Source organism: Lissotriton helveticus, chromosome 9 (genome assembly GCF_964261635.1).
Source record: "Lissotriton helveticus chromosome 9, aLisHel1.1, whole genome shotgun sequence".
Classification (NCBI taxonomy): Eukaryota; Metazoa; Chordata; class Amphibia; order Caudata; family Salamandridae; genus Lissotriton; species Lissotriton helveticus.
In genome coordinates, this window is record NC_136070.1 from 287,538,329 (window position 1) to 288,115,044 (window position 576,716).

The following is a 576,716-nucleotide window of genomic DNA, read 5'->3' on the forward strand; positions in this document are numbered from 1 at the left end:
GTCTTATTTCCTCTCTCATTTCTGAGATTGAGGAAACTATTGCTTCAAGTGCGCTTCCAATCTCAGGGTCTAAATTTTGAGAAGCGGCCTTCTTGCTCTTGCCCACTTTATTTTTAGTTGAGCCTTCTTGCTCTGTTATGCCCGTTAGCTTAACAGTTCCATGGTTCTCTGCTCCGTTTGCAGTGAGTAGTTCTACTGCGGAGTTTGGTACATCCACTGAAAGGATTCCATTTACACCTCCCTCTCCCAACACAGTAGGATCTTCAATTATGCCAGTACGCAAAAGCAACCCCCCTTGATTGATTTGTGGAGTGTGATCAATGCGTTCAGCTGGCCCAGATATTTTAACCTGTTGGTCTTCCAGAGCATCTGCCATATCGTGTGTAAGTTGTAACACCTGTGGGAGAGCCTTAAAATATGCGCGCAAGGATGGAGCTATTTCCCCCAGGGCTTTAGGATTATTGCTCTTAATCTTGTTTTTCGTCTGTTTAGATTGCTTAGGCGGTTTAAATGTAATCGCCCTATCTCTACCACCTTCTGGTGCTCTCTTTTTTTCTGGGTTTTTTTTCTCACCCACTACGGTGCACTCTGGGAGATGTAGTCCCCTCTGCAGCCCAAACTCCTTACCTCCACCTTTGCCTCTCGTTTTACTTCTGGTGATCCTTGTCTGGTATCACTAGTAGTGAGTTATGGTCTGAAATGGTTTTACCAAAATGTTCAGGGAGGTCCATTGATGTCTATAGTGTCCCGGTAGACCCTATCTGGTTCAATCTAACATGTAGGTGATGAGCCTGGGGATAATAAGAGTACTCTCTAAGCAAGGAATTCTTACAGTGTCTGGAATCTACCTGTGACAAAACCATTCTACTACTCACACATCGCTTAGGCCATTATATGCACCACTGCATTTGGCACAGGGATGCAAGTGATCCCCATTGACATCTAGGACAGAACTAACATTACTTCTGATCAAGATTGAGTAATGTGCCTCCTCTGATAGGAGGTCAGCTGCTCTGCTTTTGGGACATAAATACCACCCATTATCACTCAGGCACTGTCCAATTTCTCCTCCGATAATTCATAAGTACCCTCCCTATTCCCCATTATAGTACAACAAATGGCAACTCAGTCCTTACCAAGAATGCAACTCATCTTGGGTAGGATGAAAAAACGGTGGCAAACAGCTGCTCACTCCATCCTTGTTGCAATGTAGCCCCTTCTATAGATGCCAAAGTGTCTATTAATTGAATGCCACACTTACACCCATGTGTCTGTGAAAGGACTGTATTTTGTAACAATATTCATCCCACAGACACTCCAAGTAATGTGTTGTAGGTGTTAATAACACCATCACCATTTCTCACATCAAATTGTGCCTCTCCCATAGGTCTTGGGACCTCCTCCCTGACCACTGAATGGGTGTTTTCCACTGCTTCCTGACCCTTGTTGGGGCATCACTAAGTCATACATTTTATCTGCCCCCTAAACCCTACTACACACGTAACCAACTACCCCATCTGTTAAACACCAATTGCCAAACTGAAGCAAAACAATTAGAACTTATCTCACCCACACACGGAGGAGTAGCGAATAAGGGGATACATTTTCTTAGTATAGGCTAGCCCTTCCTGCCTAGCTACCCACATGTCAACAAATGTTAATTTCTTGGCCATTTCCAAAACAATAATGTCTAATGCCCCAGAAGCCCCATGGCCTACATACTGTATAGCATCTGTACCTCCTCCCTCATCTCAGCCACTCCTAAGAGGTATATTTAGTTCATGCTCCTTAACTGTTTTACATATTTGATTTATGTCACAATAGACCATTTGCAGGCAGTTGTTGTCAGAACTGATCTGCTGTGTGAAGTCACCCCTTAGAGGCCATACTCATCAATCGCTTGGCTTTTTGATGATAATGAGCCATCTCCTGATTCATCCAATCTTGACTCTTTAGGGATTGTCATTCTCCTTATATCTCAAAATATTGCTGTCACTATCAATGCCTCATATTTGTCGGACAGTAATTGTTTATGTAACTGGTCTGCAGCTTTATTGCCAAACAGTGTTGCTTGAATCTAAATTTCCTGCGTTGGCAGTATATTTTTTGCTGCTGCCATTGTGGTGATTCTCCTGCTTTTTCAGCAGCCACATGCTGTTTTGACAGGCACATGCCAGTGAAGAAGTATTATTGTGAGAAATTCAGTTACTGGTTGAAGGGGGTGGAACCCTAATCAAGAAGTAACCAAAATCCATGTTAGGGTGAAGTCACAAGCAAACCCCAAATTAACCTGTGCTTGACCATGTGGTAGCCTGGTACAGAGCAGTCAGACTTAACTTAGAGGCGATGTGTAAAGTATTTATGCAGCAATTCAAACAGTAATAGGATGAAAACACAACACAAGAAAAATACATAGTCCATCTGAAACGTTACCTTCCTAGTTAAGTACAAAGGGTGCCATGGTGGAGGAGCCTCAAGGAGCAGAGAAGCATATTGGGTGGCCATCAATATAGAATGAAGAGCAGGCCTGGTGTCGCGGATGGTCGTAGATGTGGTGCAAAGATCCTGTTGTCATTGAGAGCAGCCAGGCCAGAGCTTCACAGTGGCGCTCCCTGTAAGAGGTCAATGCTGTAGCGCGAAGAGCCATGGTCAAAGAACTTTATATTGGTGGGATGTGCGAGTGACAAGGTAACAGCACCAACTGCCCGTTCATTTGCAGTTGCAAAGAGCCCAAAAACTTAAATTCAGCCTCTTTGATGCCACACCAAAGGTTCAGGATCTGAGTGCAGCACTTGGGGGTCAGGGGCTTGCTCCAGCTGGATCTGGGAGGTGGTTCTGAGGGTTGCGAGAAGGCACAGGTGGAATTCGAGAGTTACATGGCGAGAATCTGATGAGTTCAGCAAGCACAGAAAATCTTCATGTTGCGCTGCCTGTACTCATTTTCTAGTGCTGGAAGCTTCTTCCACACTGTAAAATCTGCATGCACTGCACCACGCAGCATGAGAGGACACTGCTTCTTTCTGCTGCTTGAGATGTTTTTCTACTCGAGTGGCATCTTTCTCAACGCAAACAGTAGCGACATGCTGCGACCGCCCGCATTGAGAAATCTCTCCAGAAAAAGTACTATAGTTCAATTGTTTTACTCGCTCTTGCTAACTTAATGTAAGCGTACCACGCACAAGAAAAAACTCCACCACGCAGCAGAGTGGGCAAAAATCAGCCGGAAGATCACAGTTTATCGCCTACCAGTAGTTGTGAGCCTATTATGTCTCTATGGCTCTGAACATAAGACCAGCAGACTAGCCCTTGGAGTCACCCTGGGATTCCTGGATTCTGGTGCAGGTCTAATCCTTCTGAGTCAGACAGGAGGGCAGCAGGTGCAGCAGGGCAGCAACCCAGCAATGCCGCAGTCCAGCAAGGCAGTGGTGCAGCAGGACCGTAGCCCCATTGAGTGGCAATCCTTTCAGCAGCACAGCACTCCTTCCTTGCAAAGTCTCCACAGGTCCACAAAAGTACTGAAACGGTTATGTCTAAGGTCCAAAATGTATCTCTGGTGCAACCTTTGAAGTAGGAGAAGCCTCTAGAGTTTTCCCTTTGAAGTGCACAGGTTTCCTGCCGCCCCTGCCCTGGCTCAAGACTAACTATATAAGATATGCAGCCCTTTGTATAGAGGTAGCACACAGATTATTCAAGCATAAGTAGTGCTGTGCCCAGTTCTCCTCTCCCATCCTGCCAGTGATGGCGCATCCAGGCACACCTAAGCTCCCAATTGTGTATGGTTATTTAAGAGGAATACCAAAAGCCCAACTCTCAGCTACATCCAGTCAAATGATTCAGAGACAGGCTGCAGACACTAAACGACTAATGCAGGAAAGTGGCAACTTTATAAAAGTGGCATTTTTAAAATTGTAATTTAAAATCCAACATTTCCATAAGAGAGGATTTTTCATTCATTTATATTTGTAAAGTGTTAACATATCACCGCTCAAGGGTTTCAAGGCGCTGGAGGCCGTCTGGGACATTAAGTGAGCTATGGTCCAGAGTCACATGGTGCTGAGCTGGGCTGAGCCGCTGTCGGCACTGGGGGTCGAACTGCGGGCCCCTCGTTCTGGAGTCAGCCACTCTGGCCACTGCGCCACACCTCTCTTATTTCCAAAGACACCAAACATGAACTGAGAACCTGATCCCAGTCGGACATTACAGTTTATTAAATGTAATAAGGTAACTCCAACACTATCCTGTGAGTAAAGCAGGCCTTGCAATAGCAAGAAACGCATTTAAGAGTTTTTCACTACATGGAAATGTAAAATTTAAATTACATGTCCTACTTTTTAAATCACTGCACCCTGCCCTCTGGGATGCCCAGGGCCTGCCCTAGGGATGACTTATATGTATCAAAATTTAAGGTTTTCACTCTTTCACCTTGTACCTTAGATCTCCAAGGAGCACATTAGTATGCACGAAAGATGTACCACTCAAGGGGCCTGCACACGTCTCTGACTCTCCACCTAGCACTCCACCTATATCTGGCATTATCTCCTGGTGGGATCCTTTGCATAATTACGCACCATACAGACCCATGAGCTTTCACAGCATGCATCGTTGGTTCTAACACCAGACTTTTATTGACCTGGGAGGAGTATCACTTTTAACCTGTAACATATGCTGTATTAATTCTGACATACGCTCATCTACGCATGCCTGCATGGCACAACACTGCACGCTCCCCTCCCCCCGGTTTTGGCCTTGCCTTGCCCAGTGTTGCTTTATTCTGCACTCATTATATAAATCACTTGCTATTTCCACACCTCTTGCCTGTAGTATCTTCTGGCACTGTCAACCTTGCTCAACAATAAAAGTCACAACACTTCACACTTTTATATGGCGTCACTTTACGACACAAGATCACTGTATGACACTGCACAATCACAAGTCTTAATACCACTGATCTTTAAAGTGAGGAATTGGGTTACTGGTTGAGGGCAGTGAAACCCTACTCAAGCAGAAATCACAATCCTTGTCAGAGTGGGGCACAAGCTTACCCCAAATTAACCTGTGCTCAACTACTCGTAGAGTGACACAGAGCAGTCAAGCTTAATTTAGAGGCAATGTGTAAAGAATTTATAAAGAACTTCAAACAGTAATAGAGTGAAAACACTACACAAGAAAAATTGCCACAGCAAGTTAGAAAAACAGAGTAAAAATAATAGAAAAGAGTAAAACAACAAAAATCCAACCAGTAGAACCGGAGATATGCAATTTTAAAGATTTAAAGGAAAATAGTGCCAAAAACCCCAAAGCACCCCTCAATCAACCAATCAATCAATCAATGGTTTTTTAAGTGAGGCTACTCACCCGTGAGGGTCTCAAGGTACTGGGGTTTGTTGATTTTTCTCGGTGTGGGGGTTCAATTGAAGAGACAGGTCTTGAGGTCCTTCCTGAACTGTGTCAATGACGCAGATTGACTGAGGTGGAGGGGCATAGTGCTCAAGGTTTTGGTAGAAAGGTAGGAGAAGGATCTTCCTCTGGTTCTGGTCTTATGGATCGTGGGACGGAGGTCAGGGCGAGTTGGGCAGAGCAGAGATGTCAGGCGGGTGTGTGGAAGTTGAGGCAGTGGTTTAGATATTCTGGTCCTGCGTCGTAGAGAGCTTTGTAGGCATGTGTGAAGAGCTTGAAGGTGATCCTCTTGTTAATAGGGAGCGAGTGGAGTTGTCAGAGGTGTTGTGTCATGTGGTTGCAGCAGGGGATGTCGAGGTCAAGTCCGGCTGAGGGGTTTTGGATGTTCTGTAGTTTCCTGAGCTGTTTCTTGGTGACACCAGCGTAGAGTGCGTGGCTGTAGTCAAGTCTACTGGTGATGAGTGCATGGGTGACAGTCTTTCAGGATTCTGTGGGGAGCCATATGAAAGTCTTACGAAGTAGGTGGAGTGTGTGGAAACAGGATGAGGATACTGCAATGATTTGGCGGGTCATTGAGAGAGAGAGAGGAATCTAGTTTGATGCCAAGATTTCATGCGTGGTCTGTCGGGGTCGGGGGTGTTCCTAGTGCCCCTGCCCACCAGGACTCGTCCCAGGCTAAGAGGGTGGGTCCCAGGATGAGTACTTTGGTTTTGTCCAAGTCGAGCTTGAGGCAGCTGTCCTGCAGCCACTCATGCCTATTTGGTTGTGTGAGAATGGGAGAAAGTCACAAGTCCAGGCCGACCCCGAAGGAGCATGAGTCAGATACAAGGACCAGGTTAGCCCAGCTGAAAGATTATTTTCTCAGTCCAGCGCACAGAGTCTAATTCATAGTGGAGGGGGCCACGAGGAGCAGGAAAGCGTTGCAGACAGTTGCTGATGTAGCTCACAGAGCAGGCCTTGTGCCGCATGTTTTCATCGCTGTAGCACAAAGATCCTGTTGCTGTTGCAAAGAGTTATGCTTCCGGCTGTGCGAGTGACAAGGTTTCGGCAGCAACGGGCTTATTCACATTGTGAAGAGCCCACTTAAATTCATCCTGTCGGAGGCCACACCAAGGGTCCAGGACTGGAGGGGCACCTCTTAGAGGGCCAGGGGCTTGCTCTAACTGGATATGGATGGGGGTGCAGGTGGTTGTGAGCTTGTTATGTCCCTGTGGTAGAGAACAGGAGACCAGCAGACTAGCCCTTGGAGTCACTCTGGTACTCCTAGGGCCAGACAGATGCAGGTGTAATGCCTCTGACGTGGGCAGCAGGGCTGGAGGGCACAAAGGCAGCAATCAAGCCAGACAGTGGCCCAGCATGGCAGTAGTCCTGCAGAGTGGCAATCATTTCAGCAGCACAGCAGTCCTTCTTCGTGGCAGATTCTCAACAAGTCCTGAAGTGTACTGCAGAGTTAGTGTCTGAGATCCAATATTTATGCAAGGTGCCTCATTTGAAGTGGGGATGAATCTCCTAGAGATTTCCCTTTAACGTGCACAGATTTCCTGCCCACCGCCATCTCCAGACTAACTATGTCCCCTGAGGCTTGAGCCGGGCAGACCAACGTGTTCCCTCTGATACTGCTGCTTTTTTTAAAACTATATTTGAATTTGCTTGCTTTTTTTAATTGTTTTTATCCGCGATTCTTGCACAGTGCCCTCAGCACTTAGCCTCACTCCTGGGGTCTGCTATAGTAAGGCGAGACGCCATTTTGGGGGGAGGAAGTAGGTTAACGGGATAGTTATTTGTCCAATCTGCCTACTTAATCGGAAGCTGGCGCGAGCACACACTTCGATGTCCCCTGAGGCTTGAGCCGGGCGGAACAACGTGTTCCTTCTAATACTGCTGCTATTTTAAAAACGATATTTAAATCTGCTTGCTTTTTTTAATTGTTTTTACCCGCGATTCTTGCACTGTGCACTCAGCACTTAGCCCCACTCCAGGTGTCTGCTATAGTAAGGCGATACTACCATTTTGGAAGGAGGAAGTAGGTTAATGGGCTAGTTGTTCACCCAATCTGCCTACTTAATCGGAAGTTGGCGCGAGCACGTGCAGAAGTTGCACCTAAGGCAAGCCCGTCTGCGCCAGTCCTTGCACGGCCCACGCAGAGCGCCAGCCCCCCTGCCCGTTTGGGCACAAAGGATCCCAGGCCATATGTCTACTTTAACAGGACACTGCACAGCTTAAATGTCAGCAGGCATAACCCACTGTGCATTTGTATTTATCCTGGTCGGAAATCGCCAAACGATTACAAAATATGTCCTGGGTGTAGGACAAATTTACCACTGCTGATTGCCCAGCAATAGCAACATACACAGTAAAAACCTAAAGGTAGGAGAGGACGTTTGGGGAAAAATGACTTTAAGTGTGTATTACTGAATGCAAGATCCTTAGTTAAACACAGTATTGACTTTGCGTCTTTAATTGCAAGAAGAACTCAATATCGCCTTCATTACCGAGTCATGGAGGAACGAATCCTCCGGCCCAGACTTGGTGAAAGCCACACCCCCGGGCTACCTTCGCTATACTAAATAGGACTGCTAAGAAAGGTGGTGGCTTAGCAGTAATATATCTAAACTCTTTAAATGTGACTTTTAACTGCTCATCCAATAAGAAATGCGAAGCACTAGACTTCTGTTTTTACCTTTCCCACCACTACACTTTTTTTTTTCTTTTAATCCTCATTAGCCTTTACGCCACCCATTGTACGATTGTTTCCGCCCTGGGCTTTTTATCTCATATGCTGGCTATAGACACGAGCATATGCGGCTCTCCAGCCAGTACTGTGCCAAAATCCTTTATACCACCCTGTAAAGACAATGGCACAGCTCTACCGGAGGCCGCAGCCCGGTCTCTGACTCCGCCTTCACGAAGGACGGACCTGTTCAACATGCCTGCGAGATAGGCAAAGGCCTTAATCATAGGATTTTTCATTTTATGTCTTAATTTCTTACACTATACCAAGGCGAAGGCCCACTCCTTACCCAAAATGTTGCAGAAAAGGTAACCAAAATCTGTGCTTCTTATTCAACCGACCTTTGGAGTCTAGTGTCGCAAAGTATCTCATACTCTTTAGCCAATCCATAAGTGTCGGTGTCGTGGTTTCTACCCATACCTTACAGATTTCCCTGCAAGCTAGCAGAACCCCATAAAAAACTAGCTTTACTTTATCATTCAATCTATTATCATGTAAATCATGTCTCCCAGTAATAATTAATTCAGGGCTTACCTCTATCGTGCAGCCAATTGATTGTGACAAACAGTTGCTTACCGCCTCCCAGAATTCTCTGATGTTCAAACACTCCACAAACATGTGCAGGTCATTCACATTTATATTTCTGCATTTTGGACACTCAACTCGTCCACTAGCTTTAAACTTCGATAATCTACGGGGAGTCCAATATGCTCTATGGATAGTAAACAAAACATTTCTCCTTAAATTTGCAGATTTTACTGTTTTATAAAGTATAGTCATCATTACTTGCCATTGATTTTCTGTAGCGATATCCGGCAAGCAATCTCCCCATAGCAGTTCCGGCAATGTGAACGGGCCATCTTCCATCTCCACCATTGCCCAATACCATGTCGCAACTTCCTTCTTGAGTGGTTGTGGAGAAAATATTTTGTCCTCAAAGTCATTCTGGAGACCAATAACAATGTCCGACTTGTTTGCCCAACTTTGCATCTGCAAGTATTTAAATTTAGATAACCCTTTGCCCCACACCTGTGCCCCTTGTATCCAGCCAATCAACTTTCCCTCTGGAAATAAGTCTCCCCAAGTTTTTAATCCTGCTATTTTCAACGGGATAGCCAATGCATCCTCTGCCCAAGACGGTGCTCCTGGTGTGTCCCATATGGAAGACCTATATCCAAAATAACTCAACTTTGCTAGTTTCCTAATTTTATACCAAAGCTCTGCTGCTTCTCGTAGAGATTTTAGTTTCACTTTTTAAAAAATGTTTGGGTCTGAAAACCTATGCATGAATCCGTCTTGGTCATAATTGCTCAAACTTAGCTTAGCCAAAAAAATATGCCCTATGGTTGTAGCCTTCAGTGTTCCCATAAGCTCTCTCAAATTTTTTAAACGAAAAGCCCAGTCATATAACAGAAAATCTGGGGCTGATAGCCCGCCCTTGTCCCATCTTCTTCTGATTTTCTTCCAAGATAGGCGAGATCCCTTAGAGGCCCAAATAAAAGAACAAATCTCGCTTTGTAATCTTTTAAGCCCTTTCTTATCAAAGTCCCAGGGAATTGTTTCAAATAAAAAAGTAAGTTTTGGTAAAATTACCATTTTAATCAGGTTGGTACGGCCAAACAGAGTGAGAGGTAGATGACTCCAATTTCGCAATATAGCCCCTATTTCTTTCTTCACCCTGAGAAAGTTAATTTTTGTTAAATCCGCTATATTCTGCGTTATTCTCACTCCTAGGTATCTCATCTCCTTCTTACATTTAATGTCTTTAGTGTCCAAATTCCATGCCATTAGCTCTGTTTTACTCTAGTTGATTTCATAGCCTGATACCTTGCCAAATTCTTTAGTAAGCTTAAATATGTTTCCCATTGACTCTTTCAAGTTTGAAGTAAAATTAATAATATCGTCCGCATAGAGACCAATCTTCTTATTCCACTCGCCAGCTCTGAAGGGGGCTATTGTATCCATATCTCTAATCCTGCTGGCTAGCGGCTCTATATATAAATTAAATAACAATGGAGAAATCGGGCAGCCCTGGCGCGTACCCCTCATTACCCTAAAAGAAGGTGTCAAAATGCCATTAACAAGCACCTTGGAGGTAGGAGAGCTATACAATGATAGCAAGGTGTTGGTATAGCTTGGACCTAATCCTAGATGCTGAATAAGTTTCTTCAGATACAGCCAGTTCACACGATCAAATGCCTTGGCGGCGTCAAGGGCAATAAGAGCAAGCGGGAGATTAAAAACTGTTGCCATGTCTATTGCGCCAACCACTGAGAAGGTGAGTTCTTTTAAATATCTACCCTTCATGAATCCCTTTTGGTCCTCATGAACTAATTGCCGGATAACTTGACTCAGTCTATCGGCCATAATTTTGGTAAACAGTTTATAATCATTATCTAATAATGATATTGGCCTGTATGCATCTAAGTATTTAGGTGATTTGCCGGGTTTTGGGATCAAGACTATTACCGCCTCATTCCAAGACTCCGGCATTACTGTGTCTCCTTTAAAGATATTATTAAATACTTGATGTAAAAAAGGGGCAATTGAGCCAATCAATGTCTTATATACTTCCAAGGGAAGACCGTCTGGCCCCGGGGCCTTACCTCTCTTACCATTTTTTATAGCTTTTTCCACCTCCATCAGTGAAATTTCTGAGTTCAAAACCTGTTTGTATTGGGTTGGGAGTGGCTTAATTAGCTGTGACCATGCTATCACCTCTTGTGGGTCTGGTATTAACTCCTCTTTGTAAACAGTGGAAAAATGTTCAAAAAAAGCTTCTGCAATCTCACCACTGTCTGTAATAGCTGTGTCTCCTTCAGACCCATCCACTCTAATTTCCTTGATAAAGTTTCGAACCAAATCCTTCTTTGCTTTCCATGCCAGAAGCTTGCCACACCCCTCTCCATAACTAAAATGTGCCAAGCTACTAGCATCCCATCTCTCTTTATTTCTGGCTGCAAGAAGTGTGACAAATTCAGCCTTCAGTTTTAAATTATCGGAAATGGCCTGGTCCCTTAACTGCTGCTCGTTTTCCCCCATGATCTTTGCCTCATATTGTCTAATTTTTTCTTCCAAGTCAGTAATTCTACTATAATATATCCTTCTCTTCTTTGCCCCTAATGCCCCCAACCTCCCCCTCAAAAAGGCTTTACACGTGTCCCATACCACATCTGGCTTGGCAGAGTCTGTATTCGCAGTCAAAAAAACCTCCAGTTCTCTTTCTACAGTCTCCATGGCTTCTTGATCTAACAAAATCGTGCGATCTAGTCTCCAAACCGGGTTCTGCGTTTTTTGGCCAAACGTCAAATGTAAAAGGATAGCAGAATGATCCCACAGATGTACTCCTACATGGCTGATGCTTGTTACATGCTCCACCATCCTTAGATCTAACAGAAAGTAGTCTATCCTTGACCTATGTCTATACTTTTGACTGTAATATGTAAAGCCCAACTTCTGGCCTGATTTAATGCGCCAAATATCACACATTCCATGCTGTGTTAGCAGCATTTTTACTCTGTTAGACATCTTAACATTCCTCTGCGCCCTCTTTCCAGAGCGGTCTAGGTCCTTATCCATAACCGTGTTAAAATCTCCTGCCATAACAATATTGCCAGAAAAACTTAGTAGTTCGGCTGCTAATTTATCCAAAGGTCCCAGGTCATCAATATTTGGTCCATAATATCCAACCAGGACAAGATCTTTCCCAGCCATCATGGCCTGAACTATAAGCCATCTCCCCCCAGGATCTGCCACCATAGCTCCAAAAAAAAAACTGCACCCCTTCCCTAACTAAAATTGCAACCCCTTTAGTCACCATAGTCTGGGGTGTATAATACTTATAAGCTATCCACTTCTGAGTTCCAAACATATCCTTGCTTTCTACTTCATTTAAATGGGTCTCTTGCAAAATAATTATGTGAGCCAATGAGTCTTCTAAATATTTGAAAATAATCATTCTCCTGGATTTCAACTGTAGCCCATTGACGTTCCAGGACAAAATCCTTAATTCTTTCTTATTAGCCCCCGTCATTCTTTCTAAAAATACAACTGATCTTTACAACGCTGGTAGCCCTTTGGCCTCTGAGGATTATTTTTTGATTTTTTCCCCCCCCACTTCCCACCCCCTACCCTTCCCCCCATCCCCCCTCCCTCTGGAAAACCTTTCCTGTCTACCCATGGCCATAGGCCTTGTGAGTGCGATGATGGTGGTGCTTCTCTAGTCCCGAGTAAGCTTGTGCGTTAGTTGTCTTAGGCCTATAACAAAGGGAACAATTATGATCCTTGATTTAAAGTGGGTGCATCTTGTGTCATCTCTATACATTTCTCAATAAAGTCATGTACATCCTCGACTGTACGGAAGGATTGCATCTTATTTCGCCACATAACTTTAAGAAACGCCGGAAATTTAAGCTGAACTGTGGCACCCAAGTTCCTTAGAGGCTCCATTCGCTTTCCCATCTCCCATTGCCTGTTTGCCGTTACTGGGGACAGATCTGATCTAATTTCTACTTTTGCTCCATCAACTATTAAAAATTTCTTTTTCAAGGCGACTGACAGGATACTCTCTTTTAGATTATACATCAAAAAATTAATTAAGATTTTCCTCGGTTTAGTCCTATTAGAATTCAACCTAAAAGGATCTCGATGTACCCTCTGTATGTCAGCAAAAATAGTCTCGTCATCCATCTCTAACTCTAATTCTGTGCTCAAAAGATGCGCCACATATCTTTTTCTGTCTGTACCCTCGCACTTTTCAGGCAACTTCAGGATTTTTAAATTATTACGCCTCTGCATATTTTCCAAGCGCTCCATCCTTTCATCCTGTACTCTATCTCGAAGCTTAATCTCATCAATTTCTTTTCTGTTAGTCACGACCTCTTCGCGGAGTTTCTTAGCCTCTAACTCCAGAGCCTCTGTGCGCTGACTTAGGTCACTAAACTTAGCCTCTAGATTACTGCATGTAGCCTGGATGCTTGCCTGATTAGCTTTTACAACATGAAATCCTTCCTTCATATCTCTATCTAATTTCCTCAGAAGGGTGACTATATATGTGTCTGAATTAGCCTCGTCTTGCTCAGGCAACCCTATATCTGTCTCTCCACCAGAGTGCAAATTATCTTCTTTTGTTGGGGGCTCCTGTGTGTCCCCTACAACATCCCCCGTGACATCTACCTCGCCCTGCCTTGCCTCGCCCTCAGCCACAATCAAAGGCTCTATGTCTTCACTACCTGAGATGTTTATTGCAACCTTAACCACCTTTCCACCGTCAGCCATGTTCTCCTCTCCTTCTCCCTCTCTGACTCAAGCCTCCTGGATCCTTCCTTAGAACCTAATACCTATTGGGACTTAATGGGAGGATCCGGCCCTGCCGCCCTTGTCCAGAACTCACCCTGTCAATGTCTGGACGCAAGATTAATGTTTTTGGGATTGTTTTAAAGTATGTATTGAGAGAAGGGGAAGGAACTACTTTATGCTTTTTTTTTTGTTTGAGACTACGTTATGGCGTTTTGACGACTTGCCTTTCCCTCCTTTAAAAGTCTCCGGCTGTTTTTGTAAATTTCCTACCCCTGCCTTACTTGCTGCTGCCAAGCCTGCACTCCTTAAGACATATGCGGCCCTCCCCGAATCCGCCCTCGTACCTGTAGTGTGAGTGTGAGTTTCAACCAGGGGAGCCGGTTTGCTACTCCGTGCCGAAACAAAATCCAACCTAGCTGACGGGCTTCAGCTCCGTACTCCGCACTTCTGTCGGCATTCGTGACGTCCGACCGACCAAAGACAACTCTCTCGTATTCAAATCAGCGCACCACCACCTCCGTGCACTCGCGACCCGCAATTAGCCGGCCGCCATGTTTTCCATCCGATTCCCCGTCCGTTCCCACAACTACACTTTTAAAGGCACTCTCGTTTATAGACCACCAGGTCCCAAAAACCGGTTTATAATACAAGCTAGCAGCTGGTTGGAAAACGAGTTAAGTGCATGCTCCTATATGATACTAGGGGATTTCAATTTTCATTTAGAAGCTTAAAACAATCCAGATACGTAAAAATTGGTAGACTTAATGAGTACCGTTGACCTAAAGCAACTGGTCACTGGTGCCACACATAAGGCAGGGCACATACTTGATGGCATTTTCTCCAATAATGGGCAGCTAGTTTTCACTGACACTCTCCCATTGGCCTGGTTGGGTTAAATCCATTGGTTTTTTTTGCACACCACGCTATTCCAGTTTAGACCCAGCCATATGAAGATCAGTCTTGACCTTTCTCCCCATGGGAACAGTCCAACCCGAACTGCGAGGCCAGATTCCCCCTGAATGCGAAACAAGCATTTTGGGACCGGCTTCGGGGTTTCACTCCTCATCAGCCAGGCTAGTTTGAATCTGGTGGCGTAGCGAGCACGAGACCCAAGTCTGAGCATAGCCTTCCCACTTATGAACAGATGAGGGCAGTTCGGGCAGGACTGTTCCCAGGAGGGAGTAGGGTCAAGACTGATTTGCATATGGCTCAGTTTAAACTGAAATGGAGTGGTGTGCAAAAAACGATGCATTTAACCCAGATCTGTGACTGTGGGTGAATGCTTGAATGTTTCAGCATTCTGTCCATCATGAGAAACAGACCGAAACTGGTCCCAGGATGCTTGTTTCTCATTCAGGGTGAAGCTGGAGTGGCAGTTCAGGCATGTACTGTTCGCATAGGGAGCAGGGCCAATACTGATTTGCATATGGCTGGGTCTAAATTGGAATGGTGTGGTGTGCACAAAAAAGATGGATTTAGCCTAGATCTGTGACTGTGGGTGAATGTTGGATTGTAAAAACAACAATTGATGGACAGAATGCAGAACAATGTCATACATTCACCCCAGTACAGAGATCTGGGCCTAAATCCATCGTTTTTTTGCACTCCACACCACCCCTGGTCAGACATGGCCATATGCAAATCAGCCTTGACCCTGTGCCTCATGGGAACAGTCCAAAGCGATACAAAAGGGGATGATGGACGGAGCGCTTGAGCAAATCAAACACTCACCCCCAGTCAACTGATCTGGATTTAATCCATCACCATTCTTTAGCTCACTCAGCCACCACAGTTCAGACATGGCCATATGCAAATCTGTCTGACCCTGTGCCTGATGGGAACAGTCCAGCCCGAACTGCCAAGCCATGTCTTCCCTGGACCGGAAACAAGCATCCTGGGACCGGTTTCGGATTCATAATCCTCATCAGCCAGGCTATCTTGAATCCAGTGGCCAAGTGAGCAAGGGACTCACGTCTGAGCATACCCTGCCAACTTAGGGCGATCAAAGCGATACAAAAGGGGATGATGGACGGAGCGCTTGAGCAAATCAAACACTCACCCCAGTCAACTGATCTGGGTTTAATCCATCACCATTCTTTAGCTCACTCAGCCACCCCAGTTCAGACATGGCCATATGCAAATCTGTCTGACCCTGTGCCTGATGGGAACAGTCCAGCCCGAACTGCCAAGCCATGTCTTCCCTGGACCGGAATCAAGCATCCAAGGACCAGTTTCTGGCTATCAGCCGTCATCAGCCTGGATAGCTTGACTCAAGTGGTGTGGAGAGCATGGGACTCACGTCTGAGCATACCCATCCTACTCGGGGTGACAAATGCAAAAACAACAATTGATGGACAGAATGCAGAACAATGTCATACATTCACCCCAGTACAGAGATCTGGGCCTGAATGTTTGATTGTTTCAGCATTCTGTCCATCATGAGAAACAGACCGAAACCGGTCCCAGGATGCTTGTTTTTCATTCAGGGTGAAGCTGGACTGGCAGTTCAGGCCTGACTGTTCCCATAGGGAGCAGGGCCAAGACTGATTGGATATGGCTGGGTCTAAATTGGAATGGTGTGGTGTGCAAAAAAAAGATGGATTTAACCCAGATCTGTGACTGTGGGTGAATGTTTGATTGGTTCAGCATTCCGTTCATCATGAGAAACAGACCAAAACTGGTCCCAGGATGCTTGATTCTCATTCAGGGTGAACCTGGACTGGCAGTTCGGGCTGGACTGTTCCCATAGGGAGCAGGGTCAAGACTGATTTGCATATGGTTGGGTCTAAATTGGAATGGTGTGGTGTGCAAAAAAATGATGGATTTAACCCAGATTTGTGACTGGGGGTGAATGTTTGATTAGTTCAGTATTCCGTTCATCATCCGTTCTTTTTGCAACTTTCTAAAAGTGGTATTTTTAAAACTGTAATTTAAAATCCAACTTTACCATTAGAGAGGATTTTTATTTAAAGACGCCAAACATGAACTTGTTACCTGTCCCCATTTGGAAGTTACAAGCTTATTAAATGTAATAAACTAACTCCAATGTTATTCTATAGGAGAAGTAGGCCTTGCTGGAGTGAAAAACAAATGTAAGGATTTTCCACTAAAAGGACATGTAACACTCAAAATCTCATGTCCTACTGTTAACTACAACGTGCCCTGCCCTCTGGGTTGCCCAGGGCCTAACCTAGGGGTGACATATATATTAAAAAGGAACGTTCAGGCCTACCAAAAGGTTTATTTGGCTAGGTCAACATGAAAGGTTAAAACTGCTTACACAGACTGTAATAGCAGGCCTGAGACATGTTTAAAATAATACTCAAGTGGGTGGCACAATCAGTCCTGTAGGCCCACTAGTAGCATTTAATTTGCAGGCCCTTGGTACACATACTACCACTTTACTAGGAACTTATGCCAGTTGCGTATAAACCAATTCTACCATGTTTTAAGGAGAAAGAACAAACACTTTAGCACTAGTTAGTAGTAGAAAGGTGCACAGAGTCCTAAGGTCAACATCAACTAAATCGGTAAAAATAAGTTGAGTGAAGGTAATAAGTTTGAGGATGACCCTGCAAAAAGGGGCAAGTCTAACAGTCTGTAACTTTTTCAGTTTAGTAGGAAACAACAGGACATACTTGAGGCAGAAATCACAAAGGTATAATCAAATATCATCACCCTTCATTGTCCACAGCCAAAGTCCCAGCTTCTCTTGTCTTCTGTAATATTGTGTCATGGTCTCAGAAATGCAAGAACCACACCACTACAGGTGTAAGCACACAGTCCCAAGAAGCAGAGAGGCTATGTGAGATTCTGTAGGAAAGTAGGATCTTTCGAGCATCGATACCCCCACTTTGTGCATGGTGTCAGTGAGTTTTGGCTGTAGTTCACTGGGATCCTGCTAACCTGGACCCCAGTGACAGTGCTCTCTCTCCTCTAAATTTACGTCCAGTGACAGTGCTCTCTCTCCTCTAAATTTACTGTTAAGTACTTTGTACACCCCATAATTGGCATACTGAGGTACCATTATAAGTTCCTAGTATATGGTGCTGCGTTACCCAGGGGATTGGTACAGCAGGGGTCTCCTATGGGTTGCAGCATGTATTGTGTCACCCATAGGAACCTATGCAAACTTTATCTGAAGAGCTGCCATTGCAGTCTGTGTGACCGGGTACATGCACTCTTCACTTCAGATATAACGTTTCCCTTATATCCCAGTCACTGCACTTAAAACCTATAAGTCACTCCTAAGGTAGGTCCTTATCAAACATGTTGGCCTTATACAAGTATACAGATTCTAGTGTTAGGTGCATGATCCCATGTATTGGGGGCTCTTTGGAAGACCCCCAAATACCTACCTGTGGAGCCTTACAGGGTCTGACTGCCAGCCCACGCTTCTGCCGACCCTAGACAGTGTTCTGCCCCCTGCTGATGAGCTTCATTCAGGCAGGGGATGCTGAACAAAGGATTTCCTGCAGAATCTTGGCCCCTTGGAGCACCTGACTGGCTAGGACAGCTGAGTAGCGTCACTGAGCCATTCTGATAGGAGGGTCACCAGAGAGGAGGTCCTTCTCCCTTTTAGAGTTACTCAAGGGTTCCACGGAAGGCGGGTCCTTAGATTCGTCCCGACAACAACTTCTAGGACTTACTGACTGTTGCTAAAGATTGTTCAAAGACTCTTCTGCCGGTGGACACTGGAACTCTGCTGTTCTTCAAGCCAAGACCCACAAGACTGCTCCCGTTAGGAAGAATCCTGCTGCATCTTCGTCCCTGTGCTTTTCCAAAGATCTTCAACTCTGTGGCCATGCATCCTTGGAGTCACCAAGGACTCAGCCTTCATCCTAGCCTGAAGGAATCTCCTTTGAAGTGAGGGAGTCACTTCCCTGCATCTGCAGGTACCTCAATGTCAACGACCGGTTTGCTGATCGTCCATTTCTGCAACTCAAGAGGGGGTTTGTTGGTTCTCTAGAGAACTGACCAATCTTCCCTGCAAGTTCGGAGACTGTAATTCTTCTTCAGCCAATGTAGATCACCTGCCCATGCACCGTGTGTGTATGGTATAACCAAGGCTTGTTGGCTCCAGTCCCCTGAACCCTTTTCCCTTACACCCAGTCAGACTACCAGGTGTGCACACGAGGAAGACAGAGGTGACAGTCTGCCTGTGAAGAGTAACATCTACAGGCAGCCTGATCATGTCAGGGATTGCATCAGGACAGAGGTTAAAAAGATGCTGGAGTTAGGCTGGAGATGCTGAATTTAGTCTAGTAGTCCTTGTGCCAAAACCTCATTCTCAGGGAGGCAGAAGAGAGATGATTTTTGTGTAGGACTAAGGAGGTCTGAATGCAGACACTCATCCTGATCCCAATCCCGAGGGGAGATGAGTTGGTAGATACTCTGGTTTCTGCCAAATATCTCAGCACCTTTGACCTGCCTGCAGGCTATTGGCAGATCAGACTCACAGATGCTGCAAAATGTTAGACAGCATTTTCAGCCACTGGAGGGTACTTTCAGTTTACTATAATGCACTTTGGTTTAGAAAATGCACCTGCCACATTTCAGAGGTTAGTGAGTAATGTTCTGTCAGGCCTTGAAGATTTTAGTGCAGCCTATCTAGATTATATAGCTGTCTTTAGCTCCACCTGGCAGAATAATCTTGCCCACCTCAGGAATACAGTTGAGGCCCTGCAGAAGGCAGGCCTCACTATAAAGTCAAGCAAGTGTCAGATAGGGCAGAGTAAGGTTATATACTTGGGCCTCTTAATAGGTGGAGACCAAGTTCAGCCACTGGAGAGCAATATCAAAACCACTGTGGATTGGGTTGCTCCCACTACCCAGACTCAGGTGAGAACTTTTCTGGGCCCAACTGGGTACTTCAAAAGATTTGTTAAGGGATATGGGACCATTGTGACTCCCCTTAATGACTTAATCTCTAAGAAGATGCCTAAGAAGGTGAATTGGACATTTAGCTGTCAAGAGGCCATTGATGCCCTGAAGAATGCCGTGTGATCAGCTCCCATCCTACAGAGTCCTGACTATTCCAAAAAATGTATTGTCCAGACAGATGTCTCTGAGATACAAATAGGAGCAGTGTTGTCACAACTTAATGAAGAGGGCCAGGATCAACCAGTAGCTTTTATCAGCAGAAGGTTCACCCACCGTTGGTCAGCTATTGAGAGGGAGGCCATTTCTGTGGTCTGGGCCTTGAAGAAGTTGAGGCCATATCTGTTTGGCACTCACTTCATTGTTCAGACAGGCCATAAGACCCTCTTATAGCTAAAGCAGATGAAGGGTGAAAACCCCAAACGTTTGCGGTGGTCCTTTTCCCCATGGGGGTTGGACTTTTCAGTGGAATATAGAACTGGGAGTAACCATACCAATGCAGATGGACTTTCCAGATATTTCCACTTAGAAAATGAAGACTCACCTGGGCAAGGTTAGTCTTATCTTCTTTGCTTGGGGTGGGGTTATGTAGGTACATAGGATAATTCTGGCATAGATACTCCTACTTTTTGCCTGGTGTCAGTATGTTTTGACTGTAGTTTACTGGGATCCTGCTTACTAGGACCTCAGTGATCATGCTCTCCCCTCTAAATTTACTGGTACGTACTTTGTACATCCCACATTGGGCATACTGGGGTACTATGATGAGTCCCATGTATATGGTACTGGGGTACCCAGGGCATTGGTACACCAGGGGTCTCCTATGGGCTCCAGCATGTATTGTGCCACCCATAGTGTAGTGTAGTTCCTATATTCCCAATAGTCTCTGCGCATTGGAATAATATATCCTATAGATTTGACGTAGGACTTAGGTCAACTAGGTCTCTATCGAATATATTAGACTTAATTTGTGAGTGCCAGCTAGCTCAGAGGGCACTAAAAACGTTCTCGAATTCACAAGAAGGGATTAGTTGCTGACAACCGCATAAACATGACAACTTTGTTTCCCCAAGAATAAAACTGATCTTCAGTGTCGTGGAAACAATAGCTAGATATTTTACTCAGTCAATCGTGCATGCTTCGTTTCATCAGAGGTGCAGAGAAATAGAGAGACAGGCTTTTTCAATAAAAGGGTTTATTGAACAGTCTTCTTTCTCATGCATGCAAGTAAAGTGAACTGCTACAATCGTAATACTGGTTGCAAAGTATAATGCAAAGTAAGAAGAGTATTATAAAATAATACTGTAAAAGCATTATATGGTTCCTAGACCATAGATATATACAAACATAAATAACGAAGCTAAAAAGAACTCAACAGGTGCTTCTAAAATACGCCTACCGTAAATGTACCTAGCCTAAGTCTAGTACGTGGGAAGAAGTAAGTGAGGTGTAGCATAGGTTTAGTCTGTTTTTCCCAAGAATCTAACCAAGATTTCTCTTAGGGTCTAATCAGCTCCGTACCTTGGTTTTAGAATGAAGGAGATCTGGTATCTCTGTCTTGGGACTCGATTTCCCAACACCCTGCGAGGGGAGCTTGGAAACACTGGAGCTGGATTCTCAGCGAGAGAAAGGATAGCTTCTCTGTCAGTGCGTCAGTTGGAGGGTCGGCTTCCTTCGGCACTTGCTGTAGCGAGCTGCGTCAGGCAAGTAGATAGTCCAGCTGCTCCGAACCACCATGTGTTTGCTAGGGCAAGTGTAGCCATATTTATACCTTGAAGGTGCCTTGTTTGACTTAAAGTCAGACATAATAACGTCACCAAAGAACCCCATGGGAATGGTAGTTCTTTGAAAACGCCATGATTTCTAGGACAAATCAATATTCAAGTAAAGGGATGTCCCTGACTACTGACGCCGGCTTTTCCAAGAAATCGTTGTGGCTTTTTGGAACTAGTGGAAGTAGCCATGCCTGTATTTGGACTGGATGGGTTATGTCTAAATATGGGTATGAGTTCTATGCCTATATAAGGGCAATGTGAATTATAGCTATATAAGGGCCTGAATCGGTAAATTTACGCTTGATTCTAAAATGCTTCACAACACCCACTCCACTTTATTATGTTCGATATTACTAAATTCTTTAAGCATCTTTAAACATATCTAAAGCAAGATGTGTATAAAATCCCTCCCAAAATACATAGAATGCATTTGAAATAGTTGCACACGAAAGAAGAGCATTGTGCGGTACGCATTTAAAAAGCGATATTATCATTCAAAGCATGTATGTGAAACTTATAAAACAATGCTTATCAGAATGAGTCATGAAATAACATTGATGAAATGGCTCTTAAATACAGAAGAAAAAAATCGAGATCATTCAATGACAGGATATACTGTTTAGGTTGTGGACAATGGTAAATATTGTCTATTGGAAGTGTTTTAAAGATTTCTTGCTCTCTAAGAATAGTTCTACTTTAAGCAGATTACTTTGTGCCAAAAAAAGTTAAATTTTGAAAAAGTCAAATCGTAGAAAAAATAGAGTTCTTAAAGTTGGAAGTTTTGTTTTGAAAAGTGAAGGTTGAATACAGAGTCCCATAAAACGCTGTGTGCTAACTTCAAAAATCATTCTCGTTGTTTGGAGAAAACATTAAATCTTCTAAGCTGGCAAAGAAATCGTCTACCACAGAAGGTGAAAGTTGGACCACTTCATTAAGTAAACCGATAGCACAAAAATGTGAAGCATCGCCGTCAGCGTAAGCCGTATTAGCAATGTTCGTCGGAGATGGAGAGGTGGTACCTGTGTGCCTGTCGATCCACGTATCTCACCGTCAGCAGATTGTGTCTGTGAGATCTCAATGAATGCCGTCATCAGGATTGGTAGCTGCTGGGGACAACACGATGCATGGGCCGTTACTGAACCAAGCAATGCATCAACATCCGTTGGCAGTGCTGATGGAAGTGTTAGACAGATATCAAACACGCATTCTTCTCCACATAGCAGGCATCGTAGAACAGGTAAGATGCAATCTTGCCAGATTGGTTGGAATGATAGGAACCACGTGGCATTCTGGTCTCTTAAACGAGCCAGGCCCAGGATCTGTATCATGCGCTCACGGCACTTCATTGCCAGGAGAGTGTTCTCTATGGTAATCTGGGTGTCGTTGCTGACCGGATTTGTTATATCGGAGCAGGAAGAACAAGAATAGGATTCCTGCTACGAGTCCCCAAATGAGAGGCAGGCCGCCGAACACAGAGTGCACGAAGTATGGAAAAATGCTGAGGACTGCTTCAAAAGGTGCTATCAGTCCAGAAAAAACTGACTTAAATACATGTACAATACCACTGGTATCAGACATGTTTAGGAAACGACCTAACATTTCTACGAAATGTATTGGACAGTTTGTGGATAAAAGGGCATGTATCTCTGCAGAGGACCTTGCAACTTGCAGTTAATATGTCTCTTTGGACGAGGTCAGTGGCACAGTTTTTTGTAAAATAATGTCTTTCATTCTGCTTAAAGTATCAATTAGAATAGAAGAGATGTTCAGTGAAGGCCATAGCGGAGACTCCCCGTCTGTCTTAGCTTTAGGAAACAATACTTGCATACAACAAGGGGCCCTGGCTGACACAGTTACGAGACAGGCTATTCCTGGCATCATTTCACAACAGCTGTGATCATTCAACATTATATAGCTCCCATTAGAAAGCTCCCTAAAAATTGGATCTGTCACTGCTGCTGGAGAACCTTGCAGGTGGCAGGATAAGTTGTTCGAAAAACCTTCACAGGCCCTGTATAAATTAATACCCTTGCATAATAGTGTACCACTTAGTGCATTTTTGAATTGTGTTCCACTAAGAAATACCTCTTTTCCCTCACACCAACATCTGTCTGTGTATGGTAATTCCCAGGTTGACTTTATGTATTCCTTACCCAACCTTTCATAAACGGCAACTGGTATATGTTTCAAACAGTATTGAAAGTTGAAAATTGTGACAGGCAGAGTGCTTATCCCGTGTATTATCCATTCTGTTGCAGGCTTTTCTGAAACAGTTAATGGTAATCTTTCCAGTTTTTCAATGCTCAGCACTGTATAGTCTGCTCCTTTCTGTGCCAAAGTGATTTGTTTATCTGTAAGGTTAAATACAGAAAACAATGACGTGGTGTTGATTAGACGCCATGGCACATATTCAGAACGAAGATTTTGCAACGTCCAGCCTAATAGCATTATAGAACGTAATTGTGACTGTCCATGCTGTAGCATGAGCAAGTCCTGTTCCATTATGTCAATTGGAGAGGATACTATGCTGTCCAAAGAATACATTCAGGATGACAGGGTTGTTAACCCATTGTCAACTACAGAGAGTGCTTTCTCTAAATTAACACGATCAATTTCTCGTACTCTTTCTGCAGTCTCTGGCTGTGTCTCTTTCCAAGCTTCATTATAAACGGCATATATACCTGCGTATATGAAACGCTTATGATGTCGTTTTGCTGGTCCTAGTAAGAAGTCCCTTAAATCAACACCATCTTTAAGTAAAGATAAGTGTTGTTTAACCTCTGTGAGTGTAGATTTTGGTAGCCACTCAAGGCACAGTTTTCCTACACTGTATGTTGTTACTATCCCTGGATGTTGTCTCTGGACATATCTTGGATCTGGCCTAGTTACTGTAAACCCTTGTGTCTTGTTCAGGAATCTATCAGTTATTCGTGTCTGTGGGCCAGATTAACCATTTTTTCCAATCAGGATCAGTTCTGTTTCTAAGTAAAATAGTTTTTACGTCGACCCCTCCCTCTGAAGTGTTTTTACTATCAGGTATAGGTGCAGGTATAGACGGTTTATTCAAGTCTTTTATCTTGGCTAGGCCAAGGCAGGATGTCTGTTGAACAGTGTAATTCAAAAGCATTATTTGTTCAGTAATAATGCAGGCTCAAAATAAAGCTTCTATTCCCTGCACTTGCCAGTCTTTTGAGCCCCTGACAGTTTTTGTTTCTATGTTGTCACTCCAGAAGTCAAAACCTAATGAGGACAGCTGGGCATAAAAGGCTGCTGAATAAATTTGCTTTGTATTGGTCAACATACTTTTCATTCCTGTCTTATTAACATTTCTAAAGTAAAATGTTTCCGGATTTGTGGTATTAAAACCTGAGAAGTATGGACATTTTAAATAGAATATTTTTGAGCCACCTTTTGGTGGCTTTGGACAATGTTCCCATTGATTGAAAGTATAAACATTTCTAGAACTTGCAGATTTGTGCAAGTAATGATGACCATAGTGATTATAACAATACATTTGTGCATAATCTGATGAACCTTCTAAGTATTCATGTTTTGCAAATTTAGCAGACATCTCTAAATCTGACATCATATTATTAACAGTCTCAAAGTCCCAATCATCAGAAAATGTGCTTTGTGAAACAAAGTCACTCAAGGAAACCTTAAATTGATGTGGAATCTTCAGCAGCTCTGCCGGACCATAGATATCATAGACAGTTCTATCCCATGCTGTACCACCTGGTATAGGAACGGCTGTGATGTTTACTGATGTCAAGTTTCTTTGTTCACGATGAGATGATTTGTGTGGCTTCAGGTGCAAGTTGATGTTCTTACTTGCTGTGTCCATTTTACTATATTTTCCATTTATCAGCACCCCCAAAGTTAATACCATGATTAGCCAAAGTAGTAGAAAAAGTGCGCCAAGCACAATCCAAAGTTCAGCCCATGGTAAAATTAGATACGTTTTTTCAAGTTGTCGAAAAAGTTCTGTTACTTGTTCTTTAAATGTTTTATTTGCTGGCGTTGTTTCAGGCTCACTGGGATCCTCAGAAAATGTATCAAAGCTGATGAAATAGCCAGAGGCAGTTCTGTCAATTGTTGGAATTGCATCAGGATTATTTGAAATTGCTGGGGCTGCCAGATACTTTGTCATATTAGTGTAGTCCGATCCTACATCATTGTAGACGGGAGTGTCTTGACAAACTGTAATTTGGGTCTCAAGAGGTACAAGTTCCATTGCTTTATTGCTTAGTCCTTCTTTTCTTACTGCAGATTCTTCAAAGGTGATGAGTCCTTCAGTTTGAACCTCTTAGATAGTAGCTAGATTTGGTCTTCTGCTACATCTTTGTAGTCCACTGGGCCTACTACTTATTATCGGCCACATAATATGGTTTTACCAGGTCAATGGATACGAACCTGTTCTCTTTTCTTCCAGCAAGGGGCGGCAGTAGCACTGTTCTTGATCCATGGATTGCTACTACAGGTACTGGTTTTCTGTAAGAAGGCCCAAATTCCTTCTTATCCGCGATCATTTCTCTGACTAGTTCCCCAATCTTTGGAATTCAGACAGGCCTTGCTGGGACGGGTGGTTCCCCTTCAGTGGTTGTTGGCTTCTGTATTGTGTTGCTTTGACTTTTTTTTTTCTAGTTTAAGTCCTGCAAAACAGCCAAACAGTCTTTGATATCAAAGGGTTTTTGTTCCACCACTGAAGTGTGACGATCGAGGTCCTGGACAAGCATTCTAGTACCAAAAAGCATTTCATATGGAGTGATTCCACCCAGAGAATTTCTTGGCAGATTGTTAAGACTATGTTGGACACTTATTAGATGTTTGACCCACCCGTCACTCGAGCCTAGTACCCTAGCTGTTATAGATTGCTTTATGTCACAGTTTTTTCTTTCCACAACTGAATTTCTCTCAGGATGGAATGGACTCGAATATCGCAACGCAACACCCAAATTGGCCATGGCTTTCTTGTAAGCTGGAGTGCTAAACGCAGGACCCTGGTCAGAATGTAGCGTGCCGATTGCGTATGTGCCGATAGCGACTCGCAAATCTTTTATAACAGTTCGGGCATCAGCCGAGCGCTGAGGCCACATCCAAATGAATCTTGAGCATGAATCCACTGCGACCATGATATATTTGTAGTTACCATCCCTTTGTAAGGGATCACAGTGGTCCAGGTAAACACATGCTAATGGTTTATCTGAAATTAAAAGGGGGGTCTGCGCCGGGCATTTCACTGTTGAAACTTTCATTTTCTGGCATATTTCACCTTCCAAAACATGGTTTCTGGTCTGTTTTCTCATGAGTGGCCACCAGTATCTTTATTTTAATAATGACACTGTAGCGGAAACACCTGCAAGTGCAGAGGCGAGCCCTTCATATGCTGCTAAAATCAGTCCTAATCTGTGTTCCATGTTTGGAATTACTCTATCCCCCACTCCAGGGATTTGATCAAAAGGAACATTATTTATATCATTTATACATGATTACTTGAGTGGAAAGTCTTTTGGTAACGTTTTACCGCTGTCTTTTTTGGAAGCGGCGACAGCCTGCATTATTTCGCTGTCTATTTTGGTTTTTGAACGAGTGATTGCAGCTACGGAAACCATTTGCGCAGCTGCTTTTGCGGCTTCATCAGCCAATGAATTCCCTACAACGTGAAGGCCATCACGCTGATGACTCAGTGTATGGATCCCGTGAGTCTTTTGTAGTTCTTTCTGTAATTGAATTACGTGTTCCTAAAGCAACTTATGCTTGATCGTTCACCTTTTGCATCTTTGAAACCATTTTGAACCCTGTTCTGCAAGTATTCATTGTAAGACTGGACGCAGTAATACGAATGACACACTATGAGTGGGGAATTCGGGATCAGTATTTTCAAGCGCCATCTTGAAAGCCTGTAGTTCAGCTCGCTGAGCTGTACAGTCTCCGAGAGATTTTTGTGATCATAGGTCGGAATTTACCATCGCACCAGCGTCCTTTAACAATCATGCACGCAGCATCATAAGCTCGTTTACCCCCAATTGCGGGTGGTGCTGATCCATCTGTATAAATTATACATTCGTACTGTTCCAGAGGCAGAATCTCAGTGGGCAGAGGACATTCTTGTTCGTATTGTAGAAATTCTTTTGTTTTCAAGGAGGGGTCAAAAACGTATTCAACGTCTGTTGCAGCAAGAGAGTTAACCCATTGTATCCATCCATTATTCTGATTACAAGGTTGAGTAAGTTTACGCGTGTCTGTAAATGTGATGTTGCTAACATGTCTGTTTGCACTGAACGCAAAGTTTCTGTGTGTTTTTTAGTCCAATTTTTGTTTTAAAATCAGGTTTGATTAATTCGTAGAGAGGTTTAACCCTTTCTGCGTAATTTAGAATGTATGTTCTTCCGAAATTCAGGAAACCTAGAATTGACTGTAAGTTTTTCAGCGTTTTTGGAGGTTGGAGCAGCGCACATTTTTCTAAAAAGTTGGCTGCCAGGCTTTTGACTTCACTTGATAACTCATATCCTAGAAAAAAGACATTGAGGTGGGCAATTCTTGATTTCTTAAAGTTGAATTTATACCCTTCAGAGGCGAAGCCAAGTATTATGGTGTTCACCCTGTTCAAGTGCCTGTCCAAATCATTGCCTGTTAGATAGATGTCATCGACAAAAGATAATGCCTCATCATCATACCTTTATAGTAACTCTGTTACTCTGGCTGAAAATAACCCCGGACTATTCTTGAATCCCTGGGGGAGACAACAGAAGTGACGCTGTGTCCCCATGATTGAGAAAGCAATCAAGTTCCTGCTTTCAGGTGCAATGTTTTGACAGAAGAAACCATTAGAAATATCTAACGTGGTTTTATATTTTCTTAGTACAATGTTATTCATCAGTGCTGCACTGTGTGTATTTTGAACTGCAAAGGTTTTGCAACAAGAGTTTAAATGTCTGTAGTTCAAAACTAGACGATATGTATTGTCTGGTTTGGAGACAGGAAACAAAGAATTGTTCATTGACGAGGTGCATGTTTCAATCACCCCTTGGTATTCAAGTTGATCTAAGATCTCCCTGACCTGTTTTTTAGCTTCTTGCTTAACTGGATACTGCCTCTGTGCAGTTGGTTGAGTTTTTAACTGGATTTTGTGGTGAGTAGAATCCTCATCCCATCCCACATGATTTTTATATAATGCTCGAGACTAGGCGACTGGGCGCCTGCCCATTTTCTGCCATAGGTGTATTTTAAATGAATTGGAATATGATTCGAGATTGCTGGCATAATGATGTCTTCGCCGTGTGGGCACTCCCTGACAAATTTTGGTGGCCAGTCTTTTTCAGCTAGAAGAATGTCATAACCCTTAGAGAGCTTCTCCCACAAGAGTGCTCTTATTTTCCTAGTTATGTCACCCTCCATCCTGAGTGTTACTTCATATAACGTATGGGGTACGCTAACCCTGGTATCAGCTGTTCCAACTTGAATGTACTCATTCAAGTTGGACTTGAATGTGCTCATTCAAGTCCACTGTCTCCAGATGATCCTTCAAGATCTTGCGAGCTATGGTGACCTCTGCTGCGCTGTCCAGCATTGTCTGGGCTCACTCCCCACTCTTGAGTTGTGTCCTCAAGATCCTCGGCATATCTGATTTTTAGACCTGCTACCTTCTTTTTGGTGAATTGTGTTTTCTTATTTTTTGGAACGTGTTGATCGTCTTTGGACTTCACACGTTCTTCCTTGTGTTCTGACCGTCCCCTTCTTTCAGATTTCTGTGAGGAAGTCTGAAAGGTACGAGAGGAACGTGTATCAGTATCTTGATATCTATCAGGTTTTCTCAAGTTATCCCTGTTCCTGAGGTTATACCTCTTTTCAGAGGGCTCCTTTTGAGGAGATCTTCCTCGGGACTGAGAACGCTTCTCATTAGAAGTTTGTTTAGTATTTTCCCACTTCTTTTTAGGAGTAGTGAGAGTTTTTTTAATAAAGACCTTTTCAGGATTTTCTGTTAGTTGGGGTTTAACTGGTTTCTTACCCAAACTATCTCTACCTAGTTCTTCATAGGATTTTTCAATTATTCTGGCCAGTTCATATGGTTGCTCAGTTATATCTATTTCCCTTATTTTTTGGCGGATCGCCACTAATGCTGCCTCACCTTTAATATTTGCTAATATTATAGCTGAGTCCTGTTTGAAAGCTTTCAGTAATTTCATACCCAGATTTAAAGCATTAATTTTGAATCTGTTTCAGGACGTCTGGTATCACTGCCATAGATGGAACACCATTTGTTTTTGTGTAGATTGCAGACTGTACCCCAAGTGTCCCAGTCCTCCAGGTGTGGTGCGATCCCCATTGGTAAACAGATTGTTAAAATTCTGTGTTTCTCATGCGGTGTACTGTCAGGAAATGCTGCCTCGATTTGAGTAATTTTTTGAGCTATCCAGAATGGAATTTGTTCCCTTTTTGCGGGCAATTTACCAATGACTGATTGTATAGTCTATGGTGTAATTTAATTTGTGTTCCCCTGGGGAGGGGTTTGTTGTGGAATCCTTATAGGAGGTTGGACTGTCAGAGTCCGTAGGACATATTGAACCAATTGTCTATGTATTTTTATTAGTTGTTTTAGTTGAACTAATAGTTCTGCACTTGCCATTTCTTCAATGCGAGGATGTGGTGTATAGCTGGCTAGTACCGGCAATGTTGCTCTTGGTCTACCTAGTGGACCGAGCCTGGTAATGTGATTTTGATGTTTAGGGCGCCTTTAAACCAGGGCTGATGCTCTTGGTAAATTAGTGGAATTTCAATGTCCTCGAAAGGAGTGTATTCCGGTGGAGGTTCCTCTACTTTGTAGAAGTGGAACTCATGTGTTACTGGATTTGTTTGAGGGAAGACAATAAATGAATAGAATACCTCTGTCTGCCGATATTCGTGTGCCTTTATGACAAAAATTAACCTACCACCTCTAGGTGATAGGCCATGTGTTATAAGCTTTATAGTGATGATTTTCCTTAGGTATTCCGGGATGATTATAGCATTTGGGTCATTTTGAAACCTGTAACGTCGAAACCCAGTCGGGCTGTAGATGCTGCAGTTCCACTGGCCCCAGGATTATCCTCGTCTGCCATTTGGTTGACTGAAAGTTTGCAGAGCAAGGTTAAAGGAAACAAAGATAAGATGCACAATATTGTGGAACACTGTGTCCTTCAACGTTGAACAAATCAAAAACTAATACATAGGATTTTTGTTCTACTCTGTAATGGCAAATATTTTATGCTTTTACCCACTCCAGACGTCTATTGGAGTGTTTTACGGGAAAAAGGGGGCTCTGTGAAAAGCACGACTGAGTTACTCTAGTATCTAGCGTTAAATTAGTGCCTTACCAAATGTTGGGCGCCATGTAGTGACGTTCTTATATTCCCAATAGGCTCTCCGCATTGGAATAATATATCCTATAGATTTGACGTAGGACTTAGGTCGACTAGGTCTCTATCGAATATATTAGACCTAATTTGTGAGTGCTAGCTACCTCAGAGGTCACTAGAAACTTTCTCGAATTCACAAAAAGGGATTAGTTACTGACAACCGCTTAAACATGACAACGTTGTTTCCCCAAGAATAAAACTGATCTTCAGAGTCGTGGAAACAATAGATAGATATCTTACTCAGTCAATCGTGCATGCTTTGTTTAATCAGAGGTACAGAGAAAAAGAGAGACGGGCGTTTTCAATAAAAGAGTTTATTGAACAGTCTTCTTTCTCATGCAAGTAAAGTGAACTGCTAGAATTGTAATACAGTTGCAAAGTATAATGCGTACAGTAAGAAGAGTATTATAAAATAATACTGTAAAAGCATTGTATGGTTCCTAGACCATAGATAAATACATAAATAAATAACAAAGCTAAAAAGTACTCAACTGGTGCTTCTAAAATACGCCTACCCCAGATGTACCTAACCTAAATCTAGTACGAAGGAAGAAGTAAGTAAGGTGTAGCATAGGTTTAGTCTGTTTTTGCCAAGAATCTAACCAAGATTTCTCTTAGGGTCTAATATGCTCCGCACCTTGTTTTTAGAATGAAGGAGGTCTAGTACCTCGGTCTTGGGACTCGATTTCCCAATACCCCGCGAGTGGAGCTTGGAAACACTAGAGCTGGATTCTCAGTGAGAGAAAGGACAGCTTCTCTGTCAGTGCGTCAGCTAGAGGGCCGGCTTCCTTCGGCACTTGCTGTAGCGAGCTGCGTCAGGCAAGTAGATAGTCGAGCTGCTCCGAACCACCATGTGTTTGCTAGGGCAAGTGTGGGCATATTTATACCTTGAAGGTGCCTTGTTTGACGTCAGACATAATAACATCACCAAAGAACCTCAAGGGAACGGTAGTTCTTTGAAAACGCCATGATTTCTCGGACAAATCAATATTCAAGTAAGGGGATGTCCCTGACAGCTGAAGCAGAGTTTTCCAAGAAATCGTTGTGGCTTTTTGGAACTAGTGGAAGTAGCCATGCCTGTATTCGGACTGGATGGGTTATGTCTAAATATGGGTATGATTTCTAGGCCTATATAAGGGCAATGTGAATTAAAGCTATATAAGGGCATGAATCGGTAAATTTACGTTTGATTCTAAAATGCCTCACAACAATAGGAGCCCATGCAAACTGTGTCTGCAGAGCTGGCATTGTAGTCCTAAGTTGGCAGGGTATGCCCATACCTGGGTCCCTTGCTCACTTTGTCACTGGATTCAAGATAGCCTGGCTGATGAGGGTTATGACCGCCGAAACCGGTCCCAGGATGCTTGTATCCGGTCCAGGGAAAACATGGCTTGGCAGCTCGGGCTGGACTGTTCCCATGAGGCACAGGGTCAGACTGATTTGCATATGGCCATGTCTGAACTGGGATGCTGGAGTGAGCTAAAGAATGATAATGGATTAAACCCAGATCAGGTGACTGGGGGTAAGTGTTTGATTTGCTCTAATGCTCCGTCCATCATCCCCTTTGGTATCGCATTTTAGTCTTCGTGACAGGGTGCATGCACCCTTCACTTCAAATATAAGGTTTCCATTATATCCTGGTCACTGCACTCAAAACCTACAAGTCACTCCTAAGGGAGACCCTTCAGTTCAAGGGCAGGGTGCATGGTTCTAAGTTTGTGGGTACATCTGCATGAGCAGAGGTTCCCCTACAAACACCAGACTCCATTTACTGGTCTATGTAGGTGTGGGACAGTCATTATAAAGTATGCAGTGGAAACCGGCAAGTTGAGATGTCTAACTACATAATGGCTGCCCTGAACCTGGGCATGTTTGGTATCGAACATGTTGGAATCATGCAACTACACCAATTCTAGTGTTAGTTGCATGATACCATGTACTGCGACCAAAACCCACCAAGTTCCCAAAGGAAGTAGTCCATCAAGAACATTTGCTTAAACAAGGTGGGGGCCACAATGCCAGCGTGGCTGACACCAAACTCGTAAAGCTCAGCATTGCCAGCATAGCTGACATCAAGCCTTGAAGTTAAGTGTCGGACCGTGAGCAAGTGAAGCATGGTACCACAATCCGTCAGAGGATGGCACAAATCCACTGTCCGCCAGACAGGGACGAAACGAAATCACAGAACCAGAAAGGTCAGTGCACAATGGCAGAATGCCACAAGCTCCTATAAAAAGAGGGAAACTGAGTTTAGGACCCCAGGATCCTTAAGAGACAAAGGCCCAGCGAAGGGACTTAAACATGATGACACATTCAGAATACACAATCTGAGCAGCACAACATCAGGTGCCAACAAATGGCATGTTAGGGCAGAAGGCATCATGTTGAGACATACAAACTATGACCACCAGGAGATACATAGATGTGAATTACAAGAATACATGAGACAGAGTTTGTGTACCATGAGAACCACACCACACAATGCCTAGCTTAATGAGGAGTAACAGCAACAGCATGTGCGCCTCGACCGAGAAGACGGTGCCGCACCAGGTAGCCAACCAGGCAACCGTATCCCTAGGTTCAACGACCAAGGGCCACCGACAGCCGAACACACCCAAGGCTATCTCCCATGAGGGAGAGAGAGAGAGTCAGAGAGGAATCTGGGGCAAGCCCCAGAAACCACCATAGGGAGACCCTGCATGCCTGCCCCCTCATGTGCATACACAGCACACAGAAATACATGAAAAAGTATAGAAGTGAAAACCAAGGGAAAACTGGAAGAGTACCCCTATAGAATAGAAAGTCACCCAAAGGGCACTGACTCCTGCGAAACGTGACAGGATATACAGTCCTACCACTAAAGAGGGCGACCCCAACCACAAATCGGGAGACAGACCGAGCCACCACGATACAGGCAGGAATACAGACTACCACACCAACGAGGAAGTCTGTAACACTCAGACATAGAACGCCTGAAAAAGCATATATATATATATATATATATATATATATATATATATATATATATATATATATATATATATATATCTATATACAGGATGAAGCCAGAGATCATACGGAGATAAAATAGGTCTGCTGAAAATTGCAGCAAAGGGCATGAAAGAAGGCGTGAGCCGTGTGCGACAAAGAACAGAAACACCTGAGCCGAGGCTGGGCCCGACAGAGGGAAGCCAGGGGCACAAGGTAAAACATAATAGAGATCCGCTCTGGCGAAAATGCTACCGCCCATAGGCAAACCCCGACAGGGGGTGTCCAAGCCCATCCCAACACCAGGGAAGATGACAACAGGAAGAGAATGCACCTTAGGTGGTTCCTTGCTTCCCCTGGGGTCCTCCAACCTTGGGTACTAGTCCTGTCTTGGTATTCACCTCGCATGCCACTATTTTAGTATATGGTTTGACTCTCCCCCTCCCGGTTGGGCATTATGTCTTTCTATGCTACTTATCTCTTCTTGTTCGTGTGTAATTGATATCTCTGAATAGATAATATACCAAGTTAGTGACTAGTTATAAATATAAAGTACTTTTCTACACACCTGTTGTTGCTCTTTTTATGTGTGAAACGCTTACTGACAAACATAGTGGTACATGCAACTGCTTTACACCCTCCTGGATGAGCCTTAACTGCTCTCCAGGGCTACCACTTGAGAGTTTTGATTTTCAGGGACCTAAACAGTATCACTAAGCGTTGCCTGGACTCAGTGCACAGTGCCTCACCATTGATGGACAGTATATACTGAGCCAGCCTCCTACAGATCCTATAAATATTTGCGCATATCTGTTGTCATGGAGCGGTCATGGGGGTGCAGTCATGCAAAAGCGACTCGGACCGGGTAATCCGGTCTCACAGCTTACGTTGATCCTCTCTCAGGAGTCCCAGTTTGACCGCTATTGTACATATCTTGGTCTTTCTGGTCATCATAATGACTTCCAATGTTTTATCAAACTTCCTAGAGGTGGTAATTCCATCATGTGTTGTCACTCTACGGAACTTGTTCATTGAACTGTGACTTCCATTCTGCCTGACCTGTTGTCTGTCGTTGCCTCATCATAGGGTTTTCCAATTTAATTTTGTTTCCCCCAATTCTCCCCAACCAGCTGTGAAACCACAGGCATGAGCATGGAAAATGTTGGAGTGTGTATGAGGCAGCAATATTTCTTTTATGAAATCTTACAGTAGTATGACCCATATTAGGGTCAGTGGCTACACATCTTTCCTGCCCAGCCACTACAAAGTTACTCCCTTTTGTGAGAAGGTGAATCAGAGGCCAGCATGTGCAGCCAGCTACAGGGTGAACTCTATCCTCGCCTTCCAGCACCCCCTCCCAACACCCACCATGTCTCTGGTGATGAGAGTCAAGGATGGGCAAGAACATTGAAGAGTAGACATATTTACTTCCACCCCTTTGAATCATTCACCTGCACTGACCTAATTGTGTCCTCTTCATGCTCCACAATGTGGTTTTGGCAAACTCCCAATCCTATATCAAGGTTACATGACCAGCATGGTCTCTCCTCTCTGCACTGGTCCCCCTCCCACAAGCCTTCTCAACTCAATTTCGGGGGGCCTGAAGGCAGCATCAGCAACAGAGTTCACTGTTCTCAATGCCTCTGAGTCCTTGTATTTACTTGGCTACTGCTAAAGTCTACACCATCCATGTAAAGACCCCCCGAAGGGGCGTGGCTAAGCAAGCCACGATGGCGGCCGTGTTTTTCTGAGGCTCCGCGATCGGGCTGCCGCTCATCCTGACCCGTGGATCGCCGTGAGCCCCGCAACGCCATGCTGCTTACCGGAGCACTCCTACATACCGGAGTGCCCACGGTGGTATCTCTATCGGCGCTGAAAGAGGCGGATTGCTGCCTTAACTGCCTTCCCCGGAGCCGCGGGCCGAGACCTAAGATGGCGGCTGCGGCCCGGTAACGCTGTTCTACCCGGGGGGCCCCCCGCACACGGAGGCGAGAAGACTGACGGCGGAACGCCCGGATCGGGCGGCGAGACCTGCGGGGACTGGCGTTGCTTTGCCCCACCACCGCGACACCCCCCCGACTACGGGAGCCGTCCAGACTCTTCCAGGGCTCACCCCTGCTACGTCCCGGTCTCCGGTGCCTACACCGGGCAGCCCACGGAGCCAGCTGTCACCGCGACGTCCGTCGCTGGAGGTGAGCGCGGAGCGGGGACTACCTGTGAGTCTGGGGCGCCCCCCCTGCTGCCATTTGATGTCTGTTCCTCGCCGGTGCCTGACTTCAACATGGCGCCCAAACTTGGCTGAGAGAGACGGCGCCTTAGAAGTTCCCAGCTCTACTTCTGGAGCCCCTGCCTGCTGCCCACTCGCTCCTACTACCGGCTACCTGCTCCTGGGAGGGCTGGATTGGCCCCCCCACCACTTGCTCCCTGCCTCACGAGTGCTGAATCTGCCTGGCCTCGCCGGAGCATCCTAGGACGTGCCTTCCCCCCCCCCCCGCCCGCGGTGGGGACCGCCGGAGCAGGCCCGCCGGTGCCCACAACGAAACCTGCCAACGAGGAGACCCCGCTGCCTGCGCTCCTGCATCACACCTCCAAGCCCTGGTGGGCTAGCCCTTGACCGCCCTGCGCCTGCTGTGACCTCGTCCCCTCCCCTTAACGAGGGTCTACTTGAGGGACCTCTCCTTGAAGGGCCCACCGCCCCCTGCCATCACTGACTCACGACGCCCCGCCAACCAGCAGCATGGGGAAACCTAGTGGCTCCCAGGCGACCGCTGTCCCTGAAACGGCCCCCGAACATATCCCACACACCCGGACCTGGGCGCAATCCCAAACACCACAAACGGACACCACATTATCGGTGAAGCTGGACCAGGTGCTAGCAGCCATAGAGCTGTCCCGTCTGTCGATGGAGGAACGTTTGGGCACCCTCTCGACGGACATCAGCTTGGTCCGCGACGATCACCGCAAACTGGCGGACAGAGTGACGGAAGGGGAGAAGACTCTGGCCGACCTACAACCCGCCATGAAGGCGCAGGGAACGGATCTACAGGAGGTCCTGCAACGCGTGGCGACCCTCGAGGACCGCACGGTCGATTTGGAGGGGCGATCGAGACGCTGTAACATCCGCGTCCTTGGCCTTCCGGAGGGAATTGAGAACTCAGACCCCTTGAACTATATGGAGTCCTGGACCAAATCTTTCACCCCCGAAGCGGAGCGCTCGGCGTTCTTTTCCATTGAACGAGCCCACAGGGTCCCCGCCCGAGAGCTGAGACCAGGCTTCCCTCCTAGACCCATGTTGGCCAAGTTCCTTAATTTCCGCGACCGCGACGCGGTCCTCCGCGCGGCCCTGGCAGCGGGCCCATTGCAGGTGGAAGATCAACATGTCATGGTGTTCCCAGATTATGCTCGAGGGGTTCAGCAGCAGAGGTCCACATTTCTCGAGGTCAAAAGACAACTCCGCGCAAACGATGTCCAGTACTCCTTGCTGTTCCCAGCCTGCCTCAAGGGTCTTCCACAAGGGCAGGGCTATCTTCTTTGACACAGCTGAGGAAGCACGAGATTGGGCTGAACTGCACTGCCCATTACTAGCCAGGGCGGGAATCCAACGGGACCAGAACAATCGCTCACGAAGATCCAGGAGATGAGGTCTGAAGCACCCCCCAGCGAACCCCTCCAAGAGCCAGGGATCCTCCCCCTCGAGATCGCCTGATTTAACGCAGATCATGCAAGAACGACGAGATGCCCTGAGAGCGGTGGTTGAGCTACACACGTCACCCCTGGCACCAGACCTGGAACGCCATCCACACCTCTTCACTAGGGAAAAGGACCATGACAGTGATGGCACGATGTCGGGAATTGGTCAGACCTCTTCCCCCCTGGTCATCACGCAAACAATGGATGCTATCCTGGATGAACGACCCAGCACATCCGAGTAATTTCTGACTAGATTGTATCCTCTTTATGTACACCTTCCTAACCGAATGTGCTCTGAATTCACTTAAGCGCTCTTCCTATGAAGGCTCACGCGCGACATACATCACTCCTGCAAAAGCCCGATCAGCGCCCAGCCTCGCATACACACGCGCTGCCACCCCTGCAGTTACTTGTTATATTCTTCCCCTAGTGGGACACTAGTTTGGATATACCGCCTCCGGTGATGTATCCCCTGCATTGGGACTGTTTCCCACCCCCTGTTACAATGGTTTTCCCCCCTGTCAGTTCCTGTCCCCTCCCCTCGGCAGCAAGGCGCGCATGGGCATGCACACGATATGTGACTTCACATTCCTCCGGGCCTCTTGGGTGCTCTCAGGTGTTTACACGACCTCTGATTGATGGCAGCTCCACGGTCGGACGTTAACGTCCTCACAATTAATGTACGGGGCCTTCACACGCCTAGTAAGCGATATTCTGTTTATTCATACATCAAGCGCAAGACAGCTGGGATTGCTCTCCAGCAGGAGACACACATTAACGGCACCGAATTAGGCAGACTGCAAGCTAAATGGCAAGGGACGTTCTGTGCCACGACCCACTCGGCATTTGCGCGCGGCACTTTAATATGGGTTAGGCCAGGCACCCCCTTCCGAGAACTTAGGCGGGTGGTGGACAGGGAGGGCAGATACGCATTACTAGAGGGACTCTTAGACGGCCAAGGGATCCTCCTGGGCAGCATCTACGCCCCTAATACTGAACAAGATAAGTTCTGGGATCACCTTACAGGAGTCCTAGCCCAATTCACTACCATTCCCCGGATCCTGGGAGGCGATTACAACTGCACGCTTGACCCCTCCCTGGACCGATCGCACCCCCCCTCCACGCTCCCCAGCCCCCGACAATCAGAGCTGTCCGGGCTTGGGCCACACACTGGGCGCTCACCGATGCATGGCGTCACTTACACCCCCGTGCCTGCCTTTATTCGTTCCACTCTATCCCTCACAACCTCCGGGTCCGCCTTGACAGGTTTCTGTGCTCAGCGCAGATCCTCCCAGCGGTCGTCTCTGCGGACTACCTGGGGCGAGTCATTTCGGACCATGACGCTCACATACTACACCTCACCTGGCGCCCCCCGCACCCACCAGTCCCTACCTGGCGACTTCCCTGGGAATGTTTGACTGACCCGGTGTTCCGCGACTCGCACATGCGCAGCATACAGGACTACTTCACGCACAACACGAACACGCCTTCTTCGACACTGATAGAGTGGGATGCATTCAAGGTGGTAGCACGGGGGGAATGTATCAAATGTCGAATGTAACAAATCACAGGGGTCCGGCGCACGTTGGAACAGGCACTCACAACCACGGAACAGCACCTAGCTACACTCACCAAACAAGTTGATCCCTCTGAGGAACACGCTAAACTCACGGCTGAAGCGAAGTCAGCCTACCAAGCTGCTTGTGCTGATCTCAGGAAATATAACTTTAGGGCCCATGCCTCCCGAGTCCATAGAGACAGGGACAAAACGGGTGCAATGCTCGCATGGCTAGCGCGACAAGACACCGAAACCAGACCAATCACAGACATCGTTACTCTGGAGGGCGAACTCGTGCGCTCCCAAGCAGAGATCCTTTTGGCGTTCCAACGCTATTACGCCATGGTATACGACGCTTCGAACCCCCTCTCTCCATCATCCGTCACCCATTTCCTCGACCCGTTGCCGCTACCTACGATCTCGGATGCCAACAAACTTGCGCTCGATGCCAAGATAGGGGCGTCAGAAATTACTCAGGCACTACGAACCCTATCTCGCAATAAAGCCCCGGGACTCGACGGCTTCCCACTAGAATACTACTCGACTTTTTCCCCTCTAGTGATTCCGCGCCTGACGCAGGTGTTCGCGTTGGCCCTTGATCAGGGCGTGTTGCCCCGCTCATTGCGAGAATCGGTGATCGTGACCTTTTTAAAGCCACACCGGGACCCTCATCTTATGGGCTCGTATCGCCCCATCACTTTACTGTCTGCATTTTGTAAACTCCTCGGGAAGGTATTGGCAGACAGATATGCCCAGGTCATACGCCCGCTGGTCCACCCGGACCAGTGCGGTTTTGTCCCGGGGAGAAACACCTCACAGAACATCCGCCGCGTCTTCCACGTTCAGGACCAGGTGCAGGACAGATATCCTTGCTCCGCATGCCTCATCCTGGACCTGGAGAAGGCGTTCGACACTCTCCAATGGCCATACCTCTTTTCGGTTCTCCACCGCCTCAATATCGGCCCAATACTTTTGGCATACACGCGACTCCTCTATACCGACCTGTCCACACGAGTCCGGATTGGGAGACACATCTCGGCGGCGTTCGAGGTCCGGCGAGGCACGAGGCAGGGATGCCCCCTCTCGCCTCTCCTCTTCGCCCTTGCAGTCGAGCCACTGGCGATTAGATTACGCCAAGATGGTCTGGCCTGGGGCATCCCACTCGCGGAAACCACACATAGCGTCTCTATGTACGCAGACGATCTCCTCATCTATGTCCGGGATATTACAGCTGACCTCACCCCCATTTGGATAGCGCTCACCGAATTCGCGGACGCCTCGGACCTACCGCCACGCGATACCTGGCTGGGAATGCAAAAGATCTCATGGTCCACAGATGCCCCCCGATACCTCGGGGTTCGGCTTTACCATTCTCCCGCTGACATCTTCGAGGGCAATCACTGCAGGGCGCTCACGGGCCTCCAACCGACAGTTGCCTTCTGGACCAGACTCCCACTGGCCCCGATAGGACGCATTGCCCTGGCTAAAATGGTAATGCTCCCCCGGCTCCTTTATCACTTTACCAACCTGCCGGTAGTCCCACCCAGGTCCTTCTTCCAGGACCTCAATTCCCTCCTAGGCACCCTAATTTGGGGTTCGGGCCGACACAGGGTAGCCTTGAAAACCCTTCAGCTTCCCACCACCCAGGGGGGCCTCGGAGCCCCATCCTTCGAGTCCTACTTTCTAGCGGCTCAGCTCCAATGGCTGTCGTATTGGACGGCAGACCGGTACACACAAGAGACCACTACCCCAACGGGTAGGATCATGTCACCGGAGCTGTCCCGTCTACTTCTTCCGGGCACTAAACCGCGGCGCACATATCCTCTACAGGTCTCAGTGGCGCGCCAATGTATGCTCCGGGTCCACCGGATATCTCCCAGGACAACCCCATACTCCCCATTGCTCCCGTTGATCGGCTGGCCTTGATCGGACTCATACTTCTCAGCCCCCATGCTCGCTGAGTGGACACGGTGCGGCATCACGGATATGGAGTCGATCTTTGAGGAGGGTCAGATTAAATCTTTCGAACGACTAGTCGCCGAATTCGATCTCCCTACCGGTCGATTCCTCCGATATCGCCAACTCCTCGAATGTTTTCCGTCCTTACCACAACCTCCAGACATGCGAACCAGACACACATCCAGTTATACACGCAATCTTGCACATGGGTACGGGGCGACATCTGGTCACCTGGTTATATAAAGCGATACGGGAACTCTCAAATGCTCCCCTAGTGTCCCTGCGCACCACCTGGGAAGAAGACATCGGGCGCCCGTTACACGACTCGGAATGGACCAAGGCGCTTGAAGCCCCAAAACGTACATCTCGGAACGCCCGTTTTAAGAACATGCAATATTACATATTACACAGGGCGTACCTGACGCCGGCGCGGCTACAGAAATTTTACCCCACCACTCACTTCCTCTGCCCCAGATGCCGCTCCCCGACTGCAGATTTCCGTCACATGTTCTGGAGCTGCCCTGACCTCTACCCCCTATGGCGAACGGTACACGACACACTGAAAGACCTCACGGGCCTCACAACCCTAGACACCTGGGAATCCAGCGGGTTGGGCATTTTCCACATTCCGAAACAGCTCCCAGCACACAAGCGCTTTGTATCCCTGGCACTACTACTAGCAAAAAGATGTATAGCTATGCACTGGCGGTCATCAGTGGGCCCTCCCACAGCAGTATGGACAGGGGCGGTATGTAAGTGGGCGGCAGCGGAAGAGGACACCCTGCGGGAGGAGGAGGCGAAGGGCGCCCGTAAAAACCTAATTTCTATGGAATGGGCCATGTTATTGCATCGTTTCCGACAGCTGACACGCCCTGATGATCCGAACACCCCCACCCCCACACCTACACCCACCCCAGCAGACCCCTCCGCCCCCGCGAACCTACAGCCCCTAGATAACGCCTAATGCCAGACGTAGGCGACCCCTCGGTCCAACACATCTACCCTGCTCCCAGAGTGTCTGGCCCGATGCCCAATCTGACACGACACTCCCGCCTTCTAGCAACCCAGCCCACTGTAAGCGCGTACCTTTGATCCCTCGGACGCCCTGCCCCCATATCTTCTCAATATGCCCGTGCAAACGCCCAGATGCCCTTTCCCCGAGTTTTGTCTCCCCAGTTACTTGGCAACACCGAAGTACAGCCTCTGCAGACCCACACCAATTCTCCTCATGATGTTGATTCACATGCTTGTGCCTTTTCCCTTCTCTTTGAATTTCTTTTATCCTGCATTTTCCGGCATATGTGATTACTTGAATGGTCTGTACTGCTCTAATAACAAAATGCCAATAAAAACAAGTTTCAAAAAAAAAATCCATGTAAAGACGGCACTCCCCCGGGAATATCTGTGCAGCCCCTGGTCTTCCCTATATGTCAGGATGACAGTACTTCTTTTGGTAGTGGAGACATAGCTAAAATGAACATGCATAATTAGACTGCAAGCTTTAATGCAACTGAAATGCTATTAAAATGTAGAAGGTTCACAAAATGGTCATAATCACTCCTACAAGGCCTCAAATAGCTAAAGCTACCATTTGCCTGAAAGTAGTTTGACTAATTTTGCTGAAATACACATAAAATGTTTAATTCTTGATAGCTCAATGGTCATATTTTCTTTCATTTCAATAAAATGTTATACAAATCATATAATTCTGCTAAATGTTTCTACTTACACAAAGAAGACTGTTAAATGTTTGATTAAAATTGAACCATTTAAACATACTTGTTTTATTTCCAAAGAATGATGTGGTGCTTAAAGGTTTTCTTTCCTTATTAAGAAGTTATAGCTTTTACATGGATCATGTTGTTAGCTAAATGCACCAGTTGGTATTTTAGAATATTAGACATATAGATAGATGTGTGAGCAAAGAAGTTTCACATGAGAAAATGTTTGGCAAGAATTTAAGGGCCAGATGTAGGTGGCCATTTACCGACCGGTAGCGGCCGATTTTGGCCGTTACCGACCGGTAAATGGGTATTTGTGATGTAGGGGCCCTATTTTACCGATTCGGTAAATTTACCGATTCGGTAAATTTACTGAATCTGTAAAATACCGAATCGGTATTTTTACCGATTCCGTAACTTCCTGATGTAGGTGGGACTCTTCTGAGTCCCAAAGGCCTTACAGATTCGGTATTTTACCACCCAATCCAATTGGGTGGTAAAATACCGAATCCAGGTGTGCATGCACATTTGTGCATGCACACCTATGCCATGTGACAGACAGACATGCCCTTAGGGCATGTCTGTGTGCCACATGGCACACATGCCTGTATTTGGGGTGCTAGAGGGTGTCAAAGTGACACCCCCTGCACCCTTGCAGGAATCGGTGTTTACCGATTCGGTAATTACCGAATCGGTATTTCCCATTGATTCCCATGGGCTTCACAGCCCATAGGAATCAATAGGAAATACTGATTTGGTATTTACCGAATCGGTAAATACCGAATGTTAACGAATCGGTATTTCTATATTTTAAATTATCTACATCTACATCTCCTACCTTCATATTTACCGATTCATAAATACCGAATCGGTAAAATTCGGTATTTATGAATCGGTAAATACGAATTACCTACATCTAGCCCCTAAGTCATCACTTCAAGGTAACACGTTTAGCATTTCTGTTTGCGGACTATTGTATTCACGTGAGAAGAGGAGTGATCCTGTTCCCAGGAGAACACTGAAAGCGGATTGGATGAGAGGAGGAGAAGATGCAATTTTAACATAGTTTTTAACTGTTTATAATAGTGCTTGTTCCTAAAGTAGTTTAACACCATTACACTATTCTCTATTGCTATCTTCAGACCCATTATACCGCTTGACTTCATGATTTATCAGACACCATTTACCCTGCTTTATTCCCCGTTACTTACCTGAATCTCTCTTAAAGAGGAGTTCTGCTTTGATTGATTATTAATTTTTGAACTGATTTATGAGCTTTATGCTTGAGTTCTCATTCTCTCTCGAACTTGAATTCTTTATGCGTTCTAATGCATTAATTATGAATAGGGCTCCCGGTTTTATGGTATTTATTTTTTTGACATTTCCGTCTGTATTTATCCATATTAATTTATTGCTACTTTTAGCTGTATTTATCCATATTTATTTGGGGTTGTGTGGAAAAATTAAGCTGAAATTAGTATATTTCCATATTTATTTAACCAGTAAATATGCTCTCATGCTTGAATGGCAAAGGTCCAACAGACTTAAAGAGGTCATGAGAGGTGATCAGTTCATGTGATGGTAAACCAACTTTTCTTTAAACTGATACCCACTCCAGCAAAATTTGGTGGCAGGCAAACAGTTTACGTTCTGAGAAAACGAGCTATAAATTGCCAAAGTTTGAGTAATGTCTGAAACCCAAAGCCCAATGCCTAGAGCTTGAAGACTGACAAGGTACGATTTCTAAGGTGGTTGCTGTATCGGAGGGGAGTCTCAAGAGGGTTAATTGTCATGAATTATTCCTGTTTATATGTGGGATATTGGCGTACGCTTGTTAATTGAATTGTAGATGTTTATGTGTTAATTGTGAAGAAATTGAAGTGGTTATCAGGGTACGCTTAGTCTAAGATCCCAGGATATTGATATATTGATTTCTGGTTTTTCTTGTCTGCTAGAAATTTGTAGTGTAGATTGTGAGGTACTGTCAACTACTTGAGATAGGGACTATAACGAACTGTTGTGATTGTACTTATATTGATTGATGTTGTCAGACCCCAATTGTACAACAAGTGAAGTTACATTGATTAGGGTGTCTTTCCGCTGGTCGAAATTTTATTCGTTTGTGTGAAAACTCTTTCTGTGTGAATAACACAAAAGATGTAAAAACCTTAATATTCCAACTTTTGAATTGATTTTGTTTTCTTTAGTGGAGCAGACAAAGATGTAGTTTATTTGTTTAAAGTTGTAGGATTGTGTGCATGAGAGGAAGCATGTAAAGGAGGGTGAACCAATGGAAGGAGTGAGATCCTTTGTCATAGTGTGCCGCAATGAGATTGGTTAGTTGGTGTTGTACCACGCTGGTATAGGTTGATGATGACATACAGTGCTGCGCTGTGATAGGTCAGTTGTTGTGTGAGTGCATAAATACTACCTACTGGCTACTGTCAGTAGTTTGTCATAGTTAGGACCTAGTTTCCATAGGAAAAGTGTTTTTTGTTTTGCCATTAATTTTAGGGCCGCTTGACGAATCCTCACAAAATCTTTTAAACTAAAACACCACTCACTTCAACTGCTGCCTTGAAAATTTACGGTGATCCATCAAGCAGGGTTCGAGAAAAAGAGGAGGTTCCCAAAATACTTTTTTTCCATGTTAATTTCCATATGCTACTTTGGACACGGCTACAGGTTGAACTGCTGAATGTTAGCTGTTGGTCCAGAAGCGCTCTTTTTGTTAAATAGTGTAAACCCCTTTAGTAGTTGATAACAAACATTAAAAAAAACTCCAGTTGTATATCTTGGAATGCCTATGATCCGCATGACTCCTTCCGATCTCGTGTTGAGATCTGATTGGTTGTTTACACTTCAAACCAGTTTTTTAATTCTTTTTTCTTGTGACTCAGTTCAACCGAGTCACAAGAAAAAATATTTAAAAAAAGAAAGGGGCAGGGTAGAAACACCCTGAACCCCAAGGGCTCTTGGGCATGGTTCCTGTAACTTTTGTTTTTTTTCAGTGAATTTCTAAGGTTTTTCAAATGCTAATTTCTAACTATAACATCCCTGTAAGCTTTGGTTTTTCAGTGAAAATATATATATGTACACAGACATCACCCACTGGCAGTCACCAGTAGGTCGTTATAGTTAGGAGTATTTTTTTTCACTTGGCTATAACTCTGGCGTTGTTTAACCAATCCTCATGAAAGTTTTCCAAGGAAGTGCCACAGTGGGTTCTGTGTCTCATGAAAAGTCTGGGGGTGATGCGTGCAGTGGGGACAGAGAAAAAGGGGGTGAGAAATAAAACATTTGTAATGTTAATTCCAATAGGATCGCTTTGTCGAACCGACAGCTTGTACTTTTGGACGTAATGACACCAAATTTGGCAGAAATGTGAATGTTGTTACACAGAGGTTATTTGGTGCAAATCCATTCAACAGTTTTTGAGAACTGTAAGCCGAAAATGATAGTGATATCTCTGGCCACGGATATTTCGCAATGATTTTAAGATTGATTACGAATGCGCATGCCAATGGGAATGCAGTGATTGTGCTGGACGCAACCAGAACAGAAATTTGCAGCCACCATTGTATCGCTTGGGAATGGTTCCCGGAGCTGAAGATTTCTGTGAAAGCTAACAGAACGGGTCAGAATGGAAGTGCTCTGACCCCATGTTTCAGACATGGGAGTGTTAATGACACAAGATATGTGTCCAAAATATATTTTTTTATCGTGCACAATATTCGTGACAATATTGGTGGAAATATAAAACAAAAAGTTCTATTACAATATACATACCCTCTCTGGTCACAGACACAGACCCATGTACTTACTACTCCGGATCGGCAACTTGATGTTGCTGAACACGAACGAGGAAAAAGTCTCGCTGGGATGTCATTTTGCTCGCTCGCGGTCGCCAACTTGATGTTGAGGACCGCGAGCAAGCAAAAAATGCCCACTATGCGTTTTTGCACTGTGCTACGTGCAATTCGCGTAGCGTGTAGCTGCAAAAACTACGCAAGCGTAGCATAGTTTTCCACCCAGGCCTATAAAAAAGGTGCGATCTACGTGTTTACTGATGTCATCATGACACCTGGTGTCACCATGAAAAACAGAAAGTACATTTCAGAGATGTTTTTATAGAAACTCACCAGAAAAACGTGACTTTAGGCAATACAGTAATAAACCCCTAGTGTGTAAAATACTGTAATATGTGTGCATATATGTGTTTTACAGCGCCATTGTTGCTGTTAACGACATTGTTGCAACGCTGTGAATGACCGCAAAAATTGAAAATAGATTAAGCATGGGCGTAAAATCCGTTCCGCTCGCGGATTTTCGGCAAATTCGCAATCCGCGAACTCTCGCGAACTTGCCGAAAATTCGTAAATCCGTGCGAAGCGGATTTTTTGCTTGGTCGCACTTGCCAACTAGAATACTATACAATTTCACTGGAGTAAACACTTGCGAACACGTAGATGCGGCGGGCAGCGACAATCTCGCAATAGCGAGATTGCAAAATTTGCAATTTCGCACAAGAAATCCACCAGCAGGCAGCATAAACCTTGAAAATTATGATTTTTATCAGAATAACTCCTCAGGTTGACATTTGCCTGCACTTTTTTTTTGCAATAAGTCCTATTTGGGGGGGGGGGGAGGACGGAAGTGCCCCACAGTCTCCAACTTCCTGTTCCTGTCCAGCAGGCTCCTCCCAGTGCTTTCTTCATGTGCTGGTCACTTTGATTTGGATCTTGACCTGGAAGGATTACTTTTTGTGGCTGCTGCTGGATATTTGGATTTTTGCAAAACTGAAAGCACTCAGCAGGTGCAAAAGTTCAATCTTATCATTAGTAACCATTCCCTGTAGTGCTTCCTGAGGGGCCCCTTCAGAGTTCAGTTGCCTACTTGCAACTATTCTATGACCCTGCTCTGACCCTCACAGCAGGCTCAGAGAATAGCTACAAGTATACGACAAAGGTCCTGTTAAAAAAATTACACTGCAACAGAAAGCAATTACAGATAAGGAAGCAGGTGCCAGCCTGGAAGTTCAAATTCAGTGACACATTAATCAGCCCCTAATTCATTCATGTCAGTTGAGGCAGGGCAGGTGTGATTTTCCCCCCATAATCTACAGTGATGAACTAGAGGGTGGCATGGGTGAGCCAGAGGGTGGCATGGGTGAGCCAGAGGGTGGCAGTGGTGAAACAGAGGGTGGCAGTGGTGAAACAGAGGGTGCTGTGATGAACCAGACGTAGAAACAACATGGTCGCGACCGTTGCTACCCGACAAGTAAGTTCGCGTTTGCGAACTGGTAAAAAACCCTTGCGAAATGGCAGAAACACTTGCGAACACAAAAAAAAAGGAATCCGCAAAATTCGCGAGAGTTCGCCGATTTTGCGGATTGTGAATCCGTAAATACGCAATTTCGCGGATTGCCAATTCGCAAAATCCGCCCATGCTTAAAATAGATTTTAAGGATGGTTTTTAAAGAAACTTAGTACAAAGCCATGCGTTTAATCATGATTTTTTAAAGAAGCATGTGCATAGTAATATGTGTGGTGCAATGTTTAGATTTTTTTTGTTATTATTTTTGCATGTGCTGGTGGCCGTTGAATGTCTGCTTTTCTTTACGATTCCGATACTTATTCGCAACCATCGCAACATACTCTCAAAGCTTTCCCCCCCCAAAAGAGGATCTTTACAAAGAAAATTAACAATATTTCAGGTAATAGGGTGGCTCTGACAAGAGCCTTTGTGTTGATTGTGTGTATATGACAGCTACACATAAAACCGGATGCAGAGTTTCAGGTTACTTAGGAACACCCTGTTACCTTTGCCTGTAAAGTTCACTCCATCATTTTTATAAATTCCAAAAATGTAAAATTGCAGATTGTTGTTATAGCTACAGCCCATGCGATGGTCTCTGAGGAATGCAGAAACGGTTTTATTAACATGCTTCCTGGCTTTGTCAATACGTGGACAGAATTGATTTGACCACTCCCATTTAGTTGTTTTGCATATATTAGAGTACCCCAAAACAGTGTGAGGGAACAGTGACATCAATTCTGCAAAGGTATCTTTCATTAGGATTTTCAGCCTCACACCAGTTAGTGTGGCTAGGTCGTTTTTACCACAGTGCATAATCATGAGGTGAGGACCTCGGCAATCCATACAATAACCAAATCCTGCAACTGATGAAACTTTAACCCTCTATGGCCAAACCAAGTAATCTCCACATTTGGCAAACCCAAGTACCTGTCAATACCTCTCTTTTTGCAGCCTCTTTAGCCCAATGGACATAGCTGTGGCCAACAATCCACACTCTAAGCTTTTTGAAGTGAAGGAGCAATAGCAGTAAGGAGAAGACTGAATCTGAATGAAGTTGTTTTCCAAATGAAAAGCAGTTAAAATGTGCAAAATAGATATATATATATATATATGTTACTTGCGTTCTGGAAATTGTAGTAATTTTAGTCACATTAATAAATTGGAATAGGGTAGTCACGAATAAAAGATAAGGAAATATGCTGCGCTTGTATATGAATTATAAAGAAGAAATACTTGTTAAGTATTTATTAGGAAGGGTTTGTAAATGTGGTTTTTAACTTATATGACCGGTTTGCATATGTTTAGATGGGGAGATCAGTTTTTCTGGTTGCAGAAAGTTATATGTATGATGAGACTCTTGAGTTTACTTAAAGAAGTAGAGAACTATATATTTTTGGAAAGATGGCCTGAAGCTGTATATCTATTATAAAATCACATATATGTTTACATGGTGATCTATGTTCTTGAAGGCTGTTGACATTTTCATGCATATGGTGAAGGTGGTGTATTTCTTTAAACATGCTGTGCTTAAAATTGAAGAGGGTTAAGCCCTTCCATGCCTTAAACGTATCACTTATGTCGAAGGCTGTGGCGTTCCGGTGCTAAGGACGTAAATGTTACGTGCCTCGCTGAGAAGACTCTACAGGACCGGTTCTATGTGTCACTCTGGAACTACATAGAGGATGTTGAATGAATGTGAAATTAGCTGTGTGAATTTATGCGTTTGTTGACTGAATGACTGAATTTTTAATGTTTGCAGTGTGGGACACAAGGGGCTGATTTAAAGATCTTATGAAAATCTAAGTGAGTATTATATATCCCCTTTTTTAATGTATTTTTCTAAAAACCTAAGAATGTCAACAGTGATTTAAAATTTAAATACAAAAAATAAACAAAATAAAAAATAAAAAGATGTTATATTTAAGACTATCGTACGGCTGATTCTGTGTTTTGGTCCTTGACTATGGTGAGCTCAACTTTGCTTGATATATCTTAATAGACTCTGAGTGAGCCAGCTTCTATTAATCCTGTTTGGCAGACATTATTTGTGAGTGGTCTGTGGTTCTCCCCCTGCCTGTCTGCCATATATCAGTTCTGGGGGGGCCCTTCTTGTACTGGATACATCCAGTACACACTCTTTAGAAATTCCTCTGCTGCAAACAGTAGAGGGTTTTCCTTTTTTTCCGCCTCGGGAGCTGGGGATGAGCTTTCCCAGCTACCCGAGGCATTTTTTTTTCAGTTTAGTGACGATTGGCACGCATGGCGCACCAACATCACTACACTGAAAGTGAAATTAGCCAATTGGCTCATTTCTCTTTCAATGCCTACATGCTCCTGGGACTATCTCAGCACCCCCGAGCAAGTAGGCAAATAGGAGAGGTATCAGTGGAAAGGTTAGCAGGTGATTCTGCGTAAGAATACTTTGGGAGATCCATGCAAACCACACATTCCTGGACTCCCACGGGTGTCTTGTTTTCAGAAATGTCTGGGTTTACTAGGTTTCCCTTAATGGCTGCCATGCAGGGACCAAAAACGCTGGTGCTCCCAATCTATCACAAAACAGCCTGTTTTATTTTTAAAAGAGGGGCAGCTGCGTTTTTGGTCTGCAGCCATCTAGGGAAACCTACCAAACCCAGGCATTTCTAAAAAACTAGGGGCTATATGTATGAAACTTAAGTTTTGCGATTAAAAAAATAGCAATTTTTAGAGAATCGCTATTTGAGAATCGCAAAATGCTATGTATGTAGGATTTGCAAATAATTTTGCGAATCTTACGTATTCCTTAATTGTGTATCGCAAATTCCAATTCGCAATTAAGGAATGCCTCCCCATTCATTCCTATGGGCCTAGAATGTAATTTCAAGGGTACCAGGGTGTCAAAAGGACACCCCGTTGCACTCCTGAAACGTGCATGTGTGCACATGTGGCACACATACATGTATGTGCGCCACATGGCACTTTGAAAAATGCAAAACAGTGAATTTTTCAAAGAAATCGTAGCTTACCACCAACTTGAAGTTGGTGGTAATTTGCAATTCCTTAAGGCCAAATTGCACTTTTTCTGTGCTTCTTACATTGCATTTAAGGAATAGCAATTTGCGATTCCTTAAAAGCAATCGCAAAATAAGGAAACACAAATTTTGCGATTCCTTATTGTGCAAGGCAGTTTTGCTTTCATACATACCATTAAGCCTAAATGCGATCGCAAATGCCGAAATCCTGCAAATTTCAGTGTTTGCGATTGCAGTTAGGAATTATACAAATGGCCCCTAGACATCTGGTGGATTACAGGGGGTGTGGCTTGCATGGATCCCCCAACTTTCTTTTACCCAGAATCCCTTGCAAACCTCAAAATTTGCTAAACAAAATCACATTTTCTTCATATTTCTTTGTGGGAAAGTTGTGGAATCACCAAGTGCACGCAACTTTCCTAACACCCTGCGTTCCCCCAGGTCACACAATAAAATTGTTACTGCATTTGTGTGGGTGGACTAAGGGCCTGCGACAGGGAAGGGCCCAAAACATATTGTAGAGACATCAAAAATGATCGATCACAAAACTACCTGGTTTTGCAAGGGGGTCATCTGCGTTCTTGGTTCCGGACTCAGTGGCAATCTAGGAAAACCTACCAAACCCAGACAATTCTGACAACTGGACACCCGGGGGAGTCCAGAGAGGTGTGGTTTGTGTGGATACCCGAGGTTTTCTTACCTAGAATCCCCGGTACACCTCAAATTTTGCACTGAAATATATCACATTTTCCTCACATTTCTGTGTGAGAATGTTTGGGGATCACCAGGTTAACACAAATTTCTACCCAGCATTCCCCCAGGTCTCCCAATAAAAATGGTACCTCACTGATGTGGGTGGGCCAAGTGCCTGCTACAAAAAAAGGGCCAAAATGTATTGTGGAGACATCAAAATCGTATACCACAAAATGACCTGGTTTTGCAAGGGGGCCACCTGCATTTTAGGTCCCTGGCGTGATGGCCATCTACAGAAACCTACCAAAACTAGACATTTCGGACAACTAGACACCGGTGGAGTCCAAGGATATGTGGTTTGCGTAGATCGCCAAATGTTTTCTTACCCAGAATCCTATGCAAACCTCAAATTTAGCTAAAAATGATATTTTCTCACATGTATTTTGTTTTACAAAGTTTGAGGTTTGCAAGGGATTCTGAGTAACAGAACCTGGTGAGAGTCACACAAGCCACCACATCCTGGATTCACCTGGGTGTCTAGTTTTCAGAAATATAGAGGCATGCTAGGTTTCTCTAGGTGCCAGCTAGGGCCCAAAATCCACAGCTAGGCACATTGCAAAAAAAGAGTCAGTTTACATGTTGCGTTTTGGGCTGTTTCCTGATGCAGGCACTAGGCCTACCCACACAAGTGTGGTTCCATTTTTATAGGGAGCCTTAGGGGAATTCTGGGTGGGTAGAAGTTTGTGGCTTCCCATGGATTTGAGAACTTACCACCACAGAAATGTGAGGAAAAAGTGTTTTTGTTTTTTAAACACATTTTGAGGTTTGCAAGGGACTCTGGGTAACATAAACTGGAGAAAGCCACACAAGTAACGGCATCCTCGATTTCCCTGGGTGACTAGTTTTCAAAAATGTAAGGTTTACTAGGTTGCCTTAGGTGCGGGCTAAGATAGGGACCAAAACCACAGTAGGCACTTTGCAAAAAAAGGTTCTGTTTTTTGTGGTAAAATGTGATGCGTCCACATTGCGTTTTGGGCCATTTCCTGTTGCAGGCACTAGGTCTACCCACACGTGAGGTACCATTTTTCACTAGGCGACTTAGGGACACAGAATAGTAGAACACGTGTTATTACCAGTTGTCTTTCCATGTATTTCTGCTTTTTTGTGTAAAAAAGAAGACATTTTGAAAAGACCCCCTAATTCACATGCTACTATGGCTAACCCCAAATTCGGAGATGTGCAAATAAGCACTGCTTCTAAACTCCATATCCTGTTCCCATTTGACCAAATTAACAGCTGTATACCCGGTACACAATGAAAAACCATTGCAAGGTACAACTCAATTATTGGCTCTGGGTACCTCGGGTTCTCGGTAAACCTTCAAGCCCGATATATACCTGCAACCTTAAGGGTCCCGCAGACGTAATGGTATATTGCTTTACAAAATCTAGAATACTTAGAAGTTACAGGTCAAAATGTAGGCAGAAAATGGCTGGTTCTTTTTCAACTCAATACATTTTTTTTTATTTCAACGGTTACTTTCTATAAGAAAACCTTGAAGGATCTACATAAGATAATTTTTGTTTTCTGACAAAAGTCCGCCTATTCCTGTAAGCTGGTAATTTTAGCACCACAATCTCTTCATTTATACCATTTGCAGAGAAAAAAAACAGACGCCGTCGTCTGCAGCACGTTTTTCCAAGAATCCCAGAATTTAGCTGTATTTTTCCTAATTTCTTGGTCCTCTGCAGGGGAATGGACAAACCCTGGGTACCTTTAGAATCGTCCGGATGTTGAACAAAAAGGTATAGGGCCTAAGCGCAAACTACCCTAAATTGCCAAAAAAGGGAGGGGCACGGGTAGGCACGGGGAAGGCATGTCTGCAAAGGGGTTAATAGTGCAAAACTGTTTGTTGCGAGTTCTTGTCCTAGCTTCACTCGGTGTGTAACTTTTCTTTGAGAAATGCTGAATATGTGTTTTAAAGACACAAGATATTTGAGAAATGAAGTATGTATGCCATTAAGAAAAGGTTTGGGGCTTTGAAAAAATAAGAATTGTTGTTTTCGGTTTTAGAAACGTACTGATGCACATGCACGCGGAGTAACTGAGCAATGTTTGCTCCTAGAGAGCCATGTTTCCAATATTATCTCGTGTGATATCTAAACTTCACTCACACCCAACAGAAATGGATAGATGCAATAAAACAGGTAGTTTGATACTGACAGAAGGACATAAACAATGAGACACAGCTATAGTCACAACTGTTATGTATCTAACAGCAACGGAGGCACTTTCAAAGTCAGCCAGGCACTACTCAGGCACTCATCCAATCACCCAGCCACTACTGAGGCAGTCATCCAATCACTCAAGCAGTAGCACCATACTTATTAAATCACCCAGGCACTACACATGCCCTCTTCTAATCATGCAGGCACTAATTATGTAGTCATTGAACTATGCAGGCACTATCCATGCATTCATCCAATCATCCAGGTACTAACCATTCATTTATACAACCACCAAGGCTGTACCTAAGCAGTCATTCAAACACCCAGGCACAACACATGCACTTAACCAAACACCCCCTTACAACCAATGCATTCATCCAATTACACAGGCAGTACGACTGCAGTGACCCTATCACCCATCCAGTACTTATGCACTCATTCAATTACTGAGGCAATATTCTTGCAGTAATACAATCACCCCAGTAGTACATTTGCTTTCATCCAATCACTAAAGCTTGAACAATGGGCTTATGAAATCACTCAGACACTAGTCATGTGCCCATCTAATCAGCCAGGTACTACTGATGCACTCCTTCAATTATCCAAGCACTACCCATGTACTAATCTAATCACTCAGGCTCTACATGTTAACTCAACCAAAAACTCATGGGCAGCAGCCTTGTACTCATCCAGTCACTGAAGTACGAGTTACTTACCTTCGGTAACGATGTATCTGGTAGAGATGATTCTAGTCGCAGATTCCTTAACATAGAATTATCCCCAGGCGTTAGACAGGATCAGGAAAACTTTTCTGTCACAGCATCTCTGTGCCCCGTGGGACGGCACCACGTGACTCCGCCCTGATGTTGTCCGCATCCGTGACATCAGCGAGGATACATAAGTCCCACCCCGGCGTGCCTACATCAGTTTTCTTCGGAGAACTTTTCCGCGCCACAACGCGGAGCCATCACAAACAAAACTGTGAGATTACTGGAACAGTGTGCGAAAACCCAGCTAAACAGAAGGGAAAGAAACATATGGTGAGGAACAGCACTATCAAGAATAGTGCCAGGTACTAAGGCACCAAGTCACGGAATGAAAGAACTAAGCACAGCTATGGAAAGCAAGCCTGCAGACAAATACAACAGCCTGCCCAAATACAGGAAGCATATGAAAGAATGCCCAACAGACGAAGAAGTCTGCAACCACCGCCCAGAACAAAGAAGGGTTCCAGGGCCAGAACGGAAGAGCAATGATAATTCACCCCCAAACAACAGCAGCAGGAAGGATCTTCTAAAAAGAACTGAGTGTCGAGACCCAGCCAAGGGACCTCAACCCCAAGGACTGCGAGAGTCAGAAGTGCAAGTCACACAAGGAAGCAGTGCATGAGCGAACCCCACATTGGCGACCAAGGTGCAGGAGCGCAGAAGTACCCAGGAATTCATCACCCAATCACCCGAAAGGAAGAAATGGAGCAACAACAAGGCGAGCATCCCCCTAGGGATTGAGTAAGAAAAGGGGACTCGCAGAGGACATCCGCCCTGAGGCAGGCGAGTGCAGAAGACCAAGAAGGGTCCTCGTAGAAAAGGGGAGTAAGGGCGGGTCGTGAAGGAATCTGCGGCTAGAATCGTCTCTACCAGATACATCGTTACCAAAGGTAAGTAACTTGTACATCTGATAAAGACTACTAGCCGCAGATTCCTTAACATAGAACAGCTACCCTAGCCATACCCAAAGAAGAGGAGGGTCTGTGAGAGGATCCCCTCAGCCTGAAAGAATACAGGGCCCCCCCACAGAGTACGAGTCTATGGGACAGGGAGAAACCCAGTCCCCCTCCAAGCAGAAGAGGACTTCACCAGCTCAGAAGAACACAGAGCCCCACAGGAGAGGAGATGAGAGGGGCGGCCCAACCCCCACGAAGCAAAGAAAGCAAGACAAGACGAAGGAAGGATAGTACACCCCAAGCCCTGTCAAGGCACCAGGTACTCCCACCAGAAGCCCAGAGGAATAGATAACGGCAGAGGAATAGTGAAGAAGAAGAATCACCCCAAGACTCCAAGAAGAAGAGGCAGAACGGAGGCAAAGCCTTCCACTGGAACACACACGCAGTGAAAGGGACAGTTGAACCTGACACAGCCTGAAGTTAACGGGCAAGGCAAGAATGACGCCCCAGGCAACAAGGCAGACGTGGGAAGAAAGGCGTAGTCTCGAAAAGGCCCCAGCGAAAACAAAGGTAGGAGGACAAGGACCCACATCAAGGTCCCCGGTCGAAGAGCAGCAGAGCAAGCGGTGCAACTGACGGCAGACGAGCGACCAAAGCCGAGCACCAGACCACATCGAGCTCCAAACAAGGGCAAGGGCCAGGTAAATCTCAAACGACCCCAAGAAGAAGATTGTTCCAGACAGAAACCCACCCATGAAAAAAGTGGGACCAGCTGAAAGATAAGAGGAGAAACAAGTAGGACGGACCCAGCCGTCAACACAGGAAATCATCCCCCCTGGAACACTAGACAGAGGACCAGGCCGAAACGGCAGACAGGAGGGTGAAACACCGCAGCGCAACACCGAAGATGGCATACCAAACCAATCAGTCTATACTTCATATACCTAGAAAGACAGAACTGAAGCAGCGCCAGCTACGCCTAGGTAATGATCAAGAAACCGCACCAGCAGAATACAACGACACCAGGAAAGGCATGAACTCTCAAAGAAGAGTCCACACCCTCCTAGTGAATGACAGATCTATGCAATAGCTACAAGTACCCCACATGGGGGTTGACACGTCCAAAGAAAATTATGGGGACCACTCTTAGGGAAGAAATCCTGCATCAGAGAACAAAACTATAAACCCGCGGCAGAATCCACAGGAGGCTTTTTAAGCAGCCAAAAAGTAGACTCTTGCCAAAAAAGGGGGAGCTGAACCAGCAGAGGGCCAACCAAGGGACCCCAAGGGCACTGCAATCCACACAGAAAGTGTACCGGTCACTCCAACCCCAGATTCCAGGAACCAAGTGGGATAACACCTCCCACCAAGACCCGTAGGATCAACAAACCAATCTACTGAGGCGGAGGAGAACGAGGACGGAGGGCCGCAAGAAGACGCTGGATGGCAGAGTCTGCATGAGTATTAAACAGAAGAACCCCGTCAAAGGGCAGATAAACTGGATGCTCTCTAATATTTTCGGGAAAAACTGCATAACGTAGCCAAGCATGGTGACGGAGCACCACAGAGGTGGCCATAGCACGGCCGAGAGCATTGGCAACATACAAGGCCGTACGAAGAATAAACGTGGCAAACTCCCTACCATCTAACACATGGCCCCGCAGATCAGCACGGGCACCCTCATGGGAGACATGAGAAAGACCCACAGAGTCCCACAGGCTGGAAGTAGCTCTGGTCAACACATACAAAGTGTTAAGCACCCGCAAGGCAGCGCTGGAAGAAGCGAAGATATTACGCCCCCATGAATCCAACCATCGAGCCTCCCGAGACAGAGGAAACAACACCACAGGCAAACACGGAATGGAGAGGACCGAGAGGGACTTGGGAAAGCACCCCAGGTCCCAGCCTCCACCCGTGACTCCACCTGAGCAGGGGAGGAAGGCTCCCGACGCCGAAACGGCGCCGGCTCGACCTCTGGCGAGGTAGCCGCCTGCTCAGAGGACCGAGCAGGACTCGGGGGCAAGCCCGGAGTACCGGCGATCTCCTGCAACACCACAGGGAGCGCCGTAGGGATTTGTGGCGAGGCAGGGATGCCAGGCGCCGAATAGGGGGGCCCCGAAGGACCGCACCTAGACGACACCACCCTCCTACGACCTGAAGCCGAAACCTTCATCGCCGGGGCCGCCAGCGACTCCGCGAAAGTCCCTGTGCAAGGCAAGGGATCCGTGGACATTTCAGGAGATGGAGGAAGGGCCAAAGAAGCCTGAAGAGCCCGAAGAGCCTGCACCGGGAAACAGCGGGTAGGAAGGCAACAATCAGGGGAGCATGTCCCGAGGAGAGTTGCCGCCCACCATGGAAGGAGAACAGAGCCTCGTAGACAAACTGAAGGACCTACCAGCTGGTGAGCCACGCCCTTGGGGCTGTGGCGAGAGACTATGTCGCAGACTAAACCGGCAGCTCCTTGTATCCGAGGTAGGGGACGGACGCGGGATGAGACCGACCTGGACAAGCGCGCCGACAGCAACTTCATCCGGTGCTCCCGCCGTGATTTAGGCTTAAGGTGCTGGCAGGCGTTGCACTACTCTGAGTCGTGGTGCTCACCTAGGCACCACATGCAGATCAGATGAGGGTCCGTCGCCAACATGGGACGTGCACAGGAGGTACATGTCTTGAAGCCCGAAGGCATTCACACACTGTTCCACTAACGCCAAAGCGTGAAAAAGAAGAGAAGGCCTGAAAACAGGCCAGGACACAATCCGGATCCGCGTTGCTTGCGGAAAAGATAAAAAACTCACGTAGGCGCGCCAGGATGGGACTTATGTATCCTCGCTGACATCACGGATGTGGACGACATCAGGGCGGAGTCACATCGTGCCGTCCCCCCGGTGCACAGGGATGCTGTGGCAGAAAAGTTTTCTGGATCCAGTCTCACGCCTGGGGATAATTCTACGTTAAGGAATCTGCAGCTAGTAGTCTCTATCAGATACACTACTTGTGTATTCATCCAATCTGCCAGGCGCTATGCATGCACTTAAACAATCATGTATGCACTCTATAAATCACCTATTTACCATGCATACACTCCTGCAATCATCTAGGCACCAGAGTTGCAGTGATTTAATCATCCAACCACTATTTATGCACGTATTTAATTATTGAGGCATTAGTCATGCACTTATCTAATCATTCAGGCACTACATATGCACGCATCCAAACACCCAGACAGGAGTGATATACTCATGCAAACACACAGGGGGTAACTATGCAGATATGGAATGACCCATGGAGTTCCCACATACTCAGAGAATCATCCAGGTACTACCTGTATCCTCAGGGAATCACCTAGGCACTACTGTACTGTGGTTTATGGGCCTCTTTCTCCGTGCATGTTAAGTTAGCATGGCTTATTAGGAGTTTAAACGCCATTTTCCCTTTTGCTGCTTTTTAGGTTTCACGAAGGTCTATACATGAGAAAAGGTTTGTTTTTTGACATCTCTAGACATACATCGTGCCCCCAGTCTGTACAGTGAGTGCTGAGCCGCCAAGGTTATCATAACGTGCGAGCCCGTTTATCGGCGTGTCCGTATAATACATTCTAGACACAACAATTTGGCAGCGGCAAGTCGGTTAGGATTCTGGCGCCTTTATAATAGCATACTTGCCAGAATTAAACACACTTGGAAGTTCCCCTTACATCTGCGCGTGAGACATTCGTCCTTCACGTTGCAAATACTCGTACTGAGGTTAATGCCTTATTAAACACAGACTTACCCTTGCACTTCGGTGCTTTCATCCACACAATCTTAAATGCCTCGTCGACTACTGGCCTGGCACATTTTTTTAAAGTGGTATGCTCTGGCCTTGTAACCTCATTTCAGACTATATTCGGTGTGATCCCTGTATTTTTACATTAGATTTTTTCGAGTGTCTTTGGAGGTTTCCCGTTGCTCCTGGCTTTGGGCGCCGGCATTCTGCTATTATTTTGTTTATTACAAAATGGATGCACAGTTTGTGCCCCACGACGTACAGTCCTGGCTGCTCCACCTGCGTGACCGAATGCTAGAATACTATGGAGCGCTGCCTTTGGCGACTCCAAGTGTGGTGTATGGTTTATCCTTCCGGTTCTCTTTCTTCACTTGCGTGCAGCCTGTTTTCCATTGCCTGGATTGAGATTTTGAATGGGCCTTGGATTTGTGTCTCTGCAACACGGTGTCTCCTATTCTGGATTTTAATCTACTAATGAGTCCCTTAGTTGCTCATGAAATAGACTGTTCCAGTACCGGGATTATGGCCTGCACAGTGGCACATGGGGTTTTAGGCAATTGGAACATTTGGACTACGACCAATGACTTTCTGGATCGCAGTTATCTTGAAATAAGCCAGAGTTGTCCTCTGATGATGCTAGAGGCTCCGGCAATCGAGGAACATGTATGTTCTTTCCCTTTGCTTAATTGGATTGCTGAAATGTTTCATGGATGAAAACAACTACTTCTTGTTGGAAGCAGTTGCAACATTTGGTGCTTACACGTTGTTGGACTGAAGCATGGATTACATTTTTGCTTCATAGACACGTGCTGAACTCGTGAATATTTTAAATTTTTTGTCTTGATTTTTCCTTACATATTTGAGGTATTTTCGCACACCATGGCCACGTATGTTTGTATTCACTGATTTGGCTTTTTGAATTTCCATTCCTAAATTTCAAGTTTGGCACTATTTCTGAACTTATTTCTGTCTCTTTCGGACTTGAACTCTGCGTTCTATGATGTTTTCCCTGAGTGCTGTGTGTTCCCCGAACATGGGGGGGTGTGGTGTGGTTTATGGGCCTCTTTCCGCGTGCATGTTTAGTTAGCATGGCTTATTAGGAGTTTAAACACCATTTTCCCTTTTGCTGTTTTTTTGTACACGACACTGCTGAGCTGTTTTTGCAGAGTTAGCTTTCACGAAGGTATATACATGAGAAAAGGTTTGTTTTCGTCATCTCTAGACATACATTGTGCCCCCAGTCTGTACAGTGAGTGCTGAGCCACCAAGGTTATCATAACGTGCAAGCCTGTTTATCGGCATGTCCGTGTAACACATTCTAGACACAACAATTTGGTAGCTGCAAGCCGAGTAGGATTATGGCGCCTTTATCATAGCACACTTGCCAGAATTGAAGATTCCAGTCATGCAGAGAGACTAACCGATCCTGATGTAAATTACACTTACTGAGCGGACAGGTAAATGGGGTCCCCCTAAGAAAGCTCAAGAGACCTTCTATAGTTTTATAATACATAGTTCCTAGATAGGGAAGGTGCTTCAAATAGGCGCTTTTATCACCTGTTTGCACTATCATTGTAATATGATTCCTCCTTTTGTATTTTATGGAATTGTAACCATGCTGACCGTATTATTCTTAATCATATGTATGCTTATGTTGATTAAAATACTGCGCTTGAGATCACGTTGTTAAAATAAACATTTTAACCTTACCGTGTCTCTATTATACTCCTGTTGTGGACTGGTATGAGCGTATAACAAAAGAGTGTTCTCACTTCCCACCATTCCTGAGATGGTCCTAAGTCGCATGTTCTAGGTTGTCTAATCATTGGTTTCTTTGCTATAGGAAGAAGAGCTAATGTGACACCGATTGCTAGTCTGGTAGGGGATTTTGGGTATTGAGGTAAGTTTTGGCACACCGTAATTCACTGAGCTCCTAAGTCTCTATGCACAGTTCGGTGTCTGAGCAGAATCCCTGTAACACTACCTATGCCCTCATTCAATCATCCAGGGAGTCTTGATGTACTCAACCACAAACACATGTATTTACAAGTTTTAGTGAGGAATATGTAGTCTTTTAGAACCATCTAGAGAATTATATATGCAACCTGTCACACACTCTTTGCACGTACTTGGTAGAATTAGTAAGCTATATTACAGAACAATATCAACATAAAAACATACAAAATGCCTACTAAAGTTCGGAGGAAAAACCAACAGAAGCAACTGGAGTATCCCTGCAGAACTGAGATACAAAGAGGCAAAATGCAGAAAAAGTGGTGAAAGAAAAAAGAGCTACTAGTGAGAGGACAAAGTCATTTCTTAAAAATATATGTGAACACCTGCAGATTACAAAATAATGAAAATAAAAAGTGAACTATGAGAAAGAATAAGAAAGGACAACATCTATAATACAAGTACAACAAATAATGTAACAAAGATGGGCACACCTTAAACAGGATACAGAAGCAGCTTTGGGAAATCAGACCCAGGATGTTTCATAGTAGAGTGGTTATAAATTTACTGAGAAATATGAAGTTTAAAAGAAGGAGAGAGGCACTGAAAGAGAAAGAGCGAATTGAGAGAGTAGTTGATCAGGCCTTTGCTTTGAAGAGGACGCTTTTCATTTTGATTTTAAATGGAATATAGACCACTGATAAAACAGTGCTGTACATGAGGAGAAAAAAAAACACAAGAAAAGATCAGTTATTAGAAGTAACTTTTGTACAGTTTTTAGTGGAGAATGGATACATACTTCTACTACAGATATTTTCTTTAATGAATAAATCTATTTCCAGGATAACATATTAGTTCAGGCTATTAATGATAGAGGACGATGTTATGAAATGAATAATGCTCCTATAGCAAAAGAGGCGATGGTATCTAGAAATATAGAACAAGTTATAGCATAAGAGGTACAGGGAAGGCGTAGTCAGGCTCTGTATAGAAATGGAATTGTAGAAGTTTTTTTCTAGTATTAGTCAGCAATGCATTGATAAACTAAGAAAATGTCTACATTTCTTTCCAAGGCGAAGTATAAAACACAAAATAAGAATTTGCAAGGTTAGAAAGCATAAACATTTGAGTGACACTCATAACTTGTTTATCATAGAAAGTGTGCCAAAGCACCTTTCATCATTTCAGGGTGTGAGCTGTGCACCTCTCAACAGTGCAAACTTTAGTTAGGAGACTGTACTATTTGAAAGCTCCTGCTTTATGTTTAGGAAAAATAAATTGAGCACTTTTGCATTGTACTGCGGCAGAAGCAGAAAAGGTTTGTGATGATATACAGTTTTGTTTCTTTTGTCCAGAACAGCATTCAACAGAAAATGAAGAGTTGATAACAGGAGGAGTTGCAGAACAAGACACGAGTACTGTAGTTGATAGTTTTGAAGAAGGGATTACAAAATTTAACACAATGTGCTCTGAAAAACCAGAGTTTGTTTGTATATATTGTCGAAACACTCACTACAAGATTCAAACACAGACTGTTGACTTGTATTTAAAAAGTTAAAAAGACAATAATGTTATTTGGCAAATGTCTGCTGTGTCCTTATTTGTAGAGGAATGTTTTGACTTGTCCACACAACTAGTTATTCGGAAGTACTGTTACAATAAACTAGAGGATAATAAAATAGCAGCTAGAGCTGTGCATAGTTAGTACTGGTTCCCTTTCCAGAACCACTTAAAGGTTTAAATGTTTATGAGTCCATTCTCATCCAAATTATACATCCACTTCAGGTTATAGTCCATATGGAACCAAAGACAGGTATGTTACGACCAACAGAGCAGCAGAAAGGTCTAAAAGGTAGAGTAGTGTGCTGGATTAGCAGTGTTTTCTCAAAATGTTCAGCAGGATGCTCATGAATTTGTAATGGAAATGCTAGGACTATTATCATTATTAAATTGAATTTGTAGGGCACACAGCTACCCCAAAGGGTTTCCCGGAGAATTCCCAGTAGGAAAGAAAAGGTAAAGAATTAAAGAAAAGGCATTAGAGGTTGAAAAACCAAGTCTTCAACCCTTTGCGGAATACACCGTACATGGTTTCCTCGCGTAGGGAGACAGGTAGAAAATTCCACTGGGTTGGTCCTAAATAAGAAAGGGACCGACAACGCATGCAGGAGAGTTTGACTTCAGGGATAATAAACCTAGTCTGATGGACAGAGAGCAGGAGGCGCGAAGGTTGATTGTGCTGAACTAGATTTTGCAAATATTTTGGGGCCGCACAAGGTTTAATTTTAAACAAATAGCACAAGGTTTTGAATTTGCCTCGATTCTCCACCATCAGCCAGTGTAGGTCACGAAGAACGCCTGAGACAGAGGAAGATTTAGACACATGACACATCAATCTTGCAGCTTACGCTGGCTGTACAATTCAAGATGTGGTAGAAACTTCATGGCTTTGAGGTATTACCTCAGCACAAGTTGCAGAATTGAATGCCCTAATCAGCGCTTGCAGTTTAACAGCCCAATTGACAGTGACTATAGTATATTTACAGATAGTTACTATGGCTTTGGTGTTGTCCATGGTTTTGCACAGTTACGGTCACAAAGACGTTTCATGACCTCGTCTGGAACCCCCCATAAGAAATGGGGAACATGAAAGAAATGTGCTCAAGGCACTTAAGTTGCCAACAGAGGCTGCAATGGTGAAATGTGCAGCTCACCGAAGTGGCAATGGATACACTGCAGTCGAAAACAGATATGTTGATTATTGTGCACTTGTGGCTAGCAAATTTAATGGGGCTTACACAGATAAATCTGAGGAGGACACTTTTCAATGTTGTTGTCATTAGCGGACCCCTAGGAAGAGCTCAAAAGATTACAGGAAAATGTTTCAGAAGCAGAACAGCACGGTTGGTTCAGAAGTAGTGTTCTTTGAGCCTGAACAGAGGTTATACAGATTAAAAAATGACATATTTTTAAAACCACATTCTGCACTGCCAAAATCAACTGCTCTTACTTATTGAACCTATTATTAGTCATGTACTGCGGTTTTGTTTGGTGAGCAGTATCTCTACAGAGTGAGACACCATTACAGTTAAAAGATACTATGTTCTCACTCTTCCTGAATGGAGAGCAATGGTAACTGCATCACCGCAAGCTGAACAACTGCAAGGAGCAGTGTCCCAAGGACCACAATAGCAAGGAGGAGAAAAAGGTAAAGCTCTGCAGAAGGTCGCACCAATCTAAGTTCCTGTGATTTAACAAGTGGCATTGATGTCTTTAGCATCGAAGAAGAAGAAGAGACCAAACCTCAACTTGAGAAGGCAGTTGAGACAGCACGAGAATAAACAGAGGATCAGGTGAAGGAACAAGGACTGAAAGAAGAAAAGGTACCAGCAATGCTGAAGAGCCACAAAGCTATGGTCAGAGGAGAGTGAGAAGTATGTCAGTTGATCAAATACCACCAACTATCACTGAAGAAACAGAGTCAAGTGGTGTACGTGATAAAGAAGATAATCAACAGAGAATGAGACAATAGAAAAGTGTGCCTTGTGGTAGGTATTCCACCCCTGAATGGATTTACTACGTAAACCACATGCTGAATGGGTCAGTGGATGAATTGAGTGATGTGAAATCTGAACTGCTTGAACGCCCATGACATCATTCTAAAACAAAAGTTGGATAAAACTGTTTGAAAAGGCTTATGAAAAGAAACAAAAGTTTAAAAGACACTTGAGAGACTACATTGATTGAGAAAGTGCAAAAAAGCTAATAAAATATTTATTTTTTTGCCGTAAGAAGACTTATCTAGGCCCAAGGCTGCTGTAGAAGAGTAGGGACAATATTTTAGAACACAGAGTAGGGTTAAGGCTGACTATAGGAAGATTTCTGAAAATAAAGAGACTGTGTATAAAGAGACTGTATAAAAAGAGGCTGCCTAAAAGAAAATTAACTGCTTAAAATAAAAAAATAAATGCTAGAGTAGAAATCTGAATTGAACTGCTGACTTACTGCTGCATATTTTTGCTTAAACTAAATTGATCTGACTACAGATAAACATGTGTTGCCTTAGAAATAGATGCAAGAGTATTATGGATATTACATTTATAGCAGCAGTATGAGAAAGTGACATCTTTCTTGCCTTGTTATGCCCCCACTTTTTTTCTGAACTGCTGATGTGCTTTGACTGAGTGTGCCCTGGGTCCCTCCCAATCAGGTACCCAGGGCCTGTGTTCCTTCCCTAAAAACTATGCTGAAACAAAATACTCAATTGGCATCTCTGGCCCCCTGTCAGCCCCTAGTAAATGGTACCCTAGGTACCCGGGGCATGGTGACCAGAGAAGACCCCTGAGGGCTGCAGCACTGATTGTGCCACCCTCAGGGGCCCTGTACCCTGGTACCCACACACTGCCTTTGCAGGCTGCGTGCCTAAGTACAGAACTAAAACAAGAGTCGACATGGCACACATCCCTGTATGCCATGCCCACAGAATCCACTGCTCTGGCATACCTCAGTCACCCCTCTAGCTGGGTGCCCTGTGCCAGAGGTGAGGGCACAGGTGCATGAGCCCTGTGCCCCTACAGTACCCAGGACCATTCCTGGGCACTGTAAGTGCAGTGATGCCATTTAAGAGTATATGGTGCTGGGAGGTTGTCATTACGAACTCCACAGCACCATAATGGCTACACTGAAGACTGACAAGTTTGGTATCAAACTTCTCAGCACATTAAACCCGCACTGATGCCAGTATGGGATTTAATGTAACATGCACGAGAGGGCATCTCAGAGATGCCCTCCAAAACCCGAACCTACAATCTACGTCTGGGCTGAGTGGCTGCAGAAGCTGCCAGACAGCAGACATGTTGCTGGATCCCTGGGTGGAGAGCCCCCCGCTCTCCTGGGTCTGCAACAAAGCACATCCTGGGCGAATTGCTGTCTCCTCCCCCAGGATGGACAGGGGGAAGCTTCAAAGGCATACCGCCTCTGAGAGCTTCTCCAGACCATTTGCTGTACCCAGCAACCAGCCCCCACCAGTCCTACCCCCAATCTGGCGGGAAAAACTACGTCAGGAAGGGGGGTGTGCCAACCTGTGCCAACTCCACCCCTCAGGTGGAGGAGGCAAGGTGAAGCACGACCCCGGGCTCCAGCCATCTTGTAGATGGGGGGTCCTGCCCAATCCCAGCTAGGCTCCTGCCCCCCTCCCACAGGAGAGGAGCAGGCTAGGAGGTGTACTCACCCCAGGACAGGGACCCATTGGTCCCTGCCCTTGCCCTACCTGTAACGCCCCTAAATTTGGTATTTAGGGGCTCCCTGAACCTTCCTTCCTCAGATCCCGAAATCAAAAGAAGAAAGAAGATCAAGAAGAAGAAGACCCGCCATGCAGCTGCTAACAACGGGACAACAACTGGCTTGGCCCCAGCTCTACTGGCCTGTTGATCCTGGAACCTGCTCCTGCCTAATCCCGGCGACCTCCGCGGACAGCAACCTTGGGACACCCAGAGGACCTGCCTTCCTTGACCCTCTCGAAGATTGGGACTTCCATCAGCAGAGGGTCTGCTGCAACAACCCACCTGGTGCTCACCAGGAAGCTCCGGACCAGCCCACTCTGCACCAGCCGAGCCCGGGCCAACCCAAACCAAGACCACGAGGACATCCCCCCGGCGACTGGGACCCGAAGTCCAGTGCCCAAAGACCCTCGTTGATGAACCAGCCGACGCCTGCAGACTCAGAACCAGGGGCCACCCCAACCCCGACCAGCCGAGGGTGAGCTTTTCCGCCCCCCCAAAGACACCCATGCACCGGGCGCCCCGTGGCCCCCTGTGCCTCCCTTTGGGGTACCTACCTGTGCTCCAAGATCCCAACTTACCTCTCGAAGTGCTGGTCGCCCCTGGAGAGTCACCAACCCCGAGCCTGCAGCCTTTGATCCTTTTTCAAGATCCTCATTGGATAACATTGAGCGCCCGACGGCTCAAAAGCACCCTGCACCCAGCGGCCCGAGTGCCGCTGGCTGTGACCTCTTTGCCCTATCCTACTTCCCCCCTTGCCCAGAGCAAGTGACCAGGAGCCCAGCTCCCAGAGCCGCAGCCAGCAGCCACCAACAGATGGCCCCCTTTCCCTCATTAGAAAACATTGGGACTACCTACCTCTGCACCTGGCCGCCCCTGTGCCACTGGGACTGAACTAACTGTACTCTAATGACCCTGGGGGACCCCATAGTCTACGCCCAGAACCCTAACTTCACCAATCAAGTACTCACCTGGAAACCGGTAATTCACTTACCTGCCATTGGATAACATTGACCCATTTTTGACTCTAAGTGTGAAGTTTTGAAAACTGAAAAATATTCCTATAAAATCAGCCAAAATCCGAATTCGAAAATACTCATCTGCGATCAGGGGAGAAGCCAGCGCTGTACCTTTCAGCCTAGTACTGAACCGCAAAAGTAATCCCTAGCGGGTTTACTAGTAACCTGTATTTTCCCCATAGGAACCCATTGTCTGCTTATCTATGACATTTCTTATAAGTGTCTACTTTTGAAAACTGCAAATATTCTTTAAAAATGGTACGAAATACTGAAACGCAATTACCTACCTGCTTTGAGTTAAGCCTCCAGTGTAGGCCCTAGGAGACTAGTGCTGGGTTACAAAAGTAACGCGATCGTACTTTACCTGTAACCTGAATTTTCTCCCATTGGATAACATTGTCAGAATCATCTTGAAAAGTTTCTAAGTGTGAACTTTTAAAACAGCTTTATATTCAGGAAAATTCATCACCGTAACTAAAACGTTTTTGCTAATCTGGTTTCAGCTTAGACCCCAGGACTGAATCTAAGATCTAATCCTGGAACTACCAAAGTAGTCCATAAAGTAATCAACTGTACTTTCCTATGAAACACCCATTGAGCTCAATGTTAAAGTGTGTTTCAGAACTGTATTGTTTATTAGCTATCCTGTAATTATTGTGTGTACAACCTTATTGTTCCTCTTCAAAGTATTTACATGGGAGTACTCGTATCTCGAAAAGTATATTTTTATAACTGTTGGTTCTAAAAATAAAACAACTATATCTGAGGATATAATAACAATTGGCCTGGAGTTCAGTTCTTGAGTGTGTGAAACCTTTTGCTGACTGAGTGTGTACAACAAATGCTTTACACTGTCCTCTGGTAGTGCCTTACTACTCGACCAAGCTACCACTTTGGAGAGTAAGGTCAGTTCTGCATTTAACCTCTGTTATACCTTTGGGGTTTATGGACTCTATACACAGTGTACTGCCTTATTGTCCAGTATATATAGAGCGACATTCTCACAATTAGCTATTATAATAGTGTTAGTGGGGTTTTAGTTCACACCTGATAAAGACATTGGGCCTGATTCACAAAGGGCCTCCGCACTCGTGGGGGGGGGTTCCACACTTGTGGCGCGTCCTCCACATTGCAGTTTCTCATTGAAGAGGTACTGCAACGAATGTGGGTCCCCCGCCATGACTGTGGGGCTTCCACCACGAGGGCGGAGGCCCTCTATGAAAGAAGGCCTAGTTCAAAGGACAACAAGGAAAGGGGGTTTCGCAGATAGGGCCTGCAGCTCACTCACCCTGCGAGCAGAGATGATGGCAACCACAAAATCGTTTTTTAAAGTCGAAAGTCTTAGAGGACAATTATGAAGTGGCTCGAAGGGAGCGCACATAAGGTACGTTAAGACCAGATTCAAGTCCCACTAGGGCATTACAAAAGTAATCGGGAGTAAAGAGGTGACTAATGCCCTTAAGAAATCTAATTACAATAGGGGACTTGAAAAGAGAAGGCTGATCAGGAAGGCAAGGTAAAGCCGGAATGGCCGAAAGACAGCATTTGAGGGTGCCCAGAGCAGAGCCCTGCGGGCCAAAGAAAGTATGAATAGGAGTCCCTCAGAAAGAGGGGCAGAAAGGGGATCCACAGCCTTTGCTGCGCACCATGCCACAAATTTGTTCCATCTACAGGCGTATACTATCTTAATAGAGGGACCCCTGGCTGCCAAGATGACATTACTGACTTCGGGAGGAAGGTTGAAAGCTGTCAACTTTCACCACTCAATCTCCACGCAAGGAGGTAGAGGCTGGACTGGTTCGGGTGGAGGACCATCCCCTGCTGCAGCAACAGAAGATCCTCCCGATTGGAGGATCGATGGCCATGTTGAAGAGCTCGGGATACCAGACTCTTCATGCCCAGTCCGGAGCCGCAAGATTGACTTGGACCCAGTTGCACTTGATCTTCTTCAGCACTCTGGGCAGAAGTGGTATAGGTGGAAAAGCCTATAGAAGACCGCAATTCCATTTGCAGCGAAAAGCGTAGCCGAGCAAGTGCTGCCTTGGAAATTCTAACGTGCAGAACTGCTGACATTGTGCGTTCTTTTCGGTGGCAAACAGATCTAACCAAGGCTCTCCCCACTGCTGAAAGAGGCCTTGCACCGCCTCAGAGTAAAGACACCATTTGTGATCTATCATGCACCAGGGGCTGAGTTCATATGCCCTAGCGTTCAGAGAAACTGCCAGGGGTTGAACCACCAGGGACATGCCTGGATGTTCCAGCCACATCCAAAGGCAAAAAGCCTCTTGACATAGGGTTCACAACCCCACCCCACCCTGTTTGCTGCAGTACCACATGACGGTGGTATTGTCTGTGAACACCTGCACTATCCTTCCTCTGACAGAAGGAAGGAATGCCTTCAGTGCCAGACGAATAGCCCGGAGCTCCAGAAGGTTGATGTGTAGCCCGGACTCCGCCGGAGACCATAGACCTCCGATTTCCGTCTTTCCCATGTGGCCGCCCCATCCCAGGAGAGAAGCCTTTGTCACCACTGTGAACTCTAGTTGGGGAAGAAAGAGGGATCTGCTTTTGACCCAATCCTGGTCCGCTAGCCACCACTGTAATTGGTGTGCGGTACCCCCGAGATCTAAACGCAATTGGAAAGATTCCCCTGATTCTGCGCCCACTGGAACTTCAGGTCCCACTGCAGAGCCGGCATATGACACCTGATATGATCCAACAGCAGGATGCAGGAGGTCATGAGGCCCAGCTGCCTCTGGGTCATTCTCACCGAAATCTGGGATAGAGGCCGAAACATCGGTATCATAGCCCAAATATCCCAGACTCACTGCACTGGAGGATAAGCCCGAAACTGTGCGGTATCCAGAACTGCTCCGATTGAATGGAACTTTTGAGAGCGAATCAGGTGTGACTTTGGTATGATGATAGTGAACCCCAATGAGTTCAGGAGTTCCGCCGTAGTTTGGAGGTGGGAGCCGACAGCCTTGGGTGAGCTCGCCTTCAACAGCCAGTCATCTAGATAGGGGAAGACTGGAACCCCTGATCAGCGAAGGTGGGCTGCAACCACCGCCATCACTTTCGTGAACACCTGAGGGGCGCTGGTAACGCCAAAGGGGAGCACGATAAACTGTAAATGCTTGTTGCCTACCGTGAACCATAGGTATTGCCTGTGGGCTAGCAGGGCGGGGATGTGGAAATAAGCGTCCTTTAAGTCCAATGCTAACATCCACTCTCCAGGGTCAAAGGCAGACAGGACCTTAGCTAGTGTCAAAATGTTGAACTTTTCCTTCCGGAGGAAGTGGTTGACGTCCCTGAGGTCCAAGATAAGATGCAGGCCTTTGTCCTTTTTGAGTACCAGGAAGTAGTTGGAATAACAACCACAACCTACTTCTGGTACAGAGACTCGCTCAATAGCTCCCTTGGCCAAGAGAGTCTTAATTTACTGACAGAGAAGGGCCAAGTGATCCTCCGACATGCAATGGAGTGTTGGTGGCAGGGAGGGAGTAGCCCCTTCGGACTATCTGCAAAACCCACCTCTCCGACATGATGTTGTGCCAGTGGGGAAAGTGATGGCGGATGCTGCCGCCCAATCGCAACTGGTGGACCTGAAGCGTCAGACTAGGAAGGTTTGGAGGCAGCTGCAGGGGGGAGGGGCATTGGTGGACTCACCAGCCCTCTGGACCCTGGACCCACGACACTGGCTCCAACGTCCCTCGCTGCACAGAGGCTGGGTAGCTTGTGCAGCCCTGTGGCTCTGGGTGGAAGTTGGTGGGACACTAAAGGGGTGAAAGGCAGACAGCATGGGGCGAATAGGTGCTGCGAGGCCCAAGGACCTGGCCGTAGCCCTAGAGTCCTTGAAGCGCTCAAGCACGTTGTCCGCCTTGTCGCCAAACAGGCAACAGCCTCCAAACGGCATGTCCAAAAGGGTAGATTGGACATCCCCAGAGAACCAGATGTTCTCAGCCAGGTGTAGTGCCTCAGGGCTACCAACGTGGAAATCGTCCTACACAGCGAGTCGGCTGTAGCCAGCCCACACTGGATGTTGAACTTTGCTGCGTTTCGACCCACAGCAAGAGTGCGGATGAGCTCTGCCTGGGCCTCCTCCGGGCACTGTGGCAGCACTTGCACAAATATGTCCCACACTGTATATGTGTAACGGCCCAAGAGACATGCAGTGTTCACCGACTGCAGTCCTAAGGTGGCGGAAGAAAACATCTTCTTCCCAAGATGGTCCAGCTTCTTTTATTCCCTATCTTCAGAAGCTGTAGGGAAAGCACTTCCTTTCGAGGATGAGGCTTGGACAACCAAGCTCTTGGGGGTAGGGTGTTGGGGGAGGAAAAGTGAGTCACCTGGGGCCGGGCAGTGGTGTCAGGCAATAATCCTATCCACAGGAGCCCCTGTGCTGCGCTTGAACCAGGAGCCCAGGAGGACGTCAGTGAGGGCCTGATTGAAAGGCAGGAAGAACTGCCAAGAGGCTGCTGTCGGCTGAAGCACCTCAGTCAGGAGGTTAGTCCTGACCGCCACCATAGGAAGCTCAATGCCCAAGCCCTCAGCAGACCCTACGCAATGCCACAGCGTAGGAAGCTTCCTCCTCCGTAGCCACTGTAGGGGGAGAAAGCATACCAAGGTCTGGGGAAGTATCCGGACCACTGGCATCACCCAACTACTCTCTCCAGTCCAGATCTTCAAACTGGTCTGCCAGAGGGTCAACAGGCCCCTCCCAGTCCTTCTCACCTTCCTCTGGCTGCCACGCAGGGCTATAAGGAATGCCAGGGAAGAACAGCGGGACAAAAGTACTCTCCAATGCGAGTACAGATGCCTCTACCGGCATCTGTCGGCGCCGGTCTGGCTCCGTGTCCAAGTTGAGAGGGAGGCCAGGGTTGTCGGAGGAATCGGCCCCAGGGAAGGTATCGTGAGGTCGCCCGGCACCGATCCGGATCCAGGCCTGGACCCTTGGGGACCCTGCGCATCAAAGGCCTAGAGCACCCAGCAGAGTCTGTGGGGCCCGAAGGCATGCCTGCGGAGTCACGCTGTCTAAAGATTGAATGGAGGGCTTCGTAAAATGTCCGAAGTTAGGCAGGGGACGCTCCGGTTCCTGGAAATGGAGGGTAGTGTGGAGTCTTCCCAGCAGCCTCCGAGGGCGGAGGCTGGGAAACGACGACCGGACGTGTCCTGCGTCGGCCGACGGACAGGGAGAAGGTGATGAGCAGCGATGCTTCTTTGCCCTCTTCTTGTGCTTTGATTTACCTGAAGACAAAGACTTCGATGACAAATGGTGGTGGTGGTGGTGGTGGTGGATCCGAGAACTTCTTCTTGACCAGGACCTTGGACGGCGTGGAGCCGACTGCTGGGCCTCCAAAAGCTTTCAGGAATGCTCCCACAAAGAATTAGGATTCAGAGCCTAGCAGTCAGAGCACAACTTCAGGTCATGTTCGTGCTCCAGAGGCACACGAGGTGCAGATATCAGCTTGAGACAGGAGTCACAGGCTTAAATTCGGGTCGATGACTTGACATCCTTCGTGCACCAGGAGTCGTAAAGATTTTTTTTTTTTAAAGTTGAAAAATGTTAGTCAAAAAGTGACTAAGGGTACCACGCTCTCTGGATCTGCGCTGGCTGGCACAGAAGAACTAGATAGTAGATACCACCACGTCAGCCTGGCGATCACGACGACTTGCAGAGGTGCTGTTAAGAAAAAATTCTCCTGATGCAGTCTGATGCCTGGGGGTAATTATAAGGTAAGTAATCTATAACTAATAGTCTCTTTCAGATATGCAGTATCTGCAAGACGCTGAAGGTTCAGCATTGCTACTCGTATACTCCAGATGAGTCAGAAAATACAGGAATTTGCAAAGAACATTTTGGATATGAAACCTGAATTCGTATCTTTAGGGATACCTGGGATTTTAGAAAATTTTGGAAAGGGAATTACAATTGGCAATTGGTTTACAACTGACGGAAGAGGAATTTTAAAGGCTATTTCAATGGCAAGATTTGTAGTAGGAAAAACCAAAGGAAATGATGGACGGAGTGTTGACAATACAAGCACTCACCCCCAGTCAACTGATCTGGGTTTAATCCATCACCGTTCTTTAGCCCACTCTGCCACCCCAGTTCAGACATGGCCATATGCAAATCAGTCTGACCCTGTGCCTCATGGGAACAGTCCAGCCCGAACTGCCAAGCCATGCCTTCCCTGGACCGGAAACAAGCTACCGAGGACCGGTTTCTGGCATTCCAGCCGTCTTTAGCCCGGCTTGCTTGAATCCAGTGGCAAAGTGAGCATGGGACTCACATCTGAGCATACCCTGCCAACTTATGGCGAACAAAGAAAAACCAAAGGAAATGATGGACGGAGTGTTGACAATACAAGCACTCACCCCCAGTCAACTGATCTGGGTTTAATCCATCACCGGTCTTTAGCCCACTCTGCCACCCCAGTTCAGACATGGCCGTATGCAAATCAGTCTGACCCTGTGCCTCATGGGAACAGTCCAGCCCGAACTGCCAAGCCATGCCTTCCCTGGACCGGAAACAAGCTACCTCAAGGTTGCTGAGGTATAGGGGAGAGGGGGGGCAGTTTTCCGGGTGTTGGGCTGGGGCGGGATTCAGGGGCGGGGGGTGGGGGGATGCACAAAGTTTGGGTCCACAGGGGTAGCTCGTTCACACACGATGGTCCACCGGGTTCGAATCATGTTCTTTGGACAGTTGCACTCACCCTCATCCGGGCGATTGTTGACCTTCCCAGTCGATGGCGGATAGAGGTTTGGATTCGGGGCTCCCCAGGGCTATGCTGCGAATTGTGAGCTGGAATGTGCAGGGCATGCTAGATAAAATTAAAAGAGGCGCAGTACTGCGACAAGGGAAAAAGGAGAGGGCTGATGTCCTGCTATTGCAGGAGACTCATCTCCTGGGTACCAAGACTCTTAGTTTACAGCGCTATGGTTATGATCAGGTGTTCCATGCTGGCTTTGTCCGGGGATCCCGGGGTGTGGCTATTATGATTCACCGCAGAGTGTCGTATGTGCATTCTACCCACTGGATAGACGCCCAGGGCAGATATGTCTTTGTTAAAGGAATGATTGATGGGGAACCAGTGGTTTTTGGCAGTGTGTATGCCCCCCCTTTTCAATGGTCTTTGGTGGAGAGGCTGTTCACTGTATGGGCCGAGATTCCAGACGTGCTGGCTGTGATTGGGGGCGATTGAAATGACGTTATGGATGGGACTGTGGATCGCTACAGGCCGAATGGCTGACAGGTGGTAGCTGCCCCCACGAGATTGAATGATATGGTGAGAGGCATGGGTTGGACAGATGCCTGGGGCTATCAACACACGCACAGTCGGGAATATACATATGTTTCGGCGGTCCATCGGTCCTTCTCACGGTTAGACTACTTGTTCGTCCCCTGCGCCAAGATGGGAAGAGTGGCTTCGACGGCTATACTGCCGCGTGGGCTCTCTGACCACTCCCCCATTGCGATAGATATCCTCCTTGACAGGAGGCGGCAGCCTTTTCGATGGCACCTCTCTACCTTGCACCTAAAACAGGATGACTACCAATCCCATATGCGGGAGGCCATAGCCCACTACTGGGATGAAAATGAGAGGTCGGGGTCGGATGTGGTGACCCTCTGGAAGGCCATGAAACCTACACTCAGGGGAGTAGACATTGCCTGGTGTGTGAAGGCCCGTAGGGCGCGGGGAGAGGATCTAGAGAGGGCAGCGGGACGGGTCCGCACCCTGGAGACACGTTCCACTGAAACCGGGGCGGAGGAGGAATATATATGACGGCTGCTGCAGGCGCAGAGGGATGCTGCTTCCCTACAACTTGAGGAGTCCCGCCACATATGGCTCGCAACGCAGAGTAGAATTTACCAGTGGGGGGACAAATCCAGCTCAATGCTATATCGACTGTGCCAAGGCGCGTTCCAGGCTCAGACGTTGCCGGCGCTAAGGGATGAGGCCGGAAATTCCTTATCCGATCCAAGGGTCATTGCCGACAGCTTTGCGCACTATTACGAATCACAATACGCCCCTAGAGATTCTCTCCCTGCGGAAGACGTGGACAAATTCTTAGCGGATCTCCCGCCACGGGGGATCTCCGATGAGGAGCGGGACCGTCTCGAGATTCCATTGTCCGCTGAGGAATTGGGTAAGGCACTTGGTGAACTGAACGCTGGGAAGGCCCCGGGGCTGAACGGTTTCCCGTGCGAGTTCTTTAGGAAATATCATCTCCAGTTAGGGCCACATTTCAAGAAGGCACTAGATGCTGCTAGAGAGCTGGGTCATCTGCCGCCTGATTGGAGGCACGCCGAGATCGTGGTGTTCTGCAAGCCGGGAAGGCCACCGGACCGCCATGAATCGTATCGCCCTATCTCACTTCTGAATATTGAGGCGAAGATCCTGGCGAAGGCGCTCGCCAACCGCCTCCTCCCATTGATCACCACTCTGGTCCACCCGGACCAGGCTGGCTTTATGCCACACAGGGCCACCAGACATAATATCAGGCGGGCCCAGGTGGCCCTCGAAATGATGCGAGCCACTGGCTCCCAGGCGGCGCTCTTGTTGGCCGATATTGATAGAGCCTTTGATTCACTGAGTTGGGCATACCTGCAGGCGCTTCTGCCTCGTCTGAATCTTGGCCCTCATTTCCTCTCGTATGTACGGCTGCTATATACTGACTTGACAGCGTCTGTGCGGGTGGCTGGTGCGATTTCGGGCGCCTTCCCGATCGGGCGGGGTACCCGACAGGGATGCCCACTTTCGCAGTACTTATTCGCTCTTGCGATGGAACCTCTTGCGGCGTGGGTGCGTATGGACGCGCAACTGAAGGGGTTTGAGTGGGAGACAGGGCCGTCAGACAGGATTGCGCTTTACGCGGACGATGTGCTCTTCTTTCTTACAGATCTCAATAGATCGGGTCCGAGAGTTCTTGACATCATGAGGGTGTTTGGAGAGGTTTCGGGGCTTAACCTCAATGTAAAGAAATCCACCTTGTGGACCCTGGGCAGCGGTGTGGCTCTTGGTAATTGGGCGTCCGCCCTGCAGGAAGCGACAGGAGGCATTAAATATCTTGGGGTATTCATAACAGACATCCCTAGTGTCTTGTGGGAGCGCAATATTGTTCCGGTCTGGGAAAGGGTCCGATCGGATATGAAAACTTGGTCCCGTATGCCCTTGAAGTTGTATGGCCGGTCGGCCATCTTTAAGAAGGTGGCTCTCCCTCATCTGCTCTACCAACTGCAGAACCACCCCTATCCTATCTTGCCGCAATGGTTCCGCCAGGTTAACTCGGCGTTGGGCCGCTTTCTCTGGGCAGGGGGGGCTATACGCGTGGCCCTTCGCACCTGTTTCCGTTCAATGTACTGTGGTGGCCTGGCATCCTCTCCTACTATCAAGCGTCCCATTTATTAATACTCAACAAATGGTGGTATGGGGATCGGGGCGACCCGGCGTACGCTCTGGAGCGCTATTTAATGGAGCCAGATACTTTGCACACGCTACTGTATTCGTCGGGAAAGAGGAGGAGGCTCCCGGTGGTTACACAGGTAGTCTTCCAGGTTTGGCGTCGAGCCCTTCGTCGTATGGGATGGTGGAATAGGCTGACTGGGGAGACCCCGCTGTGGCAGAATGGCCGCCTGCCGGCCTTGTCGACTTTGCAGGGATTTCGCGGCTGGGACGCGATAGGGATCTCGGCGCTGGGGCATGTCATGAGGGGCACAACCCTTAAATCCTTTCAGGAACTGAGGGATGAATACGATATGCCGCGTACCCAGTTCTTCAGGTACCTGCAATTCCGACATGCTAACTCCCCTGCCTTAGAGGGACTGGACTTCCTGACGGAATTTAGTCCATTAGAAGCCAAGTTATTTATGGGAGAATTGACAGAAAAGAAAATATCCCGCATCTACCAGTCACTGGTTATTCACTGTTCCTCCTCCCTAGACGGCTTGCGGTCTACTTGGGAGCGGGATGTCGGATAAATTGACGAGGAGGGATGTAGGGAGGCCCTCGCAGCCCCGAGAGAGGCGGCCATAGCCATGCGACTGCGCTTTATCCAATTTAAATACCTGCACAGGGCTTACTACACGAGAGAGAGGCTGTGGCGAGCCGGACTGATTGCCTCCCCCGATTGTCTGAGGTGTGGCAGGGAAGTGGGCACGTTCCTTCACACTGTGTGGTCTTGTGGGGCACTGGAGAGGTATTGGGGGCGTGTATGGGACTGTCTGGATGAGGTACTGGGTTGGCAGCTCCCGCGTACATCGCAGCTGGGCCTCCTGCATGTCCTGGAGCAGGTGGGTGGCAACATATACAAAAGACACTTATTACTTCTGGGTCTTACGGTGGCCAAGAGGGATGTGGCCCGCGCCTGGAAAGACCCTAGGGCTTCCCCGATAGAGGTATGGAAACGGGGCTTGGACTACTCCATGGGGCTGGAGCGTCCAGTATTTGAGGCCCGTGGCTGCCCTAGAAAGCACTATAAAATTTGGAAGAGGTGGGCGGACTACAGGGGGTTGTGGCTGGAGCCGCCGCCGCCGCGACAGGATGTAACTGAAGACCTATTGTCCTGAGAACCAGGATGGGGGTGCGAGTGTACTACAATGATTGCATTGCTAATTGGCTCGGTTCCAGGAGACCGTCGTGAACAGGGCTAGGGTGGGACCCGGGAGGGGGTGGCGTTCTGGGGTTGGGGGGGTACGGGTAGTTTAATGTTCATAGCCGATCCTGCTTACTGTATTGATTGCTATGTTTTTCTCTCTTATTCTATGCTCACAGCCCCTCCGGTGTTCGGAGTACTGTGGATATCTTGCGATCATATTTGAATTGTCAATAAAATTGGTTCTGAAAAAAAATTGTTGTTTAGCCCTTTCGCTGCTAGGCCATTCCCCCTGGTGCTAATCCTTTTTTTGGCTATTTAGGGTAGTTCGTCCTTAGGCCCATGTAACTTTGTGTCCATTAAGGTATCCATGCCAAACATGTGTCCTTTTCTTCCAACACCCTGAGGATTCTAAAGATACCCAGGGTTTGTGGATTCCCTTGGATGGGACCCAGAAATTAGCCAAAACAGAGCAACATTTGTTTTTTAAATAGAAGAAAAAAAGTGTTGCAGAAGAAAACGTCTGTTTTTTTCCCTGCAAATGGTATCAACAAAGTTTTTGTTGTGCTGAAATCACCATCATCCCTGCTTCCAGGGACAAACAAACTTTTGTCAGAAGACCAACATTTTCTACACAGTTTTGGCATTGTATCGGCACTTAGCCTATTTTTATTATTTTTTGTGCTTTCAGCCTCCTTTCATTTAGTGGTAGAATGGATTTGAAAGCAATAACGGATCCTGGAAAGATAGACATTTCTGGAAAGTAGTCAAAATTCTGAATTTAGCACGGGGTCATTTGTGTAGATCCTAGATGATTTTCCTATAGAAACTAACAGTTGAAATAAACAAAATTGGAATTGAGTTGAAAATAACAGTCATTTGTGCCAACATTTTCACCTATAACTTATAATTTGGCAGATTTTTTAAAGCAATATACTGTTCCGTCAGCTGGACCCATCTAGTTGTGGGGATATATTGGGATTGTAGGTTCACCAAGAACCAGAGGTACCCAGAGTCAATAACTGAGCTGTGCCTTGAATGGGTTTTCATTGTATATCGGGTACATAGTAATTCATGTGGTAAAATTTAGGGTGAAAAATAGGTATCAAGGACACCTATGTATTTCCAAAATAGGAACAAAATATAGAGTTTAAAAGCTGTAGTTATTTTCACATCTCCAAAATTGTGGGTACCCATACTAGCATGTGAATTAGAGGACATTTCACAGGACCAAAAACACAGATGACTCAGATGTTGAGAGATTCGTGCAAGCTGCACCTCCCTGGACTCTCCTGAGTGTCTAGCTTTCAGGAATGTCTGGGTTTGGTGGGTTTCCCAAGATTGCTGCCGAGCACGGGACCAAAAACTCAGGTGACCCCTTTGCAAAACCAGGTCGTTTTATGCTAGAAAGCAGGGCACCTGTGTTTTCGGTCCTGGGCTTGCAGCCATATAGGGAAACCTACCATACCCAGACATTTCTGAAAATTACACTCCAGGAGGAGTCCAGGAGGGTATGGCTTGCTTGGATCCCCCTACATTTTCCTAACCAGAATCCCTTGCAAACCTTAAATTTAGCTAAAAAGTCACATTTTCCTCACATTTTTGTGTGAGAAAGTTGTGGGATCACAGCAACAGCATAAATTACCAACTACTCATCGTTCCTCTTGGTCTCCCGATACAAAAAGAAATGATACCTCACTTGTGTGGGTGGGCCAGGTGCCTACGACAGGAGAGGGCCAAAGTCCTGTGGAGACTGCGGGGGAACCAAAGTGGTTCCAAAAGGGCAGTTTCTTTATACGCTTTTAGGCTGACTCTGCTTTGGGTCCCCAAAGAAGTGAGGTATCATATTGATTGATAGCCGGGGGTACGCTAGGTGTTAGGAAATTTGTACTGGTGCGTTGATCCTACAACTTTCCCACACATAAATGTCAGGAGAATAAGACTTTTTAGCAAAATTTGAGGCTTGTAAGAGATTCTGGGTAAAAAAAAGAAGGGTGATCCACACAAGTCACACAACCAACTCAGGCACAGCCAGTGTGCTGGACGAGCGGCAGGGTTGGTGGGGGTGGTGGAGCAGGCATAGGTGTCACAGGTGGGAAAAAGAAAAAATTGAAAAACATACCTGCAGCCGGCTGCGTCGAGCTCTTCACTTCTTCAGGCAGCACAGGCTCCCAGAATGCCCTTCTCAAACATTAGAGCAGCTTCAGGAGTGGCCTGAACACCCTCAATTGGCTCGCCAGGTCAGATTGCGAGTCCGTGCCTGCTCTCAGCTGCATTGCTGGGTTGGAGAGAGCTTTCACTGCACATGACAATGTTGCCAGCCTTGGACTGCCGGCCAAACATTCATGCACAGTGGAAGGAGTGCATCTACAACTCTCCTCAGTCACCCACCCTGGCCCTGCTTCCAAGACTGGGCAAGAAAGGAAAAATAAAACAAGTGTTCATCATCGTTTTTCTTTTCTCTTACCTGCATTTCTTTGGGGGGTGACGCTTGTCATAATGAAGGAGCCACCGCTGCACACCACACCAGCAGCCAAGCTCCATTCATGCTCCATGCCAGCCATGCCATCCGCACACACCGCCTGCCAAGCACCATCCACGCACACCACCAGCCAAGCACCAGTCCGCGCACACCACCCGGCAAGCGCCAGTCCACGCACAATGCCACCAAGTGCTAGCCCACACACACACCACCAGCCAAGTGAAAGTCCACACATACTGCCAGCAAAATTCCAGTAAACACACAGCCAGCCAAACCTCAGTACACGCAGACTGTCAGCAGAACTACAGTTCTCAAACACAAAGAAACTCCCTGGGGTCAGATGAGCCTAAAAATATTGGTGATCTGCCCAGAAACATCCAAAATGTGGCCCTAGAAAAAAGGAGAGGGACCCTTGTCTATGGGGGTCACACTCTGACATGCACATAAACATATCCCTGGTGCCTAGAAGGCTTTCTTCCCCCCTGCGGGGCAGATCGGTGATAATAACCCCCATCTGGCCCCCAAGGAGGGGCAGATAGACTGTCCAGTTTGTGTTTGGGGGCGCTGGCATGTCCATTTTGGGCAGCTCCCGCTCCTAAGTATAAATAAAAACACAATCCCTGGTGCCTAGTGGGTTTTCTACCCCAAGGGGGACAGATCAGGGGCTATTACTCTATCTGCCTCCCAGGTGGGGGGGGGGGGGCAGAAAGACTGGCACATTGTTTAGTGGGTGAGGGAATTGGCATGCCCATTCTAGGAAGCCCCTACTCCTGACCTGCAGAAAGAATGTCCAATTCGTTTTGGAGGGGTATAACAAAAACATAATCCCTGGTGTCTAGTGGGATTTCTGCCCCCCCCCCGGTGGGCAGATAAGGGGATGTTGCCCCCACCTGGCACATTTTTTAGGGGGTGGGGCATTGGCATGGTCATTCTGGGCAGCCACCACACCCCTCTACAAGAATAATAGTCCCTGGCTGCCTAGTGGGCTTTCTGCCCTCACTGGGGGGGACAGATCGGGGGCTATTTCCGCCATCTGTCTCCAAAGGGGACAGAAACACTGTCCAAATAGTAGGGCATCCTAGTGATGCAACTCCTACATATGAAAAAAAACATAATCCCTGATGTAAAGTGGGCTGTTTCCCCGCCCCAGGGGACAGATCAGGGACTACTACCCCCATCAGCCCAACAGGCAGGGGGGGGAGCAGAAATATTGTGGCAATCTTTTAAGATGTGTGGGAGCATTGCCATGCCCATTTAGCGCAGCCCACACCCCTAAATACTATATATTAAAAATAATCCCTTGTATCTAGTGTGCTTTCTCCCCACCGAGGGAAAATTAGAGGCTACTGTCACCTGTGGGGGGCGGCTGAAAGACAGTTTCCAAATATATTTGGGTGGGGCCCTCCATGATCTTGCTCTTTGTGGGCAGCCCACACTCCTCCTTTATAAAAAAAATAGTAATACAAAATCCCTGGTGTCTAGTGGGCTTTCTGCTCCCCCTGGGAGGAAGATCCGGGGTAATAACCCCCATTTGCCCCCTGGGAGGGGGAAGAAAATCTGTGGAGGTTGTTTGGGGTGGTGGGGGGATTAGCATGCCCATTTAAGGCAGCTCTGCCCCTAAATACTTTTTAAAAAATCCATGACATCTAGTGTGCTTTCTGCCTCCCCAGGGAGAGGGGGGGTGAGGCGCTTGGGGCCTACTGCCCGCCAGGGGGACAGAATGACTGAATTTGCCCACATTTATTCGGGAGGAGCAAAGGCTCCTGCCCAAGGCGCCGCTCCCCCTCCCTGGTGTCTAGTGATGGATCCCTGGTTGGGGAATCACCCTCCTGCGGCGATTCTCCCCATTCAAATGATCTCTCTTGTCTGCCTCGGTGCTCAGGTGGCTGAGAGAGCCCCCTGTGCATCGAGGCAGTGAAACTGAAACAAGCCGATCAGCTGATTTCAGTTTCAGTTACACTGAAATTACGTCAATGCGACTTGTGCGTGGATTGTCATTTCAGTGAAAAAAACTGAGCAGCCTCGGGAGCTGGGGAAGCATTTAACAACAAGGGGTGGTGATGGACAGAGTTTCTGAATTAAGCAGAATACTCTCACCCAGTCAAGAGATCAGGGCTAGATCCAACACCGTTTTTTAGCTCACTGCACCATCCCAGTTCAGAACCTGGCTATATGCAAATTAGTCTGTTCCTGTCCCAGTGCATGATGGGAACAGGGCAAACCAAACTACCAAGCCAATTCTTACACTGGGAAGGAAACAAGCTTCCGGGGACCGGTTTCTGCCATTTCAGGCGTCGTCGGCCCGGCTTGCTTGAATCCTGATGGTGCAATGAGCAAGGGACTCACATCTGAGTATACCCTTCCACGCTTAGGGTGGACAAAATATTTAACAACAAGGGGTGGTGATGGACAGAGTTTCTGAATTAAGCAGAATACTCTCACCCAGTCAAGAGATCAGGGCTAGATCCAACACCGTTTTTTAGCTCACTGCACCATCCCAGTTCAGAACCTGGCTATATGCAAATTAGTCTGTTCCTGTCCCAGTGCATGATGGGAACAGGGCAAACCAAACTACCAAGCCAATTCTTACACTGGGAAGGAAACAAGCTTCCGGGGACCGGTTTCTGCCATTTCAGGCGTCGTCGGCCCGGCTTGCTTGAATCCTGATGGTGCAATGAGCAAGGGACTCACATCTGAGTATACCCTTTCACGCTTAGGGTGGACAAAATATTTAACAACAAGGGGTGGTGATGAACAGAGTTTCTGAATTAAGCAGAATACTCTCACCCAGTCAAGAGATCAGGGCTAGATCCAACACCGTTTTTTAGCTCACTGCACCATCCCAGTTCAGAACCTGGTTATATGCAAATTAGTCTGTTCCTGTCCCAGTGCATGATGGGAACAGGGCAAACCAAACTACCAAGCCAATTCTTACACTGGGAAGGAAACAAGCTTCCGGGGACCGGTTTCTGCCATTTCAGGCGTCGTCGGCCCGGCTTGCTTGAATCCTGATGGTGCAATGAGCAAGGGACTCGGGAGCTGGGGAAGCAGGCACCAGAGGAATTTCCTTTCCCCTGTGCGCAGAAGGTCGGGAGCCTTGTAGCAACGGATGGCTCCTGGCCATCCGGCGAATAGAAGGGCTTAATAAAAAAAAAAGAATAAGTTCTCATACAAAATCAAGCATTTAAACTAAATGTGACCTCTTTTAACATACTTGTTCCAAAGGATGATGTTGTGCGGGAATGTTTTCTTTCGTTATAAAGATATTCCAGCTTTTACATAGATCATTGTTAGCCAAATGTACAAGTTGATATTTTAAAAGATTAGACATTTAGATAGATGTGTGAAAAAAGAAGTCTCACATGAGAAATTGTTCCGTAAGAATCCAAGTTGTCACTTCAAAGTAACAATTTTAACGTTTCTGTTTGTGAACTATGTGAGATGAGAAGTGATCCTGTTCCTAGGAGAGCATCGAAAGCTGATTGGACGGGAAAAAGAGAAGACGCAACATAAAATGCAACATCATTTTCAACTGTTTATAATAGTGTGTGTTCCTAGAGTAGTTTAAGGCCATTACGCCATCTTCAGACCCATTATATTGCTTCTCTTTATGACTTGCCCAGATCCCATTTACCCTGCCTTATTACCCATTGCTCTGAGACTTTACTGAGGTTCCTGAACCTCTTATGGGAAGTTCTGCTTTGATCGATTATTGATTTGTTAACTGATTTATGAGCTTTATGCTTGATCTCGCACTTGAATTGAACTCTTTAGGGGTTCCTACTGATACCTTTTCTCTCAATTCTTAGAATAGGGATTCTTTCCGTTATGGAACACGCTTTGTGCATTTCTAATTAACCCGTTTTTTAACTATCAATTTCTGTTCCTGACTGAGTTACTGAAACTAAAGTGATTAAAACTTATGACTTTAAATATAGATTTACTAAAAAGTTATTATTAAAAACCTTGAAACGTACATTCAAATTCTCATTATTCACTTAACTTAGAACAAAGATAGTGATTATAGTTTATGTGACGATTTGAACCTGATTTTCTCTACAAATAACAGCCAAGGTCCATCAGACCAGAAGAGCCCAAGAGGAGGGTCTACCCATGTGATGACAAACCAAGCTTTATTTAGACTGATTCCTCCTCCAGAAGCAGCTTTCCTTAGGCCCTAGAAGTCAGGATGCTGTTGGATAATCTGGTGCCAGGCAGGAGCTTTTCTAAATTTCACCGGTTATGTTGGTACAACCACTGCCACCCCCCTAACCACCCACACATGCCATCCCGTCAGCTTCATAATTGTCATTTCTTGTTGCCGGTCCATATTCAAAAACATTCAATCTTTCAAATGTGCCAAATAGTAGTAAACCAAAACTTCAGTGTCCATCCCTCATTTCTGGAGCGATAACCCTTAAGGGAATGAAAATACCCATCTCCCCGTACCACACAGTGAATGTGAGCATTTGCAATCACAAAGTCATTACCAGTGTTGCAAACATTTAAACAGTATTTCTAGGCAAATGAGACTTTCCAGTATAGTGTCTTTATGGCCATATATTGAAAGGGAAGATCGCCAATGTAACAGCATTTAGGCCCAATGATAACTGCCGATGAAAATTCAATAAAACCATCTAATTCAATTTCAACCATTTCTCAGGATTTGTTCAGTGCAATAAACTAGAAAACATTGTAAGTAGAACATTTGATTTCTGTCAGTTGTATTCCTAAGTTCCTCTAAGCATACTTTGTGATCCTCCATTCATGCAGAAACTTTCCACTTTGTTCTGTGTGGGATACAATGGTCTATAGTGGAGGAAATCTTGTCCTTAAACTTTTTTTCCAGGTAGGATGACACAATAGACTATAGTTCTGTGCCTCAATCCTCTCGTGGTACACAAAGATGACTGCTGGAGCAGTATTAGTATTCCCTGACTGGGAACAATGTAATTAGTTGTAAGAGCAGTGAATAGCAATGATTCAATATTTCCTATGTTAGATAATAAAAAACACAATAACTAACACTTCCAAGACACGTACTTAGCAAACTAACTGTTATTTTTTTAAATCAGTAACCAGCCACCGAAATGATAAGGAAAGGCGTGTCCTCACTTATTACGAATAGGAATTTCTCTGTAACAGATACATTCCTATAAAATACATTACTCTAAGTAAGCCATTGTTAAAGATCATAATTGATTTACATTGTTGGGGAGTGCATCTTTTGTCAATAAAATGTATAACCATTGCTACATTATGCAGCGATGGGTGAGAATTGCTCAGTAAGTAGGAAGTCAGTTGAAAGCATTGAGTGCAATTATGATAGGGTACCATACATTTCGGACAGGGTTGAACAGTTCAGCCAATTCCAGAGGTGCACAGCCTCCTGGCACAGGACCCCACTCCTCTCTGCTTGTAGTGGTATTGTCTGGGAGAATCTGAACCAGCCTCCCTTTGACGGTCATTAGGAAGGCCTTCCACAGTAAGTGAATGGTCTTCAACTCCAACAAGCTGTTTGTGGACCAGAGTCCTCTGATCTCCCCTCTCCGAGACGAACAAGTTGCTTACCTTCGGTAATGATGTATCTGATCTGTAGGAGACATATATTAGTTATAGATGCAATACCTTAGAATTACCCCCAGGAGTCAGACTGGATCCGGAGAACTGTTCTTCAGCAATACTCATGCGTGTCAGTAGGTGCCGTTGGTCAACTCTGCGTCCGTCGTGGTCACTGAGATGACGTTGCGGTGCCTACTTAGACGTTGCCCCTGCACACAGATGTCAGTTCTGACACGACTTTCCATGCCAGAAGCGCAGTGCCATGAAGGACACTGACTACTGGTGTGCTACACTAGGGCCGTGTAAGGGTGTCCCTAATACTAGAAGTCAGTTCACAGAGCAGGGGACAGTGAACACCCGAGGGGCACTGGTGAGGTCGAAGGGGAGCACGGTGAACTGTAAATCCTTGTGGCCTACCGTGTCCGTAGGTAATGCCTGTAGCCTGGCAGGACGGGGATGTGAAAATAAGCATCCTGCAAGTCCAACGCTACCGTTCAGTCTCCAAGGTCGAAGGTAGACAGGACCTGAGCCAATGTTAGCATTCTGAACTTCTCCTTCCGGAGGAAGCGGTTGAGGGCCTTGAGGTCTAAGAGAGGACGCAGGCCTTTGCCCTTCTTGGACACCAGAAAGTAGCGGGAATAGCAACTCCGACTGACTTCTGGCATAGGGACCCTCTCAATAGCTCCCTTGGCCAAGAGAGCTGAGATTTCCTGGTGGAGAAGCACCAAATGATCCTCCGACATGACGTTGGCATGGAGGGAGGGGTAGTCTCGAAGGTAAGGGGTCCTTCGGACTATCAGCAAAACCCACCTATCCTACGTGATGGATTGCCAGTGAGGGAGGTGATGGTGAATCCTGCCACCCACTGGCCGCTGATGGCCCTGAAAGGTCAGACTAGGAGGTTTTGGAGGCTGTTGCAGGGGGCAAAGGTGGACTGGCTGCCCGCTAGTTCCCAGACCCATGTCACTGAGTCCCACATCCGCGACCATTCAGAGGCTGGGCAGCTTGCGTGGGCCAGTGGCTGAACTGGGTCAGAGATGGTGGTGTGCCCCTTCCGAAGCCACGAAAGGGACGAAAAGCAGACTATGGGGGATGGGAGGACCCAGCGAGGCCTAAGGTTCTCCAGCGCCGAGTGTGCCTTGACACCAAAAAGGCGACGGCCATTGAAGGGCATGTTCAGCAAGGTTGCTTGAACATTCCCAGACATCCTCAACCTCAACCTCGCAGAGCGCTGAAGGGCTAATGAAGAAGCAATCATTCTGCCCTGAGAGTTGGTGGTAGCCAGTCCACAGCGGATTGTGAATTTAGCTGCATCTCTTCCATCTCCCACTGCCTGGGAGAGAATGGCCTGGCCTTCCTCTGGGCACTGAGGCAGTACCTGAGCAACCGTATAACAGACTGCATGGGTATAGCAGCCCAAGAGGCATGTGATATTCACAGACTGCAGCGCCAAGCTGGAGGAAGAGAACATATGCTTCTCAAGATGATCCAGCTTCTTGGATTTCCTATCCTGGTGTGCGGAAGGGAATGCCCCCTTGGAAGAGAGGCTTGGACCACCAACCTCTCGGGAGAAGTGTGTTGGGAGAAGAAAATGGGATCGCCCAGAGCAGGGCGGTGGGCAATAGTCCGTTCCACAGGAGCCCCTGTGCTGGGCTTGGACCAGGTGCCCAGAATGACGTATGAAGGGCTCAGAGGAAGTTGCCGCCGGTTGAAGCACCTGTCAGTAGGTTAGTCCTGACTGCCAATGTTTAGGAGTTCCAGGCCCACCCAAAGCCTCAGCTGCCCTATGCACCAACATTGCATAGGATGCTCATCCTCCGTAGCCCTGTAGGGTGAGAAAGCATGCCAAGGTCTGGTGAGGTATCCGGACCACTGGCATCCCCTAATTCCGCTCTCCTGTCCGGCTCCTCCAGCGGGTCTGTTAAAGGGTCCAGTGACCCCTCCCAGTCCTCATCACCACCCTCAGGGCGATAGAGAACACTGGAAATGAACAAGGGAACAAAAGTACCCTCCGGTGTTAGATTCAACGTTGACCGATTTTGATCTGGCTCCTGGTCCATCTCAGGAATGAGGATGGGGAACGCATCGGCCGGGGGAACAGCTGCTGGTGGGGGCATTGTTGCCGGAATCGGCGACGGGGAAGGTCAAGTAAGGTCGACTCACGTCGATCGGGATCCTGGCCTGGATCCATGGGGACCCTGCGGCGCCGGAGCCACCAGCATCAAAAGCCCAGGGCCCCCAACCGGCACCGCGGGGCCCGAAGTCGGGCTGCCCATAGAGAAACGGTGGAGGGCTTTGTAGAGTGTACGAAGCTGGGCAGGAGATGCACCGGCTCCCGGAAATGAGGGGAGGCACGGAATCATCCCAGAGTTAGGCACCGGAGACAGAGCCTTAGAGCGACAACGCTCTGGTTCTCGCGTCGCGACAGAAGACCGACGGGGAGAAGGCAAAGAGAGATGTTGCTTCCTTACCTTCTTCTTGTGCTTTGACTTACTTAAGGAGTGCGAAGACTTGGACGAGGTGTGAAGATCCGTGACCAGTCTCAAGACCTTCCCCTTGAGCAAGACCAGGAGCGACGTGGAGCCGACTGCCAGGCATCCAAAAGCTTTCAGGACCGCTGCTGCAAAGACTTTGGATTCATTGCCCAACAGTCGGAGCACGACTTTGGGTCATGTTCGCGCTCCAGGCAGCAGAGGCACACAAGGTGCGGATCCGTCACGGACATCAATTTGTGACAGTAGTCAGAAGGCTTGAATCAGGTTCGACGATGGGACATCTCTCGCGCGCCAGGAGTCGAAGGCTCGAAAAAAGACATCGACAAAAGTCAAAAAAAGTTTCATCAAAAAATGACTAAGGGGCAAGCTCTCTCTGGATCTGCGCTAAGCTGGCGTGGTAAAAGAAAGAACAAACGGCAGCGCGCAGGGCCGGCGTTTAAGTAGGCACCACAACGTCATCCCGGCGACCACAACGATGGACGCAAAGTCGACTGACACCACCTACCAACGTGCAGGGGTACTGCTAAAAAAAAATTCTCCGGATCCAGTCTGACTCCTGGGGGTAATTCTAAGGCAAAAAATCTATAACTAATATCTCTAACCCAGCAGTTATGAATGTATCACCTTCAGCTCTGGCCATGGTATGGAGAAGGGTCAGCCACCGTTCAATTGCTGTTGAGCAGTCACCCCTGCAGGTCTTTTGTAGTCTTCTCAGAAACCTGGATAGAATCTGATAGGTTCCTAAGTGCTGAACCTACTGAGATTTTCAAATGTCACTGCAGAGCCTGCATGTGCCATCTGGCACAGTCTAGAAGTCAGGGCCACTTTCAATGAGACCTAGGACCAAGTATGTCCCCTACTCGCTGAACCGTAGGGAGGGTTTGAAACTGCACTTTATTAGGAACTGCTTGGATGAACGTGAGACTCTGCGAAGGAGACAGGTGTAACTTCGGCACATTGCTCGTGTACCCTAAAGATATAAAGCGGTCCGCTGTCACCTGAAAGTGGTTTATGACTGACTGGGTGAGCCTGCCTTGAACAGCCACCCACCTATTTCGTGAACACCTGAGGGACACCAGTGCTGCTGAAGGAGAGCATAGAAAAGTGAAAATATTCCTGGACCACCTTGAAACACATGCAACACCTCCGTGGGGCTGCAAGATGGGAATGTGAAAACATGGGTCTTACTGGTTTACAGGCTACAATTCAATACTTCTGGATGTAGGGCAGATAGAACTTGGGCCAAAGTGAGCAACTTGAGCTTGTCCTTTTTCAGGAAGAAATGAGAGAGAAAAGTTCTACAATAGGACAGAGGCCTCCATCCTTTTTTGGAACCAAAAAATAGGAGGAGAAACATCTGGTTGTTATTCCCGGTGCCGGGACCCTCTCTATGGCTACCGTATGGAAAAGAGCCTCATCCTCTTGACGCAAAATGGAAAAATGGTCATCCGAAAGATGCTTGATGTAGGGAGAATGAGCTGCAGGTCTGGAATTGAAGGGAGTAACCTTGTTGGACTATCTGGAGCCCCCAATGGTTGGATGTGATATTCTACCTCCAACAGCAAGGCCACATACTATAGAGAGCAAACCTAAGTGCTTAAATAACTTTGCGAGGTAGGGGACTGGGCAGTAAGCTGCCCCAGAGGGCCTGGATTTTGAGAGTTGGATCCTGAATCCCTGACTCAAACAGACTGGAGTGGTCTGATGATGGGGTGTAAGGCCTTGGCATGGTCATTGTGGTAAACCTTTTCTGAAGCCTCAACAGGGAAGAAATTGGAGGGGATACTGCGGCATGGGCATACGAGACAGAGGGGAGTGAGCTGTTGCCTTGCTATCTTTAAACTCTGCAGTGCAAAGTCTGCTTAGTCTTCAAAGAGCAAGTTTCTGTCAGATGACACAACTATTCATGTTGCTAGGACATCACCTGAAAAACCTGTTGATCTCACCCATGCGTGGTGCTGAAGCCCCACGCTGGTACTGAATGCCCTGCCTAAGGATTCAGTAATGTCTAGCCCAGAATGGATGACATATTGTGTTGCTTCTAGACCATCTTGGATGATCTGCACCTGGTTAGAAAACTCATGGGGAACTGCCAGCACAATCTCTCTGACCATTACCTACAGTGAATGAGAGTATCGTCCAAGTAGACATTGGCATTGACTGAATGAAGGGCTGAGGAGACTATCCAGTTCTCAAATGCCTCCATACACTTTGGTTGCCTTTCAGGAGTCGTCGTAAGGAATGAGCTCGGATTCAACCAACTGGTAGAGGCCTGGAAAACTAGGCTCTCAGTCAAGGGATGCTGTGTGAAGAAGGCAGGGTGCTCTGGGGCAGGTCTATTGCGTCTAGTCTTTTGAGTCAAGATGGACCCCTTAGAGGGGTCAAGGGAAATAGACGGCATTGAGGACAGATTCACTGATGGTAAAAATGACTAGAGAGCTCCTCGGACCTGTGGGGCCTAAAGGAGCAGTAGAGAAAGCAAAAAGGGTGCAGAAGACCCTTAAATGGCTCTTTCGAAAGCTTCTATTTGCTGTGTCATCTCTGATGGACCGGGAAACTCCGGTCAAATCAGGAGCTATTGAGGAATGAATCCCTTGGTGAGAGATCGGGATGGAGAAAGAGACACCTTGATGTTCACATGATTTCTCAAAGCAAGAGTGGTGGGATGGAGAAGAATCCTGCTTCGCCATCATGTGTTCCTTCTTGGACTTCAAATTACCTGAGGATTTTTAATACAAAGAGGATCATTTAAGCGATAGGCCTCAGGAGCGGGTCTGCACCCTCAACTTCAACAAAGAGCAGGTTGTATGCTCCTTTTGTTCGGCGACATAGTTTGTTGTAGTGCTCCCAGGTCGCATTGGGATTCATTCAAGCAGTCATTGCAGGTACTGGAGTCGAGTGATGATCCTAAACACCAGACATACCTGATCAGGATTTGTCACAGACATCTGTTTGTGATAGACCCTACAAGGCTTAAATCCTCTAAGTTTGTGCAGACATATCCCTTGCACACTGAAAAAGAATTTTGGAATGAAAACTTTGTCAGATACAAGGCGAATTTCAGGTGGGATTTCCTGGTCTCTGTCAAAAAGCACATAAAGAAAGGAACTGCAAGAGTGGTACTTATATGCAACTCTGACGTCACTTCTGGGGGCAGAAAAAAGCTGATGCATAGCAGCACAATGTCAACAGCTGGGAAGCAGTGGCAATGCTTAGAAAAATCTCCAGATCCAGTCTGGCACTTGGCGGTATTCACCAAGTGTATGAATTTGCTGTTAGACATATTCAACGGTAGCAACAAGAAATAATACAGGGAAATCAGGTTTAGAATATTCATCAACTAATTTGGTATGTTACATGGAGGATGACTGAGAACTGCGGTCCTATGCACACTGGTTGATACACACGAAGTTTTAAAGATGATAACTGGAGATGGGTTCCTGCCTGCATCTAGTAGACACAGATTCATGACTTGTGCATTGGGTACATTTAGATTATCTCTAAAGTAATAATTAAAATCTTGTATGTTAGCACACAAAAACTGGAATGAATTTCTTATGAAATGGGATGGACCACATTAATGCATTGGTTAAACGGTCTTCCAACTATGCCAAAGACTGCATTGAACTTTACAACAATTTTATATTCATATTCTTAACCTCTTATTGACCTTCAGGCCAAACCAATAACTTTACGGTTACCTTTTCCACTTTCTTGGCAAATTTATTAGCCAGCTCAACCACATCTTAATATCTGGTGACTTCACTCCAAGTCTTGAGGACAACGCGATCTCTGCCGCTACAGAGTTCACTGATACTTGTGAGGCTCTACACTTGGAAATACACTCACATTACCCACAATATCACTTGAAAAAAATCAATTCCAAAAATACATTCACTGAACATTCTCCACAAGCATCAATCAAAGTTCAAACATAAGACAAAAACTAAGCTGGTAAAAGTATGGGACAAATTACCTGAAATTGAAGACTTTGAGGTCTCTGCATATTGGTACCACTAGCGCTCTCAGTTATCTTCATTACAGTAGACCATAACAACTTCTAATACAAACATCTCAAAATGACTACTAGATGGGTCAAATCCATCAATATGAGCAAAGTGTAGAATTAGCAGAATTTCTCTCCCCTAAAGTATGGAGCCCCACAGGAATCCTCACTGTCCCCCCCATTTAATTTATACATTCAGCTTCTAATTGATTTTTATCCTCTTACTCTAGTGATTCTAAATATCTTTGTATCGTCAGCACAAGAGGTCCCAACCAATTGGAAGCTTTAGAATGTATCTCACAAGCATGGTTATGGTTGTAGAATGAGAGCCTAAAATTAAATGTTTCCTAACAGAAATCCTGGTCCCTGGCCCAGTTTGCTACCTCATAAATATAGATTCACTCTATTTATGAGAGTTACTTGTCCCCCAAAAGTATAGTCCAAGGACAAAGTAGGCAACTTGGAAGTATTTTGGGACTGGACTTTAGCATGAACCGCAAGTGTGGGCAAGGTAAAAACACGATTCCAGCAAATCAAATTCCTAACGAAAACACTTTTATTAATCCCTACCCTATGCAGGAAATACAAGAGAAAATGGTGTATTACCCATGAGGAAAGTGATAAAACCCAGGTCATAGTCTCTTTGTCAAGTTACCACAATAACATCAAGACTGCACGCAAAAATCACATTTCCACCCAACTGGTATTGGCTGGCAATGCTCCGAATGTTCTATACAACATTCTTCAGTCATTTATAAAACCTAAGGCTTGCGAGAATTTTGAAGCACCTTCACAAACACTATGCAATGACATTGCACAACATTTTCCACAAAAAATAGAGCAAATTTATAAAAAAATTGTTTCATTTGGAAATCAACATCAGACTCCCTTGACCACAGAAATTCTAGAATTAACTTCCCCTATGTTGCTTGAAAACTGTCCCCCATTAACTACAGCAGACGTAGCGGTTCTAATTCATAAAGTGAAATCTATTTTGCCCTGTGATTTGATTCCTGCTAGAGTAACCAGCACCTTAATCCCTCAATTATCCCCATTGATTGAACAGCTTCTCAATTTGTCACTAAAAGAAGGCCACGTTCCATCGGAATGGAAAGCTGCGCAGATTATGCCGATACGTAAGAATACCAAGGCCCCTCTGACTGATCTGACCTCTGCCCCATTTCGCTCCTACCATTTCTGAGTAAATTAGTAGAGGGATATGTCCACAAACATCTCTCAAACGCTGTCGAACTCTCAGGGTGTTTAGATTCTTCCACTCAGGCTTTAGGCCCAAACATAGTACTGAATCAGCCCTGCTAGCACTCACAGATAACATCAGAATGACTCTAGACAAGAGCCGTTATATGATTCTGGTGCTATTGGACCTATCTCCTGCGTTCGACATGGTTTCCCATCAAATACTACTCAGAAGGTTGAAGGAAATCGGATTAAGAGACTCCGCTTTTCAGTGGTTGTCAAGTTTTTTATCTGTCGATCTCAGACGGTCAACCCAGGCCCATATCTTTCGGCACCCATGGAACTGTCAAAGGGAGTACCTCAGGGCTCATGCCTGAGTCCTACTTTTTTCAATATTTATTTAGCTATCTTGGCCAATGTTCAAAGAACACACAAGTTTATTCCAATATCATACGCCGATGATACACAGCTACTCTTCCCTTTCGATGAATTCACTCCCACTGTACAAAAGACCTTCTCTTCGGGTATGAGTGCCATCTCACATTGGATGAAGAATACCTTCCTCCAATGTAATGTCGGGAAAACTGAGATTTTACTTTTCGGAGAGGCCCCCCTACTCTGGTCACCCAACTGGTGGCCCACTAATCTTGGGATTCATCCCGATCCTAAAGCATCCGTGGAGAACCAAGGGGCCCGTTTGGACCATGCCCTAACTTTTAAGGAGCATATTGGTCAGACAGTGGGTACCTGTTTTCACACTTATGTCCTACTTTGACGAGTCTTCCCCTTGCTCCCGGACTCTGTTTGGAGGACCCTGACTCAGGAACTCTATTGAGTCACCTGGACTATTGCAATGGTGTGCTGCTCTCCGCCAATGAAGCCTCGATCAGCAGACTTCAGGTGGTTCAAAATACGGCAGCACAACTGGTTCTGAATATGCCTCCCAGGTCAGCGTCTCGCCCTCTTCTCTTGCAACTCCACTGCCTACCCATACGCCAACGGATAATATTTAAAGTCTGTTGTACTAGCCATTAGGCACTGTTCAATCTTGGCCCCAGCTATCTCACAGAAAAATTTATCCCTTATCAATCCTCTAGGTTCCTACGATTAAGTGCCAAACATATGCTGAAGGTCCCCCGAATTAGGAGAGCAAGGTTAGGGGGGTAGGCTCTTTCCTATCTTGGCCCTCCCTACTGGAATGAGCTTCCACTACACTAAAGATTATGCTCTAATCATCTTCATTTTAGAAAGCTACTTAAAACGACCCTTTTCTGCTTCTATTTTCTGCAGTCTCTGCAAATGTAAATTATACATGCCAAAAGCGCAGAGATACTCCTCGGAATCGATTCTGGCGCTATATAAAAAAAAAAATACAACCCTGTGATGGTGGGGACACTTTCTTCTCTTTTCCTCCAAGAGTAATCCACAGAGGACACATTGGCTACATACTAGAAAGGCAAGATAGTACAACGCAACCACACTTAAAATTAACACTCCACAAAATGTTTCCTGGTCACCAATGCCAGGTTACTCTACAGCAGTTTGAAGGCCTCTGTTCCCTACAAATGGGACACCGCACCCAAATTGCCGCTTCCAATCTCAGATCAAGACTAAAGACTCACCTATTCTAATCCAAGATGTACACTGGCCAGTGTTTATTCACTTTTTTTTCAATCTATGCTCCATCTGGTGATGTACATTGAAAATGGCCAGTTACCTAGACGGTTCAGCTTTGGGTACTTGAAACCACCATTTGACCTATATAACTTTGCACCCTTCTGTATCCTAAGCTCTTCTCTGCAACCCTGCTTTTGTTTCCCTATATATATATTCCTGTGACTAGAAACAAACACATTTTGTACTTTGTACATAAAATAAATCTTGAAGGTGCAAAAAAGGGTGTTTTGAAGAAACAGCAAGTGATAACCACAGTAGCACATCTAAGCAGATGAGTCATCAGGACAAGCAAGATCTGAATTTGAGAAGCTACATATTCTCCAAAGGCAGAGACCAAACAACTTAATAGGTGTATTTTGTTGCAGGTAGTGGTTGGCAGTTCCACGCCAACATCTGACAATATACACAGGCATTTTTATGACCGAAGCCCTCCTTACACATGTGTTGACATAACACAGTGAGGTTGTGTTGTCTATAATTATCAGCACTGAAGAGTTGTGGATTTCATTACAAGAGCGGAGGCTAACATTATGCATGAACTTTTATAATGCCACTCCTGTCAGCAGCTCCTTTAAAGAATACCAATATGAACCACAATCCAGAACTGGAATACAGAAGAAGAAACAAAAGTCTTTAACATAGAACTGTCTGCCTCTTTTAAATGCTGATCCTGTTAAGATAAGTAGCCCTGCCTTTTATCTTATTATAGTGGATAAAGAGTTAATTGGATTGGTTTGTTTTGAATGGGAAGATGCTTCTAATTTTCAGAAGCAGTGTGTGTGTGTTATTGATTGTAAGAGAAGTAAAATTTTAGTTTTAGATTAAGAAAACGATGTCATGTTAGAGGAGGAAAATATGTGGGCTTTTTTCAGTTTAGAAGGATGATGTCACGGTTTGCAGAGCTGCGCCTACAAACTACATCTCCCAGAAGGCCCTGAAGAAAGGAGGAGCCTAAGGCTTATAGGCTTCTGCAGTGCAGGTGCGCGCTGTACGTGATTGTTACACTGGAACTGGTTTTGCTCCTGTGTATTGTGTTCCCGGGTGTTCCTGGTTAGTGTTCTCGGCTGAGACACTGAATCTTCTTTCAAGGAGTGGGCGGCTGCCTCACTCTGAGCCGGTAAAGACCTTGCTTCGTTACCGTCCGTGGCTGCGGCGGTCACAGTCATCAAGCGTTCTCGGCTGAGACGCTGAATCTTCTTTCACGGAGTGGGCGGCTGCCTTACTCTGAGCCGGTAAAGAACTTGCTTCGTTACCGTCCGCGGCTGCGGCTGGGTTGATCTTCTCTCTGTTAGGGCCATAAAGGAAAGGGCGGCTGTCACTTTCCTGATACGAGACAGAACAAGCCGTTGCTGCGGCTGCAGCAATAACAGAACTTCAGGCGTTTCAGGAGACGCTGATTCAACGATTTCCAGCTGATTGTGCTTTTGATCTAAGGAGGTGATAAAGACCTGAGTCGCTGTTATGGTGGCAAGATAAGTGACTTAGTTCTTTCTGTTCTTTGCTGGGATATTCTGTACATATAGTACGATCGCTTTTGCTGATCTTTTGTTCTTGATGGATAAATCATTACTGACTTCTTGTTTGGAGTATTTGGACCTTATCTGTTCTTGCTGGTCTTCCAGATTTCCTTGGTTTGCAGTGGTCTTGGGAACTTTATTGGTTATTCCTTACTCTTCAACATTACCGGTTACTGGAGAAGGACATTTATTTGTGTAGTTCTTGGGAAGTTGGACCGGTATGTATGTGGCAACACAGGGGATACAAGAGCTTCTAGATATTGTATGCAAGGAATATAATTGTGTTTACTTCTTTCAGATTGCTAGGTGTATGATTAGAGACTTATCTACTACATACAACCAAGAGAAGGGTTTGCATCAAGAAAGTTGACTGGGGTAGGTGTCCTAATAGCGAGAATTGAATGAGAGTAGTTAGAGATAATTGCTATAACCTTGTGTCTTGTTTTTCTCGTTTCAGTGGTCCCTTCCGTTCCAGTCCCTTCCCTTACCTTTCCCTCGCTTGATTACCTAGAGGCTCTGTGTATGTTTATTCAGTCAGAGTTTCGGGGAATCAGGAGGTGGACCCCTTTGAGCATCGCCCTGATCCTGTGGAGGTCGATCGTGACAGAATCACGTACCCAAGTTGTGGGCTCCACCTGGTCAGGGTTTGCTGAAGGATAGCCACTTTAGATGATGTGTTACAGGCCTTGGTTTTGGTCCAACAGGAATTGGCTACGTCAAAGGCAGAAACAGTCGCTTTAAAGGAAAGGTTGGACAGGCAAGGTAGAAACCCTTTTGATGCCTCAGCGGGTGCCCCACAAATACAGGTGACTGTACCTCCGCCTATACCCTTGGCTAGCCCAGAGAGATATTCGGGTGATCCATTAAAAATCCAGACTTTTCTGACACAAATTACCCTGCATTTCTCATGTAGACCGGCCTCTTTTCCTACCAATCTGTCGAGAGTGGCATTTGCTATCTCTTATCTTACTGGGGACGCTGCCAATTGGGCGGTACCTTTAGTACGAAACGATGATCCGTTACTGGCGGACTGGGATGACTTTAGAAAGGAATTCGAGAGGGTGTTTGATAGGCGTGCAACTACTCAAAGGGGCTCATTAGGATGGCGTAGGAGGGACCGTCCGCATGGGCTGCGGCGGTCCCTCCGTGCAAATTAGGATGTGACCGCCACCCTGGCGGTCACATCCTGGATATTTAACACTGCGGCGGGTGCAGCTTCAAGCTGCACCCGCCGTAATGTTAAAAAAAGCATACATTGCATATGTATGCAGCAAGCACCGCGCGGTGCCTGCCGCTTGCTGCATACATATGCAGGGGGGTACCATAGGTACCCCCCATGTGCACCCCCCACCCCCCCTTCACCCAGGGGGCCTGCAGCGGGCCCCCGCAGTGAAGCACCGTATGCTTTTACACGGCGGAATATCCGCCGTGTAAAAGCATTTCTTTCTGTGCATCCTAATATGGTGGACGGTGTCTGAGAGACACCGTCACCATATTACAGCTTTTCCGCCGCGGTTGTAAGCCAACCGCGGCGGAAAAGCTGCGGACGGAAACCAGGACCCACCAGCCATCCTAATGTGGCGGTGGGTCTTTGGTCGGTCCGCTGCGGTTTTTCCGCATCCTCCGGGCCGGCGGTGGATTCCGCCGGCCCAGAGGATGCGGAAAAAACGCAATCCTAATGACCCCCTTAGTGCCGATCGGGAATTATTGGGGTTGCGGCAGGGAAGAAAAGATTTAGTGTCGTACATGACTACCTTCAATAGGCTCGTAGTGGAAACGGCATGGCCAGAAGAAAAAAGAATGGCGCTCTATTATCAGGGATTGAACGAGGACATCAAGGATGTCCTTGCTCAAATAGACCCTCAGCCTACTACTTGTATCGACCTAATTAATCTTACTTTAAGATTAGACCACCGTATGTCTGAAAGAGGTGGGGAACGGAAGAGAAGTGACAGAGCAGGAGGTGGTATGGCTCAAGTTCGTCAAGACAGGCCTAAAGACAGTGTTTCAGAACCTATGGATATTGGGGCTATCCGTCCTCCCTTGTCTAAAGTAGAAATGGAGACCAGACGAGCACAGGGTCTCTGCATGTACTGTGGAAAAAGGGGCACTATGTTAAGGATTGCACGCCTAAGCCAAAGAAAAGGAATCCTTTCTACTCTGGTAAACAGGTGGCGGTTATGTCAGCTGCACCGATTCCTGAGGTACAGGTTGACAGCAAGAGGACAGAGAAAGCGGGCATCTCTCAACAGGAATGGAAGATTCCATCTTTGGAGGTTGCCTTATGTACAAACACCGAATCACACGTAGTGTTATCTATGTTCCTGGGTAAGGGGCCCCACCAAAGCCCAGTGTGTTCTATGATTGATTCAGGGGCAACTGGAAACTTTATAGATAGTGGGTTGGTGACTCGGTTAGGTTTGAAGAAGATACCTACACTACAACCTGAAACTGTCTTAGCAGTAGATGGCACCCCGCTCAAGTCTGGGCCTGTAGTCGAACACACTGAGGCATTGGAGTTGACTTTGCCTGGATATCCACTGAATCATGTGGAGACTATTGTGCTGAATATTATAGAGGCTCCTCAATATGAGGTTATTTTGGGGATGCCGTGGTTGTGGCAACACAACCCTTGTATGGACTGGAAAAAGAAAACTCTGCTGTTTAATTCTGATACCTGCACTACGCAATGTATGATAGCACAGGAATTACATACTGTTTCTTTGGCCCGTGCTTATCGGATTGCTACTGCAGCGGAAAAATAGGTGGTCTTGCCAGGAGAATATGTAGGGTATGAGGACGTGTTCAGTGAAGTGAAAGCAGAGATCCTTCCACCTCACCGCGAGTACTATTGTCGGATTGATCTTGTGGAAGGGGCGGTGGTGCCCTCGTGTAGGGTGTATGCTTTGTCTGAGTCAGAGACTGTCCATTTGAAGACTTATTTAGACCATTTCTGCTCAATTGGATTCATAAGGCCGTCACGTTCACCAGCAGCTTCTCCTCTTTTCTTTATTTCGAAAGCGAATGGAGATCTGCGTACATGTATCGACTTTAGGCAATTGAATAAGGTCACGGTGAGAAACAGATACCCGCTTCCGCTCATCCCCGTTCTGTTGGATCAGGTGAGAGAGGCAACCATTTACACTCGGTTGGACCTCCGTGGTGCCTACCATCTGGTGCGGATCCGTGCGGGGGATGAGTGGAAGACGGCTTTTAAAACTCGTTTTGGTTTATTTGAATACTTGGTAATGCCGTTCGGGTTGTGTAACGCCCCGGCGGCATTCCAGTATATTTTAAATGACATCATGAAGGAGTACATAGATCGATTCGTTGTTATATACATCGATGACATCTTGATTTATTCCAAGTCTCCAGCTCAGCATGTTAGTCAGGTTCTATTGATTCTCAAAAAACGACAGGAAAACAGGTTATACTGCAAACTCAGCAAGTGCGAGGTCAATGTCACTGAAGTGGAGTTTTTGGGTGTAATCCTAACGCCAAGTGGGTTTCGAATGGCTGAGCGAAAGGTGCTAGCGGTGAGGGAGTGGCCAACTCCAAAAAATGTGAGAGATGTTCAGTGCTTTCTTGGTTTCTCCAACTATTATCGGAGATTCATCGCTCATTTCTCCCAGTTGATCTCTCCAGTAACCCGGTTGTTGAGAAAGGGGGCGCCTTTTTGTTGGACTGCTGATGCTATGGAGGCTTTCAACTAATTGAAGGAGGCGTTTTGCACTGCACCTATTTTAAGACATCCTCAAATGGACGTGCCCTTCATAGTGGAAGCTGATGCGTCAGATATAGCAATTGGGGCAGTGTTGTCTCAAAGGGACAAACAATCAGGACAGCTCCATCCAGTGGCCTTTCTGTCTAAGAAACTTAACTCAGCCGAAGTGAACTACACTATAGCAGAAAAAGAACTTTTGGCTGTGAAAAAGGCCTTTCAAGAGTGGAGGCATTATCTGTGGGGGGGACAGCATCCTGTAACAGTGTACTCTGACCACAGAAATCTGCAGTTTATGAAAACCGCCCGTCATTTGTCTCAAAGGGAAATGCGCTGGATGCTTTTTTTTGCGGAATATGAGTTCACTATCACTTTTCGTCCTGGTGCAGAGAATCGAAAGGCTGATTCCCTTTCCAGACAGACTCGGCAAGTCATTTGTTGGAAGAACCAAGATCCATTCTGTCTCCTGACAATGTAGTATGTGCCAGTACGACTGATAAGTTCCTGGAGGAGGTTTCTACCACCCGGTCTCCTCTCCAATGGGAGGAGTGGGCCAAGTCAGATTCGCATCGATCGCTGCAACATGGTATTCCGTTATATAAGAACCGACTGTATCTACCTACCCTTGCCTTGAGGTTGCTGGCGTTTAATTGGTGTCATAATGCTATGGTGGCAGGTCATCCGGGACAGCAAAAGACCATATACGCCATGCAACGGCAGTTCTGGTGGGAAGGTATGGCTAAGGATGTGAGAACTTGGGTTGACCATTGTGAAACATGTGCCAGGGCAAAGAGCGAACAAGCCAAGAGCAAAGGACTGTTGATGCCTCTTCCTACGCCTTCACGACCATGGCAGGTGATAAGTATGGATTTCGTTGTGGGTTTGCCGTTGGATAAAGGTAGCAATGCTATTCTGGTGGTGATAGACAGTTTCACCAAGATGGGACACTTTATACCATGTAGAAATCTGCCTACGGCGGCTCAGACAGCGCAACTGATATTGACTAAGGTGGTACGGTTACATGGCATTCCGAAAGTCATTGTGTCGGACCGGGGTCCTCAGTTTGTTGCTCAGTTCTTGCGCATGTGGTGCAAGGCTTTGCATATCACGGATGCTTTGTCCACCAGTTTCCATCCGCAGTCTGATGGTCAGACTGAGAGACTCAATCAGACTCTTAAGAAGTATCTTCGTTGCTATGCGGAGGAAGCAGCGGACTCCTGGGTGTCGTTGTTATGGTTGGCGGAACTGTCATATAACAACGCTTGGGTGTATCGCCGTTTAAAGCCAACACTGGTTACCATGCAGACACCCTGCCGTTGTCGATCCCTAGTGAGGTGTCAAATCATCCTACGGTGTTGGGCCAGGTGAAGACTCTCCTGCAGATGCATCGAAGGGTACGTGCTCATTTGGAGAAGGCCACGACGTCCTATAAGAAATGGGAGGATAAGCATCGGCGAGAGGGGCCTTTGTATCGAGTGGGTGACAAGGTCTGGCTGTCCACCAGGAACATTCGGTTTCGTTTTCATAGCATCTTCCATCCCCGGTTCATCGGTCCCTACGAGGTGGTGCGTCAGATCAATCCTGTGGCGTTTAAATTGAAGCTCCCTGCCTCTTTGCGGATACACCCGGTGTTCCATTGTAGCCTTCTGAAGCCGGCGAAGTCTGCGCGCCGCAAGGCAGTGCCTCCGGTGATGCGTGATGGCCAGTTGGAATATGAAGTGAGTAGGATTCATGATTCCCGTTATCGGCGGGGTAAGCTATGGTTCCTGGTGTCCTGGAAGGGCTACACTGCAGAGGATGATTCGTGGGAACCGTGCTCAGGGGTCCATGCCCCCCGTGCGGTGCGTTGTTTTTATGCTCGCTGTCCGGATAAGCCTGGAGCTACGAGGCGCTTGGGAGGAGGGCATACTGTCACGGTTTGCAGAGCTGCGCCTACAAACTACATCTCCCAGAAGGCCCTGAAGAAAGGAGGAGCCTAAGGCTTATAGGCTTCTGCAGTGCAGGCGCGCGCTGTACGTGATTGTTACACTGGAACTGGTTTTGCTCCTGTGTATTGTGTTCCCGGGTGTTCCTGGTTAGTGTTCTCGGCTGAGACACTGAATCTTCTTTCACGGAGTGGGCGGCTGCCTCACTCTGAGCCGGTAAAGACGTTGCTTCGTTACCGTCCGCGGCTGCGGCGGTCACAGTCATCAAGCGTTTTCGGCTGAGACGCTGAATCTTCTTTCACGGAGTGGGCGCCTGCCTCACTCTGAGCCGGTAAAGAACTTGCTTCGTTACCGTCCGCGGCTGCGGCAGTCAAAGTCAACAAGCGTTCTCGGCTGAGACGCTGACTCTTCTTTCACGGAGTGGGCGGCTGCCTTACTCTGAGCCGGTAAAGAACTTGCTTCGTTACCGTCCGCGGCTGCGGCTGCGGCTGGGTTGATCTTCTCTCTGTTACGGCCATTTCTGGATATGGTAGAAAAGAGAAAAGAAAGTTTCCAAAAGAAAGCAAAGGATAAGAACCATAAAGTCCCTAAATGGGCAGAAAGTATAGGGAGCACCTCAAACGGTGGAGCTAATGCTGCGATGCTTCTGGATTTCGAAAAGGGGAAACTTTGTCTTAAAAGAGAAATGACTAGTTATTATAACAATATTTTCATTGGTTCCAGTGAATGCGAACAGAATTACAAGGTAATTAGAGGTTGGGGGTTTCAAAGATGGGACAGAGCCTGTGTTTCCTGGAATTTATTTTATATGTGGGAACAAGGCTTATTTCAAATTGCCCGACCATTTGTACAGGAGTTGCTATCTTGGTATTGTCTTCCCAAAGATATACCATGTGGGGAAAATCACTGGAAGCACTGAACAGACCAACCAATTAGTACGTACTAAAAGAGAAAGTGCTGCTGAAATTGTAGGAGATATTTTTAGTGCAATGATACCTACAGTGGGAGTGGTTCTGAACACACACAGAATTTGCAAATTATCAACAGTAGTGGATCGGTCATCTACTGACACTGCTGGAGGTTTCCTGATGGTCAATACCGAAATGGTTGTGGTCAGATCAATGGTTTTACAGAATAGACTTGCTCTTGATACCCTATTGGCAAAAGAGGGCGGAGTCTGCAGAATGTTGAAAGCGCAACATTGTTGCACTTACATACCTGATAAAAGTGTAGAAATCAAAGGGTATGTGAGGAACATTAACAATTTGGCAAAGGAGCTTAAACCACTGGAGGTTGATAGTGCCTGGAAGAGACTTACTGATGGTCTCTCCGCCGTAGGTCATTGGTTTGCTAATTTAGGTAAAAGTTTCTTGATTAAAGTACTGATGCCAATTGCGGGAATAGGTTTAGTAGTATTCATCATATTCATCTGTTGTAAATATCGAAAGCACCAAAAGAAATACACTGTGAACAAGAGAGGAGTGAAGAGAAATGTGGATGACCTTGAATTAGAGGAACTGAATAATCAGATTTATAAAAGAGTGAAAAATTCTCACCCTAACAAAGAGACTAAAGAAAAACTGAATCGAATGTTTGAAGAGATTGAATTGGGGAAACTGTGAGAAGTTGGCATCTGGTTCCATAAATTTGTGATGGTATAAAATATCATCAAAGAGGGGATTGATGGAGCAAGGATTCGCACGTAAAGCGACTTGCTTGGATCAAGCACCTCAAATAACATTAATGAAATGTAATCAACCTGTTTATGTTACTAATATTGCACATTTTACACTACACGGGGTGTCCCAGTAACGCTTGCCTATGTGTTTACTTATCCTAAAACGCTTGCCACTAAAATGGCCGCTGCTTAGCGGGAATTTCTTCTGCGCATGCGTTGGTCACACTCACGTGACGTGACGTACTCGCAGTTCTGGTGGGAAATCTTTGCGCTTGCGCACTAGCTATAAAATGGCGGCTTTGTGTTCTCACATGCCGAAGCTTGCACTGCAGCTTTTTGCACTGCTGTTCGTTTTGCACTAATCTTAATGCTATAGTTAGTATAAAGTAAGGGGAGTCATATAGGGATTCCTGGTATACAGTGTATTCGTTTATTTCTGTGTTCTAAATTGTTTTCCTTTACTTTTCATGTATCGTAATCCTTGGGCATGAGGGATGGGAATACTCCATATTGAACAGCCTTTCTGCGCATAACAGTTTTCCGCCAGAGGATGAACTCTGTGACATTGAACGTGCGCCAACCCAGAGGTCCCCGCCAAGATGCGCCTGGGAAGATGCACCTTCGCCTAGTAGAAGAAGCTGAACTGTCCTGCAGTTGAAACAATTGTATATAAACTCTGTATTCTTCATTGTATTTTTTTGAATATGTCATGGGAACCCCAAATTCAATGGGAGGTCCCAAAAAGATGTAAATTTGGACTTGAAAAGTCAAATCCTGGTTGGTGTGTTGACCTGTCCTATTTGAGGACCAATCGAAATTGGGGATTCTTACACTTGCAACATTTGGGGGGTGGTACACTGACCCGAAAACACTATAACTAGCCTAGGCTTAGCTAGAGAAATTGTCCGACTTGTACGAATAGCTGACCTGTCACTGACCCAACGCACTCAATAGGTGACTGATACAGAGAGCTGCGGAGCACTCTGTCCGTAATTTCCATAGACCCAAGCGGGGTTTTGGGAAACCTTAAGTGCTGGCGGAGCACCTTGCTGGGGAATTCGTTATCCCAATCGGGGTTCTGACTGATAGCTGCAGAGAGGGTGGAGCACAGGCGTTGCTTCCGAACTGCGGGTGCTGGTCTTACCTTGGTGATCCTGTCCTGGTCCTAATCTGGTCTTCCTGTCCTGTCCTGGGGTGTCCGTTCTGCACCTGCTGGCCTACTGGCAACTGTCCTTCCTTGGGGTTTCTCCTGTCCTTAACTGACCCGTGGCCAGGGTTGGTCTCCACACCGTTTTAGGTAAATATAAATCTGAGGGAACCCAAATTTTGCATTCTCTATTTCTCTGCTTTTAATAAAATCGTACGTGCATATTATTTTTCCCTACTCTCCTTTTGCACTGATAAATGGTAAAATCGTACATTGTAGTTGTTATACTAGCATGTTCCAATTTTTCCCCATCCTAGAAATACTTTTCTACATACTGTTCATAAATTATAGATGATCCTTTTCTTTACCCATCCTTTAGTCGATTCAAGTAATTACACCGTCTTATTAGTATGGTCCATTCTTACCTTATCTATAGCTACATGGTATCTCGAAATTTCTGTAGTACAAGTTAAAGTTCTATTTTCCTACCCTCTTCAAGGGGTAATACTTCACCGTGACATTCTAGTATGTTCCTTATTTTCCCCTGTCCTTTAGTCACTCCTTATTAAGCCTGAATTCTGCAAATTCTTACTAGCATGTTCCCTGTTCTTACCCCCCTTTAGACTCATAAATGGTTGGTCTTATCTACTTTCTATATGGATATGTGCTCTTTATAATCTTAGTTATTGACAGTGTACTTGCTGTGAACCTTATGCTTTCTGAAATCGATGAAATCTAGATAAAGGTTTTAAAACTTCCTGAGTCCGTGGTTATTATATGAGTGCAAATAGAGTAAATGATTTTGTATTTTTGTGTCTACCTTTCTTTTACAGCTAGCTCCCTGATCCTTATTGATCATAGGTACCCGTAACAGTGGATTGGTAAGTCGGGTACATCAGAAATAAATAGGAAGGAACAGGGTTACTGGTAGTAGAGTGTAAGGTTACCCGAATAATGAATATGGAGAATTGAAATATATGGGCCCAATGCGTACATGATAAAATTATAGTCGGGTGACCTGCGCGTTCTATCACCAGTAAAGAGGAGCAGGGATAGGTTTTCAAGGCTCCTCAGGATTTTCCCCTCAACATGGTCATTTTGGAAGAACAAGGAGTGGAAGTAGAGGAAAAGAGCAGACAGCTGCAAATTCAAAAGGTGAGTATGGAGATCAATTTTGTTTTTTCCCCACGGAAAAGTTGGAGGACGTTTAAGGCAATTTCAGGAGGAATGGAAGAGGGTCACAAAGGATCCTTGGGTATTAAAGACAGTTCAGAGGTTCGAGATAAAATTCGTAAGTTTACCAAAACAAAGAGTAGAACCAAAGGAGTTAAGTTTGTCAAAAGAGAAGATGAGTTGGCAGACAGGGAAATAGATGCAACATTGCAAAAGGGTGACATCTGTTTGGTGGAGAAAGAAAGGAAAGGTTTTGTAAGCACTGTTTTTGGTGGAAACAAAGGACAAGGGTTGGAGACCAGTAATAAATCTGAGGGTTAAACCAGAATTTAGTTTACAGACATTTCAAGATGGAAGGTATCCATTTTTAACAAGACATTTTGCAGAAGGGAGATTGGATGGTAAAATTTGGATTTGAAGTATGCATATTTTACAATTCCGATGAAGGAGGAGAGTCCAAGATATTTGCAGTTCAAAGGGAGAGGAAGGTTATACCAATTTGTTTGCCTTCCTTTCGGTTTTTCTTCAGCACTGTGTTGCTTTACCAAGGTGATGAGAGTAGTTATGGCATATTTAAGAGAGAGGTTTCAGGCTTATTGTTTATTTGAACGATATTTTAATAATGTCTCAGGAGGCAGAAGTGCTGAAGTTTCAGTTGCAGAAAACTGTCATTCTGTTACAAAGGTTGGGATTTTTGATAAACAGAGAAATATGTTTTGATTGCTTTTCAGAGTATGGAGTTTCTGGGTTTGAGGATAGATTCTGTCGAGATGTTGAAATGAACAGTGAAAAAGGTGAGTATGATAAAGAAAGAGGTTGTTTGTGTGTTGCGAAAAGATTCAGAATCTTTAAGGGACTTGGCATGAGTTCTGGGTTTGTTTTCATTGTCAATACAGGCGATTTTTTCAGGTCCTTTGCATTATCGTGCATTGCAGAGAGTGAAGGCGGAAGCATTGAGAGGAGGTTCATGGTTTGAGGGACCAAGTGAAGTTGGATATGGAAGTGAAGGAGGAATTAGGTTGGTGGTTACACAATTTGGATCCATGGAAGGGCAATCTTTGCTTGTGTTACGGATTTTGTTTTAGAGACGGATACAATTGGCTCCTGTTGGGGAGCACGGTTGGGAATTGTTGAGAAAGGTTGTGCTTGGTCAGATCTGGAGAAGAAGATGCAAATAAATTGTCTAGAATTAACAGCAGGTTTATTTGCATTAAGGAGTTTCAGGAAGGAGGTTCAGGGACGTACTGTGTTGTTAAAGATGGACAACATTTCAGCGGTGTGTTACAGGTTGGGAGGTTGCAGATCAATGGATCATTCGGATATTGCAAAGGAATTTGGGAATTTTTGTATGGAACACAAGATTGAGTTAGGAGCGGAGTAACCACCAGGGAATTTGAATGTAGTGGCAGATTGGAATTCAAGGTATGTAAAAGATTACATCGTTTGGATGCTGAATCAGAAATATTTTGCAAAGATAGAGGATTAGGTCCTTTAGAAGTGGACTTGTGTGCGACAAGACTAACATGTCAGATGGGAAGGTATTTCAGTTGGTTGCCGGATCCGGGGGTGGAGGCAATAGATACATTTGAACACAATTGGACAGTAGTGAAGGGGTATGCTTTTCCGTCCTTGCTATGATACAGAGGGTTCTTTTGAAGGGGAGGAAGGGGAAGAAGGAGAGATATCAGTTGGTTCTAGTGACTCCTTTTTGGATGTCGCAGGCGTGGTGTCCAGGAGTAATGGAATTGGCTTGCGAGGTGCCTTTGATGATTCCGGCTTCAAAAGGTTTGTTGATCAACGAGGTTGGAGAGGAGGATCCTCTAGGTTTGGAAGGAGTGTTGAACCTTCTTGTTTCTTTCACAGGGGGCTGCAGAATTACTCAAGGAGTCTTGGGCTCCAGGAACAAGGAGAAGATATAAGGGAGTTCGGAAATTTTGGTCAAGTTGGTGCTTGGAGAGGAATTTGGATTCCGTGGAGGCGCCTGTAGTAGAAGTAGTGAATTTTCTGGTGGAAAATGATGAAAATTGTATAAGTTATAGGACAATACATTGTTATAGATCTGCAATTTCAGCAGGTCATTCAGTGGTTGGTGGTAAGCCCATTAGAAGTAATGCTTTAGTTTGTAGAATTTTAAAAGGATTGCGGATTAGGAGCCTCCTAAAGCTAGATATGAGGTGCTTTGGGATGTGAATTGGGTTTTGAAACTTTTTGTGAATTGGCCTTCAAACAAGTACCTTTCGAATAAGAGTATTTCAGTTAAATTAGCAATTTTGTTGTGTTCGGTTTCTTGCAAAAGGGTGACAGACGTAAAGTGTCTAGAGGTAAGTAATAGAGTTTTCGGTCCAGATGGTGTGTTCTTTGAGATAAGAAAGAGAACAAAAACCATGCCAAATTAATTTTTTTTATCCTAGATTTGAGGATTGTAAGAAACTTTGTGTGGTTGAGTGTTTAAGAGTATGAGAGCAGAATGTTAGGGAAGAGAGGCCATGGGGTAAATCAATTGTTGATTTCCTTTGTGAAACCCTTTGGAGCGGTAAGTACGGCTACAATTTCAAGATGGGTAAAGTTTGCAATGAAGGAGGCTAGAGTGAATGTGGAAACATTTAAAGCACATTCAGTGAGGGGAGCTATGGCAAGTAAGGCTAGTAGGGCTGGTGTGAGTTTGGAAAAGATTTTACAAGGCACTACTTTAGACCATTAGAACACCTCAGAGGTGGTGTTGAAGGGCTTTCAACATGCATAAAGTTAGCCTCCGGTCTTGTAATGAAATGGCGATTCTCAGGTTAACATGACAAGAGAATCGGGATTTCATTAAAAACGCGGAGGCTAACATTATCCCACCCGCCGCTCCCTAGTTGTATAATATGTTAGTATTTTAGTTTTAAAGAATAAATAAAAAAGAGAATATGTAAGGTTAGAGGTTTTGAGTATACTATTGTTTGAAGTTTAGTAAAAAGAGTTATGTGATTGGTTTTTAAAGCTGAAAGTTTTTGTTCTTAATGTTATTTGTTGACAGATACACCAGTGTAACGTGGTTAAGCCGGATCAGGAAGGAGGAGTTACTATCTTCACAGTTTCGCATTTGAAGAGGCAGAGAGTTCTATGTTAAATACTTTTGTTTTTCTTCTTCTGTATTCTAGCTCTGGATTGAGGTTGATGTTGGTATTCTTTAAAGGAGCTGCTGACAAGAGAGGCATAATAAAAGGTTATGCATAATGTTAGCATCTGCGTCTTTAATGAAATCCTGATTCTATTGTCATGTTAATCTGAGAATCGCCTTTGCAATGAATTCAGAAAGGTTGATGCAAAATTGGGCTCCTTCTGCCAAACAAACACCAAGACACCCCCCCCCCCCCCCAATTACTTTTTAGAGAAGAGGCTGTCCCCCTTCCCTGTCTGTAGTGGGGAGGCTGGCTTGTTGTGGTCTTCCTTTTATGAACCACACATGAAAAGAGGGGCGCATATGATGGGCTTGCTTCCAGAGTTAAGCCACCACAGGAAAAAGGCCCTTTGCAGTTTAGACCCCACGGAAGGATTTTAAACTAGTAATGGTAAGGGTGTTCTGCTACCATGAAGTGCATGTGCTTGGAATTCACATGGGTATGAAAAGCGGCATTTGCAGATTCAAGTCCCCCAAAAACTATTTCAGAGGTGGGGGGGGGGGGGGATAAATGGTTTAGAAAATTGGGTCCACACAACAGCTTTGCTCATACGAGATGATTAAAAAACATTTATAAATAAGAACCACAACTTTGGAAAATATTGACCTGCTCAGAAATAAAACTAGATTACCTAAGAAATCTTTCAAATGCCTTAAATCAGCGAACTTCTCATGAAAAAAAGAGATTTGTTAAAATGCATGTCCTCAAAAAGCAACAGGGGTTGTCATTTTGTAGTTTGAAAAATACAAAGGAGTTTGGCTCTTTATAAGAATTACTCTTATGTTACAAATTAATGTGATTGTAACCAAATAAGAATACACTATTTATTGCCAAATATTTGCAACTACAGCTTCCAATCCTTCCTAGTACATGGATAGTGCAAGGCAGGACAACACTTTGAACATATAGGGAGGCACTGAGTGCAAGTTGATTTTTTACTACTTCCTTTCTTTGAATTTGCTGCAGACCTAACAATTTTAGGATTGCAGGATTTTAGGAGTTCTCCTTCCTGAAGTAGCTGCACGATCTCCTGCAATGTTAACATGCTAAATGACTTGCTTTTTTAGGACTCCACTCAGCAGGCGTTAGTGTAGGATGGGGCACCAGCCTCCATATGAGGAAAAATCTTAAGCAGAATCCCCTGCTGTTACTGGAGTCTAAAGGTGAAAACTAGAGCTACTTTCAGCAGAATGAGAGACCTTCAGCCAAGAGGAGTTTGATATGATGGCTTTTCTTCTGCGGTGGAGCTGGAGAGTCTCGTGAGGTATTGAAGAGTGAGGTCAAACCGGGCTCTGTGCACTACCCAGTGCTTCAGTGTAAGTTAAAACCACTAATGCAGGTAATCCAAGATATGTCTCTCAAAAGGGATCTGTAAGGAGTAATTGAAAGAGTGGTGTCAATTTTATGGAATACGTTCGGCACTGTTCAGGGGAGCCTCAGCTTTATTTGGTAGGCTATAAAGTTTAATTGGTGTGCCAGCCAAATAGCTCCTCCCCATCAAAGAGTATAGCCAACACTATGTTATGCAGTTCAGGCTAGAGTAATGGACACCTAAGATGTCCCTGGGGAGAGCAGAGAGAGATGTTCCCAAACGGCAGTGAAACCCACTGCTAGAGATGTTCATGGCCACATCGATCATCACTGGGAGGCATGCCCTTTACCCATAAAATACTGACACACTTTCCTTATTGAGTAAGGAAAGGTCGACATCTGTCACATTTGTTTCTATATGACTGATGTCAAATTAAATTAATTTGATGCTCCTTCCACCAAGCTGTGCAAGGCTGCCATAAGATGGACAAAGTGTTTTGTCATTCCCTCAGCTGTGGTGATATAATTACTCCAGTCATCCTCTTGAGCGTTATCGGACAGCTCAAATTCCTCTTCTTCCCCGCTGCCATCCTCTGTTGTATCTTCTTCCACTTGCTGTCGATCTGCAGATGGAGCAGGGATTGCCAGTTAAAACATAGCTAGGATAGTGGTTGGGGTGAACAAAGTGAGAGCAGTAACAGTCATACATCATGATTTGATCAGATCTGCACAGGCATGTAAACTGGATGGTTCTGATGGTGAGGTCTGTTGTAGATGGGGGCCATACTCTTCCCCGTAGATCAACCTGCATTAATAGCAGTGCTTGTTTTCATCTTCTCCTTGAAAGTTGGGGTTGCTTCTTGCCCTAGGCTGATCATCTTTATCCTCGTCCAGATCTTGCTTGGGATATTTGTTCCTATGACACCATAGTTAGGATCCTTAAATTGCCACTAGTGAAATCCAGATTTACTTCTAAATGTCTTTACATTACTTTTACATTACTTAATTGTAGTAAAACTGCCATAGGAAAACACATGGTCAGGAGCAAGTAGACCCTTAGCGAGACACTTTAGATGCTACAAACAATATTTTCTGAAGCCTTCTGTGGCTGTGCTTCTCAGACATGCAATAGCAGCTCCCTAAGTCTCTAACAAGATCCATCCATTTCAACTCAAAGAACTCAAGATGCACAAGTTACTACTTGTTTAACGATATATCTCTAAGAGACATTAGTTAGTGATAGATTCCTTACCTTAGAATATCCCCAGGCATCAGACTGGATCCAGAAAGGTTTTGCTTAGCAGTACCCCTGCGCATCAGTAGGTGGCGTTCTGCGGCTCCGCATCAGTCACTGGCGACATCAGCGTCGAGATGACGTCACGGAGAGTACTTAGCTCGGGATACCATACTCTTCGAGGCCAGTCTGGAACCACAAGAATGACTTGGGCCTTGCCGTGCCTGATCTTCTTCAGCACTCTGGGCAGAAGAGGTATAGGCGAAAAGGCGTACAACAGACTGCAGCTCCTCTCGAGACGAAAAGCGTCTCCGAGCGAGTGCCGCCTCGGAAATTCCAACGCTCAGAACTGATGACATTGCGCGATCTCTTCGGTGGCAAATAGATCTAACCAGGGCTCTCCCCAATGCTCGTGATCCATCATGCACCAGTGGCTGAGTTCGTCCGCCCTGGCGTTCAGAGAACCTGCCAAGTGTTGAACCCCCAAGGTAATGCCTTGATATTCCAGCCATGTCCAGAGGCGCAGAGCCTCCTGACATAGGGTCCCCGACCCCACCCCGCCCTGCTTGTTGCAATACCACATGACGGTGGTGTTGTCCGTGAACACCTGCACTACACTTCCCCAGACAAAGGGAAGGCATGCCTTCAGAGCAAGTCGGATCGCCCGCAGCTCCAGAAGGTTGACATGGAGCTGGGACTCCGCCGGAGACCAGAGGCCTCTGATCTCCGCCTTTCCCAAGTGGCCTCCCCATCCCAGGAGGGATGCATCCGTCACTACTGTGTGCTCTGGTTGGGGGAAGGGAGAGGGATCTGCCATTAACCCAATCGCGATTCGCGAGTCACAACTGCAAGTGTCATGCAGTGCCCTCCGAGATCTGGACATGATCGGACAGGTTGCCCCGAAGCTGCACCCACTGAAACTTCAGGTCCACTGCAGAGCCTGCATATGCCATCTAGCATGTTGCACTAACAGGATGCAGGAGGCTATCAGGCCCAGGAGCCGGAGGGTCATCCTGACTGAAACCCATGATAGAGGCTGAAAGATCGGAATCATAGCCTGAATATCCCAGACTCGCTGCTCGGTAGCATAAAACCGAAACAGCGTCGAATCCAGAACTGCTCCGATGAAGGGGAGCTTCTGAGAGGGACTCAGGTGCGACTTTGGCACGATGATGGAGAACCCCAGCAAATGCAGACAGTCGGCCGTAGTCTGAAGGTGGGTGACGACTGCTTGGGGCGAGCCCGCCTTCAGCAACCAGTCGTCGAGGTAAGGGAAAGACTGACACCCCCGACCTGCGTAGATGAGCTGCGACCAATGCCATCACTTTCGTGAACACCTGAGGGGCGCTGGTAAAGCCCAAGGGGAGCAAACTGAAAATGCCCCTGGCCTACCGTGAACCGCAGTTAGCCCCGGTGGGCAACAGGACGGGAATGTGAAAATAAGCGTCCTGCAAGTCCAACGCTAACATCCAGTCCCCAGGGTTCAGGGCAGCCAGGACCTGAGCCAGAGTCAGCATCTTGAACTTCTCCTTCCAGAGGAAGCGATTGATGTCCCTGAGGTCCAAGATGGGGCTCAGGCCCCCCTTGTCCTTCTTGGGGACCAGAAAGTAGTGGGAATAACAAGCACTCCCAACTTCCTGACCAGGAACGCACTTGATGGCCCCCTTGGCTAGGAGGGCCGTGACTTCCTCTCGGAGAAGAGCCAAATGATCCCACGACATGTGGTGGTACAGAGGTGGCATGGCAGGAGGGGAGGACTGAAAGGCAAGTGAGTAAACTTGGCAGATTATCTGCAGCACCCACTTGTTCGATGTAATTTCGCGCCAATGGTGGAGGTGGTGGCGGACCCTGCTACTCACCGGTGTGGAGTGCTCCCTGAAGCTCGGATTAGGAAGGCTTAGAGGTGGAAACAGCAGGGGTAGAGGTGGACTGACCCACACGCTGTTTCCCAGACCCACCCCTGCGGAAGCCACGGCCGCGCTTAGGCTGGTTCTGCACGGGCTTGTTGGAGGGGCGTGCCTGGGTGCCCCTGCCCTGTCCACAAAAGGGAAGAAACCCAGGTGTGTCCGAGTTCTTCGTAGAAAGACCCAAGGACTTGGCCGTGGCCCGCGAGTCCTTAAAGCGCTCCAGTGCACTGTCGGCCTTATCGCCAAAGAGGCGGAAGCCATCAAAGGGCATGTCCATGCGCGAGCCGTGGACATCGGGCGAGAACTCGGTTGAACGCAACCAGGCGTGGCGCCATAGTCATGGAAATTGCTCTGCCCAACGAATCAGCGATGTCCAAATCACACCTGTTGGCAAATTTAGCCGCATCCTTACCTTCAGCAATCGCTTGGGAAAGGACAGCCTGGACCTCCTCAGAACACTTAGGCAAGACCTGAGCAACGGAATTCCACACTTCGTGGGAGTAACGGCCTAACAAGCAGGCGGTGTTAACCGACCGTAGCCCTAAGCTGGCCGAGGAGAACAACCTCTTACCAAATTGTTCCAGCCTTTTAGAGTCCTTATCCGGCGGAGCCGTGGGAAAGGTACTCTGCGACATTGAGGCCTGAATGACCAGGCTCTCAGGTGTAGGGTGAGTGGTGAGGAAGGCGGGATCACCAGACACAGGGCGGTGACGCCTGGCGACGTTTTTATCCACCGGCGCCCCCGTAGCCGGCTGCAACCAAGTGCCCAAGAGGACTTCGGCTCTGACGATGTAGACAGCTTCTGGAGCACCTCCGTAAGGAGATTGGTTGTGAGGGCCACTGTAGGGAGGTCGAGATGGAGAGCCTCCGCAGCCCGACGGAGCACCATGGTGTAGGAAGCACCCTCCTCCATAGTAGGCATAGGAGAGGCAAACCCCGGGTCAGAAGAAACATCAAGTTCACCCGCGTCTTCCAGGTCGTCCACTCAATCAAGAGGGTCCTCGGACCAGTCCCAGTCGTTGTCCGCCTCTGGCATAGAGGGGGCCAGTCACGGCGGCAGAACCAGAGCCGGAGAAGGGACGAACGGTGTCGGGAACGGTGCCAGCCGGAGCCGTTTCCCACTGCGGATCGCAGGCCGGAACAAACTGGTCCTGGAACCGGGCAGGGGGGGATAAAAGTCTCCCAGAGCAGCACCGAGAGTGGAGCCGAGGGAGGCGCTGGCACCGGAGCCGGCATCGCAGCACCTTGTGGCGCAGAGGCCGGAGCCAGCAGTGCAGGATCCAGTGGCGCCGGGGCCAACAGGATCTGGACACGGGACCCCGGGGCCCGAAGGTGCGCCGGCGGGAGCCCGAGGCCTGTAAAGGCGGTCCAAGGCAGCAAGGAACTCTTGCATCTGTTTGGGAGTCGCCAACGGACCCGGGTATGGCAGGTAGGCCGCGGGACTCCCAGGCTCCAGAGGAGCCGCAGGGGCGAGGCCCCTGTCCCCCTCGTCCACCTCTGAGCAGCGATGGGGGGGGACATCGGAGAGCGAACACGCTTCTTCGACTTTTTGTATGGCGTCGCTCACCGGAATCCAAAGGCGAAGACTTGGAGCCCGAGGAGCGATGGCTCCGGTCCCGCGAGCTGTCACAGGAACGGCCCCTGGACCCAGAGCGGCGGTGTGACTAATGCCGAACTTCCAGCAATTTCTGGCGCCGCTCCCGCCATGGCTCAACAGTCCTGGGAGTCGTGATCGGTCTCCAGGCAGTAGAGGCAAACATCGTGGGGGTCCGCCACCGACATATTGCGGCGACAGGCCTCACAAGACTTAAAGCCAGGCATCCCTACGTAAACCAGGAGAGAAAATAGGGACACAAAAGTCTCAAAACAGCGGTCAAAAAGTGACCAAGGCACGTGCTCAATCCGAATCTGCGCTTGCTGGCGCGGAGAAAGAAAGGACTGACATCAGCGCACATGGGTGGCGCCTAAGTACTCTCCGTGACGTCATCTCGGCACTGACGACGCCAGTGACGGCCTCAGAGCCGCAGGACGCTACCTACTGACGCGCAGGGGTACTGCTAAGCAAAAACTTTCCGGATTCAGTCTGGCGCCTGGGGATATTCTAAGGTAAGGAATCTATCGCTAACGTGTCTCTTTCAGATGGTTATGGTTTACAGACAGTCTTTTTTATATACTTCCCTAAACTTTTTAGACCTTCCATCTTCCTTAATTAAGCCTCTCCAATCTGAAACTGCTCGGCATGATGGTTTATCAATAGCGTACTATATCCTAGGTCTTTTAGGTTTCGGTCACTATTGAGATCAGAAACCCTTCTGAACCTCAATCAATATAAAGCCCAAAAAGTATACACTTACATCCCTAAACACTCACAGCATCCTGATGCTACTGGAGTTTAGGGCCATATTAAAGGAATCTCCATCTCAATTTTAGATTGGTTAGTAGTAAAATAAAATGAAAATAAAATAACTTGTGAGACAACATGACATGGTGGACCCAGTTAGTAATTCCTTTAACCGGAACCTTTTTTGACCTCAAAGAAAGTGTGAACACCATAAAAAAGTGGAATCTAGAAAAACTGTAATTACAGTGTATGTTGGAGTTTGACATCGTTTGTGGTATTTAAGCATTGTCTTCACTTTTTTATTTAAATTTCCACACTTTTAATTAATCATCCCAACATCTCTCAAGCTCCATATCCCCTCTCAAAATTGTTGCAAGTCTTTTGCCATTTAAAAAAATATAGACGCAATTTCCCCCCTCCCACAATATCTGCAGCTCCTGTTTATTCCGGACAAAGTATTTGTTTGGCTACAGAACATGTCCATGTACAATGCCTATTGCACAGCGATTCATTGTTCTGTAGACTACCACAGAAGAAAAGTAAACATTGTCAGAGTTAAAAGACCTATGCAAGAGAGGGAGTGTGAACATGAAACTGAGACTTTCAAAAGTATCAGACTGATCAAGTCTCTAAACACTTGGGAAGAGCGGAGAGGAATCAGCTGATTGCTTTTCGAAGGCATAATTCTGTTTTAAAAAGTCATTCTCACTTAAAGTCCCAAACTCTGCCTTTCAAGCTTAAGAAGCGTAAATGTATCCTTTGTGCCCTTTTTTTTTTTTTTAAATAAAAGTGAATAATGTTCAACTGACAGTAGGCCCTGAGGGATTTTCAGTCCAAAGATTTGTAAAGACGTTAACAAAGCAGCTGACTCTTTCCCAACAAAAATTAAATTATGAATACCACAGGCATTGTTGTTAAAACTGCTGTTCAACTGAAAATTAATTTAAAAAAAAAAAAATGAAAGAAAAGCCAGTGAACAGTTTTGTTCCAGAAATATCTAAACACGCAACTCAGTCTATGCAGAAAAAGTTACTTATTCCCCAATCCCAAAAAATAGGGTAGGGGCTATTTCATGTAAAGTTGCACAAGGAACTGCAAATGTTTCATCGTAAATTGCAAAGGAAGAAAATATTGATGGACGAGGAGAGACATTTTTTCTTCATGGTTGCGGGTGTTCCTGAGGCTGTGCAGGTGGTTCTTGTGGTGGTTGCGGCTGTTGTTGTTCTGGCTGAGGATCTGGTGGAGCCTGTCTTCGCCCTGCTGCTCGTGGTACAACAGGATGCGGTCTCTGCCTGTAAGCAATTACTGTTCCTAACAACAAGGCAATGATGGTCATGAGGTACAGGTCCCACTCAGGTCCCAACAACTGATCCATATCCACTTGGGAGAATAACTCGTTGACCTGAAATAAAGACAACAGAATTAATGAAAGAAGGCATCTCCCAAAGTAAGTAGAGATGACCTTTTTAATGTAGACCCTAATTTTGTGTGGACTATTATTAGGAAGGGTAACACTACCCAAAACAAATATTGCTAGTGCAGGGACTGGTACTGAACGAAAATGTACTTACTTTTGGTAACGATCTTTGCGGTGGATACTCAATCTAATTGCAGAATCCTCACTTTTGAATATCCCAGACACAAACAGGATCCAGAACCTTTTCAATAGGGCTCTGGTGCTGGTAGGTAGCCCCATGCCAATCTGAATGCAGGAAGTGTGGTTGCTGTGACGCGACTGGAGCCAAAAAATCTGACAGCATGGCACCCTGCCAGATAGCCCAAGCACTAACTTTAAAAAATAAAATAAAAAATATAATATATATATATATATATATATATATATATATATATATATATATATATATATATCCAACAAAGCGCCGTCTCTGTCAGTTAAAAGAGCAAGCGGCTGCGGCTGCGAAACGCGTTGGGTGTGATCGCCAAATAAATTTCACTTAAAAAGCAGTTTGGGCCTCAACTTGTTGTCTTTTAACTGACAGAGACGGCGCTTTGTTGGATTGCTTGGGGTAAGACGAAACCCCGTCGAGGCCCACCTCTATCTATCTATCTCCAGTCCTGGTCACACATAAGAAACAGGCGCTGACTCCGTGGGACGTTCTGTCAAAGAAAATAATTTATTCCAAATAGATCACCTTAGACGCGTTCCGGCGGACGAAGCATATATATAAGAAAATTGCGGCTTATAAACTGCTGTGCCGTCTTACAGATATCACCCTTAGCCCATGATGAAGTGCTGAGAAAGTACGAAACGCGTCGGGCTGGACTGAGAAACCCGAGCGAAGAATTGTGTGCTGTTGTCCGCTTCATACTTCATTGAATAAATGGCGAATACTTACCTCCTTGTGTGGGCTCTCCTACAGCAGGCAAACTTGTGTTTGATGTCTAGCGGCCCCGCCTGAGCCGCAGGAGTGTCCCGCTGCGCGGTGTGCAGCCCTGCTGCACCGTCAAACGGCGAGGTAGTATAAGGACAAGGATGCCAATGAAGAGATTAACGGATGCGGTCTTACAGCCCCCATTTGCATCGCAACCCACTGTGGTAAAAACTTTATTAAAATAATCTGGATATGGCACAGGACCCACTGGGGTAAGAGTTGAGCACTACAAGTTCCAGGATGCCATGCGGCCACGCCTACCTAGGCGGGGATTTGAAAGAACAAAGAAAATTGTGGCTTATAAACTGCTGTGCCGTCTTACAGATATCACCCTTACCCCATGATGAAGTGCTGAGAAAGTACGAAACGCGTCGGGCTGGACTGAGAAACCCGAGCAAAGCATTGTGTGCGGTTGTCCGCTGCATACTTCATTGAATAAATGGCGAATACTTACCTCCTTGTGTGGCCTCTCCTACAGCAGCAAACTTGTGTGTTTGATGTCTAGCGGCCCCGCCTGAGCAGCAGGAGTGTCCTGCTGCACGGTGTGCAGCCCTGCTGCAACGCCAAACGGCGAGGTAGTAAAAGGACAAGGATGCCAATGAAGAGATTAACGGATGCGGTCTTACAGCCCCCATTTGCATCGCAACCCACTGTGGTAAAAACTTTATTAAAATAATCTGGATACGGCACAGGACCCACTGGGGTAAGAGTTGAGCACTACAAGTTCCATGATGCCATGCGGCCACGCCTACCTAGGCGGGGATTTGAACGAACGAAGAAAATTGTGGCTTATAAACTGCTGTGCCGTCTTACAGATATCACCCTTAGCCCATGATGAAGTGCTGAGAAAGTACGAAACACGTCGGGCTGGACTGAGAAACCCGAGCGAAGCATTGTGTGCTGTTGTCCGCTGTATACTTCATTGAATTAATGGCGAATACTTACCTCCTTGTGTGGGCTCTCCTACAGCAGGCAAACTTGTGTGTTTGATGTCTAGCGGCCTCGCCTAAGCCGCAGGAGAGTCCCGCTGCACAGCCTTGCTGCACCGTCAAACGGCGAGGTAGTATAAGGACAAGGATGCCAATGAAGAGATTAACGGATGCGGTCTTACAGCCCCCATTTGCATCGCAACCCACTGTGGTAAAAACTTTATTAAAATAATCTGGATACGGCAGAGGACCCACTGGGGTAAGAGTTGAGCACTACAAGTTCCAGGATGCCATGCGGCCACGCCTACCTAGGTGGGGATTTGAACGAACAAAGAAAATTGTGGCTTATAAACTGCTGTGCCGTCTTACAGATATCACCCTTACTCCATGATGAAGTGCTGAGAAAGTACGAAACGCGTCGGGCTGGACTGAGAAACCCGAGCAAAGCATTGTGTGCTGTTGTCCGCTGCATACTTCATTGAATAAATGGCGAATACTTACCTCCTTGTGTGGGCTCTCCTACAGCAGGCAAACTTGTGTGTTTGATTGATATATATATATATATATATACGTTCTAGTTAGCTGGACATTTCACACGTACAAAACCATAGAAATTCCACCGTTATAGTTAGTTCAGCTAACTATAAATCGCGCCCCCGCAATGCATTGCTCATGGCGCCACATATTACATCATTCATGGCATGGCCAGTGACATGACTGATGACATCATCCAGTGACTGTGTGTTTCTGTAAAGTTTAAATATGTTTTATATATATATGCAAGAAGTATTGAAGAATGAGTGGGTGTATAAGTGTCTGGATAGACGATTTAGCAGGTATGTGACAGATTGTATAAGTGACTGATTAAACGCGTCTTACTGAATGCATCGGTTACTGAATAAACTGTGTGAATGTCTGTATCAGTGTGTCTGTTGTTGTGTAAACTGCCACATGGGTTGGTTAGTAGGCACATGAGTGTCTATATGGTTTATTGTTTGTTTGCCTGAGTATTTGTATGGGAAAGTGAGTGTGTGTGGGTTTTGGAGGTATGTGACTGTGCATAGATGATGTTACAATGGTTGATTCACTGGATGCATGGGTTCAAGAAGGCATATGGAAACAGCTGTATGGGTGTGTGAGTCTCTGTATGAGTGTGTTGGTGAGTGAATGGAAGTCTCAGTGGATATGTCAAAGTAACTACATATGTAAAAGGCAATGTGTGTGAGAGCTGGAGTATATACACAACTATATGTGAGAGTGAGTAATTCTGACAGTGGCTGTATGGACGAGTGTGTTCTTATATCAGTGATTATGTAACAGAGAAAGTATGCATTACTATTTGTATGAATAAGTGAGGTGGTGTGTATATAATTGTATGGGTGAGTAAATGGGACTGTGATAGATTCTTTGCATGACTAAGTGGGTGTCCGAGTAATTGCATGGATGAGTAGCGGTGTGTGATTGTTTGTATAGGTGTATATGATAGTATTGTATTTATGAGTGACTGCGTGTATAAGTGATTGTATGGATGAATGAGTAGATGTGTGTTTAGAACTTTCAATCAGGAAGTGCGTATGTAGTAACTGGTATCGGTGTGTTAATTTTGAAAATGGTTGTCTGTATTTAACAGTGGATGTATCAAAGGTTATATTAGACTGTGAAGAGGTGCATCAGATTTTCACGTGGATGATGTCATCAGTGATGTCACTGACCATGCCATGAATTATGTAATATGTGACATCATGAGCAATGCATTGCGTGATCGAGTTATAGTTAGCTGAACTACAACAGTGAATTTTCTATGATTTTGGACGTGTAAAATGTCCAGCTAACTATAACGCCCCTGAAACCTATGTTTTTTTTCAGCGAATTTCAATGTTTTTTTTTAATGCTAATTTCTAACTATAATGTCTGTAAAACCTATGTTTTTTCAGTGAATATATATATATCGGCTTGCAGAGGGAGAGCTAGATGCCGTCGGCTCACAAAGGCACAGCAGCATACTGGCTCGCAGAGGGACAGCTGTGTCGGAGCAACGGACCTGCTAGCAGAGACACGGCTACGAGCTAACGGCCTAACTCGCAGAGGTAGAGCAGCGAGCCAACGGGCTGACTCGCAGATGAACAACAACGGGCCGCCGGGCCTGCCACCAGACACACACCTACGAACTAACCGGCTGGCTCACAGAGGTAGAGCTGCGGGTCAGACGGCTCGCTGGCGCACAGCTGCGGGCCGATGGACTGGTTTCTAAAGGCATAGCCGCGAGCCGCATTTGGTTCTGACCATTGTATAACAGATACATCTTCCTGTAGAATATCAACAACAAACGAAACAATGTTGTGTAATGGCAGTTATTTACTCTTGAATAATGAAAAAAGCTGCGGCATCTTAAAAGGTATTCCATACATAGTGGCAACGTCTAGTTTGCTGGAAAAACGTGCTGTTTCCTCCGTCACAGGGAGATTCGATACCTCGAGTTGGCCTTTCCTTCTGACCTTGAAGGCAGTTTGACAATCTGAGCCGAATAAGAGCCTTATTGTCCCAGAAAGAAGTTTCTTTCACTTCTGCCCATGAGACTTATGTCCTGCAGGTGGCCAACACGACAACAGAAGTACATAATCTTTTAAACACTGATCTCCCACAACATTTTGGTGAACTAATTCATTCTATTTTCAATGCTCCACATTCCCTAGGGCTGGCGCATTTTTTTTAGCTTGTGAGATCCGGCCTTGTAATTTCTTTCCAAATTATTTTTGGTGTGATCCCCGCTTTCATTCATTCTATTTTCTCGAGCGTTTTCGGCGGGTTGCCACTTTGACTAGCTTTGGCTGCCGGACTTTTCTTGATCTGCATGCTCAAAAATGGCTGCTCCACTTGTGCTCGTTCACAACCCAGCCCTACTACAGCTACTTTGCAACCGCATGCTTGACTATTATGGCACCTTGCCGCTGGCCACTCTCAGCGTGGCTTACAATTTGTCTTTCCGCTATCCCTACTATACTTGCATCCAGCCAGTGTTCTCATGCATTTCCTGCCCCTTCCAATGGGCGTTGGATCTATGCCTCACAAACACAGCGTCGCCTAACCCGGATTTTCCTTTACTGATGAACCCCTTGGTGAATCATGAGCGTGAATGTTCCGGTATTAGTTTCATGGCATATGCTGCTGCACTTGGTGTGCTTGCTCAGTGGGATGTACGTACGGCTGCACATGATTTCCTGCAACCGAGTTACATCGAGTACCATGCAACTTGCCCTGCTATGGTGTTGGAAGCTGCAATAATCAATGAGCACGTTTGCTCCTTCTAATTGCTCAATTGGATGGAGTCTATTTTTTCAGACAAAAATAATGATCTCCTATTGGAAGCTGTTACAACTTACTGCTCTTACACACTGATGGATTAATTTGGCTGTGCCACATTTATTTTCTCTCTCACCATAGTATTATTACATTTTTCTGTTTTCAACACTGTTGACATTCTTCGCCTACTTCATTTTCCTATATTTGATATCTGCTCTTCTTGGCTCAGACTTTTTGGACTCTGTGTTCTACTCTGCTCACTGTGTGTTGGACCGCCCAAAGGGGACGGTGTCGTGGGGGTTAGGAGGTGCCAATGAGCGCTGCTAAGTTAGCATGAGTTCATACCTTGCATCACAGCCATTTTAGCCGCTTTTTCCACACGACTCAAAATGCAATGGTTCTCGTAAACACTTCTGTTTTCGCTGCTTCGCATGGGAACTGTCTGCCTTTCACTATTTCTGCTGTGCACTGAGTACTCGTCTGTATGCTGTGTTCAAGAGCAGAAAACAACATTGCTGGTTATTCAGCTTTGACCCGTCCCACGCACATATAGACATAACATGGAACAGACCTCCGCTTTTGAAATTTTGAGTGCTTTTAATATTGCACAGGATGCAAATTACACACACTTGGAGAACAATCTTTACAGACGAAGAGCTGTACTTGTCCGGAGATGTAAATCCTATCATATAAGACTTGAGGTAGGGGGTTCCACTGTCCAAGCCAGCGGTCTTCCACTAATATAAAAAACATAGCTCATAGCATGGGTAGGACGTTAAGCGCTATTTGGCTTAATCCACTGACATTATAATATGCTTTCCCCATTCGTACTTTATGCAATTGTAACTATGCTGATTGTATTATTTACGTGCATTTCTTTGCTCACCTTAGCACGCGTACTACATTACAGAGCTCGTTAGTTGAAATAAACATTTAAAACTATACAAAGTCTCTGGTTACTCACATTGTGAACAGGTATGAGTGTCTAAGCTAAAGAGTGTCTTGTTCGCACAAATTCTGAGAGGACCTGATTCGCATTGTTCTAAGATATCTAATTATTGGTAGCTCCGCTATAGTACAGAGAACGAATGAGCCAGAGGTCTTCCACCGATATAATAAACATAGCTCGTAGAATGGAGAGGGTGTTAAGCGCTATTTGGCTTAATCCACTGACATTATAATATCCTTTTCCCGTTCGTACTTTATGCAATTGTAACTATGCTGATTGTATTGTTTACATGCATTTCTTTGCTCACCTTAGCACGTGTACTACATTACAGAGCTTGTTAGTTGAAATAAACATTTTAAACTATACAAAGTCTCTGGTTACGCACATTGTGAACAGGTATGAGTGTCTAAGCAAAAGAGTGTCTTGTTTCCACGAATTCTGAGAGGAGCGGAGTCACATTGTTCTAGGATATCTAATCATTGGTAGCTCCGCTGGAGTACGGAGAACGAATGACATACTATAGCTAACCGGATAGAGGTTTCTGTGCACTGAGGGTGTTTTTGGTACACCAAAACATACCGAGGTCCTGGTTTCCCGTGACCTGGGGAGCGAGACGGTGATGTGGGGAGAGGGACCGTGAAAGGGGTATCTTGCACAGACAGAGCTTCAGTGTTGCCTCGCAAGAGGTAGAACTACGGACCCGATGGCTTGTAGAGGGAGAGATGCGAGCTGAAGGACTGAATCATAAAATGGCTAGCAACACTTCCTAGTTTCAACAGTTCACAGCCCGTAACCCCTGAGGCAATCCGATGTCAGAATTCCCAAATATCGATATCTGTCAAATTTTATATTTCTCAAAAACTACTGAATGGATTTACACCATGTAAACAAAAGCGCGCTTTCTGGACCAAGACCTTTCTCCCTGCCAAATTTGGCGTAATTCCGTTCAGCAGTTTGAGCTGTAGCCTTGTCTAATGTTTCCTATGGAAAATGCATTGAGAAAACACGTTTTGGGACCCCCCTTTTTTCTCAGCCCCCTTGACCAATCACCCCCAAACTTACAGGATAAGAGCTGATCAAAAAAGAGAAAGTTTTTGGTAAATTACGTAAAGATTTGTCAAACGATGCCAAAGTTATAAGCACATTGAGGGCTCCAGGAGGGGATCCGCGCAACCTCCCTCCCAACATGAGCAACGCCCCAGGGCTGCGGGGGCCCCAGTGGGCCCCCGAACCTCAGCGAGCCCCCGCTATTGCTTTTTAAGAAATACCCCCAGAATCTAGCCCACCCAGAGCCTCATTAAAATAAAACACGAGAACCCGCCACCCCCGCGTGAATTGCGCTAAATTATCTTTTTTTTATGCTTTTTTTTTTTTAGCTCTGGGGATCCTTCTGGGACCCCCTGAGCAGGGCTAGGGGATCAGGGTGTTTCTTCCCGGCCCCCTTCTCTTGTTTTATATCTTTGTTACTCTGTTTCCTGGTGACTCGCTTCTACCGAGTCACAAGATGGCTGCCAACACTTCCTGGTTTGGAGTGTTGGCAGCCAATCAGAGTGAAGCTCATGCTCGGGAGTTAGGCTCCGCGCAGATATCAAAACTTATTTTTCTAATTTCTCAGCAACTGCTGAACAGATTTACACCATTTAAAAAAAAGGTTGCTTTCTGAACCAAGCTCTACCTTTTTGCCAAATTTGGGGTAATTCCGCTCAGCAGTTCGAGCTGTAGCTCATCGCAAAATTTCCTATAGAAATGAACATAGGGAAAACGCATTTTTGGACCCCCTGGATAGGCTTTTTTGGGGGAGAATTTCGCAAAGTTTCGTCAAACGTCGCCAAAGTTATTAGAAAATCAAAAACTGCTTTTCCTATGGAAACTAGGTTGTAACTATAATTACCTACTGGCGACAGCCAGTAGGTAATTCATTCATTTTTTTTTTCTCTTTCTCTCTCTTTCTCTTCTCTCTCTCAATTTAGGAGGGCTTGGGGGGCATTTCTCCCACATAAAAATAAATTGAATATTAAACAAAAAAATATATATTTAGCTTATGTATACTTGCATGTTAAAGGCATGCTTGGTAAAGGCATACAACCTTTCCTGACAGAGCCTACCAGTCTACTTAAGATATAGAGTCAGACAGGTCCGATGTGGTCGAGACAGAGAGAGCAGACTTGGAATTTCTGGTGGATCACAGATTGTTACTCACATTGGCCTCCTGTAGGTATTGCAGGGAATAGACCATCCCGAGCTTACAAAGTGCCAGGAAGACTGGAACCTGCGCATCTGGGCTTGCTTCAGCTGCCATATCATAGAAGCGTTTGGCAAGGTGAATGTCCTGCAATGGTACAATTGAGAAAAACAAAAAGCAAGTAACAGATTAATGCAAACGAACCAGAAAATGCAAAAAAGATTATCTTGGAAGATGTCTTTCTTTCTTCTCATTTAAGTTCATTCTTACATGAATCACTATATCATAAAACCACTCTAAAACATGAAATTCCCTGCTCAACATCAGTTTGAATTAATAAAAAAAATTATTCAGCTATCGACCTGTAAACATCATGGACAAAACAGTATCATTTAGACACCAGACTGAAGACAAAGTAGTTACAGAACAGACATATTGCCAGGAGGAGAAGCAAATAAAAACAATTATTAAATCCATACCAAACAATTTATATGTCACAATTCTGACTTACACGACTAGGGAAAAAAACCTTACAGATATGTAAAAGGACTCATATGTTGTTCTTAACACTGAAGTTGATCTTAGTAAAAAAAAAAAAGAAATAATAATAATTACAGAGAATTTACTTGCATGCAATTAACAAAACAGTATTGAAGCTTCATCATAAGACAAGAAGGCCTTTGTTTTAACGGATTACATCTTTTAAAATCAATGGCCAAATTCAAAGACATTTCTAGCTTGTGATTCATCTGTCGGGGCATCAGAAATTTGAGCAATGCTTACCTGCTTGATGCCCAATCCTTTTTCATGCATATATCCAAGATTAAACATGGCTTGAGCACTATGTTGCTGCTCTGATGCCAGGCGATAATGGATAGAAGCAGTCTCATAATCAACGTCTGTGCCCAAGCCATAGAAATGGTAATCTCCAAGTTTTATCCTTGCCACGGTGTAACCTGCGATTAAACCAAGGTACAGAAAATAATTATATATTCAAACTCCACACTGCTAATTTATCTTTAGTGGTGAAGCAGGATTTACTTTGTGTACAATAGATATAAGTGTAAAAAGAAATGTTACCTACCTGTATAAATACAGTTCTCCAGCACTGGTATCTTTAATAGATTCACATTTCTGAATTATTAACAGTCTTCAAGCTGGTAGTCCTATGGTGACTTTAAATTAGTAATGTGGTGCTAACACATCTAAAAAGGCCTTGACCATTTTCTCTTTAGTAGAACAGTCACCTCAATGAAAACTCTCGAACTTCAGCCAATGAAGTTAGAGCACAGAACAAAATCCCTACCTCCACTAGCCCCCTACTTGTCACATCCTCCCACCACAGGGCTACCATACATCAGCTTCCAAGTTTACACTGTGAGAGAAGGTAGTCGCTCTGGTGTCTTAAAAGGAGCATTGTTCTTTAATCCTACTCTTCAAGATCTTGGCCTATGTAATCAAGAGGTTGTCTCACAATTGTGGACAAGTTACATCAAAGTCATAGGAAGATTGTTTCTTGTGTTTATTATGGGAAATGGAGCCTCTACGCAGAGGATCTTCAAAAGGATTTTGTTCACTGCTTATTTTCAGCCCAGAAAGCCAGACTGAAAGATATGTGGACCCTTTTAATAAAAATAAAAAAATCACAAAGAAAGAATGGATGGACTGCTGTTGTGCCTTTATAGGCGCAAGTTTAGAAAGCCTATATTCAAAGGATGAGTTGGACAATGCTCCTGAAGGGCCTAAAAATGTTCTAATAAGAGAGCATACGGTGCACAGATACTGTGCAAAGACTCCTTATGACAAGGTGCATTAATTATCCTAAGGGCCACATCAGATGATCTTAAAGAAGGTAGAAAAGAATGATGTCTATTCAATTTCTTTGGGTGGAATGTGCTGCCAAAAGGTTTCTGTCTAAACAGTAGTCTGTGGACCACTTAATGTCTAAGCCTTCGACTTGAACTCACATGCCTTAAACTCAAACAACATTAAGGGAGAGGCATTGCTCCTACTGTTAATGACAATCTCACTGCCAAAGGATTCAGGGGAGGGCAGTACCATCAATAAACACACCACTGACGACATCCCAACTGACAAGGCCCTTACTATATCTACCAGGGTTACCATAATTTCAGAGAAAGGCTTTCTGTCGATACTGCTGCTCAAACACTCATTACCAACTAAGGTGGTGCCAATAGCCACTATGCAAACTACTGGACAGACATACATCTGAGGATGAATGTACTTATGACCTGGCCTCCAGTCCATCTCACTTAAAGGTATACTGTCAAATCCCTGATGATTAAGAACCTGTCATATTATTGGAAGCAGAGGACTAAGGTTGCAAGGAGGATACATTTTGCTCGCCACCAGTCATATCAAGAACACCCAAACAAAATGAGGCGGCCTTACAATTACAAGCTGTACTATGAGTAGGAGTAATATCACCCATGATGCAGGTTCCTATATCATTATTTAGAGACCTTCAACAGAAGATGAAGGAATCCGGCTAGAGATATCGAAGACAGCCAAACCGTGCCACCATTGCAACTGCTCGCAATGCAACCTCAGTTGCCCCCACCACCTTCACCAAGCTACTCTTTCAAAATCACGCTTTCGAATGCAATGGCCTCAGGAACCTCATGCCAGCCTCTGATGTGCAGGACAACCGATTCACACTTATAGGAGAGAGACACTACAGATAATGATCTAGAAGAGGAAGAAGATTTAAATACAATACATGCAGAATAGGACAACTATATCACACCAACCACTAGCCCATCCACCCTGTTTACTGAAAACACACATTCACTAATTGTACCATGGCTGAAAACCTGAATAGTCATACTCCTAGGCTTTCGTAAAACGGGGGTAGCTAATGAACTTTGAAAGTGGAGGTATGCTAATCCATCATCAATTTGCATTGTGTATGTGAGCCTACCCTTTTCCAAATGAGACTCCGCATAACAGTGCCTTTTGTCAACAGAACTTCCCTTTTAATTAATTAAAAGGCCATTATATTGCAGGCCTTTTCAAGGAGCAGTCATTAATTTTCCCAAGACTAGTCCTGGTCTGCCTCGCAAGTCTGACTTTCACGAGGAGTGTGAGCTCAGGCAGGAAGGCTTGAATTATTTCCAACCCTCAGCTACAGTCTACATGCAGGAGCCCAATTTGAAGAACTCCTTACTAAAAAGAAAAAGACTTCATGTCCCTTTTGGTGCCTGTGAGATGACAAAGGAAGGTCATGTATTATTGGATCACAAGTCTGGTATCAGACCCTTTGATTATACTAGAACTTCTACCAGACTTTGGATTCTAGCAAGGGCTGGATTTTGCTACCTTTCTGGCTGGAAGTAGGTAGGTAGCAGTGGGTCCAGGGTTGGAATACACACACACACACTTAAATGTTTAAGGATATTCATCAACTCCCTTCCAAAATCATTCCACACTGGAAATAAATTACAGACTATGGCCTTTTTCCTTGGGGGAGAAGGAACACCCCCACCCAAAAAAAAAAACACAAAAGGAAGATGGAGTTTCTCTTTTGATTATATTTTGGATTTAAAAAAAAAGGTTTAACAAGTGTATTTGCAATCACTGCAGATTGTCGCGCGAGTAGAGTTAAATATATGTCAACAGTTAAGCAACTTTTTTTTTCCAGTTTCAATTTTATTTTAAAAGCAATCAATTAGTGAATGGATGAATGAACAATAATGTGTAAAAACGACTGATGCCCGGAGAATACGACGTCCCAGTGCTGAGACCCCATAATGAGAAGTAGTGCACTTAAGTAGGAAGAAAACAGCCATGTTTTCAGCTGGTTGAGGCAAGAAAATGCCATGCGGAGAGAAGAAGGAAGGGAATACCAAATTGGCTGTGAGATAGACAACGGACTGGCCTCTCATCCTGGTACGATGAATGTAGGGGATTTTAATTAAGTGAGCATTCTCAGATCTGAGCTATCTGGTCAATAAGTAACCCTGTACCAGCTTCTGAAGGTAGGTGGGTCCTCTCTTCATGAGAAGTTTGTATGAGATCGTAAGTGCCTTGAATTTGATCCTGCTATGAACAGGCAGTCAGTGAAGTGTTTTGATATGAGAAGAGACAGATGTTTTTTATAGGTAGTTTAAGGACAAATCTTGCTGCTGTGGTTTGAATAGTGGTTTGAAAAGTTTGAAGAATATTTGGGTAAACCCAAAGAGAAGGCATTGCCATATTTAAGGCAAGGAGTCCAACATAGTTCTCAAATAATTTAATATTGATAAGCAGTTGCCAGCAACCATGGAGATTTGAATGAAAGATCATGGTCAAGTTTAATGCCCAAGTTTTTTAATGTTTTAGTAGGAGTGGGAGTAGGGCCTTATTGCGGAGTCCACCAGCTTGAGTTTCCCACCAGGCTAACTTTCCTGAAGACTTTCTGCTTTATTCGAAATAACCTTTAAAGAAGTACTGTACATCCAGGAGAAAACTGCAGAGAGGAAAGGCTTTGAAATGTTGCGGGTTAGATGACAGATTGTCACCAATGGTCTTGAGCTTGGTATCATGGACATGGGATAGTACAGAGAAAACAAAAGATCATTAGCTGGTTAGTTATGTAGATATTGAACAACATAGGGATAGACAAGCCATGAGGTGCATGGTACTGCAGCAGAAATGTTGCAGAGTGATACGGAGAAAGCAAGATTGATTGAGTGCCGTCTGTAAGAAAGGAATCAATCCATGGAAGAACAGAGTTGCGACAGCCCAGGTTGTGAAATGTATTAGCAGAATGGAATGGAACATTGAGTCAAATACTGCGGAGAGATTGAGTAAAATGAGGGCGGCAGACCCATCTGCATTTGGTATAGATCGTATTTGTTCTGTAGTGGCCAAAAGGGTAGATTCAGTTCAATGACTCCGCCTGAACCCTGAAAAGGAGTCATCAATGAAAGACTGGATTTCTAAGAAGCTGGAGAATTGCATGTTAGCCTTTGCGTCTCAAAGGGCATGGGAACAGCGTCTGTGCAGGCAGATCGGAAAGACAAGCAAGTAGATGCAAAAACTTGCTTCCCAAATGTCCCCACCAGTTTAGATTTCCGATTACGGAGGGGCGGTGGGTGGTAGGTGTAGCAGAAGACATTTTGAAGTTTCATGGACGCTTTCATAACTAAAAGTTCAAAGGAAGGGTGCTGAGAGCAGAATGCAGTGTCTCTGTGGCAGGTCGATGGCATCTTTGAATTTGTCTGTTGACCTGAGGGCCTGAGCAAAGTGTGGTTCAAGCACCCAATAAGGTATCCATAAATCCATAAAATATCTGCCCTGGCTGTAGAATGTCTGTCAATCCAAGGAGGACAGCTGGAGGTCAAGGACTTCAGACACCCTTTGCATTACCACAGAGTAGGTAGTGGAGTCCTCTGTGGCTGAGCTGTAGGATGAGACAGCCCATTTCAGGGTAGGTATCAAGACCACTAGCCTTCTGCAAGTTATCATAGGTATTGTCTTGATGGGGCTGAGTGAACTCATCAACCATGCCATGCTCATTGTCCGAGTCTGTGCCAAAAGGTGAGTCTAAAGTGTGTTGTTTCCCTTGTGGAGACAGCAGATCGAGTGGTGGGAGAGGTAGGTGCGGGTACAAGCAAGGTCGGGCTGATGCCATCCCGGGTCGGACAGTACTATGGGTATCGCCTCATCTGGTGTCAATTGATTGTGTACATGTGTCGAAGTCCCAGGAACAGACGTGGACTGTGGTGCTGGAGGTAGGCTCAGAACTAGAGCAGAGGCATCTTTTGTTGTTCTCAGAAGGTCCAACTGCTGCTGAGAGCGAACCAACTGGCGGTACTCTGAATGGAATCCTTCTCTGCTCCTTGGGGACTCAAGGCATGCTAGATGGAGTCGGTAAAAATCCTAAAAACTGCAACATGGCTATGTGGAACCCTTTGATCTGTTGTGAAGTGGCAGATGGCTCTGGAAACTTTGGCTGTGCCGGAAACAATTTGGGGATTGGCTCCAAAGTCTGAGAACTCTGGGTGCAAGATCAAGAGCCATGGCGCTGCCCCCGCGCCTGTTCAGGCGAATGCGAGTCCCGTTTCAAATTCTTCTATTTATTTTTGGACTTCTCTAAAGTTTTGGATCACGATGAAGACTGGCTACTAGAGTTGCTTTGACAACTCCTGGAGCTGGACTGGGACTGAAAATTTGACTTGGACTGGGACTTAGATCGGCCTCTGCGAGAAGTCTTATGTTTAGTGATGTGAACTTCCACCTAATGATCCTGGATGGCATTATAGTTCATCGATGTGCAGTCACTGCAGGCTTTGGAGTCATGACTCGACCCCAGACACCACAAGCACACATGGTGATTTGTCACAGATATTTGTTTACAATGGTTCCTACAGGGTTTAATTATTTTTTTTTTTTAATGGGGTGACATGCCTTGCATACTGAGACAATTTGGAAATATATCGAGGTAAATGTCCCTGAGAGACACAGAGGGAGCTCCGAATTCATGTCTGGTGGCGCAGAAAGATACGGTGTGCAGATAAGATTTAAACCGTATCACTTTTTCACTCTGCATCAACACCCAGAGTGTGAAGAGTGCCTCCTAATTTGTTTGAGACTTTTTGCCCACACCGGACTCCTAATAAGGTGATTTCCCTTTACATCTAACGTGTCATACAATTCCTTTAGCTTTTCAGACCCGATCATTTTGCTGTGTTTTTGATTTGCAGTTTGGGAGAGAACACACATTGGTCTCTAAATCTCTCCTGGCCCTCTTTGTGTGTTTGAAGCCCTATACATAACTGTAGTATGTGTGTTTAAGGTATTCTCCCACCCCATGAGTGAAACATCTGTGGCAATGGGCAAATGCATAGGTGGGTTGAGAAAAGGCTTGTCCAGATACAAGTTCTTATTGCGATAACAGAGAAGGGTACAATGAATCCTGGGCTATACTAACACTAGATCTTTGACTTATCCACCGCTTGTACCATTGCCTCACTAGACACTCCTACAAAGGGCACATGTGCAACTTTGCAGCAGATACTTTTTAATTCATTAAGCCATCATCCCAAACAATGTCATTACCATCCTTACCATGAAAGAACATTTTGTCTGAAAAAGAGGCAGCAGCTTCACCATCACAGCATTTAGGACAAATCCAAAAAAGAAAAAAAAAAAAAAGCTCAACCTTCAGGAGCTGGGGTAGTGATTTTTTATACGGATGGTGTAACCTGACCTTTCTACTAGAGATACTGCTATCTGACTCATGCTCAACTAGATAATGTCCACACTGTTTTCAGTATGGTCACTTATTTGAAACAAGTCTTGCGCTTAAGAAAACAACTGTCTTCATCTTAATCTTTTTTCATGAATTTTAGGAAAGCATGTAAAGTTTAATAATGTTTTATCAAGTTGTTTAAGTGTATATTATATGTATTTTTAACATGTATGAAATGCTGCTATTGCGCTTTTATGATTGTTTGTTTACAAACGAATAAAGCTTTCTTGACTTGACTTGACTCATGCTAAACAATGCTCTTTGCCGTTGCCTTTAATCTAGGGAAAGGAAAGACATGAATGCTTTTCTATGTAGGTGTACAGCCTCTACCGTAAGACATGGGTAGTGTTCATTTATCACCAATTTCAGGCAGTGGTGGTGGGATGTATAGGGATGTGAAAGAAGGCGCCCCTGAGGTCAACGGCCATCCTACAGTCACTTTTTCCCCCCCAGAGTTTTATATAGTGCAAACTTGACCTGAAGGTAAATGGTATCAGAGCACTTTACACAAGCACACTAGTTGCTTTACATGAAGACACATTCATTTTTGTTAGGCATGGGGAGAATAAGTGATTTGCCCAGAATCACAGGATGTTCAGTATCATTGCAGAGACTTGAACCCAGTTTCCCAGATTCGAGGTCGACTGCCCTAGCCGTTAGGCCAACTCCTCTCCCCTTTACCTTTACGTACAAGCAGAATACTGTGGAAGTGCTCTCGAATAAAGTAGTGGGTTAATGACCTGAGGTCTAGGATTGGCTGGAGAGTCCTATCTTTTCTAGGGTTCAAGAAGTATAGAGAGTTGATTCCTTCACTGCATTGGTAAGGGGGCACCAGCTTGATGATCCCTAAGCCTAGGAGCACCTGCTCTTTCTTCCTTAGCTGTCTTAGATTGTTGTGACTAAGGATGCTGAATCAACGACAGCACCCACTAGGTAGATGTTATTTCCTCTGATTCAGGAAGAAAAAACCTTAGTCTTTCCTGAATTGTGCTGTTTGATTGAGGGGGAACGACAGGAAGTCATTGCTTAGAGGCAGAGGTTCCCCTGATAGAGCCAACATTCACTGCTCTCTCTACTGTAGCCATGGTAGCCCCCCCGCCCTAGGATTTGAATCCCTGCAAATCCTGGAAGAACTGTTGCTGGAGAGACCCTTTCCTTTGACAGTGTGTAGATGTTTTAGATCTTCCTCTTGCCTGATGATTTGAGAAGGCAGACAAGGGTGTTGAGGGCACCCATCCCTTTGGAAGCCTTCATGTCCTCTTAATCTTTTTAAGCATGGAATCAACCAGAGCATCTAATAGATGCTCACTATCAAATGCCCCACTGAGGCGATGCTGCTGCACCTCTGGCCCGAAGCCAGATAACTGCCATGTGTGTTACAGTAGGACGCTAGTTTTCATCTCCCTTAAGGTGATATCCACGGAGTACAATACACACCTGAAGTTGACACTGGAGATGATGTTGCCTTCTGTCGCCAATTCATGATTACTCTGGTAAAGGGATCTGGAGAGGTGTTGGACTACCTTGGTCATCTCCCCCAAATGATGGCAGCCATATCTGGAGAGTAGCCCGACCAAATTAGCGATCCTCCATTGTGTGGCCACCCCCCCTCAACCACACTGTTGCCAGGTGCATTGATTTTCTTACTCTCCTGCCCGGAAGAAGGAGCATCCCATGTCACCTTAAAAGGATCATTCCCTCCCAGGTGAGACAGGATCATAGTATGGTTCCCGGGCGTTGTATCGGTTGCCTTGGTCAGAGTCAGTGTGATTCAGGATGAGCTTGAAGAAGAATCAGAGGGCTATATGGACTGCCAGGAGTTTGAGGAATGTGACGGTGCAGGTGCTGGAGACTCCAGATGCCTTGAAAGGTGATGTGACTGAGGAGCACCCCCACTTCAATAATGAAGTGTCTGTGGTGATAGTAACTTGTGAGAGAGAGTGTTGAGGCATAGCCTATGAGCAACAGGTTGTTAATGTTTCACAACTGAAGCGAGCAGTGACCATGGGCCTCCACTTGTCACCATTGTTATAAGATACTTGTTGAGAAGGTGCAAGTGCAGTCTGGCTTGTGGTACTATTGGGAAGCATAAACCCATTACCCTCAACAGTTTCATTACTGTTGTTACAGTAAGTGGGGGTCCTGTCTGAAAAAAGCCAGCAGCTGTTGAAATGCAATCATCCTCTGCTCGGTGGGGTATGCTTTCCCGTTACAGTGTTCAGGATGAAGCCTAGGAAGCGGTGGAGTTGTTGGGGTTGAGGTGGAACTTTCTTAATTTAATAGTGAATGCTAGACTATGCAGTTGGAACACTGACCTCTGAGTGAGAGATAAGTATGGTTACCTCCTTCTGCTGTTTATCAGACAGTCATTTAAGAACGGAAAGATGAAGTTGGTGCTTCTGCAAAGATGCATGACCACCATCACTAGGCAATTTGTAAACACCTTAGGGGGCTGGAAGTGTTACCTACTTAAAAACGATGGTACTGGAAGTGGGACAGTTCCAGCAATATCATAATGTTCCCTTGTTGGAGCAGTGGGATGACATCCTGAAGGGTGATCAAGTAGAAGTGCTCCAACAGTATACAGCAATTGAGGGACCTAAGGTCTAGGATCAGCTGAAGGGAATAGTGCGTTTTGGGAATTAGGAGGTAAAGAGTGTACACTCCTTAGCCTCCCTGGTGTGAAGGCACTGATACTATGGCATCCTTGGTGAGAGCATGTACTTATAAAAGCCAGAGGTGGTCCCCACGGAAGACATAGCAGGGGGGCTCCTAGACTTGTCAGACTTAGGGTGGTCTTTCCCCAAACTTTCTGCCTACTTCTCTGCTGTTTTTTCTAATGTGTTTTGCTGGCTTTAGGACTGCTAACCAGTGCTAAAGTGCAAGTGTTTACTCCTTAAAACATGGTAAAATTGTCCTACACTTGATTGGCACACTATTTACTTGTAAGTGCCTACTAAAGGGGAACAACATGTTCCCGGGCCTGTAAATTCAATGCTTCTGGCGGGCCTGCGGCACCCACTTAAGAAGACTTTTTAGGTCAAGCCTAGACAGCGTTTGCTCTGTAGCTTAGCGACCTGTTGTATATGGTTTGTGGAGTGAAACTTCACCCATTGATTTTTATTTGTCTATGCCAGTGTCCTTCAGAAATCCTTACTTGCTACTGGACAATCCTTCCTCTTTTGTGTTTCCGATTTCCTGCCATGAAGCACCAGCCAAGTACCGTCTCCTTACGCTTTCAGTGTTCCTCTGGGGACTATTTTCTTTTTTCTTGCCTGCTCATGATTCGTGCCATCTGCATACTCTCCCCATGCCGTCCCACCCATCCCCTCACCCCTCCCACAACACTGCTTAGTATGTTTCGCAGCTCATCTAAACATTAAATCAAAAGCTGTAGCTGTAACAGGTCCAAAGATGAGCCTTGGCACCGGAGCTGCCGGTCCACAGCCTGCATCAATGTGGTATGGCCCCCAAAAGTCCCATAGTACTCTATCCATTTCTTTGTCTGTGCTGGCTGCAGAGACACACACAGCTGCCACAGGACATTTGTTCTCCGCCTCCTTTGAAATATTGCTGCCAGCCCTTGCTGTTTTCCTCGCCCGGCAGTGTAATACTATCTGCAGTGAGAATGTACACACTTATTTTACAAACCTTTGGAACTTTGTCAATTTGTTAAAATAAAATGTATTGCCCGAAACGCTTCTTTTTAAACATCAGCAGGATGGTTTCAACATCTAATCTACAGAACTGTACAGGAGGCACATTAACCTACTGAGCTAGCTGACAAATGAGGAAATAAAGGCAGCATCTGTTTCTTAAGATTACTTAAATGGGGTTGCACTGGAAATGCAGAGTTGAAAATGGCTGCTAAAAGCCATGCATTAGCCCGCCCTCTCTTTCCGTACTCAGAAACTGTGACCTACACCATGTCCCCACCTAGCTCTCATGGTATTGCGTTGGGTTTTGTAAGATGGCTGCCAGGCGGTGAGGAGGAGCGAGTAGTGTACTAGATGGGACTATCTGATAAAGACATGTAGCTGCAGATTCCTTAACTTAGAATATCCCAAGGCGTCAGACTGGATCTGGAAAACTTTTTACCCAGCAGCACCTCTGCGCACCGAGGAACGACGTCACCTGGCTCCGTCCTGACGTCGTCCATGGAAGTGACGTCAATGGAGCCATATAAGTACCCACCGGCACGCTGACGTCAGTTTTCTTCTTTTCCGCCTCCCAACGCAGATGCAGGAGAAGCGATTCCTCTGACTGGTTGTGTTTTTCAGCCCTTCTAGACGCCTTTTCACGTCCTTAACAGTGTGCGGATGCCAGCAGGCTTCAAGTCGTGTGAGACCTGTGCACGGTTTATGTCGGTGCCAGACCCACACGAGATCTGCATGTGGTGCTTGGGTGAGCACCACCACTCCACGGAGGAGACCAACGGACTGGTGTGACCCTCTCCTGGAACTTCTGTGTTGCCTATGGTTGTTCCTTAGCACTCTCCTGCATCTGAGGATGCAGCCTGCTCCGGTGTGCTGTTGGGGTTCTGCCATATCCGGTTCGCCCAAGGGGGGTTTCAAGTCCTCCTGTCTTGGATTGGCTACTCTTTCAGCCTTTGTTATGCCCCTGGCAACGTTGGCTGTCTTCTGCGCGAGGATGCATCTATGTGGGCACCTTGTTCCGTTCCGCTCTGGAACGGTTTCTATCTGCGTTCTAGGCGGAAACCACATGTGGATCCACACTGGGTGTGTGCGTTGTCACGGGGGGGCCGTAATTTTATTTCTTGCGCCACTGTCTTGGCTGAGTTCTCTTCCTGTGCTATTGTCTTCTTCCCTGGTGTTGGGAAGGGCTTAGACTTTTCGCATGGCACACACCCTGTCTGGAGTTTGCCTACGGGCAGTGGATTCTTTGCCAGACAGGTCTCTGCTACGTGTTGACTTGTGCCCTTTGCTTCCCTCTGCCCTTTCCCGGCTGGGGCTAAAGTTCTTCAGTTCACTGCCACACACAGCTCAGGTGTTTCTCCTCCTGGCCACTGCTGCGATTTTCAGTGGTCGTATTCCATCTCCGGATGATCTCTGGCATCATCCAGTATCTGTATATATATATTTTTTTTTGACACTCTATGTCTGGATATTACGGACTTCTTCATTAATGTGGTGGTCAGTGTCCCCGCCTGTTTCGCGGAAGCTCAGTCTTTCCTTCCCCGATCGGGGGGTTGGTGTCGCCCCTTTTAGTGGATGGACAATTTATGTCCTGCTATGTTTCACATTGGTACCCACTGGGCGACCTTCCTAATTTCTAGGGCTGCTCTTCGAGTTTCCCCTTGGTTGTCACTTTCAGGACTTTTTCACATATATATATGCTCTATATCTATCATGAGGTGCAAACACACGAGAGGGCAATCATACAGGGTTTTCCCTGCTGCTGGGGTTTCTGGGGATTGTCCCAGATTCCCTCTCCATCTCCATCTCTCTCTCTATATCTCTCTCTCCCTCCTTCATGGGCGATATCTTTGTATGTGTACGGCGTGCCAGTGAACTTTGGTCATTGAACCTGTGGGTACGGTTAGCTGGTTGACTACCTGGTGATGTGCCCGTTTTTCTCTGCCGACACGCACATGCTGTTGCTGTTACGTCACATTGAGCTTGTGCATTTGTGTGGTGTGGTTTTCACGGTACACAATGTCTGCTTACGTGTATTCTTATAATCCACATCTATGTATCTCATGGTAGTCGTAGTTTGTATGTCTCTGCACGATGACTTCCACCCTCTGACATGTCATTTTTGGGCATCCACTGTAGTGCACGCTCACTTTATATGTTCTGACTCCGTCATACTGTTGAGTCCCTTCTATGTGACTTTGTCTCTTGCGGATCCTGGGATCCTATACTTAGTTTCACTTCCTTTTGCAAACGTTTGTGCATTCTGCCATTATGCACTGACCATTCTGGTTCTTGTGAATTTGTTTAGTCCCTGTCTGGACAAAAGTGGGCCTGTACCGTCCTCTGACGGATTGTGGTACCTTGCTTCCTTTGCTCGTGCTTCACCCTGAGCTCATGGGTCTGGTGTCAGCCACGCTGGCATTGCTGAGCCTCATGGGTCTGGTGTCAGCCAAAATGGCATTGCTGTCCCCACCTTGTTCTAGTCAATGCTATTGACGGATTATTTCCCTGGGGAACTTGGTGGCTTTCAGTCGCAGACCCTCCTCCAATGGGGTATAACTTTGGTATCGATTGTAAGATATACAGGGTGTAAGGAGAATTACTTCGCGAAACTCTGTCTTAGACTGCATTGAGTTAAGGCTGAAAGACCCTGCCCTTGCCGACAATCTCCTAGCGTTGGAGTTTCGCACCTCAGCTCCCGATCACTCAAGAATTCAAATTAGACATATGCCACTTTGGATGGAAGCTAGCACTGTAGATGGAGAGGTTTCTGGAGATAGGAGAAGTGGGTCGGGCTGAATAAGGTTGATTGACTATCTCTCAGGGATACCGAGATCAATTCAATACCACCACAGTAATACCAATATTCCGAAGGGATCCAGACTCACCAGCACAAATTGTAAACCCCGGAACCATATCGGGACACTGTCCTGATGTAGATAGCATTCAGCTTAGACCTGGTGCCTCCAACCCTTCCCCTGTAGTGGAACTAATGGACAATAGATCTAATACGGTAACCTTGAATATTCTCTCATGGAATGTAGCAGGGCTAGAAAAGAAACGTAAACTTCCGGAATGGCACAGATTTGTGGGAAAATACGAAGTGTGCCTTTTCCAAGAAACATGGAGTTTAACACCACTCCACAAATCAGGTTACACATCGTATTGCATTCCCGCCATTAGCTCTGGTAAAGGGAGGCCATCGGGGGGGTTACAAATCTGGATAAGAACTGCCCTTAATTGGTCAGTCACTCCCCATACTGGTCACTCTAGTGACATTTTACATCTGACCATTAAAGGCTCGTCTAATGGCCCGGCACTTAAGCTTTTTAACATATATGCTAGAGGCTCTCCTGATGCCCAATCATCCTCTGTTATATCCGTCCTAGAGAGCATGTTAGTAACTATACCACCCCACTCTAATATAATTGTAGCTGGGGATTTCAATGTAACCTTTCAACCCCTGAGTGTAGGTGATTTAGTAGGTACTGCTGAAGAGGATGCTAAATGGGACATCCCGCCTCTAGGTCTTGATCCGATTAAAAAGTGGTCCCAGCGTGCCATCCAAATTACTGCCCTTAGTTTGGAATATGACTTAAGAGCTGTTAATGGGAGACCAAAATGGCGCAAACACCTTCAATCGATTATGTTCCCCTTCTAGGATAGATTACATCTATGGCGGAACCTGGTCAATATGAAGGTTGTGCCCTCTCTAGATAGTGACCACAACCCACTCTGCCTACAGTTAAACAATTCTTTGCAGCAGTCTGGGCTTAAGGCTTGCAATCGCCCTACATTGGCAAGTAGAGAGGTAACCCCTTCTAACTGTAAGCATCGCCTGAAATGGCACAAAGTTTCCCAACATGAAGGAAAACTATTAAGTATTAGGGAGGAGGTTGTTGCCAAGCATAGAGAATTGGCAATACTTTACAGTGGCATGGGGGATAAACCTAATTTTAACTTCAATAGTTTTTATCAAGATGTGAAAGATAAGCTGAATTTGTTTTTTATTTTAGAAGGGAATTCTGCTAGAAAACTTGATCAACCAAAGCCTAGCAACCCTTGGTACTCCAATAAATGTAGGGAGAAAAGGGCGGCCCTAGGTCTCAGCATCAGGATGAAGGACCCAACTGCAGTCAAAATAGCCAGGAGAGAGAGTATGCGAGGGCCTTGGTGGAGGCCAAACGAATTTGGGAGGAGGCTCACTGGCAGGAATTGAAGGAGGCATCATTGCAGAGGGACCCCACCCTATTTTGGAATATAATCAACCGTAGGGACAGGAAAATAGTGGACCCTATGCCTAATCACATAACATGCCTTCAATGGCAGGAGCACTTCTCTAATCTTTATTCAGGGGAAGACTGCTCAGAGCCCCTATCTATTGAAACCGGTGCAGTCAGTCGAGAAGACTATGAAATATTGGATAGGTTTGATCTCCTTGAGGTGGAGCAAGCAATACACAGCATTGGCCCAGGAAAGGCAGCAGGCCCAGATGGCCTTCCCAGGGACCTGCTCCGGCATGATCCCATGCCATGGGCCCAACTCATCCTCCTCGTTATGAACTTGATAGCAAGAGGATACGCCGTCCCAGACTCCTGGAAAGGAGCCGAGGTGGTCCCAATATTTAAAAAGGGAAATAGAGAGGACCCTGCCAACTACTGGCCAATCAGTCTAATTGACGTGATGCAGAAGGTGGTTGGCAGGGTTCCTCTCCTTAGGATCAGAACCTGGATTGAGGACGGAAACATCCTGTCACATTTCCAAGCAGGTTTTAGGCAGAAGGTGGGAACAATGGACCAGGTCCTCAGACTCTTCATGATCTATTGGAAGTCAGTCCTCCTGGGGAAAGGGAGTTTGTACCTGGCTTTCATAGATCTGAAGACCGCTTTCGACCTGGTCCCCCGTGATAAGCTCTGGAAGGTGCTTCAACACCTGGGTATACCATCCTATATCCTTGACTTTCTAAAAAGATTGCACATAGGTAATTATGCGAGAATTAGATGGGGAAGCCAAGGGGAGGTGACAGAGAGAATTGTGGTGAACGGAGGGGTACGACAAGGATGCGTGTTGGCCCCACCCTATTTTCGCTTTTCATTAATGGGGTGGTGGCCTACCTCAAGGAGGAACGAACAGACACTCCAGTGTTGGCAGGGGAGAAGACACCCACCCTCTTGTTTGCCGACGATACTCTCCTAATTTCTAAGTCACCGGGTGGTCTACAGAAACTCCTAAACAGATTTGATTCATTTTGTAAGGAGCAGGGATTAACTATTAACACCAGTAAAACCAAGCTGATGACAATCAACCCCTCCAAAGGCTTTAGGAGCAACATTACTCTAAACTATGTCCCACTAGATGTGGTTGAGTCCTTTGACTATCTAGGGATTAGAATTTCGAAAAGCATGAAGTGGTCCTTCCATTTAGATAAGATGCTTTTAAACCATAAACGGGTGTCCGGGGCAATCGTTAGAGAGCAGCATCTTTCTGCAAGCAGGCCAGTTGCCCCGGCGCTTGCTATTTATGACGGGAAAGCACTACCCTCAGCCTTTTACGGGGCAGAACTCTGGGGCATGGAGAATATTGGAGATTTATCCAGGTCTGAAAATAAATTTTTAAGAGACCTCACCTCACTCCCTACCTCCACCCCCTTGAAGCCCTTGTTCTATGACACAGGAAGGAGACATATCCAGGATATTGCTAGGCTTCGCCCCCTGCTCTTCTGGGCCCGCCTTAAGAGGTCTACTGAGCTGTCCAATTATGCTGCGGCTTTTGATGAGTTGTTGACAGTTGATACAGGGCGCAGGATAAAATGGTTGGCTGACCTCAGACACCTTGCTGGCCTCATTGGATTAAGTGAGGCTTGGGCTAGCCAGATCCCACCATCCAAGCCGGACTTAAAACGTGCTTACTGGGACTGGGTGTTGAAACGTGATCTATCCACTCACCAGTCAGGGAAACTTACTGAGGGGTTCTTCGAACATAAAAACAGCTGTAGATTGGAACCCTATCTCGACTTCATCCAGGTCCCTAGGGAAAGGACCTTATATATGAAGATGAGATTCGGAACCCTGCAAGTCAATACTGTGACATCATTATGGAAAGGGTCAAACTCAGTTCCTACACCGTGCCCATGCTGCGCACATTCAGATGAGTCTATTGCTCACTTTTTTCTGGCATGCCCGGCTTACAAAAATGCTAGAGAAAAGTGGCTTAAGCCAGTGTGTAAAGCATTGGGTTTTATGAGCCACGTCGCTGCACTACGCATCCTGAAAACCGACACCTCCTCTCTGACATTAGTTTGCGGAGTAGTCAAATATTTGGGGTGTGCTTGGTTAATACGAACTAAAGCCTTAGGAAAGAACGTAGCGGGCCCTTAAACCTGAAAGATATGGGGCGACTGACTTCACGTGACACTTTAATGCTTGGGAAACACTCGCTTTTATTCCCTTCCTTTTATGCATTTGTGATAATGAATTTATGAATTTAATCATTAATTTTAATTTGTATATAGTGTGGTTTTTAATGGCTTTAATCCATATGGTTATTATGACATTTCTGCTCCTTTTTAAATGTGGCAATCTAACCGTGTGATTTTATATATGTAATGCTTTTATGATAAATCTTTTATCGAATAAAGCTTATCTACTACTACTACTCTAAGTTAAGGAATCTGCGGCTAGATGTCTCTATCAGATGAACGAGTTACTTACCTTCAGTAACAATGTATCTATCAGATGAACGAGTTACTTACCTTCAGTAACAATGTATCTGGTAGAGACACAGTCTAGCCGCAGATTCCTTAACACCTGCCCATCCGCCCTGCTCTGCGAGGACCTTTCCTGGTTGGGTTCTACCCACTTGCCTCCTTAAAGGTGGCCATGGTCTTCCTGAGGGTGGCTCTAGTTCTCCTCCCTCTGGGGCAGGATGAATCATTCTGTTTTCTCACGGTGACTTTCCACCCATTCTCGTTCTTGGGTGGTTAGGTTATGTGCTCTTCCATGCTCCTCCACCATGGTTCTTCTGGCGTGGGGATTCTCATGTTATTCTACCCTCCCTCCGGCCTCGTCTGTTTCTCCCCATTACTTTGAGGTCTCATTGTCTGTGCTGCAGTCGATTGGGTTGGGGATCTATTTGACTATGCTACAACCCATAGGTCATTATGGAGGGTGTGGTGTATATTCTCTGTTGTTGCACACTTCTGGTCCTTGCCATAAGTCATGCTGTTCCGGTCTGGTTTTCCTTTACAGTTCGATCCTATGGTTGTAAACTGTCCTTCGTTTGTCATGCCGTTCATTTCATCAACATGGTGATGTCTCTCATCCTTCTATGATTTCTTGCCGTTGTTGTTGCCAGGATTTTTGATCTTTTTTGGCACACTGTTCCCAAACTCTCACAGTTTTTGTAGTGGTTCTGTGTTGTGGTGTGGAAAAGTTTCACAGTAGAAAAGGGACGTCAGCACGCGGCTTGGGTGGGGGGGGGGGGGGGGGGGACCTATATGGCTCCATTGATGTCACTTCCGTGGACGACATCAGGACAGAGCCGGGCGACGCTGTTCCCCGGCGCGCAGAGGTACTGCTGGGGAAAAAGTTTCCTGGATCCAGTCTGACGCCTGGGAAAAATCTAAGTTAAGGAATCTGCAGCTAGACTGTGTCTCTACCAGATACATAGTTACCGAAGGTAAGTAACTCGTTCGCCAGGTGAGCCCCAACTCGCCACTTCAAAAATCTCGCACAGGTGTCTGATGTTAGCGAGCAGCTAGGCTTCCATGCTTTACCTCCTTCAGACAGTGAATGATCCACTTGCTTGGACGCTGTGAATGGGCATGAATAAGCAGTGACTGGCTGCCTGGGCAGACGCTCACAGCTACTAGAGGCGGCACTACGCCGCAGGGGAAAAGATGTCAAATGGGCAATCTAGGTTTCTTCTACTGGTTTGCCTACGAACTTTCCTCTTCTGCAGCTCTATTTGTTCAAACACAGGCCTTTGTACTCTTTCTGAATAACGTGATTTCAATTAAGTCCATGTTGCTCTGTTAAAGTGCACAATAAAGATTGGACTTTTAGGAGGCAGTATAAACGCTTTCGGCAATAGCTTCACGTTAAGGGGTTTGAAAGGGGTTTACAAGGATGTTGGAGGAAAAACTGAACCAACCCCCATCTGGCATTTTTCAGTGTAGCATTTCTTTCTCCACTCCTACGTTTACATACCAGCATGTAAGCCAGTTATATGCACAGGAGAGGGCTGATGGCATTGTGAACCTTTAACTCGGTTGGTTGAATTTGGTTCATAAAGCCGGAGGCGGTTTCACTGCATTTTTTTTTCATTTTGCCATTTTCTTATTTTCTTTATTATGGGCCTTTATGTAAAATTCCTGGTTGTGTCTGTGGAATACAAGTCACGTTGTAACCCTGCTTTTACATAGAAATACTTGAGTAAATATTTTTTTTTGTATGATTTGTATTAGCTTTTCAGATAACAGAACAACATACAATAATCTGAAGCTAGATGTGAAATCTTAACTAATTGGTACATTAAGCAATATATTTGGCTCTCCCTTCCCTCCCCCGGCTCAGGTCTCAGTCTGAGTGGAACTAGCATTTCCATACAGTAGTAAGTTGAGAACCTTAGGTGTGGGCCAGGCAGTCCACGGCGCTCATGAGCCATTCCTAGATGCCGCAGGCATTCTATATGCTACTTTAGGGCCACTCCTCAGCCGCATCAAACATTCGTCTCACTGTAGTCTATGGGGGTAACTCATCTGACGGTGTTAATAATTCAGTAAGGATTGCTGTCCATGCCCTCATGTCTTCCTTAAATTTCTCCTCACTGTGTGTTAGTTTCATATTACACCCCTCAGCATTGATCCTGTCAATCATATCTTTAAGCCAGTCTTCGACCTTCGGACGTCTAGGGGAGATTCACCCTATCACGATTCTGCGTTTAGCCAGTAGCAACCCAAAAATATGAAATTTCCTACTCAGCTTCTTTTTCTTACGGAGCGGGATGTGCCCCAATAGCCATTGTGCTATCTCCCTGAGGACCTCCTATCCTGTAACCGAGTGGAGTCTTTGTGTGATGGTTGGCCAGTAGCTATCAATGGCTGGGCATCACCATATCATGTGCAGGAAGTCAGCAGCCTGCTCCTCACATCTGGGGCAACCCTCTGATCTCTAAGGATTTATGGCTTGCAGCTGTTTGGGCGTCATGTGTACCCTGGTGGATCACATTATGTTGGAGCAGCTTGAACTGCACATTGGTAGAGGTGGTCTTAAATCCCTGGTCAATAGTTTCCCACATGTGTATCAAGAGGCGTTTCCAACCGATTATCCCATTTACACTGCACACTTGTGATGTGCGACCACTGAATTTTGCGAGTCGCAAATTGCGACAAATTGCAAGTTGCAATTTGAACGTTGCAAAATTCAATGTACAACAGTGTCTCTGACACTGTTGGTGATTCCCAATGTGGTCGCAAATTGCATGCCTCATGAATATTAATATACAAATACAATTTGCGACCCCATTAGGAATGGCTAGCACACCCAGGGATGGTGGCCTGCTGGGGTCAGCAGACCACCATGACTGGGACTGCTTCATCAATAAAGCAGTTAAAAAAAAAATGCAGCCCGTTTTCCTTAAAGGAAAATGGGATGAGTTAAACAAATTAAAATAAAACTTGTCAGTTTCATTTTTTAAGGGCAGGCAGTGATCCCTGGAACCACTGCCAGATCTTGACAAATATTTGAGCACCCATCCCCAAAGGGGAAGTAGTTCCCGTCCCGTTTGAGAATGGTTTACCACCTACTTAAAGTAGGTGGTTAACAGAGTTCTTTACGACCGCAGATGCGGTTGCAAAACACTCATACATGGCATTTGCACTCGCTATTAGGAAGAGATGCCCTTGGCACACCCCTTCCTAATAGCGAGTCGCTAACCCTATTTTGTGAGTCGCTAATAGATTAGCAACCTGCAAAATAGGGTTAGTACATTGTGCATCTGTTTTTTGTGGTCGCAAGCGGGCCAAAGGGCTCTTTGCGACCGCAAAAAATGGTTATACATCTGGCCCCAAGTACGGTCGTGGGGGTATCCTCCCTCATGGTCCTATAGAGGTGTGATATCAGTCTCCGGCCCCCAACCATTGGCAATAGTTTCAGGTGTCCGGGAGGCAGGAGGTGCCTCTGGGAACATTGGCTAAATCTCCCGTTCTGTCGCCGCTATATGTTCATACTGTAAGATTTGCCCATTTCATAGTTGGACTGCCTCCGAGGCCTCCGCCAGAGTTATGAACTGGTTGTTCCCTCCATTTATGTAATGACATGGAGCTGTCAATACTTTTAAATGGACCCTGAGCCCAAATATTCGTTTCTGACACAAACAGGGATTTCTTCAGCAATGTCTTGACTGTCCGTTCCCAGGCTCCTCAAACCATGTGGATTATGAGTAGCAACCACTTTGGTGCTTTAGACCCCAACATTAGAACCTCAGGTAGTGAGTATTTGCAGCATAAGCTCCTTAGCTGTCTACGCTCCCAGTATTCATGCTCGTCCAACCAATGAATCGCATGTTGGAGTTGCGAAGCCAAAAAATAGTACTCCAAGCAGGGGACTTCGCCAAGTACGCTTCAAAGTAGCTAAACTGACTCTCCTCCTCCCAATATTCCTGAGCAGTTCCATAATCAGTTTGTCTAGATCTGTGAAGACCTATCTCGGTATGTCGAATAGGGTCCCTTGAAAGGCATAGAGACATCTGGGGAGGACAACCATCTTGATTAAATCTATTTTACCCATTAAGAATATACTAAGCGTACACCACAATTTCATGCTGTGTTTCAAGCTATTATACTACCCAAATTTGCCCTTTCAAATTTGTGTGCTCCGTGTGTAACTCGAATCCCCAAGTATCGGACCACCTTGCCATCAAAAGGGAGGTCCAGAGGCGGCATATCTTTATAGGGCCGCCCCACAAGGGTCCCCAAGGGAACTAACTTGGACTTGATGCGGCTGACATGTCTGGTTTGTTCCCCAAATTCAGTCAGAATTGTCACCATGAAGGGAACAGAGTACCTAGGACTCCTGAGATATATTAATGCATCATCTGCATAGAGGGAGACCAGGTGAGTGGTCTCCCCTATCTGCATGCCCCAACCCTTTAGCATCGTCCTAAGGCGGCAAGAGAGTGGCTCCATGGCCACTGCAAAAAGCAGTGGCCATAGGGGGCACCCCTGGTGGGTCCCCTGATTCAGTCCAAATCTTTCCAATATTGTCCTACCCACTCGCTCCTTGGCCGTAGGTCCTCTGTACAGCAGCGGAACCCATTTAATGAAGGTGTCCCCTAGGTCTACTTTACGTAGCACCTCCCACAGGAATTCCCAAGACAATTAATCGAAAGCTTGTTTGATATCCAGCAGCGCAAGCGCAAACTGATACATCAACAATATTGGGGAATGTACCATCTTCATGGCATATAAAATAGCACTCTGGTGTCCTCGAAACCTTGTGCGCAAACACTTGGTCTGTCAGTGTCTCCACATTCATTCTCCATAGTGGTACTGCAGGGGGCTGCACAAGCATACAGAGTGTGACAAGCAGGGGGACGGGGAGAGATTCAATATGTAACGTGCTAGGTAAATAAAACTCCATCCACTGCAGGGCCACATCAGTTATCAGGCATTAGTCAATACAGCCTTGATTGTGAGGGCTGAGCATAACAAACACGTCTTCAGGGACAGAAAGCAAACAGTACGTCAGTATGTCAGTGGAGCTTTGGTTTTGATGTTCAAGTGCCTTGATACCTTGAGACAGGTCTGTTGTGTGCTATCAAGACAATTACTATCAGCTGGAGCCAACTTTGCAGCAGTTTGCAATCTCATCACACACTCTCTCGTGACACTCTACCTGGGAGTTAGAAGATGCCTGTGTAGCACTCCCTTCCCATGCTGAATGGCCCAGTAAGAAATGGAAATCGGGCAGCCTGCAGTTCTTCCAATGAAGTCCCTTAACAGAGGTGAGAGTGAGTAGGAAAACAAGCCAATTCCGTCACACCAATAAAGCTCACATCGCAGATAGCCTAGAACGTGATGCACCACTTGCTGCTGCAAGAGACTTGGTGTCTGGCACCTGAGTTGCTAAAACTCCAACCCTCTGGGTAGAAGCCATCCATAAGTCCTGTAACTCAGCCTTGCGGTTCAAAGTTATAGATGACAGGTAGGAGTGTAATGTAATGTGAAGCAGATGGCCACTAATAAAGCTACTTCAGTAGTGGCTTGCAACGGTTAGATGCACAGCCTATTTAGTCAGCTAAGACATATTGTGGCGTGGACATACAGAATGAGATGCATTTACTGAATGGGTGGCTCACAGCCACGAAAAGCGATTTGGTGCCATTTAAGTGCAGAGAAGGCTCTAGCCAGAGGCTGTTAAAATAGAGAACATGCTAGATCGGACTAGAAAGCCTTACGGGTACTAGGTGCTTCTCCCACCTGACTCTGCTCTCATACAAAAGCGCAGAAACATTTGCATGCACTTAGAGTGAGAAGCAACCTGCCATTCATGCATTATAGTATGTGTCTCCACTTTTGATAAACGAGAACAGAGTACTGTAAGGGTACACTGTTGTAGAAGGGATGTTGCTCTGACTGTCACGTCACCCTCCTTCCCAGTGCGGTGTCAGAAGCAATGGGAAAAATGCTGGCACTAAACGAATATTCTCTTCACCACATGCTGTTCTGGGGGCTGGACCAAAGTGTGCGTCACAATGCCAACAAGCCAATAGGTGAATTGGGCAGACCCATTGCCCTTTTGTATGTATGCTGCTCTGTGGGACGAACCAAGAAGAGACTGATGCACTCCCAGACCAATAAATTATATGGGCTCACACATAGCCCATTTTATGTAAATAATATGAAGTATTATTACATTTCTTGTGAAAACAGGAGGCTAGCAATAAGCTAAAGCTATCTCTAGGCCAGACCTAGAAAAATAAACCATTAGGACGGGCATTAACCTAACACAAACACAAGTATGGATGTACACAAAAAGCACAAACACTCACCTTGTGAAGCCGCTCTGTTCCAGTGTAGCAAGGCCCTAGGGAATGTCTCATTCTCTCCAATAATACTTGCTTCTTCTGCAGCAACACAAACAGGAGAATCGTGTAAGAAACATACAAGGATTAGATCAACATAGCATATTTTTACTTCTCAGGTCTTATGGTTGCATTTATTATCTGCAAATAAAACACAAAGCCATAATACAAAGCCCTGGTGCTGTTAATATTCCTTTTAACATTGCATAATTTGAGAGAACTGTTGACAAATCTACAATGCTATCACCGCAACTGCATATGACATTAAAAGATGGTTCAATGACAGATTATTATGATATCCAAGAATAAAATATCGAAAACAAATCATTTGCATAGCAGTTTTCCTGTAGCAGTTTTCCTGGAAACATTTTGCCTCAGCCCTCAGTAGACCACTGCTCGACAAACCTGTCACAGTACTCATCATTTCTAACTTCATTGAGCTGGGATAAAGAATTACCCAATTAATACATGTTGGAGTTCAAATTTGTGACAGTTGTGACAAAAAAAGGCAATGCCCTCTTCAAGATCCCATGCTAGATATTTCATTTTTATCTACGGTTTACCATTGCAGACTAACTTCAGTGTTAAAGTGGCACAGTTCCGACACAAAGTGTAGTTTCTTTATTAATTTGGCAAGTAAAATAAAGTATTTTGTTCCTTTCAGTGCTCATGTTGATCTGGCCATCATCCCCCACCTAGAACTACTCTACCTCCATCTCGGATTGCTGTGCAGAAGAGTTGGTCCAATTTTTATTTTTCACAATCATCGATCACTCGGCCAAATATAGAAATAATTCATGACACAGAAAACTAGCACGGAGTATTCAGAATTAAATGTTCTATTACAATACATAAAGAATGAATTAGAACACTTATATTAGATATACTACCAACCCCATTTGCTATTCATTTTTTTGTTGGGATTTAGGAACAATAGATAAATTACATGTACTCGCAAGTTTTGGAACAACATGAGACTTGCTTGGAGGCCTGCTACGTTCTCGTTTGCTTGAATAATTAACCATTTTTGGGAATATATGTCTACTTATATTTTAAGACAAGATAGCTGAAGCAGTTGCACCTGAAATCATTCTGCCATTGTTGAGCGCCTTCGATTCCTTTTTTGCCGCCTGTGGATGTCCAGCAAAACTGAAAACAGTGTACAACTCCACAAAACAGTGATAACATTAACACAAGCATCAACAAAGCCAATAGGCTTTGCCTTACATATGCAAACAGAGTAGACTAAGCGCTTGAAGTTGAAAAATATTATGTTTATCCTTGCACAGTGCTTTGCAGAATGAAAAGTGACACCATACTAAGTACAGAGAAGGAGCGTATAAGCATTTCACAAGGGAATCAGGGTGAGAGGTAAGCAGAAAGCAGCGGGAGGTTGAAGAAGCCAAGAAGAAAGGCAACAAGGCTCGAAGTGAATAGAGAAGCAGATAAATCAATTAAAAAACAACTAAAATTGTTGTCTCACAAACAGTACCTAGACAAGAAACACCTGTTGTGCATAACCCCACTTTCTGTTTGCATATAGTACAAGGAGATCCGGGAGATAAGACAACTTTATACTGAAAAACTCTGGAAAACTAGATGTGACAGAGAAGAAAAGTGTGGATACAAATATTAAAAGCCACAAAGTCGAAAGGCCCCAAAAATTCTGGAACTCTGTAAACCTTACTTTAGCAAAGACAAAAATCAGAGGTACCAACGTCGCCTCGCCTGAAAGATGGTAATGCTATATAAACAAGCATTGGCATAGCCAATAGGTCTCGCTTTTGGGACCTTATAAGTATTTAGTTATGCAGCACAATATCCTTGGTGCAACAACATCAACTGTTGCATGGCTAAACACTTATAAGGTCCAAAAGGAGAGACCTATTGGCTATGCCAATGTTTGTTTTATTTTGAGAGGCAGAGTACTGGCACTTCTCAAGAGAAATGTAATACTTTTAATTGGAGAGTAGGGGCACGTCTCAAGAGAAATGTAATACTTTTAATTGGAGAGTACGGCCATGTCTCTGAAACAAGCAGGCACTCTGGCACAGAGTACCTGGACTTCTATTTTTCCATTTCAAGCACTGCTAGAATCCAGTGAAGTGCCACTACTGCAGGTGTGACGTGGTTTGAGGAAATGAAAGTGCATACATGCTGGTACTGGCTGTTTGAGAGCACCTGTGTACCAGAGTCATATCCCTTTATATTGTGTTAAAGCCCAGCATGACAGCCACTGATTAGTCGCTTAGACTTGTGCAGCGCTTTAGATCTCAAAGCGCTTTGGTTGGTGCAGCAGTTGTCACTCATAGAATGTGGGATCGACCTCAGAAGGATGGGGATTTGAGTGCACTTCGGTCCAGATCGAACTCTTAGGGTGATGGGCGAGACGTTCTCCCCTTCCACGACCCTCACAAGAGAAATCTTGGATTCTCTCACGACAGAGACCTTACCTTCGTCTAAAATCACCATGACAACAAGGCCACTTTTTGCTTTGAAATTTCAGAGATATTTTGTAGCAAACAAAGTGCTGGGAACAAATTTGGTGAGGGGGGAGGGATGGGGTGAGCGACAGGCGCTAATGTGTTAACAGCCAACTGTTACCGTTCCCATCAGGCACTTCGACCCCGCCATGATGTCCCCCCGGCTCCTCAGCGGTGGGTGTGGGGTGATGACGGACAGCACACTGGTGGTTCGGAATTGCCCTGTTGCTTGCGCAGGCCCGACCTCCAGAGCTTGTTTGCTGAGTCACCTTGTGTGCAGCGCCGGGTCTCAGATATGCACAGTCAGCATTTACTCTCTGGCGCTCGCGGCTGACACTGGCGGAGTCTGACCCGCCGACCCGAGCACGGTGCAGTGCTCCGCACCCTTCCCAGTGCACAAAGCCAGCGCCTCCACTGGGCCGTAAAAACAGCCGTCAGGGCTTTTGAACCACCCTTCAGAGCAGACGAAAGGCTGGTGTAATAATATGGTGGGATATGTCGGCTCAGCTTCCATAGCTGTGTCTAGTGAAAAGAGTGTCTGTCTGTGTGCTGGGGATGGGATCAACCCCTCCCCCACCCACACCTTCACCAGGGGGAGCTCTATCCGGGGTGATCTCTGCAGATAACACTGGGGAGGGGGTGTTAGCAGGGATTGCTGGAGCTGGCATGGATTCATGTCTGTTCCGAGAGAGGAGGCAGACGCCCCGGGAGAGGAGGCAGACACCCCGACCCCGTCGTCATCTACAGGCGGTCAGTTATTACCACACAGCAGGGTCGCTACGGTGCAACAGGCACCCCCTCCCGCTCTCCTCTTTGAAATGGTGGTAATAATGTTACAAAGATCTGATTAGCGCTCTGCTGAAGCTAGCGTGGCCTTGCAGTGCTGTTCTCAGTTTGTGCACCTTAACTCTCTGATCTCCAGGATAGCACAACCGCCAGACTTTCTTCCGTTTTGTTGGGCGGGCTCATCAGCAGCGTTGTGGGTGTGACTAATTAGGAGGACTTGGAGCACTTATTTTCGTTGTGTAACTGTTGGAGGTGTTTACAGGGCATGAACACGACAACTGCAGCCTAGCCCCGCCCCTTCCCTGAGAGACAGAAGTGCCATCAGCAGACCAGGGCTTTCCAAAGTTTGCCTGGCCTACTATACCTCCACCCCTTCCCAAAATGTCTGGTGAGAGAAATAAACCCCCTGGTGGGGGCAGAGTTGTTCACCAATTCACGTGCCACATGGCAGGCATCTGCACTGATAGGGTTGAAGTATGTCACTTTGATAATTCTTCTATCTAAATTACACTCCTCCATACATACACTCATAACTAGACATGCGTATGAAGGCACTACCGCCCTGCACACAGATGCTGCATAAACTGTGCAATGAAGCAGGCAAAGGAAGGCGCTATTCTGTCACAGATGCAGACTTGTGAAGTATTTAAGCAGGTCCTCGATTTAAACATTCTTCCTAGACCTTTATGTCGGTGAGGGTTCAGGGTGTGATTACTTCGCCTGAAATCCCTGGGGTCTGGCTCAGAGGCACAAGTCTGCATTGGCCTGTGTGTCTTACTTTGCACAGCTACGAAAGCAACACGCAACATACTTCTTCCACTAACTTAATCTCGGAGCATCAGTGGCGGCTGGTGAATTTTAAAGGTGGTGAGGCATACGATCAACCCAGCAGGCTATACCCAATCTTAGAGGGCTCAAATTTGTAATAAGTGAAATTTATCACACACTTTAAATTTTCTACCCAGGCAGGCTTCTCAAATGTGTTAAATATCACCTCCTCCAGGCACTCTTAATTGAGCCAGGTTCAAGCCAGAGGGCTGGCTTTGGCTCAGTTTGAGCTTCTTTTGGAACCGCCAACCTAAATCCAGATGAGCTCTCACAAGAGGCGATCGGGCCTAAAGGCTACAGCTGTTGACCATATAACAATATGGCCTCAGTTTACCATTGTGTGACTTGTGGCACATCTCTGTGGGAAAATAATCATGTAACATAGCCTGCGTCGCTTTCGAAGCTTTTATATGACCATAGGGAAGGCCTGGGTGGCTATTTAACAATGCCAACAATAAAATGTCTGCCTTTCACCCCATGCTTCAATCACATCCTTTAAGAGTTAAGGAGAAAGCATTCATATAAAATGTCAGTGAGAGATGCACTCTAGTGGCTGTACTGCACAGAATTAAACTGAAAAATCTGGGATCAATCCTAGCTACAAGTTCAAGAAGGGTACCAGGCCGTTCCTAGAAGAGTGTGTGTTAGGTCGGTGTCAGGTTAGGGATGCTGTAGGACAATGTGGGGTACCTACAAACGGGCATCCATTTGGATGTAATGGCCTCACACACCCTTGCGAGTGTCATGCCCTTTTAAATGGAATCAAGGGTGCCAGGACCAAGTTTATTCTAGAGGTCCCTTGGCTCCAATTAAAAATTAGACTAGGACTAGACTTTTAGGGAAATAATGTACCCTAGTACAAGGCTAACCTGGTATGTGACTGGGTCAACATGTTTCTCGCCTGTGTGTCAGTTTCACTGGCGATTCATCAGGACCAGTGTCTAACTATGTTGGTTTAAAGGAAACTATCTACAGAATGACTATTCCTCTATTTTGCAATGTCAAAATCAGATGGAAAGGAGTTGTGTACCTGTGTTGCGCTCTGTGTTCCTATAACGTAATGGTATGCTACAACAACAGTGCCCGGCGGGTAGAACAGCGGGTGAACCTCAAAGTATTCAGGTTTCAAAATCCCACGTCTTCTCAGTCAGACCTACCCCTCGCCGCCGGACCTCTAGAATAAACTTGATCCTGGCACCCTTGATTCCATTTTAATCACTGTCACTTCTACTCTTCCCCGGCCCCACACCCGCACTTCACCCATACGGCAGTTGGAAAAAGATCTCCGCTAAAGAGACCCTCTATGAGGTGTTGCCCGTTGGGTATTGCACCGCCGACCCAACGAGAAGCATTGCCGATGATGAAGCATGACACTCGCAAGGGTGTGTGAGGCCATTACATCCAACAAAATGGATGCTCGTTTGTAGGAACCCCACATTGTCCTACAGCATCCCTAACCTGACACCGACCTAACACGGACTCTTCTAGGAACGGCCTGGTACCCTTCTTGAACTTGATACTTCTGGCGAATACCAGGGCTGGACCTATCACTCCTTTGTACGAGTGTTGATTTCGCCACACCTGGCACATAGAGAGATCTTCCGTTGTGCCTTCCCCCCTTCCCCCTTTGTTATACACATCAATCCTAGCTACCCTGTTGGACCAAAGTCTGTGAACCACCTAAGCAAATACTTTCTTTCTCTGAGACTTTTTTTTTTGTTCAATATCATAGGTTAGAGTCCTTTCAAATACTTACATTCACGATGTGCACTGTAAATAAAATTCTGTTGTAGAAGACTGCCTCCTAGTTCTCGAACAGCATCATCATCTAGGCCTGTCACATCTAAAAGCTCTCACTTTTAAATAGCACTTCATGATAGAGAAATATAACCTGATATACTAGGGTGAAATGCTTTCACGTGTTAAAGAAATACACTTTCTGAGTTTTGACAGCATCTTATCAGTCTCAGCAAAATATTCACCACTGAGCAGGGCATTAAGAATGTTGCCAGATCACAGTTCATTGCTAACTGGCATTTCTATTGCATGATTCGTTTACATGCCAAATATTGCCAAAACTCTGCTTGTGTCGGTCTGCAAATGCCAGAGAAGTCTTGTAGCTTTCACTGTTAATGTTTAGGCTCTCCCTCTTCCAATTGGAGCCCTTGGAGTGGCAAGATGTAAGAGAGGTCAGTTATAACAACGATAAAAATGAATAACCATTTTCTCACCGACGCTCAGAGTATAGAATAAATGGACATTGCCAAACACCCGCTAGAGTCACGAAAGTATTCACCTAATCTTTGGCACTCTCTCTTCAAAATCCCCATGGCCCCATGTAGGTAAGAGCCTACACTCTCGGAGGGAAGAAACAATGCCTGCTCTGGCCGGAGTTGTCGCCACCTCCTCCAGGCAGGATGGCGAAGTAATCCGCATATCAATGCAGAAGGCTTCAAAAGCTCTGCTGCCTTTGATATGTGACCATGGCTTCCCCTGACAGGGGAAATGCCAACTCCCCAGCCCTGTGCCCATTTAGCACCAGAATTGGCAGGAAATTAGATATGCAGGGAGACGTGATGTACTACCAGGCAAGTCACACCCGAAGGTGAGATGCCTGACATGCCCCCCTTTAAGAAAGTTCTGAACTCTTGGTGATGGCAGAATTAGGAACTCTGGGACAGCGTTATGCCCACTTTCCAAAGGAACTGGTCATGTAGGGGTTTAGCATTTCCTGTGTAGTAGTGGAGCTACTTCCTTGCTCTCTGCAGGCACTCAAGAAGAACCGTAAACTGACCGCGAAAACACAACACCAGAAAGCGCCACTGGACCCATGCTGCCAGCCCGAGTCGAAGTTGTATAGTTATGCCTACGATGTCTTGAGAACCTTAAGAGTCGAACCCTGCCTTGGTTTGCCCAGAATGAGTTCTTCATGAAGGCCCCCTCAACCATAAGTGTGTCCTGCAGAGCAGACCCAACACCTAAAGTCAACACGGCCCGCAAGCCCTACAGCCCAATGAGAAGTGGACCTACGGTGTCCCTATATGCCCAAGCATCTCCTAGGACCCAGCCCCATTGTGGGTTCAACCGTACTGGCCCGCCACTCCCATCCTGCAGCCTCTTTTTCCCACAACTGTTTCTAATTGAAACCAACGGGGCACCCAACACCATAATGCAACTCTGCATCTGGATGGCCCAGAGCCTACCAAGGTGACATGTTGGTGCAGCTTTGGACCCTGCCCCTTAACTCCAGAAGATTAGTCCTGTAAGTCGCTGTTAAGTACCCGTATGCAGTGTATGTGTTTTCCCTCATAGGATAACATTACCTCATTAGAGACATTACCAGTTTTCTTCAAACCCGTTGTTTTAAAAAGTAATTATCCAATAAAGAAGTTCTTGGTGTCTAAAAATATATAAAACTAAGTGTTATATTTCTAAATTGGTGTGAATCTCCATACTGAGTGAGTGTGTATCCTTTATTGGCTGGGTGAATGCAAAAACTGTTTAACACTCCTTCTTGATAAGTCTATGGCTTCTCGACCACGCTACCACAAAAAGACACCTTGGAATTGTTAAAGCAAGCCCCTGTCCAATAATAAGGGATACCTCAACTCTGCAAAATATACCTCTTTTGGTATATTATATAAAGAGCCACCTTCCTACACTGGTGGTGCAGCGGTCGGGAAGGATTAGTTACTTACCTGTAATTCTAGTTCTCATCCAGGGGTATACTCATCAAAGTCATAATCTATGAATAATCCCCGCCCATGTGCGGGATCCCGGAGCATATAGAAAATACATATAAATATATATGTATAAATATGTGAAAACATATTTGCAGCCTAAAACATTTCCCAACTGGCAAAATTTGCCGCAAAATTACACACATACAGTAGTACTCTTCCAAAACCTAAGGAAGAAAAAAGAGCAGAAAACATTTGTATACAACAATGCTTTATTGCCATAGGAAAACCTGTAATTGCAGGCATTTGCCAGTAGGCTGCAGTAGAGTATAAAGCAAACAAAGAAAACTGACACCTTGCCTTTAAGGCATTAGAGTAGGGGTACCGTGCCTTTAAGACCTGAAGGCAACCCCCTGCTCCCATGATGCACCACAGGTGACAGTTGGGTCAGTTCTTTTTGGAGGTGCATAACACCTGTGGAGATCCACAATAAAACATCTCATAACTGTGTAACTCTGCTCGTCCGGGGAGGTGGGCGGGAGCTTATGACTTTGATGAGTATACCCCTGGATGAGAACTAGGATTACAGGTAAGTAACTAATCCTTCTCATCCAGGGGATACTCATCAATAGTCATAATCTATGAATAGATTAGCAAGCTCATACCCAAAGTCTCGCGGACGAGCAAGAAGTATAAAAACTTCACAGAACGACTAAGACATATATTGCAAATACATCTTATGCAAACAAGTTCCTTAACGAGGCCTGCCCTACTCTGGCATCGGCCTGAGTATCTGAGTCCAGGCAATAATGGCGGGTAAAGGTATGGACAGACCGCCAAGTTGCCGCTTTACAAATTTCAGAAATAGGAACATTACGAAGGAGAGCTGTAGTGGAAGCTTTCCCTCTAGTAGAATGTGCATGTGGTTTACCCTGCAAGGACTTGTTAGCTAGTTGATAAGCTAAAGCTATACAGGAGACAATCCAGCGAGAAATGGACCTTTTGGAAGCTGACAGGCCAGTATTAGTACTGCCATAATTAACAAAAAGCCGGTCAGACTTCCTAAGAGGCAGGGTTTTTGACAAGTAGAATTTCAGGACCCTCCGGAGATCTAGAGAGTGTAATGACCTCTCAGGGGGAGTGGAAGGATTAGGAAAAAAAGTAGGTAAGGTAAAAGACTGGTTGATATGAAAGTCTGAAACTACCTTAGGCAAGAAACTTGGGTGCGTTCTTAAGACCACCCTGTTGGCATGAAAAACTGTGTAAGGTTCCTTGCAACACAGGGCCTGGATTTCACTGACCCTACGGGCAGAGGTAATCGCCACTAGAAAGGCAGCTTTCCAGGTCAAGTGCTGCAAAGAGGCCTAATGTATAGGCTCGAAAGGAACACTCATCAGCTTAGTCAGGACAATATTAAGCTACCAGGGAGGGGAGGGGGACCTCACCGGTGGAAAGACTTTTTTCAGACCTTCTAGGAAATCTTTAACTACAGGCATAAGGAAGAAAGATGTCTGATTAGGAGACTTCCTATATGCTGTTATTGCAGCTAAATGAACCCTGATGGAGGGGTATTTCAGGCCTGATCTCGCTAAATGCAATAGATATGGAAGAATCACCTGCTCTTGGCCATGTACCGGGTCAAGAGAGTGCTCATGACACCATAAGAAGAACCTCTTCCACTTGAAAGCGTAGGACTTCCTAGTGGAGGGTCGTTTTGATTCTTTAAGAATAGTCATGCAGTCTGCTGGGAGGTCTAAATGTCCATACTGGATGACCTCAGGAGCCATGCCGTCAAGCGAAGAGAAGGAAGGTTGGGGTGAAACACCTTCCCCTGGTCTTTGGTCAACAAGTCTGGACGGCATGGTAGATGCCGGTGAGGAACTTCCGACATCTGAAGAAGATCGGGGTACCACCACTGGCGTGGCCACTTTGGTGCTATCAGGATCATTCTGGTGTTGGTCCTGTAGAACTTCTGGATCACCGCCGGGATCAGAGGCAGGGGAGGAAAAGCGTAGAGTAATGTCTGCGACCAGCTGATCAAAAGACCGTTCCCCAGTGATCCCTGTTGAGGGAACCTGGACGCGAAGACGGGGCATTTTGTATTGGCCGCGTCTGCGAACAGGTCTACGTCCGGTACGCCCCAACACCGAAAAACCTCTTGAGCCACTTCCTCGTTGAGCACCCAATCGTGCGCTTCTACGAAGATTCTGCTGAGGCAGTCTGCTTGGACGTTTTGAATTCCTGGTAGATGAACTGCCACTATGGACAGGCCTCTTGCTAGGAGCCAATGCCAGATGGCTTGTGCTTCCAGGGACAAGACTCTTGACCTCGTGCCTCCCTGTTTGTTCAGATAGAACATAGTTGTCGTGTTGTCCGTCTGAACCTGGAGGTGGTTGGTGCGCAGAGAAGGATAAAGAGACTTGAGGGCAAGATGAACTGCTCGAAGCTCCAGGAAGTTGATATGGTAGCCTTGCTCTACCTCGGACCAGAGGCCTTGAACTTGGAGTCCGTCCATGTGAGCACCCCAGCCTTGAAGGGAGGCATCCGTGACAATTGACTGAGATGGAGGAGCACGATGGAATGGCACTCCTCGGAGAAGATTGGATCGTTTCAACCACCATCTGATCGAGTCCCTGGCTTCTTGAGGAAGCAAGACCCGGTCTTCCCACTGATCCGATCTCTGAGACCACTGATCTTCGAGGGCTTGTTGTAGAGGTCTCATGTGAAGGCGAGCATTGGGCACGATGTAAATGCATGAAGCCATCGATCCCAGAAGAGAGGACACTTGTCTGGCTGTGGGGGCCTGATTGTCCAGAAGAAGGCGACCCTTCAGGAGCATAGATGACAACCTCTCCTCCGAAGGACACACGCTTGCCTGTAGTGAGTCCAGAGAAGCACCCAGGTAGTGGATCCGCTGGGAAGGGTTGAGAACTGATTTTTTCAGATTGACGTGAAGACCCAACGAGTCCATCAGTTTGAGGCAGAACGACAGATGGTTCTGAAGTAGCGACGGGGTGGAGCTCTTCAACAGCCAATCGTCTAGATATGGATAGACGAAGATCTTTCTTTTGCGGAGAAAAGCAGCCACCACCGCCATGCACTTGGAGAATGTCCGAGGTGCAGATTTCAGGCCAAACGGCAGCACTCGATATTGATAGTGACGACGTCCGATCTGAAACCTTAGAAACTTCTGATGCTTGATTGACACTGGTATGTGGAAGTAGGCGTCCTGCAAGTCGATGGCACACATCCAGTCTCCCTGATGAAGATGTGGGAAGATCTGGTGCAGGGCGAGCATACGGAACTTTTCTTTTCGTATGAATTTGTTTAGCCTTCGAAGATCTAGAATTGGCCTGTATTCTTTGACAGATCCTCGTTTTTGAACCAGAAAATATCGGGAGTACACTCCTTGATTTTTGTGAGTTGAGGGAACCTCCTCTATGGCCATTTTTTCTAGAAGGACGGAGACCTCCTCTTGTAGCAATTGACTCTTGTAACGTGGAAGATGTTGCGATTGGGGGAGAACCTGCGGAGGAGGGGATTTGAACCTCAGCAAGTAACCATGCTGCACAATATTCAGCACCCATCTGTCTTTTTGTAATGGATTCCCACTCTGTCAGATGAGGAGAAACACTCCCTCCCACCGGAGTGGTGAACAGACGTGGAGGAAGCAATGGCTCAGGGCTTAGGAGGTTGCTTTGAGGAAGGCTGCTGTCTGTTGTTGCCACCTCTTCCTCTGCCAGGACGACGCTGCTGGAAATGCGTCTTCTGCTGAGATTGGGATTGCCACTGAGGGGTTTGAACCCTCTGTTGGAAGGACTTCCTGTCTCCTTGGTGAAAGCGTTTCTTGAACTCCTTGCGCTTTTCTAATCCCACAGCTTTGACGGTGTCCATTTCTGCCTTCATTTTGGACATTTCGTCGTCCGCGTGTGGACCAAACAGAGATTTTCCATTGAAGGGCAAATTCAAAATCTTCTTCTGGGCGTCTGGTTTGAGCCCTGTCAGGCGGAGCCAGGCCGAACGACGGGAACAAATACCACTTGAATAACCATGAGCCGCAAGGTCAGAGGCATCCACTGCGGCGCTAATAACTTGATTGGCTACAAGGCCTCCCTCCTGTAAAGTCTCCAGAAAATCTTGGCGATCTTCCTTGGGGAGCTTGTCTGTAAAGCGAGTCAGGGAGTCCCAAAGGGACCTGTCGTACCTTCCAAGCAAGGCAGAGGCGCTAGCCACCTTTATAAAGGACGAAGAGGTGTTGCATACCTTCCTACCAAAAGAGTCCATAAGTTTACTGTCTTTTTCAGGTGGTACTGAGGAAGAAGTAGAGCCTGCATGGGACTTCATGGCAGCCGCCACAATGATGGAATCCGCAGGAGGATCCGATCTGAGGAACAAGGGATCCTCTGCAGGGGCCTTGTACTTTTTGGCTATCCAAGATGGAACAGATCCCACCACTGCTGGAGTGAGAAAAGTAGCCATAGCTGGTTCTAGGAGGCCGGGGACCAGAGGCAGTAGAGGCCTGGGCGCTGTACGATGACGGAGGGTATCAAAAATCACAGAAGTGGGAACCACTGGAGTGTGCAGCGTGATATTCAGCTTTTTTGCTCCCCTGACCAGTACATCGGAGAAAGTCGCGAGGTCATCAATTGGAGAGACTCGGGAAGGAGGCGTAGAGGAGTAGGTCGGAGAATAATCTCGGTAGGACGACCTAGACAAGGACGACCTTGTGGAAGATCTTGTACGCCGCCTCTTATGGGACCTGTCACGTTTCCTGCTGTGACTGTCCCTGGATCTAGAGCGATGTCTTGATGGAGACCTCGGTCTTGGCCGGATTGGAGATCTTGGATTGACCGGTGTCCTTGGTCGCACTGGAGAACGTGATCTGACTCGAGATCTCGGCCTGGGTGAAATCCTAGGACTCCGAGGAGATCTAGCTGGTTTGGCTGGAGTCTTTGCCTTAGAAGGGGAATATGTACGGGAGTAATTCGAGCCCGGACTACTCTGTCCAGATACAGCCCCTTGAGGATGTCGAGAAATCAAGCTGCCCGCAGATCTGGGTGAAGATTCTGGGGAGACCTGCACGATGTTCAAGCCAGGAGATGACGATTTTCCTCCTGAAGTCTTAGAACCAGGGGACTCCACCTCTGCCATCGCTTTATCCCTCGACGGCGAAATCCTCGACGTCGAAGACGTCTGGGTGACTAGTGGCGTCGAGCGATGCTGAGAACCTCGACGTCGATCCGGAGACTTCGACGTCGATCTTCCTCGACGTCGATCCGGTAGAGATACTTCATGACGTCGTCTCGACGACGACTCTCGACGTCGTCTCGACGACGACTCTCGACGTCGTCTCGACGATGATCTTCCTCGACGTCGCGTCGACGGCGACCTTTCCTGGCGTCGCCTCGGCGTCGACCTCCTTGACGTCGAAGGATGGGATCTGACAGTCCCTCTCTACGGCGGCCCGCTAGCCAGCGGCGACCTAGATGCCGTCCTAGCTCTCGACGCCGACCCCTTCCGGGGCGGCGGAGAGTGTCTCGACGTCGACGGAGACTTAGATGTAGCAGCAGCAGCAGCCATGGACTTTGAGCCCGAAGCATGGCGCCTCGACGCCGACTTACTTGACTGCGGCGGAGATCTTCGACGTCGTGAAGATGATCTGGGCCTTTTCGACGGCGACGTCGACGGAGTTCTTCGACCTTCATTCCTCTTTCTGGAGACAGGAGAAGTGGAATGACGCCGTTTTTGGCCGTGCTTGCTTGTAGGAGAAGATCTAGGGGCTGTGGAAGCACCCACCTGGTGACTTTTGTCCATCTCCTGCATGGCATGAAGTCGAATCTTCTCCCTGTCGCGAAGAGTTCGACTTTTAAATTTTTTACAGTGATGGCACTGATCAGGAATGTGTGAAGATGGAAGGCACACAATACACAGAATGTGGGTCAGTCAGAGCCATCTTTTTGTCACAAGAAGGACATTTCCGGAACAGAGCAGGCATTCTGACAGGAAATTCTTGTGGGTTACCACAGAAAAATAAATCAGAAGCCTTATTTATTAAAAAAATGTCGAAATATAAGAGAAAACTCTCTTAAAAAAGCAATTTCAGTTGAAAACTGAAGAGCTCAAGCTCCAGGATCCTCACAGAAGGAGCCGGAAAAAAGAACTGACCCAACTGTCACCTGTGGTGCATCATGGGAGCAGGGGGTTGCCTTCAGGTCTTAAAGGCCCGGTACCCCTACTCTAATGCCTTAAAGGCAAGGTGTCAGTTTTCTTTGTTTGCTTTATACTCTACTGCAGCCTACTGGCAAATGCCTGCAATTACAGGTTTTTCCTATGGCAATAAAGCATTGTTGTATACAAAGGTTTTCTGCTCTTTTTTCTTCCTTAGGTTTTGGAAGAGTACTACTGTATGTATGTAATTTTGCGGCAAATTTTGCCAGTTGGGAAATGTTTTAGGCTGCAAATATGTTTTCACATATTTATACATATATATTTATATGTATTTTCTATATGCTCCGGGATCCCGCACATGGGCGGGGATTATTCATAGATTATGACTATTGATGAGTATCCCCTGGATGAGAACCTAATGAATCCAAAATTGTGTTTAGTTCAAAATATTTTTTTTCTACATTGTTTAAAATAACTGTTAGGCCCTTGTGTTAAGTCCCCCAGTCCAGATGCCAGTGATCGTTTTTCCCTCCCCCCACTGGCAGCACATCTACTGGGAGTACTACTAAAAGTACCCCAGAGGAAGTCAAGGAGGATCCTGAACTTCAGAAACTAGCTAGGAGACTAGCTCTTAAAGCTAAAATTGTAGCCATATGTGAGAAAACGCTATTTTTGACATGGTTAGCCCCCACCTTTTGCTGGTATTTGATGTGGTTTCAATTGTAGGGCACAGTCCTGCCAACCAGGGCGCCTGTCCAGTGCTTCTTCCCTGAAACATCCACAACTGGTACTTTTGCCCCCTGTACACCCCTTGTAAGTGGTACCCTGGGTACCTAGGGCCTGGAAGCTGAAGAGCGGTCACCTGGGACCCTCCTCACTAGGACTATGTCACTGCCCTTGCAACTTGCATGCCCTTGTGAGGTGAAAAATGACAGTCAACATGGCACCCTGCCTGGGTGCCATACCTGCCAGCCCTGCCTGTGGGTATAGGTAGGTCACCCCTCTGTCAGGCCTTACAGCCTTAAGGCAGGGTGCACTATTCCACGGGTGTAGGAATATCTGCATGAGCAGCTATGTCCCTATAATACTTAAGTCCATTCTTAAATATTGTAAGTGGCAGGGAAGCAATAAGGAGTACATGGACTGGAAGCTCGACAACTCGAGTTCTTCAGCACCATGATGGCTTCTCTGAAACCAGGAATGTTTGGTACCAAACGGCTCCTTGTAATAAATCCACACTGCTGACAGTGTGCGATTTAAAACCTGTACACAGAGGGCTCCTGATGGAAAGCAATCCTGTGCCCTGGGCACCCCCCCAACTTTTTGCTGACTCATAAATGTAATGTAAATGTATGGGTCTTGTAAAGCGCACTGTTGCCCTGAGGCGTCGTGGCGCTGTAGAACCCGTCCTGGCTATCCCTGTGAGATGGTCCCTACTGGTTATCTCCAAGGTGAAACCAGGCATCCCCAGCGAATGTGGGGGGCCGTTGTAGAGATGAGGCAAGCTAATGCCCAGAGTTGCCGAGTGTGATTCCTGGTTAGAGTAGGCACCGAGGCGAGAATTATCGAGTCCGCTGACCCTGGTCCACGACCCTGCCGCGTCGGGAATTGAACCCTGGTCCCGGGCCGTTCTCTGCTTCCGGGTCTGCCACCTCTAACCAGTGAGCTACACCACTCCACACCACAGTTACTGGTGGTAACTGACTGACTGACTGACCCAGGGCTCTGCCTACCCAGTCCCAAGACCAGTGCTATGCTTAAAGAGACACATTTAGAATATAGTGAAAACACCTACATACACTAGCATAAACTATGGGTTGGGGTGTCCCTGTGATTGGCATGACCTACCCTATAAGGCACTAGTACATAATAGGGCAGGCGGATTGAAACTACCTCTCAGTACCTAGTATATAATGGGCATGGCAGTTTACAGGCCAGCAGCCCTTTCTGCACTTGCATGTGTGCACTGCTGAGTCTGAGGTCAGTTTAAAAGTAGCCCTGTGTTGCAGAATTGCTTTTAAAAAGTATATGGTGCCCAGACTCGACTTTGATGTTTGGGGCACTTAAACATGGATAACCTACAATATTTGGGGATATATTAGGTACCCCCAGGGTCTCCTCTAGGTGTCCCTGGTGTAGGAGGGTCAGGTATTTATAAGGAGGACCCTTATGAAATGAGTTATATATGCCCTGGGTTAAATGAAATTGCACATTTCACTCCCCACAGTGTGATAAAGTGCTGCCCAAAATCGACTTTGGTGCTAGGAGCACTGTGGAGGGAGGATCTGCAATATGTTTACATATTCAGAACCCCCAACGTCTCCCCTAGGTGTTCCAGGGGTGGGGGTCCTATAGATATAGGCAGAGTAATTACAAGATATGTTTTTATTAGCTCTGGTGCAGGAAAAATTGCCAAAGTCATTTTTCCCATTGCAACTCCCATGCCACATAGGTTAACATGTCAAGAAGTTATTAAATACAAACTCTTGATAGGAGAAGGCTAAAACTACCAGTCAAAGACTTCCCAGAATTGTAGTAATAAACTCAACATGATATTGCTGAATGTTCCCTAAAATGTACAGACAAGAAATTATAAGACTTTCTTGTTTGTAAGCCAAGATTCAGCCTTCCAGGGACTGTCCTGTTTGGTCATAGTTAAGTGGATTATCCAGGCTTCTTTGAAGAGGTGATAAAGAACCCCTGGGGTTGACCAGCTCTGCCTGGAGGGCAGTGCTCTGTTACACAGGGATGCCAGAGCAGGGGGAGGAGTTGTAAACAATGGACTTCAAGGGAAGATACCAGTGACATTTACAACTCTACTCTTTTGAGCCCAGCAAGATGCTAGGCTTAAGAAAGCAATGAGCAGATGCAAGGGGGAGATACTATGGAGATTAGCCATGCTAGGGGTGTGTTTAGCCAGCTCTTCTCTCCCTACTGGAAAATCTGCCATTATGAATTTGGAAGAATTGGTGCACTCTGGGACAAAATAGTGCCACACTCTGCAGGAAGTGGTCAGACCTTGGGGCTGTACCCTACACCCCCCCATTGGCAGGAGTGACCTCCTGCTTGACCCCTTGACATGGAATATGTATCTGAGAGGGCAGAACCTCTCAGATCTGCTGCTTGAAACTTAAGAGAATCAGGAGGGCCTACGCTGAAGAGTCTGATGTGCATTCACCAGGCCTGCACTCTGAAGAATGTGCCTTTTGCACCATCTGAAGCTACAGCCCTGTGGATCATACCCGCTTTAAAAGGACTAAAAAGTGGACTCCCTGCAAGCTACAGGTTAACAGAGCTCACCTGGACCATCACGACAAAGAATCCCCAGCCTGGAGTACTGCCAGTGGATTTGTAAGGGTTTTGTCCAAGTCGATTGTAGGAATTGAATTCTCACACTTTCAAGGGCCCTCTTGGAGATTCCAGAACCTGGGATTGTGTGTTGGACACTTTAGGACCTGCAAGAAGAACTTCAGGAAGGAGTTCTAACACGATCCACCCTGCTGAAGGGGGCAGCACAAGACAGAGAGATCCTCCAGAACAATTGCTAAATGTGAATGTGTCCCTGTCAGTGGCAACGAAATGACCAAAAGGGGGACTGTTGGTTTCTAAGAAAGTGATTAATCTTTACAGTGGATTTTTTTCCCGTTTTGGTGTCATTTAAAAAGATAAAATTATTTCCTATTTTTATAAACTGGTGTTGGATTTTTATTTTGTGTTATGTCTTAATTATTTACTGAATTAGTGTTTTTAAATGCTTTACATAACAGTATATGAAGTTAAGCCTGCCTGCTCGCAGCCAAGCTACCAAGGGTTGAGCATGGGAATAATATTTTAAGATCTATTCTGAGCCCTATAATATGTTAGTGGCCTTATTGCCAGTGGCAGATATACATTTGCCCCTACTAATAATCCACTATCCAACAGCTCCTCAGGGTGTCCTCTGAAAACCTACCAACCCTGGTGTGGGCGGCACTGACTGGATTTAGGCAGACTGGGACACAGACATTGATTCTAGAACCCTAGGTAGAATGCCTCTGCTCTATGGGACCAGAAACAATGCACATCCTGGGCAGAGATGTCATACCTTCTCCCCCAGGACGGGCCACTGCTCGAAGGGGAAACTTCAAAGGCATGCCGATTTTGTAATGTGAACCCCAGCTTTTGCTGCTAGCAGCAGATGGCAGCCTTTGGTTTACACCCCCACATTGGGCAGGAAAACCCGTGGGAAAACTCAGAAAGACTAGGAGGTGTGCCCACCTTTGCCAACTTCACCCCTCAGGTGAAGGAGGCGAAGTTCAGCGCACTTTTCAGTTCCCTCAATCTTGAATATTAGGGAACTCCTCCAATCAGGGCTATGTCTATGTCCCCTACCACATCAGAGTGGCATAATAGTGGGTGTAGTCACCCCAGGTAAGGTGCCTATTGGCCCTACCTACTAGTCTCCTAAAACGCTTCCAAAATTTAGTAATTAGGTGGCTCCCCCAGACCTAATGTAGTGCAGCAAAGTCTGATGAGGACTAACTGCCTGTCTCCAGCTTTAAAGGCTGCATAGACGACAATGCATGTCAAGTGGCCAGGCACTTCCAGAATCCGGAGGAAGAATGCCTGCTCATCAACAAAGACCAGATCTCCAAAGGACAGCAGCCCTGTCCACAAGAATCCATCTACAAGGGCTTTGGATTCTGGTGAAACCGTGACTCTTGAATAGCATTCGTTACTTAGCATGCGTTTAGTACGCATGCCATTACAACGCGGCCGTTAGTATGACCGCGTTGTTAGTTTACATACCTTTACTACGCAATTTGGAACAACGAATTGTATTAAGTGGCGCTGGATGTTGGAATAGTATAATTTACTATTCCAACTCCAGTCTGTGCGGACACTAGGGAAGGTGTTGGATTTTTAAATCCAACACCTTCTCCCCCCTAATGCAAGTTGTTGTTCCGACCTGCGTAGTAAAGGTATGCGAACTAACAACGTTGTCTTATACTGACCGTGTTGTAATGGCATGCAAAGTATCGCATGCGAAGTAAACGCAGTTCACCGTGACTCCTGCCCACTATGCACCAGACACCCACAGCCCGAGTCTGAGTGGCTCACCTATCCAGTAAAGTCGACCCAAGAGATCTGGACATCGAGATCAGCAGTGGCAGACGACTCCTGGACGCCTCGACCACGCATGCAGCCCAATTCTAGAGGATCTCCCTGACCGCGACACGCTTCAGTACAAAGACTCAAACGTCGAAAGGCACCCCTGCACCTGAAGTCCCTGCGCCTTGGTGAGCTGAATTGACGGTACCCCTGCAACCCCCTACATCTCTACGTACCTCTGCTGTCACTTGTCTCCCTCCTGCAACCTTCGGTTCGACGCCTGCAGCCTGTTTGTCAAAAGCAGCATCCTCATTGAAAAGCCTTGGGCACCCGACTCTGAATTGGCACCCTACACCCGGGCGCCCCTGTGCCACTGGTGGTGTATGTTTGGTGCTGCTTTTGCCCCCTCCCCCCCTTCCTCTTGTGCTTGACCTTACCCCCAAAGTTTTGCCCCTTGAAACCGATTTACTTATCTCCAAGCAGTTTGGCTTCGAGCACCCCCAGTCACCACTGAAACGCGTTGGGGTGAACTCTGATTTTGACCTCTGCACCCGGCCACCCCTGTACCGCTGGTGGTGGAGTGTTGTTACTCACCAGACCCTTGTCCCTTGCTGACCTTTAGTCCCAAAGACTGAAACTGTAAGTGTAATACTTACCCGTATAACCGCATAATTGTTTTCTGCCATAGGATAAAAATGAACTGCTTTGAAATTGTTCTAAATGTCAATTTTTGAAAGTGAAATATATTTCTATTTAAAAATGTACTTGCCTTATTTGCAAGATCTTGATTTCAAAATAAATCACAAACAAAGCTTTTTTTCTAAAATTGGTGTGGATCTCCTTTTTGAGTCATGTGTCCATTAGTGGTCAATGTTGTGCAATAAATGTATTACACTTTCCTGTGTTGGGCCCAAGGCTGCTCACCCACAATATAGAGCACTTTGGGTTTTACATTGAGCCCTGTACATTTTTGGGGAACCCTTGAATTTGTTGTGCACGGTATAACTACTTGGTGGCATACCATATACAGAGCCAGCTTACTAAACCATGGAAAAAGGGAGGGCTGAGATGGGCCAAGCCCCCATCTCTGGTGGCAGGAGCAGCTTTGACCATAAAATCCTCAAAGGGATTATCCCCAAATATGTACAGGGTGATATCACCAAGTGGTTTACTTTGAGAGGGCTTATATAATGAGGAGACTCGGACAGAAGTATTGGGGCTCTTTACTCTGTGAGCTGTTTTCAGGAAAGCGTAGTGATAGACTCCTAATGCTGAAGGAGACAGATGCCCTTTGACCTCATGACGGATATGCTGATTGAAGGCTTTATATATACCACCGTGGAGTATAGGACCAGGTTCAGAGAAACTTGCAAAACCTTGAGTCAGTCCTGGGTAGATTTTGTTGACATCACGGACAAAATACTAGGGGCCAGATGTAGGTAACTTCATTTTACCGACTCATAAATACCGAATTTTACCGATTCGGTATTTATGAATCGGTAAATATGAAGGAGTGAGATGTAGTTAATTTTTAAATTTGATTTACCGAATCGGTAACATTCAGTATTTACCGATTCGGTAAATACCGAATGTTGCAAGGGTGCAGGGGGTGTCACTTTGACACCCTCTAGCACCCCAGTAAAGGCATGTGTGACATGTGGCACACATACAAGCCCTAAGGGCATGTCTGTGTGTCACATTGCACAGTGTACATGCACAGATGTGCATGCACACCTGGATTCGGTATTTTACCACACAATATAATTGTGTGGTAAAATACCGACTCTGAAAGGCCTGTGGAACTCTCAGGAGTGTCACCTACATTTGGATTTACCGATTCGGTAAATTTACCGATTTAGTAAAATAATGGCCCCTACATCTGAAAACCCAAATACCGACCGGTATTACGGCCGAATTAGGCCGTTACCGACCGGTATTACGGCTCCTACATCTGGCCCTAGGTGGCTGGTTAAAAAGTGGCAAGGTGCAATACGTTGATGGCCTTTATAAACATATTATGAAAGAGCATCTGTTAAGTAGGAAAATGCTACTTACCCAGAATGCATCTGTTCTTGGCATATAGAGCTGTAGAGTAACATGCTATGCATAGATCGCCATCTAGTGTTTGGTCCGGATGTTTGCACTTTGTTTTTCTTCGAAGAAGTCTTTCCAGTCACAAGGTGGGTGACTCCTCCTTTCGGTGATAGCGCGCATCGGCATCGACTCCATTGTTAGATTGTTTTCCCGCAGAGGGTGATAATGGAGTTAGTAGGAGTAGTAAAAGGAGATGTCCATGAATGCATGTATTTAAGTGAGATGTTACTGCAACAGGTACAGGTAACCAGGGAAGCGGATGGGCGCACATGACTTTATAGCCCCATATGCCAAGAACCGATGCATACTGGGTAAGTAGCATTTTCCGTTCGAGGCATATGAGCAATAGATCATATGCTATGCATAGACTATATAGCAGTTCTCTCCCAAACCGGTGGCTAACCTGTATCTGTTGCAATGGTCTGAAATAGTGTCCGTAAAACTGCCTGGCCCACCCGAGCATGTTGTCTTGCTAACACATCTACACAATAGTGTTTTGTAAATGTGTGAGGTGTAGACCATGTTGTAGCTTTGCAAATGTCATCTATGGGTATATTTCCTAAGAATGGTATAGAAGCCCCCAGTTTGCATGTAGTGTGTGCTCTAGGGGGAACTGTTAACATTTGTTTAGCTTTTGCATTGCATATTTGAATGCACTCGACTATCCACCTTGCAATTCCTGATTTTGATAGGTGATTTCCTTTGTGTAGAGGAACAAAAGCGACAAAAAGTTGGTTTGTGTTACGGAAAGGTTTGGTCCTTTCTATGTAATAAAGCGCTCTTCACATCTAATGTTTTTATTGCATGTCCTGCCACTGAATCTGGTTGAGGGAAGAACACGGGTAACTCAACTGATTGATATGAAAAGCAGAAATGACTTTAGGAAGGAGTTTAGGATTAGCCCAGAGAACCACTTTTTTTTGGTGCATTTGTAAAAAGCGTTCTTCTATAGTTAATGCCTGAAGCTCACCCACCGTTCTGAGTGATGTGATAGCAACGAGGAAAGCAACTTTCCTTGTGAGAAATTGCAGTTCACAATCGTGCAATGGCTCAAAGGGTGGACCCACTAGTCTGTTGAGAACAATGTTGATATTCCATACTGGAGCAGGTGGACGTCTCGGGGGAATGACTCCTTTGAGTCCCTCCATAAAGGCTTTGATAACAGGCACCTAAAAAGAGATAGATGTTGTCTATTCTGGAGGTATGCAGCTATTGCAGCAAGATGCAAGTGTAGGCTAAATTGGAACAATGTAGCTGTAACAAATAACATATACTGTTTTGTACAGAAGCATCAAGCGGGATGATGTGGTTGTTGTTACAGTATATCACAAACCACTTCCACTTTTCTGCATAGCAGGCTCTGGTGGTAGGACGCCTAACCTCTTTGATAATATTCATGCAGACTGGCGCTAGATTAAGCTAGCCAAACTCTAAGACTTCAGGAGCCAGATCCCCAGATTGAGTTGACTGGAGTCTGGATGTCTTATGTCTCCATGGTTCTATGGGAGAAGATTGGGAGTAAGACGTAGTTTTTGATGAGGAACTACGGAGAGTTCCAATAGAATTGTGAACCAAGGTTGACGTGCCCATGTGGGAGCAACTAGGATTAGTGTCAGTGACGCTTGGTTGAGTTTCAGAACCACTAATGCCATGAGTGGGAGAGGCAGGAAAGCGTAAGCAAATATCCCTGATCAATTCATCCATAGTGCATTGCCTTTGGACAATGGGTGTGGATACCTGGACGCGAAGTTTGGGCATTTTGCGTTTTGGTATGTGGCAAACAAGTCTACGATAGGGACTCCCCAACGTTGAAAGTATGGAAGGAGGACCCGAGGATGGAGTTCGCAGTCGTGTATTTGCTGTCTCTGTCTGCTGAGGAGATCTGCAATCTGGCTGTTGATTCCTGGGAGGTGTTCCACTAGGAGATACATTTTGTGGTGAATAGCCCACCTCAGATGTCTTGGGCTAAGTGGGACAATTGGAGGGAGTGTCCCCCCCCTGTTTTTGTATACAATACATGGCTGTCATGCTGTCATGTTGTCTGTGCGAATTAGGACAGCTTTGCCCTGTATGTGAGTTTGAAACGCTAGAAGTGCTAGGAATATTGCAAGCAGCTCTAAGTGGTTGATATGGAGCAACTTTTGTTGTTGGCTCCACAAGCCTTGCGCTGTGTGCTGTCGTAGATGAGCTCCCCAGCCAGTGAGGGATGCCTCTGCTGTCAGTACTATCTGTGGAACCGGGTCTATGAACGGCCGTCCTTTTGATAAATTGTGTGTGTTCCACCACTGCAGAGAGCGAGGAGTACGGCTGCTTACCAACACTCGATCGATCAATCGAAAAATCAAAAAGTCAGTCCATTGACTGGCTTTTTGAGTATCTATTGTGGCTCCTAGGTGGTCCTTTGTATTGGTTAGTTGGAGATGTGACTTTGGTTTGATTGTGAACCCTAGTTGATGCAGTAACCAAATTGTACTGAAAGTGTGCTGCAGACATTGTTGGTAAGTGTTGGCTTTGATGAGCCAGTCGTCTAAGTACGGGAAGACGCGGATGCTCGGTCTCATAAGGAGGCTAGCTACTACGGCCAGACACTTTGTGAAGACACTGGGGGCAGTGGTGACACCGAATAGGAATACCCTGTACTGATAGTGCTGACCCGCTACCACAACCCTGAGGAATTTGCGATGAGCAGGGTGAACTGGTATACGAAAGTAGGCGTCTTTTAGATCTAAAGTAGAAAGAAAGTCGACTTTCTGTAGCAGAGGAAGTACCTGTTGAAGTGTCACCACGTGGAAATGATCTGACTGAAAGTACCGGTTGAGTTCTCTGAGATCTAAAATTGGTCGGAGAGAACGGTCTTCTTTGGGAATCAGGAAATAATAGCATTATACGCCCGACCCATGATGTTGGGGCGGCAAAGGCTCTATAGCCCTTTTTAGAAGTCGAGCCTGAACCTCTTGTTTGAGGAGGTATAGGTGGTCTGGTGATAGTGTGTGGGGCTTTGGTGGAATATTTGGAGGCGTGTTGATACATTCCAGACAGTAACTAGAACGGATAATTTGAAGTACCCAATTGTCTGTTGTTATTGATTGCCAGATTGGTAGAAAATCTGACAGTCTGCCCCAGACAGGTGGTCGGGGGAGTCAAGGCAAGTCAGTGCTTTGTGTTGGTGGGGGAGTTGAGTGTGTTTGAACCCCAGCCCCTGCCCTTACCGTTGTTACCCCTGTTAGCTCCCCTGAAATAACCCCTAGATGGAAAGGGTTGGTTACTGACCTTATAGGTGGAGGTGGCTTCTGAGGAGATATTTTTGGAACCTCCTCTTAAAAGGAGCATTGAAAGGAAGCACAACCCTGTGTGGACTGAAGGGCTCCCATAGATTTGGCTACCTCAGTATCTTTCTTCATTTTCTCAAGAGAAGAATTTACCACTGGGCCAAATAGATGTTCCTTATCGAAAGGGGTAGTTAAAATGGAGGTTTGAACCTCCGGTTTAAAATCAGATATACGGAGCCAGGCATTTCTCCTTAAAAGGACACTCATTTTTATAGCTCTATCAGCAGTGTCTGCAGCATCTAGAGAGCACCTTATTTGATTATTAGCAATAAGTTGCCCTTCATGAACCAGATCTTGTGCTTTTGATTTGAGTTCCGGGGATAAATATTGGATCCGTTTTTCCATTTCATCCGAGTGCGCCCGGTCGTTTCTCGCTAACTGTGCCCGAGTATTGGAGACGGGCCAGAAATTGGCTGCTTGAGAAGCTACTCTTTTCCCAGAAGGGTTAATAAGTTTTGATCCCTTATTAGGAAGTGAAGCCTCTACTGTTGTCTGGGTGTTGGCTCTTTTTCTTGCATTGGACACAACCAGGGAGTCTAGTGGCATTTGTCCCCATATATATACTGGGTCCAATGGTGCTGGTAGGGTACAATCCTGGATCATTGCCCGTGTGCGAATTGGTGTTATAATCGTCCCATGGGTCTTGCAATGGCTGATCATCATCCCTATCCTGATCATCATCCCCATCATCCTGGTTGTCAGGTGTATGTGATGGTGATGTTCAGGCGAAATTGGTTGAATCTGAGAGGAAGGTGGTGATGAAGGAAGAATAGGTGGAGGAAGAGGAGGAGGGGGAAGGATTAGTTCCAACTGATCTTTTCTTTAAAGGGATGTGGTATTCTTCGAAACTGTGCTTTTTTATAGTTGTTTGTGCACTTCTGTCTGTTTTGGCGCTGAAATTTGCGGTGCTGGAGTCGAAACCTTTGATGTCTTCGGATCCGATGATTTTTTTGGGGCCGAATGGTGGGGGTCGGTGCCGGACTTGTGTTTCGACCCTGAAGGTTTGGGCTCCGAAATGGGCTTGGAGGGAGTCTTTTCAGAGCCGGAAGCCTTTCTTGTAGGCTTTGGTGCTGATCCATAGGGTGGGGTGTCAGAAGTGTGATCTCGGTGCCGACCGCGGCCCAAGGGCGCGGGTTGGACCAGAGCCTTCTTTTTAATTGAAATGGTCTCTTGGGATGAGGGGGGAGGTGTACTCATGGTACATTGACTATGTGGCATGTCCTCCTCTTTGTCAGATTTGAATTCTGAAATGGCAACCAGCTCCTGCTCCTCCTCGGTTCCCATGGCCTCGCCGGCCTCTTCGTCTGACTCGAAGATGTCTGGAATGGAGCTTTGATGCTGGCTCTGCATGTCGCAACGTTTAGCTTGACGTTCGTGAAGTGTTTTCTTGGAGCGGAAAGCCTGGCACATGTCGTAGTCTTGTTCTCTGTGTTCGGGGGACAAACACAGATTACACGCTTCATGTGAGTCGGTGCGAGGGTATTTCGCATGGCACAGAGGGCAGATTTTGAAGGGAGTTCGTTCCATCGACTGCAGGTCGACTCGACACAGGTAGGCCTGACGGCCTTCCACGAGCCTACTGTTCGAAAGATTATTCAAGTAATTACGATACGCACTAGAAAGGGAAAAGCGATTGAAAAGAATACCATCAAGGGTGAGTATCTTGCGTACCGAGAGAAACCGAAGGAACAGTGTCGAACTAGAGAGCAACGACGACAACCCGATGGCGGAAAAAAACATGACCATGCGCACTAGCATTGAAAAAAGGAGTCACCTACCTCGTGACTGGAAAGACTTCTTCAAAGAAAAACAAAGTGCAAACATCCGGTCTCAACACTAGATGGCGATGTATGCATAGCTTATGATCTACACCTCATATGCCTCGAACATTGAGTTTCCGAAAAACTGAAACACTAATTGGTGAATCTAGGTCCAGCCTCTTCCCAAGACTTGGGAAAGACAAGTGGGTCTAGACTAGGGTAACCAACACAACTCATGGTGGGTGTCCAAAAGAAAAGGGTTGCTAAGCCCCACCACCCCCATCCAAGGGAAAGATGGCAAACAGAGTCTTCCAAAGGCCCGAGACAATACACAAACCAGGGGTTGGTACCAGGGTAAAAACTGGAATCCCACGAAGGCTTGGTGCTTTAATTGCAAAGCCAATGGACACCAAACTGGAGACATTATCTGTCCCAAAAGCAGTGGTAAGTCTTCAAATGGGATCCTTGGTGTACCCTGACCAGGTCAGAGTGCAAACTGAAGTACATTTAGTCTCAGAGGGTGGGGTGGATGTAGCCGTCTTCGATTTCTAGTCCTGTACCCTAAAGAAATACAAACAGCCACATATTAATGGATTTAGAGTTGAAGCACTGGGAGATACAGGTGCAAGTGTCACAATGGTGTCTGAAAAACTGATATCCCCAGAACAGTAATTGACTGGTGAGACCTTCACAGTCCACAATGATGACAACCAGACTAAAGTCCATCCCATGGCAATGGTGTCCTTTGAATTGGGAGGGGTTACTGGCTAAAAGAATGTGGTGGTATCCTCTCCAATTCCTGTAGCTTGTCTGGATCAGGAGTCCTCAGCCTGGGCTGAGGTCAAAAGAAAAGCCCATGCAGTCATGCTGGGTATGCCTGAATGAATGTGTGTAAAAAACGAGAGCACAGTGTGAGAAAGATTGGGAGCTTGGAATTATCGTCCAATCCTCCAAGAGAAGAGGCAAAACCAACTTCAAATCAGACACAAGCTCATGTCCCCTCTCCTCAGGGAGAAGACCTGTTAGCCCCAGAGGGAACTGAACCCCAGGAACTCTGGCCTTACCTGGCAGAGCTCCTAGGTTGAGGGGTACCCTCTAGGGAAGAGCTATGCCAGGGACACCGGATCGGTCCCATTCTTGAGAGCCTGAGACAGCAAGCTGCTAACCAGTAAAAGGAAGACGTCAGTGGCCTCCCCTACATTGAGGCCAGAGACCCCAAACATGGTGCAACTAGGAGAGTGTTAGTGATTCAGCAGTATAGAGAGTTCTTACTCTCTTTAGCTCATGAAACCCCCTTAGCTGGGCATCTTGGCCAGACCTAAAATGGGAGTAGGTTAGTCACCCACTTCTACTGGCCAGGTATGTTCCAGAAGGTGAAGGAGTTCTGTAACTCCGGTGTTACCCGACTAGCGAGTGGCAAAGCAGGTAACCACCCAAAGGCCCCATTAAATCCACTTCCTGTGGTGTGGGTTCCCTTTGAAAGGGTAGGGGTTTGCATTGTTGGCCACTGGAACCTCCAACAGCATCAGAGAAACAGATTCATACTGGTGGTAGTCGATCATGCCTTCATGAACCCTGAAGCTATTCCCCTTAGCACTGTTACTGCTCCTGCAGTTTCCAGAGCACTCTTAAGTTTTTTTTACAAGAGTGGGTTTCCCTAAGAAGGTGGTAGGTAGTAACTTCATATCAGGCTACCTAAACGCCACGTGACTTACAAATTCAATACCTCATATCATCCACAAACCAATGGTTTAGTTGAAATATAAAAAACAAATCATGAAAGGAATGATCAAGGGGCTCCCAGGAAAACTCAGAAGGCTATGGAACGTCCTTTGACATGCCTGTTTTTTGCTTACAGAGACGTATAGCGTTCAGTCCCTTTGAACTTCTGTTTGGTCATCCTGTAAAGGGACCACTGGGTCTAGTGAAGGAAGGCTGGAAGAAACTTCTCAAAGAGCCGAAACGAGACATTCTTGACTATGTACTCGCCTTACATTCGAGGATGGCTGAGTACATGGAGAAAGCATCCAAAAACCTGGAGGCCAGCCAAGAGCTCCAGAAGTTCTGGTATGACCAAAAGGTTGCACCGGTGGAGTTCCATTCAGGGTAAAAGGTGCAGGTACCAGAGCCTGTGGGTCCTAGAGCACTCCACGTCAAATGGAGTGGCGCTTACCCTATCAATTAAAGTAAAAGGGAGGTCACCTACTTGGTTAACATAGGCATTAGCAGGAACCGTCACAGGATCATCCATGTAAAGCGCCTAAAACCTTTCCATGACAGGGCTGAGGTGGCCATGCTGATAGTCACCAATGAAAATCAGGAAGAGAGTGAACCTCTCCCTGACATCCTCTCTCACAGTCCTAAAGAAGGGTCAGTTGATGGAGTGGTCTTTTCAGACACCCTCTCTGTCCAAAAGCAAGCTGGCTGCAGGTAAGTCCTGTAGGAGTATGCCAAGCTCTTTTCCCTCACCCCTGGTCAGACTTACTGGTGTACCCATGATGTGGACACTGGTGACAGTATGCATGTCAAAAGCAAAATATACAGACAGTCTGACCAAGTGAAGGAAAGCATCAGCGCTGCAGTCGGCAAGATGCTGGACTTAGGGATGATTGAGCCCTCTGAAAAGTCCCTGGGCCACCCAATGGTCTGAGTCCCCAAACCTCATTCCAAGGGTGGTAAACCAGAGCTGAGGTTTTGAGTGGACTATAGAGGTTTCAATGCTGTCACTAAGACAGATGCACACCCTATCACAAGGGCAGACAAACTTATTGACTGTTTAGGGGCAGTCAAGTTTCTCAGTACGTTCAATTTAACATCAGGGTACTGGCAGATTGGTGTGACCCCTGGAGCAAAAGAAAAACCTGCATTCTGAGCCCCAGATGGACATTACCAATTTACAGTCATGCCATTTGGACTAAAGAATGCCCCTGCCACCTTCCAAGGTTGGTGAAGAAAGTCCTTGACGGGCTGGAATCCTACAGTACAGCTTATCTAGATGATATTGCTGTCTATTGCTTCACCTGGCATGATTATTGATCCAACTTGGAAAGGTCCCTGAGGCTCTGAGAAGCACAGATAGGGCAGGACTCTGTGTTTAATACTTGGGCCACCTTGTAGGTGGAGGCCAAGTTCAACCCTTACAACCCAAGATAATTGTGGACATGGTAGCTTAAGTCGGGGCATTCCTTGGCTTGACTGGCTACTACAGTTTTGTGAAGATGTATGGTACCATTGTGACCCCCCTCACAGAGTTTGACATTCAAGAAAATGCCAAGGAAGGTAAACTGGACAATGAGCTGTTCAAAGGCTTTTGACACTCTGAAGGAATCAAAGTCCCAGCCTGCAGTCACGTTTTTTCCAGGAGTGTTTCCCATTGAAACAGACAGGGCACCCAACGCCATAAAGCACCTCTGCACCCGGATGCACCAGAGCCTACCAAGGTGACCTGTTGGTGCTGCTTTGGAGCTTGCCCCGTACCCACCGTAACTCCAGAATATTGATTATGTCAGTTGCTACTAAGTACCTGTATGCAGTGCATGTGTTTTACCCCTATAGGATACAATTACTGCATTAGAGACAATATAAGTGTATTTACCAGTTTTCTTCAAAACTGATATTTTAAAAAGGAAGCTGGATCTCTTAATAGTGTACCGAAATGAGGGGCATTGTTGAGAGAGTCCAGGTATCCCATACCAGTGTACAGGCGTGCTCTATTTGTGGTAGTGTGGTTGAGCAGCCTTAGGCTTAGTAGAGGGAAGTGTTAGGCATTTGTTTCACACACAAAGTCAATAGATAAGACACACTCAATTAGGAAATCCATCACCAATTTAGAAAATTAACAGATTTAGTTAGACACCAAGATCTACGGGATAGGGAGGGTACCCTTCGAGCTATTTACACACACTTAAAAAATACAGCTGTCAAATGAGCCTTGAACGCGGTAATATTATCCTATGGGAGAAACATACACTGCATAGGGGTACTTGCAATCGAGTCACAGGGCAGATCTTCTGGACTTAAGGCAAGTAGGGGCCAAGGTACGTAGAACCACCAGGCATTTTGGTTACCCACTCTGATGTGTCTGGTTGCAGGGGGGGTTCTGGGGGGGTTCTGGTGTCTCCAAACTTGGTGGGGAGATCTGACCTCCCGAAGCACGGCGACCGCCTCATGTGCTGCTGCTGCATCGGTGGACCAGGTGGTCAGCAGATTGGTGAACGGGACTTTGCTGTCAGTGCCTGCAGGCAAGTTGCTCCTCCAGTTCAATGAAAAGGCCGACAGGTTGGTAAAGTTCTGGTAGCCCTCAGAGGCTTTTGGAGGATGCACAGCAACTGGACGAGTCAAGCCTTCTGTAATTGTTGAGACCGGAACATGCAGGCAGGGTTTGGCGCCAAGTCCACAGTTAGTCCAAGGTTCTTGCGTTCTTCAGCTCTTTTTTGTCCTTCTTTGGATCAGGTGAATTTGAGTTCCTGGATTCAGGTGGCCACCTAAATACTGAATTTAGGGGCATTAAAGGGAGTGAAGGGTAGTAGACAATTGGCTTCTGTCACTATACTCACTATATGACCATTTCCTGTGGGAAGTGGGCATAACCCTGTCCCAGAGTTCCTAATTCCACCAAAAACAAGATGGTGGAATCCTTCTTTTGTGGAGCACATCATGTAGCCGATCTAAGGGGTATGACTAGCCAGGTGGTGGAACACGCCTACTGCATAGCTAATTTCCCGCCTGTCCTGTTGCGAGATGGGCCTCAGAGCAGAGGGTGGCATCTCTCGGGTCTGGGGAAGCCGGAGTCGCATATCAAATTCGGCAGGGGCTTTGAAACCCCTGGTGTTGATAAGCTGAATCACTAGCCATCCTGCTGGGGGAGGTGTGAACACTTTTCTCTGGAGCAGGCATGGTTTCTGGCCTCAGAGAGCATGGGCTCTCACCTGCAGGGGTTAGAAATAGGTTAGGAGCAGCAGGATGGATGAGGCCCGTCAGCCACAACACTACATACTGATAGGTTTTTCAGGGGCCACTTCCAAGGTACCCTCTGGGTGCATGCCATAATAAATCTTGTACTGCAATAGTACAGACTTATTAAGATAAGATGTTTGATACCAAACATCATAGGTTTCAGTAAAGCCATCATGTAGCTGGAGAACTCGTAATGACCAGTGCCCAGTACATATGCTTAAGATGGCTTCCCTGTTCACTTGTACCATTTCGTAATTGAACTAGCCAGCACAGGGCTTGCTCATGCAGCCATGCCCTCACATGTAATATAATGCACCCTGCCTTGGAGCTACAAGGCCTGCAGCAGGGGTGACTTACATATATTACATGCAGAGACTTTGGTATGGCACACAGTGAGTGTGCCATGTCGTGATTTCACTCATGGTTAGCACGATGACACACAGTCTGCAATGGCAGGCTGCAAGCAATCTGAAATCAGGTCCCTTAGGGTAGCACAATACATGCTGTAGTCCTTAGGGGCCCTCTGTGGTACCCATGCCTTATGTACCAGGTGTACCACATACTAGGGACTTACAAGGGTGCCAAAGTCTGCCAATTGGGCAATTTTACCTTGTATTATGGAAATAGCACTGGCTCTGGTTAGAAAGACCAAGTGCTCATCAGTTAAAAAGTGGGGGTGACCATGACAAAAAGGGGCACTTCCTTACTTTCTTACAACCATTTCTTATATTCCATTTTTGGGAGCATAGCAAATAATAATTCACACTGCTCTGTGACTACCCACGTTGATCAGAGAAATTTCTACCGAGGAAGAAATAATGGTGGGAAGAATAGTATACCACATGGTCACCGCCAAATGCTTTATTTTATTGAATGTCATGGTTCAGTCTGTGGCCTTCTAAGGCCATACAGGCAAGACCAAATGCTCCTTTAAATCATATAGGCTCACCTCGAATCACTGGTATATATTGCAGTAATAAAAAGAAAAGTAAAAATAAACCAAATATTTATTTTAAAAAAACATACTAAATACCTCCTTCTCCTGACCTAACAAAGCCAGCAGGAGAGCATAAAGCCTTTCATTATTTCTTAGACATTGACAGGTATCCCTCTGCTGAAACATTTGTTTTTAGAATACTTACTCACAAAGTTATTGCCATCACACAGATCCTAAAAAGTATACAACAAATAGTCCTGAGAAAGTATACACCGAAATATATAGATAAAAAAAGTATAGAATGAAAATTGATAAAAACATTTGTACAAATTCAAAATGACTGGGCCCCCAGAACAATTTTAAAGTGCATATGTGCAAAGCAGCAAAATGTATGGCACAGGATACACAATTTTGACTCTACTCTATCTGGGACTGGCAAATGCTTTGTACAGATGCATGTGTTGCTACTAAACAGATACGGAATGTTCTCCTTTCTGCAAGAGAAACGTTGTATTAACGTAAGGGTACACTAACTATAACCCGGGCCACTGGAATTATGCAGCAGTTGAGGGCCAAATAATGCAGCAGTGCTGAGTAAATTATGTAGCAAGAAAAGCCAAATGATGCACATTTTGCGATAGTATTATGGCATTATTTTGTCATTTTTTAACATAACACTGTCTGGCCATTGGCTGCAACTCATTAGAACCAGTTTAACACCCAAATGTAGCAATAAGCAACAGGAAGGTGACCAGTCAACCTTTGCCAAGGGCCTTCTACTGTGCATTAACACGTGTTGCTGCAGCTTTAGTAACTTTTGAAACGTCTGAGCTAGTAAAATCTATTTTTGTTAACATCTGCAGAATATGATTCAGATGATGGAGTATGTGACAAATTTAGCAAATCTATAATTATGCGATAACAGAAATGGCTCTTATTATAACACTTAATTATGGACAAAATGTCAAAAAGTAATACATTTATTTTCTCCAAATAAGTCAAATAGTATGAGAACCAGAGTCCCCCTTTTAAAGGCTTCCCAGTCACTTTCAGTCATAAGTGCATCTGTCAAAAGTAATTGGAGAAAATAAATGTAAAATTCACACAATAAGATTCAGTAGGCGGTTCTTCACTTATCACAACACTCCCCACAGTTACTTTGTGGTCTTACTTTTTAGTGTCTTACTTTGATCAAGGATGAATGCTGCATTGCTCTGTGCCACTTCATAGCCTTGCTCTGCCAGCAAGAGATACTGAACTACTGCAGAGTTGGGATTACCATCTTTGCAGTTGTTATATGCTGTCATGAGCCTCTCAGACCAGCGGCCTCTCTCACAAACATTCTTGAACAGCTGCCAAAACAAAATCAATGTCAATACTTTTTTAATTTCTCAACCACTTCACATTTCCACTGCACATCAAAATATTTGGTTGTTTTAACATTTTGAAAGAAACTATCACTAAAATGACCGAACAATTTATTTTAAGTAGTTAAGCAAACTGAAATTATAGTGTTAATCCCAGTCCTTTCCTGACAAGGTGGGCGAGGTCTTATCAAATGCAAAAAGGCTCTGGTATTACTTTTCAGTATTCAGGTAACATGCGATTCTCATCCAAACCAAAGGTGTTAGACTTGGCTTTTTCAGCAAGTTTACCCCCAGACTTTGCTTATTGGCCTCCTGTGTTTGACCCCGTTTTTGTTGGTATTGGAACTCTGTGCACTTTACCACAGCTATTCAGTGTTAAAGTGCATATGCTCTCCATGTAAATTGTGTTTATGGATTAGTATTTCCATGATTGGCTGATTTGATTTACCTTTAAGTCCCTAGTAGAGCGCACTGTGTGTGCCCAGGGCCTGTAAATCAAAAGCTGTTGCTGCACTGCAGCACTGGTTGTGCCACCCACACAAGCAGCCCTTCAAAGAGTCCTCAGACCTGCCACTGCAGAGTCTGTGCGCAGTTGTGACTGCCATGTCGACCTGGCAAGTGCACCCACTGGCCAGGCCCCAAATGATCCCTTTTCTTACATGTAAGGTACCTCTCAGGTAGGCCCAAGGTATCCCCACGGGTAGGGTGTAGTGTACGTGAAAGGTAGGATATGTACCGGTGTGTGTGTGTGTGTGTGTGTGTGTGTGAAATGTCCTGATAGCGAAATACAGTGCATTTAGTTTACACTATGAAAAGGCTTTCTGTCCCATAGGCTAAAATGGGAGATACTTTGTAACATCTTACAAGTATAACTTCCCATTGGGACAAGATAGAGAAATGAAGGTTGAGCTCTCTGAACTCAGAATTTAATAAAAACTCTTTTATTCAAGATAGTTTTTAAATTGGTGGTTTGAAAATGCCACTTTTAGAAAGTGGGCATTTTCATGTTTTAACGTCCTGCGTGCCTCTGCTGGGTTGTTTATTGAAGGTCTGGGTTTGCAGTGACAGGGGATATGCATTCACTGTAACAACCAGTGGACGGGGCCGTGGTCCTGCCATTCCTGGATAAGTGTGGGCTTGAGTGAATAGAACTGAGCTGCATTGAGTAGTGGGAAGATAGTTCCTTGCACCTGAATAGGCCTGGTCTGCCTTATACAATGCTGTTTCCACCTCCTGCCAGCAAGCTGGACCAGAGAGGACAGAACTGGTTTGGAATAAGCACAGTAACTCTCTGCCACAAGAGAAAAATGGAAATATGGCATAAATATTAGGGCTCAGACCCCTTTTCTTTAGAACTCTTTTATACTCAGAAACCTGCCCAGAAGAAGATCTGGAGAAGCTGTGAGGAAGAGTGTGCTTAGCTGTGTTGGCCTGCAGTGGCAGCTTCTGTCTTGGGCAGAGGAAGTACTAGACTTTGCTTCCTGCAACGTCTTTGGGCGAGTTTCTCCAAGGGCTTGAAGTAGAGTTTGCCCCCTGTTAAAGAAGTCTAAGGAACAGCAAAGACTTCAAGTCCATCTGCTACAAGCACTGGGAACTGTGTGTTTTGCGCTGCAACAGAAGATAAAGCAACCAGACGCCCTCAACAACACTGCTACCGGCTCCGTGTACTGAAGGCACCGCCGCACTTCGCACTGCAGCCCTGGTCTCACCGACGACGACGCTTGATGCCGCCGCTTGAACCGCAACCTGTGGGCACCACACTTTGCACCGCCTTGCTTCACGCCACCGTTCTCGTATCCTCGACGACACAGTTCCAGGCCTACCTAGACGCTGCTGCTTGCACCGTGGTTCGAGGGCACCGCTCGTAAGGTACACGATGCACCGCCCTCGTCTCGCACCACAGCCTTGTTCTACAGACGCTACTGATTCCAGTTCGTCAGCTGACTATCGCGCCTCTGCACCGAGGACCCCACTGCTTGCACCGTGACCTGCCAGTGCCACATCACTTTGCACTGCAGCCCTGGCCTCACAGACGCCGCTGGATGACCGTCACTGAGCTGCTGCCTGCACCATGACCCAAGAGCACTGCACACCGCACCGCAGCCCCAACGCCTGCGAAGCTGGCGCTCCCGACTTCAACTGCAAGGATTTGGATCTACAACACGTGTGATTTAAAGTGCCTGATGACCCCGGCACAGATGCTTGCAGACGCCAGCTCTTCGGAACTCACCACAAGGTCCCCGACGCCCTGAAGTTCTAAAGGTACTGTTTTGCGGGTCTTCCCGACACCTTATATGGCCCGCGATGCCCGGTCAGCCAGAACTGTTTGTATTTGTTGTTCACGATGCCACAGTTGCCCTGGACGGAGCAATAGACTTTAAGGAACTGTATTTTAGCCTCTTTTTGATTACTGATATCTCTGAGAACTGTATGGTGATATTTTAAAATCATTATTGGTCTTGATTTTCACAGATACAATAGTAGATATTTTTCTAAAACTGGGGTGGTGCCCTTTTGTAGTGTTTTCCTGTATTACTTTTGGTTATGTGTAAATGCTTTAAACAGTGCCTCTGAGATAATCCAGATTGCTCATGCCAAACTACCAAGGGGGTGAGCAGGGGTTATTTTAGTAGTGTAACTCCCTTATCCTGACTAGGAAGAAAGGTCCCTACTTGGATAGGGTAACAACCTGCCTACTAGAGACATACCAGGCATTATTTTACAAGATTTAGCCCAAACCAATCTGCAGAACAGCAAAAAGGAACTGGCAGTCATTGCAACGTTTCAGTATTGAGGTAACGTGTGCTTCTCAGCCTAACCAAGGTGTCACAGTTGTGCAGATGTTCACTTTCAGGAAGAGACTTGCTTACCTCCACCGCTGTGTGGCAGGATCTCATGACGCCTGTACCTGTAGCATGCATCTGTGCTAGGTTGTAGAATGCAAGAATATGGCCACCTTGAGATGCTAGGTTGAAGTACTTCAGAGCTTGCTTGTAGTCCCTCTTCACTCCAACACCATCTAAAACGAAGAAGAGCAAAAATTGTGTATTTTCATTTGTATTACTTTTCTGGGGATAATAGGCAGTCCTATAAATAGTATGTTATTTGTTTTTACATTAATGTATACTCCAAAGCCTCTCATCTTCGGGCCAAAATGAATAGGTCATGACTACAGAAAAAAAGTAGAAATGAAAAGGATCTACATAATTAACACACTACACTGTAAGAGGCTGGCTCCTTATTTGGTATATCAAAATGAGATATATCGTGCAAGGAGTCCAGGGGGGTTCCCTTGTGAGTGGACAAGGGGGTAGTGTGGTCTAGCAGCCTTAGGCTTATCAGAGAGGAGTTTTAGACATCAATATATGATGCACACTAATCTATAACAAGATCCACACCAAATTATAAAAATAACACGTATATATATATATATATATATATATATATATATATATATATATATATATTACCTACTGGCGGTCGCCAGTAGGTATATATAGTTAGGATTTTTTCTCTATGGGTTTTTTGAAAATTCTATGTCTAATAACTTTGGCGTTTGTGGACGGAATTGGCTGAAATTTTCAGGAAAATGGCACATTTTGTTTCTGAGCAGCCCTTGAAAATTTGGGGGGGGTTCGTCAAGGGGGGGCCGAGAAAAAAGGGGGGTCCCAAAACGTGTTTTTAACATTGAGTTTTCCATAGGGCGGTTGGCCTCACTTTTAGCCCGAACGGCTGAATGGATTTGCACGAAACTTGGCAAAATTGTAGGGACTGGTAGCCCGATGTGCCTTTTGTAGGTCTCAATATATGTGCTCCAGTGGATTTTGAGAAATTAACGTTTAAAAAAAGATATATATCTGTAACAGCGGACCGGGCAGCGTCCCAGGACGCGTACTTTTCGCGCAACGGAGCTTTGTGAAGCGAAGCTGATTGGTTCTCCGGCGTCTGTCAACATTCCAAACAGTCCGTAGCGGCCGCCATCTTGTCTCTCGGTAGGATCGAGAGACAAGAGGAGGCGAAAGCGAAGGGGCAAATGACCATAAGGGGGAATAGTAGATCCTCGCTGACCCCCTAGGTTTGATGTGGAGGTTTTAAAAGGGCCCCGCGGGGCAAAAAAAAATAATAATAATAATAATCGAACGGCTGAATGGATTTGCACGAAACTTGGTAAAATATTAGGGACTGGTAGCCCGATGTGCCTTTGCTAGGTCTCAATATATGTGCTCCAGTGGATTTTGAGAAATTAACGTTCAAAAAAAGATATATATCTGTAACAGCGCTCCGCTTCGCGTACTTTTCGCGTTACGGAGCTTTGCGAAGCTGATTGGTTCTCCGGCGTCTGTCAACATTCCAAACAGTCCGTAGCGGCCGCCATCTTGTCTCTCGGTAGGATTGAGAGACAAGAGGAGGCCAAAGCGAAGGGGGAAATGACCATAAGGGGGCATAGTAGATCCTTCCTGACCTCTTAGGTTTGATGTACCATTTTGCCAAGTTTGGTGTAATTCCGTTCAGCCATTCAGGCTGTAGACGTATGTAAATGTCCTATGGAAAATTGCATGGGGAAAACACATTTGAAAGTGTTGAAATTTAGAACCAATTAAAATGTTACTTTGGTTTTGTATTTGTGTGTGATGAAAGTTAATTGGTTATGTATATATGTCAAATGAGAGGAAACCACAGCCATTTTGTGATACTACTGTCTGAGGTACATTTGTGAGGAATTTTTGGTGGTGAATTTCTGGTGTTTGATTTACACAGTACTAACACTTCTGCTACTTTTAAAAAGGTGAGTTGTTAATTTGTAAGGGGAACTATGTTGTACACTTGAAGATAATTTGAAAAATGTTTTCTGTTATTTATTTGCAGTCCTTCTGTTATACTAAATACTTGATGAAGTTAGTTTTATATTATGTATTACTAAAAACGATAAATGAAAGTGATTATTTTTTTCTGCAATTTACAGCAAGCAATTTCAAAATAAAATGGCTCACAATGAAGAGACCGTGGCAATTTCTTTTGAATTGTCCACTACATTGATTGAAATTGAGAGCACCAATAATGAAATATTGTCACAAGGAGGACATGACTTGTATGATTCCATTAGATTGATTGAAATGGACAGCACCAAGAATGAAATATTGTCACAAGGAGATGACTTGAATGATTCCACTACATTGATTGAAATTGAGAGCACCAATAATGAAATATTGTCACAAGGAGGAGATGGCTTGTATGATTCCATTAGATTGATTGAAATGGACAGGACCAATAATGAAATATTGTCACAAGGAGGAGATGACTTGAATGATTCCACTACATTGATTGAAATTGAGAGCACCAATAATGAAATATTGTCACGAGGAGATGACTTGAATGATTCCACTACATTGATTGAAATGGACAGCACCAATAATGAAATATTGTCAGAAGGAGGAGATGACTTGAATGATTTTTTTGATCAATCTCTTGATGGCGAATTTATCGAGTGTTTGGAGACCATAGAGTTACAAGAATCATCATTGCAGACTTTTAATGAGGAGATTCCAGATGAGATGATTGAAGAGGAAATTACTGATGAGGACATGTTACTAGTTGTTTCAAATTTAGAAAATTCTGAAGAATAAATTTATATTTAGAAATCAAAAATTGTTTGAGACATTATTTATTTTTATTTTTAATTTATGAGGTTGTAGCGAAGTGATTGTAGTATAAAATGAGACTTATAGTATAGAGTGCAACATTTTTATGTTACATGGTAAGTTTACTCATATTTACTTCCCTTCTGCCACTATATTATCTCCAATGTGTATTTGACATGTCTTCTTCATCTCCGGCCTCCTTTCTCTCACTGTGTGTCTCCGATGCATCTTATCGCTGGTATTTTGTGTAATTACAGAAGAGAGTAAAATAAAATAGTTCGGAACGTGAAAAGGGGGCAAAGTAGAGTACTCCTCACCCCCTAGGCCTTTTTAGGCGGTCCCAAAAGGATCAGTTTCTGCTTTCCTGAGAGATTATGGTATGAGTTCCATATACCACAATAACTTGCATTACAACATGCAAGATATCTATCTCCTATTACCAACTTTTGGAGATATTCGCGCTAAGCGCGAATATCTCCAAAAAGTAACACCTGCCCTGAGCAGTTCTTAGCCATGTTATCCAATGGGAGGTGGATAACATGGCTAAGAGTATTAGCTCGGTAATGCATGAATATCGCTGAGTTTTTAGCGATATTCATGCATTGCGGCCGTTTATTATCGCATTTGCGATAAACCTTGATAATAGTAAGGTTTATCTTCGATAATTTCTGACGATGCTTAGTGGTAAAAAATTGGTTGGTAAGCATCGTTAGCGATAAATATCGCTTAACTTTGGTAATATGCCCCAACGTCTGTTAACGTTCGATTCGAAGGAAATGAGGAAGTGTTGAAAAACATTGTCTGCGCCATCTTGCCTTTTTTGAAATGCCACACTTTTGTCGTGCACGGCAGCCATTTTAGATGTCTTGACCAGACCCACTCTCTGCACGCTGTCGATTCGTAGCATGGCTCCTCACCCTCGCAAGCATCTTCCCCAGGCACTGGTCACCCCCGCTCTCTGTCTTATGCATGGGCAATAAACCTCCCCCCATCTGCGCTGCTCTTCCCTGAGAATCACACTGTGCCCGCCCGACACCTCCCTTTCGCCCTATTCACTACCGCACCCTGTGACACTCCTCTTCCTCTGTGTCCGATTGTCCAGGCTATCAGCTAGCCCTGCAGATGTAGTTTATGGCCCCAGCTGTAAAGAATCACCCCTCTTCAAAGGAGTTATAGTAGATCAAGGCCCACACCCGATGAGATCCGTCACACCACACGTGTTCCTACTATCTGAAAACTATCCTGTATTGTGATTGGGGAGGGGACCGAGCCTGAAGCGGAAGATTCCAGGAATGACTCTTTGTACATCAAAGTTTTTACAATTATGTGTCACATAAAAAATATATAGCACTCCAACAAAGTAGTAGGAATATAAAACTTTAATAACATATAAATATATACAACAAAACAAAAACAGTAAAAACATTTAAACAACGAAGAGACCGTGGCAATTTCTTTTGAATTATCCAATAGATTTATTGAAATTGACAGCACCAATAATGAAATATTCTTGTCAGTAGCGGTCTGTTGTGCGAATAGTTCCAAGGCAGCAGAACGCGCTGAAATCTGGATGTCACGAAGGTGATGTCTAGCAAGTTGCCGCCCAGCAAATAACGGCGTGGGGCGCCGCGGGGGTGAGTGAGTCCAGTAGGCACCACAGCTATTCTTACCGGCATTGCAGAATTACTGCTGGGGACAATGCCTGTGCTGGAGCAGGGTCACAGCAGAAACAAAAAGGATTCTGTTGAAGATGTTGTTGGTTTTCAATTTGAAAACAGTTCTGGTGTCAACTGCTATGCTAATGTAGTGGTTAATGTTTTGTTTTCTCTAGAAAATGTAAAAGAGGGGGAGGCAGTCCAAAGTTCCGTTAAAAGGGCAAAGGAAAGGATCGGTGGTTTGAACTATCAGTCAAAAAGGGGAGGGGGTGCAACAATTTTTCCTACCGGGTCACACTGTGCTTTCACCGGAAGTGAGGTCTGCAGGATTCTAGTAATTCAAAGTGAGGCTGGCGCCGACGTCCCGCGGATACAGTTTCGTCACTCCACGGGTGATCATGGCAGTCATTCCCCATCGGGGGTGGGAGACTCCCGCGGCTCCTCTAGAATCTTCAAGGTCGTGGAGGACTACGGTGGTGGAGTCAACCAGTGACCGGGCCATTTCTTTATGCTGGGCCCGCTCTTGCCAGGTCGACCGCCATTTTGAGAGTTCGGTAGCTACTGGCGATCGCGGGGTCAAATGAGCGGACGGGCTCCACCCTGCCGGGCGAGACGTTGCAGCATGGCCACAGTGGAAGAACTCTTTTCCGGGCGCCTGGACCGCTGAGGGTGCAGCTGGGAAGCCTCCACTGGGGAGGCGGGAGAGGCCTGTTCGCACCGTCTCTCCCTCCCAGTGCACCCCACGGCGTCTCGCTTGAGATTTGTTATGGCCGGACCAGGCGATGAGGACGAGGGGGGGGTCGGAGGCATGTGCAAGACATCCCCCCCCAGTGTTGTCGCAGCCATTATAAAAGAAAGAAGTGTCCCGTCCGTCTTCGGGCCGGGCTTCCGGTGGATGTCGGCCGGACGCCCCTGGCTCTGGCCCCATGAACGGGTTTCTTGGTTTATCGGCTGCAGCCGGATTCCGTCGGCCTCGGCCCCCCGACCGTTGGTGGCCGGACCGGAAGAGCATGTGGCGGGACTACGTGCAACTCTCAAGGGCCACCGCGGCCGGACTGGGAGAGAGAGGGGAGGGTCGAGGAGACATTCCCCCCCCCTGCAACTGTTCAGCGTTGTAAAGGCAATCCCCTGGCCGGGTCCCGTTGGTCTCGGCCTCTCCTCCGGCTACACCCTACGTTAGGATCTCCTGGCCGAGGCGTGGCAGCAGGACCTGCCTTATATGGGCTGCTCCCGGCTGGGCGTAGCCGGAACCCTGCCCCACCTTGGAAGTTTCCAGAGTGGGGGCGGATGTTCTACTGACTTGCATTTTCCCTAGTCTATCGATTTTTTTGGCGTGGCAGGCGGTGGGACAGCGAGGGGTGATTTGGTTTCTCTTACTGTTTTTCTGGTCTCTCACCACTGGCATATTTTAACGTTTTCTTGTTTCTAGGACATTAATAGGTTTTATCATTACGTTATGTTATCGTTTCTTTGTTCGTTGTTTAATAAAAGTTCATGTTCATCAGTGGCCTACTGATTTTCGTTTTCCTATTCTTTTCTTTCCAGGTTGTTTCATGCTAAAGTTTCTGTTAACAGGATACAGTGATCACTTCGTTATTATTGCATATGTCCTTTTCACTAGGGGTGCTCTCTGGTCGGGCCAGATGACGTATGTCTAGTAAATGGTCCGGGTGAAACAGGTGCATCAATCAGTGGGGAGTAGATAGGCATGACAGATTACAACGGGGGAGAAAGGTCCGCATTACGTACCCTTTCACTACTTGCAAAGATTTTCCTACGTTTATTTGCAAACAGGGAATACCTCCAAAAAGAACTAATTCCCAAACAGTCAATGTTCGGACAATCAATCAATCAATGAGGAATGAAATAGGTACGACGTGTTAAAGGCTTGCGTTACCTACCCTTCACTATCTGCAAAGGGAGAGAGAATATTCCTATTCTTCCTCGTTTGCAGGTAGAGAAGATCCTTAAGAGAATTAACATCGAACAATTCAATGCTCGATTGAAACAATCAACAAGGGGTACTGTGAACACAAATGAACGCCGCTTATGTACATACGCATTGCTATTTTCAACAGGTTGTTCCTAATGTTTCTATTTTAGCGAGGTCAAAAAGAGATCCCATTAGTGGCCTACTGATTTTGCTCGATTCCTTTTGTTTTTTTACACGATTTTTCGCTATCTGCAAAGACTAAACAGAGTATTGCGACTCTGTGCTTGTTTGTAAATAGAGAATGAACCAAAGAGAACAATCAATCAAATGGAGAGAGAAGCAGGCACGACGGATTACAAAGGGGGAAAGGGCTGCGTTAACTACCCTTCACTATCTGCAAAGAGAGAGTACTCCTAATAGAAATGAGGGGTGGGGGGCAGCAATCAAAGCAGATCAGTGTGCATAAACACGAAAAAAAAAATTCTTACCACGTACTTGACATTCGACAGCTTATGATATTTGCTATTAAAAAACCATTGAAATTCACTGAAAAAACCATAGGTTATAGACCATATATAGTTAGGAATTAGCATTTACAAAACCTTGAAAATTCACTGAAAAAACCATAGGTTATAGACCATATATAGTTAGGAATTAGCATTTAAAAAACCTTATTTTACTCACACAAAACCATTGAAATTCCATATATAGTTAGTTGCACTAACTATATATTGCGCACCCGCAATCCACTGCTGATGATGTCACATATTACATCATTCATGACATGGTCAGTGACATCACTGATGACATCACTGATGACATCTCAAATGACATCACTGATGACATCTCATTTGACATCAATGACCACATCACTGATGATATCATTCATGTGACAATACAATGCATCTCCTCACATTTTAATATAACCTCTGTTTCACCCAGTGTTAAAAACAGAGTATAATTTTTGAAACCATTGACACACCAATACTAGTTACTACATACGTACTCACTGATTCCTACGTCTACACACACATTCACTCATTCACCCATACAATCATTCATACATACAATCACTCATGTTTACAACACAATCATATGCACTCATACACCTATACAGACACTCACACTCTGCCACTCATCCATGGAGTTACTCACACACCTAGTCAGTCCTGTAAAGAATCAATCACACTTCCATTTTCTACTCTATACAGTTAAACATAGAGCACCTTACGTTTTCAACCATATACTAACACATACTTACTCTCTTATACAATCATTGATACAAGTACACATTGATCTGTACAGAGTCACACACCTCCCATCCAGCCACACACACACTCAGTCTCCCATGCAAATACTTGGGCAATCAATCAATAACCCATATAGTTACTCATATAGCTACTGATCAACACATGCAGCAGTTTACAGAACAACAGACATAATGATGCACAAATTAAGACAGTTTAGTCACTAACCCATGCACTCAGTGAGACACATTTAATCACTCACTCATACATTCAGTCATGCACCTACTAAATCCTTCGTCCAGACACTTATACATCCACTCATTCTTCAATATGTAAGACATATTTTAACTTTACAGAAACATAGTCACTGGATGTTGTCATCAGTGATGTCACTGACCATGTCATGAATGATGTAATATGTGACATCATCAGCAGTGGATTGCGGGTGCGCAATATATAGTTAGTGCAACTAACTATATATGGAATTTCAATGGTTTTGTGTGAGTAAAATAAGGTTTTTTAAATGCTAATTCCTAACTATATATGGTCTATAACCTATGGTTTTTTCAGTGAATATATATATATATATATATTTAGGCACCAGAATCAACACAATCATGTTAGTTTTTCAGCAGAAATACTTTTGCATTTAAGTAGTCGACAATGCATTTTTCAGAGGCTGCAATTTTATCCCATGGGAGGAAAAACAAGTACGGCATTCAGGTACAGTACAGAGACTTACAAGACCAATTTCTAGGACTTAAGGTGAGTGGAGGACAAGGTCCAGGGATACACCAAACAGACCCCACAAGCGGCACTAGGGCGGCCGGGTGCAAAGGTGCAAAACAGAATAATGTGCCAAATGGAAGTCAATAGGGATGAGACTTTGCAAAAAGAGGCTGCAGGCTTGAACTGTGGGCCAGTTGGGCTGAACCAAGAGGGGGGCTCAGGCCTTACGATGCTCTGGGACGTGGGGAAACGTTTGGCCTGCTTCTCTATGACCGGGAGCAGTCGTGGTAGAGGAGGCCTGCGAACAGAGGCTGCAGTTGTTGCCGAGGAGTCCACAGTGGGGAAATCCCAGGTGGGCTATGATTCTGGAGGGTTGGGGGACTACGTTGGCACTGTTGGCCCACTTTGCTCGGGGCTAGGCGGCTCGGGTGCAGTGGTGCTTTTTGGCACTGAAGATGGGTATTACCCTGAAACCAATCCCAGGAGGCTTGTTTCCTGTCTAGGGAAGACATGGCTTGGCAGTTCGGGCTGGACTGTTCCCATGAGGCACAGGGTCAAGACTGATTTGCATATAGCTGTGTCTGAACTGGGGTGGCGAAGTGAGCTAAAGAATAATGATGGATTCAACCCAGATCTGTGCTTGGGGGTGAGTGTCTGAAAAGTTTTAGGGCTCCGTCAGTCATCTCCTTGTGTTTGCTATGGAATGCTAATCAGCAGGCCTTCTTGTCGGAGGAGGTAGGACGACCCTCTTCCCGAGCAGGTTTTGTTTCTGTCCACCTGAGAGCTAAGGCACTCACATTTGAGGGTCAAAATCACGTCTCAGGCAGCAGGCTGGCAAGAATCAGTCAGTCAACACACCAGAGGTTGGAAGGGTTTCAGGGGGCACCTTCAAGATGCCCTCTGTGTGTATGTATTATTAAATCCAACACTGGTATCAGTGTGGGTTCATTAATAAGAGATGTTGGATACCAAACATCCCTTTTTTCAGTGAAGCCTTTATGTAGCTTGGGAACTCCTTTACACCAAGTGTCCAGCACATGTACTCAAAATGGCTTTCCTGTTCACTTGTACTGGCAGCAATAGGGCTGACCAGCACAGGGGCATATCTGCTCATGCAGTGCAGTTATGCCCTCACATATAGTATAGTCCACCCTGTAACCTGTGTAGGCTGTAGAATTCTGCAGTAGGTTTGATTTACCTATACTCCATGCAGTGTCTGTGGGCAAGGCGCACAGGACTTTATGCCATGTCGTGTTTTCTCTTTTGTCTGCACCAAGACACGCGGCCTGCAGTGGCAGTCTGTAGATGTTTGGTGAGGGGTCCTTTAGAGGAAATGATTTTTGCTGTAGCCCCTAAGGGCCCTCTTCGGCCTCCCTGCCCTAGTTACCAGGGGTACCACTTACTAAGGACTTACAGAGAGTGCCAAAGGTATTGCCAATTGGGTTACAATGAACAGTTGTTGGGAAAAGAACACTAGCACTGGGGACATGGTTAGCAGGAACCCACTGCACTTCAGTCAAAGTTGCAACAAATATCAGGCAAAAGGTGGGGGGCTACTGCAACAACCACCCAGTTTCCTACACAAACTGTTTATACCAATTTGGCTTTAGCCTATTTTAGATCATATGGCTACTGTTGTCAGTATGCACGGGTATTCACTTTTTACCTGTGCTCCAGAAAAGTCTTCCAGCTGCTACAGTAACAGTTCTCTGTTGATTTGTTGGCTATATGTATAGCCTGCATTTACATATCTTCCCATTAGCAAATCTTCTCATAAACTCCTTTCCCACCGAAGCTGAACTATACTTCTTGCACTACTTCAGTCCTTTCTAAAGAACCTGCTATTTTCGGTTTTACATTCTTTAACTTAGCGCATAGATCATCTTTAATCTACCATGAGTTTGCTGTTGAGAGCTAAAAGCCACTACAGCAGTTCCATACTAAAGGAATTCGTGTGTAAATCTAAACAAGCAAGTGCAGAGAAAGTACATACTTAATTTATGTTCAATCTGTAAATTGGCCGTGCAGGAACAAGCCCCACAAAGTAACGTTTGTTACAAATAGATACATTAATGGCTTGGCTGCAGATGTAAGGGAAAGTAAAGACAGAAAGTAAATTCCTGAATCCAACAATCGTTTTCAAAAGCAATACAAACAAAGAAACTGGCAACAAACACAAAACATCACTTCCTCTCAATCACACCAGGTGAAAACTGTTACAAAGAGGACTTGCCTCTCCTAAAATAAGTGTCTGGTTCACTGACACATCGACTGGGTGAGGGATTAGAACAATTTAACACTAGTTGTATTTGGAATATCTCTTCCTGCACAAGTGAAATACTGATTTACCCTTTCTACATTTGTATTTTAGGAGTGTCCTACATAACATTAGATGGCCGAAGAGGATGGAAAAAGATATGAAATCAGGGACAGGTCTGAATATTTTTCACTGATGGCAAACATATGCACAACAAAAATGTACTCACCTTTACCAAAGATTCTCTATTATGGGTATCTTCATCACATTCATTAACAGTGATTAGGACTGCTAAAGGGTGACACCCTCTAACACTTGCATGAAATGAAGAGAAAGCATTCCAAATAAAACAAAAAACATTGTCTGCTGGAATACATTTGTTTCCTTCTCAATAAAGGAGTCATACATAATCCCAACATAAACTTAGAAATGTGTCTAAAAGGAGCATGGCAACATTGCTGTCCAAAAGCTTTTTCAAGAGAGAAATAATTAAAAAGAGAAACATTTCAATGGGCATACATTTAGGAAAGTACGCCTTTTTAGATGGTCAACCCCACTTTTTGCCTGGAATTGGAAGCAATTTTGACAGAAAGTGCACTGGGTTCCTGCTAACCAGGTCCCCAGTGCCAGGTCTCTTACTGCAAACTGTACAATTGTTCCCCAATCTGCAATACCGTTAGCCCTCCCTACAAGTCCCTCGTAAGTGGTACCCCTGGTATCTAGGGGCTCGTATACTAAAGGAAGTCCCTAAGGGCTGCAGCATGAGATCCATCAGCACCAATAAGCAAACTGCTACTGCAGCCTGCGTGCTATAGTGCAGAGAAAAGTGAAGGCACGACATGGCACACATCCTACGTGCCATGCCCACGGACACAACATGCAGTATAGGGAAGCCACCCCCACATCAGACCTTACAGCCATAAGGCAGGGTGCACTATACTACATGTGTGGACATTTCCGCATGAGCAGATATGCCCCTGTGATGTCCAAGTTGACTTTTTGATATTTCAAGTGACCAGAGGAAGCCATTTTAAGAACATGCTCTGGACATTGGTATTTACGAGCTCCTCAGCTACATGATGGTTTCACTGAAACTAGGGATGTTTGGTATCAAACATCTCATATACTGATCATAGTGATGGGTTTAAGAATACATTGACCCAGAGGGCACCTTAGAGGTGCCTCCTGAAATCCTACTGGCTACTAGTGCGCTGGCTGAATGGTGTAGAGCAGCCAGCCACAAGAGACAGGTTTTTTAAAATAATGAAGATACCAATAAAAAAAGTGCCCACTGTACTGTTAAGTAATGTTTTGTCCTTTATAATGGGATCAACATTGAAATTCACAAATACTGAAGAGAATAGAAAGCTCATCCCCTCTTACAAGCGCCGGTGGGCAGTAAGGAATAGAAGCACAAAGACAGAAATATAACAAGATCTGATATGTCTGTATGCACAGCTGGCTGAAGCACCTTCACATCAGTTTTCAAGCCTAGAAAAACAAGTGAGGGGGGCCCAATTGGTTTCAGGAGTAAACTGTACCTGTGAGAAGCTAGCTTGGTATATGATGTCCACTAATGTAAGTGGGCACCTTGCAAAAGTCCAGACAACACTTTTGGTGATTTAAGAGGTCTCAAACAATTTCCTACATGGAGACAGACACAAAGCGCACAATAATAAAGCAAAGAAATCCCAGTAAATAGCACTAACACACAGTGGACCCCAAGGGGGGGGGGGACCAATCCATATACTAAGAAAGTAGTGTATAAACCATGACTTGAGTCAGGACAATGTGGAGGTGACTTGGAATTGCTGGGGACCCACAAAACCACCCAAAGTGAGTACATAGGGACCCCCACGGAGAGCGTGTGCAGTGTGTGAACACGACTGAATGCTCCGTACAAGTGTATGTGCAAGTCGTGGTTGGATTTTTTTTAAGATTAGGGACCCTTCCCAGTGGACCCTAAAGAAACCCAGTGGAAGACAGAAGGTTGGAGAGCCACCCCACCCGTGGATACCGGGGTACCCAAGTTACCTATCCCAGGGGAGCCGGGTGCATAGGTGGGAAGTGGTGTCGGAAACCGCCATCAAACCCAATGGAGGACTTCAGGAACGTGCCGCTGCTGGAAGAGAAGAGAGTGTCCGGAGGAATCCAAACGTGGATTCTGGAAGAGGAGTATCTGAAAGCTGAGGGGACGATGTCTATGTCACTCAGGAGTGACCAGGAGACTTGGAAAACGGATGCCCTCCGATGTCGGGTGCTTCAGGTAAGAGGACGGTGACCTTGACTTTGCAGCTGGGAGGACCAGGCGACGCTGAGGACGACCAGGACCCTGATACGAGCTGTCCCATGAAGGATGTAGAGTGCTGAGCGGTCCGTGTCTGGCAGAAGCACCAACAAGCCTTGGCAAAGGCAACCCACACAGGAAGTCAATAAGGTGCACGGTTGGGACCTGCAAGGTCCAGGAGACTCACCAAAGGCAGGGGAGTCAGGGCAGTCCCCGAGCACTCATGGGAGTCCAAGGAAGACAAAGATGGCCCTCAACTGGACCCACAGGCCAGAGGCACAGGGATCGCAAGAGGACCTCGAGCAGCTCACCAAAAGGAGCAGGCCACGGTGCCCACGAGACGGTGTGGCTGCAGAGTTTCCAACAAGCATATGCACTTGCAAAAGTATGCAGTGCACAGGGGTTCGGTTAATGCAGCCCCCACAAGGGATTCTGACCTCAGACTTAGTGAGAGGGCAGCTCAGGCCTCGGGAAACGTAGATAACCACCACCTGTGTTGTTGAACTCTTTGGAGTCTGCAGGAGCTCAGGAGCGGCAGACCAGTCGGCAGTGTTAAGGTGCCTACACTCCAAGGGAGATTACTTCGGTTGTCCTTGATGCTTCACAGGCCTTGGAAGGTTCCTGTATGATGCAAAGGCACAGACGATGCAGCAGACAGGAAGGGAGGTAAAGTCAAGCCCAAACAAAGACCAGAGTTCCCAGATGGTAAAAGTGCAGTGGTTTCAGTTTGTTATATGGTTCTTAGAGTGTTATAGGACCCCTAGGGACATTCTTGACATTGCTAAGTTAGCATGAGCTTCGCTGCCATGATGCTGCTTTTGCGCATGTTACTACATGTATTCGTTTTTGCAAGACTCTGTTTTACCTTTCATAAGAGAATGGGCTGCTTTTGCGTTCTCTGCCTTTCCTGAAGTTTAGTTTGTACACGATGTGCATGGTTGAGCAACAATGTCCCTTGTTATTCTGTTCTTGTCTGTCCCTAGCACCTAGACATAACATGCTACACATAGCGCAGTACTGAAGACTCGTGCTTTGACATTACGTTGTTGAAAGCCGTTCCATGGAGAAGAGTTCCGCTGTTCCGATGATGTAAACCTTACATCCAGGCTTTAAGGTATGGGGTCTGCTGTCAAAGCCCAGAGATAGTCCTTTTTATAAAATAAAAGTCTTCTGGCAAAGGGGCGGGTGGTTAGGACTAAATGCCCTTATTTCCACAGTCTTTATAAAAGGACTTCTCCCTTTGTATTATATGAAATTGTAACAATGCTGTGCCGAGTTTATGCATTTTGCTGCTAGTAGTGGCACGTATACTGTATAGTATAGCCTGATAGTTAAAATAAACATTTTGAACTATTTCAGTGACTCTGCCTAGTCTCATTGTGGACAAGTACGAGTGAGTGAAAGAGTACGTCTTGCTCCCGCGATTCCTGAGAGAGTCAGGAGTGTTGTGTTCTGGGTAGTCTAATCATTTGGAGCTCCGTGATATTTGGAGGAGAACAAATGAGATACTATAGCTAGTCGGTTTGGGATTTTGGGTACTGATGTGGTAGGTTGGTACATCCCTATTCACTGAGGTCCTGTTCCTGCGCATAGTTCTGTGTTGTTATTGTTATTGTTAACTGGGTTTTGTATAGCGCTGAATCACCGACAGGTCTCTAGGCGTCTGTGCAGAATCCCTGCAACAATTTCTGAATCTTATCTCACGACAAATCTAGGGATCTACACTCCGGTAAGCCCTTGAGTACCTTAGGGAAAGGGTTGGGAAGATTCAGGGGACCCTCCCTGGGGAGGGTCTGGACAGGGGGGAGGTTACCCCCATATCCTTTGACGCGTTTCGCGCCAGAGCGGGAGCCTATGGCTCCTACGAATGGTTTGAACTGCACTATGCACAGGGACATCACACAAGCCCCTCATGCTGACTTTCAGGTGCTGGCAAGCGCACCCACCCAGCCCTAATGCACTAAATCCTGTCTGGGAAGTGGTCACCCCTCCCTGTGACAGGATTCTGTCTTTCCCTGCTCGAGCTTGGCTCAGCAGCAGGAGGGCAGAAATGTGTCTCTGGTCGGCAGCAACCATTTTGTGCTGTCCGGGACTAGAAGTCTGGTACCGCGAACACAGAGAGCCTAACGGAGGGGTCTTCCAGTGCTTGGAATCATACCCCACACCATTTACGATGTGGGGTATGATTCTAACATGTTTGATACCAAGCATGATAGAATTCGTTGCAGCCGTTTTCGAGATGGTCATCGTGCGGTCACACGATACCCCTCTATATAGTATATGGCTGCTTCACTAACAACCCGGGAGAATGGACTTCGTAGGCTGCAGGGGTGTCCTGCTCATGCAGGGGCACCCTCTCACTTAGAACCAAGCACCCTGCCCTCAGGATTGTTACGGTCTGCTAGAGGTTTTAAGTGCAGTGACCCTTCGATATAGTAAACCTACATCTTTAGTAAGTGGTGCATGCACAAACTTACACAGGCCGCAATGGCAGGCCTGTAGTTCCATTTTGAATGGTCTCTCAGGGGTGGCATAATGCATGCTTCAGCCCATGGGAGACCTCTGGGTACATGGGTACCATATAATAGGGACTGGCCAGTACCCCAGTATCCAATCTGGGATGTACCGAGGTACTGAACACAACAATTTAGGGAGAAAGCAGAAAGACTGAGTTCCTGATTAGCAGGATCCCAGTCAGATTACTCAAAACACAGCTTAGTACCAGGCAAAAGGGGGTGGGGGGGGGGTACCCCTGCAGAAGGATCCTACCTTCCTACAGTACCACACACAGTTTTTGATGAAATTAATGTAAGGAACGCTTCCTGTGCCGTTAATGGCAAACTTGGTCATCACTGTCCATGAAACTAAATGAAATGTATTGTTGCAATAACGAATTTGCCATCATCTTTCATTCAGGAATGGGAAAGAATGTTACTGATTATTTTTTTACAACTGGAGTAGGAATCTACTGGCATGAAATGAGAATGGAAACATATACAAATTTGGTTAACTGGTACAATATAAATAAATAAATGCTTCAATCCAGTAGCTCGGAATGTACACGGAAAGGCTCTTGATTGCTTAATTATTTACATGCTTTTAACCCCCCGTGGGCGATGTTTCAATCATTAGTTCATTAGTTCATGTGTACATGAGCAAAGGGTGGAGAACAAGGGTAATATCATGCAGACTAGCCAATTAAGAATCCCGGAAAGAGCCTGCCTTAAAGTCAAGGATAAAGAGCATTCTTCGACTGGCGCATCCACTTCAAAACCTAGTGCAAATTATTAAACAAGGGTTTCCTCCATACAGACCAAGACAAATAATCCACCAAACACCTTAGCTGCTGGCGATAGAGATGGAGGCTCAATAAGTTCATCAGAAGCTACAGGACTTACCTCTCTTCCACCCACCGCTCAGATTTGTCAATACTTTCCGTCCACCCCTTGAGCCCAAATCTGGGATAACTCTGGTACAGACCCAGTTCTTGATCTTCCACCGGGTGCAACACCATATGTAATTGTTTTGGCAAATACACCAAAAAAGGGTCTCTCATAAGTTGAACCTTGGGAATCACTTAGAAATAAATCTCTCCATTGGTTAGGCAGGAGGACCGGTCTGACTGAGCAATTATTTAGTGAGTTTAAGATGGTGAGAAGGGTCCAGTGGGTGGGCAACACTGGGAAATCGCTACCGGGAGACTGTATTGTTCTCACATTTAGATCTCCCACGCTAGTAAAGAAAATCCTTTGGGAGGCTGGAAATAACTTTTTAGTAGCGGGCGGGATCAACATACTGCCCCTTGGCTTTTTTACCCTCCCAGCACTAGGTACCCGACCGAAATTTCAGAAAGTTTGCCCATTCCTAACTGCCCCTTGTGCATAGAGGCTGAGAGTAGCGAAACTAACACCCATACTTTGTCCTATCAGTCCATATTAGAGAATAAAGGCCCAGTCTTAACTGGGAGTGATACCTTAAAACGAGAAGGGATCGGAATTGTAACGAATCTAGATTTAAGTGGAGCGCCCATCAACCGAGGCATTGTGTCTTCTGAATCTCCGTCCGAGTCTGGACTTAAAATAGCCTCTGGAACGTAGCAGAGCTGCACTCCAAAGTGATCATTGACATTTGGCTCAGATTTGTGGGAAATGTTATTGTGCTTTGCCTTCAAGAGACAAGGGCCACATCAGCTATACATATTGAGGGATATAAAACGTACTTTTCATCAGCAACTCCCTCAACTTCTGGGAGAGCTAAAGGGGGCCTGATAACATACATCTCTAATCTCTTAGAGATTATGGAAATTGGCAGTTGAAAAGTTATAAGGAGGCAAGATGGCGGACGCAACAGCGTCCGAGTGAGCTGCACTGGACTGGACTCCGGTCTCTAGAAACGCCTCGCATTCTATACAGAGGACTACGGTCGGGAAAAACCGGTGCAATTGCTGAGGTTACGTTAGTGCTGGAGAAAGTAAACAGAACGTTGAACCAGCTGCCGATAATGAGGGAAGAAGCGATATGCACATAGACCAGTGGACCTGCTACCGAAGAACGCTCCGCTTGTCTCAGGCTCCATCGAATCCCACGCCTCTGACCTCTCCTCTACTGCAATCACTGCGCTCACCACGCTTACCGACAGAGAGAAGTAGGTTGACTTCCAACGAGCGGTCAGAGCAAGGAGAGCAAAGGGAATACCAGGAGCAAAATCGAACGGACAAGCAGGAGAGCGCAAGTACGGAGCAAGCAGGGAGGGTGAGACGGCGGAGACGCGGGAGTGCTGCATTTTCTAAAATGTCTCCAAAAAACCCTAATATCGGAGCGGCACTCAAGCAAACGAGGCCGAAGACGAGAGCAACAACGGCGGCAGCGCAAGACTCAGGTCAGAGAGTGACGGGGGGAGCAACGGGGGGCACAGCTGTTGGCAGTGTACTGAGTACGAGTGTGAATGCCTCTGTGAGTGTGACCTCAGAGCCCCCCCCGGCGTCTGTTGCTCCTTCTGGTTCTCCGGATATTCAGGTGTTAGAGGATTCAACCCAAATGAATTCTGGGAGTTGTAGGCTTGGTGCAATCCCCAAGATTCCAGGGATGTTTACAAAAAAAATGCCTGCTGTTGAGAAAGTATTGTTAGAACAACCGAAAAATATAAGTGCTCAAAGCTACAAGCAAGATAAACACCCTTTGAAATCTATCAATGTGGATAATAATTCGGGTAATGGAATAACTGCACCATTAACAACATTAGTAGCAGACACAGCATTAGTAGCTGACACAGCTATAGGCTCCAACACCATTAATGAAGCTCTAATTGAGCCACCTCCCATCGAAGATACAGACTCTATTGACTCTGCAGGGAATTTTTATTCTATGACAGACTTGTCTCAGGCATTAGAATCTGATACTGAAGAGAGAGGGGGAGAACTGAGCGATTCAGAGAAGTCACTACCTGAACTCGGGCAAGGTGCAAGAAACGATATTGTGAGTGAGGATGAATCCCTGGATAGACCTGAGTGGGGGGCCGACAATAACTCAATACTCACTAAGCAAGCTACTAATGGTCATCCTTCCTTATCAACTTCGGCGATTACGGGGAGATCAAATCAAACCCCAGGAGGGTCAGAAGCTCCAGAAATTACTTTAGAGGTTTTATACCAAGTGATGCTTCAGCATAGAGAAGAAACTAGAACTGAGAATTTACGACTGCAAGGTGCAGTGAAAAAAGTGCAAAATAATCTAAGGAAAGTAATCAAAGCATCCAACCAAACCATTGCTAGGGTAACAGAAACGGAAAACAGGATATCAGTAGTTGAAGATTCTGTGGCCGAACAAAAAACTCAGATAATGGCAATGGAAGGTTTAAAGGAGGAGATAAACTGGAAGCTTGTGGACTTAGAAAACAGGTCGCGTCGAAACAACCTTCGAATTTTGAACATTCCAGAGGGGAGCGAGGGGTCAAATATTCATCTATTTGTGGTGGAGTTATTCAAGGATGCCTTTCCTGAGTTGAATCATTGGAAATGGGAGACGGAGATACAGAGAGCCCATAGATTTCCATTTCAAAGGAATGCTCGACAAGATGCATAGCACATTCCAAGAGCAATACTAATCTCTTTAAATATTTTTTTGGCAAGAGAAGCCCTTTACGATCTGGCTAGACCTAACAACAAGCGTAAGGGGAAGGGCCTGGAGTTTTTTGTGCGGCCTGATTACTGCCATACTACTGTTCAATTGCTCATACCAACTTTTCAATCTAAAGGCGTACAAGTTTTCTTACTGAACCCGGCTAAACTTAAGATAGTATACAAGGAACGTTCTTATTTTTTTACGTCTGAAAAGGCGGCAAAATAATTTTTGGCCTCATTATGAGTTCTTGATTGTGGAAAAAGCTATTGAAGGAACTTAAGGAACTTAAGGGGATGGAACTAATTTTTTTTTTTTTTTCATAGTGTGATAGACTAAAAGAGGCTATTTTTGTCTATTCTGTATTCATATAACTTTTTTTGCTGTTTCCAGGTTTTTGATGTCTGGACTGACTGATTCTAGAATTATAATTATAACTGTTGTTCTTTGTGATGGTTATAGGCTGTTGTATACTGATATATAAGAGCGTATTAGAGGTGAGCCGAGAGACTAGAGTCAAACAGCGCAACTCATGTCATCACTTCTAGGGACTAATGTGTCCCTAAGCCTCATTTGGGAGGGGGAAAGGGTGGGGGAGGGACGGCTAGGCAAGAGTCAGGGGAGGCTTGGGGAGGTAAGGGAAGGGGCAAACAAAGTCAGAAAATCTAATAATCTGTTTGAGCGGGACAACTTTTCTAATGGTTGCTTTTGTTTTTTCATTAAATTTAATGTGTGGTTGCACGAACTGAAGTTGTTAAATTTAAGAAAACTCAATAAGAAAATGATGTTAGTCAGTGGAGGAAATTTAGATAAAGGATTTCATTTTAGAGAGGTGAAGAATATGAAGACATTTGATGTAATTCTTAAACAAGATGGAGAAATTACGAATATGTTCTTGGAATATATGTGGCCTAAACAAAAAAAAAAAGAGGGATCGCTGCGCACATTATTCAAACCATGAAAATCGATATTCTTTGTATTTAAGAATCACATATTATGTGGAGGGACAGACAAATGTATAATGAGCTAGAAATGGATGTATTAACTTGTACACGGCAGGGAACAACTACAAAAGGAGTAGCAATCCTGATAAGAAGAGGTCTTGGATGTTCTAAACGTTGTAAGGCTGATGAATATGGTAGTGGGCAATAGTGGAACTCAGCATTAACAATAGATTATGGACAATTTGCTCAATGTATGCTCCGAATATAGATGATCCAGAGGTGTTAAATTTCTTAAATCTAGAACTTGCCTACTGGTCACCTGCGTTAATTGTCTGTGGAGATTTAAATCTTCATATTGAGGATAATGTAAATATATGTGGTACATCTCCGTATCAAGGGGGCAAAAAAAAAACAACATTTAGAGCAATTCGCTCTTTGCTATTAGATCATGGATTATCTGATGTAGCCTATGAAAAAAATCCTATACATCCAGGGTTCACATTTTTTTCGTTCCCCCATAAAAAATTTGTACGTTTGGATTATTTTTTTTATTAAACCTGCATTTATTAAAGATGTCTCATTTGAACTATATCCACGTATTATATCGGACCATAATCCAATAATGATTGAAATTAAAATAGATAGTTTATCGTCTTCCCAGCTTAGACCCTGGACATTCGACAGGAAATTAGTAGTAGACTCTGATTATGTAGAATATATGTCAAAATGGATAAAGGAATTTTTTGAAATTAATAGAGGAACAGCACAAGTTAAGAATGTCTGGGATGCTTTTAAGGCAGGGATTCGCGGTGAATCATTGTCTTATGTTATTAAGAAACAAAAGATCATTCGACAACAAACCAAATTAAACTATAAGAAAGTTTTGGATTGGGAAAAGAAACTTATAGCAGCAATTGCTCTGTCACAGGACACAACGGAGATCGAGAATAAGTTAGCTATTCACAAATCACGAGTATATGATATATTTGCAACTAAATTAGCGGAACAGATGGCAATTTTTCGTTCTCAGATGTATGAACTAGGTGAGAACTCAGGTAGAGTATTGGCTAAAAAAATTAGGCAACGAGAGGTTTACAATACTATAGATTCTCTACGTGATGACACAGGTCAGATACAAAACAAATCGGAGTCAGTATTGGAAATTTTTTGTCAATTGTATGCTAAACTATACCAATATGATGCTTCAACTTATTCACCAGATCTTTTCATGACTTTTGGTAGAACACTCCAGGTTACTCGTTTATCTGATGCCCAAAAATCGGCTCTAGAAACTGATATTGCATGGGATGAAATAGAAAATGCATTACAATCATTGGCGTTAGGGAAAGCAATGGGTCCTGATGGTATTCCGCTGGAATTTTATAAAACATTCAGGAATGTTATAAAACAAGATATACTGAGCACTTTTCTTGAGGCACAGAGAGGGAATCCACCATCCTCGTGGAGTGATTCTATAATTATGACATTTCCCAAAAAGGATAAAGATCCCCAGAACCCGGCATCGCACAGGCCAATTTCTTTAATAAATGCGGACAGTAAAATATATTCAAAAATATTAGCTTATAGAATTGCACAAAAAATATCTACAATAGTATCACGTTGGCAACATGGCTTTATCCCGAATAGAGATACTTCTGACCATATTCGGAGAATTATTGCACAGATGGATTGGGCAGAAGGTACCAACACACCAATGGGAATTGCCCTATTGGATGCTGAAAAAGCATTCGATAGGGTAGCCTGGCCCTATCTTTGGGACCTACTTGATATGAAGGGATTTGGACCAGGTATAATTGTGGCTTTGAAGTTTCTATATCAAAATCCAACATCTAGAGTCAGACTGGGCTTGAATAAATCCCCCTCCTTCTTTATCCAACGTGGAACACGTCAGGGCTGTCCAACCTCCCCACTTCTTTTTGCTATCTATATAGATATGTTCTTGAATAAATTAAATCAGGATGATGAGATAAACCCAGTAGAGGTAGCGGGAGTGAAGTATAGAGCACTGGCATACGCAGACGATGTGGTAGTCATAACTAAGGACATAGTTAAGGCTTTTAACAGGGTAGAGGAAATGGCAGTAGAATTTGGCTCCTTTTCAGGATATAAGTTAAATCTCTCTAAAACACAAATACTCTGTGTAAGTCAAAATCCTCCACCTCGAATGAACATAGTTACCGAAGCGATATACTTAGGTGTCAAGTTAACTAATCCAATTATTAACATACCTAAAATAAATTTTAATCCAGTATTAAAAAAGGCCAATTCGACGTTACAACGTATTGATCATTTACATTTATCATTATATGGAAGGAACAATATATTAAAAATGCTGATCTTACCAAAATTCATATACTTATTTAGAACAATACCACTAGAATTTCCATTAGAATTCTTTAAACAAAGTGAAAAAATGATAGGGAAATTCTTATGGGGTTATAAGGGCATTCGAAGGGCCTATAAAAAAATGATCCTACCAAAGGAAAGAGGAGGATGGGCTACACCACATCTTTTGTTTTATTATCTGGCAGCGGTATTACAATATATAGCTCCTTTAATTATCGGTAACAAAGCCCCAATCTCATCAGCACATACCCCTTCGATCTATGAAATCTCCTTAGGCATTAAAGCAAGAGGGCTTTTTTTAAGATTAATTGAACCCAGTTACTACAAGAAAATAAAATTTAAGATTGTAAGTGCAGCATATAAAGCATGGAAAATTCTTAGAAAACATATAGGCCTTCCAAAAATATCAAGATATACTCCACTAAATTCAGCACATTGCTTTCCTCCTATATTTAGAGATGCTATTATGCATAAATGGTGTGACAATGGTATCGTACATTTAGGTGATCTTTGGACGAAGAATCGTATATCTTCATTTGATGAACATCAAACTAAATTTAATCTTACGAGATTTGACTACTTTAAATACTTACAGATACATAGTTTTCTACAATCTACACTATCTCGAGAACAACAAGCTTTACAAAAGATTCCACGATTGAGACTCTCTTTAAGAAAAGGAAAATTGGTTATTGTTATGATATTTTTTTGACTTTTCTCTTGGATGGCTTACTTTTGATACAACAAAAATGGGAAGCGGAAATAGGAAAAAATGTACTGTTTGAAGAATCAATTGAGCTAGCTAATTCTGTGCTAATTACCGGTAGGTCACGTACTCAACATTACATGATATTGTTTGATTTGTATTACACTCCAGCCAAGGTAATGAAATGGGGCGCCACAACTGGTATTTCTTGTAACCGATGTTCCTTGATAGGAGCAGATACTATTCATATGTTTTTTTCCTGCCCCAAACTTACAATATTATTTTTAGAAATGCAGACATTTATGCAGATTATATTTGGATATATACTAAATTTAACCCCGGAGTTGGTGTTATTTCGACTATCAACTGATACTGTAGGAAAGAAACATCAATCCTTGATTTTTATTATGATGTCTGTATACCGAGCATGTATCACACAAGAATGGATCAGCGCAGATTCTCCTTCCTTTTCCATGTGGAGATCTCGGCTGTTAGCCAAATTCAATCTAGAATCTGCAATTTATGAAACAAAAGGATGGAAAAAGAAACAAAGGGGAAGAAAAATCTGGGCTCCAATATATCAATGGACACAAGAAGGAATCAATGGACAAAAATAAGACATTACTCATTCACAGCAATTTTGTTTCCCATAATGTTAAACTGGTCCCAAACTGTTGTTTGCTTTTATCGCATGCTGTTATCTGACTTGTTTGCAATGAAAGTAAAATTATTTAAAAAAAATAATAACTCTGGAAATGAATAAAAGCGACACTTATGCCTTGATGAATTTTTATAATAATTTACATCAGGTTGAGCTAATAGCAACCCTAAAGGATATTTCACTCTCCTTACAGGAATTAAAAAATAAGTCCATTAAAAATGTCTTAATTATTTGGGGGGGGGCGATTTTAACCTTACCCTATGTATCTATAACAATAATTTAAATTGTGGTCTCCAGGATTAGAATAAAAATACTTTAACTCATTTTTCCCACACAACAAGTGGGGACCATCTGAACGAAATATTATTCGCCCTGGAACTAGGGTTGGCTAATGAACTAGTGGTCCCTTCAGTCCCACTAACTTACACTTTTAATGGAAGGGGAGCTTCTAGTATCATAGATTTTATATTTGTTTCAAGTAATTGCATACTGAATTTTAAAACTCACGACAATGCCACCAGCGACCATTTCCCTAATAGCATAACAGTATCTTTCCCCCATAAATTAGATAAGCGAAACCCACTGAGAATATACGGGCAAAGAACTTTATTTTTGGATAGGTTAAACGGGTATTCGCTTAAGTGGGATAAGATAGATCCAACTGTGATCACCGCAGAGATAGTGAAAAATTCTTTAACATCTGTTGAGAAGTGCCTAGATCTTACTACTCCTAACGAAGAGATTCTGGATAGTTTCTCCACTATAACAAGAGCAGTAAAAGTAGCCCTGCGTAGGAAATTAAACTAAGGATGGTTTAACAAAATTTGAACAAAAGCGTATTCTAATCTAAAAGCTGCCCTTCATAAAACAGAAAGAGATACAAGAAATTGCCCATTTCAGAAGGGTGTACAATCAGGCTAGAAAAGCCGAACTGAAAAATGAATTATGGGCACCATTACATAAAAGTTGCATTATGAAGGACAACACTGCATTCTGGAAAACCATCAAGTCTCATTTCCTTTCCGAAGCTAGTAATAACTCTAAAATAGATATAGCTATAGACGAAGCAATGTGGATACAACATTTTGTGGGGATATTTGGCCTCTCATCTCGGGAATATTCCGCTCAAAATGAGAAGGAAAAGATAAGCCCACATCCCACGAAATCTGTTTTCCCCATAGCCCTTGAAATTACTTACTTGAAAGTAGAGCATGCTCTGTTAGCCAGTAAGGGGGGAAAGGCGCCTGGTCCCGATGGGGTCCCAGTAGACCTTTTTTAAGCATAATCTGGAACTGTGGACTCCAATACTGACCAGAGTCCTCGAGGCATCCTGTGCCGTGGGCCTCGTAGAATCAAGGTCAGATTCAATCTTGGTCCCGATTTTCAAAAAGGGAGATCTCCAGTGCCCATCTTGCTACCGTCTCATATCCCTCTTAGATTCCCTAGGTCAGTAGCGGGACGTATTATTCTCAATCGCCTTCAGCAATGGGCAGATGCTAATAAGATACTTTCAGACCTCCAATTCGGGTTTAGAGAAGGACTGGGCACCACGGAGCAAGCTCTCAACTTGACCCTCCTTATTGGTAAATATGTCAACGCAAGGGGCGGGAATCTGCACATGGCTTACATTGACTTAACCGCAGCTTTTGATTGCGTAAGCCATTCCAAATTATGGTCTATTCTATTTGATATGGGAGTAGAGCTTCCTTTGGTAAACTTCCTACGGGAATTGTACTCCAACACCATGGCTAGGGTGAGGTTTGGTAAAAAGGGGGAACTCACTGCCCCATTTTGCGCGGAGAGGGGGGTAAGGCAGGGTTGTGTCCTGGCACCCTTTCTTTTTACACTCTATACGAACGGTTTGGAGTGTGCCATGCTAAAGGGGTGCCAGGACTTGGCCCTCATCAATTCCTCCCTGATGGCAGGTGTAGTGCCCCCTCCATGGAAGCAGGCCAGAGTTAAGGCTTTATTAAAAAAGCCCAACCTTGACCCGGAAGACTGGTCTAACTATCGACCCATCTCTCTGCTGCCAAGGCTTAGTAAAATCGCAGATAAACATGTCAACCTTGCACTATCCTCATTCATTGAGACCGAGGGAGCCCTGCATTCCACCCAAACGGGCTTCAGAACTAAGCATGGCACAGAGACTGCTCTGGTTGCGGTGGTGGAGGAGACTAGGAAAATTGTTGACGCAGGAGGCTGCGCGGCGGTGGTCCTGTTGGACCTCAGCACAGCCTCCGATACGGTAAACCATCCACTCCTGATCCATCGTTTGCGGGAGGCTGGCATTGTAGAGGTTGCCCTTAAATGGCTCCAGTCCTTTTTGTCAAAGAGATCCTTCTCAGTCTTTGAAGATGAAGCAGCATCCAAACAACTTCAACTGCACTACGGCGTTCCCCAGGGATCCTCATTGAGTCCGACCACGTTCAATATCTACATGAGGCCTTTGGCCGATGTGGTTCTTCCCAGGGGAATTCAGGTGGTCACCTACGCCGATGACACGCAGTTGGTTGTCTCCCTTACTAGGGCGGATGCTGTGGATTCTGAGACCTACAACCTGTCCCCTCTTACCAAGGTTCTCGAATGGATGGATGCCTCTTTTTTAAAGCTCAACGGATCCAAAACCGAGATTATGTTGTTGGGATAAAAGGCCCCTATTAATCTTGATTTTTGTTGGCCTAGCTGTCTGGGCCCATTTTCTACCCCAAAGAACCAAATTAAGAGCCTGGGGGTTTGGCTTGACCACACTCTGGGCTTTCGAGTTCAGGCTCGTAAGGTTGCCTCGACTTGTTATGGCCTTTTGAGGCTCTTAAGGAAGGTGCGGACTCTTCTTCCCTTCGAGGCGAGACGGATCCTTGTCCAGTCTCTGATTCTTTCTCGACTGGACTACGCGAATGCGGTATATCTGGGTGCACCTTTAGGCACTATTAAGATTCTTCAGTCCGTCCAGAACTGTGTAGCCCGTATGCTCTTGGAGGTGCCGAGACATGGCTCGGCGAAGGCAGCCGTACGATCTCTTCATTGGTTACCAGTGCAGGAAAGGATCCGGTTTAAAGCCATGTGTATGGCCCATAAGTCGAAAACTAAAAATGGTCCGGCCATCCTTCGCCCTCTGTTCTGCCAGTATCAATCCTCCAGAGCCTTAAGATCTAACCATCGTAACTTGCTCTCTGTACCGAGGGTCAAGCGCTCTCGCTCAGGTGGACGCCGGTTTGCTGTTCAAGCAGCTAATAGCTGGAATCAACCTCCTGACAATTTACGGCTCAAACCCAATCATCTAGTGTTTAGAAAACGGCTAAAGACCTTCCTGTTCTGCTGAGTAGTGTTGCTTCGTTATGGTTCAAAAAGCGCTGGGATGCCTCCGGGTAGCCAGCGCTCTACAAATGTGTAATCATTCATTCATTTATTCATTGAAAAACGCCCAATACCTGCCCTACTCTATGCCGATGACACTGTGATTTTAGCCCGAACCCCTTTAGAACTTCAACGTGCTCTGACGAGATATCATAGCTATATGGCTGATCTAGATCTCAGAATCAACATTAAAAAAACCTTTGTAATGTCTATAGGATCTAGACACACGAAAACTAGGGGTATTTTTATGGAAAACACTAAACTTGAGAATACAAAGACCTATCCTTATTTAGGAATTTTAATGGATGATAAATGCTCATGGAGACAGGCAATTGAGGCCAGAAAACTGCTTTTTATGCGGGCTACAACAGCATTAGTCAATTTCGCACAAAGATTAGGAAAGAGGCCACCCGCGGAACTGAATCAAATCTATCAGTCAAAATGTAGAAGCAAAGCGACTTACGAAGCAGGGGTCTGGGGTTATGGTAAAGTGGAAGCCTTACAAAAAGTAGAGAACAGTTTTCTGAGATTCCTCCTCGCTGTGCCACGAGGTTCTTCTACCTATAGCTGCCACTTGGAATTTGGCTTGTCGTATGTTACAGACCTAGTCAAGCTCCAACCAATCCTTCTGTGGCACTGTCTTTGGTCATCTACTAATACCACTTTTTGTCAAGGACTCTTACAGGACTGTCTTTCCCTTGAAAATAGACACAAGATCGGCTGGCTTGTTTATATTAAATTATTCTTGTACGATCTGGGATTGGAAAAGTATTACCATACCCCTCCAATAATCTCAGAAATATCTAGAAAAGGGTTTAAAAAATTATGTTTGACCCATTTGGAGCAACTCAGGTTGGCCACCGAGGCAAGCAAATCTTCTGTCCAACATCTGTTAACAATTCAAACCACTCTGGCCATACAGCCATATTTAAACTTCAATCTGAGTGGTTACGAAAGAGTTTTGCTGCCTCGATTTAGGTGGAATATATTTCATCGCCTGGTGTGCTTCCCGAAAACTAATGATTGGTCAACGAACCTTATAACTTGCCCCTGTGATGAAGTTTCTATTCAATCAACGATTCATGCGGTTCTATTTTGTAAATTTTATAAAGAGCCGAGGAACCGTTGGTTAATCCCGATATTAAAAACCCTGGGATTTCGGAGATGTCGTCCAGCTTACCTTGTCTTGCAACTTTTGGAGGAACCATCCTTCGCGAAAAATATTGCTCGGTTCCTGAAATTTTGTGTAAAGCATAGGCCAAACATAGGGTAGGATATGTATTTTACAGACTGAATAAAGAACTAAGTCATTTTCTATTTTCTTGTGCTTATAAGTAGCCTTAGAATGCCCGCTAACACTTAGCCTGTACCGTAGCACTTTATTCGCTGGTTTGCTTGTCAATGTTTTAATTATTGATATCCTTAGAGGACAATAATTTCAAACCATTGTTTTTATGCAAATTTTTAAATGCACTTTTATGGTTTTTCTAAATTCTGAAAACCGAATAAAGGATTATTTGATTTGATTTGACTCCAAATAGAAAATTCCTGCAAAAGAAATATGGGTTCAACGAGCGGAAGACAACTGAAGAACTAAGCTGAGCGACCACAAAAAACTACCTACCCATGTTTTAATAATGCTATGTGAAGTGAACATAAAACCGCCTCAATGAGAATTACTGCATATACTAGTTGCCTGGTAAGCATCTGTTTGTAGCATGTAGTGCTGGAGATTAACATGCTTAGCATACCCGTGAGGGCTGAGTGACAACCCCAGAAGTGTGGAGTACGAATGCGCTCTTGCCTGGGTTGGAGCTACTAGGATGACAGACAGTTTGTGGGACTTGCCTGTGATTCCTTAAAATGAAGGGAAGCAGTGGGAAAGGTGGAAAAGTATAGGCAATTATCCCTGTATAGTTCATCCATAGTATGTTGCTAATAGACTGAGGATGTGGGTACCTGATGGCCAAGCTTGGTCTAGACGCAGGGGTGCTAGAAGTATGTGTGAAGGACATGGGGTGGAGTTCTCACTTGTAGATTTGTTGATTTGTTTTCTGAACATGTCTGTAAAATCATTGTCTACCCCCAGAAGATGCTCCGCCATGAGGTGAATATTGTAGCGGAGTGCTCAGTGCCAGATTTTCTCCGCTAAGTGAGAGCTGAGGGAAGTGCTTGCCAGCCTATTTTTGGATGTAATACATGGTGGCCATGTTGTCTGCCTTGATTGGGACTACCTTGCTGCAACTGACCTGGAGAAAAGCTTTGAAGGCTAACTGAATGTCAAGCAGTTCCAAGTAATTGACTTGGCAACTCTGGTGTTGACTGGGCCACTGCCCTTGGACTGTATACTGGTTGAGATAAGCACTCCACAGTGTGAAAGGGGCATCTATGGTAATGGCCATCAGTGGGATCTGGTGTGCGAAAGGCCTGCTTTGCACCAAGTTGGTGCATTATTGTGTGGCTATAATAGCCTGTCAACAGTGTCTAGTTGGCCAAATCATGTTAACAGCATAATTCCACATCTAGATAATCCACAAGCTAACCATTGCTGCTAGAAGGGTACTGCTATAAAGTCTGTGCTAAGCATGGGTGTCTACACCCACATATGCTATGAACGGAAAATACACAAGGCTCTGCGTTTCTTACTGAAAGGCTAATTGAGACTTTGATGCATGCTGCAGTCATTGAAGATCAAGGGCTGTCCTACTGTCAGTGCTGCCTCTGCTCTCAGGAGGGAGGAGCATGCATCCTTGTGCTTTAAAAAGCGCCCACAAACTCCACAGCGCGGGACGCTGCCTGTGCCGCCGCTGCCTGTTTCCTGCTGCTGCCAGTTGTGGGACTCCAAGACCCAGAACCCTCTGCTCTCTCAAGAGGGAGGAGCCCACATCCTCGTGTTTTAAAAAGAGCCCACAAACTCCGCAGCACGCTGCCTGTGCTGCCACTGCCTATTTTCTGCTGCTGCCAGTTGGGGGACTCCAAGACCCAGAACCCTCTGCTCTCTCAGGTGGGAGGAGCCCACATCCTCACGCTTTAAACAGCGCCCACAAACTCTGCAGTGCGGGACGATGCCTGTGCCGCCACTGCCAGTTTTATGCTGCCGCCAGTTGGGGGACTCCAAGCCCCAGAATCCTCTGCTCTCTCATGAGGGAGGAGCACGCTTCCACGCGCTTTAAAAAGCGTCCACGAACTCCGCAGCGCGGGGCACTGACTGTGCCACCACTGCCCGTTTCCTGCTGCTGCCAGTTGGGGGGGCGGGACTCCAAGCTCCAGAATTCTCTGCTCTCTCAGGAGGGAGGAGCTTCCATCCTCTCGGTTTTATTACACGACTCAGGGAGCTGCAGTGACTTGTGCGCTTCCAGTTCTGCAGCCAAGGTTTGTCCTATTGCTTTGACTTTCCTTATCTGCCTACATAGTCCCTGCTACAACTGATCGTTGACTTTGACATCTGGGGATTGGCAGTGGGCCTGTTGTGGTCAACCTCCGTAGTTTTTGTGTATGTAGTTACATTTATTGTACCAGCTTACTCCTGCGATCCATGTACATGGGACAGTGTACCCACTTGGTCTTTTTACAATTATTTGGATATGGGAAAAAGGAAACATCCAGGGGGAATGTTAAATCGCCAAGCAGCACCCACCCCCCTCTTCTATTTTTATTTATATCACAAGTGCAATGGGGGTGCAGGATAAACAGATCATGAGTGTGGAGGAGTTTCTAACAAATTGCACAAATAACATCTCTGGTTTGACTCCTACTGCTATTCCTACCGCTACTCCTACTTCTGACAGTCTACTGGTAATGGGGCAGCGGGAAGATAAGGAATTAGAGAAGTCTACCTTAAAACCCTCTATTACAGCACCTCCTGACACTCTATTTGCCATTCAACCTCCAAGTAAACGCTTTAAAACCCAATGTATTGTGTCGTCCCAGTGCAGTTGTTTTTCCTCATGGCACTGCATAACTAAGAACATTCCTTTTTTTTTTAAACCGGAAGTAGTCAAAAAGAAAATGAGAAAGGGTTTACACCAAAATTGCTGCCTTAGGCGTTTTATTCCTTTTTTTACAACATTATTTGTTCTTAGATATTAATTTTAAAAGTTAAAAACCAGAAACAAATGCTGCATTATTCAGAAAGGTTTGCTCTTCATTTGTAAAGGGTTTTGGTATCTAATGGATGGATGGGATCACTCGGTGTTCAAAGATATTAATGAACATCTCAACACAGAGAAATGGCTGTTCTGTGAAACAGAAATGATGAACAGTGGACAACCATGTATGTGCTAAAAATACTGATACAGATATCATACTTACTATAATACATGGATCCTAACTGGAGTTGGCCATCTACCCAGCCTTGTTCTGCAGCCTTTTGGAAAAACTTCAGAGCCTGGTCATAATTCTGCATAAAGAAGAAAATTACCTTTATTAGTTAAAAAAAAAAAGAGCAGTCATATGCACCATCTTTTTTGTAATCTTCAAGATCGTTCAGATGAAGCACTGCCAGCTATGCTGTATCCTTTTTGATTAACTAAGCAAATACACTCGTACACGACTCGGGCACAGGTTGCATGCATGAAGGTGTTTGTGGAGGGAATGGCTTAGATCGCTCATATGGACTGTATTGCCATGGAGTGGCACAAAAATAAAATAAAAGGACTGTAAACCTGTAAGAGAGGAATTTTATCTGACAAGAGTGTAACGGATCTAAAGGAAGCCAGTCCCCTATGTCTTGTGAGAACCACATTAAGGACCCACGCAGGAACATGTGGTGTTCTCGGAGGAATAACCCTTTTAACCGCATGCGTGCGGCGGTTATTTTTGCGCTGTGCTGCTTTTTTCTAAAAGCCGCGTTACATGACGAGCTGAGATCGTCATGAGCATGCGAGCGGCGCAACTACTGACGAGCTCAGCTCGTCATGAGCACGGAAGTGGTTAAGGCTTTCCATCAATTCTTTAACTACTGGGATCGTAAACAAAGATCTATGTTATATTTTCTGCATATGAGCAGCTCTGGCTGCTAAATCAAACCTAATAAATGTGTTTGCTGAACCGGGTTCTGTTATGCAACAGATAGCAGATAATGTATTGACCCCACGCCTTCAGAGTTTGTGTATGCCTACTAATAAAGTAATGAACAAATGTTTTTTATTTTGCAGCACAACATACAATTGTGAGAATCTAAAGTCATAAAATGCACATATAAAGTAAGCAAAGATCAGTGCTATATTCTTGCTGCTACTAAGGCCCCATCGTCAGCCATAATTTGGGATATACATTTATTTTCCAAATTCTTCCTAAAAAATAAGGCTGTCAGTTTACTTGCTTTATTTCATGAATCCTATATGCAACTTTGTAAAATGAGTTTGAGCCTACCTATAGTGTTCATATATTGTGGTCATTCTCTGTAGTTCAGGATCTATACCAATATTAGATTGCTTATCCATCTGACTGAATTGGTTTTCAATCTCCTGAACCTTTCTCTGACTTTTCATTTTCCAGGATACTAACAAATCTGCTTGGACTCTTAAGACCGTTTAATGAGCTTCCAATAGGCGAGCATGGTTGCAATATTTTCCTGATAAAAATGTTACTTCCCTTCAGTAAATATCTTTCTGGTGCATAGTCTTTCTACCTGCAGACTCCTCGCCGATCCGGCCTGCCTACCCGATCTGAAAGATGGTGATAGGCTACTGGTATAAGGTTCCAAGTTAGTTTCTTGCACTGCACATCCATGCTTTATCTGTTGGTACAGTCTTCGCTGGATCCAACTGCTTGGAAATAAGTGGATGAGGAACTGAGGTCAGTGAACTGAGGTGGCCCTGCATGGCTCCAGCAACATCACACCTGCAGTGCTTGTGGCACCAAAATGCAGTCAGGGTTACCTCCCATTGGAGGAGAGCTATGACAGGTTTTCAGTTCTACTCTTGCACCACAGGATATTGAACAGGTGAGGAATCTTCAAGTCGAAGTTCTGTTCATAGAATACTGGTCAATAGCCTCTGCAAAATGTGCCACTACCTTGGAATCCTGAAGCTCCCGTGCCAGTAGACTCAATCCTCCTTCTATCAACTAATCCCTGGAAAATACAGGCATTTTCACAAAGGCTATAATCCGATATAACCATAACCATAGAGTGGTAAACCATCATTCCAGGGACGAAAAAGGTAATCCAGTCTTTTACACGGCATTGACTGAAAATCTGAGCAGTATGAATATTCTCTAAATGCTCTAAATGCTACCTTCTATTTTTTGTTTCATCTGTTTATTGAAATATTTTGATATGGTCATAATACTATATGAGGCATAAGAAAATCACAAGGGTGTTCACAACGCATTGAGCAATGAAATAAGGCAGGCTTGGGATCACAGTACCTTTGATCAGGGAGATATACCTCAAAAGGTCTAGATTCAGTTAGTGGATATAGCATTGCACAACTAATCATATATTGTAATCCATACTTAATATTATAAAGAGAGAGCCCAAACCTTTGAGGCGGGTAATCTCAGTAACCACAGCACCAATCACAACACCCAATACAGCGTTGGAAAGGGCAGTTGCAGCAGAAGGACATAGGCTATGCAGACGCCCACATTTAAAAGGTAAAAGAACTGTGCCAGCAAAGTAGTCCCTTGTGGGCGTGTCTGCGTTGTGCTGTGGGCGTGTGCTGGGGGCGTGACAAACGCTGGGGGCATGTGGTACGTTCCGCCCTTCATGCCATGTCTCATATCGTGTGCTGTGGGCGTGTGCGGGGCCCGGCATTACGAAAACTTGTGGTACGTTCCGCCCTTCATGCCATGTCTCATATCGTGTGCTGGGGGCGTGGGCGGGGCGCGGCATTACGAAGAAAAAAAAAGCGAGCGTACATTCCAGCTCCGGGTGTGCTTGCCACGTGCTCCCAGTGCCGTGCACCTGCTTTACTGTATGTAGGTCAGGCATGGCGCTAATCCCAAGGGCCGGAAGGAGCGCAAACAGGGGCCATTGTGCAGGAAATATAATCTTGCCTTATCGTCCGGTGACGCCTGAAGCGCACACTGGAGATTTACCACTTCTGTTGCACACAGGCCTCGTGCGACGCACATCCAGAAACAAGGCCCTGCCTCCACGAAAATAGCAAGAAAGGGCCTATCCCTCCCCCGGTAAGTACATTGCCGGCACTGCGGGCCACATCTCCAGCAACATACTCATATTGTTTCACCACCCATTTGAAAAATGCACAGGTCTATCTCATTGATGGCCAGCACCGAGATACACTTTTAGACACACCTCCCGCCAGAAGTTCTATGGAGGGCGCTCACATATTAGGATTTAGGCATTTGTTATTGTTATTTTTATTGGGCAATATTTCGTGTTCTGGGGGCGTGGCCAATGGGCGAGACAATGGGCCGGCAGCAATTCATACCCGGACAACGTCGGGACGGGCTGCTAGTTACAAATAAAGAGAGAGAGAGGAGGAGGATGAGGAACCAGTGCCCCCAGAGCGGGCAGTTAGTGCGTTGAAGTAATAACACTGACATGTTATGGCAATGACATCAAACAAGTATGTAACTAATAAACCGTGAGCAACCAGTTTCCTCATAAGAAATAGAAATGATTATGGGAGGGGGCAGGCAGATTGAGGGGAAGAGGGTAAAAGGGGTAACATTAGGCGGGTTCGCATGCTTTACCCAACAGTCCCAAATCGCCCTCGGTGAGTCTCCATCTTCACAGTTAATATAGGGTGTCACTCAGTACAAATCACAACTTGTTCTGTGTATGATATAGTATGTATCAGCATTACGGGGGTGGTTTGTCGGACTTGCTAAGATCATATTCCATTCCTTAGCGGTAAATGGGCGACCCAGATCCGTCTCCCAATGCCACAATGCAGACGCAGTGAGGTTAATGGCGCATCAATCTGCAGTCAAAGTGTGTTCGCAAAACACCAGGGGCGATGTCACCCGGATCCCATACATGGAGATATTTGTTTGTAAGGTGAGTTTGTGGTTCTTGTGTAATGTCACCCCAACAGCTTCGCAGTGTATCTACTCATGAGGTGTGACTAATAAAGTGTCTTGGGGAGAGGGTGTTAGTCCTTCTTTTGTTAGCTTTTCATATGGCATGACAATACCATCGCGGTAGAGGTCCCCTAGTGGATAAAGGCCCGCTGTGTGTGACGCAAAGAGCTCCACCATTGGGGTCCCCCTATTACTGTTAATGTGTTTAGTGAGGAATAGGTTGCGGCTGAAGCAGGGGCATGCCACTTGTAATATTTATTTATAAAGTTTTATATAGCGCAAACTGATACATAGGATGAGGTTGAGGCATCTTAGAGCAGAGATGAAAGAGATGAAGAAGAGCATCCAAATTACAAGCAAGGTCAGCTGCCACTGTATGAGAGATGTGTGATCCCGACATTCAGCGAGACACCCACTGCAGCTGGGATAATAAATAATAATGTTCCAGGTTAAGCACTGCCAAACCTCCCAGGTCTGATAAGTATATTTTCGAAAGTGCTACCCTGCAGCTGGATTTATTCCATATTAGGTCTCCGAGTATGCATTCTAAAGGGCAAAAAAAGAGCTACTATCCCAGCGACCGACAGAGCAAGTGTCTTCCAGAATGACATCTGGGTCGTTAAGGAAGAGACTGCTCATGTAAGGTTACCGTTGAGCAGGTCCTGATCTATTTGGTAAATCTGTAGGCTCAAATAATGAAACATGGTCGCCAAGTGACAGGAGTTCCACTTGACCACGAAGGACGCCACACCATGGAGCCGGCCCAAACCTGCTTTCGAATGAATTAGGACTTATAATGATGACTCAGGACTGATAATCTGGTGCAAGAATAGTTTTACTACAGCCTTCTTGAATAAAGAGACAAAGAATACCTATAAGGTAATCTGAAACCAAGTTGGATACCATTGGGGAGAGACTCAAAATACATGCTAAAAACTATAAACATTTATATTTTCTGCCCTGAAGAAGTCCGTGAAGGACGTGTTGGCTACGGCTACAGTCTTTTATTTGAAGAAAAAAAAGAAAGAAATAAAGAATGCACTGCAAACAACTCCGCTGAATTGTTATCGTAGTCGATTTGGAATAAGCATTGTACATAAACTGTTATCATTACTGGAATATTAGGATATAATTGCAATTAGTGTGCTGGACCACTGTGCGCTATAATCTGAGAGAAAGACAACCTTTGTTTTAGGAGATTTAGGGGTTTGTGAATCACCGGTCCGTGGCACCTAAAAATCTTTACAGAGTAATACTAGGGATAGGTGCAATTGTGTTTGACCCCATTCCCCGTTCTTTTTTGCAATCACTGATCATGAACACTGAATCAGTTAGGTTACGAACAAAGGGGAACCAGCACGACTTACCCCAATTAACATGAAGCGCAGACAGGAGTGTGAATCGAGTAAGGAGGCCAGGTATTTCGTTTGGGATGCTGTATGCATCTCCGACATATAGTAACAGATCATCTGTGTATAATGATATAGCGTGAAAAACATTACTTATTGGTATACCCCAGGACTCCACTGAAGAAAGCATGGCCAGAGCCAATGGCTCTCTTGATAAGGAGAGGAGTAGGGGCAAAAGAAGGTAGTGTGGCCCTGTAAATTTGATTCAGTGAAGAAGAGTCCTCCCACAACCCTAAAAGTCGGTCTGTTGTAAAGGAGTTTCACCATGTGGTGATAACGGGGTCCGATGCCATAGTGTGGGAAGACCTCAAAAAGGTAGGGCCACTCAAGAGTATCAAACACCTTCTCCAAATAAAGGACTGCGCATCCAGAGTATAGCCAGGTATAGGGGACATATTGCATGAGTTGGAAGAGGTAGAGTAAGCCCAAGGAGATAGTGCATGCTGAGACAAACCCGTTCTGACCTGCATGTATCTGAGGGTACTAGTGGTTCTAGCCTCTATGCTAACAACCTAGCCAATATCTTATAGTCCACGTTTAGCAGTGACAGCGAATGATAAATGCCCACACTCATGGGGTCTGTGTCAGGCTGCAGTAAGGAGATAGGCATGGCCTCACATAGAGAATCAGGGAAGTGGATGGACAGGAGAACCTCATCATAGACCTTCTGAAGGTGCAAGCTAGAAAGTCAGCATAAGCATTCTAGAATTCGGATGGAAAACCATCCGGGCCCAGCACCTTTCCATCTGGAAAGAGTCCACATCATATCCTTAATCTCAGCACAAACGATGGGAGCATTGAGGTCCGAACATTGGATTGGGGTAATTTTGGGAAAGGGTAGCTCATATAGGAAGGAGTCGACTGATACGGGGAACCATTTCCTTATGAATCTCGCGCTGTGCCTTCAGGAGATTGCAGTGCGGTTATTGGTTGGATTGGTTGCTCCTGTCGGATCAGCCAAGCAAGAAGGAATCTTGAACGGTCTGCAGTGGTGTGTACCCTAGCCGAGTGTGCCTTAAGCGCTCCAGCAGATCTGTGCGGGTTTTCTACACTTCTGCGAGATCAGATATGCTCAGGGTTCAGTGACAGAGCGAGTGCCAGTAGGTCTCGCTCTATCTTGGGAAGCCAGTCTTCAACCTGTCTCCACATGCCACAGCCCAGGCCCTGACAGCAGCTTCTAAGAGTTACCTTCAGTGCGTCCCATTCTGTCAGGGCTGAGGTAGCTGTACCCACGTTGGGATCAAAGTACTTGACAATAGCAGTATTTAGGAATGGCCAAAAAGGAGGTGCCTCGAGCATAACCGGTTGTAGGCGTCAAGAGGGGATCAAGGAGGCCCAGCGTCCCATGCGATACGTATATACTGAGGATTGTGGTCGGAGTGAGTACGGTCCAAATAGTCAGTACGGGCAATGGAGGGTAGTGGATTGGGCATGCATAATAGCCAATCAATTCTAACACACGTTATGTGGGTGGGAATAGAAAGAACACACTTGTGTAGTGGGATAACGGGACCTCCATATTTCTTTTAAACACCATTGGCACAGCCAGTCTTTCAGTGATGAGGCATTAGTAGAGGCTGCTGTACATAGTAGAGGAGGAAAGGAGTAGTCCAGGCTAGTGCCCAAGACACTATTAAAGTCACCTCATATCAAGTATGGGATGCCACACCACCTTGAGAGTATCTGGGAAACTGACTGTAAAAAGAAGCTCTGATCAGTATTAGGTGCATAAATATTACCTAAAGAATATGTACCTACCCTCGGCACCTGTCATAACCTCATCAAGAATCCCTGGGCAAACCCAGATGAATACTCCGTTGGCATAAGATGAGTAGATTGTGGCAAAAACCTGCCCTCTCCACTTGTGTTGTAATTTGATCGCTTCAGAAAGCATAAATGTGACTCCTGTAATATAGCGATGTGGGCTGCACAGCCCGTGAGATATGAATAAACTGCATAGCGTCGAGATGAGGTGTGCATACCAAAAAAATTCCAGGTGATAATATTCTGATGTGTTATATTATAGGTGGGTGAAAGAACGTATAATATTGAAGTCTGAGAGTGTATAAGCAACTACATGGAAGAGTGAGGTTGGGATCCCCTGAGAGGTGAGAGCAGCATTATTATTATTATTATTATTATTATTATAACCAATACAAGAGAAAACTTTAACTTGGCGCCAACCTGGCGTATGATCAATACCAAAAGGGCGGCCCTTAGGGAAGGCTGCTCAAACTGAGAAACAAAGTACATCAAAAAGAGAGTGAACGTAAAAGATGTGGGTGTAGGGGAATGAGGCTTCACAGGACATTCAGAGTATTATCCCCTAACAGTACAGGGATAAGGTAGAACCACAAGGAGCATCCTATGTCCGACTGCAACCCCTGTCTGGACACACTGCCATAGAGGGGGACGGAGAGCTGCCCGCCTGCCATCAACATGTCTGGTCCTTCTCAACTCAGATAGGCCACATCTGTGTGCAGTAGATCATGATAGGCAGGAAAGCACAATAACTAGTCCGCAAACCGTATTATTCAGACCAAAGCAGGATTAGTTCAAATAATGTCATCTGAAATCTGCATGCTGACGTCTGGCAGGATTGTCGAGCTAATATCCAATGGGTACGCTGCAGAGGGCCCCTCGTCTCCCAACGAACAGGTAGGCATATTGCATCCTGGTCAGAAACAGTTATAGCATCACTGATCCTTGTAGCCGCCTGGACAGCCAGTCAGCGCTCCGTTATGATCTATTCCAGAATCGGCCGGGCCACCAGGCCACCGGGCCAGGGAGATGGCGTTTACTATGCCAGCTTCGTGATCAAGGTGGGCTCCTCGTGAACCCCGCGCCTCATCCTCCCCGGCTTGCTTGGGGACCAGAAATAAAGTCCAGAGGCTTCCTGCCAGTTCCAGGCATCTTGGGACGTGTCAAAGATTCTGGTCTTGTCAGCAGATACCACATGCAGCTGTGCAGCAAAAAGTAAGGAGTATTTCATATCTAGTGTTCGTAGTTGTTGTTTCACTGCTAGGAAGGAACTGCATTGGCTTTGCACTCCTATGGTGTATTCCAGAAAGAACATATCACGTGCATTATCCAGCCTGATGTCCTGCAGTTTCCTGGTTTCATGCAGTATGGAGTCTTAGTTACGATAGTATAATACTTTAAAGATGAATGGTCAGGGGCTAGCGCCTGGGGCGGGTCTCCATGAGGGAAACAGGTGTGCTCTTTCAACAGTGAAGCAAGAAGACAGGGAGGATTCCGGCAGCAGTTTCGCAAGCCATCGTTCAGTGAATGTGACCGTATCAGGACCCTCTGCACTCTCAGAAAGGGTAATTAGGCAGATATTATAGTGTTTCAAATCATTCTCTGCATCCTCCACTTTAGACTTCAGGTGCTGGATCCTAGCGCCATATTCTTGTTGTTCCAATAATTTAGTGACATGTTGTATCTACGAGAGAGTTTGCTCTGTGGTTATTACTCGGTCGACCAATTTCCTGTGATCAGCTTGAAGTAGTGTGAAATCTGAAACCACATTGTCAATTTTAGATTCCAGAGAAACCCAAGAGTCTTCTACAGCTGTTAACACAACATCAGATCTGCCTCCAGGGGGTGAAGGCTGGCTCAAGGGATCCCACAGTCCACGGGGGACATGAGGAAGTCCTGGAGGTGGTGTTCAGAGTACAGCCCATTCCAGCAACCCCTGTAGCAGGAAAACCACGGCCAAACAATCAGGATCTGACAAGGATCTGCCCGAGGGTTTAACAGTCAAAAGGACTAGTATTGTCTCAAAGGCAGCCCAAGCGGTGGACACAAGCAACAGTCATGCGACTCGCAGATACCTTCTTATACAACTGGAGGAGGAAGTAGCTTTAGGGCGTAGGCATCAGGGAGGAAGGAGTCGACTGAGAAGTTAGCCTGGTATATGCGGACCACAAAATATAGTGGGCACCTTGTACCAGTCCAAACAACCCTTATTGATGGTTAGGTTAAAGACAACCTTTATTGAAAGCTATCCTAGTGGTAGCTATGGAGAGCAGCCTTTGGGATAAGTCTCGAAGGAATGTAAAGCAGCTTTGTTTACCAGATCAGAACCTCCTGAATGACCAAGTGAAAGGAGAACCACACAAGGAATATATAAAAAAGATGTAGTTATTACTAAACACTCTCTACTAACCTCTTTATGAGATTAGACAACAAAGCACACAATATTAAATCACTAGAACAACAGTAAATAGAACAATACACAGTGGGCTCCAGGGGGGGACCAAACCATCAATCAATCAATCAAGGCATTTATAGAGCGCACTACTCACCCGTAGGGTCTCAAGGCGCTAGCTAACTAAGAAAGTGGTATAACAACCAAGACTTGACTATACACAGTGCCTAGAGCACGTAGAATCTCTGGGACCCCATGGAACCACCCAAGGTAGTGACACAGGGGACCCAAGGAGGACGGTAGCAGTATGAGAACACAGGCGCGAGCTCCGTACAACTCTATGGGAAAGTCACGGTTGGAATTTTAAAGATTAAGGACACTTCGGAGAGGACTTTGAGCAAACCCTTTCAAACATAGAAGGTTCTAAGGGCAGAACCCTTGTGAGTACCGGAGTGCCCGTGTTACTTAACCCAGGGAAGCCAGGTGCATAGGTGTCCAGGGAAGTTGGGAATTTTCGGCGTTTTCAATGGCGTGATGCTGAAAAGTGCTGCTGCCGGGAAGATGAAGTGTCCAGTGTGATCCAAGTCTGGATTGGAGATGAGAAGAACCTGAAAGCAGAGGGGACAGAGCCTGGCTCAGTAGACAAATGGCCACTGATGTCGGGTGCTTAAGGTAAGTTGACGCGATGCTTGACTCTGCAGCCACAGGGACCAGGAGACGTCAAGGAAGACCAAAGTCTGGAGGTGAGCTGTCCAACGAAGGATGTTGAGTCTGGGGGGAGAGAAGGGGGGGGGGATCAGTGTTCGGATGGAGCACCAACTAGCCTTGGCAACTGCAACCCACGCGGTCAGAGGAAATCCGCTTCGGTGAGGACCAGCAAGGTCCTGGGGACTCTCCAAACAATGGAGAGTCATGGCATGTCTGGAGCAACCAGGATAGCCCACGGAAAGCTAAAGTCACCTTCAAAGGGACCCACAGGCCAACCGACCAGGATTGGAAAGGGACCTCGAGAGGAATCACAAAATACCAGTGTAGGCTGGAAATCTTCGGTGGAAACACTGCTCAGGGTCAGGACTACAAGTAGCCCAAAGCACAGCCTCAGGGAACGCCGGAAAGCATATGGTGCTGCAAAAGAGCACGGTGCACAGGGGTTCGGGTTGCACGATCCCCACGAGGGATAAGAGTCTTAGAAGTGCTGAGAGCGCAGATCAACCTTGGAGACCTCGGGAACCCACCTCCTGTGTTGCAGAAATCTTCGGAGTCCTCAGGAGCTTAGGAGATGCAAACCGGTCAGATGCGTTTTGGTGCATGCTTAGCAGGGGAGTAACTCCTTTACTCCAAGGGATATTCTTCAGTCGTCCAGCGTCGTGCAGATCGTCGAAGTACTTGGTTTCTGTAGCAGAGTTTAGTCCAGGTAAAATCTAAAGTCCTGTAGTCAGGGGTTTCTACTTTATACCCAAGGAAGGGGTGGGAAAAACTCTGGGGGCCCACCTATGGGAGGGACAGGACAGAGGGGTGGCTACACCCATGTCCTTTGTCCAGTTTGCAACTGGTTTGAGCTGGACTATGCACAGGGACACCAAATGTGCCCCCAGTGCAGACATCAAAGCACTCAGAGTGCACCCACCCAGCCCCAATACACTAAAGCCTGTCTGGAAGGTGGTTACACCTCCCTGTGACAGGAAGCCTATTGGCAAAGCCTTCTTCAGCTTGAGCTTGGCTCAGCAGTTACTGTCGGGGAGTTATGATTCCAAGGTGTTTGACACCAAACAAATGTTTCCTTGCAGCTGTTTTAAAGTTAGCATTTACCGCAAGGTTATAATGAACTTAAGAGTATATGGTTGGCTGCATCACAGAACAACCCCGGAGAATAGATTCCGAAGGCTGCAGAGGGGCTCTGCTCATGCATAGGCAGCCTCTCACATAAAACCCAGCACCCTGTCTTCAGGCTTGATAAGGCCTGTCATAGGGGTGACTGATAGGTTTATATGTGCAGTAATATAAGGTATATATAGTGAGCCCATATCTAAGTAAGGGGTGCATGCACCACCTTACACAGGCTGCAGTAGCAGACCTGTTGTCTAATTTTGAATGGTCTCTCAGGGATGGCATATTACAAGCTGCAGCCTCTGGGAGGCCTCTGGGGTACCTATGCCCTGGGTACATAGTATATCATATACTAGGGACTTACAAGGGTACCCCAGAATCCAATCTGGAGTGTACCTAAAGTGTATGCAATCAATTTAGAGGAAAAAGCAGCTAGACTGGGGTCCTGGATAGCAGGATCCCAGCCAGTCGAAGTCGAAAACAGTGAAACATTAGCAAAAAGTGGGGGTAACTATAAGAAGCAGATCCTACGCTCCTACATCGACATCCAGAGATCATGGGCCCACCCGCAGTTGCCCACCTGTGGAGTGTGGCGCAACGCAGCACATGCAGCCCAGAGCAGCGGTGACTCTGCCACAGAATAGAGGTCACAGCATCCAGTGGCGCAAAAACAGCAAGGGTGAATGGAGGCATGGTATCTCTGCTGCGCTGCCAACGGAAGAAGAACAGTAGTTACTTACCTGTAATCTGTGGTTCTCCAGTAACTATTGTTCTTCTCTAGTATTGGGGTGTCTTTCATAGATTCACATGCCTGAATCAGAGTAGATAGCAGTACAAACCATAATGCTCGTTAGACGCTCGTTGTATCACAGTATATATGTACATACGCATATAAATGCATCATGAGGAAAATCTTAAACGTATATACATACAATAGTGTTTACATATGCATAATAGGTAGGATATAAAAAAACAATCTATGAATATACGTCTAAAAAGAGCATAGTGGAGAAGGGAGAACAGAGGCTCACCTTATTGAAAAAGATTGCGGAGAACTGCTCGTCCCACTGACGTATCTGCATCACTTGAGGCCAAACAGTAATGTTTGGTAAAAGTGTCTGCTGGACCAGGTTGCCGCTCTGCAGATCTGATGGAGAGGCACACCAGCAAAGAGAGCGGTGGATGAGGAGATCGCTCTCGTAGAATGTGCTCTCGGCGTGGTGCATAGTGGCCTTCCCACTTGTTGATGACACAGACTAATCGTCGAGGACATCCAACGAGCTATGGTCTGTTTGGATACAGAGTAACCTTGACGTAGCCTTCCTTAGGCTACTAAAAGTTGATCTGATTTTCGAATTGTAGCAGTTTGTTGCAAATAGAACAAGAGACATCTCCTGATGTCAAGGGAATGCAAAGCTCTTTCTGCCGCTGTTTGAGGATTTGGATTTTTTTTTCAGAATTACCAGTTCATTAAGGTGAAAATCCATAGAAACCTTAGGCATGAAGCTGGGATTGGTACGAAGCACCGCCGAATTAGATGTGAATTGCAGAAAAGATGACTTAATCGTGAATGCTTGAATGTCGCTGACCCTTCTTGCTGATGTCAGCCCCAGCAGCAGGGATACCTTCCAAGAAAGGAACTGAAGGTCCACTTTATGAATAGGTTCAAAGGGGTGTCGCGTGAGTTGAGCGAGCACCACATTCAAATGCCAAGATGAAAGTGGACGCCGAATAGGGGGAAACATAGGAAACAGCCCTTTAAAAAATTATTGAATAACTCTAGTAGAGTAGAGAGAGATAGAATCATCCTTACGGAATCTTGAGATAGATGCCAAAAACATCTTCAACGTGGAAAGAGATAATCCAGACTTTACCAATTGAAGAAAGAACGGTAAAATCTGTTCTGGCTTGGCATGAATGGGATGTAAATTGACAGATTGACACCAAGTACAGAACCTTTTCCATTTGAGTTAGTACGTTTTGATTGTGGCAGGTGCTCAAGCATTAGCATAAAACTTCTTAACACTCTGCAGGGATATCTAAGTGTGCAAATTCAAGGTGTTGAGGAGCCATGCTGCTAATTTCAAGGATGCTGCATCCGGGTGACAGATCTGACCCCCTTGAATGGACAGAAGTTTCGGTATTGGTGAAACTGAATGGGATCGCACTCCGAAAGGAGGAGAAGCTCGGTGAACCAGTATTGGCGAGGCCATCTGGGGGCAATGAGAATGAGGCGACAAGGCTGCTTCTTCATCTTGGAGAGGACTCTGGGAATCAGTGGAATAGGAGGAAAGGCGTAGGCATATGACCAGTTCATGGAAAGCGCATTCCCGCACGAGACCCTGTAGGGAAGCCAGCTTGCAAAGTATGGTCATTTGCGGGTCTGGCTGGTCGCAAACTGGTCCAGCTCGGGACTGCCCCATTCCTGGAAAACTCGATCCAATGTTGGTTGATACATTTCCCACTCGTGGTTGGACATTTGAGATCTGCTGAGTGAATCCGCTAGGACATTGGAAACCCCTGGAACATGGACAGCTGAGAGAGTGATCCTGTGACGTAGTGCCCAGTCCCAGATCTCCTGGGCTTGCTGAGAGAGAAGGACCGACCTTGTACTGCCCTGTTTGTTTAGGTAGTGCATACTTGTCGTGTTGTCCATCCGAATCAGCACCAATGTCCCTAGTATGATGGTTAGAAAGGACTTCAGAGCCAAGAAAATGGCTCGCAACTCCAGAAAGTTGACGTGCCATTTCCTTTGTTGTACATTCCACTTTCCGTTGACTGTCATTCCCTGAAGGTGTGTCCCCCATCCTTCGAGGGAAGCGTTCATTGTGATTGTGAAATTTAGTACTGCCGATAGGAATGTACATCCCTCTCGCAAGTTCTTCATCCGAGTCCACCAAAGCAATGCTTTTTGCATTCGAGGCGTTATGAGAATGATTTCGTCGAATGACCCTGAAACCTGCAACCATTGGAGGTTGAGTTCTTCCTGCAAAGGACTCATTCTGAGACGGCAATTTGGTATCAACAGGATGCAGGATGAAATCATCCCCAGAAAAGATTTGACTAGTCGAACTGAAACGCACTCTTTTTCTTGCAACAGGCGAGCTAATTTTCGGATCTTGTGTTGCCTCTCTCTTGAGACGAAAGCCTGCGTGAGTTGGGTGTCCAGTGTGGCTCCCAAGAAAGTCTTCCTTTGTTACGGAATTAGATGAGATTTGTTGAAGTTGATTGAAAGACCGAGAGACTGGAACAGCGATAGACATCTTTGGACGTGTGTGTTTGCCTCTGATAAGGAATTCGCCTTGATAAGGCATTCGTCCAAGTAAGGGAAGATTTGAACGCCTTCCAAGCGAAAGTGTGCGGCCACCGGAGCTAGCACCTTTGTGAACACATGGGGGTGCTGACCGTAGTCCAAAGGGAAGGACTCTGAACTGAAAATCCCTGCCAGCCACTCTGAACCGTAAGAACTTTCTGTGCCTGGGGAGGATCGGCAAATGGAAATAAGCACCTCGACGGTCGAGGGTGGCCATGTGATCCCAACCGAAAGAAGCTGGAGACATTTTTGAAGCGTTAACATCCGGAAGGACAATTTTTTCAGGTATTTATTGAAGGCGCACAGGTCGAGGATGGGGCATCATTCCCCTGTCTTCTTGCGTATGAGGAAGAATCTTGAGTAGAATCCCGTTCCTCTTTGCAATTGAGGGACCTTTTCGATCGCTCCTTTCTGAATTATTAAATTTATTTGGGAGAACAGCTCCTTGAGATGAGCAGGAGGTGGGCCCTTGGGAGGAGAATTTGGAGGGCTTTTGATAAATTCCAAAGTGTGGCCTCTGGCCAGTACATCTAGGACCCACTCTCTGTAGTAATCTTGGGCCAATTAGAGTAGAAATGGGGATTTTTCCTCCAACCTTTGACTGGGGGACGGGCAGAGATGGTGGCAGGTGGCATATCTCATTGTTTCTTGAAGGGATCCCGCCAACGATTGGAGGACCTCCTCTTTGATTGCGAGTAGTTGTTACCTCGCTGTCCGTACGTCTGTTGTTTGTATGGCTGATACCTCTGGTTACTTTGAGAGGCTTGGTACGATCTTTGCTGATTGTAGACCCCTCTATTGGAGAAGGGCCCACGTCCTTAGGCACGGCGAAAGGACGACTTACGAAACTGAAGGCTACCCAGTGATCTTGCAGTGTCCTTTTTTTTTGCCTGCAGGGCCTCGTCGACATGCTGGCCAAAGAGAATCTCCTCATCATACGGCATGCCGATGATTTTAGCTTGGACCTCTTGGCGAAAGGATGTTACCATCAGCCAACCCTGCCTCCTTAGCACTGCTGCGCCCCGCTAACGGCCTGAAACCTGTAGATGCCACATCTACTGCTGCTTTGATCATTTCCGCAGAAGTACACTCCCCTTCGTGCAAGATTTTCCTACCTTCAGATCTTTCAGGCTCTGACAGCATTTCAATATATGGCGAGATGTCTGACCACATTTGCCGGTCATATCTCCCTAATATTGCTAGGGAGTTTGCAGCACGAACCGTGGTTGCCGCCATAGTGGAGACCTTCTTTCCAATGGAATCCAGACGTCTGCTATCCCTGTCTGGTGGAGCAGTTACCGGTGAAGAGGGGTTCCTGGCCCGTCTATGAGCCGCTTGGGTGACGACTGAATCAGTCTTCGAGTGTCCTATAAGGCATGCAGGTGAAGTATTTGGTGCCTTACACCTTTTGTCCAAGAGAGGCAAGACTGCACGGAGAGAATTGGGCGTTGACATGATCTTCAGCCCCTCTTTCCGTTGAAGCGTTGACGATAGATGGCATTACTTTCGTCGACGAGATGGGTCGAACTGTCACAGAGACCAGCGTCGACGGAGAAGAGGCCGACGACATTATCATTTTAGGCCTCAGCGACGAAAAGGTGCCTGTCGACGTTGAAGTAGCGTCGACGATGATAATCGTTGACAGAGTAGTCGTTGAATATGCCGTCGACGACGGAACCACTTTCTGAGGTAAAACTTTTTCAGGAAGTCTTTTTCAAGCCAGAGACTTTCCAGACTTTCTTGGGGGCGCAACAGGTCTAGATTTTGAAGGTGGAGAAGCCTTGTTTGAGGAAGAAGAGGAAGGCAAGCTAGAACCCTTGGTGGATTTTGCTTTTCTCAACACCTTAGCCCCAGGAGAAGATACATCTTCCTCAGCCATCCTCTTCCTAGAGGATACAGATGACCCCGAGGCCACAGTTCCCACCTCAAATAAGGGGTTGTCTTGATCCATGATCTTCTGCAGCCACAGAAGAAGGCGACCTTCCCTGTCTGAGGGTCTTCTGAGGGAAGGTCCTGCAGATCTTACAATCCCTCACCTCATGATCCGGATACAGGCAGCAGATGCACTTCTTGTGGAGATCTTCTTAAAAAAGCTGGAGCTTCCCACAAGATGCACAAGGCATGAAGAGAGATTTTTTAGAAGATGACATTCTAAAGGTAGGTGAAAACCAGCCAAAAGAGTGAAGTACTGAGCAGAGATCAGGGAGACTCCCTTCACACGACGTGCAGTAGAAAATCTGAGCGCCTGAGCCTCTGGGGAGAACATTCTGGTGGGTGCTGTCGCCTGATTGGCTGCAGTTTGGACAATACAAAATGACTATGATAGTCATGAGTGTGGAAGTTTTTACTCTTGTAGCTTGGGGCTACTTTACTTCCTGGTTGTTTATTACTAAGGTTTTTTGGTTATTAGTTGCATATTATTGCTTTTTTATGTACCGTGGGACTCCCACTCCGACAACGGGGAATGATTCAGGCATGTGAATCTATGAAAGAAACCCAATACTGGAGAACTAAGTTCTCAAACACCACCAAACAAAGAGATTATGTTGCAGCAGCTAGTAGCGGGCAAAGTGGTTTTGGGTAGAAAGAACCAGTAAACATATTGGTCAATGAGGGACACCGTAATGTTCCAGATAAGAAGAACAATTGCTTGAACGGGCACTGATGGGCATAGGCTGCCAAATAAAAGTGGGCCGATCCCAAGCAACACAAGCCCCTTTATTTCTGAGGGGGAGCTAAGGTAGATTCCCAGTAAGGACAGTGATCAGTCTTCCCGTCTGAGTCTGTGTGGTAGGCCTCTTCTCAGGCCTCAGATCAAGGCAGGGATTCACGTGGAGCCGGCAGCTCACTCAGTACCTCCCCAGTGTAGCTCCATGCAGGCAGGGGACAATTATGCACAACGTGCCCAGGGTCCAACAGCACACACTGTGTCAGCGTAGGCAGGAGGAGGGCCAACAGTTGGGTGTATTCTCAATGAAGGTTCCACAGGCCGCCACATCAACCGCAGCAGGTCGCAGATCCGCACCGGCTAAAGCCAGCGGTGCCACCTCCAGTGCACTCTAGGCGCGCCTCTTTGTCTGCGTTGCTCCGAGGCAACACCTTGTCTCTGGCGACCGCTCTCGGCCCCTCGCCAGCCCCGTGAGCAGTCAGCAGGCCGGCCATGACCTCCAGCCCTTCCATCATCTCACACAGGCCAGGCCAGGTCACACAGATCCACAGCAGCCACCCAGGAACACGGAGGAGGGCACTCTGGCAGACCAGCAAGGTCCTTTTAATGGGTTGAGGCCCGCCCTGGGGTTAATAAAATATTGGATAATGGGGAAGGGTGGGGAAGGGTGGCGGAGCAGCGATAAAAAGTATCCGTCATCTTTGCCCTGTAAGCCACGCCCCACAAATGCCACCTTCCATAAGGCTATGTAAACCACAGCCTCATTGAACTCCTTCAAAAAAGGCTCTCCTGGGTGCAAATATAGTGACACACATGTTCTTCTGCTTTATCCATCACCAAGTTACAAGCGCTTCCCTGAACCAGGTCTCCAGGTGCCTCAACCAGCCACTCCCCTACCCCGGTCAAGCATCACTTCTGAAGGCAAGGCCGTAAACATATTGCCACTATTAGACGTTGCTCCCCATGACACATCTCCATCATCCCTACATAGCATCCTTGGAGGTCTACTCATGTATTAGTACAAATGGTATTGCTCTGCTCGCCTCTCCCTGGGATACAGATGGAAAATCTGGATGAATTACCAGTTTTTGAGCCCCTACATATAAAATCACAACTGTTGCCCACCAGGTGGTTCATGATAATAGAATCACAGGTCGTCTATGATGATTTAGCACTACTCCCCTAGGTTACCAAATCCACTGCCATTCAACGTAATCAATTAGAGTATGCCCCTTCAGCTTAGCTATGAACAGTCTTCGACAATTACGTCTTACAAATAAACAGAACATTCACAATTAAAGATTTGAAAGTCTCTCTGGGTTACATAATATACCATGCATAACAAGTAATGGGAGGAAAGCTTGCAATAAGTCTAACCACTGGCAATCGCTCTGGGTAGCATTCCAACCCAACGTGGGGAGCTTGCTCAATGTATCATTTAGATCAAAGCTATAACTCACTGATGAGGCTAACAAGGCCAACACAGGTCTGGGATTGCTTGCGTTTCCTTCCGGTGGGAGTCTCTTCTGACAATTCAGGATGGACGATTCCCACGATGAGCAGGGTCAGTACTAATCTGCATAAGGTGGGGACTTGTCTAGATTTGTACAGTGGGTGAAATATGATGGATTGAAATGCTATTCTGAGCGATTCCTTCAAAGTGTCAGACTTTTTGCAAGTATTCCTCTCATCACATTTTTGTTTGATTTGTTACATATTATACCTCCATAGTCAGTGAGACTTGTATCCACACCACTATGTGGTCATCTTACACCATTAATCAGCTTGTGGACACAAGCCAGAATCAAATGTAGTCCAAGTTTCAACTCTGGGACAACAAAGAGATCAAGCCTCATTTTGGCCTTCAACTGGGTGTCCTTTATACATAATCTAGACCCCCCTGGCTTTCTCTAACTTCCGTGTCTAGAGCCACAGTGCGCTTGCTGCACATAGCTGAGCATACTGCACCAATTTAGTCCTCAGTCTCTCTAGCATGCCTGACTTACAGCTGGCTACTGCTGCACACAGTGCCAAACTAGTCTGTGCCTTTTGTCAGGCTGAGTAAGTGTTGTATTTTCTCTTTTGACACCCTAAACTTACCTGGGAATACATTGTTCATTTAAGGTTAATTTCACTCAGCAGGCTCAACTTCATCAATACACCACCGCGCCTTTGCTTCTAGATCTTGTCATTAGCCTCGTCCTTGCTCTCACCTTGTAATTGTATAGATGGTACTGATCTCAAAACTCTTGCAGGTTCTTCTACTTGAGCTGCCTGTTGCGGTTGATCAGCACATTACATGCCGAAGATATTTTTTGGGGCTTTCTCCAAAAATAAAATGCAGGTGTAAAAATGGGAAAGGGTATCACATTGTTGAACAATTTAAGGTCCCACTGGATTTGACCCCTACTGGCCCTAAACAGCTGGCAGACAGAATACCAGAGTCTTGAAATTGGCAACATCAGGGTAAGAGGGGAATTGCTATTTGTGACTTCTTCCCTTTATCATCACGAGTACCTTTGGAATACAAAAAGCATGATTTGGCTGCTGGAAGGGCATGTGGGCTGACTGTCTCAATAGGCAATTGCCTTTGAGTTTCACTAAAAGGTCCTACACTACTGACTGAAGTGGTAAGTGGAGGAAAGTAACTCCTGGAACAAGCCCTTGCTTTGCTGCCCTCGAAGGGTGCTAGCATAAAAGTGGTCTTTTCAGCAAACAAGACATGCCCATTCACAAGGCTTGAGCCCTCCCCAGAAAACCAGGTGGCACGTACCAACGGGGAAAAATAATCTGTTGTAAGATATATTTTGCCTTATCCTGGCAGTTTTTCCATTGTCAGGTCAAAGGAATTTCACAAGTCATAACACTAAGAGGTTAAAACCGCAGTCACCCAACAGGCCCAAGTGTAGTGAGACTAAGAAAATCCATGGATATACCCCGCGCCCCCCAGGCTAATCAATGGAGACACTTTTTCTAATAACATCTAATCTTTGAGTCCCTGCACAGTGGGGCAGTTAATAAGAGTTCAGATTGACTTTGCTCTAGGGAGACTTAACTATAAGGCTCTCAAGAGTAGGACACTGTGTTCAGAAAGTTGGCTCGCCTGGTGTAGGTTTGTGTAGGAAAATGGGACTTTTGTTTCAGACCAACCCCCCTTTTGCCTGGTATGTGATGCAACTGTGACTGAAGTGTACTGGGTTCCTTGTAACCAGGGCCCCAGTACCAGTGTTCTTTCACTAAAAATGTTCAATTGGTTCCCCTTATTGGCAATGCCTTTAGCACCCTCTGTAAGGGCCAGAGGTACTAAAGAGGGCCCCTATGGGCTGCAACACGATTTGGGCCACCCTAAGGGACCCCTCCACAAGCACATGCAGGGCTGCTATCGCAGGCTGTGTGTCTTGGGGCACACAAAAATGAAAAGTTGACATGTCACACATACCTGTGTGAAAAAATTGAATTAGTGTGCACTCTATTGATTCTTTTTATTCTTAATATACTGGGTTAGATATTTTCATTCATTTGTTTGCATGCCTCACTGGTGCGTGTGATGTCTGGCACATGTGTAAGATCTGTTGGAGTTAGTCAAAGAATCAATAATTTCATGGACCCAGAGCGCACAGCATTTAGTAGTTAAAAATTCCTAGTAAACAAAATCCAATCAAGCTTATTTATGCATACATCAATATATTTCTTTACTCGTGTTCTTGATTTACATTGAATCTTTTCTAATCCAGAGACCACTCCTGTATCTTGTAAGCAATGATTTCATTCACATTTCTTTGCGACAATGAAAGCAAGAATATGACAATACTTTGTCCCTTATATAATGCTCATTACAAAGGGCAAACTGCCCAATGCATTTCGGCATGCACTCCCTTCTTCAGGGGATGTGCTGTAGATCTGCAAAATAAAAAATGCACAATTGGCCTTCAACTTGGCAACAAACACTGTATGTGTTCTTTTACTTGAGTATAAACCATGCATATATTTTCATATTCAAACTTTGCCATGAATGTATTGGTGTATGCTGGAGCCCCAGCAAATCCTGACATTCTCGGAGATGAAGGTATATTTTCATTCCATTTAAAATAACTGTGGTGTAGACAAAAATGTAAGAGTTCTAACAAGAACACCTCTATCTATGGTTGCTTCAATAGTGCCCATTCTACCGCCTTTAGACACTCTTGATGGGGAATGGAAGTAAAAAGTGATGTACATAATATTTCTTCTGATATAACAGAGATTAACATGATTTTCTTGGAGTTTACTTTCAGTTTTGTAAACCTGGTTATGTTGACAGCACAGACTATCAGTAAGTCAGTTGGATTTTTATTGTCCGGTGTTTTGGATTTTTGTGTACGGTTTGGCACAATGGAACCTACATGGGGTTTATTTGGATTTAGCATGATCCTACGTAATCATTTATATTTTTACTCTCTCCCCTATCAGCTCATGGTGGTAGACATGGTTAATTGTTCCGTTTTCATTCCACATATTCCTTCTTTCTACCTCATCACCTTCAAACACATCTACACAACCCAGAGTATCACTATGGTTCTCTTGTGTAACTAATCACGGATCATGGCTATATGCATGGTTTATATTCAAGTAAAAGAACACAAACAGTGTTTGCTGCCAAGTTAAAGGCCAATTTGTTGCATTTATTATTTTGCATTTATTGAGAACAGCCGCTGAAGTAGGGAGCATATCCCGAAATGCATTGGGCAGTTTGCTCTTTGTAGTGTGCATTATATAAGGGTACAAGAGAAAAAGATTTGTTAAATTTTTGCTTTTATTATCACAAAGGAATGGGAATGAAACCATTGCTTATGAGATACAGGAGTGTTCCTTGTATTAGAAGAGATTCAATGTAAATCAAGAATACGAGTAAAGAAATATGCTGATGAATGCATAAATAAGCTTGATTGGATTTCGTTTACTAGCAAGGATACTTTCTAAATGCTGTGCTCTCACGGTCCGGGAAACAAGTGATTCTTTGCCTAACTCTAACACATACCTGTGTGCCATGTACCCAAACACTGCACATAATAGTTTTACAACACCCCTACAGCAGACCTGACAGCCCGAAGGCAGGGTGCTGAATATTACATGTGAGGGCATACCTGCATGAGCAGATATGCCCCTGTGCTGGTCAGTCCTATTACTGCCAGTACATGTGACCAGGGAAGCCATTTTAAAACTTGCTGTACACTGGTGAAAACGAGTTTCCCAGCTACATGATGGCTTCAATGAAAATAGTGATGTTTGGAATCAAACCACTCGTATTGGTAAACCTACACTGATGCCAGTAGTGGAGTTACCAAAACATGCACCCAAAGGGCACCTTATAGGCGCCCCCTGAAAACCTACCAGCCTCTGTAGTACTTGCTGACTGGTTTCTGCAAGCCTGCCAACCGAAATGCTGTTCTGACCTCCTTGGGAGAGTCATTTGCTCTTGGGAGACCCAGAACTCCTGGGTCTCTGTTAAGAAAGGGTGTAACACTCCCTCTAACAGGATGACCACACTACCGCATAATAGAGCACTTTGGGATAGCATAGCAAGCCCCTGTCCACTCATAAGGCAACTCCCGGACTCTTTAAATGGGATATCCACTTATTGATATATCTCATAAAGAACCAGCTTCCTACAATCCCATACTGCAAAGCCCAGGGGGTGACGGGTGCAGGGGAGTTCTTAGGCATCAGATTATTCCTTACCGGGGCAGTTGCAGTTGAGGTGGCCTGAGTGCAGAGGCTGCAGGCGACTTCAGGGAGTCCAGGAGGGGTGAAACCATGATGTACTCGAGCTATGGTGGGCTGGGGAACCTTGCAGATACAGTCGGGCAACTTCAACTCGGGCCGGAGGAGACAGGTGCAGTGGTGACTTCGGGTTTTGGCAGTTTCAGAAATGAAATGAAAAGGACATTTGTAGAGCGCATGGCTACCCGGAGGCCTCCCAGCGCTAGGCTGAACTTACTGGTCCGGAGGACAGAACGAAGGAAGTGCTTTAGGGAAATAGGAAGGTTTTTAACTGTTTCCTGAAGGAGAGATGGCTGGTTTCGGTCCGGAGGTGACGAGGCAGAGCGTTCCAAAGTCTGCCTGCATTCAGGGAGAAGAGTCTACCACCAGTTCTAGTATTTTTATTCTGGGGGTTGCGATGAGGAGGAGATCATCCGAACGCAGCTGTCCCCTAGCTTTGTAGGGTTGAACCATGGCTGATATCAGAGGAGGGGCTAACCCTTGGAGTGATTTGTGGAAAATGCAAAGGGCTTTGAAGCCGATTTCCTCTCTCACAGGGAACCAGTGTAGGAGACTGGGAGCGGGTTTTGCGGAAGCCAATTTTGACCTCCCCGTCAACAGTCAGGCTGCGTAGTTCTGGATTACCTGCAGTTTGATGATCACGGTGGTGGGGGAGACTAGGTAGAGCGCATTACCATAGTCCAGTCTAGAGAGCAGTATGGAATGGACCATGGTTTCCTTGGCTTGAGGGGGGAGCAGGGGGAGCACTTTCCTAGCCATTCTGATTAGGCCAAAACAGGTTGCCACTGTATTATTGGCTTGTACCTGGAACGTCAAATTATGATCCAGCCAGATGCCCAGGCTCTTTATTTCGGGCTTAGGAGAAGGAACTGGGCCCATGCAGGCTGGCCAGATGGTTCTAAGGGCAGAATTATCAAAGTTACCTAGGGTCATGATCTCAGTTTTACCTGCGTTCAGTTTCAGGTGGGAGGACCCCATCCAGTTTACCACTTCCGTAAGACAGGCATTTAAGGTTGAGGAGTAGGGGGCGGATTGATTTAGAGCTACGACCAGTTGGGTGTCGTCAGCATAGGTGACCATTTGGATCCCAAACGAAGCTACAATCAATGCAAGGGGGGCCATATATAAGTTAAAAAGTGTTGGGCTCAGCGACGAACCCTGAGTGACGCCGCACTGGAGGGGCCAGGGATTGGAACTCATACCGTCTTCAAAGACCTGAAACGTACAGCCCGTCATGAAGGAGCGCAGCCAGCTCAGGGCGGTACCAGATACTCCCAACTTGCCAAGGCGGTGAATCAAGACCTGGTGATTCACCGTGTCGAACTGCACTCAGATCTAATAGGATGATGGCTGCTGCACCTCCTGCATCTACCAGTTTCCTGATTTCCTCAACGACTGCCAGCAGTGCGGTTTCTGTACTCTGTCTGGGGCGGAAGCCAGTTTGTGAGGGGTGGAGCAGGTTGGAGGTTTCTAGGAACTCAGAGACGGTGTGGTTTACATGTTTCTCAATGATTTTTGAGATTCCTGGTAAAAGGGATATAGGGCGATAGTTGCCCAGATCAGCAGGGTCGAGGTGGGGCTTCTTTAGAAGAGTTTTAACCATAGCCTCCTTCCAGAGTGGGGGGACAATGCCTGACTCAAGTGAAGTATTAATCATATGGGTGATTGTGGGACCGATGGTGGAGGAGACTTTGGCTAAGATGTTCATAGGCGCCGGGTCTCTTGGTGATCCGCTCTTCACTGTGGGCAGAAGTGATAGGAGATTCTCCAAGGAAAGGGGGGGGAAATATTCCAGGTGGTGGACGGTGGGAGGAAGATCGACTGGGGGGGCGGTTCCTACGTGCCACCACCAGCGATGAAAGTGACTTCAGTTGTGCAAATAGCCAAGTAAGTGAAATTACTATTTTAAAAGCAGTCAACAGTAAAAAGTTATTTTTAAAGGACCAATGAGCCACACAATGAAAGATTCAAGCAGGAGCAGCTCTGAGCGATCCCTAGCTCTGCCAACAAAGAAGTGGTCAGAGGCTGCAGAGTCTTCTCGGTTCGAGTTTCTTCAGAACAGGTCTGCTGTTTGCGGGAGGTCTGGAGTCTTTTACAAAGGCAAGCAGTCCTCCCAAGTATCTGAAGTCAACAACTGCAGAACGAGTCGACTTAGGAGCAGTTTGGGACGAGGGATGCAGACAGGCTGGCAGGGTTAGTAACAGGACAGCTGCTTCTTCTCTCCTCTATGCTTTTGCGGCTCTTCGGTGACCTCTTTGTTATTAGGTCATCAGGATCTGCTTCTCCGGTGCCAGGGTCTCCCCCAAATACTGAATTTAGGGGTCTTAGGGGAGTGAAGGGTAGTAGCCAACAGCTAGGGGTCATTAAGCCCCCTATATGACCACTCCCTGTGGTAAGTGGGCATTACCCTGTCCCAGATTTCTTAAGTATGGCAACTTCTGAAACATCGTGCCCACCTCACAGGAGCCCACATTAGGGGTGGTACTCGACTCAGGATGGCACGTCTACCTGACTAGGTAATTTTCTCACCTGTCCAGATGCCATGGGGTCTCTGCACAAGAGGGTGGCTTCATCTTCTTTGAGGGGAGCCAGAATTGCGTTGCGGAGGTGGCAGCATCTTTAAACTTGCTGGCCCAAGTAGGCTAATCAGCAGGTCATCCTGTGTGAGGGGGTGTTACACCCTCTTTCCGGACAGGCGCTTGTTGTGGGTCTCCTGAAAGCAATGGCTCTCACCCTAGGAGGTCAGAACATCATCCCAGGTCGCAGGCTGACAGAGAGCAATCAGCAAGCATACCAGAGGCTGGTAGGTTTTCAGAGGGCCCCTCTAATGAGCCATTTAGACGAATGTATTGGTAAATCCAACGTGGCATCTGTGTGGGTTTACCAATACCAGGTGTTTGATAGCAAACATCCCTATTTTCAGTGAAGCCATCATGTAGCTGAGAAACACATTTTCACCAGTGTCCAGCATATGTCTTAAAATGGCTTCAATGTCCACTTGCACTGGCAGTAATAGGACTGACCACTGAAGGGGCATATCTGCTTATGCAGGTATGGCCTCACATGTAATATTCAGCACCCCATCTAGGGGCTGTCTGGCCTTCAGTAGGGGTGACTTATGACATGCAGTGGTAGGGGACATGGCACAAAGGGATGCGTGACATGTGTTTTCAATTCCCGTCTGCCCCAAGACACGCAGCCTGCAATTGCAGTCTTGCATGGGCTTAGTGAGGGGTCCCTTAGGGAGGCACAATTTGTGCTGCGGCGCTTAGGAGACCTCTTTATCACCTCAAGCTCTAGGTATACCAAGGTACCATTCACAACGGACTTACGATGGGTGACAAAGATTTTGCCAATCGGGGAAACCATTGTACAGTTTTGGGAAAGAGCTCTAGCACTAGGAACCTGGTTAGCAGGAACCTAGTGCACTTTGTCAAAATTACATAATTCACCAGGCAAAAAGTGGGGGTGACCATCCCAAAAACTAGCACTTTCCTACACCTCAACAGTCCCTTGTTTGCTCACACAGGCAAAATAAGTCTTTCTCAACAAAGTTTTCAATATTTTGGGCCTGTCGGTCTTTAAAAATTAGAGAGTGATGAAAAACTGCAAGATCTCCAAGTTTCAAATCTTCGCTTTTATGTGATTGCCACACAGTTTCATATTACATAAGGAGCAGACTTGATGGTGGGCACTATCCTACATATTTCCCCTACCCCATACGAAAGAGGATGAAACTAACCTTAGCAAGAGAGTCTTCACCTTCTAAGTGGAAGAACCTGGAAAGGCCACCAGCATTGCCATGGTCAGTCCAAGGTCTGTGTTCCACTGTAAAGTCCATTACCTGTATGGATATGGTTCACCTCAGTACTACGTGGTTTTAACCATTCATTTACATTAGCCATCTGAGAGGCTTGTGGTCAGTTTGAACAAGGAAGTGAGAGCCAAGCAAGAATCGCCTCAGCTTCCTCAGGGACCAAACCACAGCAAACGCTTCCCTCTCAATGGCACGCACGCTGCTCTCTGTGGAGTAACCTCTGGCTAATAAAAACAACAGGTTGGTCATGGCCATTATCATTGGTTTGGGATGGGACCGCTCGTATCCCATGTTCAGAGCAATCTGTTTGCACTATGAACTGCTTGGTGTAATCCGGAGCTTTTAGAATGGGTGCCTTCGCTTCCTTCAAAGAGTCAAAGGCTTTTGACAGCTCACTGTACAGTTCACTTTATTTGGCATCTTCTTGGAGATCAATTTTGTGAGAGGTGCCACAAAGGAACCCTATTCCTTCACATACCTACTGAAATACCCAGTTAAGCCAAGGAATGCCCCGACTTTAGTCTGGGTGGTTGGAGTTATCCAGTCCAGAATTGTTTGGATCTTGGGTTGAAGGGTTGAACTAGGCCTCCACCTATAAGGTGGCCCAAGTATACACAGAGTCCTTTTTGGCACGCAATTACCTCGATAGTGAGGCCTGCATTTCTCAGAGCCTCAAGGACCTTCACACGGTGGATCAGGTGATCCTCCTAGGCGGAGCTAAAGAAAGTAATATTGTCAAGATGAGCTGCACTGAAGGATTCCAAACCAGCAAGGACTTTATTCACCAACTTTTGGCAGGGGCATTCTTTAGTCTCAAATTACTCTCATATTTTCACTATACTAATTCACCATTAACCCTTTCTGGGTTCCAAAGTAGCGTGCTACTCGCCGAATAAGTGCCTCAACACGTCATCAAGGGTAGCAACCGCTACATAAATGCAAATCTTTTTCCCTCTTCTATCCCTAAACTCTCCTTCTCAATCCTAATAACTGACTAACATATCCACCACTCAAATTACTTTCAGATTTTCACTATACTAATTTACCACTAATGCTTTATGGATTTGACGTCTCCTCCGTGATAGTAAGCGCTATAAAAAACAATACTATACAATAACAGTAAACGGATAACGCCCATCTGGGGTCGAGTATGCTGATTTTGCTTTTGGTCTAAGGGTCAGACCTATCTGCCAGCAGCCTGATATCAGATCAAAAGTACTGAGATATTTAGCTAGCTGCCCCTAAACTGTCAATTAGTTAATTAGCCTAAGGAATTTGATGTGCATTAGTCTTAGGTACAGCACTGAGGGCCCTATAATCCACACAAAACCTCAACGCTTTCTTTCCACCCTATGTGTGAGGTTTGGGGACTAAGACAGGTGGGCTAGCCCAGAGGGTCTCAGATGGTTCAATTACTCAATTCTAGCCTCATGCTTACTACAACTTTGATACTCTCGTTGACATGATCAGACTGCTGGTAAATTTTGTTTTTGACAGGTAGTCTATCCCCAGAGTTCACATCATGTGTACATCAGTTGGTCTGATCAGGGGTCAAAGAGAAGAGCTCAACATACTGATGCTGGAGTTGCCTTCAATCAGCCTGCTGTTGGGCTGAGAGGGTGTCTGAAAAGACCACTCCTTCAACTAACCCATCTTTACGGTTGTTCGAGAGAAGGTCAAAGAAAGATTCACTCTCTGCTTCCCAATTCTTACCTGTGACTATGAGCATGGTCACTTCAGCCCTGTCATGATGGGGTTTAAGGCGGTTAGCAGGGATGAATGACCCTCTTGGAGTTTCCTGCAGCTGCCATGGCGCACCAGATAGGTGACCTCCCCTTTTCTCTCTAGGATAGGGTAGGGTCCACTCCATTTGTCCTGGAGGAATCTAGGAGCCAGAGGCTTCAAACCCCACACCTTCTGCCCTGGTTGGAATTCCAAAAAAGCAGCCTTTTAGTCATACCAGAGCTTCTAAAGCTCTTGGCTGGCCTCAATGTTTTTAGTTTGCTTTTTTCATGTACTCAGCCATTCTGGTGCGAAGGCCAAGGACATAATCCACAAATTTCGGTTTAGGATCTTTGAGAGGCCTCTCCTAGCCTTCCTTTACAAGACACAACGGTCCCTGTATAGGATGCCCAAACAGAAGTTCAAAGGGGGAACACACTACTCCCTTTTGTACCACTTCTCTGTAGGCGAAAATCAGGCATTGCAGTAAGACATCTCATCTCCTTCTGAGTTTTTCAGAAGTTCACCAATCATACCTTTCACGGTCTTGTTGAATCGCTAACCAAGGCCATTTGTTTGTGGGTGAAATGGGGTAATGAACTTGTTAATCACTGCACATTCTGCCCATGTGTTTCAGGTTACCAGACAAGACGTTTGTACCTCTTTCTAACACCACCCACTATGATAAAGATACCAATGAGGGTCCTAGCTACTACTACAGGAACAGTAGTAGTCCTTAGGGGAATAGCTTCAGGACACCTGGAAGCATGATCCACTACTAACAGTAAACATCTGTTTTTCTGAGACTGTTTGAAGGTCAAGGGGCCCGGCAATATCAATCCCTACCTTTTCAAAGCGACCCCAACCAATGTAAGTGGAATTAAGGGGGCCTTTAGGTGGCCACCTGTTTCGCCACTGGCTTGACAGGTGGCACAGGAGAGACAAAAATCCTTCACCTTCTGGGACATACCTGGCCAGTAGAAGTGGTTCACCAACCTATTCCAAGTTTTGGTCTGGCCAAGATGCCCAGCTAGGGGGATGTCAATAGGAGGAGAAATTCTCTAAACTGCTGAGGCACTACCACACTCCTAGTGGCAGCAGGTTTGGGGTCCCTGGTCTCAGTATAAAAGAATCCCTCTTCCAAATAGGTCATGTGGGAGTCGCTGACATCTCCCTTTTCCTGGCCTGCAGTTTGTGGTCTCAGGCTTTTAAGAGTGGGAAAGGTCCTCAGTCCCTGGCACAGATCTTCTCTGGAGGGTTCCTCTGGGCCCAAGAGTTCTGTTGTGTAAGGCCCAAGCTCATGGGGCTCAGTTCCTTCTGGAGCGGACAGGTCTTCTCTGTGAGGAGAGGGGACCTGATGTGGTATCTTTTTAAAAGCTGGTTTCTCAGTCTTCTTGCCTTTTCGCTTTGAAGGTTGGGCCGTTATTCTAGGCTCCAAATCTTCTTTTTCATCCGGGGCTCTACACTGTGCTCTGGTTTCACACACATCTATTTCGGTTTACCTAGCATTGCTGCATGTATCTTTCTTTAGACCTCAGCCCATGATGAAGATTCCAGATCATAGCAGACACTGCACAGGAGTTGCAGGAGATACCACCACTCATTGTGGCCAGTAACCCATCCCCATTCTAAGGACACCATTTCCATGAGATGTAACTTAGTCTGATTATCAGCATTGAGGACTATATACGTCTCACCAGTCAGGTATTGGTCGGAGGACACCAGTTGCTCAGCCACAATGGTAACACTAGCACCAGTGTCTCTCAGTGCTTAAACTCCAACCCCATTGATATGTGGCTGTTGTCTGTATCTCTCCAGTTACTGGGCTAGACAGCCAGGACAGCTACATCCACCTCACCCCCTGAGACCAGAGTTGCTACAGTGAGCTCGCCATCATGGTCATGGCTCAACTGTGACAACGTTTACATGAGCCCCCTCGCAGCCATTGCACGCCAACACAACCTCAACATCATCTCCTACACCAACGACACCCAGCTGATCCTCTCCCTCACCAACGACCCCGCCACCGCCAGAGCCAACCTACATGAAGGGATGACAGACGTAGCCAAGTGGATGATGAACAGCCGCCTGAAACTGAATTCGGACAAGACGGAAGTCCTCATCCTGGGATCTTCACCCTCCGCCTGGGACGACTCCTGGTGGCCCCCCGCCCTGGGCAACGCACCCAAACCAACAGACCACGCACGCAACCTGGGCTTCATCCTGGACTCCTCCCTCTCCATGACCAGACAAGTCAACGCCGTCTCCTCGTCGTGCTTCAACATCCTGCGCATGCTACGTAAGATCTTCCGGTGGATCCCCACCGAGACCAGGAAGACGGTCACCCAGGCCCTCGTCACCAGCCGTCTGGACTACGGCAACTCCCTCTACGCCGGAACCACCGCCAAACTCCAGAAGAGACTCCAGCAGATTCAGAACACCTCTGCACGACTCATCCTGGACATCCCCCGACGCAACCACATCTCCGGACACCTGAGAGATCTGCACTGGCTCCCGGTCAACAAGGGAATCACCTTCCGTCTCCTCACCCATGCACACAAAGCCCTACACAACCAAGGCCCAGGATACCTCAACAGCCGCCTCAACTTCTACGCCCCCACACGCCAGCTTCGATCGACCGGCCACGCCCTCGCCTCCGTCCCCCGCATCCGAAGAGCCACCACAGGAGGAAGGTCCTTCTCCTACCTGGCCGCCAAGACTTGGAACTCTCTCCCGACCCATCTCCGCCTGACCCAGGACCACATTGCCTTCAGGAAGCAGCTCAAGACCTGGCTGTTCGAGCAGTGGCGGACCCCCCCCCCCCCTCCCCTAGCGCCTTGAGACCCTCCGGGTGAGTAGTGCGCTATATAAATGCCTTGATTGATTGATTGATCTCATTTGGAGACTTACCACAGCATTTATTGCAGGTGCACTAGAAGCATTCTTTTTGTTGGGACAGCTAAGGTCTCCACGTTGGTGTCCAAGAGCCTTACATTCAAGACATCAAGCCTTTTTGGGATCCCAATTCTTACCCTGGTACCCACCCTTAGACTGTGTAGAATTTTGGTGCCCACCCTACTGAACAGGTTTTTGGGGGCCTTTAGAAGACTCTTTGTTTTTATCTTTTGCTTGTTCACCATCTTTCAATTGGGGGGCTTCTTGGCCTCTTTCTTTTGGTCAACCCCAGCAGTGATACTTTTGGTCACCCTTGTTTTGACCCAGTGGTCTGCCTTCTTCACCAACTCTCGAGGAGAAGGTAGACCTAGTCTACCAGGTACTAACGTAACTTCTCTTGATAATAATCACTTAACAGATGCTCTTTCATCAATAAATTGTAAAGCCCATCATAATCATGCACCTTGTTATCTTTCAACCAGCAATTTAGTGTTATTACAGAAACGCCTACAAAGTTGACCCAGGATGGACTCTGGGATATCCGAGTCTCCTTTAACCTGATCCTGTATTCCCCAGTGGTGAGGGCGAAGCCCTCAATCAGGGTATCCTTCATGAGGTCATAGGACTCTGCATCTGTCTCATTCAGTGTCAGGAGCCTATCCCTACAGTTTCCTGAGAACAGCTCTAAAAGAAGAGAGCCCCAATACTTTTTGTTCAGTTGTCTCCGTTTACAGGCCCTCTAAAATGCTGTAAACCATTTATTTGGTGATGTTATTATCCGCTGATTATTTTAGGAAAATCCAGGATTTTAGGGTCAAAACCATCTTCCCTATTTTTACATTTTGCTACCACCAGAGATGACTCCTGGCTTTTCCTTTTCTCTGGCTGGGAGTTTAGCCTCTAATGCTATCCTCTTAGCCAGTTTCTGAAGATCTGCATCTTTAGTATCTATTTCTTCTGAGACACTACTAGAAGTGCTCGCTGTGGTATTGTCTTCAGTTTGATTGCTGCTGGAAACATCATATACTTCAGCCATGGCCCAGGCATTATCTGTTTGAAACTTTAGCAGATGTGCTTTTGTGGGTCTAGGCCCCATGGAGAGGTTCCATGCTTTGCAGAGTTTCTTAAGTTTGTCCAACTTAAGGTTCTTGTAGGGCATAAGGCTGAGCTCCTGGGAAGAACCTGCTGCATCAGTCCTGGCTTTAATTTAGTTGGAACTTTTTTAGAAAGGTGACAAAAATACTAAGTGCTCTCTAAAAGGCCTAATTTACTCAAAAGACTTTAATAGATAACTGTATAACTGTTTTACAAAGGGACTTAACCAAGGCCCTAACAGTTATTCTTTAACAATTTAGAGAAATCTGAAAAAAATGTATTGTCCTAAAGACTATTTTGGATTCCTGAGTAGAATCACTTATTAACCAAGTGGTATGGGAAATGCACCACCAGCTTAGAAAGCAGGCTCTTTATGTGATATATCAATTGGTTGATATACTGTGTCCAGGCGTTCCCTTTTGAGTGGACAGGGGTTTGCTTGCTATGCAATACAAAGTGCTCTATTAGGGTGTATTGTGGCCGAGCAACCTTAGGCTTAACACAGAGGAGAGCAAGACATTTGCAAAATACGCACAATGATTAATAAAGGACAACATGACTCAAGAAGGAGAGCCACATCACTGCATAAAAATACCAAGTACCTTAATATGTGATTTGGCATCAGAGAATAATCGTTCAGGTAAGCAGGTTTTTAAATATAAAATCTTTTCACTTTAAAAAGTGGACACTTAGTGCAATGTTATCCTATGAAAGGAAGAACAAGTTCTGCAAACAGGTACAGTACATCGACTTACAGGACCAATACCCAGGAGGTAAAATAAGTAAAGGGCAGTACTAACAGGGCACCATGGCCATCGCAAGGCCTGAGCCCACTTGCATGTTTAACCCAATTGGCCTCCTGGCCAGAGCCTGCAGCCTCTTTTCACCATGACTGATTTCCAATGAAATACATCTGCCTCCCTTCACTGTTTTGCACCCTGCTGCCCCTGTGTCGTTGGAGGTGTACTGCTGGTGCTGCCTTAGAACTTGCCCACATCTTATATTGTATTGTATTGTAATTAAACTTATAATGTGCGCAGCTACCCGCATGGGGTCTCCCGGCGCCAGCTAAAGGTAGTAGTGGTGAGGTCAGGCAGTCTTCACTGAGGGAAAAGCAAGGTTTTAAGCTTTTTACGAAATTTCGTCAGGGAAGGCTCAAGTTTCAGTGGAGCTGGAAGAGAATTCCACAGTTTGGGGGCGAGACAGGTGAAGCAGCGTCCGCCCATTCTTGCCAGTTTGAAACGTGGAATCAGGAAATTCCCTTGAGACGAGGATCTGAGAAGGCGGGAAGTAGAGTAAGGTTGGACGAGAGACTGGAGGTAGGCTGGGGCTAGCCCCTGCTTGATCTTGTGCATAAAGCAAAGGGCCTTAAATTTGATTCTGCTTTCGATGCGGAGCCAATGTAGATCTTTAAGATAAGGGGAGATTGGGGATCTCCAAGGAACTTTGCAGAGTAGACGAGCGGCCGAGTTCTGAACAAGCTGGAGTTTCCTCTGAGACTCCGCAGTGACTCCAAAGTAAAGTACATTGCCGTAGTCCAGGCGCGAGATGACTAGGGCCTGGACTACCGTGAGCCTTGTCGAGTCCGGGAGCATCCAGAGGATTTTGCGAAGCCACCCAAGGATGGAAAAACAGGTGTCTGCCACTCTGACTACTTGGTGCCGCATAGATAGTGAATCATCCAGAACAAAGCCAAGGTTCCGTACCTGCGTGACAGGCAGGGGTAGCGAACCCATTTCTGGTGGCCAATGTTGGGGGCCCCAGAGATATTTATGTTTTCCTAGGATGACCACCTCCGTCTTGTCTCCATCAATTTCAGGAGATTAGTCTGCATCCATTCCGCCACTCGGCTAAGCCCTAGTTTGAGAACAGACGGGGCACAAGCTTTAGCCGGGGAGAGGGAGAAGATGATTTGAGTGTCGTCTGCGTATGAGTAAAGGGAAAGACCAGAGTCTTCCACGATGCTTGCCAGGGGACTCACATAGATATTAAATAGCATAGGGCTCAGTGAGGACCCCTGGGGCCCCCCATGCGCAGACGAACGAACAGAGGAGGCTGAGTTGGAAGAGAAGACCTGAAATGAGCGACCGCTCAGAAAAGAGGAAAGCCAGGCCAGTGCAGGGCCAGTCACCCCAGCCGCCTTCAATGCTTTCAAGAGGACAGGGTGTGAAACCGTGTCAAATGCGGCGCTTAAGTCTAAGTCTAAGTCTAATATTAACTCCTTGAAATTAGTCTTGTAAGTCGCTGTACTATACCAGTTTGCAGAACTTGTTCTTCCTTCCGTAGGATTACATTCAGAAATTGCACTGTGTCCTATTTTTAAATTGGAAAGTATTTACATTTAAAAATGTACTTACCCGAACTATTTTTCTTTGATGCCTAAATATATATAAAGATACTTGCTATTTTTATAAATGGCTGTGGATCTCCTTCTTGAGTCATGTTGTCATTTATTAATCATTGGGTGCCTTTACTAAAGTCTTGCACTCCTCTGTGTTATGCCTAAGGATGCTCGACCACGCTTCCCCCTAATAGAGCACTTTGGGGATTGCATTGCAAGCCCCCCTTCCACGAGTAAGGGAACCCCTGGACTCTTTACACAATGTATCAGATTTTTACCCGTTTAACCAGTTAACCGCGGCGGAAATTTCACTGCGGTGCGGGCGATTTATTGGGCAGGCAGGGCCGCGTTGGCCAGCGAACATGTGCAGCACTACCGAGGTAGTGCTCGCGACGGCCGTTGGCCGACGCACGCATGCGAGGGGTTAATGGAACCACTTAAGCATCTGGAGATTTTTCTAGAATTAATGAATTAACCATGAAAATATCCTTCAAGTCATTATAACTAGCTTGCCAGGATCGTACAGCATTAGTCTTGGAAAAGTCCCTTTCCACAGACAGACACAGATTTAGGCTAGTATAAAAACTTACCACGGGAACACCTTTTCCATAGAGGTAGGCCATGCCAAGACCACTCTGACCCACGGGATTGCCCTTGAATGGAAAATGAAAGGATTAAAATAGAAAATAGAGCATGGTTCTCAATCTACTACCCACTCCGACACCTGATATGACATTTAACAATTACATTATTGAGGACGGACAGCATTGAAGGTGGAGCAAAATAAATCAATCATAAGGGATATTGATGTTATGAGGAAGGTCTCAACTTGTAAAAGGCAATTTTTTGACAAATAATACCAGCTATTCATGGAACCCACAGGCTTGGGCTACAGTGAATAAAGTGTTATTTTCAAAATACCTACCCACAGAAGACAGTCAATTAGTCTACACAGCTTTTGCCAACTTAAGAAATACATTCCATTAGCTAGTCTGAATGATGTGCTTCCTGCAGACGTATGAGATCCCCTAAACAAAACAGCAAGGGTCTAAAACCTAGAGCTTCCCACAAATTAAAATGCGCATTCCACAATACATTTTCTGTGCCCTGAAATATCAACTCCTTTGCAAATATTAACACACAAATACATTTGCAAAAATGAAACGCCCATTCTGTTTAAGCTGTTTTTTTTGTTTGCTGTAGACCTGGCAAGAATAACGTACAGGTAATGCAAAAGTCTGAAATAACGTTGGGAAAGAATTCTATGTCGGGACAGGAGTCTGGGGTTATGCTCATCTTTCTCCACTTTATTACATACAGCATCCTTAAAACAAACTACCTTTACCAGAAAACCATGAGGGAAAGAGAAAACATCATAACCAATCAGCAATCTGTCCATGTATTATAGTCCATTTCCATTATCACTGTCAATGCATCCTCCTTCTTCGCAAATCAGCAGTCATGAAATAAATGTTTTCACTCTCTTACAGTATTGTTGTGCACATGTAATGCAATTTTCATGGTTTATATGCCTTTTTGATGTTTTCATGGTAATTCTGCCACCTAGTACTTGTGCACTTAATGCTAGTGTCTTTCGTAGGTTGCTGCAGGAGCTCATCTCAACGTTCCTCATGCGGCTAAGATCAGCGTTTACGGAGGCTGCATTCTAGTGGTTCTACCCGCCAGCCAATAGAGGGCGCTCGTAAAGCAAACAAGATGCTACTCTGGCTCAACGAGCGTTGTGCACCATTTTTGCAGTTGCAGAGATGTTACCTCGCATCACGGAGCCCTGCTGAATCGCAGGTGCCCCATACAGCCTGGAAGCCTCCAAGCCCTTCAAAGGGTTGGTATTTTAGAGTCCCTGCCCTCATAAATTGAATTGTGCGTGGTGGTGTGACTGGCAATCCCGTGGGGTCAAGGCTGTAAAAAATTAACCCCTAACAGCCTGGGAATTACTGTGAAATGACCTCGCGCCAACCCAACCGGCTTGCCCGCTGACTTCGACAATTGTGCCAAAAGACAACTTGCACAGAGTCCCCAAAGTCAAGGCACCCTGCCAGCACTTCTCCCAGGATCCAAGCAGTCCCGCGAAGTAGGGTTGTATGATCTTACAACGAACTCCGTTGTAACGCATGCCTTTACCACGCATGCCTTTACCACGCATGCGTTACAACGGAATACTATATTCACGCTTTTCCTTCTCTACGTTTTTTCCGTGGTGACGTCATAAATAGAAAAAAAAACGTCCGTTTCCTTCTCCTGCGCCGCCGATTTCCTGCACATCTCCTCTAAAGGTTAGTGGTTTATTTTTGGGGAGGCAAGCCCCCCCCAAGCCCCCCTTTTTTATTTTTACCCTTTACCACACATGCCTTTACTACGTACATCGTAGTAAAAGTATGCGTGGTAAAGGCAGTCGTTGTAACCACGCATGCGTTGTAATGCATGCGTGGTTATGGTTTTCGTTGAAACGGCCTCGTTGTAGTGGCCGTTTCCCGCGAAGTAGCAGAGCTGCATCCCTGCATCCTGCAGGAATCCAAAGTCTCCTGTGAGGACTTAGTTACAGCAGAAACCCGAAACCTGAAGACACCATTGCACCCGCTGCTTCAAGCCCGAGGTGAAGTGGGACACAGGTGTCATACTGGTGCCCCAGCCCTCCAGAGACTGAGTCCACTGTGGTTTCACCCCCAGCGAACTCGGACATTGACTGCAGCCTCTAAGCTCAGGCCACCTTTACAGTGACTGCTCCTGGTAATAAAAACCTGATGCCTAAGGACACCTCTGTACCAGTCACCCCTGGGTCGTGGAGGAGAGGACCAAAGGTGTCCCTACATCCCCGAGCATCATGAGGGCCAGAGCCCCGTTGTTCAGCCAGAGTGGCATTCCAGTCCAAGCCTGCACCCTCTTTACGCGAAGACTGATCCCCATAGAGTAACATGGGACATCATGAAGGAACTTTCCAACCCCAGCTCCAACACCAACGACATCCCGCCGTCGCAAGCCCTGTGCGACTCCCTCGCCACCTTCTTCCACCGCAAGATAGCAGACATCCACGACAGCTTCAACACCCAGACAGCCCCACCAGAAAGCAACACAACAGACCCTCCGCACACCATCGACCACATCCCCCTACTAGCCTGGGCCAGCGTGAGCATCGATGACACCATCAAGACCATGCGCACAATCCACTCCGGCTCTCCGTCAGACCCATTCTCGCACCACGTCTTCAACAGAGCAAGCAACTCCATTGCACCCCACCTGCGCAACGTCCTCAATCTCTCCCTCGAGACCGCGACCTTCCCAGAGATCTGGAAACACGCCAAGATCAACGCCCTACTCAAAAAACCTAAGGCAGACCCAGGAGACCTCAAGAACTTCTGGCCCATCTCTCTGCTCTCCTTCCCGACCAAGGTCATCGAGAAAACCGTCAACAGACAGCTAACCCGATACCTCGAAGAAAACAGAATCCTGGACCCTTACCAGTCAGGGTTCCGCAGCAACCACAGCACCGAGACTGCCCTCATCACCGCCATTGACGACATCAGGACCCTGCTGGACAACGGCGAGACCGCAGCACTGATCCTCCTAGACCCCCCTGCCGCCTTCGACACCGTCTGCCACCGCACACTACGCGCATGCCTCCACGCCGCAGGGATCCAAGACAAGGCTCTGGATTGGACCACCTCCTTCCTCTTCCGCAGAACCCAGAGCGTCCGCCTCCCCCCATTCCGTTCCAAAGGCTCCGAAATCATATGCGGCGTACCCCAGGGATCCTCCCTCAGCCAGACACTGTTCAAAGTTTACATGGCCCCACTCGCACACGTAGCCCGACAGCACAACCTCAACATAATCTCCTACGCCGACGACACTCAGCTGATCCTCCCCCTCACCAAGGACCCCATCACTGCAAAAGCCAACCTCCACGAAGGAATGAAGGCCGTCGCCGACTGGATGAAGACCAGCCGTCTGAAGCTGAACTCGAACAAGACGGAGGTCCTCATCCTCGGCTCCAACCCTTCAGCCTTGGGCGACTTCCGGTGGCCGACTGCACTGGGGCAGCCCCGACACCCACCCAACCTGGGAATCATTCTCGACTCAACGCTCTCAATGACGAAGCAGGAGGAGGAGACGGCGTTGACTTGCTTGAACACCCTCTGCATACTCCGCAAGATCTACAGATGGATCCCGACAGATACAAGAAAGACAGTCACCCAGGCCCTCGTCAGCAGCAGACTCGACTACGGAAACGCCCTCTACGCGGTATCCCCGACCAAGCTCATTAAACAACTACAACACATCCAAAACGCCTCCGCAAGACAGATCCTCGACGTACCACGCCACGGCCACATCACCCCCTACCTGAGAAACCTGCACTGGCTCCCAGTCAACAAGAGGATATCCTTCAAGCTCCTCATCCACACACACAAAGCACTCCACAAGACCGGCCCAGCCTACCTCAACAGACGGCCCTCCTTCTACATCTTTAACCGCCAGCTACGCTCTGCCGATCTCTCACTCGCCACCGTCCCTCGCATCCGAAGAACAACCACCGGCGGGAGATCCTTCTCCCACCTTGCCGCCAAGACATGGAACACCCTCCCACTGAGCCTACAACAGACCCAAGACCTGCTGACCTTCAGGAGGATACTCAAAACCTGGCTGTTTGATCAGTAGCGCCCCCCCCCCAGCGCCTTGAGACCCTCGCGGGTATGTAGTGTGCTTTACAAATGATTGATTGATTCAAGCCACAAGAACGCGCCACTCCGTCCACTCAGCTTTTCAAGGCTCAGCACTCCGGCTCCGCACATAGCTCGGCCGCCATTTCCTCCCTGGCATCGCCTCTGCATCACTGCTCAGATCGTCTGGTTCCCGCTGACCAAAGGAGACAAGAATTCCACCAATTGTGCCAGATGCGTTCACCAGTCAGTATTTTAGGTTTTACTGGTGCTGACGCTCTTAATCGTCCGTATTTACCAGATATATGAGCCTGGCCTATGGAGCTCCCTCACCAGGCAGCCATTCCGTAACTCGCCGTAGCCATGCCCCCAGGTGTTCCTGATATTTCTTAGAAATGTATCTACCACACCGTAGTGGCTGCGGAGTTTCCAAAGGGACTCTCTGTCTATGCTGTTGAAAGCCTTCTCAAAGTCAAGTTGACAGGGGGTGGTGGTGGTGGTGGTGGGAGGGGAGTTCATTTCATTGACTGCTCAATGATGATACACAGTGTGCAGTGTTGCAATCTGGAAACTTCAAAGCAGTTGTATTTGAAGGCACCACAAATTCTTCAGAGGACTTCATTAAAGGCACATGATGAACAATGGGAAGGATTATGTTACTTACCCTGTAAGCATCTGTTCTTGGCATGTAGATCTGCAGATTCACATGCTTTGCATACTCCTGCCATCTAGAGTTAGGTCCGGATGTTTGCAAGTTGTTTTTCTTCAAAGAAGTCTTTTCCAATCAAAAGACAAGGGGACTCCTCCTTTCAGTGATGGTGCTCATGGGCATCGACTACATTGTTAGATTGTTTTCCCACAAGAGGGTGAGAATGAAGTAAGTAAGTGAAGTACAGAGATGTATATGCGTGCAAACAGGGAATAAGAACTGCAACGACCATAGGTGTCATGGGAGGAAGGAGGGCACATATGAATCTACAGCTCTACATGCCAAGAACAGATGCTTACAGGGTGTGCTTACAGGGTGTTAGACCTGTCAGTCCTAGGGTGATCTTTCCCGATTTTTTTCTCCCTTGCCTCATTTTTTTCCACCTCCTTTTTGTTGGCCTTAGGTCTCCGAGCACCTTCCCATTGCTAATCAATGTTAAGGTGCAGGTGCTCTCTTCCCTCAATATGGCTGCCACTGACCCCTGCTACTGCAGCGTGGTCTTTGTAGACGCACTCTAGTAGCCAGGAGCTGGCTGGAACCCCTAAACATTGTTGCGACACCAGCCTACCTTACCTGCCCATAGCTAGAGTGAGGAAGCTCCTGGAACCTTCCGGAATAGGGGAGTGGTCACCAACTGCCATCTCAGAGAGTGGTCACCTGACCTGGGACTATAAAAGAAAAGGGAGGGAAACGTTCCAGTCAGTTGGGGCATTACTGACCTGGGGACCCTACGCAGGAGACTTAGGCGGTAGGGCCTAGTCAGAAACCTATACCACTGGGGGTGACAGGGTTTAGGCACTGCCCACCAAGCTGAGTAAGGAATACTGAACTAGCCCAATGATCTGGCCCGGCGGGAGGGGAACCCAGGGACCACCTGAAGTGACCGGCTGAGGAAACTTTTCAAGCCTTCAACTCCACCCCCCCCCTTTCAAGCAACTACCTTCAAAGGGCGCCAGAACCACCAAGCGCCAAGAAGAAAACCACCTGTGCTATCCAGGACAACTGGGGATCAACCAGGTACCGGGCTGTGCCATCTGTGCCCCCTGGGTCGCCCCTGCGCTGCCCTGCATCCTCCCCTCTGCTGTCCTGCCTTGACTGAACTGACTGGGCTGCTAATATGGCTGCCCTACCTTCCCAGCGCTCTCCCACTGTGCCCTGAGAAGTGCTGTCCTGGTCCCCCAAGCGCTGCAGCCTGCCGTTCTGTCAATTGCCTCTAAAGCGCTGTGAACTGTCCCTGAGGAGCTATAATTTACCAGCGCCGTACTGCCTGCACCCGCGCTGCCCTGATCGCTGTCCCGCCTTGTGAGGAACTTAGCGCTGTGGCTGGGAAGCGCTGCGGCAAGGCCAGTCTCACCGCTCCGGCCCGGAAATCCTCGGGGCTTCCCCTGTCGGCGCCGCGGCCCGGCGCTCCCTCCTTGGGTCCAGCGACGTCAGGAGAGGCCCGCTGGAATTTCTGACAGGCCGCGCTAGGCCTTGAAGCCTGCGTCACGTGAGGGGGCGCATCCTGGACTCCACCCCCGCTGACCTCCGCTGACCCGCCATTGGCTGGGCCTGTTGCACTCCTCTGCCGGCCGTGCTGGGATTGGCGGCCGGCTCCACACCTCCCAGGGACCGTCGGGGATTGGCCTAGAGACGCCGGGAGAAACCCGGGATCACCAGAGCAACGTCGGGGCTGTGGGGATGCCCGGGAACCGCGCCGGATCTGCGCGGGCCTCCCCTGATCGGCCTAATTCCTGTCAAGGCTGAAAGTACCAGCGAGGGGTATCGGAGTCAGCATGAGCCCCCTCCCCCTGCCAAACATGCTGTAAGGCCCGGGAGGGCCAAAGGTAAAGGAGGCGGGCGGGAGGCTCCGGGTGCGCCCCTCCCCTGGGAAAACTAGTGACTGGGCCCCGTTGGCTCCCAATTAGCCCACGAATGAGTCAGAACTGGGGCCAGAGTATGCAGTAGGCCCCCGTAACTGTGGATTAGTGGAGTTATCTCCGGAAATGTTACCAGGCGTTACTAAAAGAGCTGTACTTGCTACTGCAGACAATGAGATGTTCTTCTGGCTTCATGAGAGGTTTACTGAATGCCCACAGTTATATAGTGTAATGGTTACTTTACGTAAGGAAATGTCTATCGTGGCCTGATGTGATGTTCATATTGCTTATTTATTGAGAAGCTGACTGAGACCTCATGCACCAGATCTACCACTGCTAAATGCAATATTGATGGTGGTTTCCACTAATGAATTTCTTGCAGGTGCTGACTAGGAGCAAGGCTGATGCCAGGCCTACAGTTATTTAATATTTATGTATTTATTTATTTATGGCTGAGTAAAGAAAAGTATGCTTTTTAAGGAAAAGTGAATTGAGCTAATGCTACCTTGATGACTTGTTCACCCTGAATGAACTATCAACCGTGATCTTATTCTAGATAAAAGTACATTGTCTAATCAGCCCACTGGTGTGGTCTCAGTCTTTGCGTGCATTTATTGTTTCAGTGGATGTGTGTGCTGTGTAGTCACTTAACACCTAAGCTTTCGGGTGCCTACGCGCTCGAGCCAGGCTACCCCCGGGGAACTGGTGACCCCAGTTCCTACACAGGGTAAGGATCATAATACGTTCGAGGCATATGTGATGTAGATACACATGCTTTGCATAGACTGTATAGTAGAACTCTCCTAAAGCGGGGGCTAACCAGTGGGTGTTGCAGTTGTCTGAAAAAGTTCTTAGAACTTCCAGTCTTACATTAGCTTGTTGGCGTGCTCATACATCCACACCATAGTGTTTGGTAAATATTTGTGGTGTAGACCATGTAGCTGCTTTACAAATGTCAGCTATGGGAATGTTACCTAAAAAGGCTATATATGCTCCTATTTTAGGAGAAGAATGTGCTCTAGGTATAGACAAAGTTCTTTTCACTTTAATATAGCATGTTTGGAAACATTTAACAATCCATCTAGAAATATCAGACTTGGATATAGCTTTCCCTTTATTAGGGGAAGCAAAGGCAACAAATAGTTTTTTTTTTTTTTGCGAAAATCTTTTGTTCTATCAATATAATACAATAATGCTCTTTTGACATATGATGTATGTAAAGCTCTTTCCTCTACAGAATAGGTTAAATGAAGAAAACCGGTAACTCAATTGATTTGCTAATATGAAACGCAGAGACTACCTTTGGAAGGAACTTTGGGTTAGTGTGAAGAACCACTCTTTTTATGGTGTTGGAAGAATGTGCCTGATGCTCACAGACGCGTCTTAGTGAAGTGATAGCAATCTTCCAAGAAAGGAACTGCAGTGGACAATTGTGCAATGGTTCAAAAGGTGGACCCATGAGTCTTGTTAGAACAATATTAAGGTTCCATGCTGATGCAGGTGGTATCATTTTTTAGGTCTTCCATAAAGGCTTTACTTACTGGTACTCTGAATAGGGATACATTTTGTTTGTTTTGAAGATAGGCAGCCACCGCTGCAAGGTGTAGGTGTATCGATGTGTAGGTAAGGCTTGCATGTTATAGATGCAATAGATAACAAAGGATTTGTTGTATAGAAGCTTCTAGCAGGTCAAATGAGTGGTTATTACACTATATAATAAACCTTTTCCACTTTGCTGCATAGAATGCTCTAGCGGTAGGTTTCTTTGCTTCTTTGAAAATGGTCATGCAATCTGGTGGTAGATTTAGGTATCCAAACTATGACTTCAGGAGCCAAATTGCTAGGTTGAGCTCCGTGGGATTTGGATGTCTGATTTCTCCATGATTCTGGGTGAGAAGGTTCGAGGTGAGGTGAAGCTTGTGGTGTGGAACTACTGGGACTTGTAGAAGTGTGGTGAACCATGGTTGGTGAGCCCATGTGGGAGCCACTAGAATAAGAGTGAGAGATGTTTGCCTGACCTTCCGAACCAGGAATGGAAGAAGAGGGAGAGGCGTAAAAGCATGAGCAAATATCCCTGAACAATTTATCCATAGGGCATTGCCTTTGGGTAGAGGATATAGGAACCTGGAGGGAAGTTTGGGCATTATGAGTTATTTGCTGTTGCAAAGATATCTATTTGTGGAAATCCCCATTTGTAGAAGTATGAGAGGAGGACTTGGCGTGGAGTTCCCACTCGTGGACTTGTTGCCGCATCCTGCTCAGAAAGTCCGCACATTTGTTGTCTGTCCCTGGAAGGTATTCTGCTAGTAGTTGGATTTTGTGATGTATTGCCCAATGCCAAATTGTCTGAGAGAGGCGTGTTAACAGTAGAGTGTGTGCCCCCCTCCACCCCTTTGGTTTTGTCATATTGTCTATCCGGTTTAGAACAACTTTCACCATCAGGTGAGGTAGAAATGCTTTAAGCATTATGTGAACAGCTAGAAGCTCTAGGAAGCTCTAGAAAGTGGATGTGGGGATTTTGTTATTTGGTGTCCCAGAGACCCTGAATGTTTAGATGTTGTAGATTGGCACCCCACCCTGTGATGTATGTGTGCGCTGGTCGACAAAGGGCTGCCCTTTTGATAAGTTTTGTGTGTTCCACCACTGCAGAGAAGCGAAGGGTGCGGCTGTCTACCAACACTAGATCTAGTAGTTGACACTGTGATTGATTCCATTGACGTGCTAAGCCTTCCTGTAGAGGACGTATGTTTAATCTTGCATGAGGCACTATGGCAATGCATGATGCCATCATTCCTCAGAGTTCTGAATGTTAGATACTGGTTACAAATTGTTGTAGAAAGTGTTTGCAAATTGTGAATGTGAGAAAGTGCCATCTTTCTTGCATAGGTATGCCCCCACTTTTTGCTGAATTGCTGATGTGCTTTGACTGAGTGTGCCCTGGGCTCCTGCCAACCAGGTGCCCAGGGCCTATGTTCCTTCCCTAAAACTGTGTTGAAACCAAAACCCAATTGGCATCTCTGCCCATATGTCAGCCCTTAGTAAATGGGACCCTAGGTACCCAGGGCATGGTGACCAGAGAAGACCCCTAAGGGCTGCATCAATCATTGCGCCACCCTTAGGGGACCTGTACCCTGACACCCACACACTGCCTTTGCAGGCTGAGTGGCTAAGTACAGAACTAAGCAAAGAGTCGACATGGCACACGTCCCTGATTGCCATGCCCATAAAACCCACTGCCCTGGCCTACATCAGCCACCCCTCTAGCTGGGTCCCCTGTGCCAATGGTGTGGGCACAGGTGCATTAGCCCTGTGCCCCTACAGTACCCAGGGCCATTCCAGGGCACTGTAAGTGTAAGTGCAGTGATGCCATGAAGAGTATATTGTGCTGGGAGGTTGTTATTACGAACTCCACAGCACCATAATGGCTACACTGAAGACTAACAAGTTTGATATCAAACTTCTCAGCACATTAAACCCAAACTGATGCCAGTGTGGGATTTAATGTAAAATGCACTACAGAGGGCATCTTAGAGATGCCCCCTGAAACCTAACCTACAATCCACGTCTTGTCTGAGAGGCTGCCTAGTCTGTCACAAACCAGACATGTTTCTGGACCCCTGGGTCGAGAGCCTGCCGCTCAGGGGGGCTTGAAACAATGCACATCCTGGGACGAGGTGCCAAGCCTCCTCCCCCAGGATGGGCAGGGGAAGCTTCTAAGGCATACCGCCCTTGTGAGCTTCTCCAGGCCACTTGCTGTACTCAGCAACTGGCCCCCACCCTGGCGGGAAGAACGACGGGAAACCCTAAGTGAGGAAAGGGGGCGTGCCAGCTTATGCCAACCCCACCCATCAGGTGGGAGAAGCGAGGAGAAGCATGACTCCGGGCCCTGGCCATCTTGAAGATGGGGAGCCCTGCCCAATCACAGCTAGGCTCCTGCACCCCTCCCACAGGAGAGGAGCAGGCTAGGGGGGTGTAACCACCCCAGGACAGGGACCCATTGGTCCCTGCCCTTGTCCTACCTGCAACACCCCTAAATTTAGTATTTACTGGCACCCTGAACTTTCCTTCCTCAGATCCCGATTGCAACAACAAGAAGACCAAGAAACAAGGAGACCTGCCACGCAGCTGCTAACAAAAGGACGACACCCACGGACTTGGCCCCAGAACCATACAGGCCCTGTTGATACTTGAACCTGCTCCTGTGAAACTCCGGCGTCTCCTGCGGACAGCAACCTTGACAACCCCGGAGGACCTGCCTGCCTTGAACCTTCCAAAAGACTGGGACTCCCATGAGCAGTGGTTCTGCTCCAACAGCAATCCCCCTGGTGCCAGCCAGGAACCGCAAATCCAGCCCACTCTGCACCCGCCAAGACCGGCCTGTGCCCGAGTGACCCAAGACCAGGAGGACGTCCCCCCTGCCGAAGTCCAGTGCCCAAAGACCCTCCTCGACAAACCAGACGACGCCTGCAGTCTCAGAACCAGGGACCCCTCCAACCGCGACCAGCCGAGGGTAAGATTTCCCAACACCAAAAGACACCCTGCACCCGGCTCCCTGCGGCCCCCTGTGCCCTCCTTTGGGGTACCTACCTCTTCTCCAAGATCCCAACTTATCTCTCGAAGTGGTGGTCGCACCTGAAGAATCTCCGCCCCCGAGCCTGCAGCCTTTGTTCACTTTTTAACTTTCCCATTGGATAACATTGAGCACCCGACGGCTCAAAAGCACCCTGCGCCCAGCCGCCCGAGTGCCGCTGGAAGTGCAACAACTATCCTTCTCTACTTCCCCACTTGCCCTGAGTAAGTGACCAGGAGCTCAGCTCCCACAGCCGTATGGACTGCTTGCTTGCAGCCACCCACCGAAGGCCCCCTACCCTCCATTGGATTGCATTGGGCCTACTCTCTCTGCACCCAGCTGGCCCTGTGTCGCTTAGGGTGTAACTACTGTACCCTTCCGACCCTGGGAGACCCCCGAGTCTATGCCCAGAACCTTAACTCCACCAGTCGAGTACTTGCCTAAAAGCCGATAACTCATTTTCCTTCCATAGGTTAACATTGACTGGTTTTCACTTGAAATTTCTTCTAAGTGTGGAGGTTTGAAACTTTAAAATATTCATCTAAAATCAGCCGAATACCGAATTCTGAATTACTCACCTGTGATAAGGAGAGAAGCCAGTACTGTACCTTTGAGCCCAGTACTGAACCAAGAAAGTAATCCTAACCGTACTTAGCCGTAACCTGAATTTTCTACCATAGGAAACCATTGACTGTTTTTCAGTCGATTTTTGCAAACTAGAAATATTCTTTAAAAATGGTACCAACTATCAAACCGTACTTACTTACAAGTCTTAGGTAGAGGTCCCAATGCTGAACCTAGGAGTCTAGTACTGGATTACAAAAGTAACGAGAACCTACTTTACCTGTGACTTGAATTTCCTTCCATAGGATAACATTGCTAGTTTTTCACTGAAAAGTTTCGAAGTGTCAACTTTGAAAATCATATATGCTACTTACCAGTATGCATCTGTTCTTGGCATGTAGGGCTGCTGACATTCAGATCTGTGCATAGATTGGCGCCTAGTGTTGGGTCCGGATGATTGCACATTGTTGTCCTGGAAGAGTCTTCGAAGTATCACGAGATAGGTGGCTCCTCCCCTGGACTACAGTGCGCATGGGCATCCTCGCCATCTTCAGATTGTTTTTCGCCATTCTGGCAGAGATGGAGTGTAGTACAGTAAGTGATGACCATGCTAAGAGTAAATCAGAGTGCTGCAGCCGCTACAGGCACCAGGGAGGAGGGCGGGCGATATGAATGTCAGCAGCCCTACATGCCAAGAACAGATGCATACTGGTAAGTAGCATATTCGGTTCGAGGCATGTGGGCTGCTGAATTCATATCTGTGCATAGAATACATAGCAGTCCCTCCATTAGCGGCGGCTGCCTGTGCCAGCTGCAGCAGTCTGAAAAAGTGTTTTTAGAACAGCCTGTCCTACAGCTGCCTGCTGTTTGGAATGCACATCTACGCAGTAGTGTTTGGTAAATGTGTGTATGGTAGACCATGTGGCTGCTTTACAGATTTCCTCTAAGGGAATGTTTCCCAGGAAAGCCATGGAAGCCCCTAACTTTCGTGTTGAGTGGGCTCTTGGGGGAATTGTTAATGTGCGCTTAGCCTTTTGATAGCAAATCTGTATGCACTTAACGATCCATCTGGCTATACCTGCTTTTGAAATGGGGTTGCCTTTGTGTTGTGGTGAAAAGGCAACAAACAGTAGTTTTGTCTTCCTGAAATCTTTTGTTCTATCTATGTAGTACATGAGCGCTCTTTTGACATCTAATGTGTGGAGCTTGCTTTCTGCCACTGAATCTGGATTCTGGAAGAACACTGGTAGTTCTATAGTTTGATTCATATGGAACTGTGAAACCACCTTAGGCAGAAACTTAGGGTTAGGGCGTAGCACCACCCTGTTGGAGTGAACCTGTAGGAATGGCTCTTGGATAGTTAGTGCTTGAAGTTCACCAACTCGTCGTAGCGATGTGATTGCTATTAGGAAAGCCACTTTCCACGTTAAGAATTGTATCTCACATGAGTGGAGAGGCTCAAAAGGTGGACCCATCAGTCTGGTAAGGACCACATTTAGGTTCCATACAGGTGCTGGTGGGTGTCTGGGAGGAATAACTCGTTTGAGTCCTTCCAGAAAGGCTTTGATGGCAGGCACTCTGAAAAGTGAGAGATGCCTCCTGTTTTGGAGATAAGCTGCTATTGCGGATAAATGTATACGTATGGAAGCGTAGGCCAGATTGCATTTGTATAGATGTAATAGATAACAGATGATGTTTTGAGTAGATGCATCTAGCGGATTAATGTCAGTATTAGCACAATAAATGACGAATCGCTTCCATTTGGCCGTATAACATGCTCTAGTTGTGGGCCTCCTTGCCTCCATTATGTTAGCCATACAGTCGGGAGGCAGGTTGAGGTAACCAAATTCTAAGACCTCAGGAGCCAGATCGCCAGGTTGAGCTGTTGCGGATCTGGATGCTGAATGTCGCCATGGTTCTGAGTCAAGAGTCTGGGTGTGAGTCGCGGCCTCTGATGCGGTACCACGGAGAGTTCTAGAAACGTGGTGTACCATGGTTGGCGTGCCCACGTTGGAGCAACCAGGATGAGAGTCATCGAGTGTTGCCTTAGTTTGCGTGCCACTAGCGGTGTTAGAGGTGCTGGGAGAAAACCGTACGCAAATATGCCTGACCAGTTCATCCATATCGCATTTCCCTGCGACTGTGGGCGTGGGAACCTGGCGGCAAAGCTTTGGCATTTTGCGTTTTCCCTTGTGGCGAATAGGTCTATCTCTGGATGACCCCACTGCTGGAAGTACGGGTGGAGTACTGATGGATGTATCTCCCACTCGTGTATTTGGTGGCTGTGCCTGCTGAGCAGGTCCGCCATCTGATTGTCCTTGCCTGGGAGGTGTTCTGCCATGAGGAAGATGTTTCTCTGAATGGCCCACTTCCACATGCTCTGAGCCAGATGAGACAACTGTGGGGAGTGTGTACCTCCTTGCTTCTGTATATAGTACATGGCAGTCATGTTGTCCGTCCGGATCAACACTACTTTGTTGCACAAATGTACTTTGAATGCTTTCATTGCCATGAAGATTGCCATCAGTTCCAGAAGGTTGATGTGCATTTTTTTCTGCTGTATTGTCCATAGTCCCTGCACTGTGTAGTGGAGTACGTGAGCTCCCCATCCCAGGAGAGATGCGTCCGTTGTCAGTATTATCTGTGGTACAGGCTCTTGGAACGGTCGGCCCTTGCAAAGGTTTTGTGTGTTCCACCAATGCAGAGAGCTGTACCCGCGACCGGTCACCAACACTAGGTCTTTCAATTGTCCTTGAGCTTAGTTCCACTGACGTGCTAAGCACTCCTGAAGCGGACGCATGTGTAGTCTGGCGTGCGGGAATATGAAGATGCAGGAGGCAATCATGCCTATCAACTGCATGAACACTCGTGCTGGAAGCGAGTGTTGTGGTCTGAATTTCTGTATCAGCAATTGAATGCTGTAGATCCTCACTGAATTTGGCTGTGCTTTGGCTGCCAGAGTGTCTATTGTTGCGCCCAAGTACTGCTGTACATGGGCGGGCTGAAGGTGGGACTTTGGATAATTCAGTGAAAACCCCAGATTGTGAAGTAGGTGAATGGTGTGGGACATGTGGGTGGCACATTGCTGGGCCGACTTTGCTTGGATAAGCCAGTCGTCCAGATAAGGGTAGACGTGGATATTTTGTCTCCGTAGGTGTGCAGCCACTGACGCTAGGCACTTGGTAAACACCCTGGGTGCTGTTGTTACTACGAAAGGGAGTACTTTGAACTGATAATGTTGATCCTGAATGGTAAATCTGAGATATTTTCTGTGTGACGGGTGTACCGGTATATGGAAATATGCATCCTTTAGATCTAGTGTTGCGAGGAAATCTCCCTGACTGAGTAACGGTAGAACCTGCTGCAACGTGAGCATGTGAAAATGTTCTGACAGGATGTACTGGTTTAGGGGCTTGAGGTCCAGTATGGGTCTGAGGGAGCCGTCCTTCCTTGGGATTAAGAAGTACAGCGAGTACACCCCAGCACCCTTTTGTTCCAAAGAGACGAGCTCTATGGCTCCTTTTTGCAGCATGCCGACTACCTCTTGCTGTAATAACTGTATATGTTCTGCGGACATAGGACGGTGTCATGGGGGTATGTTGGGTGGAGTGGATGTTAACTCCAGACAATAACCGTACTGGATAAGCTGCCTCACCCACCTGTCTGTGGTGATGGTTTTCCAGACTGGCAGGAACTGTTGTAGTCTCCCTCCGATCGGTGTTATATGGTCGGGGGGCAGTGACAAGACGTCACTGTTTGTTGGTGGCGGAGGATCGGGAGTTGTTGTTTCCACGACCCCTGCCCTTGGTGCTGTTTCCACGATAGCCACCCCTATTGTTCTTGGTGTAGGTGGTTTGCGTCCCTCCTTTACTATATTGTGTCTGCTGGGACACCTGGCCTCTGGAAGCTCCTCTATTGCTGAAGCGACGAAAAGAACCACCCCTGAACTGCTGGGACTGTAGAGCCCCCATAGACTTTGCAGTCTCTGTGTCCTTTTTTATTTTTGTCCAAGGTGGTGTCCACTTCTGGGCCAAATAAGTAATCAGGGTTAACTGGCTGGTTGAGTATGGTGGTTTGTATCTCAGGCTTGAAGCCGGAGATTCTCAGCCAGGCGTGTCTACGTAACATAACGCTTGTATTAATCGCCCTGGCTGCAGTGTCTGCTGCGTCTAGTGCACATTTAATAGACGCGTTGGAAATAAGTTTTCCTTCTTGAACTAGCATTTCTGCCGCCTCCTTGTACTCATCTGGCAAGTGTTGTAACAGGGTTTCAAGTGTTTCATAATGAGCCCTGTCGTATCTGGCTAAGAGTGCCTGTGTGTTGGAGATTCGCCAGACATTGGCTGCTTGAGCTGCCACCCTTTTCCCTGAGGCTTCTAGCACTTTTGATTCCTTGTCAGGGGGAGGAGCATCACCCGTGGTTTGCGAGTTCGCTCTTTTACGAGCATTGGAAACAACTAGCGAGTCAAATGGCAACTGTCCTTTGATATATGTAGGGTCCCCAGGTGCTGGTTTGCATTTCTTTTCAATCCTGGGGTTTACCACTCTGGCCCTTGTGGTCTCCTTAAAGATGTCTCCAGCGTGTTTCAGGACACCTTTTAGCATGGGTAGCTTTTTGACAGTTCTCTCTGAGGTTGAGAATGTGTCAAATAAAAAAGTCCTCTTCAATAGGGTCAGCATGGAGTTGGACATCATGATTTTTTTGCTGCCCTCTCAATAAGTGCGTTGAACGCAGCCGTGTCTTCTGTAGGTGATGGTTTAACAGCATAGAGTTTGCTGTCAGGGGCACTTTGTGGCTCCCCTGGGTCAACAGCGTCTGTCCAGTGGTTAGTGTGGTCTTCTGGATCAGTGTCGACAGGATAATTGTATTCCTCATCGTAAGCATCCCCTACATCCACATCTGAATGTGTGGGTGAAGAAGGAGCAAGCTCTTGTCCATATGTTTGCAGAGGTTCAGAAAGAAGAGGTGATGTTGCTGAATCCCTTTTTTTCTTTAATGGAAATTTATATGACTCCATTGGCTGTTCTGGGACGATCTTTCGCTTGTGAATGGAAAGCCTACCAGTTGCGGCGTCGATGAATGGCCTCGGTTGGTCTTCCTGGAGAGGCTGTCGATGCTTTGTGGCCTCTTCAGTAGTTGTAGGCTTTTGCCCCATGGACACCTTCTTGGCCGCTTCAATGGCCGTGTGTGGGGCGAACGCCTTAGGTGTCACTGGCGACGCTTTCGGAGTCTTACTGACTGTCTTTGGGGGTGGAGTGGCCTTCGGTCCGACAGCTATAGCTTTTTCCTTGCTTGGAGAAAGAGGCGGATGGTTGTGTCGACTCGACGGGAGCTTTAGAGCCAATGTGTGTTTTGTGCTCAAGGTCCTTGCTGACTTTTGCTTTGTCGAGTCGACGCTTAGGATCGGTAGCGTCCTGTGCTTCGAGTCCTTTATTTGTGTTTACGGTCTTCGGCGCCGACTTCTTCGGGTCGATGTCCTTGACCTGTTTCTCCGGTGCTTTTGGCATGACACCCTTTAGCGACCTCTCTGGGTCGATAGCACCTTTTTGTTTCGTCGGAGCCGACGGTCCTGAAGCCTTCGAACCGACCAAAGTAACTTGTACTTTTGGTTTCGATTTAGTTTCTGGTGCTTTCGGTTTTGTGGCCACCAATGCTTTTGGTTTCGATTTCGATCGGTCAACCAATGGCTCTTTAGCAATGTCTGTAGCCGGGCCTTGAAGCGAGGCTGTAGAACTATGCGCTTGATCTTGGGTAAGGCCTTGTGGCGATCCCTCGACCTGAGCCTTATTGAGTGTGTTAGTGTCGGCCCCCATACCAGCAGGCGGGCCTTGCTCCTCGCTGGAGCTATCTTCCATGGCCCCAAGGGCCTCATCGTTGTCTCCTAACTCGTCGACGACGTTGTAATTTCCGACCATCTCCTCATTTTCCGCATCATAACTGGAGTCAACCTCCGACGCAGGATCCGACTGGATCTCATGAACCTCCTGCTCGACCCCTTCATCGTTCTCAGCATCGAAAATGTTCACCGGGTCAAGCGCTGTGTGCTGGACTTCCTTCCGCGCTGCGCGTCGAAGGCGAAGTGTTTTCTTGGACCGGAACCGAGAACAAGCCATACAGCTGGCTTCATCGTGATCCGGAGACAGGCACTTATTGCACACCGGGTGGACGTCGATGTGAGGATACTTGGAGTTGCAAACGGGACATCTCTTGAATGGGCTCCGTTCCATTTTCGTTCGTCGATAAGGCCCCTGGCGTCGACCGGGCCTTTGGAGCTGAATAGCCACGCGGCTTATTCTCGACTTCCGGCCGGAAATCGAGCTGGAACGAGTACGCGGCACCGATCGCAAGACAATACCGACGATACCTATAGGCCTTTTGGCCAGATATAAAGTTTTCTATCGATTCCGAACTTGAGTTAACAAATATACGAACGAACCCAATGGCGGAAAAAAACAATCTGAAGATGGAGAGGATGCCCATGCGCACTGTAGTCCAGGGGAGGGGCCACCCATCTTGTGATACTTCGAAGACTCTTCCAGGACAACAATGTGCAATCATCCGGACCCAACACTAGGCGGCAATCTATGCACAGATATGAATTCAGCAGCCTACATGCCTCAAACACATTTATATTCTTTAAAAATCACAACTGTAACCAAAACGCTTTTACTTAACTGTTTACAGCTTAGGTCCCGGGACTGAATCCAGGATCCAGTCCTGTGGTTAGAAAAGTAATCCTTAAAGTAATCTACTGCATTTATGTAGGGAAAACCTATTGAGCTCAATGTTAAATTGTGTTTAGAAATTGTGTTGCCTATTGCAACTACTGTAGCTATTGTACTTACAGAGTCTATTGCCTTTCTGCAAAGTAATTACCTGAAGTCACTCATATTGAAAAAAGTATATTTTGATACCTGTTGGTTCTAAAATAAAACTATATAAAATCTTTTGATATAAAAACAATTGGCCTAGAGTTCAGTTCTTGAGTGTGTGAAACCTTTTGCTGACCGAGGACAGTGTAAAGCATTTGTTGTACACACTCAGATACTGCCTTACTACTCGAACAAGCCACCACTTTAGAGAGTAAGGTTACATCTAACTTTAACCTCTGTCATACCTCTGGGGAATCTATACACATTGTACCTTACTTTGGTCCAGTATATATAGAGCACTTTCTTACAGTGAATACTGGCTGCATTGGGATAGGCTAAACCTGTTTGAGTGTTTATTATAGCTCATATATAGGGCCGCAGCTGGGAGGGTTAAAGATGGGATTGTTGTGCAGTGACTGTGAATCTCATTTGATGAAGAAGATTTATGGAAATTTGAGTGTGTTGTGAAAGCTTGTGGTGGGCGATGGTTTTGATGAGACAATCATCTAGATCTGGGCAGACATGAATTTGTTGTCTTCTTAGACAAGCTGCTACTACTGCTAGACATTTGGTGAATACTCTGGGTGAAGTAGTGACTCAGAATGGGAGTACTTTGAATTGATAGTGTTTTCCTGCTATCATAAATCTGAGAATTTGCGATGTGCTGGGTGAATAGGAATATGAAAGTATGCATCCTTTAAGGCCAGTGTTGAGAAAGTCGCCTTGTTCTAAGAGAGGAAGCACCTGTTGAAGTGTGACCATATGGAAGTTTTCTGATAGTATGTATAAGCTTAAAGGCCTGAGATCTAAGATTGGCCGTTCGTCCTTTTTGGGGATTAGGAAGTAAAGTGAGTAAACCCCTAACCCTTGGTGTTGTATTAGAACTGGTTCCATAGTGCCTTTTGTTAAAAGAGCTTGTACTTCTTGTTTGAGCAGTTGTTGGTACGCGAGAGAGAGTTTGTGAATGCAAGGTGGAATATTGTGAAGATTGTTGGTGAGCTCAAGGCAGTAACCCTGTCATATAATGTCCAACAACCATTTGTTTGATGTTATTGATTGCCTAATGGGAATATACTGGTGCAGTTTTCCTTCAAGAGATGGATGATGGTCAAGGGGCACTGTTAAGTCACTGCTTGCTGGGAGATGGAGAGGTACGTGTTGGTGTACCTCTACCTCTTACTTTAAAATGGTTTCCTCTACACACACCCTTGTAGAATCTTCTGGAGGGAGGGCGGGAGAGGGGAGGAGTATGGAGTATGAGGTTTATTGGAAGATGCAGTGACATCAGTTGGGGTACTTTATGAGCCTCCCCTATAAAAGGAGTGGCAAAGGCGCCTCTGTTAGAGGGTTACTGAAGTCCTCCAATGGATGTTGGCACGTCAGTGTCTTTTTTTCATCTTTTCAAGTGATTCATCCATGTAAGGGCCAAAAAGTTGTTCCTTGCCCAAGGTAGAATCGGGTATTGTTTGTTGTACCTATGGTTTAAAGCCAGAGATTCAAAGCTATGTGTGCCTCCTGAGGAGAATATTGGTGTTAACTCCTCTGGCTGCAGTATCAGCAATGTCTATGCACACCTGATGGAGGAGTTGGAAATTAATTTTCCCTCCTGCACTAGTTCCTGCCCTTTTTTCCTATGCTCCTCTGGGAGGTATTGGAGTAACTTCTCCATTATGTCCCAGTGGGCCATGTCATACCAAGTCAAAAGACCTTGTGTTTGTATTGGCTATGCACCAATGACTGACTGATTGATTGTGCAGCCACTCTTTTGCCCGAGGCATCTATTAATTTAGACTCTTTGTCTGGAGGTGGTGCATCACCTGAGGTTTGGGAGTTTGCTCTTTTACGAACATTGGACACAACCAAAGAATTTAATGGAAGCTGGGCCTTATTAAAAATTTGGTCATATGGTGGGGGTTTGTATTTTCTTTTTATCAACCATAGGTGTTATGATACGTGCGCGTACAGGGTCTTTGAAAATGTCTCCGCAAGGTGCATCATGACTTTTAAAATTGGTGAAGACTGTGTTGTATTATGTGTTGTAAGCAAAGTTTCAAATAAAAAATCTCCTGAAGATTCTTATGTAGAGTGACTCCACGGTACGTGGCTGTCCTGACAGTTAACTCCTGATATGAGGTGTTGTCATCGGGAGGTGAAGGTTTTGCAGGGCATAGATCTAGTTCTGTATTTGTGGGAGGATCTATATCATATTCATCCCATGGACCTGGTGGTGGTTGGCCAAAAGTGTCATCTCCAGCCACTACGTCAGGATCTGTACAAGTTGAACCCTGTGATGCAATATCTAGAGGGTCTGAACTTCATACTAAAGGTACTGGTGAAGATGGTGGAGGGGAATAAGGTGGAGAGGGCTAGTAGCCATGTCCTTTTTATTTTTTAACTTAAAATGATATCCAGTGTCTTGTGGGCTAGGAATCATCCTTTTGGAAGATGATGGTATCTCAGGTTTTGTTAAAAAATGTCCACTGTCTGGATTAATATACATTTTCTTTTGGATACAGCTTTTCCTGCATAGTTTCCAGAATTGGGCGAGGAGGCTTCGGAGGATCATCTTTCCACTTTGGTGCCGAACTTTCCAGTACCAAGCCAGATTTTTGTTTTTTGTCCTTCGGAACCGAAGTGTATTGGGCCGCAGGTGTAGTGTCTAGACTCAAGCCGGAAGGCTTGACTTGCGCTTTGGGTGCTCAGCCAGAGGGCGGGGCATTGGAAGCAGAGTCTCAGTGTTTACCATGGCCGGATAGCAATGGTGGGCCGGAAAGCCTTTTGTTTGGTGAAAGCGGGCTTTGATACTCACGGCACCTTGACTGGCTGGGACATCCTGAGACTCCAGTTCGATCTCCCGTTCGGAATCAGATTCCTGGATGGAGAAGGCCTCTTCCTCTTCCGCTGCGGATGCTTCCATTTCTTCCTATTCGATATCGTCGCCAAAGATATCTGGGGTGTCTTTGATAATCTGCATCTTCGTCGAGCCAGACGGTCCCGCAGGGTCTTTTTAGATCAAAATGAGTGACAGGCATATCAGTCTTCTTCCTTGTGCTCCGGAGATGGGCACAGGTTATAGACCTTGTGCAGGTGCGGATATTTGGAGCGGCACAGAGCAGAATTTGAACGGAGTCTGTTCCATTGGCAGATTTCTCAATGTTTTCCTTGAGTGGAAGTTAATGGAAACAGGCTAGGCCCGAAGGCCATTGGATTTTTTCCGATCCAACTAGTACAGTTTTCAGATTCTAGACACGCAGAGGATGGAAAACGCATTCGAAACAATACCGACGAGGGTACAGTGGATTGCATACCGAAGGGATCCCGAAGAACGGTCTCGAAATAGAGCACCACAAACCACGTCCGAAACCAATGACGGGAAGAAAATAATCTAACAATGGAGTCAATGCCAATGCACACTATCACCGAAAGGAGGCATCACCTTACGTTGTGACTGGAAAAGACTTCTTCGACGAAAAACAACTTGCAAACATCCAGACCCAACAATAGATGGGAGGAGTATGCAACGTATTTTTATCTAAAGCACACATGCCTCGAACACAGCCTTTACCATGACAACCAAACAACGCGCTTAAGTTGCAACATGCCCATTACATCAAATGTGTCTTTACCATGCATGTCCTCACAATGACATGCTTTAGGAAAAGCGGTATTAGACTTTAAAGTTGAACACTTTCCTTACTGTTGTGCAGACTGGAGTTGGAATAGTAAATTATACTGCTCTAAAGCCCAGGGCTTTCCTGGAGGCATTAAGTTGTGTGAATGGCTGGTACAGACATATTTGTTGTATTGCAGTGATTTCTCAGGAATATAAAGCTATTTTAAAAGTTCACACTTAGAAACTTTTCAACAGAAATCTGGCAATTTTATCCAATGGGAGAAAATTCAGGTTGCAGGTAAAGTACGATCTTGTTACTTTTGTAATCCAGTACTGGGCTCCTAGGTCCAGCACTGGGGTCCCAGCTTAAAACAGGTAAGTAACTACGTTTCAGTATTTGGTATGATTTTTAAAGAATATTTCAAGTTTTCAAAAGTAGACACCTAGAAGAAATTTCACAGAAAAGCACACAATGGATTCCTATGGAGAAAATTCAAGTTACTAGTAAACCCGACTAGGATTACTTTTGCGGTTCAGTACTGGGCGACAAGATGCAGCACTGGCTTCTCTCCTAATCACAGGTGAGTACTTCGGAATTTGGTTGAAAAGTTTCTAAGTGTGAACTTTTAAAATAGCTTTATATTCCTGAAAAATCTCTGCAATAACTAAAACGTTTTTACTAAATTGTTTTCAGCTTAGACCCCAGGACTGAATCTAAGATCCAGTCCTGGAACTACCAAAGTAATCGACAAAGTAATCAACTGTGTTTATATAGAAAAACCCATTGAGCTCAATGCTAAATTGTATGTAGAATTGTGTTACCTACTGCAACCCCTGTACCTATGGTGTTTACAAAGTTTATTGCCTTTCTGCAAAGTACTCATCTGAGACCTCTCATAATGAGAACAGTATATTTTTATACCTGTTGGTTCTAAAAATAAAACAACTATATCTTTGATATAAAAACAATTGGCCTGGAGTTCAGTCTTTGAGTGTGTGAAACCTTTTGCTGACTGAGTGTGTACAACAAATGCTTCACACTGTCCTCTGGTACTGCCTTACTGCTCAACCAAGCTACCACTTTAGAGAGTAAGGTCACACCTGGCTTTAACCTTAGTTATACCTCTGGGGTTTGTGGACTCTATACACAAAGTACCTTATTCTGGTCCAGTGTATATAGAGCCACTTTCTCACACTTAGGGTGTGTCGCCATTAGAAAGTCAGAAGTAAGGAAATGTCACATAAGCAATTGTAAAGCAAAACGGTGCGTACCTGTGTGTTGAACAGCATAACAAGATACTTGTACAATATGCATGATGGTGCAGTGAACAAAAAAAAAAAAAAAAACAACCTCTCCACCATCCCCCAGCCCAAAACCACCTCCACCCAACCCACCCACCCGCAAAGAACATCTATGCAGGAGCAATGAAGAACAGTCCTCAGCATCTGAAACCCAACCCACCCACAACAGCACCCCAATCGTGCCGTTGTCACACCTCCCACCCGAAAAAACCCAATAAAACAGAAAAACTGCAGTGTCCCAGAAAAACAGGCGTAAGGCCGTTGAATAGCAGTATAAAGAAAGCAAAAAGACTAACATGCAGTGGGGAGCTCCCATAAGGGGGGGCGCCCAGTGGGCACGAACCCCCTCCTGCGTCCAGCAACACTATGTCATACCCCAAGAGGAAAGAGGAGAGACGTGTCCTCTCGCCAGAGGGAAGACCAGCGGCGTGGGGGGGGAGGGGTGCCCGGTGAAATAGTAAGTATACCTGTCCAATGTTCAGAGGGTTGATTACAACAAATACTCCAATAAAAGTCACGACAATCAGCTCCCTCCATAGCACTTATCTTAACAGGAACAGTCGCCAAGTTCAGAAGAGTGACAAACATAACATGCGTGGTGGCCTTGTGTAGGTGATCATGAAGCCGTCATGCGCCTCGTAGGATCAAAGCATAAAACCAGGGCCGTCAGGTGACCAGGAGGCCACCAGCCTGGTGGGAGTCCAATTGCCGGTCGGCGCGGAGGCTCTAGAGTCCTGATTACGTCGAGGTGATCTTCGAGCCAGCTTCTTCAAGAAGTCGTCGACTTGTTGTGGATTTGCACAAATAGTGTGTTTACCGTCATGAAAGATACGGAGTTTTGCAGGGTATAGGAGGGCATATTCTATATTAGCCTTCCGGAGCTTTTGCTTAGCGGGTAGAAATTTATGACGCGCCTCTAGAACTGCGAGGGTGAAATCTAGATAGACTGAAAAAGCATTGCCTTCGAACTGCAGAGGTTTCGTAGTGCCACATCACAATCTCTAAAGTTCAACAGTCTGGCAATATTAGGTCGCGGAGGGGCACCTGTGGGCGGGCATGGCCGGAGGGATCGGTGGGCGCGCTCCACGACCAGGTGGGGTGAGAAGGAGTCAGCGCCAAAGCAGCCTTTCAGGAGACGTTCAACATAGTCCTCCAGATGGCCTGTGTTGGTCGATTCGGCAATGCCAACTAGGCGGATGTTGATGCGTCGGCCGCGCGCCTCAATATCCTCGTTCTTAGCCGCGATAACCTGCAGCAACTTATCCATGGACGTGACGCGGTCTTTAAGTTGAGATGTGGTGTCTTCCGTCTCGTAGATGCAACGCTCGGCCTCTTTAAGTTGTCCGTCATGTTTGTCGACTATATGAACAAGAAAATCAAGGCGGTTGTTCATGGAGTCCATTTTGCCAGACAAGTCTGTCAAGCTGTTCTGCACCGCTAGGAGAAGTGTTTTAACTTCATCCCCGGAGGATTGCGAGGCGGTCAAACGTCAACAGAGGTTGGCGGGTGTCAGTTTTCCCCATAGCCACTAGGCCCAGTGAGGGACGCAGTAGACCGCAGGAGCCTGTGGGCCAGACACGTTGTCCGTTACCTCCCGTATACTGAGTGAGACCCTGGAAGAAAGGCGTCCGGCTGGCTGTTCAGCTTGCCCGTTCGTGCACAGCTGGGGTGTTGTTGGCGAAGCCCCACGTATCTATAATGTAAACGGTCAGCAGGGAGCCTTGGGCGACCTATAGCGTACGGAATAGGCCTTGGCATGTAATATGAACAGTGTGATGGCAAAAGCCAGACCCTGTGTGCGTTGCAGACTGAGATAATGGCTGAGGGCCTTCAAAGTTGAGTTGCCGGATAAGACATTAGGGGGAACCACCTCTACCAACAGAAGGGGGGTTCACAGTAGGAAGCGGAAGGCTGACAGCATCTTAATGTTCAAAGGTATAAAGGGGCGCAGGAGCCAGCCACACGCAGGGGACACCCTCCAAACACGGCACGCCCCGCACTCGGCAGCAGAAGGATGAGGTGGATGGCCTAGTGTCAGACGTATGCTCGATATCATTGGGGCAACCACAGCGCCGCTGGAGGCACAAGTAAGTCTGGGGAGGAGTGTACAGAGCAATGCCCCCCTCTTGCAGTACAGCAGCAACCGGCAAAGGATGCAGCAGCTGAACAGTGCATATCTGCCTCGAGGCGATGAGGATACAAATGCGGCACCAAGGTAGAGTGGCAGGTTAAAATGCTTCACACAGCGCGAGCAGAGCAACTGTGCAAGTCCTCCCCAGGCGCGATGAGGGGCGGTGGGGTGCAGGAGAAAGTTCGCCGCATTACAAAATGGCAGGCACGGTGATGAACCGGTTGCAAACGCCATGTATCGCAGGAGGGGTCTGGAGCAGAGCCGCCACATGCGCCGCAATGGGGAAGCTGGCAGGGGGTCATACCACCCTGGGCATGGTACACGGCTCACCTTCGTGAAGCGGGGCCGATGCGACGAAGGTGCAGGTCGGCGCAGAGTTATCCCGCCGAGGCAGAAGCACAGTCTTTTTAGAGGCCGCAGCGGCCTAGCACCTCGTGAGAGACCAGGAAGTCGTGTAGTTCATGCGGCCCAGCAGCGGCTTCAGCAGCAGGGAGCACTCCCAGGCCACTGTTGTGTTCAGCACCGTAGCTCCTCAAGCAGCAAAGCAGAGGTCGCGAAGTTTCGCACAGGAGGTCCAGGGGGTCTCAGGCACTAGTAGCAGGCGTCATCAGGGAGAGAGGACAGGCAGAGATGAGGATTTATGGCGGATTTCTTCACCAGGCATCCGGAGTCTCACAGGTGTGCGGTCATCTTGGATGTGCGCCACCTAGCGCCCCGGAAGGATGTCAATAGTTGATTGGAGTTGAAGGAGGACCCACAATGTAAATCCAGTGAGAATGTTGAGGGTTCAATGGGGCCGTAGGTGTGCCACTGGGAATCAGAACATGGTGGAATAGAACATACAAGGTCTAGGCTAATGGTAATGAGGAGGAGCCTTGCACCTACGGGCTCAGGGATCACAGGTCAGCGCTCTAGCGACCTCCCCCTACGTTATAAATGTGCTTTGGTCAGCGACCGCGCAGCGGACGCGTGCAGCGGGCGCGCCGGAAGCGCGCCGAAGTCGAGCCAAAGTCAAGCCCGTCTGCGCCCGTCCGCAGCCGGACGGGGCGCGGGGCCACAAACCCTGGCTCTCCTACAGTTGCTACCATAAGGTATGACAGACAAGAACTGTTGGATATCCAGTCCAACATTGCCTTATGCTGCAAACATTCTATGAATGCGCTATCGCTAAAGAATTGTACTATATGCACATTTGCTCCAGAAAAAAATGTAAAAACTAATAGTGCGACATGCATAATAAAAGCTGCCCTACTTAACTGCAGGTCCCTTCGAAAACACCGTACAGAAATCTTTCATCTGCTCGAGGATGACGAGATTGATGCCCTGTTTCTTACGGAAACATGGCTGGACGAATACTCAGACCCCGATATCATTCAGGCCCTACCTCCCGGCTACTCCCTCTCCAGATTGGATAGGAAGGATGGTAGAGGCGGGGGTATTGCCATTGCCACTAAAGCTCCTCTAGAATGTACCCTCTCTCCTATTTTTGTTGACCATAGTGAAGCTGGCTTATTTACCATCACTACTGGACCCAACCACTCTTTCTCAGGTATCCTCATGTACCGTCCCCCTGGAGGGCTCTATGATTTCACTTTCACTCTTATGGAAGCCTTAACCCATCTAGCACTTAGAAAAACACGATTACTAGTACTAGGTGATTTAAATGTCCACTTTGATGACCCCATCGATAAGGAGGCGGTAGACATCAAAGCCGAGCTACTCTCCTTACAACTAGAGTTAAAAAATAATGACCCTTCACACCAACATGGACATTTATTGGACCCTGTCTTTGGGAACTGGAAGGGAGTTCAGACCCTATCTCCCAAGCCAGTACCCTGGTCTGATCATTTTATTATCCCTATACAACTCCAACTAGATGGTATGGAGCAGTACAAACAAAGCTCACAGCGTTATAAACGCAGGAAATGGAAAAACTTCTCTATAAACTCCGTCACAAAAATCCTCCAAGATGCAGGATCTCCTAGAGGATCCGACTGTGAGACAGCATATGAGCATCTACAAGAATGCATCACGAAAGCTTTGGACATTACTGCCCCTAATCGTACGGTAACTAACGCCACGAGGACTAAAAAAACTGCCCCGTGGTTTAGTCAGGAGCTCCAATTTGCCAAAACCGCCTGTAAAAAGCTCGAAAGAGAATGGCGCCTTAACTTCTGCCCTGAAATTAAAGCCCGATATAAAGTAGCACAAAAAGAATATAATAAAAAGATACGCTTGTCCAAGGCATCTCACTATAATAATTCGATCCTGGAAGCTGAAAACTCCTCGAAGGAGCTCTTCCAAATTTACAAGGAAATCTCAATAATTGATTCTAATTCCACTTCACAAAAGGACTCAGTAGAAACCTGTAATAAAATTGCTAAGTTTTTCTCTGGCAAAATCACGAACATATATGCTAATTTCTCTAGCAACATAAAATCTGGCATTGATTTTGCAGAGAGTGAAGACCTTATACGTACACAATCCTGTCTATGTGTTTTCTACGTTCCCCCTGTTGAAATTCTAGTGAAAACCTGTAAAAGTATCAAATCTGGCTCGCCACGAGATCCCGCTCCACCCAAAATTTTAGCAGCCAGTCTTGCTGTTTTAGAGCCCCACTTCAGACACCTGCTCCAAATATCTTTTTCCACTGCTTGCTTACCTGCAGAATGGAAGAAAGCTATAGTGCTTCCAATCAAAAAAAAATCTAACATAAGTCAAGACAAATTGGAGAACCTACGCCCTATCTCCCTGCTACCCTATCTGGCAAAATTAGCAGAGAAAGTAGCCAATGTCCAACTTATGGCCCATCTTGAAGCCCATAATGCTTATCATTCATCGCAGTCGGGCTTCAGATCGAGCTTCTCCACAGAGACAGCACTCCTGAGAGCTACTGAAACTCTGCGGGAAGGAGCTGACGAAGGCAAGACCATGGCTCTTATCATGCTGGACCTCAGCGCCGCGTTTGACACTGTAGCACATTCCATCTTGCTACAGTGTCTAAACAGAGCGGGGGTCATCAAAGAGGCGCTGGGATGGCTGAAGGCTTTCCTTACCAACAGGAGCTTTCAGGTCCAGAGAGGGACCTTCCTTTCGGACAGCATAACATTAGAACAGGGGGTACCTCAGGGCTCTGCCCTGAGTCCCACCCTGTTTAACCTATACATGGCACCGTTGGCAGAGGTGGTCCAATCGTTCGGCGTAGAGATTGTCTCTTACGCCGACGATACTCAACTTCTGATCTCCCTGTCTCAAGCTCCCTCCTCTGAGGCCGAAAACTTTAAATCCTGTATGAGCAAGCTTGCAGCTTGGATGACCGAACATTGCCTCAAATTAAATGGCACAAAAACTGAGGTACTCATAATAGGAGGAAAAGACACAACATGGACTAATGATTGGTGGCCTACCTGCCTGGGACCCCTACCAACTCCCAGTCAGGAAGCTAAGAACTTGGGTGTCTGGATAGACAACAAGCTCTCCTATGATAGCCATGTCAAAAAAACAGTAGGGAAGTGCTTTGGAGTCATGAAAACTCTTAATCGAACCCTGGACTTGCTCCCTGTGAACTCCAGGCGCACCATGACTCAGGCACTCATTACCTCCCGAATAGACTATGGCAACGTGCTGCTGCTGGGCACTTCTGAAAAAAACATCAGAAAATTACAAGTCCTACAAAACTCAGCCGCACGTCTAGTGCTGAGACTCCCCCGCAGAGCTCCTTCCAAACCTTCCCTAGCTACTCTCCACTGGTTACCTATCGGTAAGAGGATACTATTTAAAGCACTCCTCTGGTGCCACAGGATTATCCATCAAAAAGCTACATCCTACATGTCTGATTTAGCCTTATTGTATGAGCCCAACAGATCCCTTCGCTCCAAGGGAACGGGTATGCTCAAAACATCGCTTCCTAAAAAAGCCAGAATGGGAGGCAGGTCCTTCCGCACCCTTGCAGCGAAGAAATGGAATTCTCTTCCCATGAATATCAGACTAGATAAAAATGAGGTCTCCTTTAGAAAACTGGTGAAAACGTATCTTTTCACTCTCTAGCTGCCTGTTATATGTCTCCATCCTCCTAAGACTCTCTCTCCACAGCGCAGGGACACGCCGGGAGGCGTCACCAGGCGCTTTACAAACCCCTTTAATAATAATAATAATAACCAGCAGAGTCCGTGTCAGCCAATGTGGACTCTGGGTATACTGGGCACAGGATTAAGGCGAGGTTTGAGAGCTGGTGCTGGGTCTGAGCTAGAGAGGGCACCAGAATGATATCCACTGGTTCTGGCGAGGCTCCAGACCAGGAGTCGGGCAGCAATGTCACCTATAAGGATACATACTTCCTAAAGTGGGATGGATGCCTGAATGCAGAGGATTCCCTCATAAGATGAATCATGTGCTTTTATTTAAGGCCTTGTCACACGACAATGCTTGCTTTGAAGACTTGGCAGACAAGGGTGAGGAGCAGGACATTCAGGGTGATCTGCAATGGGATCGACAACGAGCTGCAGAGTAACTGTGTACTGGCAACAAAAAGAGTTTTAACTCCTACACTATAATGGCCAGAATTCATGAGGCAGTAAGGGTCATACGACCTCAGAGTTGCGCTTAGGCCCCAAAAACCACAAGCAGACCTTGTGGGCATCTAGAATGGACATCTGTCCATGAAAGAGACAACTGAGTTTGAAACATGACTTTTTAGGTGGAGAAACTCTGCACATACACTTGCAAAACATCTGTATGTACGGGCAAGATGAGTTAAGGATTGGATCCAAGGCGCCGTGCCCCGGGAGCAGAACCAGTAGTCAAGCCGAGACCACGTGGTATGACCAGAGGTGTAATATGTGCCCTCCCTCCTAGTGGGATGTGTATACCTCCAGGCATCTACTAGCCCGTGCTCTTCCAGTATCGCCAACAGCACTACACGTGCCCTGTTGTAATGGTGAGGCTGAGGGTTGGAGCGGTTCGCTGCTGGGTGCAATGCTATGTTAAAATCCCCCCGGCCCCCCCCATATCACATGTGTGGATCCCATATCTAATATGTGGCCCCAGAATGAGGATAAATATTGTGTGTCATCACGGTTAGGGCCGTAGCTACACGCCAGGGCAACGGACTGTGACCCCATCAAGAATGCAGAAAAAAAAGCAACTCATGCTAGGGCACTGGGGTAGCGTCTAAATGGCTCTAGTATCATCATATCTAGGGTGAAACCTGGCAGGGAGATGAAGACAGATGCCACTTACTGGCGCTGGAAGGCTGTTTCAACTTTTCCAGATCCAGTTTGGCACCAGGAATAGATTCAAGGGCTGAGGACTTGGCAGATAAAAGTATCAATCAAAAGGACATAGCATGATTCAAAATGCGAGAAGAACCCTTGCTTGTAGGCTCAACCCTCCAATATACGATTTCCAAATAAAAGTAATCTGAAATGAGACAAACGTGAATAAGTGCTAGTTCCATTAGGCTGTTAAACAAAGCAATGATTTTTATAAACCTACCATGTCTGCAGCCTTCTTGAAATAGTGTAGTGCGGTCTCGTTGCTCTGGGGCACAATGTCACTGCCCTCTGAATACATCTGTAAAAGATATGAACAAAATGTTAAGTTCCTCTAGGGGTTTTAAAAGTAATACAAATAGTGTAGTGGATAATACTCTATAGGAACATACCTAACTATTGTTTTCAGAATGTCCAGTATAAAAAGAAAGTATTAAGCAGAGCCATGTACATACCTACATCTATGGGTCTGGCTCATCATCTCTGTCAAGTTTTGATATTTTGTCCCTAGCTTATTAAGTAATGTATCCCTTCTCATCAGTTCTAGTGGGGATTATTTGACACAATCATTCCATACCATTTAACTGACAAAGAAAATTCTTCGATTTTCTACCTTCCACCACTTCGAGATCATATTAAAACTACAGTAGTCCGTGATGAAACGCTGTCTCTTGTGCTACTTTTTATGTTATAAATGAATGGAAGGTTTCATGCTCTATTGCTTAACTGCATATACATCTATACTATTAGGTCCCATGTGATGCTCCTCCTGTTCAAGTAATGGAGCATTCTCATAGTTGTCAGGTGGCCTCTTCTCACGAGTCACCCTTAGTGAGCTTGGATTTGACAGCCAAAAGTACTTTACACTTTAGGACTTTTAAATTAGTCTTCCCCATTATAAGAATGGACATAGAAGTCTAGATTGTTAAGTGCTTTCTGATTATAAACTCAAGAATGACTTAAGGTACTATGGGCCATATGTATCAACACATTTCCCCATTGACACAGAATGGGCAAAACCCTTTGCTACATCTGGCCCTATATGACATAGGGCACATATTTATTTACTTCATTTGTGGATTAAGAAAGCACACAGCCAGTAAGGGCCTCATTGTGCTACAAAAGAAAAGCTAATTCAAGTTTTCAAAGATTTATGAAATACATTGTAATCTGGTGAGCACCGTTGCAGGAGGAATGCCTTCCAAAAATGGAGACCCAGAATTTTGAAAGAGCTCCCACACAATCTTACAGCATGTTATTGTCCTACGGTTTGCGAACATCATCTCACAAGGTGTGATGGTCAAATCAGGGAGAAACTGTGCACCTGTTTGAAAGGCCGATATTACGAGCAGATGGACGTGCCATTCCGGTGGAGTCAAACGCGTGCACAGGGTTACCGACTTACCATGGTCGCGCCTCATTCTTTGCAACTTACCTCATAGTTGCAGAAGACTTTCAGGACAAGGACATTGGAGATTTACTATTATATAACTACTGCATATTTTGACAGCATATATAAAATTCAAGGGGCGACACTAACAGTGGGCAGATCATCACTTGAAATTTGGAATCGTTTGCATCATGTACCGTACTGCAGCTTTCTTCTTTTTTTGACTACCGGGTACATTGCGTGACCGATTTTGGGGTGGCGAACACGCTACCGGACGTGCTACGTGAACAGACCTACATTGGAACTCACTGCGTCATTATTCCCAATATTACCGTGTAAAAGTCTGAGTGAAGACGAAACACGTGTCGGCTGAATCGTGTGCTGGGAATCTTTCAGAAACAAACTTAAAAGAATTATCTACTAATGACGTTTGTGGACCATTTGAATGCTCTTCATATCACTTGTCTTATTGTATTATCCCCATATACCCAGCATAATTGGGACTTAATCTGTAACTAATAATTGTCCAATACCATTTTGGATTGGTTTACATAGTAATGGGTGTGCTGCAATAAGCCTCTTCTTTTTTATGTTTGAAAGGCTGCCCTCTGCACAAGGCAGAAAGAAAAGGTTTCCTTTCATTACCAAAGAACCATGTACATCACCATAACAAAAGTCCAAGACACTTTGGGAATCAAAGGAAACATTGTGTTTAGGTTGTGCAAATGAAGACAAATTGTCCATGTCAGAGGAGCCTCTGGCTAACTTTCCAAATTTTTTCTTGGTGGAACAGGCACACAGGGTTCCTTCCAGACAATCGCTCCCAGGCCAGGTGCGCTACCGAGGGTGGTGGCGGCCAACCTCCTCAACTATGCGTGAAAATATGGCCCTTGTGTACCCCAAAACAGTCAAATCATCCTAATCCCGGACTACAAGGCAGTTGTCTATAAGCAAATAAACTAATTCAGGGAAGTTAAACAAAAACTTCAGTCAATGATCCTGAAGTTCATGCTCACGTTCCCCTCTAGTTTAAGAATAATGGGTAATAAGGAATCCCCATTTTTCACTCATCCTGCAGAGGCAAAAAAATAGTTAGTTAAATGGGTGCCAAAGTATCACAAATCAATACCTTGACCCAAAAGACAAAGACCCTGCTTTAAAGTTTGGCAAACAGGTTACTCTGTCAAAATATGTAATATATGCCGTGCTTTATATGCTAATGCATTTGCAATAAGGTGGACAAGATATACATCACTTTTGTGATGGACTACTCATCCACCAAACTCTAAATCGGGCTCAAAATAAAACATCAAATAACCAAACCTACATCATTAGGAAACCCACGGACGAATAAGTAGCTGCTGGGCATGGAAATATGATGAGAAAGATAGCATGAGGTCTGTGAAACTCAAACACAAACAAACGTCCTCTAACTAGAACAGTAACCAGGATACTTGTCACTTCAAATACTGCAAACGATCTGAATGCTTTGAAGTATTACTTTTACTAAAATTACTTTTACTAAAAACAACGCTGCCACTGATATCCGGTGTGCTAAATCGGTGCTCTGGTTATCAACGTATAGACGGATTAGCAAGAAACATACATATCTATCCTTAACAACAGACTCTTAAACAATACATTGATGGTTGGGACAAGTAGTTATGTGGAAAGTGGAATGCTGTAATGAATGGCAAAGTTAAGCCTCAGATAGAGAACAAAAGAAAGGATGATACATCATTTTACACACAGCAAGGCATCTGCAACTGGTTTTGGGGCATGACTCCTGAGCTGGAGGCGGTTAGATGTATGGAGGGAGCTAAAGCAGACCAAACAGAATTCACACATTACTCATCCATTCATAACTTTCATATATTCTAGGCTGAATAGAATCATCTGCTCAGAACATCTTCAAGTCTCCATTCATAATGCTGAACATTTCTGCTGTACAGCTTCAGACAACAACCCTATCCTGGTGCACATATGCTGAGGCAGATACACTGCACCTATACCGGTATGCGATTGCACCACTGCACAGCACCACTGGTAGATACATAAAACAGTATTTTAGAGACAATGAGAGGCTAACTAAGTATGTGAGGACTGAATTCAACACATTTCGAGTGTTAATGAGGAGCATGTGCATACAGATTTCAAATGGAGACTAAATTTGGGACCATCACTTTTTCAGTCCCCGCTTGACATATCACCCCAAAACATTCCAGGAAGGGGCTGAGGTGAATTAACTTTTTGGGGGAAAGTTTCTGGAAGATTCGTCAAATGGCAGCGCCAAAGTTATTATCAAAATAAAAAAAAACGCTCTTCCTACGGAAACTCTAACTTACAAAGTACTACACAGTAGCAATAGTCATAGTGCAATATATAATATTCCAGACTTCCTGCAATTTGTCCAATTTGTAATTGTTGATCCCCTTTTCTTGTAGAGTTCCAAATTTCGCAGTGGTCAAACTCAGTCCAAACACAAATGGTATAGGATTCTTGTTTAATTCAGAAACACATCCAGGTACATCATTACTCAAACACCTCAGCCAACACGTGTTTCGTCTTCCCAGACTTTTTAAAGGCTGCAAAACCATATTACACAATTATCGGTACAGGTACTTTTCATTGTGACACTTGCATAAAGTGCCATTACACTGTAAGTGTACCATCACCTGACCACCCAGTGTTAATTACTGATGTGTGCATCACTTATTAGTTTAAAACAATTCTTTCTAATTCATTTCCCATGCGGAAGGGCAGTGGTTCCAAAGTAAACACTTAAATCAGCGTAGTCATTTTGTATCCATACCGTGCTATATGGTAAATACAGAAAAGGTCTGTGACTTTTGGTGTTGAACTAAAGTATCTTGATAGGATAGTTCCCCAAACCACAAATTAGTGCACCAAGATAGTGTAAAAAGAAAAAATCATATCTTTAAAAAATTTCTTACCAACGTCACTTAAAGAAAAAGAAACATTCTGGCTTTACAGTCAGATTCCCCCAAAGCCGACAGGAGATCTTTGCCAGTCTTACTATGTGCTGACAATGTGGTGCTTATGGCTTGCACAGTCTGGGATTGCAGGTTTAATTGATGGGTTTGTTGTTTTTATGGATAGACTGGACCGGTCTGACAACTTCACTAAGTTGTACATTTTGGAAGTGGGCCCCCGGCGTCTCTAGTTGAAATTTTTTAAAGCAGGCTCTCACATTCTAGCAAAGGTCCTAGCTTTACCCTATCTGGGAATCTTATTCGACGGCTAATTAAACTGGAGAACACTACTCGAAGGCAAGCTGGGCGATCTGAACAAATCTGTAGGTGCCACTGCCAGCTATACCCACAGATTGGGATCGTGGGACCAGAGGTGATTCTAAAATTGTATCAGTCTATAGGCACCTCAAAGGCACTCTATTGTAGTGAAGAATGGGGGTATATTGCAGCACACCAGTTACAGGTGACCCAAAGCACGTTTTTGCGTCAGATCTTGCGGTTCCCTCAATGCACGCCACCTATGAAGTGTACGAAGAGTTGGGTGTTTACTTTGAAGCAGACCAGGTGGCAGTTAAGCCTCTATTGTGTTGGGTGAAAATATGGCCGAGAGAAACATGAACCTAAATAGCCTGATCCTCTTAGACTGCCTGTTATTAGAGCGTAGTTCTAAAGTTTTCTGGATACGTTATGTAAAGGGGTCTTTTTTTGCTCTAGGTAGGCCAGATATTTTTCTTTTATGTGACACTGTAATGCCTCAGGACCTTAACATTATAAAAGATCTATATTTTAAATATATCTCTGCAAAAACCGAAGTCCGGAAACCAACAGTGAGGGCGCACACCTTGTTAAAGTCTGTTGAGGGAATGGAATATTACCTTTTTACCCTTACTAGCGCATTTAAGAGGTTTTAAGCCATCTCACTTTAGATTTAAACTCCTTCACGACCTCTTGGCATCCCCGTCTGGCTTTGTTCCCCCCCCCCCCCCAAACATGAGGACCCTGTGGATGTTACTCTAGGTGTCTACAGGCCACGTTACATTTTATCCTTCTGTGTACATTTTTTATCCTCCTAAGAAGGCAGTTTCCTCATCCCCTTTTAAGGAGCTTGAAGTTTAGGCAAGCCAGAGCGCCACTTATGCATTTACAGCTGTTGCCTAATGAACTTACACTCTGTGCAGTGACAGGTTTCCTGGGGGCTGCCTATAGATCCAAACTATCTAGACCTGATTGATTATTGATTGGCCTCCTGTATTTTAGCATTATTCTTTTTTTACCCTTTTCATCACCATAACAATGCATGGCGTTTTATCTCAATTTTTTTAAATTAGATGTTCAATTTTTTAACTTGACTGTAATGATGCTATTTTTAATGCATGATTGTGTCTTTTATGGTAGCGACTGCGCCCAAATAAAGATTTATTATTATTGAACATTATACAGTGCAGCAAATTTGCACATATTTGTGTCACCTTATTCCTATCTGTTAGATAAAGAGCTAGGATATTCAAGCTAGTAAATAAACCGGAAAGCTAGGAACATATGTACTGAAATTGCTGATGTGGTTTATGAGTAGCCTGAAATGGTATACCCACTTGGATGCATTAAAAATGAGGGCATCTGCTTCCATGAATGGATTAAAAAGATGTAAAAGTATATATGGAGAAATGTCCGATAGGCCGGTTATATAGGCCTATCTAGCAATGATCCCTCCACAGTTCCTGTATGGTGCAGAGGTACTCTATTTAAGTGTTAAATATGATTAGGACAAAGAGGTGGGAAATATCCTTTAAAGTTTGTTCTCGCTGCCTAGATCGTCTATGGTACAAGCAGCAAGATTAGAATTGGGAATCACCTCTTGGGCTATAACAGCTTGAATGGCTTTACTACGTTTCTTGCAGCGTTTGGGATCAGGTGAGGACCAAAAAATCTCTCAGTTGTGTAAACATGAAATTGCCAACAGCAAGTTGACCTGGGCAAAAGAGACAAGAGCCTCAATAAACGAAGCGTATGGTGTGTTAAAGCTAAAGTTGTGCCCTCAGTCCCTCCATCTAAAGATAGATAAGAAAGAACTTAGGACACTGGGAATTGAAGTGTCTCGAACACACGGCCAGGAGTACCTCTCATGGAAAACCTCAGTTTCCCATATGGCCTTGGCATGGAAAAATGATTTACTTTTTCCTTAGATAGATTACCCAGCTGCCTGTTACGGCGTCAAGTGCTAAGATTGCGAAATGGGATAAACCCCTGTTACGCGAATAAAGGGGTTAAAAATGTAATGATAGATAGCAATGGTAAATGCACCTGCACTTTAGGTACTACCCGTGATATTTTACATGTTTTAATTAGATTGCTTGAAGATTTTTAGATATACGAAGAGAGATTTTAGGCCCGATTTTTTAAAAATATGATATTAAAAATAGGATGCAAGCGGCAAACCTCTTAGTGGGAATGACAAATTTAGATATCGCCTGACTATTGGGAAATACATAAATAAAGTTAAAGTGTTCCTCAAATGTAAAGAGTAATGATGACATTTAGATCTTTTAGGCTATTAGGAGAATGAGTTATTAAAGGATAGCACTATTGTGTATGATATACCAGAAGGTCTATGTGCCCATGAATGGAATAGTTGATTTTAATACATTTTAAGATGATATTTATCTCTTATTTTAAAGAAAATGTGTTTTATAGGCTTGCAGAAGATGTATTACATATTCTATGATACTGACTTGCTTATTTTTATTTGAATGATATGCTGTTATTTAGTACCTTTATTATTGTAAAAAAACAAAAAGTTTTATCGACTGACTGAGCCATGAATTTTTCTGAATGTTCTTACTCCTTCATCGCCATCATTGTGGACACCAATCATTAGAAATATGGTGACTTTATGAGGGAAGCGACAAAAAAAAAAAATGGAAACTTAATTAAATTAACCATTTTGTTAAAATTATGAGGAGGCTTCATGTAATTTATTCATTTTTTGAACATTAAGAGCGTGGTTGTAATAGAGTATCCCAGTTACAAATGAAGCTACACTAGGATTAAAAATGTATATTCAGGACATGGAACTGCTGTGCTTGAAAGCAGAATAAGAAAACAAAAAGCAATACATTCAATTAATTACACAAGACCAAGAAAAATGTCAGTGGGCTTGCAGTTATATAAGGCAACATCAACTATCAGGGCTCAAACAAAACAATTACGCTTATTAAAGCCAATGGCATATATACAGAGCAGATACACTCTACTGATTTTTTTTAACCATCATGGAAAGAACGATAATTTCCTAAATATGTTAATCTATTACTTTGCAAATAATTTGGCTACATAGCTGTTTTTCGGCGCTTACATACCTTTCCTAGGAAGGCCATGGCGTGCGAATTTCCAGCATTTGCTGCTTGATTGAAGTACTCAAACGCTCTCTACAAGAAATCAAATTGTAAAAGATTTTTCAACTCATCTACGTGAAAGATCATCTAATATGATTCCCAGACATGAGATAACATCTTCAGGTACTGGTATTAGTTTCACCAAAGGCATAACAATTGTGCTTGTTTGTGACAACTGCAGCCCAAATGTATAATTCAACAAGCATTTGCAATGCAATAGGTCTCGCATTAGAAAATTTTGAGCTATTGGTATTGTAAATGACAATTTTTTTATTTCTGTGTTGGTTTTGAAAATAGCTAAATTAATAGCTTTGTCATTTACAATGCCAATAGTTATAACTTTCGCAAATGTGACACCTATAGCATTTGTAATGCAATATGTGTTGTATTTACGTGACTTAGATGTATTGGTATTACAAATAATAATGGCTTTTAATTTTTTTAAATAATTAATACTTAAATAAAAGTTATTAATGATAAAGTACACCAGAACAAATTGTTAAATGGTGAGAAGAGAAGCATGTATGAGTATGCATGCACAACCATCTGGAATAAATTACTTCCAAGGTGACCCCCCTATGCAAGCACATACATGCAGATACAATGGTGAAAATCTTGAACTTTTTTTTCAAGCTATAAAAAGCATTTCAATATGGTAACCATGATCATGCATGTGTAAGCATGTACCAAAGGCATCTAAGCCATCTTGAAATACATTTAATAAAGCACATGAAAATGCATTTAAAAATGGCCACCATGCATTTGAATGCTCAACTATGAGTTCAGAATAAAGCATTAGCCGAGCAAGTAGCTCTACATATGCATTTGAAAGAGCTTTTGGCTCTGCAAATCGTTGTCTGTACTTGTGCTAAAAAAGAATTGTAATAGTGCCTTTAAAACATACAGCATTTCCCTGCAGACTGTATCTAAAGTCCACACACCACACAAAACTGCTAATGTATATCACTTTATTCACTCTGGCAATCCTACTAGCAGCTGCAATCTCAAAAAATGGAACATCGCCGCCCGGCTTGCGACCAGGAAGTCAGGCAGGCCGGGCGGGACAACCGGAAACAGGAAGTAGGAGGGCGGGAGCCTACCCCACCTCCCACGGAAGAGCCGCGGCTGTTTGGAGCACCGGAGCAGGCAGGAGCCTACCCTGCGCCCCGGTGCCGAAGGAGGGAGGAAGAGTCCTGCTGCCGGACCAAGGAAGCCGGTGAGTGGGCTGCGAGGGCGGGGCATGTGTGTGTGTGTGCGCGCGCGCGGCGGGGGGGGGGGGGGGCTGTGTGTGAGCGTGTGTGTGTGTATGTGTCTTGGAGTCTGTGTGTATGCGTGTGACTGGGGGGGGGGGTGCGCCTGTCTATGACTGTGTATGCGTGTGGCTGTGCGCATGCGTGAATGTGGGTGCGCGTGAAATCCAGCGCGTGGCAGTTTCTTGTCCTTCATTCCCCTGAGTCAGCTAGCTATAGTTCTCCACCTGGACCGCATCCTTTGGATGCGAATTCCAGGCTCGCGCTAAAAAGTTAACTTTGAATGCAAGTCTAATTTTACACAACAGACATTTATTTTTCTTAAAGGACTAGTATTTTAACCCGTTTGCAGCACTCAAAAATTGCCATGAACACCATAAAAATGGCTAACATGTACTGAACCTCTAGCCTGTTACAGGCTAGTTGGTATCTGAGCTTATTTTTCCTTGTCATCATCTTTTTACAGAACCTAACATTGTCCTGCCTCATGCATTCATGATAGGGACACAAAGTCTATTTTAGAAATGTTCCGATTCTACCTGAGCATACTGTGAAGAACATGAGCCCAGCAGCTCGTCGCTACAGCACAGTGAACACAGTTGTTTTCACTTTTAAAAATTCAACAAAAATGTATAAGGTTTGCACACACAGAAAAGTAGATAATCAACAGTGAGAACCCCATTTAGAGTGCCACAGGGCACATTGAGGCTTCTTGTCCCATCCATAGTGTTTGAGGCCTTTTACTCCTCAAGTCCCGGGCTCTAAATACAAAGGAATCCTGAGCAATTGGGCCAAGTACCTCTTCTGCACTTGACTCTGTGGTAGCGGTGGACTAGCAGTCAAAGGCTTCCTTGGGAGGGAAGGCTAAATACAGGTGAGTACAAATCATAAGTCAAAGTGCAAACAGTTCAAACACTAAATCAATGTTCATTCAAATACTTCCTATTATAAGGAAAATAAGTGTTTTATTTCTAACTTCACAAACATGCAAAGGAATAACGATATGCATGAGCCCAAACACAGTTCCCTTGAGGTCTGAGCTCTAGTAGTGGTCAGCCAAATCCCTTCCTTGTAATGATCTCTCTGGGTTATTCCCCATTCACTGGGGGGGGGTCACATCCAGGAAATGCCCACTAATAGGCCTTGCACCAGGGTTACCTTTTGGCTCTTCAGGAAATGTATGTGGTGCAGTAGCACCTTTAACAGCAAGCCACACCCCCTGCCACCCCCAGGGACCAACAAGACCAGCTCATATCTTAACCACCTCTGCAACACAAGAATGTTCGGAATTGCAGCGGGTGTCCTCAGTGTGCGCACCCGCAAGTTCTGATTCTGATTGGAGAATTTGGGCTGCTCGCGACCCAAGAGCGGCATCCGGTGCCGCAGGCTCACACTCTTGACGTCAAGTCCTACAGTTAACGGAGCAGCTCCAGACTCGCGAAGACGCAGTAGGCCAGCACCCCCAGTAAGGGAGGGAGTGGTAGGGTAGTATCATTTCTTCAGCTCCTGACTGGATGCAGCAGCATCCATTGAGACCTCCGTGATTAGTCAGTGGCAGTTCTCTCGCTGTGTGGGCTCGACCCACAAAACGCAACCTCAGTCTTTTTCTCAAGCGATGGCCTAAACCTCTTCGCAAAGTAGATATGGGCAGCCTCTCCTGGCATATGGGGTTGTTGTGGTGCATTATAAATTGGAAGTAGACTCCTCCAGTGTGTAAATGCCTCCACCATGGCGGTTACGAATCTCAGCACTCCTTTATAGCAGCAACTTTGCTGGTGGCCACTTCTGGCATATGGGCTTACCAAGACCCACACAGCACTTTACACTTTGGTCAGTCCATGGCATCCTTCTCCTGCATAGGGGGTGAGGGGTGCAGAACGGACACTCTTGCACACTGACTACGACCCATTAGTGCACAGCTGAATCCTCCCACCTCACACTGGGAGTCCTCATGGTAGGGCTCCCCACTGGTCCTCACACCCTACAACGCTCTCCTCTTTCTCACAAGGCACACTGGCAAGGCAAGCACTTGTGCTCCAGGTCAGGTGGTTTTGGTTTTACTGGGTAATGTCCCTTCACCCAGCAGAGAGACCAGCAGGATTTTACCCACAGACCTGGTCAGATGCAGAAGTCCTGCAGAGCTTCCTCTTCTCTCACAGCTTGTTTGGCTGCTTGGTAGACGACTAATTTTGTGGTCTCTACCTCCCATTCTTTTCATCTTTTTCCAGACACCAAATGTAAATTAAGGTCTGAGTGTTTGAAGTTTTATGTTGGAGTTTTGCTTTTTTTAAACTGTACATTTCTCCTTTTCTTCTTTACTCCTGGAAGGAAGTCTGTCACAGCAGGCAAGGCTCTGAAGCCGTCTGACGCACATCACAATTCATGGGAGTGACCAGAGTTTACAGCTGGATGTCAGTCACAGTGATTATATGCATCAAAAGGTTAATCCCAGGCTCTGTGTGCTACTCTTTATGATTTCCTTATCAGCCCCATTTCCTTTCCTGAGATTGGTCAGTGAACCAAAGAGCAACCTCTGAAGTGTAAATTGAGAGTATATTCATCCCTTCCTTCAGTGTGTCCCACCCAGCTCACAGGAATGCAGCAATACACATCTGTTTGGGGGGTGGGGGGGAAGAATTCCTCTCCTCCTCATGTCTTCACCAGGCAGGCCTGGGCTTCCAAAAACGGAACCCAGGGTCCTCCATATAATGTACCATTGCAGGCTGTTAGACCTGGCATCTTTGGCGTGGTTTCCCCCTATCTTTTTGCCTCTACCTCCTGTATTTTTGATGCTGTGCTGGATTTCGTTTTTGCTGGTTTAGATGCTTTGGGCACTTTGCCACTGCTGTTCATTGTCAAAGTGCAAGTGCTCCCTGTGTAAATTGTTATTATGATTGGTTATCCACGATTGGCATAATTGGGTCACCAAGAAGTCCCTAGTAAAGGGCACTGAGTGTGCCAGGGCTGGTGATAACATAAACTACTAGTGGGCCTGCAGCACTGGTTGTGCCACCCACATGAGTAGCCCTAAAATGGTGTCTCAGGCCTGCCACCGCAGTGCCTGTGTGCAGTCTGTGAACTGCCATGTCCTCCTGGTCAGTGTCCCCACTGGCCAGGCCTAACCCTTCCCTTTCTGTACACATTGGTCACCCCTATGGAACGCCCAAGGTACCCCCTTGGCAGGGTGCAGTGTATGTGAAAGGTAGAGCATGTACTTGTGCAGGTGACATGCTCTGGTAGTGAATTACAGCCATTTTAGTTTTTCACTAGTGTAAGGCTATCTTGCCCCATAGGCTATCATGGGGGATGCTGGCTACAGTGGCTACCAGCATATCTTCCCATAGGAGCAAGATCGGACATAAAAGTCTGGTATCGCTGAACTCAGAATTTAATAACACATCTTTTAGGAAAGGTTGTTTTTAAATCCTGTGTTTGAGAACAGCACTTTTAGAAAGTTGTTGGTCTCTTGTCTGACCTTTCTGTGTGCCTTGGCCTGTTTGTGAATGGACTGTCTGGTTTGTGAGTAACAGGGGCTGGGTGGCTCCCCGAGTCTGAGTGGGCCATCCCTGGGCTGAATAGCTCCATCTGCATCTAGAGTGGTGGGAGGGGGTAGCACCTGGGCCTGAATAGGGCTGTGCCTGCCTTCCACAATGCTGGCTCCACCTCCTGCTGGCAGCGGACGACCCTGCCCCTCTCTCTGAAAGGAAAGGAGAGGCCAGGAAAACAAAGTGCTCAAGGAACACCCAGAACTGGTTCAGACCGGGCTCAGAGCCCTCCTGCACAAAGGGATCAAAGACTTTTAGGGGTATAAGTACAGGACCCCTGACTACAGAAAATTAGATCATCCTGGAATCAAGAAGGAACCTCTGCCAAGGAGAAAGCTGAAACTGAAGATGGAAGACAGTCCTGCTGTTGCTTTGCTGGACTGACCTGCTGTTGCTTTGCTGCCAAGGAGAGGGGAAGGACTTTGCTTTTGGTGCTGTGTCCACTTGCTTGAAGGAATCTCCAAGGGCCTGAGAAGAGCTGGCTCCCTGTTAAGAAGTCCCAGGAACAAAAGGACTTTACCCCCAGCTTCCCTGAACTCTCTGAGAGAGTTCTGTCCTGCCTAGAGTGCTTGGGGCCAGTCGTGGTGCCTCTGGAAGTTATACCTGTGTGGGGAAGCGGGAAACCAAGCTTTTAAAAGACTTTCTGCAGGTTTGGTCGCATCGCTCGCTTGCGGAGCGCATCCCCGACAGTGCAAGGAAATTCCCGCCGCTACGAAGGCCGAGATCGTCGCAGCGCCTGTTGCCGCTGCCAGAGTCGTCGCATCCTTTGTTTGCGGGACGCACCAGACCGGTGCGGGAAGATTACCATCACTGCGAATGTCGTCCCAGAGCCTGTCGTCGCTGGGTGAGATCGTCGCACCGCTTGCTTGCGGACCGCATCACGTCGCTGCGAGTGTCGTCACAGAGCCATCGCATCGAGGAGCTGCGAGAGGAAGATCCCCGCTGGTCCGCACATCGTCGCCCCGGAGATCGTCACAACTCCAAAGATCATCGCATCGTGCCTTTGCAAGCTTCTTTCACTACGGAACCTCGGCACCGGAATCCATACAAGGTATCGCATCCCTCCCCATACAGACCGGAGTCACCACATCATGCCTGCTACATCCAGCGGGGCTGTCGCATCGCCTCTCCAGGGTCTCAGGAGTGACGCATCGCTTGTTTTCCACCGCACCAGTTTCTGTTTTGGAACTTTGTCGCATTTAAAGGTACTGTTGGCTAAACGTGACGCAACTGTGAACTTTTCACGCAACTGTGGATTATTTTATCGCAACTTTAAGAACTCTTTTGCAACCATATTCCTGAACTGTGTATGTTGGATTTTTGTCGTTTTGGCCTTATGTAGTTCAGATTAAATACCTTTATTTTTCTAAACTGTTGTGGAGTTTGTTTGTGGTGTTTTCACTGTGTTACTGTGAGTTTTGGTTCAAATACTTTACACATTGCCTTTGAAAAGCCTTGACTGCTCGTGCCAAGCTACCCAGGGGGTGAGCAGGGGTTATCTCAGAGGGGTTCCTCCTTACCCTGACTAGAAGCAAGGGTCCCTATTCGGACAGTGGTACCTACCTCTGCCAACTAGAGACCCCCAGTTCTAACACAGGTACACTTACTCAGTTTGCATTCTCAGCGCACTTGCTGTCCAGCATGGTTACCTCCATGTATTGTACCATTTCAAGTACACATACATTCAGAACACACATTCAGTCTATGTGCACAGTTCAGCACTGGAGCTTTTCAAAACTGTGCCAGGATGTGATATTTGCCAACTAACACTGCTACCACACACACTCATTTTATGCATGCTACACAACAATTCACCATTCATGCATTGTACTTCACGCAAGGACACATACACCGAGCACAAGCTTTCATTGTGCATGCGTTGCACAGCACTACATTCACCCAGTACATACATGAACCACACATACATCGCACAGCACTGCTCTACACCTGTACTGTACCCTTCCAAGGCACACATACTTCAAGCAGAATCCCTCCTCCTGCACTCCACAGCACTTTACATTTACATGATATAGGACAAGGGTGAGTTAAGCACACAGCTGATTAACTTTGAAACAGGAGAGTGAGCCTTCAGTGACACAGGAAAAAAGGTTCTGTTCACTACTACTGATCACTATAAGGTACGCTGCCACCACTGAGTTTCTGCTATTTAACTCCTGATTAAATCCCCACTATGAAGGCAGCGCTTTACGTGCCCCTTGCTGTCCAACAAGACTGCAATCTGTGTGAAAGGCCTATGTCATGGTGCACATGTATGGTCCGTGTGTGCCTACGACAAAAAGAAAATCAGTATTAAGGACAAGACAACAGTACAGTTGGGCACACAGAGAAGGGGTACACGCCTTTAACCATGCTGAGGACTTTTCCATCCAAACAAGAACTGTTCTTTTTAAGGTTGAAGTGTAGAACCCTACCTTGTAGCTGTTACAGAAGATCCTCCCGAAGGGGCTGCCTCATCAGAAAACAATTGCTAATACTCACAAGTTTGAGATGCCATACTCTTTGTGCCCAATCCGGAGACACAAGATGACTTGTCCCAGTCCATCTGATCTTCAGACCTAGAGGTAGAAGTGGTATCGACAGGAAGGCGTACAGCAGTCCTGAGCCCCACTCGAGACGAAATGAGTCTCCGAGAAAGAGCCCCCTTGGAAACGCCAATGCACAGAAGTGCTGACAGTGCGCGTTCTTATTGGTGGCAAATAGATCTACCACGGTTCTCCCCAATCACGGGAGAGACGTTGCACCAGCTCGGGAAGAAGACAACATTCATGATCAGCTAGACATCTATGACTGAGTTTGTCCACCCAGGTGTTGAGAGAGCCTGCCAGCTGGTGTCAAACCCAAAGGGGGAACACAGCAACTGCTCTTGAGCCACAATGAACCCCAAGTAACGCCTGTGTGCCGTCAGGACGAGTATATGGAAATATACATCCAGCGCTACCATTTAAGTCTCCAGGGTAGACAGGGTTTAAAATAACATGAACATTTTGAATTTCTCCTCTTATGGAAGTAGGTGAGATTAAATAGATGTAGTAGTATGGAGGCGTCCATCCTACTTCGTGACCAGAAAGTAGCGGGAATAGCAACAATAACCTACTTCTGATGTTGGTGTGGAAACTAGCTGAAATGGACGTTAGCATCAGCTGAAGCCATTTTGTTTTTGGCAGCCATTTTATTTAGCCATGTGCTCGCCATATGCTTTCTCCCTCTTCATTGTTGCCTGCCCTTGTATTCTGCTTAAGTCATCAGTTACAGTTAACTCCTTCAGGCATTGAGCCAGAGCACTGCACGTGCTCAGAAAGGCCAGTGCACCCGTTATACACTGTAATGTCAGGCTATTTTAACTAATGTCAGCAATATTGTACCTCCTCCGACTCTGTTGACTAAGCGATTCTTATGAATCCTTATATGTATTTGTATGTACAGTTGTACTGCCTCTTTTTGAGTCTTCATGCTAACTCAGCAATAAACTGGCAATAAAAGACCCATGGATTCTGTACTCCTTGGACTGCCTCATACAGTGGCCTGAGGGTACCGTATTGATGCAGTCTCCCTCATGTGAGGTTAATAAATGTATTCTCTTTAATATTACAGCTTCGTGCCAATCTCTTCTTTGTTGGTTTAAGGACCGGTGCATCAGTGAGCCCTAAAAAGGCTTTTTATTCTACAAATTAGCGCCCGAACGGGTACTTCATTGGAGACGCGGCCATCCAAGAGTGCGGTTGAGAAGGCAGGAATCCACTGAGGAAAGTACCCTGCATGAGGAGACCCTTTGTCTTTGCAGACCAACGTGTTCTCCAGTTTTCCTGATCTGACCCACTGGGTGATGGCCTCTCCCGACTGAGATCTTCTTTGGCGAGAGTATTTCAAAACGACCATTAGGTCACTCAGAACTTGGCAGTTGGAAGGTGGAGACTTTGGTGTGGTAAGCTTGCTGTAGCAACACTTTTGTCTGGATTAGCTTGGCCAAGATTTCGGTTTGTTTTTTTGTTTGCTGCAGCAAATGAAGGCAGGTAATGAGGAGATTTTTCTCTAACTTTGGAATTCTTGAACGGTACAGTTTACATTAAGTACTACTTTGTTATAATATTATATATGCTATAATATTTTTGGCATGCCTGCTCCTAGCATACTTCCTAGAAAGTGTTGATGTCTTGGAGATACCAATATGGATTTAGAAAGTACTAAATAGGTTTATATACATTATATATTAAATAGGGTATTTCTTCCATAATGTATAGTACACTGTGGAACAAATATATATTTAAAAAAAGGATCCTGATCTGCGCACTTATATGAAGCGCTTTTGAGTGCTCTGCCAGCCTAACTGGTAATTTGGTGTATTTTGGAAAAGGTCTGAGGCTCCAGGCCGTTTTTTTTCAACATGGCTGTCTATTTGTCTTGGTGTAATCTCTGTACTATTTTTTGAGAGTCCGTTAGTTTGTAAATATGACTTACAATTGGTATTTACAAATGGTTTGGTTTCAGTACAGTTTCTGGGCTGTCTCTTGCTTTTGTCCTAAGTGTTGATTGGTGGGTTAATTGTTTTTTTTAGTGTCTATGTGGTTTGTGAAGTACTTGTTTCAGTGTGTAGTGACCATGTTTTTTGTGTAAGAATGGCTGTAACAAGCAGTGTTGTGTCTTCTGAGTGTATGACCCCCTTCTTGAAACTGTCTGGAATTAGCTCAATTGGGTTTGTTGTCGTAATTCTGTTCTGCAAATGTAACTGAGAATTGCATTTTAAAATTCAAGGAATGAATTATGTAACAAATGCTAAATAGCTGCACACTACCATTAAAAGTAAAACAGTAACAAAAGTATAGATGTGTGAATATTGCTACAGTGGTAAAAAACATTAGAAATAATACTCAATAGGAAAAAATAGGCCTCATAGAAAGAAAACAAAAAAACAAATGTGTGTGCTTTACACAGCTAGGACTCAATATAAAATGTTACAGCATTATCTTTAGATACATTATGCTAATATTAAAAGGTATTCACATTATCGGAGTAATTAGTTGCTGCTAAAATAAAAAGTGATTTTTTTACATTACAGCACAATAGATTTGTGCTGGCTTGGAATGTTTGTGTTTTAAATAGACTGCACTGTGCTTATTCCCTGCGCTAGAAAAAAAAGATCTTTTAAACAGCTGTTCAAAGCTGTTTGAAGGAAGCTGTCTGTCAGAACAGATGGAGGCCAAACTTTTTCAGGACATTACAATACAGCAAGCGGTTTTTCTTCCTGAAAAAGGCGTAGAAGTTGAGGCCTGCTGGTCGTAAAGCACAGCTGAGTAAACAACACATGGCTATGCCTGGCCACAAGCTACAGATAAAGCTGTGGGAACTTGGTTTTAAATTAGTAAAGCACGATATGAAGGCAAATCTGTTAAAAGACTACTGAGTTTAAAAAGATAGAAATACAGCTTTATTATTTTGGATAAAAGAGAAAGGATTATAAGTAAGGACTTTTTTCTTGTTGATTTATTAAATAAACACATATGTGGATCGGATGGTAAATAATTACTGCCCTTTTAAAAGTGACACAAACTATTTTATGTTTCAGTACAGCTTCTGTGCTTAGTGTTATAAATACATGCATTTAAAAGTAAAAGGAAAGGAATGAGGCTTGCTTTTCATATGTGGAAACATCAAAAAAGTTAGTGATCATTATTTTAAAACAAGCATTGGCATAGCCAATAGGTCTCGCCTTTCGGACCTTATAAGTGTTTAGCCATGCAACACTATGTTGTTGAACCAAGGATATTGTGCTGCTTAACTAAATACGTATAACATTCCAACAGCGATACCTATTGGATATGTCAATGCTTGTTTACGTTCTGACTGAGGCTTCAATTTCAAGATCCTAGCAGGAAGAGTGCTCCTGCCAACTCTGATGAAAACAAAAGAGTGATGGGTCGAATGAATTCATCTTAGCCACTGGTGATGCAAAGTTAACCCCGTACCCCCCCCCCCCGAGAGCAGCGGGAAAAGGTAGGAAGAAGGGTGGTGGCCTGTCACTCACTAAAAGACAAACTTTGTGATGTAAACTGGTGTGCCTGCCTAAACAGCTTCTACTAGACAGATTCTCACCTTGAAGCTGCCCGTGGCCTTCATTTGCCTCAAGGAGTGATAAGTGGAGTGCCTGAATTATTCTAGTTAGATACAGCGGTAAATAGAGAAAAAAACACAGATACAGCGACTCCCCTCCCCCCATACAAATGTGTCCCCCTCGCTGTCCTTTCCAAAGCCTCCTGCTCGGACAGGATCCAGGATCCAGCCCTGCTAACTCACATGGTGGTGGGCCCAATGATCAGGGCCTGCTTTAGCGCTGGTGGCGCCACGTGCGACAATGTTTGTTGCCCCCTCCCATGGCCACCTCTGCCATGGATTCCCTCAACACCACCATTTACCAGTGCCCCTCAAGTCTCCAAAACTACTCTCTCTCAGATTCATTTATTAGTTTTATAGCTCCACTCATACCAGTGTAGAGTATCAGAGCACTTTACATCACACACAATCAATCATACATGTGTAAATCAGTTTATAGGAAACGTTACAGAGGTCTACAAGGTGTTGGAGTCACATGTCATCCATACTAGTAGACAGTATAGTTTGAGTGCTTGGTCTGGAGAAGCACAAACTCAGAATTGAAAATGGAACACCATGGTTGGGGGTTCACTTTAATAATAAGAATGGATTTCTACCCAAATAAACACATTTTGCGACATTAGGATAATGAAAGACTTGGGAAAAAGCATAATGCTGCAGCCCATACCATGCAGTTTTCATGCAGTTAATCTCCAGTTATTCTGACATGTTTATTGTTGGCTGAAAATTGCTGGTGGCAAAGAACGCAGCAGCAGGTGCATTTAAAACCATATTGTCAGGCGCCCCCTCTGAAGTCGGCACCCGGTACAGTGGCATCGGTCGCGCCACCCTAGAGTGATATCAGCTCTCATCATACGTTACCCGGCGAGAAGTCGATATCACCCCCTGGCATGGAAAAAGAGCTGCAAGCCACTGTAAATAGTGGAATTCCAGCTCGTTTTTCGAGGGGTCCATTAAAGGGTGCGAAAACATCCCAGGTCATAGGCACCTGCCTCTGCAAGCATTGGTGTCAGAATGGGGGCAAAAGTGCCTCTGAGGTACTTCTCGGCACAAGGGCCTGCCCCCCTACAAGGCCCCGCCCCTTCTCACACTGAGACTTTCGTTCAAGTTGCCAGGTTTGAGGACTACCTATCCTTCCCACTCTGTACAAGGCCCCATGGCACATTTCTCCTTTCCACACAGACCATATTAGAACAATAACAGCGACTTAATAACATAGCGCGGAATACTTGTCTCTTACACTCGTTTTATAACCCCCAAAACAATACGAACGTTGAGTTCTTGTTGCCGTGTCAGCTCAACCCACTGAACTATCTCCTGTCACCTCACGCACGTTGGCTGACCTGCTTGGCTGGTCGAAACTTGAAAAGAACAGACAAAATAGGGTACCCGGACAGCATACAGGCGGCATCTCAGAGGCCTAATAAGCAAAAGGAACGGAGGAACCAGTCCAACACCAAAGACGGCTGCTCATATGGGAGTTGTCAAAATACAACACTGCCACGTGTTAGAAACATTCAATTGGCCACACAACCATGGCTGAAAGCTCTTCACGATCCCCTGATCTTAAGTGACAAAACACCCTCCAGGAGATGCGAGTGGTGGAGGAGATGGGTGGTATCTGTTACATATAACCTCGCACTCTCTCTCGTCTTCTACCCAGAGTTGATTTCAGTAGGGTCAGCAAGAGCATAAGCAGAGGGAGAAAGAGGGAAATAGAAACAGAGGCAGGACTTTAAGTGGCCGGGTGCTGCCGGTGCTCATGACCCGAAGTTCTAAAAAGCAGGTGCTCAGACGGGTCCCTATCGGGCTCTCCCTTATTGCCCTCACCCTCAGGATGAAAAAATAAATCTGCAACTATGCAACAGAATCAACCTTCACTGACTATCATACAACTTCAAAGAGACTCGTTGTATGTCTTCAAAAGTCTCATAATTTCTGAATTGAAGCATTTTTAATATTCAATACACCAAAGCCATAGTTGTTGCTTCTTTATCTTATGCAACTAACAACCATTGGCAAAGCCAATAGTCCTGCCATGATGAAGGTGGAATTTTACTTGTATTATTTATCTGGTGCAATGAAAGAAGCAGCAAATTACCAGTCGGGCAACACACTATGCTAAGCATGATTTTTTAGGTCTCGCTGAAGCAATGCGTAAGCATTGTTTTCGGCGAGATTCTAGTAAGCTGCTTTCAAAAGTCTCCCACTGCGGATGGCATACAGTTCATGTGAGCCAGGCGTGTGCACAGGAATTCACTCCCCCTACCCCTCCCACAAAGCAAGACAAGACAAGAACATCAAAGCGACCGCGGCTGCTTTGATTCCGTTTGCCAGCAGCCACTTCACGCGCTCCGCAGGTCATACACAGGACCATCTGCTCATAAATTGGAATGCTGGCATGGTTGCCCAGCCCCCCTCCCAGTGCTGCCTTTCCTCTGCTCGGCTTCAACCGGTGCCCGTGCACTGCTCCCCATCGTTCGCTCTACACACCGCACCTGTTTTCACTCCATATGCAGCACAACCATCCCTCAGTCACATCTTCACGACTGGACCCTTCCTCAGCATCCCCACCGTGCCCCAGGTGTCTTTTTTTTCCATACAAACTCCACCCACTGTTTTGCTGCACTCTGTACCCTTTTTTCACACTGTTCCACCTCAATATTCATACACCCTACTTATTTTAAATTACAGTGTCTCAATTGCAGGCACATATTTTTGCCCCTTTTGTTTCCCCACATTCATGGAGACCTGTTTCTAAAATATCCATTATCAGTTTTTGAGGCCTGTTTAATGAATTCTGTGTACAAGGTATTCGGTTTCCAGCTTGTATGTATACTGCTAAGAGCATGGATCAGTAGGATGTTTACAGTGCTCCTTAATTTTCAGTTCTACATAAGTCAAGTATAAACCATTCTCGTCCTCCACAAACGAGTGTATAGTTAGAGTATAGCGATAGGTGCAATGTATAAGTATTTGTGCAAGGTTTCTGTTTCCTTGTGTTTACCTTTCAGAAATTCACAAGCACCTTTCAGACCATACATCATTGCTCACCCTCACACACCCACTCACCCTCACACCCCCTCACCCTCACACACCCCCTCACCCTCACACACACACACCCTCACCCTCCACACCCTCACCCTCACACACACCCTCACATACCCTCACACACCCTCTAACCCTCACACACACCCTCACCCACACCCTCACCCTCACCCTCACACACACCCTCACCCTCACACACCCCCTCACACACACCCTCACCCTCCTCACCCTCACACACCCCCTCACCCTCACACACCCCCTCACCCTCACACACCCTCTCACCCTCACACACCCCCACACACCCTCTCACCCTCACACACCCCCACACACCCTCTCACCCACCCTCACCCACCCTCACCCTCACACACCCTCACCCTCACACACCCTCACCCTCACACACCCTCACACACCCTCCCACACACCCTCCCACACCATCACCCTCACCCCGTCACCCCCACGCTCACACACCCTCACCCCCTCAAACCTCCACACCTTCACACCCCCTCACACCTCTACACACCCTCACCCTCACACCCCCTCACACCCCCTCACACACCCTTACACACCCTCACACCGCCTCGCCCTCACACACCCTCACCCTCACACACCCTTACACACCCTCACCCTCACACACCCTCACACCCCCTAACCCTCACACCCTCACACCCTCTCACACCCTCACTCACCCTCACTCCCTCAGCTCACACACCCTCACCCTTTCACGCCCACCCACACCCCATCACCCTCACACCCCCTCACCCTCACACCCCCTCACCCTCACACCCTCACAACCCTCTCACATCCTCACTCACCCTCACACACCCTCACACACCCTCACCAGCATAGCATAACAAAACATAGCATAACAAAACATAGCATAACAAAACATAGCATAACAAAACATAGCATAACAAAACATAGCATAACAAAACACAGCATAGCATAACAAAAAAAGCATAGGATAGCAAATCAAAACATAGCAAAACAAAACAAAACATAGCATAGCAAACACAACAAAACATAGGATAGCAAAACAAAACATGGCATAACAAAACAAAACATAGCATAGCAAAACAAAGCATAGCATAACATAAAGCATAGCAAAACAAAACATAGCGTAGTATAACAAAACATAGCATAACAAAACACAACAAAATATAGCAGAACAAAACATAGCATAAGATAACAAAACATAGCATAACATAAAGCATAGCATAACAAAGCATAACAAAACATAGCATAGCAAAACACAACAAAACAGCATAGCATAACAAAACACAACAAAACATAGCATAGCAAAACATAGCATAACAAAACACAACATAGCATAGCATAACAAAACAAAGCATAGCATAACAAAACAAAGCATAACACAAAACATAGCATAACACAAAACATAGCATAGCATAAAGCCTAGCATAGCATAACAAAGCATAGCATAGCAAAACACAACAAAACATAGCATAGCATAGCATAACAAAACACAACAAAGCATAAAACACAACAAAACATAGCATAGGATAGCAAAACTAAACATAGCATACCATAACAAAACAAAGCATAGGATAGCAAAACAAAACATAGCATAACAAAACATAGCATAGCATAACAAAACATAGCATAGCATAACAAAGCATAACATAACAAAACATAGCATAGCAAACACAACAAAACATAGGATAGCAAAACAAAACATGGCATAACAAAACAAAACATAGCATAGCAAAACAAAGCATAGCATAACATAAAGCATAGCAAAACAAAACATAGCGTAGTATAACAAAACATAGCATAACAAAACACAACAAAATATAGCAGAACAAAACATAGCATAAGATAACAAAACATAGCATAACATAAAGCATAGCATAACAAAGCATAACAAAACATAGCATAACAAAACATAGCAAAACACAACAAAACATCATAGCATAACAAAACACAACAAAACATAGCATAGCAAAACATAGCATAACAAAACACAACATAGCATAGCATAACAAAACAAAGCATAGCATAACAAAACATAGCAAAACAAAGCATAACACAAAACATAGCATAACACAAAACATAGCATAGCATAAAGCCTAGCATAGCATAACAAAGCATAGCATAGCAAAACACAACAAAACATAGCATAGCATAGCATAGCATAACAAAACACAACAAAGCATAAAACACAACAAAACATAGCATAGGATAGCAAAACTAAACATAGCATACCATAACAAAACAAAGCATAGGATAGCAAAACAAAACATAGCATAACAAAACATAGCATAGCATAACAAAACATAGCATAGCATAACAAAGCATAACATAACAAAACATAACAAAACAAAACATAGCATAACAAAACACAACACATAGCATAACAAAATACAACATAGCATAACAAAACATAGCAAAACACAACAAAACATAGCATATTTTAACAAAACAACAAAACATAGCAGAACAAAACATAGCATAGTAAAACAAAGCATAGCATAATAAAACAACAAAACATAGCATATCATAACAAAACATAGCATCGCATAACAAAGCATAGCATAAAGCATAGCACAGCATAACATAGCAGAGTATAACAAATCAAAGCATAGGATAGCAAAACATAGCATAGCATAACAAAACAAAACCATAGGATATCAAAATAAAACATAGCATAGCATACAGCATCACTCAGCAGCACCACAGCATCACTCAGGGGCACCACAACATCACTATGCGCTACCACAGCATCACTGAATGCCACAGCATTACTCGTTCGCCATCACAACATCACTCAGCACCACCACAGCATCAATCTGTGCAAACATTCAACAACAACTGGTTCAAATATGTTCTCTCAATGTTTCAAGCTTTATTACAAATGTAACAAAAAGATGTTAATATTTCACTTCTGTTCTTGGATTTTCGTCACAATAAAATACACTGAACATAATCTTCACAAAAGTTATTTACAAAAGTTTAAGTTATTGCCATTATACATTACAATCACTTTAATTTAAGTATGCATTATTAAAACAAAATCAAAGCCATTGTTATTTGTAACATCAATACTTGTAAGTCACATAAATACAACACGTATTGCATTAAAATGCTATAGGTGTCACATTTGCTAAAGTTATTACCACACACAGCCAGACACACACAACTACACACACAATTATACACACCCAAATACACACCCAAATACACACCCAACCATACACACCCAACCATACACACACACAACCACACACACAATATCACACACATCTATCTATCTCCCTCACTCTATCTATCCATCGCCCTCACTCTATCTATCCATCGCCCTCACTCTATCTATCCATCGCCCTCACTCTATCTTCTATATCTATCGCCCTCACTCTATCTTCTATATCTATCGCCCTCACTCTATCTTCTATATCTATCGCCCTCACTCTATCTTCTATATCTATCGCCCTCACTCTATCTTCTCTATCTATCGCCCTCCCTCTATCTTCTCTATCTATCGCCCTCCCTCTATCTTCTCTATCTATCGCCCTCCCTCTATCGCCCTCCCTCTATCGCCCTCCCTCTATCGCCCTCCCTCTATCGCCCTCCCTCTATCGCCCTCCCTCTATCGCCCTCCCTCTATCGCCCTCCCTCTATCGCCCTCCCTCTATCGCCCTCCCTCTATCGCCCTCCCTCTATCCCTCTATCGCCCTCCCTCTATCCCTCTATCGCCCTCCCTCTATCGCCCTCCCTCTATCCCTCTATCGCCCTCCCTCTATCGCCCTCCCTCTATCGCCCTCCCTCTATCGCCCTCCCTCCATCGCCCTCCCTCCATCGCCCTCCCTCCATCGCCCTCCCTCCATCGCCCTCCCTCCATCGCCCTCCCTCCATCGCCCTCCCTCCATCGCCCTCCCTCCATCGCCCTCCCTCCATCGCCCTCCCTCCATCGCCCTCCCTCCATCGCCCTCCCTCCATCGCCCTCACTCCATCGCCCTCACTCCATCGCCCTCACTCCATCGCCCTCACTCCATCGCCCTCACTCCATCGCCCTCACTCCATCGCCCTCACTCTATCGCCCTCACTCTATCGCCCTCACTCCATCGCCCTCACTCTATCGCCCTCCCTCTATCGCCCTCCCTCTATCGCCCTCCCTCTATCCCTCTATCGCCCTCCCTCTATCCCTCTATCGCCCTCCCTCTATCCCTCTATCGCCCTCCCTCTATCGCCCTCCCTCTATCCCTCTATCGCCCTCCCTCTATCGCCCTCCCTCTATCGCCCTCCCTCTATCGCCCTCCCTCTATCGCCCTCCCTCTATCGCCCTCCCTCCATCGCCCTCCCTCCATCGCCCTCCCTCCATCGCCCTCCCTCCATCGCCCTCCCTCCATCGCCCTCCCTCCATCGCCCTCCCTCCATCGCCCTCCCTCCATCGCCCTCACTCCATCGCCCTCACTCCATCGCCCTCACTCCATCGCCCTCACTCCATCGCCCTCACTCCATCGCCCTCACTCCATCGCCCTCACTCCATCGCCCTCACTCCATCGCCCTCACTCCATCGCCCTCACTCCATCGCCCTCACTCCATCGCCCTCACTCTATCGCCCTCACTCTATCGCCCTCACTCTATTCCCTTGCGGGAGCGTGCAGCACCATATGGCGCTGCGCGCTCCCACAAGGGAATCGCCAGACATGCACGCGTTGCCGTTGCAAGCAATGCAACACGTGCACGATTTTGCCCCCAAAGCTGTGCCGATGGCATCAGGTCTCTGTCCTATGCTACGCATGTGCGCTGCATAGGCGAGACCTATAAAAGAGGACTACATGAAAAAAAGATTATCAACAATAATTGCACTAAAAAAGTTTTTGCATTTCTTATGATCTTTGTAATGTCTAATAATCTTACTGTGAAAAATGTATAAGCTCCTAGCATCAAAGTTGAATTTGAGCAGCACTTTACCACAATGTGGGGAGTGAAATGTGAAATTTCACTTTACCCAGGCGTATAAAAACTTATTTTATAAGGGTGTACCTTATACATTTCTGACCCACCCACCCCCACCCCTGGGATATCTAGGGGAGACCCTGGGGGTCCCTAATATGCCAAAATATTGATCTCAGGCTTCAGCAGTAAGTGCAGAAAAAGCAGCTGGCCTCTAAACTGCTTGAAAGTACACCACACACTGAACACAAATATTTATAAAAAAACAGTAGAAGGTAGATCCTACCTTTTAAATATCAGATGGACGTCCCTCAGTAATGCTTCTCGAGAGATACTTTCAAATGTGATTGTCGCATGGAAATAGCCTTGCCCAGACATGGGCCAGAAGGTTTTAGGGGCAGAGGTTGAGTTCTGTATTTAGCAGACCTGCACGGTTGGAAGCAAAATGCTCACATAGGAGGGGTTTTTCTAATAGGTTTGCTTTGGCACTTCAACCTTGGAAAAGATTCTGAAGGAAGAAATGACAGCGCAAAGAGCAAGAGAAGCTTTGCTTATTATTTTTGGCAAAAGACCAGGCAGGTTTTGCGCAGTCATAAGAAGCAAAGGAAAGGCAGTAACGTATGTGGGCCCTGTGTAGAGCATAACTCTGCCATGCATATAGAAATAATGCTTTTAGTTTAAAGATTACTGTGCAAGGGCTACAATAAGGAGGCAATAAAATTCAGTTTGCATTCATGCGCTCTCATGTTAAACTAGTACAATTGCAAAAGGAATTGGTAGTTGGTTATTAATGTTTTCTAGTTAGTTCAATGTGCTATTTATCTCCTACAAGTTTGTTTGTGCCCAGCTGCCAAAAATGGGGGTAAATATTGTTGACAGGAGGTCACCTGTTTCAGGTTACCTACTGTTGAATGGGGAGGGGATTAGGGAGATTAGCTCCTGGGCAAATTAAGGGTAACTAAAATTAAGTAACACATTGCCATTTTTCTTGATTTATGTGCGATCTCTCTCTCTCTTGAGCTGTCTAGCAACGGCCATGAGTCGTTTAATTGGCTATTCAGTAATACCGTTTTAAAATTGTTAGAATTAATAAAATGAATAAAAAATGCCATGTTACTACCCATCCTGTCTGATGAAATTATGAAAGGATGAGCAGTCTAGATTGCTGTTCCCTTATTTGAATATAGAAATACACCAATGTAAGTCTTTAGAGTATGTCCTTGTTGTTTTTCTTTTCCCCTCAGAATTTAGTAAATAAACAGACTTCCTTGGCTGCTTCAAATAGTGCAACCTTTTACTCTTGTCAGTTCACCAAAAAGTTCATTTTATACTCGCTAATAGGTCCAGGTTTTTTTTTTACTCTCAGATAGATGAAGTGGTTCTTGGGTGCCTTGCTAATGTATGGGGCGCCCCAAGACTAAAGAAGCTTTCTGAAATAGAGTATCCTCGCTGTTGATAAATTATTTGTATGCCTTGTCTAAAGATCTTTTGTGCTGACTACCAAAAGATATCTGCTGCCCTACAACCATTGCCAGAGGGGCCCGAACATCAGATCCAGCCTGGGAGTCACTGCCAGTCCAGCTTGAAGCCAAGGTGAAGGGAACCAGCACAGGTGTTGCTGGCAACTATAACAGCAGTGAAGGTGGAAGACTGGAAGAAATGTGTACCCCTGCTACTGTCTTCAGTGAAAAACGGGGTCACAAATCAGGATGGAAAAATCCTTGCATGGATCCAGTTTTTGATGCCCAGCTGAGAGAGTCACAAACCGACAAGGGCAGCAAGGAGGCTTTTGCTTGAGGTGATCCCCTTCGAAACAAGAGTTGCTTCAGATATCCCAGCATCAGGACTTTGAGTCCTGGTGCCCAAGTGAATGCAAGTCTGCACCTCTGTTTGTTGATCAAAGGATGCCTGAGCACACTGGGTGTAACTCCTCCCACTTTGTTGACTAAGTGATTCTTATGTATCCTTATATGTATTTGTGTGAACACTTGTACTGCCTCTTTTTGAGTCTTCATGCTAACTCAGCAATAAACTGGCCATAAAAGGCCCATGGTTTCTGTACTCCTTGGACTGCCTCATACAGTGGCCTGAGGGTACCGTATTGATGCAGTCTCCCTCATGTGAGGTTAATAAATGTATTCTCTTTAATATTACAGCTTCCGTGCCAATCTCTTCTTTGATGGTTTACGGATCAGTGAACCCCTAAAAAGGCTTTTTATTCTACATTGGCACCCTTTCAGTAGCTCATTTGGACAAAATAGCCTGTCCATCCTGCAGCAACAGCTCGAGGTGGTCCTCAAACACTCGATCAGAAGATGGTGTCATGGGCATGGGGTGCCTGTAAATGGAAGGGCGCAACTCCAGTGAAAGATTTGGATAACTCCTTTGTCGGAGGCCATCGTGACAAGTGGTGCAGTACTCTGCTGTTTAGTGGTTGCCCATGATTATGAGAAGAAATATTAAAGGGGTTTGGATGCTGCTGAGGGGGTTGCAGAGGGTGGCTGACAAGGTAGATCACTGGTCTTGTGTCCCAAAAGGCTTGTGAGAACCATGTCCGCAGCTCTTGAGTGCCAAACATGCCTCATCAACAAACATGCGAAAGCCATCGAGGTCATATCCATAAGGAATGCCTAGACATCCCTCTAAAAGTCAGTAGACCTCATCCAAGCATAATAACAAAGTGCCACAGATGAAGCAAATGTTCTCCCTAGCAAATCTTGTGTCCAATTCACAGCATTGCTGCGTCCCTGCATCAGCAATAGTGTGGGACAGGGTGTGTCAGGCCTCCTACGAGACTGTAAATGTAAATGTAAATGTAAATGTACAGGAATTTATATAGCGCAAATCACCAAGCGGTTTCTAAGCGCTTGCTTAGGGAACCCGTCCTGGTATTCCCCTGTGAGATAACCCCGGCAGGGTATCCACAAGGTGAAAGCCAGGCATCCCGCCGCGAGGGGCCGTTGTGGAGATTAAGCAAGCTATTGCCCAGAGTCACAGAGTGTGAACCCGTGAATCGAGTAGGCACCGGAGCAAGAATTGTCGAGTCCATGGACATTTTTAGGACTCAAGACCCCGCCGAGCCGGGAATTGAACCCTGGTCCCGGGCTGACCTCTGCTTCCAGGTCTGCCTCCTCTAACCAGTGAGCCACACTTCTCCACAACACTTGCGCAACACTTGTACAACAGTGTCCCAAACTGTGCACAAATCCCATCCCAAGAGGCATGCGGTGTTCAGCCTCTTAGATTCCAAATCTGGTGGTGTGGTAGCGAAGTTGCCAGGCCTGCATGATCAGGTTCTCCAGGGTGGAGTGCCGGGTGGGGTTAAGATAAATCCCCAGGAGCGGACCGGGCAATGGTCCTATGCAGGGCTTTGCCCAAACCCCGAGCAGCACATCAGCGAGAGCTGCATTAAATGATGTTGGGGGGGAGGGGGGGAAGAGGGGGTGGGAAGGTTCTCTGGGGTCTACCTCAGGTTGAAGAATATCTATCAAGACATTAGTCTTGACTGCCAAAGAGAGCAGTCCAAGGTCCAGGACGTCAGCCGTCCTCCTCACCACCATGCCAAAGGAACCCCCTTCCTCCATAGTCACACTAGGAGAGACTAGGGCAGTGTCAGGAGGCATGTCCAGATCACTGGCCAATTATCCTCAGCCATGGGAGAGGGGGTGGGATGCGAACTGGGAAGCTGCTAACCAAATTTATCGGCCTCCTTAGTAGGCGTAGCTATAATTTATCATAGTTTGATTATCACAAGAATGGATACAGTTTATATTGCACACATACTACCAAGCACTGAAAACAGCATTGCCCTTATTAAAACTTTCTTTAAACCATGTTTTAAACAGGTCAACAGGATTTGGTCTTTATTATTTCGCTTATTTTCGGTCACAGTGTTCAGTTACATTTCAGAAGGTTTGAAATATGGCATGCCGGATGCAGAAATGAAATTCTCAAATGAATTAGCTGAAATGTTTCTATAAACTACAATAAACATGCTGGAAGTTCAGACTTTAAATTCCAGTACTCATTTGCCATTAAACTCAATCAGTCCCCACAGATGGTGCAAAGAAACAGGAATGTCTTACCTGGTGGTTTTGTTCAACACCTCGTCCTCCATGAAGATGCAGCTGCCCAAGGCCAACCTGAACAAGGTAAAAAAAAACAATGAGCTATTTCCGAAAATAGAAAAAGCGGACAAAATCAGCGATGAATACATAGGATGACGCACAGCAGCACAAACCGGTCATGCAAGATATTGTACAACTAGTGTTTAGAGGGCTGCCAACAGATGGTTCTGATAAGAATTGTACTTGTGCAAATACACAAAAAGTGTAGATATTTTCATTTTAGGACTAGCCTAGTAATATATTGTTTCAGACTTTATTTCAGCATGGTGTGGTTAACAGGGAAGTCCTGGCTGTAGAAGTGATACCGATTAACTGGTGTAGCAGAGGAAATGCTGGTTTAATATATATATATTGTTGTTTGAGATAGAGGGAAGACAACTTGAATGTTCGCATACTCATTAGAAACCTTCAAAAACATATAACAAATGGAAAACAACTTTCTCTTTACCAAGCAAGCAATCAGGGATGCTGTTATTTTCAGGAAATGAAATGGGTACCTTCTGCAGATGTTTGTCACAATGCATAGAAGAAACACTCAAACTGGCATATCTTGCAAACTCAACCTCAAAATGCAAAATGTACCATTAAGTTCCATCAAAAATTATTTGTCAAGGAGGAGGAACTTCAGCCAAGAAATTTTCTTAGGAAATCAGTATAGAATTTCATTACTTCTGCTTTTGTAAGGAACCTCTGCTACTGAAATAGCAGTTATAAAGCCCCAATAAGAAGCGGTTTGCAAATAAAAAAAAAAACAAATATATTCCTTACATGGATAGATGTATCAATCAAAAATGCTGATTTTAGTATTTTGATAGATTACACAAGATTTCTTAACTGATTGACAAAGCAATGCGTTTTTGGAACAGACGTTTGCTAAAACTCCCATAAGCCCAACTAATTGTCAAGTAGTGTCTGGGAGTGGAGGAAGAGTACAGTTACCACTTAGCTGCTCAATCTATTTTAGTATTAGGAGAGCCTGCATACAAAATATTTTGCAAATGATGTAAATAGGATTATTATTTGCACGCCAATTAGAAGCAGTCAGTCAAGTTTCATACAATACCTGTGCTTGTACATCTCCTTTTTCGGCTAGAAACTGGTAATACTGGATCAAGTCTTCCTCTAGCATCCCACTGGCTACTCCAGGATTTTCCACCTCATCCGCTAACCGAATTCGTTGCACCACCGTTCCTCCTGTCAGAGAGATGTCACTGGCCACTAACACGAGGAAAATACAAAGTATGGGTCAGCTCTAAAATCATGTTCATGTAAACTGTAAGTTGAACAGAGATTTCAGTCACAAAATTTGCCACCCCTTTAGCCCTATCAAGCAGTGCTCTCCAGAGAATATTCCATCAACCCTACAGTACTCCCAAAATGTTCCTGTTTTGAGCCTCCACATTTTCGCCTCTGGACAGGTCAAAAGCCTGTACACCAAAGTTTAACCCCTGTATGCTTTTAGAACATTACATTTTACCTTTCTTTCAGATGCCCTCAGAGCAGCAGACTGAGATGGAGAGACGCAAAGCATGAAGAATGTCTCCAATATAAGAAAATAGTAGGAGTACAGACTTCAAGGATAACTTGCTTATAGCCGATGGGAGATATATACATAAAATAACCAGCCTGAAACCATGTGCCAAGATGGATTCCATGCATAGCAAGCACATTGGTGCTATACTTCATTTGAGAGATGAAAGAGAAGTTAATCTGGAAGTTGACCATTTACATACAATCCTCCCTCCTTGTATAGTTTGTGAGGTGAAAGTACATTTACATTTACATTAGATACAGACGACAACTATGAAAAGAAAATGGGAGTGGAAGTGTTTTTTGTTCATTATCAAGAGTCCGACCACATAATGAGTTGGTGTGAAGTAAGCAAACTTCTTCCAAAATGCCCTTATGTGCAACCGGCTAGAACATGCTGGAGTTTATGACGGGAGAGGAGTAGGGTGGGGTGGTGGGGGAGAATTGGGGTACATCAAGCAAATGTGCAAACATAGCAATTAAAGGTAGGGCGGTGTCCCAGATGGTGCAAAAACAGCTTTAAAGTGAGGCTGTGGAAGTTGATACAGGCATAGGCAAATGTACGCAGGCTTTGTAGGGTGGCCAGGATAGCACATGGGCATGATATAAATGTCCTCTTCTTTTCTTTGGAAGGAGGACAACCCAGACGTCACTGTAACAGCTTTTATTTTAGATGTAGAATATATGTGCAGTCCAGGTAAATTTCCCGATACAGCTGGGAATAGCTGTTAATCATTGCGGAGGTGTGACATCTTTTCACAAACTTGTCTTTGCCGTTTACTATGGAAAAACATAGATTTTTTTAAAGAGGTCGTATGCTGTAGGTTTGCTAAAGATTAGGCTGGGTATTTTACAGCTGTTGACATTGCCCGTGTTGGAAATTGTGGCGCACAGGATGTTATTTAGGGTGTTGGCTTCTGATTGTTTTAGCTTAGAGCAGCACTTAACAATGGTGTCCTGCCTACTGACTGTTTGCCTCAGAAGGTCAAACTCTAAACATATCTGGCTGGGAGGTGAGCTTTGTGCTAAGTTAAACAATTGCCCACAGATCTTTGATTGAAGTTTATCCAGTAGCGCTGCATCACGATTATGGAAGGCCACACTGCCACAGGTGAGGGTTGGCAGGACCTTTGCCGTCATTAACTTTAATGGTGTATAAAGCATCTGTCCCTTCAAATTTGTATATAGCGTACTGAGGGCCGTAATTAAGGAACTGCTCTTATTTGCAATTGCTCCCACCTGTTAAAAGTTCCCTTGTTGTCCAGCAGGACAATTAGATATTGATTTTCTTTTACTGTGTCCAGGGTGTGCGTGCACAAGCGCCATGATGTGTTCTTCTTAACCCCTTCTGTGCCTTAGACATAAAGGTAACATGCTCGGTTGTGGCGCTCCTGTGCCAAGGACGTAACAGTTATGTCAGGAGGTGGGGAAGGGCTTCCCCAACCACCCTAGGCAATTTTTACATTTTGAGTGTAATGAACATTGGGCGCATGGGGTGCAGACATCATTACATTAAAACTGAAACTGAAATGAGTCTATCAGCTCATTTCAGTTTCTCAGCTTCGGTGTTCGTGGGGCTATAAAAGCCCCCGAGCACCGAAACACAAGGGAGAGGAATATTTGGAAAGGGGATAATCTCCCTTTTCCAATAGTACTTCTCCGTATTGGATCCCTGCTTGCGGATTGCCGCAGGAGGGAGATCCCCAAGCAGGGATCTACCACTAAACAAGCATGAGTGGAGGTGGTGGGGGGGGGGGGGGAGGGGGTGTGGGTGGGGAGTGGCCTCTTGGCAATAACCCCTGATCCACACCCCTCGTGGGGCAGAAAGTCTACTAGGAACTGGGATTAGCTTTTTATGTCAATTTAGAGGCAGGGGTGTCCAGAATGGCCAGGTCAATGCCCCCAACCCTAAAAAAAAAAGAAAAAAAAGAAAATTCAGTTTTTCAACCCCTCTTCCCCGGGGGCAGAAGCGTCAATAACCCAGGATTTGTCAATTTAGGGGGTGGTAGACGGAGGGGGGGATGTTGGGTGGTGGAAAATGTGTTCCCTCGCAGTGATCTCATAACCTTACCCCACAGAAATGTGAGGAGATGCTGACTTTTTAGCTAAATTTCAGGTTTGCAGGGGATTCTGGGTAAGAACACATGGGGGGATCCACGCAAACCATACATCCCTGGACTCCCCGGGTACCTAATTTTCAGAGATGTCTGGGTTTGGTAGGTTTACCTAAATGGCGGCCGAGCCCTGGACCAAAAACATAGGTGCCATCTAGCTATCAAAAACGACCTGTTTTTCCAAGGGGGCATCTGCGTGGAGGTTAGTTCCACCGAGGGCTGGACAGAGGTCAGCCATAATAAGATTGAAATGATATGGTGCTAACACACACCCCTGCTTTAGACCCTGGTGAGTGTATATCCTTTTTGACGGAAGGGTGCCATTTCTGACTTAGAGTCATAGAGTTACTCCATACAGGTACTTCTGTGGGGATCAAAGCAGACACAACTGAATGTTTCAAGACATAAGCATCCTCCAAAGCTTTGTGCAGTTTACACAGTCGAAGGCCGACAAAGTTGACAAAGCAGAGACGTGTCATACGATCCTGCTTTTTTTATTTGTTTAAATAAGATTGATCAGGCCAAAATATCTGAGATTTCCCCAGAGCCTCTTCTAAAGTCTGTTTGAGTTGTTGGTATCATCATCTTGATTCTGCCCAGGCAGTTACATTCTTTAATACAAGGGTCACAAATTATGTTGCTTCATTGTCTAATAGGGTAATAGGGCGGTAGTTCTCTGGTACGGTCTTGTCCCTCTCTTAGTAAACTGGGGAGATGCCCAAGACCGCCACGAGTTGGGTATGCTTCCGGTGGAAACTGCATTGGAATATAGAGGTGCCAGCTTTCCAGCCCAGTACTGCTGGTCAGTTTTATAAATGGCCTGTGTAATTCGGTTTAGCCAGAGAGAACCATTGCTCCTTCCGGTTTGATTACCCTTATGATTGCATGTTCAAGAAGACAGTCTTTGACTAAGTTGAAGGCAATGCACCAGGCTGTGCCTGAGGTACATTTACCTTTGGGTATTGGTTGTCTGTAAGGAAGCAGGAGGGGCTGCAAGTCCATAGTGGAAGAGCAGCCTTCAGATAATGTTGCAGGTTTGTGAGCTGCCACGTCCGGGGTGGATGAGCCTTTCGATGCTGGCAGTCTACGAACAAGGGGCTATGCTCGCCAACTCAGCAGTATTGGCTGTGGCTCTCAGAGCACGATTGTTGTTTGGTCTTTTGAGGCAGAGAAATAGTTCTGGAGGAAGGCCACCCAGCTCTCTCTCTGGGGATATTACTGAGGTCCTGCCATTGTCAGTTTAAATTACTCACAGTTGCCCAGATGTTTCTAGAGCTGGTTACTTGCTACTGCGGTTTAACTTCGCCCAGAAGGGGGTCTATTTATTTTTTATTGTTGGCCCAGATAGTCCTCCTATATTCTTTTTTTGCAGATCTTAGGAGTTCTAGGCTATTTCCAGGGTTATTGCTTCCCCTCCAAGCAACCCTCAATGCTTTAATTTCTTCATGGCCAAGCAGCAGGATTGTAGTCTTGTTTTTGATAATTTGCTAAAGAGAGCCCCATTTTTTGTTGTGGGGGGACCCCTATGTGCCACTATTGATACTTGTGAATAGATCAGTTGTAAATTTGTGTCATGTTGTTATCTGGTCTAAGCTTAACCCTTTGCACGCTTCTATTATGGCCTTGGCAGAATCAGCGATCTTCATTATAGGCGTTTCCAACCATCTCAATTTCTTATAGTTTATTGTATATTGTGTGCAAGCATGGTAGGTTAACTCTCGGGGACCTCTTTGCCCAAATCTAAGAACAATCTTTGTGAAAGATGGTCGCTTTCTGAGCGTTCCTCAATTTGTAAAGAGTGGATAGCGGGAAAGAGAGTAAGGGATACAAATGTATAATGTATAATTTACTCCTTGGGAAAAAGTATGTAAGGATTGACAGTCGTCAGGTAGTCAGTCATTAAGAGCCCTTATCCTGAGGTGTTCACCGTAAATTAGACTCTAGTCTGTATGTTCCAGTGGAAGATCATTATTGTCTACCATATCAATAAGGCTTCTTATTGAAGTCACCAGTGATGATCAATTTGGGCTCTGGTGATCAATTCATAAGGTTTAGAATAATTGATCAGATTTTCTTGGGGACTTTGTTTTTTGAACAAGGTGCTGGTTGGACGTAGACCTTAATTATGATAAGGGCCCACTTGTATGCTGAGCTAGTTATGGAGCTAATCAGAATGCCAGGATCCTGTTCTGGTAGCATCTCAATCTATTCTGATAAGGGCAGAGCGATTTAAGTAGCAACTTCCCTGCAGGGCGGCAGAATATTTTGGGTTTTTTCTGCTTGCTGATGATGGTATGCATAGCCTGTGATGGAGGCCGGGGTGACTGCTCATGTCTCCTGGAAGGTGACTATGTCAAATTACTTCCAAAAGAGTAGAATTTTGTAGCTCTCTATTTTACTTTACAGAGAGGTGATTTCCAAAGAGCTGAGATCAGGCCTGTGTCACATGTCCCCTTCTTGGGCTTGCAAGTTGATGGTCTACTCCGTGCATTTAGGATTCCAGAGAGCCATTTCCAGTCTGGAGCCACGATAGGACTTGTTTTTGTTTTAGCACTAGTTGGTTTACTGGGGCGTAGTCGCATGCTGACGATTTACCACCTGCAAACCTTAGTACAGAGAAAGTTGATGGTCTGTCAATAATTGCACTAAAGACAGTGCCAAACAAGTTACTTACCTTCGGTAACGATGTATCGTAAGAGAATAGTAGTTATAGATTCCTTACCTTAGAATTAACCCCAGGGGTCAGGCGAAACTTTTTTGTAGCAGTACACCTGGACGTCGGAAGGTGGCGTCGGTAGACTCCGCATTGGTGTCAGCATCGTGGTGGTCGCCGGGATTACGTCATGGTGTCTACTTAGATGCGGCCTTTCCGGCACAGTGACGTCGGTTCTGACACGACTTTACACGCCAGAAGCGCAGAGCCATGCAAGACACTGACCACTGGTGCACACAACTAGGGCCATGGAAAGAAGTCCCTATCCTTAGAAGTCAGTTTGCAGAATGGTGAGGATGGGTGGGCGGTAAGGAACCTATAACTACTAATGTCTCTTACAGATACACCATTACCGAAGGTAAGTAACTTGTTCATTTGAAAGACACCGTAGTTATAGATTCCTTACCTTAGAATAGATACCCCAGCAATACCAACCGCGGAGGTTGTTCTGCGAACTAAGTTCACACCAGAAAGTCCTGGAGAACAGAACGGCCGAAAAAGCTGTCTCTCGGACTTGGTTGCCCAGGCAGTAATTCTTAGCATGGATGTCCACGTGACCGCCTTGCAGATGTCAACCAGCAGAACTCCACGTCCCAAAGCAGTAGTAACTGCCGTTGCCTTAGTAGAGTGGGCGCAAGGTCCAACTGGAGGTTCATTTTTAGCCAAAGATTAACAGATCCTAATGCATACGACAACCGATCAAGAGACATTTGTGCACTGCCCGACCTTTCTTGGCGCCCACATAACCCAAGAAGAGTTGATCGTCCACCCAGTCTTTGGTGCGGTCAAGGTAGAAAAACAGCTCATGTTTTGAGTTCAAACGGTGGAGTCTCCTCCTCCTCCTCCTTGGAAGGGTGCAGGGCAGGGGCGGGAAGAAGGTGGGCAATGTGATGGTCTGGCCTATGTGGAAACCACTTTGGGCAGGAAAGAGGGCCTAGTACGGAGGCCTAGTTTGCCTGGATGGACAACAAGAAAGGGAGATCTGGAAGATAAGGCTTGAAGCTCACTCACCCTGCGAGCAGCGGTGATGGAAAGCAAGAAAGCAGTCTTCAAAGTAAGGAGACGAAGAGGACAATTATGTAGTGGTCCAAAGCGAGCATACATAAGGTAAGTGACGTCAAGATTCAAGTCCCTCTGAGGTATTACGAAAGGAGGAGGAAAAAGAGGAGTAATTCCCTTCAGAAATCTATTGACAATAGGAGAGTTGGAAAAAAAAAGGCAGATCAAGAATGCGAAGAAAGGGCTGAAAGGGGATCCACAGCCTTTGCTGTCACCATGGCACTTCACCTACAGTAGTATACAGTTTTACTGGCAGGACGCCTGGCTGTCAAGATGACATTACAGACTTCGGAAGGAAGGTCGAAAGCGGTCAACTGTCGCCACTCAATCTCCACGCAAGGAGGTGGAGACTAGGCAGGTTCGGGTGGAGGACTGAACCCTGCTGTTGCAACAGAAGATATCCTGAAGAGGCAGCCTGATCGGAGGATCGATGGCCATGCTCAAGAGCTCGGGGTACCAGACTCTTCGTGCCCAATCCGGAGCCATAAGAATGACTTGGGCCCAGTCGCACTTGATCTTCTGCAGCCCTCTGGGCAGAAGTGGAACAAGTAGAAAGGCGCTCTGGAGGCCGCAATTCCACTCGCGATGAACAGTGTTGCAGAATTAGTGCCACCTTGGAAACTCCAACGCGCAGAACTGCTGACATTATGCTTTCTCTTCGGTGGCGAATAGATCTAACCAAGGCTCTCCCCACTGCTGAAAGAGACCTTGCACCACCTCCGAGTGAAGATACCATTTTTGATCCATCATGCACCCGCAACTGAGTTCGTCCCCTCTGGCGTTCAGGGAACCTGTCAGGTGTTGATCCACCAGGGACATGCCCTGATGTTCCAGCCACGTCCAAAGGAGAAGAGCCTCTTGACATAGGGTCCATGACCCCACTCCTCCCGTTTGTTGCAGTACCACATTGCAGTGGTGTCGGTGCACACCTGCACTACTCATCCTTTGACAGAGGGAAGGAAGGCCTTCAGTGCAAGACGAATAGCCCGGAGCTCCAGGTGGTTGATGTGAAACCCGGACTCTGCCGGAGACCAGAGGCCTCTGATGTCCGCCTCCCTTCTGTGGCCACCCCATCCTAGGATGGACCCATCTGTCAGTACTGTAAACTCTGGGTGGGGAAAGGGGAGGGATCTGTCGCTGACCCAATCCTGGCTTGTGAAGCACCACTGCAACTGACTTGCAGTCCGCTCTGAGATCTGACCAACATCGGAAAGATTTCCCCGATGCTGCGCCCACTGGAACTTCAGGTCCCACAGCTGAGCCCACATATGCCATCTGGCATGATCCACTAGCATGATACATGAGGCCCAGCATTCTCATCGAAATCCGGGATAGAGGCTGAAAGATCTGTATCATAGCTCGAATAACCCGGACTCGCTGCTCAGGAAAATATATCTTAAACTGCGCAGTGTCCAGAACTGCTCCAATGAAAAGGAGCGTCTGAGAGGGAATCAGGTAAGGCTTCGGCATATTGATAGTGAACCCCAGCGAATGCAGGAGGTCTGCCGTAGTCTGGAGGTGGGAGAGGACCGCCTTGGGTGAGCCCGCCTTCAACAGCCAGTCGTCGAGATAGGGGAAGACTGGAACACCTGACCTGCGCAGATGAGCTGCGACCAACACCATCACTTTTGTGAACACCCGAGGGGCGCTGGTAAGGCCAAGGGGGAGCACGGTAAACTGAAAATGCTCGTGGCCTACCGTGAATGGTGGCAGGCGGGGGGGGGGGGCGGGGGTGAAAGTAAGCATCCTGCAAGTCCAACGCTACCATCTGGTCTTCAGGGTCGAGGGGAGAAAAGACCTGAGCCAAGGTTAATATCTTGAACTTCTCTTTCCGGGAGAAGTGGTTGACAATCCAGAGGTCTAAGAAAGGACGCAGGCCTTTGCCCCTTTTAGGGTACCAGGAAGTAGTGGGAGTAGCAACCATGACCTACTTCTGTCACAGGGATGCATTTGATAGCTCCCTTGGCCAAGTGAGCCGTAACTTCCTGACGGAAATGTGCTAAATGATCCTCCGACATGCAATGGAATGTTGGTGGCATGGACAAAGGGGTAGTCTTGAAGGGGAGAGAGCAGCCGCTTCAGACTATTTGCAAAACCCACCTGTCCGACGTGATGTGGCACCAGTGGGGGAGGTGATGGCGGATCCTGCTGCCCACTAGCAACTGTTGACCCTGAAAGGTCGAACTAGGAAGTCTTGGGGGCTGCTGCAGGCGGGGGCATTGGTAAACTGGCTTGCCCGCTGGTCCCTAGACCCACGACACTGGGTCCCACATTCCTGGCCACGCAGAGGCTAGGTAGCTTGCGCAGGCCTGTGGCTGTGGGCAAAACGTGGAGGGGTACACCTTCGGTAGCCGCAAAAGGCAGACTGCATGGGGAGAGAGGTGGAATCCTATAGTGTCTTCTGGTGGGTAAGGCCTAGAGGGATACATGTCGTCTTGAGGGACGTCTGGAGTGTTATAATCATTCCAAGGGTCAGGTGAGCCCGGAGGAATAGACTGATCTGGTGGCTCACTATCTGCACCACCCTCTGGGTCATCAGAGCTATCATCCCTGTTGTCATCATCTGCTATGGGAGAAGGTGTAGGGTAGTGCTGTGGTAAGGGAGGAGGCGGTGATGGTATATGTGGAGGAGGAGAAGGAATCCTTAGAGGAGAGGTAGCAATGTCCTTCTTTGGATGAGGAGCAAGTGTAGGCGTGTCCAGTGGTCGTTTTTTTTAACTAAGAGTTAGTCGACCAGTGTTTGGGTCCTTAACCAGAATCTTTAGTGCAGGGTCTGGATGAAATAAGTCCTCTGCGGGAGGCAGATCCCTTGGTGCGGAGGGCTTTTTTGGCACCGAGCTATGAGCTTTGTTTTGGCATTGAAGCTTGTTGTTTGGCAGTGTCTTTAGCCAGGGAAGTATGTGCCTTTTTCGGCTCCGATGATTTTTTCGGTTTCGATGATTTTTTCGTCTCTGATGGGTTTTTCGGATCTGATGATTTTTTCGACTCCGAAGCGGGTTTGCTTGGGTCAGTGTGTGGTTTTGGTGCCAAGGAGCTAGCACTAGGCTTCGGCGCCAATTGTTTTGATGCTGTCGTGGAGGCCAACAATGGTATCTTTTTCGGTGCCGGTAGATGTGCGCCGGCACCGTGGGCAGGCGGACTCGGGCCCGAGTCGTCTGAAGGCTTAGTGGGCTTCTTAGCCGAGCTCGAAGGCAGGGCATTGGAAGCAGTGTCTCGATGTGCACCTGAGCCTGAGGGTGTGACCGAAGCCTTTTTTTAATGTGTCGAGGAAGGGTCGGGGTCGACGTTCTTACTTACGACCCTCTGTGCCGAAGTGATGTCCTCCACTTTGGAATCTTCGGCCTCAGAGTTGCTGTCGTCGCCAGGTTGTTGTTCTGGGACGTCGACACCCTCTTGGAAGATGTCGTCTGGAATCGGGGGTGATGAACGAGCCATTGTTCTCAGAGCTCTTCGGTCCCGGATCGTCATCTTGGAGCGGAAAGAGGCAGAAGCGGAACAGTCTCTGGCCTTGTGCTCCGGTGAGAGGCAAAGGTTACACACCTCATGTAGATCGGTGTGGGGAAACTACGACACACATTGAGGACACTTCTTAAATGGCGTCCTTTCCAAGAGCTGGAATTTGAGGCCTAGGTAGGCCCGAAGGCCTTCGTCGTCGACCGGAATCGAAGACTTCGGAGTTGAAGAGTAGCGTCGACTGGAAAATGCGTTCGAAACAATACCGTTGAAGCTGGTGAGGATTACGCGCCGAAGGAAATCGGTTCCAACACGGAGCGCTGGAAACACATCCGAGCCCGGTGGCAGAAAAAAACAATCTGGGGATGGAGCCGATGCCCGTGCGCAGTATGATCCAAAGGAGGAGTCACCTATCCTGTGACTTCCAAAGACTTTCTAGAACAAAAACAAACTGCAAACATCCAGGCCCAACACTAGGTGGCCATCTATGCACAGTGTGTAATCTGCAGCTCATATGCCTCGAAAAAGACTGGAACCGCAATGTTAAGTAGAGTAGAGTAGGTCTTGACAACAGTGAACTATTGTTTGATAGGTTTGAAAGGACAAGTTAATTACCTTTGGTAATGCTCTTTCTGTTTGATACTATATCTAACTGCAGATTCCTCACCTTCAGAGTATTCTCAAAGCATCTGATCATAGCAGTGCTCCCATGAGCCACTAAGTGGTGCCATGCAGCTGACAGTTAACATTAAAGCACCACCCTTGCATGATTAGGGAGTCACTGAATGGAAGTAAAGGGATCAGTTTGTTGCTTGACTCTCCCTGTGCCCTCGAGCGTAAAACACGAAACAATTGGCAGTAACAATGTTCAGATCAATATGTCCGGATCTTTTCATATGGTAAAAAGAGACTGCTCCACAGAACGGTGAGGTAGGAGTGCAGTGAGGAATCTAGCATCAGAAAGAGTATCCAACAGAAACAGTGTTACTTGTTCTTCTAATGGATACTTCTAAAAGCAGACCCCTCACCTCTAAAATGGATACTAAACAATAGTTCACCCCTTCCATGTGAATGGCTTGTAGAGTTGGCTCAGATAAAAAAATACAGCAGGACCACACAGGGGAAATGCCCTGCCCATATAACCTGGCTGTCAAGGCAGCAGTGCTCCACGTGCCAGCACAGTGGTAGCAGCCTTTGCAGTGGTGAAATGAGCTCTCAGTCCTCCCAGAGCTCCATCTTGGATAATGTGTACAAGATCTTAATGCAGAGGTCTATCCTCTTTGCCAGCGGGAACCCCACAAAAAGCCATTAGCCCGGCCAATGGTCTTTGGTATGAGTGATGTAATAGCTAAAGGCTCTTTTGGGGTCCAATCGTAGAAGTTTCTCCTCTTCCAAGTGGAGAGGTAAAGAAAAAATGTTAGGGGGGCGATGGATTTCCCAACGTGAAAAAAGAATCATGTCTGCTGGCAAAAAAGGCCATCCATGTCCTCAATACTAGTATGTCAGGAAAAAAAGTTTGTGTATGACGGTTGCACCAATAGAGGCTGGAGCTCTTTCACACGGTGAGCTGAACTTATTGTAGTAAGGGTGGGAGTTTAGAAAGTCATAAGACACAGCGAGCAGCTATGCACTTGCTCAAAGAAGGTGTACAAGAGAAATGTCAGAGATCCTACTGTGGCATCACAGACAGTTTGGGAGGGACCATGGGTGTCAAACTCGTAATAAACTGCATCACACCATGCGAATTAAATAAGGAAGGTTGTTCTGGTAAACACAAAAGGCTGAAAGATAAAACAAACGTTTAATAGTGGCCTCTGCACGATCTTACTAGGCCAAAAACAAAACAAACAACAAAACATTCCACAGTTTGGTTTGTAAAGTGTCTGGTTTGCGCACTACACAGCAGGCAACAAACTTGTACCCGAACCTGGAATAAACAGACTTCTTAGATAGGCACCTGTCAAAAAAGAGGATATTCACAATCTCAGTTGGTAGGTCGAACGCAGTCAACTGCACTGCTCAATCACCCCACATGGAAAAATAAATTGCACAAGTTTGAGTACAGAACCCTGCCCAACTGCTGCTACAGGAAGCACACACTCCTGGTCCAATCTGGAATCACTAGGATAACTTAGGCCCAGTACCTTTTGATCTCCTTTAGAATTCTGGAAGAATCGGGGATGGTGGTAAGGAATACAGGACTACTGTGCTCCAGTCTAACTTGAATATGTCAGCTAGAGAAAGCTTTCTTGGGAACTCCAATGTGTAGTCGTTTTGACACTGCACCCTCTCAGCAGGGGTGGTGAAAAGATTCAGTCAGGGTTCTGCCGGTACCTGCCCTGTGTCACCTCAGGCTGCAGGCGGGCACATTAAAATATGCATCCTGCAGGTCCAAGGCTATCACCAAATCCCCAGGATCCAGGGCAGACAGAACCCGGGCCAGTGTGAGTATTTTGAATATGCCCTTCCACAGGAAGGCACTCAGTGGGCAAAAATAGATGAAGGTCTCAGCCTTTCTTCAGCACGAGGAAAACGCAGTGGTAATATCCGGTCCCTATTTCTCATGACTTCAGCAAACTGATCGCTCATTTGGACAGTAGAGCTCACACCTTTTGCAATAAAATGGATAGGTGCTCCTCCCTCTGAGAGCCCCTCCGATGTGGACGGAAGCTATGATGGGTTTTAAAGAAACAAGAGGGCATAGACCTGCTGGACAATCTGGAGGAACCATCTGTCAGATGCGATGGACTGCCACACTGGAAAAACAAATTGAACCCTGCCTCGTGTGCCGCTATAGGCAAAAGAAATAGTTGGGAGGCTAATGCCAGGAGGCGGAACTGGGAAGATTGTGCCCCATGCCAGGTCTGGACCATCTTGGTTTGGTGGAGCAAGAGAAGCCCTCAACTCTACTAGGACCGTCTCCAATATATTGTATACCATGTATTAGAGAGCATGTATGTAACAGCCTAGTAGACAACTGGCATGGACTGACCTCAAGGCTTGGCTGGCTGAAGAGAACATTAGTTTCCCCAAAAGCCTCAGTCCTTTTAGACACCCTCTCCCGGGGGCGATCATGGGGAATGAATTAGGAGTCACCTTGCTGGTGGAAATTTTGACCACCAAACTCTCAGGCATAGAATGTTTTAAAAAAAAACAAAAAAAAAAACAGGGTAACTAGTCTATGGCATCTGGCCACCTGTCCATTCACTAGTGGGCAAGAGCAAGGTTTTGACCAAATACGCAAAATAGTGTTGATTAGGGCGTCACTGAATGGAAGTAAAGGGCTCAGAAGAGGATGGCTGAGGCTGAAAAACGTTAGTAAGCACATTTTAACAAACATTGCATTGTTTATTAAAAACTCCTTGTCCGGCTGGACACTGAGAATCTATAGTACCCATTAAGGTCTATATGTTATCAGTTCGTCGTATTGCTTATCTAAGGACCACTGTTTTCCTGGAGTGTTGTTGGAGCACAACTTCAGCTGGGGTCAAGACCAATTCTACGGTGGTGGAGACTGAAATCAGCAGAGAATCCACCTCGGGCAATATTGGGGACCAATGCTAACAAAGAAGGGAAGACGTGCAAGTCTTAAAGCCAGAATGGAAGTCGACCTGGAGTCACTGCGGAACCCAAGACGGGTTCCTGGGGCTCAGATGCCAAAGAGGCTGAATCCGCCAGCAGCAACCCAACTGGAGGTCACAGTGAATTCTTGGGGCCCAAGTACACACCAGTGCCAGAAAAGTGCCAAAAATGCAGCATGACCTCTATAAAGGTCTTGGCCTATTGTGGTATCGCCAATGGCCTGGAAAATTCGGGGAGCATTGAGATAAACTGTGATAGGCTATTTAATTGAGACCGAGAGAAAGATAGAGCGGTACCTTAATGCCCTCAAGCTTTCTCTTTAGATAGAGAGCATTGGGATGGATTTGAGTCCTGCTTCACCTTCTTGTGTTTACGCTTCAATTTGGACTTTGACTTACCGGATCACCTCGACCACGAAGAGGACCTGACATGGGATCTGCCCTAAGAGCAGAAACAGGTCAGAGCCCTCCATTTAGAATGGCAGCAGAATTTGTATGGCTTATTTCAAAGTTTGCCAACTTACATCTGTGCTTCACTGTCTAGAGTCGCCTTCAGGTATATGATGGCAAATTCCTTACCATATCTGCAGCAGACCTCATAAGAATCTGCTTCTGAAATCTGTTTGCATCAGTATTACCATGATTTGAAACCTGTAGTTTTAGGTGGGGACATCGTCGGGGTCCGTGTTGAAAGGCACAGACAGAAAGGAAGTGACTCTGGCAAGCAGAGGGGCGCTTTTATGCATCTCTGCTGAATCACTTCCAGGGCAAAACGAAATCAGCATGGAGGTGCTTAGCGACACCTGGTAGTGTTCAGGAGCACTGCTATGAAAACCTACGCATCCAATCTGGCCCCTGGGTGAAATTCTAAAGATGCAGTTAGAAGTAGCCATCAGAAACAGTAGATACATTTTCAGAAACTGCTGGTAATGCTAATGCATGCGTATTGAACTAATCATAAAAAGAAAAATTTACCATTATTTGCCACCAGTCGGTAGTGAGTGAGTGCAGATTCACAGCTCTGAAGTACACCAATACCAGCCCAGTAGCGGTACCCCTGAAAGGAAATAAGAAGAAATTCACTTGGAGAAGAAAAGGGTTGGCAAAGTAACAAATTAAAGGAAACACTATGAACACCAGCAAGACAGTTTTTTACACTTCTATATTAACAGAAAGCCTTGTACAACTTGTGGTAAGTTATTGGGAAATAAAGTTATGAAATTCCAGGGCTTAAATGCTAACTTTTCCAATTCTAAGTTTAAAATATTGGGATTTAACACTGGCCACTACAAAAAGTGGTAGTCGCTAGTTGGATAACAAACTGCATAGCATTTCTTCTTTAACAGTACCAAAATGCATCAGACTACATTGATGGTTGCACTAGAGGGCTGAATATGTGTCAGGTGGAGTGGTATCTCTACAGGGGAATCTCACACGACCCGATTTGAGCTGGCCAACTGTAGACTCCTTACTTGTAACCCCACTTATGAAGATGAACTTCTGACTACGAATGGGCAATGAAGGAATTGGAATAAAATATCCAGAAAATGGGGCAGTAATTGCAGACTAAAGTGGAGGTCACGTAATCTGAAAAACTGTAACTGCATGGTGCAAGAACATTCTACAGAAATGTATATTCCGACCCCAGTATGTCTGTGCCAGCTACACAGTGCAGCATGTAAGTCAGCCCTAAACATTCAAGTACAGCAGAACCATAAATTTCCAATTATAAGTTTCACAGTAGTCTGTTCTACAAAGCAATATTAGCTTTTTCTTTAAATGGGCACCAAAAAGGTCAAAGTTAGGCTGTATCTCAGAATTAAAATGTGTTTTCTGAAGTCTGTTAATTATTTAAAAAAATGTATTTATACACTTTTTACATCAACAAAACATGGAAGAAGGCAGTAAAGTAAGAAAATAAAAATAAACCATAGACTCAATCAAGGTGAATACATAAAAAGAAATTAGTCCAAATATATATTATTCTAGTGTGCACCAATTTGCAATCGAACATTGGTTCATCTCACAAGTGCACACATTATTACATTCTAATTTATCCAAATATGTTCATATAACAAATCTGTATGGCTGTAAATAGCATTTTTATTTCCTATATGTACTACCTATCTCCTTCTCTGCAGAGGTAAGGAATGAGTTTATTGATGCTAGCGCAAGTGTGCAGAGAGGCAAGAGAACAAGTGAAGCAGCGAGAGCTACAATTTTCTTTAAGAAATGGGCCTATATTATTCAAAGGTGTTCAGGTTCCCTTAAAGGGGGGACTGGATGCACCAGTTCCATAGGCGTACTCCAAGGTGCTAAATTAGTTTACTAAACACTTACCTACTCACCATGCCACTGGCTGGCTATGTTGAGGGGGACTACAAGCATCTCAACTGCCTAGGAACCAACATTAGAAAATCTTTCCAGAGATACTAACAAAACATTATTTAGTTTACAAAAAAGAAAGATAAAAAGGTGGAGTTGTAAAAACTTGAGATTGCGGTTTCTATGACACCACCAACAAGCAACCTATATTTCAGTCTTCCTGATCCTAGAGGAGATTCAGTTCATGCTACATGTACTGATAAAAACAATGATTAGCCAAAAAAAATGTTAAAGATAAATAGCTTGCAATATTTTCCTGGTCATTTTTTTTAAGTCAGTACAGCTCAGAGGACAAGGCATCCAGTATGGTTTAGACTTACCAGAATCATGTGTGCTATCAGGTTTCCTCCCAGTGCTCCAAATGTGTAATACACCAGGGCCTGCGAGAGAGCAGAAGTGTTATCTTTTGTAGGTATGTAGGCGCATTACAATTTTTGGCTAGCTGTATGCAACATGTGTATCAACTTACCTTGGCCTGACTGGAATTTACCCCTAATCCAGAAGCGTACAGAAATCCAAGAGCCTACAATTGTAAAAGCACAGTGTTACATTGGATATGAATATGCATTCCTAAGTAGTGTGGTAACGTATTAGTTTCGGCATGATTAGAGTAACACGAAATGTAATGTTTTGTTCATAAAACTCTTATGATTGCAATATTTCATTATTTGTACAACTCAAACAAAAATGGCTTTGTGGCACCTGGAACATTAACCTTCAATCAAAGAGACTACCCAGTGTTAAACACTGAAATATTAAAGCCAATTCTGTCCTCTGTATACCCGCTTCCCCAGATCATGGTATACAAAACAGCAAACTGTTTGACAAGCTGCTCTGTTCCATATGCTTATCTAAAATTCACAACTATCTTCCTACGTGCCCCACACTTCTGAAGAAAACATCTGTAAAATGAACATTGCAAGTACCATTTGCCCTCGAGGTGATCCTTCTTCATTCAGTTTTTCAAATAGTTCCTTTGCAGACTGGATATTTTGTTTGAGGGGCTCTCCAAACAGCATAGCGTAAGCAACTTTTTCCATGGATTTAATGTGGTTCATGTCAGCGGCCTTCAGAAAATAATGATAGGCTCTACAAAATAAGAAAACATTAACAGTCAACATACAATAGGTGTAAATAAAGCAGAGGATCAGTTGCCGATTGTAAACAAAATCCAGCCACATCGATGCAGAAACTCATAATGAAGACACCCCCAAACATAGCTCAGGAAAAAAAATACAGAGCAGATGGATGCTAGGCACCGCCATCATGCTGACATGCAGGAGATAAACGCACCTGGTGTCCTAGTCGGGAAACCGCGTTTACAACGCTGCCATTACATTGCGTTCCTTTACAACGCAGTCCTTACAACGACCGCATTGTAAGAACGCGATGCCTTTACATCGCAAGTCATTAGATCAAATTGCTTTAGGGGGCGCTCTAACCTAAGGAATAGTATAATTTACTATTCCAACACCTTCCCTACTGTTGCGCAGGCTGGAGTTGCAATAGTAAATTATACTATTCCTAAATCCAGCGTGCACCCTACAGCAAGTCGATCTAATGACTTATTATACTATTCCTAAGTCCAGCGCGTCCCCTACAGCAAGTCGATCTAATGACTCGCATTGTAAAGGTTTTGCGTTGTAACAACGCAGTCGTAACGACTGTAAATTTTTTGCAAATTTAATCTTTATTGTTTAGTTAATTAAAACCATAACAATTTGATTTACATCATAAAACCATTATTAAAACATTTAAGATTCTCTTTTAAAAAAAGAAAGAAACATTTAGTAAGAACAAGAGTTAAAACTAGAATATTTTCCTTCGGATCAACATAAAAACAGTCAAGCAAGGAGTAGTTCATTAATAGTTAAAACCATCCAATCATTTTAGACGTTTCTCGAATGCCTGCAAGAACTTAACTAGCTTGCAATGTATTTGAGGGGCAGTCGCATTCAAGCCTCCAATAATGGCAGATCTACATGTTCGTAACCTCTCGATCCGGAAGATATGCTTTAAAAAATATGACCGTTCCTTGGTCAACATCTTGCAATGACAGATTATATGTATTAGGTCTTCTTTGGGGCTACCACATAGTCGGCATGTGACGGCAGCATGCTGTTTCCAAGCTGGTTCCTCAGCTAGGGTTGTAAATTTACCAAATCTCAATGCCATCAACTTTTTCTTAATAAAAATGGAATAAGTTGTTTCCAGATAGGTTGCTGGCGTTAGTGATTTATAACCATTGATCACAGCCCAAGAATGAGAACGATGGGAAAAAGTTTCTTTGTCCGTGACCAATAAATGAAGTTTGGCCACTTTATTTAGTGCCTGTTTTAATACTGTGAATGGCAGATTTTTATCCCAAAGCATATGTAAGGAGTTGGTTTGCTTTTGATTTTTTGTGTAATTTCAATTCTTGCCATAGGTAGGTATTAAGATTATTGTCGGTTGCTTTCTGCTTAATCTGGTACCACACCTTAATGTATGAATATAGTCTGTCCAGCCTTTCATTTTTTATGCCAAATTCAAGTCGCATTTGCGCTGGTGAGGACATAATGGGTAGTCGAAGAACTTTTTTATATATTTTAGTTATTAAACTGTTTAGTAGGTCCGCGTCCTTTCCATGCATTGCCACACTTGCATATGTCAGGGTGGGAAGAACCTTGTTCGCCATCACGATTAACAGAGGTTTTAATGATGAACCTTCCAATTTCTTCGCCAGAGTACTTAGACCAAATATCAATGCTCCTGCTCTTTGCGTCAGATATTTCTTCTGGTCTATTAAATCCAGCTTGTCATCTATAAAAAAGCGCAGATTTTTATAGTTTGAGACTTTCTCTAACGGTTTTCCATCTAGCCAAATATCATGTTTTGAAATAGGGCGATTGGTAATCAACATTGTTTTAGTTTTTGTAACGTTTAAGGCCAACTTGTTTGCCGACAGGAAAACTGAGAGTTCTTTTACTAATCTGGTTAGACCCACCTTCATTAGGCTCATGAGAACAATATCATCAGCATAAGCCAGGTGTGTGAGCTGTAGATCACCTAGTCTCGGAGGATGTGCATTACACGCATTTAAATTGCCGGAAAGATCTGAAATAAAAAGAATAGATGCGGCGCAAGGACACACCCTTGTTTAAGGCCAATCGATGTAAAGACTTTTCTCGACAGCCGTGACCCATCCCCTATTTTGACTTGGGACCAGGTATCAGAATAAAATAGCAACAAACCCCTCAGAATACTCTCCGGTATGTCCCATGTTCTCAGTTTCTACCATAATAGGTTACGATCTACACTGTCGAAGGCGGCTTGAAGATCAATAAAACACAAGTTCAAGTCCTGTTTGCTACTCATGCACTTTTCCGCTATCATAATTATGGATAGGATATTTGATGTTGTGCCAATCCCCTTTCTGAACCCTGTTTGGTTAATGGGGATCAGCTCTCTTTCACCTGTCCAAGTAACCAGGTCGTTTAAGAGAAGCAATGCAAAATATTTTGCCTCAATGTCCTGCAACGCTATTAAACGATAGTTAGTCGGATATGAACTTTCACCACCTTTATAGATTGGCTTGAAAATGGATCCTTGCCAGCTTTCCGGTACTCTGTTGCAGGTTTGCACATCAGCAAACAGTTCGGCCAGACGTGGACCCCAGAATTCTGGTGCATATTTGTACGCCGCTTGAGGGATGCCGTTTGGGCCTGGCGCCCCATTAGATTTCGCTTTTTTGATTATTTTATTTATCTCTTCTGCCGCATATGGATTATTCTGTAGCTCTGAACTGGATGCATTGCGATGATTACTAGTGATGGCTGACTCCCTTGTTTTTCAACAGTGCATATTTTATTGTAATATTTTGGAGACGGATCACTACCTGGAGTTTTTGTCGAGGTATCAGTAAACTTTGTCGCAAGAAACGCAGCCCACTCAGATTCCTGCACATTAGATGTAAGTGCGTTACAGGGTCTTGTTAGCTGATTTATTATTTGCCAAAATGTATTTGTGTTCTGAAGTTTTGAGCTAAAGATTAGTTTGGACCAAAAGCTCTCATTGGTTATCCTTTTTTGTATCCAGGCCTTATTTTTATAGATGTTTCTTTGCGCACGAAAGGTGACCCACTGACAAGCACCGCGGTCAGCAGACAGCAACTTCTTGCGAGTTCGTCGAAATGACCTTCGCAGCTCTTGTAGCTCTTTCGAAAGTTTTCTCTGTGATCCGTCTGTGCCGGCTTTCATAACAGGTAGCTTCATATTTTGTTTTATTTTGTCAAGAGAGACCATGCATGAATCGCATTTGTTGCTGCATTCCCTATACCATTCAGTGTGTCCTTCATTATCATAAACCACTCGTTTTCATTTGTGTTGGACCAGATTATACGTTTCAGATTGACAGAGCTTAGTTGACCTTCTAATATATATGATGGTTGCAATCTTTCCTTGTTAAGGTTGAATTTGCTGTGCTGCATTGCATGATTGCTCAACAGGGAGAACTCGATATGAAAGCTAATTACTAAAGGGATTAATGAAAGGCTAACAATTGTAAAGTCCAAAGTCGATTGAGCATGTGGACCATAGTACGTTTTACTAGGGGGTTGGTCTTCGGGGAACCTTCCATTCAGTACAAGCATACCGAGAAATTCTAGTTCTGACACTAATTGGATTGCTAGTTGGTCTTTCCGTGTTCCTGCTACACCTTGTGTCTGTTGAGGAACACCCCAATAGATGCTATCAGCTGTTAATTTATCTTCTTCATCCAGAGTAAGAATCAGGTTGGAATTGAAGTCACCAGTGATTATAATATTAGATAGCGGGTCTGTAGCACGTAGGTCCATGATAGCGTTGCACAATATCGCGTTCTTTGTTTTTTCCAACAAAAATTTGGGTTGCGTATAATAATTAACCAAAATTGTTGACTTGGTATTGGTGTTATTTTGATCAGTTAGTTTAATTAATTGGATACTTGGATCTGGGGATTGTAGTTGTTCTGAGTTAATTTTTAAAGATGTTGACACATATACTGAAAGACCACCGATGGCACGGCCATAGATCTTGCATTTTTCAGCTGCTACACTATGATGTATAAACCCAACAAGGGCAATTTCTTCTCGAAGCCAAGTTTCCTGAAGCGCAATTATGTCACATCCGCTCCATTCTTCCAATGGTATTCCTCCTTCTAGCAATCTTTTTGCGCCTGCGATGTTCCAGGATAACACATGTATGTCCTTGTTAGTATTTTGTTTCTGTTTACCTTTAAACGGTCAGATCTTCTGTTTATCATTTAACATACCAGGAAACCATTTCCAGTTATCCTTATTATTTTGCAATTCCCCATTACACAGTTCTGTTCCTACACATGCGATGGGGGCTTCACTTCTGCCCTTTGCGTTATATAGAATTGAGCAGACTGGGTTTTGAGTATTTGGAAGTGCCTCATTGATTTTTCTAATAAGTTGAACACCACTCGTAACGACTGCGTTGTAAAGGAACGCGATGTAATAGCATGCGATGTAACATGCTATATTCATCCTGATCTTACATACTGCTCGCTGAAAACAACACTGCCCAGATTAAATAAGGTTCAGTCAAGGATCTATCTATCTGTCTGTCTGTCTGTCTGTCTGTCTGTCTGTATGTATGTATGTATGTATGTATGTATGTATGTGTGTCTATCTGTCTATCTAGCTATCTACCATCTTCTCCACTAATCCTCTAACCATTTTTGATGTTTTATAGGATTTACTCATTGCATTGAGGTCTGTGGAAAGAAAATGAAGGATTAAGCGTGGACAAAATGAAAATTATGCCAGGATAACTCGCATAATTTCCGCTATTTCATGTTATACGTGTTGAGAAAAATGCCCAAAATTAGGCTATTGCGCCATTTTGTGGATTTATGCGCAATTTGTGGTAAAAAAAAGAAAATCGAATGAGAGTCGTTTTTTGAGGGTGCTTTTATTTAAATGCTTCCAGGCATGAAAAATGTATGTGAGGATGCATTTGGTGCTGAATTATACCGCTAAATAACGTACTTGCATTTCACACAATTTTGCTGTAATTTCGCGTGATTACACAAAAGTAAATTATACACATTTTGCACACCCCTAGCAAGGGACCTCTGGTGGCTCACGGTAAGTCTGTTTTTCTAGATTTACACATTTCCGTACATTGGGCTTTTCAATTAGGATTTTTTTGAAGACTGCTAGCATTATGTTTTGAATTCTACAATCATTTTTCTGCTGGTAAGTTTCTGGCCCCACCGAGTTCAGGTTTTGCTTTATTATTCTATATTTTAGATGTTAAATGTCTTGTTTAGCCACTTTCAAAAGATAAATAAAGTTCCGAACCTTTCATTGGTCAAAATAATCCATTTAATGTGTCTTTTGGATTTGTCACCCCTAAGGATTTGCTACAAGTGTCACTCGACCATATCCTAATAAAAGACCCTATTCAAGTTGCTTCAAGGGATCGAAATGTGGGCTGTTCAGACTTTAGCCAGTATTTCCAGATCACTGTTAGGTTAACTGATTGAACTAGGGTTTTCTTTTGTTTTGTTCAGAACCAGAAGAGCCATTCTTTTTAACCCTCTGGCCTTACACCTTTTTACCTACATGAAACGGATATATATATATATATATATTCACTGAAAAAACCATAGGTTATACACCATATATAGTTAGGAATTAGCATTTAAAAAACCTTATTTTACTCACACAAAACCATTGAAATTCCATATATAGTTAGTTGCACTAACTATATATCGCGCACCCGCAATCCACTGCTGATCATGTCACATATTACATCATTCATGACATGGTCAGTGACATCACTGATGACATCTCAAATGACATCACTGATGAGATCACTGATGACATCATCCAGTGACTGTGTGTTTCTGTAAAGTTTAAATATGTTTTACATATTGAAGAATGAGTAGATGTATAAGTGTCTGGACGAAGGATTTAGTAGGTGCATGACTGAATGTATGAGTGAGTGATTAAATGTGTCTCACTGAGTGCATGGGTTAGTGACTAAACTGTCTTAATTTGTGCATCATTATGTCTGTTGTTCTGTAAACTGCTGCATGTGTTGATCAGTAGCTATATGATTAACTATATGGGTTATTGATTGATTGTCCAAGTATTTGTATAGGAGACTGAGTGTGTGTGTGGCTGGCTGGGAGGTGTGTGACTCTGTGCAGATCAATGTGTACTTGTATCAATGATTGTATAAGAAAGTAAGTATGTGTTAGTATATGTTTTAAAATGTAAGGTGCTCTATGTTTAACTGTATAGACAAGAAAATGGAAGTGTGATTGATTCTTTACAGGACTGACTAGGTGTGTGAGTAACTCCATGGATGAGTGGCAGAGTGTAAGTGTCTGTATAGGTGTATGAGTGCATATGATAGTGTTGTAAAGATGAGTGATTGTATGTATGAATGATTGTATGGGTGAATGAGTGAATGTGTGTGTAGACGTAGGAATCAGTGAGTACGTATGTAGTAACTAGTATTGGTGTGTCAATGGTTTCAAAAATTATACTCTGTATTTAACACTGGGTGAAACAGAGGTTATATTAAAACGTGAGGAGATGCATTGTATTGTCACATGAATGATATCATCAGTGATGTGGTCATTGATGTCAAATGAGATGTCATCAGTGATCTCATCAGTGATGTCATTTGAGATGTCATCAGTGATGTCACTGACCATGTCATGAATGATGTAATATGTGACATGATCAGCAGTGGATTGCGGGTGCGCGATATATAGTTAGTGCAACTAACTATATATGGAATTTCAATGGTTTTGTGTGAGTAAAATAAGGTTTTTTAAATGCTAATTCCTAACTATATATGGTGTATAACCTATGGTTTTTTCAGTGAATTTTCAAGGTTTTGTAAATGCTAATTCCTAACTATATATGGTCTATAACCTATGGTTTTTTCAGTGAATTTCAATGGTTTTTTAATAGCAAATATCATAAGCTGTCGAATGTCAAGTACGTGGTAAGTAAAAACATTTTCGTGTTTATGCACACTGATCTGCTTTGAATGCTGCCCCCCACCCCTCATTTCTATTAGGAGTACTCTCTCTTTGCAGATAGTGAAGGGTAGTTAACGCAGCCCTTTGCCCCCTTTGTAATCCGTCGTGCCTGCTTCTCTCTCCATTTGATTGATTGTTCTCTTTGGTTCATTCTCTATTTACAAACAAGCACAGAGTCGCAATACTCTGTTTAGTCTTTGCAGATAGCGAAAAATCGTGTAAAAAAACAAAAGGAATCGAGCAAAATCAGTAGGCCACTAATGGGATCTCTTTTTGACCTCGCTAAAATAGAAACATTAGGAACAACCTGTTGAAAATAGCAATGCGTATGTACATAAGCGGCGTTCATTTGTGTTCACAGTACCCCTTGTTGATTGTTTGAATCGAGCATTGAATTGTTCGAAGTTAATTCTCTTAAGGATCTTCTCTGCCTGCAAACGAGGAAGAATAGGAATATTCTCTCTCCCTTTGCAGATAGCGAAGGGTAGGTAACGCAAGCCTTTAACACGTCGTACCTATTTCATTCCGCATTGATTGATTGATTGTCCTAACATTGACTGTTTGGGAATTAGTTCTTTTTGGAGGTATTCCCTGTTTGCAAATAAACGTAGGAAAATCTTTGCAAGTAGTGAAAGGGTACGTAATGCGGACCTTTCTCCCCCGTTGTAATCTGTCATGCCTATCTACTCCCCACTGATTGATGCACCTGTTTCACCCGGACCATTTACTAGAGATACGTCATCTGGCCCGACCAGAGAGCACCCCTAGTGAAAAGGACATATGCAATAATAACGAAGTGATCACTGTATCCTGTTAACAGAAACTTTAGCATGAAACAACCTGGAAAGAAAAGAATAGGAAAACGAAAATCAGTAGGCCACTGATGAACATGAACTTTTATTAAACAACGAACAAAGAAACGATAACATAACGTAATGATAAAACCTATTAATGTCCTAGAAACAAGAAAACGTTAAAATATGCCAGTGGTGAGAGACCAGAAAAACAGTAAGAGAAACCAAATCACCCCTCGCTGTCCCACCGCCTGCCACGCCAAAAAAATCGATAGACTAGGGAAAATGCAAGTCAGTAGAACATCCGCCCCCACTCTGGAAACTTCCAAGGTGGGGCAGGGTTCCGACTACGCCCAGCCGGGAGCAGCCCATATAAGGCAGGTCCTGCTGCCACGCCTCGGCCAGGAGATCCTAACGTAGGGTGTAGCCGGAGGAGAGGCCGAGGCCAGCGGGACCCGGCCAGGGGATTGCCTTTACAACGCTGAACAGTTGCAGGGGGGGGGGAAATGTCTCCTCGACCCTCCCCTCTCTCTCCCAGTCCGGCCGCGGTGGCCCTTGAGAGTTGCAGGTAGTCCCGCCACATGCTCTTCCGGTCCGGCCACCAACGGTCGGGGGGCCGAGGCCGACGGGATCCGGCTGCAGCCGATAAACCAAGAAACCCGTTCATGGGGCCAGAGCCAGGGGCGTCCGGCCGACATCTACCGGAAGCCCGGCCCGAAGACGGACGGGACACTTCTTCTTTCTTGAATAATGGCTGCGACAACACTGGGGGGGGATGTCTTGCACATGCCTCCGACCCCCCCCCCCCTCGTCCTCATCGCCTGGTCCGGCCATAACAAATCTCAAGCGAGACGCCGTGGGGTGCACTGGGAGGGAGAGACGGTGCGAACAGGCCTCTCCCGCCTCCCCAGGTGGAGGCTTCCCAGCTGCACCCTCAGCGCTCCAGGCGCCCGGAAAAGGGTTCTTCCACTGTGGTCATGCTGCAACGTCTCGCCCGGCAGGGTGGAGCCCGTCCGCTCATGTGACCCCGCGATCGCCGGTAGCTGCCGAACTCTCAAAATGGCGGTCGACCTGGCAAGAGCGGGCCCAGCATAAAGAAATGGCCCGGTCACTGGTTGACTCCACCACCGTAGTCCTCCACGACCTTGAAGATTCTAGAGGAGCCGCGGGAGTCTCCGACCCCCGATGGGGAATGACTGCCATGATCGCCCGTGGAGTGACGAAACTGTATCCGCGGGACGTCGGCGCTCCCATGCTGGCGCCAGCCTCACTTTGAATTACTAGAATCCTGCAGACCTCACTTCCGGTGAAAGCACAGTGTGACCCGGTAGGAAAAATTATTGCACCCCCTCCCCTTTTTGACTGATAGTTCAAACCACCGATCCTTTCCTTTGCCCTTTTAACGGAACTTTGGACTGCCTCCCCCTCTTTTACATTTTCTAGAGAAAACAAAACATTAACCACTACATTAGCATAGCAGTTGACACCAGAACTGTTTTCAAATTGAAAACCAACAACATCTTCAACAGAATCCTTTTTGTTTCTGCTGTGACCCTGCTACAGCACAGGCATTGTCCCCAGCAGTAATTCTGCAATGCCGGTAAGAATAGCTGTGGTGCCTACTGGACTCACTCACCCCCGCGGCGCCCCACGCCGTTATTTGCTGGGCGGCAACTTACTAGACATCACCTTCGTGCCATCTCGATTTCAGCGCGTTCTGCTGCCTTGGAACTATTCGCACAACAGACCGCTACTGACAAGAATATTTCATTATTGGTGCTGTCAATTTCAATAAATCTATTGGATAATTCAAAAGAAATTGCCACGGTCTCTTCGTTGTTTAAATGTTTTTACTGTTTTTGTTTTGTTGTATATATTTATATGTTATTAAAGTTTTATATTCCTACTACTTTGTTGGAGTGCTATATATTTTTTATGTGACACATAATTGTAAAAACTTTGATGTACAAAGAGTCATTCCTGGAATCTTCCGCTTCAGGCTCGGTCCCCTCCCCAATCACAATACAGGATGGTTTTCAGATAGTAGGAACACGTGTGGTGTGACGGATCTCATCGGGTGTGGGCCTTGATCTACTATAACTCCTTTTGAAGAGGGGTGATTCTTTACAGCTGGGGCCATAAACTACATCTGCAGGGCTAGCTGATAGCCTGGACAATCGGACACAGAGGAAGAGGAGTGTCAGAGGGTGCGGTAGTGAATAGGGCGAAAGGGAGGTGTCGGGCGGGCACAGAGTGTGATTCTCAGGGAAGAGCAGCGCAGATGGGGGGAGGTTTATTGCCCATGCATAAGACAGAGAGCGGTGGTGACCAGTGCCTGGGGAAGATGCTTGCGTGGGTGAGGAGCCATGCTACGAATCGACAGCGTGCAGAGAGTGGGTCTGGTCAAGACATCTAAAATGGCTGCCGTGCACGACAAAAGTGTGGCATTTCAAAAAAGGCAAGATGGCGCAGACAATGTTTTTCAACACTTCCTCATTTCCTTCGAATCGAACGTTAACAGACGTTGGGGCATATTACCAAAGTTAAGCGATATTTATCGCTAACGATGCTTACCAACGAATTTTTTACCACTAAGCATCGTCAGAAATTATCGAAGATAAACCTTGCTATTATCAAGGTTTATCGCAAATGCGATAATAAACGGCCGCAATGCATGAATATCGCTAAAAACTCAGCGATATTCATGCATTACCGAGCTAATGCTCTTAGCCATGTTATCCACCTCCCATTGGATAACATGGCTAAGAACTGCTCAGGGCAGGTGTTACTTTTTGGAGATATTCGCGCTTAGCGCGAATATCTCCAAAAGTTGGTAATAGGAGATAGATATCTTGCATGTTGTAATGCAAGTTATTGTGGTATATGGAACTCATACCATAATCTCTCAGGAAAGCAGAAACTGATCCTTTTGGGACCGCCTAAAAAGGCCTAGGGGGGTGAGGAGTACTCTACTTTGCCCCCTTTTCACGTTCCGAACTATTTTATTTTACTCTCTTCTGTAATTACACAAAATAGCAGCGATAAGATGCATCGGAGACACACAGTGAGAGAAAGGAGGCCGGAGATGAAGAAGAGATGTCAAATACACATTGGAGATAATATAGTGGCAGAAGGGAAGTAAATATGAGTAAACTTACCATGTAACATAAAAATGTTGCACTCTATACTATAAGTCTCATTTTATACTACAATCACTTCGCTACAACCTCATAAATTAAAAATAAAAATGAATAATGTCTCAAACAATTTTTGATTTCTAAATATAAATTTATTCTTCAGAATTTTCTAAATTTGAAAGAACTAGTAACATGTCCTCATCAGCAATGTCCTCATGAAAAGTCTCCAATGATGATTCTTGTAACTCTATGGTCTCCAAACACTCGATAAATTCGCCATCAAGAGATTGATCAAAAAAATCATTCAAGTCATCTCCTCCTTGTGACAATATTTCATTATTGGTGCTGTCAATTTCAATCAATGTAGTGGAATCATTCAAGTCATCTCCTCGTGACAATATTTCATTATTGGTGCTCTCAATTTCAATCAATGTACTGGAATCATTCAAGTCATCTCCTCCTTGTGACAATATTTCATTATTGGTGCTGTCCATTTCAATCAATCTAATGGAATCATACAAGTCATCTCCTCCTTGTGACAATATTTCATTATTGGTGCTCTCAATTTCAATCAATGTAGTGGAATCATTCAAGTCATCTCCTTGTGACAATATTTCATTCTTGGTGCTGTCCATTTCAATCAATCTAATGGAATCATACAAGTCATGTCCTCCTTGTGACAATATTTCATTATTGGTGCTCTCAATTTCAATCAATGTAGTGGACAATTCAAAAGAAATTGCCACGGTCTCTTCATTGTGAGCCATTTTATTTTGAAATTGCTTGCTGTAAATTGCAGAAAAAAATAATCACTTTCATTTATCGTTTTTAGTAATACATAATATAAAACTAACTTTATCAAGTATTTAGTATAACAGAAGGACTGCAAATAAATAACAGAAAACATTTTTCAAATTATCTTCAAGTGTACAACATAGTTCCCCTTACAAATTAACAACTCACCTTTTTAAAAGTAGGAGAAGTGTTAGTACTGTGTAAATCAAACACCAGAAATTCACCACCAAAAATTCCTCACAAATGTACCTCAGACAGTAGTATCACAAAATGGCTGTGGTTTCCTCTCATTTGAAATATATACATAACCAATTAACTTTCATCACACACAAATACAAAACCAAAGTAACATTTTAATTGGTTCTAAATTTCAACACTTTCAAATGTGTTTTCCCCATGCAATTTTCCATAGGACATTTACATACGTCTACAGCCTGAATGGCTGAACGGAATTACACCAAACTTGGCAAAATGGTACATCAAACCTAAGAGGTCAGGAAGGATCTACTATGCCCCCTTATGGTCATTTCCCCCTTCGCTTTGGCCTCCTCTTGTCTCTCAATCCTACCGAGAGACAAGATGGCGGCCGCTACGGACTGTTTGGAATGTTGACAGACGCCGGAGAACCAATCAGCTTCGCAAAGCTCCGTAACGCAAAAAGTACGCGAAGCGGAGCGCTGTTACAGATATATATCTTTTTTTGAACGTTAATTTCTCAAAATCCACTGGAGCACATATATTGAGACCTAGCAAAGGCACATCGGGCTACCAGTCCCTAATATTTTGCCAAGTTTCGTGCAAATCCATTCAGCCGTTCGATTATTATTATTATTTTTTTTTTTGCCCCGCGGGGCCCTTTTAAAACCTCCACATCAAACGTAGGGGGTCAGCGAGGATCTACTATTCCCCCTTATGGTCATTTGCCCCTTCGCTTTGGCCTCCTCTTGTCTCTCGATCCTACCGAGAGACAAGATGGCGGCCGCTACGGACTGTTTGGAATGTTGACAGACGCCGGAGAACCAATCAGCTTCGCTTCACAAAGCTCCGTTGCGCGAAAAGTACGCGTCCTGGAGCGCTGCCCGGTCCGCTGTAGGTAATATATATATATATATATTACCTACTGGCGGTCGCCAGTAGGTATATATAGTTAGGATTTTTTCTCTATGGGTTTTTTGAAAATTCTATGTCTAATAACTTTGGCGTTTGTGGACGGAATTGGCTGAAATTTTCAGGAAAATGGCACATTTTGTTTCTGAGCAGCCCTTGAAAATTTGGGGGGGGTTCGTCAAGGGGGGGCTGAGAAAAAAGGGGGGTCCCAAAACGTGTTTTTAACATTGAGTTTTCCATAGGGCGGTTGGCCTCACTTTTAGCCCGAACGGCTGAATGGATTTGCACGAAACTTGGCAAAATTGTAGGGACTGGTAGCCCGATGTGCCTTTTGTAGGTCTCAATATATGTGCTCCAGTGGATTTTGAGAAATTAACGTTTAAAAAAAGATATATATCTGTAACAGCGGACCGGGCAGCGCTCCAGGACGCGTACTTTTCGCGCAACGGAGCTTTGTGAAGCGAAGCTGATTGGTTCTCCGGCGTCTGTCAACATTCCAAACAGTCCGTAGCGGCCGCCATCTTGTCTCTCGGTAGGATCGAGAGACAAGAGGAGGCCAAAGCGAAGGGGCAAATGACCATAAGGGGGAATAGTAGATCCTCGCTGACCCCGTAGGTTTGATGTGGAGGTTTTAAAAGTGCCCCGCGGGGCAAAAAAAAATAATAATAATAATAATCGAACGGCTGAATGGATTTGCACGAAACTTGGCAAAATTGTAGGGACTGGTAGCCCGATGTGCCTTTGCTAGGTCTCAATATATGTGCTTCAGTGGATTTTGAGAAATTAACGTTCAAAAAAAGATATATATCTGTAACAGCGCACCGCTTCGCGTACTTTTCGCGTTACGGAGCTTTGCGAAGCGAAGCTGATTGGCTCTCCGGTGTCTGTAAACATTCCAAACAGTACGTAGCGGCCGCCATCTTGTCTCTCGGTAGGATCGAGAGACAAGAGGAGGCCAAAGCGAAGGGGCAAACGACCATAAGGGGGCATAGTAGATCCTCGCTGACCTCCTAAGTTTGATGTGGAGGTTTTAAAAGGGCCCCGCGGGGCAAAAAAAAAGAAATAATAATAATAATCGAACGGCTGAATGGATTTGCACGAAACTTGGTAAAATATTAGGGACTGGTAGCCCGATGTGCCTTTGCTAGGTCTCAATATATGTGCTTCAGTGCATTTTGAGAAATTAACGTTCAAAAACAAGATATATATCTGTAACAGCGCTCCGCTTCGCGGAGATAAAATTATATCTGTATTACCTAGCTGTTGCTAACACCAGTTAGCGACGGCTAGTAGGAGATAGCGACCATCTTGGGCACCACTTTGCATGTGAGTGATGTTTATCACTAATGACATGCAAAGTGGGCATGCCAAGATGTTAGCGACTGGAAACAGTCGCTAACATCGCTATCTCCTATTATCAACTTTTGGAAATATTCGAGATAAGCGCGAATATCTCCAAAAAGTAACAGCTGCCCTGAGCAGTTCTTAGCCATGTTATCCAATGGGAGGTGGATAACATGGCTAAGAGCATTAGCTCGGTAATGCATGAATATCGCGGAGTTTTCAGCGATATTAATGCATTGCGGTCGTTTTTTATCGTATTTGCGATAAACCTTGATAATAGCAAGGTTTATCTGCGATAATTTCTGACGGTAAAAAAATCTTTGCAATGCATCGTTAGGGATAAATATCGTTTAACTTTGGTAATATGCCCCAACGTCTGTTAACGTTCGATTCGAAGGAAATCAGGAAGTGTTGAAAAACATTGTCTGCGCCATCTTGTCTTTTTTCAAATGCCACACTTTTGTCGTGCACGGCAGCCATTTTAGATGCCTTGACCAGACCCACTCTGTGCACGCTGTCGATCCTTAGCATGGCTCCCCACCCTCGCAAGCATCTCACCCAGGCAGTGGTCACCCCCGCTGTCTGTGTTATGCATGGGTAATAAACCTCCCCCCATCTGCGCTGCTCTTCCCTGAGAATCACACCCTGTGCCCGCCCGACACCTCCCTTTCGCCCTATTCACTACCGCACCCTCTGACACTCCTTTTCCTCTGTGTCCGATTGTCCAGGCCGGTCCTAGGCTATCAGCTAGCCCTGCAGATGTAGTTTATGGCCACAGCTGTAAAGAATCACCCCTCTTCAAAGGAGTTATAGTAGATCAAGGTCCACACTCGATGAGATCCGTCACAGCAGAAGCGTTGCTATTATCTGAAAACCATCCTGTATTGTGATTGGGGAGGGGACCGAGCGTGAAGCGGAAGATTCCAGGGATGACTCTTTGTACATCAAAGTTTTTACAATTATGTGTCACATTAAAAATATATAGCACTCCGACAAAGTAGTAAGATTATAAAACTTTAATAATTTATAAATATATACAAGAAAACAAAAATAGTAATAACATATAAACATTTTTAGGGAAAAACAACGAAGTAGCGGTCGGCTGTGCGAATAGTCCCAACGCAGCACAACGTCCAGATTTCCGGCGTGGGGCGTCGCGGGGGGTGGGTCATCAGTAGCAAACTGTTGTGCGAATAGTTCCAAGGCAGCAGAACGCGCCGAAATCTAGATGACACGAAAGTGATGTCTAGTAAGTTGCCACCCAGCAAATAACGGCGTGGGGCGTCGCGGGGGGTGGGTCATCAGTAGCAAACTGTTGTGCGAATAGTTCCAAGGCAGCAGAACGATGGCACCAAGGTGATGTCCAGTAAGTTGCCGCACTGGTTTTGGTATCCTACAATGCTGCTCCGAATAACGGCGTGGGGCGCCCCGGGGGAGGCGGCGTGAACGGGCCTCTCCAGGTGGAGTCTCATCTGTTGTAGTGGGGCACCCCTTTACTGTTTCAGTTGCCATTCCGTCCGTTTTTGGTCCACTGTGTCAAAAGCCGCAATTCAGCTGAGTTGCGCCCACTCTTGCGGTGCAGCGATAGGCGGCTGTCACAGGACTCTCAAAATGGCGGCAGGCTCTTTCCTTTTTGGGCCTGGTGCACTGAAATGGCCCTGGGACACCTTGGAAATCGGACGCTTGTCTGCTAGGTCTTGGACCCCATTCTCGAAAGCGTCCCCTCCGCCTTGAGAATTCATCAAAAGTTTTGGGGGCCCCGACTCCTGCAGGCTTCTGGTGGGGAGCGGCTGCCATGATTGCTCGCGGAATGACCACGACGGAGCTACGAGATGGTGGTGCTCTCATGCTGACGCCAGTTTAGACTGAAACATCCAGAAACAAGGTGGGGCTTTCATCGTTTGGGGAAAAAAAAAAGTTTTCATCCAATGAAAAGTGTTGTTTTTAGGTCATATGATCAAGCCTTCCATCATTAGGAAACCAAAAGTAAAATGAACCAATGAAAAGTTTTATAAACAAGTCACATGACCTGTTATGCGGCATAGGGTATAAAATGCGGAGAAAATACGTTGGCACGTCAGGCGGCGTCAGTAGCGGACCGATGTGCGAATAGGCCGAAGGCAATACAACGCGTCAAGATCCGGATGGCACCGAGGTGGTGTCCAGCAAGTTGCAGCACTGGTGTGGCCATCCTATAATGCTGAAAGTCGGCGTGGGGCGCCCGTTGGCCTGTGAGTTTGCGTCAGTAGCGGACCGATGTGCGAATAGGCCGAAGGCAGCACAACGCGCCAAGATCCGGATGGCACCGAGGTGGTGTCTAGTAAGTTGTCGCACTTCTGTGGCCATCCTACAATGTTGAAAGTCGGCGTGGGGCGCCCCGTTGGCCTGTGAGATGGCGTCAGTAGCGGACCGATGTGCGAATGGGGCCAAAGGCAGCGCAACAATATTTTCTGACTGACACCACAAGGCGCTGAGATGCCAAGATCCGGATGGCACCGAGGTGGTGTCTAGCAAGTTGTGGCACTGGTGTGGCCATCCTACAATGGTAAAAGTCGGCGTGGGGCGCCCTGTTGGCCTGTGAGATGGTGTCAGTAGCGGACTGATGTGCGAATGGGGCCAAAGGCAGCGCAACAATATTTTCTACAATATTTTCGGAGTAGAAGACACCACAAGGCGCTGAGATGCCAAGATCCGGATGGCACCGAGGTGATGTCTAAGTTGCGGACTGATGTGCGAATGGGGCCAAAGGCAGCGTAACAATATTTTTTGTATGGAAGATACCACTAGGCGTTGAGATGCCAAGATTCGGATGGCACCGAGGTGATGTCTAGCAAGTTGCTGTACTTGTGTGGTCATCCTACAATGCTGAAACTCGGCGTGGGTCGCCCCATTAGCCTGTGAGATGGCGTCAGTAGCGGACCGATGTGCGAATAGGCCGAAGGCAGCACAACGCGCCAAGATCCGGATGTCACCGTGGTGGTTTCATAGTTGAGAGGCACTTCATCTGCAGTGGGGCGCCGAGATCCGGATGGCACCGAGGTGATGTCTAGCAAGTTGCTGTACTGGTGTGGTCATTCTACAATGCTGAAAGTCGGCGTGGGGCGCCCCATTAGCCTGTGAGATGGCGTCAGTAGCGGACTGATGTGCGAATGGGGCCAAAGGCAGCGCAACAATATTTTCTGAAGAGAAGACACCAAAAGGTGCTGACATTCCAAGATCCGGATGGCACCGAGGTGGTGTCTAGCAAGCTATGCAGTTGAGTTGTGTGCGCACTTGCGGAGAATAGGTCGAAGGCAGCATAACAATGTTTTCTGAATAGAAGACACCACAAGGCGTTGAGATTCGGTTACCACCGAGGTGATGTCTAGCAAGTTGCCGCACTGGTGTGGCCATCCTACAATACTGCTCCGAATAACGGCGTGGGGTGCCCGAAGGGGGGGGGGAGCCGGCGTGAATGGGCCTTCCTAGGTGGAGGCTCGTCTGCTGTAGTGGGGCGCCCCTTTACCGTTTCAGTTGCCATTCAGCTGAGTTTTGGCTGCTCTTGATGCTACAGCGACAGGCGGCTGCAAGAGGACTCTCAAAATGGCGGCCTGTTCTTTGGATTTGGGCCTGGTCCACTAAAATGGCCCTGGGACACCTTAGAACTCGGACGCTCGAATTTTTTTTTCCTTTCCTGTACATGCAAAAAAAGGTAAATGCCCGGTACGTTACACGCTTCATCTGCCACGATGAACTCTCCAGAGGAACCGAAAAAAAATATAGTTGTGGTAACTATAACATGCATCGTCATATGGAGAGGTGGCACCAATTAATTATAGTGCTGCATAAAAGAGAGATTTGGAGGAGAACCCCTGACCTGCTAGTACATTCATCAAAGAAGTGGCACTGAGAGCTTCAGAGGCAAGGGAAACGGTCTCAAATATTTAGAAGAACTTTGGAAAGATTAAAATGACATGTTTAGATTGTGGCAAATTAATTTCATGTGGACAGATGAGTGTTACTCTAATAAATACAGCATATGAACATCATCATAGTCGATGGTTGGTAGAGACATTTTGACTATATCCTGGACCTGCCCGTCCTCGCCCAAAATGGCGCCGGAATAAATGGGACTCGTAACTCCTTGTTGTGTACTGGTTGCAGAACCTTGAAATCACGAGATACGTATGCAGTTTTGAAGCACATGGCGGGCGGGGACGAGAATTGATTGAATATTTCGACATCCCTATTGATATTAAGTTCTGATGTGTTATTGATTACTGTACTGTTGAAAGTTCGAATTAACGTCACCCATGGTACTTGCCCGCAAATGTATATCTAGATAATTTTATTGTAACTGGCCCTGTCGTATTTTAATTATAAAATGTACGTCCACCGATTCCGTAACTGTTAGACACCTTAGTTCTTGCAACCTAATGGCCCGCCCGTTACGTTCCTCTACAGTGTAAATGTCTATTCATCATATACGATTACAGTTTGCTCTGTGGCAGGCCCACGTGGTTATAGGCTCGTATTTGTATAATGACATTTTCACAATAAAGGTTTTTAAAAGAAAACATGGTAGTAGTATATACATTGGTAAAGTTTTTAATAATAGTGACTGTTTTAGAATCATTAAAAGGCAAGTGAAATAAAGCAGACCAATTACATGAAGGGTAAAAGGTATAATACGAAGGAACGCAGTAAAGATAAATGGTCAAGGGCTGTTGTGTTTTCTATTCCTGCAACATAAAGTGATCGATAAGAATCTCATATTCAGGCGTATCGGCGACTAAGACAGCAGGTCGACCCTCTTTTGCTCAACGGCTCCGTCATGGGACGAAGAAACGCTCTTTTTCTCGAAAAAAGAATATATTTTACTTGCAGGACAGTTGTAAAATTTCCGGGAAAGTACATTAGCCTGGAACATTATAACATATATTTAAGAAAAAATAATGTTCGGAAGTAATGAAAAGCGTAATTTTTAGGTCATATGACCAAGCCTTTCATCATTACAATAAGAAAAGTAAAATGAACCAATGAAAAGTTTTATTAACAAGTCACATGACTTGTTATGCTTACGTTACGCGCTGCGCGCCCCGGATGACTTCCGGATGCGCTAACGCGGCGCGTCATATGACGCATTACGCGACAACGCAGGTACAGAATATAGTCAAAATGTCTCCACCAACCAGCGGTCGGAACACAACCCCTTTCAGCAGGCTAAATAGTTCTGTTAAATGACAACAGAAGGGACAGGCAACAAGAACCATCAGTCAAAGAGGGGAGGGCTAGTTCTTCTCTACCGGAACTGATCAAATTGGTAGTCTACAGTGTTTCTGGATGTTTCAGACTGAAGCTGGGGTTAGCATGAGAGCAGCACCATTTTGTAGCTCCGTCGTGGTCATTCCGCAACCAATCATGGCAGCCGTTCTTTATCGTTATTTTGGGCGGGGTGGGTGGCGGAGCCGAGCTGTTTTGCAGCCATCATTGTGTGGAGTTCAGTTCATCTCACTAGTTTTGTATTTGTCATGAGGGGTTGTTCCTAATGTTTCTATTTTAGCGAGGTCAAAAAGAGATCCCATTAGTGGCCTACTGATTTTGCTCGATTCCTTTTCTTTTTTTTTACACGATTTTTCGTTATCTGCAAAGACTAAACAGAGTATTGCGACTCTGTGTTTGTTTGTAAATAGAGAATGAACCAAAGAGAACTAATTCTAAAACAGTAAATACTTGGATAACAATCAATCAAATGGAGAGAGAAGCAGGCACGACGGATTACAACGGGGGCAAAGGCCTGCGTTAACTACCTTTCACTATCTGCAAAGAGAGAGTACTCCTAATAGAAATGAGGGGGGGGGGGCACCATTCAAAGCAGATCGGTGTGCATAAACACGAAAATGTTTTCACTTACCACGTACTTGACATTCGACAGCTTATGATATTTGCTATTAAAAAACCATTGAAATTCACTGAAAAAACCATAGGTTATAGACCATATATAGTTAGGAATTAGCATTTACAAAACCTTGAAAATCCATGTCATGAATGATGTAATATGTGACATGATCAGCAGTGGATTGCGGGTGCGCGATATATAGTTAGTGCAACTAACTATATATGGAATTTCAATGGTTTTGTGTGAGTAAAATAAGGTTTTTTAAATGCTAATTCCTAACTATATATGGTCTATAACCTATGGTTTTTTCAGTGAATATATATATATATATATATATATATATCCCGTCCCGACGTTGTCCGGGTATGAATTGCTGCCGGCCAGTAGTATATTGTTTTGTAGGATTTCGGTTTGATAGCATTTCTTATCTGTGACAGGCCTGTGAAACGCTCCGATTCACAGTGCACTGCTGATGCACTTAAGAGTGCGCGTTCAGTAGTGTGTGAACTAGAGTTTCCCTACTTTATTTTTCCTTGCAATATTATATAGCGCGAACTCGACAACATCGCATGAGCACAATTTACATTACAGAAGAACACATTCATTTGTGGTAGGCACGGGGAGACAAAGCGATTTGCCCAGAATCACAGGATGTTTAGCTGATGCCGAGATTCGAACGTAGCTCCCCAGCTCTAAAGTTCGCAATTCTAGAACTTGTGGCGGGAGGTGTGTCTAAAAGTGTATGCCGGTGCTGGCCATCAATGTGAGAGACCTGTGCATTTTTCAAATGGGTGGTGAAAAAATATGAGTATGTTGCTGGAGATGTGGGCCGCCATGCCACCAATGTACTTACCGGGGAGGGTAAACACCCATTATTCCGCGACTTTCTTTCCGCATACCATCACTCCGCATACTTTCATTACGAAAGTACCATGACTCCGCAATGCCATTATAACGCATGGCATTACATTTTATATGCTTTTACCACGCATACATTTACAACAAAATTCGTTGTAAATGCATGAATGTTAAAAGCATGTTTTTTTAATGTTTAGATAAGGTAAGTATGGGTATAGGGGTATATGTTTTAGGGTACTGAGGTATATGTTTTGGGGTGTTTGGGTATTTTAAGGGTTCAGATTATAGTTTTGGGTTATGGAGTACAGGGGTAGTTTTAGGGTTTAGGGATAGGTATGGGTTTTGGAGTACAGGGGTATTTTTAGGGTTCAGGGCTAGGTTTGGGTTTTGGGGTATAGGGGTATTTTTAGGGTTCAGGGGTAGGTTTGGAATTTGGGGTACAGAGGTATTTTAAGGGTTCAGGGCTAGGTTTGGGTTTTGGGGTACAGGGGTATTTTTAGGGTTCAGGGCTAGTTTGGGGTTTTGGGGTACAGGGGTATTTTTAGGGTTCAGGGGTAGGTTTGGGTTTTGAGGTACAGGGGTATTTATAGGGTTCAGGGCTAGGTTTGGGTTTTGGGGTACAGGGGTATCTTTAGGGTTTAGAGAGGTTTGGGTTTTGGGGTACAGGGTATATTTATAGGGTTAAGATGGGTTATTGTGTAAGGGTGTTGGGGTATTTTAAGGAGTAAGGGTGGGTTAGGATTATGGGGTGCAGGGGTATTTAAAGGGAGCAGGGTGGGATTAGCACACAATATGAGACATGGCATGAAGGGCGGAACGTACCACACGCCTCCAGCGTTTGTCACGCCCCCAGCACACGCCCACAGCACAACGCAGACACGCCCACAAGGGACTACTTTGCTGGCACGGTTCTTTTACCTTTTAAATGTATATGGTGGACGTCTGCATAGCCTATGTCCTTCTGCTGCAACTGCCCTTTCCAACGCTGTATTGGGTGTTGTGATTGGTGCTGTGGTTCCTGAGATTACCCACCTCAAAGGTTTGGGCTCTCTCTTTATTATATATATATATATATATATATATATATATATATATATATATATATATATATATATATATATATATATATATACACACACATACATACATATATACACATACATATATATATACACATACACACACACACACACATTATATCTATTATTGTGTCCCAAAACACTGGCCTTTTTTTGTTGTGAGGTTGGTGGGAAAGAGAGTGCCAGTGCCTGATCCCTGCTAGGCACCAGCAAACTCCAAAATGACATAGCCCTGTGCTGCTTCCTGGCCACTTCATTCATATGTGAGTGACATCACATGCATAGTAGATGGACCTGGAAATTATTCCATAGCCCTGCTAGATCCATCCACGGATTGACCCAGTGAATAGGCCTACTGGCAAATACTAAAGGACGCCACTCCTCCCTAGCCCACTTGCTTGATCCAGGCTGGGAAGTAGTGGGAAAGAGTGCAGGGAGAGCAGCCCAGCTACAACCCAAACTCCCCTTCCTCCACTCCTTCCCTTCCAGCAATGGAAGAAATTGACCAGAAAGGGGGCGAGGGAAGGTTGGGGTCAGAAGGGAGAAGGACTAAGATTGTTCTTAGTCCCTCCCCTTCCAAGTGTGAAATCCTGATTCAGTGTCCGACAGCTCCTTTATCTCCTAGGAGCTGCCCATCTGTTCTCCAGCAAGGGTCCAGATACTGTTTTTAGACTAAACAAATAATTTTAAACAGAGTCACGAGCTCTGCTGAGTCAGAGACACAACTATGCCCCCGCAAGAAGCCCTATGTTTGCATTGTTTTGCCTAGGGGCATAAACCTACACGCCTGTGACCCAGCCTAGACTTCGGTTAAGAACTGTGGTCTATTCCCGTCTCTTGCAATAGGACCACCCATAAATGCAGCAGGAAGCGTTTTTACCTGGAAAAGTGTGGAAACAACAAATGGGTAAGACCATTGAGTTCTGGGGTCATTGACAAGTGAAGAAATTATTTTACCCATGACATTTCCGGGGAATTTGGGGAAATAAAATATTTTGTAGCCACACAAGCCACTGTGTCTCTAGTTTTCAGAAATGTTGGAGGCTGGTAGATTACCCTGTGCACCTGTGAAACCCCAACTAAAATACTGCTGATATTCCCCATGTAATCTCCTCAAACAACATTGGCGTCTAGTCTGTGTACTGTTGTACAATTCCACTGAAAAGTCATACATTTCATACCCAACACTCAGGAGACCCACGAAAACAGAGATTTGGGCCAAGCCTTGGAAGGATATGTCTTTGTTAAAAGAATTGAATGAAACTACCTTGTTTTAGATAGAACAATGTTAAAAATCTGACAAACGTGACTATCGTAGCAAGATTCCAGCCATCCAATCAGGCCTATGGTCTTGCATCCAGTGATACAAACTAAGTTTTGCAAGTGTCAAAAATATATGGTTATTGTACGTTTCCACATAGCCCAGGTACGATAAATGTGACCAAAAGACAAGAAGCCTAAACAAGCATTTCGCTTGCAGTCCCTTTCCAAATTTCAGCAATGCACAGTACCCAGTTTACGCCCCGTGGGCACCCCGAGTCCAACGCAATTCTATTTACATCTGTTACCCCTCCCCCAAGCTCAAAGGACCAAGAAGAACAAAGCTGAGGTTCACGCCCTTGCAGGGATAGGGTTGTTATTTTCTTGGGTGCTGCAGACCCCAGAACTAAATACTGCAGTTATTCCCCATGGAATCTCCCCCATAAAAACCATATCCTGGTACCTAGTGTTTGGACTACTGCTCAGTACTATTGAAAATCAGCACATGTATAATACCCTACACACTCTAGAGATTAGGGTTACACATATTTGGGCCGCGCTTTTGGCAGATATATGTTTCTGTGAGAGGAAACTGGTGAAATTTACCATGAAGCCCAGCAATAGAAACTTTAAAGATCTGTAAATGCCTATGACCAAAAGACTGATGGTCTAAACTGAAATTTCGCTTGCAGTGGTTTCCTGTAATGCACTGCACCCAAATTACTGCTTGTGGCACCATGAAACCATAGAAAATATATTTGTTTTGCGAACGTGGATATTGTGAAATCATGTGGAACCAAGGCAAAGTGTGGAGGGGAAAGGCCTCTAAACCCCAGCTCCATTAAACATTATTTAAACGTTGCCAGAAACGTGGTCTTTATGACCGTTGGTTTAGGTGTACAGGCACTTTCCCCGCACTTAAAAAGAGAACCACAACCAAGAAATTAAATAGCAGCTCTCGCAAAACTAGTGAGTCAATAATGATCAATTGTTCTCTGGTGATCTCCAGCAACTGATTTTTGCAGTGTTGTTAATCACTTCATACAAGGGAATATACAGAATTAAGCATGTGTTAGAAGCATTCAGAAGTCCTATCTTATGTTGCAATTATGATGGTGTTACCTTTCATATGGCACACTTACTCTTTCTTCATTGATTTCTTGTTTGTTTCGTTCAGGATTTTCATGCCAAGCTGGTACAACTCTTCTGCTTCCTGTTGATGCCGTCTTTTGTTGGACTGTTCCTCAGCTACAAAAATAATTAGATACAGTTACATTTTAAAATGTCAGAAGTTAAAAGAACAGCAAAAGAGGAAATAAAACATTGAAGGTAGACAAAGAAAGAAGGGGGAGGATTTCGATGGCAGAGTCAACAGTCAAAAATACATATAAAGTCCCGATGTATTATGTCGTGGTTGCAATGTCCGCGATTCAAAACATCACAGGCTTAGCGACCGCAAAGTGGAAGGATGCAATGTATTAAAGAAATGTTGAGAGTCTGAAAAGCTGAGTTCCCTAACAAGTTGCAATAGGAATTGTTAATTAAATCAAAGAGAAGTAATCACAGCAGTAGCGATGATCAGCTGTAAGACAAAGTCTCCCTGCAAAAAAAAGATCCGGATAATAAGTAATCTCTGTTAGGAGTAGCACACAGCAATCTGGTGAAGAATAAGGAAGAAAAAACGCATAAAGCATCAAGGGCAAGGTGGCATTGAAAAGAGAAGTCGAGCGAGTGTTGCTCTCTAACTAGAAACACATAAATATGAAAGCATGAAACATTAGCAAAATTCAGCACTGTTCGTCCAATGTAAACGGGTCTTCCGATGGTCTGTCGCACCTCCTCCTATTTCTCAGGGTAAGCATTCATGCCGGTGAGCAGTTATCTAAAAAGTTTCTAATATGTCTTGCACTAGATACAGGAGGGAAAGTTAACCTTTGCAAGCCTATTCTATTAGCTGTTGTCAATATCCCATTGTGAGGACAAAGGGCTAGACTAAAACACTGAAACATTTCTATCCGGAAGTATTGATGAGACAATGGAAACAAATATCTTCAATAAGTTCAACATCACTAATGCTCTATTCAGTATAAAGATATACCAGAATACATTGGTTAGTGAAATGAGTGAAATCTTATGGTGTGAGAAAGCAAATGAAACACATCAAACAGCACATGAGAAGAACAGTACAGATGCACCACAAAAAGTTAGCACAAGACAAGACAGATTTTGATCTATAGTTCCAATAAGTCACGGAAATCGAAGTTCCTCCGTTTAATTTCTTTATTTCAAAGTGGAAAAATGAACCACCATACAGCCGACGCGTTTCGTCCCGAAAAAGGGACTTCTTCAGGGAGGATTCATTGCGGTCGCGGCAGAACGGATTTTGCTTTTGGATATCACAGTTCGTGCCCATCATATCACGATTTGGGTCTTTTTTACATTTCCTATACTCTGAATAAACATCTCCATGCTGAGGGTTGATACTTGAAATATGGATGTCAGTTAGATCTATTCATCATATACAGATCTATCCACCTGAATCCGCACATACTGGCAATACTGGACTTTGTAGCTATTCGTATTGGATCACCATTGGATCTTTTGTTCTCAACCTGAGAAAACGATCCTCCCCATCGATAGGAACGTTTCGACTTTGCAGGATTTTCACCTATCCGCTTATCATACTGCGCATTTGTAGACCAACAGTTTGTGATAAGCCCTGAAGAAGTCCCTTTTTCGTGACGAAACGCGTCGGCTGTATGGCGTTTCATTTTTCCACTTTGAAATAAAGAAATGAAACTGAGGAACTTCGATTTCCGTGACGTATTGGAACTATAGATCAAAATCTGACTTGTCTTGTGCTAACTTTTTGAGGTGCATCTGTGCGGTTCTTCTCATGTAAATATGATCTTTAGGGATCCAGCATTGTTACAGTGGGTGTTACTCAGTCTGCACACAAACCCCTGTAAAATCTGTGGGGACAAAAACTCATCTGGGGCTACTTTATGTTCGGTGCTGAGTTTATGAAGGTTCCACTGTAAGGTCTCTTTTTTGTACATCAAACAGCACATTTTAAAGTGATGAACGATTTTACAATTAGAGAATTTTCAGTAGTTTCCTGCCTAGTTGTAGAAGCACATTAGGAAAGAGAGCCTACCACATATTTAAGCTGCACGTTTACTTTTTACATGTTCAAAAAGCATATTCTCTTACGGTTAAAGCTACATGATTTATTTATCACATTTTTACACTGGGAATTAGGGCAAAGGACAACTTGTTTCAAGCTGGTAAAACTGATCAAACCTACGATTCCACCACCTTCTGACTATTGGGGAACGTATTCAATAACATTGTTGCAGTATACATTTTTGAGATTAGAGGTCAACTGAGAAGAGCCCTAGCTCTTTAAATAGTGGTTATTAAGGCAACATCAGGTGGAGAGGTTACTCACTTTCACAGAAGCCCCACTTTTCATCCTTCTGGTAGTCGTAAGTGGTTGCACACCAGAGTCTTCCATCCTCCCTGCCCTCTGTGGTACACTCTCCATATTCCTTATCCAAGAACAAGAATGGAAACTGGCAAGGTTCACCATCAGCTGTACCACCAATGGCTGTCACAACTGGAAAATGGAAATGTGAATAGAATAAGTCTTCGACATTAAAATAAAGTTACTTAACAGTGGATCGGAGAAAATATACAATCATGGTCTCAAACTATGTCAAGCATCCTATTCGAGCAGGGAAGGATCAGTTGTGTGTACATTATATATTACCTACTGGCACTTTGGCTTTGTTTGACGAATCTTCACGTGTACAACTCACTTCAGTTGTTGTCTGGATATTTTTGGGGCGATTCGTCAAGCGGGGGCCGAGAAAAAGGGTAGGGGCCTAAAACATGTTTTCCCAGTGCAATTTCCCATCGGAATTTTAGACATGACTATAGGCCGAAATGCTGAATGAAATTACACTGGTCTAGAATGAGCGATTTTTGTAATGTGGTCTAAATCTGTTCCATAGTTTTAGAGTTATTAAAGAAAAAAGATTGATGTAGCTCTAGAGAGATGCAGATCCACTGCGGTTCCACACACCAACAGCAATAACGTGATAAAAAGTTGCAGCCGCCATTTTGTAAACTGGGACACGATTACCGGGGAAGGAGTGGGGGCGTGAAGATACAGTAGAAATAGGATACTACATGATAGACGTAGGGACCATAATAACTTCAAGGCACAAGATTGGCATGAGTTAAATGCATCGAGGAATACTAAATCTATCATCCTCAAGTCCTCAGATAAAGGAGGCAGTGTTGTTATTTTAAACACCAGCCAATACACTAGAGAGATGAACAGGCAGTTGAAGGAACACTATCAAGAACTAAAAAGCAACTCCATCAGTGGTCAGAGGGAATATCATGCCATGCTCAGTGGATGGGCTGAATAGGGGCTGTTATCATGTGAAGACCATCTATACCTAGAGATTGATCATCCCAGGACACTGGTCATCTACGGTCTCCCGAAAGTGCACAAGGACCGTTCAAATACTCTGGGAAGGACGATTGTCAGTATGATGTGGTCTTTATTGGAGAGAAGTTCCCGTTTCTTGGATCCAAATACTAAGCCATTATGTCACCAAACTTGCATTATCCTGTATGTACAGGATACTAATGACTTTTTATGTAAAGTCAAACATTTCCCACGATTATGGCATAGAAGCATGCCGTTATTTTTTTAGATCAAGATCCCTGTCACTTGTACAATATACTACAATGCCCCTCTTTCTTTTTGACAAAAAAAAGCATACCTCCAGAAGCATGGCACAGCGATGGGGCAGCATTCGCCCCCACTTATGCAAACATCTATATGGGCTGGTGGGAGAAAGAAGTTATAGATGGAGTGTAATGTGCATCACACCAGTAAGATCGCAATGTGGGTGCGCTTCATTGACAATCTGTTTATCCTGTGGGATGTAGATGAGGCATCATTGATTGAATATGTTACAACTCTAAATACTAATCCCTACCACATACAATTGACTGTACAATGGAGAGCATGTGAAATTGATTTTCTGGATGATAAACTACAAGATGTAGGTGATTCCATCCAAACTAATGTTTTTAAAAAAAAGACTGCCTCTCATTCAATTCTGCAAGGCAATAGAGGCCATCCACACTCCTTGAAATGGAGTTTACACTATAGTCAGCTGCTAAAGGCACATAGGATGTGCTCTTCTGATGCATCATTTGAAACAGAAGCCAGGTTGATGTCTGCACGGTTCTCCGATGAGGATATCGAGCCAGCATGTTCCAAGAAGCTAAACAGAGGGTTCTGAAGAAAAACAGGTAGCAATTGCTGTTCATGAACTCTCAGGCTACCACAACCGAGGTCACGAGTGACTAGGATCAAGTGATACTTTTTTTATGGGCTACAACATGGCACATGGGCATATTAATTCCCTGATCAAGCTTAATTGGCACATCTTGAAACATGAAGAACATTTGAAAGATGCTATAGGACAGTAACCCAAGATTACATATCAGAAGGCACCATCTTTGGGAGACATGTTCACAAGATCTATGGTTTATCAAGAACCAGACTGGCTGACCAGTAGAACGAATGGTTTCAAGAAATGTGCCAACTGCAAAGCCTGCAAATTTGGAACCAATTGTACAGAGTACAAGACATTTGAAGGCAGGCTATGCAAGATCAAGGAAAAATCATGTGTGATATTGAGTTTGTGGTCTATGTAGTGGAATGTGGTTGAGGAATGCGTTATGTTGGCAGTACCATTAACAGGCTGAGATTAAGAATTTTGCAGCCCATTGAGACCATCATGCATCAGGACCGAGCTGACCCCATGGCTAAACATTTTAGGTATTGCACCAAGGCAATTTAACATCTTTGCAATATTATGGTATTAGGCACATTAAGATCCACCAACATAGAGCAACAGGGAATTGGAAGTATATCAGTGCGAATTACGGATGATTATTCTCCTAGGCACTGGAAAACCGTAAAGGACATAACCTTAATGATGGGCTACATGTTCATTTATGAACAGACCTATATGGGCACTTTAATATATATATATATATATATATATATATATATATATACACACTGAAAAAACCATAGGTTTCACACCAGTTATAGTTACCTGGAAATTTTACTGACATAAAACCATTGAAATTCCCACGTTATAGTTAGTTGGACTCACTATAACTCGCGCGCCCACAATGCACTGCTGATGATGTCACATATTACATCATTCATGACATGGTTAGTGACATCACTGATGACATCACTGATGACATCACTGATGACATCTCAAATGGCATCTCAAATGACATCTCAAATGACATCATCCAGTGACTGTGTTTCTGTAAAGTTTAAATATGTTTTACATATTCAAGAATGAGTGGGTGTATAAGTGTCTAGATGAAGGATTTAGTTGGTGCATGACTGACTGTATACGTGAGTGATTAAATGTGTCTTACTGAATGCATGGGTTAGTGACTAAACTGTCTGAATGTGAGCATCAGTATGTCTGTTGTTGTGTAAGCTGCTGCATGTGTTGATCAATAGCTATATGAGTCGCTATATGGTTTATTGATTGGTTGCCCAAGTATTTGTATGTGAGGCTGAGTGTGTGTGTGTGTGTGTGTGTGTGTGTGTGTGTGTGTGTGTGGCTGGTAGGTGTGTGACCCTGTGCATAGATGTGTGACCAGTTGATTAACTAGCTGTATGGGTTCAAGAGTACATGTGGAAACAGCTGTATGGGTGGTTGACTGTGTGCATGACTGTGTTGGTGAGTGAATGGATATCTCAGTGCTACATGTCCAAGTAAGTACATATGTAAAACACAGTGCATGTGAGAGTTGGAATATATAAATGACTATACATGAGAGCCAGTGATTGCGTGAGTGGCTGTATGGATCAATGTGTACTTGTATCAGTGATTGTAAAAGAGAGTAAGTATGTGTAAGTCTATTTTTGAATAATTAAGGTTTTGTGTGTATAAATGTATAGATGAGAAAATGGGAGTGTGATTGATTCTTTGCATGACTGACTAGGTGTGAGAATAACTCTGTGGATGAGTGTCAGCGTGTGAGTGTCTGTATAGGTGTATGAGTGGATATGATAGTGTTCTATTGATGAGTGACTGTATGTATGAGTGATTGTATGTGTGAATGAGTGGATGTTTGTGTAGACCTAGAAATCAGTGAGTGCGTATGTAGTTACTGGTATTGGTGTGTCAATAATTTCAGGAATGGTATTTTTTATTTAACAGTGGGTGTATTAAATGTTAGATTAGAGTGTGAGGAGGTGCATCGTATTATCACATGGATGATGTCATCAGTGATGTCATCAGTGATGTCATTTGAGATGTCATCAGTGATGTCATCAGTGATGTCATTTGAGATGTCATCAGTGATGTCATCAGTGATGTCACTAACCATGTCATGAGATGTCATCAGTGATGTCATCAGTGATGTCACTAACCATGTCATGAATGATGTAATATGTGACATCATCAGCAGTGCATTGCGGGCGCGCGAGTTATAGTGAGTCCAACTAACTATAAGGTGGGAATTTCAATGGTTTTATGTCAGTAAAATTTCCAGGTAACTATAACTGGTGTGAAACCTATGGTTTTTTCAGTGAATTTCATAGGTTTTTTAATAGCTAATTTCTGTAGCTATGAAATATTTTACTTTTTTATAATGAATCCTTATATTGTATATTTATATAATACTATTTTTCTTTAATATAGTGATCATGTTTATTTTTATTTTTTGTGTTTTGCCATGGAGCGCTCACGGTGCGCTTCCCGGTAAGCGCCCCAGTAAGCGCCCGATGCGCGTACCGGGGAGCGTCCCGTTAACGCTATTGCCGCGAACGAAAACAACATCGTGACGTATCGCGTAGCCGCGCGGTGCGTATGACGCCCGCGGCGTACACGTTCCCCGGGCGCGCCCCGGGGCGCGTAGCGTAAGCGCGTCGGGTCATGTGACCTGAAAATAAAACTTTGTATTGGTTCATTTCACTTTTGGTTTCCTAATGATGTAAGGCCAGGTCATGTGACCTAAAAATAACACTTTTCATTGGTTCAGAACAGTTTTCTTTTCCAAATGATGAAAGACCCCACCTTTTTTCCTCATTCTACCTTTGTGCTTTGAGAGAGGTAGACCTGCAGTTATTTCAGTAGAAAATGGCTACATTAGCTGCAGCTGCTGGAGCTTCTGGACCACCACCACCACAAGGACCACCACAACTTCACAGTGGTGGAGATCAGGAGGAGGAGGAGGAGGAGGAGGAGGAGGAGGAGGAGGAGGAGGAGGAGGAGGAGGAGGAGGAGAGGAGATTCCTCAGAGGACAATATTACCTACAAACCTAAAGAGCACATCATCTGGCAGTTTTTTTCAATCCCCAAGGACAAGAAAAAAGTAAATGCGCCTAAGGCAACCTGCTTAATATGTCCTCAGGAGCTGTCAAGGGGGAATCCCAACAAAAAATAATCCTTTGGCAACCACACCATGATCAGACATATGCAACGGAAGCATCCAAATAACTATGCTAGGGCAGAGGTCAGGGAACTGGCCAGAAACCCTGTCCAATCTTCTGCCAGCACCTCCCAAACTAATGTTCCCACCCCATCGGGACCGGAAGTTAGGGAGATGTGCTCCACCATACAAACAAAGTTTTCCAATTTTAAAATGGTTTGTATTTTTTGTGGACAAACAATATGCTATGGAGAGAAAAGCATCACACTTATTAACCGTGCTTGGGATAACCACAAGTGCCCAAGGAAACAATTTTTTCCGCTTTTTTTTTTGCTCCTGTTGAGCCCTTTAGAATTCCCTGTTTTTTGTTTCTCCCCTTAAAAATACAAAAAAATATAAAACTGTTCAGAAAAGTAAAAAAAAACAACAAAAAAAAATGAAACAACAAAAAGAATAAAAACAACAGTTCTTTTTAGAACTACCTCTAATGTATAAAAAAAAGCAACTTTTTTGGGAAACTCTGTCATGCTTTTTTCTCCACGGTACGCTCTCCGGTACGCGTACCGGGGCACGTACCGGTCGCTCCCCCCGCAAAAATCGAATTTTTTTTTTTCGTTTTCAGCGCCGGGGCCCTTTTATGTCCCCCAAATCAAACCTAGGGGGCCAGGGGGGGTCTACCCTGCCCCCTTTTGGTTATTTCCACCTTTGTTTTTGGCCCCTCTTGTGTCTCTATCCTACCGAGACACAAGATGGCGGCCGCTCCAGTCTGTTTGGAATGTTTACAAACACCCGAGAGCCAATCAGCTTTCCGCTCGCGTATTCGCGGTACGCGCTATTGCGCGCCCCGGTGTGCGTACCAGGGCGCGCTTATAGATATATATATTTTTTTTTAACCTAAATTACTCAAAATCCACTGGAGCATATATCTTGAGACATAGCAAAGGCACATCGGGCTACCAGTCCCTACAATTTTGCCAAGTTTGGTGGAAATCCATTCAGCCGTTCGAGCTAAAAGTGAGTCCAACCGCCCTATGGAAATTAACATGGGGAAAACATGTTTTGGGACCCCCCTTTTATCTCGGCCCCCGCTTGACGAATCCCCCCCAAACTTTCAGGGAAGGACCGGAGCACCGCGAGGCAAATTTGAGGAAATTTCAGGCAGATTCCTCAACCGGCGCCAAAGTTATTCCCAATAGAATGTTGCGGATTTCCTATGGAAAACAATCCTAACTATAACTACCTACTGGCGACCGCCAGTAGGTAATATATATATATATATATATATATATATACACACATACATATATACATATATATATATATATATATACACACACACATACATATACATATATGTATTTTGTCTCAGTGTTTTGTTGGAACAGCATTGTTGGATCCTCTGTGATCTGGGCACTATGAGATAATTGCCCAGTGTACACGGTTTCTGATTTGCACATTTCCCAGTACTGATCGATATTTGCACATTATTTTTTTTAATATACGTTGGAAGGGACATGCATAAGTCTGTGACACAGTATCTTGTAATACCACTTCAGATATGACCAGTTTAGCCACAGTGTTTAGTTGCAAGCAGTGCGATATATGATTGTTTATTTTCATTCTTCTCTTACCACTAGTATGTGCCATACTGATTTTTATGTCATATTTTTGCAATATTGACTTTTTTTAATTGAGAGTAATATACCTCAACACATTTGCGCTTTAGTAACATAGAAATTGTTTATGACTACAAAAGTGTACAGTGGTTTTTTGCACTTCCATTTTCTATGTATTTATGAGAGTGAAAAATGTAGATCTACTTTTGAATTGAAATATACACACTTGCTTTTGCGCTTTAATAACAACTGATCATAAAAGATATAGAATTGTGTTTACAAATGGGAATTGCACTTTAAAATAAATGTGACCCAGTGGAGACACATGTATGAGCACCATTTGACCTGTATATGATTATTATGGCAAGCAGGATTTGCTGCATTTGAACTTTATTTATACACATGATTGCACTTTATAGGTTTTAGATTATGCTTTTGCTCTTTAATTGTGGGAATACGAATATAAGAACAGTCTCAGACAAGCATTATCACTTTATGCGTAGGACTAAGATATTGTGGGATATTATGCTTAGACAAGGATTTGCACTTTATGAGGTTCTGTGCAATAATACTGTGACAATTATGAGAGTAAATAGTGATAGAGATACGAGTATTGGCTGTATCAAGCGTTTTGAGTGCCTGTGTTGAAGACACACATTTTATACCCTCAACATTGAAACTGAGAGACAAATAAATGTGATATTGACACATTGGTAGGTGCAATCAAATAAGTGTGTACAAACGCTGCAGGAATAGTGAAATGTTCGATAAACAAAATTGGTGCCTAAAAGGATGTCTAACATATTGAATCTACAGATGTAATGTAGTGTAGTTCCTATACTCCCAATAGGCTCTGTGCATTGGAATAATATATCCTATAGACGTGACGTAGGACTTATGTCTACTAGGTCTCTATCGAATATATTACATTTAATTGCGAGTGGCAGTTAGATCAGAGGTCACTAGAAACGTTTTTGAATTTACAAGAAGGAATTCGTTTCTAACAACCGCATAAACATGACAACTTTGTTTCCCCAAGATGAAACTGATCTTCAGTCATGGAAACAATAGATAGATATTTTACTCAGTCATTCATGCATGCTTCGTTTCATCAGAGGTGCAGAGAAAATAGAAAGACGGGCGTTTTCAATAAAAAGTATTTATTGAACAATCTTCTTTCTCATGCAGAAAAAATGAACTGCTACACTCGTAATACTGGCTGTAAAGTATAATGCGTACAGCAAGAAGAGTATTATAAAATAATACTGTAAAAGCATGGTATGGTTTCTAAGCCATAAAATACATAAATAAATAAAGACTAAAAGTATTCATCTGGTGCTTCTAAAATATGCCTACCCCAATGTACCTAACCTAAGTCTAGTACAAGGGAAGAGGGAAGAAGTAAGTGTGGTGTAGCATAAGTTTATTATTCTTTTGCCAATGATCTATCCAAGATTTCTCATAGGGTCTAATCAGATCCGTACCTTGGTTTAGAATGAAGGAGGTCTGGTATCTCTCTGTCTCAGGACTCGATTTCCCAACACACCGCAAGGGGAGCTTGGAAATACTGGAGCTGGATTTCTCGGCAGGAGAAAAGACCGCGTCTCTCTCAGTGCGTCTGCTGGAGGGTCGGCTTCCTTCGGCACTTGCTGTAGCGAGATGCGTCGGGCGGGCAAGTAGATAGTCGAACTGCTCCAAACCACCGTGTGTTTGCTTGGGCAAGTGTGGGCATATTTGTACCTTGAAGGTGCCGAGTTTGACGTAAAGGTGGACATAACGTCATCAAAGAGTCTCAGTTCTTAGAAAACTCCATGAGTTCTTGGACAAATCAATTTTCAAGCAAGGGGAAGTCCCGAACTGCTGAAGCAGAGTTTTCCAAGAAATTGTTGTGGATTTTCGGAACTTGTGGAAGTAGCCATGCCGTATTTGGACCGCATGAACTATGTCTAAATATGGTTATGATTTCTATGCCTATATAAGGACATGGTGATTTATACCGATATAAGGGCATGAATCAGGAAAATTACACTAGGGTCCTAAAATGCTGTACAACACTCACTCCACTTTATTATGTTCGACATTACTAAAATGTAAGCACTAAAACATATCTAAAGCATATGATTACAATCCCACCCAAAAAATGCATAAAATGCTTTTGAAAATGGCTGTACACGTAAAATGAGAATTCGTACAGTATGCATTTAAAAGCAATGATTTTGATTCGAGCATAAAGTATGATATTGGCAATGCTAACTGAATGAATCATAAAAACTTACATTTATGAAATGGCTATAAAGACAGAAAAAAAAAATTGACACCCTCACATAGCAGAATATATGAACTGTTTTGGTTTGTGGATAAGTCCAATATTGTTTCTAGGAAGTATTCAAAGAATTCTTGTTCTCTAAGAATAGTTCTACTTTAAGCAGATTACTTTGGAAAAAAGTAAAATCAAATCGTAGAAAAATACAGTTTCAAAGTTAGAAGTTTTTTTGTTTTGAAAAACGAAGGTCGAATTCAAAGTTGATAGAACGCCGTGTGCTAATTTCAAAAGTTATTCTCGGTGTCAGGAAAAAACATTAAATCTTCTAAGCTGGCAAAGAAATTGTCTACCGCAGTAGGTGAAAGTTTAACCACTTCATTAAGTAGATCAAATCGCACACAGATGAGAAGCATCGCCGTCAGCATCAGTCGCATTAGCAATGTTGGCATAGATGGTACCTGTGTACCTGTTGGTCCACGTATCTCACCCTCAGCTGGAATTGCCGGTGAGACCTCAATGAATGCCATCATCAGGATTGGTAGCCGCTGGGGACAACACAATGCATGAGCCGTTACCGAACCAAGCAAAGCGTCAACATCCGTTGGCAGTGCTGATGGAAGTGTTAGACAGATATTCAACACGCATTCCTCTCCACAAAGCAGGCATCATAGAACAGGTATGATGCAATCTTGCCAGATTGGTCTGATCGATAAGAACCACGTGGTGTTCAGTTCTTTCAAACGAGCCAAGCCAAGAATCTGTGTTATGCGCTCACGATAGTGCATTGCCAGAAGAGTGTTCTCCCTGGTAATCTGGGTATCGCTGGTGACTGGACTTGCCATATCAGAGCAGAAAGAACAAAAATAGTAGCCCTGCTACGAGTCCCAAAATGAGAGGCAGGCCACCGAACACAGAGTGCACAAAGTTTGGAAAAATGCCTAGGACTGCTTCACAGGGTGCTAACAGTCCAGAAAAAATCATCTTAAATACATGTACAATACCACTGGTATCAGACATGTTTAAGATGCAACCTAACATTTCTGCAAAATGTATTGGGGCAGTTTGTTGATAATAAGGCATGTATCTCTTCAGAGGACCTTGCAGATCATACGTCTCTCTGGACGAGGTCAGTGGCACAGTTTTTTGTAAAAGAAAGACTTTCATTCTGCTTAAAGTATCAATTTGTATAGAAGAGATGTTCAGTGAAGGCCATAGCGGCGACTCCCAGTCTGTCTTAGTTTTAGGAAACAATACTTGCATACAGCAAGTGACCCTGGCTGACACACTAACGAGATAGGCTATTCCTGGCATCATTCCACAACAGCTGTGATCATTCAACATTATGTAGCTCCCATTGGCTAGCTGCCTAAAAATTGGATCTATCACTGCTGCCGGGGAACCCTGCAGGTGGCATGATAAATTGGTCGAAGAACCATCGCAGGCTCCATGTAAATTAATACCCTGACATAGAAGTGTACTGGTCAGTGTGGTTTTGCAATTTTTACCACTAAGAAATACCTCCTTTTCCCCACTCCAACATTTATGTGTGTATGGTAAATCCGAGGTCGACTTTATGTATTCTTTACCCACCCCTTGCTGGTATGTGTGTTAAGCAATACTGAAACTGGAAAATGGTCACTGGTATCGTGATGGTGCCATGTATTATCCATTCAACAGCTGGTTTCTCAGAAACGGTTAATGGTAATCTTTCCATTTTTTCTATGCTCAGCACTGTATAGTCTGATCCCCTCTGTGCCAAAGAGATTTGTTTATCTGTAAGGTTAAATCCAGTAAACAATGACGTGATGTTGATTAGACGCCAAGGCACATAGCCTGAACGAAGGTTTTGTAACGTCCAGTCTAGCAGCATTATAGAACGCAATTGAGACTGTCCATGTTGTAACATGAGCAAGTCTTGTTCTATTAGGTCTATGGCAGAGGATACAATGATGTCCAAAGAATAAATTCTGGATGACAGAGTTGTTAACCCATTGTCAACTACAGAGAGAGCTTTCTCTAACTTAATACGGTCAATTTCTCGCTTTCGTTCTGCAGTTTCCATTTGCGTGACTTTCCATGCTTCATTATAAGCAGCGTAAATACCGACGTATATGACGTTGTTTGCGGGTCCTAGTAAGAATTCTCTAAAATGAATGCCATCTTTAAGTAAAGTTAAGTGTTGTTTTATATCTGCAAGTGCGGATTTTTGTAGCCACTCAAGGCACAATTTTCCTACACTGTAAGCTGTTATTATCCCTGGATGTTGTCTCTGGATATATCTTGGATCTGGCCTAGTTACTGTAAACCCTTGTGTCGTGTCCAGGAATCTATCTTGACAGTTATTCGTGTCTGTGGGCCAGATTAACCATTTTTTCCAATCAGGATTAGTTCGGTTTTCTTGTAAAATATATTTCACGTCTACCTCCTCATCTGTAGTTCCATTACTATCAGGTGCGAGTTTAGGTATGAACGGTTTATTCAAATCTTTTATCTTAGCAAGGCCAAGACAAGATGTCTGTTGAACAGTGTCATTTATAAACATTATTTGTCCTGGGATGATGCAGGCTCTGAATAAGGCTTCCAAACCTTGCACCTGCCAGTCTTTTGTGCTCCAGACAGTTTTTGTCTCAATGTTGTCTTTCCAAAAGTCAAAACCTGATGTGGACAATCAAGCATAAAAGGCCGCAGAATAAATTTGCTTAGTATTAGTCAACATACTTTTCATTCCCGTGTGGTAAATAAATAAATAATACCCTATTTTTGACTAGGCATATAGCATAACAGATAGCTCAATAAATAAGAGTCAAGATTCGAGGTAGTAGGAGCTTTTGCAGGTTTATTACAGCATAAGGACAGGATCAGGACAACCTGCATAGGAACAGGGGCCCAGCAGGGTAACAGGGTCCCAGCAGCTGCTGGGGCTGGGTCTGGGATGAGCGCGCTAACTTTTAATAACAATACATCAACTTATATACATAGCGCAAACACATAGCATTACATTGCAGTAGGCGTAGCAGTGGGTGGAGCAGAAGGCGTGACGCGTAGCAGTCGCGAAAGATAATAGTAAAAGTAGGTGTAACTGGGCGTATACATAGACATGTGGTGCAAACGTAACAGAATATGTCATGAATGGGGCGGAAACATTGGAGGGGCGAAAACTGGCAATGAAGTGTTACTAGGAGAAGCTGGGGGCTATGAACTCTGTGTTAGGAGCAGAGACTAAAGTCTGGAGGGTCGGAGCGACATGTACCTAAACCCTATCTGGTATCTGATGTTTAGGGAACATGTTGATATAAACTAGAAGTCATGAGGGGAAAAGCTAACTTGATTCTAAGACTGGACCATGCATTATTCTACATGTAGTGCGTGATGAGGAATATTAAATGACCAGTAAATGCAGTATTTCTCTAACATGGAGCCGAGAAGGCTAGACAATGACGGAAACTATTGATGCAGTTCAGTAGCTTAGGAATGCAGAGAAGGAGGACTGAACTGATAACTGGAACTATAACATACTTTTGGCAGACTCAGAGGCAGAGCCAAGCTGCACCGGGCTCTGCGAAGCAGGAAGTAAGTGAAAGGTCGAGGATACAGGTGGGGGCTGTATCGCTCCTCGGCGAGGACTTCAGGAGACAGGAGCTGAGTCTAATGTCCGGGCCCTTTTGAGGCCTGGAAACGGGGACTTTATAATGGAATAACGTGCACACTGAGAAACGTGGCAACGTAACTTTACATAGGCCTGATATTCGTAGTATTCACGAGGACCGGAAACTGGCATACTAGAGGTGGACACAACTGTAATTGCGTCATTAATCGGACATGGGGAATAACATATGCATATTGGTCATGCACACATAACATATGATGGATGAGGCGTAGGGACACAGAACATGGCAAAATTTACTTTTCCACATTCCCTCCTTGTCACTACGTTTCCATCAGGAAACATCAATGTTCATGATACCATCTATCATTTCATACAGTATCATTTGCTCGTCTCGAATTATCCTGGAACGGGACTTAGAACGGGGCTTGGGACTAGGAATACAAGAGGTAGCACAAATGCCGCAAATCGCAGGGCCACATTGTATACAGAGGCAGCAGCTAAATATGATCGCTACTGCAATACCTAGAAAGGACAGGACTTTCCATCCCCAGGCGGAAATTATATTCCAGAACCAACCGGACCATGTCCAGGTGCCTGGATCTTGGTGTAACAGATGGGCAATTTTATGGAGTCTGGTTATAGCTGAATAAACAGACGGCGCGTTATTTGGAATGAAAATGCAGCAACTAGATCCGATGACTCTACAGGCCCCGCCCCTATCGGCCAGTATGACGTCAAGGACGAGACGATTTTGCAAAACGACAAATCTCATAGCAGATTGTTCTTCGGTTAAGTTACCTAGAGCAGAGGCAGTCTCATTAACTACAGCTTCAAGGGTTCTTGTTAACCTACGGATCAGTTTACTATTCTGGACAGGTCCTACGAAGAAGAAGAAACCTTTATTGAAATCTGTATACTGTTCTAGAGTAGTTTCAGTATAATCGACAATTGGGGACTCCCTTCTATGTCTAATGTGTACTAGATGTGTGTTTCTGTGATAATCAGATGGGGCTAGGAAAACAGGTGGCAGTAGGAAGGCAATGTAACAGGTTCCCTCCCAATCGAGGGGCAGACGAACATATGCAGTTTGACCACAAATAAAATAAGAATGACGTGAAGCTTTAAAAATAGATTTCCCACTGTCACTATACTTGATAACAGTAGTACAATCACTATGTCCTACGTGTACAGAACCATAATTACGGACACATAATTCGCCTTTGACTGGTAGTACTGAAATAGCAGGTAAGTCTGGAGTAGTATCAGACTGAACATTCAGGACCATGAAATTCGACGAATAATTACCTAAATTATACACTTCATTTTCTAGATCTAAACCTGTTCTGTGGGGGAGACCTTGCTTGTCTGGGAAACATGTGCTGTTAAGAAAAGACATATCTGTTGAGGATGACGTTAACGTGGACCATGCTCCACACGAACCATTATGTGAGAATGGATAAGGAAAGAGTGGCAGAACTCCCTTCGGTGTCTGAAAAGGGGGGAGTCGACCACACACCCAACAATTAGTGGCATTGCTGGTCTGGTGTGAGTAATGTAACATACGGATGAATGAGTTGTTGCGCATAGCGAGGCGGTATGAATATTCGTGAGGAGGCAGATCACTAAACGTGTGCTCTATTGTAGCATTAGCAGACATATTTACATGAGGAACTGGAAAATACAGATAGAAAGCATAGCTGGTGCAGGAAATCATAATGCTGATGAATAATATGAAACTCAGAAAAACAATACATCGGTTTGCGTTTAAACTGACTCTCTCACTATGGGGGTCTATTTTATACATGTCAGAAACAGTCTAACCGTTTCACCTAGGGGAGGACTTATACAATCAAACTGACTGACTTATTTTACTAGACCGGAGCTTGAACTTATACTCCTGCTGCGGAGTTTTCTCTACCAAGGGAGGGGTTGTAACAATGTCTTTTGCGGGACAGTCCTTAAGAGCAATATTCGGGTAATGTTTCAAATCCTGGGAAATGTTTTTAGAAACAGATTTCAATCCTTTAAAAAGTTTAACGTGAGAAAGGTGTAGCCATCCTTTCCGGCCTTCCAACTTCACGGCTGTACGGGTGGTGAGGAGGACCTGACGGGGCTCCTTCCATCGGGGCTCCAGCGGACTTGATCTGTCAAAATTTCGGACCATCACAAGGGAACCTGGAACGATTTCATGCGGTGCCACCTCGGTATTGTCTGGAAATGCGGCGGCAACCTGTGAACGACATGAGTTGAGGGCAGACATCAAGGAAGCTAGGTAATCTGTCAGCATATTACATGAAACATCGGTAATACTTCGGGGTCTAGGAGTACCCCACATGTTAGGGGGGCGGCCGAATACGACCTCGTACGGGGACAGACCTGATCTGGAATGTGCAACCATGCGCATATAAAACAAAGCGACTGGCAGAGCTACTAGCCAGTCCACACCTTTTTCTTTACAGACTTTTGCAATGCGGATTTTCAGAGTCTGATTATGTCTCTCGACCAGACCGACTGCTTCAGGATGGCGTACACAATGGAACTTCCACTGGTACCCTAACAACAGGGAAACGTGCTTCATGAGTTCAGATGAGAATGGCTGACCGTTATCAGAATATACGACTCTAGGGAGTCCATATCTAGGGAAAAACTCACGAACCAACTGCTTGGCAGTGGTCGCGGCTGTGTAATCTGGGACTGGATATGCTTCTGTCCACCTGGACAAAGCGCATACTACTACAAGGACATACTTGAAACCTCGACATCGCTCCATCTGAATATAATCCATCTGGAGGACCTCAAAAGGGTGGTCAGGAGGCTGAAAACCACCTCGTTCCACCGGAACACTTTTACCTGGGTTAAACTGACAACATATCATACAGGTGCGGACTTTCTGCTTGGCTGCAGCTCGTAAATGCTTGTTGAACCAAATGTTCTGGATACTGTCTAACATAGCTTTTTCTCCTAAATGTGCGGGACTATGTGCGGTATTGATAATGACTTGAACCATAGAGTCGGGGAGAAACCATGTGGCTCTACCCTTCGTTAACCATCCTTGATCTGTCTGGACCCCTCCTTGTTCAGACCATTTCTTGATTTCATCGGGAGTAGCATGTAACTGGATATCTATGACATCTTGTGTAGGGTCCTTAACTGTCATGCATGTAGTCGGATCTGGAGTGTGTGTTAGGTTAACTGGACTGTCTGGAGTCTGTGCTGTAAGCTTGGCTGTGCGGTCTGCTAGATCATTACCTTGGGAAATAATGTCAGTGACTTTCGTATGTGCTTTGCATTTCATAATAGCAATGGATGTCGGTAAATGTATGGCATCTAACAGAGCTTGAATAAGGAGACCATGCTGAATCTTGGTTCCATGAGAAGTCATAAAACCTCTCTCCTGCCAGAGCACTCCGAAGTCGTGTACAACTCCGAATGCGTAACGTGAATCTGTGTAAACATTAACTTTCAGGTTCTTGGCATGTATACAGGCTTGTGTCAGAGCGACTAGCTCTGCTGCTTGAGCGGACAGGGTATCAATACGGTATGTTTCAATAACTTCAGTGTCAGTAGTCACTGCATACGCGGCGACTAGTTCTCCTGTACTAGTTCTCATACATGAACCATCCACATAAAGTGTCAGGTCAGGATCTGGTAACGGAATGTCTGTCAGGTCTTGTCTTGGCTTTGTCGTAATATTAACTACTTCCACACAGTCATGTGGGTCAGGATTTGAACTAACTGATGGTAACAGTGTAGCAGGATTCAGGACGTTGCAGCGTCTAATTTCTATGTGTGGCTGGAACAGTGTCAATTCATAACCTGTTAAACGTGCAATTGTCAAGTGCTGAGTTTGTGTTCGGTTTAAAAGAACTTCTACTGAATGTGGAACTTGTACTGTCAGGGAGTGTCCTAAAACTATGGAATCACTTTGTCTGATAGCTAGTGCTGTGGCTGCAACTGACTTGAGGCACGCAGGCAACGCCTGGGCGACCGGATCTAATGTGCTCGAAAAATAAGCACAGGGCTTGTATTGTCCTGCTTGATCTTGTGTGAGAACAGATAATGCTGTACCTTCACGTTCAGTAACGAAAAGTGTAAAAGGCTTACTGTAGTTCGGTGTAGCTAGAACTGGAGCTTGACATAAGGCTTTCTTTAACTCGTTGAAACTAAGTGTGTGTTCAGATGTCCAAGGGAGAACAGACGATACGGCTGCCTCCTGTGTCGTTAACTGTATCAGTGGCTTGGCTAGAAATGCATACTGGGGAATCCATTGTCTACAATAAGAAGTAAGGCCGATAAAGGCACGTACCTCCTTCTGGGTTCTGGGCTGGGGAAGACTCGCTATTAACTGGATACGGTCTGGTGTCAACTGCCTACCCCTCTTGGACAGCAAGTGTCCTAAGTATACCACTTGCTGGACACAGAATTGAAGCTTCGAAGGTGACACCTTGTGCCCCATCTCGGCTAGAAAATACAGGACTGTAAGGGATGCTCGCTCGCAGGCATGTTCAGAACGGGCTGTGATCAGTAGATCATCGACATACTGGAGCAGGGCAGTGTCAGTTGGCATGTGAATATTGTCTAGTTGTCTCTTAAGTGCTTGACTGTAAATACTAGGACTTTCTGTGAAACCTTGAGGAGCGCGTGTGAACATATAGCTCCTTCCATTTAAACAAAATCCGAAAAGAAACTGGCTGTCTGGATGAATTGGAACACTAAAAAATGCATTCTTGAGGTCAATGACAGTGAAGAACATGGCTTCGGAATCAATGGCTGTTAATAGGGAAGAGATGTCTGGGACAACTGGGTACTGAGGAATAATACATTTATTAAGTTCTCGTAAATCAATCACTAATCGATATACTGGGGGTGCATTCGGATCAGTACGTTTCATGACTGGAATGATCGGAGAATTACATACATTGGAGTCAGTTTCTACAACTACTCCTTGAGCTGTGAGCTCGTCAATAATTTTGGATAAGGCTGCTACAGCCTCAGGTGGCAATCTGTACTGTCTGATTCGGGGTAACACTACACCTGGCTTGAGAGTCACACGATGGGGTGTGATTTGCATGTAACCTACATCAGTTGGACCTTGCGCCCATAAGTGCTGTGGAACATTAGACAGTCTGGAATCAAAATCTCGTAATACATAGTGACCCTTAAAGTCACGTAGGAACAATCGTATTCCCTCTGGGGAACAGCATATAACGGCACCTAACTCTTTCAGTGTCTTAATGCCTAACAGATTTTCTGGACATGACTTAGTAAGTAACAGATCAGTAGTGCGGGACAATGGACCTACTTCTAGAGTAACTGGCTTGGAAATCTCGTTAACTATGGGCTTTCCTGAAAATCCAAGGGAAACATTTCTTGAGCCTGAGAGCGGAGCCCCTGGAACTTCGGCATGACTAATTGTGGTCCTACTTGCCCCTGTATCGATCAGAAACTTTCTGTCTTTCCCTAATACTTGACTGTGAACATAGGGACCTTCTTGATCTACAGGTATCTCGATGAGAGGCAAGCCTACCTCCCTCTCTAGGCTGTTTCATGAATATGGCTGATACTCTGGATACTCGGACTGTGCATACTGGTACATCTGTGATGTGACATGCTGTGTTGCAGCAATAGGCTGCGGTACTGTAACTGTCTGCTGTGCATTCTGTGACTGAGGAGTCTGTGAAACTTGTTCTTGTCTCGGCGGACGTGGTCTTTCTTTAGTCTTACCAGTAGCTATGTTATGTTTCAGAACTGTACACTCATTTATAAAGTGACCTGGCTGTTTACAATAATTGCAATTCCCTTTAACGGGAGCTGCAGGATGACTGGCTTGATTTGGACTCCTCTTCTGACTGTCTTGAGGAACAGATTGTGCAACTAGCACTTTCATTTTCGTGTCTTTCATACGTTTTCTCTCGTGTTCTTGCTCTTCCCTGATTCTATTCTGGTGGTACTGGAGCATCTGGAGCATCTGGGACGGAGTGTTAGCTTGCCAGGTGCTTTCGACTTTCAAAACTCGATTTTTAATTGGTGGACTTGAATTCTCGACTAATTTAGTAACAAAGAGGTGAGGGTATGACTCACTACTTGTCTTGAGACCACTGTTGATACTGAAACATTTTTCAAATCTAGAATAAAAATCACTAATATCTTCATCTTGTTTCTGTTTACAGGCTGAGATTGCATCCCAGTCTTCTTTTCTCGTTGTCAATAATCTGGGTAAAACTTGAATCAATAATTCTGGTAATTCTTTACATTTATCTCCAAGACCGGTACCTGGTACTCGTGCCTTGTCTTCAGCTTCTAGAACTGCCCAATCGATCTTTTTCTCTCCCACCTCCCATTCCTTTTCCTTTAACTTTTCATACACCCCTGCGGGTAACAGGACCTTTAACATTTTAATGATATCGCGGTAAGTGTATTCTCCCATACGGAGCATGTCTTTTAATTCTCTATGGAACCCTGCTGGATCTTTGTCATGACAGGGAATTAATTTCTTCATTTCAAGAAGTTCCATCTTTGAAATCGGAGTGTATACAAACACTCGTTGCATTTCGCCACCCGCCCCTTGGACTGGGTGGACCTCTCGTAACGGATTCTGTCTGTCTATGTAGAATGATTTACTTTCTGGGGGTGAGACATGAACAAAATGCGGGTTCAGAAACGTTCTATATTTGTGGCGCTGTTCTAGAATGACACTAATTAAATCGGTACCTAGACCTCTCCATCTATACTGGAGTAACTCGTTCAGGATATCATGTAACGGACCTGGATCAGAGTGTTGACCCTCATATAGAGTAATGAGGTGCTGGATCATATACATACCCACCAGTCGCTGCTCGGCTGGGGGCAATTTCAGAAACATTTGTGCCACTATTTCGTCTGGAAAAGTGGTAGAATCAGTAATCCATCGGACTGCTGATCGGGCTAGTTCTTGTTCATGCATGGTACTTAATTCACTATAACCGATTCGTGATTTCAGAATGTGATCGGTAGCTTGAAATACTTGTTCTAGGGAACCTTGTTCTGGTGCTGGATGACGGAAAATAGACTTGTGTTCTAGACGTAAATGGCGATCTGGAAATCTAGATTTTCCTACATACGCTATTCTAACGGGATTCTCGTCCTCCTCTTCAATATCAGAGGTACTTTCTTTCTCGCTTACTTGTGCTGCTTTACGCTGTTCGTGTATCTTTATTATCTCTTTACGGATTTTCTTGTACATACTTTCCATGGCACTAATGGTATTGTGCTTTCCTTCGGCTATATTATCACTCCACTTTGTTAGAGTTTTCATTTCGACTGGATCTGTAGACGGGTAATCTTGTTCTCTTACTAGGCAGTTAATTAGGAACTTTAATATCATACGCTGAATCTCAGCTTTCCTTTGAGACATGGCATCACTAATACTTTCTGGATCATCCCCTGTACGGATGAAACGATATATTCTGTCTAGATTGTCTTTCATGTTCGGCAAGGTGACTAGATACTCGGTCACTCTCCTTATACGTAAGGAATATAAAACCATATTATATTCGCCTGGAACTGGATCATAGACACATTCGGTAAGGGTTTGCCTGATTTCTGTAACAGACTGATGTTTGGGCGTACGCTGTAACGCTTGAGCATGTAATTCGAGTAATGTTAAACGCTTGTGTGGCGGCGGGGTTTGAGGAAGACCTCCTCCCGCGGCCCCTAAACCAGTATCATCAACTGATGCTTTCCGACCTGGCAGGGTCGGTAATTGTAACGTGGGCTGGACTTGTATGGCGGGCTGGACCGGGGGTGCTGTTAAGGGCACCCCGGTGGCTGGAGGAGCAGGAGGGGTAGGCACTACCTGATTTACAGGGACGGGCGGAGCGCGAACAGGATTTGCATATTCGGGGACTATGTCGTCCAAATAGGACGAAATAAAAATATCAGCTGCGGTCGGTTTGTGACGTAGCTTGGTCGGAACTAATGGTGGCGGGAAATTACTGGATGCCTCTGGGGTCGCTTTTGGCAAGCCCTCGGCAAGAAGAGGATACATACCCTTAATAAGGGCATGCCTCTGTCTGTCTGACTGTTCGGCTTTGACTTGTTCACCTATCTCGATTAATTCTCTTTCTTGGGCTCGTTCTTGGGATTCTCTACTTAACTCTGACTTTCTGACTTCCTTTTCCGTTCTTTTATGAGCTTCCTTACGCCATAACTCGATGGCATCTTTCTGTGACTGTCTGGCTTTCTTTTTCCATAATGCTTCTTCTACTCGCATGATACATTCGGCATCCCATGTACCCGATACGGGCCATCTATACTTTTCTTCTAACTGTTTGGTATACTCTACCCATAAATCTAGATATAATATGGCGCTTATGCCATGTTTCTGATACATAAAATGACCTGGACTGTCCCTGGGCGGGACAGGAACTGCTTCTTCCAATAAACCCTTTCTAGTTTTTAACTGACGTAACTTGGAAAATATAGGCATGACTGAACTGTATTCTAGACACAATACAATACACAATGAAAACACGAATTCACGTCGCACTCATACCACAACATTAAAATACATGAAAAACATTATAAATAACAGTTCAAACAGAATATTGCCTGGAATACTGAGAACAGAAACAGAACAGAATTTCTCGAGAACGGAACAGACTAGAACAGAAACTAGATGCACTGCTGAAACAGTACGACATTTACCGGTCTCATAAAGAGACACGTCAGAACCCGCATCCACCGAAGTGGACACTTCGTTTGTGGGACTGTGTACCACCAACCCACAGACCAGAGTCAATTAAAGTGACCCTGTCTAGATACTACCCCAGCAACGGTACTCACCGGGCAGCAAGAGCGGAAAGCCTCGGACTGGACTGGACTGCTACGACGACGGACGACGAACTTCGGACTTCAGTTACGGGTGGGCCTCCGGATACCTCGGACCTTGGACTCTTGGCTTGGGCTCTGGTCGGGACTCGCCGCGTTCCTCCACCGTCTCGTTCGGATGCTGGACCGCCTCCTCCGTCTCCTCCGTGGGCCTGAGGGATACTTGAAGCAGAAATATCTGCACGTGGCCGGTATGGTTCCGTCACGGCTGCAGAGGGTCAGGGGGTCGGCGTGGCTTCACCGACGCGTGGGGAAAGGGCAAGTCCCTATTCGGGCGCCATTATGTGGTAAATAAATAAATAATACCCTATTTTTGACTAGGCATATAGCATAACAGATAGCTCAATAAATAAGAGTCAAGATTCGAGGTAGTAGGAGCTTTTGCAGGTTTATTACAGCATAAGGACTGGATCAGGACAACCTGCATAGGAACAGGGGCCCAGCAGGGTAACAGGGTCCCAGCAGCTGCTGGGGCTGGGTCTGGGATGAGCGCGCTAACTTTTAATAACAATACATCAACTTATATACATAGCGCAAACACATAGCATTACATTGCAGTAAGCGTAGCAGTGGGTGGAGCAGAAGGCGTGACGCGTAGCAGTCGCGAAAGATAATAGTAAAAGTAGGTGTAACTGGGCGTATACATAGACATGTGGTGCAAACGTAACAGAATATGTCATGAATGGGGCGGAAACATTGGAGGGGCGAAAACTGGCAATGAAGTGTTACTAGGAGAAGCTGGGGGCTATGAACTCTGTGTTAGGAGCAGAGACTAAAGTCTGGAGGGTCGGAGCGACATGTACCTAAACCCTATCTGGTATCTGATGTTTAGGGAACATGTTGATATAAACTAGAAGTCATGAGGGGAAAAGCTAACTTGATTCTAAGACTGGACCATGCATTATTCTACATGTAGTGCGTGATGAGGAATATTAAATGACCAGTAAATGCAGTATTTCTCTAACATGGAGCCGAGAAGGCTAGACAATGACGGAAACTATTGATGCAGTTCAGTAGCTTAGGAATGCAGAGAAGGAGGACTGAACTGATAACTGGAACTATAACATACTTTTGGCAGACTCAGAGGCAGAGCCAAGCTGCACCGGGCTCTGCGAAGCAGGAAGTAAGTGAAAGGTCGAGGATACAGGTGGGGGCTGTATCGCTCCTCGGCGAGGACTTCAGGAGACAGGAGCTGAGTCTAATGTCCGGGCCCTTTTGAGGCCTGGAAACGGGGACTTTATAATGGAATAACGTGCACACTGAGAAACGTGGCAACGTAACTTTACATAGGCCTGATATTCGTAGTATTCACGAGGACCGGAAACTGGCATACTAGAGGTGGACACAACTGTAATTGCGTCATTAATCGGACATGGGGAATAACATATGCATATTGGTCATGCACACATAACATATGATGGATGAGGCGTAGGGACACAGAACATGGCAAAATTTACTTTTCCACACCCGTCTTAACATTTTAAAAGTAAAATGTTTCTGGATTTGTGACATTAAAACCTGAGAAGTATTGAATTTTTTTATAAGATGTTCTAGCGCTACCCTTTGGTGGCATTGGACAATGTTACCATTGATTATAAGTTAAAACATTTCTAGGGTTTGCAGATTTGTGCAAATAATGATGACCATAATGATTAAAACAATACATTTGTTCATAATCTGATGAACCTTCCAAGTATTCATGTTTTGTAAATTTTGCTGACCTTTCTAAATCTGTCATCATGTTATTAACAGCCTCAAAGTTTCAATCATCAGAAAATGTACTGGGTGAAACAAAATCACTCAAGGAAACCTTAACCCCTTTGATGCTCATGACGAGCACAGTCATCATAAGGTATACCTCTCGTGTGCTCATGACGAGCTGAGCTCGTCATGACCACACCCATTTCCATTATAGCCCAGCACAGGAGAGGATCTTCTCAAGCACCCAAGGTGTTAAATTGGTGTGGAATCTTCAACAGCTTGACCGGACCATAAATGTCATAGTCAGTTCTTTCCCATGCTATACCACCTGGTAGAGGAATGGCTGTGATGTTTACTGACGACAGGTCTCTTTGCTCACGATGAGATGATTTGTGTGGCTTCAGGAGCAAGTAGATGTTCTTACTTGCTGTGTCCATTTTACTATATTTTCCATCTATCAGCATCCCAAACTTAAAACAGGAATGAGCCAAAGTAGGAGAAAAAGTACACCAAACACAATCTAAAACTCAACCCATGGTGAAACCAGATATGTATTTGCAAGCTGGTGAAAAAGTTCTGTTACTTGTTCCTTGAAAGTTTTATTTGCTGGCGTTGTTTCGGGCTCCCTTGGATCCTCAGAAAACGTATCAAAGTTGATATAGGCAGTTCTGTCAAGTGTTGGTATTGCATCCGCATTATTTGAAATCGCTGGAGCTGCTTGTTCCTTTGACATATTTGTATAGTCAGATGCTACATCATTGTAGACAGGAGTTTCTTGACAAACTGTTATTTGGGTTTCAAGAGGCACAAGTTCTATGGCTTTGTTGCATAGTCTTTCTTTTCTCACTGCAGAATCTTCAAAGGTGATGAGTCTTTCAGTTTGTACCTCTTGGATAGTAGCAAGATGTGGTCGTCTGCTACATCTTTGGACATCCACTGGGCCTACTACTTATTATCGGCCACATGGTGTGGTTTTACCAGGTCAATTGATATGAACCGGTTCTCCTTTCTTCCAGCAAGGGGCGGCAGTAACACTGTTCTTGATCCGTGGATTGCTAGTACAGGTACTGGTTTTCTGTAAGAAGGCCCAAATTCCTTCTTATCCGCTATTTTTTCTCTGACCAGATCCCCAATCTTTGAAATCCAGACAGGTCTTGCTGAGACAGGTGTTTTTTTTTCCAGTGGTCGTTGGCTTCTGTATGGTGTTGCTTAGACTTCTTGTTTCATTTAAGTCCTGCAAAACAGCCAAACGGTCTTTGATATCAAAGGGTTTTTGTTCTACCACTGAAGTATGACGATCGAGGTCTTCCACCATCATTCTAGTACCAAAAAGGATTTCATATGGAGTGATTCCACCCAGAGAATTTCTTGGCAGATTGTTAAGACTACGTTGGACACTTATCAGATGTTTGACCCACCCGTCACCCGAGCCTATCACCCTAGCTGTTATAGATTGCTTTATGTCACGTTTTTGCTGGCCATAGCCTCCTTGTAAGCTCGAGAGCTAAACGCAGGACCTTGGTCAGAATGTAGTGTGCCGATAAAGACTCGCAAATCTTTTATAACAGTTCGGGCGTCAGCCGAGCGCTGAGGCCACATCTAAATGAATCATGAGCATAAATCCACTGCGACCATGATATATTTATAGTTGCCATCCCTTTGTAAGGGACCACAGTGGTCCAGGTAAACACATGCTAATGGTTTATCTGAAATGAGAAGGGGTGTCTGCGCCGGGCGTTTCACTGTTGAAACTTTCATTTTCTGGCATATTTCACATTCCAAAACATAGTTTCGGGTCTGTTTCCTCATGCGCGGCCACCAGTATCTTTGCTTTAATAACGACACTGTGGCAGAAACACCTGCGTGTGCAGAGGCAAGCCCTTCATGTGCTGCTAAAATCAGTCCTAATCTGTGTTCCCTGTTTGGGATTACTCTATCCCCCACTCCAGGGATTCGAGCAAAAGGAACATTATTTGCATCAGTTATATATGAGTACTTGAGTAGAAAGCCTTTTGGAAGTGTTTTACCACTGTCTTTTATTGATGCAGTGACAGCTTGCATTATTTCGCTGTCTATTTTTGTTTTTGAACAAAGGATTGCAGCTACGGAAGCCATTTGCACAGCTGCCTTTGCGGCTTCATCATCCAATAAATTCCCTGCAACGTGAACGCCATCACGCTGATGACTCAGTGTATGGATCACGTGAGTCTTTTGTAGTTCTTTCTGTAATAGAACTACTTGTTCCCAAAGCAATTTATGCTTGATTGTGCCACCTTTTGCATCTTTGAAACCGTTTTGAGCCCAGTTCTGCAAGTATTCATTGTAAGACTGGACGCAGTAATACGAATCGCCCCCTAGGAGTGTGGGGAATTCGCGATCGGTATTTTCAAGCGCCATCTTGAATGCTTGGAGTTCAGCTCGCTGAGCTGTACAATCTCCTAAAGATTGAGTTTTAGTGACCATAGGTCGGAATTTACCATCGCGCCAGCGACCTTTTACAATCGCACACGCTGCACTATAAGCTTGTTTTCCCCTAATTGCGGGCTGTGCTGATCCGTCTGTATAAATTATTCATCCGTAATGTTCTAGAGGCAGAATCTCTCTGGGCAGAGGACATTCTTGTCCGTATTGTAGAAATTCTTGAGTTTTCAAGTAGGGGTCAAAAACGTATTTAACGTCTGTTGCAGCAAGAGAATTAACCCATTGTATCCATCTCGGATGTAAACCTTTTGCATTCGGAATGCCCGCTTTTGTCACTGCCTCTAAGGCAGGTACAAGAGTAACGACCTTTATGCGGTTTCCCTGCGCGAGGGCTCCCTATTTTGCTACTGCAGTTTGAACCGCTGTCAGAATTTTTTCTGTTGAAGTGAATTTCAACTCAGCTTGTGTGTACAAGTGTGATTTGTAAGCTATTGGTACCTTTTCACCTTCATTAAAGGTTAGGTATGTGAATCCGCATCTCCCTGGGATGATTCGGATAACAAGGTTGCGTACGTTTACGTGCGTCTGTAAATGGGTTGTTGCTAACATGTCTGTTTGCACTGAACGCAACATTTCTGTGTGTTTTTGAGTCCAATCAGTAGGTTTGAAATCAGGTTTGATTAATTCGTAGAGCGGTTTAACCCTTTCTGCGTAATTTAGAATGTAAGTTCTTCCGAAATTGAGGAAGCCTAGAATTGACTACATTTTTCTAAAAAGTTTGCTGCCAGGCTTTTGCCTTCACTTGAAAGTTCGTATCCTAAAAATAGAACGTAAAGATGGGCAATTCCTGATTTTTTAAAGTTGATTTTGTACCCTTCAGAGGCGAATCCAAGTATTATGGTGTTCACCCTGTTCAAGTGCCTGTCCAAGTCATCGTCTGTAAGATAGATGTCATCAACATAAGTTTTGGACCTGGCCTCGTGGCGTGGTTCCCCCCCGTTCCTCAGCACCCCATTAGCGTAGCCTGCACCCAGAGTCCCCTGGTCGCCCTGCTCCCTGTACGCCTAAACCCCGTAATCACCGACCAGCCCCGCATGTCCCGTCCCGCTCCCGGCTCCGAGCCCCCAGAACTTGCCTGCCCCACAAGGCCCGGCAGCCATTTTCCTTCCCCGAGACCCCCGACTCCCTGGGCCTAGCATGACCCCGGCCCCAGCGTAACTTAGACTCCAAGGCACGCCAATCCCGGCTGGGGGGTAAAGGGCTCCCCAAGTGAGATAAACCAGGGAGTTTCGATGGCACCTCCGGCCTCCCCCGATGGGCTGGTTGTTGTCACACCTTGGGCCCTCCCCTGTGGGCCAGTTTCGATTGCACCTCTGGCCTCCCCGAGTGCTGGCTCAAGACCTGCTGGGCGACTGGGAATGCACGGACGCATCTTCAAAGGATCAAAGAGCCAGCCGCCGGGCCTCTCCAACGGCCAGCCCCCAAGGCCTGAGACCTCCGCCTGCGAGGGTCCGGACATCAAAGGGCCACTGGACTATATCAAGGCCCGCACCCCAACTAGCGGGCAGTTGTATCCTGGACAAGAAAGCCCTGCTGATCTGATCGCGGCTGACCCTTGGGAGAACTGAACCTGTGAATCCTTGAGCCCTGCTGACGCTGACGCGGCTCCTACTCGTAACCCGGAACTCGACCATCGGAGCCCTGCTGACGCTGTCGCGGCTCCTCCTTGCAAAGACCGAACTAAGACCTCCGAGCCCTGCTGACGCTGTCGCGGCTCCTCCTTGCAAAGACCGAACTAAGCAGGGTACGCTTCGTATTGGCCCCAAAGACTGAGACTGTCCCGCTTCCCTCTTCCAGAACCCCCAAAGACTTTACGATCTCTCGATCGCTTGTAAATAAGAGCGCTAATTTCTGCTTACTGTTTGATAAAGAACTTGTTACTGAAAACCTACGGTGTGGTGTCCGTTCGTAAGTGTGGTGTGAGCTCAGTGTGTACGATCCTAGACTCAAAGTCCCCCCCCTCGGTGGGGACCTCACGATAAAACTCGGCAATATCTGTGGGAGAGGTGGGTCCAGGGGTGGTCGGGTGAGCATACCCTGGCCCTCGGAGATCGCCCCTTCTAACATTGGTGGCAGCGACGGGATAAGAACCTACGTCTAGGCATCGTACAGTAACTGACAAACTACCCGAACGAAGAACAACCATGAGTCTCATCCTAACGAGCGACAAGACCACCTTACAGATGGACCTTCTGGAAGATTATACACACCGAGAGCTAAAGCAGTTTTGCAAAGACCTTCACATCACTACAACTGGGTTAAACACCAAGGAGGACTTTCAAAAAGCCCTGACAGCATGGGTAGAGGCCGGTGCCCATGGCCGAAACGAGCAATGATCTTCCCGCCAGCGGGGAGGGGGGGGTCAAAGTAGACAGAGGGGGTCCCAGGTAGGGTCCCCACGAAGCCCCCCCAGAAACCAGTCCGGAACCTCTCCTCCCACAGCTAGAGCAGGGTTTCCTCCAACCTGACCAGGACCCCGAGTCAGCCAAGCCTGCTTCCATTGCCAGCAACCAGGGCATTATGCCAATGACCCCCACTGCCCTCTGTTCAAGAAACCCGCTGCTGCAGGTCCCCCAGCGCGCCAGCTAGCCTCCGTGGCCCTAGAAGAAGAAGAGGGGGAGGATTTCGAGGGGGTGACCCAGCCGCCATGATTTTAGTCTCCCTGGGTGATAGGGAGATGGTCCCCGGAGCCCCCCTGCCAGACAACACTGAGAAGTACCGACAGCAGGTGACCGTCAATGGCCACCACATAGGGGCGCTCCGAGACACAGGGGCCAGCATCACTGCAGTCAAGTGTCACCTAGTCACCGAAGACCAAATTGTACCCCACGCCTCCTGCAGGGTGATCGCAGCTGACAATTCCACCCGCACCTGCCAAATAGCTCAGGTCCCGTTCGAATGGGGGGGGCGTCTCCGGAGAGTTACGAGTAGCAGTCCGCACCGACATGCCCGTGGACTGCCTACTCGGTAACAACCTGGAGAGCTCCCCGTGGAAGCAGGTAGAGCGAAGGACCCACTTGGAGATGGTGGGCCTGCCCGAATGGGCCTGTGTGAGCACCCGTTCCATGACCGCGCGAGTGTCCGCCCCAGAGGGGGTAGGCCCCGAGCCCTCCCAGCCAGTCCCCGAGGATCCCGAGGTCCTCGGAACATCTGGAACCCCCGAGCTGTCTCCCAGTAAGAGCCTTGTCCCCGACGCAGGTCCCCTCGGCCCTGACGTCGAACAGACCCCGAGCTTGGACGACCTTCCTGAGTTAGCCCAGTGGCGCCAAGAGGGAGGACCGTCCCGAGAAGAATTCTGCTAGAACATACCTCCTGTCCTTCCTTGATTGGGCCGCGGCAGCAGGCCGCCGCCCAGGCCGCTGGTGACCAGTCCGGCTCCTACCTTGTCTATTGGGAAAACGGCCTGTTATACAGCGAACAGAAGTCTGCCGAGCTAGGGTCAGCCCGGGTGCTGATGGTACCCCTACGCTTCAAGACAAAACCTATCACCGCCTGGTCACGCACTTTTACTGGCCCGGCATGCGCTCCGATGTGGAGGCCCACTGCAAGTCCTGTCCCACGTGACAGTCCAGCGGGAAGAGCGGCGGGAGGCACAAGGCCCCCCTCCAACCCTTCCCCGTGGTCAGTACCCCCTTTGAGCGGGTGGGCATCGATACCGTGGGGCCTCTTGACCCCCGGACCTCCTTGGGCCACCGATTTATCCTCGTCCTGGTGGACCATGCCACCCGATACCCCGAAGCCATCCCCCTCCGAACGGTGACGGCCCCCGTAGTGGGGATCTTCTCCCGGGTGGGATTCCCCCGAGAAGTAGTGAGCGACCGAGGAACAAACTTGATCTCGAAGTACATGAAGTCCCTCTGGCAACAATATGGGGTGACGTACAAATTCACCACCCCATATCACCCCCAAGGGAACGGCCTGGTTGAGCGATTCAACCGGACCCTCAAGGGAATGATCATGGGCCTCGAAGTGCCCCTGAGGCGCAAGTGGGACGTCCTCCTTCCCTGTCTCCTGTTCGCGTACCGCGAAGTCCCCCAGAAATCCTTGGGGTTTAGCCCCTTCGAGCTGCTCTATGGGCACCCCGTCAGGGGGCCCCTCAGCCTGGTCAAGGAAGGTTGGGAAACGGCAGACCCCGAGCCCCCTCCGGATGTGTTTCGATACATCCTGGCCCTCCGAAACCAGACTCGGAAGTTCCGAGAACTGGCCGAGGCAAACCTTGAGGCCAGTCAGGAAGAGATGAAACGTTGGTATGACCAGAATGCCACTCTGGTCGAGTTTCAACCCGGGCAGCAGGTCTGGGTGATGGCCCCATTGGAACCATGTGCCCTGCAAGACAAATGGACCGGGCCCTTCAAGGTGGTGGAACGCAAGAGCCAGGTGACCTATCTCATCGATGTGCAGTCCCCCAGGAAGCCCTTGAGGGTCCTCCATGTGAACCGCCTCAAACCTCACTTCGCGCGGTCCGAGCTGAGTTTGCTCCTCGCCACTGACGACGGAGAGGAAGAGGAAACAGAGCCTCTTCCCGATCTCCTGTGTGCGAAGGAAAATGATGGCTCCGTAGAGGGAGTGAGTCTCTCCTCCTCCCTCACCCCTGAGCAGCGTGAGGACTGTCGCCAGTTACTGGGACAATTCTCGGACCTTTTCTCTCTCACCCCCGGCGTCACCGGCTGGTGCGTCCACGACGTGGACACCGGGGACAGCCCTCCGGTACGGCACAGAGCCTACCGCGTCCCTGACAGAGTCCGGGCCTGCATCAAGGCCAAAGTCTCTAACATGCTAGCTCTAGGAATGGTCGAAGCCTCTGACAGCCCATGGGCCAGCCCCGTGGTCCTGGTTCCGAAGGTGGCCGCCCCCGGTGCTGTTCCCGAGCTGAGGTTCTGCGTAGACTACCGCGGGCTCAACACAGTCACCAGAACCGACGCCCATCCTATTCCCCGAGCAGACAAGCTTATTGACCGCCTAGGGGCTGCTCGCTATCTCAGCACGTTCGACCTGACCAGCGGATACTGGCAAATCGCCCTCACAGAGTGGGCCAGGGAGAGATCTGCCTTCTCCACCCCGGATGGTCACTACCATTTCCGGGTGATGCCCTTCGGGATGAAAAACGCCCCTGCCACTTTCCAGAGGCTGGTTAACCAGGTACTGGCTGGGTTGGAGGAATTCAGCGCCGCGTATCTAGATGATATCGCGGTGTTCAGCCCCCACTGGTCCGAGCACCTCCAGCACCTCTGGGAGGTGCTGACGGCTCTGCAGAGGGCCGGGCTCACCATTAAGGTAAGCAAGTGCCAGATCGGACAGGGGTCCGTAGTCTACGTAGGGCACCAGGTCGGAAGCGGCCTCGTAGCCCCCCTCCAGCCCAAGATCGATGCGATCGTGGCCTGGGAGGCCCCCACGACCCAGACGGAAGTGCGGGCGTTCCTAGGGCTCACGGGGTACTACCGAAGATTCATAAAAGGATACGGCAGCCTCGCAGTCCCCCTCACGGAGTTAACCTCCAAAAACCAGCCGAAGAAAGTCAGCTGGACCCCCGCCTGCCAAGAGGCGTTCGAAGCATTGAAGGAAGCCATGTGCACTGCCCCAGTACTACAGGCCCCCGACTACTCCCGAGAGTTCGTGGTCCAAACGGACGCGTCCGAACATTGGATCGGAGCGGTACTGTCCCAGATGAACGACAAAGGCCTAGACCAGCCAGTGGCATTCATTAGCCGGAGGTTACTCCCTCGAGAACAAAGGTGGAGCACCATCGAGCGGGAGGCCTTCGTGGTGGTTTGGGCCCTGAAGAAGCTGAGGCCCTACCTGTTCGGTACTCACTTCCGGGTCCAGACCGACCACAGACCCCTCCGGTGGCTAATGCAAATGAGAGGGGAGAACCCCAAACTGTTGCGCTGGTCCATCTCCCTCCAGGGGATGGATTTCACTGTTGAACACCAGCCTGGTGCTGACCACGCAAACGCAGACGGCCTGTCCCGATTCTTCCGCCTCAGTGAAGAGAACCCCCAAGAGGATGGGTATTTCTCTCCGCCTTTCAGCTGGGGGGGACGCGTGTTGGACCTGGCTTAGTGGCGTGGTTCCCCCCCGTTCCTCAGCACCCCATTAGCGTAGCCTGCACCCAGAGTCCCCTGGTCGCCCTGCTCCCTGTACGCCCAAACCCCGTAATCACCGACCAGCCCCGCATGTCCCGTCCCGCTCCGAGCCCCCAGAACCTGCCTGCCCCACAAGGCCCGGTAGCCATTTTCCTTCCCCGAGACCCCTGACTCCCTGGGCCTAGCATGACCCCGGCCCCAGCGTAACTTAGACTCCAAGGCGCGCCAACCCCGGCTGGGGGGTAAAGTGCTCCCCAAGTGAGATAAGCCAGGGTGTTTCGATGGCACCTCCGGCCTCCCCCGAGGGGCTGGTTGTTGTCACACCTTGGGCCCTCCCCTGTGGGCCAGTTTCGATTGCACCTTTGGCCTCCCCGAGTGCTGGCCAAGACCTGCTGGGCGACTGGGAATGCCCGGACGCATCTTCAAAGGATCAAAGAGCCAGCCGCCGGGCCTCTCCAACGGCCAGCCCCCAAGGCCTGAGACCTCCGCCTGCGAGGGTCCGGACATCAAAGGGCCACTGGACTATATCAAGGCCCGCACCCCAACTAGCGGGCAGTTGTATCCTGGACAAGAAAGCCCTGCTGATCTGATCGCGGCTGACCCTTGGGAGAACTGAACCTGTGAATCCTTGAGCCCTGCTGATGCTGTCGCGGCTCCTACTCGTAACCCGACCATCGGGGCCCTGCTGACGCTGTTGCGGCTCATCCTTGCAAAGACCGAACTAAGACCTCCGAGCCCTGCTGACGCTGTCTCAGCTCCTCCTTGCAAAGACCGAACTAAGACCTCCGAGCCCTGCTGACGCTGTCGCGGCTCCTCGAGGACATCTCCGGATCTAGCCCTGCTGACCTCGTCGCGGCTCGAGGAGTACTCTGGTCCGGCGGGACCATCAACCCTACCACCACGACCTGAGTCGACTCGAAGTGAGTGAAGCCGCCAGTACGACCATCATCTTCCGTATCCCCCGGCTCGAGGATTGAGAGCTGCGCGCAGGGTACGCTTCGTATTGGCCCCAAAGACTGAGACTGTCCCGCTTCCCTCTTCCCGAATCCCCAAAGACTTTACGATCTCTCGATCGCTTGTAAATAAGAGTGCTAATTTCTGCTTACTGTTTGATAAAGAACTTGTTACTGAAAACCTACGTTGTGGTGTCCGTTCGTAAGTGTGGTGTGAGCTCAGTGTGTACGATCCAAGACACGAAGTCCCCCCCCCCCCCCTCGGTGGGGACCTCACGATAAAACTCGGCAATATCTGTGGGAGTGGTGGGTCCCGGGGTGGTCGGGTGAGCATAACCTGGCCCTCGGAGATCGCCCCTTCAAACAATAAGATAATGCCTCATCATCGTACGTTTGTAGTAACTCCGTTACTCTGGCTGAAAATAACCCTGGACTATTCTTGAATCCCTGGGGGAGACGACAGAAGTGACCCTGTGTCCCCATAATTGAGAAAGCGGTCAAGTACCTGCTTTCAGGTGCAATGTTTTGACAGAAGAAACCGTTTGAAATATCAAATGTTGTTTTATATTTTTTCGCGCATGATGTTATTCATCAGTGCTGCACTGTGTGCAGTTTGTACTGCAAAAGTTTTGCAACAAGAATTTAAATGTCTGTAGTCCAAAACTAGACGATATGTATTGTCTGGTTTGGAGACAGGAAATAAAGGATTGTTCATGGACGAGGTGCATGTTTCAATCACCCCTTGGTATTCAAGTTGATCTAGGATCCCCTGACCTGTGTTTTAGCTTCTTGATTAACTGGATACTGCCTCTGAGCAGTAGGTTGATTTTTTAACTGGATCTTATGGTGAGGAGAGTCCTCATCCCATCCCACAGGATTTTTATATAATGCTGGAGCCTGGGCCACGGCCCATTTTCTGCCATAGGTGTATTTTTTTATGAATAGGAATATGATTGGAGAAGGCTGGCAGAATGATCTCTTCGCCATGTGGGCACTCCCTGACAAATTCAGGAGGACAGTCTTGTTCAGCCAGAACGATGTCATAACCCTTAGATAGTTTTTCCCAAAAGAGTGTTTTTATTGTAGTAGTTATGTACCCCTCTATCCGGAGTGTTACTTCATATAACTTATGGGGTATACTAACCATGGTATCGGCAGTTTCAACTTGAATTTATTCATTCAGGTCCACTGTCTCCAGATGATCCTTCAGGATCTTGCGAGCTATGGTAACTTCTGCTGCGCTGTCCAGCATTGTCTCTGCCCACTCCCCGTTCTTGAGTTTTGTCCTCAAGCTCCTCGGCATGTCTGATTTTTAGACCTGCTACCTTCTTTTTGGTGAATTGTGTTTTCTTATTTTTTGGAACGTGTTGATCGTCTTTGTACTTCACACGTTCTTCCTTGTGTTCTGACCGTCCCCTTCTTTCCGATTTCTGTGAGGAAGTATGAAAGGTACGAGAGGAACGTGTATCAGTATCTTGATATCTATCAGGTTTTCTCAAATTATCCCTGTTCCTGAGGTTATACCTCTTTTCAGAGGGCTCCTTTTGAGGAGATCTACCTCTGGATTGAGAACGCTTCTCCTTAGGAACTGTCTGTCTAGTATTTTCCCACTTCTTTTTAGGAGTGGTTAGATTGTTTTTAATAAAAACTTTCTCAGGATTTTCTGTTAGTTCGGACTTTACTGGTTTCCCACCCAAACTATCTCTTCCTAGTTCTTCATAGGATTTTTCTATTATTCTGGCCAGTTCATATGGTTGCTCAGTTACATCAAGTTCTTTTAGTTTTTGGCGGATTGCCACGGATGCTGCTTCACTTTTAATATAAGCTAATATTATAGCTGAGACCTGTTTGAAATCCTTCAGTAACTTCATACCGAGATTTAAAGCAGGCTCTGCCCCGTATTCATTTTGAATTTGTTTCAGGATGTCTGGTATTACCGCCATGGACGGAACACCATGTGCTTTTGTGTAGATTGCAGCAAAGACTGTACCCCAAGTGTCACTGTCCTCCAGGTGTGGTGCGATCTCCATTGGTAAACAGATTGTTAGAATCCTGTGTTTCTCATGAGGTGTACTATCGGGAAATACTGCCTCGATTTGAGTAATTTTTTTAGCTAAACAGAATGGAATTTGTTCCCTTTTTGTTGGCAATTTACCAATGACGGATTGTATAGTCTTTGGTGTAATTTTGTTTGTGTTCCCCTGATGAGGGGTGTGCTGTGGAATCCTGATAGTCAGTTGGACTGTTAGGGTCTGCATGGCATATTGTACCAATTGTCTATGTATTTTAATGAATTGTTTTAGCTGAGCTAATAATTCTACATCTGTCATTCTTTCAATGTCAGGATGTGGTGTATAGCTGGCTAGTACCGGCCATGTTGCTCCTGGTCTACCTAGTGGACCGAGCCTGGTAATGTGATTTTGATGTTGTAGAGCGCCTTTAAACCAGAGCTGATGCTCTTGGTAAGTTAGTGGAATTTCAATGTCATCAAAAGGAACGTATTCTGCTAGAGGTTCCTTTATCTTGTAGAAGTGGAACACATGTGTTCTTGGATTTGCTTCAGGGAAGATAATCCATGAATAGAATACCTCTGTCTGACGATATTTGTGTGCCTCTATGACAAATATAACCCTACCACCTCTTGGTGATAGGCCATTTTCTATAAGCTTTATAGCTATTGTTTTCTGTACATTTTCCGGGATGATTATAGCATCCGCATCGTCTTGTTGGAAACCTGTAACGTCTAAACCCGGTTGGGCTGCATTTACTGCAGCTCCACCGGTTGCGTTGTTGTCGTTATTCGACATTTTGTTGAAAGTCTTGCGGAGCAAGTTTCAAGGAAACCAAGATAAGGTGCACAATATTTTGGAACACTATATCCTTAAACGTTGAATAAAACCAAAAACTAATACATAGGATTTTCGTCCTACTCAGTTATGGCGGATTTTATCCTTTAAGCCACTGCAGATGACTATTGGAGTATTTTTCAGGAAAAAAAGGGGTCTCTGTGAAAAGCATGACTGAGTTACTCTAGTATCTAGCATTAAATTAGTGCCTTACCAAACGTTGGGCGCCATGTAGTGTAGTTCCTATATTCCCAATAGGCTCTGCGCAATGGAAGTATATATCCTATAGATGTGAAGTAGGACTTATGTCTACTAGGTCTCTATCGCATAAATAAAACTTAATTGTGAGTGCCAGCTAACTCAGGTCACTAGAAACTTTTTCGAATTCACAAGAAGGGATTAGATTCTGACAACCGCATAAACATGACAACTTTGTTTCCCCAAAATGAAACTGATCTTCAGAGTCGTGGAAACAATAGATAGATATTTTACTCAGTCATTTGTGCATGCTTCGTTTCATCAGAGGTGCATAGAAAATAGAAAGACGGGCGTTTTCAATAAAAAGTATTTATTGAACATTCTTCTTTCTCATGCAGAAGAAATGAACTACTACAATCGTAATACTGGCTGTAAAGTATAATGCGTACTGGAAGAAGAGTATTATAAAATATTACTGTAAAAGCATGGTATGGTTTCTAAGCCATAAAATACATACATAAATAAAGACTAAAAGTACTCAACTGGTGCTTCTAAAATACGCCTACCCCGATGTACCTAACCTAAGTCTAGTACGAGGGAGGAAGTAAGTGTGGTGTAGCATAGGTTTAGTATTCTATTGCCAAGAATCTAGCCTAGATTTCTCTTAGGGTCTAATCAGCTCCGTACCTTGGTTTAGAATGAAGAAGGTCTGGTATCTTTCTGTCTCAGGACTCAATTTCCCAACACTCTGCAAGGGGAGCTTGGAAACACTAGAGCTGGATTTCTCGGCAGGAGAAAATACAGCATCTCTCTCAGTGCGTCTGCTGGAGGGTCGGCCTCCTTCGGCACTTGCTGTAGTAAGATGCGTCGGCCAAGTAGATAGTCGAACTGCTCCAAACCACTGTGTGTTTGCTTGGGCAAGTGTGGGCATATTTATACCTTGAAGGTGCAGAGTTTGATGTAAAGGTGGACATAATAATGTCATCAAAAAGTCTCAGTTCTTTGAAAACTCCATGAGTTCTTGGACAAAATCAATATTCAAGCAAGGGGAAGTCCCTAACTGCTGAAGCCGAGTTTTCCAAGAAATCGTTGTGGATTTTCGGAACTGGTGGAAGTAGCCATGCCGTATTTGGACTGCATGAGCTATGTCTAAATATGGTTATGATTTCTATGCCTATATAAGGACATGGTGATTTATACCTATAGAAGGGCATGAATCGGGAAAATTACACTAGGGTCCTAAAATGCTATGCAACAGTAAAATCGAAATTTAAATTCCAATTTGCAAATAAGTGTTTAATACATGGGTACTCACAAACATTTTCCCAGGGAACACAAAGTTTGGTATTTTGTGTGACCAAGGCTCGCACTGATGGCAGCAAAGGTGGGGGTGTAAAGTGGGTGTAGAGGAAGCAAAGCATGTATCGCATGTATATCTATCGGCTGATCTCAATTGTGCAATGTGAAACCAGAAAACCTGGGATGAATCTCGACTTATACACTTGATCAAATTGTGTGACCCTGGGCAATTGTTTTATTTCAATTTCACTCCTTTTTCTTCATTATCACATATAAAAGGACCTTGAAATACATATGTTCAGGATGCGTGCTGTACAAAACCATCTCTTGTGCTTGGATGTAATCATTAATGACATTGTCAGGATGGAGAGAGAGCATAAACGTTTCTAAATTCATGCTTGAAAACCATCACTTAAAAAATAAATCTTTCTGAATGCACTGCTAGAATTTGATGTACTGAGGAGAAATGGTTCTACAGGTCAATGAAATACACTTTTTGAATTTTGAAAAAAAGGCTATTGTATTTTGACATGGTTACTGTCTTTAAAAATGACGGTGTTCCTAAAGTTAAAGGCCTAGTTACTTCCTTTTGTTTAACTGCAATTAACCTTTAAGTAAGTACTTGGTGCATACTTTAATTTTTTTTTAATGAGTGCTGAGTCAGTATACAGCAGGCCAGTGCTGCTGCTGCTCAGGGGCTGCATGTAAAGGTCAGGAGGGCTGCATGCTGCCCCGAGGCCGTACTTTTGAGTATCACTGGTTGAATACATTAGAAATGGTCAAGAAAACAGGATGTGACTTTGGGGATCTAGCCACTGTATGCAAACAACAACATTCCCAATGTGGCTGCTCATGTGAGACATTTTGTGAAGATAGGTGGTCTAGATGCTGAGTACGGAAATTCAATAATGAGAATGTGACAGTCCTCTTTTCCTTTTCAAACACAATGATTGTGGGTCATGGGGTTGCCCGGTTGAAGGCATAAGCTGAAACATGTTGGCGTTCCATATTGGGTGTTGCTGCTAAATGAAAATTACAAAATAAATATTGACTGAGCACCCGAATTCAGAGTGGCACCTCTGTTGGAGTTGTAAACACGGGGGAAGTGAGGCCGAAGTGGTGGTTTCAGGAATATATATATATATATATATATATATATATATATATATATATATATATATATATATATATATTCAAGCTCCGCAGTCCGAAAACAGCAAAAACAGCACTCGCAGTAGGTTAAACCCTTCTCAGGTTTATTGCACACATATCAAAATAACAGACGCGTTTCAGCACTTGCCTTCGTCAGTGTCAGCTGGCAACGGCAAGGCGGAAGTAAATAAGGCATAACAATCGATATGGAAAACAGATTGTGTTTCAAATCATGAGCGCCATCTTAGAATGGTAGATTAACTCAAGCAAAATTGCAAAAAACCTGAATAAACGCAATGTTCATAATGTTGAAAAAACAATACATATCTCATTGACTATCAATTCATAAACAGTCTTATGTTAACTCATTTTGCACTGGATGGGCTAAATCAATCTAGATTCTCAATTTAGGATCCGAAAAGGCAATTCATTAGATCAACATAGTTCGCATTGCACAAAAATTCAGTATATCCTTTGGTAGAGGTCTAAAAGAGGAAATTTCTAATTAATGAAAACCCCTGACAAATTAATAAATCCCTAAAGCCTTAATGGCCCATACAGTGAAGCTACAAATCACATTCACCAATATCCCCTTCACCACACTATCAAATTAAATTCTAAACATCAAATTCATCATAAAGGGTCCAAAAAGCAACTACCAACTCGATTTCTTCAAAGCATTTGTAGAAAAAATTAATAAACTCTCAGGCAGTGACACAGCTCCCCGTATACAGTTCTAATTACTACTACTACCATAGATGTGATTGTAGTTCTTTCCCTGCATTAAGACCCCCTGGAGATTTCGTTTAAAGATCTATAATGTATCTTGACTCTAACCGTCTAAGCTTCCGTTTAAGGTCCCCACCCCTTATATCTTGTGGGACACAGTCTATACTAAAGAAGCTAAGTAGGGTTCTATCACTGTTGTGGTGAGTTGCGAAATGTCGGGCCATCGAGTACTTATCATCCTTATTCACGATGGCCTGTTGGTGTTCTAAGATTCTCAACGTAACTGCCTTGGTGGTGCTGCCTGTTAGGACACGGAACACGGCGTAGTAACTAACAGCGCTGCACCCACGGTATCAGGACTACAAACCCTGGCGGGAACTACAACACCCGTCATGCTGCGCGCGGCGCATGCGCGAGGCATGCACACGGAAGGAACAGCATAAAACGGACCGGGAGATGGGGGCGGCTGTCGGATATTTCGAGTCCGCCGTGGAGTCCTTGATTCGTCTCAGGTGAGCGGTCCCTCTGGAGAGTATACTCTCACCTCTTGGTCTACGCGCAGCTAGCGCCAGCACGCCCAGTCCCCGCTCGAGGGTTCGAGCAGTTCGTAACATAGCGCTTGAAGCGCCAGCACGCCCAGTCCCCGCTCGAGGGTTCGAGCCGTATATAACCTTAGCGCTTGAAGCGCCAGCACGCCCAGTCCCCGCTCGAGGGTTCGAGCCGTATATAACCTTAGCGCTTGAAGCGCCAACTCGTCCAGTCCCCGCTCGAGGGTTCGAGCCTTACTTTAGCGCATTTGAAGCGCCAACACGTCCAGTCCCCGCTCGAGGGTTGGAGCCTTACTTTAGCGCATTTGAAGCGCCAACACATCCAGTCCCCGCTCGAGGGTTCGAGCCTTACTTTAGCGCATTTGAAGCGCCAACACGTCCAGTCCCCGCTCGAGGGTTCGAGCATTGAACAGCGCATAAAAGCGCCTACGCACTCAGTCCCCGCTCGAGGGTATTCGAGTGACTTTAACTCGACTACGCAGAGCGACAGTCCCCGTTCGAGGGTTATCGAACATTGGGGCTCTGCCTGTTGCTTTCCATTCATCCTTCTTTTTGCCCTCTGTTGGGAGGTGTCGGGACCGGCATCTATGCAGAGGACGAAATGGAGAGTGCGCTTTCCCTAACATCCTTTCCACAGTTCGAGTGGCATTGTCGGCCACTGCTTAGCACGGTGTCCTCTGTTGGGTGGCTATCGGGACCGACAGTTGTGCAGAGGACGGTTGAACGCCCTTAACATCGGCTCCTCCACCCATCTCTTGCCCAACGGCTTTGTTGTATCATGTGTTCTTTTGTGTGATTAAACCCACTAGTGTATCACCCCAATCTCGCTTGGTTACCGAGTTCTCAACCCCGGGGTACTCAGGGGGTTACACTGCCCACGTACCGAAGTCCGCAGGGGCACTTCAGACAGTATACCACAAATGTAGTCGAGCAAGTAATAAACTTGCCAATCCTGATTTTTGAGTCCTTATGTGTCACCTGGTATGAGAGCACCCTCTGACTGTTGCTGCAGGCCTTGCATTTCCCACATGGGTATGACCCATGCATGGCGTGCAGATCTCCTTTGGGCCTTTCCCTGGACAGATGGCTTGTAACCAAACTATCCTTCAATGATCTTATCTTCCTGAATGTAATCATAGGGTGTTCCTGCAGATCCTTACCAAGTCAAGTCAAGTCAAATGATCTTTATTCGGATGAACAATACATCCATAAAAGTACATACAGGTAAAAATGCATTAAGACAGTTTAAAAACATATATAAATAAGCTAATTATCAAGATAGCATTTAAGCAGCATATATCATAAAGTGCGGAGAGCATAGTATACAGTACAGAAAGATAGTAAAGGGAGAAACATTATTCTATTAGCAACTTAGACATAAGATTCAAGTTATGTACTCCCAAAATAATCATTTATATCAGAATGGATATACAACTAAATCAATAGGCAATTAGGATAAAATAATTAGATGCAAAAAGTGCAACAATGCAATAGTGCTGTTAGCAATTATCCAAACTCCATGCATGACCTCGATTTCACACATCTTTTTATAAAGCAGCTTACAGTATATATAATTTCATCAGTATGCAGCATTTGGAGAAATTTTAAAGCAAAATTAAAATCTCTGAGGTTATATTTACAAAGGGTCGGCCTTAGATATTGACAGGTATAAAGTTTATAGAAGCCACAGAAGAAGAAATAGTGCAATAGACTTTGTTTCCCGCCCTGAGAACAGGGACAGTCCAATTCTTCCAATTTTTTATTGTAGCCTAGGGGGAAGCTGAGCAAATTTACTATGCTTCCATCCCGAAACCTGAACAAAAGGCTCCGATTCCACTTACCTATGGGTATTGACAAGTATCTATAAAAATTATTCAGATTAATCAAATTATCACAACTTAGGTCAATAATGAGCTGATATCTAATAACACCAGGTTTAATAGACTCAGATCTCAAGCGATCCTCTTTATATAAGTCAAGTAAAGCCCGTTTAATACTGTGCTTATGGGCGGGTACAATAGAATTCGGGGAACTAAACAAGGAACCCTGACCCACACTCTGCAGGCTATCCTTGACTGCATTAAACCAAGGTATGTGGTGAAAACTATCACTTAACAAACAGTCAGATATTATACTGCGCGTTAAGGACGCTGCTGGATTTAACCATACCTTGATCCAAAAGAGAGCAGGCCTAGACCTAATGAAGTCAACAATATAAGACAGTCTCAGTTCGTTATGACAAATAAGTGTAGAGGCGCAGGGGACTCCCCCCAACACCCTCCTACAGAATCTATTTTCCTCAGACTGAAGACCCGTGCTTTTGCAGTATCCCCACACTTCTGCTCCATATGTCCCAGTTGGTCGACATTGAGTGCGATATATGTTAAGTAGGGGTATTACCACATCTGCCAGTTTCGGTTGTCGGAGGGATAAGATTGAATTAATTGACTTGCCAATTTTATTTCTCGCATAAGCTGCATGCGGCTGCCAAGAACCTGAGTTAGAGAAGAGTAACCCTAAATAGGGAAAAGTGCTAGTGCATTTTAAAATATTGTTACCAGATTTAATTGATGTAATGTTGTACTTTTTTGGTCCGCAGTTCATGATAAAGGATTTTTTAAAATTGGTATTTAAACCAAGGTCGGACATAAACGCAACAAACCCCGAAATTAAAATGCGTAAAGCATTCGGGGTTCGCCCCATTAGTACTGCGTCATCCGCATAGAGTAGGGTAGTAATGGGGACGCCATTTATGATTGGAACGTCCTTAACAATTTTACTCAAAGTGCCCCTCAACCCATTGATATATAAAATAAAAAGCAGGGGGGCGAGTACGCAGCCCTGTCTAACTCCTCTGCTAATAAGAACATCATTGGACAGATCGCCGTCATTATTTATCCGTACTCTTGCTTTTAAGTCCCTATGTAACTCAGATAAAAAATACACCAGAGAGTCATCCAAACCATAATCAAGCAAAAGAGACCACAACCTAGAACGATTAACAAAATCAAATGCGGAACTCAGGTCCATGAAACCTAAATAAAGAGGGGATTTTTTAACGATAATGTATTTAGCCATAATCAAGTTTAAATTTAGACACTGTTCAACTGTGCCTACGTGGCTTCTAAATCCCAGTTGACTACAATGAAGAACATTGTTGTCCTCAGCCCAGTTCCTTATCCGTTTAAAGATTACCCTACCAAGGACCTTTAACGTGTTATCGATCAGTGAGATCGGACGGTAGCAGGCAGGATCCGACCTGTCACCTTTTTTAAAGATTGGTACGATAACACTGTTCGACCAGGATTCAGGAATTGAGTTTTCACACAGGTTATTAAATAGGTTGCATAGAAGAGGGGCCCAGAAATTAATTTCTGATTTAATCTGGTCGATAGAGAGACCATCAGGACCAGGTGCTTTGTTACTTGCACTATCAATTATAGCTTCCTCGACCTCCGTTAATGAAAAGGTCAAAGGTTCAGCACTATTGGGTAGGGGGGCAATAACTAGAGAGGTAGCTGATATAGCATAAATTTGAGAAAAGTGCTCAACCCAGGCCTCACCGGTTATGTTGCAGTTAATTGGGTTGAAGCTAGAGCCAAAAGATCTTAGGGACTTCACTTCTCTCCAGAAGCCAGTTGTATCCTTTAGCGTGGCAGTGCGTATAAGAGATTCCCAATGGTTAATCACCAGAGCCTCAGATCTGGTGTGTAGGGCAATTTTATATTTTGATCTTAAATCTCTTACCAATGGGACATCCCTAGGGTTGGTTTTTAGGGCAGCCCTCAGGTCCTTATTGGCCTTGGAGCAGGAGGAGTCAAACCAGCGTGGACCTTGAACTATATTCTGCCTAGCTGGTTTAGAAAATTCTTTTTTAATGGCTCCACATAAATTGCCAAAGGCCTCAACCACAACATCACAGGGGCTCGAGTGTGACAAACAAGTCTCTACTACCACAGGATGTTTTCTAATTACTCTAGCTAGAATATCTTTATGGTCTACCCCTTTCCACACTAGTCTTAGTCTATCGGTAGATAAAGACAGATTTTTTGGCCCACTCTCTAATTTTGCTGCGACCTTCATGGTCTGCGGATTATGTAAATATATTCTAATTGGATAGTGGTCGCTATAAGCGGAACAGATGACTTCTGCTTTTAAAATGATGTCACTTAAAGATGGGCATGTAAATATGTAATCTATTGTGGATGCACAACCATGACCCACAAAGGTAGGGGTTGTTGTGCTATCAATACTTGAACCCACGATTTCCATTGCATTTAATAAGTCACGGGAGGCTAAAAGGTTTTTCAACTCTTCACCGTTTTTACATGGTGGGCTGCTGCGATATATATAGGCATTAAAGTCCCCTCCGATGCAAATACCATCAAAAATGCCCATACTTATGCCCTTCCATAATGTCATCAATTAATGCGAACAAGGAAATAAAATTAACATTAGGGTGAGTTACAAAATCATTATTGTAAAAGTTAATAATGCACAATTTCATTCTATTAAAATACTTAATAGCCATAAAACAGTTACCTAAAGTAGGGATCAATTTAGTTTGGACCCCAGGTTTTATTTTGGACCAAATGGATAGACCCCCACTAGGCCTACCCATGTGGGAGGGGGTAGCTTTTAAATTGTAACAACAGAAGCCCTCCATTGATGGTGACATTATACACCAAGTTTCTTGCAGCATCAATATATCGCAATTATTGTCAACCCAGTTTAGCCATTCTGGAATTTTTAATTTCGATTTTAGACCTGCTATATTCCAACTTACAACTGATAATTCGGAATCCAGGATATTTCGTTTTAAAATCAAAATTTTTTGACTCGTAACCGGTCGAGGCAAAGGTTGAGGCAAATATTGGGGAACAACCTGAGATTCAGAAGTTGGCGACAGAGATGGTACAACAGAGTTAGGCAAAGATGGTCAATCTTGCAAGTCTAAATCCGACAAAGGTGCAAAACTATTGAACATATTAAGAGGAAATGGGGCCGGTTGGAATTGCATAGACGGTGGCTGAAGGTACATAGATGAAGGGTGAAAGTGCATTGGTTGAGGTAGTGGTTGTGGTAAAAATTGCACAGGAGGAGGCCGTGGGTGTCTTGCCATTTGTCTGTAGAAATAACTCAGAGGTAGCATGGTTACAACAGTAGAAATGGCAGAGCAATTACCGTTTCTATGAAGAAGGTTTCTCACAGTCCCTGGGTTCTGAAAATTAAGAACTATGCAGTCGCCTTCTTTATCTTTAGTTAAGGGACCAATCCACGACACCCTACGTGCCGATAAAATCTCTCTAGAGATATCATAACCAACGCCTTTATGTTTAGTCAGCCAATCTATGCATTTGTTTCTTAGTTGCACCCAAGATTCCCCCTGGCTCTCCCTGAACCAAAACAAAGGGACAAGCATCTGGAGGCAGGTGTAATGCCGGCCCTTGATGCTTAATCGATTTGTTTGACCCTTGTTTACCAATACCCTCAGTATTACTTACAACAGTCGATCTCAACGCTGTCGCCGGTTGGGTAGAACCATTCTTACAATTCGGAGCAGTGTTGGTATAGTTGGTAATGAGGGAGGTTGTAGTTTTTCTGGGAGCGGGTGTAGGGGTAGGCCTAGTAGTCAAAACTGATTTTGTTGAATGTGGCCCTCCATCAATGGGTCTTGGTGGAACTGTAGGTAACACAATAGGCAGCGGTAAAGTTCCGGGGTTACTCAGAACCCCGCCCAGGAGAATAGAAGTTTCCTGTTTCTTTGCAGACAAAGTGTTATTTACAGATTCCAGTTCTTTTATAAGACGATCGGCCCTAATTTGGTCCAAAACAACAGACCCCTTCTTTTTTGTTTCTCCGTTTTTGACCAAATTGTCAAGTCTATCAAGTCTTTTAAAAACATTATTAAACTGACTGATCATTTGCTTTTCTATCCGATTAAAAATAGTATCCACTATGGTTTCTATAAGGTTCACATTCTGTCTTGAAAGATTGTAGTTATCTCCCATTAGTGTTGTTTGGGTCCAGACAGTGTTAGAACTCTCACTCGAGTGAATAGTAGATGCGACGATAGTACTGCCCATATCTGCTTGATCTTCATCCTCCATAGGAACAATTTGTGTCCCTGTGGATTTCTGTTTATTCCACAAACTTTGGGGTGTGGGCTGATTCTTATGGGTTGACGGTTGTTTCCTTTTATTGGCACTTTGCTTAGTGGTGCCTCTTTTGCGTTTTTCACCTCCCGGTTTATTGCTACTAAGTTCTAAACTGTCCAAGGTCTGAACCTCATCAGATGAAGCTATTATGATAGTTGGAACATTTTCATTTAGCGGGGCTACAGTAGGTGTAGGTATATGTGCCGGTTTTAAGGCGACAACTGCCGGTGAAGAAGAGGCAGAGTCCTGTGCTATATAAGTGATGGTATCTTCGTCATCTAAGACAGTGGGCACATCGACAGGAAGATGTGACGGTTTAATAACAATAACTGCAGGGGTTATATGCGTATTCCCATAAGTACTACTTGTACTGTTTATTGTTACACTCGAGTTGAAATTAGTGGAGAATGGACCCATAGAAAACCTCCTCTCAGTCTCCACAATCTCATTGAAGGCTGTATCTATCAATGTCTCAAAAGATGTGATGAGAGAGACGGAGGTATCAACACCCTGGGTGGAAACATCATTGTTATTAACAGCAGGCGTATGGTCGCCCATTTTCTTATCCAAGTACAGTGCTCACCTTAGAAGGGTACAACTTAGGGACGTGGCCCGCCCGGCCACTGCAGACCACTGACGGCCACAGACGGCCCGCCCTCTGCCCGGGCTCCGCCCCGGGCGTCCCGCTCGCGTCCCGCGAAGCTGGTCCTGCCCGCTTTTGTGCGCCTCCCCTGGCGCCCTCGCGGTGTCACAGCGCGCGCCGCCGCGTAGGCTGCCGGGATTCGTAGTCCCGGAGCGGCGGCGCGTCCCAGGTGCAGGAAGGATGACTCTCGGCGGTGGCGGCGTGGGCTGGGAGCCGGTCTAGCTGTGGCGTGATGCGGCGTTGTCCAGGTAAGTTTTAGCGTTCCCAAAGGCTCCACCGGTCCTGCCCGCTTTTGTGCGCCTCCCCTGGCGCCCTCGCGGTGTCACAGCGCGCGCCGCCGCGTAGGCTGCCAGGATTCGTAGTCCCGGAGCGGCGGCGCGTCCCAGGTGCAGGAAGGATGACTCTCGGCGGTGGCGGCGTGGGCTGGGAGCCGGTCTAGCTGTGGCGTGATGCGGCGTTGTCCAGGTAAGTTTTAGCGTTCCCAAAGGCTCCGCCGGTCCTGCCCGCTTTTGTGCGCCTCCCCTGGCGCCCTCGCGGTGTCACAGCGCGCGCCGCCGCGTAGGCTGCCGGGATTCGTAGTCCCGGAGCGGCGGCGCGTCCCAGGTGCAGGAAGGATGACTCTCGGCGGTGGCGGCGTGGGCTGGGAGCCGGTCTAGCTGTGGCGTGATGCGGCGTTGTCCAGGTAAGTTTTAGCGTTCCCAAAGGCTCCGCCGGTCCTGCCCGCTTTTGTGCGCCTCCCCTGGCGCCCTCGCGGTGTCACAGCGCGCGCCGCCGCGTAGGCTGCCGGGATTCGTAGTCCCGGAGCGGCGGTGCTTCCCAGGTGCAGGAAGGATGACTCTCGGCGGTGGCGGCGTGGGCTGGGAGCCGGTCTAGCTGTGGCGTGATGCGGCGTTGTCCAGGTAAGTTTTAGCGTTCCCAAAGGCTCCGCCGGTCCTGCCCGCTTTTGTGCGCCTCCCCTGGCGCCCTCGCGGTGTCACAGCGCGCGCCGCCGCGTAGGCTGCCGGGATTCGTAGTCCCGGAGCGGCGGCGCGTCCCAGGTGCAGGAAGGATGACTCTCGGCGGTGGCGGCGTGGGCTGGGAGCCGGTCTAGCTGTGGCGTGATGCGGCGTTGTCCAGGTAAGTTTTAGCGTTCCCAATTACGGTATCAGATTTGAGGATACCCCAGTTTTTGGACATGATGGCTCTCACCCTATTCGCTGCCACCGAATAGTTCGTTATCAATCTAATTATGCCATTTCCACCTTTTGTGGTTCCGGCCCTTTTCTCAGTCAGTAGGGTTTGCCTGTCTATAACTTTCGCCTTCCCTTTAGCTTGTTGGAGTACTGTTTTAGAGTAGCCGCGTGATTTAAAGCGTGTCACGCTTTTATCTGCAGCCTCTTCGAAATCTTTTTCCAGGGAACTGTTGCCTTTTATCCTCAACAGTTATATATATACATATCTATACTAATATAATAAAGAGAGAGCCCAAACCTTTGAGGCGGGTAATCTCAGGAACCACAGCACCAATCACAACACCCAATACAGCATTGGAAAGGGCAGTTGCAGCAGAAGGACATAGGCTATGCAGACGCCCACCATATACATTTAAAAGGTAAACGAACCGTGCCAGAAAAGTAGTCCCTTGTGGGCGTGTCTGCGTTGTGCTGGGGGCGTGACAAACGCTGGGGGCGTGTGGTACGTTCCACCCTTCATGCCATGTCTCATATGGTGTGCTAATCCCTCCCTGCTCCCTTTAAATACCCCTGCACCCCATAATCATAACCCACCCTTACTCCTCAAAATACCCCAACACCCTTAAACACTAACCCATCTTAACCCTATAAATATACCCTATACCCCAAAACCCAAAACTATCCCTAAACCCTAAAAATACCTCTTACGGCTGGCGATATGCCATTACGCATGAATTTAGAGGCACTGCTGGATGAACAACGCTCACTAACAATTGAACCTAGCCTGGGGAGCAATGCGAGTGGAGCAAGAGCAAGGACTAACTTTAAGGTAAAATCCAAATTTTGCCCAATTATGCTGAGGGATAATATCGATATACTCCATGAAAAAAATCAGATGCGAACTAAAAAAACTTTATTGTTCCATCTCAAGGACAAAAAACAAACATTCTAAACAGGACTATGTTTATTCCCAATTGATCAGCAAATTGCAAAAAGATCATAACATAATTATCAGGCAATCAGACAAGGGAGGGAATGTGGTAATGTGGCCACGAGAGCTCTATATGGAGGAGGCTCTCTCCCAATTGAATGATCGTAGCTGCTACAAGAGAAGTACAATGGCAGCAGTAAAGGCATTTTGGGGTGTTTTTTACAACAAGCTTTTGGCATGGAAATCAGCAGGTCTTTTGAGCATGGATGAGTTTAAATACTTCGATTACCCAATCATCCCTGCTATTTACTTCATCCCGAAGGTTCACAAAAACCTCCTGAAACCCCCTGGTAGGCCCATTATATCGGCCATAGGCAGCCTGCTGTAAAACACTTTTAAATATGTGGATTTTTTTCTGCAGGAATATGTCAGAAGTCTGCCCTCGTTCATATTGGACACAGGGGATTTCCTTCGCAAATTAGAACTGATCAAATGGGAAAATGACTATGTGCTGATTGCAATGGATGTTACATCGCTGTATACCAGCATCCATAATTATGATGGCATCAAGGCAGTGGAATTCTTTCTGAGTAAAAGAGGACTGCACCACTTATCCCACAACAGAATGTTGTTTGACATGATTACTGCATGCTTGGAGAATAATTATTTTTTATTCTTAAATCAAATTTTCCAGCAGATCAGGGGAGTGGCCATGGGGGCCTGCTTTTCCCCTAGTTATGCCTGCCTCCATATGGGCATGTGGGAGGAGCTGGTCCTCATGGCCAACCACAAGGTCACCCTGGAAAATCATGTCGTATGCTGGTACAGATTCATCGACGACTTGTTTGTCATCTGGAAGGGCTGTGAATCTGAAGCACTTGAATTGATATCTGACCTCAATGTTAATGATCTGAATCTAGAGTTCACAGCAAAAATCAGCAATACCAGCATTGTGTTCTTAGATGTGGAAATATATGTGGAACATAATAAACTTGAGTCCCGCTTTCACAGAAAGCTTACATCAGGCAATACAGTTCTGCATGCCTCAAGCCACCACCACTCGCACCTGATCAACAGCATCCCCTACAAAAAGATATTCCAATTGACCGCGTAGTGGTCAGTTGTATGAATTTAAACTGTACCCGAGGTAGAGAAATTAGAGGTAGAGGGGGACTGCCTAGTGTGTAGCTCCGATATTGAATGCATACAGGCCCAAAATGAGAGCAGAGAGAGATTCCTGGCCAGGGGTTACTCAAGAAAAACTATTCTGACAGCTATGAGTAAATCTAATGTTGCAGACAGACAATTAATGTTGGACAAAAAGAGAAGGCTTTTATAAATGTGCTACCTGCAAAGCGTACAAACAAGGGGTTAATACAAAGACGTTCGTCTCCCCTTTTAAACCTAAACCAGTGCCCATCAGGAAATTTCTGAACTGCAAAACTGAATACGCCATATACGTGCTGGAGTGTCCGTGTGGCCTGCAATATGTTGGGAGTACCAAGTTGCAGGTCCACAAGCGGATACTCCAGCACCTGCGGGCCATCACTAATAAAGATCAGGCTTACCCGGTGGCAAGCCATTTTGAGGAGAGCCACCAGAGCAACATTGGATCTTTGAGGTACTTTGCCATTGACACTATCCCGCCCCTACGCAGAGGTGGTAACAGGGAACAGCTTCTTAGAAAACTGGAGACAAAGTACATCCTAGAACTAAACAGCAAAACCCCTAACGGCCTTAACATGAGTGAGGATTTCTATACCTGCCTTTGACCCTTTACCATTAGATTTCCTTACCACCATTGGTCGTTACTGCCCATTAGCAGGCATCTTTCCCACCTTTTATGGTTTAGATGTAACATTCTTCTTTAAATATGTAGTTTTTTATTACCTTTTGCACCAGTTTTAGATAAGGTTTTACTATTTATGTGATTTTATTGACGGCCGTCAATTATTAATAGTAAATCATCATATAATTGCTTAAATGTCCTTTCTCTTTCAGATGGAGCCTGGCAGTTGACACACACTACATTGTACACTCCACGAGGAGCAGCTACTCTGCCCTCACTTTACTGATAGGATAGGGAACTCCCCTCCTTAATTCCCTCACATAGGGGGTCCAATTGCCCTGAAGAAAGTCCGGGACCTTTATGGCCATTGTGGACTGAAACATGTCGGCACTAGGGTCTTAGGACCATAATATCCTGATAAAGACCCGCTTTTATATTAATTTTAATTACCCTGACAGACCCAAAAATAAAGGGAAACCAGGGATCTGCCTAAGGTATTTTATCTTTGAGCCCCCTCTCCTCTTATCTATTAAAAGAGCTTCCCAACACAGTGGTTGAGCCCACCCCGACTTTTAGGGGTCGGGGTGACCCGATGATGAAGCATGACACCACTAGGGTGTGTGAGGGCAATATAAACAAAGTAGTTTCTTTCCCCACATTCATGGTTGGGTTAGGTACAACCTAACATTAATTGTCTGTCTGCAATATTAGATTTACTCATAGCGGTCAGAATAGTTTTTCTTGAGTAACCCCTGGCCAGGAATCTCTCTCTGCTCTCATTTTGGGCCTGTATGCATTCAATATCGGAGCTACACACTAGGCAGTCCCCCTCTACCTCTAATTTCTCTACCTCAGGTACAGTTTAAATTCATACAACTGACCACTACGCGGTCAATTGGAATATCTTTTTGTGTTTTGTATTTATTCAGGGAAGAGATACTCCGGTTATCACTACCTCACACACCCTTCGGGCATCTGGATCTTTCCAGTACCCATACGTGTCTATATATTTTGTGCAGCGGACAGCTGTGGGTTTTACGACCTAAAATTGTGATCCAATTGGACTCTAGTTCAAACTTCAGAAAATAGCATAGTATTTGCATTATTGGTTTCTTGCTACAACTTCTTAGAAATCCACATAAATATTCATACATTTACACACTGCCATGGCTGAACAATTAGGGATAGGATACACAGATGACATAGCATCTGCTATCCTAGCAGGTCCATCCCTACTACCGGACACTAACATCGGTCAAAGCCTATCACAGGCACAAAACTGGGATGAAATAAAGGAACTGAAACACTGTCAGATGAGGATCCTATTACATGGAGCCATCATGACAGAATACCTACGGGGCAATGCGGCACCGACAGGCTTGTTGGTCACAAACGCACCCAGGATATTCCTGGATGACCCCCAATTTAAAAAGGAATTGTCACTGATCGCATGGCGTTGCTCACGGGATTGGTTAATCCTGATCATTAATACAGCTAAACGCCTCTCAGATGCAATATTAGTAAAGATCAAAACCAGCGAAGATCTTCTATTGACAGAAATCAAAGTGACACTTTACAAAAAGAAACTTGAGGAAGTCAACAAAGAAATTACGAAACATAAGGATTACCTCATGCAGAATAAAATTTCAAAGTTACAGAAAGATCTTAAGAAATTTAGTCACAAGAAGGTTTACCCCTACATTAAGGACGATTATAAAGGCCAAGAAGTTTCGGACACTGTAGCTTCACGAAGTGGCCAATTCAGATCATCAGAATCAGACCAAGACGACTGGTCCAGCGACGGCTCCAACAGAAGTTGGCATAATAAACAAAGGAGACCACGAAGAGGAGGCTTCAACCAGAGATACGGACATCCACAAATGTATCCATGGCCTGGCCCATTTGGCCCAATCGCATACCACGGGCCCACCACAATATCCAGCTGGCCCCCACTTCCAACCAGAATTTAACCAGCATTTTTTAGTACAGGGTGGGAAAAGAGGCAGACGAGGGCGACGGGGCAACAGAAGAGTACAATGGGAGGAAGACAAACCAGGACCGGACACGAGGAGCAACTCAAAGGGCCAACAACAGCCAGGAACGAGCGATACGAGGGACTAGTAGTGAACCTCACTGACACAATCCTTACGATGGAAGAGATGGCGGTTTTGGAAAAGGGCCTTGGATTCATCCCCACCACTCATCTTGATAAATTCCAGCTATGACGTGAACTCGGTGAATTTTTCAGAAAGATAGGACTGAAAACCTTCTTCCATGATAAAGATGAAATCACCAGTGATGGTAACTATACTGACCTGAAACTCAAGTCTACGTTTTATCCACCATCATCCATGATGCCCCCTGAGATACTTGCCTTTGAGGAAGCAGTCGTAAAAGAAGTAGAAGAACTCCAACCACGCAAGAACACTTTCAACAACTCGAGCAACAAAGAGTGCACGGCCTTAACCCAACTCAAGAACAGAACAGAACTAGTTGTCAAGCCGGCTGACAAAGGCGGCGCGACGGTGATACAGAGTACCAACGCCTACAGGACAGAATGTCTCACCCTGTTGGCTGACAACAATTTTTACAGAAAGATCAACCGAGACCCACAACGTCTTAGGAAAACCATTTCGACAATAACATCAAACGCCCTTGAAAGGGAGTGGATTACTAAGAAAGAACACAAGTTCCTCAATTAGGAGGATACACGAACACCAATGTTCTATACCATCCCAAAAATCCATAAAGGAAAAATACCACACCCCCCCCCAGTAGACCCATTGTCTCCGGTATCGGATCAATACTCGATCCTCTATCACGATACACTGACTGGTTCCTGCACCCTCTGGTTAGACGCATAACATCGTATGTACAAGATACCGAACATCTTCTGAACCTCTTGATGAATGTGGAATACAACCCAGGAGAACACTGCCTGGTATGCCTAGAAGTCGAGGAACTTTACACCAGTATACCCCAGGCAGAAAGCATTGAAGTCATTGAAGGACTTCTCAGGAAGGAGGATTGGCGGTGGATGGCTCCCATTGAGTGGGTAATTTCTTTGATGCGACTGGCATTAACTGAGAATTTTTTCAGATTTGAAAACCAACTATATCTACAAGTCCATGGAACTTTGATGGGCAGTACATTTGCTCCTAGCATGGCATTCCTCTACATGAGGCACTTCAAGGACCGATATATATGGACCACGAATCCATACACCAACAACATATGTAAGTGGTACCGATACATAGACGATATCCTCGTCATCTGGAAAGGCGATGACCGGAGTATTGATGACTTTACAATCTGGATAAATGGATTAAACCCATACTTACGATTCACCTTGAATAAAAACAGAGAATCGATCCCATTTCTAGACGTCAATGTAAGTGCTAACAATGGGTCAATTGGCAGCTCTCTACACAAAACCCACCGATAAAAACAGCCTACTAAGATTTAACAGCGCACACCCAAGGGCCATTAGGGAAAACTTACTGGTGGGACAATTCTTAAGGATCCGTAGAAATTGCTCTGAAATCCAAGATTATAGAAAAGAAGCACAGATACTCACAGAAAAACTAAAAGAGAAGGACTATCCTGTTAAAATCATTGAGAAAGCCAAAAAGAGAGCACGCAATACCCCACGAGAAGCCCTCCTTGAAACCAAAGAGAAAACGCAACCACAACAAATGATCTGCGTTACTACATATAATTCGTCGTCAAGTGACCTAAAGAAAATCATAAATAAGAAATGGCCCATATTGACATCAAACAAATTGACATATGAGAAACCTATGTTCTCATTCAAAAGAAACCAGAGCCTGAGAGATGCCCTTGTCCACACAGACTCATACAAACCAAAAAACGAGAACCAGACAACACTGTGGCACATGGCACCGGTCACGGGACACTATCCATGCGGGTCGTGTCTGGCCTGCAAATTCACTGAACAGACGAAAACTTTAGAATTGGGACCACATACACAATGGGAACAGAGATCCCACACTAATTGCAATTCTGAATCAGTGATCTACCTCATTAAATGTCCTTGTGGACTGCTCTATATAGGCATTACTAGTCGAAAAGTAAAGACACAAATTAGCGAACATGGAAGTAAAGACACGAATTAGCGAACATAGAAGCACAATCAGGCGAGCAGTCACAGCCACCAGACTAACAGCACACTACGTTGAAAAACAGCATAAAGACACAGACATACAATGGACAATAATTGAGCAGGTTAAAGGCACTGGCAACCTTCAGAAAAGACTTCTAGAGAGGGAGCAACGCTGGGTGTACCGCCTAAAAACTCATATCAATGGTCTCAATGACGGTATACCTTGGAGCCAACTTAACAAATGAATCAGGCAGATCATGTGCTCCTAAACACCTAACCTGGTTCTCTTTCATGTCCACTCTCCCATTTTCTATACCTCATGTGGCGCCAATACAGGCAGCAATCCTGCCAGCTTTGCCTTCCACCTACTACTCACACATTTAAGAGACCCCACACGTGGTATTCTCATACAGGGAAGTTTCATTTGTAACTACCCTAATATTGTGACTCTCAGGCTGCTAACTCATTGGGACCAAAAATGTGGTCCTTCCCATAATGTGGCACTCGCGGTCTCAATATTTTGTTGTTACACTTGGAGCGTGCACATTCTAAACACAGGAGTACATTGGCACAGCCCATAGTCCAGCTAGGTCTCACCCCCGGGCACTACGGGAGATATAAGGACACTGGTACCTAAATACGGGTCATCTCCACCTTCGCTTGGACTACAGGTTTACATAAAACTACAAATCCCATCCTCATGCGTCCCCGGCACACACACTGACGCAACACACAACGTCACTTCCTGTTTGGGCGTCACCAAGGTTCCAGCGGCTGCTTGCGCTGGTGTATTTTAACATCCACACCAATCACTCAGGCTGCAAGAGCCGAGGACCGGAACTTACTGAGGTTGAAATGCTGGGCGAGAGCTTTAATTGTAGTAAGTAGCCTCTACCGTGATTTTCTCGGTCCCACCGCAGGCCACGAGCACGCCGCCCGCGGTTCCTTGCAATATCGTCCTGCGAGCATACCCATGAGTTTAACCTCGTTCCCATTACATAATCCCCAGGACCACCAACATTATCTTACCGGTCCTGTGTGAAGAAGGTCAACTTCCCTAATTGGGTAAAGTATTCTCAAACAAAGCGAACCTGCATGGAATAAACGTATGAATGAATGTATTGATTTTCTGTCACAAGAGTGATACCAGATGATTTTTATGAAAGTTGATGCAATTGAGACTAGTTATTGACTGATGCATGCTTTTTCTGTATATCTACATACACAGTCGGACTACCACGCAAATTGTGTTAGAATGCGATTAAATCGCCACTGGGACAATACTTCCGTCACATAATTTACAATATGTTACAGCGAAGTGTATCTGAGTGGAACAATGAGGGGTTAGACACCTCTCTATATATAGGCATGCACTACATGTTTGGGCATGCTCACTCACGTGGCTCGCACTTCAGACCACTTGAGCATGAAGCAGAGCAGCAAAATTGCCTGCGAATATGTGTTAAATGTTGTTTGTCGATGTCCTTTCTCTTTCAGATGGAGCCTGGCAGTTGACACACACTACATTTTACACTCCACAAGGAGCAGCTACTCTGCCCTCACTTTACTGATAGGATAGGGAACTCCCCTCCTTAATTCCCTCACATAGGGGGTCCAATTGCCCTGAAGAAAGTCCTGGACCTTTATGGCCATTGTGGACTGAAACATGTCGGCACTAGGGTCTTAGGACCATAATATCCTGATAAAGACCGGATTTTATATTAATTTTAATTACCAAGACAGACCCAAAAATAAAGGGTAACCGGGGATCTGCCTGAGGTATTTTATCTTTAGAGCCCCCTCTCCTCTTATCTATTAAAAGAGCTTCCCAACACTGTGGTTGAGCCCACCCCGACTTCTAGGGGTCGGGGTGACCCGATGATGAAGCATGACCACTAGGGTGTGTGAGGGTAATATAAACAAAGTAGTTTCTTTCCCCACATTCATGGTTGGGTTAGGTACAACCTTACACTAGGCAGTCCCCCTCTACCTCTAATTTCTCTACCTCGGGTACAGTTAAAATTCACACAACTGACCACTACGCGGTCAATTGGAGTATCGTTTTGTGTAATAGAACATGTCATGAGTGATGCCATAAATGAGGTAATAAACAGTGCATGGAGGGGGAGCAAGTTATAGTTAGCGCTACTACAACAACTGGTGAGTTTCTGTGTTTTTTGTTGTTAACAACAGTAATTTTGGCATGGACTTATTCATCTAACTATAACGTAACTTTACCCTTTGTTTTTTCAGAGAAGATAGATAGATAGCTAGATAGATAGATAAAGAGTTGAGGGAAGGTGGAGATGAAAAAGGGAAAGCCTTTTTATTAACCTACAAACATGTTACTTATCAGCAACAGGTGCAATAACCTCTGGGCAGTGTTAAAGCGCAGTGGCACAAAACCAGTACCCAATGACTTGTTGCAGCCTCACTGAATTGTAAAGGCCCTGAAAAAAATGACATCAATAAGGAGCTGAGGCCCCTCTGGAACCAAATCTACACTTGCTTTCAATACCCAGCTGCACCGTTCCCTCCCGAGAAGAAACATATCAAGGGCTCCGTTAAACTCAATGTGGCGCACCAGTTCTTCGCATATCTTTTAATCCATGAAGTAAACAGCTCTAACAAAGAATGGTAGAGGAAAACTGCATACTTTATTATAAATGCTATTTATTCTTCATCAACTTATAAAATGTGATGACTAACCATTTGGTAACCTTGGGGGTTTTCAAATAGTTTTGTAAACAAATAGGTTTCCTATGCTGACGTGGTCCAAGCCAATGCGGGAGAACGGATATATCCGCCCACCGATAAAGCTATTTTGGGAAACCATCCTATTTGCATTTTCTTCTATCTTTCAGAAGAGTTTCGTCATCGCGGTTTCAAAACTGCCTGCGTATGCAGTGCGATAAGAACAGGTGTGTCTCTATGCAAGCCCAAATCGATACTGAATCAGTTTTATTTTTACAATTCCACCCCCACCCCCAAAACATTTCTTTCAAACATGACTTGCACCTCATAATTTTGTGGTAAAGTATTATCCGCAGGTGCAAGCACCCCTCCTCCCAGAGATCACTGCTGTATATGTGAACGGCTGTGGCCGCGTCCTTGCCCAGCTCCACTCTCGATGAACCTACTGTGGGAAGCAGCCCCTTGGGTGCAGCTGCACATGATGCAATCTGAAGTAACGGCACCTGCCAGAACCCCAGCCACACGCACAACAGCTCTTTACCGCAGATCCAATTTTAAGTTTATTTGTGAAGCTAAAACCGATTTCAAAAAAGCCGTCAATGTTGGATGGCGCACACGCTTTTAGATTGGCCTCCCCCAAAAAGCAGCGACGCTACTTTAAAATAGTACACATTTGAATGGCAGGCGCATTATTTGCACAATAATATCTGTGAGTTGTAGAAGTTCAAAAGGGGAAAAAGTACCACACAAAACAAACAAATAAAAACGCTGCCTCGTACGTTTAGAAGCACGACACGGATGTTACTGTGTATGATTCCATAAATAGATTCAAACAGGTTTTGAGATAACAAGCGATTGCTCGAAATCATCTGCCAACGTTCCTTTTCTTAGAAACTCAAAGGATGTCTTATTTTCGCTCTGATGCCGATCTTGCCTCTGCCGGGCTGCACTAGTAGTTAAGGTTATCTTACCAGATAATTCTCCTTTGGCTACCCATACACACGCCTGTGATGCAGACGTCACCTAGTGCCCGAGCCTTCATTGGGACTATCTGCGCTCACTGTGAAACCAGCCCCACTTAAAGTGTCCATCTAGCGACTGATGTCACAACGCATCTCAGAGCCCAGGAGACGTCGTCAAACAAAGCAGCATTCTGGAAGGCCTGTTATAGGACAGGATAAAACAAACTGCCCTTTTTCACTACTCATCAGATCCGAGCACACACGGTATCGGACGCGAGCTAAATGCCTAAATACAAAACGTTCACACTTTAGCCGGTAGATTAGCCCCGGCTGGCACTCATTTTGGCTTAGAATAAACTCATTTGGTAACATCACCTCTTTAGTGTCCCGGTACTGTTTTCAGTGCACTAAAGTACAGTGAAGTATTAAAGCACAACGTAACATTTTGGTTGTGTTAGTTCAAAAATACCAAGGGAAGGAGGAAGACAAAAGGAGGAAAGGATGTAGGTAAATTACGTTTTTTGTCATTCAGAATCATAACTACTCAACGACAGTCTTGACAGATTATTGAAGGAAATAGGATCCTCTACAGTAGGAGAGTAGGGCAAAGGGTCATTTATTTTGAAAAGCAATCATCTTTCAACTCTTGATTATACTTTTACCGAAGCAGGCGGAATTCCAAACGAAGCTGACAGAGCTAAATTCAACAGACTATCTCCCTCTTAGAAAAGGTGACATTGTTACAGATTTGGTAAGTAAGAGAAATAATCATTTGGAATGAAGTTGTTCTGCTTCAGTCAAGGTGGCAAGCAGTAACACACACATATATATATATATATATATATATATATATATATATATATATATATATATATATATATATATATACATACACATACTCCTCACCTGGTGTCAGTATGTTTGCGTCGTGGTTTTCAGGCGGTCCTCCATCCAGCGGACTGGTATCCTCTTCCAGTTCAGCGTTTGGGCTTTCTCCCTCATCGGTGTTTGGAACATCCTCTTCACTGGCAGCAGGTTCAGACTCAGAGAAGATTTCTACATCTACCACATGCTCTCCAGAAGTGTGATCCGTCACCTGGTCATCAGAGGGCAAGGACGACTGAAGGAAATCGGTAATACAAAAAAAGAAAAGTGAATCGCTTTTAATCCTACTTCTTCATTATGGTAATCTATAGTGAATCAAGAACATTAAAAAGTAGCTGTGTATGACCACATGATGCTGGTTTACATGGATTCTGGCATTTTTCTTACCCAGAATGCACTGAAAATGGCATAAATATGGCTAAAAGCTCAATGTCCTCACCTTCATCGAGATGGCAGCCAAGTTTGGACCAGAGGTGAGCTGGCACCCAGGGAAACCTACTGCTCACAGACATTTCTGAAATTCAGAACCCTGAGGGAGTTCAAGATGATGAAACTTCTTGTGGAGTCTACCACTTTGTCCTACTGACCTATCCATTTTTAAATAAGGGTGAAAAATACAAATTTCCTCATATTTATGTGAGAGAAAAATCTGGAAGTTCAAGCTAACAGCTTATGTCCTACTTTCCAGAAGTTCCACACTTCTCCCAATAAGAACAATACCCCACATTTGAGGGGGGCCTATAATACCGGGCAGGAACAGGACTAAACCTGCACCATAACTTTTTGTCATTGGTTGGGAAGTGTCAAAGTCTTGTTACATAAATGTGGGAAGAACATTTATTTCCGACACATACATTGGAATCTGCATAGCATTCTGTAGTAATGCTGTGATCCAGGTAAGGCACACCTCCCTGTATTCCCCTGGTTCTCTATTCTTAAAAATAGCTGGGATTAATAGGCATCCAAGGGTGAAGGCCATACCAAAGGCCAAATAGGGAGAGGAAACTGAAGTTTATTTGGATATAGTTTTGGCACATGGGCCGTCAGAAAGTGAGTACGGTTCTCATTCAGTCTCTCCCCGACGGGGGCAGAAAGGTTGTCTGGGGCTTATGGGCCATCCCCTCACCCCATATCGTTTTACCTCCTCCCCTCCCCAAAGTGGTTTAGTGCTTTTTTTGCCTCATTTGGGTAGACCCTCAATCTGCCACCAGGCAGCAGAAAAGCTATCTTGGGTCTGGGGATTAGGAGGGTAGTTTAGTGCCAGATATGCCAACCCCCTCGCCCCATTCCTTTGTTATTTGTTCTTTCCCAGGTGTCAAGTGGGATTTCTAATTCAATTAAGACCCTCCGGGATTATACCACCAATGTAACACTTGAGTGCAGCAGATAAACAGTCTTAGTCCCAGGACTGGGTGGGGGGCACCATGCAAAAACGCACTGGCCCTTCATCACATGGCTTTTTTTCTAAACACCTTTCCAAGTATCTGGTGGGGGGCCTTTTTCTCTGAGGGGGCTGACAGGAGTAAATCTCCCAATTTGCTCCACAGGGAGGCAGAAAGGCTGTCTAGATAATGGAGTTGATGGCAGCCCTCTGGCAGAACGCCAACACTCCCGCTCCTTTTTTTCTAAAAACTTCTTCCTGGCATCGATCTGGTGGTGCTTTCAGATAATCAGATAGCCCTTACAGGACACCATTCAATAAGCTGGAACGGGTCTTCAATTAGAACCATTTTTAACATGGATTGGCAAAGTGAATAGGTCTCACTTTGCCAATGCTTTGGGTACGCTGCAATTAGTTTATCTAATGCCAGATGGTTTTATAATGTGCTAGCAATGGCAAAGCCAACAGATGCAGCTTGTCGTTCTAGAAGTATAGAATACTTTCAAGATGGATACCACATTGTGCCATGCAACAAAAAATGAAGTCTATACTATCCAGTTGGCCACCATATTTGAAAATAACACTCGATTCTAAAACTGTCTTTGGACACACAAGGACATAGAATAGCGTGCAGCAATAAAGCTAGCAAACACTCCTCTTCATAGTGAGATGAGCTTTGCTTCCTTTAATTGTGATAATCCAGGTCACTACAGTTAAGAGTACTTCAGACGTAATAAAGAATCTCAGTGCAGGGGGAACAGATGTCCACCAATTATGATGTAAAATAGACTATTCATCCTGTGAATCCTTCTTTCACACAGTTAGAGCTTGTAATAATCATCTTAGTATCATACTTACACGTTGCCTTAATAAACCTGTCAGTGATCACCATGAATAATTACATTTAGCCGAGGCCAAAGTTAAGCACTGTCTGTTCAGCATTTCATACATTTATTTGAGAACAAGGAACTAAAGGGCACTATCCAGTTGTGGTCTAGAAGTTCCGTTCCCAATAGATAAATCACCCTGTACATGTTATCCAGAATGACCACAGCACTACTTTATGCCCACCACTGCCTGTCACCAGGTAACTTCCCTGTTGATATTGAATTTGAAAGAGTATATGGTGACTGAAGTTGAGAACAGATTTCCTTTTTGTAATATTTCCGTTCGAGTCAGGTTTATTTTTTAGAGGGTTGTTTCTGAAATAGGACTACACAACTTGTGCTGTCTCAGACCAAAACTCAAAATCCTCTAATGCTTTTATTCACAGTTAAGCCAACAGAGGGGATAATGTAAATTTAAGTAGCCAGTTTTTATACAGCTCTTACTATCTGTAGTCCATTTTTAATCTTATCTTTGTCATACAACAGAGCTGATACAGTGTGAGAACAAGATGTGTCAGTCATTGGAGAATGGTCATCAAAGATTGAAGCCTGAATTTTAAATCTGGCCTAAATGATCAAGTGGTGGCAGGATATCACAGTTACTATTTCCCACTGGCACATCCCATATAAAGCTCCTCCCCCCTCCAACAGACCACAAGGTAGCTAAGCACACGAGAAAAGAGGTCATGCCTGGACCATGACATGCCTCTATGGCTTACCTATCAAGAACAACAACAGAACAGAATACATAATTAAATCATAATTACACAGTGCACATTTTTCAAATCTTACTGAGGGACACTCAGATGGGGATAATGTATTGGAAGCATCATTTAACCGGTCCTCGGAAGCTTGTTTCCGGTCCAGGGAAGGCATGGCTTGGCAGTTCGGGCTGGACTGTTCCCATGAGGCACAGGGTCAGACTGATTTGCATATAGCCATGTCTGAACTGGGGTGGCAGAGTGAGGTAAAGAACGGTGATGGATTAAACCCAGATCTTTTGACTAGGTGTGAGTGTTTGATTGGTTCAGATGCTCCGTCCATCACCACCCCCTTTTGTACCGCTTTTAGCCGCCATAAGTGTGGCAGGGTATGCTCAGACGTGAATCCCTTGCTCACTTTGCCACTGGATTCAAGCAAAGCCGGGCTGAAGATGGCTGTAATGCCAGAAACCGGTCATCGGAAGCTTGTTTCCGGTCCAGGGAAGGCATGGCTTGGCAGTTCGGGCTGGCCTGTTCCCATGAGTCACAGGGTCAGACTGATTTGCATATAGCCATGTCAGAACTGGGGTGGCAGAGTGGGCTAAAGAACGGTGATGGATTAAACCCAGATCTTTTGACTGGGTGTGAGTGTTTGATTGGTTCAGATGCTCCGTCCATCACCACCCCCTTTTGTACCGCTAAATGATCAAGTGGTGGCAGGATATCACAGTTACTATTTCCCACTGGCACATCCCATATAAAGCTCCTCCCCCTCCAACAGACCACAAGGTAGCTAAGCACACGAGAAAAGAGGTCATGCTTGGACCATGACATGCCTCTATGGCTTACCTATCAAGAACAACAACAGAACAGAATACATAATTAAATCATAATTACACAGTGCACATTTTTCACATCTTACTGAGGGATACTCAGATGGGGATAATGTATTGGAAGCATCATTTAGAAGACACCATGATCTAGATGCACAAACCGTGTGGCCATGGACTGGATCGCCGATAAATACAGATCCACAAATTTCCACAGTTACATCTAAAGACTTATTAACTAAATTCAGAATTCCAGTGACATAACAAGCAGTAAAAGAAAGGAGTGCTCACCTTGGAATCCAAAACATCATCTTTATCAGCTTCTTCATCTGGAGAAGGAAAAGACAGGATGGTGAATTCAGCAATCACAAATCGAGTAGTTCGTGAATAAACTCCCGCTTTAGAAAGGTCCTGAAATGCAAATCTGCAAGCTCTTAACTACACACCAAGAAGGTACAAAAAAAACTCACAATAAGACCAAAATTCGAAAAAGTTCCAAAATATATGCACCGCCCTTAGGTTTTTTTAATTGACTGACAAAACAATTGATTTCACAAAAAAAGATGGAGAGGGAGGTTTTTTTCATGGGTATGCAGGGATTTGAGGCGAAAATGAAGATCACCATAGTTTATAAGCTTTCATCTGGAGACTGGTTATCTTCACACCCTCTATATGCCACAAATATCCCACCAAGATCCTATATATCACCTTTTGGACAGTTTTGTAAAAAAGATGCCCTCACCTATAGGTGAGCATTCGAATACATATTGAAATACCAAAGAAGAGCGGAGGTGGGCAATATTGGTCAGAGTAGATGGAGATTACTTCGATGAGTAGGAACAGGACCAGTTAAGAGGTAGGGAGACATATGCATTTTCCTCTGATGAGGCAAGTGAAACCTTATGGTCTACCAATTCAAATCTGATGGACAGGCCCAGCATTATTAGCATACAGACAACTATGTGGCCAGTAGTGGACAGGAAAATGCATATAAACTCAAACCAGTTCTGAATGTAGAAGATAAACCGGATGGCAAGAATTAGATTGTTATGGAAAATAATCTTTATCTCCAAAACATTAGACCAGGAAGGCAGAACGGTGTGTTGTTTGAAGTTTCTCAAAATATTGGCCTGCAGGGTAGATTTTGTTAAGGGTTTCAGTCAACCCAGTTTACGTTCGGGATAAAAAATAATCCCCGATTATTAACAGTTTGAATTATTATCAAGAACCGAATTTGTAGGTGGGCACAATATAAATCTATCTCTGGACTGGGTTGACTGGAAAGTACGCAATAATGAACTTTCTAGTTATGGGCAGAAGAGTAGCCTGGGTAAGGAAATGTTTAAAAGCAAACAGATTCCAATGATTCGGGGGGAGCGCAGGGGGGAAACCACATTCATAAAGGTATCCTATCTTACTAGCCTACTTATATAGTTAATGCTTTGGATTTTTACACAGTACTAAAAGAGGTTGTAAGGGCGAATCAATGGGTGAATGCGGGTTAGCCGTGTGGGGTGTTAGGGAGGAACCAGTCTTAATATTCAACTGAAAGCTGATTTAGGGTGGCTGGCAGCAAGGACAATTATACTGGGCCAGGAGAGGTGATTGGCAGTAAGATGGCAAATATATGTGGTCTCTACAGACGGATGCTTACTCCACTTTTTCTCCATAGATCTGATCAACATTTTGTTCACAGTGTCACACTGGCTTGCCATTTTTCTTTCATTAACATGGCCACCTGATTTATAACTGGGAAGACAGACTTTGTGAGTACATGTAGCTAACAAAGGGCAAGCAGGAGCCCAATGGGTTAGGAAACAAGTGAATGTGATTCAGCCAGGTTTGGCAAAATGTCTATTATTATTCTTGGCTCAGATGGTCTTAGACAGGAGGTTGGTCAGGTAGAAAGAGTCCTTTTTATGGCACTACTGGAGTACACTGAAGAAAAAAAATAGTAGGTCAGTGCAAGCAGCATTCATCTCACATATAAAACTCCAAGGTCTGGAATATACTGTCTAAGTGTCAGCGTCTCATATTCTGAATCCTCGTGTCAGCCTATCAACATCTACTAGAGATTTAAATACCCAAAAAGCAACATGTTTTTATCCTACCACCCTTCCTTGTAACAATAGTAGACCCTGCCCTCAAGAACTTGTACTCACTCGCAAAAATGTAGAGTTCAAGCGGCCCCCCCAAAAAAAAACACGAAAAAAAAAAGATTTCACACTCAGGCTACAGTATACAGTGTAATTTCATAGTCTACTCTCCCTTCAATACATCCAAAACCATACCTCTGCATACTGTCCACACCAACAGAGAACTTGGCCAGACAACTATGAGATGCTTTAGACAAATTGCATCAACCTTCTTTACCTTCTCCCATATACCCAATCAAGGAGCATTCCACTGCAGACTACCATCTCACACAAACAAATGAAGGGTTCAGTACCGAAACAAATTACACCCAATAGGCTACCACAACCAGAACTTCACTCGTTATCTTATTGATAAAAAAACAGAGTGTTCAATAGGTCAACAACAGGCGTAAAAAAGCAACTTGAGGTTGCAACAGCCGGGCACAGCACTGGGTTTGAACCCCACTTACCACGGAAAAGGTCTTGCTTCAAAGACCCGGCAGTCCCAGTAAAAATGCAACATATAAACAAACTACAGGAGATTAGGGGCAGCATCACAGACGCCCTACAAAAATAACTCAAGAACCAGAATAGAAAGCTCTTTTTGCACTGCGCGCTGCATAACCCAGCTTTAAACAAATGAGAAGCATTAAACAACCAGTCATCAGCAGGAAGCTATTCTCGTAGCTTTAGGTCTAAATGCAGGTTAAGTAAAAATGCAAAGACTGCACTCCAATTTTGCCGATCTTGTGCTGTACAGAAATAGTAAAAGGCGTAACAGCAAATATATGGCTCTATCACTCCTTCCCCTAGCTTACCCTTAAGCTTTACTGCATTTCCCATCGTCTACGTCCAGATAGCCCTCAATCTAGAATAACTACTTTTATTCTTGTTTCTGACGTATTCTGTTCTAAAATGAAAAACTGTCAATCATGACAGTCCGAGGCAGCACACGTACACAGAATATATACTGATGATGCGGAAGTGAAATGGAAGCCACTCACAAAGCATTGCAAGAACAAGCTTTTGCGTGGGCACTCTGGGGGAGCCTAGTAGAGTCAGACCTGTACCCTCTGGTTAAAATTTAAAGAAAAGAAAAACCCTCAGCATCATTGGTCCAAGAAAACAAGCAAAGCGAAGGCAGAACTATAACTTCATTAGAAACGACTTTCTCAAAGTCTTTGGCGTTAAGGAGCACAACAGTAAAGTTGTAAGCAAGACGGGTCAAGCAGCAGGAGTTAAGGTGTCATTCCAAATAAAGGGTTAGAACTAGGGGGGTCATTACGATGGTGGACGAACTTCAGCCTGTCAGCTACCGTTGCGGTAGTGGGGCCCGCTGCCTACGAGGAGGCGGCCTACCCACGGACCGCATTAGGATGCGACCGTCACCGTGGCGGTCGCATTGCCTATCTACTATACTGCGGCGGAGATGCGGTTAGCAGACCCCACCGCAATACAAAATAAAACGGCACTTGCATATTCCTGCACTACATGGCAAGCACCGGATATGTAGGGGGGACACCATAGGAGCACCCCAGTGGCCTTGATTAAGGGGGGACTCCTACGGGTCCCCAAATCCATGTCCGCCTGCAGTTTCGTACCGGATTGACCGCCGTGAAATGACAGGCGAGAAGAGATTTCATACAGACAGCGGTGCCCGACAGGCACTGCCGCAATGCTGGGCAATGCGGCTGCTGATGAGACAGGCGGGCGGAAAATGACGGCCTGTTGGAACTGTGGCGGTCGGTCTTTCCGACCACCACATTTCCGTTTGCCATGGTAATCTGGTGTGTGAAAAACCGCAGTACAATGGCGGAGGGCCCTCTGTCATTGTAATGACCCCCTTGGTTCTGCAATTTCAAACACTGTTACAATCGGAGTACAAAATGCCCATATCCCACTAGTTACAGCAGTAAGTGACAGTTCTAACATTAGACGCCGATGGAGGCATGAAATAAAGGATAAGCGCTATGAAGCAACAGACATTAACCAAATTCAAGAAGTGAAAGCAGTATCAACAATTTGCATATAGTATTCTTGATGAGATGCAATCTACCTCCCAGTACCTCAAGGCTGGGAGGTGCTGTTTAGGTAAAAACTGCAAAGGTTATTACCAAGCTTGAAGCTGGTCTCTCCCTCCTCTCTGACAAGCTTGGACTAATAGGGAAAAAAGTAAAGCAGAATAATTTTGCACCTTATCAGCAGGTTCATGAGACCTCTGAAGGGATAGATCTTAAACCCTTTGTTGTACAATTGTTCACAAATTTGGTTCCGAGTGATATTTGTTGTGAAGAAAACAGCAGAGAAATACAGAAGGTCCATTTATCCTGCTAGATCAAAGCCCAGGAAGACCATGCAAACATCCACAACTATGCATTGAAGGAGAAAACATTGAACACTCTTGGCATGAAGACATTGAAAGCTGACGGCATAAACGATTTTATTCTAAAACAGAGAATAAGAAGTGATAACTTGGCAACAGGTAGGAACGTTTTAGAGCCCTGGAAGTAATAACCCAACTTTAAAATGTCCTGCCAATCTCAGGGTCATGTTGAAGAACAGAAGATGTACAACACTAGAAGAAGTGGTGAAACAGATGAATTGCTGTAGAAATAGGAGCGATAAGTAATACAGTCTTCCTAGGGAGAATAGATTACAATTCAATTACAAGCAAACATTATGTCTTTCTAGTATAGATTACAACTGAGAAGCAGCACATTACCACAAGGTTTGGGTGATGTTTTTCATCATGGGCATCTCGAACAATCGAAGCAAGAATTTTACCAACACCTAGAAAGACAAGAAGTCTGGAAAGCAACTGGAATCCACCTCACCTCATTCTAAGAGTCAAACATGGCTTCGTGATTTGTGACGTATTCATCCAGAAAACAAATAAGCCAAATTACCCTCCCCAGGTAGGGCGCCAGGGACATCAAAAAGTCCAACCAGATCAGCTTTGGGTGGCAGCTCAGGTGAAATCCTGTGCACAGCTCCAGCACACTGACTCACCCAAGGCTATCATCTGGCCAGTAACTTAATATTAGCAGACCAGCACTGAACCCACAGTCCACTGTAAGACAAATAGTCAGCCACAGAACAACTCCACCCAATACAGGCAACAGTAGGAAAGCAACATAATGTGTGTAACAATGTTGGGAAAGAAAGAGGCAATTTGGGCCAGATCAAGGAAGATAGGGGTTAGAGTAAAGGTGAAGAAGATTAATTCCGTAAATTTGCATTGTGGTGGTGGAGGGGTCAGTCAGTCAAATGTAAAGCTGAACAGCTTTATAAGAAAACTGTTTTAAAATATTACATGGAAAAACAAATCTGCACACTGCACTTCAGACCTGGTGGGTCAGAATCATGTTAGTTTTTCTATGGGAGGAAGACGAAATTTAGTTTTAGTTTGAAAATAATCAAAAAGGTGTGATTTTTAGGTCTGTTCTGACAGCACAGCTGTCACCAGAACTTATGTGATCAACATATAAAAAGAGCTTTTAGGAGTACTACAGACGGGCTTTGGTTCCGCCCACAAGTTGGAGGACAGGAGGATGTTTTGATTGGGCAGAAATTGTATGTGTTTATAGAAAAAGTGCTCATCGCCATCTCTTTTTTAGCAAATTGCAAGAGCCAGAGCTCTTTATAAAGTGTAGTTATTGTGCTGCAACAGAGAATGACCTTCAAGGCAAACACATGCCATATATCTCCCAGGTAATCATGGTGTTGGTTCTTTTCTTGCCAATACATAGATGGGAGTAGGGCAGCCAGGGTGAACGTGCTGCTATAATGCAATCCCAGCCACCTCCCCTTCCCTTTCCCTCAACTTCAGCGATACCATACCATTGCAGTGGTTGAGACAATGGTGTTTTTCTTTCTAATTCCTAGCTCTAAGACGTAGGGACTGGAGAACCTTTTGTGAAGGTCTTCAGCTCCCAAATGTTATTTTATTCATTTTAAATGTTTTTCATTAAAAAAATGCATTACTAATATTTGATCCAATTTACTTCTAATTGTATATGTTTATATAAAATGAATGTACATATTTATTACGCTGTCATTTTAAATTACCCTTCAACCCTCTTACTACTCCTTAATGATAAGCACCCCGGAACCCTAAAAACCACTACCACTACTCTTCTCTGAACCCATACTACCCCAAAAAGCTACACTTCCTTAAACAGTAAAATCACTTGCTACAGCTCGATACCAACCATCTCTGAACCCCAGGAACTCCTACTTACTCTTAACTTATCCACAGATAAACATTAGAATCCCCACTGCTGTTCGGGCATCAGATGTCCACGCATCTCTCGGTGATCTCTATGCGCAGGTACTGCAGCAGGCAGGCCTGACACAAGCGGTGCGGACAGTGCAGTAATGGATGGCCCGGGGGCTGCAGCTCAGACATGGTGGGGCTGCAGGAGCTCAGCGCACTCAGGGCAGCAGATGTTCACACAGCTCTCGGTGATATCTATGTGCAGGTACTGCCGCAGGGAGGCCAGACACGAGCGGTGCTGACAGGGTAGTAACGGAGGGACGGGGGGCTGTGGTTCAAGGCGCAGAGGACAATCAGCTGGGCGCTCATGGGCTGCCTATGTGAGACCTAAAAAACAACGAAGTAGTCCCTACATTAAAAGATAACGCCATGCAGCGTAAGTTTACTGTAGTTGGTCGCTGCTGCTTCATGCAGAAACGGAAGACAACGGAAGTGACAGATGGGACCACTAGCCAACAATGAGTGAGATAAGAAAAGCAATGCCAGATTTCACCAATGGCAAGCGACAAAACAAAGAGAAACGCAATGGGTGGAGTTTCACTAGTAATACTGATTACTTGATGCCTCAGAGAGGCAGCGCATGCAATACCGGTATGTTACGGACCTCAACTGGTCATTTTCTATCAAGACAGTTGTAGTGTAGTTCCTATACCCAATAGGCTCTGTGCATTGGAATAATATATCCTATCGATTTGACATAGGACTTAGGTCAGTAGGTCTCTATCGAATATACTAAACTTAATTGTGTGTGCCAGCTAGCTCAGAGGTCACTAGAAACTTTCTCGAATACACAAGAAGGGATTAGTTTCTGACAACCGCATAAACATGACAACTTTGTTTCCCTAGGACTGGAAAATATCTTCAGAGTCGTAGAAACAATAGATAAGTATTTCACTCAGTCAATCGTGCATGCTTCGTTTCTACAGAGTTTCTACAGAGTTGCAGAGAAATAGAGAGACTGGCGTTTTCAATAAAAGGTTTATTGAACAGTCTTCTTTCTCATGCAAGAGAGGTGAACTGCTACAATCGTTAGACAGAATGCAAAGTATAATGCGTACAGCGAGAATAGTATTATGAAATAATACTGTAATAGCATTGTATGGTTTCTAAGCCATATAAAAATACATACATAAATAACAGACTAAAATACTCAACTGGTGCTTCTAAAATACGCCTACCCCAATGTACCTAACCTAGGTCTAGTACCAGGGAAGAAGTAAGTATTGTTTAGCATAAGTTTTAGTTCTACCAAGAATTGCCAACGGTTTCTCTAGGTTCTTATCAGCTCCATACCTTAGAGGAGTTCTGGTATCTCTGTCTCGGGACTCGATTTACCAACACCCCGCAACGGGAGTCAGAAACACTGAAGCTGGAGTCTCGGCAGGAGAGGGCTGCTTCCTGATCAGTGCGTTAGCTGGAGAGTCGGCTTCCTTCGGGACTTGCTGTAGCGAGCTGCTTCGGGCAAGTATGTTGTCGCACTGCTCAGAACCACCGTGCTTTGCTATAGCAAGTGAAGGTATATTTATACCTTGAAGGTGTTTACGAATGCCATGTTTGAGGTAAAGTCGGGCATATGAAGGTCATGAATGAACCCCTATGGAATAGATGTTCATTGTAAAACTGAGTTCTTGGAGAAATAATTATTCAAGCAAGGGGAAGTCCCTAAAGGCTAAGGCTGGTTTTCCAAGAAATCGTTGTGACGTTTGGTGAACGGATGGAAATAGCCATGCCTGTATTTGGGTTGCATGGGCTATGCCTAAATAAGGGCTTGATTTCTATGCCTATATAAGGGCAACGTGAGTTGTACCTATACAAGGGCATGAATCGGGAAAATACATTCAAAATCTAAAATGCCATACAACACAGTTAAATAGAGGCAGTTGAACAAGCAGGAAGTAATTCTGGCATTTTACTGACCTCTACTGGTAATTTTCTATCAAGACAGTTTTGAACAGAAAAAAAAGTCCCTAAACAAAGGCGGAAGCAGATTAGTTCTAGGGTGATCTCCAGATCCCACAAAGTACATACAACAGATCTTCCAGACAGCGCAGGAGCGGTCTTGGCTAGACCTAGAAAAAAATTAGATACTTTCCAATGGCGGCAAAGTCACATCCCTCCTCCCCGAGGCCTCTATTCTCCAGAGTTTTCCATTTAAAGCACTGCTCGCACCATCGGTTTACCAGCAAGTCCCTGGCCCCGCCCTCCGTCCCAGGCCCATGGGTATAGGAGCACTGGACATTGCTACAGCAACAAAATGCTCCCATCCGTCAGGAAGAGGTGAAATAGTGAATAAACAGGGATGGCCTCTGCATCAAGTAATCTCTGCAAACCTACAAAACAAAAAAATTAACATGACCTGTAATGTAACTAGCACTTTTGTAAAGCTCTCCAATGCGGGTCAGTTAAGTTTGCAGCCTATAAAAATCCCTTCAAAAACGTATCTGACCTTATGTAATGTAACTAGCACTCATGTAAAGTGCTCCAACACCTTTGGGTTGCTCAAGTTCACATTAAATAATAAAAAATGTCTCACAGACCCTGGGGAGCTGCTGTAAATGTGTTTTGAAATTAGAGATCCGAGAGGAGGAGGACGACAGGAAGAGACAGAAGGGCAGACATGCAGCGACATGGGAGGGACGAACACTGCTCCCATTTGTCTGGTAGAGGGGAAATAATGAACAAACACGGGCGTGTCGGCATCACTTAATCTTCGCGCACCTAAATACAAACAAAAAAATTTACCTGCCCTTCTGTAAAGTAACTGCCGCTTTTATAAAGCGGAAGGGGGTGGGAGCACACTGTCCTCACATCCCAGCACAGTTCGCCCCCTTGCATTATGGTGAATGCAGTTCACAAATAGAGCTTACTTGAATATTAGTAGTATTATTTCACCAAACATGGTGCAGGTAGTGCTGTTCATCTCTGGACACGCATTTCTGGATTTCATCATTCATCAGTAGAGAACAAAAATGAATTTCATCAGGGGCTAGCTGAGAATACTGTAACAGTCCTCTCAGGTCTCAGTACCTCTCACAGATTCATCTCCAAAAGCTGGTCAGATCACTGGCTCAAGTGCTTCAGTTCGCTCAAGTTCATATTACATAAACAAGCATCAGAGAAAATGTGACGGGAATTGCCCAATCCCTAACCTTAACTGTGCTGCAGAGTTGGGATGCTGAAGGTCCACTGACCAAGGCTTGCTAGGCCAAGAAGAAGCGAAGTGGGAGGGGTTTGGGAGAGATCCTTGCACTTTGAAGCAGAGTAAATGAAGAGGCAATTAGCGTCTGACATTGCTTCTTGGAATTAGAATGGGGAGATTAAGTGATGGACGCCGAAGTTGAACCACCAAAGACAGGCATACAGTGGCACGTGCAGAAATTGAAGGAAAAATAGTACCCCAAAGGAACACAAACACAAAAGCATATTGTGAACAGTAATTTGGCAGTGCTCTGCGGGAAGAAACCGAACATAAAAAGGAGGAACAAAGAGGAATGATTAACCACTAGCAAGCAAGCATTTTTGAACCACAATCAAAGGAACCAATAAAAAGGCACTGGGTGGGTTGCAAGCCCACAGTGTGAATACAGCATGTCTCGAAGAGACAGCACATGCACTGCCTAGGCTTGATCTAAAAAAATACCACATATCTTTATATTATTTTTGACACCAAGACCTTCATAGGTAACTACTTTTTAAAGTAGCAGTTTTGAAGAAAACAGGTACACACTTGCATGGTCACCTATGCTGCAATGTTATCCTAAGGGGAAAACCACACATACTGTATGTGGATATTGAGCAGCAACTTACAGCATCAATCTTCTGGGGTTAAGGTAAGTATGAGGCAAGGTCCAAGTCAGTACCAACAGGTCATCTATCAGGGCTCGACCGCTCGCATTTGCAAGTGTTAAATTAATTCAGGACGAGCTATTGTCAGGGGAGTAGGAAGACAAACTGACATTTGACCTCTGCCTCTGAAAGCAGAGGAAATGTGACAAGATAGCAAGATTTAAAGGCATCTTTATTGCTCACAAAGTAAATGAGCAATAAAAATGCTTTTAAATCTTGTTAACTTGTCACATTTGCTCTGCTTTCAGAGTCCGAGGTCAAGTGCATTTCACTTAGGTCGAGGAGATTTTATAGGTTACTAGACCTAATGGTCTAGTGCATTTTTTATGATTTTTCGAGCCCGGTCTATGTAGGTTGCCCCATTAGTTTCAATGGGAGGCGGTCCTTGGATAAAGAGGCTGCAAGCTGGTACTGGGGGGGGCCAATCCGGGTAAACCCACATGGGGGCTCAGTCGTCGAGATGCTCTGACATGTAGGGATACGGTCGGTCTGCTTCTCCTCAAGATGTAGGCCTTGGGTCCAGTGGTTTCTTTAGGCATCAGGTCTGTGCTGCAGGACACACGTCTGGTTGAGGGGGGCTGCACAAAGAAGCTGCAGGCGGCAATTAGAAGTCCAGTCTGGGCAAACACAAATTGGGGTTTAATTCTGGTTGGTCCCAGGACTTGCTGGTCCACTCTGACTCGGGCTGGGAGGCACAGGTGCAGGGGTGCTTTCAAGTATCGCTTTTTCACTGTCCGGAGGCCTCACAGTTCTTATAGAGTGCCTGCAGGTTGCAGGAAAGTAGCACTGCTGCTCCACAAGATATACTGGTTGGTCCTTGAAGAGATGGCAGTCCTCCCAGGCTTTTGGAGGCAGAGCAGCTGCAGGACAAGTTGTCTGTGGCACAATTGTCGGGGACACCAGGCAGGCTGGCCAGTTTGGCCCCAAATCAGTTGCTGCTCCTCAGTACTTGATCTTCACGGATCTTCAGTGTTCCTTCTTATGTCATCAGAATCTGCTTTCCGGGGGCCAGGGGCTCCCCTAAATAAGAAATTTAGGGGTGTTAAGTGGAGTGAAGGGTAGGAGACAATGGGCTACTTACGCTTGGGGTCACTACACCCCCCATATGACCACTTCCTGTGTGAAGTGGGATTAACCCTGTCCTAGAGTTCCTAATTCTGCCATCACCAAGATGGCATATTTTTCCTACAGGGGGGTACAACAGGCAGCTCACCTTAGGGGTGTGACTGGCCTGGTAGTGAACCACACCTCCCAGCATATCTAATTTCCCACCTGTCCTGGTGACAAATGAGCCCAGGACAGGCGGTTTGCTTTTCCCCTGTCTGGGGAAGCCATGGTCGCATAACAAATGTGGCAGAGGCTTTGACGACTCCTGCCTTGATTTGCTCATTACTTAGCCATACTGCTTGGAGGAGGTAACAACACTTCTGGCCAGAGCAGGCACGGTTTCTGCCCTCAGAGGACGTAGACGCTCGCCTGCAGGAGGTCAGAAACCTATCTATGGTAGCAGGCTGGTCGACACCAGTCAGCCAGCAAACTAGAACCTGATAGGCTTTCAGGGGGCATGTATTAATAAATCCACCACTGCAATCGGGGAAACCATCATGCAGCTGGGGAACTCGTACTTAAAGTGGCTTCCCTGTTCACTTGTGATATTTAAGAATGGACTGAGACATCACAGGGGCATATCTGCTCATTTAGATACGTCCACACATGTAGTATAGTGCACATTGCCTTAGTGCTACAAGGCCTGGTGTAGGGGTGGCTTACCTATACGGCATGCAGTCACAAAAATGGCACACTGGGATGTGTGCCATGTCGTGTTTTCACCTTTATCTGCACCATGACACACAACCTGCAATGGCAAGTCGCATGTTGATGCTGTGGGATCGCTTAGGGTGGCACAATACATGCTGCAGCCCTTGGGAGCCCTCTTCAGCCTCCCTGTCCGAAGTATCTGGGGTACCACTTACTAGGTTCTTACAGGGGGTGCTAAAGGTATTGCCAATTGGGGCAACAATTGTACAGTTAACAGAAAGAGACCTTGCACTGGGGTCCTTAATAACAGGTACCCGCAGCCCCTCTGTCAAAGTTCCAACAGATTTAAGGCAAAAGTGGAGGTGACCATGTCAAAGAGGAACACTATCCTACAATACCCGTTTTGCAGTAAACCTTATGAATTGGTGCAATGGTAGGCACACAATGAAACATCAGCTCAGTTGCTATTTCTGAGAATCTTGCCTTTTGGACAACCAACAAATACTATGTATTCCTCCGACCAGGAGGGTCAGACTGACGTAAAGGTGTGTTACTTTTGAATATCAGCCACAGCGGCAAAAATATTACATATGAAAATGCTGTCACTAACTGCTATTTCTACTCACTTTCCATTATTTTTAAAAGTCAACCATTAGTCTCTTTGGCAAAGCCATGAGCAGTCTACACAAACGACCACCTTCTGAATTTGGAATGTAGTCTAAATTTCAGAAAAGTATAACTTTCTTCGATCGTACCTGTTGTCAATACTTTTTATCGTGCTTTAGCTCATCCTGCGTGTGCAAGATCATGTGCTTGTCACAAGCAGCTAGTGGTGCGCGATTTAAGGAACGCGTGTTAGCCAAGCATAAAGGACATTGTGTAAGACTGATTTTACTGACTGTACCACTATGACATGACTGCAGAAACGACTGAGAATCCTGCAATCGCTGTGTGCTCCAGGCCGTGTTTATGCTCTCACTGACAGTTGCTGCGAGCAGAGAGCAGGGTGGCGGAGGATGTGAGACGCCGGATTTCTGCCCTGCTCGGCTCCGGAAAAGTCCCGTCAAAGCTCCGACGAGACGCTGTAGCTTGAGGCCATCCGCAGGCTTTTTTCCACAAAAGCGGAGCCGGTGTGGAGTTGGCACCTGACCGGAGCGAGTGAGGAGAGTAAGGGCAGCAAGGAGAGCAGAGCAGAGAGTGGGGCTGCTGCGAACGCTGTGGGAAGGACGCCGGGAGCCGCCGGACCCCCCACTCTCATCACGGCTCTTGGTCCCCCTCCGTGAGTCACCACTGGAAGGAGGGGAGGCCGATTGAGCCTGGGAAAGGTGTGGGTTGCGGAGCTGGGTTGGACCATGAGAGCTGCACTGAGAGTATTTAGGGGAGAGAGAGAGCCGACGGTCAGCTGTGACTGCGGCTGTGACCACGACGCCGGAGTGTGATTCCATTGAGGATGATGGGCTAGTAAGTCAGCCAGCAAGTGAGTTAGTGGATCCACGTCAGAGGGAGCAGGGACAAACAAAGGGAAACAGAGAAGGAGCCGGAAAGGAGTTGAAGAGTGGAGTATCTGGGGGTCGTAGTGAGCGGCCCGCAGTAATTTCAAATAGGAGTGCCCATTCTAGAGCTTGGACCTGAATCTGGGCACACAGTTGCACCTATTGAACTGAACTTCAGATGAATTTCAGCTGCGGTAGCTGCAGAACAATCAGCAGCAGAAACGGCGGGTCCCGTTTGAATCGTAGCTTTTTTATATCATATTGATAAAAAATAGGGGGGAGCGGATGATTAAAACGAGATCAGCAAAAACGCTCGACTCAGAAGCAGCAAAATAGAAGCAGAAAGACTCAAGAGTCTCAAGGGAAAGCGAGACACCCCAGAATAGTAATGACCAAGGGAACTTGTACAGGAAGTAATATGGGGAGAGAGACAAGCCCAACCGCTTTGAACAGGACGTTGCATCAAGGGAGACACCGTGGAGCCAGAGCAAAAAAGAGAGGCATGGAGAAGAGTTTTGTCTGTGACACCGTATAAGGCTCGATCTGGAGATATAAAGCATACTTCAAGAAAGTTATCTCATGACCGAATGGTTTTTACAGACTCTCCAGCCTTGAAACAGCAGTCAATCAAGGAATGTTTTGGGAGAAAAGGGAGTACAGCAGATTATGGCTTTAGAATTAATGCCAAAGCAAGCTATGAGGGCAGCGCAAGTTTATCCACAAGTACATCCACGCTACGAGTTGCACCATCACCTTTTACGATGACTCGAGACAAAGAAAACATATCCCCTACATTAAACACGCTGCCTATACAATCCACACCAGTTACGCAGTGCACCTCAGGAGAGAACAAAATTACAAATGGAGGGGACCTTCTGATTACATCTCAAGGTTCACACCTGTCTACCTTGTGTAGAGTGATGTACAAAGAGAACGTGGATGTGGATATGGATGTAACGGTACATGGTAAATTAGAACTAGCAAATAATGTAGGGAGTAAAGATGTAACAAACTTGGAAACAAAATCAATCGATGGTCATGATGACCTGAATGCATCAGGGAATGAGGATAGTATTGTCGACTCGGATCTCGATCAAGTCGGGGACTGGTATGTGTCATTTAATGCTTCAATCTCATCTAGTCAAATGAGTGAGCAGGACTATTTAGCCAACTCATTAAATTCATTTTCAAAATCAAGTATATACTCAATTACACTGAGGATACAGTATAACACCACACAAAACGGCACGAACATAAAACGAAGAAGTAAACAAGACCAGGTCCTGGGAATAAAAAGCCAGAAAATTGAAAAAAATTAAGGCAAACTCATTGGGGTGGGAGACACGCCGCCTAAATTCCCGGTACTATCTGCAATGGGGGGGGGGGGGAGGGGGGGAATAAGCAGTACATTGACTCAAATGTCGGAAATTTTAACAACACAATTGAAGCTATTAACAGAACAGGTTGATAATCACAGGCAAATGGCAGCAGAAATGGTATCAATAAAGGATAATTCTGCAATATTGTCATTAAACAGGACATGGGTGAACTAATTAAAGCCGTAAAACATCTAGAGTGTATGGATGATATTGTGGATCTATTAAAACTATTATCAAACAAAATCGGGAATTGCGGAGTAAACTGCATCGATAAAAATGCTCTTCCGGGTACTGGAGAGAGGTTTACAGAAACAAAAGAAAAAATAAGTAATGTAATAAATGACAGCTCCGATCAAAGAAAAGACACTGTTAATACATCATCAGAGCCAAAGATAAATAAGATAACCCCCCACAGAAATACGAGAATTTTTTTTATTTTTCAGCTAAATTTGAGGTTTGCTGGGGATTCTGGGCAGGAAACTGTGGGGGGACCCACACAAGCCATACCTCATTGGACTCCCCCTGGTGTCTACTTTTCAGAAATGTGTGGGTTTGGTAGGTTTCCGAAGATGACCGCAGAGCCCGGGACCAAAAACCCAGGTGACTCCCCTTGGAAAACCAGGTGTTTTGTGAGAGGTCATTTTGATGTCTCCTCAATACGTTTGGGTTCCTTGCCTGCTGCGGGTACTTTACCCACCCATGCGAGTGAGGTACCATTGTTATCGGGAGACCTGGCCAAACACTGGGTGGTAGGAAATTTGTGGATCCTCATAGATTCCAGAACTTTCCCACACAGAAATTTGAGAAAAAAGTGATTTTTTTCACCTAAATTTGAGGTCAGCAGGGGATTCTGGGTAGAAAACATTGGGGGACCCACGCAAGCCATACCTTGCTGGACTCCCCCGGGTGTCTACTTTTCAGAAATGTGTGGATTTGGTAGGTTTCCTAAGATGGCCGCCGAGCCTTGGGCCAAAAACCTAGGTGACTCCCCTTGCAAAACCAGGTTATTTTGTGATAGGTAATGACCCAAAACGTATTGAGGAGACATGAAAATTACCTGTCGCGGGTCCTTGACCCACCCACGCAAGTGAGGTACCATTTTTTTTCGGAAGACTTTGGGGAACGCGGGGTTTGTGGAAATTTGTGGATCCAGACAGATTCCAGAACTTTCCACCACAGAAAGTGAGGAAAATGTGCTTTAACAATTTTTTAGGTTTGCAAGAGATTCTGGGTAACAGAACATGGTGAGAGCCAGACAAGTCACCCCATCCTGGATTCCCCTGGGTGTCTAGTTTTCAGAAATGTATAGGTTTACTAGGTTTCCCTATGTGCCGGCAGAGCTAGGGTTAAAAGCCTACAGCTAGGCACTTTGCCTAAAAAGGGTAATTTTTCACTGTGAAATTGTGTTTTGTCCACGTTACGTTTTGCGCCGTTTCCTGTCGCGGGCACTAGGCCTACCCACACAAGTGAGGTACCATTTTTCTCAGAAGACTTTTGGGAACGCGGGGTGGGTGGAAATTTGTGGATCCACGCAGATTCCAGAACTTTCCACCACAGAAATGTGAGAAAATGTTTATTTTGTTGACAATTTATTACGTTTGCAAGGGATTCTGGGTAACAGAACTGATGGGAGCCAGTCAAGTCACCCCATCCTGGATTCCCCTGGGTGTCTAGATTTCTAAAATGTATAGGTTTGATAGGTTTTCCTAGGTGCCTGCAGAGCTAGGGTTAAAAAACTACAGTAAGGCACTTTGCAAAAAAAGGGTAATTTTTCATTGTGTAAATGTGGTGTGTTCATGTTATGTTTTGAGCAGTTTCCTGTCGTGGGCACTATGCCTACCCAAACAAGTGAGGTACCATTTGTATTGGGAGACTTAAGGTAATTCAGATTTGTAAAGCAACTGTTATTACCTAATGACTTGTAATGCATTTCTGCCTTCCAAATTAAAGACAATGTGTAAAAAAGAAGTCATTTTGAAAAATTACGATAATTCTCGTGCTAGTATGAGTATTCCCAATTTCGGAAATGTGCAAATATGTACTGTTTCTAAACTCTATATTTTGTTCCTATTTCAGAAATACATAGCTGTCTTTCATACCGATTTTTATTGTATACATTTTCCCAGAATAATTGCTATATACCCGGTACATAATAAAAAACATTGCAAGTTGCCGCTCAGTTTTTGGCTCTGGGTTCGTCGGGTTCTTGGTGAACCTACAAGTCCTTTATATCCCCACAACCAGTAAGGTCCAGTGGATGCAACGGTGTATTGCTTTCAAAGAGCTGTCATAATTAGAAGAAGTTACAGGTGAAAATGTTTACACAAAAGGCGTTTTTTTTTTTTAACTAATTAATAATGTTTCCTATATTTAACTGTTAGTTTCTATAAAGAAACCTTGAAAGATCTACACAAATGACCCCTTGCTGAATTCAGAATTGGGTCTACTTTACTAAAATGTATAGCTTTCCAGGATACAATACTGCTTTCACACCCATTTCTACCTTTAACTGGAAGGGGATTGAAAGCACAAAAAAATAGGCTATGTCCCAGAAAATGCCAAAACTGTGTGAAAAATTTTGGTTTTCTGACAAAAGTCTGTCACTCCCTAAAAGCTGGGGAATTTGTGATTTCAGCCCCACAACCCCTTTTTTGATACCATTTGCAGGGAAAACCCAGACGCTTTTATTTGCAGCACTTTTTTCCCAAAAACCCAAAATGTAGCTGTATTTTGGCTAATTTCTGGGTCCCCTTCAAGGGAATCCACAACCGCTGGGTACCTTTAGAATCCCAATGATGTTGGAAGAAAAGGACGCAAATTTGGAGTTGATTCCTTATGTGGTCAAAAAGTTACAGGGGCCTAAGCACAAATTACGCCAAGTAGCCAAAAAAAGGCTTAGCACAGGGGGAGAAAAGGCCTAGCAGCAAAGGGGTTAACAATATGTTCTCAAACCACACCAGGTATTTAAATGTTTACGTCTGTAGGCTTTGAGCCTGCATACACCTGTGTCTACAGCACCTTAATGCGTGTTCCTCTAAAACGATCCTAATGTTGTTACGGCTATGGTGTCTAGTTAAAACAGGACAGCTCTACAATTAAGTAATCAATGCCCATTATATATTCACTTGTTATATCTTATATCTAATGTTATGTGAATAGTGATCTGATGCTTGGCTGGCCTGGCATCTCGAAGACAGCACAACCTTCCTCATTACTCCTATACAGTACCCATGAAGCACAGATTTATTTCACTACTCTCCCAAACTACTGCATTGCTTTAGCCTCCACACACATTGGCGTTCTGTTAAACCAGCAACTTATTTTACCCATGTATTAATCTCACACAAAGCACTCACTCAATATTCAACTGAGAGCACATCTTGCACTTAATAATATGCAGAAAAAACCCTACCCCCTCCACCCCTCCATGAAATATTCTCCCTCACAGGGAACCCCATACTTAAGCTCCTTGCTAGAGTAACCACCTGTTGGAAATGTATTTGGATAGTCCGGTTTTCCTCTATGCCTCAGGTACTTTCGTGATTCAATCTGGAAAGATGTTTTGTTCAGGTATAGTCTCAGACAGATACATCTAAATACTTTACTGTAAACACGAATGTCTTTCTCCGCTTTAAGGTGGCAGGTAGTCCAATTCGAGTTACTCCTCGCTGACACCTATATACTTCTTTCTCCCCCTCGAAAGAGAGGCATTAATATTCAAACTCACTCTCACTCCTCTAAAGAGAGAATTCTATGTGTATAACTGATTCAAGGTAAAATGAGGGGGTTCTATAAAGACACCCAACACTGGGTTGGTGAAAGGGTGACTGTCATAAAACATAAGTGTTGTTATACCAGTCTTCCAATTTAGAGGAGTTAACGTCTATAAAAAAGGAAATAACCCCTTTACGTTTTCTGCTTTCAATTAACCCATTAAAAAGTGACACTGCGAAAACGCACAGAAGACTGAGTCTACCATTTTCTGTTCCCAGATGGTAAGCATACTAGCACGCATATACCAACCCCACCTCACTCTGCAGCCGAATGGCACCTCAAGCAACAAGATACCATCTTACACAACGCCGTTACACTCTGTGTGCCCCTTACCCATCACTAGGAAAGAGCAGCGGCCTCATGCTGATTTCCCATTACGGCAGACTACCCTTCACGGTCACTCACCGGCAGTAGCCCACTGGCAGCACAGAAGCGCCGTCAGGAAGACGCAGTATCCGAGCAGGCGTAGCCGCTCCCGACCCCTCATCCTCCGGGGCGGGGAACCCCCGCGCACACCAGTTCAGCCAAAGACGGCACTCAACCACCCCTGGTCAGCCTGCCACGCTACTCGAGCCCGGGGATCCACCACGGCCTACTGCAACTCGCCTGTCAACCTCCACTGGTTCCTGCTTCAACACATCTAGCCAACCGCAGCTCATAACTTCTCTTCTGCACCCGCCCCTTGGCCTATCGAAAGCTTTCTGTCTAACACCTGGCCCAATCCGCCTGCCACCAGCACTATTGTGATGGGACCAAGCTCCGTACCAATGAAAGGAAAGCCGTAGACGGTCGTCTTCGTCATTGGAGAACGGAGACAAGACATGTCTGTCTCCCATTGGCTGTCCGCTGAGCTTATCTAGAAAGTGCAAATACAAGCGAAAATGTTTAAACTTCATTACCCAGAAGGCATTTTATAAGACAGAGCAGCAAATCGTTTTTGGGTAAAGTATATTGACAACGTTTGTTTGCTAGGCACAGCATTCTGCACATTGTGTAAAGAGAAGCAGTAGACGGCAGAGTCAAGTCAAGAGACAGAATATTACGTCACATGCTTCACGACTCATGAGATATTTCAGCTAAAAGGGCCCCCACGAGAAGCTGCATAAAGTATATGCTTTCATGAAGCATGCGTTCTGTGTCTAGAGGATAGGTTTGCAACATAAAATAAGTTTGCCTGGGGGAGGATGTGGCGTAACAACCAGAGGCTCGGCGTGGGCTCATCATTGGGTGGTTCTGGAAAAATCACGTAATCTCCGGTGCCTATGATCCAGCGGTTCTCCGGAAATAATTTCTAAAACCATGACACCTTTCCCTGAAGTACAAAATCATACATATACTCGACAGTGGGACCCATTACACTGCGAGTCACTCACAGAAAACTTACACCTTACTCCATGGATCGGTGAGATTCAAAGGAGAGCTGCTGTATCATAGCATGATGTCTAAACTATAACTGAATATTTATTCTATTTACACCTGCAGTTTAAATGAGTTTACCATGGTTTTCATTAACAAAACATTTATTTAGACACGCCGCCACTGTGGTCGACGGATCTGCTAGTAAAAAATTAGGCGTAGGAAAACTCAAGACCAGCTTAATTCTCCATTTATCTAATTTTTATTAACAGAAAATTTAACATGTCTATAATGTGTTCACTTTATTTATTTCTTTATTCAAAAACTACATTTGTAGAGAGCCACTCGGGCTCTCCTCTACAATGTTGCGACTGTACACACATCCCCACACCCCTCGGGGCGGGCTCGCCCCGGGGGTATAAATAAACAAGGCGGAAGATCGCTCGGGGTCTTACGGCCAGCAACCATTGAGCTGTGTCTGTGTGCATTTAATTTTAACTTAGCACCACGTGTCGGGCCTAGCCCCGCCGCACTACACTGGCGACGAGGCCGGTCATGGCCTACGTGTGCATACACCCCCACCTTCCCCGCCTTCGCGGAGGTGTGCGCGGTGCCCACCCGCGGCTTGCTGCTGCTGTCCGTGCTAAGGAGGAGCGGCGGTGCCCACCCGCGTCGCTCCAGTGGCTATCCAGAAGTGCCGTCTGTCTGTGCCGCGGCTCGAGCCCGCCCACATGTCTCCCTCTCCGGGAGCGCCTTCGGCTGGCGGGACTCGCCGCGCGCGCATCGGCGTCTGGGGTGAGTGGTGCTGCCCCCCACCCCGCCTGCGCTGCATCCCGCGGCCTACCTGGCCCCACGAGCGTCCTGCTGAGTGGATCTGCGGATTTGCGTCGGCTGCCGATGCGGATCCTGTGCATCTGGCAGGCCGGAGTCTGAGGAGAGCTCCCTGGGGGCACGAGGACCTGGAGCTGAGGCGTCCAGGAGGGTGCCGGTCCCCATGCGCTGGAAAGGAGGAGCGCAGGAAAGGAGTGAGGCCCAACAGTGGGGCAAATAGCGTGAGCACAGTGCTGAAGCAAGGCAACAAGGAGAGGGGTTGGCCTAACGGCTAAGGCGCTCGACCTCGGACCTGGGGATCTGGGTTCGAGTCTCGGTAACGACGCCAAAAACCACCTGTGATTCTGGGCAAATCACTTAATCTCCCCATGCCTAAAAAATGAAAGTGTGTCCTCATGTAACATAACTGGTGCTATGTAAAGCGCTCTGATAACTGATTCGGTTCGGTTCTAGTTCGCGCTATATAAAACTCCGGAAAAAAAACAAGCATTAGCCGACCCAATGCCAGCCACCAGGTGCCCGGTGCGCAGGGCGAAGACAAGGGTTGCTACACCCCCAGAAGTGAGCAGGCTGTGACAGGAGCAACAGGGGCCACCCCAAGGGTCAGCAAGAGGTGCGGCCAGCGAGCATCAGCGTTACCAACCTCCCAGGCCCCGCGAGCGCCAGGCAGGAATCGCGTAACGCGGTCAAGAGGCGGGAACCAAGGCCCACGTGTTTGAAGGCAGGCCGGACGTGGCTCATCCAGTGGTGCAGCAGAGCACAGCGGTACCCCGGTCCTGCGGTGAGGGACCATGTCCAACCCCGCACCTGGAACGGCGGCGGCACCGCAGGCGGGCGGAGTCCAGAATCAGGCAGGGGCTGCAGCTCCGCTGCCACCGACACATGCGCACACGGCAGTGGCACCACTTCCTCCGTTCAGCGAGGCGGCAGATCCAGCGACGGCGGCGCCCCGATGGAAGGCATGGGTCGGGAGACTCAACCACTACTTCAAACGTACCCGGGATACAGATGGGACAGTCAAGAGATCACTCCTCATCTACTACGGAGGGACAGAAATCTAAGACTTATTCGAGACGCTTCCTAATACAGGCAGAGATGACGACTACGATGCGGCGGTCGCCGCGCTCGACACACACTTTGATCCCCAACTCAACCACGACTTTGAAAAATTCGAATTCAAGAGAGCCTGGCAGACCGAGTCAGAGTCGTGGACATGTTTTACGCATGGCTGCGCCGGCTGGCCAGCACGTGCCCTTTCAATGACTCGAGAGGAGAGATCAGAGACCAGATCATACTTGGGTGTCGCTCCAAGTTACTGCGGAAGCTCATCCTCAGGCAACCGGGGATCTCGTTGGATGAGATTTTGGTCCTAGCGCGTTCACATGAACTGTCGGACGTCAGAGCGGGCGAGATGGAGGCCGCCTTATACACCCCGGTGGCCACTTCGGCGTCAGCAAGGTCTGTGCCGATCAAGGAGGAGAAGGTAGAAGCCATCCAGAGGAGACCCCCGCCCAACCGTCAACCGCCGAGACCCGCGTCGGGGAACCAGTGTGGATACTGCGGAGAAGAACACCCGGCAGCGGCAACGTGTGGGGCAAAAGGGAAGACGTGCTCCCGCTGCGGGAGGCTAAACCACTTTGCCAAGGTGTGTCTTGGAGGAAGATATCGGTCTGCGACGTCCAGACCCAGAAGCTTCCCGCAGCGCATTCAGCAGATGTCCCTGGACAACGAGGACCCCCGTCGGATAATCGAGCCCAGGAGAGGCGGCCGAGGTACGAAGACGATGAAGATGATGAGGCGTTCGTCATATCCTATGTCAGTCGGTCGGGGATCAAGCGAAGACCACCTCCCATGTGCTCTGTCTCCATCGAAGACACAGAGGTGAAGGCCCTCATCGACACAGGAGCGTCAGTCAAAGTAATGAACTCCAACCAGTACGAGAGAATGTCACCCAAGCCTCCTCTGGCATCATCCAAGGCGAGGATATATACCTATGGAGGGACGGACCCCCTGCCGCTGCGGGGCGTCATTCACACCACCGTGAGAAGCGGGGGATACACCACCGAGGCGAAATTCCACGTGACAGAAGGAAAGAAAGGCACCTTGCTAAGCTGCCACACAGCGGAGGACCTCGGACTTGTGTTCTTCGCAAATCAAGTACATGAATCGCACGCTGATGCCCTGCTGGAAGAATTCCTGGCGCTGTTTCAAGGCCTCGGATTACTAAAAGGGAAGAGATTCCGACTGCACATCGACACCTCCGTGCGTCCCGTGGCCCTCCGACACCGGCGAGTGCCGTTCAACCTACGACCCCAGGTGGAGGAGGAGCTCAAGAAGCTTGAAGATCTCGGCGTGATCGAAAAGGTGTCGGGGCCCACTCCCTGGGTGTCCCCGCTGGTCGTGGCGCCCAAGCCCAAACAACCTGGCGCGATCTGGCTATGCGTTGATATGAGGCTACCCAACATGGCAGTGAAGAGGGAACGACACATCACCCCTACCATGGATGACATCGTGGCCGACCTGAACGGCGCCAAATGGTTCTCGAAGCTTGATCTTAATTCAGGATATCATCAGCTTGAACTAGAGCCAGAAAGCCGGTATATTACAACCTTTTCAACGCACGTGGGGCTGCGCAGGTACCGAAGGCTGAGTTTTGGCATGTCCTCAGCCGCGAAAGTGTTCCAGAACGCTATACGTGAAGTGCTGTCGGGACTGAGGGGAGTGATCAACCTCAGCGATGACATCCTTGTATACTCAGACACCCTCGAAGACCATCACGCGCACCTGAGGGCGACTCTGCAACGGCTGGTAGACTGCGGGCTGACCCTTCATCGTTCAAAATGTTCTTTCTACCAAGAGGCCATCGACTTCTTTGGATACACCTTCATGCGAGAGGGACTACAAGTAGACCCGAAGAAAGCAGAGGCCATCAGAGCAGCAAGCACCTCACGGAATCCCACAGAGGTGTGGAGCTTCCTGGGCATGGCCACTTACTGCGGGCGTTTCATCCCCAATCTGGCGGCAATGGCGGAACCTCTGAGGACACTCACGCGTCAGGATCAGAAGTGGGACTGGGCAGTGGCAGCCAACAAGGCATTTCAGGATATCAAGGCGAACTAGCTCGACAAGACAGTGATGGCATATTTCCACCCACGGCGCAAGACAGAGCTTGTAGTAGACGCGAGCCCCGTGGGCCTAGGGGCGGTGCTCATGCAGGAGCACAGGCCTGAGGTATGGAAGCTGGTTGCCTACGCGAGTAAAGCGCTGACCGACACAGAGACCCGCTACGCCCAAATAGAACAGGAGAAAAAAACAACACTGGGTGTGGGCTCCCCACAGTAAGACCAAGCCTCAATATCACTAAACAACTAAATAAAAAGCCAATACTGCAACAATTTTTTGAAAAAAGAGAGAAACTGGATCGCTACGCACTAAGAATTAAACTAAGCACGAGTAAGGACAGTTTTGTCAGAATGAATCACATTTATTTTTTATTAGTTAGTAGTTATTCGTTGGTTCAACGTTCACCATGAAATTCAAAACAATAATAATACGGACAATACAAAATACAATTTTCATAAAAATGACATCATTACATACATAGTACAAATTAGTGAAAAGACAACAAGCATACGTGATTGATCAATATTCTCATTCGCAACTAACTCTTTCACACATACCAGGCATACACGGAACAATATTTACAATCTAGAATGTCACAAATTGAATTAATACAACAAAAACACCAAAGACACTCTTTCAATGTAATTTAAATGATTGGTAGAGTCGTAGCAAGCTATTTCAAGAATAGCGGTCTTAAGGTGAAGGAAAACGGTCTACGCGTTTCGAACCCTTATTCAATTGGGGGGTTCTCATCATGACCTCAACACTTTGGTGTGAGTGCACGTTAATGTGAGACAAGCCGGGCGATGACAATGTGCTTCGTGTCAATGTCGTGTTTTCTAAATTTGATAGTTTCCAATGTTCGGCGAAAAATTGTAGGAAGGAGGCCGGTCCGGAATTAGTCAGGGATCTTTCGCCTCCTGGCGTGATGTATCAGAGTAGAGTCCGCTCTGTGTCCACTAGTGACATGGATCCATGACACGAAGCACATTGTCATCGCCCGGCTTGTCTCACATTAACGTGCACTCACACCAAAGTGTTGAGGTCCTGATACATTACATTGAAAGAGTGTCTTTGGTGTTTTTGTTGTATTAATTCAATTTGTGACATTCTAGATTGTAAATATTGTTCCGTGTATGCCTGGTATGTGTGAAAGAGTTAGTTGCGAATGAGAATATTGATCAATCACGTATGCTTGTTGTCTTTTCACTAATTTGTACTATGTATGTAATATTGTCATTTTTCTGAAAATTGTATTTTGTATTGTCCGTATTATTATTGTTTTGAATTTCATGGTGAACTTTGAACCAACGAATAACTACTAACTTTGATAAAAAATAAATGTGATTCATTCTGACAAAACTGTCCTTACTCGTGCTTAGTTTAATTCTTAGTGCGTAGCGATCCAGTTTCTCTCTTTTTTCCAAAAATTGTGGCAGTATTGGCTTTTTATTTAGTTGTTTAGTCAAATTGAACGGGAGGCACTACCGATCAAATGGGCGTGCCAGCATTTCCACCTTTACTTATGCGGCCAAGAATTCAGCGTGGTGACCGATCACAAGCCGCTACTGCCTCTATTCGCAGGGTCATCTCGGCTGGCTCCCCCACGGATTGAACGGTGGGCAGTACAGCTGCAGGGATACAACTTCAACATCGTTTTTCGCCCGGGAGCTCACAACCCAGCGGACTATTTATCTCGACATCCAGATGCAACAGGGCCTGCTCGCCCGCGGGAGGATGGTTGCGGTGAAGAGGCGTTTGGTCACATGATTCCCCTTTTGTACCGCTTTTGGCCGCCATAAGTGTGACAGGGTAGGCTCAGACGTGAGTCCCTTGCTCACTTTGCCACTGGATTCAAGCAAGCCGGGCTGAAGACGGCTGTAATGCCAGAAACCAGTACTCGGAAGCTTGTTTCCGGTCCAGGGAAGGCATGGCTTGGCAGTTTGGGCTGGACTGTTCCCATGAGGCACAGGGTCAGACTGATTTGCATATAGCGATGTCTGAACTGGGGTGGCAGAGTGGGCTAAAGAACGGTGATGGATTAAACCCAGATCTTTTGACTGGGTGTGAGTGTTTGATTGGTTCAGATGCTCCGTCCATCACCACCCCCTTTTGTACCGATTTTGGCCACCATAAGTGTGGCAGGGTATGCTCAGATGTGAGTCCCTTGCTCACTTTGCCACTGGATTCAAGCAAGCCGGGCTGAAGACGGCTGTAATGCCAGAAACCGGTCCTCGGAAGCTTGTTTCCGGTCCAGGGAAGGCATGGCTTGGCAGTTTGGGCTGGACTGTTCCCATGAGGCACAGGGTCAGACTGATTTGCATATAGCCATGTCTGAACTGGGGTGGCAGAGTGGGCTAAAGAACGGTGATGGATTAAACCCAGATCTTTTGACTGGGTGTGAGGGTTTAATTGGTTCAGATGCTCCGTCCATCATCACCCTCTTTTGTACCGCTTTTGGCCTCCATAAGTGTGGCAGGGTATGCTCAGACGTGAGTCCATTGCTCACTTTGCCACTGAATTCAAGCAAGCCGGGCTGAAGACGGCTGTAATGCCAGAAACTGGTCCTCGGAAGCTTGTTTCCGGTCCAGGGAAGGCATGGCTTGGCAGTTCGGGCTGGACTGTTCCCATGAGGCACAGGGTCAGACTGATTTGCATATAGCCATGTCTGAACTGGGGTGGCAGAGTGGGCTAAAGAACGGTGATGGATGATTAAACCCAGATCTTTTGACTGGGTGTGAGTGTTTGATTGGTTCAGATGCTCCGTCCATCACCACCCCCTTCTGTACCGCTTTTGGCCACCATAAGTGTAGCAGGGTATGCTCAGACGTGAGTCCCTTGCTCACTTTGCCACTGGATTCAAGCAAGCCGGGCTGAAGATGGCTGTAATGCCAGAAACCGGTCCTCCGAAGCTTGTTTCCGGTCCAGGGAAGGAATGGCTTGGCAGTTCGGGCTGGACTGTTCCCATGAGGCAAAGGGTCAGACTGATTTGCATATAGCCATGTCTGAACTGGGGTGGCAGAGTGGGCTAAAGAACGGTAATGGATTAAACCCAGATCTTTTGACTGGGTGTGAGTGTTTGATTGGTTCAGATGCTCCGTCCATCACCACCCCCTTCTGTACCGCTTTTGGCCGCCATAAGTGTGGCAGGGTATGCTCAGACGTGAGTCCCTTGCTCACTTTGCCACTGGATTCAAGCAAGCCGGGCTGAAGACGGCTGTAATGCCAGAAACCGGTCCTCGGAAGCATGTTTCCGGTCCAGGGAAGGCATGGCTTGGCAGTTAGGGCTGGACTGTTCCCATGAGGCACAGGGTCAGACTGATTTGCATATAGCCATGTCTGAACTGGGGTGGCAGAGTGGGCTATAGAACGGTGATGGATTAAACCCAGATCTTTTGACTGGGTGTGAGTGTTTGATTGGTTCAGATGCTCCGTCCATCACCACCCCCTTTTGTACCGCTTTTGACCGCCATAAGTGTGGCAGGGTTTGCTCAGACGTGAGTCCCTTGCTCACTTTGCCACTGGATTCAAGCAAGCCGGGCTGAAGACGGCTGTAATGCCAGAAACCGGTCCTCGGAAGCTTGTTTCCGGTCCAGGGAAGGCATGGCTTGGCAGTTCGGGCTGGACTGTTCCCATGAGGCACAGGGTCAGACTGATTTGCATATAGCCATGTCTGAACTGGGGTGGCAGAGTGGGCTAAAGAACGGTGATGGATTAAACCCAGATCTTTTGACTGGGTGTGAGTGTTTGATTGGTTCAGATGCTCCGTCCATCACCACCCCTTTTTGTACCATATTTCCACCCACGGCGCAAGACAGAGCTTGTAGAAGACGCGAGCCCCGTGGGCCTAGGGGCGGTGCTCATGCAGGAGCACGGGCCTGAGGTATGGAAGCTGGTTGCCTACGCGAGTAAAGCGCTGACCGTCACAGAGACCCGCTACGCCCACATTGAACGGGAGGCACTAGCGATCAAATGGGCGAGCCAGCATTTCCACCTTTACTTATGCGGCCAAGAATTCAGCGTGGTGACCGATCACAAGCCGCTACTGCCTCTATTCGCAGGGTCATCTCGGCTGGCTCTCCCACGGATTGAACGGTGGGCAGTACAGCTGCAGGGATACAAATTCAACATAGTTTTTCGCCCGGGAGCTCACAACCCAGCGGACTATTTATCTCGACATCCAGATGCAACAGGGCCTGCTCGCCCGCGGGAGGATGGTTGCGGTGAAGAGGCGTTCGTTCACATGATCTCGCAGGCGGCCTGTCCCAAGGCAATGACACTGAAGGAAATCGGGGAAGCTACCCAGGAAGACGCGACCTTATCGCGGGTCCGAATAGTCTTGGAAGAGAATCGATGGGCACATTTCATGGATGGAGCCAGGGCCCTTCGGCTGGAGGTCAGCCACGCACGTCAGCAACTGTGGCAAGTCCGAAGCGAGCTGAGTGTAGGTGATGAGTGAGTCATCCTGAGGGGACACCTGATCGTGGTGCCGGAGAGTCTTCAGCAGAGAGTGCTCGCCCTGGCTCATGTGGGGCACCAGGGAACGGCCAAGACGAAGGCCCGGCTAAGAAGCAAAGTCTGGTTCCCGGCCGTGGAATGCAGGGTCGATGAGATGGTACGGTCCTGCCATGCCTGCACAATTACAGGAGGAGGCCCGGCGCCTGCGCCAGTAATAACGGAAGAACCTCACACCACTCCGTGGGCACGCCTGAGCGTAGACTTCGGAAGCTTCCCTGACGGCTGGCACATGATGGTCCTGGTTGATGCGTTCTCAAAATTTCCCATCGTGGAAGTCATCTCGTCAACGGCATTCCCGCAGGTGAAGAAGGTCCTCGACCGCTTCTTCGCCACGATGGGGCTACCTGAGGAAGTCAAGTCAGACAATGGGCCGCCCTTCCAAGGGCGAGAATTTCAAGATTACCTCGAAAACCTTAAGATCAAGCACCGGAAAATCACCCCGCTATGGCCCCAGGCAAATGGGGAAGTTGAGAGGCTGATGAGAACCATCAATCGGGCACTCCGGATTGCTGTAGACAGTGGAGAAGACCCGGAAGTGGCCCTTGATCAGTTCTTCGGGGCGTATCGGCAGACACCTCACAGCACCACTAAGTGGGCCCCTGCGCACTTGCTGTTTAAGAGAGCCCCCCGAGACAGCATCCCGTCAGATCCGAGTTGGGTGCCTGCGACAAGGGACGACGACGCCGTCCAGGCCCGAAGAGAGACCACCAACTGGAAGGCAAGCGAGGCCCGCCGAGCGCAGGAGCAGACCCTCCGAGTAGGGGACTCGGTGGTGATCAAAGATCGACACCCCGGGTGGAAGTTTCGAACACCGTACGAGCCAGCGGTGTGGCTTGTAGACAAGATCCAAGGGACCATGGTGACAGTCCGGAGAGGAAGACATGAAGTCACCCGCAACGTGTCCAGCTTCAAGAGAGCCAGGGGAAGAGCCATAGAGTCCGAGACAACCGAAGAGACCGATCCGGGCCCCGAGACACCTCCAGCCAGCTGGCATGGCGGTCAGCGGTGGAATCGCCGGGGATGGCCAGTCCAGGATCAAGTGCCGGTCCAGGGGTTGCCAGCCCGGTCCTGGGCTGCAAAAGAGCTGACGGAACCCCGGCTGGGGTTGCCATGTCCCCAGGTGGCCGAAACCAACGATACTGCCTTCGGCCTAACCCCGGTCCCAGTCAACGGCTGAGAGACTTTCTCTGTGCCTCCCCGTGATGGTCCAGAAGCTGGAGCAATTGGACTAAAATGAAGGAGGGATGTAGAGAGCCACTCGGGCTCTCCTCTACAATGTACACACATCCCCACACCCCTCGGGGTGGGCTCGCCCCGGGGGTATAAATGAACAAGGCGGAAGAACGCTCGGGGTCTTCCGGCCAGCAACCATTGAGCTGTGTCTGTGTGCATTTAATTATAACTTAGCACCACGTGGCGGGCCTAGGCCTGCCGCACTACAATTAAAAGGAAAATAAGGATTTTATTTCAAAACAGTTAATTTCATTTATTTTAGAAAATTCAGAAATAGACATTTATTTAGATTGCAAAAATGCAAGTATTTTAGCAAAAGACAAATAGTTCCCAAAATTCATTCTTTCTCCTAACTTCCCTGACTAGTAACCTCACCTAAAGTTCAAATCTCATTCTAAAGAAATAAGAACATTTTCAAAGTCTTACATCTCAGGAAAAATCAGCATACGGACAGCATCTCGAGAAGAAATCGAAAAGGAGTTTTTTCTTCACTAAAATCAGCACTTTATATACCTTTTTCACTAGCTCTATCTATCTAAAAGTGTAACTTTCAGCATAAATTGGAGTTCTGATTGGACAATTTTGGGGTGGATGAACATCATCTCATCATTACAACATTTATTCCGCTTCCGTCAGCCTGATCTTAAATGGGTCATTGTTTTGAGCCTCGTCCGGCCTAGTCCTGTTCTGACTTAGCTACTTTGCTAGACTTTCTCACGTTCTGAACTATTGTGCTCATCTTTTGGCAGCCATCTGGACTTCCAGGCCACATCGTCCTTGAACTACATTCACTCCAGGCACAAGCAGCTCGCATTCGAACTCGGAATCGGGCTTGCGCATGCTCAGTTCATTTTCTATTCGTAGTTCAGCAAATCAGCCATCTTTTGTTAGGCCTCACAGGAACTATCATAGAAACAAACACAAACGAACGTTAATTTTAGAATTTTAGCCCTTATGTTTACCTCCCCCCTTACTAAGGTTTTCCCTATTAGTAGTTACCTAGCATTTAAGCAACACTTAGGCGTAATATACTTTCTTATCTTTTGGTTTCTTCCACAAATACGTAAACAAAAGCACATTTATGTTGCCTTTTATTATTTAAAGCTTCTTATTAGTTTAGGACACGACAAAATCACATAGTTAGTTAATTATAATTGCAACATAAGCAAAGTTAATTCCCACGTGTACTTGTGTAGTTGCAATTTTACTCTAGATTGATTAATTCCACACATCATTCTATTAGTTCATGTTATAATTATGGAAGTATGACTTCACAAGGGGTAAACAAAATTTTGTTTCTCCTCCTTGCTCCATCAACTCCCCCCTTTGGTAATTTATCACCAAATATCTCCCAAAATGTTGCACATTTTTATCAGAACATGTTTCAAATTCTTCAGATTAGTATATTCTATAGTTTAGTATCCTTTTCTCTGGTCTCTTTAAAAATCTTTTCTCGGAACTCTTCCATTTCTATATCACCTTTTTCTCTTTCCCTGTCTCGTTTTTCTTGTATCATCTTCTTTAATGACTTTCTAACATTCCTTCTTTTTCTGTATATGCAACATAATCTTATTATTAAAATAACTAATATTATGACTGTTACTGGAATTAGTATTTTTGCCTATAATTGAACTACCTATTTCTTGAAACTAATGTTTAACTGCTGTAAAACTTCTACCAAGTCGTTCAAGAATACCATCAACCTCCAGTGGTTCAATTTCTCTATGCAACTCTGTAATATTTGTAATGTACTTTTCAATGTTATGACTTTTATCTGGAATGTAGGTGCAGCAATGCTGTACCTTCAAAATTCCACAAACCCCTCCTTCTTTTGCTAATATTATGTCAAGAGCAAGACGATTTTGCATCACCATAGTTCTCATAGCAATCATTTTGGTGTTTACCATTAAGAATCCACCTGCCGTATCTGTTGACAAACGATCTACTATCGTGGACAATCTTCGAATTCGATTTGCATTGAAAGATATTCCCACTGCTGGTATCAGTGCTCCAAAAACATCACCTATTATTTCTATGCCACTCTCTCTCTTTCTACGACTTAAGGGTTTACCTATTTCATGGATACCATTAGTACCTCTATCTACATGAAAGATTTTAAGAAAGACCAAACCCACATAACATGTCCCATGCCAGTGGTCAGGTAATCTATAATAAGCCTTGTTTCCACAAATGAAGTAAACAACAGGAAAACTGGATCATTTTCCCCTTTAAATCCCCAATCCCCTTGGATTCTGTAAGTATCTTTACATTGACTTGCTCCCACAAAATATTTGTCATACATAGTGTTGTCTCTCCTAAAACAGAATTTTCCTAACAATGGAGTGTCTATATTTATTGCTACATTCACATTTCTTTCATCAATATTTTCATCATTAAATGTCCAATATTTGGATTTCTCATGCTTTACTTTTTCTTTACGTTTATAGGCAGTCCGCCTTTCCTCAACCATATCTAAAAAGGCTTTCTCTTCTACTCTCGTTTTACATGTCAAATTATTTTTAAAACGCATAGTCATGAATTAATTCATCTATTTCTAAAAAATATTCTCCCATAACTGTAGGAGGCTTTTTCTTATTCAATGCCTTATCAATTTTCAGTTTTGCAAATACTTCATCTTCATTCATTAAATCTTTATTTCGGCACTGATGCCATAAAAGAGCAATGCATATATTATATTACATTTCATTATGATAAAACATTTCAGTAGATAAAAACATTAGTTTAAAAAAGAAGGAAAAAATACAAACAATTTGAGAGCTAATTGGAGCGGAACATTACATTCATAGGTCAAAATAAGCAGCATCTTAACAATTCCAAGCAGATCAATTACATTACAAACGGTGCCCCAGTTTTTTCCTTATGTAGAATATGGAAAGTAGGAATCTACTAACACTAAATGTTATTTGTTGGGATGTGTTAGTTGTTAGGATTCTCAGAGCCTGTGCACTAGACCTCAAGCCTAAAAGAAGGCAAATGGGTTTGATCCATCTCTTTCTAGCCTGAGTATAACAAGGACAGAAAAGGAGGATATGTTGCTCGTTTTCAATCTGATTATGGGTACACATAGAGCAATTTACATCCATTATCGGGGTTCCTACAGCACAGTTCCTAGCCCAACGAGCCAAGGTAGTTTTTATTTGTAAGTTTCCATATCTAAACTTTAAAAATAAAGTTTTGGCTAGCGGGGGCTCTATTTCATCCATAAAAGTCTCATACAAAGGTTCATCCTTGAAGTTTAGGAACCTTGAAACCAGGGTCCCACTAATTCTATTGCTTATAGTCCTATTTAATATGAAGTTCCAAAAGGCCCTTTTTAATATTGATTTGGGGTTTGCGGGTAATTGTTCAGGGTTCTCCCAAAAGTGTTTCAGCCCTATATTACTTAACCAAATCTTGATATGCCTTAACCTGGGATGTCAACCTGATTATCAAGTATCATAACTTCTTTTAGCCCGTCTCTATAATCTTGAAGTTTAGGGACATGCCATAGTCTGACCCACAGCATCAAGGGTCGAATCAAAACTTGATGATCGGTTCTTTTGAAGTTTAAGTCAAGTTCCAGGGGCACTAGAGGAGTGCCTCTCGGAACCCTTGCCAAACTTCGCATAAAGTTATTATCTAAGAGACTGAAAGTTTCCTTTGAGCCAGGACCCCATATTTCTGCCCCATAAAGGACCGCTGATTGGACCTTGGCCTTGAATAGTTCCATCACAGGGGAAGCTGCTTTACTTTGCTCCCTAAGAATAGGTTTAGCATTCTGGGCAAAAATTAGTTTGCTTTTATCCATTTGGGCTTTCCAGGTAAAGTTTGAATCCAGAGTCACCCCCAAGTATGAAAAATGAGGGACGGATTCCAGCTTTTCACCGTTTAATGTAAGACAACCTCTGTCTGGTTTTATGGGATTTAGGGCCATATATTTTGTCTTCTTCACGTTGATTTCCAGCCCCTTCTGGCTGCAGTATTCATTAAAAGTATCTATTATTATCTGCAGACCGTTTTTCGTTTGAGAAATCAAAATGGTATCGTCAGCAAATAGTAGCGATGTCACCTTCTCACCATTCAGTTTTGGAGAGTCATTTTTACATCTCTCCAAAAATTGGGGAATATCGTTTACAAAAAGAGAAAAGAGCGTGGGGGCCAGGACACAGCCCTGGCGGACTCCACGCTCAATGGGTATCTTCTGGGTTAATTCACCATTTGGACCCCATCTAATTCTCGCGAAATTCCCTGCATGTAACTCCTTAATCTGAGTGACAAGGTTATTTGGCATACCTGCTGCACTCAAGGTTTTCCATAGGAGATTGCGAGGCACCAAGTCAAATGCTGCCCTTAAATCGATAAAGGCAACATATAAATGGCACCTTTTAATCACCACGTACTTCCAATAGAGGCAGCAGAATCTAAAAATCTGATCTATTGTGCTGATTTTAGATCTAAATCCTGCTTGGAATTTAGTCAATATTGCATTTTCATCTAGCCAATTGTTCACGCGTAATAGAATATGGCGTGAGTAAATTTTTGGTAAAATATCCATTAAACTTATTGGCCGATAGTTGCAAGGATCCATCCTATCTCCCTTTTTGAAAATTAAAACAATTTCCGCTCCCTTCCAGCTCTCAGGAAATTCTAGAGTGCCGGAAAATACATTACACAAAAAATTAATATAGGGTACCCATACTGCTAGGTCATGCTTGTATAGGTCCCCAGGAATTTTGTCCAAGCCTGGAGCTTTTCCTGATTTAATCTGGGTTATTGCCAGCTCTGTTTCGCCTAGAGTAAAGGACAGTTGGTCTACCGGAGATTCATAGTTTGTTGCATGCATATCCAAATTTGGGTCATCATATTTTTTATATAGATTCGTAAAGTGGGTGACCCAAGTTTGTTCATCTAGAAAAACATCCTTGACCACCCTGCCCACCTTGTTCCCATTTGCCACAAGCCTCCAGAAAGCGACATTGTCACGCGCCCTGGCTGCTTGCAGCAAATTGGCCCATTTGTCTTCCTCCCATGCCATCTTTGCGGCCCTTTGAACAGATTTATACTTGTTCCTCGCTTGTTTTACATCTAAAGGAGATTTAGCCTTAATTGCAATCAATAATTCCCTCTTTGACTCTCTACAGGATCTGTCGTACCAAGGTTTACTATGGGACAGATTCTGAATCTTCTGTTGGGATTTTTTGGGCATCTTGGTGACTAATAGTTTTATTTCATTGAAACATTTTTGGTGTGTTGGCAGAAATGCAGTTCTTATTGCATCCTCGCCCGTTGTCGCCAAATAAGGCCCAAACGTCCCAGCCAGAAGTGAATATATTTCACTGAGGATGTCATTATGGTCCAATATGAGTGGCCATTTCAGAGATCTTCTATTATTACTAATATGTATCTCAAGATTGGTATTCGCCCCTTCCTCAATTATACTTTGTTCGACCATGTTATTAAAAAGTGAGACATCTAATGTCAAAGTTAAGGGAAAATGATCACTTTCAAACCGTTCCAGTACTTCAAAGTCCAGGAGATTTGGCCAGAGAGGGATAGAGGCGATAACAAAATCTAGATTACTTTTATAGATGTTTCTGGAGAATGTTGGTTTCTTAGAGCTGTCAGATGGTAACCTTCCGTTGCAAGCCCTAAGAGAGTGTTCTGTACATAGACTCATCAATTGAAGACCAAAAGTTGAGCATTTAACTGATTTAACATTCTCTAGAATAGGGATTTTGTTTACTTGATCTTCTTCATCGAAAATTTCGCTAAGACCCTGAACTGGCTCAAAATTACAATTTAAATCTCCAGCCAAAATAACAAGATCATGCCTGGAATCCAGATTACTCAAGAAGCAATCTAATTTTGCAATAGTTGGCGATTCTCCGGAGGAGGGTAAGGGCCTATTATAAATATTTACAAGGAATAGATTTTTCCCGTTGGATACTGTAGCTTTTAACGCCAATATATCTACAGAGTTAGTGGGCATCACCTCGATCTTTACCTTTAAATTTATTTTCACCCATATTCTAGAGGGAATCGCACCAATTCCATATGTCTTGTAGCCCACCCTATGAGGCGCCTCAACTGCCCAGGTTTCCTGAAGAAAGCAAAAATCGAAGGACTCTATAAAGTTTGTCCACTCGGGATCCCTCAGATTTTTTACAACTCCAGCTATATTCCAACAAACCATTTTTATCGACTTAATGAGATTTGGTGGCCTCTCAACAGCAGCCCCAAGGATCTCATCAAGATTGGTGAAGGACACAGGTAGGGGTACCAAAGGCGCTACTTCAACAGTTAAAGTACTCCCCAAGCTGGTCATGGCTAATACCTGTTCTTCCATAGCATTTACATCTTCAGATACATTCATATCATGGAATACAGTTTTGCCCAAACAGGGAAGCACAGTATTGTCAGATACATCAAGCTTGACTGTAGTGCCCACATCACCCACAAGCATTTTATCTGTTCCCTCATCCCCCCTGATCGAATGGCATCAGTCACAATCATCTAGACCGCTAAAGATGTCAAACCTATTAAAGGTTTCTAAGGGGGTGAAGGGTTTTAGGTGATCCATCCTTCCATTCTGGGGATTATATATTTTGGGCATTACATAATTCCATGCCCTAGGATCTGGAATTTCCACAGGGTACGGTGCTTGATACATGTTGTTTACATTCTTGAATGACGAGGGGTGCAGAACATGTTGGTTACTCACAGCGTCCTGGACACTAAAATGATTGCTTAGCTGTAATTGCTGTGTGCGCTGTGGAGGGCAGTACTGTGGCGGGTGGTGTTGAGATTGAAACACCAGTGACCTAGGATAGAAATAGGTTAGTGGTTTGGGAATTATTGAATTATTAGAGCTACCCATCTGCCAGTTCAAAATGAATTGTACAGCATTGGGGTCTCGAAAATTCACGACCACTATATCTCCTTCGATGTCTTTAGGTTTGCCCCCTAGCCATTGTAGACGACGGACATGGGTAATTTCCCCATTGATATGATTTGCAATTGGCCTGTAAATACTCAGCCAATGCATAATTTTATTTTTTAATTGGGCAAAACCCTCCCGCTTATTGTGACCAAGCACAGGCACCCCTGTTAAAATTACCACATAGGGTACGGCCTCTGGGGGAAGTTCGGGCAAGGGAGTCCTTCTAGGCTTCCCCCAGGTGTGTCTATTTTCTCCCACCTCCCTCGCTGGTTTCCTCAAGAGTGTATTAGAATTATTGTTGTCAATAGTTTTATTTGTGACACTTAAAGTTGGTTGATCAACAATTTTTATTTGAGGGGGCTTGGGAGGAGAATGGTGATGGACCAACGCTGTTACCGTATTCCCTATGGATTTTACAGTAGGTGTAATCGTGGGAGGAATTGTAATATGATTTGGGATGTGTTTAGGCACATACACAGGGGTCGATGTGTTTTTTGATGTAGTATTCTGATTTTTTTTACCTACATTGTTTCGACCAGGGTCAATTGCAGCATCCTTACTACCTAATGCATGTTCAATCTTGCACAGCCTACTTTCCACTTCCATCAGCCTCTCTATAATACTCGCAGAGTATGATTTAATCAAACCCTCTATATCTCATAGTGTCACAGAGCCCTTAGTCTCTATTGATACATTCACAACCCCACTGGTGTCCATACTGTCCTCATTATTTATCACTGGATTAGGCTGGGGTGATAATGAAGGCGATATAGAGATCCCCTCGGATTCCACTCGAAGAGTATGAGGTACCTTCGTGGCAGTGATTGCCTTTTTACCAAAGTCTCGACAACTCAACTTGGGTTGTAGCGGGTCCCTCCTTTTCCGCTGTTTCTTGATAGGCGGTGGACCATAGCTTTTCTCCGGGGGTATTTGTTTTGTAACCCTGCTACGGGATGTTATTACCAATGGCAAAGCGTCGTCCTTTGGCATACATACGCTATTTGCTTTGGGAGTTGAAGTTGGCCTGATCACATCTATCTTAGTTGACATGTTAGGTGTAAGCACAACCACGTTTAGATCCAAGGGGTGATTATCTAATAGATTAATCGGCTCACTAGGTGTCGTTTCGGTGACAATGTCAATCAGCCCTATAGCGGGAGATAATGGCAAGAGAATTGACCCGTTCTTCATACTTTCAACAGAACGGTGACGATCCGCTCGCTTCTCCGCCAAGATGTTTTCCCTTGCAATGTCAGGGGAGGACTTGGAGAAATACTTGTCTAGAGTACCGTTCAACAATACTCCCGCTTTATCAGACATGGGCTGCTCTAAAATCACGGTAGACATTAACAGACGGATGGCAGTGCAAGAGTTCAGAATTGGGCAATGTTAAAACAGCCAGTACCTGTTGGGCAAGGGGGTGCGCCCGGTCCGGGCTCCTCGGTTCTCGGAGGGTCTCAGAGGGTCCGCCCTTAGTCCGGGCTTTGTCCCGGGATAAGTCCCGCACACGCGTCCCGCTAACGCGTGGTCCGCCCAAGTTAAATGCGAAACCAAGTATAGGGGGCGGAGTCACGGGAAGAGGCAACAGGTGTGCTCGTTGGGACACGCACAGCCTGATGGGCCTCGCAGTCCCGTCCTCCGGCGCCTGCAAACTCCCACGCAGATTCAATCTCCTACGGGGCTCCTAGCTGGCAAAATGATGCAGAATGCTCCCAGTCCTCAAGGCACACAGGTTCTCCTCGGCGAGCGGCTCCCGCGGAGCGGGGGCCGCGAGGAGTATAAAGGCACAGGCAGGGGGGCGGAGACACGGGAAGAGGCAACAGGTGTGCTCGTTGGGACACGCACAGCCTGATGGGCCTCGCAGTCCCGTCCTCCGGCGCCTGCAAACTACCACGCAGATTCAATCTCCTACGGGGCTCCTAGCTGGCAAAACGATGCAGAATGCTCCCAGTCCTCAAGGCACACAGGTTCTCCTCGGCGAGCGGCACCGTCCAATATTTGGATTTCTCATGCTTTACTTTTTCTTTACGTTTATAGGCAGTCCGCCTTTCCTCAACCATATCTAAAAAGGCTTTCTCTTCTACTCTCGTTTTACATGTCAAATTATTTTTAAAACGCATAGTCATGAATTAATTCATCTATTTCTAAAAAATATTCTCCCATAACTGTAGGAGGCTTTTTCTTATTCAATGCCTTATCAATTTTCAGTTTTGCAAATACTTCATCTGAATTAGAATAATTATATTCCAGTTTACCTTTTTGATAAAACAGGCTTGCAATCACACTACACGTGACTCCATATGTAAGTGGAAGATGATGATAGGTCACCCCCTCAGTAACAGATGCAGGTAATTTTACACACACATAACAGTCACTAGCATCCATTGTTCTAACATACTCAGACAACAATCTTGAAAACGTGTTCTTGGTAAAATCACTTATAGAGCTATCTTGATGTAATTTTGGCCTATATACATGCTGCTTATTAGACTTTAATTCAACATTTTGTTCACTTGAACTTACATTATGTTTCAACTTCACTAAGTTATCTTGGAAAGGAATGACAATAGCTAATTATCCATATCAATATCAATAATCCAGTACAAATTAAACACGTTCTGCACCATTTTCTAAAAATAGAACATTTCGTTTTATGATTATTAGTAGACATTTTCTTTACACAGCAAGATTTGCTAACACGTTTTCTTCGACCTTATGTCACCCACAGGTTTTTTTTCTTTTCTAACAAAATTTTCTTCGACCTTGTGTCACCTACAAGTTTTTATTTTTCACTTACAGTGCCCTTTTTTCTTTTATCTGAATTTCAGGTTTACCTTTACCGTATCCTTTTGATCAGTTACTATCTTTCTTTGTGATTCAGTTCTTTACTCACTTTTCCCATTTATCTTTGGGCAATTTAAATTTTCTTGACTACTATTTACCTCTTCAATTGGAGGCAGAACAATGTAAGTCCATTCAGGTGATTTGTACTTCTGATTTGGTCTCCTCACTCTTTTGGGCCTTTGGACTACTTCTATTTTCTTTTCCAATGTCTCTCTTTGACTGGTTATTTCGTTAACATGCTCCTCTGGCTTTCTTTCTTTGTTAACCAGTTTGAATCTCAGTCCATCATTTCCTTTAGGCCAATTGTCTCCTTTACAAACTCTTTTTGTCTTAGGCTCTGTGGTGTTATGTTCCACTCTCCAAGCCCTTTTTCTTGAACTTTTTCTTAATGGAATTTCATCTTCACTGTCATCAGTTTCACTTTCAGTGTCCTCGACAGTTTCATTTATGATGAACTTTACAACATCTTTTTCTTTTTCAGAGTCAGTTTTCTCTTTTGACAGTTCTTTCACAGCTGGTACTTGGAATCTCATCCTTATCGTGAGTTTTTCCTTCTTTTCCAGTTTCAGGATCTTCGTTGCTGCTTTCAGGGCTTTCAGACTGTTCTTCAGAGTTTTCTCCCTTATCAGCTTTATCTTCACTTTGCTCAGTGTCTTCACTAGTGTCAGTCTTTACCAATTCTCGATTTTCAGATTGATCTTCAGAATTCGGTACTTCAAGACTTTCTCCTTCTCCTTCAGACGCAGAGCTAGTATCTGATACTTCCAGATATCGATGTTCCTGTCGATCTTCAGTATCTGGACTTCTCTTTGGTTCACCTTCAGAGTCTGAGTCAGTTGTGCTTTCACCTTCTTCGTTTAGATTTTCAGGTTCAGGCAAACAAATAGTATGGCTTGCATGTACCCATCTTTTCACTCCAGCACACTTAACTGCAGTGGTGCTAACCAAATTGACCTGTCATGGTCTCTGCCAACGAGGCACCAAACAGTTTCTTCTGTGGTGCACCTTTATACAGACCCAGTCTCCAGGAACTAGGTCATGAGCTGGATTTTTCTCTTTGGTGTTTGATTCAGTTCCCACCTGATGGAACACAGAAGTCACCACGTCAGATAGGTTTTTGCAAAAGTCCAGTGTGATGTCATCATTTATTGTCAACAATTTATCAGCTGGTACAAATGCCTTTTCTTATCACCCTACCCATCAATATTTCATGTGGACTCAATCTAGTTTTTCTGTCAGGTATGCTTCTTAGGGTCATCAAAATGAGTGGCATAGCATCTGGCCACTTCAGTCCTGTTGCCAAACACATTTTTGCAATCCTGTTCTTAATAGTTCCATTTACCTGCTCAACTACTCCTGAAGCCTCAGGTCTGTAAGCACAATGCAGTTTCTGACGAATGTCCAGTGCTTCACATACCATTCCATTTGCATTAGTTCATTCTGAAAAGGGGGCCACGATCAGTCTTGATCGTCACTGGGAAGCCGAACCTAGGGATGATTTCCCGTAGGAGTAACTTCGCAACAGTTAGCCCATCATTCCTCCTCGTGGGGAAGGCCTCTACCAATCGGGAGAACAAACAGATGATCACCAAAACATATCTTAGTCTGTTACATGGCGGAAGCTCAACGGAATCCAACTGCATTCGTGCGAATGGACTTCTCTCCCATCCTATGGTTCCCAAACTTACAATTGTTCTCTTGTTTGGATTAAACTGTTGGCATACAAGACATCTTTGGCATAAGCTCTCAGCAATCATCCTGAATTTAGGATTATACCATATCTGTCTAAATAGGCAAAGCATAGCATCTCTTTCTGTATGAGCTTGACCATGGTACATTCGGGCCATATTTGAGATCATGCTATCAGGCATTACTGGTCTTTCATCTTTGTAAACCCAAATTTCATCTTCCTCTCTTTGTCTGCTTCCTGCTTTTAACCAGACATTTTTCTCTTCCTCATCAGCTTCTTCCTGCATTTGCCACACTTCCTGCCAAGTTTCAACTACAGTTGTTTGCATTAAAGGACTTGAAACATGCTCCTTTTCCCTGTCCCAATTAATGGATGCAAGATTTTTGGCACAGTATTTTGCAATTGAATCTACATACCTGTTGCCTCGAGTGATGTAGTCATCCCCCTTTTTGTGTGTTGCACACTTTACCACAGCTATTTTGTCAGGCAGTTGAAATGCATCAATCAACATTCTCACAAACTCTGCATTACGTATGGGAGATCCTGCAGAAGTCAAATAACCTCTTTGGGACCACAGTTGTCCTTAGTCATGGACAACCCCAAAACCATACTGGCTATCGGTCACTATGATTACCTTGATTTCCTTTTCCAACTCACATGCTCGAATCAAGGCAATCAACTCTGCTATTTGAGCAGTACGAATTCCTTTCAGACAAGAAGCTTCCAATACATCTGCCACTGTACAGACAGCATATGCTGCACTCAAAACACCCTCATCTGTTCTCAGGCACGAACCATCGACAAACATCACATAGTCGGATTCAGGCAATGGCTCATCTCTGATGTCTGCTCTTGGTTTGGTACAGTATTCAAGAACATCTAAACACTTGTGATCAACCTCATTTCTCACTTCTATTTCCATGGTGTCAGGCAATAATATGGAAGGATTCACATTTACACATCTAGAAATTGTCACATTCTCTGCTCCCAGAATTATCTTCTCGTACTTTGTCATCCTATTGTTGGTCCAGTACTGTGTTTTTGTTCTAGTGAAGGAACATATACTCTTAAAGGAAATCCCATCACTATTCCTTCACTTTGTTCTAGACTGACGCTCGTGGCTGCTACTGCTTTCAGACAACCTGGCAATGCTTTTGCAACAGGATCCAAAACAGCTGAGAAATACGCTATTGGCTTTCTCAGTTTTCCATGTCTCTGAATTAGTACTGACAATGCACATCCTTCTCGTTCACTGCAGTACAGTTCAAACTCTTTTTCATAGTCAGGCATCCCTAAAGCTGGAGCTTCACATAAACTCGTTTTTAACTGTTCAAATGCTTCCATCTCAGTTTTGGTCAAGACTATAGGGTCTCTGATATCTGCTCTGGTTAATCTCTGTAATGGCTTTGCAATCAGTGAGAATCCACTATCTACAATAACCCACCATTCCCAGGAACATTCTCACTTGTCTTTTGGTTTTTGGTGGCTGCATTCCTTGTATCATTTTAATACTTTCTGCAGTAACTTGTCTTATTCCTTTGGCAATCTTATGACCTAAGTATTGCACTTCTTTCTTACAAAATTATAATTTTGATGGAGACACTTTATGTCCCTCTTCTGCCAAATGATTCAGCAATGCAATAGTATCTGTTACACATGCATCTTTTGTCTTTGATGCTACTAGGAGATCATCGATATATTGAACCAATACAGACTCTCCAGGCATGCTCAGACTTTCTAATGATTTCTTTAGTAACTGATTAAAGATAGATGGACTTTCAGCATACCCTTGAGGTATTCGGCACCATGCCAAGATACGATCTTCAAATCTGAATGCAAAAATTGGCTGGCTTTCTGGGTGCAATGAAACTGTAAAGAACGCATTACACAAATCGATCACAGTATATCATTCTGCATCATGGGGAATTTGATATAAAATCACTGCTGGATTTGGTACAATCGGACAACATGGGACAACTATTTTATTCACCTTTCTCAAATCCTGTACAATTCTAAATGTTCCATTTGGCATTTTCAATCCCATAATCGGTGAATTACAAGGACTACTCCCTATTTCTCTCAATATACCTTGTTCAATCATTTTGTTTATCACTGGGGTTATTCCTTCAATTAATTCTTCAGTCATTTTATACTGAGGAATATTCGGGTAATTTGCACCTTACTTTACAGAGACTTTTACAGGATCTACATCTTTCATCAACCCAATATCTTCTCCTGTGAAATCCCACACTTTCTCTTTCACTATGTCTTTTAATTCATCAGGTATCTTTTCTCGATCAAACACAGGGAACTGCTCTGCTTCAATCATAAGCATTGTCATTTTGACAGGCTATCTTCATCTGGGGTTTGTAACTTTATGCCATCTGGTGAGCAATATATGGCACAGTTCATCTTACACAGAATATCTCGTCCTAACAAATTTACGGGGCTACTATCACACACCAATAATCGGTGCATGTCTTTAAAATTTCCAATTTCTACTTCAACTGGTTGTGTCAAAGAAGTTTTAATTTGTCTATTAGCTTCGCCTACAACCTGGATTTGGTCTCCTGAGAGAGAAAGATTTTGGACTTCCACTGACCTAACAGTAGAACGGGTAGCACCAGTGTCCACTAGGAAAGTTTTTTTACATCATTCACTTTTCCGTTCACAAATGGACCAGACTGATCTACCTCAAGAGTGGCTCCAAGCACACACTCTTCTTCCCCTCTCAGGCACCGTCAGAAACTTTCATCCGACTCACTCCCACCTTCCTCTTCTAACCAATACTGGGGACTCACATTCCCTCTGGGCGATCTATTTACCTGTTCGCCTCCGCTGAATCTTGTCTCTGCACTGTATCTCTAATTGTTTACATTGTGTGGAAGTGGCGTTGTGGACCTTGACTCTGCTGAGTAACTATCTGCTGCTGTTGCAGTTGCTGTTGAATTACCTCATTCTGCACCTGTGGATTCAATGATGTATTTTCTGGATTAACTCTTGGTGGATACTTACACTCTTTTCTCCAATGCCCTATTCTGCCGCAATTATGACAAGGAAACTTCTTCTTTAGCTCTTCTATGTTTCCTACTAATTTTGTTTTTGGGAAATTTCTTTTTGGTTTTCCCTGACTTGTATCAGCATTTTTATTTTCCAATTGTGCCACTTGGTGTTCTGTTACTTTCACTTGTGCCCACATAGCTTTTTCTTTTAGCTTCTTTTGTTTGGCATCGATCTCTTCACTACAATAGTTTGCTTTTCTTAAGACATCATCTACAGAACCTGACTGCCATCCTATCCTACTATGTCTAATCATATCTCCAATTTCTGGTCTTAATCCATACACAAATCGATATATAAAATGACTCATATCCTTCTCACTCAATTCTTCATATCCACTGTATTGTTTAAATACCAACAACAATCTTTCATAAAATGCATGTACAGATTCTTTTGGTTCCTGTGTAGTCCTGTCTATTTTAACCCAATCTGTCTCTTTTGGTGGGATTTTTTTTTCAAAAATACAATCACTTGTTCATATTTCCTCATCACTTCAGGTGACAGAGCACCTGTTACTTTATCTCGAGGATATTCCTCTTTTGGCCAATTCACAGTTATTTTGCATTCGGTCCATAAATCTGTTGGCACGACTATGTCAATAATCCATCTAGATCATGGGTACTCACAAACTTTCTCTGAGGGGCCAAATTTACAGTGTGGTTTGTGTCTGAGGGCCGCACCGGTGGGGGCGGGGTCAGTGGGGGTGGGGGCGGAGCTAGAGCAACAAAAAAAACTGTGACCATGAGGTTGATCACAGATCCCTGCAGCGGACGCCTTAGTCCACTGAGCCACCAGACCCGGCATACACACATCTCTCTCTCTCTCTCTCTCTCTCGTTCTTTCTCCTCTCTTTCTCCCTCTCTCCCTCTCTCCCACTCCCTCCCTCCCTATCACTCCCTCCCTCCCTCTCCCTCCCTCTCCCACTCTCTCCCTCCCTCACCCTCTCTCTCCCTCCTTCACTCTGTCTCCCTCCCCCTCACTCTGTTTCCCTCTCCCTCCCCCTGTTTCCATCTCCCTCCCCCTATTTCCCTCTCCCTCCCCCTGTTTCCCTCTCCCTCCCCCTGTTTACCTCGCCCTCCCCCTGTTTCCCTCTCTCTCTCTCTCTCTCCTTTCCTCTCCCTCACTATAAGGTCTCTCTCTCGCTCCTTCCCTCTCCCTCCTCCCCTCTCCCTCCTCCCTCCTGCCTCCTGCCTCCTCCCCTCTCCCGCCTCCCCTTTCCCTCCTCCCCTTTCCCTCCTTCCCTCTCCCTCCTTCCCTCTGTCTCCCTCTCTCTCCTTCCCTTTCCCTCCTTCCCTCTCCCTACTTCTCTCTGTCTCCCTCTCCCTCCTTCCCTTTCCCTCCTTCCCGCTGTCTCCCTCTCTCTCCTTCCCTCTCCCTCCTTCCCTCTGTCTCCCTCTCTCTCCTTCCCTCTCCCTCCTTCCCTCTGTCTCCCTCTGTCTCCTTCCCTCTCTCCTTCCCTCTCCCTCTCCCTCCTCCCCTGTCTCCCTCTCCCTCCTGCCCTTTCCCTCCTTCCCTCTGTCTCCCTCTCTCGCCTTCCCTCTCCCTCCTTCTCTCTCCCTCTCTCTCCTTCCCTCTCCCTCCTTCCCTCTCCCTCCTTCCCTCTGTCTCCCTCGCTCTACTTCCCTCTCCATCACTCTGAGGTCTGCCTCCATCCCTCTGCCTCCCTCCCTCTGCCTGCCTCCCTCCCTCTGCTTGCCTCCCTCCCTCTACCTGCCTGCCTCCCTCTGCCTGCCTCCCTCCCTGCCTCCTCTGCCTCCCTCCCTCCTCTGCCTCCTTCCCTCCTCTGCCTCCTTCCCTCCTCTGCCTCCCTCCCCCTACTTCCCCCTCCCTCTGTCTCCCTCCCTCTGCCTGCCTCCCTCCTCTGCCTGCCTCCCTCCCCCTCTGCCTCCCTCCCTCCTCTGCCACCCTCCGTCTCCTTCCGTCTCCTTTCCTGTGCCTCCCTCCCTCCGCCTCCTTTCCTCTGTCTCTCTCTCCATCCTCTGTCTCCCTCTCTCCTTCCCTCTCCCTCAATGAGGTCTGCCTCCCTCACTCTGCCTCCCTCCCTCCTCTGCCTCCTTCCCTCTGTCTCTCTCCTTTCCTCTGTCTCCCTTTCTCTCCTTCCTTCTCCCTCCTTCCCTCTGTCTCCCTCTGTCTCCCTCTGTCTCCTTCCCTCTCTCTTCTTCCCTCTCCCTCCTCCCCTCTGTCTCCCTCTCCCTCCTTCCCTCTGTCTCACTCTCTCTCCTTCCCTCTCCCTCCTTCCCTCTTTCTACCTCTCTCTACTTCCCTCTCCCTCACTCTGAGGTCTGCCTCCTTCCTTCCCTCTGCCTCCCTCCCTCTGCCTGCCTCCCCCCCTGCCTCCTCTACCCCCCTCCCTCCTCTGCCTCCCTCCCTCCTCTGCCTCCTTCCTGACTCTGCCTCCTTCCCTCCTCTGGCTCCCTCCCCTTTCTGCCCCCCTCCCTCTGCCTCCCTCCCTCTGCCTGCCTGCCTCCCTCCTCTGCCTCCCTCCCTCCCCCCTCTGCCTCCCTGCCTCCATCTGTCTCCTTCCCTCTCCTTTCCTCTGCCTCCCTCCCTGTCATGGTTCTGCGTCCCCAGCCTCATGATGTGCTCCACACATCCCGAAGTCATGTGCAGAGTTTATTCCCTTATTAAAACCCACCCCTGTCCCGTGCTCCCCGCACGCTTCAAAAGTCAGTGTGATTTAGTGTACTTTTATCTTGTCTAGTCATACCTTTCACCTCATAGGTTTCTTTGTACCTGTTGTTCACTTTTATGCTGTGTGGCATTGGTTTGGGGCTTGTGAACTCTGAGTATCCGAGTTCTACCCTTCGCATATTGCTCTGTGAGACGAGGCCCCTGTGAAGGTCTCCTGCCTCCTGTCCCCGCATCCCTGCACGCTCCCTTTTGGTGCGCGTCCAAGGGGGATTGCAGGCAGCATGCCTCCTGTCCCCGCATCCCTGCACGCTCCTTTTTGGTGCGCATCCAAGCGGGATTGCAGGCAACGTCTTCGCGCACGTTCTAGTGCGTAGCTGGGAGCGGCTGGGTGCGGTCCAGTATTTAAACCGCACCCAGCCTTCTGGAAGGCGCTTTGCCTTCAGATTTCTTACGGAGAAGGTCGCGTCTGCTGGAGTGACTCACCGGAAGGTACATCTGATCCTGGCAAGTCTTCACGGCGGCTCTTCTCATTTCCCGGAGCAAGCATCTGGAACCAAATTTGAAAGCTAAGTACTTTACTTGATTTAAGGCGCCCTTCGCAAGAAAGGTCAACAGAATTTTTGGAACATTCTTTTGCAGAAGATTATGCAAGAAGAAGACTTGGGACATTTTATGCATCTTAGTATTTTGAAGAACATTTGTCTATTCATTTCTTGAATTGTTAAACTGAGAACTGTTGGGACATTTTATGCATCTTAGTATTTTGAAGAACATTTGTCTATTCATTTCTTGAATTGTAAAAACTGAGAACTGCTTTAATAATCATGATGGTTTGAATTTCTGCTGCTAAAAAGAAAAGGGTGTTAGAGGAAAGACTTTTAGGATTGGGTGTTCTCTTGGTCTATGTTTGTCTTTATAGTTCTTTCTAGAGACAACGACACGAACCCCCCAGACCAAGAAGCAAGAAGTTAATATCAAGTAAGTTTAGGTGTAGATAGGAGGACGACTTGCAAGGGTCTTTAAAAAGAATGTAAAGTAATCCTTCCTAATTTTGCGTCACTTTCTAGACCTACCAGTCGACATCTCACCAGCTGACCACCAATCCTAGAGGACGTCTGACGACTTCGTCACCCCAACCAATCAAAGAAATACTGGACGAAGGCCAACAACTTCCTGATCGCAGGTAGGGGATTCGCAAAAATCGCCACTCTGATTTTAGGTATTCTCATAGACAGATAGAGTTGTAAAGAAGCCTTAGCATAGTTAGAAGAGAAAACCTTCTGACCTAAATACTAAAGTCTTTGGTGCTTGTTGCTTCGCAGGTTGACAGCAAGAATCAAAGTCTTCTCTTCAACGTCCAGTACCGGCCCTCCTCCCTGGTTCCTAGTTTAATACTTGCTGTGTACTTCAGAATTCAGTAAGTTTAGATTAGAGATTAGGGAAGTTGGTCCCTTGCGTCTCTGCGAAATCGTCCACGTCGTCCAAGAGGGCTTCAGCCAAGACAAGGTAAGGGACGACGTGGTTTGCTTTGACAGAAGGCAAAGCCCACGTAGATAATTTCGCCCGGACGCAATGGACCACGTGAATATGCAGGATTTGGCCGCAGTATTAGAGGCAATTAGGCAGGATAACGCAGCCTTACGTAGGGACGTGTCCTCTCTCCAAGACTCAATCCAGCAGAAGTCAGTCTTGAACCCAACCACTTTTCAGAGTCCATCTTCTAGTTCTGATTCCACGACACGAATCCAAGTGGTGACTCCGTTCCCCACCCCCTTAGCCCCTCCTGAGAGGTTTTATGGGGATTGTAACAAATTCTCGGTGTTTTTACAACAATGCCACTTACATTTTATAGCTAAGACCACAGCTTTTCCAGATGATTCCTCCAGAGTTGCATTTATGTTATCCTACATGGGTGGAGATGCAGCTCTATGGTCAGTTCCTTTAGTAGAGAATGATGATCGAATTTTGTATAATTTTAAGGATTTCGAGAGGGCCTTAAAAAAGATGTTTGCAAAACACCTTTTTGTTCAATCGGCAGACAATGAGCTTTTAGGTTTAAAGCAAGGATCTTCTGATCTTTTACATTATATATCTACCTTCAACCGATTGGTTTTAGAGGCTGCTTGGCCATATGATAAAAGAGTCTCTATCTTTTACAGAGGTTTAAGGGAGGAATTAAAAGACATGATAACCCAGATCCTAGACCCCCCAGAGGACATAAGTGCCTTCATTGATTTAGTGGTTAAGCTTAATCATCGCATTTCTGAGAGAAAGGGAGAAAGAGGGAAGTCAGAGCATAAGGTAGTTTTCTTTAAGGAAAGATCTGCTCCAAATCGAGAAACTGGTGCAAAACCAGATTCGGTAGAACCCATGCAAATAGGTTCTATCCGAGGTCCTTTATCGAAGGAGGAAAAGGAAAAGAGGCGACGTTTAAATCAGTGCCTATATTGCGGAAAGACAGGACACATTGTAAAGGAATGCCCCACTCGACCAAATAAGTTTAAAACCAAATTCTCTGATGTAGCCATTACTCAGGAAAAGTCGGAAAACTAGAAAACTCGGTAAAAGGAGAGGTCAGTTTATCGGGTAGTTTTTCTAGTTTGGCCTCAACTCTTCCTCCCATTGGTTTTAGACACTTTTCTATCCTTGTAGAACTCCGAGGTCTGCTTCCTGAATCTCACACAAGAAAGGTTGAAGCTATTATAGATTCTGGGGCTACAGGTAATTTTATAGATTCCCAGTTCTTCCTACAGTTAGGTTTTACATCAGTAATTAAGGCTCACCCAGAAACGGTCAGAGCAGTTGATGGTAAGGAGTTGACTTCAGGGCTTGTAAATAGACAGACTGAACCTTTAGAAATGGATTGTTCTCCTATACATCGAGAAAGGATACAATTCGACATAATTGACGCTCCCCAATTTAAGATGATTCTAGGTATACCCTGGTTAGTAAAACATAACCCAACTATAGATTGGGTAACCAAGGTAATCACCTTTAAGTCGTCAACTTGTACTGAACATTGTTTCCTCTTAGACAGATCTACGGATGTGGTTCAAGGTTTTGATTTTGGAATCGAATCACCCAATGTACTGCTTTTGGATGGGGTTCCATCAGATTATAAGGACTTATCTGATGTGTTTGACAAGAAAAGAGCCAATACTCTTCCCCCACATAGAGATTTCGACTGTAGAATTGATCTAATGCCTGGAGCAACCCTGCCCTGCAGTCGCATTTACGCTCTTACCGAAGCTGAAAACTCTCATTTGAGGGAGTACCTTGATGAGTACCTCGCAAACGGCTTCATTCGGCATTCTAAATCTCCAGTCTCCTCAGCTCTTTTTTTCATTCCAAAAAAGGGGGGGGAATTGCGTACGTGTATAGATTATAGGGCGATAAACAATGTCACGATTAAGAACAGGTACCCCTTACCTTTGATTCCTACTCTTTTGGACCAAATTAAGAAAGCTAAGATTTATACTAAACTGGATTTGCGAGGAGCTTACCATTTAGTCAGAGTAAGAAAAGGAGACGAATGGAAGACTGCCTTCCGCACTAAGTTCGGTCTCTTTGAATACCAAGTCATGCCTTTTGGTCTATGTAACGCTCCTGCCGCCTTCCAGTTTTTTATAAACGAAGTTTTGCACGAATTTATAGACATCTGTTGCGTAGTCTATATAGATGATATTCTCATCTACTCTGACTCAGAGAAAGAACATGTACAACAGGTCCGCGCCATTCTTCAAAAACTGCTTTCGAACTCACTTTATGTGAAATTGGAAAAAAGTCTATTTCATGTTTCCAAGGTAGACTTCCTGGGTTACATTATTAGTCCCGAAGGAATAGAGATGGACCCAAAAAAGGTAGATGCAGTAACAACTTGGCCAAGCCCCACTACTGTGAAACAAATTCAAAGTTTCTTAGGCTTTGCAAACTTTTACCGAAGGTTTATTCAAAACTTTTCTCAAATCATTACACCTATAACCAAGTTATTGAGAAAAGGAGTGAAATTTTTATGGACCTCTGATGCTGATGAAGCCTTTCAAATCCTAAAAAAAAGGTTTACCATGGCCCCAATCTTATGTCATCCAGATCCTAACCAACCGTTTATCGTAGAAGCAGACGCATCTCAATATGCGTTAGGAGGCATTCTTTCACAACGAAATTCTGATACTGGCCAAATGCACCCGATAGCATACTTCTCAAGAAAATTGTCTGAAGCTGAACAGAATTATGCAATCGCTGATAAAGAATTATTGGCAATAAAGGCTGTGTTTGAAGAATGGCGCCACTACCTGTTAGGGGCTCGTCATCCAGTAACTATCTATACGGACCACAGAAACCTTCAAGCTCTAAGATCTGTAAAAGCCCTGACTGCTAGACAGCTACGCTGGTCTATGTTCTTCAATGACTATAATTTTGTAATAACTTATCGTCCTGGGAAAGAAAACTTAAAAGCGGATGCTTTATCTAGAATTGGAGACAAAGGCCCAGAACTACCTGAAATTGTCCACCCTGTAATCCCAACTTCTTGTTTTCAGGGAAGTATATCCATGAGTGATATTGTCAATGACATCAAAGAGGCTTTGAAAGAAAAGGATGTTGAGATGTGGAAAAAAGATCATCCTTTTCTATATATGAAAGATAACTTGTTGATGGTTCATGACTTGATTTTCGTTCCCACTGAAAGGATCCAAAAATCCATAATCCATCTTCACCATGACACAATGTTGTCCGCTCACCCCAGTATCTTGAAAACTATGGAACTTATTAAACGAACCTTTTGGTGGCCTCTTATGGTCAAAGACGTTCAGCAATTTGTTGAAACTTGCAGTATTTGCATTCAACACAAGACTTCTCATCAACCTCCTAGTGGATTGTTAATGCCCCTGCCAATTCCACCTCAACCCTGGCATACTATATCGTTAGATTTTATCGTTGAACTACCTGAAACCAAGAAGGGATTTAATACCATTCTAACTGTTGTAGATCAGTTCACGCGTATGGCCCATTTTATTCCTTTAAAAAAGCTTCCCACTGCCTTAGAACTAGCTCATGTAATTATGACTCAGGTGATAAGATTACACGGAATTCCTTCTGTGGTTATTTCGGACAGAGGCTCACAATTTATTTCAAAGGTTTGGCAAAAACTGGGTTCATTGTTACATATGGATGTTCGTTTATCTTCTAGTTATCATCCCCAAACTGATGGTTTAACCGAACGGACTAATCAAACTATCGAACAATATCTCCGTTGTATGTTGCCTAGTGTTCCTGAAGAATGGTCAGATCTTTTAAGCCCCTTAGAGTTTGCCTATAACAACTCCGAACATTCTTCTATCAAAGTGTCTCCGTTCTTTTGTAATTTTGGATTTCATCCCAAAAGCATTCCCGAAATTTCTAAAACCTGTGATTCTGTACCTGCAATTTCTGATTATGTATCCAAGGTATTCTCCATTCAGGAAGAAGCTAAATTCAACTTGGCTAAAGCAAAAGAATGTCAAAAGGAAGCCAAGGATAAACATCGAACTGAGCAGCCTCAATATACTGTTGGTGATAAAGTGTGGTTGAGTACTAAAAATTTAAAGTTAAAGGGAAACAGGAAATTCAATCCAAAATTTATTGGCCCCTTTCCCATTGAGAAGATACTTAACCCAGTTTGTGTGAGGCTAACTCTTCCCCGCAAATACTTGATACACCCGGTTTTTCATGTCTCTCTGGTCAAACCATTCCATCCCCAGACTCGTGTTTCTAAATCTCCGCCTTCCATCATGATTGAGGATCACCCCGAATTTGAGGTCAAGACCATCTTAGATTCCAAAAGAGTTAGGGGAAAACTTTTTTACCTCGTTGATTGGAAAGGGTATGGCCCAGAGGAAAGATCATGGGAACCTTTGGAACATCTGAAAAACTCTCCTAGAATAGTCCGATCCTTCCATCTAAGACACCCTGAGAAATCTAGGCCCATTTCCACTGTTCTTGGGGGGATCTTGAGGAGGGAGTACTGTCATGGTTCTGCGTCCCCAGCCTCATGATGTGCTCCACACATCCCGAAGTCATGTGCAGAGTTTATTCCCTTATTAAAACCCACCCCTGTCCCGTGCTCCCCGCACGCTTCAAAAGTCAGTGTGATTTAGTGTACTTTTATCTTGTCTAGTCATACCTTTCACCTCATAGGTTTCTTTGTACCTGTTGTTCACTTTTATGCTGTGTGGCATTGGTTTGGGGCTTGTGAACTCTGAGTATCCGAGTTCTACCCTTCGCATATTGCTCTGTGAGACGAGGCCCCTGTGAAGGTCTCCTGCCTCCTGTCCCCGCATCCCTGCACGCTCCCTTTTGGTGCGCGTCCAAGGGGGATTGCAGGCAGCATGCCTCCTGTCCCCGCATCCCTGCACGCTCCTTTTTGGTGCGCATCCAAGCGGGATTGCAGGCAACGTCTTCGCGCACGTTCTAGTGCGTAGCTGGGAGCGGCTGGGTGCGGTCCAGTATTTAAACCGCACCCAGCCTTCTGGAAGGCGCTTTGCCTTCAGATTTCTTACGGAGAAGGTCGCGTCTGCTGGAGTGACTCACCGGAAGGTACATCTGATCCTGGCAAGTCTTCACGGCGGCTCTTCTCATTTCCCGGAGCAAGCATCTGGAACCAAATTTGAAAGCTAAGTACTTTACTTGATTTAAGGCGCCCTTCGCAAGAAAGGTCAACAGAATTTTTGGAACATTCTTTTGCAGAAGATTATGCAAGAAGAAGACTTGGGACATTTTATGCATCTTAGTATTTTGAAGAACATTTGTCTATTCATTTCTTGAATTGTTAAACTGAGAACTGTTGGGACATTTTATGCATCTTAGTATTTTGAAGAACATTTGTCTATTCATTTCTTGAATTGTAAAAACTGAGAACTGCTTTAATAATCATGATGGTTTGAATTTCTGCTGCTAAAAAGAAAAGGGTGTTAGAGGAAAGACTTTTAGGATTGGGTGTTCTCTTGGTCTATGTTTGTCTTTATAGTTCTTTCTAGAGACAACGACACGAACCCCCCAGACCAAGAAGCAAGAAGTTAATATCAAGTAAGTTTAGGTGTAGATAGGAGGACGACTTGCAAGGGTCTTTAAAAAGAATGTAAAGTAATCCTTCCTAATTTTGCGTCACTTTCTAGACCTACCAGTCGACATCTCACCAGCTGACCACCAATCCTAGAGGACGTCTGACGACTTCGTCACCCCAACCAATCAAAGAAATACTGGACGAAGGCCAACAACTTCCTGATCGCAGGTAGGGGATTCGCAAAAATCGCCACTCTGATTTTAGGTATTCTCATAGACAGATAGAGTTGTAAAGAAGCCTTAGCATAGTTAGAAGAGAAAACCTTCTGACCTAAATACTAAAGTCTTTGGTGCTTGTTGCTTCGCAGGTCGACAGCAAGAATCAAAGTCTTCTCTTCAACGTCCAGTACCGGCCCTCCTCCCTGGTTCCTAGTTTAATACTTGCTGTGTACTTCAGAATTCAGTAAGTTTAGATTAGAGATTAGGGAAGTTGGTCCCTTGCGTCTCTGCGAAATCGTCCACGTCGTCCAAGAGGGCTTCAGCCAAGACAAGGTAAGGGACGACGTGGTTTGCTTTGACACTCCCTCCGCCTCCTTCCCTCCGCCTCCTTTCCTCTGTCTCTCTCTCCTTTCCTCTGTCTCCCTCTCTCTCCTTCCCTCTCCCTCACTGAGGTCTGCCTCCCTCACTCTGCCTGCCTCCCTCCCTCCCCCCTCTGCCTCCCTCCCTCCTCTGCCTCCTTCCCTCCGTCTCTCTCTCTCTCCTTTCCTCAGTCTCACTCTCTCTCCTTCCCTCTCCCTCACTCTGGGGTCTGCCTCCCTCAGCCTCCCTCCCCCTCCCTTCTGCCTCCTTCCCTCTGTCTCACTCCTTTCCTTCCCTCTGTCACCCTCACTCACTCTGAGGTCTCCCTCGCCTCCTCTCCCTCTGCGCCCGGGCTGAGACACACACACACACACACACACACACACAGTTGCCGCAGGCAGAAGTGCTGGAAAGCAGGGACAGACACAAGACGTGAGAAAGTCGTGCATTTATTGTAGGGGAGGGTAGAAGTACTGGAAAAACCAAAAGTTTCATGCAGTGAACGCAGAGGTGTATAAATGTACTGAGCGCTGTGTGGTTAAGGCAGATGGCGTGGGACGGATATGCAGTTTGTGAGGTGAAGCCGGGAGGTTTGGATGACTCCTACATCATGCCAGGAAGCATCAGAGAGTGCATGAAAGCACGGGTGCTGTGGGTGACAGTCGAGGTACTGTCAAGCGATACTTTCTCTGAGACAAAGAGAGAAGAAAAGAGCATGTCTACATTGAGCTCTCAGGAGTTTTGCGAATAGAACACGTTTCCTATGACAACATAATACCTATTGCTTTTATTTTAAAGTATCAAAGTAAACTCCCTGTTCTGTGAGTGTCATGGAAGCTGCTTCAGAGGCAAACAAGTGTGTACACATAAATAGTTTAATGTGCAGTTGGACTAGGTTTGATGCCTTATTTATGAGGCTGTCACAAGGGAAGCTCCTTATTCATCTGCATTACAGGTTCCGGTTAATGCGCTGCTTCTGTGTGCTTCTGACGTCATGCTGCTGTCTCTTGCGAAGCATTTAGTGTGGGATCCGAATTGGTTGCATTATGGAAAGCCACTGAGCTCATTTTACCTGCTACTGACTGACCCCTTTCACCGCCGGCACACACCGCAGTCCGTACCCTGGTAGTCACCGAGGGCTCTGCTAATATCTAGGTGCCGAACAAATGTGTTTTTCAGTATGAATTCTTTCACAAATATGCAAGTTGGCATGTGCTGAAAGTGGCATGGAGGCGAATCTAGAAGGGTCCTCGTCTCCCCTTCAGGGTGTGCTGCACCAACCTTCTGTAGCCCTGCTGGGTCACACCTCGTCTATCGCACGTGCCAAAGCCCCCATCGAAGGGGTGCAGTTCGTTATGTGATGAGGTGTCTTCCGGAGGCTTTTTATTAGTTTTTGTGCTGCTGTGTAAGATACTTCTGTTCAGGACCGCACTGATTAGATTGCAATAGCACGATTATATATGTGCAGATAAACACACACACACACACACACACGCATGCACGCACACACACACACACCACCGAGCACTTCACAGGTCTTTAAAAGACTATTCGCATGTTAATGAGGCTTTGTTCACTTCTTAGCACCCCTGGAGCCCCACTCTGACTATGACAGGAATCGCCCGGTCCCCACAACGCTGCAGTCTGAGTCGTGCTGCCACAGGGGTGTTTCCTGACACTCTTAAAAAAAAATTTAAAACACGGGTACGATGTCTGCAAGGTCCGCGGGCCGCCAGGGAATGCTTGCCGGGCCGCTGGCGGTCCGCGGGCCGTACTATGAGTACCCCTGATCTAGATGAACCCATAACACTTTTGAAACTTTCACAAATCGATCCACTTGTCGATACCACTCTACTGGCTTTTCTCTCAATCTGGGGAAATCATTCGTAAATGATAATATATCCTGTCTACTCCAAGGAACATGTACATATCCTCCTCCAGGTATTTCTCTCGTAGGGAACTCATTTGCGACTGTCTCCTTTTCTCTGACTGGAAACGCTAAGGTAGATTTATTACTAGCCTCCTCTTTCTTCTTTGCCCATTTCACCCTCTATTTATTCACATCTCCCCATCTCCGTAACAGCACAATTAATTCTTTTATTTGGGTTAACCTTCCGGCAGTATTCATATTTTCAAAGTCTTTTTCTGAAAAATCCTCTCTATAGGATTTCTGCAATGTTTTATTCTTTGCAAACTCTATTTCAAATTAATTTGCCAAGCCTTCTAACTGATCATGTACAGACTACGCTTTCCATGTTATGCTTTTACACATGAACATGAGTTCATCATCTTGGTACATTTTTAGTCTGTCTGTTCCAATTGTTCCAATAATTAATTCTTCCATGTCAACTTTTAATCTCGCTACATCCAATACTTTGGGTTCATGCTCTTTTAATTTCAGAGTTTTAATCCAATCACTTAATTCTTTCTCTGATGGTCCTACAGGTGTTTGCGTTAAATCTATTTTCTCTAGGCTATTTTCAGGTGTAGTAGAATCAGACTCTGCTCCGGTTGCATATTTGTAGAGTAAACTCTGATTGAAAGTTAAGTCAGGCGGATTTACATTATTGGTTTGTCTGATTTCTGACAAATCTGGATAAATATTTCCTCTCACTTTTTGCAAACTCTGTTGCAAAGGGATTGTCAAACTTGGTTCTTTTATTCTTTGGTTTTCAAACACGGGAATTTCAGGTCCTATTGTTACTGGGACTGTTACTGCTCCTATGTTTTTCGTTAATTCTTGTATTTTCTCTGTCAGCGCATTTGTAGTCTGTATATATTCATCAGTACTTGTTTGTTCTTCAGCTCGTTTTTCTACTCTATTTACGCTCTCTTGCTCACTATTTTGCTTTGGAGTACCAGTAAGTCTTGGTTCTGTTATTGAAGTACTCGGATTATATCTCACTTCTACTCTTTCAGGTACATCTCTAAAATTAGAAAATTGCCTTGGGGTTTCATTATTTCTTTCATCTACGTGTGGAGCATTAGGTGTAGTCCATAAAGAACCTGGTTGATATGGTGGCGGTCTGCTATTTAATATTTCTTCTATTACAGCATCCTCTGATTCACTGTCACCATAACCTTCTCTCCCTGTTTCTACGTTTTTTCTCTTTTCGGTGCATTTCCGCCCTTCATAATCATCCACTAATCTGACTGGAAACATGCCATCACACATGTCAGCATTTCTCCATCTACGCATTCTACTCTCATGTGTCTCTCCCCATAAATTTCTAAATCTACCTCTTGGTCTGACATGTCCTTTCAATCTTTCACTTTCTAATTCATGCATCTCATCCTCCCATTCAACTAAAGCTTCAAACTGAGTTGGTGTAGGTGAAAGTCCGTAGGTTGCACTCTGCTCCACCCACCAGCGGTATACCCCATGAGCATCATGGTAAATGCAGTTCCTTTTAAGCGTGTGCGCTTTTTGTAGAATCTGAAGTGTAAAGGCAAAGTTGCAGGCCAACTCTGGACACCGGTGTTTCAGGATGGTTATCCTTCATCAGCAGAGTATAGGCAATTCTTCAGGGTTTGCTGTGCAGGCTGCCAAGTATTATCGGGTCTGGTACCTCTCATGGCGAGTAGGTGCGTAACCTGAGCTCGTCAGCTCGTGTGGCTCAAGGGAGCCATATTAAGTAAAAGTCAGATGTTAGTCATAATTCTGTATATCAAAACCCTATATAACACCTTATACATAATCCTAGCTAATTCTATAGGAACCAATGCTCTGCTACCCAGCTAACTACTGATCCAGCGGATCTCCGGAAATAATTTCTAAAACCATGACACCTATCCTTGAAGTTCAAAATCATACAGATACTCGACAGTGGGGCCCATGACACTGCGAGTCACTCACAAAATACTTACACCTTACTCCATAGATTGGTGAGATTGAAAGGAGAGCTGCTGTATCATAGCGGGATGTCTAAACTATAACTGAATATTTATTCTATTTACACCTGCAGTTTAAATGAGTTTACCATGGTTTTCATTGACAAAACATTTATTTGACACGCCGCCACTGTGGTCGAAGGATCTGCTAGTAAAAAATTAGGCGTAGGAAAACTCAAGACCAGCTTAATTCTCCATTTATCTAATTTTTATTAACAGCAAATTTAACATGTCTAAAATGTATTCACTTTATTTATTTTATTATTCAAAAACGACATTAAAAGGAAAATAAGGATTTTATTTAAAAACAGTTCATTTCGAAAGAGGTGGCTATCCCGGCACACCTTCGGTTTGTCCAACTCAAAATTCTGCATAGGGTGTATGTGACTGGCCTGCGTCTGGTGCGAATGGGATTCTCGACGGATGGATTGTGCAGGCGTGGATGTGGCAGGGTGGCCACGTTTCTCCATATGATTTGGGAATGTCCGGCTGTGCTGAGCTATTGGAATCGCGTGCATGCGGTAATGAGTGAGGTTACGGGTGTACGGCTGATGCCTGAAGCGCGGAGGTGCTTGCTGAACGTCTGGGAGCCGAATGATTACAATCTGGCGCAGCTTCGATGGGCGACCTTGGGTAACATGATCGCCAAGCGTGACATTGCCCAGCTATGGGGCGCCCAGAGGCCTCCGACAGTCCTAGTGTGGAAACAAAACATGGATTGGTGCATGTTTCGAGAAAAAACGGTTTATGTTTCCCGTGGCACACCTGGCAAATGGGGGAAAATCTGGACTCAGTGGAACACATAGTGATGGTGATATATGTGCTCCCCCCATATCGGAATGTGATATTGACTTGTCTTCCTCCCAACCTGATGTTTCCTCCGCAGGATTATAGATGTTTTGTATACTTCTGGTCTACTTTCCCCCCCCCCCCGATTTACTGGTAGCAACGATATCTGATTTACTTTTGTACCCCCCCGCGAGTCGAATGGTGACACAATTCTATTGTAATGCCTTGCCATGTTTTGTTTTTCTGTTTTCTTGTTTCTATTTTCAATAAAAAGTTTAAAAAAAACAAAACAGTTCATTTCATTTATTTTAGAAAATTCAGAAATAGACATTTATTTAGATTGCAAAAATGCAAGTATTTTAGCAAAATACAGATAGTTCCCAAAATTCATTCTTTCTCCTAACTTCCCTGACTAATAACCTCATCTAGTTCAAATCTCATTCTAATGAAATTACACTGGTTGTGGAACTATTAAAACCTTCATAAAGTACCTCTACGTTAAAGATCTGACATATTTTCTGTTGACTTTTGCCTTTCCCTATTTTGTGTATCACAAACTGTACACGATTGTTAATGAATCTTGTTATTGTGTGCATAGGCAACACTATAAACAATTGCTTTGTATGTTATCTTGTTTAACATACTGTTGAGCGGTTAGGGGTCTTCTCCGCTCGCCTGTTTGCACCATACCTACTCAGTTCACTCGACGACTCTAGAGTCCACATCTGGTAGAGTGCCCTGGAGAGTTCTGAAACACTTAAAAACCCTTCTCTGCATGTATGCACGAGATGTATTAAACTAATTTCGATCATTTAGCAATAGGGAAGGTAAAGAAAAGGAACATAAAATACGATCAAAACGTTTAAACATTTAACAAAAGGGAAGAAAAACAGGGAACATATATCAAACTTTATCAATAGAAAGGGTAAAGAGAAAGGAACATCGATATGCAATCACTATTATCAAACATGTAACATTTAGGAAGGGGAAGAGAAGGAAACAAATCAAATGACAAACCCACTTAGATTTATATTTACCTAGGATGGTGTGAAGAACTAACCCTGGCCACAGGTCAGTTTAAAGGACAGAACCCCGAAAGTTGCAGTCGCCAGTAGGCTAGCAGGTGCAGGTTCAGAATCAGGACAGGTAAAGACAAATTGGATCAGGACAGGACCACCAAAGGTTAAGACTGGCATCCGCAGTTAAGTTGCAACGCCTGCACTACTCCCTCTCTGCAGCTAACAGCCAGAACCCCGATTGGGTTATTGATTTCCCCGACAAAGTGCTTCGCCAGCACTTCAGCTTCCCAGAACCCCAATTGGGTTATCGATTCTTCTGACAGAGTGCTTCACAGCCCTCTGCTCTTGGTCACCTATTGAGTGCGTTGGGTCAGTGACAGGTCAGCTATTCGGACAAGTTGGACAAATTAACTAGCTAAGCCTCCCCTAGTTATACTATTTTTCAGGTCAGTGTACCACCCCCCCATGTTGTAAGTGTAAGGATCCCCAAATTTGATTGGACAAGGAATGAGGAGAGGTCATCACACCATGCCAAAATGACACTTTTCTTTTGAATATTCTATTAAGGTTCCCGCCCATCATTTTATTTTTCTCACGTATGTTTTATTCCACCCGGCATTGAATGTATCAATAATGATTACAATGTAGTCCATATTTTAGTTCAGCTTCCTTCACAGGGGTCAGGAGTTGACTTTCCCAGGAACATCTTCTAGCAAGTCGTGCCTTGGCCGGGTTTCAGTGACAAATGACATAGCTCCTTCTGGAGATTGACATGCGCAGTGTAGCTTTTCAAGATGGAGTAATAGAACATCTCTCGCCCAAAGATTACGATATGTGGAAATTAGAAAAGAAACAATTTTAGAACACAGAATAAATTAATGCACTGTATGCCACTTATTTCTACTCTATTCCCATTACTTTATATTTAACTATTGTGTTAAGGTTAAGCAGAACGAACAGCTTAGCAAAAACAGCAGTGCAAGCTTCATGCATGCTGTAACACATAGCAGCCATTTTAATTTTAGTGCGCAGAAGTGAAAGATTCCCTCCAAAGCAAAGAGCACGTCATGTCACGTGAGTATGACAGACGCATGCGCAGTAGAAAATCCCGCGTAGCAGCGGCCATATTAATGCAAGCGGATTACGGTTAGTAAAAGCACATATGCAAGCTTCCCTCGTATGGTATGTAATGCAATATTAGTAATACGAACATGTTAATTAATTTATTAACGTTATGTCGAGAGGGTTGAGTACAAGTGAGTCGCGTTACATGCGAATCCTTGCTCCATCAATAAAAGTGAAGCGTTTATTTTACACTGGTGCTCATGCAATGCACTCCCATACTGTTCAGTCGGGTTGTGCTGTAACAAAACAAGCATTGGCATAGCCAAATGTTGTCGCCTATAGCTTTGCCAAATGTTTTAGCTATGAAGAGATGTATACAGACCACAGTAAGAACATTAGTCTATTCGGGTGCTCCTTTAACATTAATAGTCTCTCAGCCTTCTGGACGGCTCAAATTTTTGGTGCTATCTTTACTGTGAACGGTGTTCACTACTGTCATCTCTTTCTGCATCAGGGTTTGCCAGCAACTGTGGAATGGCTTGGCTGACTCTGGGGCTTCCTCTGGGAAGACTGGACACCTCTGTGTCACCTGTCTCCTTATCACCTTCTGACCATTCCACCTCATCCAGGCCCTCCATGTCTGCTCCACAACTAGGGACCACTGAATCAGGAACAGGGTGGAACCTCTTAAAGGCCGAGATATTTCTCGTGATTGTCTCAAATCCTTTCCGGGTCGTGACTTGCGTGCCCCTCATGGATTTGGCTAGCCACGGCTCCTTCTCAAACAGCAATCAAATTTACTACCAGGGTGTCTGTCTTGGACCAATACCAAGTCGTCCACCTTGAGATTAGATTTCTGTGCTCGGTGATTCCGGCTGACATGGTCATTGGACTTTCTTTTCCTACCGTCTATAGCATGTTCATCAATGGCTAAGTGGGAAGTGTGTGCTAAGACGTGGGTCCTGTGCTCACTACACCTCTGGATTCAAGCTAGCCTGGCTGATGAAGGATGATGCCCTGAAACCGGTCCCACAATGCTTGTTTCCGGTCCAGGGAGAACCTGGTTTGGCAGTTCGGGCTGGACTGTTCCCACACGGAACAGGGTCAAAACTGATTTGCATATGGCTCGGTCCAAACCGGTGTGGTGTGGTGAGCAAAATAATGATGGATTTAACCCAGATCCTTGTGACTGGGCGTGATGTTTGCATTGTCCGGCATTCCGTCAATCAATTGTTTCTTTTGCATATGCCACCCTAAGTGGGAAGGGTATGCACAGACGTGGGTCCTGTGCTCACTCCACCACTGGATTCAAGCTAGCCTGGCTGATGAAGGCTGATGCCCTGAAACTGGTCCCAGGATGCTTGTTTCCGGTCCAGGGAGGACCTAGCTAGGCAGTTCGGGCGGGACTGTTCCCACAAGGAACAGGGTCGAGACTGATTTGCATATGGCTGGGTCCAACCTTGGGATGTGTGGTGAGAAAAAGAATGATGGATTTAACCCATATCCTTGTGACTGGGGGTGAATGTTTGCATTGTCCAGCATTCCGTCCATCAATTGTTTCTTTTGCATATGTCACCCTAAGTGGGAAGGGTGTGCCCATACGTGGGTCCCGTGCTCACTCCACCACTGGATTCAAGCTAACCTGGCTGATGCCCTGAAACCGGTCCCAGTATGCTGATTTCTGGTCCAGGGAGGACTTGGCTTGGCAGATCGGGCTGGACTGTTTGCACAAGGAACAGGGTCAAGACTGATTTGCATATGGCTGGGTCCAAACTGGGGTAATGTGGTTAGCAAAAGAATGATGGATTTAACCCAGATCCTTGTTGATGGGGGTGAATCTCTGCATTGTCCAGCATTCCGTCCATCAATTGTTTCTTTGTCAATGCATTCATGCGCGTGATTTTTCTCCCACACACTGTCTCTTCTCAGCAGGCATTTCCTTGGTACACAGCTGCTCCGGCAGAGCTCTTGTGTGGCCTGAGGGCATGGCTTCCATGTGGCACGAGCACCGCGCACATGTAGGACCGGTGTGCGGCTGCCGTGGAACACTCTGCACGCATTGGGCCCACCCTCGTCGCCAAATGTTATGTCGGCAGGCTGGTGAGGGCGCGCTAGGTCCTGCAGCAGTTTGGGAACCAATGCAGAGCTTTATTCACGCATTGAACGCACACGTGTTCGCAGAGAGAAGGAGACCACACGCTTGGTTGTTACAGCATGCTCGCGTAGTCGGAACTAAACTCCACCTCATGGTCACGCCTATTTATTCATGCAGCCTGCCTAACGTGGGCTTAACCAATATGCGCCTGACTACAACTAAATATCACGATAGGCAATACTACAGCACCCTAGTGTGGCTACCATTCAATATGGCTGAAAGTTATTGATGTAAGGGGGAGTGCAATGAAGTGTCCTAAAGTCCAGTAGAGTGTAGTGTTATTGAGTGGCGTGATGTAGAATAGAGCTGAGTGGTATGTGGTAGCCTCCCAGAAAGGACATTGTATGTGAGCTGCTCTAATTAATACCCGCTCATTAGTAAAACACCCCCCGGATATTTTTGAGCTCCTCTCGAGGAGCCGCTTGACTTACTTTTTATATCCCCGTCGTGGCTTAATGAGTCCTCTGCCCCAGTAATTGAATTAGCCATCCTGACAGGGTATAAAATACCTAGGGCTGACGGTAAAGTGGGAAGATGTGGAGGTATTGCGCTGCTGTTTAGGGATTTGTGGGTCTTTACGCATGGGGAGATTCAGGGCATTGGGGACGGGAGGCACTTGACTTCTCCATCCTCATATCCCCACACTTTACGTTGGGTGGCACATTGGTGTTTGGGCCCTCGGCCCCTCTGGAGCTTTCTTGAAAGCTCTAGATGAGGTAATTGTGCCAAGAGCTTTGCGCTTTTCGAAATATTTACTGCTTGGGGACCTTAACATTCATTTGGATTGTCAAGAGGCAAGCAACACTAGGTAATTTTGTGATTCGCTCAGCCTGGCTCAACTCTCCCAATGGATCAGCTCTCCGTCACATAGTGGGGGGCATATTTTGGACCCAGTTTGCTACAATTTCCCTCTATGTGTCCAGGAACCTCTTCCAGTTTCTTGGTCTGATCACTTTTTGATACAGTTTTCATGGTCAATTCAGTTGCCTTTTTCTTTTAAGGAACCTCACCAAGCAGGCCATCTCAAAGAACAGATCCCTCTGCGTTGTGCAGAGTTCTGTCTGATACACGCCCTACTGCTGCCAAGGACTTGGGTGGCGCTTTAGGGAACTTTACTAATTAGATTTCACAGGCAGTAGAATATTTATCTCCACCTCTCGCCAACAAGCGAGAGGTGGTACTCTAGCGAGCTTAAGGAGTTAAAACAGATTTCTTAAAAAACTGGAGCGTAGTTGGAGACAGGCATATAGCCCATAGGCTAAAACTGCACTAAGGAAGACTCAGAGAGACTATTATGCTGCTAGTGGGGAGGCTAAAAGCTATTTTTATATGGAGCACATTGCTATGTCAAAAAACAACTGAAAGGAAATGTTTTCAATTGTCCAGATTTTTTTGACTCCCTGTGCTGAGTGTATTGATTTTCCTTCCTCCAACTTTTGATGTGAGAAGCTGTCCTGTTTCTTCATAGATAAGATCCCGATGATCCAGGACAGTTTTGGGATCAGTACCCTTGGGCAGGTGGGGCTCCCCATCCAGAATATCCCAGTTTCTGATTCAGCCCTTTCTTCTTTGACAGGATTTTTGCCCATCTCTTTGCAGGACTCATTGTCCATTCTTAAATTACTGAAATCGGGCTCTCTAGCTGACCCTTGTTTGGCTAGGCTACTAGCAGCAGCTGCTGAGGTGGTCAACTCTGAGGTTAACACCATTATTAACATGTCGCTTCAGACTGCCTCAGTTCCACCTGAGTGGAAGCAGGCTAAATTGCTCCCACTAGCAAAAAAGCCTTCTTAGACCCTTCTACGCTAGCCAGCTACCGACCTATTTCTGTACTACCGGCTGTAGCGCAAGTGTGTGAGAAAGCAGTCTACAAACAACTTGCCAACTTGTTGAGAAATATGGAGCTCTTCACCCAACCCAGTCGTGATTTAGGGCCACTTATAGTACAGAGAGGGCCCTTGCTGAGATGTCGGAGGCTATAAGAGAATGTTTAGATGTAGGCAGCAGAGCGGCCTTGATTTTATTGGATCTCTCTGCCACCTTTGATACGGTGCCTCATCGCTAACTATTGGCCTGTCTTTCAGGCATTGGAATATCAGGTGTAGCATAGGATTGGCTCAAATCATTTTTAGAGGATAAAGCACAGCAGGTATAGCTACCTCCTTGGCCCCAAGAAAGATGACCACGGGAGTTCCACAGGGCTCCACTTTGAGTCCCCTTCTCTTCAATCTATACGTTACTCCTCTGATCTATCTGGCGGAGGAGCTGGGATCTAAGATTATAGCGTACGCAGATGATACACAGCTCCTCTTCACATGGAAGGAAAATGACTTGTCCCCAGATCGAGCCAAAAACTGTCTTCAGGCGTTTTTTAACAGGCATAGCTTAAGTGCAATGAGGACAAGTCGGAAGTACTTCTGTATGGGTCTTTCCCCCTACAATTTAGGGAGGATCTTTGGCCCACAGAGTATCCTATGCCTAACTCTGTGGGTAATCCTGTTAAGAATCTGGGGGTCCGGTTCTCTACACAGATAAAAAAACTGGTTGGAGTGTGCTTTGGTACATTGAAATCGCTTAGGAAGTTCCTTCCATTGCTACCCAGGCCAGCTAAGGAAATGGTGACTCGTGCTCTTATTCTGTCACGTATTGACTATGCCAAAGCATTGTATATTGGCTTAACTGGATACCAGCTGAAAAAGTTGCAAATTATTCAAAACATGGCAGCAAGAGTGCTGCTTAGTATCTCTGGTAGATCGAGCACAAAACAACATCTCCAGGACCTTCATTGTCTCCTCGTGGTGCAGCGCGTCCAGTTCAAGGCTTTCACTCTTGCCCACGGAGCCCTCTACAAATCTGGGCTGCCCCTATCTTAGGAGACGCTTTGATTTCTACGTTCCCGCTCAGCGTCTTGCAGTGATTCCTCTCTTTCGTCTTATGCGAATGGGGGGCAGCTCTCTTTCTTTTAAGGCAGCCAAAGCCTGGAATTCCCTTCCTTATGAATGATGGAATACTCAAGATCCCAGGTGGTTTAAGAAGCAGTTAAAGACCTTGCTTTTTAATTAACCCACAGCGCCTCTTAGCTCCTTGCATTCGCAGCTGGCTTTCACGCCGGGACACTCTTGAATATCCGTACACGTTATAAGTGTTAATAACATAACATAACATAACATATGGTATGTTATGTTATGGAGTGGCACATACTGTTGTGGATTGTAATGTTGTGAGTATAGTGTTGTATAATGAAAGGGCATTGAGTTGAATAGAGTGTTATGGAGTGCTACAATGGTGTAGAGCAGAGTTGAGTGGCGTAAAGAGTGTTGTGTAGATTAGAGTAGTTGGCCCAGAGTGGAGTAGATTGTGAGAGTCGAGTGGCATAGAGAATGTTTGAGTGCATGCATCATTGTATATATATAGGCATCCATGTAAGAGACTACAGTATGTGAGAAAGACATGGTGTAGGGGTGTGTGTGTCTGTGTGCATGAGGTCATGAGAAAGAATATGATGTGAGAGGTAATGTCTGTGAGAGATTGACCTCCGAGGTTCGGTATCTGAGGTTCACTTTTACATGGACATAGTAGAATTGGTAGGGTTCACCATATCTATTTTTTGGAAATTAATGTTTATACTTTTAGATCAAGTTTTGAAATGCACAAGTACAGGTACTTTGTGGAAGTTGACTATGCATTAATGAACTGACATTTAGTACATCCATAGCATAATCTGTAATCAATTGCAAATCCTAGCTTCCTAAACAGATAACTTGGTGTACTGGAGAAAGTGTTTTGACATGCCATCTATTTTCATAGTTTGCAAACTAAGTATATGAAATTGGCTTTACACAAACATTGAAAGCAGACCTCAATAGTTTTAATTACTTATATTGTTTTTGCAAATTATTAGTGAATATTGCAAATAGTTCATATACAAATGGCAAATTTAGCATCACGTACCTTCCTGTACCAAAAATACACGGAGTACTAACAGTACGAAGAGAATACACAGATTTGAATGAGCTGCCATCTGTTTAAACTGTGCACACTCTATTATTATTTGCCTCTTGGCACTTGATAGTAAATGCAATGACGATCTTATTATTACTGTTGGAAAGATGAAAGACAGTCAACAGAGATTCAGAAGTGGACCTACCACCTCAGCAGCATGGTTATGCATGTACAGTACCTCATTTTTATAACAATCAGTGCTGGGGCCCAAAGCTTTACTCAGAAATCCTCAGCCGGTGCTATGAATATCAGCGTTGTGAATATTAAGGCTGCGTAGTCTTGATTCCAGCTCATGCTTCTTTCAACCACTACCATACACTCCTGCCCCTTTATCTCATCCTTGCAGGGTCTTTTTTTCCATCCCACCATTCCCCCTTGCTCACTGTTTTCTGTCTTTAACTTCATACCCCTTTTGTGTTTTTCTCTCTCTTGCGATGAGGAAAAATACATGCGAGTCCCCAAAAGTGAGTACTAGTGGGTCACTCCGATTCAGTCGGGTGCCGGTAACAGATTCATGTCATATGTGCATTTGCGATCACTAGGCTGGATAGGTTCAACAATATCAGATGTATACACGTTGCCTTTCCTTCTCTATTACCTTCACCATCACACATTCTCTCCTGAGCACTCTATCTCCTCTCTGAGCACCATTTTTATGGAAGGTACAGACATTTGTTTTTTGATATAATCAAGTGATATATAAGATAATCAAGTGATATATAAGATAATCAAGTGATATAAATAAAATCACATTCTTATGAGTTGTCATGGTGTTTGAACGATTCAACTTAATTGTGTGTCACATTCAACTTTATTGTGTGCAAAATTGATCTCCAGTATGACCACACTCTTTTGTACTGCAAACTATACACAAGGCATGCTGCAAGCACACGAACAATAAGACAATACAATTTCCCCACTTCTGAACTTTATTATAAATTTTGTGCAACGGTGGAATAGTGTATTATCAACACCAAATAAATAGTCAGAGAGGCACCTTTGGACAACTTGACCTCTATTCCAGATGACAGCATAAGACATTTAGCATAAGGCATACATGGGTAACCTTTGGACACTGTGGGGAGTATTAAACCCCAACCAAAGCTCTTCGTCAGCAAACGTGCCAGAGTAGCTGCGAGGCATGTATTTTAAAAGCCATCTTTTAGACATTTTGTGAACACCTCATCATGGGTAGGTTACAACATTTTGGCAGGTGAAGTCTCCAGGTTCCCCAAAAACATTCCCTAGTCATCTATAGGCTGTAGGTTTGTGGAAGACTGCAGACGTCAGAAGGGTTGGCCTCTGGGAACTCAAATGCAGGCTACGTGAAGCTTCCATTATAAAGCACCTAAAGAGGTTTGTGCCTGAGTGTTTTTTTTAGCACAAAAATAAAACGGAGCAGTTAGTGCCTTAGAAGTTGCCGCATGGAGCAAACACTGAACTGAACAAGCGTGCAGGGCTGCCCCCGCTCTACCCTGCCGCCTACTCCAATGAGCGTGCCTGCAGAGCATTACAATGAAGTACAACAGTAAAATGCAATGAGGTAGACATCTTGGAATGGGATGACAAACAGAAATGAGGATGTTCTTCAGACAAAGGTAGTGAAATGTACTTTACAGGGCATATTCTCAAGGACTTATCGCCGAGTTATCGGCACTTTATCATAGCCAAAGTGGCGATAAATTTATCGCCCCATTCACAAGCTGGTGCTAACAGCCGATATCACCAGTTTACCTGCGATAGCTTCCGCAAAAAACATCGCCATAGATGACACCGGCAACTAACGTTAATGAGTTGCAGAGTAGGCGTTCCCGTGCAAAAAGCAGTGAAAACACCACTTCGTAACATTCTCAACAACCAGTCAGCGATAAGATCCCAAAACAGGCGATAAGACGTGTTAGCAGCATGGATTTAACACCTGCTCTTACGTGGTGTAAAGTCGGACGACAACCTGCACCATAAAAGGGAGCCCAGCCCAGACCCACACCTGTAGAACAACAGATGCCATGGACCTACTGATCATGCAGCTCAGACACTCAAGAGGGCCTCAACACCCACCGCCAACCCCCCATCTTTACGAAATCATGAACTAAACAATTTGCCTGATGTCGCACAATTACAACACTTAACATTCAAGTGTGGACAGTAAAAGGAGAATCATTCATTCTTCTTAGAATTTCCAAACAAATTGTTTTATTCAGAATAAACCCAAAACAACTATTTTGAAGAGTCATGGCGGGTCTTCTCAGGACAATCTGTAAGTCACAGCCTGCAAGACAAAATTCTAGATTAGAAGGTTTGTCATGCGCTCATCTAAGGACAGAAAGAGAGAGCAAAAGAGAGGGAGAGATAGAGAGAGAGAGAGAAAGAGAGGGAGAGAGAAAGAGAGGGAGGGAGAGAGAGAGAGAAAGAGAGGGAGAGAGATAGAGAGAGAGAGAAACAGAGAAAGAGAGGGAGAGGGAGAGAGAAAGAGAAAGAGAGGGAGATAGGGAAAGAGGGAGAGAGAGAGAGAGAAAGAGAGGGACAGAGAGAGATTGAGAGAGAGAGAGAGAGAGAGTGCCGACACTGCGGACCCAGGCTTCACTGCTCACCTGCTGCCACCGGTGTGTCTCCAACCACATGCCGGTATACACTGCAGTCCACCAGGTCCCTTATCTGAAACGGAGTCCAGATTCATGAATGGCAGAGTCCATACAGTTGCACACACCATCATCGTTTGCCCGCCCCTGCGCACACAGGCTGCTGCACCCCAGCCCCTCCCGCCGCCCAGTGGTGATTGCCCGCCCATGCGCACCCAGGCCTCACGGCTCACCTTCCACCACTGGCGAGTCTCCATGAGGGCCCACCACGTGCCGGTGCAAGCTCCAAGCCCGGGGCCCGCAACCATGGCAGCCTAAATATCATGCAGCCCGCACCGCGGGCTACCAGGTCACACACTTGATTCTGGGTCTTGATTTCGCAATGGCAGAGATCATATCAGTGCACACAGCATCATCACAGGCTGCACACCCGCTCAGGTCTTTAGGTGCCACTAACTCTGTGACCCGCTAGGCAACGCCACATGGCAGTAGGCCCGCACTCCCCGCTGGCTCAGGCCTACACTGCGGTCCAGCAGGGCTCACACAAATTCTTACCAGTCCGGACCGCCATGACGGGGCATCAGCTCAACACTTAAGGTGCTCCTACCTCAGTGCACTGAAAGTCACTATCCCTTGACGGTGTGCCTGTGCCGGCCGCAGTGTGTCCGGTGCCACCAAGTCTGTGCACCGCAAGTTATGGACCCTTTATGATTGAGTTTCGTGGTGCGGACGCCATCATGTCACCTCCGGCAGTGGGGAATGTGATGTGGTAGGGCCCTAGGCCCTCATGCATAAATAATAAGCACACGGATACACCCAGATAGAGAGTGGAAATGGCGTCGAGCACGTGCTCCCGGCCCGCTTTATTGGAAGGGTCACATGTCCTGTTACGCGTGTGCTGGATCGTTGTGGTGTGGGTGTAAACCAGCCGTGAGGGAGTGGCTGTGGCATGCTGACAACTAGACCTGTGATCAGCAGATCACTACAGGGAAGACCTGTGACATGTACCATTGTCCCTCCCCTGTGAGCATAAGCGGAGTGGGCTGGCCTGGCGTATGCCAGTCCAGCGTAAGGGTGTGAACAATGACACCGGGGCTCTGGGCGTTGTTCCGTCCTGGGCTGGACAAGGAAGTAACGAATGCGTGTGTCTCTGTTGTAGTGTTGGCGCCACCCGGACCGCAATTGGCAATATGTCACCCTGTGACTCAAGTCCCACAACATGAGCAACATGGACGTAACGAGGAATCACTGACCCTACATTCATCCATACTTTCACACTTGAATGATCATAGACATGACACATCTGTGTGATTATGAATGTTTAATGCACATTCAGCGGAGTGTTGTAGCTGGAGCAGTACAGGGCCATGCAAACCCCACTTTACATTGTAGGCGCGTGTAGGGCCAGCCAGAGTCCTTTAGGGAATGACAAGTTCATTGGAAGAGTAAGAGTTCAGTCCGCAGTCTGAATGCTGTGTCATTGGTGACCAAATAGAATATGACAGTCCATGTCGAGGTCCAAGGTGAATTTCACAGAGTGTATCGGGGGGACAGTGGAAGGTGATGATGTAGAGGGCAGAACCAAGCAGAAACTGCCCATATGGCGGAGATGAGTGCTACTGCGTCCTTCTTACAATGAAGGCAGAATCATCTGCATTTTCGTCCTCTGCTGTTTCATGTGCCTCACATGTGGGTGGTGGTGTTCTGTCTCCAGCACTGTGTAGCAGTGATACCTCAGGGGCCAGAGGTGAAATGTATGCAGCACCGTGTGGCACTGATACTTCAGGGTGCGGAGATGTGGATGGAGTGGTAGCAGCAGCATTCATCCGTGCCAGCCTTGTGGCAGCAATGCCATGAGGAGGGTCTTTAGGACAATGAGGAACCCAGCTACCTCTCGCTGGTGTGCAGCCATGGCAGCCGCTCTTTCCACCTGCGTCCGCTCCCTTGTCTCCATTCTCTTTTGCATGTGTCCCCACTCCCGGGTGACATCGCTAGAGTCACTCTGACTAGACAGTTGTTCTTGTCTCTGAGTAAGGACTCCAGCGATGTCAGCCATGGATCATTGGAGAGCATGGAGCGGACTCTAGGTGTCTGTTAGGGACTGTGAGTGGTCCCTGATGGGACGTAGACACCCACGTATGGCATCTAGTTTGGCTGTCATGCGGTCGAACCCCACACCCACCTGTTCAGCCAGCTTCTCCTGGCACCCCAACACGGCGTTGGAAGGCCATGTGTTCTTCGTGGGGGTCCTGAGAGGCAGCCATGGTGGTGGGTGCTGCCTGTTGTGTGGTCTGTGCAGGAAGTGGGGTTTAATTGATGCAGCTGAGCTACCCTACTCCTGGAGGTAGGTTGACGTAGCTGTCAATTAACTCTTGGAGGGCGTCGGTGTCGAAGGTGTGGTGGTCCTCTTTGTCATCAGAGAAGAGAGGTGTGGTCTGCTCTGCAGGAGGTGTTGGTTTTCCCTCTGCAATGTGAAGGGGAGATGCAGTTTAACATTGTGTTCACATGTATGTTGACGCATTGTAAATGTTTACATACAGACTGCATGAAAGTGTACATTGTGACTGTTTGGGAGGAGCGGCGTATTTGATGGGGGATACTGGATATTTCGACAACATCATGGATGTGTTTTTGTACTTGTACATTGTCAACTCACATTTCCATTCAATGCTAAATTTGATTGGCTAGTTTCTAGACACACGCGGCACCAGTTGTGTCCTCTGTTCTGATCTGGACTTGTTGCGGTTTGTACCACATTGTTGTCAATGCCGATGTGTTCTGCATGTTATGTGTGTGTGCTGCATGTTGGGAGAGTTGCCCCAGCAGCTCTGATTTTGCTGCCCCATGTCCCTTTCATGCGTTGTGCCTTTAACTTCTGTGCTTATACAGTGCTGAAATGTTGCATACTTGAGTACATTGGTCTCTTGGTGGGAAGTTGGGGTTGTGGGACATGGTTTGTCCGCCCATGTGTTACACTTAATTGTGCCATTGTGCCCATCTCCCCACTTCCTCCCAGTCCCTGGTTGTTACTCACCCTTTTGCTGTTGTGTCAGGTCATGTTGAGCAGCGTCCGGTCCCCCGACTCCTGCCACCGTCTCCACAGTCATGACTGTGGACACCATTTCCTCCATCTCATTCTACTCCTCCAGTGGCGCTAGACTCCCACCTCCAGTCTGCATTGCTGCCTTCTGGTTGTTGCCAAGTTTCTGCTTGGTTTTGCGCTTCACATCATTTCAGCGCCTCTTGACCTCTTCCATTGTCTTCTTCAGCACACTGACTGCATTCACCTTGTCCACGATGGACTGCCATGTTCCATTTTTTGTTGCAAATGACACAGTGGAGGTGACGAACAGTAATTGATGGTGTTCTATCATCTCCGTTATCAGGATCCTGTATTCCGGCGGACTGAACCGCGTCTTCCTCTTCTTCTTGTCCTTGCCATTCCCTGACCCCGAGGTCCCAAGCTGGTCCTCCGGGAGCTTGTGGGGTTCTGGTTGTCCTCTGTACTTGCTCTGGCTACCTCCATTGTCCTTCGCAGTTGTTTTGCTTTTGTTTTGTTTTTTTCTTTGATTGTTATCGTGATTTTTCCTGCCTGACGTGTGTGAATTGCAGGCCTGGCGCAGCTTAGCTGTGATTTTGTTCTCGCGGTTGGGCCCATCGCAACTTTTTTCACATTGGGGTTTAGATTTTTATCGCCGTCCCGGTGACTTTATCGCGGACATTTGCTGCGTTATCGGGAGACTATCACATGTTACTGCCGTGTTGTGAATAGGACGTTAACACATAGTTATTTTCCTGCGATAGACGGCAATATGACACATTGCGTTAACCAATTTTGGCAATGATTATCGCAAGTTTTTGAGAATATCCCCCGATAAGTGTTACCCTGTGCCTCATGGGAACAGTCCAGCCCGAACTGCCAAGCCATGCCTTCCCTGGAGCTGAAACAAGCTTCCGAGGACCGGTTTCTGGCATTACAGCCGTCTTCAGCCCGGCCTGCTTGAATCCAGTGGCAAAGTGAGCAAGGGACTCACGTCTGATCATACCATGCCACACTTATAGCGGCCAAAGCGGTACAAAAGGGGGTGGTGATGGACGGAGCATCTGAACCAATCAAACACTCACACCCAGTCAAAAGATCTGGGTTTGATCCATCACCGTTCCTTAGCCCACTCTGCCACCCGGTCCAGGGAAGGCATGGCTTGGCAGTTCGGGCTGGACTGTTCCAATGAGGCACAGGGTCAGACTGATTTGCATATAGCCATGTCTGAACTGTGGTGGCAGAGTGAGCTAAAGAACGGTGATGGATCAAACCCAGATCTTTTGACTGGGTGTGAGTGTTTGATTGGTTCAGATGCTCCGTCCATCACCACCCCCCTTTTGTACCGCTTTGGCCGCCATAAGTGTGGCAGGGTATGCTCAGACGTGAGTCCCTTGCTCACTTTGCCACTGGATTCAAGCAAGCCGGGCTGAAGACAGCTGTAATGCCAGAAACCGGTCCTCGGAAGCTTGTTTCCGGTCCAGGGAAGGCATGGCTTGGCAGTTCGGTCTGGACTGTTCCCATGAGGCACAGGGTCAGACTGATTTGCATATAGCCATGTCTGAACTGGGGTGGCAGAGTGGGCTAAAGAACAGTGATGGATCAAACCCAGATCTTTTGACTGGGTTTGAGTGTTTGATTGGTTCAGATGCTCCGTCCCTCACCACCCCCCTTTTGTACCTTTTTATGTTAGGCAGCAGACAGGAGAAGGCTGGAGCTAAATGAGACAGTTTTCAAAAGGAAAGCTAGTTAAAATGAATGTCAAGTGCTGATAAAAAAAGAAAAACATTTGATTGGTTGCTGTAAATATGCAAGTTTATTAAAATTGGTAGTGCCTTCAGAGGAGAAGTAAGTAGATCTCTTAATGGCTCTGATAAAAATAAAAAAAGTGTAATGCAACCACGAATACGCTTTTATTTCTGAATAGTCTCACCAAACCTGCTGCAGGTGATTTTGTAACTAGTATTGTCCTTCTAGAATGTGCTTCGAACTTGTGACCTACTGGTTCTAGTGGGTTGCTATGGAGACTCTGATAAGAGTGTATTGGGTAAGGATGTTAAAGAGAGAGTTGTCTGTTTTTTAGAAATTAGTGGTGTTTTGACTTGTTGCCTAATAAAAGTTTGATTTCTTGTGAGGGCTTGCTATTAAAGTGTACTGTAGTTTTAAAGTCATAAAACTACCAAGTTAAATATGTTTTTCGTCTCATGTAGTTTTTTGCAAATTGTTGTGACCGTCGCGAAGAAGTAGTGTATATGCACAATACCCTACAATATTGGTCTAAAAGTATAAAAGTACATGAAACGGTTAACACATACTAACCATTCAGAAGTGGGGACTCAAAATTAAAATATGAAAGATATGTTTTTATTTGCTGTCTTCTGCACTATCAGAGAGTGCAAAGTTGAAAAGGTTGCCATTAATGGGTGCTTTGTATGAGACTAGTATGCCATTCTTGTTCTTAGTTTTCATATTTCCTGAAAATATTAAATCTATCTAGTGTCAAGAAGCTGCTGCTAGATATTGAAGGTCTTCAACTATCCCAGCTGGATACATCCCCCACACACATCAAAGGCCATACACTTGATCTAGTAATATCAAATGACCCTAATATCTCAGTCGCCCCTACCAGCACCTTGGTCAGATCACCACCTCCTCCCATTCAAACTTGGCAACAGAGTAAGTGGAAAGAAAAAGCATCCTCCTTTGGCAGATACGAAGAAAAGAAACTGGTCCAAGTTGAACACAGATTCATGGGGGAATATCCTAGCCTCTGTGGCCACACTGGACACCAAGACACATGACAAAGCTGAAGAACCTTACTCCAGGTTGGAAAATCGGATCACATATTCACTGGATTAAATAGCAGCTAAAACACCATCTAAAGCAAAATCCATACCCAAAATGGCTCTATAGTTTAATGCCCAACTATTATCTGTAAAGAAAAACTGCAAAAAAGTTGAAAGAGATGGAGGAAACCCTATGTTCTACAACTTAAAGCCATGTATAAGACGGCTATCAGACTATACCACAACACCATCAAAGAGGCACAGGCAAAATTCTTTGAGCTAGAAAGTAGCCAGGCCCAGAACTCCTCAAAAGAACTTTTCGCAGTAGTCAAGACCTTAACCTCCCTAGCACATGACACTCATATGGCTGAGGCCACAGAGGAAAGATGTAATGATCTTAGCCACCTACTTCCTCACAGAAGTCACAGACATCTATAGCTCATTCATGACTGGGAGAGAAACATTTATACGGTAGGAAAGAGATCAGGTGCAGATCGCCTCTATGCCCACCATCACTAGCTTCCCCCCAGTCCACATAGAGGATGTGAGACAATTGATGGATAAGTTGAAATCAGGCTCGCCATTTAACCCTGCTCCACTGTATATTCTTAAAAAAGTCCCAAAGATCTTGCTCCCAACACTCGTTAAAATTATGAACCTCTTACTTGAGTCAGGCATAGTACCAAGTGCATGAAGATATGCAATAATTACACCTCTGCTAAAAAACGAATCTAGACTCAATCCAACTAGGGAATTATCGCCCAATCTCACTGCTGCCATTTTTTGTGAAACTGTTGGAAAAAAATGTAAATGGAGTGCTGTCAGAGTTTCTGGAAACAAACCAATGCCTCCACCCCACGCATATGGTAAACAGCGTTTACCACGCATGCAAGACAACGCATGCCATTTCAACGTGTTTGTTCAACTACCGAGTTGTTACATCGCATACCATTACAACGCAAGTCGGAATAACGACTTGCGTTGTAGAGGGCAGAAAGTGTTGGATTTAAAATCCAACACCTTTAAATCCAACACCTTCCCTACTGTTGCACAGACTGGAGTTGGAATAGTAAATTATACTATTCAACATCCAGCGCCCCCTACAGCAAGTCATTGTTCCGACTTGCGTTGTAAAGATATGCGATGTAACCACGTGGTTGTTGTAAGGACCGCGTTGTAATGGTATGCATTGTAAACACATGCGGACTAACGTGCCATATCCCAAGCAGATGAGATTTAGTGCTCAGCACAGCACAGAATCAGAACTCCTAACAGTGGTAGAGGAACTTAAAATGACTCTGGATCAGGAAAGCTCAGCCGCTATACTATTTCTTGACTTGAGCGCAGCATTCGACACAGTGGACCACCATACTTTGCGAAATAGACTGCTGGACCTTGGCGTCCAAGACAAAATCCTACAGTGGCTGGCATGCTTTTATGGAAGGTAGAACTTTCCAAGTTATGGAAACCAATCTCTCTAGGACGATGCCTCTGACCTTCGGGGTGCCTCAGGGCTCCTCGCTGAGTCCCACACTGTTTAATGTCTACTTGGGACCACTAGTACAGATAGCGCAAGAGTTTGATGTCTCTATATCCTACGCTGATGACACTCAGTTGGTGATTTTCCTAGATCCCAGATCCACTGGGGACACCAATAGTTTAGCACCTTGCATGGAAAGGGTTGTGGACTGTATGACAAACAGCTGTTTAATGCCGAACAAGGATAACAAAGAGGTGATGGTCCTCGGGAACAAGGCAGTCCCCAGGCCCCTGATCAGCTGGCCCAATTGCCTAGGTAGCCCACCTACTCCGAAGGCGCCTGTTAGATTTGGGGGTCTCTAGTTGACACAGGTAGGTACTTGTGACAAATAGGGACCCTCTCCTCTAGTCAGGACAAGGGGATTACACTCCTAAAATAACCCCTGCTCACCCTCTAGGCTGCGTGGCGCGAGCAGTCAAGGCTTATTTCAGAGGTGTTGTAAGTTAAGCAGTTGTGACCACATACAGTAACTTAGTGACAACACTACAAATGGACACCACACAGGTTTTATATAAAAAATAAGTAGACTTTATATAGAGTTACCACAAGACGATAAACAACAAAAATACACACTATGATTACTTTCAGATGGTAGATTTAAGCTTAGTTCAGTTCAGTTGTTAGATGCGACACTCTGCTTCAATGTACCTCAAGTTGCGTTGCGCTTCCATGACAAGCAATGTCACTGTGATGGGAAATGCGGCAAAGTCAGGTGCAAAGAAACAAAGATGTGAAGATCTTCCAGATGCGGCACTCTTCTCAGGGATGCGAGAAGTCCTCGGTTTGATGCGTGGACTGCAGCGGTGACACCCTTACGATGTGACGGCAACAGCTCCAGCAGCGACGCTCTTCTGCACGATGCGTGAAGCTTCCGCTCGATGCGACAACTACAGCGGCGACATCCAAGATGCGACGGCAGCAGCTCCGACGGCGGCGTGCTTCTCAGGGATGCGAGGTGCTCTTCGTCGATGCGGTGCAATGCGACAGTTCCAGCGGCGACACCCTCCTGCTTCGGAGTTGCGACGGCAGCAGCAGCGACAGCGACACGATTCCTCTTCGTTGGGGCACGCTTCTCTCTGATGCGGTGCAGTGCAACAGTTTCAGCGGCGACACCCTCCTTCTGAGTTTCGGCGGCAGGCACAGTGACGGCGACACGCTACTTCTTGTTGAGTCACGCTTCCAGCTCCTTGCGACACGCAGTTCCTCAGAAGGCCCAAAACAGCAGCAGGCCCTTCCACAAGAACTCTGGAGAGCTGGGGGTGAAGTCTGGTGTCCCTGAGACTTCAGCAGGAGGCAAATTCTTTTCCAAGCCCTTGGAGATCCTTCACAAGTTGAAAGCAAAGTACACAAAGTTCTTTTCTCCTTCCTTTGGCAGTAAGGCAACCACTGCAGGCCAATCCCCCAAGCAGCACTTCAGCTTGGGAATAGTCTCTCCTCAGTTTCTTCAGGTTCCTCTCCTCAGTAAAGGTTTCTTCTTGTGAACTTATTTCATGGGATCAGGGCCCCAATATTTATACCCAGAAATCTTTTGTTCTCTGAGGGGAGAGGGGCCTTTGCCCAGTCCAAACCAGTTCTGAAGCACTCTGTTTACCAGACTTCTCCTTTCCTTTCACAGTGCAGGGCAGAAGCATCAGACGCCCCAGAGGAGGTGGAGCCAGCATTGTGGAAGACAAGTACAGTCCTGGAGCACTTTGTTTACAGGACTCCTTCTCTTCTTTCAGTGTGCAGGGCAGATACATCAGCCGCTCCCCAGGGGGTGGAGCCAGCATTCTGGAAGGCAGCCAAAGCCCTATTCAAGGTTCAGGTGTGACTCCTCCCTCCCATCTAGATGCAGATCTCTCTATTCACCACTGGGTGAGTCAGCCTGTCTGCTGGAATTCCCCAGCCCTGTCACTCTAAAACCAGATATAGGAATACACAAACTAGCAGAGGCAGGTTTGAATGGTTAGACAAGCAAATACCTAAAAGTGGTATTTGCAAACACAGAATATTAAAATAAACTTTACTAAAGATGTATTTTATTATTCTGAGTTCAGGCATACAAAACTCGAATTTCTACCATGTTCTCTGAGACAGTTAGGATTATAAAATGTAACAATTCTAACAGCCCATTCTGGCCTATGGAGAATAGGTAGCCTTGCAATAGTGAAAAATGACAATGGCTGCAATTCACTATTAGGACATGCCACAGACATCAGGGCTTGTCCTACCTCATACTTACCATGCACCCTGCCCTTGGGCCTACCATAGGGGTGACTGATATGAAGAAAAGGGACGGATTAGGGACTGTGAAGTTGGTGCACTTGCCCAGTCAGCATGACAGTACCAGACAATGGCAGACCTTTAGACACATTTTACAAGGCTGCTTCTGTGGGTGGCACAGCCAGTGCTGCAGGCCCACCAGCAGCACGTGGATTACATGCCCTGGCACACTCAGTGCACTAGACTAGGGTCCGACAAGTAAACCAAATAGCCAAACATGGAACGACTGATTAATACATCAATTTACAAGACGGAGCACTTGCACTGTGGCACTGGATAGCAGTGGCACAGTGCCCAAAGCATCTAATACCAGCAAAAACACATAAGGCGACAGCAAAAATGGAAGGGAGAACCACGCCAATGGTGCCAGGTCTAACACGTGTCCCCTCCCACTGAGAAGTGGGGAAAACTACCCTAACTCCTGGGAGTTCTCTTTACTAAGGTGGAAAAATCTGGACAGACTATCAGCGTTGGCGTGTTCTGTACCAGAGCGGTGTTCCACCATAAAGTCAATACCCTGTAGGGAAATAGACCACCTCAACAGCTTTGGATTCTCACCCCTCATCTGCATCAACCATCTGACGGGCCTGTGGTCTGTCAGAACCCGGAAGTGAGTCCCAAACAGGTAGGGTCTCAGCTTCTTCAGTGCCCAGACCACAGCAAATGCCTCCCGCTCAATAGCACTCCACCTCTGTTCCCGTGGCAGTAACCTTCTACTGATAAAGGCTACAGGTTGATCTAGGCCCTGCTCATTCATCTGTGACAGAACAGCCCCCACACCATGCTCTGAAGACTCTGTTTGAACGATAAACTCTCTTGAAAAGTTGGGTGCCAGGAGCACAGGTGCTGTGCACATGGCATGCACATGGCAGCTTTCAGGGCCTCAAAAGCTTTCTGGCAGGTGTTAGTCCAGATCACCTTCTTGGGCTGCTTCTTGGAAGTCAGCTCTGTCAAGGGTGCAACAATGTTGCCATACCCCTTGACAAACCTCCTGTAGTACCCTGTGAGACCTAAGAAGGCTCTCACCTCTGTCTGGGTTTTGGGCGGTTCCCAAGCCAGGATGGTTTCAATCTTGGGTTGTAGGAGCGCCACCTGGCCGCTCCCAACTTGGTGTCTCAAGTACACCACGGAACCCTGCCTGATCTGGCACTTACTCGCCTTGATTGGGAGTCCTGCTTTCCGCAGCGCCATCAACACTTCCCAAAGGTGGCGCAGATGTTCCTCCCAACTGGCACTGAACACTGCGATGTCATCCAGGTAGGCGGCACTGAATTCTTCCAGTCCAACCAACACCTGGTTGACCAACCTCTGAAAGGTGGCAAGGGCATTCTTCATCCCAAAGGGCATAACACAGAACTGGAAATGCCCATCTGGTGTGGAGAATGCTGACCTCTCCTTGGCCCATCAGTCAAGGCGATCTGCCAGTACCCAGACGTTAAGTCAAACGTGCTGAGGTACTGTGCAGACCCTAGCCGATCAATGAACTCATCAGCTCTGGGGATGGGGTGCGCGTCAGTCTTCGTGACTGAATTGAGCCCTCTGTAGTCCACACAGAACCGGAGTTCGGGTGTGGCACCCAGCGCTGCAGCCTTCGGGACCAAGACCACTGGGCTGGTCCAAGGACTTGCTAGATGACTCAATCACCCCAAGTGCAAGCATCTTTGAGACCTCATTTTTAATGCAAGCCCTTACCCTGTCAGTTACCCTGTCAGACTTGTGCTTCACAGGTCGGCCGTCTCCTGTGTCCACATCATGGACACACCAATCTGTGACACCAGGAACCAGGGAAAACAGATCAGAAAACTGCCCTAGCAACTGGCGACAGTCATCCTGTTGCTCAGGGGTCAGGGTGGAAGAGAGGTTAACACCATCCACTGACCCATCTTGCTCTTTGGCTGACAGGAGGTCAGGAAGATGCTCAGTCTCCTCCTCCATCCCAGCATCTGTTGCCAAGAGCATGCCCACTTCAGACCTCTCTAAGTGGGGCTTAAGGTGGTTGACATGTAGGACCCTCAAGGGGTTTCTAGGAGACCGCAAGTCCACCAAGTAGGTAACTTGACTCTTGCGCTCCACAACCTCAAACGGTCCAGTCCACTTACCTTGGAGCGTGCAGGGTTCCACTGGGGCCACGACACACACTTTCGGGCCAGGTTGAAGCTCTACCAGAGTGGCATTCTGATCATATCAGCGCTTCATCTCCTCCTGGCTGGCTTCCATATTCGCCTCAGCGAGTTGCCTGAAATGCCTAGTTTGGTTTCTGAAGGCCAGCATGTAGCTATATACATCCTGGGGAGGTTTCCTGGGAGATTGCTCCCAGCTTTCTTTAACCAAACTCAGAGGTCCTCTGACTGGGTGTCCATAGAGAAGCTCAAAGGGACTAAACCCTAGAGATTTCTGTTGTACCTCACGGTATGCAAAGAGTAAGCATGGTAAGAGGACGTCCCACTTATGCCTCATGGGTTCCTCAAGACCCATTATTATGCCCTTCGGGGTCCGGTTGAACCTTTCAACCAGCCATTTCCCTGGGGGTGGTAAGGAGTGGTGACCTTGTAGGTTACACCACACTCCTGCCGCAGGGACTTCATATACTTGGAAATGAAGTTGGTTCCCCGGTCAGACACTACCTCGCGAGGGAATCCCACTCGGGAGAAGATTCCTATCAGTGCTTGTCCCACCACGGGGGCCGTCACTGTCCTCAGAGGTATGGCTTCCGGGTACTGGGTGACATGGTCCACCAAGACCAGGATGAACCTGTTGCCCATGGCTGTCTTGGGGTCCAGTTTCACCACAATGTCAATCCCCACCCACTCAAAGGGGGTACTGACCACAGGGAATGGCTGGAGAGGAGCCTTGTGCTTCCTCCCACTCTTTCCACTTGCCTGGCAAGTCTGACAAGTCCTGCAATGAGTATCAGAACTCTTGCGCATTTGGGGCCTATGAAAGTGGGTGACAAGCCTTTCAAAGGGCTTGTCCTGCCCCAAATGTCTTGCTAACGGCACATCATGAGCCAGTCCCTGTAGGAAGGCTCGGAACTTCTAGGGTACCACCAGCACACGGGCTGACCCAGGTTCAGCAACCTTAGGCTCACTATACAGGAGACCATTCTCCCAGTAAATCAAGTGTGACCCTGACTGATCACCTGTGGCCTGGCTTGCAGCCTGTTGCCGCAAACCCACGAGAGAAGGGCACTGTCTCTGCTCCTTGCAAAAGTCTTCCCTGGAGGGGCCTCATTCTTGCTGCCAATGGGTCAGCTCAGGCAGGTCCCCCAGTTCAGCTACCTGCTCCCCGGTAGGCTCCAGGGCATCCCCTCAGGGTCTACCTCCTCCTGGGCTGTGGGAACTTCGGGGGCCGGTTTCCCACGCCCCTCGCCACTTCTCGCTCCAGCAGGGTCCTGGACCTCGCTCTCAGGCTCCAGGTCCTCTTGAGAACCCCTACTGGCTGACATTGACTGGGTGGTCACGCACGCCCAGTCAGGCAGTCCAACCATCTTCAAGTGAGTTGTTTTCTCCACCTTTTCCCAAGGGGAGCTCTCCAAATCATTTCCCAATAAACAGTCAACAGGCATGGCGGGCCTCACAGCTACCCGAAGAGCACCAGAGACCCCACCACTCAAAGGGAACCTGAGCCATTGGACAATGACTCCCTGTGTTGTCTGCATTAACAACTCGGCAAAATGCATGAGGGACAATCTGCTCTTAAGACACCAGGTGACACCTGACAGCTGTCACACTGGCTCCTGTGTCTCGAAGAGCCTCCACCTTTTGGCTATTGACGGTCACTCGCTGCCCATATTTCTAAGTGTTCCTGGGTAGCTGAGCTTCTGAGATCATCTCACAGTCTCCTAAGGAGACAAGGGTCATCTGTGGGGGACCCCTCCCACCTTGGACATCAATCTCCTCCCACAAGGCTACACTAGCTATCTGCCATGGTGGAGCACCAGAGGGTGCTTGTTTACCAAACAGGCGGCACCTGGTATCATTCGCTTTATGACCCAGATCACCACACTTGTAACATTTCAGGGGCCCCTGGGGAACAGGACTACCTGTCGGGCCCCTTGCTTTCTCTCAGGGGGAGGCTGGGAACCTTTCACGGGGTTCTCTTGGGGACTACTTTGGGGCCCTTTGCAGAACTCCTTCTGTTTGCCCTTGTCCCCCCACTCTTCTGCTGGGTACCCTGCCCACCTTTGGCTGAGTCTCCCATGTGACACTTGTGGACCCTGGTACTGACCCAGCGGTCTGCCTCCTCAGCAAGCTTCCTAGGGTTAGTCAGCGTGCTATCTATCAGATGCTGGCGCTGCTCTGGAAAACAATTATCAGACAAGTGCTCCCATGCAATCAAATCAAAGAGACCTTGAAAATCATTAACCTTGCTGCCCTTTACCCAACCATCCAATGCTCTGCAAAAGAAAGTGACATATTCAACCCAAGTACTGTTTTCTGACTTTTTGCATTTCCTGAACCTCTGCCTATAGAGCTCAGGTGTCAAACCGTATCTAGACATCAATGCATCTTTCATGTGGCTGTATGAATTGTGGACTTCAGAGGGCAAGTCTAACAATGTATCCCGCCCCTCACTAAGGAACCTTCCCCACAACCCCGCTCCCCAATCTCTCTCAGGGACCCGGTGGGAAGACATGGCTACCTCATAGGCTCTGAACCACTGATCAATATCATCATTTTTGTAAAACTCTTTCACCACATCCTTGGGAATATACACTCTACTTTCTGAATGTACCGACGGCATGCTGCTACCAGAGGGAGTAATTTCTAAACTTTTAGCTTTTAACTCCAACTCCCTCAAAATCTTTTCATGTTCAAACTATTTTCTTTTCCTCAAGATCTAACCTTCTATTTTCTATTTCTAGCTGCCTATTCACCTTGAACTTGGTCATCTCCATTTCATGCCTCCTCGATCTCTCTCTGTCCTCCCAGTCTTCTGGAGACAGACTTTTGTTAGAGCCAATGCTACCTGCAGGGGAAGGTGCCTTCCTTCCTCTTGAGCCCAATGGATCATCCTGTTGTACTTCTGCATCATCATCCTCTTCAATCATAGGAGTTTTCCTTGCTTCTACCCAGGCCCTCAGCTCCTTGTAGAATTCGTCCTTCACTTTAAATCCAGAAGTGGAAACATTGAATTTCTTGCAAACGTACTTCACCTGCTTTACTGTGTAGCAATCCAGCCTCTCTTCTTCCCATTCACAATTAAGGGAGGCTACAGATTCTGCTCTCTCTACTGAATTAGGCATCTTTCAAAAATAGGCAATCCAAAAATCAAAAAGGAATCTACCAAAAAGTATGCGGTATCGTTATGGTCTGCACTCACTAAGTAGTGTTCACCAGTCACACTCACTGTACATGAGTCACACATGCAAATCCAGAGTCCTTCCGCTGCTACCAAAGTTAGATTTGGGGGTCTCTAGTTGGCACAGGTAGGTACTTGTGACAAATAGGGACCCTCTCCTCTAGTCAGGACAAGGGGATTACACTCCTAAAATAACCCATGCTGACCCTCTAGGCTGCGTGGCGCGAGAAGTCAAGGCTTATTTCAGAGGCGTTGTAAGTTAAGCAGTTGTGACCACATACAGTAACCTAGTGACAACACTACAAATGGACGCCACACAGGTTTTATATAAAAAATAGACGCTTTTCTGATCTGAACTGCCCTTTCATCCTGTGTGGACAGCGGATTCCTGCCCGAGAGCCTGTTCCTGTGCCTGTCTCGAACACCATTTTGCAGCGAGGGGTGCTGGGCTGAACTGGTGTCTGGTTCGAGCGCTGGTGAGGAGCAAAGGGGAAGAGCTGCAGGGCTGCGAGCAACAGCAGGGACTCCAACTACCAGGAGTCCCTGCACGGCCAATAGTCTACACCTGGCCCGCTCTCCCTGCAAGCCCCGCCCCCCAGCGAACGGACTTTTAAATCCCTACCTGTTTCCTGCACCGGTGGGACGCTTTTCTGATCTGCACTGCCCTTTCATCCTGTGTGGACAGCGGATTCCTGCCCCGAGAGCCTGTTCCTGTGCCTGTCTCGAACACCATTTTGCAGCGAGGGGTGCTGGGCTGAACTGGTGTCTGGTTCGAGCGCTGGTGAGGAGCAAAGGGGAAGAGCTGCAGGGCTGCGAGCAACAGCAGGGACTCCAACTACCAGGAGTCCCTGCACGGCCAATAGTCTACACCTGGCCCGCTCTCCCTGCAAGCCCCGCCCCCCAGCGAACAGACTTTTAAATCCCTACCTGTTTCCTGCACCGGTGGGATGCTTTTCTGATCTGCACTGCCCTTTCATCCTGTGTGGACAGCGGATTCCTGCCCCGAGAGCCTGTTCCTGTGCCTGTCTCGAACACCAATTTGCAGCGAGGGGTGCTGGGCTGAACTGGTGTCTGGTTCGAGCGCTGGTGAGGAGCAAAGGGGAAGAGCTGCAGAGCTGCGAGCAACAGCAGGGACTCCAACTACCAGGAGTCCCTGCACGGCCAATAGTCTACACCTGGCCCGCTCTCCCTGCAAGCCCCGCCCCCCAGCGAACTGACTTTTAAATCCCTACCTGTTTCCTGCACCGGTGGGACGCTTTTCTGATCTGCACTGCCCTTTCATCCTGTGTGGACAGCGGATTCCTGCCCCGAGAGCCTGTTCCTGTGCCTGTCTCGAACACCATTTTGCAGCGAGGGGTGCTGGGCTGAACTGGTGTCTGGTTCGAGCGCTGGTGAGGAGCAAAGGGGAAGAGCTGCAGGGCTGCGAGCAACAGCAGGGACTCCAACTACCAGGAGTCCCTGCACGGCCAATAGTCTACACCTGGCCCACTCTCCCTGCAAGCCCCGCCCCCCAGCGAACGGACTTTTAAATCCCTACCTGTTTCCTGCACCGGTGGGACGCTTTTCTGATCTGCACTGCCCTTTCATCCTGTGTGGACAGCGGATTCCTGCCCCGAGAGCCTGTTCCTGTGCCTGTCTCGAACACCATTTTGCAGCGAGGGGTGCTGGGCTGAACTGGTGTCTGGTTCGAGCGCTGGTGAGGAGCAAAGGGGAAGAGCTGCAGGGCTGCGAGCAACAGCAGGGACTCCAACTACCAGGAGTCCCTGCACGGCCAATAATCTACACCTGGCCCGCTCTCCCTGCAAGCCCCGCCCCCCAGCACGTCACTTCCCTCATAATTCTAACACCATCCACCGCTGCACTGGAGCGCGCGGGAGCGTCCCGGGAGAAGCCCGGGACAAGGGCGGGACCGTCTGTGGCCGTCAGGGGCCGCAGGAGGCCGGGCTGGGCCCGCACTCTTTCGCCTGTATTTTTTTGATTTCGCACGGACTTGGATACAGGTCCTGGACATGCCATCACCGGCTCTCGAGGGAACACCAACGAAGGCGGGAGGAGGTAAAAACGGAACTTTGGATAATTACTTCACACGGGCACAGGGCGAGGGGGATAAGGAAACCTCTTTGGAGAAGCGTAGGGCGGAGCGCCGCCGCTCTATTGAGAATATGAAAAATAGACCTTTTTGTGATATTACTCCTTATCCTATCTCCCAAGAGGGAGGTTCCTTTAACGTTAGCCAGGATTCATCATCCCAAGAAAGCGTCCCTCTATTATTGCGGGAAAGTATTCCCAACCTTTGCCCATTCACTGAGCAGACCTCTGATGTTATCTCCCTCCCTTGTCCTAGGAGTATGGCTGTTGACCTAGTCACTGAAATGCCCCCTGTAGTCAAAACAAGAAAAACCAAGCCAAAGCAAATAGTTGTGGCAGAGGTGCATGGCCCTCCACCAAATAAGCGTAGAAGGAAGTTGAGGGGAGGGCAGGGCAAGACCAAAATCCCCCATTCCGATTTCGGAAAAGCACCTAAGCCCCCTCCTACTTCTGATAGGATAACATTGAATATGCATAATGCTACTCCTGCTAAGGGCACTAATACTAACATCGTTGATTCTATTAGCGTCCAAGGGGATAATCTATCTAATATATCATCCCCTGTTACTTCTATGGGGAATATAGAATTTTTACTCAGATCACTGCTTCTGCCCATTAGCGAGAGCCTGAAGAAAGTAGAGATCAGACTCACTATTTTGGAGGCAACTATAAGCAGCCTGAAAACCTCGGCTAATAAACAGAGCCGACCCCTCGAGCCTAATCCCCCAACTAAAACTCCCCTTAACACTCAAAACCCTTCAATTAATGCGGGACCTTCCTCGGGAACTGCTGCTGTTCCCTTCCTGCAGCCACTCATGGCCAACTTAGCGCTAATCCCATCCAGCAAACCCAATACTCCATTTTTACAATCAGTGGGTCCAGTTCCCCTTGGCATAGCCCCTGGCATAACCTCTGGGGATATACCTAATGATAGTATTGTTCCCCTATTCCCTGAGAAGCCTGCTCCCAGACCACGGAGACCCGACTTGCCGCCTGAGGCTAATAGCCTTACGGTGGTTTTGGCGGGTGCTCCCCCTCTTGAAGTGGGAGAAGGTGAGAACTTTCACTCACTCAAAAGGAAAATCATGAAATGGTTGAATTGGAACAGACTCCTCCCGGTCCATCTCAACAATGAAATTATCATGGTTAGAAGGGTACCTTGGTTGGGGAAAATTAGAAAATCAATAATAGGGGATTGTATCATGGTGACTTTCCGAGACCCTAGGACAGTATTACATATATGTGCTGGGTCAGATAGATCCCCTGATTCCACCATACAGACTTTGCCAGTGTCTTTTTTCTTTCCCCCTACTCGTATGCATCATGATCCACTACAAGGCAATTGGACGAGGGTTGAACAGAGATCTAGATACCGGGGGTATGCTGCACGACCGGTTTATCACCCTCCGGAGACACCCTTCTATGACTCTAACCGATTTAATTGTCTTGCTGGATTGGATGGGGTTGATTGACTGATCTCAGCCCCTGATCTAAACTCTGTGAATTCTGACAAAGGCTTTGGTGAACCATCTGACCCAGACCCACTTACCTCTGACATTGGTCCGGGTGTACCATCTGGTATTAGTTCCCCTCTTACTCCCACTATTGTAATCCCTTCCGCTGCTGCTCCGGCGCATCTGAGACTAATCTGGTGGAATGTGGCTGGCCTAGCTAATAAGCTGGACAAACAAGACTGGGTTACTTATATTGAGTCTGGGGATGTTTGCATGTTTCAGGAGACCTGGGCAAGGGAAGAATATATTCAGCAGGGCTACCTGTCATTTTCTATCCCGGCTAGGTGGGAGGGCAAGGGCCGCCCCTCAGGTGGACTTACAACCTGGGTGGCGTCCCACCTAGGGTGCCAGGCTTCACGCCTACCGGTGCCATCGGATGACATTTTAGTGGTCCTATTGGCTTGGCCAAATCTAGCGAAACTTGCCTTGATAAATATATACTCTAGGCCTGTGGGAGTATCGCGAGAATCCTCCACCATAGATGAGCTCTCAACTTATTTATGTGATATTCCAAGGGGCACCCTGTTGGAACCTGAGATGTCAGGTCACCTTGGGTAGCCTGGCCTAGGGTAAGACACAATCACTAAAGGCACATGTGTAAAGGTTGCAGAACCACCCAACAGTAAATCAACGCAATTTCACTAAAAAATGACGCTACACCAATGTTTGGAAAAATACGAGCTTGTTTATAAAAATAATATTTGCTCTCTTGACTTTAGAAATCTCAGTTCAGTACATTACATTTACTCATGGAATTATTAAGATTTTTAAAGTTATTAAAATATTACACTTTTCATTTTCCCAACTTACTAATACATCACATTAGTCTCCAGGGAGCAGTGTCTCAAATTTTAGCACAGAAACATTAATAGAGATTACTTTCCTGTTCAGCCCCCAGATACCCTAGTTATGGGATCTCCAGTTTAACAAAGCCAACTCTTTCAGATATCATAGCAACCCCTCCTTCCCAAAGCTGAGTTTTTAGCAGGTGAACACCATATCTACTGAGTGAGCCTTCAGTGAAACAAGAACGTTTTGGCAATCCTCTAGAGTACCACAGGCATTCTACCCAGGCTGCTCCCTTGTAAATTGTACAGTGTTCTGTAGTTGATCTTCCTCAGCTCTGAAACTCCTACTTACTCTGTCTCTTTCGAATCTCTGTGAGGGAAATCCTTCAAGTTATCAGAATCGACCCCTCACTCCGCACTTTAGTGCTTCCAGACACCCTGAAGACTGAAATAAGGGGGGAAGTCTAAGCACCTCGCGCTTTTCCCCCACTGCCCTTACTTGTGATGAAAGTCGGCCTCACTCTTCAGCCCACACTTTCTCTCTGGGGCCTCAGTCGATCTCTCCCGACGTGAATCACAGGGCCGGGCTCCAGACTGCACCCGCCAGCCCCGTGAGGAGATCGCGCTAACTCGCGCTCTGTGAGGAGCCCGCTCTCCGTGGATTCCCTTGCTGGCAGCGCTCCAGCGCACGCGCGAGGGAGATGCGGCTCCGACCGGCGGCTACTCCCCTTGTCAGCGCGGGTAGTGGCTCACCTCTGGGCCTGCTCGGTCCTAGGCCCCTCCTGTCAGAACAGTGGTCCCCGCCAAGTGTCTGCGCAGAGGCGCGTCGCCCAAATTCGGTCAGCGCCACACAGTGATCACCGCCGAGAGTCCGTGCAGAAGTGCGCCGCCCAAAACAACTAGCGCTACACTTCCGCTTCACATGGACTTCATGGCAGCGCCGGATCTTCCGCCTTAGGGTCCACAGGTGAGAGGAGGTGACACTGTCTGCGCTCCCTCTCACTGACAATGGGGTCCTGGTGTTACACAGAGGAGGAGCTAATCAAGGTTGAAGTTCCACGCTCCAAAGCACCAGTCCTCTAGCTCCTGCCAATTTCTCAATTCCCCTCTACTGGGCAAGAGTGGGTCGAGGTTTGGTTATACACCTCACACCCTCCTAGGCTGGAGTCCCCCTGTCCAGGGTCAGCAGGAGGGGGCTAACTGGGTCAGACTTAAAGAGGGAAAAAGGTGGGAATCATAAAAGGGGCAACCCTTAAAAGGCAAGCTTCCCAGTGAAGATTCTACCCTCTACCAGACCCTTCGCCTATACTCCAGCTGCTCCTCACTAACAAGACAAAATGGCTGCCCAGCATTCCGCCTTTTATAGGCTGACCCTCAGAGGTCCAGAAGGGACCAGAAGGTTCTGGAATGCCCTACTCTATCCTATGGGACAGATTCTAGGTTTGTCAGATGGGACAGTTGGTAGCCACCATTTTGTGACTCCAACTATATTCTTGTCAGAAAAGGCCTCTAGGCCTGGGGTGAAAAACTATGAGGGTGAAAGAGCGCCTATCCCCTTGACCAACACCTTGAAAAAGCTAGTGGACACAAAAATTAATAAAGGTATGAGGGGCAAAAAGGGGACAAAATAAATAATAATTTGGAGGGACTACGCAAAAAGTCAGACAGGTCTAACACACCCCCTATGTAGTGGGAGGGGATCTAAATTCTCATTTTGAGCCACTGTCTGGTCTTCTAGAGGGATTTTCCATGGAAGAAGAGCTCAGGTGGTCAGGACCCCCTGTAGTAGCACCTCCCCCGAAGGCATGGACACCTCTAGCACTCCAGATTACTGCCCTAACCTTAAAGCATGGAATCAGAGCTTGCAACGGGCGTATTAAGTCTGATATACCAAGCAAACCCACGTACAATAGAATGGGAAGAGAGTCCCGCTTGGATTACGCCCTTGTACAGCTAGCGAATTGGTCATCCATTCTGGACTTTAGGGTTACTGAGAGACTAGACAGCGATCACAATGCCCTAGAATTAGATATCACCCACCCTGGTATAGAAGCCTCTATTACAACTAAGGAGGAGAATAAACCTGAACTTCTACTGGGTAACAACAGGAGAAGAATCAGGTGGGAAAAATTAGTCACGAGTCAAGTGAAACTCCCGAGGCTCTACGCAGGATTAATTCCAATATTGGAAAAGGTGGGCGATTTAGCTAATGATGTGGGCAATAAAGATTCCCACAATAAATTATATCAGGCACATGAGGACCTTATAAAGGGAGCGGCATTCGAGCTCTTTAGCAAGGTACAGAATTCTAGGAGGGGGCAACAACACGAATCCTCCTGGTACAATGCAGCCTGCAGGAAGGCAAAGGGAGAACTTCTTAGAAGTATCAAAGAGGGAATAGGCGGAGAGAAGCTACGTGAAAGTAGACGGGCATATAAAAAACTAGTTGCCCATGCCAAAACTGAATGGGAGGAGGGCCAATGGGAGGAGCTTACTAGCGCCCTCGTAACAAGGGACTACCGAATGTTTTGGCGAGTAGTAAATGGGGGATCGGGGAGCCTCCATTCGGCAATAGAGCCAAATATTGCAGCAGGGGCGTGGCAGGCACATTTTCAGTCACTTTATAGTCCAGAGCAGGGAGAAACCATGATTGCAGTCGGTAGTGGACCGGCAGAGTTTGGCGGGGACATGATCACAGTGGGGGAGGTTAGGGCAGCAATTACAGGTCTGGCATCGGGGAAGGCGCCAGGATTGGACGGTCTCCCTGGGGACCTGTTCAAGCAGGAGCCCGATATTTGGGCCCCCTACCTTGCTACTGTATTCAATGCAGTCCTACATGGCATGGAAATTCCGAGCACTTGGCTGGGGGCAGAGGTGGTTCCTATATTCAAGAAGGGCTCGCCTCTGCTCCCAGCCAACTACAGACCAATCAGTCTAATTGACGTGCCTCAGAAGCTTTTTGGTAGGATACTGTTGAATCGTCTCCAGGACTGGGTGGAGGAAACTAACGCCCTCAGTCCATACCAGGCGGGCTTCAGGAAGGGAGTCTCCACAGTGGATCAGGTCTTTCGTTTGAACATTATCTACTGGAGGACAGCGATATTCGAAGGCGCCAGCTTGTACACCATATTTGTGGACTTGCGGGCCGCCTTCGATCTGGTGCCCAGGGGGAAACTCTGGAGTGTTCTGGCCGAGATGGGGCTCTCCCCGGACATTCTGGCAATTCTACAGAGATTGCATCAGAACAACTATGCCCGGGTTAGGTGCGGGAAGCTTGGGGAACTAATGGACAGATTCCCTGTTGACAGAGGGGTTAGGCAGGGTTGTGTACTGGCACCGACCCTGTTCTGCCTCTTTGTCAACGGGGTAATCGCCCATCTCAATGGCATTGAATACACTGACGCTCCAAAATTGAACGGCAGCAGGGTACCTGCAATTATGTTTGCAGATGATACCCTGCTGCTGTCCAAAACCCCTATGGGGATACAGAGGATCCTTGATTCTTTTGAGGCTTTCTGCACGGAAAGGGGGTTGGAGATCAATGCTATGAAAACTAAGTTTATGGTCTTGAACCCAACCCAAAGATCACGACCGAACCCCCTGCTGGGATCATCACGTTTAGAGAGAGTCTCCACCTTTGAATATCTGGGTGTAACGCTAAATGAAACCATGTCCTGGGGAACACACCAGACTAGGGCAAACCTCAAATTAGTGCAGACCACAGGTGGCATCGTACGGATGATGAAAAGTTCCACATATCGACCACTGGGGCCGGTTATCCAGATTTATAAGGCACAGGCCAGGGGTGCCATCACATATGGGGCGGAACTGTGGGGCCATACATCTGCCCATAATTTGTCTATAACAGAGAACAAATTTATTAGACAGATAGTCGCACTCCCGTCTAGTACACCGCTCCTCCCTCTGAGGATGGACTTGGGCCTGAGACCCATAGCAGACGAATTGGGCCTCAGACCCATAGCCTTCTGGCGAAGGTTATGGAGCAGTGAGGAACTCTCTACCTACAGGGCAGAACTGAGGGAGTTTCTAACCCACCCCAAAGCCCTACAGATTCCCTGAATAAAATATATAAAAAAGTCCTGTATGAGAATGGGGTTCCCAGACTTATGGTCCGATCCAGCTAATGCGTCACTTAGGATCCCACGAAGAGTCTTGGCCAATGCTTATTATGAGCAGAAACTGGCTATGGTTTTAGATCGTCAGGGCGAGGGGTCATTAACATCTGTATTTACACAATGCAAGTATTCCTATAGGCTGGAGAGGGTCCTGGACGGGATGACTCCTGTGTTGGCCAGGAAGCTATTTCTCCAATGGAGATATGGCACACTGCCTTTGCGGTTATACACTAGCTCCTGGTCAACACCGCCCTCTACCAAGCAATGTCCGGCATGCACCTGTGCTGAGGAAAGCGACCTACATGTGGCCTTGTTTTGTCCAACTTACAAGGCCGCTAGGAAATATTGGCTTTTACCACTTATCAGAAACTTTGGTTGTAGGGAATACCTCCCAATGTATAGAATTTTAAAAACTGATGTCTCGGGACCAACGGTGTTTGCACTAGCCAAATTCCTTACAAATGTCTGGCATACTCGCACCCGTATTTTAAAGTCGCAGTTGACCACTCAACTATAAGAATATGAATTTTAATGTATGGCCTTTTTTTGTACATTTCCGATGGTTTTATATTGTACTATATGTGTTTTTACTGCATATCTTTGATGGTCAAATTGGCCGAAATAAAGATTGAAATCACATAAAAAATAAGTAGACTTTATATAGAGTTACCACAAGACCATAAACAACAAAAATACACACTATGATTACTTTAAGATGGTAGATTTAGGCGTAGTTCAGTTCAATCCTTAGATGCGACACTCTTCGTCAATGTACCTTAATTTGCGTTGGGCTTCCACGACAAGCAATGTCGCAGTGATGGGAAATGCGGCAAAGTCAGGTGCAAAGAAATAAAGACGTGAAGATCTTCTAGATGCGGCACGCTTCTCGGGGATGCGAGAAGTCCTCGGTTCGATGCGTGGACTGCAGCGGCAACACCTTTACGATGCGACGGCAACAGCTCCAGCGGCGATGCTCTTCTGCACGATGCGTGACGCTTCCGCTCGATGCGACAACTACAGCGGCGACATCCAAGATGTGACGGCAGCAGCTCCGACGGCGGTGCGCTTCTCGGGGATGCAAGGTGCTCTTGGTCGATGCGGTACAATGCGACAGTTCCAGCGGCAACACCCTCCTGCTTTGGAGTTGCGACGGCAGGCACAGCGACATGCTTCTTCTCGTTGAGTCACGCTTCCAGCTTCTTGCGACACGCAGTTCCTCAGAAGGCCCAAAACAGCAGAAGACACTTCCACAAGAACTCTGGGGAGCTGGGGGTGAAGTCTGGTGTCCCTGAGACTTCGGCAGGAGGCAAGCTCTTCTCCAAGTACTTGGAGATCCTTCACAAGTTGAAAGCAAAGTACACAAAGTTCTTTTCTTCTTCCTTTGGCAGTAAGGCAACCACTGCAGGCCAATCCCCCAAGCAGCACTTCAGCTTGGGAATAGTCTCTCCTCAGTTTCTTCAGGTTCCTCTCTTGAGTAAAGGTTTCTTCTTGTAGTCCAAAGTGATCTAATTTCATGGGATCAGGATCCCAATATTTATACCCAGAAATCCTTTGTTCTCTGATCGGAGAGGGGCCTCTGCCCAGTCCAAACCAGTTCTGAAGCACTCTGTTTACCAGACTTCTCCTTTTCTTTCACAGTGCAGGGCAGAATCATCAGATGCCCCACAGGAGGTGGAGCCAGCATTGTGGAAGGCAAGTACAGTCCTGGAGCACTTTGTTTACAGGACTCCTTCTCTTCTTTCAGTGTGCAGGGCAGAGTCATGAGCCGCTCCCCATGGGGTGGAGCCAGCATTGTGAAAGGCAGGCACAACTCTATTCAAGGTTCAGGTGTGACTCCTCCCTCCCATCTAGATGCAGATCTCTCAGTTCACCACTGGGTGACTCACCCTGTCTCCTGGAATTCCCCAGCCCGGTCACTCTCAAAACCAGGCATAGGAATACACAAACTCGCAGAAGCAGGTTTGAAGGGTTAGACAAGCAAATACCTACTTTCTAAAAGTGGTATTTGCAAACACAGAATATTAAAATAAACTTTACTAAAAGATGTATTTTATTATTCTGAGTTCAGGCATACTAAACTCGAATTTCTACCATGTTCTCTGAGACAGTAGGGATTATAAAATGTAACAATTCTAACAGCCCATTCTGGCCTATGGAGAACAAGTAGCCTTGCAATAGTGAAAAACAAAAAATGGCTGTAATTCACTATTAGGACATGCCCCACACATCAGGGATTGTCCTACCTTATACTTACAATGCACCCTGCCCTTGGGCCTATCATAGGGGTGACTGATATGAAGAAAAGGGAAGGTTTAGGGATTGGGAAGTGGGTGCACTTGCCCAGTCAGCATGACAGAACGAGACTGCACGCAGGCTCTGCAATGGCAGATCTTTAGACACATTTTACAAGGCTGCTTCTGTGGGTGGCACAACCAGTGCTGCAGGCCCACCAGCAGCATTTGGATTACACGCCCTGGCACACTCAGTGCACTAGACTAGGGTCTGACAAGTAAACCAAATAGCCAAACATGGAACCACTGATTAATAGATCAATTTACAATAGGGAGCACTTGCACTGTGGCACTGGATAGCAGTGGCACAGTGCCCAAAGCATCTACTACCAGCAAAAACTCACGAGGCAACAGCAAAAATGGAAGGGAGACCCATGCCTATGGTGCCAGGTCTAACAGCGCCCGATCAAAAATCTTGGTTTCTGACTTGACAAGGATCTAACAATGGTGATCCAAGCCAACAAACTAGTAAGCACATGTTTTGGACTACTTAGAAAGCTCCACAAAGTTTTGGAGCGCATAGCCATACAGCTCAGAAAGACAGTAGTCCATTCCTTGGTCACGTCACGTTTGGACTATGGAAATTCACTTTTCCTAGGGGCACCAAAATATGTTACCAACAGACTTCAAGTGGTCCAGAACATGGCAGCAAGGCTGCTGTGTAAGGTCCCAATCCAGGAATCAGCCAGGTAGCATCTTAATGCACTTCACTGGCTCCCGATGGAGGCCAGAATTAAGTTCTGTATGACACACAGAGCTCTACACAACAAGGGCCCGAATAAAGTCAGAAACCTGTTGATCCCCTATGTCCCAAACAGGAGCCTCAGATCCGGCTCCGAGCGGCTGATAACAACTAACGGAATCAGGATAGACAGATTGGGAGGTAGATCCTTCACTCATCCGGCACCCAAGATGTGGAATTCACTGCCAAGTGAATCTAGACTCCTGGAAAAGGAAGCAGCCTTCCGGAAGTCAATTAAAACATGGCTGTTCCATCAGTATTATTAATCTATCTCTATCCCTTTTTCGGTATTGGTCTCTTAGCGCTGGGAAGCCTTCAGGAAGCTATGCGCTCTACAAATCACTTAAATCTAAATCTTAAATCTATCTAATAAGAGCAAAAAAACTATTTCAGCATCAAACAAAAATTTTCAGGTATTCGGATTACTTTGAATGTTAGGAATTTGCTTTATTGAAAAGGTATATGTGAGGTTCATAAAAGTGAGTAAGAAATATATAGAAAAGTATTGAAACTTTATGAGATGATCTATGAGTGGTAGTGTGAGTGTTTTTATATATGTATTAATAGGTGAGTAAGTCCCTTTGTGAGTGTGTGAGTATGTAACTGTTTGTTTGAGGTGAAGACTAGGTGTGTGAGAAGTTGGTTCATAATGTGTTGCTCTGGAACTGTATATTGTGCATGTGCTGTTTTACTGCACACTCTAATTGCTAGAAAAAACTGTTCGCTAAGGTTATACTTAACAAAGTATTAGAAACTATGCAAAGTTTGACAGGTATGCTCACAAAGAATGTTTTTCTTTGAACTTTAGGACTTGCAGTCTTATTTATTCCATTTTCTAAGAGGCCTACAAGTCTCAGAATTGAAAGGATAAACCATGCACCGTAGTTGTACATAACGCATGAACCCGTGAAATTTGGCAGCTATGTATTAGATTACTCTTTAGTGTAGATATTGGTAAATTATAGGGCAGGTTTGTATGTGCTTGGATGGGAAGACATGCCCTTTTAACTGATACTGAGTCACTTATGTAGTACGAGAGTGCTAGGCATAGTTAAATATGCAGTGTTTTACATAAAGTACAAAAATTTATACATATGTAGGAAACAATTAATATTCATCTACTGCGTCAGAGAGTATAGAGGGATATACCTATAGAGAATTTATGTATGCAGCAGTAGCTGTTTGCTATGGTAGAATCCGCTGTTTGCTACTGCCAGGCACTAAGCCACGGCACACATACCCACTTCAGGTGTCGGTGGCTCGTAAATCTATGCAGAGGATACATCATATGTCCACAGTGGTGCCTTTGTACTCTCCTCTACTGCCTTTGATTGGAAGGCCCAGACGGGAGACATACTATACAACCAGTATGCTCCGCATATGGACAGAGCACTGTCTAACGGAGATAGAATCCCTATTCGAGGACGGACAATTAAGTCTGTTTCGCCAGATAATGGAAGACTTTGACCTCCCCCGCAGACAATTCTTACTCCACAGGCAGATCATAGAAAGCTACCGTCCATATCATGATTTGACAGAAGGAGAACCAGCAACTCATCCGGTCCTCCATACGATCATACACATGGGGATGGGCCGGCACCTGGTCACTTGGCTTTATAAAGCCATACGGGAGCTCATAAACAAACCACTAGATGCATTGAGGGCAACATGGGAGGAAGAATTGGGGCGCCAATTACATGAAAAGGAATGGGAGACAGCACTCGAATATCCCAAAAAGGTGTCCCGAAATGCACGATTTAAAAGCATACAATTTGATATATTACACAGAGCGCATTAAATGCCAGCGCATCTTCAGCGGTATTATACATCCATTCAGTTCTTATGCCCCAGATGTCAATCACCGGACGCGGACTTTCATCACATGTTTTGGACCTGCCCCACAATACGATTATATTGGAACACTATAAATGAGACACTAAGAGACCTCACGGGTCTACCCGACATGAACACATGGGAGGCCTGCGCACTCGGAGTCTTCCGAAGGCAGGCAGAAACAACACAAAGTACAAATCCACTTTGCTTCGCTAGCAATATTACTAGCAAAGCGAGGAATAGCTGATTACCGGCGGACCCCCACGGGACTCCCGATGGCAGCCTGTATGAGAGCAGTGAGCAAATGGGCAGCAGCAGAGGAGGAGACACTCAGGGAAGAGGAAGTAAAAGGTATACACAAACGCCACATATCCATGGAATGGCCCCTACTTTTGTACCAATTCAAACAACGAACAGCACGTGGCAATCCAAGCATCTGAGTGCAATCCCAGCAGACTCGCAAACACAGAACCAGATCACAGGCACACACACTATTTCTCAAATGCTCAAATGACTGCAAATGCTTAACAGCGTGCAACAATGCAACCACTCCCTAACTAGGTCGGCCAGACTGGCGGTGACGGCTGGACAGGCCCCAACCTGAAGAAATTAACCACACTCACATGCAAGATACACAGTAGCCCCAGTACCCTGTCCGACTCACATATCTTGGATCTCACAAACACCACCCCAGTTTAACTCCCCAGTTACTAGTTAAGCACCAAAGCCGGTAGTTGGTACACCGGTAGTCAACAGGAAGGAGATGCATCTTCATGTGTAAAGACATGCAAAATTGTGTGATATTGTATATTGAAGCGATTATACTATGTTAAAGATAGATGTCAACCCAGACAATCGATTGTAATTACCAATGTTTAAAACACACGAAATGAAGTCAGTATAAATGTAATACTATGCGATATGTTCCAAATACGAAAAAGTTAATACAAATATTTGACAAAAAAAACTGTTTGCTATGGTAGGCTGTAGGTAGATATAGGGCAGAGTGCTTTCTACTTAAATGTAGTTTTAAGTTTACTAAGTTATATCAGTACTTATAGCTCAATATGTGCCATTATACATGAGGTTTCCCACCCATATTGCAACTCACTTACCCAGTAAGAACAAGTAGTCCTTTAAACATGTGTCAGATCTAGTGCTGAAGAGGCTATCTGTGCCTTTTTAGGTCTCGCAAGCGAGAACTATTGTTAACGTGTTGCCTCCCAAGTGGTACAGATCGGGGCACGCGCCGATTGGGGTCCGTGGACGCGCTTCTGAGACGCGCTTGCGCAGACGCACACACAGCCCCTGCTTTCGCTTAGCTCGCATGCACTAACGACACACACACACACACAGCCAGCCCCCCCCACCCCCTGCGCGCACACACGCACACACACACACACGCGCGCACACACACGCTGCCGCCCCCACCCCCCTGCACACACACACAGACACGCACACACACAGACACGCAGGAACACGCACGCCGCCGCCCCCCACCCCCCCTGCACACACATCCCCCCGCCGCCCCCCCTTACAACTAAGCCCCACTCACCGCATTGCCGCCACTCCTGACTTCTGCAGCCACTGCGAGGCTCTCCCTCAGGCATGGGAGCCCTGTGTCACCACTGCTGCTCTCTGGCACTCCGTGGATGTGGGCTTCACGCAGAAGGCGGAAGTCCCGCCCCATGACCGGCTTCACGCTCCCGAACTTCCGGTTGCTAGGCCAGGTTACATCCCTTGTGCACGGAATGCCATAATCGTCTTGTTTTGAAAGAGCTTGCTAGTCAGGACTAGAGTATCTCAGGAACCGCGGTGAGTTTTGTGCTTAGTTTTGATTTTGAAACCTTCAGGCTGTCGTGTGTGAGTGTCAAAATGAAAGTTCCACAATGCTGGGGCATGTTTTTAAAGCTGCGCCACGGGGTAGTGCAAACACAGAGCTAATACACTTTGTGATCATGTTTGATGTCACATTTGGTGTCTGCAGAATGACGAACGGGCTAATACTCAATGATTGCTGCCCCCAAACAGCACAGCAATTTGTCAATGGAAGGAAACAAATACATTTTATTTTGGACAACTTTTACTGTGTACATTTTCCTTCACTTCAGACCCGAATATAACTTTGGAAAAGTAGAGCAAAATTTGTATCCGCCTCCTTCTATGAGCAGTAAAACAGTAGAGACGTATCAGCAGTTATCATTAAGCACTGGTAGGAAGCAGCTTCTTTTGTTTAGAGATTACAAATGCTTCCTTCAATTAAACAGTCTGTTGTGGAAGTAGGCATCGTGCAGTGCATTACCTCGAATGGCTGTTCGGAGATAGCTTTAAAGGACAGATGGGTGCCAAGAGTTTGGAAACACGAGGCCTGCAAGTTGGTCGAATTTATAATCAGTAATTAAAGGATTGTGCACATATTTTATAATGCTGCTGTAAATGGTTCATTAGGTACTAACTCTTACTGTTAAGCCTTTTGTTTCTAAAATGCTTTTGGTCATTTATTTAGGTCACGCCTTGGTTATGAGTTTAACGGTAAAGTGTCTGTGGTAAACCGAGTTTGCTACACCCACATGAAACTCATGCTCAATGGATTCCCTCACTACCACCCTCCAGCAAGGCCCCTCAACTCTCCATAGCCTGTCCCTCACAAGCATTTAAATTACATAAGTCGACCATACATCAAATGCCACCCACTTTTATGTCTTTTTTTTTTATTACCATGGCGCCCGCTTCACGGGCCGCCACTCACAAACATTTGATGTACATGGGCACCGCACTTTATTTCAGCATGGCGCCCGCTTTCATGTTTTTGCTAGGGATTGTGTTGTCAACCGATCCTCGTTGAGTTTTGCAATCTCATTTATATTAAGTACCATTGCCACCCGTTATTCCACAGTATTTCACTTATCTCATTGTGCCACTGTACAGTGTTGATCTCTTTGCGGCGCTTTGTTTCCCGGTATCATTTTTGTTCATGTGCGCACAAACAAGGAAAGGATTGTAGCTCAATGGTTTCATGATTTGCATAGCTTCCGTGTGGCCTAGTGGCTATGGCACTGGCCTTCTAAGCCTGGGGTTACGGGTTCGAATAACATTTGGGGTGGGGAAACAAACAGTTCTGTTTTATTTTTTATTTTTGTCACGGTCTTTTCTCAAAAACATTAGTTGAGTTATATCCTGGGTTATATCAGTTTAGACCAGTGATGCCCTGAATTTACAAGGACAAGATTAAATGCAGTGGTACAGAACCGCACAGTGTTCTGTATCACAGATCCCTGCAGCCAGTACCTAACCTGCCTTTTATGTAGGCGGGTGCTATTGTAGTCCTTCCTTGGTTTTGATTTTGAAACCTTAAGGCTGTGGTGTGTGAGTGTCAAACTGATAGTTCCACAATGCTGGGGCATGTTTTTACAGCTGCGCCGGGGTGCTGTGCAAACACAGAGCTAATACACTTTGTGATCATGTTTGATGTCACATTTGGTGTCTGCAGAATGACGAACGGGCTAATACTCAATGATTGCTGCCCCGAAATACCACAGCTATTTGTCAATGGAAGGAAAAGAAATACATTTTATTTTAGCTGTTTCTCCGTCTCCAAGATCCACTGTCCTCGCTTCCTCCTCATCTTCCTCCGGTCACCGTCCCACATCCATGTTAGTTACCCACGCCTCTCCTACTCACTCCCCCTTTAGCTCTACCAGTCCCCTACAAGTTCTGTCTTTATTTTTTTTTTGTTGCACCTCCTTCTGCCATCGGCATAATGTCTACTTCTCTACCATCACCCTTTTCTTTTCCCTCTCATCTTCATCACTTATTAACCTCACATCTACATGCTCACCCCTTTCTCTTCCCTATAGAATCAGCATAATTTCACTCAACGCAACACACTTCCACACCACACAATTCAAATCTTCACATTTCCACTCCACATCATAATTCAACAAGAAACCACATAATTCAACTCAACAACACAATTACATAACACACCACATACATACATCCAATCCATACCACAAATCGATCATCATGCCACAAAATTTAACAGCACACCACTTAATTAAACTCCACTACATACCACTCCATAACACATAATACCATTACACATAATTGCATTCAATTATGCACAATTCCACTTTGCATCATTCCAGGACACTCAATACCACATATTTTCTATCACAAAAATCGACTGCACACCATACCACATAATTCCAGAACACAAATCCACTCCACACCACACAATTTCACCACACACAATTCCACAACTAACAATAGCAATCCAACCCACATAATTCCACTCCACACTACATACAACCACTACACTCCAAACCAAAACACATGGGTGAAAGACATTGTCATTTACAGCGCCAATAGCTATAACTCTGATAAATGCGAGACCTATTGCATTGAAAATGCTTGTTGTTAGATGAGTGGTACAAAAAAGGGGTGGTGATGGACAGAGCATCTGAACCAATCAAACACTCACACCCAGTCAACAGATCTGGGTTTAATCCATCACCGTTCTTTAGCCCACTCTGCCACCCCAGTTCAGACATGCCATATGCAAATCAGTCTGACCCTGTGCCTCACGGGAACAGTCCAGCCCGACCTGCCGAGCCATGCCTTCCCTGGACCGGAAACAAGCTTCCGAGGACCGGTTTCTGGCATTACAGCCGTCTTCAGCCCGGCTTGCTTGAATCCAGTGGCAACAAAGTGAGCAAGGGACTCACGTCTGAGCATACCCTGCCAACTTATGGCGAACAAAGGGGTACAAAAAAGGGGTGGTGATGGACAGAGCATCTGAACCAATCAAACACTCACACCCAGTCAACAGATCTGGGTTTAATCCATCACCGTTCTTTAGCCCACTCTGCCACCCCAGTTCAGACATGGCCATATGCAAATCAGTCTGACCCTGTGCCTCATGGGAACAGTCCAGCCCGAACTGCCAAGCCATGCCTTCCCTGGACCGGAAACAAGCTTCTGAGGACCGGTTTCTGGCATTACAGCCGTCTTCAGACCGGCTTGCTTGAATCCAGTGGCAAAGTGAGCAAGGGACTCACGTCTGAGCATACCCTGCCAACTTATGGCGAACAAAGTGGTACAAAAAAGGGGTGGTGATGGACAGAGCATCTGAACCAATCAAGCACTCACACCCAGTCAACAGATCTGGGTTTAATCCATCACCGTTCTTTAGCCTACTCTGCCACCCCAGTTCAGAAATGGCCATATGCAAATCTGTCTGACCCTGTGCCTCATGGGAACAGTTCAGCCCGAACTGCCAAGCCATGCCTTCCCTAGACCGGAAACAAGCTTCCGAGGACTGGTTTCTGGCATTGCAGCCGTCTTCAGCCCGGCTTGCTTGAATCCAGTGGCAAAGTGAGCAAGGGACTCACATCTGAGCATACCCTGCCAACCTATGGCGAACAAAGTGGTACAAAAAAGGGGTGGTGATGGACAGAGCATCTGAACCAATCAAACACTCACACCCAGTCAACAGATCTGGGTTTAATCCATCACCGTTCTTTAGCCCACTCTGCCACCCCAGTTCAGACATGGCCATATGCAAATCAGTCTGACACTGTGCCTCAAGGGAACAGTTCAGCCCGAACTGCCAAGCCATGCCGTCCCTGGACCGGACAAAAGTTTCGAGGACCGGTTTCTGGCATTACAGTCGTCTTCAGCCCAGCTTGCTTAAATCCAGTGGCAAAGTGAGCAAGGGACTCACGTCTGAGCATACCCTGCCAACTTATGGCGAACAAAGTGGTACAAAAAAGGGGTGGTGATGGACAGAGCATCTGAACCAATCAAACACTCACGCCCAGTCAACAGGTCTGGGTTTAATCCATCACCGTTCTTTAGCCCACTCTGCCACCCCAGTTCAGACATGGCCATATGCAAATCAGTCTGACCCTGTGCCTCATGGGAACAGTCCGGCCCGAACTGCCAAACCATGCCTTCCCTGGACCGGAAACAAGCTTCCGAGGACCGGTTTCTGGCATTACAGCCGTCTTCAGCCCGGCTGAAAGTGGTAAAGTGGCAAAGTGAGCAAGGGACTCACGTCTGAACATACCCTGCCAACTTATGGCGAACAAAGTGGTACAAAAAAGGGGTGGTGATGGACAGAGCATCTGAACCAATCAAACACTCACACCCAGTCAACAGATCTGGGTTTAATCCATCACTGTTCTTTAGCCCACTCTGCCACCCCAGTTCAGACATGGTCATATGCAAATCAGTCTGACACTGTGCCTCATGGGAACAGTCCAGCCCGAACTGCCAAGCCATGCCGTCCCTGGACCGAAAAAAAGCTTCAGAGGACCGGTTTCTGGCATTACAGCCGTCTTCAGCCCAGCTTGCTTGAATCCAGTGGCAAAGTGAGCAAGGGACTCACGTCTGAGCATACCCTGCCAACTTATGGCGAACAAAGTGGTACAAAAAAGGGGTGGTGATGGACAGAGCATCTGAACCAATCAAACACTCACACCCAGTCAACAGGTCTGGGTTTAATCCATCACAGTTCTTTAGCCCACTCTGCCACCCCAGTTCAGACATGGCCATATGCAAATCAGTCTGACACTGTGCCTCATGGGAACAGTCCAGCCCGAACTGCCAAGCCATGCCATCCCTGGACCGGAAAAAAGCTTCCGAGGACCGGTTTCTGGCATTACAGCCGTCTTAAGCCCAGCTTGCTTGAATCCAGTGGCAAAGTGAGCAAGGGACTGACGTCTGAGCATACCCTGCCAACTTATGGTGAACAAAGTGGTACAAAAAAGGGGTGGTGATGGACAGAGCATCTGAACCAATCAAACACTCACACCCAGTCAACAGACCTGGGTTTAATCCATCACCGTTCTTTTGCCCACTCTGCCATCCCAGTTCAGACATGCCATATGCAAATCAGTCTGACCCTGTGCCTCACGGGAACAGTCCAGCCCGACCTGCCAAGCCATGCCTTCCCTGGACCGGAAACAAGCTTCCGAGGACCGGTTTCTGGCATTACAGCCGTCTTCAGCCCGGCTTGCTTGAATCCAGTGGCAACAAAGTGAGCAAAGGACTCATGTCTGAGCATACCCTGCCAACTTATGGCGAACAAAGTGGTACAAAAAAGGGGTGGTGATGGACAGAGCATCTGAACCAATCAAACACTCACACCCAGTCAACAGATCTGGGTTTAATCCATCACCGTTCTTTAGCCCACTCTGCCACCCCAGTTCAGACATGGCCATATGCAAATCAGTCTGACCCTGTGCCTCATGGGAACAGTCTAGCCCGAACTGCCAAGCCATGCCTTCCCTGGACCGGAAACAAGCTTCCGAGGACCGGTTTCTGGCATTACAGCCGTCTTCAGCCCGGCTTGCTTGAATCCAGTGGCAAAGTGAGCAAGGGACTCACGTCTGAGCATACCTTTCCAACTTATGGCGAACAAAGTGGTACAAAAAAGGGGTGGTGATGGACAGAGCATCTGAACCAATCAAGCACTCACACCCAGTCTACAGATCTGGGTTTAATCCATTACCGTTCTTTAGCCCACTCTGCCACCCCAGTTCAGACATGGCCATATGCAAATCAGTCTGACACTGTGCCTCATGGGAACAGTCCAGCCCGAACTGCCAAGCCATGCCTTCCCTGGACCGGAAACAAGCTTCCGAGGACCGGTTTCTGGCATTACAGCCGTCTTCAGCCCGGCTTGCTTGAATCCAGTGGCAAAGTGAGCAAGGGACTCACGTCTGAGCATACCCTGCCAACTTATGGCGAACAAAGTGGTACAGAAAAGGGGTGGTGATGGACAGAGCATCTGAACCAATCAAGCACTCACACCCAGTCAACAGATCTGGGTTTAATCCATCACCGTTCTTTAGCCCACTCTGCCACCCCAGTTCAGACATGCCATATGCAAATCTGTCTGACTCTGTGCCTCACGGGAACAGTCCAGCCCGACCTGCCGAGCCATGCCTTCCCTGGACCGGAAACAAGCTTCCGAGGACCGGTTTCTGGCATTACAGCCGTCTTCAGCCCGGCTTGCTTGAATCCAGTGGCAACAAAGTGAGCAAGGGACTCACGTCTGAGCATACCCTGCCAACGTATGGCGAACAAAGTGGTACAAAAAAGGGGTGGTGATGGACAGAGCATCTGAACCAATCAAACACTCACACCCAGTCAACAGATCTGGGTTTAATCCATCACCGTTCTTTAGCCCACTCTGCCACCCCAGTTCAGACATGGCCATATGCAAATCAGTCTGACCCTGTGCCTCATGGGAACAGTCCAGCCCGAACTGCCAAGCCATGCCTTCCCTGGACCGGAAACAAGCTTCCGAGGACCGGTTTCTGGCATTACAGCCGTCTTCAGCCCGGCTTGCTTGAATCCAGTGGCAAAGTGAGCAAGGGACTCACGTCTGAGCATACCCTGCCAACTTATGGCGAACAAAGTGGTACAAAAAAGAGGTGGTGATGGACAGAGCATCTGAACCAATCAAGCACTCACACCCAGTCAACAGATCTGGGTTTAATCCATCACCGTTCTTTAGCCTACTCTGCCACCCCAGTTCAGAAATGGCCATATGCAAATCTGTCTGACCCTGTGCCTCATGGGAACAGTTCAGCCCGAACTGCCAAGCCATGCCTTCCCTAGACCGGAAACAAGCTTCCGAGGACTGGTTTCTGGCATTGCAGCCGTCTTCAGCCCGGCTTGCTTGAATCCAGTGGCAAAGTGAGCAAGGGACTCACATCTGAGCATACCCTGCCAACCTATGGCGAACAAAGTGGTACGAAAAAGGGGTGGTGATGGACAGAGCATCTGAACCAATCAAACACTCACACCCAGTCAACTTATCTGGGTTTAATCCATCACCGTTCTTTAGCCCACTCTGCCACCCCAGTTCAGACATGGCCATATGCAAATCAGTCTGACACTGTGCCTCATGGGAACAGTTCAGCCCGAACTGCCAAGCCATGCCGTCCCTGGACCGGACAAAAGTTTCGAGGACCGGTTTCTGGCATTACAGTCGTCTTCAGCCCAGCTTGCTTGAATTCAGTGGCAAAGTGAGCAAGGGACTCACGTCTGAGCATACCCTGCCAACTTATGGCGAACAAAGTGGTACAAAAAAGGGGTGGTGATGGACAGAGCATCTGAACCAATCAAACACTCACGCCCAGTCAACAGGTCTGGGTTTAATCCATCACCGTTCTTTAGCCCACTCTGCCACCCCAGTTCAGACATGGCCATATGCAAATCAGTCTGACCCTGTGCCTCATGGGAACAGTCCAGCCCGGACTGCCAAGCCATGCCTTCTCTGGACCGGAAACAAGCTTCCGAGGACCGGTTTCTGGCATTACAGCCGTCTTCAGCCCGGCTGAAAGTGATAAAGTGGCAAAGTGAGCAAGGGACTCACGTCTGAGCATACCCTGCCAACTTATGGCGAACAAAGTGGTACAAAAAAGGGGTGGTGATGGACAGAGCATCTGAACCAATCAAACACTCACACCCAGTCAACAGGTCTGGGTTTAATCCATCACTGTTCTTTAGCCCACTCTGCCACCCCAGTTCAGACATGGTCATATGCAAATCAGTCTGACACTGTGCCTCATGGGAACAGTCCAGCCCGAACTGCCAAGCCATGCCGTCCCTGGACCGAAAAAAAGCTTCCGAGGACCGGTTTCTGGCATTACATCCGTCTTCAGCCCAGCTTGCTTGAATCCAGTGGCAAAGTGAGCAAGGGACTCACGTCTGAGCATACCCTGCCAACTTATGGCGAACAAAGTGGTACAAAAAAGGGGTGGTGATGGACAGAGCATCTGAACCAATCAAACACTCACACCCAGTCAACAGGTCTGGGTTTAATCCATCACCGTTCTTTAGCCCACTCTGCCACCCCAGTTCAGACATGGCCATATGCAAATCAGTCTGACCCTGTGCCTCATGGGAACAGTCCAGCCCGAACTGCCAAGCCATGCCATCCCTGGACCGGAAAAAAGCTTCCGAGGACCGGTTTCTGGCATTACAGCCGTCTTAAGCCCAGCTTGCTTGAATCCAGTGGCAAAGTGAGCAAGGGACTGACGTCTGAGCATACCCTGCCAACTTATGGTGAACAAAGTGGTACAAAAAAGGGGTGGTGATGCACAGAGCATCTGAACCAATCAAACACTCACACCCAGTCAACAGACCTGGGTTTAATCCATCACCGTTCTTTTGCCCACTCTGCCACCCCAGTTCAGACATGCCATATGCAAATCAGTCTGACCCTGTGCCTCACGGGAACAGTCCAGCCCGACCTGCCAAGCCATGCCTTCCCTGGACCGGAAACAGGCTTCCGAGGACCGGTTTCTGGCATTACAGCCGTCTTCAGCCCGGCTTGCTTGAATCCAGTGGCAACAAAGTGAGCAAAGGACTCACGTCTGAGCATACCCTGCCAACTTATGGCGAACAAAGTGGTACAAAAAAGGGGTGGAGATGGACAGAGCATCTGAACCAATCAAACACTCACACCCAGTCAACAGATCTGGGTTTAATCCATCACCGTTCTTTAGCCCACTCTGCCACCCCAGATCAGACATGGCCATATGCAAATCAGTCTGACCCTGTGCCTCATGGGAACAGTCCAGCCCGAACTGCCAAGCCATGCCTTCCCTGGACCGGAAACAAGCTTCCGAGGACCGGTTTCTGGCATTACAGCCGTCTTCAGCCCGGCTTGCTTGAATCCAGTGGCAAAGTGAGCAAGGGACTCACGTCTGAGCATACCCTTCCAACTTATGGCGAACAAAGTGGTACAAAAAAGGGGTGGTGATGGACAGAGCATCTGAACCAATCAAGCACTCACACCCAGTCAACAGATCTGGGTTTAATCCATTACCGTTCTTTAGCCCACTCTGCCACCCCAGTTCAGACATGGCCATATGCAAATCAGTCTGACACTGTGCCCCATGGGAACAGTCCAGCCCGAACTGCCAAGCCATGCCTTCCCTGGACCGGAAACAAGCTTCCGAGGACCGGTTTCTGGCATTACAGCCGTCTTCAGCCCGGCTTGCTTGAATCCAGTGGCAAAGTGAGCAAGGGACTCACGTCTGAGCATACCCTGCCAACTTATGGCGAACAAAGTGGTACAGAAAAGGGGTGGTGATGGACAGAGCATCTGAACCAATCAAGCACTCACACCCAGTCAACAGATCTGGGTTTAATCCTTCACCGTTCTTTAGCCCACTCTGCCACCCCAGTTCAGACATGGCCATATGCAAATCTGTCTGACCCTGTGCCTCATGGGAACAGTTCAGCCCGAACTGCCAAGCCATGCCTTACCTGGACCGGAAACAAGCTTCAGAGGACTGGTTTCTGGCATTGCAACCGTCTTCAGCCCGGCTAGCTTGAATCCAGTGGCAAAGTGAGCAAGGGACTCACATCTGAGCATACCCTGCCAACTTATGGCGAACAAAGTGGTACAAAAAAGGGGTGGTGATGGACAGAGCATCTGAACCAATCAAACACTCACACCCAGTCAACAGATCTGGGTTTAATCCATCACCGTTCTTTAGCCCACTCTGCCACCCCAGTTCAGACATGGCCATATGCAAATCAGTCTGACCCTGTGCCTCATGGGAACAGTCCAGCCCGAACTGCCAAGCCATGCCGTCCCTGGACCGGACAAAAGTTTCGAGGACCTGTTTCTGGCATTACAGCTGTCTTCAGCCCGGCGTGCTTGAATCCAGTGGCAAAGTGAGCAAGGGACTCACGTCTGAGCATACCCTTCCAACTTATGGCGAACAAAGTGGTACAAAAAAGGGGTGGTGATGGACAGAGCATCTGAACCAATCAAGCACTCACACCCAGTCAACAGATCTGGGTTTAATCCATTACCGTTCTTTAGCCCACTCTGCCACCCCAGTTCAGACATGGCCATATGCAAATCAGTCTGACACTGTGCCTCATGGGAACAGTCCAGCCCGAACTGCCAAGCCATGCCTTCCCTGGACCGGAAACAAGCTTCCGAGGACCGGTTTCTGGCATTACAGCCGTCTTCAGCCCGGCTTGCTTGAATCCAGTGGCAAAGTGAGCAAGGGACTCACATCTGAGCATACCCTGCCAACTTATGGCGAACAAAGTGGTACAAAAAAGGGGTGGTGATGGACAGAGCATCTGAACCAATCAAACACTCACACCCAGTCAACAGATCTGGGTTTAATCCATCACCGTTCTTTAGCCCACTCTGCCACCCCAGTTCAGACATGGCCATATGCAAATCAGTCTGACACTGTGCCTCATGGGAACAGTCCAGCCCGAACTGCCAAGCCATGCCGTCCCTGGACCGGACAAAAGTTTCGAGGACCGGTTTCTGGCATTGCAGCCGTCTTCAGCCCAGCTTGCTTGAATACAGTGGCAAAGTGAGCAAGGGACTCACGTCTGAGCATACCCTGCCAACTTATGGCGAACAAAGTGGTACAAAAAAGGGGTGGTGATGGACAGAGCATCTGAACCAATCAAAAACTCATGCCCAGTCAACAGGTCTGGGTTTAATCCATCACCGTTCTTTAGCCCACTCTGCCACCCCAGTTCAGACATGGCCATATGCAAATCAGTCTGACCCTGTGCCTCATGAGAACAGTCCAGCCCGAACTGCCAAGCCATGCCTTCCCTGGACCGGAAACAAGCTTCCGAGGACCGGTTTCTGGCATTACAGCCGTCTTCAGCCCGGCTTGCTTAAATCCAGTGGCAAAGTGAGCAAGGGACTCACGTCTGAGCATACCCTGCCAACTTATGGCGAAGAAAGTGGTACAAAAAAGGGGTGGTGATGGACAGAGCATCTGAACCAATCAAACACTCACACCCAGTCAACAGATCTGGGTTTAATCCATCACCGTTCTTTAGCCCACTCTGCCACCCCAGTTCAGACATGGCCATATGCAAATCAGTCTGACCCTGTGCCTCATGGGAACAGTCCAGCCCGAACTGCCAAGCCATGCCTTCCCTGGACCGGAAACAAGCTTCCGAGGACCGGTTTCTGGCATTACAGCCGTCTTCAGCCCGGCTTGCTTGAATTCAGTGGCAAAGTGAGCAAGGGACTCACGTCTGAGCATACCCTGCCAACTTATGGCGAACAAAGTGGTACAAAAAAGGGGTGGTGATGGACAGAGCATCTGAACCAATCAAACACTCACGCCCAGTCAACAGGTCTGGGTTTAATCCATCACCGTTCTTTAGCCCACTCTGCCACCCCAGTTCAGACATGGCCATATGCAAATCAGTCTGACCCTGTGCCTCATGGGAACAGTCCAGCCAGAACTGCCAAGCCATGCCTTCCCTGGACCGGAAACAAGCTTCCGAGGACCGGTTTCTGGCATTACAGCCGTCTTCAGCCCGGCTGAAAGTGATAAAGTGGCAAAGTGAGCAAGGGACTCACGTCTGAGCATACCCTGCCAACTTATGGCGAACAAAGTGGTACAAAAAAGGGGTGGTGATGGACAGAGCATCTGAACCAATCAAACACTCACGCCCAGTCAACAGATCTGGGTTTAATCCATTACCGTTCTTTAGCCCACTCTGCCACCCCAGTTCAGACATGGTCATATGCAAATCAGTCTGACACTGTGCCTCATGGGAACAGTCCAGCCCGAACTGCCAAGCCATGCCGTCCCTGGACCGAAAAAAAGCTTCCGAGGACCGGTTTCTGGCATTACAGCCGTCTTCAGCCCAGCTTGCTTGAATCCAGTGGCAAAGTGAGCAAGGGACTCACGTCTGAGCATACCCTGCCAACTTATGGCGAACAAAGTGGTACAAAAAAGGGGTGGTGATGGACAGAGCATCTGAACCAATCAAACACTCACACCCAGTCAACAGGTCTGGGTTTAATCCATCACCGTTCTTTAGCCCACTCTGCCACCCCAGTTCAGACATGGCCATATGCAAATCAGTCTGACCCTGTGCCTCATGGGAACAGTCCAGCCCGAACTGCCAAGCCATGCCATCCCTGGACCGGAAAAAAGCTTCCGAGGACCGGTTTCTGGCATTACAGCCGTCTTAAGCCCAGCTTGCTTGAATCCAGTGGCAAAGTGAGCAAGGGACTGACGTCTGAGCATACCCTGCCAACTTATGGTGAACAAAGTGGTACAAAAAAGGGGTGGTGATGGACAGAGCATCTGAACCAATCAAACACTCACACCCAGTCAACAGACCTGGGTTTAATCCATCACCGTTCTTTTGCCCACTCTGCCACCCCAGTTCAGACATGCCATATGCAAATCAGTCTGACCCTGTGCCTCACGGGAACAGTCCAGCCCGACCTGCCAAGCCATGCCTTCCCTGGATCGGAAACAAGCTTCCGAGGACCGGTTTCTGGCATTACAGCCGTCTTCAGCCCGGCTTGCTTGAATCCAGTGGCAACAAAGTGAGCAAAGGACTCACGTCTGAGCATACCCTGCCAACTTATGGCGAACAAAGTGGTACAAAAAAGGGGTGGTGATGGACAGAGCATCTGAACCAATCAAACACTCACACCCAGTCAACAGATCTGGGTTTAATCCATCACCGTTCTTTAGCCCACTCTGCCACCCCAGATCAGACATGGCCATATGCAAATCAGTCTGACCCTGTGCCTCATGGGAACAGTCCAGCCCGAACTGCCAAGCCATGCCTTCCCTGGACCGGAAACAAGCTTCCGAGGACCGGTTTCTGGCATTACAGCCGTCTTCAGCCCGGCTTGCTTGAATCCAGTGGCAAAGTGAGCAAGGGACTCACGTCTGAGCATACCCTTCCAACTTATGGCGAACAAAGTGGTACAAAAAAGGGGTGGTGATGGACAGAGCATCTGAACCAATCAAGCACTCACACCCAGTCAACAGATCTGGGTTTAATCCATCACCGTTCTTTAGCCCACTCTGCCACCCCAGTTCAGACATGGCCATATGCAAATCTGTCTGACCCTGTGCCTCATGGGAACAGTTCAGCCCGAACTGCCAAGCCATGCCTTACCTGGACCGGAAACAAGCTTCAGAGGACTGGTTTCTGGCATTGCAACTGTCTTCAGCCCGGCTTGCTTGAATCCAGTCGCAAAGTGAGCAAGGGACTCACATCTGAGCATACCCTGCCAACGTATGGCGAACAAAGTGGTACAAAAAAGGGGTGGTGATGGACAGAGCATCTGAACCAATCAAACACTCACACCCAGTCAACAGATCTGGGTTTGATCCATCACCGTTCTTTAGCCCACTCTGCCACCCCAGTTCAGACATGGCCATATGCAAATCAGTCTGACCCTGTGCCTCATGGGAACAGTCCAGCCCGAACTGCCAAGCCATGCCGTCCCTGGACCGGACAAAAGTTTCGAGGACCTGTTTCTGGCATTACAGCTGTCTTCAGCCCGGCGTGCTTGAATCCAGTGGCAAAGTGAGCAAGGGACTCACGTCTGAGCATACCCTTCCAACTTATGGCGAACAAAGTGGTACAAAAAAGGGGTGGTGATGGACAGAGCATCTGAACCAATCAAGCACTCACACCCAGTCAACAGATCTGGGTTTAATCCATTACCGTTCTTTAGCCCACTCTGCCACCCCAGTCCAGACATGGCCATATGCAAATCTGTCTGACCCTGTGCCTCATGGGAACAGTTCAGCCCGAACTGCCAAGCCATGCCTTACCTGGACCGGAAACAAGCTTCCGAGGACTGGTTTCTGGCATTGCAACCGTCTTCAGCCCGGCTTGCTTGAATCCAGTGGCAAAGTGAGCAAGGGACTCACATCTGAGCATACCCTGCCAACATATGGCGAACAAAGTGGTACAAAAAAGGGGTGGTGATGGACAGAGCATCTGAACCAATCAAACACTCACACCCAGTCAACAGATCTGGGTTTAATCCATCACCGTTCTTTAGCCCACTCTGCCACCCCAGTTCAGACATGGCCATATGCAAATCAGTCTGACCCTGTGCCTCATGGGAACAGTCCAGCCCGAACTGCCAAGCCATGCCGTCCCTGGACCGGACAAAAGTTTCGAGGACCTGTTTCTGGCATTACAGCTGTCTTCAGCCCGGCGTGCTTGAATCCAGTGGCAAAGTGAGCAAGGGACTCACGTCTGAGCATACCCTTCCAACTTATGGCGAACAAAGTGGTACAAAAAAGGGGTGGTGATGGACAGAGCATCTGAACCAATCAAGCACTCACACCCAGTCAACAGATCTGGGTTTAATCCATTACCGTTCTTTAGCCCACTCTGCCACCCCAGTTCAGACATGGCCATATGCAAATCAGTCTGACACTGTGCCTCATGGGAACAGTCCAGCCCGAACTGCCAAGCCATGCCTTCCCTGGACCGGAAACAAGCTTCCGAGGACCGGTTTCTGGCATTACAGCCGTCTTCAGCCCGGCTTGCTTGAATCCAGTGGCAAAGTGAGCAAGGGACTCACATCTGAGCATACCCTGCCAACTTATGGCGAACAAAGTGGTACAAAAAAGGGGTGGTGATGGACAGAGCATCTGAACCAATCAAACACTCACACCCAGTCAACAGATCTGGGTTTAATCCATCACCGTTCTTTAGCCCACTCTGCCACCCCAGTTCAGACATGGCCATATGCAAATCAGTCTGACACTGTGCCTCATGGGAACAGTCCAGCCCGAACTGCCAAGCCATGCCGTCCCTGGACCGGACAAAAGTTTCGAGGACCGGTTTCTGGCATTGCAGCCGTCTTCAGCCCAGCTTGCTTGAATACAGTGGCAAAGTGAGCAAGGGACTCACGTCTGAGCATACCCTGCCAACTTATGGCGAACAAAGTGGTACAAAAAAGGGGTGGTGATGGACAGAGCATCTGAACCAATCAAAAACTCATGCCCAGTCAACAGGTCTGGGTTTAATCCATCACCGTTCTTTAGCCCACTCTGCCACCCCAGTTCAGACATGGCCATATGCAAATCAGTCTGACCCTGTGCCTCATGAGAACAGTCCAGCCCGAACTGCCAAGCCATGCCTTCCCTGGACCGGAAACAAGCTTCCGAGGACCGGTTTCTGGCATTACAGCCGTCTTCAGCCCGGCTTGCTTAAATCCAGTGGCAAAGTGAGCAAGGGACTCACGTCTGAGCATACCCTGCCAACTTATGGCGAAGAAAGTGGTACAAAAAAGGGGTGGTGATGGACAGAGCATCTGAACCAATCAAACACTCACACCCAGTCAACAGATCTGGGTTTAATCCATCACCGTTCTTTAGCCCACTCTGCCACCCCAGTTCAGACATGGCCATATGCAAATCAGTCTGACCCTGTGCCTCATGGGAACAGTCCAGCCCGAACTGCCAAGCCATGCCTTCCCTGGACCGGAAACAAGCTTCCGAGGACCGGTTTCTGGCATTACAGCCGTCTTCAGCCCGGCTTGCTTGAATTCAGTGGCAAAGTGAGCAAGGGACTCACGTCTGAGCATACCCTGCCAACTTATGGCGAACAAAGTGGTACAAAAAAGGGGTGGTGATGGACAGAGCATCTGAACCAATCAAACACTCACGCCCAGTCAACAGGTCTGGGTTTAATCCATCACCGTTCTTTAGCCCACTCTGCCACCCCAGTTCAGACATGGCCATATGCAAATCAGTCTGACCCTGTGCCTCATGGGAACAGTCCAGCCAGAACTGCCAAGCCATGCCTTCCCTGGACCGGAAACAAGCTTCCGAGGACCGGTTTCTGGCATTACAGCCGTCTTCAGCCCGGCTGAAAGTGATAAAGTGGCAAAGTGAGCAAGGGACTCACGTCTGAGCATACCCTGCCAACTTATGGCGAACAAAGTGGTACAAAAAAGGGGTGGTGATGGACAGAGCATCTGAACCAATCAAACACTCACGCCCAGTCAACAGATCTGGGTTTAATCCATTACCGTTCTTTAGCCCACTCTGCCACCCCAGTTCAGACATGGTCATATGCAAATCAGTCTGACACTGTGCCTCATGGGAACAGTCCAGCCCGAACTGCCAAGCCATGCCGTCCCTGGACCGAAAAAAAGCTTCCGAGGACCGGTTTCTGGCATTACAGCCGTCTTCAGCCCAGCTTGCTTGAATCCAGTGGCAAAGTGAGCAAGGGACTCACGTCTGAGCATACCCTGCCAACTTATGGCGAACAAAGTGGTACAAAAAAGGGGTGGTGATGGACAGAGCATCTGAACCAATCAAACACTCACACCCAGTCAACAGGTCTGGGTTTAATCCATCACCGTTCTTTAGCCCACTCTGCCACCCCAGTTCAGACATGGCCATATGCAAATCAGTCTGACCCTGTGCCTCATGGGAACAGTCCAGCCCGAACTGCCAAGCCATGCCATCCCTGGACCGGAAAAAAGCTTCCGAGGACCGGTTTCTGGCATTACAGCCGTCTTAAGCCCAGCTTGCTTGAATCCAGTGGCAAAGTGAGCAAGGGACTGACGTCTGAGCATACCCTGCCAACTTATGGTGAACAAAGTGGTACAAAAAAGGGGTGGTGATGGACAGAGCATCTGAACCAATCAAACACTCACACCCAGTCAACAGACCTGGGTTTAATCCATCACCGTTCTTTTGCCCACTCTGCCACCCCAGTTCAGACATGCCATATGCAAATCAGTCTGACCCTGTGCCTCACGGGAACAGTCCAGCCCGACCTGCCAAGCCATGCCTTCCCTGGATCGGAAACAAGCTTCCGAGGACCGGTTTCTGGCATTACAGCCGTCTTCAGCCCGGCTTGCTTGAATCCAGTGGCAACAAAGTGAGCAAAGGACTCACGTCTGAGCATACCCTGCCAACTTATGGCGAACAAAGTGGTACAAAAAAGGGGTGGTGATGGACAGAGCATCTGAACCAATCAAACACTCACACCCAGTCAACAGATCTGGGTTTAATCCATCACCGTTCTTTAGCCCACTCTGCCACCCCAGATCAGACATGGCCATATGCAAATCAGTCTGACCCTGTGCCTCATGGGAACAGTCCAGCCCGAACTGCCAAGCCATGCCTTCCCTGGACCGGAAACAAGCTTCCGAGGACCGGTTTCTGGCATTACAGCCGTCTTCAGCCCGGCTTGCTTGAATCCAGTGGCAAAGTGAGCAAGGGACTCACGTCTGAGCATACCCTTCCAACTTATGGCGAACAAAGTGGTACAAAAAAGGGGTGGTGATGGACAGAGCATCTGAACCAATCAAGCACTCACACCCAGTCAACAGATCTGGGTTTAATCCATCACCGTTCTTTAGCCCACTCTGCCACCCCAGTTCAGACATGGCCATATGCAAATCTGTCTGACCCTGTGCCTCATGGGAACAGTTCAGCCCGAACTGCCAAGCCATGCCTTACCTGGACCGGAAACAAGCTTCAGAGGACTGGTTTCTGGCATTGCAACTGTCTTCAGCCCGGCTTGCTTGAATCCAGTCGCAAAGTGAGCAAGGGACTCACATCTGAGCATACCCTGCCAACGTATGGCGAACAAAGTGGTACAAAAAAGGGGTGGTGATGGACAGAGCATCTGAACCAATCAAACACTCACACCCAGTCAACAGATCTGGGTTTGATCCATCACCGTTCTTTAGCCCACTCTGCCACCCCAGTTCAGACATGGCCATATGCAAATCAGTCTGACCCTGTGCCTCATGGGAACAGTCCAGCCCGAACTGCCAAGCCATGCCGTCCCTGGACCGGACAAAAGTTTCGAGGACCTGTTTCTGGCATTACAGCTGTCTTCAGCCCGGCGTGCTTGAATCCAGTGGCAAAGTGAGCAAGGGACTCACGTCTGAGCATACCCTTCCAACTTATGGCGAACAAAGTGGTACAAAAAAGGGGTGGTGATGGACAGAGCATCTGAACCAATCAAGCACTCACACCCAGTCAACAGATCTGGGTTTAATCCATTACCGTTCTTTAGCCCACTCTGCCACCCCAGTCCAGACATGGCCATATGCAAATCTGTCTGACCCTGTGCCTCATGGGAACAGTTCAGCCCGAACTGCCAAGCCATGCCTTACCTGGACCGGAAACAAGCTTCCGAGGACTGGTTTCTGGCATTGCAACCGTCTTCAGCCCGGCTTGCTTGAATCCAGTGGCAAAGTGAGCAAGGGACTCACATCTGAGCATACCCTGCCAACATATGGCGAACAAAGTGGTACAAAAAAGGGGTGGTGATGGACAGAGCATCTGAACCAATCAAACACTCACACCCAGTCAACAGATCTGGGTTTAATCCATCACCGTTCTTTAGCCCACTCTGCCACCCCAGTTCAGACATGGCCATATGCAAATCAGTCTGACACTGTGCCTCATGGGAACAGTCCAGCCCGAACTGCCAAGCCATGCCGTCCCTGGACCGGACAAAAGTTTCGAGGACCGGTTTCTGGCATTACAGCCGTCTTCAGCCCAGCTTGCTTGAATACAGTGGCAAAGTGAGCAAGGGACTCACGTCTGAGCATACCCTGCCAACTTATGGCGAACAAAGTGGTACAAAAAAGGGGTGGTGATGGACAGAGCATCTGAACCAATCAAAAACTCACACCCAGTCAACAGATCTGGGTTTAATCCATCACCGTTCTTTAGCCCACTCTGCCACCCCAGTTCAGACATGGACATATGCAAATCAGTCTGACACTGTGCCTCATGGGAACAGTCCAGCCCGAACTGCCAAGCCATGCCGTCCCTGGAACGGACAACAGTTTCGAGGACCGGTTTCTGGCATTACAGCCGTCTTCAGCACAGCTTGCTTGAATCCAGTGGCAAAGTGAGCAAGGGACTCATGTCTTAGCATACCCTGCCAACTTATGGCAAACAAAGTGGTACAAAAAAGGGGTGGTGATGGACAGAGCATCTGAACCAATCAAACATTCACGCCCTGTCAACAGGTCTGGGTTTAATCCATCACCGTTCTTTAGCCCACTCTGCCACCCCAGTTCAGACATGGCCATATGCAAATCAATCTGACCCTGTGCCTCATGGGAACAGTCCAGCTCGAACTGCCAAGCCATGCCTTCCCTGGACCGGAAACAAGCTTCCGAGGACCGGTATCTGGCATTACATCCGTCTTCAGCCCGGCTTGCTTAAATCCAGTGGCAAAGTGAGCAAGGGACTCACGTCTGAGCATACCCTGCCAACTTAAGGCGAACAAAGTGGTACAAAAAAGGGGTGGTGATGGACAGAGCATCTGAACCAATCAAACACTCACACCCAGTCAACAGATCTGGGTTTAATCCATCACTGTTCTTTAGCCCACTCTGCCACCCCAGTTCAGACATGGCCATATGCAAATCAGTCTGACACTGTGCCTCATGGGAACAGTCCAGCCCGAACTGCCAAGCCATGCCGTCCCTGGACCGGAAAAAAGCTTCCGAGGACCGGTTTCTGGCATTACAGCCGTCTTCAGCCCAGCTTGCTTGAATCCAGTGGCAAAGTGAGCAAGGGACTCACGTCTGAGCATACCCTGCCAACTTATGGCAAACAAAGTGGTACAAAAAAGGGGTGGTGATGGACAGAGCATCTGAACCAATCAAACACTCACACCCAGTCAACAGGTCTGGGTTTAATCCATCACCGTTCTTTAGCCCACTCTGCCACTCCAGTTCAGACATGGCCATATGCAAATCAGTCTGACCCTGTGCCTCATGGGAACAGTCCAGCCCGAACTGCCAAGCCATGCCATCCCTGGACCGGAAAAAAGCTTCCGAGGACCGGTTTCTGGCATTACAGCCGTCTTAAGCCCAGCTTGCTTGAATCCAGTGGCAAAGTGAGCAAGGGACTCACGTCTGAGCATACCCTGCCAACTTATGGCGAACAAAGTGGTACAAAAAAGGGGTGGTGATGGACAGAGCATCTGAACCAATCAAACACTCACACCCAGTCAACAGATCTGGGTTTAATCCATCACCATTCTTTAGCCCACTCTGCCACCCCAAATCAGACATGCCATATGCAAATCAGTCTGACCCTGTGCCTCACGGGAACAGTCCAGCCCGACCTGCCAAGCCATGCCTTCCCTGGACCGGAAACAAGCTTCCGAGGACCGCTTTCTGGCATTACAGCCGTCTTCAGCCCGGCTTGCTTGAATCCAGTGGCAACAAAGTGAGCAAAGGACTCACGTCTGAGCATACCCTGCCAATTTATGGCGAACAAAGTGGTACAAAAAAGGGGTGGTGATGGACAGAGCATCTGAACCAATCAAACACTCACACCCAGTCAACAGATCTGGGTTTAATCCATCACCGTTCTTTAGCCCACTCTGCCACCCCAGTTCAGACATGGCCATATGCAAATCTGTCTGACCCTGTGCCTCATGGGAACAGTTCAGCCCCAACTGCCAAGCCATGCCTTCCCTGGACCCGAAACAAGCTTCCGAGGACTGGTTTCTGGCATTGCAGCCGTCTTCAGCCCGGCTTGCTTGAATCCAGTGGCAAAGTGAGCAAGGGACTCACATCTGAGCATACCCTGCCAACTTATGGCGAACAAAGTGGTACAAAAAAGGGGTGGTGATGGACAGAGCATCTGAACCAATCAAACACTCACACCCAGTCAACAGATCTGGGTTTAATCCATCACCGTTCTTTAGCCCACTCTGCCACCCCAGTTCAGACATGGCCATATGCAAATCAGTCTGAAACTGTGCCTCATGGGAACAGTCCAGCCTGAACTGCCAAGCCATGCCTTCCCTGGACCGGAAACAAGCTTCCGAGCACCGGTTTCTGGCATTATATCCGTCTTCAGCCCGGCTTGCTGAATCCAGTGGCAAAGTGAGCAAGGGACTCACGTCTGAGCATACCCTGCCAACTTATAGCGAACAAAGTGGTACCAATAAGGGGTGGTGATGGACAGAGCATCTGAACCAATCAAACACTCACACCCAGTCAACAGATCTGGGTTTAATCCATCACCGTTCTTTAGCCCACTCTGCCACCCCAGTTCAGACATGGCCATATGCAAATCAGTCTGAAACTGTGCCTCATGGGAACAGTCCAGCCTGAACTGCCAAGCCATGCCTTCCATGGACCGGAAACAAGCTTCCGAGCACCGGTTTCTGGCATTATAGCCGTCTTCAGCCCGGCTTGCTGAATCCAGTGGCAAAGTGAGCAAGGGACTCACGTCTGAGCATACCCTGCCAACTTATAGCGAACAAAGTGGTACAAAAAAGGGGTGGTGATGGCCAGAGCATCTGAACTAATCAAACACTCACATCCAGTCAACAGATCTGGGTTTAACCCATCACCGTTCTTTAGCCCACTCTGCCACCCCAGTTCAGACATGGCCATATGCAAATCAGTCTGACCCTGTGCCTCATGGGAACAGTCCAGCACGAACTGCCAACCATGCCTTCCCTGGACCGGAAACAAGCTTCAGAGGACCGGTTTCTGGCATTACAGCCGTCTTCAGCCCGGCTTGCTTGAATCCAGTGGCAAAGTGAGCAAGGGACCCACGTCTGCACCATGTTGTTAGATGAGGCCTCCTATTGCAGAGGGCATCTATGCACTTTTAGTGCCAGCTCAACTTGGTATAAAAATATCTTTCGCCAACTTTGATATCAACCTTTTAGTAAACTTAAGTAATCTCTGAGTTCGTCAGTAGGTATGCCATAATGCACAGTGCTTTGTGCTTAACATTGAAAAGATGTCCTTTTCAGTTTGAGTAAGTTACTCATGCACTTGCAGACCCCTATGCCTAGTACTACATAGAGAATAGAGTATACCTTCCATAATGCAACTGACATACATGAGTTCAAAAGCATAGAGTCTCTCTCTCTCTCACCCAGTGACACAGTGACCGAGGCAATTATACATACACTCACATACTCAGAAACTAGTTATGCATCCAGCAGTATCAAAGGCAGATGCAGACACACTAACACACCCCTGTATTCACCAACCCAGAGACTGGGCTAATTGTTTAGCCATTTATAAGCACAATTAGACAGACATAGAGTTACTAAAACAGACAGTGATATACCAATACACTTACTTAAACATCTGATGACACTCCTACAGTTGTACTCCTACACTTACTAAGATATGCAGCTTAGTAGTGACACAACCTAGTCACTCATCCTGTCAAATAGTTCTTTAAACATATGTTAGTCCTTGTACTGTAAAGCCTTTTTAGGTGAGGCCTACTACTGCCTTCACCTTTTAGTACACTTAACTGATCTATGAGATATACTGTAGGTATGCCATAATGCACATTGCTTTGTGCTTAAAAGCTGAGAGGTGTCCTTTTCAGTTTCAGTAAGTTACTTGTGTACTTGCAGGCCCCTATGCAAAGTACCACATAGAGTATGGTACCCATAAAGCAACTGACATACATATTCACAAAAGCATAGAGCCTCTCTCTCACCCAGTCAGACAGCAACAGAAGAACTTTCTATATTGCTTCACATACTCGAATACTACTTATGTATGCCGCAGTATCAAAGACAGCTTGAGACAGATTTACATACCCTTTTTCACCAACACAGTCCCTGAGAAATGCGATCAGCCACTTACAAACATATTCAGAGAAGCATAGACTTCCTAAAATAGACAGTCATATACCGGCACACTTATTTAAACATCTCATGGCACTTCTAGATGTGGACACCTATATTCACTCAGATATGTAGCCAAGTACTGACACAACCTAGTCATCCATCTAGACCATGGGTACTCACAAACTTTCTCTCGGGGGTCAAATTTACAGTGTGGTTTGTGTCCGAGGGCCGCACTGGTGGAGACAGGGTCAGTGGGGGAGGGGGCGGCGCTAGAGCAACAAAAGAAAACTGTGACCATGAGGTTGAACACAGGTCCCTGCAGCGGACGCCTTCATCCACTGAGCCACCAGACCCAGCATACACACATCTCTCTCTCTCTTTCGCTTTCTCTCTCTCTTTCTTTCTCTATCTCTCTCTCTCCCTCCCTCTCTCTATCTCTCTCTCCACCTCCCTCTCTCTCCCTCTCTCTGTCTCCTCTCTCTGTCTCCCTCTCTGTCTCCTTTCTCTGTCTCCCTCCCTCTCTCTCCCTCTCTCTCTCCCTCTCTCTCTCTGTCTCCCTCTCTGTCTCTCCCAGTCTCTCCCTCTGTCTCCCTCTCTCTGTCTCCCTCTCTCTCCCTGTCTCTCCCTCTGTCTCCCTGTCTCCCTCCCTTCCTCTCTCTCCCTCTCTCTGTCTCCCTCTCTCTGACTCCCTCTCTCTGTCTCCCTCCCTCTCTCCCTGTCTCTCCCTCTGTCTTCATCCCTCTCTCTCCCTGTCTCTCCCTCTGTCTCCCTCCCTCTGTCTCTCTGTCTCCCTCTCTCTATCTCCCTCTCTCTTTCTCCCACTGTCTCCCTCTCTCTGTCTCCCTCTCTCTGTCTCCCTCCCTCTCTCCCTGTCTCTTCCTCTGTCTTCATCCCTCTCTCTCCCTGTCTCTCCCTCTGTCTCCCTCCCTCTCTCTCTCTGTCTCCCTCTCTCTATCTCCCTCTCTCTGTCTCCCACTGTCTCCCTCCCTCTCTCTCCGTCTCTCCCTCTGTCTCTCTCCCTGTCTCTCCCTCTGTCTCCCTCTGTCTCCCTTCCTCTCTCTATCTCTCTCTCCCTGTCTCTCCCTCTGTCTCTCTATGTCTTCCTCCCTCCCTCTCTCTCTCTGTCTACCTCTCTCTGTCTCTCTCTGTCTCACTCCTTCTCTCTCCCTGTCTCTCCCTCTGGCTCCCTCCCTCTCTCTCCCTGTCTCTCCCTCTGTCTCCCTCCCTCTCTCTCTCTGTCTCCCTCTCTCTATCTCCCTCTCTGTCTCCCACTGTCTCCCTCCCTCTCCCTGTCTCTTACTCTGTCTCTCTCCCTCTCTCCCTCTGTCTCCCTCTGTCTCTCTCTGTCTCCCTTCCTCTCTCTATCTCTCTCTCCCTCTCTCTCTCTCCGTCTCTGTCCCCCTCTCTCTGTCTCCCTCTCTCTGTCTCCCTCTCTCGCCCACTCTCTCTCTCTCTCTCTCTCTCTCTCTCTCCATTTCTCTATCCCTCTCTCCCTCTGTCTCCCTCCCTGTCTCTCCCTCTGTCTCCCTCTCTCTGTCTCCCTCTGTCTCCATCTCTCTCCCTGTTTCTCGCTCTGTCTCCCTCTCTCCCTCCCTCTCTCTCTCTGTCTCCCTCTCTCTGTCTCCCTCCCTCTCTCTACCTGTCTCTCCCTCTGTCTCTCTCCCTGTCTCTCCCTCTGTCTCCCTCTGTCTCCCTCCATGTCTCTCCCTGTCTCTCCCTCTGTCTCCCTCTGTCTCCCTCCATGTCTCTCCCTCTATATCCCTGTCTCTCCCTCTGTCTCCCTCCCTCTCTCTCCCTGTCTCTCTCTGTCTCCCTCCCTTTGCCTCTCTGTCTCCCTCAATCTGTCTCCCTCTCTGTCTCCCTCTCTCTGTCTCCCTCTGTCTCCCTCTCTCTTCATCTCTCTCCCTCTCTCTCCCTCTGCCTCCCTCTCTCTCCCTCTGTCTCTCTCCCCCTCTCCCTCTTTCTCTGTCCGGCTCCCTCTCCCTCTCTCCCTCTCCTTGTCTGTCTCCCTCTCCCTCTCTCCGTCTGTCTGTCACCCTCTGTCTGTCACCCTCTGTCTCCCTCATCCCTCTGTCTCCCTCTCCCTTTCTCTGTCTCCCTTCCTTTCTCTACCTCCCTTTCTCTCCCTCCCTCTCCCTCCATTTCCCTCCCTCCCTCTCCCTCTGTCTCCCTCCCTTTCCCTCCCTTTCTCTCCCCCCTTTCCCCTCTCTCCCTCTCCCTCTGTCTCCCTCTACCTCTGTCTCACTGACTTTCCCTCCTTCCCTCTACCTCCCTCTGGCACCCTCTGTAAATCTCACCCTGCCTATGTGTGCCTGGGCTCGGACAGCTTCCCGAGCACACACAGCCGCACCCGAGCACTTCACAGGTCTTTAAAGACCATTTGCATGTTAATGAGGCTTTGTTGTATTTCACCTCTTCGCCCCTGGAGCTCCATTTTGACTATCACTGGTAGCCCGGCCCCCACAGGGTAGCAGAGTCTCTCAGAGTTGCGCTGCTGCAACCGGCAGTGTTTGCAGACGCTCTTAATTTTTTTTTTTTTAAACACGGGTACGATGTCTGGAAGGCCTGCGGGCCGCCAAGGCAGGCTTGCCAAGCCGCTGGCGGCCCGCAGGCTGTACTATGAGTACCCGTGATCTAGACAAATAGACCTTTTAACATTGATCAGGTCCACTAGTGCAGAGCCTGTCTGTGCAATTTTACCGCCCACTCGACTTGGCCTGAAAAAGTCCTTCGTTAAGTCTTAAACCTAAGTTTTAGTACACATAACTCACCTCTGAGATAGGCTGTAGGTAGGTCATAAAGCATGCTGATATAAAGATGAGAGATGTCCTTTTGAGTTCAATAAGGTACTCTTGTACTTGCAGATCCCTATGCAAAGCACTAGAGGTCATAAAGCATGGTGATTTGTGCTTAAAAGATGAGGGCTGTCCTTTTGAGTTCAATAAGATACTCTTGTACTTGCAGATCCCTATGCAAAGCACTGTATAGAGTTTACTACCTATAATGCAAGTGAGATACATGTTCTCAAAAGCATACACCCTGTCTCTCTCCTAGTGAGACTTGCCAGAGGCACATGTACATGTTTTAGTAAACATAACTCACATGTGAGATAAAATGTTGGTATGCCATAAAGCACAGTGCTTTGTTCTTAAAAAATTAGAGCTATCCTTTCAATTTTCAGTAACTTACTTGTGCACTTGCATAGCCCTATGTCAAATACTACATAGAATATGCCACCCATAATGCAACTGGCAAAAATGTTTTTAGAAGTATAGAGCCTCTCAACGAGTCAGACAGCAACACAAGGCACTTATGTATTCACTCACATACTCAGAAACTAGTTAATTATCAGGCAGTATTAAAGGTAGTTGTAGACACACGTACATACCCCTGTATTCACCAACACAAGCACTGAGCTATTTGTTCAACCATTTACATACAGTTTTAGACAGCCATAAAGTTACTAAAGCAGATAATTATATACCAGCGCACTTACTTAAATATCTCATAGCACTGCTACAAATGGACTCCTACACTCACTAAGATATTTAGTCAAGTACTGACACAACCTAGTCATACATCCAGACAAATAGGGGCATATTACCAAGCCCGCGAGAAATGCGTTAGCTACTTTTTAAAGTCGCTAACGCATTTTTTTCACATCACACTATTACCAATACGTCTCTAACCTGAGTTAGAGAAGTATTCTTGACGTTATCTATCGCCCCGTGCTGGGGGTGATAGATAACGCTAATGGGATGCAGGGTGGATGTTCCCACGTCCAACCACATGTAAAATGTGGTTGGAGGTGTTAACATCCTATTATCAAGGCAGGCGTTGGGAGAAGGAGACCTGCGATAAACGAGTTTATTGCAGGTCTGCCAACGCCTGCTTTGATCAGGTGTTAGGCATAGATAACATGAGGGTGTGGATCATAAAGCTGAATCCACCCCCCCCATATTATCAAGGCACACATTAGCGCGTGAAAACAATGCTTGTTTTCATGCGCTAATGTTCCAAATCGCCGACTATCGCCGGATTTCATTTCGCCTACGTGATGCGCGTTGATAATTACGCACTATCACGGCGAAAAAATCCGGCGATAGCCGGCGATATGGAAATGTGCGATGTGCGTATTTTAAAGCACATCTTGTTAATATGCCCCATAGTGCTTTAAACATGGCTCGGGCCTACTAGTGCAGAGCAGCCTGTCTGTGCACTCTCACTGCCTGATCAACTTGGCATGTAAAAGCCCTTTGTTAAGTCTTAAACCTGTTTTAGTACATATCACTCACCTCTAAGATAGGCTGTAGGTATGCCATAAAGCACGGTGTTTCGTGCTTATGTGAGTAGTCTGCCTTTTTGAGTTTCATTATGTTACTCGTGCATGTGCAGCCATCTATGCCAAGTACTATATAGAGTATTGTTGTAGTGAGTGAAGACTCAGCACATCGTGAGTAGATTTAACTTCTTTAATCCACATTAGGCCAGGCCATCGGAGCAGAGCAGCAGCAGCAGCCTCCGTCAAGGACCATCAACTGACTCTCATAGAACCCTGGTACAGAACACCTAGGCTAAGGTGTTCTCTGATGTTATGTTATGTCATGTTATGTTATGTTATGTTAATATGATTTCTAAAGCGCACAAATACCCGAAGGTGTCTTGGCGCTGGACCTAATTAGCCATGACAGAAGAAGAAGAACAAGCACTGGCATAGCCAATAGGTCTCGCTTTTGGGACCTTATAAGTGTTCAGTTATCTAGCATAATATCCTTGGTGCAACGACATCAACTGTTGCATGGCTAAACACTCTTAAGGTCCCAAAAGCGAGACCTATTGGCTATGCCAAGGCTTGTTCTCCATCCTAGTCCACCTTAGATATCTACAACCTACTGGGACTAGAGAGTAGTACCCTATTGCATCACACTCCAGTGCAAGAGGCAAGTGCAGCCATTTTCCGTGATATCTGTCCTATGTCTCAGTGCTCTCATCTCCCCAGTGCGCCGCTGTGCTAGTGCAAGGAAAGGAAGATAACCCACCCCCACCACCCTGGCTGCTGTTTGAATTATAAAGTGCAACAATAATCAGTGTTCAGAGGGCCCCTCGGGCCTCCCTCGGGCTTCTGGACCCCAGTGTCACTCCACCTGCTGTACCGCTGGAGGCCACGCCCCTGCCAATGTGCCATGCCTTTGCCCTTTCTTTCAAGAGCAACAAGCCTTGCCCTTCATCTCAGTCTAAATCCACTGCACCGAGTCTGCTCCCCAAACCATCTAGGGCCCCCACCCAGAGCACCAAGCAAGTGCACCCCGGCGGCCTCTCTGGTGCCACAGCCGGTGTCCCATCAGAGAACACATCTGCACCCCACACACTGTAACGCATCAATCCAGTCCCCTAAAGAAAAGGGTCCTTAGCATTAACTTCGAGCCCTCTACAAAACAGTGCAACACACATCTGCCCCACCTCCTTCACTGCTGCATTGAAACCAAGCCAAAGTGGCTGACTCCGGAGCATGGGGCTCACGGTTCGAGGTTCGATCCATAGCGCTGGAGGCAGATCGGTTCAGCATCATGTGATTCATGTGATCCTCGGCAATAGTTTACTTAGGGCCATATGTAGGTAAACTACATTTACCGATTCTAAAATACCGAATTTTACCGATTCTGTATTTTAGAATCGGTAAATGCTATGTAGGTAAAAATTCGGTAAGTATTACCGAATCAGTACGATTAGGTATTTACCGAATCGGTATTTACCGATTCGGTAATTCCCATTCATTCCTATGGGCCTCCAGGCCCATAGGAATGAATGGGAATTACCGAATCGGTAAATACCGATTCGGTAATAGGGGGGACACATTAAAGGGTGGCAGGGTGTCACATTGACACTCTTTTGCACCCCTGAATCGTGCATGTGTGCACATGTGGCACACATACATGGCCTAAGGGCATGTATGTCTGCCACATGGCACTTTTGGAATAGCTCAAATTTGCTTTTCCAAAGGTTTTTGATATTTACCACCAACTTTTAGTCTGTGGTAAATACCGAGTCCTTCGCCATACAATGCACTTATTGAGTGCTCCCTACATTACGGATTCGGTAATTTACCGATTCGGTATTTTAAGGAATCAGTAATTTACCGATTCCTTAAAATACTGATTCGGTAAATTACCGAATCCGTAAATTGGCCACCTAAATCTCAAAAGCCTAATACCGGTCGGTAACGGCCAAAATTCGGTAATTTAGGCCGTTACCGCCCGGTATTTGGCTACCTACATCTGGCCCTTAATCTCCACGACGGCCCCCAGCGCCTCGAGACCTTTACGGGTGATTCAATCAATCAATCAATCAATACATTTGTAGAGCGCGCTACTCACCCGTGAGGGTCTCAAGGCGCTGAAGGGAGAGGGGGGGGGAGGGGGTGCCGCTATTGCTCGAATAACCAGGTCTTGAGGTGTTTCCTGAAGGTGAGATGGTCCTGGGTCAGTCGTAGGTGTGCGGGGAGGGAGTTCCACGTTTTGGCTGCCAGGTAGGAGAATGATCTCCCTCCGGTGGTGGTTCTGCGAATCCGTGGGACAGTGGCGAGGGCGAGGCTGGTGGAGCGGAGCTGGCGGGTAGGGGTGTAGAACGAGAGGCGGTTGTTGAGGTATTCGGGGCCCATGTTGTGGAGCGCTTTGTGTGCGTGGGTGAGAGCCTGAACGTGATCCTCTTGCTGACGGGGAGCCAGTGCAGGTTTCTCAGGTGGGCGGATATGTGGCTGTGGCGGGGGATGTCGAGGATGAGTCGTGCGGAGGCGTTCTGTATGCGTTGAAGGCGTTTCTGTAGTTTGGCTGTGGTTCCTGCATATAGGGCGCTCCCGTAGTCCAGAGGGCCTGGCTGGCCGTCTTTCTGGTTTCGGTGGGGATCCACCGGAAGATCGTTCGGAGCATGCGCAGGGTGTTGTAACATGAGGACGAGACTGCGTTGACTTGCTTGGTCATCGTGAGGGAGGAGTCCAGGATGAATCCCAGGTTGCGTGCGTGGTCCGTGGGTGTCGGTGCAGTGCCCAGTGTCGTGGGCCACCAGGAGTCGTTCCAGGCGGATGGGGATTATCCGAAGATGAGGACCTCCGTCTTGTCCGAGTTGAGCTTCAGACGGCTGTGCTTCATCCATTCTGCGACCTCTTTCTTTCCGTCCACGAAGTTAGCTTTGGTGGTGAGAGGGTCTTTGGTGAGGGAAAGTATCAGTTGGGTGTCGTCGGGGTAGGAGATGATGTTGATGTGTTTGCGAGCGATGGCGGCGAGGGGGCTCATGTAGATATTGAAGAGGTTTGGGCTGAGTGAGGAGCCCTGAGGTACACTGCAGATGATTTTGGTGGCCTCTGAGCGGAAGGGAGGGAGGCGGACTCTCTGGGTTCTGTCGGAGAGGAACGATGTGATCCAGTCCAGGGCCTTTCCTTGGATCCCAGTGTTGTAGAGGCGGGTTATTAGGGTGCGGTGGCAGACGGTGTCAAAGGCTGCCGAGAGGTCCAGGAGGAAGAGAGCGGCTGTCTCTCCGTTGTCCTTCAGGGTCCAGATGTCATCGGTGGCTGCGATGAGGGCGGTCTCGGTGCTGTGGTTGGCTCGGAATCCGGATTGGGATGGGTCGAGCGAGTTGTTTTCTTCGAGGAATGCAGTCAGCTGTTTATTAACGGTCTTCTCGATGACTTTGGCCGGGAAGGGGAGCAGAGAGATGGGGCGAACGTTCTTGAGGTCTTTGGGGTCCGCTGTTGGGTTCTTCAGAAGGGCGTTGATTTCTGAGTGTTTCCAGCTTTCAGGGTAGGTGGCTGATGTGAAGGAGCTGTTAATGACATTCCGGAGGTGGGGTGCGATGATGTTGTCGGCTTTGTTGAAGATATGATGAGGGCATGGGTCGGAGGGGGAGCCGGAGTGGATGGTGTTCATGACGCGGGTGGTGTCTTCAGTGCTGATGGGGTTCCATGCGCTGAGGCTGGTGGTGGGGGTCGTTGGTTTGGTGGCTGGAGGCGGAGTCTGGGGTCCGAAGCTGTCGTGTATTTCTGCGATCTTGCGGTGGAAGAATGTGGCGAGGGAGTTGCAGAGGTCTTGCGACGGTGTGATGTCGTTGTTGCTGGCGATGGGGTTGGAGAGCTCTTTGACAATGCTGAATAGTTCCTTGCGGTTGAGGGTGTTGTTGTCCTTCTGCTCTTTGAACGATGTCCTTTTGATGGTGCGGATCATCTGGTGGTATTCGCGGGTGGCGCTCTTGAGGGCTGTCATGTTTTCTGATGTCCGTTTGTGGCGCCAAGCTTTTTCGAGGGTTCGGCATGACTTCTTTGCAATTTTGAGGGCGTCTGTGAACCATGAGGTTTTTCTGTTGGTAGTCTTGCCTGGGGGTTTCTTCAGTGGAGCGAGGTCGTCGGCGCAGTTGGTGATCGACTGTGCGAGATTGTGTGCTGCGTCGTTGGTGTCAGGGGTGTCGACAGGTGGGTTTCTGCTCAGCGATGTGGTTAGCTGGTCTGTGGTGACTTTGCTCCAGCATCTGCGGGGGATCTGTAGCGTCTGGTGGTGTGAGGTGGTTTTCTTGAAGGTGAAGTGGATGCAGCTGTGGTCGGTCCAGTGTAATCCGGCGGAGTGGCTGAAGGAGACGTGGTTGCTGGCGGAGAAGATGGGGTCGAGTGTGTGGCCGGTGAGGTGGGTGGGCGTGTCCACCAGTTGCTTGAGTCTGAGGTTGGCGAGGTTGTCGAGCAGGGTGGCGGTATTGTAGTCGTTGTTTTTCTCCAGGTGGAAGTTCAAGTCCCCTAGGAGGATGTACTCTGGTGAGTCTAAGGCGTGCGGGCTGATGAAGTCGGCGATGGTTTCGCTGAATTGTGTCCGTGGGCCCGGGGGTCTGTAGATGAGTGTTCCTCTGAGGGTGGTTTGGGGGTCGGTGTGGATCTGGAAGTGTAGGTGTTCGGCGGCGGTGAGTGTGTCTTCGGTGTTGGTCGTGACGCTGATGGTGTTCCTGTAGATGATGGCGATTCCTCCTCTGGTTTGGTTGACGCGGTCCTTTTGGGTGATCTTGTAGCCGTCCGGGATGGCTATGGCGATGTCGGGGGCCGAGGAGGCGTTCATCCAGGTTTCCGTGAGGAAGGCGACGTCTGGTGCTGTTATATCAAGGACTTCCCAGAGTTCAACGGCGTGTTTGTGGATGGAGCGGGTGTTTAGGAGGATGCACTTGAGGTGGTTGTTGTTGTCGTTGCTGTGTTCGGTAGGCGGAGTGTAGGTTCGGAGGCAGGTGAATTTGCATGCTTGGCAGGTGAAGGGTCCATGGGTGCGCCTCGGGGTGGCTCGGTGGCAGGCGGCAGGTCGTCCTGTGTTGAGTGCGATGAGGGTGGCGGTGTTGTATCTCAGTCGGGTGCCCTGGCATCGGCTGGGGCCAGGGGTTCTGGTGCTGGGTGCGGTCCAGGCGCGGACGGGCTTGCCTTTGCCGCGCAAGTGGCGCAGCTGCTGCGCGGTCTCGCTGCGCGGTCTCCATAAGAGGGGAAACCGAGAGGGAGGAGCAGCTGGGTGGCGGGAGCGGGCGGCGAATGGGCTTGTTGGGGTGGGGCCACAGGGAGGCAGCGGCGGGAAAGTGCAGCGTGAATGGACAGCTCAGCGGCGGCTGGGACCGTCCCGGATCAGGCAGGCAGGGAACCAAGAGACTGGCAGGCAACAGCGGCGTGGGGGCGACTTAGCCTGAGAGCAGGGTCAGTGGTTGCTCCCTGTGCTGCCGTGCGGCCCCCTTAAGAGGGAAACCGGGAGGGAGGAGCAGCTGGGTGGCGGGATCGGGGCGGCGAATGGGCTTGGTGGGGGCGGGGCCGCAGGGAGGCAGCGGCAGGAAAGTGCGGCGTGGATGGACGGCTCAGCGGCGGCTGGGACCGTCCTGGATCAGGCAGGCAGGAAACCAAGAGATTGGCAGGCAGCAGCTGCGTGGGGGCGACCTAGCCTGAGAGCAGGGTCAGAGGTTGCTCCCTGTGCTGCTGCACGGCCCCCTTAAAAGGGAAACCGGGAGGGAGGAGCAGCTGGGTGCGGGGCGGCGAATGGGCTTGGTGGGGGCGGGGCCGCAGGGAGGCAGCGGCGTGAAAGTGCGTTGTGGATGGACAGCTCAGCGGCGGCTGGGACCGTCCCGGACCAGGCAGGTAGGGAACCAAGAGACTGGCAGGCAGCAGCGGCATGGGGGTGACCTAGCCTTAGAGCAGGGTCAGAGGTCTTTACAAATACCGGGTAATTTAGTGCACACTGCTGGTGTGCACACATTCACGGAGCCAGAAGCCACTATATTATTATAATGCGTCAGTGAACACTCCTTCAGCTGGTCTCTGATCGGGTCAGCACAAACTGTAGCCTTGATGAGAGCATGCTTTCTGTGGTCAAAGCACACTACACGCTGGATTTGCGCACAATACACTGATGGGTGGTACGGTTTTAAAGACTGCACAGTAGGGCGACCTGTGCTGTACTTCTACACACGTTGCCTTGACTGCATGCATAATTGTATGCCCTCCGCCGGTGGTGTAATTTATATGATGTTTTGTGCACAGCCCATCTGTGCATTGAATGCGTGAGTGTGCTCAACTCGAGCTGAACGGCGATAGGTTGCCTCGTTAGTTTTAACACCTCCAGCTTTTAGTGATTGGCTGTCCAGTGTGCACACCTCAAAGTCTGGGCCTAACTAAATTGCATAGACCGTATGATCACCGGGGGTTGTACTAGGTAGGCATTTCCGAGTGCACAGATCGCGAGCTGATCTCGGATTGGTTTTCCTGTTTGTTTGCACACCCCCTACAGTGTGCACAACTCCAGAGGTGCACCAGTGGGTCTCACTGGCAGTGTGTTCACCCCCAGCAGAGCTGAGCTCGGTTTACCTGCCTATGTGTGCAAATCAGATTGCACACCACAGATGTATAGCACTTGGCTGCTCTGTCAGTGAGCACACCCCCAGCTAAACCCTGCTATTTTGCCCACATTTGCCTGGCTACCCTACATCAGTGACCCCTACTTTCCCAGTGTTGGTAAGCAGTGCACGCTCTCAGCTGCATCTTTGAAGGCGTGCCTCTCTCAGCGGGCACTTCACGCTTGCAACCAGTCTGCTCTAGATCTGCCTTTCTTTCCACACACCTCAGCTGGGCAGTGCCTTGCTTCCGTTGTGCACAGCACAGCTGAGATAGCTCCTCAGTGTGCGCAAACAGCTATACTGCATATCCTAGTCTGACCACACACCTCAGCTTCAGGTGGCTGAGCTAGGTTTCCAGGACACGTTCCTTCCCCTCGGTTACCAGTGTGCACTATCCCCTCGATAGGTTTCCAAGCCCCGCGCCTCAGGTGGGCTGCGCAAGGCCTGCCAGTCAGTTGGTACACAAAAGCTGCCCTGGGATAGGTTCCCTGCTTCACTGGCGCACTTTCCGGTGGACTGCAGCAGGGAGGATCCAGTTCGCAGACCTTCTGCTTGCTTCGCATTGTGCGCAAGGCGCAATGGGCTGTAACGCAAGTACTGAAAATTACTCCAGGTTCTGCTTTGGAGAATAAAAGGAAGCCACAATCAAGGAGCAGTGTGCAGTCCCGGTGGAACTGCACCTGCTGCACCATTAAACCTCAGCTTCTTTCGCTTGGCTAAAATGCCGCACACCTCATCAGGGTTAGTCCGTGTTTTTCAGTCAGTGCACACATCCCAAGGAAGGACAATTCCACCGCCCCTTTCTGCCTCAGGATTCGGAGATGGGTTTTAAAACAAACAGCAGTGCGACCCTTATGCACTCAGCCCTTGTGCAGCAGCATCCGACCACACCATTGATAGCTACACTCCTGCTCCGCCCCCCAACTCCAGGTTTAAAGTCCGCACACATCACCACAGTCAGTCAGAGGTGGCCCCGGTGCCACTGCATCTGCTGCACCAATGCTAGCCACGCCCCCGCGCACTCTAAGTTTAAAGTCTGAGCTTGGCTTTCCCGTCGGTGCCCACATCTCAGCAGACCTGCGTTTGATCGCCCACCTCCAACTGGAATGCAGTAGGTTTCCAGCGCACACATCAGTCTCCTGGGCACAGGCGCGCTTCTCATGCGGGCTTAGCATGTTTCATGCAAACACAACTCGACTGGGCTGCTCCAGGCTCCCTCCAATGAGGGCGCTGCTCTAGGTTGACACTGAGCACACCTCAGCTGTGCAGCGCTAGGTTTTCCCGTTATTGCACAGCGCTACACCTTCTCCCAGTTTGCCCCTCCCTGCCTTCTGCACCAGAATGACGCAGTGTGTCACACACACCCCACAGATGCAGCGCCCGAAGTCCTGTGTGCCCGGGGCGGAGAAAGGCATCCTCCTTTAGGTCCAGTGGCAGACGCCAGTCCCGACCAGGTGTCACCCTCTCCCCTCAAACCACCACCCACATGGACACCCCCTCTACTGTGCTCTGTGGGCGGCAGTGGGGTCTCTTGCCTCGGTCTGCTGTCTACACTCACAAGGCTGGGTGCTGCGTCCCATGGTGTCTCACAAGACAGCCAGACAAAGTTTGGTCTCGGAGTCTGAGCCGCTTGGGGCACATGGGAGAGCGGCGAGGGAGGAGTTACGTCCAAAAAAGCCGTGAAGCATGGCCTGGGAGAGTGCACTGAGGAGGGCGGAAATGGGAGAGCCGACCCAGCCTTCTGCTGGGGAGGAACTCCGATTTATGGAAGCTTTCATCGTCCCGCGCAGCTGCAAGCGTGGAAGTACCTAGGGCTGCAGAGCATCAGGCAGGGGGGACCCCGTCTGTTGGAGAATAAACTCCAGCTGGGGCGATAATAAATAATACAGACTTTTCCAAGTCTCCAATGTGTTAACGCCTGCATGCCTCATGTGCAGCTGTGTCTGAAGTCCTGCAGTTCCTCCAGGGCACAAGCAGGCATCCACTTCTGTCATTACAGCTGATCGCAGCAAAAAGACATAAGTGGATACCTGCTTGTGCCCCAGGGGGACTGACATAAAAAAAACAAGCACTCTGCGCCTCGCGCTGGCAGCAGGGGGGAGGGAGAGAGGAGGGGGCCTGCGCCTGCTTCCCTTACATGAACGAGCGCTGACACCATATGTTTGCAAGTTGATTACAAACATATGGTGTCAGCGCTCGAGCCCGCAAGGGAATAGCCACACGTGCACGCGTTGCCATTGAAGGCAATGGAACGCGTGCACTGTTGTGGCTTAAAAAGGGGACCGATGGCATCAGGTCACTCCTATGTAGCGCATGCGTGCTGCGTAGGCGAGACCTAAAAAAGGAATGGATTCAGTGGACTTAGTTAAACAACCAGGTTTTTATACTTTTCTGAAGTCGATGAGGGAGTTGGCCACTCGTATATCTACTGGGAGAGTGTTCCAGAGTTTAGCTGTACAGTAGCTTATACTTCGGCCTCCCCAATTTGCCGTAAAAATTTTAGGTACCAGCATCAACCTGTCGTTAGTAGACCTTAAACATCTACCTGGGTGGTACCATGCGAAACAACTTTTTAGTGACTCTGGCCCAATATTGTTCAATGCTTTGTAAGCAAGGCAAAGTACTTTGAACTTGATGTGCTGAATCACTGGTAACCAGTGGAGTTTCCGCATGTCCTCTGAGACAGATTGATATTTTGGTACATCCAGCAAGAGCCTAACAGCGGCATTCTGTACCATTTGCAGTTTTTTCAAGTATTGCTTCTGTAACCCAGGGTAGAGGCCATTGCAGCAATCTAATTTCGATAGCACTAACATTGTTACCACCGTCCTCCTAAGGTCTAAGGGAATGAAGGGTATAATCTTTCTCAGTTTTCTTATCCGGTAGAATGCAGCTGAAACTGTTGCATTAGTTTGCTGAGAAAAGGTAAGTTTGTTATCGATCAACACCCCGAGATTTTTTGCCTTTTCTACCGGCTTCGGGAGTTTTCCGATATCCACCGGCCGCCATAAGTCATCCCATATGGGTCGGAGGTTGCCAAAGATAGCTTTCAATTTGAGGCAATGCCTACCCATCCAATGACTAACTTCCCTCGTACAGTTCTGTAATTGTGAAGCAGGTGGAGCTTGATCTTAATGCACCTCTACTACAATCTGAGTGTCATCGGCTTATGACATCAGATTAAAGACAAATTTTTCAACCAAGGGGGCCAATTCGGACACATAAATGTTGAACAGAGATGGGCTCAATGATGACCTCTGAGGGACCCCGCAAAGGAATACGTAAGGAGCAGCTTGAAACTGATCTAGGGTCATAGTCTGTTTCCTAATTTTTTAAGAATGATGCTATTAAAGAGAGAGCTGAGTTCTTTACTACTATTTTTCCCAGACGCTGGAGCAGTGTGTCATGGTATACAGTATCAAAGGCAGCCGACAAATCGAGGAGAATCAGAACAGCCGCACCTCCCTGGTCCATTGCTGCTCTGATCTCCTCGGTAGCCTTAATTAGGGCTGTTTCCGTACAATGCCCTGAACCGAATCCAAATTGAGAGGGGTCAAGTTGTTCCTTTTCTTGAATGAACTGCGTAAGTTGATTGTTCATTATTTTCTCTGCTATTTTTGCCAGGAAAGGAAGCCTAGCAATTGGACGATAATTATTTGTTATAATTATATCCAGGTTAGCTATCTTTATCAAAGGGAGAATGGCTGTGTCCTTCCAGATGGCCGGGAATGAGCCTGATAGGAACATATTATTGAAAATATTAGTCAGTCAGTCAAATACACTTTATTCGATTGTTAAAATCATAAAAGGTATAAAAAATTTATATATATACATTTAAAATACAGGATAACACATAATAAAACAGATTGAGCAGCAAAGATTATAAAAATTGCTAGGTACATTTATTTGTAAAGATTTCATTTCAAAGAGTAAAAACAAACCAACTCAATGTTAAAAATAATCATGTTCGTGTTATGCGAGATTTCGATCTAGTTGCGGCTACCAAAATGTTAGCAACGCTAAATATAACGTAAGTGCTGCCTAGAAGCTGGAGATAAATTACAGCAGGCCTTACCTGGGTAAAGCCTTCCTTTCTTAAGATAGGTAACAAAAACTTAGCCCTTTCCACAGTGAAAAACCTGCAAAACATAGTAAAGTGCATTGTGTTTTGTACGGATCTATCATCACATTTACAAAATGGGGCTGCCTCAGGTTTCGCCCATTTAGGATAGCTGCCCAACTGGTAGTGGATTAGGTTAAAACGGAACTTGGTCAACAGGAACCTATGGAACGGTTTGGTGACAATGGCAAGATATGGTTGCATTGAGGGAGAATGCAGAAGCAAATAATGCGATCTAACAGTTGGCTTCTTCAGTTCCCTTTCCTCCCGTGCCAGTCTGGCCCCCTCCATGTATTGCTTTTTGATCATACCAATATCCTCGCTCCTAATGCAGAAAGGTGAATAAAAAAGTTCCGGGCGACCCAGCTCTACTAAGGATCTTTTTATATATTCCATCCAGGGCACCCTATTGGAATGATCTAAGGACATGACATCAGCCATAATAGAGTGGTTCAAAGATAATTCGCTGTTCAGCCAAGTCCTAAGCCAAAAAATTATTGGGGCCAGCCTCAACCTATCGGTAACAAAGTCCAAACCCACCTCCACGTGTGTCGAGAAGGTTGGGGTGGACTGAGGAACCGACAGCAGTGATCGTAAAAACCTATTTTCCACCTTCTGAATGGTGTCGTCTTTTATGTAACCCCATAATGGTGAGCCGTATGCTGCAATTGCTACACATTTGGAGTTATAGATCTTTAACATTGCCTGCATCGGCCTAGCCCCCAACCTTTTAGAAAACCCCATGAGTGAGGCAGTTGACCTTGCCACAGCTAGTCCTCTGGCTCTGAACTGTGGTCTCCATGAGCCTCTCTCGTCAAAGAGTACTCCTAGGTAGGGAAAAACAGCCACTCTTGAAACCACCTCCTCCTTGCATTTAAAAATCATCTTTTTTACCTTTCTGCAATGGAGGCCTACTACCATAGTATGGGATTTGTTGGCATTTATTTTTAGATCGAGTTGCTCCATGAAAGCCCCAAAAGCATCCAACAACCGTTGCAGTCCGACACCTGTACGGGCTATGAGTACTGCGTCGTCTGCGTAAAGGAGGGCAGGTATTTTAGCCTCTCCAATACGCGGAAAATCGCCCTGTACAGCCTCAAGATGACTTCTTAGGCCGTTAATGTACATTGTGAAGAGGAGGGGGGCCAGGATACAACCCTGGCGCACCCCTCGCATGGACCTGAAGGGGGTCGTACATCTACCCTCCTTGGTGACTATGACCTTGGCAAACAATTCCTGATGTAGTGATGCCATAAAGTTTACCAAGGCCCCATCTATACCCATCTTCAAGAGGATGTCCCATAATTTAGTTCTATTTACCAGCTCAAAGGCCGAGGAGAGGTCCATAAAGGGCAAAAATAACGACCCCTCCTTGGCTACAGTGTATTTTGCAAGCAAAAGATGTAGGTTTGAACACTGCTCGACCATACCTCTCTTCTCCCTAAACCCATACTGGGCTTTAGCTATGCTCCCACAACTTTCCACACTATCCCTTAGTTTCGTCAGAAGGACTCTTCCCAATATTTTAATGGCAGAATCTAAAAGGGATATGGGTCTATAACACCCTGGGTCCTCCCTCTGGCCTTTTTTAAAAATTGGTACTATAACTGAGGTGGCCCAGGAAATAGGAATTACATTACCATTGGCAGCTGTAAAGACTTTAGATAGCACTCCTGCCCATAACTTTGGAGAGTGCCGATAGAAGTCTGCGGGCACTCCGTCTGGGCCTGGTGCTTTGTTTTTCGAGGTTTCTAAAATGTCTCTCTCAACCTCATCGGTAGTAAAGACTAGCGGGGCATACTCTGAGGGTGTCGCTTGGGGGCCATGTGACCCAGGCGATGAGTCTCCGTACTAATAACAATACGGTGGTTGAAGGCTAGAGGGATGTTTAAAGACCTTGCCTAAGTATTATCCCCCAAGGGAACTACAAATACACCAGAAAAAACTTAGGGGTCTAGGCTAGAAATCCTCTAGTGATTTCTGAGAGTTATCCCAATGTCTCGTAGAGTACACAGGAAAAAACAAATTATACTAACAGACCATATCACCAAAATGTGAAACACCAGTGATTGTCAGTCAACCGCAGTGAGTATTCCCATCAATGTCTTGTGTTGATCAATATTCTCATCTGGTAATCCTACCAGGGTACTGTGTCTCTTGATCAATGAGACAACCAGCATACCCCATTGGTCGGCTTGGGGTAACAACCCGCATTCACTCAGTTCTACCACATGGTGTTGATATGATGGGAAAGTACAGTGCAAAAAACATATAAGTGGTGATTAAAAAAGGATAGGGAACTTAACAAGAACTATTTAATGGACATAAGCCCCTTCCTGTTTAAAAACAAGAACAGTGCATCACAATGATCGCAGTGTAAACAAATAGCTGCGCGATGGTCAACATGTTTCAGCCTATAATGGAAAATGACCAAGGCTTTCTTCAGGGCCTCTGTTCTACATTCATGCTACTGCCTATGAGTGACTTAATGTGTGAAAAATAATTCAAAAAAACACACTAGTGAAACATCAGTAGTAAAGGATATATTGTTCCTTCCACTGTCTAAAATCCTCTTCGGCACCTGGTGTCTTAATAGCATCTGTTGAAGACAAACATTTAGGTGAGCCCCACTAAGCTACAAGTCTGTTAGTTTCACACTTAGTTTACAATTATTTCTAAATTAATTACTCACCCAGAATGTCCGGGGAATGGACCTCACCTCTTCCTGGACCTGGCTCAGGACATGTGAGACCCCGCTCTGCAAGGATAAAATCAACCCCGTCTTTAGCAAGGGCAGAGAGAGTTATCTCATATCTGCTTTGTCCATACATTAATCACAGGGTTCCATATTGCTATACGTGCAGAGTAGCCTAGCATACAACAACAGGCTCCAAACTAGAGACCTCACACCCACTCTAATATTACCTGCAACATTTTTGTTTCATCATTTGTTAAAATTAAGCGTAGTACAAAATAAATTCCCCATATATCCCTCACGAGGGAGTTTTGCAAAAGGAGAGGGGAGAGGGGAAAAGAGAGCCCCAGTTAGTGATGTCTGCCTTGTCTTCTTTCCTACAGAGGCTGCAAATCAAGAAAGGAAAGGCAAGAACAAATAGTACCATTAGGCCCAATAGAACTGTGTGCCTACCTGTCCGTCGTTGTCTCGGTCAGTAACTGAGTCAGGGGGAGGCAATGGGCACTTGTCAATGCTGCTTTTTCAATGGTAGTTTACTATCTCAAACAACCAATCAGTACGTTATAAAAGACGGGGACTGTAGAATGCTATTTTCTGAGCAATTCACATGCAACTAAGGCTGGCGTTTAGTTATGCCATGGGTCTGATATTGGAAAAATGACAGATTGAGACCTCGATAAACTCTAACTGTAAATTTAGGTTCCGGTATCTCCCACTCGCGTAGTCTCGCGAGAGAGTATTAGAAGAACTACCGAATGACGTCGCACGCTGGGTGCGTGTAGTTCAATAGATATATGACCATGATAAAGAGTTGCAATAAGTCATAGACGTTACGTGGTCATTGTAGGTAATTGTGTTGGATAAAACCTACGCCTCGGAGGGGAGTGCCACCTAATTAGAGCATACATTTATACGAAGCATGTAGTCCGATAGACATTCGATTTGAGTAATCTATCCAGAGGCGGCAAACGAACTACCGAATGACGTCATACGTCTCGTTCGAGTAGTCCGAGCATAGTGCGCCCGATGTAGAACTACAAAATTACCAAATACAGCTCATGATCCACGATGTTAGAAATTACAGAAAATGCTCATTAGAGTTCAATTAGGGTATAGACAAGGGGTCCTGATAAAGCCATTAAACAATGGAGTCTATGAGAAACTATTAAACTGCTGAGTTCATGGCTGCAGAATCAGATGAACATAGGACAGTCAATTCATTAATAGTGCCGACATAAGGGAGTGTGATAACTCGAACCTTTCTTATCAGAGCATACAAGTATTGAGTGTAAATGCTCAGGATAGGTTGAACCAGGGTATATCGTCATTCAGTCCATGCCTGTCTGTGCCCAATTTGAAAACCCATTTCTGCTCTTTTAAGAACAGAAATTTAGAAACATCGCTCACGTGTGAAGGGATGAATGGTTTTTCAAGGACGCTCCACTTAAAGTCCAATTCACTGTGATTTTGTTGTATAAAATGCTTAGTCAGTTTTGAGATGTCTTTCTTGCACCGAAAGGTGCTTTTGTGTTCCTGCATCCTCACTCGCACCTTCCTTGTGGTCATGCCCACATAACGTTCATTACAGGGGCATGTGAGGAGATAGATCAGGTTGGTACTGTTACAGTTTGAAAAATGTCTCAGTTCCCAAGGGCGGTCTGTGCCAATGTCTATACTCATAGTTTTGGAGGTTAGAGGGCAAACGGAGCATGTCCCACATGGATGGTGTCCTGTCAACGGGGGCAGGTCCCAAAGATTGCCCACCTCTCTCCTAGGTGTATCCTTCGGGCGAGTATGTATTAAGCAATCCCTGAGACTTTTGGAATGCTTAAAGGCAAACAGAGGAAAGTCTATTTTGTCATTCCCGCTATTCAGAATGCGCCAGTGACGTCTGATGATCTTTTGGACACAGTTAGATTTGGTATTAAAAGTACTGACTAGTGTCAACCGGCCCAAAGGGGTTTTCTCCAGTCGTGGCTCGAGCAATGCTGCACGATGGTTATTGGCTGCTCGTTTGTAAGAGCGCTGGATAAGTCTCCTAGGGTAGTGTCTGGAGGTCAGCTGTCTAACTAAATCCTCTGCGTGGTGTGCAAACGTCTCTGGGGTAGAGCAGTTCCGACGAACTCGAAGGAACTGCCCAAAAGGTAAGTTATTGCGCAGGGATTTAGGATTTTGACTTTCATATAACAACAGAGAGTTCCTTGCCATCGGCTTACGGTATAGTTCACTCTCTAAGCCCGTCTCCGTGGCGTAAATGGAGAGGTCCAGGAAGGAGACCCTTGCTTTGCTCATTTCCATGGTGAAACGCAAAAAACTATTCTGGTTATTGAGCCATTGATGGAAAAGAAGAACAGATTCCTTATTGCCCCTCCAGACCATTAGGATGTCGTCTATGAATCTTTTCCACCAAAGTATTGATGGAAAGAATGGGTTGGATGGGTTTAGCACTGTTGTCTGCTCGAACATGTGAACATACAAGTTCGCTAGGGAAGGGGCAAAAATACTGCCCATGCTCGTCTCAGAGATCTGATGATATATCTTGTCCTCATACATGAAAAAGTTCTCCTTCATGGCAATGGTGGCTAGAGCCATAATGAAGGGTACGGGGGTGATGGAGTCAAGTTCCGATCCCTCCAGGATGGATCTGATGGTATCTAAAGTCGCATCCTGGGGGATGGAAGTGTACAAGGACTCTACATCGAGAGAGACAAGAAAGTCCGTCTCACGATTGAAGGCAATATCGGAACCACCCTTAACACATCAGTTGTGTCCTTCAGGTAAGTAGGCATAGTGTGCACTAAAGGTTTTAGGAAGTGGTCTGCAAAAGCCGAGAGGGGTTCTAAGATCGAGCCCTGACCAGATATAATAGGCCTGCCAGGTGGTGGTCTCTGGGATTTATGCACCTTAGGTAAGGTGTAGAAATAGGGCATGATGGGATGCTGAGCCTGCAGAAACTGGGACTCTAAGGGAGTTACCCAACCCTCTGCTAGAGCCTCTTCAACTAAGACCCTGATTTCATTTCTCAGTCTAGGAGCGGGGTCTATGGTGCGTAGTTGATATGCATTGCTGTTGTTCAACTGCCGGAGGCACTCAGTCTTGTATGTCTCCACATCTTGAGCCACAATGGAACCCCCTTTATCAGCGGGTTTCACGACTATAGTGACATCTTGAGTCAACGTTTTCAATGCTTGTCTCTCAACTCCTGACAAGTTGTTACAGCCAGATTTGGGAGAGAGACAGATTTTCTCAATGTCGTTTTTAGCTGCCTGTTCAAAATTGGGTACTTGCGGTGGTATAGTATGTGTAGGAGGTAAAAATGTAGATTTCTTCATCCTCTTTCGGTGCAAGAAAGACATCTCAAAACTGACTAAGCATTTTATACAACAAAATCACAGTGAATTGGACTTTAAGTGGAGCGTCCTTGAAAAACCATTCATCCCTTCACACGTGAGCGATGTTTCTAAATTTCTGTTCTTAAAAGAGCAGAAATGGGTTTTCAAATTGGGCACAGACAGGCATTGACTGAATGGCGATATACCCTGGTTCAACCTATCCTGCGCATTTACACTCAATACTTGTATGCTCTGATAAGAAGGGTTCGAGTTATCCACTCCCTTATGTCGGCACTATTAATGAATTGACTGTCCTATGTTCATCTGATTCTGCAGCCATGAACTCAGCAGTTTAATAGTTTCTCATAGACTCCATTGTTTAATGGCTTTATCAGGACCCCTTGTCTATACCCTAATTGAACTCTAATGAGTATTTTCTGTAATTTCTAACATTGTGGATCATGAGCTGTATTTGGTAATTGTGTAGTTCTACATCGGGCGCACTATGCTCGGACTACTCGAATGAGACGTATGACGTCATTCGGTAGTTCGTTTGCTTCCTCTCGAGAAATTACGCGAATCAAATGGCTATCCGACTACAGGCTTCGTATAAATGTCTGCTCTAATTAGGTGGCACTCCCCTCCGAGGCGTAGGTTTTATCCAACACAATTACCTACGATGACCACGTAACATCTATGACTTATTGCAACTCTTTATCATGGTCATATATCTATTGAACTACACGCACCCAGCGTGCGACGTCATTCGGTAGTTCTTCTAATACTCTCTCGCGAGACTACGCGAGTGGGAGATACCGGAACCTAAATTTACAGTTAGAGTTTATCGAGGTCTCAATCTGTCATTTTTCAAATATCAGACCCATGGCATAACTAAACGCCAGCCTTAGTTGCATGTGAATTGCTCAGAAAATAGCATTCTACAGTCCCCGTCTTTTATAACGTACTGATTGGTTGTTCGAGATAGTAAACTACCATAGAAAAAGCAGCATTGACAAGTGCCCATTGCCTCCCCCTGACTCAGTCACTGACCGAGACAACGACGGACAGGTAGGCACACAGTTCTATTGGGTCTAATGGTACTATTTGTTCTTGCCTTTCCTTTCTTGATTTGCAGCCTCTGTAGGAAAGAAGACAAGGCAGACATCACTAACTGGGGCTCTCTTTTCCCCTCTCCCCTCTCCTTTTGCAAAACTCCCTCGTGAGGGATATATGGGGAATTTATTTTGTACTACGCTTAATTTTAACAAATGATGAAACTAAAATGTTGCAGGTAATATTAGAGTGGGTGTGAGGTCTCTAGTTTGGAGCCTGTTGTTGTATGCTAGGCTACTCTGCACGTATAGCAATATGGAACCCCGTGATTAATGTATGGACAAAGCAGATATGAGATAACTCTCTCAGCCCTTGCTAAAGACGGGAATGATTTTATCCTTGCAGAGCGGGTCTCACATGTCCTGAGCCAGGTCCAGGAAGAGGTGAGGTCCATTCCCCGGACATTCTGGGTGAGTAATTAATTTAGAAATAATTGTAAACTAAGTGTGAAACTAACAGACTTGTAGCTTAGTGGGGCTCACCTAAATGTTTGTCTTCAACAGATGCTATTAAGACACCAGGTGCCGAAGAGGATTTCAGACAGTGGAAGGAACAATATATCCTTTACTACTGATGTTTCACTAGTGTGTTTTTTTAAATTATTTTTCACACATTAAGTCACTCATAGGCAGTAGCATGAATGTAGAACAGAGGCCCTGAAGAAAGCCTTAGTAATTTTCCATTATAGGCTGAAACATGTTGGCCATCTCGCAGCTATTTGTTTACACTGCGATCACTGTGATGCACTGTTCTTGTTTTTAAACAGGAAGGGGCTTAGGTCCATTAAATAGTTCTTGTTAAGTTCCCTATCCTTTTTTAATCACCACTTATATGTTTTTGCACTGCACTTTCCCATCATTTCAACACCATGTGGTAGAACTGAGTGATTGCGTGTTGTTACCCCAAGCCGACCAATGGGGTATGCTGGTTGTCTCATTGATCAAGAGACACAATACCCTGGTAGGATTACCAGATGAGAATATTGATCAACACAAGACATTGATGGGAATCCTCACTGCGGTTGACTGACAATCACAGGTGTTTCACATTTTGGTGATATGGTCTGTTAGTATAATTTGTTTTTTCCTGTGTACTCTACGAGACATTGGGATAACTCTAAGAAATCACTAGAGGATTTCTAGCCTAGACCCCTAAGTTTTTTCTGGTGTATTTGTAGTTCCCTTGGGGGATAATACTTAGTCAAGGTCTTTAAACATCCCCCTAGCCCTCAACCACCGTATTGTTATTAGTATATCTGAGCAGCCTCCAGCTGCGGGCTTAATTACCTTGATCACATTGGAATAAGTGATTGTATGCCATCTATTGACTAGTTTTGGTGTAGTGTACTAGCATACTTTGTACTTGTCCGTTCTTGGACTTTCGCCACTTTTTATTGACTTGCAACAATGGCTGAACGTCATGGTTTAGCTTATGACGATTCAATGTACCAATCCATTCTGGACAACATGCCAAGCATTCTCGAAACGTTACCAGCACCAACTGTAAACACGAATGATGATTGGACTAAAGTTCTAGTACTGAAAAAATCCCACTCACGTACACAGACACATGGGATCATCATGGCAGAATACATGAGAGCAAGCTGTGCCCCTCCGGGGCTTATAGTGACGAATGCCCCTCGACTTTTCCTTAAAGACAAATCATTCCTAAAAGACTGGTAAATGATTGCGTGACGGTGCACCCGTGACTGGTTGATTTTAATTATAAGCACAGCCAAACGGGTGGCTGACGGCATCCTGGTGGAGATACAAGTCTTGGAGGGACAGATTAAGGCGACGATCACTCCCACCCTCTTTAAGAAACAGAAAGAGGAGTCGGACAAACCCAATAAGGATTTTTTTGACTCTGTACTCCAGACCAAGCTGGATAAATTTAAGAAAGACCTGGCCAAGTTCAAATTAGAACGGGTCTATCCGTACACTAGTGACACTTATAAAGCCCCAGACTTTAATAAGCATGGAAAAAGATATGGATCAAACTACTCAGGATCCAGCTCTGAGTCAGGCAGTGACTCAGACGTCACTAATCCACCTCCTAATGCTGGACCTAATCGAGGTAGAGCCGGCAGATACCAGAACTTCAGAGGACAGTATAATATGCCTGGGCAACCATGGTGGCCTCCAGCTCCCTGGGGTTATCCAGGCAACTTCCAACCACCCATGGGTCCATTCTCTGGCTTCCCACAATACAATGACCAGTCTTTTTTATCGTGGGGCCACCGACGGTCCCGGGGCAAAAGAAGACCGACGCTAGGACAGCCACAGGTCCAGTGGGAAGACAATCTAGGCCCACACGCAGGGACTCGGAGCCACACGAGACGGAGTGCACAAGAGGAGTAGAGACACCTGAAGAGAGTCTAGTGGTTAATTTGAGCCAAAGAACTTTGTCAACTATTGAGGAAGTGGTACTGAACAAGGGTCTAGGTTTTGTGACGACAGATGAGGGTGATCCATTCTTACTCCAAACAGAACTAGCCCAGTTTTTCCGCAAACTAAGGTTACATTACTTTTTTAAGAACAGAAGTAATGAGGAGTCAGGGCAAGAAACTGATGTTAATACTGGTTTGAGGACGAAATCTACATTTTTACCTCCTACACATACTATACCACCGCAAGTACCCACTTTTGAACAGGCAGTTAAAAACGACATTGAGAAAATCTGACTCTCTCCCAAATCTGGCTATAACAACTTGTCAGGAGTTGAGAGACAAGCATTGAAAACGTTGACTCAAGATGTCACTATAGTCGTGAAACCTGCTGATAAAGGGCGTTCCATTGTGGTTCAAGATGTGGAGACATACAAGACTGAGTGCCTCCGGCAGTTGAACAACAGCAATGCATATCAACTACTCACCATAGACCCCACTCCTAGACTGAGAAATGAAATCAGGGTCCTAGTTGAAGAGGCTCTAGCAGAGGGTTGGGTAACTCCCTTAGAATCCCAGTTTCTGCAGGCTCAGCATCCCATCATGCCCTATTTCTACACCTTACCTAAGGTGCATAAATCCCAGAGACCACCACCTGGCAGGCCTATTATATCTGGTCAGGGCTCGATCTTAGAACCCCTCTCGGCTTTTGCAGACCACTTCCTAAAACCTTTAGTGCACACTATGCCTACTTACCTGAAGGACACAACGGATGTGTTAAGGGTGGTTCCCGATATTGCCTTCAATCGTGAGACGGACTTTCTTGTCTCTCTCGATGTAGAGTCCTTGTACACTTCCATCCCCCAGGATGCGACTTTAGATACCATCAGATCCATCCTGGAGGGATCGGAACTTGACTCCATCACCCCCGTACCCTTCATTATGGCTCTAGCCACCATTGCCAAGAAGGAGAACTTTTTCATGTATGAGGACAAGATATATCATCAGATCTCTGGGACGAGCATGGGCAGTATTTTTGCCCCTTCCCTAGCGAACTTGTATGTTCACATGTTCGAGCAGACAACAGTGCTAAACCCATCCAACCCATTCTTTCCATCAATACTTTGGTGGAAAAGATACATAGACGACATCCTAATGGTCTGGAGGGGCAATAAGGAATCTGTTCTTCTTTTCCATCAATGGCTCAATAACCAGAATAGTTTTTTGTGCTTCACCATGGAAATGAGCAAAGCAAGGGTCTCCTTCCTGGACCTCTCCATTTACGCCACGGAGACGGGCTTAGAGAGTGAACTATATACCGTAAGCCGATGGCAAGGAGCTCTCTGTTGTTATATGAAAGTCAACATCCTAAATCCCTGCGCGATAACTTACCTTTTGGGCAGTTCCTTCGAGTTTGTCGGAACTGCTCTACCCCAGAGACGGTTGCACACCACGCAGAGGATTTAGTTAGACAGCTGACTTCCAGACACTACCCTAGGAGACTTATCCAGCGCTCTTACAAACGAGCAGCCAATAACCATCGTGCAGCATTGCTCGAGCCACAACTGGAGAAAACCCCTTTGGACCGGTTGACACTAGTCAGTACTTTTAATACCAAATCTAACTGTGTCCAAAAGATCATCAGACGTCACTGGCGCATTCTGAATAGCGGGAATGACAAAATAGACTTTCCTCTGTTTGCCTTTAAGCGTTCCAAAAGTCTCAGGGATTGCTTAATACATACTCGCCCGAAGGATACACCTAGGAGAGAGGTGGGCAATCTTTGGGACCTGCCCCCGTTGACAGGACACCATCCATGTGGGACATGCTCCGTTTGCCCTCTAACTTTCAAAACTATGAGTATAGACATTGGCACAGACCGCCCTTGGGAACTGAGACATTTTTCAAACTGTAACAGTACCAACCTGATCTATCTCCTCACATGCCCCTGTAATGAACGTTATGTGGGCATGACCACAAGGAAGGTGCGAGTGAGGATGCAGGAACACAAAAGCACCTTTCGGTGCAAGAAAGACATCTCAAAACTGACTAAGCATTTTATACAACAAAATCACAGTGAATTGGACTTTAAGTGGAGCGTCCTTGAAAAACCATTCATCCCTTCACACGTGAGCGATGTTTCTAAATTTCTGTTCTTAAAAGAGCAGAAATGGGTTTTCAAATTGGGCACAGACAGGCATGGACTGAATGACGATATACCCTGGTTCAACCTATCCTGAGCATTTACACTCAATACTTGTATGCTCTGATGAGAAAGGTTCGAGTTATCACACTCCCTTATGTCGGCACTATTAATGAATTGACTGTCCTATGTTCATCTGATTCTGCAGCCATGAACTCAGCAGTTTAATAGTTTCTCATAGACTCCATTGTTTAATGGCTTTATCAGGACCCCTTGTCTATACCCTAATTGAACTCTAATGAGTATTTTCTGTAATTTCTAACATCGTGGATCATGAGCTGTATTTGGTAATTGTGTAGTTCTATATCGGGCGCACTATGCTCGGACTACTCGAACGAGACGTATGACGTCATTCGGTAGTTCGTTTGCTTCATCTCGCGAGATTACGCGAATCAAATGGCTATCGGACTACAGGCTTCGTATAAATGTCTGCTCTAATTAGGTGGCACTCCCCTCCGAGGCATAGGTTTTATCCAACACAATTACCTACGATGCCCACGTAACGTCTATGACTTATTGCAACTCTTTATCATGGTCATATATCTATTGAACTACACTCACCCAGCGTGCGACGTCATTCGGTAGTTCTTCTAATACTCTCTCGCGAGACTACGCGAGTGGGAGATACCGGAACCTAAATTTACAGTTAGAGTTTATCGAGGTCTCAATCTGTCATTTTTCCAATATCAGACCCATGGCATAACTAAACGCCAGCCTTAGTTGCATGTGAATTGCTCAGAAAATAGCATTCTACAGTCCCCGTCTTTTATAACGTATTGATTGGTTGTTTGAGATAGTAAACTACCATTGAAAAAGCAGCATTGACAAGTGCCCATTGCCTCCCCCTGACTCAGTCACTGACCGAGACAACGACGGACAGGTAGGCACACAGTTCTATTGGGCCTAATGGTACTATTTGTTCTTGCCTTTCCTTTCTTGATTTGCAGCCTCTGTAGGAAAGAAGACAAGGCAGACATCACTAACTGGGGCTCTCTTTTCCCCTCTCCTTTTGCAAAACTCCCTCGTGAGGGATATATGGGGAATTTATTTTGTACTACGCTTAATTTTAACAAATGATGAAACTAAAATTTTGCAGGTAATATTAGAGTGGGTGTGAGGTCTCTAGTTTGGAGCCTGTTGTTGTATGCTAGGCTACTCTGCACGTATAGCAATATGGAACCCCGTGATTAATGTATGGACAAAGCAGATATGAGATAACTCTCTCTGCCCTTGCTAAAGATGGGGTTGATTTTATCCTTGCAGAGCGGGGTCTCACATGTCCTGAGCCAGGTCCAGGAAGAGGTGAGGTCCATTCCCCGGACATTCTGGGTGAGTAATTAATTTAGAAATAATTGTAAACTAAGTGTGAAACTAACAGACTTGTAGCTTAGTGGGGCTCACCTAAATGTTTGTCTTCAACAGATGCTATTAAGACACCAGGTGCCGAAGAGGATTTCAGACAGTGGAAGGAACAATATATCCTTTACTACTGATATTTCACTAGTGTGTTTTTTTGAATTATTTTTCACACATTAAGTCACTCATAGGCAGTAGCATGAATGTAGAACAGAGGCCCTGAAGAAAGCCTTGGTCATTTTCCATTATAGGCTGAAACATGTTGGCCATCTCGCAGCTATTTGTTTACACTGCGATCATTGTGATGCACTGTTCTTGTTTTTAAACAGGAAGGGGCTTATGTCCATTAAATAGTTCTTGTTAAGTTCCCTATCCTTTTTTAATCACCACTTATATGTTTTTTGCACTGCACTTTCCCATCATATCAACACCATGTGGTAGAACTGAGTGATTGCGGGTTGTTACCCCAAGCCGACCAATGGGGTATGCTGGTTGTCTCATTGATCAAGAGACACAATACCCTGGTAGGATTACCAGATGAGAATATTGATCAACACAAGACATTGATGGGAATCCTCACTGCGGTTGACGGACAATCACAGGTGTTTCACATTTTGGTGATATGGTCTGTTAGTATAATTTGTTTTTTCCTGTGTACTCTACCAGACCTTGGGATAACTCTAAGAAATCACTAGAGGATTTCTAGCCTAGACCCCTAAGTTTTTTCTGGTGTATTTGATGAGTCTCCGTACACAATTTTAAAATGGGCGAGCCACCTGTCGTCAGGCATAACACAATCCGTAAGCAAGTTTTCCCGACCAGAGAACAGGGGCTGGTTTATCACTTGCCAAAATTGGCTGCTATCCCGCATAACATCAACTGAGAGTAGCTTCTCCCATGCGACTTGCTTAATACCCTCCTTACGCTCTCTGATGGCCTGCTTATACTCCCTCCTTAGGATAGATACAGCCTCCCTATTTCTAGGCTTATGGTTTAAGGCTGCTAAGAGTGCGCTATGTGTTTTGGAGCATTTAGAGTCGAACCAGCGGTGTTGTTTGTTGCCACTTCCCCAATCTTACTGTCAGCTGGTTCGAAATTTGTAAACAAATTTCTTCATAGGCCCCCGGAATTTCACATTTTTCTGCACTAAGATTTTGACAAATTGCCACAGCACTTTCAATTTTGGGGAACAATACCTCATAGAAGTCATCTGGCACCACGTTAGCCCACTTAAGCCGTCTACCCCGGTCCACCACTTTTAGGGTTCCCACCCTAGGATTAACAGAGGGCGGCATAGGGCCCATGAAATCACCCCAATAAACTTCCAATAGAACAGGATTGTGATCACTGAAAGGGGAAATCAGGGTTCTATATGAAGCAACGCTGTGTAAAATCACAGGTGACACAAATATATAATCGATAATGGATCCTGGGTCCGATCCTTTAAAAGTGTTGAGCCTTGGTCCGCCTGAGCCACTGGCAGGTTCCAACAAATTGGAATTAGCCAATAACTCCTCTAATGCCTCTCCCGCTTTAGAATGCTCAAAGTGCATAATGTCTGGGCCACTCTGTCCCAAATAATCAATTGTGCCGCATAACAAAGTACATGGATGGATATTAAAATCGCCCATAAGGACGAATTCGATATTAGTGTGTGTATCTAGACTGACCCCTGACAAAAATTGGCCCAGGATAACGAGATTATCATTACTATTATCCTGGGTTCCTGCATTATAAAAGTTGATAAAAATAGTCTTCTTGGTTGGGGGGATCACCCTTTCCACTAACAAAAGATTTGGCGAAGCTTGGTTAATTACTTTTAAAGCCCCCTTGAGTTTTAGTGAAAAAAGCAGAATAAGGCCACCTTTAGCTCTACCCGCAGCACTGGGGGCAGCTGGCACCACAAAACTCGAGAAACCATCTAGGCAAAAACTAGGCGATATGTCCCAGGATTCCTGAAGGGCTACAATATCATACAAAGAAATAAAAGCGAGCCATGCCTCATCGACCCTTTTTGTTCTAACACCCGCCACATTCCAACTCAATAGCCTGCATACTTCCACTAAGTCAGAAGTAGGACTAGGTTCTTCTCCTAAATGTGCTAATGGTGGTGCAGGTAGTCAATCTGTGTCCTCTAGCCCCGAAAGTGGGGAAAAACGGTTGCTAAGAACCAGCCCACACCCATCTGTTGTTCCAGCTATGTGTTGACCAGGGGGTGCGTGCTGCCGTGACTCAGAGGGCTTGGGTCCAGTGTGGGTCATTGGGCCCGCACCTACTGATGTTTGATGGCAAGGGTTTTGCATTCCTAACCTCGCCTCCCTTACCGGATGCGGCCCTCTCCTACCCCCTATGGGAGCACAGAGCGGGCCGTGTCTACTTGCTATGGGAGGGTAAAAGAAGCCTAAAGGCAACGGTCTTAAATGATCGTAGCTCAAGACTCCAGATCCGTCCCAGAATAACCTTTCAGCCACACCGGCCCTGTCAAAATTGACTATCACGCAATCCCCCTGCACCATTTTCGGTACCCTCCCAATCCACCCCACCCTATTGGCTGAAATGATCCTGTTGGAGATACTGCTCCCACTACATGAGTCCGTACACCAGGCTCGTGCTTTAACTATAAGGTCTCTTGCGCACTCACGCTCTCCTATTTTCAATGGGGGAATACCCACGAAAATTGCCACTAACGGGGCTGCTTCTGGTGGTAAATCTAGATGAATATTACTGCCCTTAGGCCTATTCTCTACGGGCAACCTTTGTGGCACCCTAGGGTTTTCCAATTGGATGGGAGGTAATGGGACTACCACAGGGTCATCAGGTAACATGCTAGCCCTGGGCTCCCTTTTTGAGCTTCCTGACCCAGGCCCAAGAAGGCCCTCATTGTGTCTATCCAAAAGCAAATTGTGACCGTTAACCATTTTATCAATGATAGCACATTTCTTAAGGAGTCCCTCCAAACAAGTGTTTAGGGTATCCACAATGTCCTTAGCGATGGCCACGAGAAGCGGTTCAATCCGGGCAACAAAGAGCGCCTCCAACTGGTCCCCTAGAATATTGGTAGGTGTACTTGTGGACCCTGGCAAGTGCTTAGCTTTCCCCCTTTTTTTCTTCATCGCTGGGCTGTGGACAGGTGGTAAGTTGTGGTAACTGCGGGGAACCAGATGAGTTACCCGCTCTCGTGGTAGGTGCGGCTGCTGGCTTTGTGATGATTACCAAAGGTTCCAGCGGAATAGTGGGGGTAATAAGTACATCGCCACAGTCTACTGGGTCAGCAGATTCCAGTGGTGTTAGAGTACTAAGTGTATTGGGTGGAGGGGCGGCTTGTACCAGGCCCAGTTCGTGTTCGGCATTAGCAATTTCTTTGTTGAAAGCCCCCACAGCCGAAGAAAGAAATGTTAAGATAGAATGTGAATGTCTTGGCACCTTGGCTTTCATGCTATCCTCCTCACCATTGCTTGTATTCTTTCGCTTACACATATCAAGTTGTTAAGGACCTGGCCTAGCCCTGCCTCCTTCTGGCAACGACTGCCTTAGACTGCCCGCCCTTTGCCCGGGCTTCGCCCGGCGCCGTCCGCACGCGTCAGCGACGCGGAGGAAGCTGCTTGTCTTTATGCGCCTCCGTGCGCGGTGAATTGCAGGAAGTGGGTGTGTCCGCCGAGGAGTCTGGGAGCTGTAGTCTTCACCCACTGCGGCCCCGCGGTGGTGCTTGCAGTGGCGGCAGGGAAGACCAGCAGCGTCAGGGCCCCAGACAGATGTCAGCAGCAAGCGGCTAAAGCAACCCTCCAGCAAGTAAGTATCAGCAGCGTTGTCCCCCGCTCCTCAGTGGGAGCTGC

At 46.0% G+C, this 576,716-nt stretch overlaps 1 protein-coding gene across 2 annotated transcripts; it reads right to left on the reverse strand.

Annotated features, from left to right (window-relative positions):
* Window positions 1-116,720: 116,720 nt before the first annotated feature.
* SEL1L (SEL1L adaptor subunit of SYVN1 ubiquitin ligase) lies at window positions 116,721-441,431 on the reverse strand. 2 transcript variants are annotated; one of them, XM_078660004.1, is made up of 21 exons: window positions 441,116-441,431; window positions 422,341-422,378; window positions 418,272-418,485; window positions 359,502-359,669; window positions 357,193-357,298; window positions 332,679-332,841; window positions 332,222-332,275; window positions 332,073-332,132; window positions 330,343-330,424; window positions 315,981-316,135; window positions 314,876-314,932; window positions 291,872-291,940; window positions 284,356-284,433; window positions 253,159-253,221; window positions 217,885-217,972; window positions 186,549-186,697; window positions 183,498-183,663; window positions 150,167-150,241; window positions 126,989-127,161; window positions 126,224-126,352; window positions 116,721-117,854 (listed from the first exon to the last, which is right to left on the reverse strand). In XM_078660004.1, the coding sequence occupies exons 1-21, from the start codon at window positions 441,195-441,197 to the stop codon at window positions 117,612-117,614; spliced, it is 2,412 nt and encodes an 803-aa protein (XP_078516130.1). In that variant the 5' UTR covers window positions 441,198-441,431; the 3' UTR covers window positions 116,721-117,611. The 2 variants fall into 2 exon arrangements, with proteins under 2 accessions (XP_078516130.1, XP_078516129.1); XM_078660003.1 differs by having other exon boundaries at window positions 183,483-183,663.
* Window positions 441,432-576,716: the final 135,285 nt, after the last annotated feature.

Bases quoted from the DNA above. Each gene is read 5' to 3' on its own strand.
- SEL1L (XM_078660003.1), bottom strand. From the start codon at position 441,197: ATGAGGGGTCGGGAGCGGCTACGCCTGCTCGGATACTGCGTCTTCCTG. The intron at 253,222-284,355 runs GTAGGTTTATAA...TTTCCATTCAAG, and splicing joins TCAAGAAGGCTGCAGACATG to GGCAATCCCGTGGGTCAGAG. The intron at 117,855-126,223 runs GTGAGTAACAAT...TCTTTATTTCAG, and splicing joins AATACCTACAGGAGGCCAAT to GTCAACGAGTTATTCTCCCA.